The 499,863-nt window shown below is 39.4% G+C and overlaps 15 protein-coding genes and 3 non-coding genes across 26 annotated transcripts; 7 read left to right on the top strand and 11 right to left on the bottom strand.

The window, feature by feature from the left end:
- Positions 1–4,956: 4,956 nt before the first annotated feature.
- On the bottom strand, positions 4,957–43,901 carry sned1 (sushi, nidogen and EGF-like domains 1). Its single transcript, XM_088913387.1, has 32 exons — positions 43,683–43,901; positions 31,695–31,982; positions 31,151–31,291; positions 30,081–30,243; positions 29,056–29,181; positions 27,537–27,650; positions 26,604–26,717; positions 26,410–26,523; positions 25,105–25,155; positions 24,735–24,785; positions 21,708–21,797; positions 21,018–21,152; positions 20,512–20,631; positions 19,639–19,755; positions 19,068–19,211; positions 18,169–18,342; positions 17,788–17,901; positions 17,345–17,458; positions 16,634–16,747; positions 16,225–16,341; positions 15,141–15,428; positions 14,533–14,716; positions 13,784–13,896; positions 13,018–13,296; positions 12,121–12,277; positions 11,516–11,598; positions 11,173–11,271; positions 9,743–9,859; positions 9,036–9,123; positions 7,524–7,603; positions 6,377–6,412; positions 4,957–5,414 (listed from the first exon to the last, which is right to left on the bottom strand). The coding sequence occupies exons 1-31, from the start codon at positions 43,899–43,901 to the stop codon at positions 6,384–6,386; spliced, it is 4,137 nt and encodes a 1,378-aa protein (XP_088769513.1). The 3' UTR covers positions 4,957–5,414; positions 6,377–6,383.
- Positions 43,902–48,323: 4,422 nt separating this feature from the next.
- Positions 48,324–87,585, bottom strand: crocc2 (ciliary rootlet coiled-coil, rootletin family member 2). Its single transcript, XM_088913386.1, has 36 exons — positions 87,529–87,585; positions 86,557–86,707; positions 84,446–84,570; positions 74,250–74,405; positions 73,712–73,795; positions 73,429–73,535; positions 72,296–72,440; positions 71,398–71,504; positions 70,684–70,887; positions 68,088–68,184; positions 67,035–67,124; positions 66,130–66,324; positions 65,507–65,706; positions 65,145–65,327; positions 64,571–64,715; positions 63,722–63,868; positions 62,905–63,135; positions 62,294–62,487; positions 61,953–62,080; positions 61,200–61,369; positions 60,750–60,929; positions 59,926–60,060; positions 59,360–59,503; positions 55,615–55,853; positions 54,753–54,912; positions 54,196–54,363; positions 53,354–53,738; positions 52,931–53,088; positions 52,535–52,655; positions 52,215–52,378; positions 51,444–51,884; positions 50,311–50,460; positions 49,845–50,045; positions 49,565–49,696; positions 48,962–49,153; positions 48,324–48,407 (listed from the first exon to the last, which is right to left on the bottom strand). The coding sequence occupies exons 1-36, from the start codon at positions 87,583–87,585 to the stop codon at positions 48,324–48,326; spliced, it is 5,970 nt and encodes a 1,989-aa protein (XP_088769512.1).
- Positions 87,586–88,677: 1,092 nt separating this feature from the next.
- On the bottom strand, positions 88,678–94,539 carry klhl30 (kelch-like family member 30). Its single transcript, XM_088914512.1, has 7 exons — positions 93,712–94,539; positions 93,215–93,404; positions 92,448–92,534; positions 91,750–91,905; positions 90,871–91,059; positions 90,087–90,232; positions 88,678–89,350 (listed from the first exon to the last, which is right to left on the bottom strand). Exons 1-7 carry the CDS (start codon positions 94,483–94,485, stop codon positions 89,102–89,104), a joined length of 1,791 nt encoding a protein of 596 aa, XP_088770638.1. The 5' UTR covers positions 94,486–94,539; the 3' UTR covers positions 88,678–89,101.
- Positions 94,540–97,288: 2,749 nt separating this feature from the next.
- espnla (espin like a) lies at positions 97,289–122,834 on the bottom strand. The gene is made up of 10 exons (XM_088914567.1): positions 122,541–122,834; positions 121,026–121,216; positions 112,630–112,816; positions 111,322–111,504; positions 109,867–109,998; positions 101,116–101,277; positions 100,333–100,444; positions 99,841–99,959; positions 99,428–99,610; positions 97,289–98,872 (listed from the first exon to the last, which is right to left on the bottom strand). The coding sequence occupies exons 1-10, from the start codon at positions 122,832–122,834 to the stop codon at positions 97,289–97,291; spliced, it is 3,147 nt and encodes a 1,048-aa protein (XP_088770693.1).
- Positions 122,835–123,926: 1,092 nt separating this feature from the next.
- scly (selenocysteine lyase) lies at positions 123,927–133,799 on the bottom strand. Of its 6 annotated transcripts, none has more exons than XM_088913066.1 (13): positions 133,708–133,799; positions 132,600–132,703; positions 132,179–132,288; positions 130,964–131,064; positions 129,257–129,443; positions 128,381–128,508; positions 127,784–127,939; positions 126,946–127,052; positions 126,454–126,490; positions 125,990–126,073; positions 125,416–125,518; positions 125,149–125,224; positions 123,927–125,031 (listed from the first exon to the last, which is right to left on the bottom strand). In XM_088913066.1, the coding sequence occupies exons 2-13, from the start codon at positions 132,665–132,667 to the stop codon at positions 124,878–124,880; spliced, it is 1,311 nt and encodes a 436-aa protein (XP_088769192.1). In that variant the 5' UTR covers positions 132,668–132,703; positions 133,708–133,799; the 3' UTR covers positions 123,927–124,877. The 6 variants fall into 6 exon arrangements, with proteins under 6 accessions (XP_088769192.1, XP_088769193.1, XP_088769194.1 ...); XM_088913067.1 differs by having other exon boundaries at positions 132,600–132,698; positions 133,708–133,792; XM_088913068.1 differs by having other exon boundaries at positions 132,593–132,703; positions 133,708–133,789.
- Positions 133,800–135,571: 1,772 nt separating this feature from the next.
- On the top strand, positions 135,572–139,560 carry pigx (phosphatidylinositol glycan anchor biosynthesis, class X). 2 transcript variants are annotated; one of them, XM_088914402.1, is made up of 7 exons: positions 135,572–135,767; positions 136,572–136,653; positions 136,843–136,978; positions 137,657–137,870; positions 138,020–138,049; positions 138,537–138,637; positions 139,072–139,560. In XM_088914402.1, exons 1-7 carry the CDS (start codon positions 135,701–135,703, stop codon positions 139,237–139,239), a joined length of 798 nt encoding a protein of 265 aa, XP_088770528.1. In that variant the 5' UTR covers positions 135,572–135,700; the 3' UTR covers positions 139,240–139,560. The 2 variants fall into 2 exon arrangements, with proteins under 2 accessions (XP_088770528.1, XP_088770529.1); XM_088914403.1 differs by lacking the exon at positions 138,020–138,049.
- An 847-nt stretch (positions 139,561–140,407) lies between these two features.
- Positions 140,408–164,810, top strand: pak2b (p21 protein (Cdc42/Rac)-activated kinase 2b). 3 transcript variants are annotated; one of them, XM_088912957.1, is made up of 16 exons: positions 140,581–140,672; positions 141,746–141,825; positions 154,915–155,142; positions 155,744–155,850; positions 156,364–156,514; positions 157,071–157,102; positions 157,886–158,002; positions 158,821–158,953; positions 159,442–159,505; positions 159,949–159,997; positions 160,440–160,552; positions 161,621–161,738; positions 162,091–162,190; positions 162,357–162,553; positions 163,065–163,202; positions 163,618–164,810. In XM_088912957.1, the coding sequence occupies exons 3-16, from the start codon at positions 154,959–154,961 to the stop codon at positions 163,702–163,704; spliced, it is 1,590 nt and encodes a 529-aa protein (XP_088769083.1). In that variant the 5' UTR covers positions 140,581–140,672; positions 141,746–141,825; positions 154,915–154,958; the 3' UTR covers positions 163,705–164,810. The 3 variants fall into 3 exon arrangements, with proteins under 3 accessions (XP_088769081.1, XP_088769083.1, XP_088769082.1); XM_088912955.1 differs by lacking the exon at positions 141,746–141,825 and having other exon boundaries at positions 140,408–140,672; XM_088912956.1 differs by lacking the exons at positions 140,581–140,672; positions 141,746–141,825 and adding an exon at positions 146,335–146,463.
- Positions 164,811–169,125: 4,315 nt separating this feature from the next.
- On the top strand, positions 169,126–169,199 carry trnai-aau (transfer RNA isoleucine (anticodon AAU)). The gene has a single exon. It is a non-coding gene; the product is annotated as a tRNA-Ile (tRNA).
- A 213-nt stretch (positions 169,200–169,412) lies between these two features.
- On the top strand, positions 169,413–177,339 carry rpp21 (ribonuclease P subunit p21). Its single transcript, XM_088914851.1, has 6 exons — positions 169,413–169,588; positions 169,926–170,026; positions 171,634–171,734; positions 172,101–172,183; positions 172,802–172,945; positions 173,621–177,339. Exons 2-6 carry the CDS (start codon positions 169,970–169,972, stop codon positions 173,725–173,727), a joined length of 492 nt encoding a protein of 163 aa, XP_088770977.1. The 5' UTR covers positions 169,413–169,588; positions 169,926–169,969; the 3' UTR covers positions 173,728–177,339.
- aqp12 (aquaporin 12) lies at positions 176,677–179,015 on the bottom strand. Its single transcript, XM_088914850.1, has 3 exons — positions 178,421–179,015; positions 177,520–177,636; positions 176,677–176,861 (listed from the first exon to the last, which is right to left on the bottom strand). Exons 1-3 carry the CDS (start codon positions 179,013–179,015, stop codon positions 176,677–176,679), a joined length of 897 nt encoding a protein of 298 aa, XP_088770976.1.
- A 1,390-nt stretch (positions 179,016–180,405) lies between these two features.
- Positions 180,406–180,477, bottom strand: trnag-ucc (transfer RNA glycine (anticodon UCC)). Its single transcript has one exon. It is a non-coding gene; the product is annotated as a tRNA-Gly (tRNA).
- A 361-nt stretch (positions 180,478–180,838) lies between these two features.
- trnam-cau (transfer RNA methionine (anticodon CAU)) lies at positions 180,839–180,911 on the top strand. Its single transcript has one exon. It is a non-coding gene; the product is annotated as a tRNA-Met (tRNA).
- A 5,300-nt stretch (positions 180,912–186,211) lies between these two features.
- gpc5b (glypican 5b) lies at positions 186,212–327,171 on the top strand. Its single transcript, XM_088913589.1, has 9 exons — positions 186,212–186,461; positions 192,990–193,151; positions 211,235–211,929; positions 222,620–222,741; positions 224,320–224,379; positions 225,906–226,028; positions 266,674–266,794; positions 286,390–286,537; positions 321,531–327,171. Exons 1-9 carry the CDS (start codon positions 186,293–186,295, stop codon positions 321,728–321,730), a joined length of 1,800 nt encoding a protein of 599 aa, XP_088769715.1. The 5' UTR covers positions 186,212–186,292; the 3' UTR covers positions 321,731–327,171.
- A 20,665-nt stretch (positions 327,172–347,836) lies between these two features.
- On the top strand, positions 347,837–438,308 carry gpc1a (glypican 1a). The gene is made up of 9 exons (XM_088912868.1): positions 347,837–348,834; positions 390,510–390,668; positions 415,262–415,653; positions 425,133–425,298; positions 425,637–425,767; positions 429,067–429,186; positions 431,143–431,276; positions 431,777–431,952; positions 432,373–438,308. The coding sequence occupies exons 1-9, from the start codon at positions 348,681–348,683 to the stop codon at positions 432,582–432,584; spliced, it is 1,644 nt and encodes a 547-aa protein (XP_088768994.1). The 5' UTR covers positions 347,837–348,680; the 3' UTR covers positions 432,585–438,308.
- Positions 438,309–441,233: 2,925 nt separating this feature from the next.
- On the bottom strand, positions 441,234–455,752 carry ankmy1 (ankyrin repeat and MYND domain containing 1). Its single transcript, XM_088913624.1, has 17 exons — positions 455,495–455,752; positions 454,022–454,168; positions 453,165–453,631; positions 451,780–451,996; positions 451,345–451,509; positions 450,571–450,950; positions 449,917–450,088; positions 449,366–449,506; positions 449,115–449,267; positions 448,481–448,588; positions 447,728–447,859; positions 447,194–447,307; positions 446,760–446,925; positions 446,330–446,456; positions 445,396–445,443; positions 443,710–443,864; positions 441,234–441,772 (listed from the first exon to the last, which is right to left on the bottom strand). The coding sequence occupies exons 1-17, from the start codon at positions 455,750–455,752 to the stop codon at positions 441,594–441,596; spliced, it is 3,129 nt and encodes a 1,042-aa protein (XP_088769750.1). The 3' UTR covers positions 441,234–441,593.
- A 1,320-nt stretch (positions 455,753–457,072) lies between these two features.
- Positions 457,073–468,835, bottom strand: LOC148836821 (protein FAM227A-like). The gene is made up of 16 exons (XM_088914958.1): positions 468,715–468,835; positions 468,331–468,413; positions 467,094–467,193; positions 466,720–466,826; positions 466,025–466,168; positions 465,608–465,706; positions 463,150–463,254; positions 462,373–462,502; positions 461,954–462,067; positions 461,103–461,209; positions 460,235–460,325; positions 459,767–459,858; positions 458,853–459,010; positions 458,177–458,329; positions 457,655–457,727; positions 457,073–457,242 (listed from the first exon to the last, which is right to left on the bottom strand). Exons 1-16 carry the CDS (start codon positions 468,833–468,835, stop codon positions 457,171–457,173), a joined length of 1,749 nt encoding a protein of 582 aa, XP_088771084.1. The 3' UTR covers positions 457,073–457,170.
- A 3,715-nt stretch (positions 468,836–472,550) lies between these two features.
- On the bottom strand, positions 472,551–478,954 carry LOC148836820 (uncharacterized). Its single transcript, XM_088914922.1, has 6 exons — positions 478,836–478,954; positions 478,008–478,147; positions 476,180–476,247; positions 474,541–474,645; positions 474,175–474,273; positions 472,551–473,105 (listed from the first exon to the last, which is right to left on the bottom strand). Exons 1-6 carry the CDS (start codon positions 478,944–478,946, stop codon positions 473,038–473,040), a joined length of 591 nt encoding a protein of 196 aa, XP_088771048.1. The 5' UTR covers positions 478,947–478,954; the 3' UTR covers positions 472,551–473,037.
- Positions 478,955–490,861: 11,907 nt separating this feature from the next.
- Positions 490,862–491,940, bottom strand: LOC148836819 (uncharacterized). The gene has a single exon (XM_088914746.1). The coding sequence runs from the start codon at positions 491,938–491,940 to the stop codon at positions 491,005–491,007; it is 936 nt and encodes a 311-aa protein (XP_088770872.1). The 3' UTR covers positions 490,862–491,004.
- Positions 491,941–499,863: the final 7,923 nt, after the last annotated feature.

Genomic DNA, 499,863 nt, shown 5'->3' with positions numbered 1-499,863 from the left:
ACAACGTTTCGAAGAAGAAATAAACACAGAAAAAGGTCCATAAAATGATTATGACACCATTTTAAGGACTGTGTCCTATACTACAAAATAATCATCATCATCATCAGTCTATTAGACATTTAAAAACATTAAAGTACAGGTACATTTGCAGAGGGGGCTCTAGACAACTGTCCAGCAAGGACTGTCCTCAGTTCTATGTGTATATGTAGCAATTGTAATTAATCTTTCTTATCTTTAATGTTTTAGACGGTACTAATATTTGCACAAAGAAAAAAATCTTTCGTTTCAGATGACTTTAGATTTCAATTGTACAGCTAAAGATAGAGGAAACAACGAAAAAAAGAAAGTCGCAGGTTAAGGGCAATGAGTATGAAAAACAACACTTCTTGCTTAGAACCTTTACCTCAAAGACAACACTTTTTGTCAACATTTAAAAAAAACACAACACCTGCTTCTTTGGGGTGGTTGGAGCTGATTTTTCAATAACAGAAAAAATACAATAAATACCTCATTGAAATGCACTCTATAAATTCAATGAAATATTATTATTTTATGGCAATAATCCACGCAATTGCCAATGGGGAAAAATGTACATTTTCTGTTTAAGGTGAAGCGCTGTTTGAATTTCTATATTTGCAATAACCTCAGAAACGTGTTTCGATTTCCATTAGCTTACACAATCTAATCTAATATGCCTTCACCATTAAATATGTTGCTGCGTATTTGTTAAACACGTTTTTAAACAAGGTAATCTTCGTTTTAACTGTGGCTATTTATTGCCAATCCAGCGATCACAAGATTGTCCAGGTGTCTTTGATAAAACGCATCCCGCATTTTCAGGTTTGAAAACAAAATCTGAAGTCCAGCTCGGCTACCCAAATTAATAGGGACACCTAGTGGTTTATTATTAGAATTGCAGTTCGTTTGCTTCTTCGCAAGTGATCCTTGCGCACCAAGTACAGTAGGTTTATTAGGAACAAGTAATAGGTTTATTCCATGCTGAAAAAAAAGAAGAAAGAAAACACAACGTTGTGTTTTCTTTCTTCTTTTTTTTCAGCATGGAATAAACCTGTTGTTCCTTTGGAGCCTACGCATGCTGACGCAGCTACCCACCTGAACTACAGTAGGTTTATTGCCTATTTTCTCCAAATGCCTGTTGACTACTGCGGAATGTCAGCCACCTTGAACCCTCAGGGCCACTCCTAGTGTAAGTTGTCTGATTAGCAGAGCAGCGTTTTGCAGATCTAGAATTCTCCTACAGTCCATTTCCTGCAGCCTTGCATTATGTGGTACATCATTGCTTTGAGAAAATTCCACAATGAGAATTCTTACCTTCAACATCTGAGTTTCAAGCTATCTTACCTTCTTTCTCGACATTTGACCATTCATATTAATGTTTCAGACCGCTGAACCTTGCAGGTGATTCTGTGCTCTAGAATATTTGTGTGTATTTCTGACATGCCTTACAGTTTACTAACAAACAGCTGTTTTTCAGGCTCTTCTTTTCCCATGTTCAGGCCTTGCAGCATGGTGACACATTCTCTGCATCCACATCACGCATACTTTGCATACCAGCCTTTTAAAATCTGTTTTCAAAATGCTCTATTATTTAGAATTGGGTATGTCATTTTGATATTTGTTTTAAATGAACTCTGTCATATTCACCTCTCTGTCTGGTCTTACCCATGGTACAGCGCATGTATTGATGAGGGTTCTCTTTAATACAGAACAGTAGACAGCTTGTGAAAAATAGCAATGAATATGCTACTTGTTCATAATTGTGTTTTTAATATCTCTCAGTATATGATGCCCACGAACAACCAGGACACAACATTTGTTCTTTCTGGTAGTGGCACAAACTCAGACTGGTAATGGATCTACAGCAGGGGTCTCCAATCCTGGTCCAGGAGAGCCTCAGTCTCATTACTCCTATAGTTTAGGTCTAAAAGTAACTGTTACCCAATGACTAGGAAGACTTGTTTAATCAATTCAGAAAGTAATGATTTCAGTGAAGGGAACACTGGTCTCTAAGGAATGAAGGATAGTCTTGTGTTCCTAATGATCTCTAAGTTACTCAATTGAACACACCGCCTGTATATGTGACCATGATTAAATTATTCCAGGCCTTTGGAAAGTAATGATTTAAAGGCTCTCTCCGAATCCTGCTGGATTACACTCCTCACCTGCAGTGTTCTGGTACATGCAAGCAACTAATTGTATATTCATATTCAAATTCTTGAATTTGTCTTTTCACACACCCCAGCTTGCTCTCCATGAGACACACAGGCAGGGACAGAAGCTGGGGGTCAGGGCGCAGCCTTTTATACCGTGGCCCTGGAGCAGCTGGGGTTAAGGGCCTTGCTCAGGGGCCCAACTGGCCACAGTTTTTGAACTGGCAACCTTCCGGCCACAGGCACAGATCCTTAGCCACAGTGCCACCGCTCCACCTGGTATTAAATACTTTGTTTACTTAATACGTCTAATAAAATACAGAAGATAAACACCTTTCATGTTTCTAAAAGTGATTTTATCAGTTTTCAAAAGTTATTTTTTAAGTATTAACACCAAATAAAATACAAGGATCCTTCATTTACCAAAACAAAACAGAATGGTACACAAAAAGCAAATGTTTTAACATTTTATTATTAAAATATTCACCTACAAAAACAGCCTATAAACACTATTTACATAATAGCTAGAACAGACGGTTTGTGTTGTTTTTTTTTTTTTTTTTGTTCTTAAGGATATAAAGGCAGTGAGATCAAGATATCATTGAAGTTTCTTCTAACAAAGAGCATCTGGACTAAACAGCAACCAAAGTACAAAGTTTTTTGCCCAGCAACATCTCCGCATTTCATCTAGTAAAACATTTCCATGTGCTCTTGTTCTCCAGTGAGCTAAGGGCAATATAAAAGTGGTGGTGAGGTGGGGTTGTTAAGCAGAGGATGGGGAATTGACCCAGCCAACTACTGGTTCACCAAGGGACATTGCAGATATGCTGTAAAAAACAGTCAATTTGCATACCTCCTCTGAGGTTATATTTGTAGGATATACATCGCTAGTTCTAAAAGGACTTGTACCTAGGATCAGGTGTGACCACTTGTTCTCTATCCAGTAATGATCCAAAGGAGCACACTCCATGTAGTGTTGACACCATTTTGCCTAAAATATAAAGCTCTTTGCTGCTTTTCTATTCTGTCCCAAAATGTCTAGGCTGCAGTTGCCTCTTAAGGTTGCCTTTCCCATTTCAGATCCCTTCTGCCAGTCTTTGCAGTTACTGTAGCTCCAAACACATTTTCTAGTTACTTCAGCTCTGTCCCAGTTGCACTATGTCTCAAAGTAGAAGTGTCGCCAATCCTAGATTAACACGCAATTTATATTTTCATTTAAGTGGACCAGATGGATGTTTCAGTGGAACATTGTCCGGGTTTTGTACATCTCAGTTATGTCAGTTTCACACCTGATGTTTCTTTTATGGTCAATTGTCTCTTAACAGACTGAAGAAGCTGTGTGCTGTTTTGTATACATATTATAACTTTGAATTTGATTAGAACTTTGAAATCAGACGCCTTTTATTTAAAGGCCAGAGTAGTAATTAGGAATTGCAAGTAATTTCACTTTTGAACGTTTCTGCGCTTCATAAACTATAACACTTCAATCATATTTACTACTGCATGAAAGCTGTATATATGCATAATACGTTTCAGGTATTACATACTTTATATGTAATCAATGTAATATTAGTATACACCGTTTTCAGGTGCTACTCAGTATAATAATACAGATCTAAAATGCTTTTGCTGTTTGAAATACATTTTATTAATCATAAAAAGATGGTTCTTGGTGGTTTGGAATTCATAATACTTCTTTCACGATATTTATGTACATAAGCTATTGTCTGAGAATAGCCTGGCTTAAATATTAGATGTAGTCAGTATTCACACAGTAACATGCTGCTTTCTGCATAGCAAGAATGTAAGCACTTAAACAAAGATTAGGTTTTTATTTCAAACTAAACCTGCGTAGATTCTTGCTATACAATTGAAATTGTTGATCGTACAGTGGAAGCAGCATTAAATGCTATTAAGTAGTACTCCCAATTTAAAAAATACCCTTCTTTGGATTTTTAGTAGTATGACTACTAAAAATACACATTTTTCTTCGTCCATAGCTTTATTATATTTAATATTATATACTGTACATTCTCCTGCATCACTGACTCTCAAATCAGCTAGCATTTAGCATTTTATTGTTCACTAATATTTATGGAACTAAACATAAAGTCAGAGACTTATGATTTACAAATGTTCTTCTATCGTGCATGAAAACTGTTGCAGGCACTAACACAGGAAAATAAAACAAAAAAAGCCTTTTAACAAAAAATGCTTCATAACCCAGAACTGAGACTCTTCTTCTTATTATTATTATTATTATATGTTCAGCATTAAAGCACTCCTTAAAGTGCTTATTTTTCCATCTACTTGGGTAGGTGTTATTTTAGGTACTAAAAAGATTCACTGGAATAATGATGTGACTTAATGAGATACTCCAAATACGTTCATTTGTGGTCACCGGCTATCCTGCTCAACCTATATTCCAAATACAAAGATCTTCAATGCTGATCTGTGCTCTGCTATAGGATTATTGTACTATTTGTGAGTCATTCCACAAAATGTTAGAATGGACTAAATACTACTTCTTCTGCGCGATCTGTTTCACATGCTTTGCAGATTTAGGGTCATCCAAAATCTAGCAAGAAAGGCAAGTCCTGACAAAAAGGCAGTGTATTTAAAGAGAGTGCGTAACGTGAACAAGCTGTTCATGTCAAGATGATGTCACTCTTAACAGATGGTGAGTCAACATCCTATGATTCCAGTGGGACTGAAAAGAAGCTCAGAGAAAGAGCGATGTGTCTTTTGCTGTCCAGATTATTTTCTTTTGGCTTCTGGGATTCCCTCTTTTGAAAATGTTCTGAGTTTTCGCTCTCTTTTAGGGAAGGTGTGACACTGGGTCCCTTATGAACATGTGGGAGCCCCATTTGGCCACCTCAACTGTTGGCCAAAGGCACTGATTCTTTTAAGATGCAGCACAGTGAATGTCTCAGTAGGGGAGGAATGTCTCGAGAATAACTGGGAATGTGGAAGTAATGAACAGAGTGTACACAGCTGGCAATACATCAAGGAAAGATAACTTTTGATGTGGTCTCCAGCAGCAAACTTTGTGATGACCCTAGCCTAGAGTTACTATTCATTGAACAGCTCAATTTACATTGACTGGTGACGAGCGTCTCCTAAAGCTGGAATTGTTTTCCAAATGGCCCATGGAAACTCTCTCAGGTAGAAGTCATCAGGGAAAATCAAATTTATCCCCTGAGATCCAATCCCGCAAACTGGCCTTTCTGACAAAAAGGCTACCTGCAAGAAAAAGAATGAATGAAAAGTAATTTGAATTTTACTCTGCAAAGCAACCTCCTGGTTTTTTTTTCTCTCAGCCGTCAATAAGATCATTTGCCTTCTGCAACACAGAAACACGTTCACTGGTTGATCAAACACCTCATTTAGGGTTTCGACTTCCTGCCTCATAGGTAATCTTGCGACATATTCCTGTCTGGCCAGTAGAGGGCGCACTTTACACTGAAATGCAGAAAACAAAGCTACGTCTGTTTCATCGCCCAGTAGGTGTTTTGCAGCAATAATATACAAATCATTACTGCTCTTTGCTTAAAGGGGTTATTAAATGACCCAGAGGTCAGAAACTAATTTTTGCATATTTTACATTAATTTAGAAAAAATATTTTGTGAATAGTACCAAGTTACTTTGCCAGTTATAAGTAAATGGAATGATACTTTTTAATTTGCTTGCATGATGCATAGGTATTTTGATTGTTTTGTTCAAGTATTTAACTCAGCTAAATCGTTTTTCTTTATTGCCTTCAAGTATTTGGGAGAAAATTAGGTTTCAAAAGAAAAAAAAAACGTTTTCAAGTTAATAGCCATATACAGTACGTGCTGAAGAAAAAAAAAATCCAAACCAATTTATGGCACCATAGGTACAGATACTGTGCTTTCCCATTCCTTTTTGAATACTCTTTTAGAAGTTTAAAGTTCTAATTTTAGAACTAAAACTATTTTAATAAAACAGCAGCTCTTGTGTCTTCACAGCCCTAGGCCAGTGGACACAAGTGTTACAGAGAGAATGCATTCAGTGTGCAGTGTTTTTCTAATTATAACAACTGACAATATATCTCCTGGGACTGAAGTTGTGGATGAGTCTTACAATATGTATTCATCCATACTTCTGACCACTTCACAGTGATTACTGTATTTCCAGGGACAGAAAACATCTTTTCTGTAAGGCCAAGAAGAAAAATACTAACCAGAGTTTCACTGCAGTCTGTGAGTCCTTCTGTTTCCTGTGTTGGAAGCAAGAAAAAAGGAAAATTAAGAAGAAAATATTTTATGATTTGTAGATGTATATAAATTGATGTTTACACTAACTGATTCATTTAATGGTTTTTTATATTTCACAAGGCTCACAAGGCTGTTTTCATGTAGGAAAAGAAACAACAGATGCTGTAAGTGTAGATGACAGTGAACGGATGTCTACTCTTCATTACTGTCAATACACTTCCTGGATCTCCTACATGCATTGTGACTGAGAACAGTTTCTATTTCATCAGAAAGAATACCAGAGAGATTTGTTTTAAGACACCACTTTGTTCCGGATTATAACTAGCTGTATGACACATTTTCAGATTCAAAAGGGATTGTTGGCCACACTGATCTATTTCTCTCTTGCCCTCACTTTTTATTTAGCTTCTTCACATTCACAAAGTACAAATGATGACAATAAGAAGAACAAAACCCAAACGTCTTCAAAAAAACTGCACGTTTCACATCTCAATGGCTTCACAATATATATAGAATCAACTAGCTTGCTTAACAACAATTCAAGCTGCAGTGGATACAGACACTACTCAGTGCTTGCTGATAACAACTCAAAATACGTAAACGACAAAGCCTGCTTTTATAATAGATATTGTAGACTATATGAAACTCTTCACTCTTCACTCTTCAAATCAGATGCTGATTGAAGGTTCCTGGCTTAATTTAATTAAATTAAGTAAAGATAAACAAAACCTATATATAACTATGCCCAGAGACTACCACATGCTACTGCAACTGCCGGTCTACTGACATTGCTCTTCTACCTATTCGTTGCTAAATTCCAAACTACACTCAGACAAAAACGTCCACCACAATCTTTTATACAAATAAGCACCATGCAAATTCCTCAATCAGTAATTAAGAAAACCATGAACAGGTAGAGCCCTTTGCAAGTGACCACTAGTGGCAGCCCCTTGTCATTACAGTCTTCTTCCCAGGCACTATTAAGGATTGGATTAAGCATTACATATGGGTGCCAAGGCTAATGAATGAAGCATGCATAAAAAGTTTTTTGTCTTAAGCAATTTTTGTTTGAACATGATGAAGTGATTTCAATGCATGCTAGAATCCACTTACTTGGAGTCTTCTTATGTAGAAGTGGCTCGCAAATCTCCCTGTAACAAATGTCTTTGTGGATTTTGTAGGTTCGTTTATACCTGTATGGTTTGAAATAGAAAATTCAGTATGCAGGTACCACATGCTTGAAAGATATACGGAGTTTGTTTGAAATGTATTCAGGCCTCTGTAAAGTTTCTGCTCTCTTGTATTGCTGTCTGAGCTTGTAATCATGACACACAAGTAAATTAGATTATTCTCAAGTACATAAGTATCTGACCCCTTTTCTATAGCAATCGTAAATCAGTTTATATGCAAAAGAACAGTCTGAAATATCAGTTTTATGGTCTCTGTCTGTGTATAGTCTAAGTGGTTTATCTTGACTTCAGAGCAAATGCATTTGTGTAATTAAGTTCCGTTCGATAGATATTGAATTTCAAGCCACAATTCATAGCAAATATGACAAATTGACCATGAAGACCAGGGAGCTTTTGAAACAAATAGGGGATAAAACTGGTAGAGAGAAACAGACCAGGAGAACATTACTTTTGCTTCTGAGTGCAGTGACATTCATCATTAAGAAGTCAAATGCACATCATAGCGGTCACTAACTAGATCAGGCTGCCCTTGAAAACTGAGCAGATTTGCAAGCAGGAAAGTGTTTAGGACTGCCACTGTCAAATACTGACTTTTAAAGATTTATGAAGTTTTAAGTTTGAGACGAGAGTCTCTAGAGTCTCACGCTGGCCTGTATGGGTGAGTGGCAAGAAAGAAGCCTATAAAGAATAATCCTATATTTCATATGAGATATATACTGCAGATACATGTACAGTATCTGACAGAAGGTTTGATGTTCATATGAGACAAAAATGTAAAATTCTGTCTTAATGCAAAAACTTATGGCAGGTACAAGCCCAGCAGAGTATATGCTCTGGTCAAAACCATCCAAGGTGTCAAGCGTGATGGTGGCAGGATTATGTTATGGGGAAATTTCTCATCAGCAGTGACTGAGAATCTTGTCATGTTTGAGGGAAAAATGGATAGGCCAGAGAACAGTTTAATTCTTTAAAAAAAACCCTGTCTGACTCACAGAGGATTCTAAAATAGAGTCAATCATTTATGCTTGAGCAAGGCAATTACCACACTGAACTGGTCTAACAACAAGAGGTTGAATGTGCTTGAGTGAGCCAGTCAAAGTCCTGACTTGCACAAGAACATAAATTACAACCCCCTATCAGCAATTACTCTAAGGTTTTCAAAACACCCCCTTCTTCAGAAAATAGTTGGCTTATATTGCCTTCCAATAATTTTAAGACTAAAAAACACAGATAAAAGGAATATTTTAATTCAGTACAATGTGACTGAGGAGCACCATGTGACTGGGGAGTCTAGCAAGGGAATTCTAAAAGGATTCAGTTAAACAGGCATTCCTGTCTGTCAAACTGTCTAAAAATAAGGTTGATAAAAGCATTTATAAATCAGTTCACAAAGTGTGCAAGAGCATTGTATCCCAGTCTTCCAGACTGTACTCACAGGTAGTGGCAAACACCTCCCTCCCAGACTGGCACTGTCTTTGTTTCAGAGTACAGGCGAGTGCAGGAATGAGGAACTCGCTGACAGACTGCAATTAAAATCCCCAGAAGGAAATAAGAACACAGTCCCTGAAGAAATACCATGAACATACATGACATGTGGCATCTTTGAAATTAATGATTGTGTCTTCATTATTAAGCTAAACAAGTGGAGCCAGACACATGGAGATGGGGGATTTGAATGATCATTGATAGTACCAGTGCTAAAGATATAATGAGGAATGTTGTTTTTCTTCTGATATCTGAGTTCCGTTCGTTAGATATTGAATTTCAAGCCACAATTCATAGCAAATACGATAGATAGACCATGAAGACCAGGGACCTTTTTTAAACAGATAGGGGATAAAACTGGTCAAGAGAAACAGGCCAGGAGAACGTTACTTTTGCTTCTGAGTGCAGTGACATTCATCATTAAGAAGTCAAATGCACATCATAGCGGTCACTAACTAGATCAGGCTGCCCTTGAATAATGACACTCAATAATGAGTGTCTGAACCTGGTTAAAAATGGTTACCGCTGATTAAGTTGCCATCACCGAGGAGATGTCAGTAAAGTTTAAATATTCTAAAAGACGTAGGTTCACCAAAAATCAAAGCATTTCACTTCAGTTTGAAGAAAAAGATTGCAGCGACATCAACAGCTACTCACAGAGCTCGCACTGCCTTCCCTTGAATCCCACGCTGCAGTCACAGGCAAAAGAGTCAGTCCCCTTCACACAAGTTCCACCGTTTTGGCAGGGGCTTGTCCTGCAGTCTCTTGGAGCCTCTGGAACACAAGTACCATGAGCTCCAGTTAAGCACTGCACAGGATAACGCACCCCATGAGATTTCACCAAAATATGTAAGATTTCTGTCAATCTCAAGCCAATGCAAATCTACCTTGACCCTGCTAACTCTCCTACAGTAATACTAGCATAATGAATTTTCTCTATTTCTTCTGAAGCTGCAGAAACTCTGAGGTATACGACAAATGAATACATCTCCAAGACTAATCTAGCAATGAAAGATCTTTTTTCCCTGAAAATTAGTGTATTTAAACACATGGAAAAAAAGAACACATTAATAATCAATTAGCAGCATACTTAATGCAGATATTTCTTATTAAGATTGGAACAGTTTTGTGCAACTACTGTACAAGGTCAATAAACATTACAGCATCATGCCCTGACACTAACTGTATAGAAGATAGCAAATTATTAAAATAAATGTAAAATGTTTAGATACCCCGACATGTAAGAAAAACCTGAACAAAGATACATGATTCCTGTCATTTTCTGTGTAACTGCTAATGAAAACAAAATGAATAATTATTAAACAAAGCAATAAACCATTTCTATAAATACATAAACTACAGAAAGACATTAAAGAAAACATTTACAAACATAGAGAGCATCAGAGCTTTAAAACAAAATGTATACCCATCTAATGTCCTAAGCAGGCTCAATAAATTATTTCCAAAATGTATTTTTTTATCTATAATCAGTACAAATCTTATGGTTTGTGTTTCAGACACATTCCTGTCTCGTATGTTTCGCTTCTCTTTTTTTTTTCTCTGTTTTTTGCTTACTTAAGTACTGTCTCTGCAGTAGTCCTTAATTATGATTGTTCAAATATACTTGCTAGGAAATCAGATTTGTCAAATTGTCACATGCGCCAGGTCATGACTGGTCAGTTAGCTGTCAGTGACATGGACGTTAAGTGCATTGTGGTTATGTTCTAACTGAAAAAAAGGCAGGAGCTGATGTAATGCAATCTCTGATTTCTGAGTCAAACTTTTTATTAATAGCCTTCTGCAGCCTTTCGAGCTGAAAGCACAATTGTACTATGCTGAAATGTTCATTCATTAACACAAAAGTCATGCTGTTTTCTTATGAGCATTAATGGAAATTGGCAATTTTTCCAGATCATGTGGCAGTTCTTTAATATAAACCGTCGTCCACTGGGGGCCATTAGGACTGAGAACACATTTCGGAATAATACTGTAAAAAGAAAACCGAAGAAATATAATTCAGCACCCAGGGGCCTCACGGTGGAAACCTTTCAACACTAATGTTAAATCATGCTTTGGGGAGGGCCTACCACTTTGTCTCCTGGTTCCTTCCTCTGGAATTTCCAGTGCAAGATTGATTCTGTTGGTTGTTTCTTCTATATTCTCCAACTTGACAGGTGACTCAGGTTCTAGAAATTAAAACAGCAGTGAGTGCTGCCCTGGAGCAGGCACTGTCCCCTGTCATAGCTACGCCATGCTTAAAGTATTCTCCAAGAGCCCACAGCTTCTGAAATTTACCAGCACCTCAGATCAAGCAATGACTTTAGGACCAGTTACTTGCAGGGTCAAAGCCTTTTTTTCCCAAAGGGGCGATTTTTTCTATAAAGGGCATGTCAGGGCTCTAGTCACCACTCTCTTAAGCTCGATACCTACTTGGACGGTGTGTGATCTCCTTCCCCGGCAGGTTAGTAAACTTGGCTGTTATCCTCCCTCTGCCGTCAATGAGCTCAGTGTATCTGAAGTCGAAAGGTAATCAATTAGAGGAAGTTTTACTACCTCAATTTTAAAACGCGTTAATTCACTTGCAAATAGAAACAATGCTTTTTCTCCATTTCCTCTGAAGCCACAGGAACTACTGTATAGACAAAATAAAGTGGCCAAGCTTGGACAGCATGAGGTCCTCACAGTTCGCCTCCATTCTACCACTGGAAAATGCAGGCATTAGGCCCTCCGTTCACCTTAAGCGAAGTGGAAACCTATAAATTTTGTATCCCAGTATAATATTCTAGCAGGAAGCAAGCAGAACTGCCTCAGTGGGTTGTGGCTCTAAATCATTATGACATCATGTAGTTTTTCATTCATGCCCACGAATAGCAAGAATGGCCTGTCTACACCAGTTCTGCTGCAAACTCTAGGTGAAAGCAGTTACAAGGGAGTAATTTTGCCCCTGCTTGCAGTGTAGTGATTTCAGGCATGTCTTTATTGCCTGTGGTCAGGTTGAAACCCTGACTACGTCTCGATCACCTGCTCCTGCATACCTGGGCAGCTCCTCAAAACTGTCCCGGTCAGTGACCAGCGCCGGGTCGTGCTGCAGGGTGGCGGAGAGGTGGTGGCTGGGGGCGCGGGGGCTCACCTGGAGCTCTCGTCCCACAGTAGCGGGCTTCTCTCTTTTCCTAGCTCTCTCCTCTGACATCACTGCCGTCCCCCCCAAGGAAGACAAAGGCAAACAGGCTTATGCCTAAAGGTACGTATTTCATCAGAGAACTCTCTAAGGACTTGTGTTATTCCCTTTATTTTTCTTTCTCTCTCTTTTTGCTGAAAAGACAATTTAACCAGAGGTTTCAGGCTCAAAACTGTTTAAACTGACAAAATATATTGAACTCTGCAAACAAATTGCAAGGTATTTTAGAGGAGGTGAGTCTAAAGGAAAAGGGCCCTTTTTGTCCAGTAATTAGCAGCACATGTGTAACATATAAGCACAAATTTCTTAGGGTTATTCCTTAGCTAGGCCTAGAGCCAGAAAAGTGGGTTTAAGAGTTAATCACATGGCATCATTGCTGAGTGGGATGTTGCCAATTGAAGTGACATTCTCAGCCTTTAGAGTACGGGGCATGAAAAGACCCCATTGTTTAAAATCAAAAGCTAAAGGACTAATGCCAATGATTCTAGCTTATAGCAATGACTGATGAGGATATAATAACAATCTAGAGCAAGTTATTGCATGAGGCCACCTGGAATTGCAGGGAGCGTGTGCAGACATGGGGTTGGTAAATGTGAATCACTTTTCCACCCAGCTTTTCTGGCCAAAAGTTGAAGAGTTGCATGTTTTAAGAGCCTTTGATATGCTTGAAAGGGAGAAGAAGTGCACAGTTTAGTGTCAGGCCTTTGGTTCACCTGCTTTAACAGTGAGTGAGTGGGAATTAGCAAGTACTCACGGGTAGTGATGGCAAGTTGCTGTGGCAGGCTGTGCATCTGTTCGTGCTCCGTGTTGCGGACGGCAGTGATGGAAAACCAGTACTGCTGTCCAGGGACCAGATCTCGCAGTGTGTAAACTGTCAGCTTCCCATTGGGTAGGTACCGGCTCTTGGTGTTGAGTCCCCGTGTGACATTGACCACATAGCCATCCAGGGATCCTCTGGGAGGCCGGTCCCAGGTTACCTGGGCTGATGTTGCAGTAACGAAGGCCAGAGAAAGATTCTGAGGAGGGAGGGGTTCTGGTGACAGAAACAAAAAGTGTCCCAGTTTAGGAGGTGCCTCACTATGTTCAGATACAGCTATGTACAGATACCTACTCACAGGGAACAAAAAATAAAAATAATTTTAGAAAAACAAGCCCAAACAACAACACAAATTCTGAATGACTTATGTTCCTCTCTAATTCTCTTTAAATGATCCTGCTAATAACCTTGAGCTCAGTAGGACCCCCAGAAATAACAAGAAAAAAAGGTAATTTGGTGAATTTCTATGTCAGTAAAGTACAGCTATATCAAGAAATTGGTTTCAAAATAAATGAATTTGACAAGTAAAGAAATGATGAAAGGGCCAACAGTCAACATGATATGCCAGGACTCAGGGTTTCTCTGGGTGGGCCTGACCACAGCAAATGCAATTTCCTTTTCTTGGCTGGATTTCGCCTCTCTGTCGACTCTCTACAGCTCAGAGCAGGCATCTGAGGATAACATGAGCCCTTGACTGACATACTGGTCCAAACGTGGAGGGGCCCAGCAGAGTGGCTGAAGGAGGGCAGCTCGTCTGGTTTCTGGCCACTCTGTGTCAGCACATCGACGGTGTACATCTGACCTGGGAGCAGGGAACTGAGTACCAGATGGGTAAAAGACAAGCAACAGATCAGTCAATATGAATATTCTCCTGACAGTCAGGCTCTGTGATTATTGAATGTCTCTTGTATATTTATACTGCTGGTCAAATAGTTGGTAAAGTATATACTGCTGTACAGAAGTCTTTTCATGTTTCACAGTCTTTTGATTTTTTCACTCAGTGTTTCTCAATCTATGAAACACAATCCTATGGCAAACCTCTACTGAATTTCTAGCTGTTTTATTTTAAGACAGCCTGGCACTTGATGTATATTTTGTAGTACAAAAAAATAGCCCTCTAGATTTACAGATATGTTGAGAGGAACAAATTAGGTCAATAATGAGGAACACCTGCCAATAAGTCAGTTAGATTCAATGGATAAATGTCTACCATTACAATCACCATCTCCCCTTTACAAATATGCAAAACAAGTTGACAATAAAAGAGTAATAAATGCCAAATGATCAGTTCTACCAATGGGGAGGTTATAAGAGTGTTTCCTAATGAATTAACTTACTGTATTATTCATAAAACGTGATTTTTTTTCCCCGATCAGGTAGAAAGATTCTCCTGCCAAACATGTCCAGATAAAACCCAGTCCCACTCCTCAATATCCAAGTCGAGCTCCTCACCTGAAGGTGTGATCTGAGCTGCTGCTGTTGAGCAGGACAGACTCTTCCCCTTTGCCGTCAGGTGAGGTGAGAGACACTTGCACCTGGCTGACCGAGGCGTGCCAGGCTGGGTGCAGGCTCCACCTCACTGACACCCGAGAGGAGGACGCGCTGACCACCTGCACGTTCTCTGCCCTGCGAGGCCCTGAAGAGACCAGAAAAGTTGCCTGAAATAGCGGAACGACATCTTTCAAGTAACAAATTTCAGAGCGTAAAAGGGGAGACTATTACGGTGACATCACTGCGCATCGCAGAGCGCAGGGTCAGCCATTTATACAGCGCCCCTGGAGCAGTTGGGGTGAAGGGCCTTGCTTAGCGACCCAACGGAGTAGGATTCCTCTGCCGGACGCGGGATATGAACCCATAACCTTCTAGCCACAGAGCCACCACACCACGGTGAAACTGTATATGGTCAATAAAGTGATCTTTAGCAGGCTGGCTAATTTGGAACCACAAAGAATTTGAATTTAACAAAACACTCTGATTGTAATGCAGGGAGTGAGGCCATCCTTCCCTCCGCTTCCTGTCAGTGAGAGAGGACTCGTGAGCGCAGTTCTACAGCCACTCACTGGTGCGTGTCAGTGTGGTCGCAGGCAGGCTGATGTCGTTGTTGTGGACGTTGCGCTTGACCGAGAACGTGGAGATGTTGTAGAGGTATCCGGGCAACAGGGAACGGAGTAAATGGGAAGAGTGCTGCTTGTCTAGGAAGTCAGTTTTCCGGACACCTCTTCCCATGGGCACATAAGTGATGGCGAATCCGCTGATGAGTTCCCTGGAGCTGTTGGGCAAGTTCCAGCGCAGCTCCACCTCGCTCTCCTCCACCCGCACCACCTGCAGGCCTGCAGGGGGCGCTAGTGCTGTGGGCAGAATGCAGAGATGCAGAGAGCTGCAGCATCTACAGTTTGTACATCCTATCCCATAACCTACCCATGGCCTCTTCCAGCAGTAGACAGCAATCTTCTTAGTAAAGTATCTTTTCATAGCACAGAAATCTGATATTTAATTCTATAACTGATAAAGATAAAGTATCTTTCTATTGCGTAAAGATAAAGTAGTACGTTGGTAATTTTTTTTTTTACTTTACAGGTAACTGACTGATCAGGCTGATTGTGGACACAATCTCCATATGAGAAAGGATGAACTGGATTATTGCTGTTCATAGACAAATTAGGCTTGTTCCTCATTTCTAGATCCTAGATCGAGAGTTGCTCTTCTCTCAGGGAGCTCAAGATGACTTCATAACAAGGCTTGCGCTAGGATTCTCTCTTATACTGGATCATGTCAGAGTTTCGATTGCGAACATTGATCCTTCATCCAACATGAATCCTGAAAATTGCTTGCCAGTACCTTTCAGGAAGCGTGCCGAGAGAACATTCGACAAACCAGAGCACAAGATATTGAGTAAAAACAAAAACCTTGTTGCATGAAATTGTGCACAAGCAATAAGTGCAGAGTGTGGATCAATTACACAAGTAGAACAAAGCCGTACAATTTGTCTTGTAATTTGTGGTGCTCCATTTCATTATTTCTCTATAAAACAAACAAAAGATTAGAACAAATTAAATAAAAAATAAAAATAATTTAAAAAATGTAATTAAAAAGATCTTCCAGTGACTAATCAGCCGTTTGTATGCATGCAATGCAGACACTAACCTTTCTCGCAGTTTCTGCCGGTGTGGCCTGCTCTGCAGGTACAGCTGTAATTCCCCCTCCTGTCACTGCGGCAGTACCCTCTGCTTCCACAGGGCTGCAGTATGCAGGGATCTACCACTAGAGGGAGACAGAGACAAATTGATTTGATGGAAAGCTCTCAGCGCAAATACAAGTGGTGAAATAAAGGAGATCATTGTTTGCTTGTATAACTTTACAAACAACGTACACAATGGGGTAAAAGGGGTTGAGATTGTTGTTCTAGCTCTACTATAATCCAATTCATAGCTCCTACGCTGAATTTTGCAAGACCAACACATACAGTGAATGGATTCAGTTTTCTACCTCTTAGGGCTTTAGAGCTGCAGGCAAAGCACAGGGCTCCACACTGAGAAGACGGTGCTCCACATACCTGTCTGACAGCGGTCTCCTATGAAGCCCTCCTTGCACACACACAGGTGGCTCCCTCTGTAGCCTCTGCACACTCCGTCGTTCAGACAGGGGTTTGATTCGCACCCATCCAGCTCTGAATGTGAGGAATCATCAGGAAAAACACATTCAAATGCAAAGAAACTAACAGAACATTCATGCTATAGAGATGCATTGGCTTGTTCTAATCATGAGTCTGGTGCAGTTCTAGAGGTCTGAGTCCGAAGCTCCATCAGAGTGCAAGTATATGCTATATACTTCAAGCAGTATCTTATACAGTAGGTAAACACTACTTCTTTTTTAAGGCATTTTCACTTTTTTCTCAGTGTCCTCTATACAGTACAGAGCTTTTTTTACAAGTACACTGGTTTTGTGGGGAAAATGGACCAATGTTATTTATTCCAAATCTAACCAGACCAAATCTGTCTCATGCCTTTATGAAACTGGGCAAAAGGCCCAGCAAGGCATGATTTGTCTTTGATACTTGTAACCTAGACAGGTTTAGAAGCTAGTTCAGCATCTTGAGTAATGGTTACTACTTTGAATTAATTTTATTAGCCCAAGTTGATTGTAATGATCAATGCGATCTTTATTAATGGACGCAGTTTGGGATATTGATTGAAAATTAATTCAACTTTATCTGGCTATCCCTGTGGTCTTCAATGGGTTATTTGTCTGGTTGCTGGACACCTACGTGTTTCACAGTCCCGGCCTACAAAGCCCTGTGGACACTGGCAGAAGTAAAACCCTCGCTGATCCACACAGCTCCCTCCGTGTTTACAGGGCTCGGACAGGCACTCGTTCAGTTCTGGGAAGGCAAGACAGATGCTTCAGTTCATTGTGTCTGAGACAGGCAACAGCTAAGCACCAAATACATCTGAGGTAAGGTCCTGGTGTAGGAACGCAGAAGCAGCTGAGGGATTCACTAGAAGAAACAGGGAATATGAAGTTTGATTCGAGAGGTGGCTCAATCATGTGTGGGAGAGGCGAAGGTAGGATGAAACTATTTTCCCTTTATCCTCCTCCTCCTGGGATGCAGTGCAAGATAACACCATTAAACTCCCTCAATACACATCTGTTTAAAAATGTTAAGCAGATATGACACTCTAATTGGTAAGAAAAATGCTGCCTTCTTACCTATTTCACAGCGTGTTCCAATGAATCCTTCCTCACAATTGCAGAGGTAGGTAGCAATCCTGTCTCTGCACGTCCCACCGTTGAGGCAGGGCTGAGACAGGCATTCGTCGATCTCTGCAAATTAGGGCACAGAGAATGGAACAGAGTCCTTCTTTGTATGGTTTTAGACAGACCTCCTAACCACCTGCAAATCCTAGGAAAACATCACAGGTAAAATAACAGCAAGTTTTATCCACGTCATCATGATTCACATTACTCTGCTTTACCGCAAATTCAGTACATTTACTGCAGGGTCCAACTCTTTACCACATATTCTAAATCACTATAGCAGGAGCTACGGCAGAGATGCCAGCGCTCGTGTGGGATGGCTGTGTGGCTTACCCTCACAGACAGGGGGCTGGCTCCAAGACCCCTGGCTCCCACAGATGCTGTGTGTGGCCCGGGGCAGTGGGGTATAACCGGCGTGGCAGGTGTACAGGGCAGTGGAGCCGGGCTGAGTCGAGGAGTAGTGGACTTCGGCATGTTTCACCTGCACGGGCGGGCCACAGTCCAACTCTGCAACAGTGTCGCTGTCAGAGACTGCCCTACAACTTTAAAACCACCGTGTGGAGTGTCTGTAGGCTGTACCTCGACGCTGCTCTTTCACATGCAATAGGATCAACATGGACCCCACTAGAGAACATTGTCTACCTACTGTAGGTATCTTCATGCTTCTCACAAGATTATTTTTTGTTCGCTTTCCATGCTTTAGCTTATTCCACATCTACCTACAATGTTCACAGTTACTTCTCTCTTATTCCTAAGAACAGAAGAGCATTTACAAATGAGAGGAGGCCGTTTGACTGGTCTAGCCATTTGGTAGTTAGTAGTTTATGATCCAAGGATCATCCAGCTGTTTCATTAAAGAAGCTTCAACAACGTAACTGGGTAGCTTGTTCCACGCTCCCAGAAATTCAAGTTAAAGGTTTATTCTTTCCACCTGTTATGTTCAGCTTGTTTATTCTTTCCACCTTTTTGTGCACTTCTCTATTGGTTAACTACTTTTAAGTAGAACTATGCAATGATTGTAAGGTTTTACTTCAGATCATACACAATAATATATAGGATTAGTGCAATCTGTGAGTTCAAAACAACAAGTGTGAAAACGGTCAAGGAGCCTTTTGGCTTACACTACTTTCTGTACTGTACAGTAGTACTTTAGTACGGTAAAATGTAATTGGTACAGTAATATGTAATGAAAACAATCTAATGAAAGTGAAGTAGAAGTTAACCCTGTGTACCTGACTGTGTTTGAGCAGAGCCCCTACCATTTTCACAGTGTCTCCCGCTGTAGTCTTCAGCACACTCACACTTGTACTTTCCGATGTAATGGAAACAGGTCCCTCCATTCAGACAGGGGCTGGATGAGCATGGGTCGGGCTTTCCTGAGACAGAAACAGAGCAGAACTGAGCCTCAATGGAAAGAGAAGTGTCACCCCGAGAGGCTGACTCCCTTCGTTTCCTAGTCTTTGTGAGTACCGGAGTTGTTACTGAGATAAGATCTGTACATGATGGGTTGGCTCACTCGTTATTTGCACAGCTAATTATTTTGGCTTTACTTTGGAGCACAACATACTGTAGCAATTGTTGCCAATGCAACCTACGCAGTTCAGAGTGGAAGGAGGGAAAAAAAATCAATGCCTGGATTTCAAAGGCGCCAAGAGTTATTATAGAAGGGTAGGGAGAGATTTACTGAGCTGGGCACTACATGGAGGAACATCACGATGGAAGCCATGGGGTGGTGCGTTACTCTGTACTTGGTTATCTGATTTAACTTTATATCCCTCGGAGGACTGTGAGATCCGGACTCACCGATTTCACAGTGCCTGCCGGTGAACCTGTAGGGGCAAGCACAACGATACCCTCCTCCTTCTTCCCGACAGGAGCCGCCATTCCGACAGGGGCTGGACACACAGACACTCAGCCTGACTGAGAGGAGACAAAGGGACGTCAATCGAGCAGAACACTCTCCTTCACACACAGAGTTTGCACTGCTGCGCTAAAAATGAATGCGAGTACGGCATGGCCTGCTGCTGTTCCAGCCCAGAGGAATACTGCTTCACATGAAGGTTAGGACAAATACGAGACGTTCGTTTCACGGAGCCTCTTTCCATTGCATTCCAAAGTCTAGGAATTTTTATTAGGCATCCAGTGCTGGATAATTTGCACAACCTGCTAGTCTGTCTCACCCAGCCTGCCATTTGTCTCCCTCTCCCCACTCTGGTAGTGGCAATAGATCTAATAAAGCAATCAGGTTTTTGTCTCACAGACATATGAATGTTGCCACCCAAGAGCCTGTATAATTATGCTTGTGGCAGCCCCTAAGTATTTGCAAAATAACTGCATACAGTATGCAGTGTCATCTTTGTGTAAAATCGTCATAGTGAATCAAATAGTTGTCTGTAACATCAGAGCAAATTCCTTGGGCATTCTGTCACTTAGCAAATACAGTATCTGATCTGTGACAGACTCTATTGTGCTCTGACATTCTAAGGCATTATGAGGCATAACCCTTATCAGGAGAGCACTGGGATACAAGTGTTTATTTCATGTCTTATGAAAGATACTTTCAGAAATGATAAGTCCTTCTGGAATTCCTCATCTTACTGAACTTTTCACAGCGGTTAAATTGAAAATTTCTCTGGCCCCTACAGGAGCAGGACAGATGCATTACGCCAGCCTTACCTTTCTCACAGTGTTTGCCTCTGTAGCCTCGCTTGCATTCACATGTATAGCCACCATCTCGCTCATAACAGAGCCCACCATTTAGACAGGGTGACGAATCACAGACCGATCGGGGCTGTACTGAAAAAAAACCCATGCACAAAAATCACTGTTTTCCACGTCACTGAAAGGACCGTGGTTGCTGTTTAAACTCTGAATGTGGAATTATGAATTTCTAAATATCTGAATCAGTTACCGGAGAAAGCGACCATGGGAAAAGGAACATAATGAGAATGAGAATCTTTCGGGTTGTCATGACAAAAATATAGGAACAAGTAATAGGTTTATTCCATGCTGAAAACAGAAGTAAGAAATACAACGTTTTGACCATGGAGCTCAACGGCCGAAATGTTGTGTTTTCTTTCGTATCTTTCCAGCATGGAATAAACCTATTACTTGTTCCTATATTTTTCCTGTACTTTTTATATGAGGTTTATCACTTTTTAGGAGGTTTATCACATGCTTACCAAAGGGATACAAATCACTGGGGTCAGCCTCAGCTATGCCAGTCTGACAGGTGCACAGGTAGGTTCCTCCATACTCTAAGCATGGCCCCCCATCAGGACAGGGTCTGTTGGAACTGCAGGGAGTCTGGGAAACTTCTAAAGACAAGAGTGCCCTCTGTGAAACCTTATGTCTAATACAGTTGTGGAGTTTTGGGCTAGAATGAGGTTGGAGCTTCATTGTTCTGCATGTAATCAGTAGAGCTTCCCTGGTGATGTATGGCTTTATTTTGATGGATTATTTTTATATGAATATTTGTAAATCTTGGAGGACATTTTACAATCAAACTCTAACAGTGCAATGAAAGAGAAAATTAAATGTTATGTCTTTGTGTCCTGTTTGCAACAGGAGCAATTAGAACGTCTCCTGCAATTACAATTTGAAGGGATACAGGTCCTATTGCTGAAATAGTGAAAGGAGACATTCCTTTATGATGCCACGTGTGCAAAAGTCTTGCATGTAAAACATTGATATGCATTTTCTATTAACAATTATGTACTGATGTCATTACCTGTGGCACTGATCACTTTGTCTTGGCTTTATACAATCACTAAAGACAGAAAATATAAAACTAGATGCGCATTTTAAAATTTAAAGGTGAAATTTAAAAGTTAGTTTCCTTCCAGTCACAGATTTATCAGACAGAAACTCACCAAACTGGCAGTAGTCCCCAGTGAAGCCTGTTGGGCACTCACAGGTGCCATTGCTGTCCACACAAGATCCTCCATTCTGGCAGACACACTCTTTTACAAAGACAAGAGAGCAGGACTGAAGATGGTTTACCTGTCATTTCTATTACACTGCTCAGAATGAACAGGGATGCCAATCAGCATTGCCAGCAACCATTCCAAACTGTCCTTGCAACTCAAACTCAGTGATTCCCTTCCAACGCATGGACAGGGGCCTAAATCCCATTCAGAGTAACTCAGAATGAACTGCTTAAAGAATTCCAGGGAACTTAAATCTGTTATCGGTTAGCACAGGATAATTTTAATAGGGAACCTGTCAGTTCTGTTGTGTTCTAGATTTCATGTGTGGCCTTGGCTACAATTATAAACAAGTGGTAGTATGGTTTAATTATTTCCATAACTCAGTTTTATAAGCTTGATTCATTTCCATAGCTCAGCTTTATAAGCTTGATTCGTATTCATATGTATCAGCCACTTGTGACCAAAAGCTTTTGTGATCCTCTTTTGTTTGGATTCTAGTTTATCTATTTTCTAACCACTCCTCCCAACATCTGGGACCAATTTTCACAGAAGTTAATTAGCCTACAGTACTAGCACAATTGTGATCTGTGGGAGGAAACATGCAAACACAGGGAGAACATACAAGCTCTACACAGACAGCATCCTAGAAATTGAGCCCACAGCCCCAGTGCTATGTTGCCATTGTGCTGTTCAAGTCTTAAATATTTTTGCAAATACATTTTTCTTAGCCTGGTACATACCTTAAGATAACTGGCAAGGAAGGTTTCTGTAAATGTGTTTTACTGTATTTCCTGCTATATAGCTACTGTATATAACTAAATATCACAAATATCACCGTGTGGGTTTTTGAAACAAAAACATGTAAGCATGTTTGTGGGATGCAGATCTCATGTTTCTATTTTGATCTCAACAACCATAATCAGATCAAAGGCAAAGGTAATATCAGCATGAAATTGCTTCCTTTTGAAGTTTTGGGGCCACAAAGGATATTGTTTTTCTGATAATATGGAACATGTTTGTTGATACTGATAGAAATGTATAGCCTCAGGTAATTGATAGATTGTTAATTTACTGGAGACACTTTAATTTCAGTCTGCAAACATTTTGCTTTGATCTTGCAGCCGATTAAACAGTTCTGTGCTCTGTGTGTGCAGAGCTACCTTTTCTTCCTTGGAGTACTGTATGTGTTTTCCACTGCCCTTTCCAAGTGAGCAATGTAGGAAGGTATTCAGCAGATTTAAGAGAGCCTATATAAATGCTGATAGCTATGTCAGCTTAAGGCAAATTTACAGAGGCTCATAGCCCAGTGTAAAGAAATGAATAACATCTAACAGAGTTCTCCAACAGCTGAAAAAAAAGACAAATATAGTCAACTAAATAGAGGCAAATGCAATTTGGCTATTCACTTCTTCCAGTTCATATAAAGATGTTTAGACCAATCATTAAGACTGATTTTCTTTCTTCTTTTATAAACCCCAATGTGAAATACCCAGTTATACATTTTTCATCAACATCCATTTTTTTGTCTGGGTTTTTCCAGATTATTTGTATTTTGAAATGGCTGAACATTAACCATGAATTAATAAGTCTAATAATCATACCTTAATGTAACCCAAATTTTGTTTACATAATGTATTATACTCTAAGGTTTTGCCGACCCTTCATGCTGCTTTTTTTTTGTTCAAACATTAGCTTGCTCACCCCCAGAAAACTCTGAAGTCTAGACAAGCATTTCCTCATTGGTAAACTAATAAATTGCCAAATTAAACACTAATTTATTGCCGCCACATGATCTTTTCCCTTTTCGGCATTTTGTTTGAGTAATCCAAGGATCCCTCAATAACAACAAACCTTTGTAGGTGAAGCAGCATTTCACATTCATCTGCCATATTCTCAGGTTATCTGTTATCTGTCAGTCTTCATTGGACCAATAATGCCAGAACTCACAATTTGTGAGATCTTGTGATTTTTGAGCATTCAGTGAACTTAGAAGAGGTATCATAGCTCTAGCCAGCAGCACAGTCACCCTGCAACTCACAACTAGAAACCCAATTTTGGCGTCCTGGCCAAAATTTCCCATTAGCCTTTACCAATCATGGCCTCCTGATAATTGGCTTCATTACTCCATTCTCCTCCCCACTGATAGCTGATGTGTGCACTTTGGCTGCCATCGCATTATCCAGGTGGATGCTGCACATTAGTGGTGATGGAGGGGAGTCCCCATTACCTGTGAAGTGCTTTGAGTGGAGTGTCCAGAAAAACACTATATATAAGTGTAAGTAATTATTATTATAAATCAATAATACTGATTATATGTAGTTATTAGACTTGTGAATATGTCTTCTCTCAGATATATGGTTGTAAATATTAAGACTATACTCTATGTTCTTATACAGGACAGAAAATGTAGCTAAATAATGACAGACTGTTCTGTCTTAAATGTATAACACGCACTTAAGTATTTTATTTCTCTGAGGTTTTTTATCACTAGAAAAGGCAATAAATACACATTGAGAAAAGCTACCCAGCTGTGCATGTTACTTTGATAGTTCCAGCCATAGTAAGCAGGTATGCAGGAGCAGGAGCAGGTGTCCTGGCATGATATACATACAGACAGATCTGTAATTCAGCAGTCAGAGTGCAAAGACTTAGTGAGATTATCTAAAAACTAATCTTATCAGAAGGCAAAAAACAGGCCTGAACAGACAAAAGTTTCAAATGAGGAATTTGGTGCCATTTTTAATGCAATGCTTTATGTAATTAATTTGCTTCATTTTAAGATATGGAAGAAGTGTGACATCTTGAACCAAACCTGTTACCTGACTTAAACTTTCTGTGGGTTGACTGAACTTTACATAATATGAATTGAGAGCATTTGTGATAACACACGTTATACAGCTTAAGGGTGAAAATGTGTTATTTGCTTTTTTAATACCTCTCTAGAAAATGGAAAATAAGTCATGTATTTACCAGTTGCGTTGACAGAATCTGTGAATGAGGAATTTGTCAGTTTTTCAGGATCTGAAAAAAATGAAAAATTGAGGAATTGGGTAACAACAGTATTTGGCTCAAAAGGAAACCAAGAATCTGGGTCACTACGTAGAACATTAAACCACTGGGCTTCAGCTGAGGAAAATGAGGTACAACCTTACTGTTCCCAAATCAAGTACAGATTCACGTTTTAAAACAGATAGCTGGTTTCTGCATGTATTTTGGAAAATTATAATTCGTAGATTGGCAGACAAGTACTGGTCATGTCCATTACTGTACATTTCAATCTCCTTTTGATAAGAAAGTTAGTTGGTCTAGGATAAAAAGAAAGAGAAAAAATTATACTAACCTGTTTGTTTGCCAGCGTCAGTGAAGGAAGAATTTATCAATGTGACAAGCTCTGAAAAAAATAAGTTCCGAAAGTAAATGGCTGAAAGAGAGCCATGCTTGCTTTGAGCTGTAGGTCATTGTGCCTGGCTTCCTTTCATCAAGCGGCTTGGTGAGTTTAAACCGTGTTCATGATGTTTTATTTGACGTTTGTAAGTGGCAGGGCCACCCTTGGGCAGTGTACGCCCCTGGAAAGGCAATCAGGGAGGTTGAATGGCTGAGTAAACTAAATGACGTGACAACAAGTGAGAGCTCATTTCACTCTCTGTACACATTTCATTCATGTACAAGTCTTTTGCACTCTGCTGATGTCTCTGCAGCTCCAGACACAGTCATAGCCTTTATTAGACTTTTTGCAACAATGCAATCATGGGCAGTTCTACAGTATGGTGATTATGTAAATATTTAAAACCTGTAACTCCCTTTTACACACTTCCTTTTCAACTTAAAAAGAAACCAGAAAGGTGGACTTTTGAGAATGTCACGAAAGGAATGTGTATCAGCACGGAACAGCCTGACTGCAAAACGTCTCATTCACTGGCTTCTGAGGATGATGCAAGGTTAATTTGCTTCCTGAGCAAGTAGTTCTAACAAATCTGTAACAAGTCCTTTCAGGAGCTACTTGGATCGTCACCAAAATGATTTTGTAATTTGTGAAAAGCCGTCTTTGCTGAAACAAGACAAAGCTGTGTTGGACACCTATGATGATACAGTGTATAGAAATCTCAAGAGAAGGAACTCCAAGAGACTATAAACGCGATGCAAATTCACAGTTTAGACCTTGGTGATCCCTGCTCCCTTCATTTCATCTTCACACTTCAAATAAACCAAAATGAATTGTGTGATTGTGTGAATGGGGTAAACTCACCCTTCACCTTGTCAAATGAATTACAAACTGCACGACATTAAGGGACTAAAAATGGAAAGAACTTATTAATGCACTCTACATTCCAGGTTTGTCCAGCCTTTAAATATTAGCCACAGTAAAAATGTTTCTTCAGTATATATATGCTGTATTTCTTGTCTCATTTGGAATGACATTACATTATAGGAAAATAAAAGGATAACTGAATAAATAGTTGATGTATAAAACATGTATTAAGATACAGATACAGTGGAAGCAATAATTTTATACTTCCATACTGAGTAAAGGGATAAATACTGTACAGTATATTTGTGGAATTTATCTTTTTATATATAAGAAACACAGGCTATTTATGGTACAATGTACCTATTAATGAAGTAAACATGTACATTTTTCTCTCACCTGTCTCACAATGCAGTCCAGTGAAGGGAAGAGAGCATTCACAGGTATAGCTGTTTGTCAGGTCAACACATTTTCCCCCATTCAGACATGGCTGAGACTCACATTCATTTATATCTAAAAAGAATGGACATATTTAAGACAAATGAGGCACAGTTTGCACATAGAATCGAGGAGGTGAATGTGAACCTACTCACCTGTCTCACATACAGACCCAGTGAAGCCTGGTTCACACCGGCATGTGAAATTGCCAACTCCTTCAACACACACACCTCCGTTTCTGCACAGCCTGTCTTCACATTCATTGATGTCTGCAGCCAAACACAGGCCTGATGTTATTTACTCAGCTGAGCAGTGCGTCCGTGATTAAGTTTCACTGCTGTTGGCGATTGCTGGGGAAATATGCAGCACTAACAGTGAAACCTTTTAATGTTTGGAGTATCTTAAATGTCAGCGTCTGCAAACATGTCTAACCGGAAACAATGCACAAAGAAAAGATTTGAAGCAACAAAACAAATGTAAATTTGTGTTAATGTTATATATCTTTCTTCTGGTCACACCTAATAAACTGCCTGCTTCACTGTACAGGGATTGAACTGGTAATTTCCAACCAGTTCATACTGGCACATAGACTGCTATTTAAAAGCTTTTGTTGCTACACTTTCTCTTTCAACACACCACTCATAATTGCCCCTTGTTGTTAGGAAATATTACATAATTACTAGTTTTGTGTTAATTGCTTAATTTCCTGGATCAGCTAAAGGGTTGATATGACATTCTGAGATGTTAGGCTGAAATGCAGGTACTGTAAATTAAGTTATTCTTGTCTGTGCAATAAATTTAGAGTGCCTTGAGAATACGTCCCTGAATTTTTGAGTGACTGTAGTTTCCATGCTAATCTAAATTAACTACTAGATAAACCTGACATAAAGAATGAGTTACTCACAAGTCTGTGAGACTGAATTTTGGAATGGGGTGAATAACCAACAAAGGTGTCAAAGACGTACAGCTCAGTTTAAAGGAGGGATAAGTCAGTCAGTGTGACAAGGCAGTATAGTCAGCTCTCATACTGATCAATAACAACTGTGGCATAAAGCATAGACTCTGGACAGCGCTGGAAGTAGTAGTACCTGTTTCACAGAATAGACCCGTGTAGCCAGGGTAGCAGTGACAGGTAAAGTTGTTCTGCCCATCAATGCATGTCCCTCCATTCTGACAGGGGTAGGAGGAGCACTCATTGACATCTGAGGGAGATAATCAGGAGGGAGAAAAATGGGGAAAATACAAAGTTCTCATGGCGAGTCTGACGCTGACCTTTCCTTTCCGTGCACTACCATGTCCGACCATGACATGGATGATCTACTGAGCTTGACCTACAAAACAAATGTAATGAGTCTTGTCAGACTGAAAAGCAAGCAGCTACTGACACCATCAGAGCTCGTTAATGTCTGCGGAACAGGCATGATAGAAGATGCATGCTGTCCAGATGCAATTACAACAGGTCTCAGGTTGTAAAATGAGAAAGTTCCAGGAGCCTCATTCCACAGGCTCTCAATACTGTACAGACATCCTACAGCAAGGGAAACCTTGCTTTCACTGTAACAATAATAATTCAATTACACTTATATAGCGCTATTTCTGGACACTCAATTCAAAGTGCTTCACAGGTATTGGGGACTCCCCCCATTACTCTACTCCCCCCCTCCACTACGAGCAATGTGCAGCGACAACCTGGATGATGCAACAGCAGATTAGTGCGCACAGTACGCTCACCACACACCAGCTATCAGTGGGGAGGAGAACAGAGTGATGAGGCCAATTCATATTAGGAGGCCATGATTGGTAAAGGCCAATGGGAAATTTGGCCAGGCTGCCGGGGTAATACTCCTACTCTTTTCAAGAAACATTATGGGGTTTTTAATGACCACAGAAAGTCAGGACCTCGGTTTTACGTCTCATCTGAAGGACGTTGCCTTTTTACAGCGTAGTGTCCCTGTCACTATATTGGGGCATTAGGACCCGCACAGGCTGCAGGGTGAGAGTCTCCTACTGGTCCCACTAACACCTCTTCCAGCAGCAACCTTAATTATTCCCAGGAGGTCTCCCATCCAGGTACTGGCCAGGCTCACACCTGCTGAGCTTCAGTGTGTTGCTAGTTGTCAGTTGCAGAATGATATGGCTGCTGGCGTATGGCTGTAGTAGGTTTACACTTGCCTGGGCTGTAGGAGAGTGTTATTTGGATGTGTCTGAGACACTTGAGTTTGATTCCAAGGTTGAACTGCACATACTTCAGGGGTGCTTTTCCCCCATCACTGTGACAGTTAACTACCATCCATCCATTTTTGAACCATTTTATCCATCCTACGAACACAGGGAACCAGAGTCCAGGCAAGCAATGGGTACAAGGCAGGAGTTAACTACTAGTCATCGAGATCTCTGGCAGCACTATACAGTAAGAGAGAAATGTGGTGTTTTATGAAGGTTGTAACAAGGCAGTGACCAGCCCCTCTTGTATACTGGACTAATAGGTTCCTTCTGTTATTTCAAGGAAGAAAATAGACCACAGGCTTCATATCCTTACAAAAAGAGTCCGGCAGAGTTTGCTCTAGTGTTTTGAAGTGGAGAAGCCAGGAGGAAAGCAGAGCTAACCTATCTGACATCTCCGGCCTGTATAGCCAGTGAGGCAGGAGCAGGTGAAGGAAGGGTGGCCAGTGATGCAGTCGTCGATGCAGTGCCCTCCGTTCAGACAGGGGCGCAGGTTCAGGCACACAGAGGCTGGGGCAGACACACACAAAGGGCTGCTTTGGATCAAAATCGTTACCAGCATCAGAACATTCACAAATGTAGCAGATAACAGGCCTTTCTATTTCTCTTGCTTTTATGGCAGCTAATAACTGAGTAGAATTCAAGTCTGCTGGTTATGTTCGGACATAAACAACATCAATACCAAACTAACAAAACTTTTCTGTCTGTCTCTACATATACATATACAAAATGCATCACTTAAACAGTTTATTTTAATTTAATCAAATCAAGGCACTGATTCTCTGAAAAGATCAGTTTGCTTTTTTTATCTTGGTCCACTTAGAACTCTGCTTTTTGTTGGTTATATAACAGCTTTTTTGCTTACAAACTATGGCCTCAAACAGACATTTTGTAATTTTATTTCTATTATATTATTTCTAATCTTTGATACAAATTTACACATGCCTACATGTGCAGTTTAATTTCTTTTCCCCCTGGATATACAGATAACTGCTGAAAGATTCTCAATGCAAAAATATCCACCAGTCCAACTGCAGACAATTATCTGTATACTCTCTTATAGTCACTACTTGTAGTTCTTCTATTGATCACTGACAATCCATACAAGTTTAATTTACATGGTTAGAATACTGCAAGTGAAACTGTACATAAATAAATCTATAAGCAATATTCTTCATGTGTATAACAAGTCTTTGATTTAACATATATTTTAAAAAATTTCCTACTGAGCAATATTTCAGCAGAATACAATTTTGGTAGGCAATACATACCTATAATAAGCTAAATCAGACCAAAAAGAGACTTAATTAACTTGTATTAAATGCATCAAAATATCTGTCAATTATTTCTAAAGTGCCATAAAGCCACAATACTGCTGCCAAGGTGTGAGGGAAGCCCTGGGCTTGTACCTGAGTCATTGCAGCCTCCCACCTGCACCTGGGCATCATCAATACGGAACACCCAGCGCCCAGGAACGCCAACGTTGGTTGTCTCCTCCACATCCACCACATCCTCAGTGCGGGAGCCTGGGATGTTGAAATAGCGCCTCCCATCGCCTGCATTGAAGCCTGCCTGGGAATAGAGCAGGGGGACTCACGAATGGAACAACACTTCTCTCCCTCTCTAAGCATCCCTGATGACAAGGAAAACTATTAAGTATAAGTACGATTTTACTGTCTTTGGTGTTTGATCAGCTCCTCTTACTGCTTGAAATGAATTAGCTACACAACGGCACATTATGCTCATAAAACACTGTATATCTGTGGTTTATATGGATAGCAGTGGCTTAGCAGTTGAGGTTACCTTGTTTCTGAGTCAATGATTAGGCAGCATGTTAAGAGCTGGACAAGGCATGAAGCCTGCTCTTATATGAGGAAAAATGTTAAACTGATTCCTGTGGATTTTCCAGGCAAGGACTCAGACTAGTCCACAAGAAAGTACAGAAATTGAAAGTTTGGTTACTCACTTATCATTTGGTTTTTGCTGCTGAAGATTGCAGTTGTTACCCTTTTAACGTATACTGCTTCTATTGTATTCTTTACTAATAATACGTGTATTGTTGCCAACTACACGTTTATGCATATGGCTGCTGCTTGTAGTTTAAACTGCTACTTCCCGCTATGATGTTAGCATCCACATTATTGTTTTAGGTTCTTTTCTCCAACAGTGCATGAGGTCACTTATCATGTCATGTTTGTTATGTGAGGAAACACACCAGTAAGCATTTCAGTGTACTCAGGTACATACGACGAGAAAGTTGAAAGTTGAAATTTGAAACTATCAAAGTCACCACTGCTCTACTAAAAGTAGATTTAACCACTCACAGTGTCGGACACTTACAGTAGGTGATAGATGCTGAAATACTGTATGAGTGCCCTTAACCAAATACCAATAAACGCTAAAAGCGTGCCCTGTTGGGAAATACCATTCCACCTCGTGGTCTGGGCTTGCAGCGCAGTGCTGATCAGACATGCTGTACCTGTGCAGCGATGCCCCCGAGCCCCGCCAGGTCCCCCCCGCTGCTGGCGTGCATGCCGGTGGTCCAGGTGATGTTCTCGTACTGCAGGATGGTGAACGAAAGCTCTCCATCTGTGATCAGAACCACCTGGAATGTGTTAACCTGTAGAGCACACAGCACCCCATTAGGAAAATTGGGCTTTTCTAAGAATTTGGAATGTGTGGATCCAATTAACATTTTTCCCATCCTTATCAGAACATTTCAGTAAGAAATGCACGCCAACCACCAACTTCAAGTCCCTGATATCAGGCTCACCCAAACTTTCAGCATTTGGACTAAAAAACGACTAAAACACTGAAGCTGAACTAATTGAATACATTTTTATTTTGACTTTAATACAGTCCTAACGTATAGCATATGTAATTCACACATATACTGACCAAATTCTGAATCAGTATAAAGCCTCAGGTTGAGAGCAAACACAATGAAATTCTGCACCGAGATTAAAAGACATGGCGGTTCTGCTTCTTGCCAGAGAAAGAAATGGCAATGAAGGAGTTCTTACTGGCGTAAATGAGCTACCCCCGAAGAACGTGACTTGATGCCAGGTGGCGATCAGGACCCAGGAGGTGGTGAAGCTGGGAAACTCGGGAAAGTAGCGACGGGCATCAGCAGTGGCTCTCTGCAGGATGGCGGGATCCTTGCTCTCCCGGTAGAACACCTGCCCCGCCCGCCGGTTGTCGACATCGGCCCAGAAAGGTGCCACAACCCGTCTGTCCCCAGCAATGGGAAATGCAACTGGTGTGAACTGAGACACTTCCCGTAAAAACGACACCAGTCCGTTGTTGTTCACCTGAACACAGTGCAGAAACATTACGGGTCAGCAATGGACTCATACACTTGCACTCAGCCACGGCTTGGCCTTAGCTCCTTGTCTTTCCAATATAAAAGCTAATTTAATCTTTACACAGACATATTATTGTCTGTTTAAACAGGGAAAAATAACAGGAGGCATCAAAAACTATTCACATTATCTATAGATACAGGTATATATTCGTGTCTGAATCATACTGCCATCCCTTTTCTGCCAGCATCTCTCTCCCTCAATTATTCATGATCTCCAGGGCCTGCCTGCACCTCTCCCAGACATGTTCACTGGTCCACACAGTGCTTCAGAACACAGCCCCCATCTTCAGAGGACTGCAAGGCTAATCTTTACTTATCAGTTTACAAACTCATCATTTTTTGACTCACTGTCATACAAGCTCTAGGACTGAGTATCCCATTGTTTTTCGCAGAAATACCAGGAAAGAACCATTGTTATCCCTCCTGTCTTTTACTAAAACCAGACCAGCCACAAGATTTCTACAGGATTTACACTGACAAGCCAGATCCCCAACTCCTACACTACTCTGATGTGCCGTTCAGTGATGCAATCTGGTTAAAATAAACTTTACTTGGTGAAATTTTACTTGCTTCTGCTGCTGGTCTGCCTGTACATCAGCACCTACTGACTTGTGTTTTTGGAGAAGATGGTCAAGTGACTGCATGGGAGATAAACTGGGATTCTTACTGGTGGCTTACTGTGTACAACTGAAAGTGCCAAGATCATTCACACCCCACTACCCCCAAGAATGGAGACCAAGATGCAGACTGCATGTTTACTAGGAGCAGAGTCCTTGTATTCAGGAGAACAACTCACTGTGTTGCTGGAATTCATCTATCAGATTGTACACAAATATAGCTTCAACCTTAGCCTATGCTCATTTAAAGTAGATTTAAGGTACTTGTGAGGACAAGGTATAAAGCGTGGTACTGAATCTGTATGGAGATATATTTTTATTACACTCACTCCTAAAGGATTTCCTAGGGGTATTGTAAGTGTACAGAATGCTATACACCTTAAGAACCACCGATAGACAAAATACGACAATAGTAGTAAAGCCTCATCTGATCTCTTTAGATCTCAGACACTCAAGAATGGGAAACCTCTAAGGAAACCAGTTGTGGTGGTTTTCTCCTTGGATTAGAATTTCAGAATAAAACAATTGCCTGCCTTGAGAGACCTTGTACTGTAAGAGATACCATTGTTTGGTTGAGAGGTTAAACTGAGTCCCTGACTACTTGATAGAAATTTTAATCCCTGTGTCCTGCCTAAATTCAATTTTGGGTTTACGCAATCCGGCTTCCCTAAAGTCCCTCTTTGATTCAGTTGTAGTGACTTAATTCGACTCTGTAATGGGGCTGCCAGTGTCTAATGGCTGCTATGTGCCACCTAGGTAATGGTAATGGTTGAAAAGGTGGCTCCCCTCCATTATGTAAAGCATTTTGGGATTGTTTAGGATGAAAGAGCTATAGAAATCTATCCATGCATTTTCTCATCTGCTTACACAGCACAGAGGCACCAGAGCCTAACCCAGAAAGCAATTCATTATTCATTAAGATTACGGTACTGAACACAAGATTACTGCTACTGACAAGGCAAACCCTTTGCCTGAGACCTTAGAAACAAACTCAAATACAGAGAACACATTCTATTGCTGCTGTAAAAGCACATCTAGAGTGACTCACAAGCTTGAATTATTTTGCATGCCAAATGTTCTCAAACAATAAGTCGTGTTGCTGTGACATCAACAGATTAGTGACATTTGGGAAATTATTGGAAGCACAAGGATGTGATTGGCACTCAGTTTTGTAGCTCAGTGAATTGAAACCAGTAAACACAGTTATTGAAATGTAAGCATTCCAGCTAGTGTGTTAGTAATTGAGTCTGAATAGAATATTTATGGAAAGAAAACTGTTTCAAAATGCAACATGTGTGCACCTGTGTGCCCACATTTCAATGCCTAGCATGCAGGCTGAGGTTTTGCAGTCCTTTGCGAACAGCACGTCAATTCACAATGTGGGTTTTATATAACACAGGCCTTTGAGGCAGGGTGTCAGCTGTGTTGGCGGGCAGTAGCAGGATTTCATTACCCTCTGTTTTCCACACATTCACAGCGCTTGTGGTTAAGAACTATTCCCAGGAGGGTTCGAGATCTCCTTGATATTGATTTCGCTTCCAGTGTTAGGTTTGTTTCAGTTAATTTTGTAATATCCTGTAAGAGATACTGCTTATGTAAAGTGTTATACAGTAGGTCAATACAGTGATTTTTTTCTCCAGAGAAAGACGAACATGACAAACTGCACCTATTGAGGACTGTTAAAAAAATGTGAGCTAAACACACACTCACTTGTAACTTAGCTTGGAAGCGTGTAAAGAAAATGGCACAAAGTATTAGGCTGAATGAGGCATGAAATAGAAAAAATCTAAAATCTGCAAGAAGTGTGCAAAAATAGGTTAACGTCCTGTTAAGAACATCCAATTTAGATAATGATGAAATATTTAAAACATAAAAATACACAAATGCTTTGTTCCAAACACTGTGCAGTAAGTTCTTTAAACTCCCCAGACAATAAGCTGTAGGTTTGAATTTCTGCCCATTTCAATATTGTCGGCCTCCAGACCCTTTCATGTTGTTTTTTGGCCTTGTGAATTCATGGGAATTAAATCATGACAGAATACAGTTGAGGACAGCACTTTGGATGCCGACTGTACTTCAAGATAAAGCAAAAACGAATGCTTTTCATGGACAAGTGGATTTCATCTCCTAGTTAAACTTCTTTGCTGCCTTTTGAGCCCATTAGGTGGGGTTACACTTTCTGTGTTTACGGTAAACACCACAAAACTGGTACAGGGTGGAAAAGGAAGAAAGCAGCTGAAGACTAAAAGTTAAAAAATGTACCAGTTGTCATGCTAAGGCCCAAAAGAGGAAGATGATGATGACGGTGGGGTGGGGGGGTTGGCTGGTGCAGAGGTAGCAGGAGGGCTGTGTTGACAGTCTCAGAGGCCAGTGTTGGAGCAGGGCAGGCAGAGTCTCACAGCGGATATATCCTTTTCCTCGCCGAACAAACAGCTCCCTTGTTCTCCCAGACAGGAGCAGCTGAGAAAACCTCAGTGCTGCACACCTGCCCTCGGCTTTGCAGAGCGGTCTGCCGCTGCCGAAGGAAGTGGGTTTTTAAGAAGGGCCTTTAAACGTGTCTCTAAAATCCCCAACCCACTGCTGGGGCTAAACTAACCAAAAGAGCACGAACCTCAGATGGCCCTCAATCTTATTGGCTCATGTTTACCTGTGGTAAATTAGTATTTGCAAATGTTTCTCCCTTACAAGCGCATATGTTTCTGCAAAAAGTCCCTTTTAACATGAGAGGACAGTGACATATTCATTATTTAATATTTTATAAAATAGTAAAACATTGCAGCATGGTTTTGGATATCTTTTTAAAAAAAAACCCCAATGTAAGGCAAAACAAATGCAATAATTCCCAGACTGAAACATATTTTATATTGAGAGTCCTCTTGACGAGATTCGTGGATGAAAATCCTGTACTAGGTGGCTAATGCTCGTGTCATCTGGAGTTATGAACCAAAGTAATTGCTGTTACTGCTGTGAGACGTCCCTCATGAGGTGCCTATCACATTTCTTATGACTCCGGTTAGATCTTTGTCTGTTTATATAGTGGATCTATAGTGGAAATACATTTTTAACTGGGCTGAATGCCTATTTCCTACACAGAATCCTGATTGTTGTAGACCACTAAGCCGTCTTATTTCTAAAGAGGGCATGCAAAATACAGAGCAAACAAAACATATGAAATTAACAACCCAGACACTTGAAATAAACTAGGAAAGTGAGACTAATGTATATGTTTCAGAGGTCCTGTGGAAAATAAGACCCTTAATGCATATAAAATACAGTATAAGAAATTCAAGAAACAGCACCTTACCACCATTTCCCTGTAGGAATGTCAGATTGCCTTGCAGAATTATTTTTCTCATGCATGGAGACCATACCTTTGGGATTTTTAAACAACAAAGTTTTATTTGGCTTTCCACATGGCTTGTTTAATTAGCAAGCCCCCTCCATTCCCTCCACTACCGTGGTCTTGTGAGGAAGTGGGTGTTAAAAAGGGAATTGCAGGCTTCTCTTGGAAAGGCTGGAAAGTGCATCCATGAAAGCGTGTGAAACTATATATTTAACAACCAGTTAAAATAACTGAAGCCTTAGATTGCAGCTAATTATAATTACACAAGAAGAGAGAATAATGCTAATTGGCCATTCCATTGGAAGGCCTGGAAATAAGGTCAACTGTACAAAGAAGTACTCCAGTGTCTAATAGAAAGGCATGCTCCTATGTTCACAGACCTGGAACGAAACTAAGCCTTTTGCTTTGGGACCACTGCAACAACTAACAAATGCACTTTAATAACTTGTCTATGGAGGGAGCTGGATGTTTTCAAACTCTCTTTGTTATTGTTGACCCCCAAAGCAAGTCTTATTTCTGGACTGGAATTTGTAACTGTACCCATTTTTTTTTCATTATGCGCTAATCTTGCTGTACAATGTGACATTTTTATGGCCTTTTCTTCCTGCTGCTACATCAAACAAACGGATATCACGCCAGCTGTCCTTTGATTTCAGTACAGGGATTTCAAGCCCCCTGGAACTATAGAGTAAGTGTAGGAAATCATTCAGAAAGTTAAATTAGTGATTATACACTAATACCGGAATATGTTTTGGCTTTTAATCAGATCACTGAAGCATCTGGAACAAGTTAAAGAGCCGTTTTCTCAATGTCCAAGTATTTTATACTGAGCTGGTGTAATTCAGAGAAACCGGAGCTCAAGAACAACACCAATTTGCTGAACCGTATTACACATACCCCGTTCTCCACTCAGGTGTTCCAAAACCAACTGCTTTATTAGAGTAAATACCAATTTTGGTTAGCTTTCAAAAAGCTCTTACTGTAAATGACTGAGGAGCTTGCCAACAATCAGAGTGTGTTTTCTGGTGGGTGCATTTTGTGGCTCAACAAATCAAAATTTAAAAAGTTAAAACTTCCTGACAGCACTATTTAAGATACCGAGACTCCTATGACCCTTATTTGTTTCCCAATAAGACTAAAATCATCCTAGATTAAGTAAGCACATCCATGGTTCTTAAGCAGTAATGGCTCCCTCTCACCAGTTCTTACCAGGCAACGCAAAATTTCATAATTCCATTTGGTCAAAGACTTGAACAGTTCATTCTACGTCCTCTTCCATAGGAAGGTCTACATACGGGAACTTTTCTCCTTGGGAAACAGAATAGATTTTATTTTTCTCTGACGTAATGTCAAAGTAAATGTGAATAGTTTTCAAAAATGTTTTTTTTATTGAAAAATGTTAAGTTAGAGCAAGTTAGAGCAAAAGTATCTCTTAAAAGTGTAGGAAGTTGGTCTTTAAATATTAGGGTATAAACTGCTTATAAAATGGAGAACGTTGTAAACATTGATCAGAGAACAAGATCACAGTTAACACTGATACAAATGAATTTGAGAGCGTTTGTTGTCAGTCCATGCCCTGGGAGGCCACTTTGTCTATGAAGACTCCACTGGGCTGCCAAGCAGCCTCTTTTGTCCGTGGAGCAACTCCACTCTGAAATGTGTTGTGTTATTTTTTGGGAATTCTTGCCGGAAATATCCTGGGTTTTCCTTGGGTAGTTTTCTTTGGAGCCAAGTAATTTACAGACTAAAATAAACTTTCATCTGGGAAACCTCAGGCCAAAATAAACCCTGCACATAAAAAAGGTGCCCGAGGATCAGCTTGAGAAAACATCTGACTTTCCTTGTCACAGGGGAGCCTTCACAGACCAGCTTGCTCATCCCGATTATTAAATTAAACCCAGGAAAGTCTGGAAAGGTCTTGGCACGCTCTGTGGCTCAGCTGGATCCTGCCTTGTATCAGCCAGAACTGTCACCCTGTGTCTTAGAAACAGGAACAAAAACCCCAGCCTCTACATATTAATTATTTCATGAAGTACCTCTGGTGCAGTCAGTGCAAAATGTTATACGAATGCATTAAAACAGATGCTGTAAAATGCCATGGGAAGTTTACCACATGTTTGAATGCAATAAAATATGAACCAAAAATTGCTTACACAATGACATTGAATTGGCTATATGTTGTAATTAAAACAAATAAAGTCCAACTAGAAAAACACTATAAATCAGTGTAAAGACTAGTTATTAAACTATATAAGAAACAAACAGCCAGAAGCCCAGTTATCCACCTATGTGGATGACCACAAAGTGGGGGAGCAGATTTAGGCTTGACAAAATAATGAGGGACAGGAGGGAGGGGGTACCAGCAGGTCGTCTTTATTTTACCCTCAAAAGGGCTCACGGGTAATTTTGGGAAGGAAGCCATATTTTAGTAGGGCCAGTCTTTGGTGTTGGCTTTACCACAGGATTGACCTCAGAAATGATCTTGAACAAGCTTTTATGATTCTCTAAAAATCTTCCAGTCCAAATTTAAGATCTTCCATTTGGTTAAAGGTAATAACCTACACCAGAGGACTAAAGAACTGAATCTTTTTTTTTTATGTAGGACAAAGAAACGTTTGAGGGGGACCTGATTCAAGTTTTGAAAATCCTGAGGCACCCAGTGGAGTTTGTCACTGCTTTGGTCAATGGGCTTTGTCAAAGAGATACTACAGGAAAGGGCAAAGCTGAGAATGGATGACACACATTTTGATGATCAGCAATGAGCTACTGTACAAACTCATGGCACAAAAGAAGCCAGCAAATACCCTGTCTTTTTTTTAAAAAAAAACATTTGAATGAGACCCTTTGCTCACTTAAACACTAGTGGCTAAAGGAGTTAGATAGGCCAAATGAGCTTTTCTCATTCTTTGTCTTTGATGGAAATCAACAGTGTGTATAATTATTTATTTTTTATCAAAATGTCTTAATTACGTTAACATTCTTACCCACTAAACAATTTCAAACACTTCAGTTTTCAGTAGTTTTCCGATGCTTTATTACTATTAGAACTACAACTAAAACAGCACCATAAATAGTGTTTGTAAATAGGGTAAATACACTACTGCAATGTGGCAGAACTGAATGAGACAGGTAAAACATAATTCATAAAGAAACAAATATCTGCAAGCTATATTAGTAGTCAGCCTATAGATGGATACATAGCTCAACATCCCCCAAAGCTATTAAAACATGGTGCCATTGCCTGTAGATTGAAGCTGATGCCCTTAATAATGTTGCACTAAAGTTCTCATTTCTGATGACTTTGCAGATGCCCTTACAAGAGTTCAACAAAACATGGTCTATATGTCCTGGAAAGAGTTCTAATGGAGCTCAGCAATTCAATCTGAGCAATAAACAGGCTATTATATTTGACCATTTCCCTCTTCGTGATCTCTGCATTTTCTTTCTGCTTGTTTGATTCAAATATCACTAAGCTCTTCAAACTTTTGAAGACAATGGTGCGCAGGCAAAGCTTTGTTTGACCCTCACGAATCTGGTGCTTGCAGTTAATTGAAGCAACTGGGTCAAGGGCGAAACTGCTGCCTCACATAAGTGCTGCTTTTCATGGCCAATTCTCCAGATTCTGCCACTCCAAACACAGCTAGATAAAACACAGGCAAACCGTCAGAGGAGTAGCTTACTGAACCGTTTTTTTTTTCTGGGAGCTACCGGTCATTCATTTTTCTAGCTATTTCTATCTCACTAAATTTACAACATTTTAAAGTATTACGGTTACTAAAACAATAAATCTCAAATTCTGCTTCATTACTGGAGCCAATTTGGAAAGGCCGGGACAATTACTTCCAAGACTCATCTGTACTGATGATTGCCTAACAGGCACAGTCAGCAGAAATAATACAGTAAACAGCTTCCATTAGGACAAATACTGGCCATTCTTCAGTGACTGAAAGTGCTGAAGCTATGCTTGGCTGTTCTGTTCCATTCAGAGACGAGCAAAACCCTTAACTGCTGAGGGTCTTGTGGTTAATGACTTCAGCACCCGAGGTCATCCCAGAGGTATTCAGTGGGAGCCATGAAACACATGCAGTCAGAGACAATAGCATTCCCATAAAAACAGACCACAACTGTAAATATTGGATCAAACTTTAAGTGTACCATTCTACAGCTGGAGTGAAATGTGGGCTAAATATGACCAGAAAAGATTAAAAACATCCAAAAAGCAACAGACAATGTTTTGTATCTTCGGCTTTATTTGTCAGATAGAAAAAGAACTTTTTTTTTCTTTCCTGGCTGTGCAATATAGGCCCCCACGTGTCAGGCAGAGATTCATTAATCCTGTTTGTTGCTCCACAGACACTGTACAGATGTGTCTGTGTTCTGTTGAATAGCTGGTTTGCATTTGAGACAGAAACGCTATGTGGTCCAGAGGGAAGCGCCCCCCCCCCCCTTCCGTTATCTAGAGTGGGAAAAGGGTTAAAAAAATGGAAATGGGAAAAACTGGGAATCTGGGAAAGGGATAGCTTCTCCTTATTTCTTCAGCATTCAAATCCGAAAGTACATTTTATACAAGAGAACCACAGCACGGGTCTCCAGGGTCGTATTCCTGCTGGTCTTATACGTATTGTAAGCAATGTCTTATGTTTGCAATTAGCAATGTCTTATGATAGAAAAAAAGACCATGAGACTTCTTATCCAAATATTCATTTCAATTAATTAATTAAGATCAGAAGTGGGATGAAAGCCAGGGGTCCCCCAGGCCTTTGAGAACTTTTCTGCCGACACAAGGATTTCTTCTTTTCTCTCATCTCTGTACCCCTTTCATACATGTGCTTGAGAACATCAGATCTAAAACAAAATCAGATGTAATTCCAAAGGGCAGAAAACTCTGAACACAAAACAGAGGACACTTCTGTACTGAGGACAAACCCAGTCTTCTTTACACTACAGATTAAAGTAAAATTCTTCAGGGCAAGTACCCCTTGTAAAAATCTCAAGGCTTGTCATTTAGTTGTGTGACCACCAGAGGTCGGTTAAACACAAACTTGTACCATTGATTTCAGCCATCAGCTTGTCACCAAGGATAAGATAAGGCAAAGATTAGTTTGGCTCATGTTACTTTTTCATCCTCAAGATGACATGAAGGAATCATTCAAGTATTCATTTACAGTGTTGATACCTTACAGCTGATGTCTTCTCACACTGACTGCCAGAGTACAGTTACAACACAACAGTAACCGCCACATTGACTTCATTTTGAAAACAAGTGAAAAAATATATTTTTCATCCTTCGTTTCTTCCACATTGAACATTTTGCGTGCTCTCTGTGGGGCTCCTTCTTGTTCAAAAGTTCTTTTGGAGTCTTGGTCTGTAAGAGTTAACTACATTTAACTCATTTTACATTTTAGTTAACTTAAAACGGATGTCACAGTTTGTAAAACAGAAGTAGATTACATATTACATACATATGTTTGATTATGTCACATTTTCCACTACAGCTGTGTGTTATATTTTAGTATCATGTGGGAAGATACATGGTTTTCTAATTGTTAATGATTTTGATCACAAATGTGGGACATACTTTAGTATAGTGTAGCATTTTAACTGTTGGAAAAGTGTGAATAACAGTATTGTGCTACTCTCATGAAAGCAAAAAGATGTTCATCTAGATATGCCAACAGCTATTTTTAAATTGGAAGTTACTGTCATGGCAATTATACAGAAAAAACACATACAGTATGGTACAATATACTGTAACATTGGTCAAATCTCCACAGGCGTTTTAAACACTATTGTAATATCATTGTATGCATCTGCCAGAATGAAGAGCTTTGGTTAAGAACTTCTGTGTGAAAATCTCTTTTTTTCTACAGACCAAGTGGCAGGGCACAGCATAATTGCAAATTTGTAGTCTGGCTCCTAGGCTGACCATACGTGTTTGAAACTGTTTGACCTACTGTACCTGTTTTACACCATGTTGCGACCCAGGTCAAAGTGTTAATGTGAAAGGGGCTCAAGACTAATTCATCTTGGTATATGTACTCTCGTCCTGATGTCTCTTCACTGCTGCCAGTGAAGTATCACATTCATTATAAAATCCTTCTCTTAACTTCCTAATTACATTGGCTTCAAATGTTCCCTCTGACTTAGTTCCTGCTAATACTTCAAACATCAATATATTGTGCTCACTGTCTTTAAGAATGTGGCAGATTCCTAGAGTCCACCTCAGATTGTGTTACTAAGCCTCTATGGCCTGGAATGCCCTCCCTGAAGGAATTAGATGTGTACGGTATATTCCACCTTCCCCTACATTTGCTTTTGGATATTAAGCCTGTTTCATGTGCACACACATAATTCAGAGAGAGGTGTGCATACATAAAGGCTCCTTTGACTCCGTGATTAGCTGATTCAAATTGACAGCAAATTCATCATCAACCTAACTTGAGTATTTAAGAACTGAGCCAGGTAATTATGAAATTAAATAATTCCTAAGTGTCCTTTTGTTCAGATCCCACAGTTTTTGAGTTAAGCTGTCAGGCAGACAGTAACTGGAATTAAATAAGTACCATTGAACGACTGGCCAAGCACCACAGTAATTGGTTAAAGTTTCAGCACCCCAGACATCCTAGGACTGCCCAACAAGAGTGAAGCCTGTGTATGGTGGACATCTGTGGGCTTGGAGTTGTTTTCAGTGAGAACGGCATTATTCCTCTAGTCACTGCTGATGCGGCTGTGATCACTGTGCCACTTGTTTTGTGAAAAATATTTGATGGCTCTGACACAGTGTGTGCTTTGGAGGAAAGTATGGTCTTTTACTCAACCATCCCCTATTGGTATAGGGATTGTAGCTTCCAATTTTGAATTGCCTCTTCCTAACTAGGGCAATAAATCCTGATTTCGAATATAAAAAATACGTTGAAAAAGTTAAAAAAAGTGTTGAGTGCTTTCCCGTGGCAAAGTATACAAGAATATTTCAGACAATGTAACTTTATGTGTTTCTTGTCAATTAAATATACAGAATTAGGATGTACATGATGATGATACTTACTTTTGCTTAACAACTCTTTATCAATTCATGAATTTTCCAGATTTATTGCTGCCACAAAACTCACACTTTTGGTTGTACACATATTTACAAGGTTGCATTGTCTAGACACAACAGTGAAGAACCTTCATCTTCTCAGCAGTTTGTTCCTATTAGACGTTTCACTGTATTTTATCCTGCCCCAGCTGAGAGCAGATAAGCTCTATTCTTCCTCTCGGCTAAAAATTGCAATGAGATTTACCACCTCAGGTCTTACTGAATAGGCATGTTTCTCAGTGAAGCTCACATCTTAAACTCTCAAGGGAACACAAACGAGTTACAGACCTGGTTTCTAGTGCAAAGACCATTTTCATAAGTAATTGTCTAAAAAATAATTGTTTTGGACCACAACTAGCATAAGTTTTGCAAAGTAAACAACAATTTACTTGCTATTATCTTCTGCTCAACTACAGTGAATGGCAAAATCAACATTCGTGAAGCTAACAAACCTGTAACACTGAAGCACACCTGAAGCAATTCCCTTCTTCTGAAAAGGGGTTTTCTGGGATGCAGGGGTTATAAGGTATCATGACATCCGTACTCTAAGTCCCCTGAAAACAAAATGTTACAAATACTAGCAGAAGTAATGCAGTATGTGTTACTCACATAGAGCCCCGTGTGTCTGTCTCCAAAGAAAGGGAAGGCTACAGAGATTTCCACCAGCCCAGATCCCCCATCATCTTGCTTCATCGTCTGGGTGTCCCCATGGTCTTGTCCGAAGGGGTAGAAGTCCCGGAGAGGTACAGCTAACTCCACGACAGCCAGCAAATCCAGAGAGAGCAAAGTGCAGAGCCAGGGTACGAGGGCTCCAAGCCCCATCTCCATAGCTCTGTGTTGAGGGTTCAGATGATTTGCAAGTTCTTGGGGTTCAGGGGGAGGGGAAAAGGGGTGTGTGCAAATTCGGGGTACTGAGAGGACTACGGTCTTAACCACCTTAACAGCTGCCCTTTAGCACCTTCTAGCTTTTTTTCCTTTGCTTTTTGAGCGTTTCCCCTGTTTACTGGGGCTGATAATCCGAGACTGGGGGGCAGATTCCTGGCATTCTGTTGGTTCAGTGTGCTTTGCAGCTTTCAGAATCTTAGAAAAAGGAGAGGAAAGAAAGAATGAGAAAAAAAAGAGCAGAGCGATTCAGCTCTGAAAATTTTTACAATCCAGCTATTTGGTCCCTGATGGTTAGCTTAGAAATATCCTCAATAAAAGCTCTATTCTGCCTGCCAAAAGAGTTCTTTCAGTCCCAGCACCACCCCTCCAGGGATTCGCTATTTTGCATAATTATGAATCACGGCCAATCACAGAGGGGAGGCCAGTAACTGGATAGTTACTGGGCGGAGTTATGATAATCAAAAGGCTGCTTTAAAGAAAAACCCTGACAAGACTCCCTCCCCCAAATCTTAACCCTTGACTTGATGGGACGACCTAAACAGTCCAGGCTCAAAAAAGCCAGCATTGTGGTAACAATGGAGAAACGTAACATAGCTATGTATTAAAAAGCAAATTGAATAAAATTATTGCAGGCCAATAAAATCAAATTTAATACTTTTATAATAGGAGACAGTTCTGATGCTAGTGATCTAAATTAAAGCCTACATAAGTGAGTAAAACTTATGTATTTTTGATATCTTTGAAATTCTGCAGTTAATTTCTTCATTACGCCTAATAAAGTATAAATATATAAAGGGGCTCAATATTATCAGCATGAAGTAGAACCTTTCATACGCCGTGTCTATCTTACAAGTTCATACAGAGGGGTACAAAGTTCAGGCAGTCAAAGCTGACTTGAATAAATCCTGATGCTGTCAGTACTTCCAAAAATAACAATATTTGCAGTAGAGGGAGTTTGTAGAGCATTTAAAGAAAACTGGTGACAAGGAGATTTGCAGAAGTGTCTGACTACAAAGAAGAAAGCGAGTTGAGAAGTCAACCCCAAAGACTCAGAGAAAAACTCAAACCCCACCTGTTGTAAAGAGAAGTATCTTGAAGATAATCACCAGAAAATTAGAGCCTTTAATACATGCAATTAATCCTAATGCACTCATACATATAATGCATTGATATGACATGGGTGATAAGTGTTGAAAAATAAAGGATGGTATAATCATCCATGAACATCCTCACAAGACCTATCAAAACATTCTTAATTTCTGATTTAGTCGGTAAATGAATCATTCATATACAACTCAAGCTTGCCATGGCACAAACAGTGACAGATATGATAGCCGATATGATGGCAAGTAAATAACATTCCATTGTTAAGTCACTGAAAAGAACAATTCAGCTAACATTCTTTCATTTGGAGAAATGAGAAACCTGTTGTATTTTCTTGTTGAAGTTACTTTCCTAACCATCTTTAGAGACCCAACTCTGATCTCTTTAAAGACACCATTACAAAATGACAGATTTTTAGAAAAAACACCCAAGCAGTTTGTGTGGCATGATCTTTATTTTGTTCAAATTTCACTGATTCGTACCAAAAGAAAACATTAAAGCCCCAAATCCTGTACCCACTGGACTGGAGAAAGAAAAAGCAAAATTCGAGATCAAAACTAAATCAGCATAGTTATTTTAATTTAGATTTACTATGTTATTTATTACTGCTGAGGAAAAGGATGGCTCCTGGTGTACAGAATCTTCAAAGTGTCATCTCCTGAGATGATCTTTATTTTGGGAAAAGAGACAGTTAAATGACGTTATGTTGGTTGAGTGGCACAATTGACTTTGGACATAATGACATAGACATAGTCAATAGACTCATACTTTTATAATATACTACAATCCTTTCTTTTGTCTTCAAGATCGTTTAATTAGATCTCTTTGATTAGCCTTTTCACTTTTTATTTCTTCTGAGCAATAATTTTATGTTTTTTGACTGCACTGTTCATTTTATTCTAACACTTTGAGGGTTATTCATCCATCGTGTGTTCACATACCCTCATCAAAAACACTTTTTTTACCCTCATTCATAGAACCACTGTCTGGATAAATAATTTGATGGTCATGTTGTACTGACGTGTTAAAAATGATGGAAAATTACAGGCAAGTGTCAAAGCAACCCATAAACGTCAGTACACAAGCAAAAGTGACCAGTCTGATGATATACACTAGGCGATGGTAAAATGCGCTGTGGTCATGGTGTGTGGAATTCAAATTTAGATGACACAGAGGAAATGGGCTGAAAGTCTCCACTTAATAACATATTATTCTGAGAGAGGAGCCTAAGTAAAAATGGCTACATTATCAGTAAAAGGCACTATATTTCGCACAATCTGGGCTGAGATGCGAATTTGGTTGCTATATATTAGCTAAGTGATTGGAGGATTTATCTCAACAACTACGGAAAGAACAATTCAGCCATGGTTGGGTAGTTTGCTCCAGACATTCGTAACTCTTTGTGCCAAAAGGATTGCTTAAAAGTGATAAAGAATAATCAGAACAGAAAGGAAAAATTTTTTAAAAAGTCATAGTACAGGAGCCACATCTGGGAGCAAAGGTGGATTGGGTACAATTCACCCATACATTTCGGGACTATCTATGCAACTAAAATGGAACCTATTATATAAACTGGGCTAAAAATGAGTTAAAAAATAATAATAGGTAGTAATGTGCTATATGATGACAAGTAAACAAAATGGCATTTAGAATTAAAAGCAATATTACTAACCTGATCAATGATTTGAAAAAGATGTACATGTACTGTAATAGCCAAATCTATAACAGGTATAGGTTGTCACTGAGAGCAGCAGACACATCAGATCTCCCATAAATATTGACGATAGGCGTATCCCTGAATGCACTAATTCTAAAATAGCATATAATGTTTCCCACTGACAAGCTTATTCTATTACTGCCAGCAGCAGAGTACGTGGTACTTTCCATGCCAGTAAAAGCCATTCGGCGTCGTCAGATTTTTTAGGAATCACTTTTAGTATATGCAAATGATGGAAAAGAGCTGTTAGATGTTATTGCCTCTCATAGTGATAATGTAGCTTCCATACCAGCAAACCCTGTCATTGAATTGGAAAAAAGTACACTGAGATGGTTACTGCCTTAAAAAAAACAGTAGGTCTTAGGAATAGCCAATCCTTTTTTGTTAAAAACTACGAAGAAAACGCCCCCTACTGTAGGAGTTATTCTTCTCTGCCAGGTGTTGCCATTTTTTCATCTTGCCATTTGAGCTTTTCCACGTCTTTAAAAACTTAATTGAAAGGCTCGTTTGCATGACAAATTAAACATTATTACAAATTCGTATAATTCATGATTCTAACTTTCATTATGTAAAACAATCACACAAAGGCTATATGAAAATTGATAGAAATGTTAAAATGTAGCAAAAAGCTTAAGGAGGTAGTGTATATATATAGGAAATTCCATAGTTACAACATTGTTGTGGGAAATATGTATACTTCTAATGAAATTTAAAAGTCAAACAATAAGGACAGTTATATCTAAGCTCAGTATCTGTGTCTTTTGAAATGTAATTATTTGCAAATGCAGTATTGGAAAGGGTAGACTTTCAGCAATGTAGTAGTTAGGAGAAGAATTTTAATTTAAATTCCCAAAGTTTGATATAATCGTCATAATTCTCACAGTTTGTCTCATGCTGATAAGCAGCAGTATTTGAATTAAAATCTTCATTCCCAGTTGATTTATGTCCCTGGGATACATACTTATTTTGGACAGCACACAGAACACAACACATTGGACATCATAGCTCATTTTTGTTAACAGAAAAGCATGCAGTAAAGTTTTGATGTTCTATAATTTAGAATGATCAGACTGTTTAACTCACTAATTAATTTCAAAGATTTCACTATAACTTTTAATTAATTCCACTTGAATATCTCCTCGGTCAAATCGCGTGTGAGGAGTATACAGACAAATATACCAAAATATTGAGAGGGATATGGTCATGTACTATTCTATTTTCTAAAATCCATAGAATGTAAATATTTGGAGCATGTCAGTTACTTATGTTGATGAAGAGAGAAACAGATATGAACACGCATAGATATTCATTGACTCCAAACCACAGTTGTCCCTGAGATCAACCAGTTCCTGTGGTTTTTAATATATGGCTATGTATCTGCAGTTTACAATTCTTTCCATCCGTGAATGGCCCTTACACAAGATCATAGATCTTGAGCAAATGGTATAAAAATAAATGGCCTAGGATGCTTCCAGATGGGTTTTGAAGCTGTTGGAAAGAATTGCTTTTCAGCCTTCCAGGGGCCAAAGTTTGCCTATGTCAGGCTATACTGCAGGTCTGAGCATCTGATTGACATAGGCCTGTCGACGTCTCATCTCCTGTTCCAGCTGTTCCTTCAGTGTCGCCACCTGGAAGGGGAGGAAAGCCAGTCCTGAGAACCTCAGAACATTTATCTCTCTGGGCTCAGACTGCCCACAGACAGCAGTCCTTTACACAGCCTCTATACTGTTTCCCAACTTTTTTATCAAGGCCTGGCTCACCTCTTCAGCTTTCCACAAAACTCCCATTTCTTTCCTCTTTAACACAAGCAGAATGTGCTTCTCCATTACCTTTACTGGACAATTAAATGTCAAGTGGAAGACACACAAGATCTTTCATCCCCTCAGCATGTGCTGATTTTCAAAGGAATGAGGTGGATATGGGGATCAATATTACAAAAAGTCCTGTATTCAACTTTTATTCAACGCTGAGAACATAACAACTTTAAAAATGCTGTATGGACAAAAAAAAAAGGTTTACTAGTTTTTTAAACACCGGTCTTGATAGCTGTAGGTCTCGTTTTCTACTTTTTAAGTGTGTGCTTCCAGCTCAGTCTTGAATTTGGCTACAATCACAGCCTGAGGGAAGAGATCTGCTTGCTCCCTGTCCCTGGCCCCGTTCCTCGCTGCGCAGTGGAGCTCACCTGTTCCTCCAGGCCCTTCACTCTCTGGCGATGGGCCCTCTCCCGGGTCTCCAGGGCTCTCTCGGCCTGTAGCTGGGCCCCTCGGAGCCTCTCGGTCTCCAGCTCCATCTCCTGCCTGTGGCGGCCTGTGACCTCCAGAAGGCGCTGCGCATGTGCCCGTTCCAGCTGGGAGATCTGCGCCTGGGGCCAGAGCTGCCTCGTCAGTGGGGACGGCAGAATGAACTGACTATAACCCCTTCCTTCGCATCCTATTATATCTCTATTATTTTAACTTACATTACATTCCTTACATTACATTTATTCCTTAACACAACTACTTTAAAAACACCACAGTACAGTAGCACCACACTACAGTAGTTTACAGACTTTTAATTGTACCCCCTTTTACTGAATTTAAACACCAGTTACCAGCCATTGCATTTAAAGGAAATAATTCTTATTACTCTTTGGACAGCTACAGATTAAAACTTAACGTAAATAATTTCGAGTGGATTAAGAATTAGATTTAATAATTCACACTGCTTGCATCATTTTGACAAAATAAACAGATGGTAACTAGAAAATGATGTCTCGGTGAGGTCAGGCTATTCCACTAGATCTGACCTGAAGCTGCTCGATCTCTGCCTGTAGATCAGCCACCTCCTGCTCCATGCTGCTCATGGTGTGGTCCAGCTGTTCCTTCTCACGTCCCAGACGTACAGTTTCCTCCTCTTGCTTCAGTTTCTCCAGCTCCACCTGCCATTGAAAACCACAACTCCGTTTCAAGGCAGTGCGTGTGTCAAAATAATTCTAACATGGACACCCAGAACCATGCAGGACAACGAATTCGAAGGTCTAGAGAACATGTAAGCATTTAAAGCAAACTTCAGAGCTAAAAAGTCACCTTGTCCAGCGCCCGTCTCAGGGAGGCCTTTTCTTTGTCCAGCCTGGCGACGGCTCTCTCCAGTTCATTCCGCTTGCTCTCCAGGTGCTCAACAGTGTGCTGCAGGGCATTCACCCTCTCCTGTAGGGACTGTCTCTCCTCCCGTAGCTGCCGAGAGCCGTCCAGAGCCTCCTGCTCACTGCCCTGTTTCTGGCGCAGAGTCTGCGGGCCCGGCCATCACAGAGAGCAGCTGTCAATGGCGTGATTCTCCATCGCCAGCCCTCCCACATCGCTGTTTCCTCCCTCTCATTGCCTCTCCCTCCCAACCTCACCTCACCATCCTTTCCTTCTCCATTTTCCCTCTTTTCACTCTCTCTGTGTTTCACTATACCCTGTCAAGCAAATTATTTTTTCCCCCCACTGTTCTCCCAGGGTATGATAGTGCAGTGTTTGGAGCTGTCTGTTAGATCACCCCTTTCCTTCTGACCTCCTGCAGGCTCCTGGCCTGGCTCTCCAGATCTCGGCTCCTCAACGCCGTCTCCTCCTGGGCACGCTGCAGGCTCTGGACCCTCTCTGTCAGCACATGGTTTTGCCTCTTACACTCCGAGAGGGACTCCCTCGCAGAATCCAGACGCTCCTAAAAAAAGTGCCAAATCAGGATAACTGGGCATAGACCACAAAGTCTGTGTCACACCTTAACAAATGTGAGAAGTTCGTATTTTTTTATTGGCATCATCTGACATTTTTCTTACGTGAACAGATTTATAAAGTCCTGTATAGGCAGTTTTTGTTTACACAGCATCATTCAATTCAGCCCCGGTCTCTGAGCCTTAAGAGCCCTCTTGAGGAGCCTTTGGAAAATTAATGAGCTAGCTTAAAGATTTTATTGCCAAGTCACAGGGTTCCTTTAGGGAAATAATTAGATCAGAGGTAAATAAAAAAAACTACAGTACTGGTGCATTAAAATAAATTAAGCAGCAGAAATATAAATAACATAATTCATTATAGTTAGGAATTTCAATAAATAAATAACACGAGGATCAATTTTTAGACAAATCAAAAAAAGTCAGCATCTTTCCACATAAAAAACACAGCACTGGCCCTAACCTAATAGTAGTGCCTTAAGGGAGACATTTATTTTAAGTTTTGGCACACTGTTTACAAATAGCTGAATAAGCCAGTTATAGTATTCATTTTCAAAATGCCTTTAAAATTCATGATCAATAATGACGTTTGGACTTGATACACCAACAAGAATATGTGCCAGGCACCTCTGACAGTCAGTAACTTGAATCATTTTGCATACAAACTAGTCTGTCAGCCTATTCACTTCGTCTGTGGCAATTAGGCAGGAGAGGGTTTTACGGCTATACAGAGCCCTGGTTCTGCACCGGGAACATAACAAAATAATAAACATGTCCAATTTTACCATCGTTTTTCAGGACCTGTGGTATAATTATTACCCATCTGCTGGTGCTGAATGTTGCATGAGGCCAAACAGATGCATATGTGTTTGTATTTGCATCGGTTCTGTGCGTTTTGTTTGTTCCTTGCATTGCCTCGGTGCCAAAGCTACACATTTTATTTCGGCAGTGCTCCACATCTTCCAGGGAGACTTGCCTGTAACACCCGGCGGTCCTGTTCGCTGGACGTCAGGGCTTTCTGGAGCTCGGCGACGCGCTCCTGCAGTGCCCCAGCACTGGTGCTGCTGTCGCTCAGAGCGCGCGAGAGGCTCTGCACCTTGTCCTTCAGCTGGCCCTCCCCTTCCTCAGCCCGTGCCAGGGCCACACTCAGCCTCTCCGAATGAACCCTGAGAGCCATCCCCCGGTCCTCGCTCTCGGCAAGCTCCTGGCGCAGCCCAGCCAGTCTCTCCTGCAGCGTGGCCACCTCTGCCTCCCGTTCACTGGCCACCATCTGAGCCCGCTGCAGCTCCCCCTCCAGGGTGCGCTGGGATATCTCCAGTCGGCTGCCTCGTGCCTCTGAGGCCTCGACTGCCTCCTTCAGCCTCCGGCGCTCCCCTTCCAGTCTGCTCTCTGCCGCCTGAGCTCGGGCCAGCTTCTCCTGCCAAGACCAGACACCCGATCGCCAGCTCCTGTAGAGCTCCCATGACAAATATCACACACCCACCTGACAAAATTCACAGGATGTGAGTCTATACAAAATCTCCCCACTGAGTCACAATTAGTTGCCAATGTTATAATCGGCGGGGCACAGCTGTCAAAGTAACCGAACTTCATCCACTGTAATTATACATTTCCTGTGTTGCATTTCCAATCAAACATGTCAAGGGAGTGTGTAATGCCCTTGCCTTGGAGCATCACACAGTTTGAAAAAGAAAAATGCATCCACAAGGAAGAAAATCATGGGAATGTGCTTCGCTCCAGTGCCCACCTGCAGGGTCCTGTTGTCTCCCTCAGAGGCTTGGAGACTACGCTCCAGTGTGGCCACCTTCTCTACTAGGGCTTTCGTCTCCCTGTCCCCACGCTGCTGGGCTTCCTCGTGAAGAGCAAGGGCTGTCTGAGCTGCGCTGAGCCGCTGGTCACCTCCCCGCTTCCCTGGGACAGCACAGCAGCCCATGTTAATAACTGTACTGATTTTGTTTTACCTATGAATAGAGCGCTCCCCCGGCCACATTTAAGAACCTTCTGAGTCATCCAAGGGAAGTTCCCCACAACACCAGAAAGGTTTGTCATTTGTAGGAAGGCGCTCACCTTCCTCCAGCTCGGCCAAAGATTTCTGCAGCTGCTGTACTCGGCTGTTGGTTCTGTCCCGGTCACCCTCCAGCTCCCCGATCTTGCGGGACAAATTGAGCACTTGGACCTGAGCTTCATCCTGCAAATCAGGCAAAGCCTTTTTAACAATACTTCTCATGCAAGCAGTGAAATCTGACTCCAGATGTGTCCGACGCTGTATGCAGAGAAGATTCACAAAACAAAACGAATGCGCGACTTCTGAATAAAAATCTAAAAAAATAAAGGGGGGTTGGGTTAGAGGAGATGCAGAAGCAACAGGGGTGACATGTTGACAAGGCACTGGATGTCAGACGAATGGCAATGGCAAGATTTGAACAGAAAGCACTACCGGTTGTCCCTGTAGGCTGTACTAACCCGATCTCTCTGAGCCTCCCTTAGCTCCTGGATGAAGTCGCGCAGCGCTGCCTTTACCATGTCCAGGTCCAGATCGCTGTCCACTCCCCAGGAGTGCAGAGGAGACCCACTGACACTGAGGCAAGGTGTGGAGCAGCGCAGGCCGTCCCCACTGTCACCTTCTCAAGAGACACAAAGTGACAGATGCACCATGCAAAAGTGCAAATATGATCAAGCTTCTTACTGATGAACTACGCTGCGTGCCCTACTTGACAATTCTAGGGTATCTGTCTTCCATTCTTGATCTAACCAGTTCAAACTGATAGCAAACAACTGTTAATAACCCACAGTGCCCTGTAAAAAAACAACATTCGCTGGCCACTGTAAAGACACTGCAGTCAAGAGTGAGATGTGCTTATGGGTCAAGGCAAACCAATGCCTAACCTTTCATTGGTGACAGGCTCCTTCTGGGTGAGGGGCTGCGCCCATGTGCCCCTGGGGTCTGTGATCGCCCTGTGCGGGTGATGCCCAAGGTACGGCGCAGGATTGACGACAGGCTGGTCAGGCGCTGCTCTAGATCACACTTGGCAGAGTCTGCCTGGCCCAGCTGCTCCTCCAGCTCCTGAGCCCTGCCCTCGGCCACGCTGAGCCGCAGGGTGAGCTCCTGCAGCCGGGCCTCTGCCCTCTGCCGCGCCCCTTCCTGCTGCTCAGTGTTCTCCTTGTGTCGCCGCCCGCTCTCCTGCAGCTCCCTGGCGCGGCTCTCAAGTTCCTCGGCCTGCAGCCTCTGCTGGGCCTCCATCTCCAACACCCGGCGCTGCAGCCCAGCCACCTGCCAGGGCACAGAGTGAGCAGAGCCAGAGGGATGGGCAGAGAGCACGAGCTCAGCCCTGAGCGAAAGAACGTCTTGTTTACACAGCTTGGGACACCATGTTGAGGCGGGCTTCAGATGAGGTCACTCATATTAAAAACCTTGTTCTGTACATAGATTATGGGATGGGAGCTTGCAACAGGAGTTTATATTTTAAAATCCGTGCCTCAGTTGTATGATAAACATTTTTAGGCTTGCCCTAGTAATACATTTTACAGAACTCAGAAAGAAGAGTAATGCCGTGATATTCCAACCTTTCACCTCCGAAGCAAAATGCCCACTTTTTCCATGCTTAAGTTTTTCTCAACTATAGGATACCATATTGTGCTAAATGTTCCATTGACAGACATGTATGCTTGCTGTCAGAGCCAAAAACTTTAACATTTGCTAATCCTTACTGAGAGATGACCAGGCGTACCTCTTTTAATTCCGCCTCCTTGCTGGCTTCACCTTCCAGGATCCTCTGCTTCAGACTAAAGATCTCACGTCGCAGCTCGTCTTCTCTCTGCCCATCCTGAGCCACGCGAGCCTGCAGCTCGTCGAGTTCCTTGCTGCGCTGCACATTCTCACTGTCAAGGGTCTTCACCTGTATGCCAAAGGGAGAGAGAGACAGGTGTAGTGTCAGCGGGGAAGGGAAAGAGAAAGGGAGGGAGACATGGAGGTGTAAGGGTGTGAGAGGTGAATATGGAGAGACAGTCAGGAGGTGTGAGAGGGGGAAGTGGAGCCGTGGTTGGGAGACAGAACACCTGATCCAACAGAGAAAGACTATTCTATTCAAATAGAATTTTTATTTTGATGGGGATAAAAGTGCTCTCTAAGTATTTCTAAATTCCTTGGAAAGCCATATCCCGGAACATTTCTGTTTTCAAGCAGTAACGGGCTGGAACTCGGTGAAACGTTTGTGTTGATCGCTTGCAAAGTGCTTATGAAATCGTTCCGTTGTTTTCTAAGCACAAACCCTTAAGGTCCTTTCACCTGTCTGCGCAGGTCCTGAAGCTCTCGGCGGGCTTGCAGCCGTGACCTCTCTAACTCCCGCAGGCTGCTCCTCAGCTCCGCTGCCTCCTGCTGGAGGGAAGCTTTGCACTCCTCCAGCACTGCCAGCTTCTGCTCCTTCTCCTCATTGGCCCGCCTCAGACTGCCAAGAGACAAACGCTGGTGCTCCATCACACACCGAGATCTACAGCCCTGTAACACTGAAAGTTCAGCTGTGCCCCTGCTGGGTCTCCATTACAGTCTCACAGACTGAGAGCATACACAGAGCCACTCTCTAGACAGCGGCAAACTCCTCTACGCCTCGGTCTTCTACAGTGAGAAAACTCTGCACTGTCTATATTTCAAGTGGGTCATGTCGCCTCTGTAACATGCTGAGGGCCACTGAGCTCTTGTACACAAGGACAATGAAAATTGTCAATGAAAATCTTGCCCAGCTGTGAAAACAACTCCTGGCTGGGCCAAACCGCAAAGGCATCTTCTTGATTTCATAAATGGTATCTTTGGATGGTATCTAAGTGTGTTTTACAGAGCTTTCCCCCTTTCTTTCTTTTCAGAACAATATGCTTAATTCTATTTTCCGCTCACCGGTAGTGTCCGTGCATAAGAGAAGACGGAAGAGCATCCATCTGATTCTATCATCTCATCTGATCTGGTCTATCTGCTGGCCAACCAAATCCGTTTTTATTAGAAAGCTAATGAACAAAAGAGGATTAGGCTCAATCACAATCCAAAACCAAAGATTGAATTGCAATCTTCTTTAAGATTAAGGAGCCATTAGTTGCCAGTTTGGGATTTATTTCCAATCTTGAAGTGCACATCTCCAAGCATTAGCAGTATGCTGTACCTGTTCCTGTCACTCTCTGCCATCTTGACTGCACTCCTCAGCTCTTGATTGGAATTCAGGATTGCCTCCTTTTCCCGGGTCTCATCCGCCAGGGCCCGCCGCAGCTCCAGGACCTCCTTGCGCTGGGCGTCCCGCTCCTGGGCGCACTCCCGCAGCTCGCGGTGCAGCTCGATCAGCTCCCTGCGCCCGCTGTCCCGCCCTTCTTCCGCCGCCTGCAGCTCCGCCTTCAGCCGCTCCACCTGCCCAAGACAGAGGAAGGCCCACTCGTTCTCACCTCTTTCTTCCTTACGGCGCTGAAGCAGGTAAATACCCGCCATTCAAGGCACCTCACTGTGTAAAACAGACTAAAACGCTTCCACAGCCAGTTAAATGTTTTTGGGACGAGGGAAGGGTAACCTCAATGCTCGAGAGCCTGCAGGTCCTCAGCTGGATTTTCGTTCCACATCTGACTTCATTTGCTCAATCAGACTAATTTAAGCAGATCAAAAGTTAACTCATCGTCACTTAATCAGTAGCCTGCAGTGCTAGAGGGCTGACGCTGCACATCCCTGATTTGGACTACAGAATACAGCAAGTCCCTCTGGATCCGGGGCATGTTCTTGATGTAGACCGCCTCATCATTTTTACTCTCAAAACATAGAGTGACTTTTTTATGTATGTAGAAATATATCTGACAAACATTCTCGCATACTTAGGAAATTGCAGGATTTTTTACATGGCAGAAAATGAGGTAGGGTTGGCCAGCACTGTGATAAAACCAGATAAAAGCCAGAACGATTTTGTGCAGAGCCAGGAAGATCACACCACTTCACCGCTTATCCACTCCAGGGTCTCAGTAGCCCAGAGCCTATCCCAGGGCGCAAGGTGGGATACACCCTGGACTGGACACCAGCCCATCGCAGGGCACACAGACATGCATGCACTCACTCCAGGGAAGGTTCCTTCAGTTTTTTAATCTGAACACAAATGCATGAAGGTTGTCCAAGAGCAGTTCACAGCAGTCTCATGTGGAGAGTCCCCACTGGGCTACGGTGATAAAGTCTGCTCTGCAGAAGAGCCGAGTAAAGTGATCTCGTGTGGGGGCCACACAAGATGCCTCTTCTCGCCTATAAATTTTCATGTGAGAAAAACAAGCCTGCATAGTTCCAACAAACCTGGCTTTATATTTTTCTAGCCAGAACATTAGAGAATCAAAAATGTGGCATTGTTCTTTATAGATTAAGAGATACCACTTCAACCAGCACTGTTTTTTTCCCCCAACGTTCACAGAAAAATCAGCTTCTCGCTGCTGTGCAGGAGAAAATAAACACTTTAGCACAAGATTATTTATTCAAGGGTTAACCTAAGTTTTTATTCAATATAATGAAGAGCTGTTGCTTACCATTGACTGCCCTGGTCTGCCATGGTCTGACAAAAACACATTGAACTGGAAATTATTAAAATAATCAAAAGCAGAGCCTTTGCCAAAATGTGGTTAAGAGAGGACACACAGACCGCTTACCAGGATATCCAAACCCACACTGCCTTTCCCAGGCACTCGATAGGATCCCTGTCTCTTTTTGAGTCTTTAATATTATTATTAATAATAATCAATTACATATATACAGTGCTTTTCATCCAATGGGATACCAAAGTGCTCTCAAACATAGTAGGAAACACACTTCATCCATCTCTGAAGTGTGGGTGATGTATGACAAAACAACATATCGAGAGTGGCATTGAATTTTTTTTTCAATGAAAAATTGTTTTAGCAACTGAATTAAGCAGAAATGTCAGGAAGGACAGATTGTACAAGAGGAATCTATCACCAGTGTTAACACCCCTTACTCTTATGAATAGGGACATGGGGTCTTTAATGACCAGGCAGGCCGAGCCACAGATGGGTTTAACATCTTATTCATAGGATAGCACCAGCTCCTCATATAGCACGGTGTCATCATACTGAGGCATTGGTTAGGAAATTCTGGTCCAGAGAGAAGAGTGACACCTACTGGTCCACCAAAACCACTTTTTAACAGTATCCTGGCTTTCCTTAGAGGTCTCTCATCCTAGAACTGACCAGGTCTAGCTTTGCTAGCTTGCTTAGCTTCTTTGATTTAACAAGACCGGGTTACAAGGGAGTAATGCTGCTGCCTGTGGGTATGTTACAGCAGAAGAAGTTACATGTTAGCTCTACCTGTCGACTTTACAACAGGTTTCACTGTATGTAGTTCCTTGCTTTTTGTGCACAGATTTTATGTTACAGTGTTCTCCTTCATGTCTCTAGGGCTGCTGGGAACTATTGCTGAAGAAAGGTACTAGAAATAAGGTCACTTAGATAAGATAAGGTGTTTGATTCATGGTTCGATTCAGGGTTCGATTCATGGGCTTTGTGTCTCTAGGATGGGTATTGTTTTCATATCTGCTAAAATGCATTTTTAGTAGATGTGGCTGACGAAATATAAAAATGTATTTCATTTTATTGAAATACTCTAGAAAATTATTGTATTTTTTCCTATTTACTTAACAGTGAGAATCCCAACAACCATGGAAAAGCAGGTCACTGGTATCACACATGTGTGGGATTCTGGTTTAATCTGGTTTAAACTAACCAACACATGATAGTTATAGAACAAACATGAACTACTTGTAATGTGTGAACTGTGTTCAGAATCAAAACTGCTGTTATCCAAAGTTGGGGATGAAAAGTTTGAAACACCACAATTAAAACAATCACAGCAGAAGAAAAATGATTTTTTTTTTCTGAATCCACTCTTGAGAAAACATCAAAGATTATGAAATAACAACGGTATGTTATTTATCCAATCAGAGGAGTAACACATCGTGTTAAGCCAGAGATGAGTCTCTTAAGACTATTTTGTCTCTGCAGTAACATCTGTGCATCTCTACACTGAATGTCTATCATCAGCATGTTGAAGAACAGGGAGGGATGGGAGGAGCTGCAGAATCCTTGAACTTTTGTCTTGGGGGAGGAAATTTGACTCTCCGATCTCGCCCCGCCACCCACTGCGGTCTGCAGCTGGTGGCATCCTGATGGTGCTAAACCGGAGAGCCTGTGCCAATGTAAACATGGCGTCATGCTAAATTGCTCTCCCCGGCACTGGTACTAATTGGTACAAACTGGACTCTGACTGGCCTCACAGCACTGTTACAGCAGGCGTGCCCTGCCAATGTAAACAGCCTGTCAAGTTAAATTGCCTGCTACCCTGGCTTCACCCCTCTTGTCCATCTATCTTGTGACAACCCCCACCCCCGACGCTGCGCTTTCTCAGAGATGCCACCCGATGGGAAACAAACAACCCGACGTTTCTGGCAAGAGTGCAAAAGAGCCGAGGGGACACCAGGGGCCTAGGTACCTTCCCCGCGGGCTGTGAAAACTTCCTTCCACGGAACAAAGCCTTTCACCTTCCTTCAAGGCCAGCGAGCCTCATATCCATCTCGGCAAGCGCGGCGCGTGCTGTTTTCCTAATGCACCACACGGCCCTCGATTCCTCCGTGCAGCGCAAAGCCAAAAGCCTGTTCGAACTCCCGACTTCCTCCAGACAGGACCGGCGGGCCTGAGCAGGGAGGTGTAAAACTGAACCGGGGGTGTGGCCGAAGGCGTCTGAATCATTTCTATGTGACAGAGCCGTGCCGGTCAGCCCAGTGTGAGGAGCAGCCGTGCTGCACAAATTGAACAGTGGGAGCAGCGTGCTGTGCACTGCTCAGCCTGGGAGGAATGTGGGGGGGGGGGGGGGGGGCTGACCTCTTGTAGGGCCTCCTCTCTCTCCTGTGCCAGCTCCTTCATCCTCTCATTCAGGCGGCGCACCTCGCCCTCGTGAGAGCCCAGGGCCTCCTCAAACTGCGTACGCAAAGCCCGCAGCTCGGAGCTCAGCCCGTTGATGGTGTCCTGTGGTGGAAAAAAACAAAACAAAACAGGGAGGAACGAGAAAAATGGAACTTATTTCACATCTGAATAAAAGGGCAAGGCTCTCACATTGTCCTGTATCTCTTGTGCAGTTCTCCAGATGGCTGCACCCACTATTTTTTACGTTGTGGAAAGCTGAAGAACTTGCTGATCCAAAAGTCTTATTTTGATTTTTACAGCTCAAAAATCCTAACGAGAATGGAACAACTAACTGGAATCAAACATTCAATGCTGGCAGAGAGAGGACAGTGTCCCTTGAGCTGCTATAAAACACTTCAGCAAGTTAAATCATTTGATACTTTTAAAAGGGTGTTTAACGTTGCTGACTGCACAACCAATTGTAAAGAAGGGCTTGCTATATTATTGTGAGGTTCATTTAAAGTGTGATCCTAAAAACCGCTCACCTTGTCTTGCTCCTGGCGGCTCAGGGCCTCTCTCCGCACACGCTCCATCTCCATAGTGACGTTGACCTGCTCCTGCTGGGCACTGGCCAGCTTTTCAGCGAGAGCTGCCTTTTCGGCCTCCTTCAGAGACAGAGCCTGCAGAGGCGCAGAGTAAAAAGTCAACACTGCCCCAAACAGCACTGTGTGTGTTGGACCAGATAAAACAGTACAAAATAGCACACAGAATAGAATAATAATACAGTAAAAGTGAAGCCAGATCCACCAGAGAACAGTGGGCAACTGCTTGGTACAACACAGTGTATCCGTCTTCTATACAGGACGCAGAGCTGAATGGACCTTAAAGTCTAGAGATCACTAATTCAATTCAGGTTTGTGCACTAACATTATCAGAGACACACTAGAATTGTGTAGGTTGCTGACTGTAGAATTATTTGAGTCATCACAAAACAGAGATACAGTAAGTGGTAACTGCTGTTCCTGTCCAACAATAAACTTATGAGCTCCCATTCCATACAGTTTCAAAACCGGTGCTTGTTAAATTACTTTAAGCTTAATGTGTGAAAGCCGGGTACTTTTAAGTGCTCATGTACTGAATGCGCACATGAGCAAACATGCATTTGAAAAAAGATTTGAAAAACAGGCTTATGAACCAGATGGACCTCTTTTGGGACTATTTTATCTTTAAAAAGGGTAAGCAGGTTTACTTCATTGGAGCAGAAAAACGCAAACTGCTCTGGGCTCCGTGATGAGAGGAAAGAGGTGTTCTTTGGCCCTGTTTTGTGACAGTAGCAGCAGTCAGGCGCGGCGTCGTGCCGAGGAGAGACCTGCTGTTTGTGGCTCTCTGCCTGCAGGAGGCTGTCGTCTCTCTGCTGCTGCAGTCTGGCCAGCTCCTCCTGCAGCTGCTGCTGCTCCGCCTGGCTGCGCACCCTCAGCTCCTCGCACTCCTCTCGCAGCTGCTGCTCCGCCTGCTCCCTCTGGGCGATCAGCTCGGCGCACGCTCTCTCCTGGGGGGGACAGAGAGGCGGGATGGAGGACAGCTGAGGGCACCCAAGCCCAGGGCAGCCCGATTTTCAAAACAGGAAAGGACTTCTCCGTTTGTTTTTAAAGACCTTCAGGCTTCGTGCAGGCTTTGTTTTTGTGGAACACTCTTTACGCAGTTTTCCATGCTGTTTTCCCCAAGTCAGACATGGCAAGGTCAAATTTAAGATCAAACAAAAGGACTGGACTCTTCCCGCAACACTTTCAAAAGCACATATCCCTTTCGGCAGCCCCACCTTGTCTTTGTGCTCGTGCTCCAGCAGCTCTTGGTAAGCACGCTCTGTGCTGCTCAGGGTGCTCTTGGCCTCCCTCTCCGTCTGTGCTAGCCTGGCCTCCAGCTGCCCCCTCTCCTTCTCCAGCCTGGACACCTGCAGCTCGGCCTCCCCTCTGACTCGTGCCACCTCCCCTGGACAAACACGCAAACACAAAAGGCCTCTCACTGATATGTCTCTTTCTGTCCCAGAAGCAGGTTCTGTCCTTGTACTTATTAATGTAAGTTTCATTTCATAAAATCACTGGAGTTTTTTAATACTTTACGATAATACTCTGCAGCAAAAGACAAAATTATTATTTTTCTCTTGCTACAATAAGTTACCATGAGTTATTAATTAGAGCAATGTTACTGCACACTGAAGTTCAAAATGATCTTTCTCAACCCCAAATTTACGTACACAAGTGACACGGGAATTCCTGTTGTCAACCCTTATAATTCAATATGCTGTGAGAAAAATGCACTGTTAAAATTGGTTAATTTCTATCTGTCCAAGGGGGGTGGACATAAAACTTTGTTTCATTGATAATTTTTTTCAAGCGCATTTGGCCAATCTATTACGAACCCTTCAGCGCAGCTGTTCTGGAATTCAGGAATAAAACATTGCTCTCTGGTGTCCTGTTTAAGAGGCCATGCTGACAGCATTTGGCAATTTAGAATGAGACAGTGCGGCCTGTGGGCCTGTGATTGTCAGGCTTGACAGAAGAGAAAGACTTACTAGTGAGGCTCTCATTGGCAAGCTGCAGGTTCTGCTGTTCCCCCTCCAGCTGAGTCCTCCAAGCTTCCAGCGCCAGGATCTGCTCCTGAGATTCAAACAGTGCTGTCTCCAAGGATTCTTTCTCTGCCCTGAAACACACACACACATGGGCTCTACAACATAATCGCTGGCCCTGTAATAAACGTGTATATCCTGCAACACACATACATTCACTCATTCATTTCATAACACCAACACAATCACCGCTCAAGACACTGGTTCCCCAAACCTGCTGAATAAACACAAGAGTGGCCGAACAAAGACAGGGTTATGTACAATGACTGTCATTGTAGCCCACGCACCTGAGAGCGGCCAGCTCCTGAGCCAGTCCTCGGGCCTTGCGCTCAGCAGACGTCAGCTGGACACTCAAGCCAGCCTTGTCCTTGGCCAGTTCCTCTCTCTCCCGCACACTTCTCTGGAGGGCCGCAGCCTGGCTCTCCACCTCCCTGCGGCTCAGAGCCAGCTGATCTGACAGGGCTTGCCTCTGTCTGCTGGCCTGCACAGACACACACAGAGGTGCCGGGTTACTGCATCCTTCGTACAGGTTTTCTTCGGAGAGGAACCCACCTCTTGCACAGACATGCCAAAACAGCAACCACAGCTCAGTCACCACGGCACACAATCAGCCCGGTTACGTTACAGACAGCAAAGATAATTTAGTCTCGGTGACATAAAACCACAAGCGTTTTTTTTTTTAATTTCACAGTCAGTACATGAGCACAAATCAAACAAACACTTGGATACTTCTATGTTGCAAAAAACGGGATTCCAGAACTAGAGATGCTGGGAATGATATTTAATTTCCTGATGGGAGGCGAAGCCATTAGGCTTTTGAACGTGTTGCTGAGGTATATAGAACTCGTCGTTACTTCACAGCCTACGCAGAGCTCAGGCCTGGCAATGTGGGGCTGACCTGTGCGTGCTGACCCAAGGCTTGAGACTTTTCCTGCCGGATGACTCTCAGCTCGTGCTCCAGGCTCTGGCAGGCTTCGAGCAGGTGGGCCTGCGAGACCTCCAGGGCCCGTTTCTCAGCCCTCAGGTCCTGCAGCTCCTGTTCCAGCCGGCTGGCCTCCTCCCTGCCTGCCGCCCGCTCCAGCTCAGCCTCCCTCCTCCGTTCCCCCTGCTCTGCCTTCTCACTCTCCATCTGACGGCACACACAGGACATCGGGCTCGTGAGGGGCAGCATGAGTGTACTCTTTCATTCACAGCGGGGGATGTGTGGGGCCATCCTGCGCTGCAAGAATACACTGGCTTTTGCCCTGCTGCTCATTGTGCTCGTGTGGAAAAGACACCAGCAACTAACAATCTTGTGACGCATGTGGGATGAATAAAGCAAAACAGCAGATTAATTTTTTGTTCATCCTGTGCCACACGGGAGACATAAAAGGCAGTAAGCAACCCACAGTAAATGTTGAGAAGGATTTGGAAATCTATTTAGAAAAAGTATGTTTTTATAACATAGCATTTTCACAAGTTGCTTCATTAAAAAGATTCCAAATTAAGTATTATATATTATGTTATTATAGACATACCTGTAATTGCCTAAATACATTTTAGTTGGACAAATATGTTTAAATAAGCATAATCAGTGGAAGTACAGTACTGCATATTAATCTACAATGCAGCATCACATGAATTGTAAGTGCAAGCTGAAGCCCGACTCTTAAGGGAACATACTCATATAACAACGCAGATGTTGAAATCCAGGGTAGCTGATAAGACAGACAGACCTGCAGGATGATGCGGTTGAGCTCCACCTTGTCCTTGGCAAGCCCCTCACTGAGAGCCCCCATCTTGGCCAGAGAGTCCCTGAGGCTGGCCTCTTCGCTCTGCAGCTTGGCGAGAGCCAGCTCCTGCTCTGCAGACTGGACCTCCACCTACGCAGTGCAGGCAGGGTGACCACTGTGCTCTCACAACCTCCAGCACATTACCGATAGACCTCAAACCTCCATTCCCACATTCTCTGCCCTTTAGTGTCTAATACCAACATACCACTGAGACTGTGTAAAGCAATTCATTCACTTTCACCCCGGCGTCTGACAACAGCCGCTGCAGATCTACCTCTGGGTCTTTCTAACCAAAGGCAAAATAAGAATCCATCCATCCATTTTCAGGAAGATCTGCACGAACCTGGAAACCTTTCCTGGAAGCATAGGGCTACACCCTAAATAATTTACCTGGCATCAGAGGGTACTAAAACGGATAATTAAAGGACGCCGATTAACATAATACAGTATGTCTTTGGAAGGTGTCACAAAATTATATTGGAAAATAAAGAATTTTATTTTAAAAGATCGGAAATAAAAGCAAACATTCATATAGATAGGAACAAGTAATAGGTTTATTCCATGCTGAAAAGAGAAGAATGGAAACACAACGTTTCGGCTGTGGAGCCTTCTTCTTTTCACCATGGAATAAACCTATTACTTGGTCCTTTGCAGCCTACGCAAGCTGACGCAGCTGCCCACCTGAACTAATTCATATATATATTTTACTACAGGCATCTTAGAGCAGATGTGTCCTTTGACACAACCTGTATCTGGTTGGAGTGGACACACTGGTTCCGGGTCAGGGCTCACCTTGCTCAGAGCCTGCGCCAAGCTGGCCTTCTCATCCTCCAGCACCTCCTTCTGCAGAGTGACCTGACTGAGGGCCTCCTTCACCGTCACCAGCTCCTTCCTCAGGCTGGAATGCTTCATCTCCAGCTGCTCCAAACTCTGTTGCCTGAAGCACCCACACAGACATCTTCCCATATGACTTGACCTCTAGTGCTTTTACTGTAAACATGGAATACTGAAAATCCGAAAATCGATTGCAATGTTTTACGAGGGCAAGGGCTTTGTATTTTGTAGAATGTACTGTACATCACCCATGCGATTTGATTGTGCCATTATTTGAACTCCATTTTAAATTATTTGAGATTACTGTTAAATACTTTTATTTTAACTTTAAAGACTTTTAACATTTTATTTAAATACTAATTGTTATTATTATTTCTTCACAACTAAAATTAATCTGAGATATAATACTGTTCCAGTTTCAGTCTGAAAGGCTGAGCTCAGAATCACAGCTTTCCTTGAGTTTCGAAGCTCTATATTTACAAAGCCAGAGACTTATGTTCACTTCCACAAACTCCCTTCTCCTCTCCCATACCCTCTCTCCATTTCCTTGCGCCCGCGCTCCCTCTCTCTCTCCAGATCCTCCTGCTGCTGCTCCAGGTGATTTCGTTGGCGCTGAAGATCATGGTTCACGCTCTTCAGCTTTTCCATTTCAGCCAGCTGGGAGTCTATTTGTTGGTTGAGGTTGAGAATGAGTTTCTCCAGATTGCCCTTCTCGCTGTGCAGGAGAATAAACACAGATTGTACCCATTACATTTTAGAGGCTGCACACAGGCTGTAAACATCGCATCCAAGATCATAATTGCCCAACCTGGAGAAAATCCTGAAAACTGCCTACCAGATAATATGGAAACATCCTTTCAATAAGACTGAAAAGGGGGGAAAGAAGACATATACCTGGCAATAACGTCCAGAGAAGAACGGTATCTCTGGGCATCTCTGCGGCTCTCCTCTCCGGACAGTTCTGCTTGCTGTCTCTCCTGCCTCAGCTGCTGGACTCTCTGCTCCAGGGCCCTGCGCTCTGCCTCCCCATCCAGCAGCTGTTTGCGGAGAGTGGCCACCTGCTCCTGGGCCGCCTCCAGTCTGGTACGCATCTCCTGTTTGAGCCATAAAGACCGGAGCCCCCTGCTTACACACCTTGCTTTCAGCACACCTTTCCAGTGCTAGTGCCCTCTTACTTCATCGACCTGTAAACCTGTTTTAATACAGTAGTTACAAGGGGGGGCAAAACGCTGTACATCGCAGCCGCAAGCCGTGAGGAAAGACAGTAACTTCATTAGGAAAGACAAATTTGTCAGGAATTTTTCACCAAGCTAAATTTGGCACTTTTTTTCACAAAGAAATAAAGGACCTGGCTAAAAAGTTTCTTAAATTAGCATCTCAAAAGGTGTGTGTGTTACCGAACAACCTAAAATATGTTCTGAAGAAAACACAGATGTCAGCCCAGTCGTGGTGGTTTGGCTGAAGATACAGTAGGTAGGCCGGATACTGGTGTCGGGGGGGTGGGCTGTGCCGCTCACCTGCGCTTGAAGTTGGCGCCTCAGCAGCGCGCTCTGCACGGCATTGAGGGCGCGGTCCTGCTGGGCCGGGGAGCCGCTGCGCAGGGGGGAGCGGGCGCGGCTGGGAGAGGCATGCCGAGAGGGCGGGGGCCTCAGAGAATCGGCCGGCTCCGAGAAGCCCTGGGAGCTGGCACTCTCGCTGTCCCCCCAAGCCACCTGGCGAACACAAGCCAAGGGAAGAGATCCCATCTCACCAGCGGAAACACAATGCAGAGGAATACGTGAGCAGTCAGGCCATTCATACCACCTATGGAAAATACTGCTTACAGCCCAAAGTAGGCATTTCAGTATTCCTACAGTACATGGCACTGCGAGGTGTGAGAGTAGCTTCTTATTTAAATGCATGTCTGCATATCGGGGAGCCTCTATAAAAAATGCTTCGAGTTTGGAGAAAAAAACTGCAGAGCCTGTTTTGGGAAAGTGTTAAGAGCTGTCTTTTCAAAAGAACAGGTAAAGGCCTATTCCATGTCACGCACCTGAAGAAGGCTCCACAGCCGAAATGCTGTGTCTCTATTCTTTTCCTTTCAGCATGGAATAAACTTTTACCTGTTCCTTTGCAGCCTATGCATGCCGACGCGGCTCCCCACTTGAGTCTTTTCCAAAGACACAGAAAGTGGTGCATGAAAAGCAGAACTCAGAAGCTCCTGGAGGAGTCCAAGGGCATGAGGGTGAACACTATACTGCTTCAAAGGCCAGAGGCAAAATGTGCATGGTTCTCAGGACTTCTTATCGTGATTTGTGCATTGAAAGGAGCAGTAAAGTTTCTTTCCCCTGTAAACTGGAAATCACCTTGGATCCTCACAAACCTTGTACCAATAAAATGTAGTAGCAAGTACGCTGTCATAATGTCACCCCTCTGTCCTCACCTGGGTGATATTATGGAGAATCTGCTGCAGACTTTCAAAGTCCTGTCTGAGGGATTCCTTCTCAGAAGCTTCTTCTGCCTTGCTCTGCTCCTGTCAGAGACAATAAATCACCCTCCACTGCTTTAACAATGGCTTTTACAAAGCACACAAATACTGTCAACAAATGAAGCAGAAAAAGCGCTTGTGTGCCTGTGTGTGAGCACCAGTCCCAGAGCAACTACCCATGACCACATGAGTCATGAGATCAGGACAAGCTGTACACTCACCCCACACAATGCGAGCACAATAGGTTCCAACATTTCTGCTCTTAGGAGAAATGTCATAAAGGCGACACTAAATTCCCACTAAAATACATCTATTGTAAAACTGTGATTCATTCCCAGTGCTCATAACTTGATATAAACCAGTAAAGGTTAGGTATTTTTTTAGGTTTTTGAATAGTTTTGTACCATAAATTGCTAAGCATATGTCACAATAAGTAGAATTTACCAACAGTTTTTTATGCAAGCTGTTATGTTTCAATGTATTATGCAGAGGTTACGTACAGAAACACATGAACTCTATAGTACACATGAACAACAAATATGACATGAACTAATCAAACTTTCTGGCTACACAGAAATAATGTATTATGCTATTTAACAGATCTTGTGACATTAAAGAATAAAACCCAGAACTGTAAAAGTAAGATCAACAAGCTGTCTAGAGGTTATCTACTGTATATTGTGCATTTGTAGTGTGAATGATCAGAAAAACAAAATTAAAACATTTAATTTTTTAAAATGTTAAAATTTGTGAATCAGTTTTCACAAAATATTAGTCTTCATCATTAATAGTATAACACCTTTACAATTTCTGTTAAGATAGTCAAGGCAACAACAGCTGAGAGAGAGCAGTGATAAATAAAAGTAGAAGAATGAGCTGCACACTTGGAGCTCGTAAGGGACGTTCACTCATCTAATGAATGTAGGTCTGCAAATGCATCACTTGTTTTAGCAAGGACTCGTGAGTAAAGTGCTTGTGTCTAGTGAGGGATGAATGTCTTCATCTCACCGTCTTGTCCAGGGCAATCTTCAGAGCTGCCAGGCTCTTCTCCTTCTCTTCATTCTGCCCTCTGAGCTGCTTCACCACCTCCGTCAGCTCCAGGATCCTGCAAAAAAAAACAAGCAGACAACAGAGCTGTTACAAACTGGGCCGGAACCGGATTAAAGCTGTACAATATTTTTGTGCAAGGACCCCCAGAAATTTTCTGGGATTCATTTGTAAAAACTGCTGATTAGCACAAATGCTATCAGTTACAGGGATTTAATCTCAAAGCGCTTCGGTAAAATTGATAGAACAAGACGTGCCTAATTGACATCTCTGTATTACACAACTGGAATATAGAAGATGTATAACTGGAAACAGATGCGCAAAATGGAAAACAAATGTTAAAGCTTCCGCCACAGAACACTAAACATTAAAACCATCTACAATATAATTGTTAAAATAAATGGAGGGACAGGGAAGCTAATCCATCCAAATATGGTGCAATAAACACGTTTAAGCACGTAAACAATTGTTAAATGTGTTTACAAAGATGGTGAAAGAAGCTGCCACTATAATCTTTGGATTACTGAGGTTCACAGTGGTCAAGTAAAAGAAACAGAATTTTATTGAATAAAAAGTGGGTGTTAGGTAGCTGTGCTTTTTACATAAAACCAAGGTCAATAAATGCCTCACAAAACTTTAGGTATATTTTTTTACCAAATTCAGATGTTGAGTCTAGAAAGAAATACTAGCTTCACACCTATTAATTGTTTTTTTTATTTTCTTTGAAATATTTTATACTACCGTAATGTGGAATTTCTGTAATGCTAAAGGTTTTACAACTTTAAAAGACACTTTCAAATCTATGTTTTGGCCAAAGAACACACAGAATCACAGATCTTTGTTTCAGAAGCATGGAATTTTCTTTCCTGTAATATTAACTGGATGTAATTCATACTGAAAGATCAAATAGGCCTGGAGAACAATGCACATGTCACCTACATCAAATTTCATGAAATACCCATAAAACAGTGTTATGACCAAAATGGTAAGATATTGTTTGATAAGCCTATTTCCTTATATAGATGTTTTAAAAAATCCCAAAAGGCTGAGCTTGATGCATCAGGATTTTCAATTCCAGACATCAGTTCTCAGACAAGCAACAAAATATCTACAAATCTGTGATTGCGAAGTTATTAACTAAGCTGTTATATTATCACCCTTTCATTTGCAACTTACGCATATTCACAAAAATGTCCTGGTTAGTTATTTCCTCTAAAGTCAGTGTAACGTAAGCGTTCTTTCAGGACCCTATGCAGAGGACACAATCTGGGGAAGAGTGAGGAAAACACGGGGAAAAAAGCATGCGGGAGTCGGGACTGAAAACAGGGGGCGTGTCCATGGTGCGCAGGTGTTCAGGGGGGTGAGTCCGGGGCAAACAGTCCAAAAGGGAGTCCAAAGGGAAATCCAAGACGAGGCAAACGTCCAGAGCCGTGCAGTCCATCCGAGATGAAGACAAACGGGATTAAAAACTGGAGCGGGATCCGGTGGAGGGTCGGGGGGAAAAAGGGGGGAATGGGACCCGACGCTTCAGGTCCCGGACTCGCCTGGTACAGGAACCAATGCAGAGCCCGGAACAGAGTGAGCATCTGGCTTTTAAGGTGGGCTGAATAGGAGGCTGGAACAGGGGGCAGGTGCACAAAATCAACTCAGAAGTGAAAGAGCCGGAGCGCCCTAAGGGGGAGGGACTACAATCGTGACAGTCAGGAACACTCTTCTCAACCCATCCCCTAATGCCACATGTTACTTTAAAATGGGTTAGACAGGTAGGTGGCACGATGGCTTGCAATTACTGTAGGGTGGCTCACAGCTTCTGTTTCTTCTGTTTCTGTTTCTTCTGTGCATAGGCTCCAGACTGACATGTTCCGTACCAAGAATAAGTGGCTTTCTGATAATGTATAGATAGATTAGGCCACTGGGATTACATTTTCAGAACAATTGTTATTACTGAATGATATAAGATATGGGTTGCAATAAAAACTGATTTACGGCTTCCAAGGAAACAATATTCTGTGTGATTAAGGTGCCAGTACTGTGAAACTCATTCTTATGTTCTGGATTTTGAATGTTTTGCTTCCTAAACTGAGTCCATCAGGTGTTCATCATTAAAATGACATCTACAGTATGTGGCTTGAGCATCCAAACAAAAATCTGCTATTTCTACTGAAGCAAAGAGAAACTTCATTTTCCAACAATTTACCTTCAAATGGTAGATTTGTAAGGCCCTTACCTTGGAAGTATCATATTTTATTTTATTTCATGTTTTAATTTTTGTGTTCTTCAGTTTAGAAAAACTTAAAAAACTTTTTGACCTTACCTTTAAAAACTTTAAAAAAACATCCAAGTACATACAATGCAGTGACTTTCTTCACTGACTTCAGGAGCTTTGATAGGACAAGTTTAGACAAATTTGGCTCGAAATGACCACGTACTGTATACAGTTTAAGTGTTTGAGTACAGTAGTAACAATGAAGCTTCATCTATGGTACGAACATTACTTACAAAAACTGTCTATAAGGACCATAAGCTGAGAAATAAACACACACAGAGGCAGACGGACCTGGAATTAAGTTCCACTTTCTCCCCATCCCAGCGACTCTGCAGCTGCATGGCCTCTTTCAGCTTTTCTCTGAGCTGCTGCTCCAGTGCTGACACCTCCTGCCCTGTAGGAGTCTGCTGAGACAGACAGGTCTCCAGGCTGAGACAGGCCGCATGCAGTCTGCGGCTCACATCCACACAGTCCACTCGCATCTCAGAGAGGCTCCTGGAGACAAAGCAGATGGTGTCGAAGGGATCTTACGGGGCCAAGGTCGCCAGTTCGTTACCGCCAGGCAAATCGGTTTATATGTTGCTAAGCTCTTAGCCATCTTTATACTTGTTGTCTTAATTAATTACCCCTAACAGAGGGACCCCCTAAATGTATCCTATTTCTTAAACATTTCAGACTGTATCAATGTGTGGAATAACCACAGCTGGACAGGTTCTTTAAATTAACGGGAAACAATGAAACACAAACGTCTAACAGACTCGAAACGGACTGGAATACCAAATGGTCCATGTTTCCATTTTTTGCGTTTCACTAGGATGTGATCAATGATTATTTTTCAGCTGAAAAAAGCCGGGCACTAGTCACATAATCTCCCAGTTCATCTCGTCCTAGAACTCTAATCAAGGAAATGACTGGGGTGTGTTTCTGAAAGGAAGAAAGAAACTGAGACGCGTCCCGGGGTGTCGTGAGCGCTCAGCCCCGGCCCTGGCAGCGAGCCATGGCTACCTGTCAGCAGATGCCCGGAGCTGGGTGACGCTGTTCCGCAGAGAGGCAGCCTGGCGCCACAGTGCTAGCACGCGACTCTGCTCGCGGCTGAGGCGGGAGGCGGATGTCTGTGGATGGAGACAGAGGGCCTGTTATCAACCAGACCTGGGGAGAGTTCCCACAGACCAGCTGTCCTGGGAGGCGCTGACAGTCTCGTAGCAAAGTGCAGGAGCAGGGCTGGATACATCAGGCAGGCCTTACAATAGTGATATATTAACCAGTGCTACACTGTACATTATTATTATTATTTTGCCTCTCCTTCATTTGTATGTGTATGTTTAGTCAACCGGTGATTCTTTATGTTGCATTAGTACATTAATCCCGCTAGGTGATTGTGCAGCAGCATGACTGCCCGGCTGTAAATTCATTTGTATGATGTTTGGGGGGTTTTCACAGGAAACTAATATATGGGAAAAGCCCCCCCACCCACCCACCCACCCACACACACACACACACACACACACACACACACATCCCCTCCCCTCACCCCCTCTATCCCCTTCTCTGGGACTTTACACATAAGTCCAGAGGATCCACTTAAAACTGAGCAAGTTTACATGATGAAAAACCCTTAACAGACCATTAAAACCAGAAAAGCAGATTATTCACACAGCCATTTATTACAGAGTTCAAAAGTCATCTTTAGAAGGCAAATTCCACGGCAATTCACACAATTCCTTGTGTGCTCTTTTTTCCCCTACATTTAAAAAGTCTGCAAATGGCTTGGGTTTTAATGCTCCTCAAGCCCTTCAGAAAAAAAAAGGAACTCTGTTCCACTCTAAAACATCAAACATAAACAAACAGCGTAATTAAATACAGTATTCGAGCTTTGCTTGCCCTGACGTTGATGAGCTCTTACCTCCTGTTCGCGCCGCAGTCTGGCATCGCGCTGCTCCACCTCCTCCTTGGCTCTCCTCACACTCTCCGCCAGCTTGTGATTGGCAGAGCTGGTCTGCTCCAGCTGCTCACGGAGCCCGGCGTTGGCCTGGGTGAGGCTAGCACACCTGAGACGCAAACATTGTTACCACACCAAAATGTTTGTAAGAAAACAGTGAGCACAGATTGGTTAGTATGCTTACTATTTCATTAATTTATACTTCAGATGAATGTTTCTGTACTTAGAAGTATGCAGGGAAGTAAATTTGAGTGTTTTGTAAAACTAAATTGTAACTGCTTAATGCAATTCACTTTTTCACTGGGAAGTACTGCTGCACCATTTCAATTGAAGCCCCCCAGCTTCATAAAACAGCCTCTTTTAAACGCTAGCTTCAGGTGGTAAGGTCAACCCACCTCTCAGTGTGAGGCATAATTAAAATCCCTTGGAAGAAGGACCTGAGAAAGTTGGCTAATTAACTGCGTTCAACCCAGTGTCTTTTAAGGCCAGCTTGCTACTGTACATTCTCTCATGGACATGTGTCAGACAGAGAAAGAAGAAGCACCGACAGGTACTTAGTGATGCAAATTTCTTAGAAAAGCAGAATGTTTTTTTTAATTGAAAAATAAGTAAAGTTTTTGAATTCATGTTCTAATTGCTGTTATTTTGGCAGCCTAAATACCATTCAAATTGATTTCCTGTCTTTGGTGTATGTGTTTTTTTAATTAGTGCTCGTAATTGTAATTGGAGTATCTGCTTGTTTCATTAGATGTGTTTGTGGATATTGCTGTGCTTGGTGGATCAATATCTTTGCATAAACAAACTTCAAAATAGTTTTATTATTCAGATGTGGCAAATGAGAATGATAAGATAAAAAGCTGAATTAAGAAAAACTATGCAAGGTTCCCTAGTGAACTGCTGCTCTATGTTATGTTGTCTGCAATAAAAGGTTCAATTCTAAATACCTAGTAAGTGAACAGATGTGATTGCGTGAACATGCAGGTGAAGAAATTCTTTGGATGTCCCCTTATAAACGTCACACTTCTGTGTCAAAAAGGCACCTGTTGTGTCTCTGTATCTACCCTCTTAAATACTGCCTAAACTCCACGGCCGCCCACCTGCTCTGCTCCTCCTCCAGCTGCCTGAGTGCGTTCCCGAGGTCTGCACTGTGTTCCTGCTCTGCCCGGCGGAGACGAGCCTCGGAGGAGTCCAGCTGAGCCTGCAGCTGGGAATCACGGGACAGAACTGCTCAAACACGCAATACCGCGGCTACGGACTCACTGTGTGTGCCTTCTTTTATACAGTAGCATGTTTTTCAGACAAACGCCTAAATGAGACTTAGGCATAGCAGCTCCAGTGACAATGAGTATGACAGGGTGTGCGCTGTTGGGGCAGGTTTACCGAGCTCTTGAGTTTCTCTGACTCTGAGGTCTTCTCCAGCACCTGGTGCTCCAGCTCCCCACATCTCTTCTTGTACTGCAGCACCTGAACAGAGGTCACCCTTCAGCATTGCAAACGTAAATGCTGCCACTCTGAATTTAAAAAATAACTTTCCACCAATTGCCGCTGCCACAAGTTTCTCATAACAAATCAATCAACCACATTCACTCTATTAATATCCTCCTGGGGTTCTACTTAGTCCACCCTTCCAATAGCATGAGGACTTGGTTAGTATTAGAGTACAGTATATAGAATACACAGCAAACGTATCTGACACAAAGCATGACCAAAAAGGGTTTTTCTGACTTCAACAAGCGAATGTCTACAGCTGTGAAAAATATTTTTTATTATTATTTTCTCTTCAACAAACAAACAACACAAAATGCAAAGATCTTCAGCATACATAACAGGTCTATTTTCTTCCCATTGCAGGTATGAAAAAACAAAGAGTGTAATGAACCCTCCTGGGACTAGTGAAGCACTGTTTTAGCCTCACTACCTTAGTCTGGAGTTTCTGTACCAGCTGCGCCTGTCTCTGCTGCCCATCCTGATAGGCCTGCAGCTTCTGCTTGTAAATCCTCTCCTCCTCCTCGAACCTGCGCCGCTCGCTCTCCTGATTCTGTTCACGAGACTCCAGGAGCTGCATGCGCTCCAGCTGTGGGAGAGAGCAAACAGGCTGACCAGGGAAGAGGAGTCCCCTGGGAGCTTTAATCCCCGTCAAGCTCTCACACACTTAACTGGATCCATAACTGAACTAACACGTTGCTTATCTGGAACCTTCAGAGGGTTTGCAATCACGTGAAAGTTGGACCTTTTAAGTTTCTTTTCAAATAAAAGAGTTAGAAGGATGCCACTAGGTTGTTTAAGAAATCAATGAAAAGAATTAAATAGTTCAGTTTAACCAGGTGATACATGATAAGACAGGGGGAGTTACAATTACTTTAATTGGAGGTTCAATTACATCACCGCTGATCCAGAGGTGAAAACAAGAGTGGGTGTCCTGAAGACTGAAGTGTAATGTAAAGGCCGCAAAGCTATATTGTCTTTTACTGTCACATTTGTTTCTATTTTTTTACAGTACATAAGGCCTAATCCACCTGTTATTATTTTTGCAAAAGTTATTATTCAAGAACAAAAAAAGCTTCCACAGCCACAAAGAGAAGAGGCTATCCAGAGATAAAACTACTCTCTGAAACCTTCCAAAGTATCTTTGCTGCCAAAGATCATCACCCCTAAAAAAATAGCACTGCAAGCATACAAATCACTTTACACAACTCATTTCTGGGTGGGTGAATCAATTTTCAGGCACTGTAATTGTTTTTGACAACAGTTTAAAAGATAGGGAAGCTAAATGCAACTTTTTAAACGAATTCCAATCCTGCATTTCCTTCACATATTTTTGTAGGCAACGGTACTGCTCCATCTACTTTACACTATCCCACATGGTACAACCTTTTGGAAGTGACAGACCACAGTTACACCTCTAGCTCTGCAGGCTGCCAAATCCTGAATAGGATAGATGAAGTTTAAAATGTACCGTATGTCATGAATAATACTGATTCATGAAGAGTGGATAATCACTTCTAACTTCAGTAGTGATTGACTATTGAAGATGTTTACTTACACAATCTAATCTTCCGGCCTCTATCCCCTACCCCAAATTTCATATGAACCCCCCCTTCCCTCTCCACCCACTCCCTCTCCTGGTGCCAGACGCCCCTATCCTCACTAACACGAACCACATGTTTAAAGAGCACTCACTCTAACGCTTTGAGCCAGTGATAGCGCTGGCCGCCTGTTACCTCAGTGTAGAGGAAAAGCAACCCCCTAACCGTACAATGTGCACCCCGCCCCCCCCCCCCACACCCCATCTCTATTCCAGCTGCTTAATCTCTCCAGCAGGCTCAATCAGCTTCAGGGACAATGGCATCACTGTTGCTCTGCTGGAACCACCCGCCTGCTCTCTATTAATAACATTTTAAAATAGGGCTTGATTTTTTTTATTCAGAGAAACGCAAAAACAAAGATAACGTGCACCCCACTGAAAGCTTTGAGCGCTTGGCTGTTCAGGTCTTAAGATGGAGACAATGGAGAGGTTTTACTGCTCATGATGAAGGTGTAAGTAGATTAAGGCGGGACTTAAAAACAGAAGCCAAAAAATCAGAACTGCCAAAGCATATCTGTGTTATAGTGTTGTGGATTGGGTTTGAGGCTTTACTGGAGAGCAACTTCACTGCTAAATAACTCCATCCTCCAGTATACAAGAGTGCACAAAGTTGACAAGGGTCAGAAACATCATTATTGTCAGTAAATGACAATGGCACAGCACCAAATCAAAGGAGCTGATTGGAGTAAATAGTCTAATGGAGTCTTTCTTTATGTTCTTCAAGCTCTTGATGTTCATGATCCAAAGTCTGTCTTGTGCCCTTATGTAACTGTATTTAAAAGGTCAGTTGATCAGCAGATGTTTGCTGGTGCAGTGGTTAAGAAGGGCTTGTAACTGGGAGATCCCAGGTTGAAGTCATGGGTCTACCACTTATCTATCATTCTTTGCTTGTTACCCCGAACAAGTACACCCAAGTGCTCTTTATTACCTTCCCACTGTGATTTGCATTAGACAAAGCTGAGAGCCTGTTGTCAGTCTGTCCTCAGTAGTAATTGATGATTTATAGTTTAGCTCAACTCTCTGTTGTTTTTAATTGCTAAACATTACCTAAAGTACTCTAAAATGCTTAATTTAATAATAATAATTACACAGCCCCTTAAAGGTTAAACTACCAAAGACCTATGTATGAACTGCAAAATAAACATGCATAGCCTTAAAATTGCAAGACCTTCAGTTGCTTAGTTAAAGGCTATTTTTACTATAACTATTTTTACAGCCACCAGATGGTGCATGTATAACCTCAACTGTTGTGTGTGTCATTCTGTCAGAAGATGCTTTTTATTATGAGAGCACCTTCACACTCCAAGATAAACTTGATAACAGTCAAAACGACAAGCAGTTGTTTGACTTCCCAAAAAGAAACCTTGCTATTAAAGGATAACACTTTTAATTAAGGGCTAAAATAATCCATTCCGTAAAATAAACGTTTTCTAGTTATAGCTGAAAAATGGCACAAATACACTTACTTTGACAAAAGGCCCAGTTTAATGTTTAATCACTTATTGGTGGCCAGACATAAATTAATGTAAACCCAGCCCAAAGGAATACTGGTTTATTCTGAATTACAGTAAGTACTTGCTAAATAAGACATGTTAACTGCATAATGTTGCCTATAGAGACAACATTATTGTAGGGAGTATTGTAAGGACTAGGTTCAGCAACAAATCTTCACGATCAATACTCATTCTTGTTGTAGAATCTGTATGCAGGATCTGAGAAGTGTGTTTCACAGTGCTCTGTCACAGGAACAGCGTGGAATTTCATGGCGCCTACGCCTCTTTAATGGCCAGGCCAAACAAGAACCAAGAGGCTACATGTCCCTCTTTCCATCCTCGTATTGCAATGGCGAGCTAACATTCGACAAAAATAAACACCCTTTTGAGACAGATGATCGGACAAGTCCCTTGTGGAGAACTAGGCTATGTTCAATAAACAGAGCACTCTGTTACACATAATGTTGAGGAACAAGAAGTTTAACTAGTGAAATGGCGTAAGGCCCTAACTGAATGTTTTTAGGACTGAGCACTTCAAAACAGTTGTTCAAAAAAATCAAATGTTTAGGCATATTGTTTCTATTTTTTGTTGACGCAGAAGCCCACTCAAAAGACCCGTCACCTCTGTCCCCTTACAGACACACCCAGCTTCTCAGGATGTTAGCTAGTATATCACTGCGCTCTCTGCTGACAGGGTGTTTAGTGGAAAACATTACGTACTGCAGAGTACGGCTTGTTGAATCCACTCCTGTCCTGTACCTAGCAGAAGATAAAGTTCATAGTCATATTCATAGCACACATGTACAGAGAGTAATTTTTGTCAAAATGTTGTTTTTTTCTGCCAGTTTTCTTTTCCTGAAGAGTTATACTGAAAGGGGGGTTTTATGGCCGATCCCAGGCCTGCAGTAAAGCAGGAGGCCATGGCTGGAGTTGATTAGCTATGCTCTGTGGAGGAAGTCCCGCGGGGTGCTGTGACGGCCTGTTATAGAGGTTCCCTTTCTCTCTACTCGCATCATTAAATTTAATCACCAGCCTCTCAAAGCTCAGCTCAGCTCGGCTCATCGCTCTCCCGTACGCTTCCACCTTCAGCGACTTGAAGCCGCTCAGGGCAGAATGTCTTACTGCTCCTTTTTAATGTACCTTTGAAACCTTCGTTTCGGCTGCTCCTGTCGTCCTTAAAGAGAAAAAAAACTGAAACAAAATCCTGTAGCATTCCTGCCCACTGAGGTTGCATGTTGGCACTGGCATTAAAAGTCAAAATGCAATTTACACTAAAAAGCAGACTTCCTGGGCGTACATTTTACAGCCATATGGTTTCTACAGGGCTCTCCTGGTATCTGGGTTTTAAATTCTAAAAGCTTTGAAATACTGCAGTAGCAACAAAGAAATGGATTGAACAAAATTACAGGTTCCTTCTAAAAAAAAATCTAGATGAAACAGCAATTCTTAACTTACAACAAGTTCCTAAAACCTGATATAAAGCAAACAAGTCTCTAGGTGCATATTACAGTTTGATGGATACGAATCTACTTACAAAGCTATAAGAAATATGCTTTTTGTTTGATATGTCACAGAATTAAAGATGAAAGCTCAGCTTTCACCCTGGCATTTGTAATATTTAATATACACACTTTTTTAATAGAACCATCATTCCACTGCAATTAGAAAATAAAATAAAAAGTTGTACAAGTTGCAGCCTGGTCAGGATATATATTTGGTAAAACACCTTGAATCAGACGTACTGTACATCTGACGTCTGTATAGATTTGATGCCATTTTTGTAGCAAATGCCTGAATGTTATTAAATTAAATCTAATTTGAACTTCTTTTGTTAAACCAAAGTATTGAAAGTTACCCTCTTTGAAAATCACAAACTAGACATGAAGAATCTGGCATCACATTTCAAACTGATCTGCACAAAGTGCTTTGAATTAGCAAGCGTACACCTGCAACCTCACAGCGACAGACACCTGGCCTGGTCTATATACAGCAGGGAAAGGGTTAAAGGATGCAGTATTGTTGTCTGACTTGGCTTGGGCCCAGAAGCTCAATACAAAGAATTAACAGAAAGCACTATCTGTCAGATTACTAAACACAGCTGGAGTGGATATGCAACCCCTCTCCTCTGTACCTTGCTATCCCACTTGAATCATAGCTTCAACCCCCACCTCCCACTGGTGCTGGCTTCAAGAGCTAAGCAACTCCAGCTGACTCTTAAAACTGTTTATATAGGCTGCTTACACAGTGTGGGCTGAGAAAATGATGCCGAAGAAGAGCTCTGAGCGATGCATTTGTTTGTTTTGTTCTCCCCTGCAGAAATCCTCTCTGTATTTTTTCCACTGCAATGTCTGAGGCTACAACAAGGATCATGCACCCATGCTGTGACACACCGAGAAGACAGTTCCTTCATCTCTGGGTCACAAAAAAAAAAGTGACATCTTGGAGGTTCCTGTCCATTACGGTAGTTGCTCTAGTAATTAAATTAAAAAATTATTAGACTTAATTCTAAACAGTATTTAGCAGATTTTATTGTTAACTTGACAATATGTAGTTGTTAGCAGAAGTCAAAGGGTGATAAGCTTCTCATAGAGTACACCTAACCACAGTTTTGAGAGGGGAACCTCTCCACTAGTAGACTGCAGAGAGGTGAGCTGTCCGTTACTGTGACTTAAGTGACATTTCTTTTTTACAGTCCAATGACTGATGTTTTTTCCAACAAGCTGGATTGTGAGGTGATCATTGCCAGTGTATGTTTGCGCTGTAAAATAATGGTATGGGGAGGCAGACAGATCATTCACAAATTCATTTTCATTTCATTCTTCCATTCAGTCCAAAAAGTTTTTTATGGCATCTATCATAACCCTTTTTTGGCAATTGTACCTTCCAGATACTACTAATTACCTCGTGCATATACAAAGAGAGTCAAACTGATATTATTTGTTTGATCCCAATACATGGCACTTACATGGGTACGACAAGCATGCAGAAAGGACTTATTTTAGGGAGACAGAGAAGCACACTGGTACGGCATTTAGTTCTCCCGCTGGCAGCCCCAGAAACCTAGGTTTAATTTCTGCCTGTACGGAATGGGTCTGTTCTCCCTGTGTTCATTTAGATTTCTGCTAGGTATTCCAGCTTCTTCCCACCTCCCGAAGACGTGATGACTAAGTTTGATTTTGTATTCCAAATTGTTCCTTTCTTTGTGTCCTCACAATACACCGTCCTCCAGCCTAGGGTGAAAGCAGTCGAGCGCTCTCAGTCCCACCTCATGCATTGTGCTTCTGGGATTGGCTTCAAACTGCCGTGGCCCCCACCAGAGTATGTGTTTTGTCAAAAGCGGACTCAATCCTGAAGGTTAGTCTCAGATGTCTACATGGGTGAATAGACTGGAAAGTTGAAAAAAAAAGTGTTTGAGCGAACGCAGAGACATCTCTATAAAACCTGCCTTCATACCTGTGTAAAACACATATTTAAATGGCATATCACAAGTTGTTAAGAGAGAATCAGGGTAGAAAGCACTTGTCCTTCTCAGGCTTGGGTATAACAGTACACCTGCCAGGATTTAATCACTGTCTCTCATGCAACACACAGAGCCACTCCCTAGACAGCGGTGAATGACACTACATCACAGGCCCAGGAATCCTTCCCTGGGGGAATACTACTGTCTTGGTTTCAATAGGATCACATCACCTTCTCTGAAAGCTTTTGCAAACTGAGTTCAGGTACACTCACAATCTAAAAGCTTGCTACAGCACAAAGAGTTATGGCAAAATACATGTGTATGAGTGCTAACACTCTTAAAGACAGATAGCTTTGGTCATAGTTAAAATGATAAATATGAGCAGAGGAGATGGGTGACCATGTTGTATGAATAGCAGGCAACAAGTAGACTAAGGTAACCAGAGAATGGTTAATAATAACCATTGAATGAATAACAATAAGAAATCCAGGAGGACAAGAGATGTGGTTAACCACGTTAAGACCTCAATGTGTCTCTATAAAGCAAGGAGCATCTGGGAGACTCGCCTCCAATATGGTTCACTAACTTCAGTTGCACCTAGTATGATGCACAGCTGGCTCTTTACAACAAGCACTGTTTGCACTCGTCACAGATATTTAGAAGGAAAGAATAAAAATAACATTGCGTTTCAAGTATTGATAAGTGTTTCATTTCATACCCTAAGCAGAAGAGCAGATCATCTTCAGTGATAACATCTAGAAACCTGTCTAAAATCTCAAAGATATGCACATTACAACAGTATACACACATAAAATAAGTTACCTTGCATGACTACCAAGTTTCTGCAGAGCCTTTTGTTTGCAGCAAATATTTGTCATAAATAACAAAACATACTGAACCTGGATTCTTCATGTATCATGCATATTCATTATGCTGAATAATTTGTCTTAACTGAAATGATGCTTTTTTATGCCAGTATTTAGAAACAAATGATGTATAACACATGGATCGTGTTCCTGTGGGAATGATTTTATCTTCATTTTTTTTTACACGCTTAAACGTCTTACATACTGAATATTTTAAGCTTCTTTCTAATGCCCCGTCTTGTCCTCGTGCTGATCTGAAGCTGTGCAATGTATACACGCACACCCACACTGCCTGAGAAAACTGCAAGCTGGTCATATTCCAAAATCAACAAAAAGGTCAGAGTTCACACTGACTTGCTCTCTAATCTCCTGAGACAATCCAGCTTTGCAAACTAAGTCAGAGTTCGCCTGGGTTCATGGGCAATTGCCATGGGTCACATGGAGTCACAGTAACTTGATGGAGAAAATTTTAAACCTGGAGGAGATTAAATCTATTGTATAGATGTAGATGTGTATCTTTTACCTACTGTCCACCTATAGTTTCCACACAATTATCCACAGAATGTTATGCCAATTCTTCACTAAACTCTGAAACTTCATATTACCAAAGTGATTCCGCTGAAACTGCATGAGAATTGAAAACACCATACAAACCAGTGCTCTCTGTTCAAAACATTGCTAAGTCAGGAAGGAGAACAAATTCAAGAAACTCCAGAGAGAATTTATTTCAACATCTGGTGCAAAGACTTCAGTTCTTCTGCAGGAACAACCAGTCAACAGGAACAAACTGATTTACTGAAACTAATCCAATTCTTTTAAAGTCTCCTCAGTCCATTAGGACGCTCTGTGGGGATTAATGCAAGATGCAATGTGTGCAAACTGAAGACAGCCATAATGATATGTTGCTCCAAAATATCAGTTATGAGCGTGAGTCAACAATAGCAAAATAAAGTATCTGTTTGCCAAAAGAGATAACCAGAAAATAATTTGTAGCAGACTGAGAGAAAAGAGTATCAGAGAAGCTCATTGGATCTGGATGCCATCAAAGAGCAGCTCAAGTGTGGTCTAATAGTAGGGTCTTCTAGTTCTACCACATTTTTTTTCTCTTAAGAGTTTAATTTATCATTGTTAAGTCATTTCTATTTATTATCTTAAAATTGAAGACATTTTCAAACTGCGAACTGTCAACCTTTAGCAAACAGAAAAAAATTAGGTTGGCCAGTTGATTTGGCTACTTACACTTTGTTTTTATGTGGCTTTTTAAAGTCACAGCTGCCTCACAACACAGAGAATCTTGAAGAGTTTATTTTGGTGCACTTGTTCGCTTTTTAATCGTAGAGACCACTAACTCCTTCAAAATATTTACAAAATAAATAAAGGTACTAAATATATCACCCTAATTAAGTTTTATTTATAGTTGTGATTTTAAATAAATTCCAGTAGTAAACCAGGCTAGAGGAGTTCATTAGTCTTGAGTCACAGAAAGAGAGCAGTGTTATCACAAACGACGGCTTTGTATAAGATGAAAAATGGGCCTTTTCTTCTGGAACCTCTGGAGAGCAGGCCGCTGACCTACTAATTTTCCCCGAAAACAGCAACCGCTAGCTGTGGAGGGGGGGACCCCATGAAAGGTGAAGCTGGAGAGGGAGGGGTGTGGAATTGATGTGGGCTGAAGGGACCACAAGGAGATCGTTTGTGCAGTTTTCTTCTCACGAAAAACGTATATTGACCAACTTTCCGGTAATTTGCTTTCATCTCACACAAAATCCTGCTGGCTGTTTTTCAAAGACTGCACTCCCGAAAAGGTTTAGCCAGTTTTAATGCTCAGGTCCTTTTTTAGGGAACACTGTGCAAGCAGATAAGTTAACCGCTAGTCACAGCCAGAGGTTAGCCGCTATTTGGAGCAAAACAAAATACTTCAATTTAAATTTTATGAGTTTTTTTTTCTATTAATGGTTATAGAATTTGACAGTTCTTCCATTCCTACTGTAGATAGAGCCGTGCACAGATCTTATTCTCAGTGGGGTAATATCTAAAGACAAGGTTCATTCATACTCATTGAATATAGCAGTGTTAAGCCATCAGGTGCCTGGTGCAACACCAATGGAGGTTCTGAGCTTCCACACACTAGAAACACTAAACTATGCACTTGACAGGGAAGCCCTGCTTAGTTTTGCTCTGGAAATGCTGATGGGTCTTCACCAGGTCACCAGGGGTTACTTTATCCTGCGCTAGTATATCCAATATTCCTGACATCTGCATCATTGACCTTTTAAGAAAGCAGGGGCACAGTAAAGCAAAAACAACCCTGTGCTATTTTCATCTGCAAATTACGCAGACGCAGCTACCAGTTAACAGTGACTCGGGATAAATTCAGCAGCCAGATATAATCACTGCTATAAATCAGAAAGAGCAGTGGTCTTAATACAGAAACCTGTGGTACTCCAATAACTGAATCACCCCAATTTGAGCATGCACCCCTTATGATTACTTGTCGGCTGAATTTTGAGCGTTAATGATGAGGAAATTTATTAAGCACCTTCTGAAAATCTAAACATAACATATGATCTGTGTGGCGTGGCTTGTGCCCATTACTGCTGCTGCTTGCTCAAGAACTCTGAAGAAGTTAAGTACGACTTGCCCATGCTATATCTATGTTGCTTATCCCATAAATCCAACTGTCACATAGACAGTCCTCTAGTTTAGTTCTTATTATTATTTCTTTAATCATGCATGCAATAGACTTAAGGCTTATTGGTCTATAAGTACTTAGTCCAGTTTTGTCAACCTTTTTAAGACTTTTTTGCTACATTAGCAATTTTCCAGGCAATTAGGAAAACTCCTGTGCTGTGTTTTGCTAAGGGCCGATGAATAACATCTCTTAAGTACAAGTCACTGAATACTGTCAGGCCTTGAAGATTTGTTCATCTGAAATACTTCTAGTAACTATAACACATCTGACCATATCATGCTAAAACCATGAAACGTATAACTTTCTCCTTAGCCGACCTGTGGCATATTGTCAGTTTCCTCCTGCATGAACACGTGAGAAAAAAAGTCCATTAAAAAGTATTTTCGTCCCTTCTCTCTCTCGGTGTTCTGAGGCAGTTTTGTGCTTGCAATTTATCGAGGCTTCATTAACTGGATCCTCTCCTTTTTTTAAGTCATTTTAGCCTGAAGTGGAAGTGCTGGTGTGATGGAGGCCCATACCCTGTCTGTGAGGACTTGCTGTTTGAGCAGCAGGCTGTCACGGTCAGCGCGCGTCTGGGACAACAGATCCTTCAGCAGCCTGTTCTCTTCCTGGAGGGAGCTGCTGGCGCCCACTTCCGGACTGCCTGGAAGAGAGACAGACGCGGGCCTTACAGGAGTCCTGAGCTTGCCTTCGAGTCCTGCCCCCTGCTCCATTAGATCAGAGCTCACAGAGGGCTGCCTGGGTGTCTAGTTTTCATCTCTGCCCCCAGCAGCCCCCTTTTTCATGAAATGATCATTTCAAGAAGATAATCAATAATTCATTGAATTAGATCATCTACATCAATGTATCCGTATCAACCATCGTCATTAGCACCTTCATTACCAATCCAACCATCCCTTTCACTAAGGGTAATGGAAAGCCAGAGCCTAGTTTGGGAACAAAGACTACAAGCTGGGACAATGCGTGTCTGAGGTCAGAATCGAACCCAAGACTATCCAGCAAAGAGGAGGCTGTGCTAACTTCTGTACCGCCCATCAACATGGTCTGACTGTCTTGTGCTCCCTTCATTGTATTACAATGGACTGAAGACACCACAGTGACGCACGTACTGGACACAACTTGTCTAGAGCCGATAAAGTCTCTCCCTCCTCACCTTGCCCAAAACTTAACAAAACACTCAAAGCCGAAATTCCTTAATTGTGGTTCTCAATGCTGCAATTACGCATTTTTAAAAATTAAACGTCATCTTTGATTTGATTTATGGATATATCCCCCCCCCCCCAAAAGAAAACATACACACCAAGAGAAAAAAAATCAAACTGAACTATACCAAATAGTGCTAAGGAAATAGATTTCCTCCTGTGCATAACTTAATAATCTTTGACTCGAATACCTGTGAATACTCCACAATGCATATACAAATCAATGCTACATTTTTAAGCAAGTTCCTTTGGAAATTACATTATTACATTATGGTTTTACTTGTTTAGTCCTTTTTAACAATAAGAACAAGTTCGCAGTTAATCCATAACCATTTTTACGCATTTCCACGACAAAGCGACTCTTCATCGTGTGTCAAGCAATTCTACCCTCTGCTGGTGGAAAAAGAGAAAGGCCGACAAATCGTTAAAAAATCCACAATCCTCCACTCGTCCTATTCCAAGTTTTCTGAGCACTTGAACTCCGACAAGGCGTGAAGACACACGGTATCGTGACGAACTCGCCCGGGTTCAATTGATATTATTTTCTGACTATAGGAACTATAAAGCAATTGGAGCTAAACTAGAATAGACTACGTTTTTGTTTGCGTTTCATTTTTTTTTGTTTTGTTATTCTTGTTTGTGTTTTTGGCGTTTGTTTTTTAATTGTTTTTTTTTTAGTTGTTATTTGTTTCCGCTATCTTTCTGTTGGCATTGTGCACTTCAGAACCATAGTCCGTCAAAGGTTTGCGTTGACAAATTCCGCCTCATTCAAGCGATCTTTTTTCCTGACTCCAAAGCGCAGAGAGCACTTCAGATAACGGACCTGCTAGGCCAAAGGTGGTAAAACTCTACGTTTGTCCACAGGATGTTCGGGGGTATGTAGAGCTATGTAGTCTAAGCCAGAGTTTAGCTATGGGGAAATAACTTGATATAGCTTTGATTTTAATGAGTTACTTTTCAATTCAGGGACACTTCACAGAATGATATTGGTGGAATGTTTGAGAGTCTTTTGACATTACATTAGTCAAACGCCAAATCTTTTCCAGTTCAGGGCTTCCAGGAATTTATAACGTTACTTAAAATGTCCGTGTTCTGTTGTTAATTTATTCTTGGGTTATATATAATAAGTTTTCCTATTGTTCACTTCAAACCGCACACTGTACACAGTAGTAACTGAAAGGGATTTCTACTGTGACACATTTTTAAACCACACACAGAAAAAAAAAACAATTCAGTTCTAAAGGATGGTTCTGTTCTCGAGCTCTGGAGATCGATGTTCTAAAGTGATGGAACGTGTGGAACGGAACAGTGGAATGCAGAAGGAGGATTGTGGGATGATAATTTACAGCTAGTTTCTGTAGTGTCCCATTTGCCTAGTGCCGTGGCGCGTTGAGGAACGGGTTTTGGAGAGGGAGGAAGTACCGTACCTGCTGCCGGCTGGTCAGCCAAGTTGCGGGTGACGATCTGACGGATGCGAGCTGCGACTGGGGTGGCCGGACTGTCCCTCCCGTGGCCCCGCAGAGTCAAGCTCCTCTCATCCCCGCTGGTGTCAGGGTTCAGCACCGACTCCTCCAGCTTCTGCGGCGACACAGCCAGAGGAGCGCCGTGCATCAAACGCGCTCCGTTTTACCGTTCCGTCAACTCAGACCTCTGAGAGGACCTCTCGCAGCGAAACACGGGGGATTTCTTTTGACACTGTCCAATGGCCGTTCAGAGCTGCGCGCCACACTCCAGTGGCTACAGAGAGCTCATCTCTGAAGTCCTTTAAAGTGGACATTTTGTTTACGGAAAATTGGGTTACAGCGTTGGACGAAGGTTTTAAGTTGATGTGCCAACAGAAGTCCGTGGCCAACGCATAGAATCTGGGTACTAAAAAAAATGCATGCTTGTATGCATGCTGGCGAGGCAGGTACATTGAGTTTCTTCCCCTTTGTAGCTGTTTAATAAGGTATTTTAAATCTGCTTCCCCACGTGTTCTCCAAGTACTACACCCACATTCAGGGAATCTCCCGTCCTGGCTGCACCAGTTCTTATATCATAGTGTGGTGTCATGTGTAATAAGTGTTCCTGTCCTTCGTCCTTTGCACTTCATTGCAGTTTTGTAGAGGAAAATACTGCGTTTGCAAACAGTGCAGTTTTCGTAAACCCTGTGCTCACGGTTGCGATTGTCCTAATTTAACTACAGTTGAGGAGGAACGGGCAACTTCCCGTCCACAACAAAACAACCTCATTCTTCGAGTAAAACTAAGGCTTCGACAACTAATTAAAATGACGACAACCTCCAATCTGGGATAGACACAGCTACTTTCCCAAATTGGTAGAAATGATCTCACCGTTTTTTTGCACAAATCAAAGTCAGTTTCTTGCCACCCCCAGTTTATAAACGCCGAGTCCCCTACCTGAATGACAGCCTCCAGTCCCTCTGCTTGCGTGCTTTGCTCGGCTTCTGAACTCATTGGAAGATGCACACCCGAAGGATTAGTACTTCTTAAGTAAAAGGAGGTTGTTAGGTACGTAAATGCTACAGTTCTCCTGTTTCAGAAGTAACAAAGTGTATGGCTAAGCAGGATGAAAATAAAGTTTGTTTTTTCTTATGAAGAGGGAAAAAAAGGATGCCTTACGATAAAGTTTCCTACAACGTTTTAACAAAAAAGATTCATTCTAGGGTCGAATTGATTTTCACCAGAATCTGCTACCTGGGCTTTTAACTTCAAACATGCAAGTGCAGCGCGCGAGGCAGGTCTCAGCGTTGGTTGCTGAGGAAGCTCGACGCTTTCTCCCGATCGTTGTCATAGAAATAGAACGCCAGCCGGATAGTTTCCATAGCAAAAGGACGCAACAGGAAACTCACTCGACTGGGCAACTTTAAAAAAAACCAAGTTGCTGCGAACCCCGGGCGTGTGATTGTCCGTAATGGTCATCGCTCATCGGTATTGGCGTTTGGCAGGACAGGGGCGGCGGGATAACAAGAATATACAGCGGGAGTCGTGCTTTCATTTCTGGCAGCATCCCTTTATAATCCATTAATAAAGGAGAAATCGACAGTGCTATCGCACTATATCGCATGTTAGGAAATCCACTGCTTTCCTTTCCTCTCAGATCCATTGTTTATTTTGGCAGAGTGTCAGCTTATACTGCATAAGAGCATTATACCTCCAGGTGATCTGTTCTTTTAATTCAGGAATGCGGTGAGGAATGCAGAAAAACCTTGGCTTTCTACGTGCAAGCAATATCCTTTCAGCTTGTATAGAACTATTTCAGAACTAGTGTGACAAATCTTTTTTAAAATGAAAATGTGTTACAATGTCACTAACGTTTTTATTTCTGACAGCCATTATTACTAATGGGAGGCGTTTTTACTGCTGTATCTAACCTAGTGTATGTATAGTTGAAAATCTTTTTTAAAGAACGTGGCATCTTTCCATTTTTTATTGTTTCCATTTCATTTCCTATTTCTTATAGCCTGAAAAAAATACTTTGTACTTTCACACAAGGCTCCTAGATACTGTATTTGATGTCTATTCTCTGACATTCATCAGTCAAAACACGAGTTCCAGTCTGTGAGATTTATTTCAATTTGGAGTTCATAAAAGCAGTAGAAAACCGTCAGTAATACTAAAATCCTAAAAAAAAATTTAATCTTCCTCAGTCTTTCCGGAAATAGCCCTAGTTAATTTTAAATTTTGGTTATTCAATAACAATACCAATAATACAATAATATCAGGATTCAAGGATAAAACAGAAGTTCTGCATGCTAAAAAAACATTCGAAATGTCTGCTCTAGATGTCTAGAAATCAAAATGAAAACCAAATAATAAGGTTCTAAATAATCCATTAGGTGTTGTACCTTTAATGCAAGCAAAATGTTTATAATCTCACAAAATAAATGGTGGAATTGACAAATGTGATATAATCGCAGCATTGCTCAGTACGGATTCTGGCGCAGGTTCTTGCCAAAGATGAGCTCATCCTCTAGGTCTCATCAGCTGGAAAAGGCTCTGTCCATGGAGAGGGGTCTAGAAAGATGGCGCAGGAGCCACTGTAGAACCACAGCCTAGGCAGGAAGCCCTCCACGTGCCAGGCGTTGGAGGCGCAGTTGTATACCTCCATCTCCACCCGATACTCCCCCTCCATTCCTTTCCAGTGCCCACCTGTCACATACAGCTGTCCGCCCAGCACCACCAGGCTGCCATTCTCGTGGAGGGTGTGAAGAAGCTGGACCTGGGAGCCAAAACAGAGAGCAAGAGAGAAGCGAAACACCATTTCACGTGTGTGGAAGAGAGGAAAGATTCACCACCCTGCAGAGCCAGAAAGAACAACAGCACTGTTGAGTTAAACGGAAAAAAAAGAAAGGGCAACAGAGACAGATTCGGATAGAAAGGTGTATACAAACAGACGAGGCTACAGAGAGCATTTTCTTTCTCTGCCCTTTGGTTTCATTGTTGCTGTCACCCATGTTATTTTCTTAAGTTTCATTTGCGGCTCTTAAGTGCAAAAAATGAAAGTAAAGGTTTCAACTTCTATAGCGAGAGCTGCGTGTCTTCAATACCAATGGATTAGAGAGGATCAGAGAAGAGAAATTCAGAAGTATTAACAAGTATATTACGAATCGAGAATATGAAGCACTCCTTTACCAAGAGTTAAGGATGTACAGCACTCTAGGTTTCTGTAAAAACAATAAGCTGTTCGCAAAAGAAGAAGCAGGAACAGCTTGTCTGGTTCTATAGCTTAGAAATGGTTCATGTCAGTATGTGTAGGCTGCAAAGGAACAAGTAAAGGCTTATTCTGTCCTGAAAAGAGAAGAAAAGGGTGACAACGTTTTGGCTATGGAGCCTTCTTCAGGTGTCAGAAGGCTCCACAGCCGAAATGCTGTATCTCTTTTCTTTTCAGCATAGCTTAGAACTGGAACTAAAAATCTGCAAAGGTAGTCCTCTTCTTTGAATTGAACAGTCCTCACCTTCTGCCACATGTTGGCCTCAGGGTCATATGTGTACATCTTTTTGGTGTTGTCCCCTATCAGGTAAATGACTCCATCCACAGAGACAGAGCGAGGGGCCGACAAGTATTTGGGGATGAAGGGAGAGGCAATGATACTCCATCCATCTGTCAGAGAGAATGGGACAAAAGTCAGCAAGCTGAAGGACACCCAAGCAGGATCTGTCACGGATGTCTGAAGGGACAAACTGTGGAATGGCAGGAGAGCGGAAAAAGACCCTATGCGTAGCGGCGAGACGGGGGTTAGCCCGGGCTCAGCTGTTCAGGAAATGCCGTATAGAAACCTATTCCCTCAGGCCGCGGACGTGGGGCGACCTGGTGCTTGGCGGGTTTCAGGACATTCGAACCTCAATGCTGAGCAAGGAGCAGAGCAGAAGCAGGAAGTAAATAGGCTACACAACAAGACACACCAGAAAGACATGAATAATTACAGGGAACTAGGAACAGGAGAGAAGTAGAGTGCCCTCTAGGTGTACTGGGTGTGACAGGATCACTAAAACACTGTAGGTAAAGCTGGTGTCATAACACTTCTTTGACAAGACTAAAGTAAATAATAGGAATGACAGATCATGGATTTGTGCTTTTCATACTGTAGGTCCAATCCACCATTGCTCTTGGCCATGAAGGTTTATGAGTGAAGAGATACTCTGCCCTTACGGCTTCCTAAGGACACTGTGTATCTTCGTGCAGAAGTGGCAAAGAAGGACCACCCAGAAGGAGATCTAATAACTTTGACAATTTCTTACCTGTTACAGGATTGTAGCACTGAAGAGTGAGAGCGTTGTATTTGACTGCGCAAGAGCCAATGACGTACAGCTTGCCCAGACAGCCAGTGGCAGTGAAGTTAGTGACGTATTTCAAAGTGGGCCCAGTGAGAGCCCAGCTGTCACTATAGGGATCATAGTGTTCCACCTCCACAAAATCCATGCTAGTGCCTGAAAAAAAGGGTTGTTGTTTCAACAGGGCAGGACACTTAGGTTTCTTTTTAGAATCCCGGACCAGTGACATCTGTTCTAGCAATCTCAAACCCTGGACTCTCTTGTCTCCTAGTTCCACTTCCCTGACCTGCATACTTTACTTGAAATCTCTGACCAATATGCTGTGAGGAGCCAGAACAATCAGAATAAAAAGTAATAACTGATCTGCTCTATTCTCTCGAGTCAACTGTTGGGTTTTATAAGACTGACACTGTAAATGCAGAGACCTTTGGGTACTGAAGAGATCTGATTTTCCTTGTGATGGTTATTGTGCTAGACAAGAATTCAAGACAGGAAATATTCCCAGGAATATACTTCACACATCTCTGCATTGATGGATAAACTGAAGGGGCCATGTTTGTTGCATGTCTCCCACCAAAAAAAAAAACTAAATGAATAAGCTTCAGGTGATTGACGATTTGCATTCAGAACCATTTAATAACTCTGTTTCTATTGTTTTGTTTTGGTACTACTGGAAGAGAGCAAATTACCACCTTCATATCTTTCAGCAGTATCCTTCCCGGATACTAACCCTAACACAGCTCCTGAGATAGGCACATGGTATTAGTGATTTGGATTAGAGACACTCCCAATCTCTCTCACTCTCCTAAAAGGCCTCAGATCTATGTTTCTTTCTCTCCTTGTTACCTCCAATGACATATATCTCCCCATTCAGTGCAGCTGAGGCATGATTGGTCCTGGGCCTCAGCATGGGAGCAGTCATCACCCACTTCCCCTCCCGCGTGATGTACTTCCAGGTGTGGGTGGTCGACCACGTGTTGGTACGAGAGCCCCTGGAGCCTCCTGGAGGGATAATTAACAATGTCAGTTGGGCTTTTGCCAACTACTATTACAATTACCTGAACAGAAGCGACTATCACATTCTCATATTCTACCAGCACAGTGCAGAGCTGAACCTCAACAGACGTGCTTCACAGTTAGAAGCTAGAAGCTGATATTTTTACTTTTTATTCAAGCGGTTCCTGTCTCCGAATTGTTGTTTGCTTTGTGCATGGGGACTGAATACTGGTCACATTCCAGTCCAGGAGTTCATGACATTCAGACTGGTATTGTTAGATCGGTGGGGGAGTCTCTTTAAGCCCCTTCAGATCCTTGGCTGTAAGTGAAAAGCACATGCACTCATTTATCATTCACTTCACATCCTTGCAGAATAAACACATAGAAGGCGACATCTTTCCAAATGTGGGCACTGCTTTAGTTAAACTATATTTATAGAACTTGGGAAGTATGTTTTTAAAAAATTGTAATATATGAGATGATGATGGTTTTACTTTTAAGTCCTATAAAGTTACTAATGCCAGGGATTAACTTTAGGCGCAACCCACCTGTGACGTACACATCATTGTTCAAGGAGACCACTGAAAAACCCCACTTGTTGTAGTCTGGGAAGTCAGGGAGCAGATTCCACTGGCCTGTCAGACAGAAATAGAAATAGACAGAAAATTACTTCAAGCTGCCAAGCTCAACAGCTTCATGTGATGCCTAACAATGGCTCCCACTCACTACCAAGCTTTCTCAAAGCACTGCTTAGGAACTTGTTGGCCACCTTATGTGGGAATGGTCAATTACAAAGCCTTTACTCCGTCCCTACTGCATCCCTGCAAACACTTCTTCAGTGAGCTTTCAATGTTCACAAAAGTATTTTAAAAAAATTAAAGTGATATACAGAGAATGCAGTGAGTCCCTTGTTGTTACACATCATTCCCAGTTTCATTTTATATTGTAGTTTGCTTATGTCTGTGTTGTATAGAAAACTGTCACAAACAAGTGCTGCAACACCACTACAAATCAATGGACGTAGTAATCAGGTTTCTGCACAATGTCAAGGAAAAATATTCACCCAAGAAAGTCTGCAAAAGATGAAATACATATTAAAGTGCTACAACAAAGTTAAATGGCTTTTTTTCCCCCACATAGAAACAAACAATTGCCCATTCTGTTATTTGGGGAAGCTAAGCAAAATGTAATGCGAAATGTAATCCAAAATAAGGGCTGTGAGGTGTGTTTCATTTTAAATGGTCTGGTTACAATGGGAGTCAGCAGGCAATTCCTTTAACTGGTAGATCAATCGGAACTGAACCTGGGCACTCACAGGTTTTTGTGTTATAGAAGGCTGTGTTCCTGTGCACAGGCCTCGTTACTCTCCCTTCCTCCTGTTCCTCCTCATCCTCATCATCTGAGTCATCCAGAGATCGCCCCCCTATCACAAAGAGCACCTCCTGCAGGTTGGGCTGGGGACCGTGGGGTTTACCATGCAGTACGTCTCCTGGACCCATCTCCAACTTACAAAAACATAAAAATAAAAGGCACTTTCACGTGGGTTGGAATATTTGTACATAAATTACGAAGACAAACAGTATCAGCACTGAAATGCTTATCTAAACTGCCTGTAAGTAAAAATATGGGATGAATAAAATGTCTCCTTTGCTCACTTTAAGTTATTTATGAAATTCTTTACTTTCACAGTACCAAATAATTTAAAATACGTAAAAAATAGGGGGAAAGAATCAATCATTAGAAAGAGCATGGCCTAACACCAAAAAGAGAGCTGTAGAAATCAAACCTTTGATCCCTGTGCCTTGTACTAACCTCTCTGTGGATCTTTTCCACAGCCTCCCTGCAGCTTTGACACTGCTGGACGAGGCTGTCCTTCAGGAGGATGTCAGTCAGGTATTCCCGGGGCAGGAGAGACAGCCGGGCCAGTCCAAACAGCTCTGGGAGGTGGGGGAGACGAGTGGCCTCGTCGTTCCTTACCCAGCTGAGGGCTGCCTCCACCCGACTGCGCTCATCCCTTATCTGGAGCCTGTCCTCCGAGAGGCAGCTCACCAGCCTCTCCTTCTTCAGCAGCTGGAATTCTTCTTCCTGGGCCACGGCCTCAAAGTTCTCCATGAGGAACCCACTGGCTTTGGCCACTACCTCCGGGCAGCCATGTGTCTCCCCAAATTCCAGGATGCCTAGGCAGTTGGTGGCATCAATCTGGTGCTGGAGGTAGCGGCTGCAGACGGCACGGACTGCCCCAAACTGCAACTGGCTGGAGGTGCGGATAAGGCCCTCCACGTTGCCCTGGTTGATGGTGAGCTTTCCAGTGTATGCGAAGTCAAGGAGGGTGGCCAGGACTTCGGGGTCCACATCGTGCAGCTCCACACGGGCAGCGATGCTCTCCACAAAGTTGCCCGAGAACATGGTTCGGAAGTAGAGGCTGCAGAGGGCCAGGACGCTGCGGTGACAGGGGAACTCGCGCCCCCCAGCGCTCAGCGTCACGTCAAAGAGCTTGGGGTGGGAGCACAGCGAGCGCAGTCCCTCCAGGATGCTCTGTGGATGTGAGGAAAGGCAGAAGTCCAGGTTGTCCACATTGCGCACCATGGCTTCCTTCTCTGTGACCAGCGACTACCGGCAAAGCTTGTTAAAAAGATTCTGAGGTAGCAGAAGGAAAAACCAAAACGAAACAACAGTTCATCCGTCAGGCCATAATTTTATTCCAGCTGCATTTTGGGTTATGAAACAAGACAGACGAACGCACAGCAAAAGTTGCCAAGGTGCTGATCGGGAAAAAACTCAGTGAAAACAAAAAGAGGAACTACTCCAAAAAAATGTTTTTATGAAGTGCTGTCAATGTTTGGGGAACCAAGGGTCTTCAATAGGACATAAAAACATTTATTATAGTAGACTACAATTGAATTGAACAATGAATTATACAATTCAACATTTATCATGTGGAGACATTGTAACTAAGTGAATATAGCTTCCTGAAAGAATTTATACAATATCTCCTGTCACTGAAACTGTAACAGAAAATGTGGCCATGCACTGCAAACTAAAATTAGCTTTGTTATAGACGCACTGAATCCAGGTATGAATTTTTCAGAATCCGTATGGGTCAAAATCACAGTTAAATATTCACAGACCAAATGAAGAGGCAAATGGTATGGCAACTAATTTGTATACCAATAAAATCGTCTTTGAATATGTGTAAGGATATGGAATTTATCAGAAATGTATCAGAAATAAAGAGGAAATCATAACTTTAAATTATCTATTAATAAGAAAGAGAAATGATGGAAGTCATTAATGACCTCTGATTCTATGGAGACATTCCAAATCATAAAGGATTCAAAACCAACTTTCAAAAGTCTCTCACTATGCACTTTCTGTGGATCGAGTATTGTTACAGGTTAACATCATGAAAATAGTTGTTAGTTTTTGTGATTTTAATCATGTTTTTAATCAAGTCATTTAAAAACATATCAAATGCCAAGCAATTTTCAAAACCTACTGTATCTATTATGACATGCAAACAATATTTAAATAAAATCACTGATTCACTAAAACAGGCAAACTGTAATACAGAGAGCAAACGATGTTCATATAAATAATTTGGGTATAATACTATTTTTCATGGCTAAAGTATATCAAAGAGAACATAATAATATATACCTTTTTAATAGAAGTAACACTACTGCTATGGCAGAAGTACTGGCATCTTCGGTTGTTTTTAGTTCACTAGAACATATCCACTTTCTTACGACTGTGGTTCTAATAAATGTGTTAAGTAAAGTTTAAATTAGAATAGATATTACTTAGAAGAAGTATATTTTAAGGTACAATTTTCATACAGTTCTATTGTCTACTTCTGTTGAAGTTCTATTGTCTCATTTGGAAATGTTTTCTTAAATATGAAAGGACTGACTGATTTTTCCTTTAGCAGGAAGATTAGATTGAAGAAGCAAGTTGTACATTACAATCTCAAATGCCACCTATGCATTTATCTTACTAGCTCATAGGCTTGTCTTTCAATAAAATAACTACTTGAAGCTCAATATAAAAGAAACAAAGCAAGCTGTTAAGCTGGTATAGAAGGCCATACTAGTTAAGGTTAAAGGCTGCACAGGATCAGTACTAATAACACTTCACAGATTTCAAGCGTACCTGAGAGATGACTGGAGGCAACTTTACATCTTGAGTTAGTAATCTGGAGGGCAAGCAAATTGTTGGTAGAGCTTGAGGGTGGCACCATCTCGTAAGCTTGTGCAGAGTCATTTCGACACAGTCCGCCTGTCTTTCTCTCTCTGCTATTTTTAGATTCTTCAGGGACTTGGGACTAACGTCAGCTTCCCGCTGGGGAACAGCTGAACACCTGCTCTTAAAGAAGCATGTGCACGAGAAAACTTTCCTGATTACCCTCTTTTCGCAGAAGGAACTTATTATTTTCAAAGAACAGACAACTTTTAGAATGAGTTGAAGAGTCTTAGCTTACTGTCTCTTCATCAACACATATAACGTTACACAGAAGCAAAGCAAAAGAATATATGAGCAATTTTAAGTATCAATAGTATACTTGTTATATGCAGATACTCGTGCAATTACTAGTCAATGATTTTTCTCTTTAGACAGAAGATGGTGTTTCTGTAACAAATGCCCTGGTGGTTTCAGAAAAATAAATAGGCTGTCAAAAAATAAAAAGTAGTTATTGGACTTCTTGGTGTAACTGGATTATTACTAAATACAAGGACTATAGTAGCAGACGTGTTTACTGACAAGCTGTGTTTGACATCTTTTAAAACTTTATACTGTGCAGAGGAAAGGGCTAAAATAGGAAAAAACGAATAACAAGCCGTGACATTTTATCAAAATTTCCCTTATAAAAAAGTTTATTGCAACAAATTAGCATCATTATGCAAAAGGCAATTACATTTCCTTTACAGTATTTTCTCCATGCATTAAAATTGTTTTCCTAACCTTTCCCAATGGTCTTACAATTTATTTTAATGAGTCATATTTAGTATTGGTAAAGTACTAACAGGAATTTGTACTGAAATTGTTTTCGAAATAAATCTGATATGGTTTTTATACATCAGGTACATTCAACATAATATATATTAAACTGACCTATGATCCCAGAAGGGAAACAGAAAGTGATATTAGATAAATACTGTTGAAACTGTTTTATTAGAAAAGCGTATCAGTGCATCCACTGCCCTCAAATGTTCTCTGAAAAGATAATGCAAAGCCACACACAGTAATAAGGAACATGTTTTCAAACTCTTTGTCTTACTTTTTACACAGTCCTCCACAGCAAGGCTCAAAAGGCAGAAAAGGCACATACAGACCTTCAAACTGATAGGTAATATATATAAAAATATAAAAAAAAATCACAGTCTCCAGGCAACTATTCTTCAAAATCAAAAATCTCAGCCTCTTTCTCTTTCCAGAAAGCAAAGCTACGGTCAATGTATTTGCAAATATCATCGTTGCTGAAGCTGGATATATCTGTGCCACCCTTCCTCACCAGGTCCTCTTCTTCATCTGGGGTGGCAGTCTGAACAATGACTTTGGGCACGGGTCTCACTGCTGCCATGGGCTGCTTCCCAGAGTCAGACATGGCTGCAGGCTGGCTTTGAGAGTTCCCGAAGAATTCAGCCTTAATGTCTTCAAAGCCATCCTTCCACTCCCTGTTGCCAGCCTCAATGTCCTTGATGACAGCCTTGTGGAATTCCCGAACAGTCTCCCACGTAAATTTCCCCAAATGGTCGAAGACCTCAAAGCAGAGCAGGTGCCTCATTTTCCTCTCGTCAGCGGGCAGATCCTGTTCAAGGATGTGGAAGTAGCCCAGCATGAAGAGGTCAAGGGTCAGGCTGTTGTAATCAATGGGTGCCCCATTCACCCGAGGCAGGAACTGCTCAGGGGAGTATGTTACTTGCTGGCGATGCAAACGCCTTATCTGACGTGAAGGGACACGAGAGATGATATTCCTCCAGTTGCCGATCATTTTGCTAATGGCGCTTCTCTGCTTGAAGAAATGGCCCAGGTTGCCATACTCCATTGACTTCTTGGAAGGAGATTCCTTTGGTGCTTCACCTGTGCTTTTCAGATCAGTTGGCTCCGTTGCTCCCTGCTCTGCCAGACTCTGTTTTCTCTGAAGGTCCCTAATTTTCAAAGACATAGTGTAGGCCGACTTTTTCCAGTGACCCAAGAATAAGACCACGATACGTTCTTTACGCAGGCTTGTTGATTCCTGGACTGGAGAAACGTTTGCCCCAACAGTTAATTCCTCTGAACCAATGCCTGAATCACTGATTTGATCTGCAGGTTGGTCACTATAGGCAGAGACAGGGACCCCCTCTTCCAAAGCTGTCCGTTCACTCAAGAGGCAACCCTGCCTGCTCTCCACAGAGTCTCCATCATTGTCTTCAAAGTAAGGGCTTGGATTCTCCTTAGTTGGGCTTTGCCTCTCAAAGTTTGACCTCAGGTTGCGGACTGACACTCCAAACTGCTGAATCTCCTTCTCAACCTTGTCTCTCATTCCTCTGGTTGAATTATGTCTTTCTGGCTTCTGGGAGAAGACAGTCGCAAGATCAGTGTTGGGCATCTTGGAAGTGGCCACAGAATCACCCCGTTCCTTCTCGTTGACGTTTGTTAGGAGGAGAGACATGCTCTTTACAATGCCTGATATTCGGTTGCACCACACTGGTAGAGGCACTTGGCCTTCATTCCCTGCATTCTGATGCATGAACTGTGTGTTGACTGTGATGTTGACGATGGGGGCTGGCAGAATGGTTCTGAGCTCTTCAGCTAAGCGTCCCAACTCAGACTCGTAGGCTTGACACTTTTTCTTCATCTGTAAATTCTCAATCTGCTTCTCCAGATATATGAGATCGTCTTCCGTCAGCAGTTCACCAAATGGGCCTAGTATTGCATTGTGAGCTTGAGAGTACCTCCAGCCATCCATCTGAATGTATTTGCTTCCATTTTCCTGTTAAAAACAAAAACAAAATGTTGTAGTATATACCATTAAAGAACTCTGACCAGAATTATTCTCAATCTGAAAGGTATGTTAGGTACAGAAGGATTAAAATAATCCAATATTCTTAGCCCAGAAAAGAGATCTTATTATGTCTTTGTATCAGTATCCAAGTACCTGACTTGTTTTGTCAAAATACATCCAAATAACTATTATCGTAAAAGTTTAACAAGAAAAGTAATACCAAAAAACTATTTATATTTATATGTATTCAAGTACATTTAGGGCTGAAAATAAAAGCTGTCCTTTCATACAGAGTAGTGATTGTCTAGTACATGCTATATATCCAGCTAATTCACCGTGACCCTAATAAGAAGCAGTTTGAAGAAGTGCTAGGAGCAAAAGCAAACTAGCTATTAAACCACACATAACATTTTTGCAAATAAAATAGCCACCACTACAAACTAGTCCTCTATTATCATCTGCTTTCAATGAAGAGAGGAGCTACATACACTGATGGAAGGCTCTTTTAGACAGAGTGGACAAATGTCATCCTAAGAGCAGTACCTTCCTCCTCTGATCCTCCTCATCCTGCCACCGTGCCTGCAGTTTGCGAACCATCACCTGGCGTTTCCATTCCGCAATGGACCTCCCCTTCTCGTCATGGGTGGGCACCAGTGAGTCAATGTCAGCCAGAGACACCTCCTCTGTGGGCAATGCCACCATCCCATTCTTCTTGGTTTCAGATTTCTGTGAACAGCAGGGTGGCATTGATTATCTAACTGCTGACATGCTTACTTACTGTACCTGCTCACCTGTTCATCTATTCTGCACAACACGGTTTACTCTCTTACGTGCGGTAGATGAACTATTAAAAAGGAGAACTTGCAGGAAGCTACAGATACACATGAGCCTTGTTCTACAAGATGCAGTTTAGACAAAATGAAAAAGATCAAATTTAAGAAGACAATAGGGCCTACCATTTGTCCAGTAAGCACTGCAGTTATCCCAGCCTGTTTCAACGTCTTAATAGACTTCATTTCAGCAAACAGGTCACAGTTCTTCATGCTGGGCTTTGTCATGTTGAAAGACTTTACTCCTGTAATAACAGTAACAACCAGCCTGTTATTGTCCTGCAGTCCTTCAGTATAAGAGAATTTTACTTTTAATATAAGAGAGTTGTTTTAGAGAATTACATAAGCAGTCACCTAAAACGAAAAAGAAATATTCCAGTCAACAGCAGTGAGACACGTGGTAACACCCCAGAGGGTGCAATCTGACAGCCTTTATGAACCTCGTTAAATTATCAGCATCTTAAGACAGGGCAACACTGTGAAATTGGTCAGTTTAAAGAAATAATGAAAGAGTTCAGTTCCTGAATTAAGAGTTCATTAGTATGAAACCAAGAACCAAGAAGCACCCTGGTGTAGCAGTGCACTCAGTGTGGCTAGGCTGAGAGCCATGGATCTCACCAGAAGGGGCCTGCTGTGCACTGCCTGCAGTCTGCCTCTGAGCTCCAGCTGTGTTGGTTTCTGAGGTCTGGGCTGGCGGTAATGGAGGAGCTGGGGGAGGGGGAGGGCAGTGCTGTGGGTGAGAAACGGCGAGGCTGCATTTGTAAAGGAAGAACCATAGACTGGACCACTTTCAAAAACCTATCCAGAGATGAAGTGAGCATGCTGCACATTTTGCTTATTTCATAGAAACAATGGGAAGAAACCAAAAACTCGAGGCCTGTTCCTGGGAGGTCTAATGTTAAGATCCTAAGTAGGAAATTATATACAGAATAATGAATACAGAAAAGTCACTGTGGTAAGTTTGATTTAAGTGTTGTAGACAGGCATCAGGCAAGCCCCTGCAATGAGAACACCATGGTGGTGGAAAGCAGGTTATCAAAACACATTACATTGACAAATCTCTAAACAAATGCCCAGATTTTAAACCTGAGAGTAATTTGGGAATGTTCGTATTTGAGCCAAGCCCATAAAGAAGCATTAATCAATGGGAAAACAAGCTTTAGAAACAGTAACACATACAGTCAGTTTTATAAGAGCTCCAAAAACGGGGACTGTAAAATTCAATATAATTGTCCCCTTCCTATTTTTTTAAAAACTGTAGGAATTAGCTAAGAATATATAGCAGTTAAGGAGAAAGCCAATGAAGGCCTTTAGTTAGAATTTTCCTAAGATCTTTCTCAAAGCTTTAGGCATCGACAACTGTGTACCAGCTGAATTCCTCAGCAATGGCATTACAGCTACCTTCCCATTCTCCATTCCTGTGCTGCTGCAGGAATCTCTGCGCCGGTCGTTCAGGCGCCGGTAGTAGTCTGCACTGCTGGGCTGCCAGGATACTGCTGGTTTTCCTCTCTTCTCTGCCTCGTTAGTGCTGATGGCAGGCAAGGAGCTGTCTGCTGTAGAGGGCTGGAGAAGAGAGCACCAAAACTATATCGTGTTAATTGGGCCCAGCCAGCAAAAAAGGGTATAGATCAAGTAACCTAAAATGTATTTGTTAGAAAATACCTTCTAATGTGTGATGCACCTTCTGGGTGGATCAAAAATGCTAATTAAGTCTGCACTTTTCAATAAAACTGGGGTATATAGCTAGACATGTATGTTTTTTATATAAAAAATTAATTGGTTACACAGAATAAAACAGGAATTATGTGGAAAGGCTGCTGATCTCATAAGGGATTTTACATTGCCACTAACCTGACAATGTGGAGAGGCACATAAAAATTAGGAATACTGAGGTGATGCATTGAAACTCACACAGGTGCTGTTTTGTTCTGGAATGCTGTGCAAGCCCTGGCGAATTAATCCTTGTTCTACGCCATCTTGACAACAGCATCCTGACACATGCCACAGGCGTGCATCAGAGGGAGTTAACAGTGGTTTTCTAGATACCACCTGTTATCTGTATTGCAAAAGTATCTCTGTAGCTTATGCACATGGGTTAAGAAGAGAGCTATATATGCATATTAGATCAAGAATTTGCTAACACACAAAAACAAAAAGTACTTGTAAGAATTGTAACCAGATTCCCTCCAGGGAATAGTTTTCAAGTCCCGAAACCTCATTGGCCTATTTTTGGGTGGCGGGAGGAAATAAAGCACCCTGTGAAAACACAGCAAGAATACCCAAACTCCTCAGAATCAAACCCAGGACCCTTGATGTGTGATGCAGTAGTACAAATGACAACTGTGCTGCCCATTAAACCTGAAGCTTAGGTGGAGCAGAAGGATAGAAGGATGTTTCACCATCTCTAAGAAGACATTCACATTTGTTTTGTTTCAAATGGGCTCTGAATGCCTTCCTGAACTAAAAGCAATTAATGAAACATGTGAGCTTCGAAACCAGAATAGAGCCAATGTGAAAAACGATTCAGTTGCTATTTTGTTCTTGAGTCCCACTGTGTTTCCTTTATATAGCTGAGAATAAAAGATGGTTCAACATCAGATAAAAGGTAGTAATTGGATAGGGGGGTTCAGATGACGTCCCCCAGTGCAGCAGTGATTTGTGGAATCTTTTTGTCTTTGAGGACTGAATGACAGCCCTGGTGCTGCTCATGCTATGCCAAGTAGATACACACTAGCAATGACAGATAAAGTCACCTATCGAGTCTGTACTGGGTGAGTTTTAAGAAAATAATCCCATGCATAGTTCACAGAATTTCAGCAGTGGAGGAGATATAAATCAATATATGCAATGATGAAATCCTTTGCTTTGAATACAAACCAGTCTAAGCATGAAAGGTATTGCTCCGTAAAGACCTTAAGCAAAGTTAAGTAAAATATATTAGTTGTAGATATAACTTTAAACAGGTCTTCAAACTTTGAGCATTAAACTCTCATCTTTACTCGAAGAGGCGCTATCCAGCATAGCACTGTCCTAAATTGCTATATTATGACCCCTTAAAGCATAGAACAATAAATCAATAAGAAAATGAAAGACGTTAAACCTTTGCTCTTCTGATCAGCAATTTGCAGAAAAAAAGGCTCATCCTCCTCTGAGGTTGTGTAGAAAAAGCAGATATTTAATGCCGAAAACATCTACACCAAATCCAACTCTTTATATCTTAATATTGGTATAAGCTGGATCTCGATCTGCTATAAAAACAATAACAGATAAGCAGAAGTCTATTTGGTGCATTTGGCAGAACTTGTAGATGGTTCACAGATTGCAAGATGTTACAAGTAGAATGTATTGCAGTCCAGCCTAAGGTATTACAGCATCACATTCAAGCCATTACCTGGTCAGTTACTGAACAGGAAAAGCAATGAAAACATACAAGTCATCTTTACTTCAAATTTGTCAAAAGCATTCAGTAAACCTACTATTGTCAGAAATTGGCTTCAGTTCCACTACTTCTTGATTCTGAACCTTGCACAAAGCTAAGGGTAGCACAGCAAACATTAATCACATCTCTTGTGAAAACTCCAGTCCTTCAACACCCTTGAACCCAATGTGAATATCCCACATTTCACACCAGTGAACTACAACTTAAGGAGGTAACAAGGAACAGTAGTCCCTAAAATCCCTGAGCTGCAGATCAGGCACAATTCCAGTTTATGGTGAGAAAAGTGAGAAAGCAATATAAATTGTCAAAGTGGTATGTCTGCAGATTATCCTAGAGGTTCAAATTGTGAGTAGGAGTTTGGGCAGGCACAAGACTACCACTACCACGGCCCATAATGCTCATTTGATTCCATTTTAGTCATAATGCAAGAAGTGGTCATGCTCTCTTCCCCCAAAAACAGGACAGAGAAACTAATCAAATCTAGCTCACATGTCTCTGAGGTAACCAACGCATCCACCAAAACCTCATAATAATAAAGTGAGAACAGAGAAAACTCTGCATGAAAAAGCACTCAAAGACAGAATCAAATTCAGGACCCTTAAGCTGTAAATCAGCAATGCTAACTGAACGACATAATGCTGCTTAAATGGTAAGATCATCCAGGATGTGGACCCTGTCCTCACTGAGAGCCATGTCACTTCCTCATTTACAGTACATTCAATAGAAGAAGCCAAAGTTATAATATTGTTCATAATTGTGTCAAAGCATCTGTGTAACTTTGGGCATGTCTTTAACACGGAACGACATTACTACTTATAACTTTGCAAATTGTAAAATACTAATTAAGAAATCTACAGTAAAAACCTGCAAACTGAAACTTTTCATTCAAAACCTTCTCTTAGAACTCAGGCTAAAAATCTCAAATGGTATCCAACTATGAACATAACCAGCTGTGAACTATTGGCACTCTAAACTCTAAGGACGTATTTTTGTGTAGTTTTCATTTTTATTCTGTGTAACCATAGTCAACGACTACTCAGACACAATTCCACATACTAAAAGCAGACCTCTTTAACTTTGTTTGTTGTACACGTTTTTTATCCGTATGACTTATACATTTTTCAATTCATAAAACACATAGTCGACAAATATCTAACAGGCCATGTAAAAATAAACATAACGATTTCACTTTCTTGTAAAAAGCCCATCCAGAACAGACCTAAGACACATGTAATAAAAAGTCACTATTCCACTATTATAAACGCTCATAAAACACATTTGACTGGACCACAACAAAGTAGTTTTCTATTGGACAATATTTTGTAAAATATACATACTTACAACTTTTATAGCCCCTTCCACATCTGTTCGATACCTGTCTTAGTCACCTGGTTTAAGCCTCCCCTTCAGAAGACAGCATGCCAGCTGAAGCTCAAACTACCTACTACTTGACACTGGTCTTGTCTTTCCAGCCAGTGGCCAAAAGCCCAAGGATCAGCAGATAATAAACAATAAACTCAGATCGAGAACTTCTCAGAATGACATTCATAATTGAAGAAGAGGATTGGATAGCCAGTGATGTCACTGATGCAGGGGTGGAGACCAAAATGTGTTTGTTCAAGTGAAGGAGGTGGGGGGCTTGAGATAAGCAAATAAGGGACATTGTATCCTGCACGCTTGGCTGCTTTTCCATGCTCCTGCAGGGTATGAAACAACAGGGTAGTGTAACAGAGATTTAGTCTTGTCCATCTATAATCCTGATGCGCACACTGGCAGAATAACTTGGTAATGGATCCATCCATTCAGCCATAGTGATCGCAACAAAGGCAGAGATGCTAACAGTCACCTTAAACTGATTTACGCCTTGGTGACACTTGTTTCCAGGTCATTGATCAAGTTTTCCCAGTTGGACGTGATACACAGTGGCTTTACGTCTTGCTTACAAGGTATCTATCAAATGTCAGAACTGCCATCACAGTTCAGGTTCACCGGCAATAAGTAGGTCAAAGCCAAATGGCACAGACTCATATTGTGATTAGAGCCAATCACTTCTGTGTGGAGTTACCACTTGCTCTCCAGCTGTATTTTCACTGTGGAGAACATTGATCATAACTGATAGGTTCACAATGAGCCACACAGGGATCTAAATTCAATCCAGTCAAAGTGTGCAGCTCTCAGCTAATGCTGTGGAACAGATCTGGTGAGATGTAATGTGTAAGGGACTGCTTTAAAAATGCAATGCAGATTTACCATATGTTTAAGGACAACAGACATTGTTTGTTGGCTCCTGAGTGACTAAACCAGTAAAAACATTTCTCTGTGGAGCCAATCGAATCCTGTGATCTAGACATCACCTACAAATTATGCTCAATTTACTTCATTTACAGGTGCAATTGCAAATAGAAAAACAGAAACAAAGTGAAAGAAGAATCAAAAAGTGGTCCTGGAACCCCTGTTAAGTGGGTGTCTCCTCGGGGAAGAATGTTTAGTGGCAGAGACATTATTTAAAAAGCTTGGAGACAGCAAGGCAGAAACAAGAAGGTCAGCTCCCTAAACAAGAAGATAAAATGTTCCTGAAGGATCCCATCTCATTGGCCATTGGTGGCAATGGGCAGCTGTGGAAGACTCCTAGAGGATCAAGGTCATGCCTGACATGACCCGATTTCTGTCGGGCTGACATCGGAATCCCTGTGTGCTAATTGATGCTCATGATAGACTGCACTCCAAGGAAGCCATCAACCTGCATGGGTCTCTTAGAGTGACAATCATTGAAAAATAATTTAACCAAAAGCTGCTGCTGTTGGCTTCATTTAATAGTGTTCTAATCTTCTCTCTAGCCACACTTTATAATTTCAGCTAAGATGATTCAATATCAGCTGGCACGGTGGACTAGTGTTTTATCATGGCCGCCTCGCGGTGCTGGGGCCTGGCCCTCCGTTCCAGACCTGTGGTGTTATCTGCTTAGAGTTTGAACTGTATGTTCTCCTTGTGCTTGCGTGGGTTTCCTCTGGGTGTTCCAGTTTCCTTCCAGAATTCAAAGATATACTGGTAGGTTCACTGGCTTCTGGGAACACCGGTCCTGGTGTGAGTGTGTGTGCCTCTCTGTCTGTGTGTGACCTGCGGCAGACCCTCCAGGTTGTATCCTGCCTTGCAGCCATTCCTTGGTTGCTGGGCTTGCTGCTCTGGTTCCCCTGTGACCCTGTACTGGATAAAACAGTTAGAAAATGGATGAGTGGATGATTCGCTAGCCACAAGTTTACTTTAGCTCTTTGTCTTGTTCCCTGAGAACAGAATTCTTTTATCTTCTCTGTTAATATTAGCCAGATCCTAAGACTCTTATTTTTTAAGCTAGTCTGATCCACAGCCCAGAATTTCATTTATTCCAGTTATATCTCGGTGTGCATTGGCTTCCCTTACCTGTGTGGTAAGTGGGGTTTCTGAGACATTTTAATTTTACTTTTAGTCCAAAGCATGTAATTTATGATCTGTTGATTTTAAAATGTCTTTTAAAGCAGTTGACTTTACAGCTCGTGTGGGTTTTGAACTCCCTCTAAGTGAAGAATGCCAAGCCACTATTATGTGCGGAAGAACTGTGACAGAAAAGGGTAAGGACGTTTCATACTGTACTTTAGAGCTGGCCTCCCACTCCCCCTAGTGGTTGTTTATAAGTGGTATACCACTAAAGTTCCAGATTTGCTGTTTTGCATACAGCGTTTTTATATATTGCGATAGAAAAATGAAGACTCTGGAATAAAGACTTGAACTGTATAAGGAACTAGCCAGTATGAGACATTTCTTCTTAAATCTTCTTCAGTTCTAACATCAGTAAGTCACATCTATGCTGACGTGACAGAAATAAAACATTGCTCATACCATTTTTCTTCAAATTTGACTTTTGAATATTTGCAGCTGTTCTGCTTTTCCAGAACAGCTCAGGGCCGTCAAGACAATTGTTCACACAATAGGTTGCTCTGAATCAGAGTGTCCCATTTGGGAAACTGCCAAGGGTGAGGTGTTTACAATGCAGTTCCTTGGCATGGATCCCAAATAATCCATTAAGGGCTCAGTGAGGAAATTTTTTTCGATGGGGAGAAGCAGAGCTTGCATGGGAGAATAGCTAGACAAACAACATGAGTCAAAATAAGCAACAGTACAGGTAAGTGGAGTTAATGCATGTTTTCACGAGAAGGTATCACTAAAAACACACCACTTGAAACATTGTAATTACGTCAGTTTGAGCAGGATACTTGTCACATTGGCTGGAAGGCTTTCAATAGCAGAAGTATGCAGCCCAATGTTAATCAGTAAGTTACCTGAGGGAAACTTCATGTTCCGTTTTAGAGAACACAATGCAGGAAAAGCTCTACTTTTTAAAACATTAAAAAGCCCTTCACGATGCAAGGACTAGTAAGTCTAGTGAACAGCGAGCACAGCTTATAATGATTCATTAATTAAAGAACTTGATGATCTGGAAACTACATGCTAACAGTAACTGAGCAAGTTTAAGGTTTTATTTAAAAAATACATTTCTCTCCCTCCCCTGTTATCGTTGGACACTTTCAAAGTGGCGCATGATGAAAACATAGAGAAAATGGTGCCTGGCAGCCTCTGAAACTAAAGCCTGAGGATCTCATAACCAGCTCCATCCCTTCCATCCGTATGCATGCTGCCAGAGAAGAGTAACTGATAGTCTCTTATCCAGCACTGGGGAGGTAAGCTGTTGCACCTGACTCCACCACCCTCCAAAACCAGCAATTAGGCCCTTTGTTCAGGGAACCTTTCTAATGCAGTTCACTGGCCCAGGCTAGCTTCATTTCCATTAGCCTCGGTGCATTAAGATATTAACAACGGCGATGTTGTTACTTATTTATAGATCTTTTGTTACTGCAAGCAGTGGCACGAATGCAGATACAGCACAAAACATGTGCTGAGTGATTCTAGTTGATAGGGAATCTTAATGAAACAATAGAAAAAAAACATCTCACATGTGACTGCTTCGGGCTATGTACCGCAATGGATTTGTTTTTCATTTTTTTTCACATAACTTCTCGAAGAGCATAGCGTACTATCCCGTGAACTCTCTTCTCACATGTCACATGTGCCAGTTTTCATAAGATGCTGAAGACATCCTTTTGGAAAATAGACACGTCTAGCATTTGACCTGCGTGCGGTTATTTGGCTTTACAGGTAGTTACTTGTGATGCAAATTAACCATTCCACCAAAAATAAAAAAAAATTAAATCACAGGAAAGCCTCAACCAGTAAAGTTGACAGTCTGAAGCCCTGTTTCGGCAACAATGTGCAGTGGAATCAGTCAGATGTGACCAGAACACCCCAAGTACTGTAGTGGTGGATAATTGGTGAAGGGCTGGCTGGTTTTATAGTTAATGAAAGCATCCTTGGTTCATAGAGCCATAGCTTTTGCTCTGGAGTTGGTCCTGTGGGCATGTACAGTATAAGAGGAGTACTAGAGGATAGCCTGACAGGCATGTTTTGGAGGGGGAGACACACAGGAATGTCGTGATCATCTTTCCTGCATATGTATGAACCAGGCTAATGAATAATTGGCAGCTCTCGAATGAACTTGATATCAAGTGATATATTAAAGCACCTTACTGAGGCAGGCCTATGCATCCTTAAACAAAATTAGGCCCCCCACATATTCATGGTGTCTGAGCCATCTGTTTAGAGCTCTAGACTCCAGGATGTGTGTGATACATCTGTCAAGAAAAGACATTTGTAACTAAGCGCTGAAAGAAAATATACCATACTCTCTCAGGTTCTTTAGGTTCTTGGTTCATGGCATAACATTGGTTTGTACACCCTTTTGTCTGTCATTGCGTGGACCATACGAGCAATCTTTGGTTAGCCAACTGAAACTGAAAAAAAGATGCATCAAGCTGCACAGCATTCCTTTTTTGTGACCCACATTAAGATTGATCAGGATCTTCTTCAGAGAGAATGGAGAAAGAGAACAGTAAGCAGAACACTAACATGGCATTAGTACTGAAATATTCACGCAGACTAAAAATAAATATATATATCTTACCATTCCATTTTCCTTGAGAATTGAAAACAAAGAGCTTAGCCAAAATCCCCGGAGGCTCCAGAATCTTTTTTAGAAGCCACACAAATAAATCACGAGCTTGTGATTCCAGTTTCTGTTTTTTTGGAATTCTGTACTCTAACACAAAATTCCAATGTCAACAGAAAATTTTGTTTCTGGAACACCCAGATTATAGCTTAAAATAGCGAAGTATGCGAGGTTCCAGAGGAAGAGTGCAACCACAATCAGACTGACTGTGAAGCACAAAATACTTAACACTCTGTTAACATCTACTACTTCCTGCTGGAAATTACACTCCTGCTACTGAAGCATGAGTTAATTTTTAGAACTATCATGAACTATACTGCCATCCATTTTTTTAAAATTCATGCAACCCAATGAGACAGATGTTAGGGAGGAGTAAGAATTGGACATGTCTAAAATCCCATTTGAACTGGGCTGCTGTGCTCAGACACCAAATCTTGAAAGGCGGCAATCATAGCTCATTTTATAATGAAAAAAGACATCATCTCTGGACAAAGAGTAAACAAATTGATTCGTTTTCCTCATACTTAGTTTTAAGGTGGGAAGCTACATGTGCGATGAAAGCCCCCTTTCAGCAATTCAGACTTGGAGGTGAAAAAAGAAAACAAATCACTTCACTCACACATTCCTCCACGACCCTCAGGTAGTTGGCACAGTTATAGTGCCCGTTGTACTCTGCCAGGTCAGCTGCAGTGTACCCGTCTCTGTCCTGCGTTGCAGGATTCACCTGGTTCATCAGCAGGATTCGACAGCACTGGGGGAAGAATGAATCACTCCACTTTCAACAGGTCTGTGACAGAGCGATGTCGCGCACTCTAGCTGCATGACTGTGGTCTCTCGTAAGGCTTTCATATTCATTATCTACTGACCTGTTATCTTTGTCATTTCACATCAAAGAAATAATCATGTTAATGCCTATATCTTTACATTTGTAAATACGTTTTGTGAATTTATTGTAAGCACCACCAATTATTTGCCTCGCCATTCTGGGTCCGAGTTACAAACCCTGACTCACCCCTGGTTTAAAGGAGATTTATCTGTCCATCAAGAGGGCTGATGAGGTGGATCTTAGGGTGATTAATGTGGGACTCTTGGTGTAGTTGGATAATTTTGTCTAAGTCTTTGTGGAGTATCCTCGGCTCTGTCATTATAGAGCAGGATTGATTGCAGACCTGTTGTTTGGAAACTACTCGTTAGAGTCTGGAGAAAGCACTGTTTATTATTATTATTATTAATAATTATGATTTATTATTTTTGTTTAATGTATTTTTTCCATTTCTTACATCAGAGCACTTTTAGCAAACAGACACTATTTGCACTGTTATTTGTCTGGCCTATATGTTTATGACTTCTGTGCCCACACCTGGACCACCTGGCCAGGTGGTTTAGTCACAGGATCTTTAACAAGAAACCAAACAGCAAAGCTGCTGGAACCCTATATTTCCTGTAGAGGTTGTTCAGTTGTGTCAGATTGAATGTTACACCAGCACATGATCAAAATAATTATGAGCTGGGCCATTCAGAGCAGGTGAATTTAAAGGATGCTCTATATTTTACTGTGAGTAAGTGTCATCTACAGAGAATTGGAGTGATGTACTGAATAGTACTTATAGCTATCACTCAAACGACTGAATTCTGGACAAGTTGAGATATATTTAAAACTTTGGAAGGAAGCCAGGTGTTTAAGGTATTGCAGTAGTCTTATCTTCATGAAATAAAGTCAATTATCATTTTTTGACAACAGAAAGGTAGAGCAGGTCTAACAACATTAGACAGGTGGAGAAAGATATATTGAGATGTTTGTAACATGCTTCAGATTAAAACAAAGGGTTTTGTTAATTGTCAGATTATAACAAAATGTTTTCTCTGGATGTGCTAGGTTGCATGGGATGAAATTTGATATACTGGTTAGGACAGGTTTCCTCTAGACTGCTTAAAACAAGATGTTACATTAAAAGACATGGCTGCCACAAGCCAGTGTGCTAAGTATGCATATTTGTCATGTGTTGTGACAGCTGTGCATCTCTACTGTATTAACAGAGTTTGCAAACCTGCCCAAATGAAAAGTAGCCCTCACCTCCAGCTCCCCATTCTCAGCTGCATCATGTAGAGGGGTCCCACCCCAGTAGTCCTTAATGACGTCTGCTCCCATGCGCAACAGCCGTTCCAGGATGCGGTGGTGCCCCCCACTGGCTGCAAAGTGCAGTGCAGTGGCCCCCTCGTTGTCCTGAGCAGAGAGGCTCATGTCTGTGAAGGAAGCCTGTAGTGGACAAACAGCACCAGTCAAAAACGTCCAGGGTCCTGACACCCATAATCAAGAAGAAGATGGCTTAGTAGTTGTTTTTTTTTCTTAAATATGATTAATTAAATAATGAGTAAAGAAAACATTAAAAAGCATAGGAAAAATCTCAATTTCACCATGCTGAAAAACCATAACAGTGGTGCGTAATAATATTCAAGTACAGGTACATAAGGAAAGGCATGAACACATACTGTATACACATGAGAGCAATTTACACAAAGTCTCCATGGGGGTTTCTGTTATTTTAAAAGATTTGGTATTAACACCTAGTGTCACCTAGCTTAGTCTGGGTGAAAAGAAATCATGCTTCCCATTCAGCACTCTTTAGTTCATTGAGCATTGGTTTGAAAAAAACTCAGGTAAACTATATATGTGGGATTAATATAAAGTGTTGTTTTAGGTAATCTATTACAATTGACAGTGAAATTTAATTGACTCCTTATCAAGTGTCCCATCATACATACAATACATAGTTTACTAGTGTCTATATATCCAAAGTTAAAGGACTGCTTTTTGTTATGTAAGATGCAGATTTATCAGCATAACTTTAGCTAGAAGACTAAACTTTCAGAATAAAATTCAACAAATTGATTTGTGCTTTGGTATAAATATTACAATAGCAATAAAACTGAGTGAAAAGAGTAGAACAAAGCAAAATATAAAAGACTTTTGCACAGCTGTGCAGTAACACTCTGTTACTATACAATACTCTTTTCTGAAAATACCAAATTTTAAATGCACCATTGTTTTTGCAAAACTAAAACCATTCATTTTAAAGGTGCCATTTCACACCTACACATAATAATGAACCAATTCCATTATAAACGCCAGTTCAACATCAGGGAAAATGGGACTTACTTCATCCTTCCAAATTTCTTTTTTACCCTTGCCCACTGCTTAAGGTTTTCTATCAGTATATGAAAAATTGGAAATCTGTATAAAAACCGGATCCTCCTGACTCTTGCCCCTTAGTAAAAAAAAAAATACCCTTCTGCTGTGGTTCAAATAAAGGTCTTTTCCTTTCCATTTCACTGATGTCCTGTACTCGTGCATGATGGGAGGCGAGCTGCGGGCTGTACTCACCAGCCAAACGACCAGGGCGTGGTGCCCCATGTGTGCCGCGGCGTGCAGAACCGTCATGCCATCGTGAGCCCTCAGGTGGACACTGGCACCACAGTCCTTTACCAGGAACTCCACTACGTGCAGGTGCCCCTCTTGGCAGGCCAAGTAGAGAGGGGTGGCGCCATTCCTCGTCTGGTGATTGACACATCTTCAGAAAGGCCGAGACAGAGAGAGAGAGAGAGAGAGATATGGTCAGGCAGATCGGAGCTTCGTGAAATGTGCAGCGTCTTAAGTGTTCAGTCGGACTCCTCAGATTCTTCACCCTGACCTGCCGTGTCCACCCAGAGGTACTCCAGTACTCAAGTACTTCTCATCACCTCATTTCTCAGCTGGAGCCTCCATCCACCCAGCAATCCTGCCATCCAGGGGAATCCAGCAAGACAGAACATTCTTCTGGAACTGGAGGTGCAATTCTTCTGCTAACAAACTATACCAAGAATATTTGCGATCGCTGCACATGTACTGTATACTTGGAAAACTGTTCAAACCTTTTATGCTGGCATTTTCTTCTGGTAAAAGTTAAACACCATTGCAGATCATGTTTTTTGCTGTGTTGGAGCAGAAAATGTACAATGTACTGAAAGTATAATTACAAAAATAATCAATGATTTCAACTAGCAGAACTCACAAGGACATGTATACACATACAAGTAACCATGGCTTCTTATAGGTCTATAATATTATGGGACATAGGCAGCAGTGTGGAGTTGTGGGTCAGCTCTGGGCACCAGACTAGTGGGTAGAGGGTCAGAGATCGTAAGTAAAAATAAAGGTACTTAAACTGCTACAGTAATGCCCTGCTGTACAAATGTCTCTTCATGTTGTCACTGTAAATGAGATTTTGTTGTCTATTGGCTTTTCTGGCAAAATAAAGGAACAAAAATAACTAGGCAATTGGTTCTTTTTATTCCAGGTTTACATTATCAGGCTCTGTTCATTTTCAGTCGAGAAAGCCTCCTCTCATCTGTGGTCACTTTGATTTCTTAGATGCCTCTGCTTCATTTTTTTTACTTGACTTGGTACACATTGTCTAGTTTAACAATGGCTGCGAGTCACAGGGTTGTGCATCATAAACATTGCCACTAGGTGGAACTATACAGTATATTACTAAGAGAAACACTGACCTGGCCTGTCGGAGAAATACTACACTACTGTTTGTCATGGCATGTAAACAGGAATTAACCATCAGCTTCCTAAATGCCAGATAAAGCTTAAAAGTGCACATCAAATAATGACAGGGTAAACATGGATGTTATATAAATAGCAGGGACTTGTTTTGCTCCACCAGCCTGCAAAGGCCTCACTAGATTAGCTGAGTGTTTTCACAGTGCTATAGGTCCTAATCTTCTAATCTTCTGGTAGATGCAAAGGCATTCTGCAATCCTTATAAACCTGTATAAACCTGTGCAGCACTGCTGTTCCTTACCTGTTGGAGAAGAAGTGGTTCTCATGGGCATGACCCTTCTCAGTGCTGGGAAATCCTGCTTTGATTTTGTCATGAAGAATAAGTCTGTATGACACTGGCCTTTCCTGTTTTTTACATTTTCCAGGCTTCAGCCACAATTCCGCTGTAAAATTTTGGGAAACAAAACACCGGCTTTCTTTTCACTATGTATACTATCTAATATTATAGCTTCTTACATGAAGCATATTCTCTGAAATAATGGAAGGGGTATCCATATCTTGTAAAAGATGTGGAATCTCTTAAAAAGTCATGTTCAATGTGAAGTCGGTGTATTAATTTTGTAGCTGTATGACCCTGGATTTTCTTCCCTCATTTTTTACACATTTGGACTGAACTTTTCTATTGATCTCTCAACCAAAATAGCTTCAGAAGGCCATTACAAAACTGCAAATATACAGCAAGGGTAAGTGATTACAGCAGTGCACGGACATTTAACAAAAACCTGTGAATGCCTTGTTCTGTCTTAACGACATCTGGTCAGGTTAAAACTGTACTGGGTCACCACTGTTTGTTTCAGCAGCTCAAGAATCTGACAGGATCAACAGGTCCCGACTGGAACTGATCCTTGGTAAAAGTAAAAAATATCATCCCATGTTACAGTTTATATAAAAAATCATAATCCTGTAATTGACCACTGAACCTGCAGGGGGCAGTGATCCAGATTCGAAGAAGGAACCTTATGGAGGAGAAGACAGGTGCAAACCAGGAAAGCCGGCGACAGGCAGCAGTGGTGTGGGAGCAAGTCGCAGGCAGGCAAGCAGGCAGGGCAGGCAGACGCGCAGGCAGCATGCAGCATGCAGCTGCGCAGACATCGCAGAGCTGCAGGCAAGCCACAGAGATGAATACAGGCAGAAGCACAAAAGGGGAAATCCAAGCGGGGTGACTGAGAAGGTGAGAGGTCCAAACACTGGAAAGGGTTCACAAAGTCGAGCAATCTGGGTCGACGACAGGAATTAGATTATAAGCAAAGGAAGATCCAGGAAGCATGGTGAAGGGGACAGGTGTGGAGTTAAACCAGGCAAGAATTCCAAACACGTAAGAACACAGCACGAGAAACGAGCTGAGCCACAGGCTCTAGTGCTAAAACTGAGCATTGTAATCCCGGTCGAGAAGGAATAAATACCCAGCTGGAAAACAGCTGAGTGCTGTTTAATTACAGGCAGGTGGGACTGACAACCTGCCTGACCAAGTTGCCAGGCTCAGTTGTCCAACCTGCAGATCGGACAATTGATTCATCGGCCATGGTGCTACAGGAGCTCTAAACAGCCCTGTGAATAACATTTGCACTGAACTCCTTCTCTTCGATAATGAACTAATAATAATAATAACTTCAATGATGACATAATAGACTTTATTACTATACCTCCTAAAGTTACATGTCCATAATGTTCATATACTTTGGCACAGTGGTAAAGATGGTCACAGCAACTAATAGTAATAAAGATGGACAAAATGGATATCACCATATTAATATTTCTTAGCTATCACCACAAAAGTGTTTTTGGATCCTCGTTTCATCTTTAAGGCATTACTGAAGGAGCGAAACCTTCCTGTTTCTTTTCCTTTCTGTAAACCAGTCTTCTGCCTGCACTCTCTAACTCTGAACCCTGACACCCAATACACTCCAGTGGAATCTTCATTAAATAAAAATCCCAGCCTTCTCTGGCGGATCTTGGATTCAGACCCAGAATCCTGTAGCACCGTCAACATTAGTCTCCAAGGCAGCACTCTGATTGATTAATAGAGCCAGAGCCAAATAAATCCCACTTTTGAAATCCTATGCAAGTATGTGCCACTAATCCTCGCACTGTGGTGTACATGTAACACAGCTCACTTGGTCCTTGGGCTTGAGCCAGTGAAGTAACCCTCTAAACAACCTCAAAACCCTTGAGACCTCAAGCAATGCTGGGGCAGGCCTTTAGGCATAGGTAAGTTCACAGCTAAAGGAGGAGCTGTGTGGCTCAGAATGTGCAGATATCTGAGAGAAGACAAATTCGAGTTCACAAGACATATATACAGCTCATATTTACAGTGCTAGAGACTTTTCTATTCACACCTCACATTGACTGCATTAAGTCATGAACACACAGCAGTCCATTTTTCTGCATTCTAGAACTTATGTTTTTGGAAGAATTAGCTTTTAAACAATTGTTAAACAAACTAATACTATTAATTAATGCAGCAATTTTCAGTAACAAATTTATCCTTAGAAGGTTGTGTTGAACCAGAGCTTAACCCAGCAGGCACAGGGAACAAAGCAGGACAATGCCCTTGCTACAGGACAACGGTGCATCGCAGGGCACACACACACACGCGGGAAGCAATTTAAAGATGCCAATTAACCTGGACAGTGTGTCACATGTAACTCATGTGAATACAAGGAGAATATGCAAACTTTGCACAAACAGATTAAGATTTCAACCCAGAGAACTGGAGTTGAGAGGCAGCTGTGCTACTCACTCCATCACCACGTCCCCATTTTAAACTACAGTGCAAAAGCATTCAGACCCTTCCGACAGTGTCCCTTCACATAATTACAAAATGTTTTTTTAATCTTAATATTTTTTTCAAAGCCAGAATTCTCAAACTGAAGACTTCAAAGACTTCTTTTCATCTTTCTTTCAAATCATTTATCTATTTGCATTTTTTTTGTCTTGAATGTGTGGAATAGATTGTTCTATGTAGCAAATATTTATTGCTACTTCAAAGTGTCATGACTATGCTCTTTTAAGCAACAAAATGTGAAACCTATACGAGGGTCAGAATACTTTTGCCAGACATGTACAGTATACTGAACCCCCTTCCACAGAGGGGAGCTTCATTCTGATACGACTGAAGAACTGGACGTTTGCCGAGCTGGAATTCAGCCAGCTCGTGACCACAATTGGTGCGGTCTTCAAAATGATGGGAAAGTGAGTAGTCACAGTGTAATGCATTATTCTTTTGAAAAGCCTGTAACAAATTTGCTGTGCTTTTATCCCTTGACATCTGTCAGATACCACAATCCAGTGTCCCATCTATAATAGATGATGTCTGTTTAGCTCCCACATGTTGCTACTCTGGTATTATCCTCCTCCGTTTCACTGATAACATTCAGTCTTTATTCATATATTATCTTCAAACATTTTTGTATGTATTGCCGGCTTGCCACTCTAAGTAAAAGAGAAACTTAGGCCGTTTGTAAGAAACTAAAGAAAGTGATAAGATTTGATGGTGTTTCATCTTCCATGTTTCACGTTTTCCTATTTTAACAGAGTGTAACATGTTTTTATGGAATAGCTCCGGAGTGGAACCTTGATCTTAAGACTGGTTAGACACTTTAAAAAAGACTGATACACTATTGAGAGAGAAACTAAATTTAATTATCAATATTGTTGTGGAAGGCCAGTCTTTAAGGGGACGTTTTTATCAATCAACCTGCCACTTAAGGCTCTGGGTTCTATTGCCTGTGAATAGTCTCATTGGATGGCACATAATTAATTCAATAATTGTTGAAGAGTTTAGAAGTAAAATTTTCACATGGGGGTCAATTAGTAATGTTTGGCATGTAATTTCCTCTCATGGTATTAGTGTTTATTGGGTTAATTTAATAGCAGAATGAATGTATTTGTGTGGATATTATCATAAGACTTTTTAACTGCACTTCCTTAGTTACTGTGAGTTCTTAATGTGCACAGAACTTAGGTTGGGGCCTGTCACAATCAAAGGCTGATATCCCATCTTGTGATTTCTATTCTTGTGATGGATAAAAACAGTATACACTGTATTTAAAGGACACTTGATCCTTATGTTTTAGCTGTTGACTGTTTTGATTTAATAATAATAATAATAATAATTGCTTACACTTATATAGCGCTTTTCTGGACACTCCACTCAAAGCGCTTTACAGGTAATGGGGACTCCCCTCCACCACCACCAGTGTGCAGCATCCACCTGGATGATGCGACAGCAGCCATAGTGCGCCAGAACGCTCACCACACATCAGCTATCAGTGGGGAGGAGAGCAGAGTAATGAAGCCAATTCATAGATGGGGATTATTAGGAGGCCATGATTGGTAAGGGCCAATGGGAAATTTGGCCAGGACACCGGGGTTACACCCCTTCTCTTTTCGAGAAACGCCCTGGGATTTTTAATGACCACAGAGAGTCAGGACCTCGGTTTTACGTCTCATCCGAAGGGTATTTAAGGGTATGTCTATGAGATAAACATTGCCAAATAACTGGATGTAAACAATTTGACAGCTACTTAAATACCCTGATGCCTGATCCCTCATCAGAGTTCAACGTCTTGGTATAGCTGGGCCCAGACAGTACTTGAATGAGGAAGATCTGATAGCTTGCTTCTCTTAGGTTTGTTGTTTGAACAGTAGGTGGCAGACTCCAACCGGACCACACATTCAAAACTAATTCCCTAATCTAGGATAAAGGCTACTGCATTGTAAATAGTGTTTTCTTTCTGCTGAATCCCGGTCCACAATGTAAACATCGGAAAGTTGTGGGAGTCTACACAGTAGTCACTGCAAAACACAAACTGACCTTGCCTATTGTTATTTCTTCCACTAGGAATGTTTATTTCTACAAACCCTGCCTTGGTCTCTGTTGAAAAAGATATCTTAATTCAGTCTAAGGAGATATCATGCCTTACTCTGTAGCCTTTATACTTGTGCAATCCATACACATTTGAGATTTAGCTCACAGCAAATGATAACCAGGTCATCCTAACATCATTTCTAAGGAATACAAATACAAAAAAGAGCTCATTTGCATCCAAAGATGATAGAAAGCATCTGGATGGCACCTGTTTATAGCAGGTTGAGTTTCCCAATGAAACTCATACGATTGGCACAGTTCTGTTACCAGCAATCTGCAGGTATTTAAGCCTCAGTATCGAGCCCTGATCTGTGTGACAAGCTGTCTGTCAGAGCTGAGCTAATAATAGACCAGCACACACCACTCTCTGCCCTGAATGCCAAGGCGCCATGGATCTGCGTGCTTCCCACATGCTCCACAATACAGCCATTGTCAACAGGTACTCAGCTGAGGCCTTTCTCGACCTCTGTGTGAGGGTCACAGAAGGGGTTTGGAAAGGATCGGAAAAAAAATGACTCAACATCTTCCTTTTTTTTCCATCCAGCGCTTCAGCATGCATCTCACTGGTGTTGACAGGGTTCAGAAAAAGTGTTTATTGATGGGTGGAACTGAAACGGTGTTCAATGTAAAAGAACCATTAGAAAGCACAATCATTTAGACAAGAGATCTTTAATAGTGCGTTCAAGTGCTGCCCAAACGAGGATACAAAACTAAAGATCTAGTGACAAGATGTTCATACTTCCGTAATATCGTATGCTGGTTATCATCAGCGTATATTGGGGCAATCTAAGAAATACAAGTGTGGCACCACTATTATCCTTTGTTTTAGGTTTGAGCTTCAAACACATCACTTGCATCAGTTTTACAGTTTAAAAACAGTCCTATGGGTTCGCCACTCTCCAATGAAATCAATGTTACCCTCTTCAAAATCCACAGATTTTCAGAGAGCTTACTGATTTTTAATAAATTGCAGCACTTACAGACTGGTTTTCCTTTCACCGAATGTTTCTGCAGTTGGTTTTACTGTAAACACAGCAGAGCTCTGCAGAGAAGTTCCCTTTTGACCTCTGCATACATGCCACATAATTCTTTGAGCTGAGCCTGAATTAAGGTTTTAAAACAATTCCCCACTTAAGTGAAAGAAAGAAGCAAGAAGGAATCTTAATTAAAACACAAGACACGAACTACAAAAAGGTCAAGCCTGGGCTATCCATAAATAATAAATACACAGGAATACAACACTAATCTGCCATCTCTTCAAAACTAATAAAAGTAGAAATAAAAAATTAACAAGCACATAATACATAACATGCAACATAAGTGGTAGGGTTCATTTTCTTTGATGCTATGTTTGATGTTTTCAGTGTGAAAGAATGTATTTTGAATATGAGTGGAAAGGGGTGAAACAAATTCATTATTTATTCTGATAATGATGTTTTTAGGTTTAGTATTGGTATCCAAGGACTAAGAATCAATAAATCGTATAGACTTTAAGAGAACACCACACAAATCTGACAGTAGTAATCTCACCTGTATCTCAGCTCACCTACTAGTGAGAAACAGATTATGATCTGTTCAATCTCTCAATTTATCTGCAATAGCAGCAGGAATGGGCTGCTGGCAGACGCAAAATGGGCTATACTGGGGTTGATAGTCCTAGACTGTTGTCTGTCTACAGCAATTAAGCGTTATCTTTCACAGTCCCATAATGAATAAAATGTAATTATTCAATTGACCCTTTAAATTCTTAAAGTCACTGACCGATCGCTTAAGAGTTAAGTCTACAGTGGAGGCTGGTAAGGTTTTGCTGATTTACCCACAAACTTTCAAGGGCCCCATATACAACATATTTGAGCTCCTGGGTTATTTGAAGCCCATCTTGGAAAGCAAAGGCACACTCAGATACACAAAGACTCACACCAGGGCCAGTTTTTCCCAGAAGCCAAACAACCTACCAGTATATCTTTGGACTTTGGGAGGAAGCTGGAGCACCTGGAGGAAACCCATCTGAACATGGGGAGAAAAAACCAACTATACCCAGGTAGCACCCCAGTTCTGCAATCGAACCCACTGCGTTACCCTTAAATAGCATAAAATGGAACAGGTAAAGGTTAATTCCATGCAGAAAGGAAAAGAAAAGAGACACAACGTTTCGGCTGTGGAGCCTTCTTCAGGTGTACCACAATAAAATGCAAATGATATCCTGTTTTCAGGGAACACGCTCTCAGGGTTCGTAATATTTTATGGTGTTTGGTATGAAAAGCACCTCCTGTTGCTTGTGTGTGATATGTAAAGATCTTACCCTGGTGCCTGACTGAGCAGCAGCTTCAGACAGGTCAGGTCCCCCTTGGCAGCAGCATAGTGGGCTGGCAGTGCCCCACAGTTTGTCTCCACGTCTGCCCTTCCTCCTGCCGAGACCAGCCACTGGACCAGCTCCACTCGGCCAAACCGTGCCGCCAGGTGTAGCGCGGTGGCCCCTGCACTGTCCCAGTCCTGAGGCACACACAAGATGCCCTGAATAATCACAGGAAACCCACCTGTCCCGTGTGCCCTTCGTCAGCACAGAGCTCAGCTATGCTCCAGCTAACACAATTGCAGCATTGCTCTCTTTCACACTCATTCACATCATACAAGAATCGCAATCACAATCCCTCTTTCCACAAAACGCCTGCTGTTACGACAGTTTTATTCAGCTAGAGAAAGGTACGCTCAGAGAATTCTCCTTTTCAGCTGTCTGAAAGGAAAAGCTGCTCATGAGATTTACTTTTGACTCAGATGGTATTCTCACAGCTCTTTCTAAATTGCAATAATTTAACAATGGAGGATAATCTTTTTAAGGCATCCTAACTAGCTCAGGCAGTCAAAGGATCACTGATACAAAATGGTACTGATGGAACCACAGAGGGTCAGGGACGTTACTGTAAATAAAAAAAAAAATACCTGAGAATTTCTGAATCTTAACAATGGACAATAATTTTAAAAGATGAAAACCACAGCTCTATGGCTACTGGCCTCATCAGGATTGAAGCCAGTGAGACAAGTTTCATATAATAAGTTTTTTACGAAAATACACATGATCATCTTTAATAGTGTACATCCAAGGAAAAAACAAGCCAAAGAGACTTAAGCAGGACTTGTGAACTTCTGACACAGGTAACACAATTTCAAAGTGATTAATTATGTCAAGATCTGACCCCCAAGTACTGTTTGTATTCGACATATTGTAATCCATTTTAGAGCATCATGTTCCCTGTGGAAAAATACTGACCAAAGGATCCTTTCTTCCTTATAAAGTGTTAACTCATTAGTTAATTAGAAAAGCAGCTGATTAAAAAAACAGCCTAATTGCCCAGGTGGAATGTAAATGATATCTGAAGCGTGCCTTGAGTTAATGAAGTCTCCATTACTGTCACAAATTCTAGTTTTTCTGAAACTGTTCGGGACCCTGAAATGATGCCCCAGTACAAGCATTGCATGCAATAGTGTTAAATACACATTAACACCCCTCAGAGATGAGATGAACTACTTAAAACAGTGTGCTACGTGCCCTTTTGATGTACTGCAATCTATAGTGTGCAGTTCTTTACAAACGCGATGTGCAGCAGCTGAAAATCTCCTTATAACTCCTCATACCAGAAATGACTGAGAAAAAGCTGCAGCAGTAACAATGGGTAAAGAGAAAGAGCATAACGATTCAATGATATCCTTGCAAAAATAAAGGTAAAAAGTAACGTTCTTCGATAAAACAGTAACAGATTTATTTCACACATTCAAGGAAAAAGACCACCTGTCCACCCCTGGGTCAGGCCTGCCTCACCTCCAAGTTACAGCCTCCATTGCTGACCAGCCACTGCAGCTCCTGAGTGTGCCCAGTGGCCGCGGCATCATGGGCAGGGGTGGCCCCGTTGCCCGCTCTGGTGTTGCCGGGGAGATGCGCCTCTCTGACTAGGAACCGCAGGCAGTCCAGCTGGCCGCAGCGGGCAGCATGGTGCACAGGGGAGGCACCCAGGGGGTCAGCGATGTCGGGGGTCAGCTGGCCAGCGGCGCACAGCTCCTTCAGGGTGGAGAGGTTCCCTTCGCGGGACGCCAGGATGGCCTGGTGCAGCACCATCTTTGCCAGTCTCTCCGGGTGGCCAGCGGGCAATGGGTGTCGATTCTGATCTCCCGGTGTGTGTGGCTCCGTCAGAGGAAGGACACCTGAGAAGCAGTCGGATACCGGAGCCACGTGACGAGGAGGAACAGGTCAAGGCTGATGAGCAATAAAGGTAATGAAGGCACTTGGCTGCACAAAGCATAGTGTTTAGTATCTCCTCCCTTACCACGAAGCAGTCAGCTATGACCAGAGAGCCTCGGTCTTTATTAAAACACAGTCACACACAGCACACTAGTTTAAAATTACACACAGCCCTGTATCACAAGATGCACACACGACCGGAACACAGACACGTACAGGACTTGGCGATACATACCATCTAAGAGCTTTGTGGGTAAATGTAGGGGCCAAAACAGTAAAATAGGGGTTATTATCCTTCTCTTGTCTGAATTTGTGTTTCTAAATATAGTTCCAAATAAAGGTGCATCTCAGATCACAGCAGGGTATACTGTAAAGCTCCGCTACTTAGTTCTTACTGACATGAGTCACTACAGCCGGAACGCAGGTCACTGAGCTACTTGTATTGTATTATAACATACAAAGTCTGGCGTTCCAAGGCAACAAGAGGAGACCAGCTCCAGACATATGTTTAGGACACCTGCCAATTAAAATGTAAAATTGAAAAAATATCCTCGGCCCACCAGAAGGTTGGAGAGGTTATAGTTGGCGTGGTTTAACATTAATTAACTTTATGATCATTCTCAACCGGTTCATACTTTTGCATAATTTGCATTTTTTCAAAAATTATTCATTATTTCAGGATAACATGATTTTTTATGTGTCTGTTAAGATTAAAAGAATTGAGAATTAAGATTCAAAGACAATTCAAAATACTGTATGTGTTTTCTTGGAATGGGAAAATGGTAAAAATAATATGTATATGTGTTAACTGAATCAGATGGAGCACCAGGTTTAAACATAGATCTAAGGAAGTTTCACATTACATGTGCAGTCTACCTGTTGTTGATGCTACCTAGGTTTAGTGACCTTTAGGGTTATTAGAATTCATGTACAATTGTTTTTTTTCCAAATGAAAGTCAAAACAAAACATTTTTAAGTCTTCTTCAATGATTGTTTTACTTGTATAAAAATGAAAAGCTGTGAACATTTTCTTTTCCAAAACACTCTCCCTTCAGTAGGAATTAAATGCTACACAGATTTCATACTGGGTATTCACACATTCAGATGTTTATCACCAATGGTAACAAAGACAATTCTGGTTTCTTGTTCCATGTGCAAAAGGAAGTTGTCAATAGAAAGCAATTATAGGCCACCTGACTTAAATATAATAAAATTATAAATACAAATTTAAAAAATTGTGTAACAGCTTGTCATTTCTCTGCAAGTTAACAAATTAATGCTCATCTTTACTCTTTAAAAAATGAATTACATACAAGGTTTAGTAAGCAAAACTGTAAAATGCGCTTTAAAGCAGCAACACTGAAATTCAGCATGCTGAAAGGCTCACTGCAGAAAGCTGATGCCTGCAGATGCAGCTGAGCTGCATGGTGATTCATGCTGAATGACTGGCCAGGGGACCTGTACCAGCAGACACCTCAACTCTCCTCCTTCTTGCCAGGTGACTATAAACAAGCACAACAACTAGAGTACTTCTTGCTTGAACACCATTACTTCAAGGCACCCACTGTGCACTCAACCGTTCCAACAAATAAAACAAAGGACCACTCAACAATCCATCATAAAAGAAAGAATACATTAAAATGCAAACAATACACTTTGAATTCAAATTTTACATCAGTTCCACAAGCTAAATAAAGAAAAAGTGCTGTGAGAAAATCTGACCCTTCACAAACAGACCATAAATGATATTGTCACAACAAAACAGAATGCAAAAATGTCTTTTCTTTAAATGTCCCAGTGTTGTAAAGTTTGGCGTCCCAGTTGCCAGACCCCGATCTCGTTAACCAGGTCTCTGTGAGATGCAGTAGGGAGGCCTGCTCTGCCCGGGCCTCACTCCTGTCTCCTCTGCCACGGCCCTCGCTAGCTGCCCCCCTCCAGCTGGAGCACAGCCTCCCTCAGGTCCTCCACAGCCCGGTCGATGTCCTGCCTGGAGGTGCCCCGGCCCACGCTCAGCCGCAGGGCGTTGGCAGCCACGGCGGGGGGAACACCACAGCTCAGCAGGATGTGGGATGGTCTGTGGGCCGGAACGGAAGGGCGAGGATTAGGAAAACTAGCACAAGAACCTCTGACACACGTCATGCCTGGCTGGGGGCTGCCGGTCGTGACAGGCGGGGAGACAGGCGTGTCTTACCTGTCCCCTCTGTCCGAGTGACAAGCCGCTCCAACGCTGGCCAGCAGCCTGCGACAATGGGACAAAACCATCCGCCCTGGCCAAGACACACGCATCCATGGAGAATTTCATTTCAATCTGATCCATCAGAAAACAGATTCCAGCTTTTTCATTTACTACTAAAGATTTAGGTTTTAGCCCAGTGTAGCATTTTTTACCAAATAAAAAAAAAAGCACACACAAAAAGAACGGCTCACATTATTGCACAGACACTGTTGCACAACTTACCTTGCAGTTTGGGACCCAGAAACGAGACATTACAGGTGTTTGGCAGTATCTGTGTGCCTTTGAAATGGCTGTTAAAGTGGACCTTCTCCTTCCCAAAGACAGCCTGAAGTCCAAATGATAGAAAATTAATGTGAGAAAAAATGATTAGAAAACCAGATCAATTCTAGTAAGCATAAAACATAAGGACATAAAGGTTATGAGATGAGGGCATTCGGCTCTTCTTGCTTTCTTGGTTACTAGCAGCTAAAAGGTCCAAAGAGCACTCCAAGTCCTTTCTGCAAAGATCCAATGCAACCAGCCTCCACAACATGGCTGCTGCTGAAGCTGGATCGTGATATTTGTCCAGTTAAAAAGGCGCAAGCCGAATGCTGCATGATACTGTAATAAATCAACATACTCTATAGTCCTATGAGGGTCTAATCTGCTTCTTTTGTGATCCATACACTCTCTGACAGAATATCCATCTCCCTGCCTGAGGCAGATGGCAATGAGGCACCAGATCAAATATCTAAGAGACGTCCTCCATGTGTTGCGCTGGCAGTGGGCTACACTCTCCAGCTGCAGGCTGTGTCACCTCCAGGCGCTCCTCCAGGTAATCTCTGGTCGCACGCAGGTGGGTCTCGTACTGATCCAGGTTTCGGTTCACCAGCTCTGCTGCCTGGAAGAGAAACAAAGGCTCAGCCTAAACCTCACACACTCATGGGCTGGTCTATAAAAGGTGTTATATGCATACTGATAACTCATTCACAACAGACTACAAAAATGTGTATTAGCAATATAAAAAAACCTCATCCTGTCTGCTGCGAATGAAACTGCTCTGTTAAAGTATGTTTCTCATTTTTTATCTTGTTCTTAAAATTTATATCTAAACTTTATGTGTATTAGACTAGGCACGCATTTGAGCCCAATGTGCTTTGGGTATGTTTTTAATATAATGTAATGTACATCTCAATAGAACGTTAGTCCTCAAATAAAACCTCTCAAGTCTGAAAATAAATAAGGAAAGTGGAGATTATATATTTCTGCAGGGCACATTACCTTTCCAAGGCCAGCAATCATTGGCGTGTTCTCTGTCCTGAAAGAACACAAAAATAACACAGTACAGTTTAAACATTTATCTTGGAAGAATCAGTTGGTTGTGCTTACCATCATCTTAAGCAGGAATGAAATTTCTTAGATGCTTTGCACTGAAGAGAATTCTTGATAACTTCATTGCCAAATAAAGCTGATTCTTTTTGCTTCTCTTTACAAATATCCCAAAGCTCCTGATAGATATAGGCAGGATTTAGCTTTTAATTGTATCCCTGGTTAATTTTTGCTTTTGCAAAAAAGAAAAACAAATTCTCTTAACCTTCCAATTGTATGCACAACCTTCTAATATTGTCTTCAGCAGCAGAGTTAAACGGATTTCCATGTAAACCACAGTTTCCTTTATGCAATACAAAATGACTGATGTAAGAAAGGAAAGGATGCAGTGTTTTTTGCAAAAGAGCCTGAGGTTTTTCTGAGGGCAAAATTCCAAAAACCTACCCTGGTCTGAAGTTCCTCTCCTGCCCTCCTCCAAAGAACATAGGGAATACAGGAGATGTGCTTCCTGGACCTCTCACATATAGTGCTCCAATCCGTGGTGCATAAAACTGGAAAAAAAGTAATTCCAATAAAAACAAAAACATTGATTTGGAAACTGTAGGCATAAGTGGTGTACTCAGACTAATGAGTGATGCTTTGGAATTGTTAAAAAGCACTGCTGTCCTTGGTGCCCTTTTTCTGCTAGGTGCTCAAAACCAGTGTTAAGAAATTTTCCTCCTGCATTTCTGGTGATGGGTTTCTACTATAAGATTCCCCCAACTTATGTGCAACTCATACAGAGATCACTCCACCTCACTTTCATTTATTTTCATCACTTTCTCCAGGCAGCACCAAATTTACCAGATGAGACACTTCTCAGTGGCAAAGAGAATGCATCCATCCATCCATCCATTTTCTAATTCTAATCCATCTAATTTTCTTCCATTTCAGGCTCGCGGTGGAGCTGGAGTCTATCCCTGAAAGATGTGATACCCCCTTGACAGGACTTCAATCCATCACAGGGCACATAAACACATTTACTAAGCCAATTAACTTGCCACTATATCTTTGCACTGTAGGAGGAAACCGGAGCGCCCGGAGGAAAACCACGTGAACATAGGGAGCACGTACAAATTCTACCCAGATAGCATCCCAGATCTGGACTCGAACCCAGGGCCCCAGCGTTGCAAGGAAGGAGTGTTTACCACTGTGCCACCATGCTGCCCGACAGTACCCCTGTATTTTCCTATTGTTAGGAAGGCTTTCAAGAGCAGCCAGCCATGAGCATTTTATTCCTTACCTTATGGCCAACGATGGTGAGGTAATCAACTCCAAGTTCCTGAGCGTCCACCTGGACTTTGCCAATGGCCTGTGCTGCGTCAGTGTGCAGGAGGATTCTAGGTTCCAACCGGCGCTCTGTCAGTGCCCGCACTCTCCTGCAGATCTTGCTGATAGGCTGAGAGAAGGGAGGTACAGTTGTTCACACTTTCCTGCCATTAACCTGCATTTATTGAACCATGTTTTCTCCCATTCTGACTTTTTGTGCTCTCTATATTTTCAACACATCTCTCTCTCTTCCTTATCATCTTTCTGCCATGGAATGGTACCATTTGAACTTCACTCATATTTTTCTTAGACATCTTACAGTATTAGATCATAATACTGGGCAATAAACAGCAACAGGCTTTCCGTCTGCAAACTGTGCTGAAAAGGAATATTCATATTATGTTGTAATGTCTGTCTAGGCAAAGGGTCACTAGTCTCAAATTAAATCCTGCAGCTTGTACAACCTGAAGTGGATCAAACCGCTATGAACTGGGAGTCTTATTTGATTCCCTGATGCACTAAGAGCTATTTCTGGGTTTGCACATTGGGAACTGCAGCTTCCCTTCCCTACCATCAGGACTCCAGTCTCGTTGTTGGCCAGCATAATGGAGATCAGACAGGTGGTGGGCCTGATGGCAGCCAACACGTCATCAACTTCCACTCGCCCTGTCACCTTGGAAACCGGCACAAATGTGACTTCTGCAACAGCAAACGAATCAGTCCGACAGGATAGCTCTCACCCCAGGGAAAAAAAGATTATAAGACTCTATGGGATTAGTAGCTTAACTGTTTTTATTACTGCTGAAGGCCACTGACCTTACAAAGATTTCCATAATTTAAAAAATGTACACAGCTCTGACTTTTTAACTGTAACCTAGTTATTTTAAAGAGTCTCTTCTATCTTTTAGACATGAACAGGAAAAATACTGCAAACTGGAATTTACAGGTAATGGGGACTCCTCTCCACTACCACCAATGTGCAGCTCCCACTTGCGACAGCAGGTAAAGTGTGCACTGTTCGTGCACCACACATCATCTATCAGTGGAGAGGAGAACAGAGTAGATGGGGATTATCAGGAGGCCATGACTGGTAAAGGCCAGGGGGAAACTTGGCTAGGACCCCAGGGTTACACACCTACTCTTTTTGAGAAATTCCCTGAGATTTTTAATGACCACGGAGAGTCCGCATCACTATTCTGGGGCATTAGGACCCACACAGACCACAGGGTGAGCACTCCCTGCTGATTCCACTAACACCACTTCCAGCAGCAACCTTAGTTTTTCCCAGGAGGTCTCCTGTCCAGGTACTGGTCAGGCTCACACCTGCTTAGTGTCAGTGGGCTGCAAGTTGTGAGATGCATAGTGATATATCTGCTGGCTTGAATTTATATAGCAATGTCTTGTTTTCACAACAAAACTGGGGTGTTCTGCTCCAGACTTGTCTCACCTGCTCTCTTCTCTTTCTGTAGATTGTCTGCTGTCAGTTTGATGGAGTCATGTTCCACATTGGAAGAGATGATGTGAGGCAAGACTCCTTCTGCATTTAGATGCCCTGTCTTTCCTCCATTCAGCCCAGATTTCCCCCATGTGTCCCAGAAATACTTTATTGCCGTGTGGAAGACAAAGTTATTTGCCTAAAAGCAATAAGAGAGAAAAAAAAACTGAAACTGAAAACACTGTCACTACACTTGTGTTCATTAAACAGGGCACATGACATTAGAACATGGATCAATACCAAATTATAGTGTTTTGAATTTAATTTTAGTTTTGCTTGTAGCTCAAACGTGGTTCAACAAGAGCTGCTGCTTTTAATTGAAAAGATTAAGTAGTGTGACATTCTACCCTCCTCAAGTACTGGTAGTAGGCACTGACAGGTTGTTTTAAATTATTTCCATTTCACTTTTCCAGACTTTTCTCTGTGAATTGCCATTTTTTCTTGAACCTACTTGTATTTTACGACCACCAACAACAGACTTTTCCCCAAGCTATCACCAAAAGACCACCTGTTGACACACTGTCTTCTCTACATTCCGAAAGATCTAAAAGTCTACCAGGAGTCTGGGTCATAAGAGCTCTAAGTCTCCCCACAGACAATATTCCCATCTTTTGTATTCCAAGCATTTGATTCCGATCATCCTGTATTGAAGCGGCTTCCAGTTTTTGTATTCTAAGTGGTCGTCCTGTACTGAATACTGTACTAGCCTGAGTGTTTCAGGTTTAGATTGTATTTAATACTGAAGCTTCAGCAGGAGGATTGGTTCCTAAATTGTTTTGGCTCATAAACAGCTCTGCCTCATCCCTTAGTTTGTCTGTCATTTTGTCACAATAGAAATTTACAAATGATTTGCACAGTCATTGTAAATCAATATTACTTTCATGCCTATTTACATCTCTATGCCAGTCTGAGACTGAGACCATTTGGTACTCCTTTCTAGGTGAAAAATGCTTAGTGTTTGTGAAATTCAGTCTTATCATTTCCTCAAAACAGCATACTGAACAATAGAACAATAAAAGACAAATAACATTTATTGATGTTTGCAATTCGAATTACTAGCTTTTTTTTAAATCAAATCTATGTGTGTTACATGGTGCTAACGCTATTTTTTTAAACAAGAAAATGTTTGTCTAAATATAGCAAGGCATTCAGTAACAGGCCACAGTTAATCAGTTTGCATAATCATAAAGGGGGGCTTAATTCCTAACACTGCAACCAACCCTTAACAAATTTTGTCCTCTTGGTACAACTGAAAAACAAAAAATGATGACTCCTCTCTAGTAGCTACAGTAGGTTACTAGGAAAACAAGTATTTGGGGTTAATTTTAGTCAGTCTTGTGAACAAAGAGTAAAAATAATTTATTAGAATGACATGCTGCTCTTGATCCTTAACCACAGCTGGATACTTTCACACAGCCTTGAGTGTTTCAGGTTCATGCATAATTTACAAACCCTTTTCTAATTACAAACCCAGACATGACAATGTCACACTGCAAAGCAAAGGTTAAAAAGAAGACGTTTTCACTTTTTACTCCATTTTATTGACTAGGAGACAAAGCATGCTGATGCATTTTTAAAAAATATCTCCATCTTTTTAACACTCTTCGGTAGTGGGACTAGCAATTCTGCTTACAAAAACTGAAACTGAGCAAACTTCACCTCTGTTCCACCGGACATAAGAATGATGTCATCGGCTCTACCTCCAACCATCTTAGCAATGTTCTCTCTGGCTTGGTTAATAATATTTTTGGCTTTGGTACCTGAAAAACAAAATGAATTAGTCCGCTCGAGGATTGTGGTATATCTTGGAGTTGCGCTGCAGTAGATGTGGCAGAGATTTGAATAGCAGGTGAGGTGCAGTGAACATAACCCTTTTGCATCCAGAGTTGCCTGCAGTGTTTTAGGTTTTATTATGCGAAACAAAGTCTGCATTTTTGGTGTTGCCCACAGAATTCTGTACAGATGCTGACATAAGAAATGGGTTAATTTCAGCTCATCGATGTTAGTTAGGAAAACCAAAGGCAACATAAAAGACATTCAAGAGCCAAACTAATCAGATAAAATACCGTATATACTGCCTGTACTGGCTCCAGTTTTTTGGCAGTATTTGCATAGCCCTGCTGGACACCCCGCAGTGCTGATTATACACTCAGCCCATTCTGTCCTCCTTGATTTAAATAGTCAGGCAAGACTCAATTAATTAATCCTTGGATGACGATCCACGACCAGCACTGCACTTAGAAAACCTGCTGTACCAGAAAAAAAAATTAATCAGCAATGAGACAGGATGCAAGACACTGAAAGAACGTCCCCTCTTATTAACAGTGTCATGCCAGTTATGGAAATACTGATAAGAGGTTTACTTTAAACTTTTTGGGGGCATTTGGATTTGTCTTAGGGTTAGACGTAGTAGAATTCCTATTACATGTACTCTTTCAAAAGTAGTAGTTACTCTTTAACTAAGGTTATTAATTACTTACGAAGTTCCAGAACACCTCTGGGTGATTCAGATTACATATACAACCAAGAAAGCATATTTTACAGGTACCAATCACTGACACTCCAAAACATCTTGTTTTATTATTATTTTTCAATTCCCAATGCAGGGCAGTCTTAAAATTCCATCCCCGCCTCAGACTGTCCCCGTGAGCATGGAGACAAATCGTCTGCTTAACTAAGAGATGTCGAAGTGAGGTTCCCTGTGTGTTGAGGTTGTGGAAAAACCCATTCCCCAGCCCTTCAGAGAAGAGCACACCCCCAGTGTCAGAGCCAGCCCCAGAGGGGCTCTTCTGAAACCTGGTGCAGTTCGGCGGGGCTTGGCTAGAGCACAAGAGCGTTTCGCAATTCTGAGCTGCACTGGATGGTTGCTCTCACCAGGTGGGTAATTGCTGCTGGGATTCCCCCATGCATCTTGGAGAGCCTCTGTGATGGCCTCAATGACTGCAGGCTCCAGGGGAGTGGTAGCATTGCAGTCCATGTAAATCCTGTCCAGAATAAAGAGGTGACATTAATGGGGCCCCACCCAAGATACAGGGAATCAGACTTTGATCAGTCCTTGTAGCAAATTCAAAATCAAATCCAACCAGCTTTGTTGACATGACCGATGAATTAACAGTGTTGCCGAAGCCGGTACACAACATTAACACAACATTTACAGTGCAAACATATTATTGCACCCTTACATACATCACATACAACATCTCTCTTTCTAACATATCACATAAAACCTATCTCTTTTCTCTGTGAAAGTACAGCACGTCTGAGAGAGACGGCAGGAATATTTTTTACCCCTGACCTCTCCTCCTCCTCCACGCTTTGCGGTGAGATCTGATCTTTGCTGGACGGGTCCCCCTCTTCCTCCATTGGCAGGGAAATAGTGCTCCACACTAAAGATCTGGGCTTGTCCAATAATCCAAACAGAAAGTTAAGTGTTAGTCCTTACATGTCTACATGCTTGTCATCTAATTATTAACAATTTCTCTTCTATACTTAAAACACATTCAATGTTTTCCCAGTACAATACAGGTTTAAGTGATGTTTTCCTAAAAGCAACTACAGTATCAGCAGCCTATATCCTGTGAGAACTGTCAGATTCAGACTAGAAGCCCCTTCAAAAAACAATCTACTGAACTGAGCTGACTCACTTTAAAGATTGGGAAAACAGGGAGGAGAACCACCCACAACCTCTACAAATCAAACAGTGGTTCAAAGTTTGCTTGTTGGCTGACTGGAGTTACTTAGGAAGAGCAATCACTTGGAAGGGTAATTTAATGTCTTCATTTAATTTAATGGCGATTTAATCAGTCAGAAGGGTAAATACCCAAAACACAAATTATATAAATCATTCATATAAAAAAACAAATTTGCCAGTGTTCAACTCATTACTTTAATAAATTATTAATAATTAGCATTTATGTTATTTTCTCAGTATGATGAGGTTTTTATTGACACATGATTTTTCCAAATGAAATCAGTTATATAAAGACTATTATTTAAAATACTGGGGATTTTTCGTTTAACTTTAGCAATGAAATAACATATAATTCAGACTGATACCTATAAAAAGACGGTGTTCAAAAAGCATTAATGCTTGCTACAGTCAAGTGATATTACTACAGCAATCTAGATTAAGTCCCAACGTCTTATACAAAACCAGCCGCGAACAATTCACGGTTTTTCCCCGACAACAATGTATCCACATTTTAGAAACATTGCTGTATTGTTCAGTGGACACCACAGTCCGTAGTGCTTGTTTATCAACACCTTTAGAAAAATTAAAAACGTGCGTCGAATTATTGAAAACAAGAACAGGCGAAACAAAAATTACGATGCAAGTGTTTGTAAATGATCAACAGTTTATTGCTAGTTAACGTGTGATGATACTTTTGAAATATAAATCTCACCTTGTTAATAATTCACTCTTCTAAAAGACGCGTGGCAACACAAGCAGGAAATGCTACTGTAAAATCGCCCAGGCTCAATCCCTCCAAACCTGAAGAGGGCGCAGACGTGCAGAGAGACCACAGAAAAAAAAAGGCAAAAGCATTTCAGGGTCAGCTTTCACAAGATTAATGTGCTGCTTCTTTAGCTGTGCTCAGATGCCAGCTGAGGGGCAGCTGTCTGTACGGATTCTGGCTGTGTCCACGGCACCTTTCTCCCACCTGGAGAGTCACTGAGAATTCGTTTTGCTGCCGAGAGACCCCCCGGCGTTCAGTTGAAGGACTCGGAGAGCCGGTCCAGTGGCTAGTTGGATGATTCGCAACACCAGATAAAGGGTGGAGGCCCAGTCGGTGCTGACAGGGAGCGCTTATCCAGTGCTCCCCATGTCGTGTTACAGAGCCCCTAGAGGAAACCCATGCGAACAGGGGCAGAACATACAAACCCCATGCACATAGCGCCCCAGGAATGGAAACCAGGGCACTAGCACTGTGGGCTAGCAGGGCTGACCACTATGCCACCCCGTTGAACTGCAGTCTTCATAAACACGTTTTGTTTGGACTTCGGTATCGGCCTCCAGTGCTTCTGAAATGACCCAGCATGGTCAGAATCAAATATACATTAATTGAGCCTGTCACGCTATGCGATAAGAACTTGTAAACAGTCATGGGAATATCAGATTCAAGATTACACTTTTTCAGAATTACACAGCGGTAACCTGCTATCACGACTGGTCTGTGTCCCTTTTCAGAAAGTATAAGGGAAATAGATTTGAGGTCAGGAATGTACAAGAAACTTCAAATAATAAGAAACTACTAGAAATGTCGTTTGGAGCTAATCCCTTCATTTCGGACGGGACTAAGAAATCTGAGTTCGATGCGTTATGTGTCGGCTGAATTGCGACTCTTTCCAGTGTGTACAGTAGCTTGCAGTGGTGCACTGCGCAAATGTTTTTATAATCCACTTCACAGTTACACACATCTGTGGATATTCCACCAGCTCATATGATTGTTCTACCACTCTCTGACATTCTTTTACAACATATTTTGCATTACATATAATAAAATAGGTTTATTATAATCTATATTATACCGGTCTATATTAAACTCGTTGACATTGACAAACACTTAAGAGATCATGTCTTTGTAAGTACAATTTACGCTTGTATTACATACAAGGAAAACATTGCCGTTGTGCGCACATGAATACGTAAATATTATAATACATTAATATTATATAATGTACATCATTAATGTATAAATACAATTAATATATACCATTAATAATCAAATATATTATTTATTATTAATATAATATTGATATTATATAATCATATATAATACGTACTAAGAAACAAATAATAGGATTATTCCATGCTGAAAGAAGAAGAGGGCTCCACAGTCGAAACGTTGTGTTTCCTTTCTTCTCTTTTCAGCATGGAATACACCTATTACTTGTTCCTTTGCAGCCTACGCACGCTGACGCAGCTGCCCACCTGTAATACGTGCTTTTATATATTGTAATGAATTGACATCGTCATTCGCAGGCGTTTTACACCCCCTGCCTAGGTGGCGCTAAAAAGGTGCAATGGGGATTTTTATCCTGCTACATATACATGTCTTTGTCGCCACCGCTCCTCGGTTGTTCCTAATCCGCCGCTGCAGCAGCGCAGTGCCTGTCGAGCGGCTGCGCGGCTGCGCAGTCTCTTCAGCCGGGGGACGTGTGATCCGAAGGCGTTTGTGCCGTCTGGGTTCACGCAGACGTCGCAGTTGTGCAGGTTTGCAGAAAAATTCAGCAGACTTTGCGCAGATCGCTTCTTTAGTGTGTGTGTCGTGGTCGCTGCGCTTGTTTGTCAAGTTTGCTGCCATTCTTTTCCGGGATGACAGCGTTTAATAGACCATTTTTTGTGTTTTCCCTCACTTGTCGGTTATCGTTTATTTTGGTGAATATGTATGCGCCATGAGAATAGTTTATTTAATTGTATTTATTTTAGCTCCAGCGCTCCTTAAAGCAGTTTTACAGTCAGGTAAATTCACTTTTTGTTTGGCAACAAGATAATCAGACTCGGTAGTCAGAGAAAGAGCGAGGTCATGGAGAGACGATGAAAAATAATATTCAGTATAAATATCGGGAAATTCTGCTACTAATAAACACGATCATGTTACTTGGTCTATACACAGCATGTAACATTTTAGCATTTAGCAACGACCAATTATTCAAATGCATCCTAATGTTTTTTGTACCTTGTAAAGAGAACCCGCTTGTGTATGATTTTTAACAGAAGTTCATTGAAGGCTCTTTAAAACACGACAGATCGCAGCTCCAATTGACGTGTTTCAAGACGCTAACGTTGTATTTGAAATCGAAAAGTGAATTATTTTGTTCCTGAGACGCTGAGTCTGAGTTAATTATACCGTCTGATCTGGATTAATTCTGCCCCAAGAATATAGTTTACGTGTTACTCAAATTGTAGTTATAAATCAATTGAATGTTCTCACTTTTTTTTTCAATTTTAGTTACATTTCTGGTATTACTAAAAGTCTAGTAGATTGAACAGCCAAGTGAACTGATTTCACCGGACACGAATTTGACAGCATTTGTTTTCACATTTGCGGTGAATGCATTGACAGTATTTACATTTATTTTTATGCGCTAGAAAATACCTACTGGGAAGCAGTTTTAAATATATTCAAAGTGCTACACCTTGATACACAGATAAGCTCATACACTTTGATCACCTGCTTCTCAGCATAGAAGATTGTAAACAGAAATTAATTTGAACTTTTTAACATGGGGTTTTGGGGTATGTAACTGGATGTCTGTTTTGCAGGAGAAGAAAGATGTGGCTTCACAAGGCAATGGCTGGAATCACTCACAGTGTCAAGGGAACTCAGGAAAAATGGTTTTCACAGGTGATTGCTTATTGTGGATATACATCTTTCAGTTGCCTATAAACACAACATCACGGTACTGTATTGTGAGCCACCTTAGCAGGGAAGTGAGATTTAGTCATGCTGTTTCATTAATGTGCCCTGGGCATTGTGGCTCAGTTTCAGTAAGCAATATGTGTGAAATAGTGAGGTCTGTGGCTCTATATTTAGGGAGCTGGTGACCAGTGTATGCTGTGGCCTGGGGTCCCCCAAAAACCTGCATTTCCTGCTGGTGGAGAGGCTTCCCAAAGGAATCTACATTGACCCTTACCAGCTAACATCGGAACAACACGACACTGGCTTACAGGTAACAGGCACTACAGGAGTAGTGAGAGTAGGATCACAACATGGTAGCCACAACTTGATGCACCAAAGACGGAGTATAGAGGATTCTCTTTGTCCGGGTACTAGTCTGGAGTTTCATCTTCTTTCCCCTCCATTTCAACATTACAAGGAAGCTAGAATTGCTTGAATTTTTCAGTCTCTGTAAAACAAAAGAAAAAAAAACATGTCATTTGTGAAGCCTCCTTTTAGGGTGGGGGAGAGGTAGAGCCAAGTCTAAAGAAACCTCCACAGCCAAAATCTTTTTCGGTTTTGTTTTACTTTTCAGAGTGGAGTTCATCTCTGCTTGTAACTTTTTTTGCTGTGCCTGTCGCGGTCTGAGTTTTACACCAACAGTTCTTTTGGGCACAAGCATTCATTTCATTTTAAGGACAGTAGTCTCTTGCATAAGATAGGTGAGCTCATATCAGGTGGTTTCATAAAAATATTTATGTTAGTGCTAGTTCATTGAGCGATTTAAAAATGCCAAATGATGAACAGACTCTTTAACAACAACAAAAAACATGACCATGCATAACTGTCTTAGTACATTTATGTCACATTAAATATCGGAGACCTTTTAGAAGCCCCACATTTTTAAAAGGGATCAGGTGGCAAATTGTACAGTTCTTTTGGACTGACAGGGTTCCATCTCCTTGTGCAGGTGCTTCTGGACACAGAAATTGATGTGGAGGCCCCGGCGTATATATCTTCTGCGTTTTCTGCCCTAGTTTATCCCACACGGGACCCTGCATCTCCTGTGTGCTTGAAGGCAGTTGTGCCAATCCATGGGCGCTATCATCGTCCTTCAGATTCCGGGAAGAGAACCGCCCCGATTGACATCGAGAACCCCCGCCTGCTGCTCCGAGCAGACTCCTGTGAGTCCTCGGGTCTGTGTGCCTGACAGCACTTTCTTCTTGATATTGTGACCTACAGTATGTGTGTCAGTTTGCAAAGCAGTTCTTTTTGCCTTTATGATGTTTCACCAGGGGAAGACTAATAACATGTCTGTCTCTGATGTTAAAAGCTTTCAAAGCAGGAACAGAAGCCTTCTGGGGTAATTTCGAATAAATGCATGATCCATTATCACCTTCAGAAAAATACGAATCGGTCACTCCAGTCAAATGACAGAAAATTGAAGACTACAGAAAAGGCTCAGCTGGGGAGCCATACACACTAATAAACATGCTTTTGGGTAATTGTCTTATTTCCTGTTTGCCTTGTCATCTAAAGATGAAAACACATCTCCACATACAACACAAGTGCTTTTCCTCAACAATATAAAATACAAATAAATACTTTTACTCATTCTATAATTGCATTGTTTTGTGCTTTGTCGATTTGTCCTTAAAACTTACTAGTAAGTAATAACTGGGAATTAATACCTTACTTTGCATTTTGGAATAAGTTTTTAAATTTAAAGATTGTACAACATACTGTACCTGAAAGCACATTACTCCTTGTGCTGTTTAATGTTTTGTAGTATTTTCAAAGTACAGAAAAACACGTGCCTCTTAAAGCAGACCCCTTGTGGTTTTTTGCAGGTGATCTGCCTCCGAACTTCATCCCTTATACGCTGACAGACGCCCCCTGTACAGCTCTGAATCACAGCATGTGCAGATGGCTGCAGATACATTCTGCACAGGTACACTGTCGCCGGTCTGTCACTGTGTCCTACTGCTGAGGCTAAGAAATGACTATACATGTTTATTCTCTCTTACTGGGTGTGCTCCTCAGATATTTTTAATTTTTAAGCATGGGATATGTTGCTGCCTGCAAAATAAGAAGGTCTCAGAAAATAGTTACTGTCTCGGGTGCTTTGGTCATGGTACTGTCCTGCCGTCTTGATAATTTGGGTGTAACATTGGCATCTGTTTGATGAGCTTCAAACCGCTCATATGGAGACTGTGACCAGGGGAGGCCATAATGACTTGGGTTCAGTCACCAAGAACTCTGGCTCTGTGGCTGCCATTAATAACGATTTCCTTAAAAAAGAACTGTTGATGTCTCACTAAGAAATCAGGTCTGTCCGGAAACTGAAATAAATCCGATGCCCAATCTTTTTCTCACTCTCTTCAGGAGCCTGGCCCGCTGCGGCTGGAGATCCCCGTGGGGGACATGCGGCTGGTTGGCTTCGTTTCCGCTGCCACCCTGCTCGTGACCCTGCTGAGCTGTGGCTACCTTGCAGGGGCCGTGTGGAGAAATGAATTCCTCCAGTCTTGTCCCCCTGTCAGACAGGGGACCTGACGCCCGGTCGTCAAAGGGACTTTCCAAAGTGTTAGTGATTGCCTGGACAAAGGATTTTGAACATTAGATCTGGCTAAGATGTATAATAATTTATTCTAAAAGTTTAATATTTATATTTGTAGATTCTCTGTTTACACGTATATGATGACAGAGATATGCAAAACTGCTACCACCACTAATAATAATCAACCACTACATCTGGTGTGAATTTGTCTTTTGGGAGTGTACACCGCATGTTTGCATGGCATTGGGCGGACATATCTCTAAGTGTGGGAGTTTTGTATTTGTCAGAAAAGTAAATAAAAACTCGAAGATGGTGTCAAGCTTTGTTGCTCTTTAATCATTAAATTATCCTTTTGACTGCTCACAGCTGAAGAAGGCCTCACAGCTGAAGCATTTTTTTCCTGACTTTCTTTAATACTTTGTAGCATTTGTAGGGAAATTTGTTTTGCATCCGTACAACTATGCTTCACATTCAAACTTACAAAAACAAAAAGTAAAAAATATGCATTATACTAAAAATGTAACATTAACGTATAAAATCCACATCATATTCACCTTTAATTTATTACGAGGTGGAATTAATGGTCATAGGGGAATTATTACTTGGAACAAAAAATCATGTTTATTTGACTAGTGTTGTGCTATCGGTAAAAATCATGTGCAGGTCCAGGCCTAGTATTAATTCGTTTCTACGCTACTGTTGTTTTTTGTAGAACAGTTTGGAATGCTTTTGGTGGCACTTTAACATATTGGAGCTGGTATATAAAAGTTTGCTTCGAGTTAATTGTGAAATTACTTCATTCTAAAACCATGCCCTACACTTGTTGTACCGCTCTGAAAGAACTACAATTCCCTTTCATACATACTACACTTCTCCTTTCTCTGTATTCCTGGGAAAAGCAGTCCCGAATCCTTCACCACCCTATTTCCAGAAAACGCTACAAGAGGACGAGCAAACTACATCTCCCATAGTGCTCTTCGTGTGACGCGCAGCAGGGGCCCCCGCTGTCTTTGTTTTCTGAACATTAGTTTTTTTTTTTACAAACGTGTGGGTTTGTTTCAGTGAGCAGGCAACACACGCAAATAAAAAAAAACAAAACGTTAAAAATTCCCCCTGAAGAAAAAAACACGGATTGCAATTAGATTGTAATTTCTAATGTTATCCGACACTGGGTTGGGTCGGTAGTTCCGCTTCCCCTCCGCCATTGCGGGTTTGTCCCGGTCTAAGAAGATAAAAGAATATAAAAGGAACGCAAGAAAAAGAAAGAAATTGCTTGGATATTGTGTCGGCAGAATTTGGGAAGGGGAGTGTACTCAAATAGTGGTATTTTTAAAGAACGATATCTGAACTCTTGATTATCGGTTCTCGTAGGAGGCGGAGCTAGCATCTAAAGAGTTTTGTGGAAGTTTGGAGCTGAGAGTTTCGCCTGGTGAGTCCTGAAGTTAATTATTTAACTTTCTTTGGTGTTCGTATGTTTTATAAATTGCATTGTGAAAGTTTCGAAAATACTATGTTTGCCGAGAAACTGCATGAATTTGTTATTTGGCAGGACACCGGTAGCTTTTTTATGTCGGAAACGTGATATAAAAAGTTTTACAGAAGAGTTGAAATCAGTGAAAAGTCTCGTATTTCATTACGTATTTTATTGTTGCAAGCAGTCTTTGAGTTTATTTAACAGACGACAAATGTCACTGGCATTTATTTTTGCAAAAAAAATCGATTATAGTTTATTTTGTTGAAAAAGAACAATACAGGTGTATGCTCTCTCAAAGTGAATTTGCACAAACAGGATTTAAAAATTGGTGGAGATATTTGGCCTTTTTCCTTCCACTCTTGTTTATGTATCACCATTGGAAATTCTTACTTATTATAACAACACTCACGATACGATGGATTTAAGTTATTGTAATATTGAATAATGAATGTTATCCGTTTTTCCATTGCACTTAACACCGAATTGCAGTTCTTTGATTTTACTTTATTAATCATACTTTCAACTTTATTTTGTGAGCTATAATACAGGATGGTGGAAATACACGAGAATATTGACTGATACAATAAGTCATTCCCCAGTCCCTCTTTTTAATACAGGAAGATCGTATGTAATGGAGGAGAGCTCAGAAGACCACTATTTCATATGAATTTAATCAATCTCTGGTGTTCAAGGTGCAAGCTCTAATGAGAGTTAAGTATTTATGGCCCAAATTGTATATGTTCAGCCACGAGAGGTAATGTGTTTTCTTTCCTAAGCTAAGAAAAGAAAACATTCTTGGTGACCTATGTGAGAACACAGCTTGCAAACCCCAAAACTGATCAAAGACTGTTCAATCTGAGTTTTATCAGCTGTTCAGTGCAGTTTAACAAAAGGAGCAAGTAATAGGTTTATTCCATGCTGAGAAGAGGAGAAAGAAAACGCAACGTTTCGGCCGTGAAGCCTTCTTCAAGTGTGAGAAAGACAGCTGAAATGTTGCTGAAACGTTGTTTTCTTTCTTCTCTTTTCAGCTTGGAATAAACCTATTACTTGTTCCTTTGCAGCCTACGCATGCTGACACAGCTGCCCACCTGAACTAGTTTAACAAAAGGTTTGTCTTGCGTGTTTCTGATGTTTTGCTGGAGATTTGGTTAAGAAGATTGGCAGATAGTGCTTTCTTGACACTGCAGCACTGCATTCAAATACCTCATTATGAAAGTCATGTGTTTAGCCACTAGCACAGCACAAAACCTTTCTTTAATGACATTTTGAATAAACAGTTTTGCAGGTTTTATGTCCGTATTTGGTGTCCTGCACACCTGGCCAAATGTTTTTATGTTGAGCTTTTGAAGTTTTTTTTTTAATTCAAGACACAGAGTATGCAGACTTCCTAGAAGGAAAGTCATGGTTGCTTTTAAAAGTTATAGGATTCTTGGCCATTTTCTTTACAGCTGAAGCAGGTTATAGGTATGATGTAATCTTGCCTGTCCTGTGTTAATATTCCCACACACTGTGTGATGTAATGTTTGTATAGATGGTCTGAAATTAAGCCCACTTGAAAATACTATCATTGTTCATAAGAAGGGCCTAATTTCTCAGTGAGTGGAGTAACCAGAGCTCTAAAAAAAGAGAATTTGCCAGTTAAAACCACATTGGCTATATTGCATTACTTTTCATTTTTCAATTTTTTCCACTTGAACTTGAATATCTGTAGCATAACAGTATAGTAAATTTCTGTGTTATAGGGAACCTGCTTTCTTTTGGATAGGTAGTGTTAAAAGAATAGCCTCTTCTGTTCAGCCTGCCCATTGTAATCTTGGTGAAAACAAAAATCAGTGTACTTTTGGGTTTTTTATCATGGCAGTGTCTGTTTTCTTTTCATTACTCTTATTGAAAGAAAGAGAGTTCCTGGAGTTTGTCGCCACACAGAGCCGAGGTAAAACGTTGGGCATTGATTGCAAAAAAATGTGATTTTTTTTTTCCTTGTAGATATTTTTTGAGAGGAAGTGGAGGAAATTATGTGAGGAATTGGTGGCGGTGTATCCCGGGTGTGAAGCAATGCGGAAAGCTGATGGACAGCAGATAGGCTCGTACACTCACTCCATCAGTGAGAACTGCCCAGGGAGCCTCTGGGTTGAGTCGTAGTGTCATGTGTCTGTCGAGAGAGAGACCGCACTGTTTTCACCAGGCACCAAGGGGAAATGGGACTCGCAGACAGAAAGGAAGGGGGCAGGTTACCTCACACCAGGAAGCACCGTTCAGAATTTCCTTTTATAGACTGCTGCAAATACAAAGGCTCAAAGTTCCCTTTTCCTGTAAACAGTCACTCTAGTGCAGGCTTTGTGGCAGGCGCACGGGGGGAAACGGTCCTCCTGGAAATGAAAGCTGGCCTCGTCGGCTTGTAGAACATATCGCCAGGCTCCCTAGCCGGCCAGCAGCTGGCTTTCGAAACTTGGCAGATGACAGCAGCTGACGCGTGGTGTTACACAACACGGTAGTGCTCTCCAGCGAGTGCCCCTGGGTTTACAGTTCAGACATTATTACAGCCATTCTGCTCTCTGTTTGAATTGTAGTAGAGCACCTGTTGTGCTGTAGTGGAACGTCTCTTTCATATGTTGGGGGAGGTTTAATAGGGCTTTAGAGCCCAGGACAGACAATGTCAGTTTTTGTTAGTATTGTGCCACTTAAATTAGAGGATCCCATGGTGCCCCTACAACCACAAGCATCAGTTTAATTTAAATGCATTGGTCAAACCATCACTAAACAGTGGTACTGCTGCACCAAACAGTCCTGTTTAAACTGCACTACATTTTATTATCATTACTGAATTCAGGGTTGTGACATGTATTTTGATTCAGAATGCAATTTCCATGCTGCTCCAGAAAAAGGGAAAGGTAAATGATTCCTCGGTGTCCAAGATGTTACCTGCATAAACAACTGGAGATGAAGGCCTAGGATGTATTGCCTGTGAGATGTATTTAATTTTTTCTTCTGATGAACCTTTGGGGGTAAATTAATCTCTCAGCTGCACGTGTCCTCGTAACGTTAATCTGTTGTTAAAAATGTAACATCGGTCACTAGAATCTTCTGTTGTGGGTGACTTTAAGCTGTATAACCAGACTGTCACAATTTTTTAATTTCAAAATATCTTAGAAAGTAGTACAAACCCCCTTCACACACCGTGGCTCTACGCGAATTGTTTTGAGATTTCAGAAAATAACTCTATAGGCTAGAACAGACTAAAGCATACAAGCCTATTTTGACACCGCAGCGATCCATAAGCTATGAAATAGTCCTTCTGAGCTGTGGACTTGCTAGTCTAAGTTTTCATAATCACAAGACCTGGCCTATTGCATTCCTATGGCAGGCGTTATCTGCTGGAAACAAAAGCAAGTGCAAGATCACACATTTCAGCTAAAGAGAAATAGTAGTGACTAGGGAGAGATATTTGATCTACTTAATTTGTGGATGTCTCTCTTTTGAAACCGTACTTTGCTATGGAAGCAATAAGCTGATTGTAGGTATAATTTATAAACAAACACAATCATGCAAATGCTGAATGTAGTGAAATTAAGTTTTTCACCATTATCTGCTGAACCATGTGTTCAATAAATTGACTTTGTACTCTTCGTTGTCTTACAATTCAAGACTTATTTAAGCAGGGTGATTATATTGCTTCGGTGCTCTCGGTTTTGATTCCTAAATGTACAAGTTGTAAACTTGGACGGGTACGAGGGTGTAGTGCAGGCCTGTTTGTCCTCTCCCATCTCTTTCAGAAGCTGATCCTTCTCCTACGATGGGGTGGACAATCAGAGAAGCAAATTCTTTGTACAACCTGTAGCGAGGGGAGCTCTCTGCTGCCCTGTTCCCTCTCAATTCAGGCCTGGCCACAGGGGTTTCTAACGTTGCCACCTTGTTATAGTTGCAAGACCTGCTGGAACAAGTAAAATAAGGTAAAAGTGACATGAAGGGGTCACCATAACTTTAAGTATCTTTAGGAGACAGCTCATCATTTAATTTGGTGGAAGGCTGTATGGGTCAATAAAGGTCACCGCTTTCCTGCAGCTCAGGATGGTGCCAGAAATCGTGGATGCATCTCGCTGCCCCCCTTTGCGAGACCTGAAGAATTCCTGTGCCTGCAGTGTAGGTTTGTGTTTCTCTTGTCTGACAGATGCACACCCATCCCTGGCTGTGTCATTTTATTTCATGTTTCTACTTGGCTGCTCTTCGTTCGCAAAGGTGTATCCAAGCAGGCATTAAGGGAATAAGCAGTGGTATGCGTTTCTTTTCCAGACTGTTCCTAAAGCTGCACTAGATCAGTTTGTCTGATCTTTTTTTGGGTGTGTTATGTTAGCTTTTGTTTTATTACCATTGCAATCCCCAAAGAATGCTCTGGAGTGATTTTAAGAAGTGCTTCTTTATCAGGATTATCAATGCACATGTAGGATACACATAGAAGCCTCTTGCTTTTCTGTGGTATTCAAGCTTTGTGAGATTCTTGTATGCAATTAAAGACCTAAAATAAAGACCATGTTTTAAAACACTATGTCAGCAGTGTACATCTCTAGTCCTTGAGGGCTGAAGTCCAACAGGTCTTTGAAGTCTCTTCATATCTCCAGCTCCTTAATAACTGGGGAAAGGTGTTACTTTGATCTGCTTAAGCTAATAATTAGACCACTTAGCTTGTGCATTAATTAGGTCTCATGTGCTACCATTTCTGAAGGATCATCCTGATACGATTACATTCCTATAGGACAGTGACCATCCTTGTGCTGCCTGTGTAATAACGGCCTTCTTATGAGATAAAAATGTGAGTTATGCCTTGGATGTCCTACTCGTCGGACTTTAACCTTAACGAACATTTGTGGGAAGAGTATGGCATCTAGCGGTTAGAGATGAGTGAACTTGAACAGGAATGTCCAGGCTCTACATCAGTGAATGGCACAGACTTCCTCAAGACAGGAGAGCATACAAACTCCATGGGCGGCAATACTTACCACTGTGCCTCAGTGCCACCAACACCCGTTAATCACTTCTGTCACACGTGAATCAGCATAACAAATTTACTTATGTCATTTCGGTGAAATGTTGGTGCACCTACAGCAGAAAAAATGTTTTTTCTGTTAATAGCATTGTACACTTGTTGTACTTAAGTGATGGAGACCTGCACATCTTTTGACACTCCCTGCAGATTGTTGGGTATTCTTTTATTTTTGAAGTTCATTGTTATCATAGAAGACCAGAACTTCTTATTCTGCATTAAAATGATTGTGTTGAAAGAGGAAATGTTATGAGTTTAGTTGAAAGTACTTCCATGAGTCACTGCAAAACTAAAAATTGGAGAACAATCTGAAGCCAGTCTAGCAAAAGGACTATGTCATTATAAGGATTATCCTTATTATCCTCCACATCAAAACCCCTTTTTAAGAGGCTGTAAACAAGCGAGTCGGACTTCTCAAAGTGTAACTTTGAGAAGGGTGTTTTGGATATAAAGAGCAAGGCAGCACTGTGTGTTGGTGCTCAATGCCAGGCGTGACTATACTTGCAACTTTTGATCCTGCAGTGGAATGAGATCTGCCTGTGTTTTTCTGCCTGTGAGCCTGCCAAGACTTGCACGCTTGCCTGATGCTGGGAGAGGAGGTCTGCCTGCCACTTCCTGAAGCAGGCAGAGGGACAGAGTAATTGTGGACCGTAGTGGAGCTGACAGGGTTGTGGGGGTGTAAGTGCAAACAGGAGAGGCTTCTGAAAGGTAAAGTAAAACCTTGTGATGAAAAGCTGCCGTCTTTATTTAGGGTTTAGGAATGTTTCAATTCTAGTAATATAGCTAATATTACCTATGTCAATAGTAGTGTTTTCACTGTTGCGTAGAATCTGTGCTGTTTAACCTGACCGCAAAACAGTCGCGTCTCTTGCTGTGTGTATTAGATAGTTATTCATGTTGTTATAGACAGCCTAGGGCTGACTAAAGTTCTGAGATCCAGCCCTGGATTACACTTTTTACAGACAGTTTAACCTCATAGTTCGGGTTTTCTCAGTCACTGTTCTTGTAACCCTTGTCTGCTGGGTTTCATTACGTCTGCTTGAGTGAGCCCTGAAAAGTGTTTTCTTTTCTGCATGTCATAAGATGTGCTTTTTCAAATATGGTTAAATTAAATTTAACATATTATACATTTATTTTCAAATATTTCTAGGTAAATTTCAACACTAACAGAAGCGGATCTTGAAACTAAAAAAGTCTGGAGCACATTTAATTAAATGATCAAGAACTCTTTGAAACCAGCACAAACCAGCACAAACTAGTATCCACCAGACCTGGGTTTTAAAGCTCTGACCCGAGTAATGAGAAATCATTGTTTTGGACATTCATTTGAGAAAGAAGTGAATGAACATCCACTCTGTGTATATTGGTCCCAGGATTAGGCCTGTGAGCAGAGAATTATTTCTTGGCGTGGCCTGGCAGGATTTCTTGAATAGATGATCTCAAGCAAAAACATTGTTTGAATCAATTGATTTAAACCCAAGCAGAGTGTGTTCCTGTTGCTGTAGCAGCTGAAAGGACAGCTGCAGGGAACCATTATATCTCGTGTTTCCCCAGTACTCACAAGGCTGAAATATTTCTGACATTCTGCCATTTCAGTTAGCAGCAGAAACCCTGACAGTCAGTGACTGGTGCTGGAATTAAATCTGTAGCTCTGTTATGTGATAGTTGTTAAACACTTTGTATATAATTTGGAAATTTTTGTTCGTACTTCTCAGAGGAGAGTTAAAGAGCTTTAGCAGTTGAGTGATCAGTTAAGTGATGATCTATTTCAGTGGCATTTTATTTTAATTTCTGTTACAGTTTGATCCGTTTCTGTTACAGTTTAATCAATTGACATCTGGTGGTTAATGAAGTTAAACTCCCTAACTGTGCTTTCCTGTTGGAGAGCCAAATGTTGTAGATCACTAAAAAAAGGAAAGGCTTGAAAACTGCAGATAAAGAATAGTGACCACTGAAAACTGACCCCTGTTCTTCGATGATATGGCTTACTCTTCCTTACACGCCATTGTAGTGTGACTGGAAAAAGTGCTGGAGTGAAAATTCTAAATCACTTTCTAGTGTCGTCAGTATGATTTGTATGTCGGCGAGCCCACAGCAACGACAACCTTGAAATAAATTATTTTGCTGGTGACCCATCTGCATTTCGGGGAAACTTTGATGTCGCTAAGTCTATAGAGACTTGCCACACAGAGAGCAATCCACAGCCAAATGCTGCTTTTCAAGATTGCAGCATCACTTCCCCAGCTGATTGCAAAAGATTGTCGAAAGAAGTCTGATAACAGATGAGATTAGATTTTGATGATTTTAGTGGTTTTCTCGTGTGATATAACCCTTTCCTAGTGAGAGACTAATTGACATGCGGTAATTTGGGAGATGAGTTCAGCCCGTGCAGTAGAAAGCTCGCTGGAAAAGAAGAGCTGACTTGTGCTGAAAGAAAGGAAGTGTGCTGAGGTCTGAAATGCGCCATGTCTGTTTGCTGATTGTGAAATGTCATTCAGCCGGCCTGGCGGGGGGTTTTCTCTCTATGTAGGTTAGGATCGTTGTGTGCTGTTGATTTCTGTGTCCAGTGTGTATGTGGTTAGGTGGCGCAGATAATTTTCTGCAGGAGTTTAGCGTTATCCCCAAGGCCATACAGTAGCTGGTCTGTGTCTTCATGTTCAGTCTTGCTCTTTTCGTGTTGATGGCTGCCCCGTCTATGTCCACCGCACTGTTTCTTAAGGCTGTGGCTCCCTTGTCAGCGTCATTACTTGCGCCCTCTTATCTGGGGAGTGAAATGGGTGTGGTTCTTTGGATTTCACAGGAGACTAAATGTAAGAGTACTGAGTTGGGAATTTTATCTTGTGCATGAATGTCTGGAGACAGGAACTTCCTCATTGTCTCGGGTATATCAAGACAACACCTTGGACTTTGATTATTAGTTAACATTGGCTGGGTCTTTTCAAAATATTAGGCAGTGAAATGTACTCTGGCCTTTAATGTGAGACATTTCAAATGAATTTAAACCCTCTTTTTACATGCAACATCTGTTCTAGTTGATAAAGTAACTGTATAGTACTGCTCAGTTTACTGTCCTTAAGAGCAGAGATTTCACTTACCATAAGGGCTAATGTCACAAAACACACACACTTTCTTCAAAAACAGGCAAGATCGCAAATGCAGAACTCAGAAATATTGAGGTTACTTGTACTTAATATTTACAGGTTTTTCTTTTTATTCATGAGGTTTTGCTTCAATGCAAAACTGCCTTGCAGCATTCAGTCTTGTCCTTTGGATGAATCATTTAGAGCAGAGCTGAGGCAGGATTTGTTGTTTTTTTTTACTTTTCCTTTGGTTACCATTCATGCCGCAGCTCAAGGAAGGGTTCTGAGGGTGTGAGAAGGTGGAGCCAACTTGGTGTTAAGAGAGGTGTATACAGCCCTGGGTCCTGATTGGCTTGGGAAGTGTCTTTTTGGTAATGAGGAAGAGAAGGAGGCTGAGCTGTGGTCAGAGGCCTGCAAACTGTTGAAAGCGGAGCTGTGAGCTTTAACCTTATTAGGAGATGCATAGTGTCACTGTCTCATTCTCATACTTCATACTCGGCACAAAGCAGGCCTACCTCAGTGCAGTGATTACCTACCAAATCCAGAACAACGGCAGACTTCAAAAACAGAACTGTTAAGTAGTACTGTGAAAATATTCATCAAAGTGGTTAAGTTCTTCTGCAGTAAAGAGTGAACCTAACTACATAATTCACTTTTGTTTCCCGCCACCCTCTGCACTGCAATCTGCTTTACAGTTCTTTTTGTAATTATTCATTAGTTATAGGCTTTTATTGTAGAGCATGAGTGTATCAGTGCGATTATAATATCCACTTTTTATCGGTCGCAGAATTTTCTTGAATGCTTTTAATTGCAGTTTTTTCATCGAGCTAGGTAAATCTAACCCACCTTCTGTGACCTTCTGTGATTTCGGGACCATCTGTGGTAAAATTAATTTTACATGTAAAAAGTATAGTTTTGTATCAGAAGAAAAACAGTTACTGAAATCCTTCACTTCAGTCTGTGCTTGTGCTTCTGTCTACATGAATATTGTATGTTACTGTAAAAAGCTTGTCTTTCAGTTCTTAGTAATGCTTTAAACTGACAGACATCCTGTTTTGCAGTCATCTGGTGACCTATTAATGAGTGAGCATCTGAAAGTGAGATTATCCTTTATTAATCCATCTCAGATCCATCTGAGCACAGCGATAAACCAGCATCCTCCAATATCTGAATCTCAATTTTGTTGTATTTATTCTCATATTGTTTCAAGAAAGGTGTTTCTTTTCATCTGTAAATATGGAAACAGTCAGGAATAATTGCAGAGGGATTGAAAGCACTTTATAGTGGTGTTTCACTCTGTTGTAGGTTACAATGGGACATCCCAATGCAGAGATAAGGCCACCCAGAATGTACATCCCCACCACACAACCTGTTTAGCTGAGGCCTTAGTTTTAATAAATTTTATTTATTTTGTGCCTTATAAATTTTCTCTCTGATACGTGTCCTGTATATGAGGTGGACAGGACTGTAGTTAATTTTGTTTAGGCTTAAATAGCAGTAACGCTGTCATTGTTCTGAAGGATTTGATCACTTCTACGTCCCCCCCACTGTATTGGGCATTGCTAAATTCTGCCCTATATTTTCATGGTAACCCCCTGTTCCCCTGTTGAACACTGCTCCCTTTCTAAATGTCAGCTGTGTGTTCCACATCTGGTCTTCCAAGCCTTTCTGATCGAACTTCCTGAAAGGTGATTAATAGGAAACCTAAACCTGCCTAGGTGTTTGATACATTATTTTCATCTTCTCTACACACTGTAGGGAAGCAATATAAAGTGCGAACTGAATATGCTGTTAAAATGTTGAATTTGATGTTACATAAAAATTGTACAAGGCCTCATTTTAGACGGTTGTGTACATTTGTTGTCGCCATCTTACAAAACATATTGTTGCTCCACAATCAACCTACAGAAGTGCCACCGGATAAATTCCTGGGGCTCAAAGGAATGTACTGCACTAACCAGCTGAAAGAACCCAACCATTATAGTCTTGAAAAGAAGGGATTATGTATTGATTCAAGGATTCAAAATCCTCAGAAGGGTCAATCAACTCAAAGGACATCTTCAGAACAAACACTGACTATGTACCACTGGGCACGAGTGGATAACAAGAGGCACTTCAAGATGAAAGACTGAGAAAATAATTTAGAAGAATGGGTCATGGTCTTGCACTTGATTTCCAGTGAACTATTAGCCTGTAGGAACTGGACATTAGGCTGTTGGGAACTAACTGTTACTCCAGCTCTGGGTTTTGCAGAATGGGGCTAAGAAAAGATCCTGAAGTGGTGTCACAAAGTATATAGTATATAGCTGGAGTACACATTTCTTATCGGAGAATCCTGGCCATCTCCTGGAACTGGAGGTGCTGACTGCCTAAAGTTCAGGGGAATTTAGGAAGTGAGATGGTGTGGATAACCCTGTAAAAAGGCCAGAGACAATCAAAAGTGCATGTTCCAAGTTCATTTATAAGGACAAACTTCGGGAAACTATATGAAATTGTTGAAGTAATTAGAAAAACTTTTAGAAAGTGATTGGACCACTTTTGCAAAAAAAAAATCTGTAAAATGATCTTTACAAGCCAAACAAAAACTACAATATTTTTCTGAATTTTTTAGTGAAATGTACTTCTTGAGTCTAGTCTGCTTTATTTTTTGTTCTTGCTGGTTTAGAATACAGTAAGTTTTATTACATTTTGCAAGACGTGTTCTTTAAAGCATTGCCCTTACACTAGACACTAGTAGTGACAAGTTTAACGTTTCAAACACTCTTGTGAGTGATGAATCTTTCACTGGAACTGTTAAATTTCAGCTTTAAGCTGCACATTTTCCCATTCAGCCACATTCCTGTTTGCTTGAACTGTCCTGGTAGCATCTCCAATAAGACAGCCCTTTCTTGTGAGAGGGGATGTATTACTAAAGGTTTTTGTGTAGGTGAAAGGAAACGGCTCATGTGAACCACAGAGCTGTTGTTCACCAGAGTGGTGAAAGGTGCCTTGAACATCTGCAAGTTAGTCTTTTGTGTCAGAGAAGACTCATTTTCAGTACCGTTTGCAAGAATGAGCTACAGTTTTCATGTTGCACTATCGACTCCTTCATTTGGTGAATTGTATACAATTCCCTTCTCTGCTGCTCGAATGATTGTATGTGCAGTGTAGTAGCAACACTGCTTGCAAAGTGTGACCACAGGAAGTAATCTGAAAAGGGTTTTTTTAAGTGGTATGGAGCCACAAAATAGATTTCTGAAGCTTGTAACTTAACTTGGACCCCTCTTACTCCTGTCTTACGCTGGACCTAGGCCTCCTAAAAGCCACCTTTTCTCAGGTAGGATTGCTCTCACAATGAAAAGGCATCTCTGGGGTGACCGAAAAGTAGACCATATTTTTGACGCGGCCCAAGACTGGAAAGTGCACAGCCGGGGTTGGCCTGATGTATATGTGAGCACTTGGCTGCTCTAGGCTGTCCTCTCCCATTGTATTACCAATGAGAGCATGTAGATAGCAAGTCACTTCCAGACCTGCTGACAAGCCAAACAAGAAAACAAAGGCACTGTTGCACCTGGGCAGTGCCTTGTTGACAAATTCAGTGTCCATTTTAATGACGGCTATTTAATGTTGATTTTTGCTCAACACTGATTAGCAGCAATTATTTGAAATACTTCACGAGGCCAGCAGCCATATCACCCTGCAACTCACAACTGGCAACCCCCTGAAGCTCAGCAGGTGTGAGCCTGGTCAGTACCTGGATGGGAGACCTCCTGGGAAAAACTAAGGTTGCTGCTGGAAGACGTGTTAGTGGGGCCAGCAGGGGGCGCTCACCCTGCGGTCCAGGTGGGTCCTAATGCCCCAGTATAGTGACGGGGACACTATACTGTAAATAAGCGCCGTCCTTTGGATGAGATGTAAAACTGAGGTCCTGACTCTCTGTGGTCATTAAAAATCCCAGGGTGTTTCTTGAAAAGAGTAGGGGTGTAACCCCGGCGCCCTGGCCAAATTTTCGATGCCTCCTAATAATCCCCCTCTATGAATTGGCTACATTACTTTGTTCTCCTCCTCCCCCCCCCACTCTGACGGCAGGCGGAGCGACGCACCGGTTGGAGTATTTCTCAGTCGCAGTTAATGGCAACGTCAGCTCAAAGATTTGGTTCAAACCACCAAATGGAGACTGGTGTGCCGACAAGCGGACCCTGCTGATGTGGGATTAACGCTAGGAAAGAGAGAGATTTGAAATACTTCACGAAATTCATAGTACACTTCATTCATCAAAATTCAAAAAGTGACATGGTTGATTATGCCATCTTGCTGAATAGATGAGTGATCTTGTCTTCTAAATCGAACTTCTTCTAAATTTTATCCTCCTGATAGGAAACGATTTGCTCAAATTGATTCTTTATTGAAAAAAAATACAAGTTGATCAAATTGGGTGTCCTGAGTTCCTTTTGGTTTCTATTTGTTACCGCTGAATCAGATTCCTCGTTTGTGTGGCGTCATTTCTGCTCTGACGATGCATCATTTTGAGTTAATTAACCTGGGATTAATGTCGGGTTTCTTTTGGTCTGCCTGGTTACACTGGTTAGATGGTATTAAAAATGATTGCAAGACGGGTATAAAAACTGTATCAAGACATACGTAATGGTAATTAGTCTTCCTTATCGGCTTCTCAAATGTCAGCTTTAGTTTTGCTATTTATAGTCCTGGAATCAGTCCTAGTATTAAGGTGAAGAATCATGGGGTCACATTTTCATTTTTGTCCCAAGTCTTCCATTTGAAGCTTCATACACATCCTTCCCAGTCTAATGCAGGAAAGCTACTGTATTCTTTTATCTTCTCCAGGCTTCATATTACTGCTGTATGTGTATCCAAACGTTCTGAACAGTTCGCCGCATGTTCACAACTTAGTTGATCTAATTTAAACCAAAACACTGCATGACAGTGTTTTAGCTCTTTAGCACCCACTCCCTGTGGATTTCAGAGTGAGATTCAAAATACAGCTTCAAAATACACTTTCAAGGGCTTTCAGCACTTCCAAAACTGGTCTTAACACATTTTGTGTATAACCATTTCTTTTTCTATTGATACAATGTAGTATACATCATCTTGAGATAATGTACCATGAAAGGCACTATATACAATAGAATGGGAATGAGCAGTTTATTAGATTGAGATAGTAAACGTGCACACCTCAGAAATTCTATTCTGCTTCATTTTCCAAGAGTTCAGAAAAATACCATTTAAAAACACCTAATGATACAATGATTGATCCTTTAGATCACATTTTTTCATTTTTTTTTTTACTTCTAAAGGTTTAACTTTGAAAAGAATTGCATGAATCTCCACTGCTAGAAAACAGTTACTTTTTGAGATTATGTGCCCTTTGTTTGGTGAATATTTTGGATGTGTCTTGTGAATCGGCAGCAGAGCATATGTGGAAAGCTTGCACTTGATTATTTTGGCTGCGAGTCCTGTCAGGGTGGAGGTAATTCCAGTGTGACTACTCTAGTGCAGACCTTTGAAGACAATGGAATGCTGACAGCTTGCCAAAAAGAAATTACCCTGGGCTGTATTTTCCTGTGATCGCACTCCTCTTCATTTAGTACATTAACAGTAGAGGGGCTTTGTCTTGTATGTTAGAAGATTCATTCCTTCAGAGGTATCTCACTGTAATTTGAATTCTCACGTTCTCTAAAATCAGAAGAAAAAGAATTCATACGGTGTCATTGTGTCAGTGACTGAGCACTTGTGCATTGGTTTACTGGACGAGAACAGCAGATGTTACCAGTTTTAGGGGTTTAACAAAGGTAAAGAGTCTTGCAGTTCTTGTTTTGAAATTTTCAAATAAACAAAGGATATTGAACAAAATAAAAATGTTTACTTTTCCATAGAGGCATTTAATAACGCCAGCCTGATCCAGACACCTTAAAGCAAAGCATGTCCTTTCAGTGATGAAGTGCTTCATGAAACTGTAAGGATGACAGCTAGCCTTATTTAGGTACAGTACATCACTGCATTTGTGGATTAAAGGGAATTGGAATGCATTATCCATCAAGTGCCATTTCTAATGCTCCTCCTACCTCTCTGCCTTTTGCAGGTCGGTCTCTGTGCCCCTCTCTCCCTCCTGTGTGTGTCCCTGTCATGTCTGATAACGGAGAGCTGGAGGACAAACCACCCGCACCCCCTGTCAGAATGAGCAGCACCATCTTCAGTACCGGTGGCAAGGACACTCTGTCTGCCAACCACAGCTCCAAACCCCTGCCCTCAGTGCCCGAGGAACGGAAACCTCGCAACAAGATCATCTCCATCTTCTCTGCAGATAAAGGTAGGCCCGGGGTTCTGGGGACTGGCACAAACGCCCCACCCTGGTCCTCACTTTGAAGTGTCTCTCTCCTCGGAATCTGAAATAACTTTGAGCTGTTCTGCAGTGTCTCAGGGTTCTTTTTTTGCAGTTTTAGAGTGGACTAGGAGCCACAGGTTTCCGATTTTGTGTTTAGAAGACTAAGGAGGGGGGAGGGGTACCTCCGCACATTACAATTTCATGTAATGAAAAAGTGTTTTCTATATTAATGATCATGTCTGTGGAATGTAATAGGATACTTTTTACCGCCTCCACCATTAAAAGCTGTTCATCGGTGCCCTGCATTTGAAAATAAAAAGGTTAGTCATGATAAGTGAAGCGAAGCTGTCTAGTATTATTACTAACCTTTCTACTGATGTTAAAAAGATATGGCGAGTCATGGGAAACCTAGCAGGCTTTGGATGAAGCGCAGAAAAGGTCCTAGAAGTTAGGCTTTGACTGTGTCCTGCTGGGCTGGATTGTAGCTGCATTCCAAGAGGCCAGAACAAAGAAGAACTAGTGGAAGGGCAAACGTGACTCTGTCCCCAGTGTGTTGACTGTGCTGCTCTGTGTCGATCAACTGCAGGCGGTAGGAAGAAGGACAAGGACAAGGAGCGCCCTGAGATTTCCCCTCCCTCAGACTTCGAACACACTATCCATGTGGGCTTTGATGCAGTCACAGGGGAGTTCACTGTGAGTTCACACACACTGGTTCTATGCTGCATCGCGTGTTCCCGCCTCACTCGTATTCTCTGGGTTTTTTTACTTTGATTTTTTCCGGGTGTGTACAAGACTAGGGGAACAAGTTCCGAAGAGAATGTTGAAACAAAAATGTTCATACCGTTGCAAGATTATAGCATTAAAAAATGGTTTGCAATAAAGATTCCTGCAAATAGTCTTCAAAACATCACACTGTCAGTTTTACGTGACCGGCTGTGAGTTCTGCTCACAACACCTTTATCATTCTAGTGTAAGAGCTTTGTATTCATCTTCCATTGTCAACTTTTTTTAAGATGCGTTACGCCTAAAGTTATTATTTGTGGAATATTTAATATTTCTGGGTTCTAAATAAGGTGAGACTAGACGTTTCAAATGTTTCAGATTTACGCATGGTTTCTGATCCTAGTCCTGAGCCCTCTCTGGAGTGTGCCTAGCTCAGCCCTCCCACCCGTGTGTAGTGTGTGACACCTTCCCCTCTGCTCTCAGGGCATGCCAGAGCAGTGGGCAAGGCTGCTGCAGACCTCCAATATCACCAAGTCCGAGCAGAAGAAGAACCCGCAGGCCGTCCTGGATGTGCTCAAGTTCTACGACTCCACTGGCAACACCCGGCAAAAATACCTCAGCTTCTCGTCTTCAGGTGAGGGCCTGCCACCGCTGGCCGGCTGGCTCGTTTTCGCCTGCGTGTTGGGATGCAGAGCTGGGATCGATCCCACTGGAGCTCTGTGCTTGCTCTCAGCCTTCGCTCAGGTGGACCAGCAGCTACAGAGAGATGTGACGTCCTCAGGCGGACAGAGCGGCGCAGTAGAGACTAGACGCACAGGATGCATACGCATGGAGTCTGGACTCTAATACAGTGGCGTAGAGCAGCAGTGACCCTTCATTTTTCGTGTGGAATTACTATCAAGAGGATGTTGAGGTCATTTGAAAAAAACCTCAACAGAAATTAGACTGTACAGGGTACACATCAGAGTTCAGCCACGTTATTTGTTTGCATTATTCAGACTGGTTCAGAGAAAGGGAAGAAGAACTGAAGAAGGAAGTTAAGAATTGTTCACTGTGAGTGCTGAGACAAAGAACGTTTGTTTTTCTAATTCTGGTGTAATTGTACTACTCATGGTTGCTTCGGCCTCTGCAGCAGTATAGCAAGCTTGTAATTTAAAGCCTGGTTCTAATCTGCACCTCTTTCTTCACAGAAAAAGATAGCTTTCCATCAGGAACACAGACAGTGAGTATTGAGTTATCGCTCTTTTCATTGATATTGAAACGCATTGGCAACCTTGCATGAAGTGAAATTTGAATGGGAAAATAGACTTTTTACTGTAGAGCTTGGAATTATTTTCTTCTGTTACTCTTAATTGTTTTACACAGTAGTTCTTGGCATAATTGTTAACTACAATGTCTGAAAAGAATTTCGTACACTTTAAGTGATCATATGAATTAAAGGAACAAGTAATAGGTTTATTCCATGCTGAAAAGAGAAGAGAGAAAACACAACGTTTTGGCTGTGAAGCCTTCTTCAGGTGTCGCAGCCAAAACATTGTGTTTTCTCTCTTCTCTTTTCAGCATAGAATAAACGTATTACTTGTTCCTTTGCAGACTATGCATGCTGACACAGCTACCCACCTAAACTATTATGAATTTAAGCAAACTTTAACACATTTATGCACAACTGACAGGCATGGCATTTTCTTTTGTGTCTTTGAACTGGAAGAGTCTTGGGCAAGTTAAAAAAATCTTTCTAAAATAATGCATAGGACTGTGATGGTTAGTTTACAAAGAGTAAACTTCACCATTTTTGGTTTTCAGCAAAACGCAATGTTGAAGTACAGTACATGCCATCATTCTCCAGGTTAGGACTACACTTTTGGCGATTGGGATAGGTGCGGAAGAAATTGGAGAAAAAACAATTTGATCACATTCTCAAGCACTAAACATTGATGCAAATCTAGGTTTGTTTTCCCTGTTTGTTCTGGGCTGTACTGAAGTGACAGAAATGTCTCTTTTTCAGCCTGCCAAGAAGGGCATGGAGCCCTCGCCAGCTACCACACTTAAGGAGATTGATGATGATGAGGATGAGGAGACCCCTCCCCCCATTGTGGCTCCACGACCTGAACACACCAAGTCTGTGAGTGGATGACACGTCTGCTTTCACCTCGGCTCACTGCAGAGGGACGTCCTTATCCCCAAAACAAGGCCATCCAAAATCTTCAGATTGTTTTGACCATTGTTTAAGCCTTTCTAGAGCCGAGAGATTAAAAATGACTGCTTAATGGCAGTAGAACAGCAAATTTAACTAACATGAAACTCTTTTGAACTTAATAGCATTTCTGAAATTCCAAAATCAGTAGAGCTGGCAAATACACATACGCTTTTTAGTTTTACATTTCTTTGTGCTTCACACAAATAAGTATGCATGGCTGTAGTTTCAGGTACGTTGCTTTATAAATGCTTCAAAATGCTTTGACATTTAAAAATCAGCCTTTTGGTGATCTACATTGCACATCCAAAAGTATAGTGGACAGCTTTTTGAGAACCTTGGTCTCTGTTTTCTCCTACTGATATTTAATAAGCTCACTTATTCCTATTGTCTTCCTAGCTGACATAAGCTTTTCCTAGAGTTCTTTAGCTTTATATTTTTAAACCATGTAATTTTATTGAGTATTTGCCCTCACTCAAGGCTGCTAAAACAAAGATGAGGGGGATTGCCTTAGCATCCATTAGAATTCGAATTCGAATCCAGCGAGGTCTTAGATCAGTAAACAAAGGGTCGTCTGATCCAGTACCAGCACAAATGCGTTCGTGAAAAGGGCAGCCATCAAATCGCATTTCTGAAAAGCAGCTTTAACAGCCTCTCGGGTGTATCTGAGCCATTCCAGATCAGCGGTCCGGGTCTGTCTCTCTGCAATACGTGTATCCTAACCCCCAGTCTCTCGCCATCTCCAGGTCTACACCCGCTCGGTCATTGACCCCATCCCCCCGCCACCTGTCAACCCAGATGGGGATTCGGCCTCCAAGGCTGCAGACAGACAGAAGAAGAAAGCCAAAATGACTGATGAGGAGATCATGGAGAAACTGAGTAGGGTTCTTTCTCCTTTCTCAGGCTTGTTATCCTTGAAGATCTGTCTGCTTTTAGGTGGATTTGGGTACTGGGAAGCCTTGAAACCATTGTCTATGTACGGCATTTTGCAATCTGTCAGTCTTAAGGAGTCAGTTGCTCAATCAGCAGCAGGCTGTTGTGCTTGTGTATAACCATTTGCTTAATAAAGCGACTCCTCTGTTTCAGAAAGTCAGGAAACTTCTTTCTGGTAAGACTTAGAGTAGGGAATAGAAACACTGCATAGACGATTATGAAAATATTAACTGTTTAACCAAGGTCCGTGTGAGAATTGTAAACCACATGTAAAGCCAGGAGCTGTGGAATATTTTTATAAAGTACCTTTGGAGTTGACTAGAGAATCTGCAGTGTACATTTGAAAACATCTCCGTCCTGTATTTATGTGAAAGAACAATTACTTTTAATTAAATTTTCTTTCCACACTTAACGAGAATTTATTTTTATTTTAGGAACCATAGTCAGTATTGGAGATCCTAAAAAGAAGTATACTCGATATGAGAAGATTGGACAGGGGTGAGTGCCTATCATGAAGAAAGATCAGGAGCTGTGACCAAAAAAGAAATCAAGCTTCTATCTTGAAATGCATCCTCTTACATGCTCCCCTAAGCCCACAATAATGCCAGCTATTTCTGCCAACAAACAATTGCAAAGAATTATCAGTTTAATTGACACTGTTACGCTGCTTGTAATTAATAACCTCCTATGAAACGGTAGCAGCAGTATTTACAAATCGGTACTAAAACAAGAAACCATCTGCTAATACCAAAAGTCCCAATGTAGCCAATTACATCTGCAGGAGAGAGTAACAATATCAAATGTTTAAAGAGCTAATTATAGTTCATATTGACAATAAATGCATTATTAAAACCAATCACCTTTAGAAACCTATATGAAAAATCCTAATGTGTAAAATATAGTGCAGTGCACACAGTTAGTCTCTCTCTCTCCCTCTACAGTGCTTCAGGTACAGTTTTTACAGCGATTGATGTCGCCACGGGACAGGAGGTGAGCGTCTGACATGTTCCTCATTCCAGTTCTTGCACTGCCTCTCTAGGTCAAAATACTGCATGACACAGGCCTGAAATGGCATTTCCACCAGCCCTCAATGACAACTGGGGAATGTATTATTTTATACAAGAAAATCAAATCATCTTCAGTCTGGTTTCAGTGTTTCTGAAATCTTTCTAAAGATCCTTTTCTTGTAATTGAGTAAGTTCTTTACTATTCTGGAACTTACTTTTGATACTCAGTTTTGTAATCATCCAGTAAATATAAAGCTGTTGATACACATTTTCAGTGTGCTCCACAAAAAACAGCTTACAGTTAAACATGTAAGCAATATGTACATTACTGTAGAGCTATGCATATTTAGCCTCACTGTACCTGCCTTTAAAATTACTTATGTCTGTGACTTCGTACTTTACCTGACATTATTTTTGTTTTCCAGGTGGCTATTAAGCAGATCAACCTTCAGAAACAGCCCAAAAAGGAGCTGATAATCAATGAGATCCTGGTGATGAAAGAGTTGAAGAATCCAAACATTGTCAACTTCCTAGACAGGTACTGATCTTGAGCCATTGAATAAAGACACCCAATATGTAGGAAGTCTGAATGGGTTTTTCCTTTGTGTTCCACAAGTTACTGTCACTCATTGCATCTTTGTGAAAGTCTGCCCTGACATTACAAACTCAGAACATTGTATGAACTGAAAGTAATTCAACAAATTCATGCTCTATGTAAATTGGTCAAATCCACAGGATAATCTTGATCGTTGTTTTTTACCAAGTTATATAGTTATAGCTTAGTGCTTTGTCCTGTAAAATGCACAGCAAAGTTACAGTATATGTACTTTGACGATGGGTCAGTTTTTTTTGTATGGAGAATGTTCAATGCTGTGATGGGTGGCATTGTTCTTTTAGAGAGCAGTGGTTGCTTCCTGGCTATTCTCCCATGAAAACCATTCCTGTTCAGTCTTTTATTATAGGTTTAGCTATGAGCACTGCCGCAGAGAGATTAGCTTGCAGTTTCTTGGATGTGACCGTAGGGTTTTTTGTAACTTTCTGGATTGCTCTTGGGGTGATTTTGGCAGGTCCTAGGCAATCACTGTGGTCTTCAATATTTTGGTATTTGTAGACTGTCATAACAGCGGATGGTTGCAGGCGTGCATTTAGAAATGGTTTTGTTACTGGGTCCAGACTGATGAGCATCAAGTCTTTCTTACAAGACCAAACTCGCAATGTTTCTTGAGATTGCCCTGATGATGGGACTATCCAAACTGTTTTCTTATCCATTTATGTAACCACGTGATTCTAATTACCTGTTAATTGTACTAACTAATCTAGGAATCTAGGTATTCACTTATTTACATATGGTAACTAATAATTTTGTTATTATACACAACTGTCATGCATAACATTGAATTGGTAACTATGAACCTTATGGTTATTTGCAAAAAGACTTTTTTATTAAACAAGGGTATCCTTGTAAGAAATTGCAACTCCTATAATTATATTCACAAGTTTTTCTCAGTGCTGTAGTGATTCTGACAGTGGAGCATTGACTTGTCTTGGGCTGGAGAACGGTCATGTAGTTCTGGGTGCACCAGTACTGACAGCTGTTTGATTTCAGTTTCCTGGTGGGAGATGAGCTCTTTGTGGTGATGGAGTACCTGGCAGGTGGCTCTCTGACAGATGTGGTGACGGAGACGTGTATGGATGAGGCCCAGATTGCTGCTGTATGCAGAGAGGTAAAATCACCACAACTTTCTTGACATAAGCCTGAACTACAAAGCAATGAAGATTTTATTCTTTATTAAAAATAACTAGTTAAGTTACTTTTTGTATGAAAGAAATTCATTTTCAGTTCCGATCTGAATAACTTGTTTGAAACTGGCAAGAAAAGCAATATAACAGTCTACTTAATGGCTTTGACCTGATCGACTCCTTTGATACTGTAATCATCGAATTCCGTTGCTTTTTTTTTAGGTTGCAAAACTCACTTTTCTTGAGTTGAAATGTGGGGTTGATATTTAATAGTTCCAGAACATAGGTCCTGTGAAAGCTGTCTCATTTGTAACCCCTGTCCACTCTCATCTGCAGTGTTTGCAAGCACTGGAATTCCTGCATGCAAACCAGGTCATTCACAGAGACATCAAGAGTGACAACGTACTGCTGGGGATGGATGGCTCTGTCAAACTCAGTGAGTGTGCTTTCTTGCTTTAGTCATGCCTCTTTCGAAATGTACTGGTGTATTTAGCACAATGGATGTATTTCTGGATTTTGCTTTTTGACTTCACATGCAAATGGGTCCTCTCTATTGCCCCCTTGTGACTAGTCAACTGATAACTTCTCCCTCTCCTCTGCAGCTGATTTTGGGTTCTGTGCCCAGATCACTCCAGAGCAGAGCAAGCGCAGCACCATGGTAGGCACCCCATACTGGATGGCCCCAGAGGTCGTCACGAGGAAAGCCTATGGACCCAAAGTGGACATCTGGTCTCTCGGCATCATGGCTATAGAGATGGTAGAAGGTGAACCTCCCTACCTGAACGAAAACCCACTGAGGGTGAGTGAAACCCCAGCAGATCTCCAGTGGACTCCGTCATTGCAGAACTTGGGTTGCATTCTCTGAAGTGGCATCTGTGATGCATCATGTGAAAATACCTGTAGAATCCAGGCTATGCACGGGCAAAACCAGAATCAGGAGCTCTGTCAAGAATTCAGTTGTTGTAGTTAGTTTTCACAATGTGATTCATTTGGAGACAATACAGCTGTTCTTCAGAGGGCTAATTGGGTTAAACATTCAAAGTGGTACAAGTGTCCATTTGTGTCTACAAACATTTTTTAGTAGAATGTTGTCATAAGGAACATTGTTGCATTTCCACTTCACATTTTAGAAAAGTTACCTGAAGGTTCAGATGGGTATAATTGTCAGAAATTGTTCATTTTCCACAGACTTTGGACTTCCACCAGCTGACAAAATGTGCATTGCATTCATATTGGGGAAGACTGGTGTTGTCAGTGAGGGAGTGACTGCTACACAGTAATCCATTGCTTTTCCTTGGTTTCCCCAAAAGGCGCTGTACCTAATTGCCACTAATGGAACCCCAGAGTTACAGAACCCAGAGAAGCTGTCGCCCATCTTCCGGGACTTCCTGAACCGCTGTCTGGAAATGGATGTTGAGAAGAGAGGAGGTGGCAAGGAGCTGCTGCAGGTTAGCCTTGAACTGAACATCAGGGCCGGGTCACTGAATGACCACTATCGTAGTCCGCTTTGCATTTAAACAAGATTAATTTTGATTCCTGCATGAATTGTCACTGACTGCCATCTTTGTTATAGTTGACTTACTGTGATTTTATAACTTGGTCAACAGAAAAACTGGTCTTCGGGAGTTGAGGGCAAATAGAATTTGATGTCATTAGACCTTTTCTTAATTTGCTTGGATCTTGTTGATTGAGATAAAAGGTTTGCAAAAAATGTACCGATTTGAAGTGCATGAATCCATTTTTGTTCAGCTCCAGAAATGTCATTTACCTAATGAACAATGTTCCGGGGGTTAACCTTAAGATAGAAATGGGGTGAAGTGTTGCCAGGTGTATTGAATCCCTGTGTCTCTCGCCTCTTCGCAGCACCCGTTCCTGAAGCTGGCCAAGCCTCTCTCCAGCCTGACGCCTCTCATCTTGGCAGCCAAGGAGGCCATGAAGAGCAACCGCTAGCCTGTCTGCACTGCTGACATGTGCCAACTCCCCCAGATCCCAGAGGATCCCCAGCCCTTCATCTTTGTGTTATTCACTGCGGACCCTCCCCACGCAAAGAGAAAACCACACAACCTGATAGACACCGGGTCTGCACTGCTGGCCTTAATGAACTTTTCTTTTACTCTCCAGCTGTTAGTCTGGCCTAATGAACCTCCTGTGAGCTCACTGTCTGAGGGCCGGATTCTGTACTCATAACTGGCAGGGAGAATTGTGACAAGGAATGAGAATATATTTTATTTTTGCCTGTGATGCTTTCACTTGATCAGAAATCTCCCAATTCAGTGTTGATTGTGAATTTTTATACATTTATATTTTTTTTCTTCCCTCTTTAAATAAATTCACTTAAACTCATTCCTCTCTCTGTCCCTCCCCAGTTCCACTTAGGTATCTAAATACTTGAATCTCAAATCTCAGAAGTCCTTCACGGATTAACTCTTCAGTCCATCACTTGTCGATGTTTCTATTATTTCTTCCTGCTTTGTTTAGGTTTGTTTTTAACAAAAAAACTGTTTACTGTACAAGAGTAGTTCTTTCTCTAATTCACTGGGACTTAGGAGGCTAAACCTTCAGATTTTTTTAATTTGTTTTAAAATTTTTGTATATTATGTACTTAAAAGTGGAAACCACAGACTAGAAATCAGGACATTTTGACTAGCTGTTTATATATATGTATATGTATACTGTTTATTTTGTTTTTAAACTAACAATCTGACATGACGGTTTAGCAGAAATTTTAAGTATTTGCAGTTTTCTCTTTAGGTAGTTTTGATGTGACAAATGGTCATCACTGTATTTCCATTTACATGGAATCTAACTTTTCATTTTTGAAAGTAAAAGCCTCATATCAGCAAGATCAAAGAAAAAAAGCTTTGGATTCAAAGTTTTCTTCCCCTGTCTTTCAGTAATTTAAGATTTAAATGTTCAAATTTATTTTTTATTTTGGAGACTGGAAACTAAGCAAGTGAATTTGCTGAAGCCTATTCCAAAAATGTATTTTCTATTTTATTTAACTTTGGATTTTTTCAGTAATGGTTCAGTTCCATAAAAACATTTTTGGAGACCGTCATCTTTGTCATTCTTTAACATGTTTTTTTTTATACAAGTACAGTGAAAGAGTAACTGGATACTGTAGTCAAACAGTATGTGCATAACATTTTTAGACTTTGTTTTATTTCAAATGTAGAAAAGTGGGCAGAGAGACTGATAGAAACACCGTTTTAAGGGGTAGGTATGTCACACTCAAGATACAGTATTGTAAGGCACGCAGGCTTCTGTCCTAAGACATAATGGGGACAGAAGCAAACATTACCACTTGAAAATGAGAGAAAATGTCTTTAGGAGAAAGCATGTAAGTATGTGAAGGAAGTTCTTTAGGAGAAAGCACACAGACGGGTAGGCTCCAGCTTCCCACGACACTATGGTATAAAGGGGTTGGGCAAATGACATGACTTTCTCATCTGCTGCCTGACTTTATTTGCTGAAATTTGTAGAAATTTAGATCACGTAAAAAGGAATGTATTTTCAATAAATATTAATAGCATGGTATATGTTATTTGCAGAAATTGAATGAAATCACCACTTAAGCATTAACATATTAAGAAGCAAGGATTCAGCACCGCAGCTAAAAAGACGAAGACAAGCACCTTATTTGAAAATTAACATGCTTTTAATTTAACAGGGTGATGCTTTTCACCCTGAAGGACTCTCCAAAGCGCTTTACAGGAGAAAATGACTTCTCCGCTACTGAGCAGCAACCATCTGGGTTAATGTGTAAATGAGCCGGCATCTCCACAGTTTGGAGAAGTGCAGGCCAAATTGTGCAACCCCATTGTGGAATTAAGCCAAAATACGAACTGTGTCTGCTGGGATGGGATTTTTAATAATAATGTAAGCGGGGCTGCAGTTGAATGTCGCTCGTTCCTTGCCGGGTAGGGTCCGGCAGGTCCAGGCGATCTCACGACTGTGTACCGGGGGCGTAGCCAGGAATTGATTTTTGGGTGGGCCTGGCTCTAACTGACCGTCCTGCCAGCATAGGGGCACCCCTCCAATTTACAATGCAGTCCTCGAGCAGTATAATCAAACAGCGGAATTAGCGGAACCTTATATATATATACTGTCTCTCTCACACACACGGGTTAAGCAACAATTACCTAGGCTGCCGAACGCTACTGATTGCAAAACGCAAGATTTAAAATCCGTCCGAAATAGTGTATTTAAAATGCTGAAAAGAGAAGAAAGAAAACAGCGTTTCGGCCGTGGAGCCTTCTTCAGGTTCTTTCTTCTCTTTTCAGCATGGAATAAACCTATTACTTGTTCCTTTGCAGCCTACGCATGCTGACGCAGCTGCCCACTTGTATTTAAAATACCATGCAGGGTTTGCCGTGAGCTCCGTGAAGTTTGGGGTCGTGAGGTCACTCAGCCCCCCTAAAATGTCGTAGGGAAACCATACCGGTCTCATTCGTTAGTGCTACATTTGTGCCGGTTTGTGTCGTTGAAAGTAACTTCCCGGCTTCTTTCCTTCCCGAGATACCGTATAGCGCCCTTTTTTGGGAGGGGAAGGGGGTGACGTCACTCAGTGAGAATCGACACTCTGATTGGGTAAAGCGCCACAGCGGTTATTCCGACAACATGTAGATACACAGGTGATGGATGTTCTTCTTGGTCCAAATACTGTAGCCCCGGTTAACCGTGTGTGCTGTATGAGCACGCTGGATATACAGTAACACATCCATTGGTTTCCAATTACTAATCAATCTAAGCAAAGTTGCACTGAGGTCAAAACTGAATAGCAGACAAAAGAATGTCATGGCATTCACAGCGCGTTCACGACTCCGATAGCTTGTCACGATAGGAGCGCGCATCACGATCACATCGCAATAGCCATTGCGACTGGCGCATCACTGTCATGGCGTCACTGTCGGGACAGTAAGTCCATATATCGCGATATGACATACACCGACAAAACGCCCCCACCCACATATCGCAATATAACAAAACTGCTACGCCCATGTCGCGACATGAAAACGCCCCCCGCCCCATGTCGCGATATTAAAGGCCCTATATCGCGATATGACAAAACGCCCACCCCCCCATGTCGCGACATGAAAGGCCCTATATCGCGATATGACAAACGCCCACCCCCCCATGTCACGACATGAAAGGCCCTATATCGCGATATGAGAAATGCCCATCCCCCATGTCGCGACATGACAAGCCCTACATCGCTATATGACAAACGCCCACCCCCCATATCGCGACATGGAGTCCATTTATCGCGATATGACAAAAACTGTCACTCTCATGTCGCGACACGAAGCCCATATATCGCGACACATCCTATCTGGGTTTCCTGATATGAGACCTTTGTTGCGACAGCAATGCCAGGGTGGCATGGAAACAAGGCGCCAGTTGTGATATACACTGCTGCGATATACATGCGATATATATGGGGTCCTTATCATGACGTGCTGCGGAGGTCTTGTCGCGATGGTATCCCACAGTTAAGCGTTTGGCAACAGCGTGTCACGGTAGGGAAAGGAAAGGAAAACGTGCCCTAGAAAATAAAAACCATAGATCTTACAATCACCGTGATTTTACGTACATTACAACCTTAGGTTTATGTCATAGATGTTTAACTTGTTGGCATGCGTCATGTCTTAGTATTATTCACATCTAAGGAGGCTCATATGTTTATGGATATTGATTGTCTTTAAAATGTTAAGGGTACGAGCTAAACTGTTACAGAGCGCTAGAACTCGGCAGACGGGGTCACTGTAGGTCAAAGTCACCGTGCATGGTCATGTGATCACCGGAACAACAAGGTGCTATTTCTCGGAATGAAAGCAGGAAAGGAACTGGAAAGAAACGTGCCACTAACGAAGGAGAGCGGTTTGGTTTCCCTACGACATTGTAGGGGGGATGAGTGACGTCACGACCCCGAAAAAACAAGGCGCTATATCTCGGAAACGAAAGCAACACAAACGCAATTTTCAACTGCACAAACGTAGCACAAACGAATGAGGTGGGTTTCATCGTTTGTGCTCTCTGTAGGGGAGGCAACTTCACGGAGCTTTTACCTTGCCCTTAAATATTCAGCGGACTTCAGCATAACATACCAGAAGAACGTGCACGCACGTATGGGTTTCAGAGGCTGGAGTAAATGCTTCGCCCCAAGGGTAATATCGAGTGAGGCGCCATGAGAATAAAAACTGCGAAGGTATTAAAATATTAAGTTCTGAAGATCTTGTTTGATCCTTCATGATGCTTTTAAACTTGTATGAAACCCACGAAATTAGTAATCTGTTTTCGACGACAAAAGACACCCAATTTGGAAATTCGTGAATTCCCACAAGACTCAACACTGAATTGTTATAGTCGCATTACAGTGCTAACCAATTCATCGTACCTTTAATTGCAAGAACGGTCTGCTAATAAAAGCGTCAAATACATACTTTGGATGTATTTTAGCTCTGTAAACGTCGTTCACTTAAAAATACTACAGGGCATTTAGAGGCGATCTGAATAGTTATCTGTAAAATGCACACTTACATCTATCCGTCAATAGTATCTTAATGTTATTAATGCATTCCAAAACTTGTAATTTGTTTACAGGAGAAATTTTAGAACCTCTTCGTGCTTAACTCCTACAGGTCGAGCATGTATCGAGCTGCTACAAGCAAACGCGTGCACCTGTGTTCGGGAAGCCAGGCTGTACTCCTTAAAACCCAAGATGCCTGTAGCATCTCATGTGTCTTATTTGTTTCGGGACTGGTCTGGTCATCTACAGGCTGCTTTTTGAAAAACATAGATATATGCATTTGTTTGGTTAATAAACCAAAAACCTCGCGCTAGATAGCTCTAAGAGAGTCTGACAACAACGATAGCCAATTAGGCTACGGCTACGCATGCACCGCCCCACTATATTTACATAATTGTCTTATTGGTCACAAAAGACACCGCGAGCCAATAGAAAATCACATAAGATGAAAAAAATAAAACGTAACATTAAAAAGCGAATCATGTAACGCAAACAAAGGAAAAAAACGTCTTTAAATTACTTTGGACTGATTGGGTAGAACAAGGATCAATCAGGGTGGCCCACCCGTGGCTACATCCCTGCTGTGTACACCGGTTCCGCCATTGGTAAGCTGCACTGGCCGGCACTGCACTCTCATAGTCCCCGCCCTGGCCACCACTACTCCCGTCCTGTCCCTCGCCGGGCACCCCAGCCGGGTGCTCTTCGGCCGCAACGCCAAGCGAGGGCGTTACAGTATAAAGCGGTTTGGTAAATGACATGACATAAATTCATCGTTTGAAAGACATGCATATTATGTGTAGTTTAAAAAACAAGAAGCTCACCAGAGACCCAACTTGTTGCATGGCCGGTTAGCTCAGTTGGTTAGAGCGTGGTGCTAATAACGCCAAGGTCGCGGGTTCGATCCCCGTACGGGCCAGTTCTTTTGTCTCGTATTTTAATATTATATTTGTGATTTGTTGTTGTATTTCGTAAATAATTTAACCTGATGTTTAATCTAACCTGGTGACTGCTACCAACGCATTAAATTCCTTCATGCCATTACGACGCTCAACAAAGTACCATCTTGGCACCATTTTTAAAACGCGTTTTGCGTTTGTCTATACAGTTTGTCCTTATTTGCTTACCGTCCACTATAAAACTTTATTTATAACACAAAACAATAGTTTAGGAACATCTTCAATTGTTGTTCATCGATTTTCATGTGGTTGTTTGTAAATTAGAAATTGTGCATGATTGAATAGTTAAACAGATGTAAACTTACTTTTATCAACTTCTGCGATATATGATCGACCTCCGGTTGTACACGTGAGTTATACTGTCGCAAGTTTACCTCGGAGAATTCAAACTTAACGATTTTGTCTTTAAAAACGATTTACGGAAACACCGCTGAAAATGTATTATCCAATGGATTTGCTGAGGAAGAAAAATTGATACCACTCATGTTATTTCGATGGTTTATACTGTATCCAGTTATGTTGAATGCAAAGTAATCAAAACAATAAAATACACACTGTTTTCAGAATCAAATGACAGTAACAAAACATCACATATAACAAATACGCTTAACACAATGAAAGATGAAGTTTGGGAATTTACGTTCTGCTTGTACGAGAATATGACTAAAGATTATATCCACTCCTAGATTGTCCTCGATCGTCACTGGTGCGTCACAGACAGAACTCCAGAATGACTGGCAACATCAAGGATAAAGAAGCCTTTCAGAGACTCAACTTTCTTTACCAGGTATTATGGTTTTGCCCTGGAATGGCAGTGGAACTGCAGTTTCTATATTTGTTACAATGCAGTTTGTATAATTTGCAGTACAAACTGTGCTCAATCGTAGCTGACTACTCCAAATATCTCGAAACTCATGCGCATGCTAAATATAAATATGAATACTATGCTGCACTGCTCTTGATTAAATATCTTCTAATCACTTTTTTGATAATTAGCCACAGTGTGATTGGATATGCTTAGTTTAGGTTAAAACTATAGAAAATATACCATACATGAGACGCATAAAGAGAGCCTTTCTTTGGCAAGCACTACTTTCCACAAGAAAGCATTCAGATGGAACCTTATACTGTAGAATAAACTCATAATTAACAAGTAGTCCTCGAACCAGCTACAATGTTAATTTCATGTAATCTCATTGCCCCTTTGAATAGCAAAAGGATAGTTCTGGTCTAAGATTATAGATGTTTATCAACACCTGTATCTGGTCTTTCCAACATAGCCTGTTGCAGTGAAGGAACGTTTTTGTGCAAAATAGGTCGGGCTTAAGTTTTATTCACTTTTGTCTCTGATGCATTAAATACATTCAGTGAGGGACTGGGTATGTTTTTGGTTGGAGTTTCTGGAAGGAATACATTTTATTCCATTATATCAGGGAGGTGTACTGATAATGGCAAATAATGTTGATTTGTTTGTGTTTGAGAAGTATACTGAACATCAAATAAACTTCTTACATTATAACTGCAACAAATTCAGAAAGTATTATCAGGAAATACACCTTTTTGTAGGAGGTGCACTAATGTTTTAGAGAACAGACGCAACAAAGGGTTCTTCTGTAAAATTGCAGCCTTGTGTCACCACCTTTGAAAACCGTAGATTTCTGATACATGTTTTGCAGCAGATTGCAGATACTGTCTTGTGAGATTCTGTCCTGTTCTTCTCATAGAATGTGGGCAAACCTGTGTCTGCTTATCTCACAAATTTTCAGTGTTGCTCATACCTGCTGAGCAGGGCATCCACAACATAACTCTAATTTTCTCATCTCACGTGAGAAAGTTGTTCTTACCTGATCCGCAAGAGGACACGTTGTTCTGCAGGAATGTCCTGACAATAGGATGAGTAGTGAGTGAAGCCCCAGGAGTCATGATGTCAGATTGCCATCAGTCATTGCAAGAGGAGTTTTGTAGCAACTACACGCACTGGCCCAGACTCACTCTTGAAATTGTTCATCGAGTTTGGGGAGGTGTCATGACCTCTGGTTTCACACATCGTGGCTGTCGTTGACGAGCTGTTTTCAGTTGTAACATCTGGCCAGATTACAATCACCAGGCTGTGAGGTTTGTTTTGGTTTTCATTTTTCATTCTCGCTAGGCTTATCATTCAACAGATTAAATCACTTTTCCAGTGACCTGTGCCCAATAAGCTTTCACTAATGAGGTGACTTAGTATTTAAACAACAGTCACCAGAATCATGAGAGGTCAGTGATCAAAATGATACCAAAACATTTAATCAGTTTTCCAAAATCTTTTTTTATTTTTCTAGGAACATGTATGCATATAGAGAAGAGGTTCCTTTAACGTTTGGTGTATCACTGTTTCCTTTCCTCTGTGCACAGGCTGCACACTGTGTCCTGGCACAGAACCCTCAGAATGTGGAACTGGCCCGATTCTACTGCTTCACTCAGAAGACCATTTCCAAACGCCTCGTTCTGAGACAGTACGTTCATCCACCTGACTCAGGGCCTGATGCGTCCTTTCAATACCTGAAAAAAGAGCTGTCCAGAGTACCACATACAGACATGGTTCTGTCATTTTATCTGAATGGAACAGAAATCAGTTTTGTACCGGTGACTAGTGTATTGCTAGGTGTTTCTTTTTATGTCCTCATTTTACACACCTCCTGGCAAATACTCTCTGAAGAATATTAAGTAGATTAAGTATGTTAATCAAATTAAGTTATGTAATTAACCATAATCTTTCCCATCTTTGCTTTGGATGCTAGACATAAATAGGCTGACTAATGTTTATGCACAAGCCTGTTCTGAATCTGTTTTGGTAACCTGATGGTTCACATTTCTTGCAGGGATCCCTCTGTGAAAAGGACACTATGCAAGAAATGCTGCTCTCTCCTGGTCCCTGGAGTAACTGCAACAGTGAGACAGAGAAGTAGGTTTGGCAAAGTGCATTAACAGTGCCCTCCAGATGTATTCACACCCCTGAAGAAATAGGAACAAAAAAACAGCATAAAACAGTCAGATCTACAGACTAGATAATGAGCCCTGCTAATTGCTTTAAACACTACTGAAACCTTAATTGTATTGCAGAGAACAGAGTCATAATTCTAAGAAATAACTGAATGAAGAAAACGCAAGGGTCTGAATCCTATTTGAAGTATTGGGCTGGCTGTATTACAATGCTCTCCCTATGTAGTCGAGTTGCTCAACATTTTTTCTGCTGTTGGTAATATGATAGCTAAATGGTTCAGACGTAACCTGGGAAATTCTGATAATGTGATATTTTTTAACACCACGTAACTTTTTACTGCCAGGAATCCATTGTTTAAAGCCAATTCTACAGTAAGAGCTCATCTTGTAAATGTACCTTTCATGGATTAATTTTATTTCAAAATTAATCTATGGGTGAGGGTCAGAGTTAAAGGGACGTGGTTTATACAGCTGACTATTCCATCTTTTTCCTTATGGGGGGAGTGTGCCATCATACCTCAGGCTTCAGTAGTGATAAACTGGGATTGGTGCTGTCTGATAGTGTTCATTTTGTCCTCAGGGTGTAGTCGGCGTCAACGAATGACAATGGTGAGATGTCTTAGCTGTGGACAGACCAAGCGTTTCCCTAACAATCCAGGATACCAGCTGTGGGTGGACCGGCCTGAAGCCCAATTAGAGAACCAACCACAGTTGGATAATACAGGTAACTCTCAGGTGACATTGCCTGCACAGCTCTGTCATTACTGCACTAAGGACTTGGAGAGCATTACATCCCACCATTACTAGACATTAATCTGAAGTCTGAAGGCAATGTGACAGCAAGATGTCATTAGGAAGTTCAAGTAGGTAGCTGTGTCAGCTGCAAAGGAACAGGTAAAGGTTTATTGCATGCTGAAAGAAAAAGAGACACAACGTTTCGGCTGGACAATTGTGTTTCTAATATGTCATTATGTTTTTAGTGGGGAAATTTGTCTTTGATCTACAGTACCTAAACAGACTGAATTAACCAAAGGTGAGCACACCCACCTGTTTCTTGAATCGACACACCACTCTATAATTAAAATAAAGTATACACTTGCACAGGACTGCGACTAGAATTCCCTCCCCCCACCATGAGTTTTAGTGAAAAAGTGTTCATCCGAGGTGAATTAAATGTTTGTGTAGCCCCAGAAGACAGAAGCACACAGGAGAAGCATTTAGTTTTTTTTAATCTTTTCCTACAACTAAAAGGGGAGATGGCAAAATAAGTTAATTTGAAAAAAAAAAACTTTTAAAGAGCGACTGATTGTAGCCCTCTGGTTTAGGAGTTCTGTGTTGTCCGAGGTGTCCTCTGACCTATTTTTAGCTCTAGCTCTTCGATGGGTCTTTGTGTCTACAGAACACAATCCAGGGACAAAGTCTCAGCAGAAGGGAAAGCCCACCAGTGGCAAAGCAGGGCAGGATCCCGGCCCTGCCACAGGCCCAACAGCTTCATCTGTCCCCTGATCCTGCTGGAGCAGCTCGCCACTCCCTGCAGTCTGCCTGAGCACAGCAAGGCTGCTGCAAGAGAGCCGTTTCTTGAAGGACAAAGAGTAAAAAGTAGAATGTGTAAGATCAGAATGAATCTAGCCAGAAGGCTAAGACATTCTGCCACGCAGCTCTGTCTGCTTGTACAGTTCTACCCACTCATCTCAATGAGCAAGCATGTGAAGTTAAAATATTACAAAAGTGTTGGTTATGGAAGACTACTGTTGAAAAAATGGAGGACAGAATGCATTATGCATGGGAAAAAATGCTCATACTACATTTAATTTTTTTTAGTTTAAAGACATTATTTTAAATTGATATGATGTATCTTTTTTGTAATGTGTTATTAGAATGAGCTTTTTTACAAACAATTCCTTGAGGGTCTAGTGTCTTCAGGTCTTTGTTTCAAACTGAGTAGTCAAAACAACCTAATTATTTTCTCAGGTAGACATACAGCACATAACATTTATTAAGGTTACTGAACACATTCTTTGAACACACGAGCCTGCTTAAAATATTACAATGATGTATTTCATAAATATTTAGACACTCTTTGAAACAGAGATCATGTAAAACAGAAAGAAAACCAAAACAACTTGTTCCGGAGTGGCCAGCTCTGGTCCTGGAACACAACACTCCAGCAGATTTTACAAGTCTTCAATTCCCCAATACTTTGAACAATTTCCTTTTGACTTCTTAAGCAGGTAATATGTGCAATAAAGTGGTTTAGACACATTTTAAAATGAAAATTCCAATACCTTGTATGTTAGCTGGGACAACAAATGGCTATTTCTGACCCAACTGAACCAAAGAACTGATCACAACTCACCATGTAGCATGTCTTTAAAAATGAACGATTTAAGGGTAACCTACTATATATATATAAGACTTGTGGGCTTCCCAGGAATAAGGCTGACTACGCGCTCTCCACATCTTTGTCTTAATCACACTCTGTTATATTAAAACTATTTGTTGTGTGGTTTGTGGCTAGATTAATACTTTATCTTTAGCAGTTTTGCAATAAGGATTAAAACTCTCATGGGGGGGGTTGCTGACCCTGGTTCAGGGGATCCACAGTTTTTAGATTATTCTTCTAACAGCAGTTTGTAAAGACTGTGAATACGCAAGTTGTGATCAGTACAAATGAATTGGTTCAGACAAATCAGAACTGGCCGCCTGTGGTGGACAGCTAGTGCAATGGTACCTGTACTTTTATTTTAAATAATTTTGAAACTAACTGATTTACTTACCTGCTTAATTTTCATACTTAAGTTATTGAAAATACTACTCTTTTCAAACTATTGCTTTAAGAGGTGACACTTAAAATGTTAGGGATTTTGTCTGACAAGAATCAGAGTGGGACATTCATTTCTAGAGAGTTTGCTGGAATTTACTTAGTAAGGACATTGTTGTAAATCAAATACTGTTCAGCATTCTAATCATGTAAATCATTCTTTTAAAAATTTGAACACATCAGAATCATTGAGCTTTATACTTTAAAACCAGATTAAAAATCAGTCGTTTCTCTACTATTTAAGATTTAGAAAAGGTAACAATGGTTTGCAACATTAGAACTAAATACTGTAATAATAATAATGATAGGATACCAGATACTTGTTTATTGTTAGAGGAATTCATATTTTAGAATAAACAGTCTACCTGTTCTCCGAGAGTTCTCCTATTATCCAGTAAGCTTCTCAAATCCTACAAAATAGTTATGAGTATGTTGATTTATGGGGGACAGTCTTTTTTATTCCAGTTTATAGGCTGCGGAGTCAGTTCAGCTGTGTTCAACGGTGTGTTGTTATTGTTAGCTCTTACATCGGGAGGGCTGTGTACTAACTGCAGATGGCTGGAGCCAGAACTGTGGTTCAGGCTGAACTCCTGCAGCTTCTCCATGACCATGATTAGATCAACAATTTAACCCTTCTCCCCATTACCTGCAATTTCCCAATCCATTACATGACTGCTGTCTTCAGCTGGATGCAGGAAGCAACTGGTTAACAAAGTCAGCCCCAGGTGTGGGGTTGATAAGCGACCCCCCCCAGTGTCGGAGCAACCTGACACTGAAACAGGTCGGCTTTTGCCTTGCCTTTAATTTGGAGCAACATGCATTAAAATACTGCGGTGTTATGTGAAATTAGATGTCACAAAATAGTTAAAATTAAAAAAAGCATGTGCCATTTATTTGTCCTTTTATTTCCGTCATTGAATCATTTTGCACTCATTTGTATTACGATATCTATTTTAGGTGGGCAGCTGCGTCAGCATGCGTAGGCTGCAAAGGAACAAGTAACAGGTTTATTCCATGCTGAAAAGAGAAGAAAGAAAATAACGTTTCAGCCGTGGAGCCTTTATTCAGGTGTGAGCTTCTTCATATTCACACCAGAAGAAGGCTCCATGGCTGAAACGTTGTTTTCTTTCTTCTCTTTTTAGCATGGAATAAACCTATTACTTGACATCTATTTTACTTACTGTTAATTATTAATCACCCAAATTCACTGAAGCTCTAAATTAGGTCAATAATGCAGGTTGACTTTTCCAACCATTTGACCTGTAGAACTTTTGACAGACACGATGAAGCCAGATTGTTGAATGGTGCTGTGTTTATGCCAGGGGTCAGCAATGAGCCTGTACATGGACATATTGTGAACACGACAGGAGTTATCAGGCTGCATGGCGGAGTACAGCATGTGCTATTCTGGTACACGTCCACATGACCCTCTCTAAGGAATTCCGAGTTTCAGAATTGTACGTCTCATTTAAAAAAAAAAATGCTGCAACTTGGAATAGCAGCAAGCCCTAAGCGATTTAGTTTCGGTCTAGAAGCAATACGTAAAGCTCATCCTGCCTCGAGTGCCTGGTTAAATCTGGGTCCAGCCGCCAACCCCGATCAGGTGAATCTGCAGCCGGGCGGGAGAGACGTGTTCACTGGACGCAGCGCTGCGGCTTGACTTTCACTCCCTCTTGCTCCACGGTGCCAGCTGTCTCTGTCTGCTTCCAGGAGCTCTTACCTCGTGGCACTCTGTACCGGCTCTTCTGGGAATAAAGGAGATTCCTAGAAAAAAGTCGAGGGATATGTCCCATGTACAGGAACAGAGCCATGGCCACTCCTGCAAACAAGACAGATTTTACCTGGTCAGAATCATCAGGCATTTTTTTTTTTTAATGGAGGTTCATTTTTAGACCCTTCAGTGTAAACTTTCAATAGTAACCGGTTAAAAAGAGATGAATGAATTATACTGTTTTCTCAGCGCTTTCCAAATGGGGTTCCTCTTAGACTATGGAGGGCTGTCCAGAGAACAGGAAATGTTTCAATTCCGGTCCAAAGGAAATGTACCACATCGGATCAAAGGAATGCACAATCATGAACTGAATTATCTTGAGTTTTATTCAGGAACCCCCGTATTGTTAATGTAAGACTGCTGTATTTAAGTTTGGTGTCAGGTTGTTAAGGGACAAACAGAAGAATTGAATCATCATGCTCTATTAGTCTGTTCTAGTTGCATTTTCTTTGGATCAAGTCTGACTTTTTTTCTGCGCTGCTGTTGTTTTATAACATTTTAATAAAGGCAAGGCAATCGTAAGAAATCAGCTGTGTTTTTTTAGGCGTCGTCTGTGTTTCCAGAGCCCTGGTTTCTAACGTCTCGGGCTACTCATGCACACTCGGTAGGCGTGGGAAGACCCACATTTCAGAAACACGACGAAACGGGAACGGGCTGGAAGTGCGCTGATCCACAGCGGTGCGCGTCGGCGCGCAGAGCGCCTTACCGGCCGCGGGCCCGAGCCAGTACGCCGCCGCGTACTCCCGCAGGGTGAACCCGGGACAGCGGAATGTGAGCGCGGCCGCCAGCGCGGGGTTCAGGTAGCCGGACGTGTAGCTGCCAGCTGGGAATTAAACACACACGTGACTAGGTACCCCAAAATAATGAAACATGTACAGAGTGTTTACACAGGGGGGGGGGGGGGGGAACCATACATATCGTCCTTTGCACGTGTCACGCGTTTAATTTCCATGAAACTCAAATGGGCGATATTACGAAACGAACTGTTATCACCCATCAAAATGCGATGAACGCCATCGTGAACGTTCCGGGAACTCCCCGGAGTCCCCGGTTTAAATGGCGGTGCACCAATAAACGTCACCGCGCACCTTTTCAAATGAAACGTAAGCATGAGAAGGATGCTCTGTTACATTTGTTTGCTGATTGCAATATATACCAAATTGAGATTTTGGATCGATTTGGATCGATCTGCAAAATGTTTTGTTCAACATTTAAAGGTAAATGTTACATTTAGAGATTTTGATATTATTTTATATTTTGTTAGACCTGAATTGGATAAAGGATATGTTTTTATTATAAATCTATTCATTTTTTTTGGCGAAATACTTAATCCTCAAAAGTAAACGGTCTGATACCGCTCCCTCTATTAATGCTTTTAAGGTAGAATTCCTTTTTTATTGAAATTCTATTAAAAATGTAAAGAATCAAAAGGCAAGACAGTGGAAGCACGAAGAAAGCTGAATTTTCAGCTTTTATAATTGTGGAAAAACCGATACAGAAATAGACGCGCTTCACAGCCGGGGGAATGATGTTTTGTCTCCTTTTTCGTATTTCTGATGTTTACTGTATCCTTAAAAAACTTTAAAAAAAAACCTTCTTCCACTCACCGACGTGAGAGAGCGCCGTGAGCGCGAGCGCGGAGAGCAGCACCCGAGGGAGCTCGGGACTCCGCTCGAGCCGCAGGGCGAGGAGGTGCCAAGCCAGGGAGCACGCGGCCTCCGTCAGGGCGCCCTGCAGGGCGGGGACGCGCAGCGCCGGGCTGCACTCGCTCGACATGAGCTTCTGGATCAGGTGCATGTCGGTCAGCTCCAGGGACCAGTAGCAGGTGGCCAAGCCCAGCCCCAGAAAGGCGCCCGCGACCTGGCCCGCGAGGCCGGAAAGGGCGGCCGGGGCGGGGGTGTCCCCGAGCAGGAAGCTCCGCAGCGTCACGGCGGGGTTCCCCGAGGCGCCCGGCGACACGAGGCCGTGAGCCACCAACGTCACGAAGAGAACAGTCGACGTGACGTCCCGACCGTAGCCTCCGGCCCACAGCCCCACGTCCGTGATCGTCTGCACCTCCGACCAGCAGGCCACCAGCATGAAGGAAGCGGGGAGCTCGGCGGAGAAGTGCCGGAGCGGGCGAAGCCTGAGCAGACGTCCCCCGACCCCCGTCAAGACTGCGACTGCTAAGAAATATCCGAAGGAGACGTTGAGCCCCGACATTTTGAACAGACTGGCCGATGTAGAGCCACACCTTTGACGGAGGACTGGAGAGAGGTAAGCGTTGAAACCAATAGCACCTAACAGATCTTTCTGCGAACGTGGCACAAGAGGGTTCTTTTTTTTTTTAAGGGAGTAAGGGGTGGGGTGTTATCAAAGAGCTCCCGTATCGCCCTGTATCACCACCTGGCCAGGACACACACACACACACAAAGTCAAGGACAGAGCGGGAACACCAGCACGTGCGCCGGCTGGACGCCGCGCGCCGCCTCGTGAGAGCAAGGGAGCCCGTCGGCAACACGCGCGTGCGCTGCGCAGTTCGGCTGGGGCGCGAGCGCCGAGTGAGATCAAAGGGACCGGAGATTTAAAGATTTAAGGAAGACTGATCTGCACGGATCAGCCATCAGTTCTTAGAAGGCACTTTCTCAAATCATCTTGTGGTATTTTTCATTTTGGTAAAAAAAAAAAACTATCGTCACATTGTGTTTCCAAGGAGAAATAGACACAAGATCCAAACGCTAGTGAAACACGCGCCGGCGATACTTTTCCCACCTGGAGCAGGGATGTTGTAAAATGCACTTGACCAAAGTGCAAATGCATTCTTTAGAAATAAGCAGTCATTATGCAAATGTGATACAATGTGAAGAATAAATACGGACACAGCGCGCGGTCTACCTAATACACGTGAATAATTATACGACACTTAGATTTTCTTTTTTCAAATTGAACATCAGCCGATTTCGTGAAGTTTGAAATAAAAAGCGGAGTCCCCAGCAGGAGGCGGTGTTTGGCGTAGATTTTGAGCATCAGAATAAAGTACAGTAAATTTCTGCAGTCAAAATCCAGGTCTCTGGCATTTTATTTATTAAAGAACAAGTAATAGGTTTATTCCATGCTGAAAAAAAGAAGAAAGAGAACACAACGTTTCGGCCGTGGAGCCTTCTTCAGGTGTGAGAGAGACAGGGCAGTAGGCAAAGGTAAAGTAGCGGGAGAACAAAGGTTGGGAGAGAGGAGGAATGAGAGGCGGGAGCAGGGGACAGAAAGAGAGGCCAATCAGGAGGTGTGAAGTCAGAATGGGTGCAGAGAGGTCTGAATGAAACTTCCAATGAATGGAGAAAATTTAAAAGAACAGTAGTCTGTCGTTAAGAGAAGGGAGAATGTGTGATCCTAGCTGCAGAATAATTTTGGTTTCGGTGGTCTTTCTGATGTATGAGTTCGGAAAACCGTCTTTGAGCACACAGACGGAGAGATTAGAGTGGTCGTGGCCGTCAGAGGTGAAATGAGAAACAATGTGCTTGGAGAGATCTTTAATCTTCACGGCAGGGAATACACAGTTTAATTTTATTTATTAAACTGTATTCCCTGCCATCCCGGAAATTGAGATAAAAAGACTTGCGTTGGCCGGGAATCGAACCCGGGTCAACTGCTTGGAAGGCAGCTATGCTCACCACTATACCACCAACGCTGTACGGTCAGAGCAGTCGACATACATGTACTGGACCTCTAAAAAACCCATTTGCCTTTACTAATATTTTTCCGTAAATTAAATAAATACAGGATTGCTTAAAGATTACACTTCAGCGCGGATATTACACGAGGAGGTCTAAGACAAGTAACAGTTATAGCTCCGATGAACGAAAATAACAATATCTTGATAATCGTACAGTTTATCTCTTACTGCAGTTAACATAACACTTCGCTAACGCTTCTAGACATTTATAAAATATGTGTCCCTACCCATTAGTTCATGTTTTGTAACGCGGAGCACAGATTTCTGGAAAGACCGCGACATATTTATATCCTGTCCTGTTCAATGTTTCCTCGGCGCCTCGTTAGCGCAGTAGGTAGCGCGTCAGTCTCATAATCTGAAGGTCGTGAGTTCGATCCTCACACGGGGCAGAGCTTTTTTTGTCCTTTTCCTACAGACCTGCATATTTCTTTATTTCGAAAGGAATCTCCAGGATTAAAGCTGCTGGGCAGTTCTAGTGATTCTCTTGTAGTGTTATTATGTGAAACTCTGATTAGTAATGTTTAATTTTGGAAGCTTGCAAGGGCTGTTGTATTAGAGTGTATGCACCTCAGTGAAAAACGTCTGACAGCACCTACACCTAGTCGTTTCCTGGTCAGCACTTTCTCTTCCTCTTTCTCTTTCCCAGGTTGGAAGGGGTTTTCCAGGTGCTGAGTCCCACTTGAAGATCTTGTCTGCCTCAGTGGATGGTCACAGAGGTGATTTGTTGTCAAACTGCAGTATTGGAGTGGACCTAGTTCTATGTAAGTTGTTTGCACAATTAGGTTATTTTTCAAGTTTTTCGTAACTGTAAAATGTGGTAATGAATTAAATTCTGTGTGAAAATGTTCCTTACATTTAATTAAATAAAGGATTAATTACAATTCAAGAGATCTGCATGTAGGGAGTTAGACTAATATATTTCTGTAACATTTCTGAATTCACTTAATATTGTATTATTTACAGGGACATTAACAATGGTTAGGTATTTTAACATTAACCTATTTAATTTCAAATTTTTTGCTTGATTTAATTGAGCATATTTTTTTATCCTTTTAAACTTTACTTCTTAGAGGTAACATACCAAGACAGTACGTTTTGCATGTAGGTTTGCTTTATTTGTGAAGCTACATCCTACCTTTGGTGCAGATACTGCTTCTCCTGCTTTTGTTGGCATTAAAAATAAGATGAGTCTAGGGTGTTGTTTTTTTTGGTGGGGGGTAAACTACAGAATGTGAGAACAAGGTTTTCCACCAATTTGCAGACGTAACTATAACTTAATAGTGTATTTCACAGTATTACAGTATGTAAGGAAACCTGCAACTCTCAACAACTTTTAAAAGTAACCCCCTTATCAAAATAGTTTTATAAAGTACATTACTAGTGACACCCCTTTCTGCAGACATCACTGATCTTTCCCACAGAGATAAGTCATGTTTATACACGTGGGCATCTGCAAAGTGTCACACAATTTTTTTTCTTAACCATTTTGCTCCAGTCCACCCAGCTGTTTGAATGGGTGTCAGCCCTGCTGCTTTCCAGCAGGAGTGACAGACTCTCACAAACATACACAAGTCCACTGAAAGCTAGTGAAATCAGAGAGAGGCTTCAGTCTGATGAGGCCCTAGACTTGAATGTGGACTTTTTACTACAATTCAGGACGTGTCTCTGTAAGATCTTTTGAGGACTTTCTTCCGAAATGTCAGCAGGGGGCAGTGTGCCCTGAAAAATCCCACCACGAGCCACAGTGAGAAGAATTCCTGCCTGGCAGTGTGCAGTAGATAAGTGTTTCAGTGAAATGGAAAACATAGGTGAGAGAAAAGAATAATTTACCAACCTTTCGTCTGTAACAGTGAGTCCCAGTTAGGGCAGTGGCTTTATGCCTATCTTCAAATGTCTGAAGACCTAGGATTTAGTTTATTTTGACCACTTAAATGAAATAATGGCTAACTTGAGCAATTAAAGTTTCAAGTGGAATGAAGTAGTATTGGCGGTGTACAACTGGGACTGATCATCACAATCAAGCCCCACGCCATATCGCCCTGTCTATGGGATGTCTGATAGATTTCCATAGTTTTTTTCCATTAGTGAACACCTGGAACACATCGGAGGAATGAACACTTAAAAACTGTAAGAGCCTGGCAGGGTCCAGGGGAAGCAGTCATACAATAGATGCAAGGCAGAGGATCTATTGTTGGAAAGGAGATGAGCTTTTCAAGGCTCTTAGATTCGGAAATCTTCGTGCTTGCCTTTTCCTAGACTCCAGCGAGCTACAATGATTTCTTCTGAACTATTTGTTTTTCAAACACTTAAAAGAACAGCAGTTAGAAAAAAACATTAATATTCTGTTCTCCATTCTAATTCCATATATGTAGGGTTTTTGGAGACCTGCTGTTCAGAAATGGATATTTCCGAGTGACATTCTTTACGTAGCCGAAACACCTTTGTTTACACATATGATGACTTTGTCAAAGACAATTTGGCACAGGTCCTTGTGATCTACAGTTTAAAATATGATTAAAAAGATTCACAAAGTCTGATGAACAGAGCCTTTAACACATCTAAAAGTCAGTGTATAGAAAATCGGTATTCCAATTGTTTAATCTATTTATTTAAATGTTTAATCTATGAAGTTTAGAAAACAGCAAAAATGTCTGGAAGCAAAAACAGCTCTGTTTCTTTCAAAAACTTTCTGAATACTTGTTTCTTGTTTCTGATTACTAGTTTTTTTGTTAATCAAGTGTTCAGTACAGTACTGTCTCACTATTAGTATGAATGCTAAATTCTGAGTACAAATGAATCCTCTGAGAACAGTTTTTGCTCTTCAATGATCTGAGCGACATACTGCAGGCCTTATGAGTACTTTCCTCATGTCAAAACATTATTGTCTCATTAACAAGACTGTGGACAGAAAGAACAGCCTGTCACTTCTGTTCTCCGAAAATAAGCATTTTATCAGTACTTGTTCTGAGAGGTGGTAAAGTAAGGCTTTCTGTGAAGAAATGGGGGGAAATTATTCTGTTTAGCTGGATAAATCTCAGTTATGAAAACTATGGCATATTTCATCTTCTTTCTTGGGTGGGGGGGCTGGGAGATTAGGCTAATGCAATCAGTGTGCACAGCTACATTCCAAACTTTATGAACCCGAGTCTCTGGTAGAAGCACCAGGATCAGCACATTCAGCTGAAGCGCATCCCATTTCCAAACAGCTGAAGAGAAGATTGTTTTGTGTGTGTGTGCTTCAGCATGTGTGAAATCCAGCATTGACAAGACATAAATCCAGTTGCTTTTGTAATGTAACTTTTTTTTTCTTTCACATTTCCAATAGAAATTGATTTTCTCAATCAGCTGCAAGACCAGGCCAAGAAAGTGAAAATGAGATCCAGATGGAGCCGGAGGTAGAGCAGTAATTTGCAGCAACTCTGAAACTTTAGGGACAAGTCAACCACTGGAAGTATTTGAAATTCGGCGAGAGATGGGTAGCTGTCGACTGGTAGCCTGTGCAACAGACAAAATAACCCACCTTCCAGAGTTTCCTTTTCTTTCCTTTTCAAGGATCCAACTTTCAGTGATGAGCTGTCCCAGAATAACCTCTTTCAGTTGTAATCGAAAATAATTCTCTATACCCAGAACCCTGTGTTCGTCCATCTATTATCAGAAACCTACTTATTCCTGGTAAAGATCACAGCAACCTGGAGCAAATCCCAGAAACATAGGGCACAAAGCAGGGCTGAATCTAATTATCTATGAGAAAAACTTGTTCCCTTCTGTCTGATCTGTTTGCTTGTAGTATGAACATACCCCTTGGGATGTTTGAGAAGATCATGACCTGTCTAAGGAAGATCTCTGGAGTAAAGGGGAAAACCAAGAGGAGAGCTTGATTTACTCTTTCTTCCAAATTATTGTCATTTCCTTGACAACCCACTTCAGAAGATCCTTTAGAGTCGAAGGGCTAAGCATTGTCTTCTATTCTACGATGCATAGAAGGAGCATGAAGGCTTTAAGGCCAGCTGTCATGTTGTGCTTTACACAAATGTTTTTTCTTTTTTTAACAGAGGGGGGAAAAAAACTAGTCACTTCCTACTGGCTTTGACAAATTAGGATGGGTGATTATTCTTTTTAATGCAGATTATATAATGTATTGAATTAAATACAGTTTATAGTTTTCTACCTACATCACATTGTCAATAAGAACAGGACGGACAGTTTATGATATCTGAAATATTCAGTAGACAAACCTGTGAATAAAGAACAATCACAAGAGCTTCAGAGGCTGTCAGTGTGTTCTCTTCTCTCTCCTCCAGGCAGTGTCTCATTGTAAGTCATTAGTGAATGACCCACTCAGTGCAGTTCCTCAACCAAAGCTGACCCATACACAGGGACATGGGATTATTGATTGTGCAGCCATTAGCTAATCATGTGGAGAAATTTACAAGCCTTTTAACTTCAGCTCCGGGGTGACAGCGAGGCCATGATCGATGTCCCATACCTATAAAAGCACCCTTGATGATCTACCTGCTCTTCAGTTCAACTCCTGGGCTTTTGTTAACATATTTGAAATTTCATAGCATCTGTCTTTTATTTCCCTGCTCTTGGTGGGATGGCTATGGGGTGATTCTGTCTGTGATGGGCCTCAATGAATGCCAGTTGTTCTTGAGGGCTGGCAGAACGGTTCCCCCCACCGTCTCCTACACAGGGCAGCTGTGTCATTACTCCTGCTCCTGTGTGAAGGGGCTCCCTGTGGGACAGGGTCCGGACTACACTCTCTCGGTGAAGCTGCTCCACACAACAGCCCGCATCTGGAGGGGCGGGGCATTACATACAGCATTGCACCCAAACCACAACAGGAATGGGGATAAACAAGAACACACGTCTAAAATATTTGCATGCTTTTACCAAATAAGTTCCCCCCCCAACACCATCCCCTTCTGTGAACTCGACTGAATTCATGCCGAGGCGGCTTCGCGGTAAACTTGATAACCATTTTTTAGTAGCTGCGATAAGGTATAAGAAACAAGATGATTATTATATTTCGATGATAATTTAAAGATGATATAATATGATAATAAAGTTAACAAGTTAGTGAATTTTAAAAATATATATATTTTAATGACTTACAGGCTACTGAATAATACATTTACGTTTTATTTTTTAAATAGTTAATCTGTTCTGTCTATTTATAAATAGCTTTGTACTTTTTAGTTTAATACTTTTTATTCGGGGAGTAACGCGCTGCAAGTTGCATGAATCTATAAGTGAACTGCTCACTCGGGTACGTGTTCCCACTCCCCCCTGTCGAACGCAGCGGAACAGTACGCAGTTGCGGGACATTTGTAGATCTGTTGCAGTGAGTGTAGCTTTAAATACGAGTTCCCCAGTGTCAAACTAATTATAGAGGAAGCCAATAATCTCAGCTGCTCTTTTTCAAACACTTTCAGAACAGGGAGAGGGAGAGCGAGGGAGCAAGGAAGCATGTCAGCAGCGAAGCAAGCGGACTCTTGAAAGTAACAGAAACTGGACTGTGAAGAAGTTCAGTCTTTGATTTAGACCCGTCTTGCTTTTTTTCCCCACTGTGCGCTCAACCTGTCTCAAGTCAAGAATGTGAGAATCTTTCGGAGACATCGTTGCGTATCCGTGACTTATTCAGTTACTGTACACACGTTTGTTTTATTTTTTATTTTTTTACAAAAACAGCGTCTCAGCGTAAAACAGGTTAAAAGGGGGGGAATTCACTACACGATTACCTGGATTTTTTGTGGATTGAGATGGTGCAATGTCCCGAGGAATATTCTCACGTGTTGTTTTTTGGTGGATTTTGGTGGCAGTGGCCCTGCTGACCGAAGTCTCTTCTTTAAGGACACCCAGCTGCCATGAAGTGAAAACAGCCTTTCAGCTTCGCCACATCGGCCCCTTGAAATGGGTACCCGAAACCCCCGGAACAGGTCAGAGTACACCAAATGACCAATTAAGATTTTTGCATCTTATGTTTGCTTCAGCGCGCTAAACGCGCACTGCTTAGGTTACTCGGTATCAGACACCTGCACGTTTCTAGGTTTCCTCTGTTGTAGTACATTTTCCAATCCCTCCCATAACAAATTTGTAGTTATCGTATTGCGTGATTCTCCAACTTTGCTCATTTTCTCTCTGGGCTGCAACGTTTGCGATTTTTGGAGAACACAGTAGCTGTTTAAAACGAAAGGGGAAAGCAGCCTTAATCATTTAAAAACGGTGTAGTTGGTAGAACTTCATTATTATCGATGACAGCGGCTGTCTCAAAAACAGAATACCAATATTAGTAAAAATCAATGCATTCCAATGCAGCACTTGTTTTTATATGTTTTTGTATAATGTATTTGTAATTAATAACAAAGACACCCCGCAGGAGGACATTATTCACCCGGATACGTAATTTTGTACGCACAAGAGTCTTACAATATTTTCAAGAAGATAAACTTGTATCCACAGCGTAGAACATCACCTAGAGCCTTACTCTTTATTAACCGCCTGTCCTCTTTGGTGCCGTGAAATGTCAGTTCAGTTTTGAAAACTACCGTGGCAGATCATGACAGTGGCTCTGCCGACCTGAAATAAGACTCAGCGACGAAAAGCGAGCCGCTGTTAAGTTAGAAGACATTCCCCCATTGACCTCCTCAATTTTGCTATCCGTCTCAGACGAATATGCACTTTTTCATTCTAGAAAATACGGCAGAGTTGGAGGTAAATTAGAAAATTGAAGAGGCTGGTGCTGGAAGCGTATTAGAATAACCTGTATTTAATGTTCATGGAACCAATTTTTAAACTTACACTTGAACGATCCAGTAAGGGCAGACTGAAGTGAACATAAAAATATTTCGATGTGGTCACATTAAGATATCATAATACTGGAAAACAGTTTTCAGCCAAATTCCAGAAGCGCCCTGTGTCGTGTTTCTTATGTGGGAGGAAGGAAAATATTAATTCACTTTTGTGTAATACTGATATATGACATGGAAACTATGGGAAAATAAGAGCTAAATAAAAAGGGGATATTACCAATCACGTCAGATACAGTAATTGCAGGAACTGTGTGGTTGAATCAGTCTAAGAAGTCGAGTTGCTATGCTCAATTAGAGCAGAATACAATTGCTGTTGTGTCTTTAATGATCAGCAGAAAAGGGATACAACATAGAGATGTAAATCTAAAGATGATTTTTTTCTGTGAAACATTTTGTATTGACATGTGGTTTTGTTGCTTTATTCTCATTTGCAGCAGCCATATGCCTCTGCTTAACCCCCAAATGTTAAACTGGAACTCAGCATGAAAACAGTTTTGGATACAGTCAGCAGTAAACTGCCAGGAACATAGTTAACTTGTCTAGAGAGAGTATGATGTGCTGGTCTTACAGTGCCCAGCGCTTACAGTTTGGCAGGGTATGATGAAAAATATTAGCCTACGCCTGCAGTTGTCTTGTCAGCATTTATCTGCAAGTATTGCCTTGGTCCCTGCTAACATTCAAGACTGCAGAGATGCTGGGGGAGAAAGAGTGAAACAAATAAACTGGTGAAGTTAAAAACGGAAGATCAGACAATGAAAACCAGAGGACTCGGGGGCCTCTGAGGACTGACATCTAAAGCCATTTCTTTAACGTAGAATAGTTTGGCTGCCTCTTCAAGCTGCAGGAGAACACCGCAATCGAGTTCAGTCAACGTTCGGAAGCTGCCCGAGTTCTGGTCAGCGTGCTCTGTCCAGAGAGGTGTCCGTGTGGACAAACCACTGCTTCAGACAAGATGGCAGCTTGTCAGCTGGGAGCTCCAGCCCAGGGCTGCGCGCTGTGTAAGAATGTAAAGTGTATTGAATAATGAACATCACTGCACGGAGCCAGAGAAGCCTGGAATGAGACCAGGTAACCTTAGACATTGCCCAGTTGAGCATCTGTACCAGTCGGCGAGTTGAGAATCCTCCTTCTCACTGCTGCACATGCTGAGCAGACAAGCTTGTGGCTGATACCCATCCAACAGAGTAATCGTCTGGAGACCCCTGGAGATCAGTCCTGCAGACAGCTAATTTATCATTACAACACAGTTTTTCCTTGTTTGTTTCCTTTATGCAGTGGCCAAAGAGTTGTTTAATCATGTTCTTTAAAGTACAGGCTTGAAGACGGGCCGGGGGTGGGTTGGGGGGGGGGGGGGCTTAATTTTGCAATGATTTCAGATCAAATGCCAAGCAAAGCAGTGTCTCATTCTGAGCACAGAAATAAAAGTCCGCTCAAAAGTCACGTCGAACTTTGCTGATCTGCGGGCTGAGGGGCGAGGGAGAATGCAGACGCAGAAAAGGCTTTGCTCAACTGTATTTGCATTATTCAGGACCAGAAGGGTGGGTCATCAGGCTTGACATTTTCCAGCAATTCGGCCAAGGACTGGCGCTGGCCTGTGACACACATTATTATAGTCTAAAGGAAAAGCAAAAGAAAAAAGACTTTCTCCATTTATTTTCTTAAATGGTAGTCTATTGCCTTGTATCCTGCTTGCTTAAATGTTTTACATAGAAGGGGTACATTAACAGTGTAATAACTGTATTATTTGTAACGTGGATGATGAATGCTAGTTTAATGCTACCAGCTCATCAAACTCTCCTCTGATTTGCCCAATTAGCTGAATGTAGTGTGATGCAGTGCACGTGTGTGGTATAACAAATTGCAGGCTCTTGTAAATGTGATAGGAAATCCATTTATAACGAAGAACCTGAAAAGGGTAGGAATTCTATTAATGTCATGTTTGCAAGATTGCAAACTATTTTTAAATGCTTCACACAATGAGCTCCTGGAAGTTTTCCTTGGCTTCTTCTGTCCACTTCTCCTCCAAGTGCGTCCCATTAATAGTTTGTACCATGGCCAATAAGTACATTGACAAAGCATAAGAATCAATGAACAATCAGTCAGTAACTTGCTTATGCTGTTATTATTTTGTAAAGGTCTGGCTTCTTTGGTTCTGTCCTGCCTAGCCAAACATGCCATCTAGAAATTAAATGCTGCTGTTTTGTGTTTGAATTTGTTAGTTTCATTATATCTATTCCATTCCCATTTATTATCTTATCTCAAGTCTAACTGTGGGATCCATCAAGGCTAGTTTATTCAAAAACACACTTCCAACGTCAAATTTGGAGATTTCTGTGAAAAGGGTGTTTTAAATAATGGCACTTGACAACTTCACTTTGTAGTCATGTATACTGTATAAACAGCATCCTAATTGTGCAGATTCCTTTCTGAGGGGCTTCCACAGCTTCACAGGGAAGATGCACTAAAGCATTATGTACTGAATTGAACATATGGATGCCTTTTGAAGTTTTGTGCGGTTGCTTGTGCTCTTTAATACTGCTGTGCTCTGAATGCTCTCCCTAGAGTGGTGTGACATGGTGATGTGAGCATGACACCGCTTCATGGGACTACATAAAAAGCACCTTATGGGTGTGCTGTAGTGTGTTTGTAGTGTGCAGGCCAAGTGAAGCTTCCACGTGTGTGGAGGTCCAGGCTCTTGCAAAGTGTGCTCCCATGTCCCCACATCCTCCCCACTTCACCCGTTTCAGCCTGCGGTCCCTCGTCTGTCTGGATTTCCCTCTGCTCTCGCTAGTGTAATCCCCTCTCGAGGAATCCGCTTAGGTGTCTGGGGTTTCTTTACGATAGTGTTATCATTGGTGTTCAGAAGGGATGTGATTGAGTGCATGTAGGTGTGTTTCATGTTCAAACCCAGGGGAAACAGCCAAAACCCTTTCCTTTGCCTATAAATTGTTACAAGACAAAAAGTGCCAAGTGCCACCCTTGGGTAACTTGTAGTTGAATCTTATTACATCTTCAGTTTCAAGAGAATCCCTTGTTTCTTCCAACACTTAGAAAATTAACTCCTCAATGTGCCGCTCTGATATACTGTAGAGTGACGTCCAGATTTTTGCACATAAAGTAAAATCTGTGCTCAGTTGAGTGCTTTAATAGTGAACATTGTATGAGAGGGAAAGGTAGGCTCCTCTTGGCTCCTTCAGGCAGATGGATGTCAGTGCCCAGGGAGTGGGCAGACCATTCCCGCCTTGTAATTACCTTTCTCCTCAGGAAGCCAGAAAACCACAGTCTTGCTCTGCTGGCTATTAACCTGTGCTGAAAATGTATTCAACCTGGCAAGTGTGAGGTGAAAAAGAATCCATGTATGACCTGAGGTTAAAAAAAAAACTGTGTATGGTGCATACATTTACAAAGTCTGTTTATTCAAGAATGTAATTTCTAAATGGGACAAAAATGAGTGATAATCCTGTGATTCGGTATCGCGTAGGGTGTGTGGGTCCCTGAAATATTCCAACAAGTAAAAAACACACTATAAATGTGAGTCCCATGTTACATATTGCATTCATTTAGGTCCAGATTAATGGATGAAGTTTAATTGCACTACACGTCGTTTTCTTAAAAGTCAGTTTTCTTCCTGTGTAAATGTCTGCTAACAATGGAAGCTAAACAGAAAATGTTGAAGTGCAAACTGTGTCATGACTGTATATATTTTGTAAAGAGACATTAGAATTAGAATACAGAAATTGCATGTGTCACCAATTAAACTAGAAATGTTTCCTACCTGCGTGAAAGTCAACAAAAGAAACCTTAAGTTAACAATTGTTTGGTAACTAATGTTTTTTTCAGAACTTATAGGCTTGTTAACAGCCTGCTGTGTTTTAATTCAGTCCAGTCAGAGGATTTAGAGAGATTGCTCTGCCTTGTCTTTAGAATCAATTGCAAATCACATTAAGACATAAATAAGTGAGTTATACTACCACTTTAATTAAAAAAGGAGACTACTTATTTCTCCCTTAGGGAAGTATGTGATTTGGGACCATTAGTACAATTCCTGTACATTTAATGAAAAACTGTGAGAGTGATTTTACAGAGTAGAATTTACTACTATTCAGAATCTAATTAAACATTTTGAGAGATAAATCTGGTAAGAAAACGCAAACATGAAAAAGAGAACTAAAATTGACAAAGTTTTTGATGTTTTAAGGGTTTTACTTTTCATTAAAAAGTGAAAGAGATGTGGGTCATGTTTCAGTTCATTAATAATTTGGTAAAAGCTTGACTTTGCATACCATAAATATTCTCCGAAGTGATGCTATTCCAAATCAAAACAGATTCTTGAACTAAGCATGGGTTTTATGTAATAAAAAAATCAAACTCTTTTTTAGTTAAACCCAAAAAATTATTTATTTTCACAAAATAAATAAAAACAAAAAAAATCATACATGCATAGATTTATTACAGCAAAGCTAAATTCCACATTTTATCATAGATGTTTATACCTGTTGTAGCCCAATAGTGAAACTGCCCAGGTAATGACCGCTGTTGAGAGTATATGGTTACATGACCTTAATCCATCTTGTAATATAACTCCATGTAATGCTCTGATTGTTCGTCTTGTCAGCCCACATCGATTTCGTTATAATTTTCTCTTCGTTCCAGTCTAGCTGGGCCGAGGTGAACTGTGGCTAGAGTCCCTGTGTGTTATTTTCATTTCAGAGATAGCACTGAGCACGGAGCCTGAGAGAGCAGGAACAGAGGTCAGCTATGACTTCATTCTAAAGAGACGAACACAGCTGGTACTCATGCACAATCTTGTTGGCTAATTAAGCGACAGCAATGCAACGCTAAGACAGGCCGAGGGAGCAGGCCTGAAGTCTTCAGGGACTGATATGGAAAGGGAGGCACAAGTTACTTTGACTACGGGGACCTGCAGTGCTCAAGTTTCATTGCTAGCAATATTTATCTAGTGAAAGTCAGGGCTGGGTTGCAGACTGCTGGCGTCCAACACTGCACTTTCATAATTTACTTGTTGGTATAATATAGTGCTAGAAAAACGCCTTATCAGCAGAACGTGTGGAGAAAGAGTTCCAAAAGCCTTTGGATTCGTACCTTGTTTAGTCAACAAGTTCCATGAAGACTTTTACACACACTGTGCATCTTAGGTGATAAGAACTGTCCACTGGCACACAGCTCACTGTGAAAAATGGTTGTGAAGTGGAGGAGGTAAGGTACAGTGGTTAATAGAGGTGGCTAGTGAAACCCACGACTTCCTGCTTCCACACCTGAGGCTGTGTGTGTGAAGGGGTGGGGTGCTGAGTGCTGTCGAGTCGGTATCGACTCATGGCAACCCTATGGATAGTTCCCCCATCACTATCCATAGAGTTTTCGTGGCAAGATATGGAAGTAAATTGCCAGGCCTTTCTTCCTCACAGATAGTGCTAGGTTTGTTGCTGTTGCCATGGAAACATGATCCTCCACTGCCAACACTGCCCCATACTGCTGCTGCCCAGTATGGGTTATTAGAGAACCTTGTGCCCAACATGGGACATGAACCCACTACCCTGAGATTATGAGTCTCATGCTCTACCAACAGAGCTAGTCAGGGCACGCGTGTGTGTGAAGGCTTGGTTCTAATTCCTGTTCTCCATCTTATCCTTCCAGTCATGGACCTGCAGGTCTGCAAGCACGGCGGGCCCACCTGCTGCACACGCAAGATGGAGGAGAGCTACCAAGCAGCGGTGCGAAGAGAGGCCCTGCAGCACATCCGCTCTTACAGCTTTGAGCTCAAGTACCTCATCATGGGCCATGCCACCACCCTGCAAGGTAACGATGTCAGAGGATGGGGCAGTTTAGTTTGGGTAAATAGCATAAATGAGCTGGCCAGGCTCCAGAGACCCCAAACAGACTTATTCATTCCCTCAGAAATGTTTGGGCAGATGGCCCCCTTTTCTTTCAGCAAACTTCAGTTCCTCAGGTTGACTATTTTCTCGTATCGTTTATTCCAACTCGTCCTACTGTCGTTGCTTACATGATTCTATGATTGCCTTGTTGAAGCTCCTTGAATCCTTTAAAGCATATGCATTTCTGATTATTTAAAGCTATGTAACAGGTTAATATGTCTATATGTCTGAATCCTTGCAATGAAGACACTTAAAGTTTGTTGAAGTGTATTTCTTCTAAAAGTCTTTTCTTGTTCTTAATGGAGTAGCTCTTCACCACCCACGCATCCTCCATTTAACTAACCGCATTCTAGTGCTGTCCACCTCTCCTGTGTTTGAAAGGTGTGTAATTTTGTGTATGCCTTGCATAGGCAACATTGCTGTGCCTTGCACGTTTATAAAAAGTAATTCACTCTGAATCAGCTGTAGTGTTCGAAACCCACCTATCAGAAGTCCCTGAACTGAAAATGAGTAGTTTTGGATCATACTCACTTTTTATTTTCCTGTCTTGTATTTTTGGGATGTTCAGTTAATTGTGGGTTATAAAAGAATAATGAACAGTGCTCTTGGTCAGTCTACATATGAATGTGAAAGCAGCTTTTACATCTTTATCCTGCCATTACATTGTGAATTGGTGCTGTTATCATTTACAAGCAGGATGCGACGCCCATGAGGCATATATTTAATTGAATCCAGCACCTTGTTGGACCAAAAGGAAAGGCCGTTAAATAATGAAACAATCAAGTCCATGCCTAAAACAGGAGCAGGCCCCCTCTGGGCCTGTCTACTCCTTCTTACTGCCAAAAACAAAATGTTAGTCACAGCTCTGAGCTTACAGGGAAACTCTGACTCAAATCTGGTTTGTTTTTTTCCTAACATCAGTTTATCAATTGATTTTGTTCCTATCAATTCTTTTTTATTTTGAGTACAAAATGGATGTACAGCACGTGCATTTTTTTGGACTGAATAAAGCTTTTTCCTCTGGAGTTTGTAGCAGGCTGGGAGGGATGCAGAGCACATAAAAGATGGTACACTTTTCCATACATTGACCTGTGCAGTGGAGGTTGTATTGGTTGCTATGGGAACAGTCACCAGGCCAGACAGTAAAAGAAGGGGACAGGTTTCTTCAGCTCTTGGGGGAATGCTAATATGCTTTGAATTAACTAAATTCAGCAGCCTCCTAAATGCAGTTTTAGAAAAGAAGTGTGATTGAAAACAATCATTACGTAAAAAAAAACATCTAATATAAGTCATTTTGTGTAAGCTGCTTCATTTTAATTTGACTTTTAAGCCTTATTTAGTAGTTTTATGTGTAAAAGTTACTGAGTTACAGGGCCACATTTTTACACATTAAATTACTGGATAAGATTAGGTTACACATATCAGCGTTTGTAATTAAGTGGTGTTTAATATGACACCCTTAGTTTATGATTAGTTTGTGGGTGACATGCTTGCCAGCGTGGTCTGGGAAAACCTGGTATTTAGGATCTGATCCTATCTCTGGGGCCTTCAACAATGTGTAGGATACAGATGCATCCCTATTTGACATGTAGAATTACTGAACAATGTAGCACTTTATTATGGATGAATATTTAAGTCATTGATTATCCAAAGAGTCTTAGGTAAATTATTACTAACACTCTCAAGGATATAATAGCAGTCATTGTGTGGCTGCATTCCTTCTTGCATTTTGTTATTTTCAGAGTGAGCAGCTCAGTCACTGCTCTACAGATTGATTAACCATCCAATCGAAGTGATTCAGGATCTTAGTTAATCTGGATCATACTGTAGTTTTTGTGATTCAGGAGAAACTGCAGTTGGGTACATTAATAGGAGTGGCCAGTGTAATAGGAGTGGCCAATCTAATAAACTTAGATACCCAGTTTAGTTTTTGAACTGGTATTTCTAAATTCCTGTGAAATTGGGTTTTTCTGATTTTAAAGAAGTCAGGATGTGTGGTATGTTGTGTGTTCCAAACCAGTTTACTTAAAAATGCAACGTCGTGGCATAAAAATATTGCCCCAGTGTAAAGGAGTTTCAAACAAAAAACTTTATTTTCTTGTACTGCAGATATTGCCTTGTCCAGTTTGTCTAACGCTATTTGGGAGAAAAAGAAAGCAAATGAATGTGGAAAGTACAAGACTATAGATTGCTGTGCACTGCAACATATTAAAGATGTCACTTTTGAAGGGTCCATATGTTATAATTTAACATTAATTAAAGTGACTAGATTCTTTCCAAACCTGCTGTGTTTGCTTTGACTGTGTCCTTTCTTAAAGCATGGTGCACATTGAAACCAGGTGCTAATATGCTGTAGTAAAGGCAGATCCACTTTCCAGACGTTCCTGAAAATATACTTTACAAGCCAGCTTTACAAGAGGCATAGTGTTACTGTCTGGAGTTATCAGTCTACAGAAGTGTAGTGAACAGGAGTTTAGAAAGAAGAGACTCTGCAAAAGGACATTGCCCACCCTCCATTTTGTTTGCATTTTGGGAATCAACAAAATGACTAACAACCAAGCGAAAAAGAAAAAGAGAAAAAACTTTACATTCACGTAGCCTTGGAGATACTTTAACATTTGAATTAGCTGCTGTGATGAGATATTTCAAGGGAAAGAAAAGCTGAGTTGTGAGTTGTCCACTTACATTCAGATTCCTTTGGGCAAGTTCTGTAAAGGAGTTGGTGGGACAGCTCTGAACGAAAAGACAAATTTAGTTCTTTCAGTGTATTATTTGCATTTGAAAGACGACAGATGTCAGTGATGTGAATTCTGGTGGCTGTGAAGTACTGGTAGACACTACCATCCTTAAAGATACTGATTTAATCTATTTTTGATTTTTATGGTCAATTTGTTTATTTGAAATTTTTAGAGCTTCCAATACAGTCTGTCTCCCAGTTTCTATCAAATCTAATTTTCCAATTGTACTGCAGCCTTGTGGAATACAGCCATCTGCAACATACCTAAATGTGTTGTTTAGACATCAACCATCTCCACCATAATCAAATAGACCTACCACTGCAACATCCAAATTATAAATGGTTTTGAATGCTCTGAAATACGTTATCCTGGGGCTCCTTAGTAGCTCCAACAGTAAAGCCCTACCATTTATGATCTGTGTTGTTCAAGCTTGGGTCATGTCATCAGTGAACAGTTACCAGGTTACCACAGGTGGCAGAACACAGTGTGTCTGGGAATATTTTGTCTTTAGTCAGTGATATTGAGACCTGTAAGGTCTCTGTGAGTGTACATTGACATCAGTGAGAGACCCAGAATTCCTCTAATCTGTACTCTCCTATAAGGAAATCTGTAGTTCTCAGTGTGTTGATGTTATTATTATTATTCATAATTATATATTATTCAGCTAGCCCACATATCCTTTATTTATCACTGTGTAATTCACCATCGGACAATTCAGAAGATTGTTGTTCATCAGGAGAACTCTGTTGCTGTTTCCTATAGGATGAAGAAGTGAGCCACAGAGCATGTCCAGTACTTACTAGCTCTGTTCATATTTCAAGACAAAACCAGGTGTTCTTTCCACTTTGGCATCGGATTATGAGCGTCAAGAATTATGGGCTCCTTAACCATGAGCGATGGAGAAATCCCTATTGATTATTTCACCATGACCGATGGAGAAATCCCTATTGATTATTCATATTCTCTAGAAAAAACAAAACTCTGCCCAGGTTGTGCAGTGCCATCTTTTTTTGCAGATACTGCCTGACCTCTGCAATTCAGGGTTGTTTATACTGTGGCAGCATGCTCCGAGCACACACAAGAAAGGATTTCTGGTGCCCCGTGGCCCACTCCCTTTGGTTAGCCACAGGCCCGTATAGGCTCCATGGGCCCTGGACCAATCCCACCACATGCGGCCTGAGAATTCTTCCAGAGCGAAAGACAATGAACTGGTACTCCCTCGCCAGCAACCACTTCCCCTCCAGTTTCCTAGTGCGGCTGAAGAGGCGTGACAGCCTCTCAGGGCACCTAGCCACGGGTTCCTGGAGCGCTGGCTATCAGCAGCTGTCTGCTCCTGCTCGGCCGCTGCCCTCACCCCTGGCAGCCGCTGTTTTCCTGGAGGCCGAGCCGCGTGCGAGCCATTGTGAGTTAGCTGCGGGGTCTGTTCATGCAAAAAGATCTACACGGCTGTTCTCATGTAACCTATGTGAAGAATAGATGACGAAAGTCAAGTGAAGGGGCTGTGTCCGTTTGCAAGTGGAAGGAAAAAAAATAGAGGTTAATTTCATGCCGAAAAGCAAAAAAAAAAAACAACCCAACATTTCAGCAGTGGAACCTTCATAACCCTGAGAATGAATATGTAGACCACAGAGGAACTGATCTGATTGACTTATCCAGACATGACAAGAGTTCAGTCACAGCTGCATTTTGTCTATTTACAGTTTTTTAAATACCAGGGACTGTTTTTTGGGATATGGATACAGTAGGTGCCTGACACGCCCTTGGAAGGTTGCCCTGTACTGTAGAGTCCTTCCAGTTGGTGAAAGTTAAATTGAATTGACGCCTAGGGTGGTTTTATTATTGATCCTTTTCAGGTGTCCTTATGGCATTTATTTTTCCAGTGGTTAGCCGGCCTTTGTCTTTTCTGAGATAAAGCAGGCCACAAACTATTCATCATTGACTCCCTCTGCTGCCCAATATTGAGGAGTGTTCCAGCTCTAGTCTGCATCCTCTGAAAAGAGCATTGTAATCAAACCTGCACTGCTTTAGTGTGAGATCCCTGTGCTTTTACAGATGTGTATGTTTTGTTTGCACTTGTGTGTATTTTAATAGAGCTGCACCCTGTGATGCTCTGTAACGAGGGAAGAGGAACTGTAGAAAACTAAAATAAACGTAATTCTGTAACACTGAAAGAGACAATTATCAAAAGATTTTTTGCCGGACCTAGGTCTAGCTCAGTTTTCGTAAAATGATTTCAAAACTGAGTGCTTCAATTTATGGCTGGAGTATTTTAAAAGAATTTAATGTGCATTTTTGAAAGCCAGACAAAATGTCAAATGCTTTCCAATGTAGTCTGAAAAGACCACTGAATGACAGTAACTGCATTCTTTACTATAGCTAATTAGCTAATTATATATATTCAGTATGAAAATATCCTCTGGTTAATGCTGGGTCTAGTATTACTTATGTCTTGTAAAAAATCATTAAGGGAGGGAGTGAAGGATGAAGTAAACAGGCAGACAGCATAGTCAGTAAACAGTACTGGCGTGAATTTAATTGTGGCAAAGGACTGCACCATATTTGGCTAATTGTGAGTGAACATCCGCTGTAGAACTGGTGACATAACCAGTTTTGGCTTTATCCTAGTCTGAGCTTTTCCAGATTAAGAGAGCATTAGGGAGGTTTCAGAAAGGAGCCTTGTCAATTAGGGTCATCTGGCCAATCTGGAGTAATCGCACCTGACATCCCGCCTCTAACTTCCTAAGAGCAACTGAGCAGATGGCCTGTGTGTGATGCCTGTGGCTTGTGCCATCTCATAATCTGGGACCCACTGGGGCTTTGCTGTTGCTCCAGAGTGATCTGAAAATCTGTCTAGTCTGATTCCACGTGCTGTTAAAAAAAACAAAACAAAACAAAACAAAAATCTTTTTGGCCTAATTAGATTTTTAATCTAATGGATGCATTCTGTATCCAGTCCAGTATACAGTTACTTTTAGTGGCTCAGTGAATAGGGAGAACAAGGGTATAAAGGAGAAATTGTGCTTTACTCACACAACTGCTGTTAGAATTCCTAATGGTGTGAAATACAGTGCAATTCATCTGCTCTGGTTTAAAGAGAGTGCTAGGTTATAATGTAGCTTCAATGAGCATCAGTGGTATCCAATGATTAACTAAAGCTCTGAATGCTGATAAGGTACTTTGCTTTTGTTTTTCAGCCCATCTGTTAGAGTAACACTAAATGTGAGAAAGCACTGTAGTAATAACAAAGCAGAAGAGAAAATATTTGAAATATAAAGGGAGACCTTTAAGATTATTTTTAATGGAGAGAGCACTTTAGAGGTGAACAGGGATGTGCACACAGGTGCAAACTTGAATAAACATTTGTTAAAGATCAGTAGAAAGATATTTAAACACATGATTATCGTGCAATAATTACCCACACTGACACTGAAACTACATTTAAATAGACCATAGAAACACTGTCCTGCACTGAAGTGAGTATAAAGAGACAGGCTGACTGGAAGAGGAGCCTGTTTCTGCTGCAGAAATGGATAGGTAAATATTATCCTGCCAGTACAGTACAGAGTGCTAATGAAAATGGAGTGATATCGAGCTCGCCATTAAAAATAGAAAGAGAGACTCCTTGGTGGCGAGGGGCTGGGTGAAGGGGGTCACTGGTAGAGCAGTGGATGGAGGTAGGACACATGGAGCTCATTACACATGTTCTAATTTGGCTGTGACAGGCCGTGGCCGGCTCTGTCTGGGCTGTGTGTGGAGCGGGTCTGTTTTTTCAGTCAGCTGTCGCACACAGGGCTGGTTTCCCTTGCCCCCTTCGCCGTTGCCAGCAGAACGCAGTCGCAGCAGACCCTGGCATCTCATGAAAAGCTCAGTAATCCCTCCTGCTACCTGATGCCCGTGCGTTTGGTTCTGTTGCTAGGACCCCCCCTCAAACACAGGGGAAGCTCGTTATAGTAGCAGGGTTTTGGACGGAAGCACATCTAAAGTCTGGGTCCAGGTTCTCCTCACTCCTATTAGAGCCCAGTACAGAGGTAACAAAGGGAGCCGTGGAGAAAGTGAACCCTCAAGTCAACCAACTCTGACCCCAAAAGTTCTCTCATGGTTGATTACTAAATAATATACCTTATTTTCCAAAATATTGCTATATTATTTTTAATTTTTATTAATTCTGTTGACATTTGTTATGTAAAATTAATAATACTTTGTCTTTATATACAATTGACCCTCAGGCCTAACTGAAAAGCCATTCTGCCGCACAAGTAGAAAGCTGTGACATTTAGAGGTAGGGCATATTATACTGTTGAAGAATATAATTTCATTTATGCGCACTTTTCAAGAAAGAGATGTAGATCAGCGTACATCTAATGCACTTTACAGGAGTAAATAGAAAGAGGAAAAAAAGTCCCAGTAAACCAACCGTGCAAAACATTTAAATGACATATTAAGAACTGGGATGAAAATATACATCTTTAAGCGAGTTTTAAAAATGATTCTCTAATGGATTTTGTCAGATATCTCACAGTGAAAAGCAGCGCAAGGCAAAGTATGGAGCACCATGGTGCTGGATTAGCAGGAGTGCTTGTGTAAAGAGCACGCAGCGGTGATGTCTGTGCAGTGTTGGTGGTAACAGTTTGTAGATTCCAAGGCAAGGAAGTGGGCAGTTGGATCTACAGCTGTTGTCTGAACAGAAACACACAGGCAAGGCAACTAGTAGGTGGTCAATGATAGCCCGGCCCTGATGAGTACAGGTGCCTGACTGCATCACATGGGAGGGAGGAGAAAGATTGGATCAGCAGGGACCCACAAAGGGACAGCAGATGACGCTGAGTGAAAATTGTTGATGAATGTGAATTATAAAGCCTGCTGTAGGTTTGCTTTCTAACATGCCCTTGTGCTAGTTGGCTTTTTGATGTTTTAAAGAAAAGAAATGAGTGAAATGGATTTGTACACATGTTTAGAACAGTGATTATAATGTATGCTTTCCTCCTGCGGTATTAGTTTTGGAAGACAAAGAACAATTCAGGCTGAAATTATACTGACAGAATTTTTTTTAATAAGCTTTATCTGTGCAGCCTGTTTAAGTCAATGCAGAACTCTCTGACGTCTGGTCATAATGTTAAAGCTGTGTTTTAAATTACACCCAGCTGGCACTCAGGCTATGGTGATTTCATCACATCTAGCCCAAATGGCACCGTGTTGACATAGGGTAGTGTTACACTCAACAGTCTGGCCCCCACCCTCTGCATCACTCTGTCTTATGGTACAAATTGGAGAGACAAAATCTCAATGACCATTGTACTTTTAAATATTCAATGTTTATTAATAGACATACCCATTTATCTGTTAACATGTTAGCTGAGTGCATTAAGAACTGCAGGTGTTGCTTTTTAAAATCTACAGATGATGCTGTAATTGGGAAAGCTTTAATACAGTGTAAATAGTGTTTTTTTTAAGTTTAATTGTGAGCCATCTGCATCTGACCCTCTGGGATCACACTTGGAGCTAGGAACGGCACGAGGTTGACCTCTAAAAATTCATCAGGATCAGGAAAAATGCCAAACTTATTGCCAAATGATAAGTCAGCCGTTCATTGTGATATAGCTTTTAAAGTTCTGTTTCTGCATTTTGCTTTTCTGTGGACTGTTGCATTACCTATAACTCTGATTGGTCAAGTGGTCCATCCTTCCCCAGTGAGTGACTGTTGAGGAAATCCTAATTATTCAGTCACTCATTAAACATGGTCATTCTTTAATTAGCGACGAGTGTTTCTCATGAACACAGTATACTGTACCTTGGGTGTTGTAAAATGCATAACCTCATGTGACAGATGTTTGAGGCTCTTTCACGTGTGTGACCTACTAGACGGCCGTCAAGCCATTTGTTTTCTCCTTCTTTATTATGAGAACAGCTGTCCTCCTGGCTTCCCACACTTCCTGCATTGTCCCAGGCAGGACTACTGGGACAGTTCAGTTCAGTTGTCTTCCCCTGTTTTGCTTTGACCATTTGTCCAATTCCAGCTGACAGAAAGTACTTTTCATGTCAAACTCGTGCACGTTTTCCTTTCTGAAAAACATTGAGCTAAAACTATTCTTTTAAATTATTTCTGTTTAGCCTAATTAAATTGGTGACTTTTCTTGACTTTATCTGTCATTGCTGGTCCAAGTGACCTTTCTTTTCCATGGTCTGATGAATGATGTAGTACAATACCGGATTGTATTGGCCTTTGAAAACACAAACCAAGCCCTTGCCATTTCCTTGCTTCTTCGCCTGCTATATTCTGTTTTTTATTAACACATAACTGTAGTGATTTATTTGATGACACAACAGTGAACAGTAAACATTAGTAAACAAACTGTAAAAGTAGAAGTAAATACAAGGTTTACAAGGTGATGGGAAATTAATAACAGAAGACGATGAAGAAACAAAAAAACATGCTAAATGACTGTTTCACACAAGTTTTTAAAATAAAAGACATCAATTAAAGGTTCATTTTTGTAGAAGGAACTTCTTCAGTACTAGAGACTTTTAGTTTAACATTGTTTGGGTGGCTTAAAGCTCAAATATTGCTGGGGCTGTGGTATTGTCCCAGTCATGTATAAGGAAATAAAGGTTATTCATAGACTCTTAGCTACAATATTTCAATATTCACTAGATGTTCAGGATGAATTATTGAATGAGATCCTTGGATAAATTAGCCACTACTAACCAAGCATGCATGAACAGCCAAACAGCCACCTCTTGTTTGTTTCGCCTCCTAGTTAAAAACTGCTTTCCAGCATTTAAAAAGCTAATTACCTCTGTTTTGGGGGGTATTTCTTGTGGATGTTGTAGTTTTTAAATAACGTTATAAATCTGCACCTTATTAAAGGTGGTTTCATGAAGGTGGCCACACATTCCTCTTTGCTTGTTCCTGTATGGTTGGAACACCTCTTCCCTCTGTGACTGGAAAGCACAGGGCCCGCTGCCTGGCAGACTGTCAGCCAGTCAGACGAGGGAGTGGGTGGTGGTCAGGGGAGGCCGGTGCATTGTCCAGGACCTGGCCTGATAGCTAACGGACGGCTGGGATGGCCAAGCCTCCTTGAGGGGACCCACTTGCTTGAGAAAAAAAGTTTGTACTGCTCAGTCAGAAGCCCTGTAGTCCTGTAACGAGAGCAAGCTGGCTGAGCCGAGAGCCGCGCCAAGTGTTTGCTGGCTCAGTGGGAAAGCCGTGCGTCTCAAACACCCACCAGCTGCCAAGACTGCATGCTGAAAGAAGGAAAAAACTGTAAAACAAATTCTTTCCTTTGGTTCTGGGCTCCTTATTTCTCAAATATTATCATTCTTTTATTTACCCCCACTCACCCTACTCCATCTCTGTAACTATTAGTCTGCAATCTAAGGATGAGGGATCATAAAAAAGAGATGCAGCCTATGTACAGTATATATTTGCCTGTAATTATTTTGAGTGATTTTGTCATTTACTTCAGTTGTTCCTCCTCACCCTTTCGATGTCTTTCAAAAACTGTGAGTTTTCTGAGTAGGTTCTTGTGAAACAAAAGAATGACCAGGTACTGTAGTGTCTGATGGTTTTCTCTCACAGTTGTACTTTCTTGGACAGATTGCCAGCCTTGAGTTTCTTCATTGGTACTCTGTACTGTGTAGGAGTTACTGAAGGGTATGCATTTTCATTGAGAGAGTAGTGTGATCCTTTTCTGCATATATGTACTCCTCCTGTTCAGGTGGGCTTTCTCTATGTGGTCTAATTCCCACCTTACAAAGACATACAGGCAAGGCTAATTGTAGTCTCCGTGTGATTGCATGTGTGTGCTTTGTGATGGACTGGAGTCCAATGTGTAGGACTCCAATCCCTACCTTGTGCTCTGTGCTTCCAGGCTAGGCTCTGGGTTATCACAACCTTTACCAGGCATAAGCAGCTTTCTGGCAATGGATGGATGGAATGCGATATTGGAGAGTGTGAGTGTGGGGCTTGTGGGACGAGGGTGTGTTTGGTGACATAATACTTCTCTACCACAAGTTAAACAGTTGTAGCTTGTTAATACTTTTTACAGCAGCTTTTTAGCACCTTTTTTTTCTCCTTTTTTGCAGACCCTAACATAACTGTAAAACATAGATGACAGGGCACAAGTAATTGAACCCTGTTCGGCGGCACTCGTGACCAGTGCAAGAACACATGGAAAATGAGCAACAAAGCACAATGTGGCCAAGGAAGCTGTACCTCTGAATGTGGTGTTTTACCTAGATTACTCTTGTAAATCCAATTGTAGAAATGGATACCAAAATCTAGATGTAAAATACAGTGATTTCCTAATTACTTTGAAAGCAAGGCCAATCAAATGAAGCAGAATTACATGGTAAGCTGTTTATTGACAGTTGTGTGCCTCCTTAGAAGAGTACCAGAGGATGATGTGCATGATGGAATCTGCATATTTCCTCTGACCTCTTCAAGTATATTGTGCTTTATTGCTTTCAGTAGAAACATCTACTGGGTTTTAACTCTTCAGCTGCTTCTTCTTTTTATAACCATGTCTTCAGTACTTTGACTAAGCTGCTCAAAGTTGTTTTGATGATCTGAATGCAAATATTTCTGCTGAGATACTAAATATCTCAAATAGATACTAAACCAGGTTTGCATTTACTCACAAGACCAGATTTCTTAAGCTTTCCCACACTGTCACGTCTCATTTTCTCTCACTCTCTGACCTATCTAAAAGCTGTACTGGTATAATTAAATAACAGCTCATTCGTGTCATTGTGTCTTCTTTCACATGATCTCTTTTGGTTGCCTCTTAAAAATGGCCACTGTTTTTATGTAATAAATATGGCACCAGGCCACTGATTGAACCAAAGAGAGAGAAACAATATTCGCATATATAACTACCTATTTAAGTGATTATTTAATCATTGCTAAAACACATTTAGTTCCAGTATACCGCCAGTGCACTACAGTGAAGTGTGACTTTCTGTCAGTTCATATCTCAATAAAGTGTATGGTAATCATAACTTACACTATGTTCTTTTACGTAAGGCATTTTACTTTGTTGAGGATAGAAGCACATGAAAGGAATCAGTTTTGCAAGTAGACCCCTTCCTACAGTGATTCACAAGGGTTGCTTTATGAGATTGGATACAGACACATACATGACAAATCGTCGCCGTTAAGAAGTGCACTTTGGAGAGAAGGCGAGGATCATGCCTGGTGATCATGCAAGCATGATGTAAGCAGAGTGGGCTGTTTGGACCCTGGAAGGTGAAAGGGAGTGTCTTGGTCTCGTGAGTGTCATTGCTGGGAGTTTCACACGCTAGAGTCTCAGATCCCTGCTCAGGTCTGTTCCCAGGATAATCGGGGTGATTACTCAACTATTACCTCAGCGCTCCCTCAGCTGGTAGTCCTGGCTGACTGACTTCACACTCAGGAATCGTTTCCTGATTAATTCTTCTGGTTGTGGTCCTCCAGTGTGCACTTGCCTTCGTAATTTTAAGAATTATTAAAAAGCTGTTAGTATTGATTTACCATCTGTGTTTTGCTTTTTCCAATTCTGGTCCTGAGAAATATCTGGAAATCGCAGTGTGTGATCTAATATGATCACCCACTACTTTAAAGAAAAGCTTATTTGACTCATTTTTGCCTTGTGCCTCTTATGATCAGGTGCCTAGATTGGTAGCTTTTCACCAGAGGCGCGCTAAGTATTACCTGCTATTTACTTTTACAAAACCAAGAAAGAACAAAACTGCCACAAGCTCCACTGGATGGAATCTTGAAATTAGATGCAAAACATTTGTACACACAGGGAACGAGTCCTGCTCTTGAGCCCAAAACTCCCTTCAGGAAGGCATGGTGAGGAGATTTCTGAACAAAAAACCTTGTTTGTGCTTCTTGTTGAGGATTTTACTTTCAAGTGCCATCCACTTTTAAATTACCACAGAAATACACATCTTTCGAATACGAACCTTCTTCTTTCTTGAAACACTCTAGCTGAAAGCAAAGTGGCTGATATGGAGGCCCTGGATTCTAAGAGTTCTACAAATAGAATACAGATATAAAAAGAATATAAATAAAGTTCTACATTCTTACAAATTACAAATATCCTGCGTGAGCAGCAAGAAGAAAAAAGGAAAAATAATATATTGACAATAAATATAATACAAAAAATTAATAAATATAAATATAACAAAATGTGGCCATCCAATCATTTTCTAACTGTTTTATCCTATACAGGGTCCTGGACAGAACGAATCCATTGCAGGGCAGCCACAGACACAGACATGCACACATTCACGCCAGGGCCGGTTTTTCCAGAAACCAAAAATGTATGAAATACAGCAATTAGAAAAAATAAGCAAAATCTAGTGTGATCGTCTGAAGCTGTCTCCATGACAGCACCTCTTGACAGGAGTTCAGTTAACAGTTTTCAGTATTTTTCTTGCTCTCAAAGGTTTCTTATCTCTTATTCTAGAGGTTTGTCTCTTACACTAAATGTTCCCATTTTTAGAAAGGTACTAGCTCCCTTTCATCTTTACCTCTGCTGAAATCCTGCAGATTGTGTTTTCTGCTGGGGAGAGAGACTGCAGGAACATGAATGGTTTTATTTAACAGTGGTGGAGCTCAATAATGCTATTTTGTAACGTGTATCAACGTTCAGATCTTTTTGTGTTTTTTGAGGTTACCAGGATTAATTTATTCGATAATGAGTGGAAGCAACATTTTAGGTGGATTGGGAGGCCGGTCATGAATATAAGCCACGACAGCCCAGCCGATGATGAATCATCATTCATGGTCTTCTAGACACTGAAGTCGAGACATCCCCAGTGGACCACCTCCTAGATTCTGGATTGCTGAGGATTTAAAGCTCTAATTGGCAACTCCTTATCTTCTTCCCAGCTGGACAGTGGTTTCAGATCCCTAGCTTGATCGTGTTCCTCCTCGATCAGACCATCATTAGACTCCGGCATCCCTGGAATTGTTTATCTTGGAGAGATTTGTTTAAGATGGACTGCCATCTTAATTACAGACATGATGATAGAAATATGGATTGCACATTCTTGACTCCCCGCATCGACACTGTCCCTGCTCCCACCTGTTAACCCCTGACAGCGCCACAACAGACTTGTTTAATTCAAGCAAGGGGGCAGGAACTCTCCAAGGGACCAATGTAGCAATGTTGTCCTGGTCCACAGACAAAGAGATGGATAGAAGGAAGACTGTAGCTTTATTATCTCAGTGCGATAGCCTGATGTGGAAGTGACAAATACTGTACATTCTTTCATCATTCATTACGCAGTGTTTATGTTATGCATCTACACTAATGTGAATGTCCTTAAAATGCAATATACCATAAGCCTCTGTTGCTTTAAGATATTGTAGGGTTATTTGAAAGTAAACTGAAGTGTACACAGTATCCATCGCCAAACTGTCCATGCTTAGAGCTCAGAATGGACTAAGTCACAAGTTATTTATATCCTTTAGAGGTGCTGAGACCAGAGACTCCTTGCTTATTGTCATCCGCAGTGCTGCTTGTCAGTCATTCAGTTCGTGCCTGATGTCAGAGATAAGTCTGCCACGTGGCTGGGTTCAAGACCAAATGCATCAATGCTGCTGAAACCCCTCTTGTGGTAATTTAGAGCTGCTCATGCTCTCATTCTTGTGGTAACACCCTGGAAACACTCAGGGAGTTTCACATCAAAATGTCATTTCTGTGGTGGAGCTGTGGAGATACCACAGTATTTCTTTTGAAACATTTTGTTTTTGTGGTCATACTGTTGTGACACTTTAGTCATTATTGTAAAGCTTTTAGCTGCCATACAAGACTGAATTGAAAATAACTGCAGCAAATAAATTTCTAACAGCTTTGTTGTAGCATTTTTAAGAGGTTGTATAATGTCCCATTACAACATCATTAACTATTGCCCTCTGTCATTCGGTGTCACTGTTCTCCAATGATATAGAACATACTACTACACATTTTATAACACTTGTATGTAGTGCAGATCCCATATGTATTAAAAGAGTGGTGTCCGCAAAAATGCTGTAGTGGATGGCTGTGGTTAAGTAAAGCAGAATTTCTCCTGCAATCAGAAGCAATTCCATTCTCTCGTAATTTGCTGTGTAGTTCTAGTAAGACTGCCATGGTGCTGCTTTTAATTCTGCCTTGGAAGCTGAATTTTCCCTGTTTAACTCAATTGAAGGTGGAGTACTAACGAGAGTTAGTGCAAAGGAAAATGTTCAGAAACCACTGGAATTATTTTAGTGATATATAGGTCATAGATGAGTAATGTCTTAAACTTATTCATTTATTTTGTTGTTACTTTTCCAGAACTCTTAAAAAGTCAGTGATCATTGTTCCATACATATGCTTAATTTTTTCTGCTTTTCCCCGCTGGGAATTTGTTCATCAAGAGCCTTCATGGTTAAGACCGGTGATCTCATCATGGCAAAGTTTCCTTGTCTGAAAAATATACTGTATATGAAAGAAACATGCCTAAAATCAGTAGTATAAGAAGTTTTACATTGTACACAATATGGATCAACAGATAATGTTCAGAGTAAAGGATGAAGTGGAGTTTTGCGAAATGTTTGAAATGCGTCTCTTTTACTTAATTAAGATACTGTCCTTATGTCATTACAGACCTCCCCCCTGCTTCAATTTAAATGTGTTCCTGCAGACTGTTTTTTGATGCAAAGTTTCTCATTTCTCATAGTGACATTCTGTCATTAGAGGTATCTGTAGTGCTTCATTAAAACTGAAGTGAAACCCTTATAGTTTCTGGATTATACAGTATAGTGTCCTATTTAAGTAATCCTTAAAGTGGAGCCTTTCTCTCCTAGAGTACCTTCACTTGTGTTCAACGTTGTAATAAGACGGAAAAAAAGACATATACGAAGTATATGAAAGTTTAGCTTTAGACATTATAGTACTGTATTTCTGCACTTTTGCCATGGGTTAGCCATTTGTTTCCATGGGTTTTACATGCCTTAGTTATACTACAACGGACCATTACAACACATCCACCAACATGATCGTTGTCTGTCTAGGGTATACAGTGAAGCTGGCACTGTTTAAAGGTGCTTTGTTTGTGCCCGTACTGACTCTGCAGCTTGTCTGTAGGGTGTGCTAACACACTTAGCCCCTCAGGCTCAGTTTCCACCACAGTTGCTGCTGCCCCTCCATCTGTCAGGATGCCAGAGGGCTGACATCAGTGCCTGAGGAGGGCAGCCTAGGCCGGTGCGAAGACTAGTGGGCTTCAGGTTGACATCACCCCTGGCTCAGAGGCCAGGCAGGGCAGGGCACTCTCCCCTTCGCAAATATCATCGCCTCGCCAAGCTTGTGGTCACAACGGCCTTAGCATGTAACGTTAAATATAGCACGAAGCTTTAAGAAGGATTTTCTTATAGAATTACACTTACAGCATCTGCCTGTCCATTTAATAGTTATTTCCCGATTACAGAGAGTCATTTACCTCTCTCTCTGTAAGCCTGCCTTTCTGGTTTGCTCTCTTAATGCCTTTATTTAAACACCCTGGCTGTGAAATGACATTGTCACTTCTACCTATATTTTGCGGTACGTATAAGTACATACTGTAATAGAAATATAGATATTATATAATTTCGTTCTGTTATGTGTTGTTCTTTTTGTCTGCGTCCTATCCTAAAAATTGACATATTCTGTTTGTAGCGCTCAAATAGATGTTTAGTCTGCTCGACCATGTGCTTCTGGGTGGCACTGAAGGGGGCTGTTTCACGGAGAACATTACAAGCGTTTGTCTTCACCAATATACTCGTATTTAGATTTTAGTAGTGTCTTAAGGGCAAACACCCTCAGATAATATCACCCTCCTATCATCTCAATCAGATTAGCTAGGATTAGTCAAATAGGGAATGTTTTTTACTTGCAAGAGACGGGTGGAGGGGACAGGAATTGGAGAGTGGATCATCAAACATGTACTGTACCTGCTTAAGGAAGGTTATCCCTAGTTCTTCTTAACCTATGGGATAAGTTAAGAAGGCTGCAAAGTTGTGTTGCTCTGTTTATGTCAGTCTTTTGCTCAGCTGTACCATTCAACAAAGGGACGCAAGGGAGAGAAAGGCTCTCTTGACGTAAGATGCTTCTTTTTCATTCAGACACACAGATCCTGCTGCGGAAATGCCTACTGTATGTGATTCAGAATCAACTGTAATAATTTAATACACAGTGGCCTGCAGAATGCCCCAGAAAGTCTTATTGCCTTACATTGTGTATTGCAAGACATTACAAGAAAGCAAATTTTGTTAAGTTGGTTCCTTTCGAGTAATTAAATTAAATGTGAGTTTTGAACCTTTAGGTGGAATTGGAAACTTGTGACCTTGTGATACAGCGTTGAGCTGCACGCAAGGACAAAAAGATGCCGATAGGAACTTCTCTTTGAGCTGCCCATAAACAGCAGCAGCATGCTGTGTTTTACTGTCCACGTGCGCTTCCACTTACACATAAAGCTCAGTTGTCTGAGGGAAGGCGCTAGAGAGGGCAAACGTGGGGAAGAACTGATGAATAGCTGAAAGCTTTATGGTGCTCTCTGCCCCCTTCCCACACAGTACCTTGATAAACTGAAAGCGGAAGACTTATTTTATCCAAGGGAGGTATCCCCATGGGAGAGTGCTGCAGTGAGGATAAATCACCGCTGACTAAAAGCTTCCTATTCGGCCCGTTTTCCTTCGAAATAAGGCATGAAGGAGCCACGAGAGAAGTTCCCTGCCTCCTTTTCTAGTCAGTCCTTTTTCCTCAGCAGGAAGGTAACACTGAATTATTACCCTCCAAATAAATTGCCCCCAGCTTAGCTTCTGCTGGAATGGAGAGGTTTATAATTCTAATTTACAGTTATCAGCAGCTTTCGAGTGATCTGCTTCTGTGCGAGTCAGACATGGGATCCGGAAGAAGCAGGATTTCTCATCGCCATGTCATCTCCAGCCTGGGTGTTAAATCATCATTACGATGGAGGGATACTTTGCCTAAAAAAGAGGAAGGCACAAGGAATCCACAATCGAATCCTTCCCTCTGCCTCCTTTAGATGTGCTGTAACTACAGTCAAAGATTTCATCAGTATCCAGCCGCCATCATTACATCCTGAAAATACCACATCGTACAACGCAGCTACAGGTATCCAAGCTGGTAGCCACGTCAAAGTTACGCATTTGCAACTATTCTTATTCCTCAGGTTTGTAAACAAACTGTTATTTGTGAAATCCCCCCCCCCCCCCATCCCTAACCATTACAATGCGATCTGTCTTTTCTCTCTGCAGACACTTTCCAGTCTCTGATATCCTTCACCAGGAACCACACCAGCTCTCTGTTCGACAGTGCCTATAAGGCCCTGGCGCGCGAAGCCCGGGCCCACGTGACGGAGCTCTTCACCGACCTCGCGCACTACATCCTGGGTGCCAACAGCACCGTGGAGTCTGCGGTGCAGCATTTCTACGACAACCTCTTCCCCCTTGTCTACAACCGCCTGATCAACCCGGGCATAACGGAGCTGAGCCCCCAGCGCAGCGAGTGCTTGCGGATGACCAGGCAGGACGTCAACCCCTTCGGGCCGCACCCTCACGCGCTGGCCCAGGACCTGGCGCGCTCCCTGAGGGCTGGGCACGCCTTCAGCCGGGCTCTGAGCATGGGGGCCGAGGTCATGAACAAGACGGAGAACATGACGCTGACGCGGGAGTGCGGGCGGGCGCTGGTGCGCATGCAGTACTGCTCCCACTGCCAGGGGCTCACCCTCATCAAGCCCTGCGCGGGCTACTGCCTCAATGTGATGCGGGGCTGCCTTGCCAGTCTCTCCGAGTTAGATCAGCCCTGGCGCAACTACATCGCCACCCTGGAGGACCTCACCAATGCCATGGCCGGCGCGCATGACCTGGAGTTGTCATTGCTGGGCATTCGCAACCAGATCAATGATGCCATTCTCTACACACAACTCCACGGGCCGCGCCTCACTGCCATTGTAAGTGCCCTCTTCGCTCTGCCACACCCACTGTCTGTGCGTGTTTGTGTTGTATAATAGACATGTGCACTAGATAGGCCAAGGTTTACATGCGTGCAAAAATAGAATAATAATAAGAATTGCTTATACTTATATAGAGCTTTTCTAGAAACTCCACTCAAAGCACTTTACAGGTCATGTGGATTCCCACCACCGCCAGTGTGTAGTCCCCACCTGGATGATGCAACAGCAGCCATAGTACACTCCCCACACATCAGCTATCAGTGGGAAGGAGAACAGAGTGATGAAGCCAGTTCATAGATGGGGATTATTAGGAGGCCATGATTGGTAAAGGCCAATGGGAAATTTGGCCTGGATACCAGGGTAACACCCCTACTCTTTTCAAAACACACCCTGGGATTTTTTATGACCACAGAGAGTCAGGACCTCGGTTTTATGTCTTATCCAAATGATGGTACCTTTTTACAGTATAGTGTCCCTGTCACTATACTGGGGCATTAGGACCCACATAGACCGCAGGGTGAGCGCCCTCAGCAGGCCCCAACAACACATCTTCCAGTTAGTTTTTCCCAGGAGGTCTCCCATCCAAGTACTGACCAGGCTCACACCTGCCTAGCTTCAGTGGGTTGCCAGTTGTGAGTTGCAGGGTGATATGGCTTCTGGCAATCCTTGAAGAATTCCAAGTGTTATAAGAATAATTCACGTTACTGTATGTCATTAGATCATTTCAGCTGCTGTGAATGGGTAGGTATTTTATGTTTTAAATTTTATGTTCACCTGTATTTCGCATTTTGATTTTTTAAAGTCATTGTATTGCCATTAATAATACATAGAGTTGAAATTCAGGTACTGTACACACTGGCTGCTAATCAAAACTGCACATTGTATGAGATGCCTGAGTGCGCTAACATAATAAAAATAAGGCACAGCAGGAATAAAGCTCTCAGAGAGCCCAGTGGTTATAATGAGCAATGAGCACCTCCTCTCCCTTAATCACAATTTAAAAATGTCAACTGAAAAAGTGACAGGACCCACTCAATACCTGCGTAGTTGTGAGTTGAAAGCTCAGATAAACACTGTTTTAGAAACTGAGCAAAAATGATTGAAAACGAATCCCAGGAACAGAAATAACTTTAGGGATTGCAAGGTAGCCAAGTGAAGACTTTCAATGTGATGTCTTAGGAGATGTAAGTTAAGCTATGATGTGAGCTGGCTTGTTGAGTGCTTATTTTAAATGTTTATGAATACTTCAATTTCACTTTTTGGCTCTAATAAGGAATATCAAAACATTGTCTAAGACTCCCATTCCATTTCTGTGCCTCATGCTGACCACCGGGACTTGTTCTCTTTGTGACTCTTCACCCTGCCAGCTCTCCAGCACTATTACCTGCCTCAGCAGCCATCACGGCAGCCGTCCGCCTGCTGACAGTTAGATGTTGGTGCTGACTATGAAAATGTACTGACGTGTGGCAGAGAAAGCTGTGCTCTGGTTTTACGGGTTGAGTGAATGTGTTGGGGTTGATGATCAGCCTGGCGTGGAAGGCCAGGATGTGTTTGCATGTGGCTGTGGTAGATTGTTGGTTAATTGGCGAGCTGTGCAATTGCAGCAAAGGGGGTTGCCAGGCTAGGAGGCAGGACTTAGTGAAGTATGCACATCCTGAGCCCAGGCTGGCAGGCTGCTTGGTATTCATAGAGCAGGGCTTGGAGGAGAAGAGAAAGGGACATGTTTGACAAAGCTGAATGGGTTCTAGTCAGCCATACAAATGCAGCCCACTGATGTGGAAAGAAGCAGAAAATTGTTTTTGGCAATTGTGGGACCCTGATGGGGTGCTGCTAGGTTTTCAGAGTAGGTTTGGGATACTCAGAATTTTGAATGCTAACTTTAATACTTAGTGTTGTCTTTGCCCTTTTCAGTGTTTAATATTGTTTTGTTATACTTGTAATGAAAACAACAAAACAAGGTACCCAAATGCAGTTTGCTCAGGCATTCGTGCAACTTTTGTATATGTTTTCCTTAAGCTTCCTACGTATTTTTTAAATCCTCTTTGTACCATTTATAGTCAGCATAAACACGCAGACAGAAAAAAAACAGACAAAAGGAAGAGACCTATTATGAGACTAATTAATTTGTAAGTTTCGTAACTTGAGTATGTTTTCCTCATGTCAATCAGGTTTTATATATACATGTCATCCTGCAATTTACAATTGGCAACCACTGAAGCTAAGCCAGTATGAGCCTGGCCACTGTCTGAATGGGAGACCTCCTGGGAAAGCTAAAGTTGCTGCTGGCAGAGGTGTTAGTGGGGCCAGTAAGGAGCACTCACCCTGGGGTCTGTGTGGGTTCTAATGCCCCAGTATAGTGATGGGGACACTATACTGTAATGAAGGCACTGTCCTTCGGATGAGAAACAAAACCAAGGTCCCAACTCTCAGTGGTCATTAAAAATCCCAGTGTATTTCTTGAAAAGAATAGAGGTGTTACCCCAGGGTCTTGGCCAAATCCACCCCTAGCCTTTACCAATCATGGCCTACTAATAATCCCCATCTCTGAACTGTCTTCATCACTCTGCTCTCCTCCCCACTAATAGCTGGTGTGGTTTGAGCGTACTGGCACTCTTTGGCTGCTGTCGCATTATCCAGCTGCACATTGCTGTGGTGGAGGGGAGTCCCCATTACTTGTAAAGGGCTTTGAGTGGAGTGTCCTAGAAAGCACTATATAAGTTTAAGGATTATTATATTTGGCTAATTGAATGCTGATGGCAATAGGTTACAATAGGATTGACAATATACATGCTGTTTCCTAATACTTGATCTTAGGGGCTATTTGTAAAGGGTGATACTGTCTAAAGTAAATGACCAAAGAGTAGAATGACTAGCTTTACCACAATACACCTACTACTCAATGAGAAAACAAGTTCATAAGGCTGAAGACACCCCAAAAAGCTGAAAACACCAATGAAGAATTTCTAGTTATAATGACACAAAGCTTCTATGACAGCACAGGTCATAAAGCACACGAATGGTGTGGATCCTTGTACCTGGTGTCTGATAATCATTAAAGAAACATATCTCTGGGAAGAAATACTGAATCACTCTCCCATCATACATAAGAAGTCTATGGTCCAAAAGACACCCACAGCAACAAGTACTGAACATCAGCTCCTGATTCTGTAACAACGCAGTACTGGATACATGAAGCTGAAAGGCAGGCATTGACAGTTATGTGGAGGGATTAGGTTTTAGCACATTCTTGTTTGTGTCCAAATAGATTGGAGAGGGCTGGTACTGTTAAAAAATAGGTGTTCTTTTACACCTCCGCCATTCCAATGGGGGTGTTTACAGTGTGCAGTCTGGAAGATCGAGTGTTATTCACATGGCATTTATACATGGCTGAGATAGCTCAGGGTCACTTTACCCCCATCCAGAGGCATTTCCAATGGAGAACTGGAGGCTGAGACTCAGGCTCCCTGCACTGTGACACGCACAGCCCTCCTGCCTGCCCATATACTTCATCTCCCTGGAAGGAGAGGTTGGCTATAACTGGAACGACATCCACGCTCTTGATCCTGCCTTTAAAGACGTGGCTGTGGAAGTCGTCTATCAATAATGTATCGGACAGTCCATGTTTGCACTTTGGATCAAACAGAAAAAAATAATTGAGTTATTTGATCTGTACAGGTGACATTCTATTTCATCTCTCACTCCATTTTCCAAAATAATTTATGTGGTTCTTGTAATGCAATAAATGTGGGCTTGGGAGTAAGTGACTGAAACCGACAGGAAATGTCAAAGTTGTTGTTTTCTGTCAAATTCAAACTCTGTCATAGTCGTTCAAAAGTAATACATTTTGTACATATTACAAGTAATTTGTTTAGTTGTAGTAAAATATTCAGCTTATTTAAGTCTAAAAAATTGTAAAAAAAAACTGAGGCTAAGTTTAAAGTTTTTTTTCTGAAAAAAAATAACTAGTTAGTTTAGAAATAATTGGGAGAGAAAAAGACTTGTAAGTGCTATGACTGAAATCTGAAATGTTTCAATACAAAGATAGTTTACTTTGACTAAGACTGAGAAAATTTAAATGGGAGCAGAATGTACACTTCTAAGGTTTTATCAAAACTTCCAATTGGATTGAGTCAGTATGTTTTTTTTCCTTCAAGAAAAATCCCAGTAACAGTTTTCATTTAGATAATGGAAATTGGAACATAGTGAAGAAAAAAAAATGTTTTGGCAGTTACTTGCTTTGAAACAATGCTTTTCAGATGTTGTGCTGTTTTGAAATAAGGCCAGTATGTGATGGTGTATGTTAAGTGGTACAGACCCAGAAAAGATGCTCAGAATGTGCAAGCCAAACTTCCCAACAGTGAGTTTGCTTTCTCCATCTATATAAGGGCCCAGGTTACTTCATATGACGTTTTTAATAATACGAATATTTAAAATATTTCTGAACTATTAGGAGATACAAAAAATATCCCATTTTGTATTCCCAAATTATTATTATTTACCATTTTTGGAAAGAATGTGAAGAGCAAGAACCAGCCACCGAGACATTTAGGATGAGCATAGGAGTATCTTTGCATGAGATTCACAAAATCAGAGGTTTATCATGACCACATTTCAACAGCACAGTTGTCTTATTCTTCAATAGTAGATGCTCAACTGTAGGTCAGCTCAGGATACCAAAGGCGCTTCATGACATGTCTGGGCAAGAAACCTGGGACAAATATAGCTCAACACAATTTAGCAATGGCTTCTACCAACTGGAGCTGGGCATTTCAAGGAGAGTCTTGTGCCTTGATGAAATTCCCCACTGCCATCAGCTGTTCAGATCAGCAAGCACTGTGCTGCTGGCTTTTGTGCACTGCTCCTATAAATGAATAATAAACCTAATGATAATGATAATATAGAACTGGCATATGCAATGTGTCATAAGGACAAATTTTCCAAAACATACACTGTGATCTGGTGGCTCATCAATAAGAAAAGACAATACTTTTCGCAGCCACACAAAATGAAGGAGTTTCTTTTTATTGTGGATTACAAGCTCAAAACATAGTTTTTAGATTTGTTTAAGACTGATTTGCAATATTTGTTGCCAATGTCACCATTTTTATTGTATGGGGTTTCTAAACTGAAATAAAATGAAGAACATTTGTAGATTGGAACTTGGGAAGTTTAGTTTAAAAAGTCTACTTTGAAATCAATGTCAAGCAATTAAAATATGACAAACTGCAATTGTGGTTTAAAATGTAATAAACTAGTGATTACATTAAGCTAGTGGGATGGGAAGTAACCTGCGTTTTCCATAAGATTCTTTTCATTCCCTTTTCATTCAACCACTTTGATTACTGTTTTTTTAAGATTTAAAAAATCTGAAATTAATTTGGGTAGGTAGTCATTGGGTGGAAACCATCCCATTGAAGCAAAAATACTTGGAATTAACCAGTATGTTAATCACTGGAACATGACAGGAAGAATTAAAAGTGGAAAGCTGTCAAAAAGGAAATTAACCAAAAGCTTCTGAGCCACAGTTTAGCTGAGAAGAAGCTGTATTAGGAAGATGTCAGCGGCAGTCTATTCTCTGGCAGTCAGATGAAATTGGTCATCAGTAGAAAATATTGCACAATAAAGATCAAATTGTCAGCCCAGTCTCTTATTACAGGAATAGGCAATTTTGGGTTGCCCATGGTACTGTAGGTTTGGATTGTTAATTGTTCTTGATCGAAATAAAAGGACTGAGTTAAACTTCACATGTTTTATGACCAAAGGGTTCACAGAACTGATATTTCACTTATTTAATTAATCTTTGTCAGGACAACGATTATTTTGCCATAACTTTTAATTAAAAATAAAAGTGTCACGGTGATCGCGGTACCCTAGACTGTTTAAGTGATTCGAAGACCTACAAAATCCCTGTAGTGTTCGGTCACCGTTAATCCCTTTACACATCAAACCAGGAGAGGGGCTTCAGTGGCGGGCGTTCAAGTCTCCAGACATCTTTTTCTTAGTTTCTTAGTTTTCTTAGAGCTCATTAAAAGATCGATTGTAAATAACAAAACAATCAACGTGTTTTCTTTGCTTGTGTAGCATGTGTTCAAAGATACAGTGAATAAACGGGACGGAGTGCATCTTGCTCCTTTTATTTTTATTTCTGTATTAGATAAAACTGAAAGCACAATTAGGTATGCCGAGATGCTGTAGCCAAAGTTTAGACTCACAAGTTAAAATCTATAAATGGGTAATTTTTTAATCTCTTAGTTGTTAAAACTGAACAGTGCTCCAATTTTTCTTTTACACTGGCCATTTTGCCTGTGATTCCTGTTGCCCAGGGAATTCTACTTAGGTCAGGCTCAGCACTTGGTCTATGGGACAGCCTGCAGTACGTCACAGGATATTAAATGTTGTGTTTCTGTCAAGTGGTGTTTAGATCGATATTGCTAATAACCTTAATATGTTATTGATTCCTCTTCCACTTTAGATGACTAGGTCAAAGTTTCAGCCTAAGAAATACACTGTCTCTGGTAGATGGGTTCTATGATGATTTACAGCTATTCGGTCACCAAGGCTGGTGAGCACTAATGAGGTAATTCGTCCTAATGCTCAGGCTGCTTATTTATTAGTACACCCTCTTATAATTGAAGAAATACATCGTGGTCTTCTATAAATTGCACATTGGACAGTGAAAAGTTCACTAACGTACCAGTTCTGGCTCCTAAATAGAATAGGACTGTCTGTTCGGGATATTAATGAGAGTTTTAAAAAGTTTGTGGTGATGTCCCAGTTTTATATAAGCACCTGCCCAAACTTTCAGACAGACACCTCTGCTTCTCCCTGCATCTCACCGATTGCCTTGATATTCCACTTCTGAATCCGTGTCTGAAACCTTCCGTTCCCACTTGTCCTGTTGGTGTGGGGTTCACCGCTTGTTCTTTGAACATTTGTGCCCCGCTGGAGAGAATCTTCACTCGGACACTTTGGTCTCTTGGTGTCAAGCCAGCAAGAATGCAAATTGGGCAGCAGACAAAGGGTTAGTGCTGGCAATGGATCTGCACTCCTTCCCAGGACGCATAGCAACATGGCCAACAGAGTGTTGAGAAAGTTCCTGTGATTCTGTGGCTAATCCTTGGACAAATAAACCTCTTTAATGGACCACCACTGGTAGCTGTAAGAGTATATTCCCACTGAAGGCTCTGGCTTGATCACTTCCTGTCCAGTTCCCTTGCTCTCTGCTCTCTTCAAACTTTTCATGAATAAGAGCACGCATACACACACATTGGCAAACATAGATATGCACACATAACTAGATAACATAGACCACAGCTATACAGTATACGATATCTTCCATACGCATAGACATATGAGATGCCCATATGACACACACTAAAACATACTCCAGGCTACACCCACACAAAAAACAAAAAAACACATTTAAGACAAAAAACACATTTTGGTCTCACAAGTGTGAAATAAAATACATATACACTGACAATGTGAAGTCACTGTAAAAAAAAAAACCCTAAAAGTTGAGCAATTCAATAAAGGCAGCAGATTTTTTCTTAGATTTCGTGAATACAGGATGCACAATTATCTTGACTCCTATAGGTACAAAGTGCTTACAAAGGGAGTGTGTTTAGAATACTGGGTCATGAAAACTGTGCACAATGCAGCAATGATATCTGATACTCACACATCAATGTGACCACAGTGACCATGACAATGACATTGAGCTGCTACAGTATGTACAGTGTCCTTTAATGCAACAGGGCAATCACAGGCACAACTGTGGTAATACTAATTCATGTGCCCTCTCCTACAGTATGTACTACCTTTATAAGCACCATGTACTCGTGTTTTGTGGCATTTTGCCTGTGTTAGCATGAATTTCTTTTATATACCCTGACATGATAAACCCCTAGTAGTGTAATGCTGATAGCGGCCTGTACAGATGCAGTTGGTCTGCAGGCAGAGGGACGCTCCGCACTGTGATGACAGCAACTCGAGCGCCTCTGAAGGTAGGGGGCCAGGCTGCAGCGTGGAATGCAGTAGCTCTGAGGACTTCTCGTAGAGGCAGGTTTATATTGTTCCCGCCGCCTGTGTGTCTGAATGCCTGTGTGGGAGCGCCCAGTGGTGGCATGAGGCAGTGGTTTGATCGGGGTCCAGCCTGTCTAGCTGCTACTCCCCCGGACTCCAGGCTCGGCTTCTGAGGAATTCCCGCCCACTAATTGCTCCGGTTATTAATTCCAGTCTTCCCCACATCGCCGCTCCACACAATATCATTGAATGCAAACCATCTCGGAGGCCAGCCGTGGCTCCAGTGCCCTGAGCTGGCAGGGAGCACTGTCTGAGGAAGAGATATTCCAAGGTGAAGAAAAAGAGTGGTGCAAGTATTTTCATGAAGACTTTGTGGGAGTTAGCACTCTGTGCAGTCTGATTTTGCTGAGAAATGACCAGACTGGGTCCCACCACTCCTCTCACACCTCCACGATCATGCGATGGGACTCATAAAAGTCACAAAAGCCCTTTTTTGTTTCTGCTGGTTTTTTTATTTTCCAAAAAGCATGGTGGTTGGGGATTCCCTAAGCACTTAGGTTCCTTTTAGGAAAACAGAAAACTTAGAAAAGTATCGAGCAATTTGTGAGTATGGCCTTTATTCTCATATAAAACTGTGATCAGAGAAGGCTGTAAACTAAATGTTTGCTACCAGACCACAATATCCTTTCCTAAGCCACAGCTCCTCCCCCCTTACCCCCCACAGTTCTTTGATGGTCAGAAAGAAGCAGCATAGTTTTATGGGTCCAGTGAGGCCTAAGGTTAATACATTAGCACAGGCAAACTGGTGCCAAGTACTGCATCCCATTTTCCTTACAGAAGATGATGTTTTGTGCAGTTGTTGATGAAAATGAATGCATGCTTTGTTAAGTATCACAATAGATATTCTTTCTGTGGGCTCTTCTTTTGCATTTTGCTACTTCAAAGCAGGAAATTTATTCAGCCTTGATGTGTTTGTTATTTCTTCTGAGGGCTTCACAGTTTTTTCAGATTAAACTGCCCAAATTTGACTAGTAAGGACCACTTTGGGTTCTTTCGAACCTTTTCCTGAAAACTACAAACTCCCCTTTAGTTTTCTGTGGAAATCGGTTATTTGTGAAACTTTAATACATTGTAGGTATTAAATACACAAAAAATGCTTTATGTATAGGTGTAAGAGAATAAAAAGTGCAAAAAGCAAATGTTGTCATTTGCCAAGCAGATTTCTTTATGAATATATGATTCCAAAGTCATCAATACCACTTAGTAGCCAAAGGCCTCGGTGGGCCTTACCAACTGGTTTCTTACTGTGTGATCCCCCTCCACAGTGTGTTTTCATTTTGAGAGACGTGTCCTGATTTGTAGACTCATGCAGGTTGTTTTGAAATCGCAGTTTTCGAAATGTTTGTAGACACACTGGTAGACAGGCAGCTTTCACAGCAGGCTAAAGCAGGCTACAGCAGGCTAAAGAAATTTTAGCTTTGTAACATATGGGTTTCAACAGAATGTGGCCCAGTAATTGCTGTACATTTTTGCTCTGCCAGTCAATTTTTCCCAGTGCCCTTTCTTAGGGCAGATAGGGTTCGTGCACCAAAAGCACTCATACAATTTCAAAATAGTTTTGAAACTCAAGCAGACGGTGAGGACTAGGGGTCAACCTTGGAATTCAGTATTTCAGTAACAGTTTAATTACTGTAACTATGGAATGTAACAGATAACTATGCAACATATCACCTACATTTTCTAAAAATAAAGTTGAAAATGCTCAGGATATATAAAGTATAGGAGTTTATGTGTAAACCTTTGCATTCCTGCTAATTTAGGCAGTTCAGAGAATTTTATAGCATTTATGTGCTATGAGATTAAAAAGAGAAATCAGACAAAAAGTGCAGACACTTTTTGAAGTACCAGCAGTTAGCCTACTAATTTTGTGTCTTCCCTGTTTGCTTCAGTGGTTCACATTTAACGTTTTAAATTCCTACTCAAAAACATACCCATTAGCCGAACACTAGAATGGCTGTAGTGTCCTTCATTTCCCCCTGGAATAAGATGAACAATTTAGGGATACACTTAGGGATATTCAAAATGGATAGGGTGATGATAGAGAAAGAGCCACACATTGACCAACTCACCCAGTTCGGGTACCTATTAGTAAGGTTTTGACTGATTGAAGGCTACTTAATAATTTCAAGTGCTCTTAAGCATATGAACCTGCATTGATTTAGAGTTAGGATCCTCATTGTTTTTCATTACCTGTTTGGGTTTTAATTAGCTGCCCTCATTTTTTATCTAACAATCTGTCAATATTTCAGCCCACAGACTGGTCATGATTAAGAAGGTTTGATTGTGCTAATCCCATTAATGAAACTTTATGGCTACTGTCAGGGGATTAAATGTCACCCTTGTGACTTCACTCCATATGTCTTTTTCTTCATTCCACCAGTCAATGCAGCATGTCTTTGCTACCGTTTTTTTTCTCATGATCTGTCTTTCTCCTTCACACGGACATGTATGAAAAAAGTAAAAAGTGTAGTATTAGGAGTGAGACCCAACGTGTGCAATTATCCCAGATAGCCCATGTGTGTGACATATCCATATAAATTCACAATATTTTGTTGTGGAAGAGATTAGAACACAAGACTGTGTGCAATATTCTCTCCCCTAGGTGGACAAGGTGTGTGGCTCTTCTGCTGAGGGAGGTGTGCGTCCTTCCCCAGAGGTGATGACTTCCCCAGACACAACCAAGCCTTCACCTGAGGGCCAGTATGGCCATATGGCTCATTTGAGGTAAGAGGTCAGAGATTAGGAGAGTGTTGCACCAAAACAGTGGGTATAGAAACTCATATGGAAAGGCTCTACAATAATTAACAGGTTATACAGGTGATAATGTCAAATGTCATGTATTATTCATAATGTAGGAATTCATATTTTGGGGTATTTAGGATTGAAGCAGAATTATGAAGAGAGGGTCTCAAGTATTGGGCTGACATTCCGATATTTGTGTCTTTGCTTTTGCACGTGTGCCCAAAATGCAAAAACAACATTCCTTCCAAATTAAGCATCCTAATTATGAAGAGGCTAATGTGTCACATCTGGCCCCCCGATCAACACTGTGCTGTCCTGCTCCAAACCAGCCTGTGCCCAGTCTCTTGAGCTGGCACATGTGAGGGTGTCAGTGACATGGGGAGAGACAAGAGAGAAGTGTTTTTATTAATCCGGTTGTTAGTAGTGTAAACCCATAACATCCTGTGGCTGTTGGCTGGCCTCTTCTGCCATTCAAATGCAATCCAGCAACCAGTGAAGCAGTTGCTGTAGTGGAACTGGAAATTGTGTTGCAATGCAGCCAGCGGTGGAACTGCTGTAAGATGTTTTCTGGAAGAATTGCTTGTGATATAGACTAATTGAGGAACCATCTACATGCTAATAATCATTGTAGCATGCAACTATTGGAGTGTAAACACACTTTACAGTGGTAACTGCTCAGAACCTGATGAAATTAAACAGCTACAGACAGTCAGGCATTAGTAGAGTGTAGATGTTTCACTCTCTTTGTCTCATTGTTGGTTGGGTAGTTTCTCTCAAACTTCTAAACCAGAGGTTTAGCCCTCAAAGGTCAGAAGTACAAAGGCAGCCACGTCTGTAGGATAGAGTTTGAAGGACATGACTCTTCTACGGTAGCTTCCAGCATGAATAAACTATGGATACAACAGGTTAGTCTCTTTATTTGTCAGTTTGCGTAGAAATCTGCTGTGCTGTTTTAGGCTCCTCTTCAAAGGCATCATAGAGTTTATGTATTAAGCATGATGGAGTTATTCTCAGTTGTGCTTATGTGTATGAAATCAGATGTGGTTTTCCAGCATTTTCCCTTTTCAGAAATGCATGCAGTTCAGTAGACAATTTAACATACTTTTACACACTGTAGTGATAGAAAGATGAACTGTTATTTTAGTTTTTTTGTGCATACTGTACAGTATGCTGCACCTGTTTGCCTTTATCTACCACAGGATGTAGATGAGAATCTTAGCTCTAAAAACAAAGTCCTGGTGAGTTGCCTTCAGCTGGCTCTGACACTTTGTGTCTAAGGTGTATCTTCCTGGGAGAGATGTTGCCAAGAGGCTGATTTTGTCTCTGATGGCTTGGATTAAAATCTGCATGCTATCCTCCCTGGGTTTGTTATCTTTGCATGTGCATGGTCGGTTTTTGTAGATTAATGGTTTCACGTTTTTTTTTTGTTGTTGTCCCTTTTTTGTTCTCTCTCTTTTATTTTTCCTCTCCTTTTCTCCCCCCCTTCCTCCTGCATCCCTCCTGCTTGCCATCGACTCCCTCTGGAAACCCCCTCTCTCCCCTGGCGTTTGACCACCTTAGTTCCCTACCTCTGAAACCTTCCAAGAACGATAAACCTAGAAGTCTGAAAAAGATATCTAGGTAAGCATGGATTCTCTGAGGGAAAAGTCTTTCGCTAACCTGTGATGTCAGTAGAGGGAATGTGATGTGTGATTGTCGCTGTGTTTGTCTCTGTCCTTGTCTGTGTTTGTGCTCTGTGAACAGTTGGGTTTCAGGGTTATTTTTAATTCAGCTTTCCCTTTGCTTATCCTTTCCCATTTGGAATATCCATCTCCAATTGAAGCCCACAAAGGAGAGTGAAGGATTGCAGATCAATGCATATTCTCCTCCCTCTCACTTCCTGACCCCAATTAATTTGATCAGTTGATATTGCCCAGTTATTGAAGCCAGGAGGCTGGAGCTCAGCCCAGATATTCTCTTGTTGGCCTATACAGAAGCCTGTTCATAGACTTTTGTTGGCCAACAAACAATACCATTACTGCAGAGGAGAAGAATTGTGTTTTTTTTCCTGCCTTAGAGGACTGCACCATGCTGACTCCACCATGCACCACATATGTTTGAAAGTGATCTGATTGCAATTCATCACCCTGGCGTTCCTCATAGAGCATATGGAAAGGAACGGTTTTTATTTTCCAAGTTTACGTTCTCTTCAGATTACCGTTATTGGAAACATTGACATTTAACGTTACAGCTGGATGCACAGGAAGGAGCTGAATGCATAGGAAACCCTACTAAATTTCCTACAGTACATTTGATATCTAAGTATGTTTGTAGTTGTCTCTCTGACTGCTGGTGTTTGCTTGTGTGATTTTTATGTGTGAACAATAAACAAAGATGACAGTGCTTTAACCATAACAAATGTTGAAATACTGTAAGATACAGTACATAAAAAGCTAGAAGAATCTGACAGCCTTTTATGTTCTTGCTATCTTGTATGTCATGTAATTAGAATCTAAAACATTGATACTATAATGCAATTAAAATATGAATAAAAAAACAAACATCATAAATATTTTGTCACCTTCTCAGCACTCTCGATCAACTGCCAATCACACCATTGTTCATGGTTGCACTTATAGTTCTTCTGACTTCCTAAAATTGAAATCTTAATTTCTGTTCTGTTGTCCTTGCTGTAATTATATTCCTTTTTTAATGTGACAGTCATCTCTTAGTAAAGAGCAGCTGTGTGGAGTAGTGAATAAGTCTGGATTTATAACTGGACAGTTGTGGGTTAAATCCCAGGTGAGACAATGCTGTACCCCTCACCTGAATCGTACCCATGAAATACCTGGTCGGATAAACTGCTGCAATTATAAGTTGCCTTGTATAGAAGAATCAGGCAAAGAAATATAAATTCTAAGGATGTTTCCCTTGGGAGAGACCAAGTCCGTGTAGTCCAAGTAATAGTCCCACTATTACTTTTCTCAAACACTCTTCTCAAATGTTTTCAACAGTTTGTCACTCTTTTATGTTATACTTCATAATTCAAATACAGATGAATGGTACAGAAGCCGAGAGAAATGCATAGAAAGTAAGGCTTGTTTGGAGTAAAGTGGCTGACCTAACCAGTCCTGAATGCCTCACCTTGTGTTTGTGCCATTTTTCAGGGAGTTTATGAGCTACATGCAGCGCTACAAGTCATTCTTCGCAACATTGCCTGAGATCCTGTGCGAGGGAGAGATGGTTCAAGATGGCTTCACCTGCTGGAGTGGCGAAGATGTGGTTGAGAGGTAGGGGGTGTTTTTTCTCGAGATGTTGGGAAAGCCAAGCACTGTTTCCAGCTAGAAAGCTCAGTCCTGGTCCTGGAGGGCTGTTGTGTCTACAGGTTTTCAGTCAAGCTGGGCTCATAACGACCTGAATCAGTTAATTGGTTTAATTAGACAAGTTTAATAGCTTCTCCCAGCTGGTGCTTCTTCAGTTGCTGGTGCTGCTACAAAACCTGCAGACACGCTGGTCTTCCAGGAACAAGTTTGGACACCCCAGCTTTACAGTTTGATGACCCGTAGCAGAGCAAAATCACGCCCTCTTGTTTTGAAACCAGTTGTAAATAATATGAAGTTTCAATATTTGCAGAAGGCAAAGACGAAAACACAGAAAAGTCCATCAAAGTTTTTTTTTAAATGATCTAAATTTAGTTTGGAGAAGAAGAGCAAATGTGGGGAAAATGTGTCCTATTAGGCAATTTGGAGGAAATTGAAAAGTCCTTGTAGAACCTTTAAAAAATATCTAGTTTCTAATCTCCATACTGGTATTTTTTATTCTGTATTTCATTGCATAAAGAGGTCTCTGGAGAATGAGTTTTATTGCCTGTAATGCTCTTTTCTAAATGTCATTTCTGTTCTGTATCAGAAAGTCTTCAGCTCATTTTGTTTAGATGCATTTAGTCTCTTGGTGTGAGTCAGTCATTTTTATGCCATTCTGAACAAGAAGGCAGTTAAATTTAATGCACCATCTCAGATGATGGAAGGATCACACACTGTAGCATAATAAACCATATTATGTCATCCAAATACAAGTGCTCTTAGAGTTATATAACTCTTTAGAGTTATAACGTATTTATCACAGACTCATGAAAAAAGAGTGTGGAATGTGAATATACATGCTTGCATGAAACTGGGTTCAAAGAGTTGTGTATTTCCATTAAATTTTAGATGTTAGTGTTTATTTTTCTTTCTTACTTAAAAAGAAAACTTAATGAGAACCTAAATCTCTGATATTCGCCCTAATAATTGTTTCAAACCCATTGAAACAATTGTAGTATTTTTTGCCAAAATTGTTTGACAAAAAGGAATTAGTAAAGCAAAAATGTCTTTGCTGGCAATAAAAAAATAGCAGATATATTTGTACAATAGTGAAATGAGCTCTGTGTGGGAGAGATTCATCAACTATTATATACCTGAGACAATGTTTGTAAGACCTTCAGGTCACACAGTTATAAAGAAAACATGGGAAATGTTTAAACATTATGTGGATATTGTTTTATATTTCTAATCATAACTACTGGATACAGCTGAACTTTGATGGGCCACAGGGTATGTTCTTGTTCTGTTTAAGTAATCTAAATCCACCGTATAAGTCCCTCATACTGTTTTGTTCACATCTAACACATCTTTCATCAAGATACTGCAGTTGTGATCGAATTTCATGAGTTTAACCCTCGTCCTCACAAGGAGTTTATTTTAGACCATCCAGTTTTACTAATAGTGATACTTTCTGTGTCAAGTTTAGCCTTTGGTGACTCAAATTTATACTTGGAGGGTCTACCCTGTGCAAATAAAGTCATATTGACCCTTGAGAGAATGGAGGATAATCTGATAAATCTTAGCAAGAAACATTCTTCTTTCATAGAGCCACATCTTTTATAAAGAAGAGACCAGCATTTTTGTGTGGAACTGCATTATCAAATTCGTGTTGTTAGATTTTGCAACATATTAATTTCACATATCAAAGGTGTCATATATTCTTCTTTGGTTCTATTCTGCGACCCTGGCTCCATTCATGAGAGAATGGAGACAAGCTCCTTCGCATAGTCAATACAATTTTGAGTTAGAGTCGAAGAACTGCCCGTTTCCCTGGCAACCACAGTCAGAAATAAATGAAAGTCAGCTACATTAATGAAATACAAAAACAAACTTTTTTTGTCTTGTTTGACAATGTGATGTTTCTTTCCTTTCGTGATTATATTAATCTATTTGTTTTCGGGGTAGTGTTTACATAGGTAGCACTTAGTCTGGACATTTTGTTAAGTGCTTATAAAGAAAGCAAAAGAATCTCCATTTCACCCCCTGGAATCCATCCTGTCAGCTGCTGGTTTAATGGGAAGGCGAGCTAGTGCATCCCTTTCCAAAGAGTCTCAGGCACTGCATGCCTCTTGTAATAATTCCAAGAAATCTTTCTCACAATTCTATTGTTTTAATATTACCAGTCTCAGAGTGTACAGCTATTCCCCCAGAGCAGGAAAAAAGAATAAACAGAGAGTGTTTGCCTTTTCTACATTTGGCATTGACAGGCATGTCACTGGTCTCCTCCAAAAGGATGTGGTGTAACTAAGTAATTCTAAATTGGTATCAAATACTTCTGTCTGATAGGTCTGTACAACACACACTGATAGTTACTATATACATCACTAGCAATTAACCTGGTGATCATTAGAATATAGAGGTTATTTTAGTCACAGTTTGTCTTGGTTTCTCTCAGAAACCCTACTGTGCGAGGTGGTTGTATGTGTTGTTAAAGCCTTGTCCCCACAAACATTGGAGCCCCACTCTACATTTTGTAGAAGTGAAGCCAGTTTAAGTGGTTGTAATTTCCTTCTGAGAGATATCTGTATTCTTTTACTCAAATAGCATCTGTGAGCCTAGGACACTGCAAGAAGCACTTATAAACAGCATACAAAACTGAACTTCTTTCACATAGAAACAAGGTGAATGCGCTGGCTGATCATCACTTCATTCCAGTTTTATTGAATAGCTAGTCTGAAGACCTGTGTGGAGTCCAAATTATCACTCATGTTCCTGGGGGTTTTTGGAGAGGTGAGAAAGACCCTCCTCTCTCTCCAAAGTTTATCGAACTGGGGATTGTCCAAGAAGAAACAGGTTGGGTTTATATCCTGTCGCACAAATCCTGATGCCCAGAAACCGCTTGGCCAGGTGATCCACATTCTCATCGGGTTCAAGTTTGAACTGGGCTTTTATATGTCATAGTAAAAAAAACAAACTGATAATTATCTATATATGTGTGTAAATATAATGGATCATTGAAAGAGGAAGGTGAAAGCTGCATGTGATTGATCCTCAATGATCCTCATCTTATTCTACTGTCTCCTTGTACCTACTATAAAGTATTTGCTCCCTAGTCAGCAGCAATACTTTTTTTGGATATCTGCAGCCATATAAAATAATTTGCTTTCCATAAGATTGTATGTCTGAGTTGAGAATGTCTGAGTGTGCAGAGAGATAATGTAATACAATGTAGCCTTATCGAATTATGCAACTAGAGTGATGATGAGTTTTCCATCAGCATCGTAGAATGTGGGTAAGCCATAGGATGTGAGGAAGGAATCAGTAGATTTGGGATTAGAGAACTGTGGGGGGAAGATGGCCTGGTTCCGGTCTTTAAAATGCTTTGAAACATTTTTCTTCAACGTCCGAGCACTGCATTGAATGCATGGAGTGCACAGATTTGCTGACAAAATTTTGTTTGTAAAAATGTGTATAATGCATTGTTTTCAAATTTTACTGATAGTAAACAGGAATGGATTAATATAGTAATCAAAACAAAGAAGGGAAGTTCAAAAGTACACCCTAGTTAAAGAAAGGCTAGTTAGAAACTTCAGCAGTGGTTATGAAAATAGTTAAAACCTCGTAATGGAATAACTGAAGTGAATTTTGGCAGAGCTAATTATAATGTCAAGGGTTGGTAACAACACATTTACTGGCATTATGAAGGTATTTACTCTATGAACATAAATATTTGTGTGTGCTGCAAGTTCAGTTGTTGTTCTTACTGTCCTGTTTCAAAGTCATCACATTTTTTCAGTGAAAGTTGACAGTCAGTCTGTAGAAGATCTAGAATAATATAGTGGTTAAAGAATAGTTCCCCAAGAATTAATTATCAGGAATAACATGAATAACATGGGAGATAGGAGGGATAAGAATACCAAAACTAAAAATAAACACCCAAATTAACGTTTCAAATCCCATGTTGTATTAGAGACGCACGTGTAAAAAGGAGGAAGGTTTATAGCTAAATTTGTGGAATTGTGTTCTCACTGATTTATGTCATTAAAGTATTTCACTGAAAGACATAAAGAACTTATTGAACTTAATACCATGTAGCACATTTGGTGTGCCTCAGTCTTGTTAATTTAAAGTTGCTGTTTGGTGTACTCAATCTAATGACATCATTGTGGATTAATATGTGGTTTTGTGGGCCCTGCCTCACACTAATGACATTTCGTACTTTCACATTCTTACTTATTATCATTTAAAATCAAACCCTGCTGAGGTGGTGAGTTTTTTTGTATTTGTAACGGGCTTGTGCCTTTTAAAGGACAAAATAAATGACTCAGTTTGCCTGACTTACTTCTGTATTTCTGAATATGCATTTGATTTGCCAGATGTACTGTTTATTGGTTTTAAAGCAGTGGTGAATTGAAAGAACATGTCCGTCTTGGCTTGGAGCTTAACATCCTCAATTCATGTCTGCTGTCCTTCAAGCCAGGGCTTGACAAAAATGACACCTTTGAAAGGAAATAATATCTAATGGGTTAGATTTACATCAGTGTCAGATCCAGTGCTTGGTTTGTAATGAGAAAAGGTTATGGAGCTTAGGCAAACGTTTAATCTTAATCATCGAATTTTAAACTTGCTAGGACTGAATTTGAGGCAATAATATTAAGACAATAATTCTCCTGTAAGTACTGATGTTATAGGTAGACAAGCACATGTTCTATGAGCATATTATATAAAAAGTAGATGGTACTAAAATTAATCTAAGAGCAACTGCAGGACAAACAGTGCTTGAATGCTTGAATATATACTCACCCCAGCTATTACCTCTCCTTTGTATAAGTTCTGCTCGAGCTTTCAAAGAGAAGTCCAGCCGACCCACAATCTTCATAGAGGTCAAACAATTGACCAAAGGCTGAACAGCCCAGAGATGTTGACATGACTCTTCTGCAGTTTGGCTGGTGCTTGAATCTGCTAAGCCCACGGAAAAAGATTTTGTTATGAATTATAAACAAAGGAGTCATACAAAAACAAACCTTTCTTAACAGAAGTGTCAGGCTGAGAGGTGCTGGGACCATGAACCTTCAAGCCTTGGCAAAAGCCCAGTGCAAATTAAGTACTGGTCCAGAGCACATTTTCTACCCTGAGTTGCCTTTCCTGTATGAAAACAGGAAAATGTTTAACAGAGCAGGGAAACACATTTGATGGGGATGGCAGTTTTAATAGATACTTTATTCACTACTCTAATTTGAATGAAGTAAGAACTTCATGATAAAAAAATAAAAATAAAAAGAGACCGTTGTTTTAGTGAACGTACTGTAGAATTGCACACATCTTGAGAGCTGCAGTAAGCAGTGTGTCTCTGTGGTGTAGGACATGCCCTTTTCTTCTGAGTGTCTTCAGTGGCATGCTCTTCTCCTAGTGTCTTTTGGCAGTGAGGTGTGGCTGTGAGAATGCAGTGGAAGAATGGGCCATTGTAGGACCATCACAAGGCCGGCCGGCTAGGGCACCCTTAAGTCAGCAAACAATGGTTTCCCTATTGAGACTCTGTGGGAAAACACAAACCTCTGCCTCCAAGCTGAGACAGGGAATGTGCCCTTAAATGGCAGAGGCCTTGGAGAGAAAGTAAAATCCTGTAGTGAAAACTAATCTCTGAGCATGTGTGCAAACAAAGGCCATGGTCTGGCATACTGATACTGTCAGCCATTCAACCCCCCAGGCCCTGAGGAAACAATGCATACCAGCAGTCCCAGCTTACGGAGTGCTGCTATCACTCACTGACTGTCCTCATCTTTCACAAGCGCCTATGGGATACATTTAAAGGTGCTGACATTTATTGATGCCCTATATTTGAAACAGAATTACTCATTAACATAGTTAGGGTGTATTTTTGTAAAACATACTTCTTTGTTAGTGAAGGTATTATCCTCACATTTTCTGATTATTTGTTTGTTATATTCAAGCAAACTGTATGCATTATATTTGTATAGGTGTTTTATGATACACCATACCAATGATATTAATAATTAAATGATTTAAGATATAGAACACCAAATCATTTTGAATAAAAATAAATAATACAAGCTGGAAACAGCGTCAGCATGCGTAGGCTGCAAAGGAACAAGTAAAGGTTTATTCCACACCTGAAGAAGGCTCCATAGCTAAAAAGTTGTGTCTGTTCTTTTCAGCATGGAATAAACCTTTACTTGTTCCATAATAAATAGTAGTCATTATTAAGTGATTTAAGACACAGGATACCAATACTCATGCCTTCAACCCAGGACTTCTGCAATTGTAAATTGTCTCCACTCACACTTGTCAGATATACTTTGTGTTTTCTTTTAAAAAACTTTCTTTTTGAGTTGCAAACAGTGGTTGCTCTGTTTAGTATATTGTCCGTATTGCATAGCTTGAAGATAAGTTGAAGGCCAGTCACAGTGGCAAAACAAATATGCACAGCCTGTGCATGCTGATGCAGCTGCCCACTCAGACTTCATGAAATGAATATGTGTGTATTTAAACACATATTGTCAGAAACCCTTTGAAATTGAAAGGTTAGATTAGATAAATATTGAAGGCAAAGTAGACAGGATACTCAAACATCACCTCCTTGTCCAAAGGTGTGGGGGCAATTGTCTTAGTTGAAAAAGCTATTTGACAAAATATCCATATCCAAAATATCCATATTTTGTTTTTCAGCAGAGGAGTGAGTACAGTACATGCACACAGACACACCTGATAGCATTCAGGACGTGTAGGGCTACTTTCTTGACAATTGCTTTATATGACAAGTGGTAAATTGCGGCCTACAAGTGGATTTGTGTTATCGCAGAGATGTGGTACCAGGAATTAACAATCCTGGCCCTGGAGAGCTGGTATGTTTTTAGGTTTTTATCCCAACACTGCCCTTAATAACATCAATTGGTTAGCCTTGAAAAAACCTGGAAAACTGGCAAGACACATATACATTGTTGTATATAGTCTATACCTGTCGAAAAGATATCACTTGAGATATATAACTGGATAATTAATTATAATTGTAATTATTGAATGCATGGAATGTTCAGATTTTCACCAGGGATTTGTATTTGTATAAAAGGGAATGCTGATGGTTGGTGGCTCGGCCTGGAAATTTGGAATTGTACTTTATGTGAATAAGACATATGACGTTTTGTTTGTTTGTCTGTTTGTTTGGATTCAACTTTAGTAAAGAAAACTGCGCATGGGTCTGTTTGCTTTTCCATCAGTGTCAGAATGTTTTAATGTGCAAATGTTTCCAAATGTCCATCCTGAGGTGGGTGTAGTCTACAAAGGGTATGGAAAATAATTTAATTAAATTGTGACAAGGTAAAGGTCCATATACAGTATGGCAGTGAGCCATTTCTTGAATGTTTCCATTAATCTTTCAAAACAATAATTTTCCACAATCTTGAGTTAAGATAATCAATTCATTATGAATTACCGATTGAATGAAACTTACTGGGCAACTTGTAGGTTTTTCTGAAATATAAAAACAATTAGAGGCAGCACATTGTAAATCACCCAACCTTTGATACTTTGAACTACCTGTTTGTAGTACATCTATACTGTGTGAGTGTAAGTCTGAAAGGTGTTCCTTTTATGATGTGTAGAAGCCAGTTTATCTGGACAAACTGTCAGTAATCATCTTTTGCAAAGACACTCGAATTTCCCCATCTACCTTAAAAAACTGTATTCTGCTGTTGACTGTGAAACTTGACTTTGTCACGTCCTTTTTTGTCTCTTTTAAACCACAAATGTAGCCACCTTCCATGCAGTGTTACACAGTACAGTACTTACTGACAGAAAAGCAAAAGAACAGGTTGACTAGAGTCTAGCACAGGCAGTGAACCTCAGGTGTCTTGTGCAACTTGGAGGGTTGGATTACAGCGAGCTTGCTTTTGTGTGCGTGTAAGGGAGAGGGATTCTGGAGTGGTGTCTGAGGAGCTAATGGAGGGCAAGGGAGGGCACCCTACTGTCAGGAGATTGAGCATCATCTGGTTCTTCATACTGTTGACTTTCACAAGGGCCATTATGGCCTGTTAAAGAGGTACATGTAGACAGATGACAAATGATCTCTGTGCAGTTGTTTTAGTATGTGATACAGGGTCGCCGGAAGTCAACAAAATAAAGACTTTTGAATAGATTCAGCTGGAGTTTGTGTCCTTGAGAACGAAAAGATTTATGAACGTCAGAGCTTAAAAAAGTGCAATTTAATCAGAAAGATTTTTGTATATAAGGCTTACCACTTTAAGAAAAAAGCTTTTTTTTTTCAGAAAAAATATGTTTGTCTTTTGTTGGGTTCTCAGGGTCTATGGAAAAAATTGACATATGTTCATTGTAAACTTGACAAAGTTTCTTGTTGGAAGTGGCAGGACTTGTACAGTATATTAATGATGTGCACCAAACAGTATAAACTTTATTGGAAATTGTTTATGCTCTCCTAGGTCTTGAGAATCAAATGCAAATTTAATGCTCAAGCACTTAAAGCATTGATAAGTAATGACTGATTACTTTGTCCACCTTATTGGTTACGCTAACAACAGTGTACCTGAAGCATTATGTATTTATAATGCTCTAACAAAATATTGCAAATCAGTATTAGAAAAGACTGACAGACCACAAGCTACAAAGCACAGTAAAGTTGTTCTGAATTAAGGCAATGTGAACACTAATTAGCTCTGGCTGTTGCACAATGCTAGAAAACAACTGCCTATAAAGACTCTTAATTCCCTTTTGGATTAAGTCAAAAATAATTTGCATTCCCCTAATTCATACTGACTTGCTTATTTTAAAAAATGCACCGGAAAGGTATTCCTTATAAGATATTTGAATGTTGATTTCCCTGATCAATGTGTAGACGTGTTGATGAGCCCTGCTAAGTGTGTAACAGCACCTCATGTCTCTAACTTTGATTTTATAAGAGCAAAATAGACATCAGGAGACTTCTTCTAGTTTTGTGAAAAGACCAATAATATTAACTACTAATATTCACATTCTTTTAATATCTATATTGTTTCTATTATATTCATCTACCACCAACTGTCTATGCTGATAACTTCATGCTCCAATTAAAACCCTTTTTTGGAGCATGGTCTCAAAATTCATCTGTTAATAAAAGAAGACAATGAGAGTCTGACACAGCCTCCGAATGCTTCACATTTTTATCAGGTTATGACAATCCATTTGTTTACCGCACAGACATCTGGAATCTATTCTGATGTTGAAGGCAGGAGGGGGGCTGAGAATAGTCTCTCAGAGCTGATCTCAAATCTTTCTTACTTGCACACGCAGACTTATAGCCTTGCAATTACACTCCTCTGCTCTTAATTCAATTCACTTACATATTAGCATGCACACAATCACTGCATCTCAAACAAGCTTTCACATAGGCATAATCATGCATTAATCTTAAGTACAGCACAGTTAACATAAAAATTAAACTTAATCCTTGCATTCTCATGCCGAGAATCGGATATAGTCATATGTTTGGAATTTCACAATTATTGAAAGTAATTGCGGTAAATTTGCATGGTATTTTTGGTTTTTCCCTGGGTGCGTAATGCTTAGACCATGCATTTACAGTACTTTGCTTTTCAGCGTTTTTTCATGGTGTGTATAATGTTTTACCATATCCGGGCATCTTTGTCCATGATGCTCTCAATGTTAAGATACACTTTATTCTGCTTTTACCATGGCTTGTTAGAGTAAGCTTTTACAAGCTGCTACTGCTGATTTCACAGAAAATTGTATTTTTGTCTTTCTCAACTGTTCTGTATGTCTTGGCAGACTGATGTCTCAGATTGTTGCATCTGTGTTCACGTGGCCTTTCGACATAAGATCTGAGTTTGAGGGCAGTAACTAGTGCATAGGTTAGAGAGCAATGTGCATGTCTCAATAAGACAACAGTGTCCTGCTTGGCGAGGAGCTGACAGCCTGGTTGCTATAGCTGCTTCTATAGCAGCTCTGTGAGTGCTGGCTGTGTGGCTGGTGGGAGAAAGTGAGATCTGGCACTGGAGTGTACAGCCTTGGAAGTCACTGAATAATGGGACAACACGACTCTGCTGTAATGATGGTGTCTCTGCCCTCTTCCTGGTGGTATGTTGTGGCCCTGGTTGTTTTCTTCTCTAATGCGGTCACTGATTTTGATGTACACCCTGTATGAAGGCTGATATGGGCTTGACAAATAATAAAAGAAAATGTGAGGACCTGTGGCAAAAGTGATTTCATTCAGTTGAGATGAAAGGTCAAATGTTAAAAAGGGAGGTGTGGGTGATCTTAAAATGGTACAGCCTTGTCACTGTCTTCACTCGCAGTACTTTCCAGAAAGTCTGTTCTCTTGATGAAGTTGATGTTTTTGCTGAAAGCCCTGAAGTCAGTCTGTTTTGCTATAATGGAAGAATTCAGCAGGAGGTGAGAGTAATTCTACCACATGGCCAATACACATCTAATGCATCATAAAATGAGTGAGGAGACAAGGGTACACGTGGGGAGAAGGAGTTGTCTGTGCACTGTTCTGCCCTGCGTGTCAGCAGCCACAGGGCAGATATCCTGCCAGTACCTCACTTTATTACTAGCATGTGGCTGACATGTTTTGCTGACATTTCAAATTGCAATCTGCCTTGGTCATCACTTGCTTTTGCAAAGCATTAACCTTAGCTCATTAGCTCTTAGTGATATTCATTGTAAAAAAATAATTACGTTAATTAAAACAGAGTTCGGCGGAACAGTATTTGTACGAAGAAGGAACAGTGAAAAAGCTTTGCCACGTCTCATTCCAGATAAGAGACAAAATTCTCCACCCTGTGCCCCACTTCCCCCTCTGCCCTTCTGCTGCATTGACTGAACTGATGGGGAGCCCATGTGCTCTGGGTCTCCGTTCTGTGACTCGGGATCCTTCCTGCTCTTTCCTTGCACAGCCCCCTGGCCCTTGGACACAGTAACGGCAGTAGCAGGGAGAAGTGTACATCGACACCCCAGTTCCCACAGGACACAGTTCTTCCTACTAATCTGGAACAGAGGGTATTCCACAGCTATCGGGTTTCTGGTGTCCGGAGCTAGGCTCCACACTTGACAGCCTTGACTGTTTTGTAACAACAGGCTTCTCTGCGTGTGCTTGGGCTAATAGGCGTAGCCGGTGCAGGCCAAACACAATGGAATGCTTATCTCACTGCGTGAATAGTGTTGATGTATATTCTGTGTCTCTTCCATCTATTTAGTGTAACATTTGTGTGGTAAGAAAAGCTCAGTAATAAAGATGGCCAAGCCCCAATGTTGAACTGTCATCAGATTTCCACTGCAGGTTTTATAGCTCCTGATCTATACATTATATACTATACCTTGATATTCTGTATAGAGAAATTTGTGCCTGAACATGTTAGTCTTTGTATTAAAAACATTTATAATATTTTCTTATCCTGAAGAAGACCAATGAAAAAAACAGCATATTGTCTGAAGTGAATCACTCCTTAGCGGGTCTGACATTGTTCTCAGTTGTCATGCCAATTGATAACACCATTTAGAACAAGCTGTAGAGTAGGTGCACAAATTATATAAAAGAATTGTACAGATTGTCAAAAGGATACATTTTAACTTTTGATTTTTTTAAAGTGCTACCTCACTTCCAGTTGAGATTTTGTTTATTGTTTTTAAGGAGTAGTTTCTATTTTCTATGGGCAGCCTATATATCACAAAACTCCAACCAATCATCAGTTGTCAGAATTATCTGCATTGTAAAAGATTTGCATGCTAGTTTGCAGTTATTTGGAAATGATTATAACTTTCCCTGGATTCTCCATCTGTATAAGTACCTGCCAAATCCTGGACCTAGTAGAGAGATTAAGTCACACAAGCGGAGCATATGACCATTATAAATTAATGTACTATTACCAGTCCTGTCCCAAGCGGCCTCAGTGTACAATCCAGAGGAATACTGAAAAAGTATATATTTCATTATTGATGACAACACTTTAAAAACAGTGAGTTCTTTTTTCCTATGTCCTCTATGTCATGCGAAACGACTTCTGGAGCAAATACTGGTGCACATGTGAGGCAGTTGATATCCTCTCTTCAAGTCTTCACCCTCAGTTTCATAAATCTATTCAGTCACTTTTATCTATCATGTTATTTGACAATAACTCCAGGCATGCAACCTCAGACAGCTGGCTACACTAGGATGGTAAACAAATGTTAGAAATGGAGCCTTGTGCTCCATTGAAGTAAGTGAAAGGCAAAGACCTGTTTTTTTCTTAAAGGAATTGCTAAGTACTAACATTTATGAGACCGGGATGAAGAGCTTAATGATTGAAGGAAAAAAAAACTTCCGCTGTATTCTTCTCAGGATATGTTTCTCAACTTCTTCTTAAAGTGTTCTTGAGAACAGGTGTCCTTGAAAGACTAGCACGGGGCTTAAGAGTGAGATTTATAGCCCCAAAGGCAGTGTCAATGTTTTTGCTTTCTGGGGCGTTGGAAAAGGGTATTCCCTCACAAGGCCTCATCCACTGGTTTTCTAGCCCCCCTTTGCAACTTTTACTTTCCTGGAGGTGATAGTGGTCAGGGTAGGGGGCTAGGTATGATCACAATTCATGGGATTGCAGGGGTTCAGGGCCTGAACCAGAGATAACATGTCTCACTTGACACTTGTCTTGTGGAAAAGATGTGTAGCCTGGGGCTGGAGGTTGAAGTATTTTCTTCTTATGATGTGGAAACCCCCAGACTAGAAGGTTGGCTTGGTGGAGGGATGATTGAGACTGAAGCATGGTTAAAGTGATCTAAGGGAATACTTTATTTTAGAGAAAAAAAAATGAAATCCTATATAGAAGGATGAACAGTTGTACTGGTAACCGTGGCAATACTCAGCACATACAAAAAAAAAAAACAGCAGCAGCAACAACAACATCAAAAAAGGGAACCTTTGAGCAGTTAAGTCTGTAGAGCCTGTAAACACTGGTCGTCATGGTTTCTGGCAGCATGGTCCTGGCTCTTCTAGGGAGGGGGCCGAACCAGAAAAGCTCTGAGCCATTGTCATGCAAATGGGATTCCAAGACATATCTCAAATACATGCACAGTGTATTTGCCCCCTTTCCCCTGCCTGCCAATGTCTCTGTGGCTTTTTTTTCTGTTGCCCGGTTGCACAACATGGAGGATGCCAGTATCACATGCACTGGGCTCTTTTGAGCAAAGTAATAAGTGCTGCCCAACTCTCCTTTGAACTTTCTCTATGGCTGAACTTGCTTGCTTGGCACTTGCTTCTTTAGCAGGGGCTGTGTTTAATCTACTGGAAGGGCTGCAAGAGACCCCATTCTGAGATCCTGGGACTTGTACAGGTCATGGAGATGAAAAACTTTATTAATATGTTCCCTGATTTTTTTCCACTCAAATCAATCTACAGGGAACTATAACTATACTGGCTGTCGAGGAGAGCTGGCAGATGTTCTGAGCATAAAGGATCTTACAAATGTGCATAAACCTTTTATATTATCAATTACACATTTTATTATCTCAATGTATGCATGCTGTCTGAGCTATAATACTTATTAGAATGACTTGTGAGATTTTAAATTTTGGCACTCAAAATGCTATGCATTAAAGGGCATACTGGGACACAATTAAGGAAAAAATGAATAACAGATCCAAGCATGGTTCAGTAATTTTTTGTTTTTTTCACATTGCTTGCATTTAATCATGTCCATTTCTGGGTTAAGAAATATGTCCCTACTTTAATCAGAGCATCAGTTAATAGGAAGACAAGTCTGCCAAATCTCTCACATCAAATGACTTTTTAATGTCATGTCATGCTCATATGCTAAAGTTCTCCAATGTATTTTCCTGTAGTCATTCAGGCATCGCTTTCTTTCAAGAGGGATAAGGAAAAAATCCCCCCTCAAAGAGCCAGTGCTTCTCAACATATGACATTTTTCCTTTGGATTTCCCTCTTAAGGACTGACAAACTTTGGCATCTTCCTGATGATTAAGAAGGTACTGTACAATACGTAATCTTATTTTGGAATGTAAAGTCTCTTACTGTGACGTAGTCAAGAAGCATCACCATTGATAAATAGGATTTAAAAAGGATCTATTCTGATTTATATGCAATCAGAACTTTTTTAAATGTTCCATGTAAATGCAAATTAACAGTGCAGTCACCAATCATTAAGATATAAAACTACATACAGGTATATATTGTGTGGTGTCCAAATTGTGCTCAAAGTGGAAGAGATCCATGAATGATGTACAAATGACCAAACAAACCAGATGGGACGAATGGTTTTCTCTGTTTTATATTCATTCTTATGTTCTAAGTGCCACCTTCTATGAGCTCTCAGCAGTGTGGCTCATTACTTGATACAGTCACAATGCTTTTTACGCGTCTTTGCACTATATGCCCTCCAATAAATGACCTCCTTACAGTATCTTACAGTACAGGCAAAACATTTTCAGTGAAGAATCCAGCAAAACTCAGTCCTTCCCCAATCTGTGCATAAGACTAACATTGCTTCGCTGCTTAGAGCGTATGAGGTGTTATGTCGTCATTTCGGTTTCATCTTCTGGCACGTAGATTTCAGATTGGCACGTAGGACGGGCAGGTGGCTAGACAGCCCCAATTCCCATCCCTGCCAAACTGGGGCTTCTACATGCCACTGGCCCACCGCGCCGCCTGCCCACCCCCACGTCTGGAACATGGATAGGCCCTGCTGACTGATGGTGTCGATGCCCACACTACTGCCTCCTCTGATGAATGATTCCTGGGTGCCTCTGTTGCTGCCAGTCAGTCCTGATAGGGCTGTGGGGGAGGGCTACTGCTGGGATTGAATGTTTTCCTCTTCATGTGCTGCTTGGCTGTTCCACTGTACTGTACTGTAACGGCCGTCCTCAGACGTACTTTAATGAGTGTGAAACAAGGGGTTTTTGAGGGACCTGTTCAGATTTTACCTTATCAAAAGGGTAAAAGAATCAAGTAGACCTTCTTTAATTAGATAAATATGTACTGTTACCATGTACATTGTAACATTCATTCCATAGAAACAACAAAGCCTGAAGCTGTCTTATTTTCATTTTATTACTTTAATCTATTATAAAGTGCTAAATGTTACTAAGAAAATTTTAATCAACTATCCATTACATTACACAAATATGTATATTATTACTATATGAGGCTTCCATGAAATTTGGCTTTTTCATCCAATATCTTGTGAAAGTTAGATTATTCTTTTAAACCAATGCAATTGCAATTATTATTGATACACAAGTGGTATTCATATTACAAGACATTACAACATTTCAACTTGTATTTTAGGAATATATTTAACTTGGTACTTTAGGAATGTTTTTAAGGTGAATTTTCTGTCTACTTTTTAAATTCAAGTAGCAGTCTATCTTGTAAATTCAGGTTAGATAGTCTGTAACAGCAGCACATTCTAAACTCCTATTGTCAGTATATTTTTACTGACACACAGTTCCACTTCAGACCTATTCATGTCCCAGGTGCAATAGGAACCAAAACCATCTTCTAACAGAATGAGTCATGGATTACATCTTGTTTCCTTAAAATCTAAAATTGTTACACACTAATCATAATGGTGTAATGGTATTCCACAGAGCAAAGTCATATTTCAGTAAATAATTGTGAATAATAATTTCGATTAATAATTGAAGTCCACTATATAGAAGGGTCACATTTATTCACATCTTCAAGTATTCCTATAAATAAAAGCTATCGCAGGGGGGCACAGTGCCATAGTGGTTAGCATGGCTGCCTTGCAGCACTGGGTTCAATTCCGGACCTGGGGTGCTAGGGCTTCATGTTCTCCCTGCATTTGAGTGGGTTCCCTCTGGGTGCTCTGGTTACCACCCACAGTTCAGAGATATACTGGCAGTTATTGTCTTCTTGAACAATTCGCCCCAGGTGCAAGTGTGCGTGTTTGTGCCTGCGTGTACACCCTGCGATGGACTGGCATCCTGTGCAGGATGTGCCTGTTGCTTGCCAGGATAGGGTTGCAGGGGAGCCAGAGTCTAAATTTGGATGAAATGGTTTGGAAAATGGATGGATGGAAGGAAAATCCAACACAAATCTTAGCTGAGGAAGTCTGAGCTCTTAGGAAATGATCAATTGGGAGATGTAGTACAGTATATGTTCTATGAATGTCATGCATATATGGAAACATAAACAGTATACATATATAAACATATAGCATATATATTTTTATACTGTATCTTGTTTTATGGATATTAAAAATTGTATTTTTCTGCGAGGGGGGTGGCAGCAAATGAACTGCCCTATGATGAGCTCCTGTACTGAGCAAGAGCGTATTCAGAGCCTAAACTGCCACCACCTGTGAACCATTACTCAAGGTGGGGTCTCATGCCCTTTGATCTTGCCTACCTCTCCCATGTTCTTCTGTTTCCTGGCAATACCGCAGAGCTCCACTCAGAAGCTCAGCACTTCACAGGAACAGTGATGCTGTTTCCTGGCCGCTACATGGTTGTAATCCACATGCCAGCAAGTACGATTCCTGGGAAGTATCTTCTGAGCTTGGGGAGGAAATGAATTGTTGTAGGAATACCTTTATTAAACCAGCTTTACTGCCTACTGCATGCCTTTGGATCTTGCAGCCTTTTGTGTTCGGATGGCCACGGTCCTTTGAGAAAATCATCTTGAGCTGATTTTTCCCTTCTTGCCAAAGGGAATGTGAAGGAATTTCCTGTGCTCCTTTTGGATTCCCAGCTGACATAATCACCCAGGATTTAAAGCAGAAATGCTTCCAACACGAGGCTTCAGCTTTAACACAAAATGGAAGAGCTTTATTTACCATTCACTTCCCAGACTTATCTGGCTCCACAGTCATCACACTGCACTTTCATTACCCATTTAAAATAAGTGCTTTGTGTTCTTTTGTGAAGCTGTGTGTGTCAGTTGTCTGAGGATGCTGTGTGCCCTTAACCACATTAGAGATAGGCCTTATTTTGTGAGGTTTTCAAACTGTCAGGTTGCTCTGAAGGACTCTTAGTTTTACTGCCTAGCTTGACCCAGTCCACAGTAATCTGTTCTCTTCTTGGCATGTGAGCCAAAGGTCTCAGGGACTATGCAAAATTAGCCTGAAATTCCTTAGCTTGCCCCTTCCCTCCTGTAGTGGCAGTAGTGGAATTCTCCTGCTCTTGAAGTGTCAGGCAGGTTGCGTGTGTTAAGAGCTTGCCCTCTCTTCTCTGCATGTCACTGCCCCAAACTTTTCACCTCTGACAGTTTAGCGATCCATCTGAAAGGTTATTTAACACTGCCACCTGCTGGACACTGCGTATTGCATGCAGAGCTTCTCAAGCTACTTTTGACTAGTAAGACTACTGTACATGTGGCGTGAACTGTACTCTAATCATTAATTTTCTGTTAACTAATAATTAGGATTGCAGTTAACATCCCAGTATTTAATTCTGACAACAATACAGGATCCTTTGAAAAAACATTTTTCCCTTAATCATTATTTTTTCTTTTGTTGAAGACTCTCCATTTCATGAGTGGACTGTCACTGCAGCCTCATGAACTGTACCTCATTGACCTCAGTTTCAATGAAGACTGAATCACTTCCACAAAGTTGCATTTCATTGTCTTTAATGTTCAAAATGATGCAGTTTCTTAGACTGGTATGATGGCAGTGTTGAGAGATGCTTGTTCTCATTTTGTAGGCCTCTTTACTGGGAACTTTAATTGCTTAAAATAAACCACATTATTGAATCATCACATAACTGTGCCAAGCCTCATTGAACATAACATCCTATTTATAAACAATAGGATGGCCATTCTGCCAATTTAGCTGATTTGCTTTATAGTAACTTATTGATCTGGTCTTTTAAAGAAGTGGTGGCAACAGCCTTGGTGACATGGATGGGTAGCTTGTTCTGCACTCCCACATCCCTTGTGTAAAAAAGTGCTTCCTGATCTGTTTAAATGCACTTGCCTGTAGGTTCCAGTTGTGTTGACTGATTTCTGTATGACCCCACAGATATACCCCCACAGGCATGGAGCTTAATTTATTTTACTATTTTTAATGGCTACTGTACAGTACATCTCTCATAAAAGTGTTAAATAGAAAGAAGTGTGGTTATTTAAAAATCATCCCTCTGATAGCAAGGCTATTTCGTTTTAGAGAACATCTCCTGAGGTTCCCTTTACTTATTCCCTCATTCTTTCACTTTACTCCCTGTTTCAGTATAGGTTTTCCATCCCCACATTATTAAAATTGATATTTAAAAATCCAGAATATCAGATAAGTATGTAGAATAAGAATGTAGCGCCAATCTTGAGTCCAAAATTCTTCTGTTTTGCTTTTGTTAAAAGTTAACACTTTTCTATAAGTACTGTAGGTGTCCACTACACAAGAAGGTGTTTACGTCCAGATGCCAAAAGAAAATACAACAGATTTTTCTTAGTAGTAATGGAGTCTTGAGCAAGCATATACAGTAGACTAGTATATCCTTAGTTCACTCTTGAATGGACAGCTGCTTGATAGTATCACATCCACCTCAGTGCTTCAGAGTTCCATGTGCACTCAACTGAAACAGGGTTTGTCTTAGAATGCTGCAGCTGTCTCAGAAATCTGAGAATGTGCCATCTTAATCAAGAGGTTTCACGAAATCGAAATGCATTTTAGTGTTGCCCATGTCATATGTAGGAGAAAAATATTCTATATTTGAACATTTTAAGAAGTAAAGGTTAATTCCATGCTGAAAAGTAGAAAGGACAAGGAAACACAATGTTTCAGCTTCCTCTTTCTACTTTACAGCGTGGAATTAACCTTCATTTATTCTTTTTCAGCCAACACATGCTGATGTAACTCCTCACATGAACCTAAACATTTTAACTACTTATTCAAGGGAATTTAACTCCTTATTCAAGGAGTCAAAATTGTATAAGATTTTGTTGCAACCTTCCCTATTTCTGGGGGAAAAAAATATTTGCACATAGAGTTAACGTAATTTTAATGATAAATGTTCAGTTAAATGATTCGCATATACTTTAAGGCCACTTATAGGTGAAATTAAAGCCTCTGGTGGCATAATTCTCCTAGCGGCTGTTTGTTTTATCTCTAAATCATTTCCACATGTTCTGCTTTCCAATTTCTCTTCTTTTGAGTAGAACATACTGTAAATGGTGGAGCAACACAGCTTAAATTAGACAAGTTTACTACTTTTAAAATGGACACTTCTGTATGAGAATTTTCACATTCATCACCTAGTATCTTTCTACTATAGCCTAATTGAGTATTGCAAGATTCTAATTCTCTGTGGTGTGTAGTGCAGAATGGTTTCCTGGTGGTCCAAATCTAATATACTGCCCTTAAAAGGGAAATACGCCTGGATGTGACTTGAAATGCAGTTTTTATGTACAGTCAGAATCATATAATTTTGGAAGCACGTACAAAGTAGTGAAATGGTTACCAGTAAAATACACAGAACTGCAGTTATTGTATACCAATTATGATGGATTTAACCCTCAAGCATGTGTGCGCATACTTCATTTTGTTTTAAAGTCACAAAACATGTCTCTCAGTCTGATTCTGTTTAGGAGTATCAGAGTCTAAAGTGCAGCTCCATGGTGTCTGATAGTCTGCAATCTTAGTTCATTCCAAATGTTTCCCACATTTCCACTGTGTGGGTGCATGGGACTGATCTGACGGTAGTGGCTTTCTGCCTCTGCTGGTATAAATATTATTGCAGCTATTTCCTTGTGGGCAGGGCAGTGTGTTTCAGCTGGTCCTCAGCTCAATAGCCAGACTTTAAATGCTGTGGTTTCCAACAAAGAAAATTGCTGCGTGTCAGGATACAAGCAATGATGTTAGCAAAATACTTCCGTCATGTGTTTCCAGTCTTGGAGCTGTGGTGGGGCCAGGCGACAGGACTCCTGATTGTGCTGATTGCTGTTGTGTTAAATGAATATTTCGCTCAGGTGTTTACCAAGCAAGGAAAAGATAACATGCCTCAGTCTTGTTCCTCTGGAAAGTTCCACATTAAATAATATTAACGTAGAAGAGGCTGATGTCTTAGAGGTACTAGATCAGATACTGTAAATCACCAGAGCCTGATGACTTTGTATTTTTCCATCTGTACTTAAGGAAATTAGATGTTATTCATAGACTAATAAAACTCTTCCAGAACTCTCAAGACAGAAGTAATGCCCACTGGCTGGAAAATTGCTAATATAGTGCCCATTTATTTGAAGGGTAGTAATTATAATTATAGACCAAGTAGTCTGTCTTCTATCATAAGCAAGATTATGAAAACAATAATTAAAGCTAAAACAGTGGATTATCTGTATGGCAATAGGACTCTAAGAGATATCCAGCTTGGCTTTTGAAAAGGTACAGTAGGTCTTGCTGTACGCATTAGAATTATTTGAACATGCAACAGCAGAAATTAATACAAACACAGCTTAGGATATAGCAGATGTATAGCATATTTATATTTTTAGAAGGCTTTTGATAAAGTTCCTCACAGGATTAATTCTTAAACTGCAGGCAGTGGATATTCAAGATAATTCATGTACTGGGATTAAGAGGTAGTTAATGGGCAGGAAGTTTTTGTACAGATAAGAACTAAGTGCTTGAATTGGGGTGATTAGCGATGTATCACAAGAATATGTATTTTGGAATGATCTAGAATGGTATAGCTAGCAAACTTGTAAAGTTTGCAGATTATGCCAAACAATGAGGATTAACAAACATGTTAGAAATGACAAAATAAATTCATAATGACTTAGACCACATTCAAGACCACACAAACACCTGACAGATGATGTTTAATGTGGACAAGTACTTGGTGTTGCAAACAGGTAACAGAAACATGAAGCACAAAACATGAAAAAGAGCTAGAAGGGGCTACATATGAGAAAAGAAAGATGTTGACTCTTCATTTTACAGCCCATATGTGGAATCAATTAATAGGAAAACAATGCCAGGACATATAGTTAAAAGAGTGGAATCCAAATCAACAGATGTTATATTAAAATGGTACAGCACCATAGTGAGACCTCATTAAGAATACTCCTTGTGGAAATGCATTTCATCCTGAGAACAGGAGGCATGTCTTTACCTAAAGGGTTGTGGGAGTACGGAACAAGGTATCCAGCCCTGTTGTTTTTTTAGTGATAATCTAATGTCCTTCAAGAAATGTCCCAGACGAGATCCTTGAATCAATTAGCTACTGAAAAGGAAACAAATGAGCCAGATCAGTCCAATGGTCTCCACTGGTTTCTAACTATTGTTTGATGATTGGTCTAAAAGACACTGTTGCTGTGCAAATAGTTTCCACAAGGGGGAGGTCAGGGATTGCTGAAAGGCACTCTAAAGTCCCAGATTGAATGGGCACTTTGAATGAGAGAATGTAAACTAAATATATAAATGAACCGGTAATCCTTGGTTAAACTACCTTGGTTGCTTAATTGCCGCAATGCAGTTACAGCAGATTAAAATTCTTACATACATTTTATGTAAATATTTAGCAGATTTTTATCCCAAGCCAGGAATATTGTTCTACAGTTCAAGTGCACATCTTTAACGACGAATCACGCAGTATGTGGCACTGGAGACATAGACACATTTTAAAGATTATAGCGGTTGAGATAGAGTGTAATAGCTCAACACGTCTTTGAGGTAGGAAGGAGCCTAATTGCTTTGTGGTTTGTAGGGAAGGTGAAGGATTCTGAAGTTAAACCTCTTTAACACGAGGAGTCAAAGCAGGGATGCTTGAACAGGAGAAACATTCACGTGGGGCTTGACTGTTATATGTTAGCTAAAAGTTTACAACAAAAATGTTCATCTTCATCGTCTCAGATTACTGAATTTCAGTGTATGAGCCACTAGAGAAATCATTTTATAGAGTCTAGTTAATATGAGGCCAACTGGTTTCCCAACAAAGAGCCTGTTCACAGGATTTTGCCTGGAAGTTTATGACCAAAACATTTTTTTTAAAATAAAAAATTCTTAAATTAATAACTTTTTTTTAGTTAAATCAAACTAATGTATCAATGTATTTATATATTTCTAATTATAGATATTACTGTATTTCTGAAGAGCTGGTTATAAACTATGTGTAAACAAGTGAACTGTGGATATTAACCCTGCTCCTGAAATTAGTCTCCAATGACCTTCATGATAAAACAAACAGCACTGTCGTTTACACAAGCTTTATAAATAAATGAACAGGGTAACGTGAGGAGTTACTGAGATTATGTATATGGTTACTTGTTTCTCACTCTTTGATGTGAATCATATAAAAACAGGATGTTGTTAGTCACTCTGTGAACACTTGAAGTTCCTTGTTGGGAATGCGATCAGTGGCTTAGAGTTACAGATGGGGAACGTGAAGGTGAACTGTCACTGTAGTCTGTCTTTCCATAGTGAAGACTGTAACAAAGGAGCAGAAGGAGTGGTTCTGTTGTGTCTACACTAATGGCAGATCTCTGATTCCTCTATCTCCTGGTGCAGTCCCCTCTCTCCCTCCCCACTCTCTTTTCACTTCATTAACTTAATGCTGAATTGCAGATATTCTGTAACTGCTGCCCTAGGAGCTGCCCAGAATGAACACAGAGACATGCATGACTGATGTCAGTAAAGACTGGCTGGGCCCATGTCTTTGCCCATACAGAATGGGCACAGTGACAATAAATAGCCAAGGTTTTTGGCTTCATATCAAGGGTTTTGGGGCACAGTTATGCAAATCTCAGGATATGAGATCAGCATGATTGCCTGGACCAGAGTAATTTTTTCCTCCTTCCAAAGCAATGACAAAATTAAAGAACTATCCCTGGCATTCACGGGGCATTCAAGGGGCAAAAAATAGACTATATTGTACAACCTACTGGGTGTTGTGCACTTAAAAATTGGTCTTAATTTCTGAAACCTCCCCTTTATATATTCAGGCTTAGATTTGTTTTTGCTTCCTCATATTGGTTTTGAGGTGGTTGGTTTTTTTGTGTAGGTTACATTTAGGAAGCTGGGACAGAGAAAACATTGCAGCTTATCTGCACAGATGTTCGTCATCTGTCAGCAAAGCTTGCAAAATCCTCTGATGCAAATAACAGCCAAAACAAAGTCTTCACCCTAACCATGCAAGTAGTTCAGACTGAATGTTTCCACTTTTACTTATGTAAACATTAACATTCTCAGGCAAGACAGAACAATCTTGTATTTTCAAATAGATTTTTAGTATTTCTGTTCGTTAATGTGCAGCATGTCTTTACTCTCAGAAAGAATAATAAACGAATTCTGTGGAATATGGTAATAGAAAAAAACCTGTTCACTCATGTTTTAGCAGGAGTAGGCTATGAATACCACTAAGCACTGTGCTAATTTGTTGCTATGCACAACACTCCTTTAATTAGTGTTGCAAAGCACTGGGATGAAGCATGCTTATGTTTTTCGTGCATCTGACTGCTCTGAAGCCTTTTGTCAAACCACTTGTCATCTTAAAATCCATTTCTTTAGCATGCTTGCTCCAACGTGCCTTGCCTTGGGGACCCCGGTGATGATAGGGCACTTTTATCCTGCTGAGCTTTATAACCTGTTTGTAATTATAGAGCAGAAAATCTGAACAAAAGGGATTACTAAATATGACTTTTATGAGCCGTTTTACAAGATTTGTGTGCATTGAAACTTTAAGAGACATTGTTCAAAAGTTTTCTCATTAAAAGTTAGATGTACACTGCCTCATGTTTCTGTATCAGGGATATCCAGTCAATAAGGAAGAGACTCAGCTCTGGTAATCCTGAGGCTGGAGTTGTTTAGGCCACAGCTCTGGCAGAGATGGAAATTCAGCTGCTTAATATGGTACAAGACACAACTCCCCCTATCAGTGGATCTCTCTGTTTTCTTCACGAATGAAGGTGGATATAACACAACAAAGTACTTTATGTGAGATATGTCTTAAAGTAATTAGTTGGCACCACTGAATAACAGTTTTGTTTCAGTGGGAAAGCTGGCTTTCAAGCCTGATATGTGAAGAAAAAACGATATGGCGCTTATTGAATAACAATTGAGTTTGTTGAATTTTAAGTTATTTAAGAGGACTTTCTGATGATCAGTTCTTGATTTTCTAAATGTCATGTTCAGGAAATGACAACTTCAGAAACAGATGGACTTCCTTAATAGAAAGTCAGAGAGAGTGATGAGCCATGACAGACTGTTTATTTTCCTGAGCTGAGGGAGTGGGTGGGGAGCTACTTTGATAGTGTTGCAGGCAGCGCAGTTTGTCTCCCACAGAGCAGGGCCCATCTCCCAGGTGCTCAGCCATTGCTGGAGAGGCTGGAAGCTGCACTGTTTGATGAAACCTTGCAGAGAGAGGAATTAGGCACAGCAGCAGCACATTCTGCATGGAGGGGGTGAATATCCACACCATTATTAAAACATACTGTAGCTCATTCAGGCATTATGAGGAAACCAGCTGAATGTTTCATAAAATCACCTTGTCGTAGTTGATGGGCACTAGTTGAAACATGAAAACTTACTTTAGATCGGTTCTGCCTAAAAGCTCAAGATATCTCATGCACCTAAGCCTTTTACCCTCGTTCCCCACTCCCTTCCCCTGCAAATTATGCTGTGAACTTCACCTCCTTTTGTAAACTAGTATGTCCTGAATTGAGATGCCTATTAATCGTATTCACTGCTTACCCTAAATCATAAATCTCCACTAATCCAGCGTTTTCAAAAATAGTATTGTATTACAATTTGAAAAGACTTCATCATCTAACAGGATGTTTCCAAAGATCTCATCCAAAGTGAATAGAAATGTAAAATCTTTGTGTGGGAGACGCGCATTAAATTTAAGCCCATTTAATTAACTCCACTCAGAAAGGCAGGCCTGTGTTTCAATGAAGACTAGTTGCTTCCAGAACAGGCATGCATTTGGATTCTACAAGAATTAGAACTGAAGTTAACATCAGATTAGTTTGCTCATCAAGAATAGCCCCTGCGGCATTCAGGTGTGGTAATGGCACAAAGACAAACTGCAAGAGAAAGATAACTGGCTTGAGAATCTGTGGGCAGGGCTGTCAGAGATGGTCTCCTCACCAGCCTTCACTCTGGGATGCTGGCTGGAGGCTTTCAGCTGCACACTGTCAGGGGTGGGCGAGACTTGCAGTGTTACCCCAGACATCTCTTCCTTACAGTATGTCAGAAGCGCTTCAACCACGAGGCCACCCTGCTGTCTTCCTCCTCTGTGATGTTACCCCAGCCCATGCCTTTGTGCAGGATTGGTAATGTAGTGGAAAATTACAGAAGGAGCCAACCCTAATTCCTTATTCATCACCGCGGTATTTATATTAAAAAATGGTCATTTCAACATTCCAGTTTGGGCTGTTCTAATTATTAACTATTATAATCTATTCTAGGACACAGGACTGCCAACTGGAAAAGGTAAACAATTTCCGTGCCTTAGTTTGATAGTCACAGATAAACTTCACCTCCTTTTATAAGCTAGTGAGAGAAAATAGGAATTAGCTAGGGAGATCCCTTCGTACTGTAGGTGCCTGATGGCTTGCAGTGATGTCTGCAGGAGACGGACTGCGTCTCCAATCTTCATGAACTATTCTGCATATGGAACTTGGCAAATTCAAGGAGTACATCTATTTCTCTATTTCTACAGAGATGACGTGCAATTCCAAACTTAGTGGGCATATAATAAAAATATGTACAAAAAGTGATAAAGAAATTGCCTTTTTCTTTAACACTATGCTATACATGACAAATAATCGATTCTACTGTCACACCACTACAGATCTTTAAATACCTTATTTAAGAAAACTGCCAATTAATTTGTTCGCAATTATTCATGTCTAATGCTATTATAAATCAAGGGCACCCCGAGGGTTTGTCATTTTTATTGAATAATAGTATAAGGTTCTAAATATGTTTCTTTTCAAATAAATGTACAGTACATTCTGGCAGTGAATGCATGTAGCTGACACGAGAGCACTGTTGTTCTGGCTGCTGTTTGACAGTGTTTGCAGCAATGTATAAGCTTAATTTTGCAGCTACAGTATGTTTGCATCTGTCTTTTCTGATAGTTTCTCCTGACCTCCTGGGGCTCTCTAACAGACTGATAAAGATCAATACTCTGTGTGTCAAACCTTACTACTACCTTGTAGACATGGATGAAGGTAAATTGACCAGCAGTCTCTCTCCACTCCTTGCCTATTGTTCCATTCATGATTTGAATAAGCTTTAATGAGTTCAGCAGTTTCCTGACGCTACCCATTTTCAGGACGTCATGTTCAAAAGACTGTAAAATGGACAAAGACAGAAAGAAAGGAAAGCAAAGGAACCAGACAGTAATCTCAGCCCTGGACACATTGAAAGACTGACCGCAGCTGCCACAGCTAGAGGGCGGTGTGGTAGCAGAGCATGTTCTCTGGCCTTTTCCTCGTGATCGAAAAAGCAGCAGGGCCTGCCAGAAAGCTGTACCATGTAGTTGAGGTCTGACGTTTGCATTACTCGTCGGTAATTTAGAAGTGTTTTCTTATGCGGGTTCGGATAAATTTGTACTGGTCGTGGAGACTATGGCAGTGAAACAAACAAACAAGAAAAGGGCTCTTGCTTTCCGTTTTAATCCAGACATTCCAGCATAATTGCCTCCCTATCGTGCTTGGTTCCCACAGAAAGTGAACTGGACTGTTTTGTTTTTGTTGTTGCATCATGAGCAGCTGATTCCAATAAAGTGTGTTTTTTTGCAGGCGTTGGGTCAGTTTTAGTGCATGACCCTTGGTAAAGTATTAAAAACGTCCACTTCTCACTTGTGGAAGGCCAGAGAAAAAACCTCCCTCCTTGTCATATCCATTTACTGAATGATGCATGCTTTTATATAAGGTTTTATACTTGTATGTATGATTTGGGAGTCCCGGAATTCCACAGGTTTGATCATTTTCCAAGGTCTGAAACAGCATTTGGTAGACAGGCAGGTGGCATTTTTTTCTTTGTTCACAAAAGTCTAACCCAGAACTGGCAGGGGACATTTTGTTGTAGAATGTCAGATGAAATATTATGCTAATTTACTATTACTGCTGTGGACATGAAAGATCCCAGGAGCTTTTGTTTTAGCTTTCTGACGATGGATGAATTGTAAGGAGCAGTGATGGGAGCAGTAACTTGGTCTTGATATTTCACTTTAATTGGTTTCATTCCTCTGATACAGTGAACCAGATTTCCTAAGTTCAGCAGTGTGAGAAAGTTTCCCCCTATGTTTTTTTAAAGAGAACATATAAGCTGTCCTTTGTTGCAATGCTTGGTGTGAGTGACTCAGATGTAATTAATATTTTCACTTATTGGCAGGAAGTTCTGGAAAATTGGTTTCTTTTAAATTCCCTTCTAGAAAAAAAGCTGATGGGAAACTGTAAGCATGTGATTTCGAGGGACGGGTTAAATGTACGTAGAGCCCTCAGTACATTTTGAGAACTAAAATGTGCTGTATATAAGACAGACACCTCTTGTGCAAAACAGGGATTTAAAACGACAATAAACAAGAAATGTAAGCAAATTAATGAAAGTGCCACTCTATCAGACATCCGTATCAACAGGTTTATGATATGATTTTAACCACAGGAGACACACCTAACTCATGAATCAGGGTAGGTAATTAAACAAGGCTAAGGATGGGTTATGCCATGAGAGGGAATTTGTTTGCAGAGAGTAGTTCTATCCCTGTAAATTCTTTAACTGGAATACACGCAGAATAACAGCCAAGGCCTTTGCAAGCTGTTTCACAATAATGAGGGCAATGTTTGCTCTGGTTTTAAAAATACATCAATTTACCTTGAGACCTTTTCCTAGAATTGCATGTCGTAAAATGCTCCTTTAGTACACTGCATCCTTCCTCTGGAGGTGTCTGCCAGTTATTGACAGAGAAGTTCTCCTTCCCCTCTCCTTCACATCTTTATTGAAGACACCTTTGCTCTCTCTGGGTTTGACTTAACAGTCTGCCTTTAAAACCACTGTGGTTGCACTCAGTATGGCTACAGCTCTGGTTTTTCTTACTTGTGAGCCACACTGTTCTTTTTGTTCTGATTTGACTGAAGATTTAGTTGCAATATGTTTTCAGTAAAGGCTCAAACTTTAAAGTGCTTTTTTATTGACGCCTTTATTGACGGTTGGTTAGCACCGAGCTAGTTATTTAAAACTTCGCTTTTATATGGCCCTATTGTGAAAAATAAATGATTGGTTCATCAATTTAGGTAGCAAAAAGCATTGCTCCGTTGTTTCATTATGAGGTCTCGTCACATCCAAGGTATTTTTTGCCTCCTTACAGTACAGGGATACTGTGAAATTAATAAGTATCCATTTCAAATGAGTTGCTTTCATCATCGATTTGCACCAAATGCAATTTAGAAGGGAAAATGAGAGAAGGCAACACGTAGCCTCAAATCTTTGTGCCCAAGTGTAGATGCATACATCTAATGAGCCTAATTATCACAAGGATTTGGTGCTCATTCCCTGGTCATTGAACTCTGCAGGTGCAACCTGTCACATCGGGGGGTTCTGACAGCTTCGTCCTTAGATGTCACACTCAGCAGCCAAGGAGGGTTTTCTCGAAGCATGCCTGCAAACATTTTCACAGTCATACTCCTTAACCCCTGTTATGTATTAAGGACTGGAGTATTACCTGAACCTGCTGACATATACAGTCATGTAGAAAGTAATGTAGAGCCTACCTCAGCTTTGAATTCATCGATTTTTGGAGCCGACATGGACCTGCAAACGTAGAGTATGTCTAAAACATTCATTAGTTGTACGTGTGCATAGATCTTTCTCTCCTGGCCAATGGAACTTCCTGGTGATTCTTCTTGTAGGAATGTGCTGTCGCTTCCATTGAAGAGACATATGTTTCCCACATGGGTATCTGTCCCTACCCCTGGTCCCGGGACACTTGTGATTCTCTTGGAGCTTGGCTGTGCTGTGATTGCCTGAGTTCAGTGTCAAAAACCCCTTTGAGGTGTGTCCCTACCCTGCACTGCACCGTAGCCATACCAGTCTGCGTCTTGCCCTGTCTCTCTTTCCTATGTTCATACCTTAGTTTCTCCATCTGGTATTCTCCGCTAAAGTGATATGTGATAAGTCGTTGATAACTTAAGATAATCCACGACAAAGAAGAAAGAACGAATACATCTCAAACTAAAAAAAAAAACAACAAGTGCATAAAAAAATAATCAGAAACGTTTCTGAAGTTTTTTGGGGAGCGGTTTTCTTTATCTTCGCCATTATTTCAGTTGCTTTTCATATGTGCCTTGTGTCCTGATGGGAGTGTGTTTATCTTGTGTTTTGGCAGCGCTGCTTTTTTATGTGTCTGACTTTGCCCACTGTTGTTACTCCTCCAGCTTTCGGTTCCCATAGAGCTGTCAGAGTCTGAGATCCTCCCTCCCTCAGTTTGTGGTCAGGGGACTGTCCTGTGTGAATACCCAGCACTCTGCTGCTCATTAAACAACAGCTGTGTGAATTTTGGTCATATGCTTGCATTTGAAGGGGGGTAGAGGAGTGGGGATGAATGAAGCCACTATTAAATGACCCAAGTCCCATACTGAAAAGGACTGATTTAGATTTGATAGCAGGTCAATTAATGGTTATATCCAGCTGAAGCTATCATTTGACTTTTTTCAATTACAGCCATTGTTTGAATAAGCTGCAATTACAGAAAGAAGGTGAGCAAAAAGCATACATTAAATATAAAAAACACATGGTTTGTAACATTCCACAGACCTCAGCTGCAAACATGACCATACTCCTTCACCAAAGGTGTCAGTGCAATATGGTCATATCATACTTCGTCATACTTTTGAGCGAGTCTAAAATATTATCTTTCTGTTACCACAAACACTTAGGAAAGCCTTTCATAAAGGGTGGCTTCAAAATAAAGTCATTATAAAGGAAATCACACCCATTTTGCAAGTTTACATCATTGTTTTTCATTTAAGCAAAAGAAATGACTTATATAGTAAGATTGTATTGTATGACATCATTTAGATCATACCTGATTTTGTTTGCCTTAGGAGGAAAGTGTCATATCCTTCATACATGAAAGAGTGACAATTTCCAGAGTGACAATTTATGAATGCTACAGACTAATTTATAAATAACTTCTGCACAACACAGCATGTTATTTTTCTGTTAATTCTTCTGAGATTTATTTAATCACTAACTGAGTCATCTAACAGCAGCGATATTTGTAACTGAATTACTGAAATACTTTGGAATGCTTTGAAAGGGGGAAATATTGCTTGATGTACCTAAACCACAGAGATAACAGGACATACCTGAAGCAGTGTCAGATCTATGGCACATATACCCACAGTGAGGATTGTATGCCGTTTTAAAAGCCATTTACAAATATAATAATATACTATTACTATAATCTACATTCGTTTTATTCCTAGCCTGTATACATGAAGCTCTTCAATGCAAAGAAGACCCTATATTCAAATTACTTCTGCACTACATACTAACCTAAAGGGGTTCCAGCATGCATGTATTTTAAATATAGGTCCCTAGGCTTCTAAATTATTGTTATTGTGTAAAGGATATCCCTCAATTTTCCTTAAAACCTTTATTATGGGAAATTGTAGCACATTAATAATATTGTGCTTGTGGGAATGGTTATTGCCCTGAATTCAGTAAAGAGGACATCATTACTAAGGAGGTATATTTCCCATTTGGTACAAAATAACATGTATTTGATTTTTGATGTTCAGGAGAAAGAATCAAGACGCATAGGAAACATAAATGTGTGTTTTCTTCAGGACCATGTACATTCAGATTCCTGGCTCTTGAGCCCCCAAAACCTGGCTGTTTATGTCTTATTGGTTCAAATGGCATAAGTGCACTACACCCTTTAAATCCTTGTTTGTTTCACAGATATAAATCCCATCCTGCTATTATTCCACAATTAAGAGCCTACAGCATGAAGCAGAATGCCTGGTTCCTAGCTGTGAGATCTGAGAACAGAATCAAGTGATAGTTTGTGGGACGTCCACCTTGCAATTTATTTCTTCCCTTACACTGTATTCAGCAACAGTCTATGTGCAAGGCCTGTAATTTCTAGATTTGGTGTGCGTATTCTAGTGGTTTGATTTTGTTTTGTTTCTTTCACCCCATCAATTACAGATACTCTTTCAGATTCAGGTTTGATAATGGCATTCTTCTTTATCCTGTTTCAAACTCTGCCGTTGTTCATTATGAGGTTAACCGTAGGTCTTGTGGGAAGATGTGGTTGTAGTCTTTGGAAGTTTCTTATATTTATACAAATCTATATTTTCTAAGTGTCGGATGTGTTTTGGTTTATACCCTTATTATTCTGTCGACCCCAGTATAATATATAGACTTGGAAATTGTTGTAATGACATAGTTCACTGTAAAAACAAAAAGGAGTGGATTTTGTATTTTATAGAGATGAAGACCTACATGCATTTAAAATTCGAACCTGGTGGTAGTATTAAGCTACCCAACAGAATATTGTGCATCTGATGACCTAACATTCAATTCAGGATCCTTATGTTCTTAATATTCCCCGAGGGCCAGAGCAAACCAACTCATTAGCCTCCTTTAGAGCTTGACCTGTTAACATTAACAGTTGTAGTTCTGCCAGCACCTGATTTTGTTATCCACACTATCCACTGTACTAAAATCCCCTCATACATGGAGATGGAATCATGATGGTTAAGTGCTTTTTAACCATTTTCTACAGGACAAGAAACACACAGAAAATGATTGCTATTTATTTTGATACATTCTTATATTTTCTTATGATTTTCTAGTCACAAAACAAAAGGTATTTCAGTCAACAGTGTCATCTGGACTATCTGGACCACATGCCATGTACGTTTATTATATCTCATTGAGATTTGATTTATATGTGGTCTCTTATTCTGGACTAGCCAGGATTTTACAGTTTGAGAAGTCCTTGTTGTCTAGAAGAGATGCTCCCTGTGCAATTTACAGGCCCAGGGACCAGAGCTGCTTTTTGTTGCTCTAACAAGAGCAGAATTCCAGGACAGAAGATTGTTTTATCACACACAATATTTGTTTAAATTATTTTTTAAACCAATAAATGTAGCAGTATCTTTATTACCACTTTCCTTTGAAAAGGATGGCTGAAACATCAGACATGCTGTGCTGTGTGTGGTTTTTCTGCAGGATATATCTTGCACAGAGGCAGGTCTGACATGCTCGGGCACTTTTGCTCTCAGCAGACTAAATTACAGTCTTTGTGGCTTTTTATAATATTTCCTGGTCTCTATGTAAAGATTATAAAAAATTAATTTTATTTTTTATTTTGGGGGGATTTTCTTTGTTGCTGTATATCCATCCAATTTGGAATTGCCAGTTTTTGCCTCAAGTCCCAGCAGCATCGCCTCTACAGCACCAGGACAATTAGAATGTGCAGTCAAGCTCCACAATGACCATGGGGACTTGGATTATGGGGCACTGATTGGATTATGGTGCCTCTTTCGATGACCTCACCACAAGCCTGCAGGCATCTGGCAAGTCATAGAAGTGGCTCTTTCGTTGAGAGTCGAGAAAGCCCTGCCCAGCTTATCCCAACCCTTCATCTGGTGGCACTCCAGCAGTTACACATCACTGTCTGGGGACTCCTAATCAGTCTGTGCCATGACCCAGCCTCAAACTTGCAAAGTGTGGGCCATAAAGCTGTGCTTGGTTGTGCCACTTGGGAGCTCTTATCAGAAATTAGATTTGAGTAAAAAAAAAATCTGTGTTCTGCCTTCATTACAAACATGCTAGCTTAGTTCCAGTGGGAATATAACCTGTATGTTGAAACTAACGCTAAATAATTAAAAACAGCAAACAACAAGTTTGTTTTTCTATGGCATATCAAAAAGGGGCTTTGTGTATTTTAGGATTTGGTAGGACAAGTTTCTTGAATAGTATTGTGTCTCGGGTGGCTGCCACTGCATACAGCTGGAAAAGAGTATCTTTTGAAAAGTCTGCCTCAGTAGTTTATGTTGAGACTATGCTGCATTAGATGCAATCCCCTTTCCCTGACAGCCTGCCTGCCCAATGATATTGCCCTTTTAATGAAATCAATACTGTCTATTGATCAAAACTGTCAGCCTTCTCATATTAAGAGCCTTTTGAAGATAACAGTTGGATACCTTCCAGGCAACAAAGTGAAAACAAAATGATGACAAAACCCCCCAAAAAGCAACAAGAAACAATCTAGTTTTTTTAAAACAAAACTTTTAAAAGTTTGGTTCTAGTTTTTAAAGTTCAGCATTGCTGGATGGAATTTATTTTTGCAGTCTAGTTAAAGGTAATTTTAAAAAAATATAATATTCCGTAATGTACGTTTTTCCATTCCAATTTATAATTGGTTGTCTTCCATAGTGTGCTCTGTGAAGCCCTTCTCATTTTTCATACTGCATATCCCACAGCATTCACAGCAGAGTATAGCCAAATGGTGTGTTAATGCTGTTCTCATTGATACCTTTGCAAGTTCTCAGAAGCCTACGAAACTGCAGGGGTTACTACTGTGCAACCAGACAAAGATACCTGACTGGACTTGTATCCACCCAGCCATGCTTGATTAATTTCTCGAACCTGTGTCACCTGGATCAAAAGGTTCGACATGCACTGCAAGAGAGCACATTTTTGGATGGGCCATGCAGTAGCCCCCCTTTCAAGAACAATAGGGGGAGGGAGAAAGAAATCAGCAAAGAGAGATATACAGGGAGTACTCTCAAAAAGGGGGAAGAAAAACATCAAAGAACCAGGCAATTGGATCGTTAAGCTTAAGAGTAGTAGGAAAACAGTGCAAAAGACAGAAGCTACTGCATTAGCAAGGCATTATGCCATAATTCGAATCGTAGAAACATGGCTAACAAAGTGGTGGGGAGTCATGGAAACAGGGCTAACAGGAAGTAATGGTAAATAAATGTGAATACATTTACTGTAAATAAATGTGATTAATTACTTTGTGTTCTGGAGAGGCAGGAAAAACGGAAGAAGTGGAGGCACTATGTATCAAAACGCATTCATGTACAGGTACACATTACTGCACCCAGAAACTATATGAGTCAGAGTTATAAAAGTATAGTGGTGTGGTGTGCTCTACAGACAATCAGATCGATCAATTATAAAACAGTCCTATATAATGCAATCGGGACCATACAGTATATGTAATGGAAGAAGGAATCATGGGAGATTTTAATATTCCTCACAAAGAATGTGAATAATTATTGGCATCTGAAAATGAAATGTTTTGACATGGCTAGCTACAGACATTACCGAAATATTAGGTAACTGTGATCGTAATATTGTATGCTTTAAAGAAAGGTTTCAGGAAAGCTGGCTGATGCAAAGAAACAGTTAACAAGAATTAAAAGTGTATAGCTTACATATGGAATCAGCTGAGCAAAGATGACATTTAAAATTATTCTGTTTGGTGCACAGAATACATCAATCCTACAAGTGAGTAAATCAAATTAAAGAAAACAGTGGTTGAAATGGTTAAATAAATCAATTAAAATGGGAGAAAGAAAGTACTTTATTAAATTAAACTGAAATGAAAAAGAATAAGATCCATTAAAGAAAGGGAATATGATTACAAGAATATACAAGAAGATAAAACAACATTAGAAAGACCCAAAGAGAATTAGTAAAGAACATTGCAATGAAAAAAAAATTTTTTAAGTATTACAACAGCAAAAAAACACATCAAAGGAAGAAGTAAAATTTCTTAGAAAAGATAAAAGGAAACTATTGGTGTTGACAAAGAAATTAACAACATGCCTCATATTGAGCAAATAAATATATCTATTAAATCTAATAGCCAAAGCCTACAGTAGTTGTAATTTGCCATTTGCACTTAAGGAAAAGAGATGTTATCCATAGGCAATTAAAACAACTCTTTCAGCAGTCACTTAAGATAGGAACTAAGATAGGATCTATTGTCTAGACAATTGCTAACATATCATCCAGATGTAAAAAAGTGACAAAACTGAACCACATAATTACAGACCAATAAGTCATATTCAAATTACATACGAGGTCATGGAAATTGTAATTAGGACTGCTTTAGACTGCTGTATGGCAATAGAATTCTAGAAGAGTGTCAACATGGATTTAGAAAAGGTACTGTAGGTCTAATTTAGCTTGAGCATTTCTTAAACAATAGAAGCAGTGGATACAAATAGAGTAAATCATGTGATATTGATAAAGTCGCTCATAAGATTAATTCTGAAATCATAGGTGGTAGGCATTGAATGAAATGCATGCATTAAGTTTTAAAACTTAATAGAAAACAAATGGGACAGATAGAGAATACATTTTTAGATTGGAGTGATGTAATTAGAGGAGCACCACAGAGGTCTGTATTTGTACCAGTATTCTTCCTAATTTATATCAATGACTCAGGTTGTGCTTTAAATTTCGAACTAGTGAAATCCCAAGATAAGCTACCAATTTTAGGTGCAAGTCATTTATTTTTGATGCTGTTTATGACTAAAACATCTGCAAATATGAAACTATGCACATTAATATCTGAAGATATTTTTAGTTGTATGATTAAAACTTTCCGCCTGATATCTTGTACTGCAATGTTATGTTGCACTTCCTTGTTATATTATTTACATTTTGAGGACTGTTCATTGCTTTGTTTCACTGCTTTCTTTTCAGTGTAACAATGGTGTATGCCTCTTGTCCTGTTTTTTTATCATAAATAAATACTTCTCAACTTATCTAGTTACATAAAGTATCATTAGTGAAATTCTCTGGTTACCTCTAAAAAGCAGGACTGCCAAACACTGTATACTGTAAGCTGCAAAATATATTCAAAAAGATTTAGAAAAAAGTCTGGGAAAACACCTGGCAGATGATGTTTAATGTGGTCAAGTCCAAAGTGTTACATGTAGCTAGCACGACATAAAAATAAACAGAAGATGGGGAAGCTCTGAGCTTTGAGTTGCTACTTAAGAAAAAGACTTTTGTGTTTATGTTGAAATAATTGCATCTACTAAACAACGTGAAAGAAGAAAAAATAGAACTTTATGATATATACTGTACTAATTGAGAGCAGGAGACACCTCTTGAGGCAAAGGATCTGGGAGGAGGAGAGGCAGCCATGTTGCTGAAGCTGATACTGTGACTTTTTTCAAGAAACAATGGTAGCAGCTAAATGAGCTATATGAGCCAAAAAACGTCTTCTCATTCGTCACCTTTCCTATGTTCTTGTGGGTAATTTAGAAAATGCCTAGTTTAAGGAAGGGAAAGGGAAAACTTATCTTTATCTTACAGCTTACATTTGTCGTGTTTTAAAAAGAAGAGAGTAAAAGATGATGATCCAGACAGAAAGCAATGGCCTTCTCATTTCCGTTAGATCAAGCATGTTGTGCTGTTCAGGTTCAGGACTAGTTTGGTACACTTGATGCATTACTGGATTACTGGGGAATTCCAGTTTTTTCTTCACCATTTCCATCTGGGTCATTGGGCAGCTAGGGAAGAAAATTTAAGTCTGTTAAGGCATACAAAAGACAATTTCACTGTTTTCTGCTATTTCGTTTTTCTGTTAATATAGCCATAATTAGACTTACAGTCTCCTAGTACCACATTATACAACTCACCTCATTAATGTACAGTACCTCTGGGGTTTATCGATGTTGTATCACGATGTGTTTGGACTGTTAGCGATGGACAAGCATGCTGTTTTCTAAGGCCTGATGGGGATGATTAAGTGGCTCCTACCAAGCCCTGAAACTGAAGTGATTAATCTGAGTTAGCTTTGAAATCTGTGGTCTAAATACCCTGGCTAATTAAACTGAGCACTACAAAGAGATCTGTGCAGCTTCAAGAGGTTATACTTTCAACTTGTTTTCTCTTTTGCTTCGCAGTGGCCTATTAAAGATACATTAACAGGGAATGCTTATGGCTTAGAGGTGACTCCCTTTGTTGCTTTTATGTACACTATGTCTATGTATTAGAACAGGTGGCACTGGCAAGATATAAGTTGGGCTAGATTTGCTGTATTGGCACAAGCTTGGTGAGGTCGATTTTGTGAATAGACTTGGCTAAAAATCAAGATTATATTACCCTTTTTTATCGCCCAGTGATTTGTAATGCTAAACTATGAACTGATCAGCTCCAACTTGGGAGGAAAAAGAACCGAAGGAGAGGTTGTGAAACTGAATTGACTAGTACATTACCTAGAAGAAAACATAAGAAGAGGAAGAGTTAAGTCTGGTTTCTGAGTTTTTGTCATGGCTTGCCTTATCTGGCTTTCTTGTGCAACCCAAACACAAATCAGCTGCTTTTCCATACACAGTGCTTCGTCATCTATAATTAGGGTGTCTGTAAACTGATATTAGCTAAAGTGGCAAGGTTGTTAACTCTTCCCTTGCACACCAGACTAACAAGAACCCAGTGGCTTTGCTAGAGTTCCCTGACAGCATGCTGTCCTGCCCAAGGTACCATTACGTACTGTATAATAGACAATTACACTGCTTAACAAAGCTCCTGCTCATAGACTCATTTTTCACAGTCACTTTGCTTCTGCTTGCAGGTAAAATACAATGAAATGGTGTACTCTGAGGCTGAAATAGTAGCTGAGCTGAAGTGTGGTGTTTTGTTAAGGGCTGATAACTGTCATTTGTCAACTGGAAGCCTTGAACTGAACACTCTGTCCAAAACTGAGGTGCCTGTGTTCAGGTGTGCCTGGTTCATTTTTGGATATGAATGCTTTTTATATTATGTATAAGAAATGGTGGCTTAAACTGTTGAATTTCTAAAATCAATAAGAACATTTTTGCTGTGTATGTAGTCGGAGCAATCATTTTCTTTTAACAATTAGGAATAAATGTCTTTTTAACAGTACATTTGAAATTTGATGTCAGCTATTTGTAGGGGATTAAATCCAACTCATTGTAAGGATAACAAAATAAACAATATAAATCTATGAGTTAAATCCATTGCAGTCTCACACCTAGTTAAATTACAGTGATGGCAAACTAGGCGAGCTTGTCCTACAGCGCACTCAAGCACACAAACCCTGAAAAGAGCTCCTTTATTAAACAGCTACTGTATTCTACTAATGACTTGCAAGTGCTGAGAAGTTGAGAGGCTTTCAGATCACTTCCAGCATTAAACACTACAGATAGTGGGGAAAATGACTTATTTCAGTGATTGGGCCTCCCAACCACTTTTAGTTTGTTTAGGCTAGGAAAAGCTATCATAAGTGTACACCAGTTAAGTACATGAAAGGATTTCATTGAACTGTTTCATTCTGTATATGTACTTTTTCAATGGAAACAGAATCTTTAAACAATCAGAACAGAGAAGTGATTCGGTTTTTATGTATTTTTATGTCCACATGACACACTTCAGGCTTTTCAGGTCCCATTACTTATCTCCTATTTTTTAACTGTCAAAAATATAAATATTCAGCACTTGACTCTTCTGTGCAAAGGAAGTCACAGATAAAGCATTGAAATACCAAACCTAAAACCAAGACACCGCTTAAGCTAAGGGCAACATCAAATATGTGCTGCTAAATGCTATGGATTGTTGTTCAATTGCAGTCTAAGAGCCACTTTCTCAGTACAAGGCTTTGCCTGCATTGACCTTCTGTAGGCTCCTTGTATATGACAGCAATTAAATCCTTAGACAAGTCAGATACTCTTAATTAGCTCTCCACTCTGTACAGTGAGATTCCTCTATTCCATACCCCGAGCTATAGGCGACTCAAATGTGGACCCAACTGGGCTCCAGCTGGGCTTCAGGGCTTTTAAAACCCAGCGAAACCATGGTGGTGTAAATACTGCTTCAGAGTGAAGCAATGTTGCCTTATTATTTTGGCCAAAGCTGGGGCTTTGCTTTGTATTGCAGTCACTCCAGCTGCCTGTGTTCTTCCACCTTCTCCTGAACCCAGTTCTGAAGTGGGCAGACTGGAGGGCCAGTGGTGATTAACAATGCGTTCCTGAACGTACTGTATTGATTATGACTGCTCTCTGTAGGCTACCATCAGAGGCACCGCTGAGATGATTAGAATTTTTATTGACTTATTTTTCTTCTAGGTATCCTTTTTTTTTAAATGGCCATTTCTAGGTCACGGTAATCAATAGGATTTTAACGACTCCTGTACAGAGCCTCTACCAAGACACTGAAGTCAGACTTAGAATGTCACCCATACATGCATTCTAGCATTTATAATTACCAGAAGCCTTCTGGGTCTCAGTTATCAAATAGAGTGAATGAAGAGAAATACATAAAGATCTGGTTGAAAGGGGATCTTGGTGTCTTTCACCGTTGTTGTTTTTTGGGAGTATATGGTGTCTATCACCAAACCTGTGGCAACTATTGTCTCCCTGTCCATCAGAGCACCAGTGTGTGTGAGCCCTGAAATCTAGTTTGGCTGTAGGGCTAACACTCTAGGAAACCCATAGACTGGTTAACCCAGCTCTAGAAAGGAACACTCTTTGTTGGTACAAAGTACATTAATAGATGTTACCCAGTGAAGATAGTTGACTTTAGTTCTGCATTTAGATTGATGGCTATCAGTTGGAGATTATTTGGAATATTGAAGTGGATGTTGGCTTATTAAATGTTGTGGATAACAACAAAATATGGTATGCCATCACACTGAATACACTTGTATATATGAATATACAGTTATTGGTGTATTTCTCATCAGATGTAATTGGCATCCTTATGTCAATGTAAATGATTAATTAAAAAGTCAACTAGGGTATCCTGGTTGAAACGCAGTGGCATCCTTTCACTTCAAACTGCAATAATGAGCTAACGGTCAATGATTTGTCCTTTCATTGCCCTAATAAACAAAGAAAAATCATATAAAAACGTTAGCTCATTACAATGTGCAACAAAACATGCCAGCTCAGTTCCCAGAGAACAAACTATTTGACTTTATAATTAATCATTAATGTTGGTGAAGTCGGCAGTGCAAACTTTATTGATCGCTTCTTCTGCACAGATATGTCCAGTTTTGCTTAAATATATAATGGGATGTCAAGCACAAAATACATCACTTTAAATTGAAAAGGCTTTTTGATGTTTTGAAATTATAAGGCCAAACTATTTATAATTAACATTTAAATGTTTTATCATTAGACATCTTTGTAGCCTGTGATGAATTTTCTATAGAATTATATTTAAAATAATTATATTTCGATAGAATATGTTTACAAATCTGGAGTTTTTTTTATCTTATTCACTTGGAAGATGTATTTATGTGTAACTGTCATAGCAATGAAGGATCTTACTCATAATGCACCTGCCATGGCAATTATAGCTCAAACAGATATCTTCAGGAACAGTCTCCTTCTTTTTTGCTTATCATGAATTGAGGAAACTGACATGAAATGTGTTGTCTTTTCTGTAATCTGGGAAATCCTACAATGTTTTAGCATGGCCGCCTGCCCACTGCTGCCTCAGGTGTGCACACTGACGTGATTTTCTTTTGCCACTCATTAAACATCTGGAGACAAACTGCTGGATAATACCAGAAAGGTGACAAGAAGTGTGTCTAAAATTCAGCATGTGAACTAAGCGGGATCTTCATGTGCCAACGTTTTTCCACCAACAAAACAAGAATAAGACGGCTTCATCTCTCACTCCCTCTCTCTGTTTCTGTCCCTCAGTTACACGGGTCGACTTGTTGGCAATGGCATTCTGGCGCAGAAGCAGAATCCAGAGATGAAGGTCAGAGGTCCCGATCCCATGCTTTCTGAGCTGAAGGAGAGGTTGGAGCACTTCAACCAGGTGAGGCTCACTGGAACCTGCTTTTGAAACCATACTATTCTGACTTTATCACTACTGCTGGGCCAGACGGGTGTATGCACGTTTCTGTATCCCAGAGCCATAAAGATGTGATGTGTATTTTCGTGCAGTGAAACAATTTGTGTGGAATCCTAAACCCTGGACTGTAAGGCATTGCATTAAATGACCTGTAGGGTTGTGGCCTATTGATGGTGCTCCCACTCTCTCAGTTAATTAAATACAATGATACTCTCCACTGGCGTACTGTTGGAAAGAACTGGATATACTGTAAGTGTGGGTGGCGATGACAGTAACAGATCATCTGGGCAGCTCATGTGCGTCAGTGCAAATAAAAAGGAAACAAATCCTGGTGCTTCCAGGTCTGCTGAAAATTGCGTGGCACTGGACAGTTCGTCTGGCTGCAGTCAGGTGTCAGTGTAGAGTCTGCGTTTGGTATTTTAGCTTGCGTGGAGAGTCTGTTGGTGAGGGTGAGTGAATCAGCAGAGGCCACATGATCACGCGCTCTCATATGAGTCAAGCATGGAGAACAAACAAGGTCAGTGTGCACCATTGTAATCAAGGGAAGTATTAGAGGTAATATTTACAACATTACCCAGGCGATAATAAGATTCATTTGCTGAATCTCTGTTCCCTTTTATTTTACTTGTCAGTGCTTCTGCTTGAAATAACATTCTTGTTTACCTTTTTAACAGCCTGGGAGACCTTTCTCACTGGACATTCTCAATGATATGACTCTTAAATGAAAGGATTAAACAGGCATCTCAATTAAAATGCCATCTTGTCAAGTCAAACAAAAGAACTGAATACAAGGTTGCAATTATTTGAAATATCTGTAAGGTAAAATACAAAAATATGTATGAAAAATACAGGTAATAATAATATTAATGTTAATAATTTAGTTTCTGTTAATGTAGATTTAATTCTCAAGTGATTCTGTCCAGAGTAAACACATGGAGTAAATTCTTCTTTGGCTCGTCGAAGAGAGTGCCAGGTCATTTCATGGAATCGTTTTTTTTAGGATATCTTTCCTTTGTCTAATACGCAGATTTTTCGGAATAGACTGTCTGCTCCTAGAATGCATTTACTATGACTTCAATGAGCCACCCACATCAAATATGAGAGAAATGTACAGATACCACAGTTCCCTGCAGTTACTGAAAAGGGAAATCAAGTCAAAGTAAAGTCTGACTAAATCATAATGCATCATAATGCACAAGCTGTGCTCGGAAAACAGTGATTTAGTTAAATGCCCACTGACTATTAATTGAATGCAATCTATTCTATTTAGTAATTCCCTCCCCACCTCCAATGGCTCTCCTGTTCAAATCAGGCAATTGTGTCTGTCTCAGAGGACGAGGTTTGTACAAACAAGATTATCCTTCCATAAAAGAAACGAACCGCATCCTCTCTGCTGATCGTCTGTCCATCGCTCAGCCTGCCAGCGTGCCTACAGAACTTCAGTCTGCAGCCATTACATGGCTGGGAGGGCACACCTTGCTGACTGACATAGCAACCCTCGCTAACCCCCCCCCCACACACACACATCTCAGCTGGCAGCCGTGTCAAGCTCATGAACCAAACCCCCGCTTGTTGGCTGAACACGGGCTCCTGACAGAGAGAAGCTGCTGTACAGTCAATGCACTGATCCAGCACACGGCTCTCTTCCTGTATTAATAAGAGCCTGTCAGCAGCCGAACCCTGGGGGAGAAAGTAATATCAAAACTGAAGCTCATTGTGATTTTTTTTTCCAGCAGATCAAGGCTTCCCCTTAGTATTTAGTATATAAGTATCCTAATTAATATTAAGTAGAAATTTTACTTTTATTAAAACTGTTTTTGCTTCTGTAGCATTTGACCAGCTTCTTTGGTGACAATGAGAAAGACAAAATAAAATGTCCAGACTGAGATCCCTGGACAGCTGTGAGGTGTTATAATCCATGGGGCATTCTACAGGCAGGAAGAAGAGACTTGAAGAGACCCAGAACCTGAAAAGCTCACTGTGAGAGTTAGAAACAGCAGATTACCTCAGCTTCCATGGGATTTAAAAAGCACGTTATGATGAAGCTTAAAGGAATTGTTTCTGCTGTCTCTTTTTATTACTTACTGTATTTTCTTGCATGTTCCATGTCATGTTGCATGCATACTTAGGGATTTCTTTGCTTGTCTCGGTTTAGATTGTTTGCCTCTCTGGCCTCTCTGGCAAATATTCCAGCTACGTTACCCTTCTTATAAGGTTCAAAAGGATGGAATGTAAGGAAATGAGGTGAGCAAATCCATAGTCCTCAGGCATGAGTGCTCAGCGTTTCATTTGTAGGGTACAGACTGTCTTTTGCTTCTCTGTTGCATATAAATCAACCTTAAAAAGTCATTTCAGTGGCTATTTTTCAGGAATAGCTGTCAAGATAAGAACAACCCAAATACACATAATGGCACAAAATCACGCAGAGCATACGTGGTAGGATATTGAGAAAAGAACTCCGCACAGATGAACCAGTGCTGTTCAGAGTGATAGAGGGCATAAGAGAGATTCCGTTTCTAATCAGACAAAAATAGAAAATGTGCAGAACATTTTGATCACTTGGTATATTTTTGGAAACTGCATTAAGCAGCATGATACAGTATGGGTCTTTGTGGCAGACATGCAGTATGTCTGTGCTTGTACATTTATTTGTTTTTGACCAGTAAAGCTTATTCAGCCTTCATTCAGCCCCCAGGTTTATTACTAATTATAATGATTTGTCCATTTCGGGAATTGACATAATCTGTAGCATTGTGACTCCATTACTTTCCTATTACTGTACAATACTGTACCAGTACCTTCCAAACACCTGGGGGACAAACCACCAAAACAAGTCTGTAGTAATTGTTACATTAGTAGAACTTTTAACTGGAGTAATCAACAAGTTACTGTACCATCATCTAAGGTTCTATAGAAGGCATGCAGTCCAATTTTGTGGCTCTACTTTGTTTAATTGTAACTTCTGAAGTCAGGTGGTGCCCTGCATTCTTTCCTTATGGCCTCATTTCATGCCTGTTCTACGGTTCAATGTTAAGACTCTGAAATGCTAATGGAATACGAATGATCCTTGGCCTGGTACATTTTAATGATCCGTGGCTTGCGTTTGATGTGAAAGAAAGGAAGACAGAAAATTTAATTGTACGTTTCTGGAGCCTGAAGAGCAGAGGCTTTGATTTGGGCTCCTTAGAATGAGTTGATTAGCTTGACATTAAGTCCCAAACTAAATCCAGTGTTGCAGTCACTGCTTTGAAACTAGAAGCAGTATTTGTGAGAGCAACAGAATAAAAGAATGAGTGCATTATTTAGTTGCTTCCTCAAAGTGTGTACCTGTTCTGTCTTTCCCTTTGTCTTATTTGGGCCGTGTTGTTGTACAGGACGTGTTATGCGTAGTTCTTTGTACACAACTGCTTTTGAAACTGTTTGAAAGATCATTGACTGGAAGAGCACAAACTAACGCTGCAAGGACTATGAAAAGTTTCATGGTGCACCACTTCCCTGTGCTTGTTAATCTTAATCGGTTTTCAAACATCTTGCCACATGCAAGCCTAATCTACTGTATGCAGGCAACATAGAAAATAATCTAAATTAACAATGGGTTGTGTAGCATGGTAGTAGATACTATAAATCCTAGAAACGTGTGTTGTTGAGATTATTCTTGATCCTTCTGGAATGAAAGGACTGTCTCTTTAGACAAGGAAGAGAGCTTTAGTTCTTCCTGCTCACTTTGGTTTTATTGTTTTGAGAAGTCCGCCACGTGCGCTGAGGTGTCTGGTGTCTGGCTTATCGCCATTTTGTTCATTGCTATAGAAAAGAAAACTGTGAAGAGCTCATTCATTGTGTAATCACTACATTCATGATACTGCCTTGAGGCAGATATGCCATCATGTATCATGCAAAATCATTCCCCCCAAAAAAACTTGAAGCCTTTTTTTCCCCTCTCTCTCTTTCTTATAATCTGAAAGACTTTGAAGTTACCTACAGTATATGTAGGTTTCCTGTAAGTGACAGACCTGGTGCTGGAAGCTTTGAATGACATCAAGTGTGTTCCCCCTGCAGAGTGTTCTGGGGGCTTGAGGTTTGTCGCCAAGGAAACCGAGAAGGAGCAGCAATCTTGTTGACATTTACGCAAGGATTTTCCTTTATTTGGTATCAGGTATGAAATATTTAACAAAGCCTCCATGAGCTTTTGTGTTTGCCAAAGATAAGAGGATGGCATGACTTGATCATTGTGTCAAACAGTTTAGTTTCTCTGCTGTTGTCCCAGATATTCTGGTTTTAAAAAACAATGATGTTTAAATATCATGTATGCAGGCTCATCATTTTAGGGATGAAATAACCTTGAGGCAATTTCAAACGTTCATGGGGTGTTTTTTGTTCAGCAGCTAGTCTTTACTATAAGAAGGGCTAAAATGGCAAGACCTTACAAGGGAACTTTGTGGTTCGTCTTCTCAATACCACTCTAGGTGTTTAGGAATTAGTGTTGGAAGACTAGTGCACAACAGTGTTAGATTATGGCCACTCAGTAGACAAGAAAGCCAAAGCTTTCGTTTTCAGCTGAAACACTTTCACCATACTAGACTTTTTAAAAAAAAATCTATAAGCAGCTTTCTCATGTGTTTTGTCTGTCTAATTCCATAGAATTAAGTAAGACGTAAGAAGCACCCAGGAGGCTGATAGATTCCACTGTGGGGGTATTGCAAGTGTCTGTCTAATTTGTTCACTATGAAGTGTGAATTTAGCCCACTATAGAAAATAACTATTTAAGATTTTAGCTGCAGTTAAGTTAAACTAAATTCTGTATTTTTTTCTATTTTGTAAAAGTACATTAATGCCTGAAGTATGGAATAAATTTAAGTCAAAGTAACTATGAATGTGATCCAATTGTATTTTTACACAATGACACCACACAGCACTATAAATATATGGAGTCTGAAATGGAAATATTAAATCAGGAATCTTGAATTTGGGCCACTGTTGCAGCTGTTTCTGGGTGGAGATGCACAAAAGCCTGTCTATTCTGTTGCAAGGATTCTTGCTTGTCCTTTCGAAACAGACATTTGATGTTACTGTAGATCTGCTTTGGATCAAGCAAAAAAATATATAATCTGCATCTGAGTTCAATAAATTGGAAACAAAGTATCTCATATCATAAAATCGTTTAGGCCAAGCAGTGGCAAATGTGGACCTAACAATGTAGTGGATGAGAACTTAATATGTCTAATGGCCTGATGGCTGTGTAAAATTGAAAATATTTTCTTATGCCTTATTTGTTGTTATGTCCTTTGTTCCTTGTATGTTTTTTAATTTGATTTGATCTTGCGTGTGATGAGTAGCCTTTCCTGGCATCTGCATAACCTTTGTCCTTGGGCTGATGCAGAAAAATAATGAGTGATTTTATGATGGAAATAAAATGCCAATTCTTGGGTCCTGGTACAGTACATCCCAGCAGAATTTACTGCAGACTGTAAAGGGGAGGGAAGGGAAAAATAAAGAAATTAAGTTTTTTTTTCAATATGTATGCATTTGTTTGCTTGGCCCGTGTAGACCAAAACCATAGTCAGTGTGAGGACCAAAGATATAGTCTGGGACAGCGGTGTGCCCCAACGTGGTCTGGAAGGAACTGGTTTCCTCATCCATTTAAATACACTGGTGTCTAACCAGTGTTCCATAAATCACGACATTTACAGAAACAATTAGTGTTAGGAAAATATAACACACACAAATTGTATATATGTATGGGTTACCAGGGATGCTAACAAAATTAAAAGCAGACTCCCATGCCACATAGGAAGTACTTTAGCCGAACCCAGAGACAGCAGACCATTTGCTGCTCTTGCGACATGGAGAAGTAAAAATAAAACAGGCATCTTAATTCATTCCTTGGGCTGTGTCTGTTGCTATTTTTGCCCTGCAGAGTGGGCCCTATGACACTTCACTTCAGGATCTCTGTATTGCAACTTTTTGTTTAAGAGCTATTAGGGTATCAAGCACAACTGAAAATGGCCTGGCGATGCACTTGAATATATTATTAGAAACTGCAGCTCTACAAAGCTCATTTCAGCAGGCAGTCTGGAGGTGGCTGGTTAGGTGATTCCCGTCATTTCAGTGGTTTCAGTGGAAGATTCTCCTTCGTGGGAATTGCCTTCTTTTAATTGCTTTGTTTTTTTCAGAAAGCTACTATCGTCTTTAAATCCCCTTGGGGTCTTTGTTCTTTCTTTTTCTTCAACCCATTTCCTTTTCAGAGAAGCTGCTCTCCAGTTTGAATACCAAATATTGTCATGCTTGGCTATCGTGAAGATAATGTGCAAAATGGTATTAAAAATGTCACAATTTTGGCATTTTATATGGTATTGGCTGCTAGTTCTATGCTATTCATTGCCAAAATAACATAATGAAAAATGTTTTCTTTTTTCTTAAATATTCTAGCTGGTTATCACTCAGTGACCTTTTGAGAAATGAAATGTTTTGCAGACATTTGTTATCTAACAGACATGCGGTTAGTGGGTGGAGCACTTTCTTTCCAGTTGAGCACAATTATCCTTGAGGCCTTAGGAGTTACTGTTATTGAATTCTGAAGTAATCATGAGCACTAAGCGATATATTATTAAGTGAGCATAATGGTTTAGGAGTTTAACTAATGATACACAATGCAAGTTTGTAAAATACTAAGAAATTTTAAATAATACCAAGATTATAATTCTGAGAATAGTGTTGTACATTTCTTTACAAAAATTTAAAACAACAAATTTGCAAAACCTAGATGTTTCTAGAGAAAATGTCAACTATAGCTTATTTTGATAAGGGTTGCTACTGTATATGCATCTAAAACTGAGTATACTGTTTATCCAGAGAAGATCAGCCCATGACTATGCATTTACATTTACATTTACATAAATGTTTTGAACTGTAGTCAAAAGCTAATAAAAGGTAGCCCAGTTCCAGTATGGAAATATTGTACCCTTTACTATGGCCTCTTTGTTTATATAGGGGGCTCTCATTTAATTTCTCTGCCCTTAATTAATAGAGTCCTAACAGTCTGCCATCAGGAGAACTTGCACGCTCATAAAATTTCACAGATGAAATCTTTTTATGACTATTATATCTGACTGCTGCTCAATTAATCATTCTGATTGAACAGCAAGTTGTGAAGTGCTTTCTCAGCAAGGCTTTCCAGTTGCTCTTATGTACAGTATTTGTTAATTTATTTAACTCCTCCCCAACCAACAAAGTTTGCTTTATGAAATCATTGTCTCGATGTCAAGAGGCTCTCTGTTAAAATAACATCTCTGAGTCCAACAGTTGTTGAAGTGCTTGTTTTGTTGTCCAGAAGAAGAGGCAATAATATTAATACTGCAGTCAAATGTGGAAATAAAAGACCCCCCAAGGGCACTGATAACTGCACTTTGTGACTCAGCTGCAGTATTTTATATCAAAGGCAATTTTTATATCATGCTCTGTTGGGATTTGGGTAAAATGTTTGAAGTCACTAGTGAAATTTATAGCTCAGAAGCATCCATATCCAAGCCTTTGTTTGTTCTTAATCTCACGCTACAATAAACAGAGGTTTACATCATTGTTATTTAATATAGAAAAGATTATTTATGAAAAAATGTTTGTAAAAATTTAATTAGAGACTAGGATTGAAGCCAGCAAAAGGTTTACAGTCCAAACATTAGCAGGGAGATATTAGCCTTCTGAAAAAAAAAAGTTTTTTTTTTTAAGGTTCTTTGATCTTTAAGACAAATTTGCCTCAAACTTTCTTCAAATGGTTTTGAAAAAAACATCTTTGATGAATGTATCACAAAATGCCTTAATACCAAAATGAAATCCAATGCTGGTGTCTTATGTAGTTCTAAGAACTACTTTTGTACAGTACATGTGGCAGCAGTGGCCTTTGAGAGGACTTTTGAAGTCACCCACTACAGGCAGTTACAGGCCTGTATTATTGTAAGTAGGCAAACTGGATGATGATTAATTAAATCCTACATTTTTAAATGGGAAAAGACTGGAGTGGCAGCTTACTACTGTTTTATTGGATTAGCTCCATGATCTTTGGAATAAAGTTCCCTGCACTGTCCAGTATTGTCCAATGTGAGTTTCAAGGCACCTAGATCCCTTGAGCCACTTTATTAAAGCCTTGGGTCTCATTAATAGAATATTTTCATGTGGATGGTATAACTGAAGCAACAAACATTTTGTGAATTTATCATGGGAAAGGTTGACAACTTTTTGGAAAGTGTCCCAGGGAACCCTGTCAGATGGGCGTCTAATCTTTAACATGTTTGCTCCTTTATCCAAAGCAATAGTCTGGGCAAAGACAGTTACTTGATGGGGTTTTCCTAGCCTTTTGCCAGAGTTTGCCATTAAGCTTTTCTTTGAATGGAAACATTATTGGGGAAGTCAGGTGGTTTTCTGTTCTACCAATGGAGCTTTCTCTCTTGCTGGTTTTTCTTCCTGAGAATAATTTGCTTTTCTCCAAATACATAACTGCCTTGATAAAGCCGTTAGTTTAATGAAGCACATCAATCTGTATGTCACTTCACTCTATCACTGACTTACCAAATGTTTAAGCATTGTTTAATATATTGAACAACATTTGTATTTTTAAAGAAATGACAGTCTATTAAAACAGAGAGTTAGGCTGTATTTCAGTTCTTTCTACAACTGGCAATACAGTACATATATACTATTATATAGAGTAACACTGCAGTCAGGCCACCAGTCTCTTTAATAATAACTGTTGAATTAGTAAAAAAAAACATACACATCTTATAATCGTCTTACCAATAGTCCTTTGTTGTTGGTTTATTGGTCACACCTACTTTTGAACCGATTCCAAAGGTGACAATGGCCATTTGTACTGGAGTTTGCTGAAACAGGCACTGCTTTTTTATTGTGGAATTAAATCTACTTAGGTCTGGGCAGAGACAGCTGTGGTTAGTAAATTTGTCAACTAAGCTGTGAAAGGAAAGTAATCTTTAAAATTAAAAACAAGTCTTGACATGTGGGTTCAATCCAGAGGAAAAAACTGTAAAATAGTTGTCCAGCGTAATAAGCGTTAAATGAGGAGATTACAAAAACTGCATGAATAGAAGACTTTAGAGTCGTCAGCAATCCATCAGTATTTAATCATTTAGTTGCAGAAATTAATTACTGTGCATTGTCCTGGGACATTTATGAACACAATACATTATTTAGAGGATCTTGTATCCAATGTAACAAGTTTTTCGTAATAAATGTCCCTAATGACGTTTTGGGCATTTTACAACATTAATCTAAGGAAACTAAACACAAAATTTAATTATAAATTGAACACTGGGTCTCAGAGGTTTCCCTGAGAATTGCAGTAGCTCATCCCATTACAGAGAGATTGCATCCACAGCAAATTTGATTTTTTTTCATATGCTCTTGTCAGTACAGACACAGGCTGGGAATCCTGGTACTGAGGGTTAAGATGAAAGCATTGTTTTGTGTATTTACATATAAATTGAAGACCTGGGGTCCAGAGTCATTTACCTCTCTTTACCATATTATACCCTGCGGAGCAGAAAAGGGAAGCAGATTTGGGCCTTAACTTTCATCATCAACAAAAAAGTAGCTTCATATGCTGAAATACTTTTTCATTTATTGTTATTGCATGGGAAGAAAAGGGCCATCAGCATTTGCAAGACTAATATGAGCCTCTTTATTATGCGTCAGTGAGAGACCACCCATTGCAAATGCTATGCTCCTTAACTTTTCTTTGCAATTGAAATCACCAGAAGATAATATGATTTTCTTTTAAATGTGTTTACAAGCTTGCAAAAATAAAGCATTTTGCCGACTTACTCATTTCAGATTGCGGTACTATGCCAGTTTAATCTCATGGGATTCTCACAGATTGAGGGAGGAAAATTAATTAGCACGGGCACTCCACAGCCACCTCAGGACTGTGTTAATTGGCTTGGCTGTATCCACTGTTATCAGGGTGTGAGAAGAGGTCACTATGTCTTCATTCACCTCTTGCACAAAGTGGACTTAAGTGCTTGAATTAGATGGAGAGTCAGATTTGGGTTCATGAAAAGAAAACAAGAAAAAAGAACAGCAATATTTTTTCGTGGCCTTTCATAGGCATTGAAACATTTCTTTTTAGCTATGCTTTGTCTAATATGTCAGATTGTTCCTCTTCTAAGCAGCTCTTTTAGTTTGCACAAACAATGTGGTCTGGGTTGATGATGGGATGTACTGTACTGTAATTGCCTGAGACCTTTAGGGCTGAGCTGTGTCAAGTGCTTGATAGGGCGTTTTTCACGATACTGCTTCGTGACTCTCCTCCTAAGACCATGAAGTATAGCTGGTGAGATGAAAGGGCTCTTTGTCAAGAACAGAAAGAATGGGAATAAGAAACAGTTTGCAAAAGAAGAGGGATAAACATGTTGATGTAATAAAAGTAATGACTTAAGGATGTCTTCATGTGCAGTTTGGCTGCTGATGTGCCATTCTCTTTATGCTTCTAGTCATAGCCCAGCTCCAGTGGGCTTTTTAGAGCCCTAGAGAAATGGATTCTCATCATTAAATCATAGTTTTATTTCTAATAAAGGAAGAATGTGTTTCGGACCCTGCTGTGGCAATTTTAAATTAATCAGACCTCCCTTCCCAGTGGCCCCTGTTTCAGTCTTTCCAAAATGCCTGTTCCACAATAAGATTCTGACAGGGCTGGACAAAAGTTAAGAAGGGATTGGTTTCTCTTGGCAACCCGGTAATTCACTTAATAAGATGTATTAGAGCAAGAAAAATTAATCAAATATGTTTCGATGAGTTGCAACTCAGAACATAAAAATAAAAACAACAAAACAAAAATATATGTATAACATATTTGGAGAATCAGCCTAAAGAAAAACTTTATGAAAATGAATACCTGGTTTGGGATGCCAGTACTATAAAACCTGTAGTGTTTTTTCCCCTTTTTGGAAACTGTATCAGCAGGTTCACTTTTCTCACAAGTTCAATTGAATGTGACTGGGTATCCATAGCAATGCACATGTAAACACTGAACAACAGAAAGAGCAACTTCAGCTTCAGTGTGGGAAAAATGGTCACATGACTTCTACTAAATTAGTGTAGAATTGAATAGGAAGAGATGGTAAAATTGTTTTTTTAGAAAAAAATGTGGCACCTTAATAGTCTTTTTTTTACTAAATCCTAAAAAGGAATTGAAGAATTTTTTATCAATTTAATTGCAGTTTATTGGCGTTACATTTTAAGATATTTGAGCAGATTTTGCACTTGGTTTGATCATTTTTTTATATTCATTGCATTCCTTGCATTATCTTATTATCGTGTCTAAGCTTCATTTCTATGAATACAGAACACAAAGCTCCTAACTGTAACAACAGCTGTTTAAAAACATTTAATGAATGAACTTCAAACATCATTTAATGATCTTACCATTAACATTTGATACACTTATGTTCATGCATACAGTATACCAAGACAGCCACATTACTGCCATATTGTTTTCACAATTCAAACTTCCTCTCTCTTGGGTACCACCGCACCAAATGAATCGACACTTGTGAACAGTCTCTTCAGTTCATCTTCTCGGTGGCACAACACAAGCTCTCATGCAAACTATTCCTGTCCAAAGACTGTTCGGTCAATTAATTCTAGTCCTAGTAACTGTCGTTCTTGTTGCAATAAAGTTAAAAGTGAGAAGGGATTCATACATAAACTACAAGGGCCATCTGACCTGCCGTTTTCAAATCAAAATCGAGCTACCATTGTCTTGGAAACCACTACATCAAGTGATTTCAAATGTATAGGTCTTTCTTATAATGGATGGATATGAAAAAGATTTCCTTGCTGTAAAAAAAAGACATCTATCAATAGAGTATAAGTGAGTCACACTGGAACACTAGCTGTGTGGCAATTAGGCAGTGTACCATACATTAACTTACAGTGATTCACTGTGTCCAGACTGAAAGCAATTTACTGAGTTACCAACAATTATTAATAATTGATCCCAGTACAAAAGCTAATCCATTCTGTCAACTAGTTAAACAATTACAAAGGAGGGAGGTACAGTAAGAGAGGTAAAAAGGGAGCAGTATTTTTCATACGTCAATTTAAGTTCGCTCCTACTAACAGGGAGGTTTTCAGCTTTTATTTTATTTTATTACCTGATTTGAAGTCTGTGGATAAGGCTGGAGTGTGCGGGCTTACAGCTTACATATCCCTGTACCTCAGTACTGTACCTGTAGACTTAAATGAGAAATAAAATTTGGAAAATGCCAGATAATCATTATGTACAGTGTAGACAAGACGTTTGTGTCATTTCTAGTCTTTTCTACTAGAGGAGTGTGCAGAGTTAACTGGTATTTGGGTTATGTCTGTCTGTATCACTATTTCTGTGAAATACAAAAAGTGGTAAGATGCACCTTCTTCTTTTTCAGTGTTCAGTGGCAAGGTACAGTGAACTGAATGGAGGTAGCAGCGCCATATGCATTATTTCTGACTGATTCTCTGACTTGATGAGAATATATGCTTTGTATATTATCTATATCAAATAGTGTTTCATAACTGTGGCAGGCAAGAAATATTGATCAGCTCAAATTTAACACTTCCATTTGGACTAACTCCAATATGTTGTTGAGGTACAGTATTGTGTTCTTAATTTCAGCAGTACAATACTTTTTGGGGTCCTTTCATAGAATGCCATGTGTTTTTCTTTGATGAAATGGACACTTTCTTCTTCCCCTGCAATTTGATTTTTAACAGATAGCATAGACTTTACAGCTGCCTTTGTTAATACACCTAATAGCAAGCTCTATTAAAAATTAAAGATTATAACTTTGTGTTCAAATTTATTTGGAGAGACCTATCTATTGTTTGACACCAAAACATGAAATACCGTTGATTATCCTGCTTTTCACACATTTACTCGCTCTGTGATCCTACTGGGGTCACATATGTGAGATGGTCATGTTGGTATTGGCAGCAGACAGACATGTTTTCTGCTAAAGTTGGTATAACAATGTCAAGGTCTGCTTACTCAAAACAACTTGCACAAAATTGCTTCCTATTTGTATTTTTCCTTGTCTGGATATGATTATTGTAAAGTATAGTTTGGTACAGATTAATTATTGCCTCAGTTATTGCATGTTTCCCAGTGCACAATGATTCTAATTCATTAGAGTGGTGTCCTTAAGTAATCTGTCTGCTGAAGTACTACAGGCATCTTGGCAGCACTCCTCTGTGGTGCTGTAGGGTCTTTTCTTGGTCTACCTTTGTGCACAATTGCATCCACCTTAATTACAGTTTCAAGCATATTCGTTTTGAGCCCTTCCTGATGTGGCAATATGATAAACATGAAGGAACAATGGTGTCTAATAGTCTTGTTCAAATATTGATGTTTGTATTAATAGAAATGAAACTTCAAGCTAATCCTTTCTTTCCTTTGAACTGCAGTGTTGTTTCCCTGTAATTTATGATGGCTTGTGGAAGGAATGTTCTCCACCTACCCTTAAAAAAATTGATTTTTTTTTACGAGCACTCATTAATGGCCTATGGCAGGCGGCTGTCTAATTTGCCTCATGTCAGTGAGCTCTGATAATAGCGACTGCCATTCTGGGTCTTGTGCTCCTCTTGCTTTAATCTCCCGTTACGCTGCCTGATTGTTTGTGGTTCAGATACCTGTTTAATGAGAAATGCAAACAGCTTTTTTCCTTTCAAATTTACATTTTGAACACTTTGGATGAAAAGAGGCACTGGAGCCTGAGTCTGAAATAGCACTGTGGTACAGCCTCCATCTGCCATTAAGAGATATGGCTAATGAAGCCAACGGCCCAGCGCTTTTCCTCCCCTTTGTATGGTCCTAGTGGAACTCAGATGTCAGCTTTGCTTTTTAAAACAGCACCCTAGAATTAACAACTATCAAGAATGCAGCATTTTACCTCTTATAAATACATTCTTTTAATGTTTTTGAAGTTACTTTTCTGTGAAATCTGCAGTGGCCTTTATTGGTAGCTGGTGCTACTCAAGGGATTATTCTAGGCTGCAGTCCAGAGGGAGATCATTGCTTTGAAAGTGTGCTAGTGAGGACGGTAAGGTGTACACTCTGATTTTAAACCACAGTAAACTGTTTCTGTTTTCTTGGATCTGACAGAATGGGTTTCTGGTGCTCTGTACTGCAGTGTCTTTGCTATTTTATCTAATAACCTGAAATCTTTTTGACAGATTTGGTGGTATTCCTTCTTGAAAGCCACTTGTTCCTAAAGTCATACTGATTGACTTGCAACAGCCGTTTATTTATATTTCAAAAGGGTTTAATTATTGCTGTAAGAATCAGTGTAACGAACCTTCTTAGATGAGAAGCAAGCAGTAAAAAAGAATACTTTGTGTCAATCTTGGTGTTTGTTTTGATCATTGCATGACATTTAACATCCAGCAAGATTGACAAGGCCTTGTGTTACCCTTTAACTGTATCTCCATTCCCATACCTGACTGTGAAAGAATTAGCTTTTAACTGACTCTAAGTAATTGACAAATACATAAGAACTATCATTGCAAAAAGCAGACCCAAGCATGGCCAATATATGTTGTTGTCACAGCAGAGAAGTGACATTAATTTCTCATCTGTTAATTAACCAAAATTAATAATTAATGAATATGGAGGTCATTGTGTAAACCAGAAACGAAGCTATATTCTTCAACCCTTAATTGACTCACTTTTCAAAGTACTATTATTACATTTCATTAGTAATATCTGTTAACTGGGCATGCACAAGTCTGAAACATTAAAATATTGAGGAGGATATACAGTAGAAGACCAAATATATTGTTGAAGCTGAGTATGGGATATAGTAATTAGCTGCAAACCATGTTGGTTGGGATGCTCCTTGAAGATGTGGTGCAGCCTGGCAGCATCTCTCTGGAACCTTTCCACAGCTTTCTTCACTTGGAGAAGAGTGGAAGAGAATTTTACAGCATTTTCTCAACTCCAGCAGCGTAGGGCTCCTTTCCCAGTGCCTGCTTTGACATTAGTAAGAGATGGATAGGGATTCTCTCAGACCTGACTCTTCTGCAGGGCACTGTGGAGCTTGTAGAACATTGTGAGAGGACAGGTTTTGCCTGGTGGGCGTGTCAGAAGATAAAGAGAAAGGTACAGATGAGTATCTAGAAACAAGCGAATCTAGATTGGGTTGGTAGGTTATTTAATTAAAAAAAAACATTTCTAATTTCAGATTTATATAAAAATGTCTCTTTTTGCTAGTTATTGTGGGATTTGTCCTGGAGAACCTGAGCATGGTTATTTGATATTTAGTGATGATATTGGGAAACGTTTGACCTTGAAAACATTACCTGGGGATTAGAAATTCAAGGAGATGGTTAAGTTTTAAATGCAACCTAACATTTCATCAGTCAAAATGGCTTAATATATTTGTTCTGTATTAATATATCTGTTAAGGTACTGAGATAGATAGTGAAATCATCATAATGACTAAATAAGGATAGTTTGAATAACCTATATTCCAAGCCTAGAAACCAGTGTAGCTGGACTCAGCTTTTTCATCCTGAAGAAATAAAAATAAAAAAGGGGGAAAAATAGGTGGAAAGAGTAACTGCCTAGCCAGCGTTTTGATTAATTTAAAACATAATGCTGATGCTGAGTATCGTGGAATGCCTTATGAAAAGATAATATTTGCTCAGGAAATGAAACCATTAGTTTTGTGCCGATGGAGCATGTGTTGCCTGTATGACTGCCAGCAAGAGATGAGGGACATGCATCACTTGATATAACAGGGAGAGTCGGGTCTTCTATCTGCATCTGTGTTACAGGGATGGGAAAGCAGAAGGTTCAGGCAAGGGAATGTGGCCAATTACAACCACTCCCATTGACAAATAAGGCACTGTCATTGCAGTGCCTGATATTATATTGCCTGCCTGATATTGTATTGCCAGTGTTGGGCTTTCAGATGAAACATTTGTCATTGTGAGAAACTGAAATGGACCACAACATGGACTTTCGACAAATGGAAACGATACAGTCAAATGTAAAACCTACGTTATTCATGAAACTTCTCAGTCATTTTTAGTCAATCTGCTTTCTTTTCAGTTAGAATGAAATGAAAAGGGAGTACAGTGTTATACCTCAATGGATCAACAAAAGTTCTACAAAGGCCTCCCATGTACTGTATGCTTATTGTTAATTTATGTCATATTCTGTCTTGATACCTGTTTTCTGTATGGAACCTAGTTCCTTAAAAATGATTTGGGTCATGGTGGTTTGTTTTCTTTAATTACCTGTTATTTCTTGTTCCCTTAGTGTATCTAAGCTGCTGTGAGTGTAGGAGTTATTCTATGATCTGTGTTGTGTTTCCTGTGTGATTCATTGCTCTTTTCCACTGCTAGTTTTCAGGACGTTTGACTTGCAGAGAGTATAATACTCTTATTTAGTAAAAAACAGAATTGAACTGAATAATCAACTTCTGTGACGGCCACCTCCATGATTTCCATTCACACAATGCAAAGGTTATAGCAAAGGTTAGTGATAATTATTTTAAAGTGGTTCTGATTACTGTCGGCACTACGTAATCATATGAACATTCATCGCAGAATGGCAGATTTCTCCTGCTTCATGCACAAAATCACCTAATTTGTGTTGTGACTTTGTGTCCCCGAATATAACAGAAGCAGAGCAGTCTCTTTTGATCTACAGTTAGAATGCTGCAGGGAAGAGAACAACAGACATAAATCATCATTCTCTAACAGCATGTGCTTAACTTTTCTAAAAGTAAGTGCATGGCCAAGACAGCAAATGAACTTCAGCACAGTGACTCACAATATTCCATCCTCTTTCCAACTGTACAGGAATGGGATATTCTTTACCTTGTTACATAAACTCCAGACAAATTAATCACATTCTTGAAATATAACTAGCTTCTTAAATCAGTTAACTATAGGTACAAAGATGCAAATACCTCCACATTTCTTTAAATTGGTGGACAGTCAATGTAACCTGCAACTTTCACTGCACTTGATAATTAATGAAGGTATTTAAAGCACTCAAAAGCTTCTTTGACTTCTTTCAAACAGTTATTTGAGGCAAGGCCACAGATGGTTGCTGCTCTTTGCCGTTTTCAATGCGACTCGTTGCACGTATATTTTCCTTATTGGTGCTATTGTTGTGTTTGGCGGTTGGGATCAAGAATAGTACTGTATATTACGAAAGCAAGGTGACACTATGCACTTGCGCCTCTGCTTTACCTAATCAGATTCTGACCATGTACACGTCAGAATGAGGAACAGAAATGCTTCTGTAAAATGTAGTGGAGTAAAAGTAATGTCTTTTCTTGACCTTGTCTTTTCTAACCTTTCTTAACCTTAACCAATGTACTTGAGTAAAAGTGAAAGTATCCCGAAAATAAAATACTGAAGTCCAGTACTGATCTCTGACAAATCTGTAAAAAAGTGTAGCATGGTATTTGTAATATTTACTTCACACCCCTGCTAATTATCTTAAGTGGTTACTATCTTATTTTGCATTCTCTTTATGGTAAGGTAGTGATACTTGGTTACATTTGGCCATGAAGGACACGAGGAGCATCTCTTTGAAGTTATTTTTGCCTCCAGCTGATAAAGAAAGAGTTATACACCAGTTGCACTTTAAAGACAAACTCTGAGTTGGGAGCTGCATCATCAAGTAAGCTGCAAAGGAATAGGAGAGATAAAACTGAAAACAAGAAAAAACAGAGCGTTCCTTCTGAAAAGCTCAACCGCTGAGAAGTTTTTAGCACGATATCATTGTAGATATAACATTAAAATACTCTAAGAAGCAAATATTGTACTTTGTAATGTACTGAAAATTAATTGACAAGTATAATTATTGTTTTAATATCTGTAATTCCTTATAAATACATTATTATTCATATTATTATTGTTATTAGCATTATTTTTCAGTAGTGTTTGAGGAAAACATCTAACATTTCACTGAATGCAAATATACTTTAGAATGATCTGTAATTAGAAGGCCCTCTTAAAGATAGGAAGTGCCACCTTACAGAAGGATATTTAAATCTTCATTTTAATCTGTCATCTCATTTCTTACATGCAGGTTTACTGTAAATGTCTGTTATTGTGAATAACTAATAAATGGTAATAATGTGCTGTAAAAGTACTGTTGTTGTAGAGTACGTGAACTAAAGTGTTCTCAATTAATGGGATGCTCTCATATGTTGTGGATTGTTTTACTTGTGTATCTTTGAAGCATGTTCGAGACGATAGTAATCAGTTATATTGATTTATAGCCAATTTGTCCTTAGCCTTCTTAGTTCTCTTCTTTGTGATACAGCCCTTAAAATATATTACTTCTCATTAATCTATTATATAAAGAATAATGCTTTTACAAATTCCTTGACCTCTTCATGGAATTATTGCATGCATAGACGCACATTACAGATAAATATTAGGAAGTCTGCTTTCAACAAAGAAGGAAAGTAAACCAAGTAATGTAGTCTCTGATACTGTTGTCAAGAGCTAAAAGCTTTTTAAATGAATTTCTCATTCTGTGCTTTTTGTTATCAAGTAGTTGTAGTGGCTTATTTCCAAATGTTTAATGTTATGAGTATTGCTACAATTTTGTTTTCAAGAGAAAAACTGTAGAGGTTGTCCTAAATTAGTGAAAACCATTCTGAACTGATTTTTATCAACCATACAAATCACATCACAGAGTCATCACAGCAGACAACATGAAACTTATTGGATGTGTCAAATGCTTTGTCAATTCAGAATATTTTCCCATTCTCCCTCTTTTATAAAATATGAATTTCTTGAAATTTTATGAAATGAGGAAAGAAGTTTAACTCAGCTATATTGGTTAAGATTGTTGTAAAGATCCTAAATTGTTCAATGGTGCAACAGTTTGGTTTATTTTTTAATGTATGCGTAGTTCCTGGTTATCACAGCTTCAGTAATTCTAGTATATGTATACCAAATGTAAAAAACATAAAGAAATAATAGCATTTTCAAATGTATAGAGAACACAAGGGATTTGGTAGCTACTAGGTACAAATAAACTCAATACAGTATATACCAAAATGTTATATGCATCTTCATATGCTACACAAACAGGATTCAGAGGCTATTCTTTGCAAGCTGCAATGCTGCTATACATGTTATTGAATTTACCTCATTTACATCTCAAAGCATTCAGTTATAAAATGAATTTGGTATACCAGGAAAGCCAGTCAGGAAGTACAGTTCTTGTCATTGAAATCTTTTGGTGTCACACTATGTAACATGGGCTGTATTTGCGGAAATTAATCCACTGAGTGTTATAATTGATGCTCTTTACTCTCAATACCCATTCAAATGTGTTTAATGCAAAGTAAAGAGAAACGGAAGAAATCCCATTGCTTCTCCAACACCCCTCCAGTCTTCCCTCGCTGCGGTTCAGACAAGGAGTCACTCTCAAAGCTGTCCCTCGTTAGCAGGCTAACTGATGCGCTGACGGGGTCCTTTCATTAGCGCTGTACTAAGGCACACGGATCCTACTCACTGTCCCCACATTTGTCGCGTTGCAGAAGCTGCACGGGAGGACCCCCCGCCTGCGGGTGTGGGCGGAGGCGGGCAGCGGGACGCAGGAAGGCAGCACCGACTGTGACGATGAGGATGGCTGCCAGGGCTCGGGAGAAGGGAGCAGGGTAGAGAGCGGCATCGTCCCCAGGATAGGTGAGTCCCACCCCCTCCTCAGGCTCGGGTCTCCTGTGGATAACTGCACGGACTGTAGTGCTGGAAGAGACAGGCTTTCACAGCAACGTAATGCACCCAATAAAAAATCAATCTGGCCCCATGTCTGAGTGCTGGCAGCTCCTCGGGCAGATTTGTCAGGGACACTACTGTATGTTCCCATGACTCATGTTCCCAAGTTTTTCACAAGGCTTACCATAATCTCCTTGAACCAATAAGAGTTCATTTTAAATTAATACTTGTTGATGATCTGAGGTATAACCAATGACAGTTTGAGAAACAGTGCAAGATTTAATTTAGGGCATAATTTGAAAAGTAGTTTGCCTACCGTAGTGATAATACTCCATCATGCTGGCAAACAAGAGATGGAACACGTGCTGCCACGTGAACTGTGTTTAGAGGACATGAGTTCTGTTTGGAGATTTGTCTCCCTCCTCAGTAATGCAATCTGGACCCTTTAAAAGTCACACTGTAGGATCTGTCCTAGTTTCTTTCATCAGTCTTGAAGTATTGAAATTCTACCATTGTCCTTTGGTGAAAATATGGCCACGGTAAACCAGGTCATCAACAAAAATGGTTAATGCTGCAGAGACAGAGTCTTAGTAGGCACAAAACAATAATGCAGTCTTCACTAATTGCCACTCAGATGCTTTGTAAATCTGACTACTTTTGCTTGCAAGAAGCTATTTCACAAACTCCATTGTAAATGAAGAATCAGACAGTGTGTGTTGAAGATAATAGAATTCTCTTACTAAAGGATGTACAGCACAGCCAAGGTTTGCTGTGAATTGACCCATACTAGCACTTATAATGATTCTGAAAGGATTTGGGATTCTTAACTGTCAAATCCCTATATAGCTGAAAGAAACAAATGAATTTTTAAAAAGCTGTGCAACCCCTTTCAGTTTTCTGAAATAAATTTAGGAATACATTTCAGGGAATGCAGAGAATAAGCAGAGAACTGGGCTACAGTGTGGCCATTACTTGTGGAAGATCTGTGTTTGAGTGTCTCAGAAGTTACAGTCTCTTGAGATAGATTAGCTGTGTGATTAGTTCGGTGAAAGTGGCTCAATCTAGAGAAAGCTTCAGACTGCAGACTGGATGAAAGGCTGATGGGCTCAGTGGCTCTCATGCTGGGTTTCAGGGTTAGCCGTGCTGTATGAGACCTGTCAATTGAGCTCCCTCTGTGGTACTGCATCAAGGCCAGAACACTTCTGCCTCAAATGCTAGTAGGATTTATACCTCACACTCCCTCATTCCTTTTTATAATCTTACAAGAAACCTTATTATTCTTCCTTTTAATAGCAAAAATGGCCTCATCTGACATAATTTGCTTTTATTTCTCCTTTTTTAATTTCCCTTGGAATTCATTTATAGCTCATCTACCCTGCTGGAATATTGATTTGTAGCCTAGAGTTTCGGTGATGAGGTCATGACCCTGCTCCCCCCTTTCACACACTTTTTCATCGACCTTGGAAGCACGTGCCTGTTGAGGTGTTGCCAAGGAGATTCTGGGGGATTGATGGGACATATTTGACAAGGTTGCAAACCTGCTCTGAAAACACATTTGATAAACCTAGGACCTTTGGCCTAGGAGCCATTAATTTGTTAAGAGATGAATCTGAAGCATTATGCAACTGACAGAAGTTATTTAGACTGACCTGACTATGTTTCCAGTACGTGCTGTTACCTGATTTGACCTCTGCTTAAGGGTTATATTTTTCATTAATGCAGACTAATAATTGTATTCATGCAGGCTGGATTCTTAACCCTACAAATAAGCAGGTGAATTGATTACTCCACATCTTCAGTAGAGGGCAATTGTTTAAATTTAAATTCTGAATTCAAGGTCTTTTTATTTCTAAGGGTGGTTTTGAGCTGTATATGTACTGCAACAGAAAAAGCAAACATTGTGATTTTACACACAACTGTGATTAACAGTTATTGACTATTGCAATAATATATTTCTTCAATCTTTTAAATGATGAGTTTTTCGGTGCTTAAAATACTCAGGACTCAACTGTTCAGAAGTATTTAAATTATGACAGTTATTTCATGAACAACTATCCATCATTATAGTAATGATCATGATGATTTGCAGACAGCTGATGAAGTGTAAAAATAACTGACACTTTGTTAAACTACTAACTTACTACTACTAGGTTCACCTGTCTTCTAGCTGAAATGTGAATTACCTTATGTTAACATTGGTAAGTACATTTACTTTAATGACTCTGGATTTTTGCTGTAGAAATGTTGGATGTGAATTTCAAAGGTACTGTAAGTAGACAATGAAAAACTGGTTTCACAACTATCTGAGATATATTTTTATGATTATGCCCTTTATTAAATCTGCTGTTTAAATTGCTGTCCATGTTTGAAAAGACCTGCCCATCACCGCACAATTGTGACAAACAATTCAACTTCAAACGTTCTTTAAAAGTTGTTCTGTGTCACAACTTTAAAATATTTTTTCATGTATAAAATTCTTTTAAACTTTAAATTAGGTCATTTTTTTTCGAAGAGCTTATTCCCTCTGAGTCATAATTGACTCGTATAAAAGCCTGCTCAATTCAATGGTTTTGATGGCCTTCACTGAAAATCGGAGCAGTAAGATATTTCCACTGTATTGTGGTATTTCTTTAAGAATATATTCCACAACTCAAAATGGAAGCATATCTGAGCCAGCTGCAGTTTCTGAACACATTTTACTGTCTTATAACCTCATATCCTCATCTTGTTTCTGTTCATGCTCCTACCTCTGCCCCCACTTCACCCATGACCTCTCCTGATATTACATGAGACTTCAATACAGTGCTTGCAAAAACTGCTGTAAGAAACATGAACATAAGGAAACATGGATAACAATTAGATTGTCTGCCTTTGCACTGTGAAATACCTTTCCCTTTCTTTTTTCAACTTCAGTGTCAAATAAAGTATGTATCAAAAGAACTCAGGAGTCATTTCCATTTCAAACACCTCATTACAACATATCAAGCTGTATGTCCCATTTTGTTGGTACCTAGAGCTGATGAAGTGAAGTACCACAAGATGGATTGTACTGAACAGCAGCAAATCACTTGTTTCCATCCCTACCAGTAAGCTGGCAAGCTGCCCCTTTTTCTTGTTCCTTAATTGTATTGTAAAAGTTCACATTCACTGGCAACCCAAGCACTGGATCGCACAAGAAATACCTTGGCCACAAAATCTAGAAGAGGGTAGGTAGGCATTCTGGGCGTCTCCTAGCAACGAGAGCCATCGTGGCGACACAGAAGAAAGGGGGTAGTGAAAGGGGTTATGGGAAGTGAAGAGCTCAGTGGAAGTGGGAAACTTTGCCTGCTGCAAACACACAAAAAAGTGAAATTAGCATAGGAAAACAATGTTTCAATCCATTTTGTTCAACTGGCCCTAAAATAAAAGAGATTCCTGAGTGTGGTTCTGAGTTTCCAGGCGAAAGAATTGTGTACCCTGATTTCCTATAAGGCCCTGTTGCTTTTTCTTGATTTCTTTTTGGGATGGGGGTTAATTTCCTTTGGGGTACAATTGACTTGAGTGGGAGCTAATATGCTGATTGCTTTCTAAAAGAAACACATTGAGACCACTGACTTGACTTCTGCATAAAGGGTTGCAATCTGGGAGAAAAAGAACCTTGTGTCTACATGCTGAAAACGATACTTGGAAAGGTCTGTCTGAGCACTCTTCTATACCGTGGGACAGACTACCTTGCAGGTCTTTTTTGAGGGTTAGTGCTGCTGACAAAGTAAATGAATGTTAGTGAGCAGTTATCAAATGCCATTTCTGTTGGATGTCTCCAAAGACAGTAGTTTTTTTTGGAGTTTTTAGCAAAAGTTCAGGGGGGATGACTGTAGCCAAATTCTTCTTCGATTCTGATGCTCTAAATTGTAATCCTGCATGACTTTACCGGAAATGCAATAAAAAATCTTTCTCTTACATTCACTTTACATCCCTTCTCACCCTGTCTCCAGTTTAGCGGCTAAACCTTGGTTAATTTCAGTCTTCGTGGGAGTCCCAGCCTTCTCATCCTATGACTTGGATGCCTAGCAGCCAAGTGGGTTGAGCCAAAACACCCCTGTGCTTAATCTTTCAACCTTTCAGATAAACATAAAGTATATTGGGTATGTCAAGTGTTGCTCATCAGTATATATTCTGTAAAGGGGTTTGCCAGTGTGATTGAGATACAGGTGTCTGTTTTGTCTTTAAAGTGTTGAGTGTTAGTACAATATTGTCACCCTGTGTCTTGAGCAGTAGCCACTGCTTTTACCTCTGTACAATCAACAGTTACTGTATATTGCTAACAGATGTACAGTACATGCATGAATATTTATGCAATTGTGCAGTATGTCAGAAGCGAGGACTGTAGTTCACAGGTATTGCAGGAAAAGGGGCAACAACATAACTGCATGTATCACAAAATGAAACTACCCTTTTCAATTTAATGTTGCAACTACTATTTAATTTAAAGTGAGAAAACACATTTGTCGAACATTACTTATTCATGTTGCCATGAATGAAAACAAAGTATTCATACAAATATAATGGTTTATATTAAAGGACTATTCTTCATAAAAGCAATATACTGAATAAAAACATAAAATAATTATGGCTTAAGACAGAAAGTAAGAAAACATTGCTATGCCTAGTTACTGTCTTTCATGCCATATTTAAAAATGCCACTGGTATAAGAAAAAAGAAAACAACTTAATTTAAACTTTACTGGTAATACATGGCTTGCACCTGTTGAACTATGCAGACTTTGTAGCTGATTAATTCATTATGGGATGCCATTATCGCAGGCCACACATGCAGTTCAATGCAGAGCCCGGTAGAGGGCCGCATTAAATGGCTTTGTGGCCCATGAACCATGCTTTTGGTACCCCTGCCGTAGGGTTAATCAGTGTCTCCCGCTGTTGTAGGCATTTTTAATATAAGGGTTGTCTCTATACTGTACTGTATATGTAAAGAAGATTCCTTTAATTGAATGCCACTCTACTGTGCCCTCCTAAATATGACAAAATATATGTCGCGAATTTCACTCTGCAACTGCAGTGAACTTTCTAGGGGTTTTAACGTGTTGCATTACTGGCATAGAGGCCTTTACACTCCTTTAGTTTTGTGTTCCATGATGAATGACATGCACCTGCAGTTTGTACGTGTAACTAATAGGAGTAGTGTTTTTCTTTTAAACTGAAGATGATGATTCATACTGTAGCACTGCAAATTAAACCTTGTTCATCCGTGCCCAGAAGTAGCAATGGAAACCCTTTTGAAACCAATGGATGACAAAATCTAGAATGATTTTTATGAATTGGTGTGAATGGTAAGTTCACACGTAAATAAAATGCTAGCTCTGTTCAGATATTGTTGACAGGATCTAAACTGTTGTTTTCGCAATGAGAAGATTCAAAGTCCTATTGATGCCACTAGGAAGTAATTTTAGAAATTACTCATTGAAATTACTTCCCATTTCACCTTTTCAGTCGGGCTCTAAAGGAAACAAAGGGTTTCAGGGATGCAATTGAAGCACTGCCACCGTTTTGGTTGGTAAAAGGCATGCAAGTCATTCGTTAAATTGTTTATAGGATACTTGTACATTTAAATATACTTTTTAGAATAGGCTTTAATAATCAAATTTTCTGTCCCATTTCTGTGATCATAATTGGCTCCCCCTTAAATTTTATAGGACAGACGTAGAGATGAAAATGGATACATATCTAAAGAAAAGATCTGTGAATGAGTTGGAGAATTAAATGGAAATTTTGTAAATCCTATTTGCTCTGACTTTTTCTCGTAGTAGATGCTTGATACTGCATGTTTACACTAAAGATTCCGTTTCTCGTCTTTAAACCTGTTTAAATTTTCCAGATATTGTTTGTTTCATCAAACAGACCAAGAATGATCGTAGACGCCTGTATCATTTGCAGCACAGGTCATTCATCCTGTTGTTTATTTTCACAGGCTTTGAAACTATGTTCACATAAAGTTTACATTTGTTTGACAAAGCAAGATAATTTAATAGATTTTTCTCCTACAGTACTTTGTAATTCATTTTTATCTGAGTTCTAACTAGAAGTATTTATGTAAATGATGCCAAGTGCACAGAAAGCAGCCATTCTGAGCTGCATTAGTAAATACAGATCCATGGTGACATTACAGGCTGTAAAAGAGAAACAAGGTAGGAATATATTATATAAGGTGCAAATGAGATAAAAAGCACTGCCTGAAGAAATAATTATTTGTTCATTTTTCTTTTATTCATAAAATTAATACGGTAGCTTAATATCTTATTTTTGTTTTTAACAAGCAGTTTGAAATGTCACTGTTAATATTGCGTTAATGATTATTCTGAAGGTCACAAGCTGTGGGGAACGTGGAAATCTATGTTTAAGATGTATAGCCAAGGAACCTCTGGGGACTTCATCTTAAAATTTCGAGTTCATCAAGTCCTGTCAGTGACAGGGAGGCCCAGTTGCGTGATAAATCCTAAATCCCTCAGCCTGCCCTGCTCAGTCACATCTACTGTAGCAAGTCTCAGCCAGGGTTGCTGTGCCACCTGATGCTGACTTCCAGATGCTGTTCGTGAGTGATGGAGGGTTTTACCTTGAGGAGTCACTTGGGGGGTCCCCCTCAAGAATGCCATTTGACAAGTAATTAAGTTCAATTACTGGTTCCAACCTCTGTTCTCCAAAGGTCATATTTATAATTCCATTTGTAATTGAGCAAGGTGTGGGTGGTGATAACACATGGTGTGGATTAATGTGCTTTCATCTATGCTGTAAAGGTACTGTGCTCATTAGAGCCAGAGGTTTAACACTAATATACTGTAATGCTTTTTTTATTGAGCATCTCCCTCCAGAAAAACTAAAGAATATTGTAATAAAATATGCACTACATTAAAGAATTAGACCTGACACCTCATCTGAAATAAGATGCACAACAGCATTGCCAAGATAATTAATCACCATTTTGCTTTGCCCACAGGATGTGAAGGAATGTCAGAACAACACATTCCAGCTGTGGGGGGATTCAGTTGCCATTGTTTTTCCTCATGCACAGTCACTCTTCTACTTGTCACCCTTAACTGCTTCATTATCTGAGTATGATGTAAATTAAGGCGCACGTCTCCTGTGCAGAATGCCTTTGCTAAAATGATAAAATTGACTTTCACATGGCCTTTGGAAATGAGGTGCTTTGAAAGACTAATATTCCGTTGAACACCTCATTTAAGGGCATAGATCTACAGTGAGAAATACCTGTGTAGTTATTTATTGCAAACCATGTAGGGTGGTACACATCTATCTACCTGTCTGATTTTCCAACATACCAATAGCTCAGAAGTGGAGGAAATACTGTGTATTAATACATGTATTTTTCAAAGATACTAAATATTCATGGACTTGTTTATGCCATTGAGTTTAGTTTCCTCCCAGTAATATCTGAAAAAGGATTCCTTGCAGAGTTCTATAAACTGTATAGTTTACACTCAAATGTGAAAATAAACAAAAATGCAAAGCCAACCAAGTGTTTCAACATGAACAGGAAAGGTTTTGTCCATCAGAGATTAATTTAATCTAGTCTGGAATTTTCTATGAGACTTGTGTTGACGTACGTTCTTCTGGTTATACGCTGTAAAGCAATTTAGAAAGGAAAATGTTTTTACAAAGATAAAGGTTAGTTTGCAAAGTGAGTCTGTTGCTAACACTGAAACATAAAAGGTTAGAGGCAAAAAGATAGTTTTCCTGCCTCCATTAGAAGAAATCCTAAAATCAAACTGACAAAATTGTAGAATTCTAAATTAAGGCTGATGGCTAAGAGTTTGGAAGTGAGAAGTAACATCTAAGTACTGCAGTAGCATGTCAGTTACATGTTTCTCTCAGAACACAGACATTAATATTAAAAGGCTCACGGTGTACATGGATCCAGTGCACTGGAGGATTGTGGTGGATCATGGCTGTATATAATGGAAGAAAGAGTAGACAGTTCTTACTTTGTAGGCTCCAGAATCCTGAAAGATCCTAGGACTGCTGTTCATGTCTTGTAATCCCAGCACCCAACACTGGGAGGAAGGAAAAGAAAAATCTCAACTACTTGGTTACACTTCTGGGTCATATTCAGTTGAATTCTGTTGCTGGTAGTATAACGTGAGAGAAATTGCATTGTCTGGGTAATGAATGTTCACAGGTTCTCAGACTGGCCTCTATTTTGATGTTGTGGAGCTCTTTGCCAGCTAACAGGTGTATGGGAGGAGCCAGGACACAGTATCACCTCATGACTAAGCTGAAGAAAGGTGCTATTCACTCAGATCCTTTAAGATCCTTTTACAAAGGCGCTAGTTATTCAAAATGCACTCACAACATCTGTATTCAGGAAAGGTCTTCCAAACACTCCATTGACATGCAGTTAGTATTCAGAATACCTCAGGGAATTGGTATTGTGTTTCAAATGATGTGTACACATGGTGTGGAATTTTTATTAGAACGCTCTGTTCAGCAAGCAAAAAAGGATCAACCTTTCCTGGGAAATTTGCTGGAAGGAAAGTCAAAGAGCTTGTGGCGCAGGTGAAAAGTATTGTGGATCATACCGTATGTATTTTTTCCTATGGAATCAATTTCATTTTATTTGAAGATTTGAGGTCACAACATGATTTCTTGTTAATAATTGAATACTGTTATTTTCCCCTTTGCTGTAGATCATGAGAGGTGAGGAGAAGTGGGCTCTGTTTGCTAAGTTGAACAGCCTTGGCTTCACAATATGTTTCTTGACCCCTGGAGAAGACATTTTATATCTGCCATCAGAATAAGAACAAACCTGAGTCACAGTAATTAAAAAATAGAAGGTTGTGATTGGGAATCATCTAATCAAAGGGAAGAAAATAAAGTGCTAATTGTAAGGGTTTTGTACAACAACAGAATGATAATTTCTCTGGTCTGGCTTAATTGTGGCATTAATTATTTAGGCAAGCATTTTCGTTTTCACCGTTGGTCGATTAAGAGAACATTAATTAACTTAACTTAAGCCTGATAAAATATTAGCAATCAATGCTCCAGTTTTGCCTCTCCGATATAAACAACATTATTAGTCACAGATATGCTACAAACATACTAAATGGTAGGTTAATTTTTCTCTTCAACTAGAATGCATTAGCAGGGTTCTCCTATGCATTGGTCAGTCCTCGCCTGCTGTAAACCCAGATAATTGCACATATGTGCATATAGAAACATTCAGAAACACATCAGTCCTATTTTAAAATGTTTTGTCATGACTCTACTTTATGTTCTTTGGAAACATCTCTGCAAGGACACTCAGAGATTTACTGTACCATCAGTGATTTTTTTAAAGTCATTCTCATTAAGAACTTTATATATCTTGCTAAAATTGGGAAACTGCACCTATTCTTGATTTTTAGCAAAAAAAGTATATTTTAAAATAAAATATGTGCTTGTATGATGTAATGCGGTATATTTGTATTTTGTTCTTATGATTGAACATAGTTAATGAATGATTATTTTTCTCCTGGAACATAATATAGTTTAGTTGTTTTCATTAGACAAGATGTAAGGTAGTCTTATTAGACTGTTATGTTAAGGCAGTGTGAAATAAATTCAGATGTTCCCTGTCTGGGCTGACTTGTTCTGAAAACCTGTGTTGGCACAATGAGGTCTACAAACCCTCTCATTTTACAGTACATCTACCATCTCTCCGAGAAACCTGCCAGCGCCTGCTGATTTCAGCCATGCTGTTATCGGTAAGGTTTTCCGCTTGTGTTATTCCTCCCATTGATTTGTCTGTATCTGTTAGTGGAGTTCGTGGTGATTGGTAGGTTCATAAGACCTTTATTGGCCATATACAGTTTCTTGTATTGGGAATTTGTCTTTTCGCATACCCCAGCTTGCTCTCCATGAGACGCACAGACACACAGACAGGGAGCGAAGCCTGGGGTCAGAGTGCAGGGTCAGCCATTTACTGTATTCGGCGCCCCTGGAGCCGTTTGGGGATAAGGGCCGGAGTAGGATTCCTCTGCCGGCCGCGGGATACGAACTGGCAACCTTCCAGCCACAGGCGCAAGATTCTGAGCCACAGAGCCCCCATTGGGTTATGTTTGCTCTGAAACCCATAATGAAATATGTAGGGGTGGTTTTAATGACATGATTACACCTATTGGGCATCATGAATAAGCTTAATACATTGCATTGGAAAAGAAAAACCTTGAATGGAAGGTTAATAATAATATACATCACCTGTCATGGTCCATAATGCAGGATATGTCCCTAATATATCAATACACTGAGTTCGATGGTAAATTAATCGACCACTAAGCAATCTGATGCACAGTACAACTGAATGAAGTGCTTTATAACGTATGATTTTGTTATGCTCATTTCTTTCGATTAAACATTTTATTGCTAAGTTAAACAGTAACATGTTGGTACTTCTACTTATTTGTTTCGTTGAAAGAACTGAGAAAGTTCTGGCAGTCCCAAGTCCACTTGGCGAATTATCCAAGTGTATTTTTAATCTTTTTTGCATCAGAGGAAGTATTTCTGCCTTAAAACAGTGTAGAAATTCTTAGTTGTGTTTCGGAATCTGCAATGATCTGTCTCCAGCTGCCATCTGTTCTTAGAGCAAGGCTAAGATGAGGTACATTTTGTTTTCGAAAATCCTTTGTGAGATGTTTTTTCAGGTATTATGTAGCTCAAGAGAATCCAGTGGCTGTGAACTATTCTTCCTGATAGTCTAGCATAACTCCAGTTATTCATGTGCAGGCTTCCATACACACCAGTCTCAATAGCTTGTTTATAAAAATAAAAGGAGTCTTCCAGTTTTGCTGGCTTGTTATAGTAAATCTGCCTTTTTGGCAGGAATTCTTATGCCTTCACAGATCTGTGTAAAGAAGATCAGTATCCCCAATGCTTATGCAATACATTTTTCAATAATGAAGGAATGTTTTCTTTGCTTATAAAGTAATTGGGTTATGGAGGAGTGTTCTGCCATCTTGGCATTCTGCTAGGAAAGCCCCCACCTGTCTTCTTTTCAACAGCTTTGCATGGGAATCAGGATTGATTTTCCCCATGGCTCTGACCCATCTAAATAAACACTACAGTGGTCACACTTTGTAAAGTGTCAATAATGTTAATTTAATTAGGTGTGGGCTAATATAGAATTTCCTGTGAAGTCCCTATCAATACTTGGTGCAGTGCATCACATTTCTTTCTAAAACAACTTAAAATGGTTTTATTTCAAGAAGGGAAAAGCTATAATAATTTTTTTTTCTTGGCTGTCTTCAGATGGTTTGCTGAAGACATTATAATGTAGACAATTTTATTAGAATTTACTTGTAATTTCATGACTTATAAATGATCTTTATGAACTATTTTATAGCACTCTGTAGAGCTTTCATGGTCACTACATTTGCCTGAGTGCTAGGTGCAACAGTTTCTCCCTGCGCTCCAAACACATGCTTGCTACTTTAACTAGTTTTTCAAAATAGTTCTTGTATGTGCACCTTGCGATGGATGGATTGAGAGTGTAGCCCCATCTTACGTCCTATACTTCAGAAATGAGCTGTGGTTTGCAGTGACATTCCTGTGTCATATACTGTACCTGTAGGTTTGATATTCCAAATAGTCTTGCTAGCTGAAATGTATGCAGTTCAGTACTGGCTTAGAAGTTCCTTTGTCCTAAATGGGGACCCCTGATGTGCAGTTTATTTATTTTTCGACAGCCATTGGCCTGTACCATGACAGGTCACCTTAGAGGTTTAGGGTATCACATTGTTAGAGAGTGGCTCATATCTTTGGTTCATGGGTGATGTGTTGGCTCTTTCTTTTTCCAGATGCTAAAAATGGCAATAGATGAGGAATTGTCTTGAAATGTGAAAGCTATAATGTGTGAGGTACTACCCAATCACAGAGACATGACACTGGAGCCCAATTTGAAAATGATTCACTATTACTTGATCTTTGGAAATAGTGGATTCAATTTCACAATACACTCTAACTCTAGCTATTAAAATGAAAAGTGAATGTACATGTTAAAGAAACTTTTCACGCTAACAATTGCTTCTAGTACCTTCACTTAAAAGCATCAAAAGGTACAGCATAAACATTTGTTCTGTTATGAAAAAATAGGTTACATGTTTAACCGCTCTGAAATGATACATTAAAGGAAATGCAATATAAAAATCTAATTTACTCTGAATACCGATGTTGAATATGAAATGCACTCCTGCTCAGGTTTCAACAGATTAATTAATTTCTCCAAACAGCCTAATTGAAGGGTGTCAAGGAGAATAGCACATTTTTGGGAACTCTGCCACTCCTCTAGGCTTCAGAGAAAGCCTTGTGCATCAGTCAGGTGGCCCTTTCTTATCTAATGGCTCACACCTGTCCTGGCTGGCAGTGTGGGCACTAATAAATGTCTCTACCTGCTCACTGCTGTCAATTTGGCATCTGTCCACCTGCTGACAGTTCTGTGGCATGAGAAACAAAATGGGAAGAGATCTTCTTCTCTGTGTAGCCTTGTCAGCTAGAAGCCAGAGAAGAATGAGCCTTCTGTACCTCATCTGGGGAGAAGCTGAAGGTGGTTTGATAAAGATTTCAAGCAGAAAGACAAAAGGCTTCTGCCGACTCCTGTATAGAGAAGGCATCTGTGTGCTCAAGCAGCTCTGGTATAACATAGTTCTGCAATCTTGCTGTCTAAGTAAAACACCAGATAACTTAAATCAGATTTTTGAGCTTATGAAACTAAAGAGAAGGCTGGGCATTTATATTTATGTTAGCTGTGGTTTAAAGCACACATATATATTCTTAAAGCCAAAAATCAATGAAAAACCAAATACATTATATACTGTATTTACCAATCTTCTCACACAAATATGCTGATATGGCTAGCAGTCATATCACCCTGTGAGTCACAATTGGGAGCCCACTGAAGCCAAGCAGGTGTGAGCCTGGCCAGTACCTGGATGGGAGACCTCCTGGGAAAAACTAAGGTTGCTGCTGGAATAGGTATTACAGGGACCAGTAGGGGGCACTCACCCTGCGGTCTGTGTGGGTCCTAATGCCCCAGTATAGTGACAGAGACACTGTACTTTAAAAAGATGCTCTGTCCTCTGTGACTCTTTGTGGTCATTCAAAATCCCAGGGTGTTTCTTGAAAAGAGTAGGGGTGTTATCCCGGCATCCTGGCCTTTAACAATATGGCCTCTTAATAATCCCCGTCTATGAGCTGGCTTCATCACTCTGTCCTCCTCCCCGCTGATAGCTGATGTGTGGTGAGCGTACTGGCACACTGTGGCTGCTGTTGTATCATCCAGGTGGATGCTGCACATTGGAGGTGTTGGAGGGGAATCTCTATTACCTGTAAAATGCTTTGAGTGGAGTGTCAAGAAAAGTGTTATATAAATGTAAGAAATTATTATTATTAAGCTTTGTCACAACTTGTGCTAAATGCATATTCTAGAGTCTTTACACACACAAATTTCTCAAGATCTCAAAGATCTCATACCACTCATACCACTTTGCCACTGGCTTCCTTGCACTAGCTCCCAATTCAAAATAGAATAAAGCATTGAATAAAATGGCATCAAAAGCGCTATATACTGTAAAGAATTATAAATACCTTAATCTTAACAATGTTCCTTTGTTGTACTCCTGGAGGTCAGTTCTGTGGGAGACGTACAATAGCATGAACAATCAGTATAGCACTCTGCGAGAGGCAAGAATTCGTGACAGTCTTTGAAATACACACCACAATACTGTATGTTACCTTGAGAATGAGAAATTCAAAGCATCTCCTTTCGCTAGTGTAATGGATCTGGCCCTTCATGGTGAGAATGGGGAGCTGTGCAAATAAGATGGCGCTGATGTATGGAGGTTTAATCAGGTAAAACGGCTATTAAGCTGTTCAGGGACGGTGGCTATTTACAGGCAACTTTTTTGTGTGCAAGGGAGGTGTGTCTGGGGTGGTTGGATTGATGGGCAAGGCCCATCATGTCAGGTGCATCAGCCACAGAGCAGTCATTTCACATCTGGCATCACTGCTCCCCTGGCTTCTAGGTGATAAATACAGCTGTTTGGAACCCATCCATCTCTATTTGTGGGATAGGTCTGCCATTTATAATCTGGGATTCATAAATCCGGCACTGCAGCTCTTCGGAGAAGTGGGGGAGGGGTGAAATGTTTAAGGACAAGGAAACAGACAGATGATACACTGTGTCTCTTAGGTTGAGGAAAGATACCATTTTTTGACAATGCTATTCCAACATGCAGGTTTTCCAGTATTGTACAGCGAGATAAATGCTTAAATGAGGGATACAGAAAATAATTTTCTCAAATGTACATTCATTTCAGCTCCTAATTTGACATGGAACAACAGTTATTCAGCATTTGAAGTATTTTGTGTAGTGCATAAATGGCTTTTTTCATAACTTTCTTGGTAGTATAATTTATATCAAATACCAGTATGCAACAGAATGTTTGAATTTTTCAGGATTATGATGGAAGCCGGTTGTGAATACAACTCTTCCCCCATTTCTTTGTACTTAAAGACTTTAAGAAGATGTAGAGGAATGAAATGAGAAGTAATTAAATGATTTCAAGGCCAGGTGATTTTCCTTTTGTAATGCCATAAATGTTAATATTATATCAAATTTGTTCAAACTTTAAGGTAAATATACAATGTTGCCCAACATATTTTCAATGTGAAACTGCAGATACAGATACGAATCACTTACCTGATAACTTAGGATGTGTGAAATACTGTTTGAAAGCCAAAGTAAATGAGCCATATACAGTATATAATTGACTGCAGTTTTGCAGGTTGTGGTTTTCATGCGACTTTCTTTCTTCAGTCTCAGCACTCTGATTTCTAAGAGCTGGTAAGAAAACCACAAATGAAAGTGTTATTTGATTTATAAAAATATCATTGTGGAGGGACTGAAATGAGACTTGAAAAAATCCTTTATCAACCCATATTGGAGGTAATAGAACAGTTTTTACCAATGTCCCCGATGGGTGCCTGTCAGAGAGTACGAAAGCTCTTCAGTTGAACACTGACCTCTCATCTTCAGACTACTCTGAAATTTGCAACTGAGATCCTTTGCAGGTCTTTCAACGTGGTCTAATGGCAATATTAAAGTAACGGAGATGTATCACAGCTCATCTTGTTTCCAGCAGAATTCATCCATAGTGCTCAACTGTTTTGACCCATCCTGGTCCTTAGCAGTGGCGTCTACAGTATAATGAGAACAGTTTCAGAAACCCAGTGATTGGAGAAGCAGTGACTCTAGAATCCAAGATGAAGAAGATGGGAAATGAAAATTTCTGGTAGTAATATCCTAGTGAGAAGAAACATCTGGTCAGCAGGTCAGGCCATAGTTCCAGTTCAGTTTACCCCTCAGGAGGATTATCTGCTCCGGCAGGGCCTGCCTGCTTTAATGCTGCTGTTCTAGAAGCTTTGTACATGAAAGGCAGGTGCGTGATATGGAGAATGTTTCTTTGGTACAGATGGAGATCCAGTTTAATCCCAGTAAAACCAGAGCAAGCTCATTATATCCTGTGGAGACTGGCTCGTCTTGTTGGAATGCGCCCCACGTGCCAAGAGAAGCAGCCGTTAGGCACCTCTGCAGTGTTACCAACTTTGCCAAAGAGAGCTAGGGGATTTTGCTTTTATAGATATTCCCTTTTTACCCTTTTCTTTTCCAGCTTCATTTGTAAACTAAAGGAGATCCTTGAAAATAATATTTTTCTAAACCTTAAATGCATTTTTGGATGCAATAACTTCATATTTAATCTGATTTGTCATGTACCTTTTCTTTACTTTAGTGTTCCTGCGACATAGTGTGTTTTTCTCTAAAAATCCTACATACTGTAGTCAAAAAAGGTACTGATAGGTTTTGGTTTCACCCCAGATGCCCTCACAAAGAACACAGTGCTGCATCTACAGTATGTACAGATGACAACAGAAACTGTATTGTGTTTTTGCTGTAGCACCAAAAAATCTTTGGGTTTTCTGCATACTGAAGCATTTCTTTGCAAAGATTGTGCTTTCCACATCATAGTGTGGAGCATAATGAACAATATAATAACAGTCATGTTTTTCCATGACATGGTGATTTAAGAAATAAAAGAAGTTTCTGCTTGGAAGTGTGTCAAGTTGAATGCAGCAGCTGGAGCTACACTGTGGCTTTACAATGCCAATAATCAATATTTTTGCACCGCAAGAATGCAGCTCCCTTCTTTCAATAATGATGCCTACTGACTACACCTTTTCTAGCAATTCAAAAGCTGGATTGTTTTATTCCTGTTATAAAATATCTGCACATATGCACATTATCTTACAGTACTACTAATCTCTTCAATTTAAAAATAATTGGTCCAGTTGAACTTATTCAGTGCTTTTGGCTGTATTATTTCTTACTAGTTTTTAGGGATTGCATGTACTTTCCTAGAAAATCCAATGTGCTTCAACAATCAGGGCAGAATGACATGAAGTTTCTGTTGTACTGCTATGACATTGGTTTTTGACAGTCTAGCAGGCAGATGGGTACATGCACGGTTAGAGCAATGCTGTAAGGCATAGTGTCAGATTTGATGTCCTCCATCTGCTATTTTGATCCCATGCATCATGGGATCAGTGACACAGTGGCCCTGCTTCTAAATTTCACTCATCACTTGTCACCCACTATGTCTAATAATTGGTTATATAATAACAGGTACCACTATAATAATTATTTTAAAAAGCATTGCACTACACAAAAAAGAGCAGGACCTGGAATTTTGCCATTCTTAATGCTTTTACACAGGTGCAAGATCATCAGAAGGGTCCATACCTCAGAGAATTCTATGTACAGTACTCTGTAGCTTTTTTGTAGAAACCCATTCAAAACATCCCATGGAATACGACAGGAAATAAGATTTTTTATATGTGTTTTAAAGTTATACTTGCCAAAGCCTGTGGTATGCATTTACACTTATAGTCCTTATGTTCTATTGTTCAGTAATATATGGGGTTGAAGACAGTTAATGGAAAATTCAGTTGAAGTCCTCAGTATTATTACAATACAATTTTGCATACTTTTTAATGGGGAATTTTTAAATATGAATGATTCCAGATGTCAGGCGGAAAAATTATATAATGAAATTCAGTAATACCTCAATGGCAAACCATCCAATTCTTACTTAACCATTTTATTCCATTTAATACTGTACATGCAATTGAATAGGCAGTTCTTTTAAAGCCATTAGAGGAGATTTAGTTGCAAGCCATCGATATACTGTAGCTCTGTTTTGCAATCCTAATACAAACATATACTGTAAATATGCTGGGCACTATCCGTGAGGATGATCAAAGACTATTTTCTTTTTTGAATAATGTGCATGACTCAAATAATAGATTGTCTTTAAAAGTTTTCTGTTTTAACCCTGACACCTGATGAATGAATAAACTCTTAGAAACCAAAAGACCTCACCCACTCTCATTAGTCACCTTCCTTAAGTTCTTGTGTTTTTATGTCCTTGTCTGCCTCATAGGTTTGTAAGTGAGTCACATGGCATCTGTACTAGGGATATTGTGGACATGTACAGTACCTCACATTCTCTCGTGAATATTTATGCTATCTACTGCCTAAGCTATAATTTTCTATGGTCTTTGTCCCTGACAGGTGATGATTTGCCGAAGGAACTGCCTGGCATTCATAGGGCTTTTAATTGTGTGCTGTTATCATGGCAATTAGTCTACTGTATATCATTTTAAATGGCTGTACTGATTCCTCTTTTTGGATGTTTCTTCTTCTGGAGAGGAATTATTATTATTTGTTATGATGATGAGCCAGGCAAGAATAGGTGGTTAAGTTTTTTTTTAAACTCTAAAACACAGTATTATAATCTGAGAATTATACATGCTTTGCTTACTTGTTATTTGAATGTTATTCAGATAATTAGCTTTTAAAATTAATAGAATTGCAGCCGTAATTATCCCATTCTTTGTGTTTAATAACTTACATGCGTGCTACATAATTGAGAGCATTACCTTTAATGCATTGCTCGTAGATCCCAGGAGGGGAAAACTAACACTCTTTAAAGAATTAGAGATTTATATTCAGTTTTATTAGCATGGTATCCCATGCGTTTTGAGTTGACACCTGATTGTTGAAAAGTTGTAATTGGAAACCAGAAACAAATAGGATGTCATTTCCCAGTAGTGACCTTTTTGGACCGTACTGAATACATTAAAACACCCAGAGGGTCACAGGGAGGGAATCAGTTGATCTACATTGTAATACATGTAATACAATAAGTGTACAATATACACGGTAATACAGTTTTCAGAAACAGAGATGTCTTCAATGGTGTACGTAAAAGGTAAGGTCATTGAAGATGGAAGCATACTGTGTGCATACAGTACATGGGTATGTTATGAGTTCTGATCTGGTTTCACAGTAAGAGTGAGTTACTCACGCTTTGGCAACTACAGAAGAATGTCACATTGAATATTGCATTACATCTCGATCAGCTGCAGACTGACACTGCGAGAGTATTGTCAGATTCATACAGTGTGTTGTTATAATAATAGATTATAGCTCTTTACAGGTAATGGGGACTCCCCTCCACCATGCAGCATCCACCTGGATGATGCAACAGCAGCCATAGTGCGCCAGAACGCTCACAAAGTACTGGCCCATACAGGGATCAAACCCAGGACCTTGGCGTTATTAGCACCACACTCTAGCCAACTGAGCTAACCAGCCGATGCATGTTGCAATGGCAAAGGTAGTGAGTCACACAAACTTAGTCATCATTTGATGTTTACTCTTTGTTTTTTTTATTTGCTTCTTCTTTTAATTTGTACAGGAAGTAGGCACAACTCAGATTGCCGTTTGGCAATAGATTCCTTTCCTGTAGAGACAGATTTCTCTCCTGTAGAGATAAAAGTCACAGAGGGAGAGGAAAGGGAAGGAAAAGCTCAGGTGGAATTAAAAAGAAAGGAAGTGCAAAAAGAATCAACCAGAGAAGCAAAACTACAGATAGATAATGTATGTGGTTGGACTGTTGTCACAGGAGCATATTCAGGTCTCAGGTCCGCAGATCGCAAATGAACATGAATTCCACTATGCCAAAAATACAATTACTAAGCGTGTGGAATTTGGACATAACAGTCTCCAAACAAGGAGTAGCACATTCTTAATCACCTCAATCTGACTTTCTCGCATTTCCAGACCTCTTTCAGTATCAGTTTGACTTGGTGTAACTTGGGTACTCTGTGGAACATAAAGTGTTAATTTAAAATATGAACTCTTTCTACACTTATTGATGAGCTGCACTGTTTCAACAATCCAATACAAGGAGAATAAAGCATTACTAAATTATTTCCCAAAAAGCATTAATGCTAAACATCTTCATAATGGTCAATAGTCTTGGCTGCCCTTCAAAGATCAATTAAGCCCTTAAAAGTTTAGAATTATTTTTAAAGTACAACAATTAGTGATCTACAAACATGATCTAGCATATTATCCATCAAAAAAGCAAATAGTACAGGTACTGGTAAGACAAAATGTCAGACCTGTTTCAGAAGTGAAGTTTGTGGCCATTTTTCATTTAATATGATTCTGAATACTTCAGCTGCCTTGCAATGCTCAATTATCAATGCTTGTTTTTTAAAAGTGGATTAAACCTGCCAACAATTTCCCAGGCAATTTACAACATCTGCCAAAATATAAAAGGCTCCATACCACTGCTGCTGTAATTAAGAAACTCTAGAGGAAAGCTTTTCTGAAAAGAGACTTGAGGGAGTCTTGCCAGGGCATTTAGGTACACTAGACTTTTTGTCAGGTTCTGAGCCAGAATTAATTCTGCTGGGTGGATTTGCAAGGTAGCTCACAGGAAGATAAAGAACTCCATGCTTACTATTTAAAGTTTGTTTTTTAGACAAAGTAAGACATACATTCATTATTTAAAGATGGTTTTACACCAGAAAAGTCAAATCCCAGTCATAGCTAAAGTCTGGTGTCCCTAATAATCTCATCAGTTAGAAAAAAAATATTCTTAGGAGTTTGAGGTGATCTAAATTCTCACAGTTTACACCTTTTGCACTCATGTTTTTTTAAACAGTCGTCTTATTGTCAGCACATTTTCTCAGTGTAACCCTAGAGATGAAGACCACATCCTACAACTGAGGCATGCTTTTTTTGTCTTGTTGTCGAGTTGACAATGTGTGTGACAGCTGAAGGGAAAGTGCAGTAAAAGTAACACAAGAAACTAAAAACATGAATAAGAAGATGCTTGAAATCTGTTTAATTTTGGGGTAATGCAGACACCCTGTGTTAAAAACCCATCTTTGCATTACATTAACTTTTCACTGACGGTATTGTGTGCCTTGAGTTATTTATAGACTGCTTTAGGGGCTGATGCATTCTTTCATTCTCAGCAACATGATGTGAATTGATGGTCTAACACAATCAAGCACAATTAACAACAGCATGTTTATCTGTCACAGTTGAACAAGAAAAGCTGTTACCTGAAACACACTGGCAATGCATGTAAGATGAGATTAGTGTTTTTAGAATTTAATGATTCTGACCTGTTAAATTAAAAGTGCTTCCTTTCCAATGCAGCTGAAAATGTACTAGACTCAGCACAGCACAACCAGGATCAGAATCCAGTGTTCCTAATCTGAACTGCAGGGAATTATTTCAATATTTAATCTGTAATGTGATATAAAGAAAATGCTGCAGTCTAATATGCAGCACTCTGCCAGTGCACTCTGCTGCCAGCATAATCCAATCTGCTGTTCCAAAGTCTTTATGGGACAGTCTTATATCACAGAGGTTATGCCCAGAAGATTAATGTGCTTATTATCTGTTTAATTAACTTGTTCCTGAGTGAAGATGGCAAACTGAAGGTCAAGTCCTTTTTCAGAATCAGCCTGGTCCATGAACCCAAACTCCAGCAGGGAGAGGAAACCACAGAAGAAACTGCTCTGGAGTAGCAAAGAAAAGAATGGACCCAGAATTAACAGACACAGTTTTCAGTTTTCTTGTTGAAGGAAGACTTCCCTGTTCTTAAAGAATGACTGGTATACTTTGGGAGGAGGGAGTTGATGTGGTGTTGGGGGAGGGGGACGGGACAGGGAATGAGATGTAATTTAAAATGTAATAGGTATTGATTTGTGTATTAGCTCTCTGGCTCTTTCGATTGCTTTTCTGCTGCCATCTGCTAAAACAGTGCCAACATTATTCACCCTATTGACAGAACAATGAGCCCAGATACTGAGTTTCTTCCCTGTTTAGCAATATGACATGATGCCGTGCCTGAGATATGTTCAAGGCAGTGATGGCTCTTGTGTGTGTACGCATGCGTGCCTTTGTATGTTTGTTGAAGAAGTCAGATCACTGGCATAGCTGAGTCAGCACCTCGATTCTGCCTTTAGCCTGGGGAGTAGGGGATTTCTTCCTGTGGAGCATGATGAAGAACAGGGATTTTGTATTGCTTTTTTACTTGCTTTTAATTAAAGGCCTGTTTCGTGTCACCCCTCCATTTCCAAAACAAATATTGCATCAGAATTTTGCAGGAACTGTGGCTGTATCTTCTGTACAACTGCCATCATAAATATGCATCACATGCATATACAGTACAGTACATATACAGTATATGAGGTCAATTTCTTCCAGCAAATTTTAGATTGTGAACTTAATCTTACTTGTGTTTTTCCCTTGTTTTTTTGTGTTTTTCCCTTTGGGTTGAAGTCAAGGTTTACCTTCACAAAGCCATAGAAAAAATATAAGAGCTGATCACTACTAAATACACATTTTCAAATATCTGTAGAGTTAAATATCTGGAGACTAGCTCCTTGTTTTTATGGAGTCTTAAATCCAAAATATTCCAAATATACTGTTGACAGTTGTGATTTATTGAGAACTATCTATCAATATGAACAACAGGCCTGTGTGTGTCGAATTACTGTAGGCTCCTCCCTTCATCTCTGGGTCTCTGTGGAAGCTAATGAATATGGCATAACAGAGAAGATGCTTTGCTTTTGAATCTAACCAGTGTAAGTCTTAATGATATAGCCTGTAAGTCACTCAAAAGATATAGATTGGGACACATAACCCACAACAAAGCTCACAATATTCTGTTCAGGGATCCACCCATAAAAATATGGAATCACAGGATGGACACATAAGCAAGATAGCCCCCTTTTCCCCTGATCTTTGGGTAGATTTGGTAGAGACGTGTCTGGCTATTGTTAGATATATAGATGGACTGCTCATTTTTTATATTTTGTTATATGAAAAGGCTCTTGACAGCTTGTAAGGGTTGCCATTCTAAATCTTTCATCAGGTAATGACTTTAAAGGCTAATGAAGTGCTTGTTACTGATTGCTGCAGATTACGTGAAGGGATACGTTTTGATCTGTCTCCCAGGGCTCAGGGTCAACAGGCAGAGGTCTTGTGTGCTGCAGTGGGCAGATCACTGTTTAACCGCAATACACTGTCATTTCCACTGGGCACAAAGAAATCATTAGTGTTGCACCTGAGAACTGTAATTTTATGCGCTTTGTCACCTGTCTTGTGCTCATCATTTCCAGATAAAATTCCCCCATCTGGCCAAGAGCCAGTTAGAAGTACTTAATTGAAGACTTGGCAGAGGTTGCCTGTGATCAGACCATTTATTCTTGTGCTGAGAGATTAGTTAGGCTCCTGAGGTTAAACACGGTCAGTTCTGGTAAAGTTTAAGTGAAGGATCTGAGATCTATAAAAGCGTGTACAGTAAAGAATGATAGATATGTGTAAGTGAGTAACAACTAAAAATGAATGAGAAACAATATCCAAAACAATGCAGAATTCATTTACAGATTTATCACATTTTATATTTATATCAGCAGTTTAATAGATTTGTACAGTATATATAAAAATGTGCTACTAATGACTGACGTTTTACAGATCAACCCTGTGGGTTGGAACCTTTGGAGGTCAGAAGTAGCAGATGAGCTTCTACCTCCATGTATGAGTAATCTTTAGTCTCTCATAAAGACCCTGCCACTTTAGCTTTGCTGGAAGCCTAAACATTCTGCTCTTGACCTGACCTCAGCTGTCTGGCTCTTGAACTCACTGACGAACTTCACTGTGAGAGCAGTGTATTTCATATGAGAGGTGTGTGTTTTCATTACTAAAAATTAGTCATTCCATCCCAGTGTTGCATTGATGCCCATTCTATGAGTGTTTCAATACCCAATCTTGAAACTCTTTCTTCGTTCCTCATTCAACAATATGCTTCCAGGTATGAAACGGGTCCCTTACTATCTTGATCATGGTCTGTGTAATACACAGTGAATGTGCAGGAGCTAGGTGTGTGTGAATTAGCCTTTTCCTAGTCTCTCCACTGCACAGTGCTGACTATACTAAAATTACACTGGAGAGTCTATCACATGGGACATTTGTGATTAGTTACTTTTAAAGTGTGTTATGCCAGTAAGAACTGCATTGCTGCAAAGTAATGTATCAGTTTTCTCTAATGTGTATTAGAAGACAGTTTGACTAATATAGATTGAATAAAAATTGGATTTAGTGAGACAATTTTATGAATCTAATATCTGAAGAGTCCTGGATGTCCAAACTTAATCTCAAGGACTGTAAGAGTCCTTGGGCCATTCTTTGCTTTCCGTTAGTGATTTCTTTACTACTGTATACTGTATGTATAGTATTTCTGCATCCCACCATTCTTGTCTGAAAGAATTCATAGGGTCATTGTGACTGAATCATACACTCACTTGCAAGTTTCTCCTTTTTTTCGGTCAGCTCATAAGAGAGGAATTTTGAAAAGACAGACACAAAACTGTGTGTCAAAGGATAGATGAGTGTCAAGTAATGTCAGCATTCTGTACCTGAGGACTGTTATTCATGCCACATTTACCATCATAGAAAAATAATTCTGGTTACTGTCTTGGAATTAAAAGCATAACAATTTGTGGTTAGTCTACACATAGTCATCCATATACATAATATTTTTCTGAGAGATTTATGTTGTATTTCCCGAACGTACCTGAACCTGAACAAATCACCTTTTATAAATGTATATACAGTATAATGGTTTAAAGAGTTATTCTCAGATGTCTGTTGTTTCTGGGTGTGTGCCTGTTCGCACTGAGGGACAGGAGTGGGTTAATTGTTGGTGTGCTTGATGTTTTTGGCCAGGAGGAACAGGTTCCTTCGTGATAAAAAGCAAAAGCCCTTCGGAGGTAACGTAGGAGAGAAATGGGTTGATCCCGCCTCTTACCCTTGAGAGAGGGCTGAATGACAAGATCTGCAGGGAGGATAGGCTGTTGTGTACAATGGCCTTGAGAGGACAGTGACTGATCCGCTCTGTCTGGCAATACAAATGGGTCTCTCTTTCTCCTGAACACCTCCCCATAGACCAAACCTAAGCAGCGCTGCTTTATTAATCTGAGCAGAGGCTGTCCCACTGTCCCACTGCATGCTCAGGCCTCTTCTAACCTACCAATATAAATAGTAATGCACAAGTATGCAAGTATTTATATATAAATGTTCAGTTTGATACTAAAGAATGTGTTATCTTCAGCAATCAAGTTGTTTTTGACTCATAATAAATATACTGTATAAGAAAAGACGGTTAATTTTATGTTCGTAGTAGAGTTTCTTGACAAACTGATATAGTTTCTGATCCAATGTTGGTCTCTATTTTCACCCTTTTTGTTCTTTTATAGACAAATGTTTTTGTTAAATGTAATTGATGTAAATTTTAGTTTCAGTACAACATTATCTGCATTGTATTATGGAATACCATTTATAATTCTAAATACAATTTAGTATTCTTATTGTAATTATTAATCATTCTTTTTGTTGTTTTAAATTGTTAAATGTGAGTTTCAGCATTTACAGTACAAAAAGCAGGTCACATGAAGAACAGTAGCTGTATTTAAGTAATTCATTTGTAGGCCTAATCTCCTCCCAAGTTATACCTGAAAACCAGCGTGGGTGACAATATTCCAACAATGTATTAAAAGAACACTAACAATCAATCTGCTAATCAAATCTGTACTAAGTCAAACCTGAAGACACATGGATTTTCAACCATGGAAGAGTTTGCTACACATATAAATCCCGTGCATGTGTTTTCAGGACTTTCATGGTAAAGTGGTCTGAGCATATGGCTAATTTAAAAATCATACTCTCCGCATTGTTCTCCATTTGCACTGTGAAGCAATTATGATTTTCATGATTCCCAGAAAAATGAAAGGTTTAAGAACGTACAGTACCAAGCTCACATTTATCTCACAGAAAAGAAAATTGAGTAATGAGTAAATGGTAATGGAAAATAATGTGGAATGGAAACATATGTAAACCAAGTTATTGATACACTGTTTTAATAAAAAAAAAATCAAAATGTAAGGAGAAGTGTAATTTTACAGAGTACAAATATGGACTTACATTAGCCACAAATATTTAACCCGTGCTCCCCCATGGGATTAAACAGATAGACCTCCATTGCAAGTTTTAATGACACCATGCTTCCTAATTATGTGTATATTACATATCTTGCAAGTGAAGCCTTTTTTGAAACCAAGAAACAAAGTGGGGTATCGATTGTGATATGTGGATCTCATTTGTACTTACTTTGAATAATTTGAATGCGTATTAGAATTTGGAAGTGATAATAACTGCATCCATTGGTTTTTTGCCAAAAGGCCTCAGAAAAGGCAATTTGGAGTGCTGATTATGGGAAAGGCTTTCTGTTTCTGTGGACAGATACACAGTACTTAAAGCTGCCTCATATTTTTTGTAAACGTCTTGTAAAAAAGAAGTATGTAATTGCATTCTTTGCTCAGTGTTTGGAAATCCTACCCCATTATTTCTTTTGCTAATGCATAATTCAGTTACATCTTATTGATTACATAATTATCTGCAGTGTCCATAGTCATGTCACGCTGACATTGTAAATAAAGATATGCAAATTCTTCACCATGTGCACAATTGCAGCTGTACAACTTTCTTTTGTTGTTTAAGAGAGGATTGCTTAAGCTTTGAGAAATTGTTCCGTACGGTGGAACCGCCAGGAAGACTGGGCATCAATGAATTTCTTGACTCATATCAACAGCTTGCAAACACAGTCTGCAAGATAGACAGCCAACCTAGCAATTATGATTTTCTCTTTGGATTTCAATTACTATGGTCCACTGATTATATCCCAAACCAATTTTTTCTCCCATTCAGTTATTGGCTCATAAGTGATTGCCTTTTACAGAGAGGTCAGAAATGTTCCACCAAATATTAAATTTGTTATGGAAGGAATAATATGGAAACCAGAATGTTCTGTAAAAATTTCTTTCTTCTGTTAAGTCTGGTGAACTTCTACATGCTTCAGCAATCATGGAAGTGAAAGTAAGCACTCTGGTATTGATTTATTCTTAGTGCTTGATGATACAGTTTGTTGGAAGAACTGTACAATGTATTAGACATCCACAATTAATATCATCCTAACTTCCCTCTGTATTTGCTGAGGTCTGAGAGAAATATTTGGGTGAGATCCTGTCTGGTGATTAATTTCATGACTGTACAAATGCTATCTCAAATACGGTCATGGGTAAAGACCTTACACTGTAGCCAGCAGCACCAATTTCACTAACATCACTATTAAGGACACAAAATTAGAAATGGCAAAAGAGTCCTGAGCCAGCAGTTCTTCACAGTGCTACCCCAACATCTTTATCATACAGAGTGGGCAATCGACGAACATCAAAGCTCAAAAACTGTACTAGGCCTGTAAAAAATTAGAAAGTAGATCAAAGCATTTCACTTCATGGATTATTTTACTCTGCTTCTTTTCTTCTATGCAAAAATGCTAGGTATGACATACAGTATAGACAAAAGAACAAAGAATTGCCAATGACTTTCAAAAACCTTTACAATTCATAGACATGCTGTGAGCTTTTTGAAAACTTCTGAAAGCGGATTTCAGTTGAAGGTTAAACACAGGTTTTCTATTAGAATTTAACACCCAAAAAGTTAGTGGCACTTTGGCATGTTTATTTGTTTTAGTTTTCAATGATACACAAACAAAGTTGTGCTAGAATCTGTTTTTTAATATTTTCTCAACAGAATCTGCTGCTGGCAATATTAAATTTAATTGGAAAATGAGAATGATAAATAGACATTGCATATATTTTTAATTTCATTTTAGTAGTATTGATATACAGTAGTACATTTAAGCAGTGTACCAGATTTCAAGTAAATTGGCACAGCAGTTTCCAAGACAGTAGTTTGAAGTTTGAGAACCAAATGGCTGTGAAGTGGCAATCTTGGTTTAAGTGGGAACTCAAATCTCACATGCTAGTTGTAAATGTCTAGAATGACGATTTAAAATTGAGTATAGAGACTTTTAATTAATTTTTCTGCACCACACAGGAGCAGTTTGTGGTACTGTATGTGCTATAAATGGCAGTCGGGCATATACAGGTATATACTGTACAGGCACAATATTTTGCTGTATTTTAATTCAGTTGTCACTAAAATGATACCTACCAAAATATTGACTGGATCAGTGTGCATGTGTATGGTATACAAGAAGAGTTGCACAATGAGAAAAAAATGTTAATAATTAGGAGTGCAAATATAGAACTACTAAATCATCATTATAACTATGCATGAGATTCTTTGCACAATATAAACAGTTGTTCATCCAGCAGGCATGGATATTTGAATATCCCTTCTAGTACATTTATTATTAATCAGGTAAGTTGCATTATCACATGCAATTTCTTTCCAAACGAAAACTGCATAGCAAATCATCTCCTGAAATGGAGAAGCAAATACGAAGAGACAAGGAGTACAGACATGCCCAAGGAAATGTTGCCTATATTATAATAAAAATCTGAAATTCATGTTTTGGTATCTATGGCTGGATTGAATTAAAGTGTAACTTTCAGAAAATGTTTGTATAAGCTTGATACATAGATGTAAACTATAAATAAAAAAACAGTGTTCATTTCCAAATTTAAATGTCCCAATATAAGCAGTCTTTGTCTGTTACATGGCTTATTTGTATACATTATGAGAAATTAGGAGTACTTTTAGATTATATTAGCATTTGTGTAATTTGCTCTTCTACATGCAGTACAGTACTTGTGTTAGTATCTCCAAGTGAATGTCCTACAAATAACGCGTTAACTATTATAATAACTATCTCTCTGAATGTGTAGCCATAACTATTGTAATAACTTTCACTATAACTAACTGATGTCCACAAAGGAAAATACACACTGCTGACTAGATGCAACCACAAGTAATGAGTCTTTGTAGTGTATGAATACTATACTGTAGGTCAAAACATTTTATTTTTGTATAACTTTATTAAAGAGCAATATTTTTAAATATGGATGTATTATAGCGTAAATTGGAAGAGGAGTTCAAGGTTAATGGTATACAATCTGTACTAGCATTGCAGAACAAAATTGCCATGTGTTTTTTTTCTGGCTCTGCTACAAACTAAGAAGCAGCACCATATTTCGAAGTGGACTATGCATGCTAACTTCAAAGCAAATTTAAAGCTCAATTAAAATGCTTTTTAAGCAATGAAACACTGGGCTCCAAATTGAACTGGAGATATAAAGACTTCATCTGTAATCCATAATTTCCTTGTGTTTATTTTTAAATGAAAAGCTAGCAAAGGAAACAATTTACAATATAAGTAAACATTTTATTTCTATAATGCACTCTAAAACCCATTGCACTAATGTATTTTTTAATGCAACACTGCTTTAAAGCTCTCATCAACTGTTTAATGATTGGTTAGACTTGATTTCACAGGACAGCAGTCTTATGGTAGAGAATTTGTTCATCCAGTGTTGGGAACAAACTGATGAGCCCAGTGATTTATGTGAACACTGTATTGTCAGGCATTACTTTGATATGAAATTTAGACTATGCCTTCAAGGCAAAAAAAAAAGTCTATGACACAAATTGTCCATATTTCACAGTTTACATACTGTACATATTCTAAGAGCAAAATAACAGCTTTAGTTTTCTTCTTCCAGAACTCTGGTTTGAAAAACAATTGTGACTTTACAAGTAATTGTCCGGCATTCACAAGCCCTGTTTTTGAGTCTGTTAATGTATTACTGTATTATACTCTTTAGGTCATCTAAAACGCAAGTGGTCTTTGGGTTAGGAGAAAGTGCTGAAGGCTGCTTTGATTCCCAGGTTGATAGTGTCTGCCTTGGAGCTGTGATAATCGCTGTGACATGCTTATCACCGTTCCTGTGGCTTCCTCATCTCCTGCATTCAAAACAGTCCGCTGCTTAATGAAAAGGTCAAAGCCTTCCCATTAATTGTGCTAGCGTGTCTGTTGTCATTAAAACGGATGCGCAAGAGGGCTTAGTCACTGTTCATGAAAGAAAGAAAAAGAAGAAGTATTTTTCAATAGATGATAGCAACAGCGAGTGGACTGTTCATTATGGAGCAATGGCTAGCAGCCTCATGGCACTGGAGCCCCTGGGTTCAATTCCAGTTCTACAGTGTTACAGTGTTTGTATATACTCCCCCAGTTTGTGTGGGTTTTCTCCAGTTACTTCTTCCCACAATCCAAAAACATACTGGTAGGTTAATTGGTTTCTGGGAAAATTGGCCCTGGTATGACTGTGTGCATGTTTGTGTCTGTGTGTGCCCTGCAATGGACTGGCATCCCATCCAGGGTGTATTTTGCTTTGCACCCAAGTATCGGATAAAGTGATTAGAAATTGGATGAATAGTGACAAAAACACTTTGTAGCAGCGGTGCAGTCCTCACACACTGCATTGATTCCCCTCTGTTCTTTTTTTATTTGTGTGATATAAGACATTTTAAAATTCTCTTTGTCACATGATTTCTTCATTCAGGGTTCAAATTTAACTTTCCCAGCCAAGTAAGTGACCCCAGATGTCCTTCACAGCCCTTGTGTGATTTGCCTCCTCAGTAAGGGGTCTCTATTAAACAGAAAGCACGATTTCCTCAGAGGTTTTGATCTCGGATATGGGAGAATACCAAAATCCATTTTCCATTCCCAGTGATATTTTAATATCATTTGGCACCCCCAAAATCTCCAATGAATTCCATCTTTTATTTCTTTCTATCAACAACAGCATCGGGCCATGCTGTGTTGGCCTGCAAGAGCTTATAATCAAGAAAAGCTGCTGAGATGGCTGAAATTCTGAAGCAGTTAAATGAGTCCTACAGTGAAACAAAATACTAAAAGGCATTATTTTGCACTTTTAACTCTTTGCTTCCAATGTTAATGTATGGCTCAGAGTGGCTTTTGTTCCAAAGTACGGTTGCACACTTCAATCAACATCAGTCTGAATCCCGGTGAGTCAGCCATTACCCAGAATGGTGGCATGTAACTGCCCTACTGCAAGACTTCCAAATCCTGATGCAATCCAGACAGACACGTTCAAATAAGCATATTTGAATATTTAATTGAACTAAAATTACTGTTGATTAGACCTTTTCATTGTGTGCTCAAAAAGAAATCACAGACTTCCAGTTATGTATTGATATGGTTAAATTGTAAGGTATCTTACAGCAGCAAAGTTGAAAACAATTCAGAAAATTGCAGTTAGTAAATTATTAAACACCAGGTTCAATTCATTAATCAAAAACTCAGATAAAAAAAACACAGCAGGCCAGTGGACTCCCGGGTCACAAAGACAAGGAAAGCCTAAATTAGTACCTGTTCTACTTCCTGTGCAACAGAGACCCCTGTGATGTGCTGAGCATTAGTGAGCCCCTGGTATTATTGGCGAGAGCTCTATGGATGGCCTATAATCCTGCCTAATCTTCATTCCATTCGAGCTGAATTATCTGATTCAGTCAATAAAGTCATGATTGAAGCCTTGACTGACCTAACATACAGTATGTTGCTTGATTGTAATATTTGCAAGTTTTTTTTTCTCCTCAGATGTTTGGGATTTTATTTAACTTATAAAATGCAATTGTTAAAAGACATCATCCAACATGTTTAGGAACTTAAAACATTCAGACACAGTTCAAATGAATCCTATAAAGTCAATTAAGGGTTAAATTGTTTTAGTGAGAGCTGGACTGGAACACAAACCAGCAGATGTGTGGGCCTCCAAGACTAAGATTGGGAACCCCTGATCCAATTGATGATAAATCCACTTTGGACAGGGTGGGCTGTAAAATACTGGAGGTCTCAGCAAAGGGGATTGGACCCTATGCAGTGCTTATGTTAGAGAGAGATTAAGTGGAGAGCAGAACCTGGGCCTACTTAGCCAAGTCACGTAGCCAATATTCATGGTCAAGAGGAATCATGAGTCTGGTAGCCATCTCAAGACGGAGCATTTGTCAGGCAAAGGGAGCTCTATTAAGAGATTAACTCAATACTGAGCAAGAAGGAGCAGGTGAGGAGCCTTTAAGTAGTGAGTTGCCGGGAGGTGTGGTGCAGGACAAGGGTGGTTGGGTAATTAGGATGTGTGTTGGCATTTGTGGGAAGTAGCAGGGGCTTGTATCTGATTAGTGCATTTGCGTAAAGCATCAGGGACTTGTGTCTGATTAGTAGAGGCCGTGACATGGGCTCTTAGTGTGAAAAGTGGCATATCGCTCGGACAGTCTACATTTTGGAGTAAAGTGTACGTTTTCCTCACCCCTTCTGTGCTGGTACTGTATGAGGGTCTTTTGCTGCAAAACTGATTCCTCCACTGGGGGAGGGGAGGTGGAGGTGGAAACCCTTTAAATGAAAAACAATACGAAATTCCAATTTCATTTACTTTAAGAATGGACCATTATTTTGGACCAAAAGATTGTTCAGTATTGTTTGCCTTAAAAGATTCCAGACCGACTTTTTCTAAACAAATTATTGTGGTATATCTAACATATGTGCTGCATCATAATCAACTATTGTATTTTTTTGTACTAAAAAAATCATGAATTAGCTCACTTCACTGTGATGGACTGGCGTCCTGTCCAGGTTGTATCCTGTCATGCACCGGTTTCTTACTGGGATAGGCTTCAGTTCCTCTGTGACCATGTACTGGATAAACCAGTTATAAAATGGATGGCTGGATAGTTCACATTATTTTAAAATATATACTTAAGCATATCCCACCCTGTTCATATATTTTTTTCATTAGATAAAGTAGATCTATGCTGTACACTGTACGTAGCAGTATTATATTTTCGCCATAGTAGTGTGCAGTGCAGGTTAATGCATCAAAATAAAAAAAAAAATCTACAGTGTCATACTCCAGTGTATGTATGGTGTCATCTGGTATTCTTTTCCTTTTAAGTTCTTGGGTACTTAATTAACCCAGCCATTTACTTTATTTGACACATTTAAGTCTCATTCAAGGTCTTTTGCAGTTATAAAAGCTGCTTTTCATTAAGGGTATGGCACCTACAAAACATCATGAGACCTGGGAAAAAGTGTTACATTTCTCAAATTAATCAGATAATTAGATCAATTACGAAAGTGAGAGCACAGTTGGAAGAACACTGTATCCCTTTAGGAGCTAACTTTAACACCTCGCTGCATCATGTCTTACCCAGGTTGACTTGAGAAATTCTGCTAAAAACTGTCATTAGAAACAGTTGTAAGCACTCTACAGAAATAATTACAGCCAATTATAATATCAAGCTTGAAATGACACATTATGTGCTATTTAACTTGAAAAGAAGTGTGCTGATTGCTCTGCAAATATTCAAAATGGGTATCAGATCATTCTTTCCTTTTGCTTCCTTGGCTTGCCTCCATCCATTCCATTATTTGTATTATAGTATCTGCTCAACACTGACTGTGCACACGAAAATCATGCTGTTTAATGCATTGAATCAGAAACCCTGGTAGTTTTCCACAGTTAAATCTTAATTTAAGGGCTGAGAGTTTTAAGAGAAAACGTCTTAATTGGAAGGAAATATGTAGTTATTCAGGCCCTTTTCATTTTTGAATGTTTTTTTTTATTTAAAAACAACTAAAGTCATGGGCACTGTACTCCATACTGTCAGTTTTTCTCACAATGGGGGTTCTAGTGCTCAAACCTTGTTCCTTGCTTTTGTTATTGAGACTGTTCTTGAGTTTCTCTCCCAGACCGGATTCTGAAAATTGTGAGCAAGGCCTGACACCATGAGTGGGAACAGCGGAATGGTTTCAGTTCCATCCCGGGGAGCATGTTAAAGCTGATCGATTTGGCTGATTTAGAGTGTCGGACGGGCTGACAAGGCAGAAGATGAGGCTGGGAAGGGGGAGAGAGAGAGGGATGAAGGTACCTGAAAGAGGTCTTAATTCAGCGTGGGCTATCTGTGAGACAGCTGAAGTCAGCAGGCTGCTTCAGCACAGCAAGGAGGGGGTGGGAGAGGCTGCAGTTAGCAGGCCCAGAGAGACTAACCGTTATGAAAGTGAAGCTTGGACTCTGTCTGCCTGCCTCCATTACAGTGATTTATTTCTAATTTAGTTTAATGACATTCTGAAGGTTGTCTATTAAATGCCCCCTGGTTTAACATCCAAGGCTCACAGCACTTGAGAATGAGTCACATTCCTCTGCAGAAATGTATCTGAGGTCGCCAGTTCATGTCCTGCCTGAAGGCAATCTGAACTTCAGTCAGTGGACACTCTCCTGAATAGGCAGCTTACTCTTTCTGTTGCTGTTTTGTAGGGTTGACCAAATTCTGATCCTATATCCCGTACTGACCATCAGTGGGTCCTATTTGCTGCATCTCTTAGCCATAATCAGGAGATGAAAAGACATTCTTTTTTCCTTACACCTCAGTTATGAACTATAGTACTTGTATTTACTTGAAATGCAGTCATATTTTGTAAGTCCTTTATTGTATTCTCAATATATGCATATTCCTTTAGTATCTCTAATGAAATATGACACTTTTTTAGTCTTTGAATGTACACCACCTTGAAGTAACATTCCACATTACATTTTCCTGGGGTGTTTAAGTAGTCTTTTCTAAGAGATTGCAATTCTTGATTCCTGGAACAACATCATATGCATCTCTTCATTTACTGTAATCTGTACTTTGCAACGTACAGCATTTACAATAACTTTTAATTGTATTCGTGCCGAACTGAAAACTTGGTTTAATAAAGAAAATGTAGGTGCACATCAAGATATTTCCATACTTAAGGAGTAAAATATGACAAATATGTGCTGTATGAAAAAAATGCTGAATATATTAATAGTGATATTAAGCATTACTTAGTACTTTAAAACTTCTTCGTACTGTAAATAAAATTCTGATTTATTCATGCTCTGTAAATATGTTAAATACATGCTGTAAACCTAATCGTCTAATGTTTTAAGCCCTCTAGTAGTTTCACAAAACCTTGGAATGTTTCTAAACTTTTGGAAGTCAACTTGACTGCCAGTGGGTATTAAAAAAGGCTGATCACAGAAGCAAAATACTTAGTGCCCTCTCATCATGGGGCAAATCAGAGAATTGTCAGAAGGTCTAATGTAAAAGATTATTGATCTCAGCAACTCTAGTGACTGCCATAAAAATTTCATTAAGATTATGCAGTTTTGACAGAAATTTCATTAATCGAGAAATTCAAGGCTAATGGAATAGTTGCTACACCACCAGGAAGAACCTTACCCAAATGCGCACTCAGAAAAGTGAGATTATATTTTTATGTATCGGATATGGAGGAAATGTGTTTTGTGTTTCAAGATTTCAAGATTTATCTAATCTTAAACATTTTTATATTACTTTTCTTTTTTTTATAACACCATTACATGATTTTCAACTGTTTTGAGGTAACATTGGCTAAAAAAATGAAGAAACGTCTGAAGTAATGTTTTCATGAGCCATATTACTTGTATTGTTCAATACTGTGGAGCATTTGATACTCTGGCTTCTTTCAAGACAGGACCCTTGAATCAATTAGCTATTAACTATCCAACTGGCTAGATGTATATAACAGTAGACCATTCCTGTTATTGTCTTCCAGGCAAGAAGGAGAAGAGTGAGCAGCCTGACAGAGAGACGTCCCGAGGGAGGGAGAAAGGAGAGCAGACCACCCAGCGCACTACCACTCTTCGTACACCCAAGTTAGCTACCAAGGGAACCGCCTGCTCCCACAGTGCCAGCCCACTACTGCTTGGTGGTCTCTTCCTTTCAGCTCTGGAAAGGCAACTGCACCTTCTTTAAGAATGTTCCTCCAGTCTCCAACACCACAAAGCTGTATATACCATGCCTTCAGAGCTTCAGACAGGAAGTGGGGGAGGAGTGAGGAAATGGCGAAAGGGTTGGGGGAGTGGCCTCCTTTGGGTCTCTATAGTCAAAATGAGGTGTTCTAGCTCAAAGGCCAAGATGATTTAACCTGCTGCTTCTCAGGCTGCTCCACACTTGCTTGACAACAGGTGGCTTTTAGGCAGAAAATAGCATCCTTTTATGTACACTTGAGCTGCTGTAATTCCTTATTCCAAAGGGCTTCCTGGCAGAACTGACTTCCCTCTCCCCACAGGTGTGTAACTGGAGCTAAACTTCGCCAACATACCAAGTTAGCACAAGGCTTTGTCCTTTGCACTGGCTGCCAGAATGGCAGAGCATTGGTTTATTTTATTTTTAGCGTGTTTCAGATTCCTATGATCCCTACTGTACACGTACAGTATGTATAAAAAATGATAACACAAAATTAGCTTTGAAAATTGGGATTCTGCTATCGCCTTTGTTTCTATTACACTTGTGGAATCAGTCATCTGTCAGTAACCCATTTAAACACCACTTCTTCATTCTGGTCTACTCTTAATTTAGCTGTTTTTTACGAATGTCGGAAAAGTGAGGCCATGCAGAAATCTTATCCAATTTAATCTTTATAATTGTAGAGTTTTGTGACTTATTTTTGTTTGAGAATTGCTCTTTAGTAAAGTCATACCTGCTCATTATATTTTAATGTGTAGCAACCAGTTTACAACCTGTTGCTCCCTATCTTATGCCTCAATACCACAATCTGCTTTGAAAATTGGGATTGTGGTAGTCAGAGAGCATTTCAGTGTTACAGAGCACTCTTCCATTGTCACCTGAACACCGTGGCCTGTGCAGGACCCCACTGTTTTTAGACCTTCATAGCTTTTTTATGATGCAGCTGTAAACAGGCTGATGGGACACATTTTTGGTGCTTGAGCAGAGCCCTGTCTTCAGTCCAGTATCTTTGCACAGAGCTGAAACAGGTTTTTGTTACTCCCTGTCTACAGTAAGGCACCTTTTTCCTCAATGAGCAATGTCATTAAAAAAGCTGTTTTAGGGATGTTAAAACCACGCTAGATCTATCTGCTTTCTGGTCATCCGCAAATGATACTTCCCTTCTTTTGAGCAACCGAGAGCTCTGTTTTTCCTGGTGTAAACTTTGCAGTCGACTAACACTGATAAAACCATTTTCAGATGCAATGTGATCAGCAGCAGTAGGTTGCTTTTCCTCTTTTGTGCTGTTGCAGCGATGCTAAAGCTTTATCTCTGAACTTGATACACATTATTGCAAATATAGTATGACCGGGATCATACAGTTACAGAAGGCATGCTAGTGGATTCCTTGTTAATTGGTGTTCCACTTTGGCACTCTCAATTTTATATATACAGCTAGGTAGCACAATTTCATTAATTGAAATTAATAGAACTAATTTTAATATTATATCATTGCCAGCACTGAAAGGATGTTCTTATTGTTTAAGACTGGTGTCACCAGTTTTGCTAACCCACTGATATTATCTTTAGCACAGTGGACTAATGAAAAGGGAAGGCTAATAGTGTTGTATTTACTGTCCTGAAATTAAAACAGATAAACCTTTTGTTGAATCACTGCCCATTATAAACTGTATTGAGCAGGTCTAACTGGACTACTGGTAATCTCCTAAACAGCTTTCAGGAGGTATTTCCCAATTGTGGCCAAACCATTGGTTTGAACGTAATGTCTTTTTGCTATGCAAATCTTTCTACATTTTGCTCTATTTAAAAAAAGAATGGCAGATGCATTTCTGCAACATAATTTTGAAATATGATAAACAATCGTCTGTAGTCTGCAAAAGGTCACGGATTGCCACTGGTTCTAGAAAACAATAAAATCCGCCTTTCTCACCTTTTGACTTATTTTTCTGTACTTTAGCACATACTGTAGGTAACAGCTTCAGAAATTTAGTTTCCTATGCTAAGATGTTGTTTGTGTAGAATGAATTCAGAAATATTTGTTATAGTGAATTGCCTGCCGCATATCCATCTGATATAAAAGTCTTGCAGTACTGTTCTGCAGGCTGCATTGCTGACCTTGCTTTTTAAAGAATGGAGTTTGGGTGAATGCTTTTAAAGGTAGACTTAAGATCCACCTTTCTTACCGGCTTTCAGGTAAGGTAGGATAAAGGAAGGTTCTTGACAAAGCTTTTCCAAAGTACTGTGACTTCAATAACTTTATGTATAGTGGGCATGCAAATCGCTCTGTATGTTATTAAAGCAATAAATGGGTAAACCTAAAATGATTTTGCTTGCACAAGCAAGTTTCTCTGTAAATGTGCTTGAAATATTCCTCACTAAATCCTTTACCATGCTACTTTCTGTGCTTTTTTTAACTACAGTATGTATTACCATAGTTTTCATCCGCAAACTTTTTGTATTTTGTATTGTGATATCTGGATGGGATGCACTTGCTTGTTCTTTATCTTACAACTGCTGTGCTTAACCATGCATTTTCCCACTATATGATGTTATATTCTTCTCTTTGTGGTTTTCCTTTTTATGCATCTAGTATCAGTAGTTTTAGGAATATTTTTCTGCGATCACATTTGGCATTTCCCAAATCCTATTCCAGTAAAACACTGAGTCCTCAGGGCTCTTCAGGAATGTATGAAGTGGGGAAGTACTATATATAAATATTAAATATGTTTTACAGTAGAACACCATTCCAGGGGATTGTGGGAGCATTTCAGATTTCCTACCTCACTCCTTTTGATTTCAGTCCCTTTTTAGAAGCCTGTTTATTGTTGATGGACTTAAAATGACACATAACAGTGGGAAGAAATACATTAGAAATGCACGGTACACACAATTACTGTTGCACAACATCAGAAATATATCCCAAAACTACATATATATAGACAGGACATATTTAACATGTTGCTCTGTTATTACTACTGCACAGTTCGGGTGTTATCCTTTTTTCTAACCTTTCTGCCACAAAGTGCCCATAAAAATCCAAGTAAAAAAATCCAATCAGTCAAATCACATATCAAAATATGTAAAAACAAATATCAGATTGTTTTAATGCACATTCTTATTTATTCCCTCCGCAAATAAGGAAAAGGATAGAAAGAGAGAAAAAAATCATTTACCTTTGCTTCAGGTACTTTGCAAACATCTCTCCTGTTCATGGCCATTATATACAGTACAAATCTGTTATTTGTCAAAAGTGAAATGATTCTACCTTTGTGGCACGCAGACCTGCTCCTTTAGCTTATATAGTAATTATTACTCCTATAAGGATGACATGAGTGCATTGTTATGTTTCAGCAAACAGTCTTCACAAAGCAAAGCAACAAGTATCATCTTAAAAATGCCATTGCCTTTCAGATACAGTATATTTTGCTTTTTTTCTCTATGTATGTTTTGTATTTTAGTTGTAATTCATCTGAGTTTCATAATGAGTTATCTTAAAACCTGATTTCATTTTCTGTGTGCTTTGTGCACTTGTCTGTAACACAGTGCCTATTCTTTTTAAAGCATGCTAGAGACTGAGTGTAAGCTAAGTCAAATATCACTGCTCGTACGAGGTTATGCAACATTTCTGCTTAACATTTATTCAGACCCCTTTCAAAACTCTCACAAAATTATTTTTTTTTAAAATAACATTCTGTGTACTTAAAAGGTTCATTTATAAAACCCTTTCTGGTTATACATAGGTACATTTCTTATATTACATGATGACGATTTTGTGTGTTTTCCTTTCAATGTGCTATTTTGCAGTACCGTGTAGTATAATTTGTTCAGTATATGTAGCTAATATAGTACATTGGATTTATTTTTAGAAGATGTATGTAAATACATATATTTATATATACAGTATAGGATGACAAGGGTTTGACCTGTGGCTAGTGTAGAAACAGGGACATTTATGGTTTATCTTGTGTTTTTGCTGGACTATGCAGATGGGCCGACTTGTAGAAACAATTTCTTCTGGCAAGCTTTCTTGGCAGGTTTGTACACAATGTTGAGAAAATCACAAATGTTTTTTGATTCTTTTCATATACATCCTAAACACACATTGAACGTGCAACTTATATAGCATGTGTATAAATGTATATATTTTAAGTTACTCACCATTTTAAAAAAACAACTAAATGAGGAATGTCTCCTGGTAAGGCTTTTTACAAGTGCCCTCTGATTTTTCTTAACTTTTTCCGTGCCTCTGTCAGGAAACCAGGGAGGTTTTTTAGAAAATCTTTGTGAGAAGGTGGATTTTTACGCTGTTCCACTTTCCTCAGTATCCCTGTGTTGTTAATGCAAATAAGAAATGGGTCTTCAGCAGTTTCTGAAGAATATTTCAGTCAGGCTAAAAGGACAATTACCAATTTCCAAATATAGCAACTACTGTACAGTGCCATAGTGCTCCCTGTGTGTTTGAATTGTGTGTAACAGACTAATCTGCTAACATTACAACACACAAGGGAAAGACAGGAATTGGAAACTTTAAAAATTATCACATCACAATGTCAAAATATTTATATACTGTATGCATATGAGGGTTACATTTATGTGCTTGTAAGAAGCCGTTTTTCCTTTGGATGTGAAAATCCCCTGACCTACAGCTCACTGGGCTGTTCAAATGTATTTTAAAATGTATTTAAAAACATCCATCCATTATCAGAAGAATCTCTTAATCTTGATAAGGTTCACAGCAACACTGAGCCTACCACAGCAGCAAATGAGCTGGACATAGAATGATTTCATATTGACAGCACTATAGTTTTGCAAAGTTATTTTATATTAAAATGTTCTTTTCACAATGCCTCATCAGTCTGTATCCATTTGTTTGAAATTTATTTTGAGAAATGTTCCATTTAGGTATGTTTCTTAAAGCATTGCGATAGAATCCATACACATGTTCAGTTAGTCTAAAGATATTCTGTTTTATAACAAAGCCAGATTTGAACTGGTCATTAACTCTGTATAGAAGTTAAAGTGTGGTCCAGTGGAACTGAAATATAGCTGTGAACCATCCTTTTATTATTATTGTATTATCACAATATGAGTCAGAACTGAGTTGAATTAATCTTTATCTGACCAAAGTGAAGACCTCTGTACACAATTGAATAAATCTTGGTTGTTGCATGAAACCCGAGGCTTTCATAAGCAATCAATTACATAAACGTTTTGACAGCATCTTGGATGGTAGGATGCATAATACTTTTCTTCTTTGTGTTTGTGGACTGCTTCTACCTTCACATTCACAGTGAGCTGAAAGTTCAGGGGACCTTTTAAAGAGCCTTACCTTTTGAATAGTTTGAAATGTGAAAGGGTTTGAATTATTTTGGTCTGAAATGAATGGAAGTAGCTTTTACTTCTAGGTTTTAATTGGCATTTCAATAAAAGTCTTCAAAGGGTCTGATTGATCTTGTTTTCTGCCTTTTTCAATTCACTAATCCCTATAATAATAATTTCTTACCTTATGTAGCACTGTTCTGGACACTTCACTCAAAGCTCTTCACATGTAATGGAGACTCTCCTCCACCACCACCAACGTGCAGACACCACTTGGATAATGCGACTGATTTTCATTGGTGTTATGCACATATTGTGTTTTCTGAACATGTTGTTGCTTCCTCTTTCACCTTAAGAGCCTTTTTTGGTATTTGTCCTAATTCCCAAATAAAAGGGAAGTTTAAAATGTTTTCAAACAGGGCAGGGATGTACCGTACAATCACTTTCATAAGCAAGTTGGTGACCATAAAAAATAGCAAAATAATCATGCATATCTCTGTTAAAAGCACTGAAATAAAAATGGTGTCCTCATATTTTTGGGTGACTTGCTTGCTACTTAATTCTGTGTCAGTCAACATAAGCAGAAATAAGCAGAAGCAGAGACCTTATTTCAAAAAGGGAAAAAAAAGATAAGTTAAGCTTGGTTATGATCTGGCTGCTCTTTAATCTGAATATAGAAAACGGCACTGCCTGCCTGGTCTGCAAATATATGCACTCAGCAACTAGTTGCCACACTCCTTCAGGCTTTTGAAGGACTGAGGCAATAATTGCTGCTGTCCCCGAAGAGTTTTCAAACAGAAGGCACATGTGACGGGGAAGCAAGAGAGAGAGGAGTGCTAGCAGCCTGCTGGCAGCACATACTGTAGCCCATTTTTTCCCAGCTCTGTGGGAAACTGCACCGCTGCTCCTGAAGGCCTGGGTGTGAGGTCTCATTTGCGAAACTGTGTCAGACAATTCGCATCGCTTATGAAAATCCAGACTTTTACAGTATTCAATTTTCTTTTTTTTGGTTCAGCACGGGGTACTTCACGGTCATTTCTGTGATGCTCGGCAGGTAACTTTACCTTTTCATTTTATTTGTGTGCTTTCATTAAAAAAAAAAACTCTTCCTCTTGCGCAGTATGACTGGTGACCCCCTGCCCCCCTCCCTCCACCTTTTGCCACATTGGAGAAAATATTCAGCTGGAAAGGATCCTGATGGATACAATTCTAGCAAGCCTGATTAAGAAGCTATAAAGTATGTCATACTGGAGTATGACAAACTTGGACCGTACAGTGAATCAGCCTTCACTATTGGACTAATTTCAGTGTTATATCCATCCTTATCCAACTATCATAGACCACTGAATCCTAATCTGTTTGATAATTAACATAATTGACTTCACTCTTCATCAAAAAAGACCCACATGTGCTGTCAATCACAATATTTGCTCTGTAGGCTTTGGCGTGATTGGCAGTTCTCTCTCTGAGTTTCGGGGAGCCGTACTAAATCTTGAATTAACAGAAGTGAACCCCGCCCGACCCCCAAGCCATTTTAAAATGGAAACGTGGCAAGGGATGGTTTTCAACAGACTTTAATCAAATTCCCAGCAAAAATAAAAGGATACAAAAAAAAACAGGAGATGTAAGACAAAGATAATAAACTGGAGTCCAGACTTTTAACCAGCATAAATTTAATTTGAAGAAAGAGACACTTTTTTTGTGGAGATGGGTAATGGGAGATTTTGTAGTGATTGTTTTCCTCACTGAAGAGAAACATTTTTCACGTCACTCAAAATACGTTTCAAAGTATCTCATTCAATATATTGTTAAGGAAATAAACCTGGTGTGTAGGAGCATGAACTTCAGTTCACTGTGTATTAAAAGACAATCAGAGCTGCATGTTAAGGAGCATATGCCAATAGATATTTGGTGATGATTGTGACAACACTAACTTAATCTTCCCCTTGGTCTTGCCCAGAATAAAATGTATGGAATTAAAGACTTTCTTGACTTTTAAGCTTCCAGTTATCATATTTTGAAAGAAAAAAGTTTTGACCTCCATCTTCTTCGGGGTTCTGTTCCTGTATTTCCCCCTTGTATTAAAATAATACAGCAAAATATTATATAAAATGTGGAAAGTGGTTTTCTTTGAGGTAAAAGGTGGGGATACTTGCAGATTGAGATGCCTGTCATTCCACAAACTTGTGTAGCGGGGTTAGCAGTGTAGGCGGTCAGGAAAGACAGCTCTCTGGACCCTGCCTGTACCCTCCAGACACCTCTCTTGCACTGGAATGCTCACTATGGGCCTGTTATTTCTGTAGCAGGGGCGGCCAGATGGTGTGTCTATCCCCCAGAAGTGCTGACTGGCGAGACAGCTTGCCCTATGCCAGCTCAGACAAGAACGAGAGCTAATTGAGGACCCACTGGTGCCACCCAAAAACGCTGATTTGGGGGCAGTATTAAAATAGAGCAGAAAGCAGCTGTGCCTGTGGGACGCACTCAGATCTTCTGGGGGAAGTATCAACTGGGCTGGGGTCAGATCACATTTTCTCTGTTTCTTTGCTCCTCACTGTTGAAGGGGCGTGAGCATTTCCAGGGGCTGATCCCTATGCTGATACTGAGCAGAGAAGTCTTGGGCCTCTTGCAATAGCAGTGAAATCTATTTTAGTCTGATTCTGATAAAGAGTAGGATGTGGCTAGGTTTCCGGGTAATTGCAAGCGTATTGCAGATTTTAATTTTATGCTACAGCATTTCAGTAGGAAGTCAAGTTAACTTTGTGGATTTAATTTTTTTAATTTAAAAAAGCTGATTGGCATACACCTAAAAGCGTACATTTATAAACCAGCTTTTTAATTTTATTGCCCCATATCGTATATTAGTCACACACGGCAAGAGAAAATTTAATTGTTTGTGTACTGGTGTAAGTGAATGAAAAGAATGCATATACTGTAATTAGTGTGAATTTTTCTGGCTGGTTTGTTTACTCCACTAAATAAAATGTTTTTTTCTAATTAAATTCTTAACATACCGACATTAACATCCAAAGGGCATCTGCACAAATGGTTTATGTATATTTTGTAGATTTTTCCTTAACAAGTTTAGTTTTTTAACTTGTTTTCTCTACAGAGAGGTGAAGTTGTTCAAGCCATCGTCTCTTCAGAACAGGTGGCAGCCCATCCTCAATTCCACTGAAGGCAGAACTATTACAAAGTTACTCTTTCACAAATCCAGACTTCAGCTTGAACTGGTGAAGTGTTTTTGCCATGATATGTAATGCAAAAGTATATTTGAATGTCCTTTTCCATTAGATGTTAGATTAGCAATTTGCATCTTAAACACACCTTAGAAAAATAAAAAATAAAAAAGTTTATTTAGACAAAACATCAGACAGAAAACAGTGTTTGAATTATCAAATAGAAATGTGATGTGTGTAGATTGATTGTACCACCTCACATGATTGACATGTAGGCTGCAATTTTCAGGTAATGTATTTTGTCCTTCCTTGTCACTGTATGTGCTCTCTGTTGTCCATTGTTTGACCATTGGTTATCCTACTAGATTCTCAAATTAGAAATTAAGCTCAATGCAGGATTTAAGGTAAGTGATACATAATTTGAATTTTATTTTTAAATAGCTTTTTTCATACATTTCTGATCTCTGTATAGATTTGTTTAAAAAAATTATGGGGTTTTAGTTTTTAGTTTGCATATGAATTAGAGTACAGATAGCAATGCACCACTGTTCAGAAATCCAGTTAATTGATTATAAACTCTCTTTTTACTAATCTTTAAACAAATCTTTATTGCAAATTTCCAAGATGCTTATGTGGTGCCATTGGAAAAGTTTTCAAAAATATTACCAGAAAGCTCATACTTTGCAGGTACTATGCCCTTATAACCATTTGTGTGAAGGTGTGCATCTGATGACTGAAGCTGCAGTCCTAGTCAAAACAGCAAGGAGATCAGTCATTAATATGTCTTCTAAAGGCAAGCAAAACAAGCCCTGTCACACTGTCTGCAGGCAGATTGTGTAATCTTTCAGATTTACATGATGACAGTTTGGCACTCAGTATTCCTGCAGCCTTTTCACATTCCTTTAGTGTCAGTCTCGGAATCCAGTTATTTCTCTTCTGAACTGGAAAAAACTGAAAAGTTCAAACAGCTTCTTGGTCTGAAATCCTCACATGCATATGAATCAAACCGCATGCATGCTCTGACAATTGTCTATTTGTCCACATGGTAGAACTTTCTGTGAAAAGCAGAGTGTTTGCCTATAATCAAGGTCAGTCCATTCATCCAGTTCCATCATGTCATTTCTTTTAGTGAGAGTCACATAAAACCAAGGGCATATTAATAAAAGCCCACATAATAGCTCGGCACCATCACACATACTATGTATATTCAATAGAAGTAATACGATGTTGTTTGCACTAACTAGCAGTTATTTACAGTAGTCCAGGTTTTGAAAGTGAGAGTAATGGAATCCAATTACACTATCACAAGATTTTGAGATCCAGTTAGATACATTGTACTTGGGATCTGTGGTCCTTTCAGTATACTGCAAGTTCCCTTTTAGCATGAAATGAATATGAGTCATTAAATCTTTGGGTGTGTCTTGAAAATCATGTATTTCTCTTAAGGAGAATACAAATGATTTGCTGCGAAGACATTTCATCTTCTACGATTTCATATTTGCTTAAACACCCTCATTAAACATGTATCTAATGAAATGTGCAACATACAGTGTACAGTAGATGTAAAGCTTTAGTGTATGTACTGTATACCTACAGTATGTGCTGTACAGAATAGATCCTAGGAAAAAAAAACAGTTGGCTCGAGCTGCAACAGGCAGACGGAGATGATAAAGACACGTCATCTTTCTGGGAGGATGAAGCTGGCACTGCAGTGGCAGGAGTTAAGCTGGGCTAATTTTCGATGTACGTATTGCTTAGTAATTATTTTCCAGAAATAGCAAAGATTCTCCAAGGAGGAGCCATATCAGCTGAACAAACTGTGCCACAAAGTCTATTTGGGGAGCAGACACGCACATACCAGATGCAGTTCTGTTCAAGAACAAGCTGATAATGTTTAGCCAATCGCTTGCTGGATGCAAACAAAGAAGGCCAGTCTCAAGGCCAAAAAGCACGGACACAGACTCTACTGCCTAGGGTGGAGATGTCTGTGGTAAGTATTAATAAAATAATCATAACAGAATAGGTTCAGGCGTGACTGTGGGAGTCGGGTTCGGCCTTTAAGTCTGTTTTCAACCTAGAACAATCTAGTCAATCTAGAGAACAAAACAATCCCAACACAAAGAGAGGAAAAACCTGGTTCTGAATTTGGTCATTTAAAATTTGGCTTTCCTGGATACCAGACAACATAAAAAACCATGGCTGTTCAACAAAATTAGTTTTTCATGTAGCATGTAGACAAGAGTCTGTGTACTGACCTTCAGGCAGACTGGAGCTGCCTTTTAAACATTTGATGGAAAGTCTATCCAGACAATATGATTAAAAAATATGGTTACAAAAGATATGCAATACAGTGTATAAATAACATTTGTACACAGTAGCCAAAGGTCTGAAAAACAACATTTTCAGTTTAGATGAAAAATGTAGTAGCATGAATGGTAGCATCCCATGCTGTTGAAAAATGACTATCATACCATGTAGGAGATTATTTTCTAATTCTTTTCTATATACAGTACAGCAATATATACTGTACCAGTAATCAACATGTCTATTGCAAACTTGTTGGCATCTGAGAAGAGAATGTGAGCGAATTAGCAAAACAGACCAACTGATATCTTTTTGATATACAGTATGTGACACCTAATTCGATTTTTAAATCTATTATAGTCATTGATTAAATCAACCTTTTTGTGACTAATCTAAAGAACTTTAGTAACAGCACTCAAGCTTTGATAATTAAAAATGAATTCTGGATGCGGAAAGTGTTTTTATATCGCTTTGTTTTGAAGGATTTGTCAACATATTGCTCTGCCTTCACGAAAGTAGAACAGTCGAAACCTGGGAGGCTCACAGGAGTGTGGCTGCTTGTGCTACTGCCTCACAGCTCGCGGGTCCTGGGTTCCCTTCTGCTTTGACGTGCCTTTTCTCTGGAAGTTGCGATCAAGTGCCCGAGCCCCTAAAAACTAAAAGATCTCAAGAACAGCCGTCAGCTTAGAGGCCTCCTTTTTGGCACGTCACCCAGTGCTTATTAATAAAAGACATTGGAGGGAGAATCTGACCTGATTCCAAAGGCTCAGCGTGTGACACCCCAGGTAGTGGGGCTTTCAGAGGGCTAGTATAATTCCCAAGCAGGCTGCGACAGAGAAACGCTGAAGTAAGCTACCTTTAAACCCCAGTGTGGATGCAGTAATCTTGAGATGATTTAAGATTTTTCCTTGTCATATTACTTTGTTATGGTATATGAAAATAATCCCTTACATAAGTAAGTTTTATATTGTTTTTAATGCTTCAAACTATATATACTTTAGATAAGGACATTTTGTTGTCTTTTGTGAGGTGACATTTATAATCCATATAATCCATGCACTTTTTATGCCATTGCCAACTGATTTATGTTTTAGCTGACTGAAATGTTTAAATCCAGTGTTCCTTTCCCCCTTTCCTGCTGCTGCCTTGTCAGGAGAATGTCGAGAATGTTAAAAACACAAAGAAAGTTTTAAGAAAGGTTGCCTAGTGCCACTATGTCTAATACTGTATACCAACACCCCCTGGCAAGTAATTAAAAAGCCTTCAGCGGAAAAAAGCTACAAAAATGTGGAGAATCTGATATTTCTAATAATGCTAAATCCTTAAGGAATTCAAAGTTATACTCTTTTTATTAAATAAAAATAAAAGGGCACGAAAGCACTCACCTCAGAGAACCAGGACAGGAAATAACCTGTGAAAGGATCATTTCTGAAGAGTGATGTGCTGACAATTTTGCCAGCTCAATCTGGCTGCAGTGCAAAAGAGGAGATCCCCCCCCCCCCCCCTGCAGGAAATGTCAACTACAAAAGAAAGATGGTGGCTTTGCTGAAATTCCAGGAGGGGGCGTCCCGATTATGTACAATTGAGTTCTAGGTGGGGTGAGGGTTCTCCTTTCTTTGAAGCCTCTGGGGAGAAAGGGGGTGGCGGCTGCTTGTGTGGGAATAATTTCCAGGGGCCACTTGGCACACGGCACAAATTATAGGTGACTTTTGCTCTGATTGCTCCTTCCAGCGTATTGGAGAGGAATCAGTAAATCCTGTAGATTTCAAGACACTCCTGCAGGGTCAGCAGCCCTATTATATATGGACATGCCAGGTACAGATCAGACCTATACCTGGAAATGTTGGGAGGTTAAGGATTATCTATCTTACCATTGCAGTGGTTAAGGCATCATACTTGAATCTAAAGACAAAACAAGACATGGGTATTTACAGTATTTGCGGACAAACAACCCAGTTTGAAGCCTGGTAAAACCCAATGACATGATCAGTGTACTTTCACTGCTGAATTTCTAACTTACATGACTGAATTATAGTTGACCTTCACCATTGTTCCCACAGCATATCCCTTCATATTTCATAACTGTAATCTTATAAACCCATACTACATGGATGTCACATGGTACAATCTAATGTATTATCAAGAAAATGTATTGTTAGGAAAAAATTTCAAACTGTGAAATGTTTTTTTAAAGAACTCATGCATGTGGTTTGCAAGGAATGTGGTTTTCCGAAATTTCAGCCATCATAAAAACACATTAGCAATTCCATCATTTGATGGTGTAAAGAACGAACTTTGGAACTGTTTGTACAGGAGAAAATGCAATTAAATGCCTGGCTGCATTATTTAAATGTCTGCATTCATTTTGGCACAGTACATAACTTAATCTGATTAAATGAAATACCATAGAATAAAAGCTTTGTGGTCTTCCTTTTTAAATAACTTAATTTGAATGTCCCTGTAATGGCTCATGAGCACATTATTTACTTTTGGACTTGGAAAAATAGCTGTTTTAACATAGTTATTTATATTCTATTTCATTTGCACACAAAATCACACGTGTACTCCATTTGGAAGTTTGTTTGTGTCCTTGTTGTGTTAGTTGTCTGTAATTTTACAAACCAAAGGTGAAACTTTCCTACTCGTATTGTTTTCTCAAGTCTTAAGAGTTTCCTTTGGTTAATCTTTTTTTTTTTGTTTATTAAGGTGATAAATGAGAGAGTTTAAGTTCTTTGTTAAATGTGGCTGAATCTATATAAAACAGTAACATTCAGCATATTCAGTATCACACATCACAGACAGGAACATTCTACACAGTTACAGACCATCAATACGGTCAATCTTCCACCACAATCCACTGAATTTCTCTTCTTAATGCACACAGGGCTAAAGCAGCATAGCTAGCAGAACGTGTACCCATTGCTGATAAGTGTTTTAATATTTTCACATCAGTGGACACAGGAGAAGGGGATGTTTGAGGCTCCTCTAGAGCAGCTCCCAGATGTGATATCTCACAATTTTCATCAGGTCTGCGACATGTTTTTAAGTCATAGAACACAAGGCTTCTGTTTCTCCCCTTGCTGATCAACAGGAGTGGAAACATTTTAGAAAGACCGCTGCCACTGGTCCCAAAAGTGATACTTTGATACTGTATTTAAATGTTTTCAAGCAACATTATGAACCTTCAGCTATAAATAGCTTTGATAAAGTTCTGTTAGTTGGTGATTCATTTATTTCTAAACATGTTGACATAAGCCAGTAAATTAAACATACTGAGGAGTTTCACTGTTTTTTCGTTTTTGTTTCTGTTTTATTTCCAGGCCTACTCATGATTACTTTAGATCTTGAAATCACGCAAGGCTTCAATATCTAGAGTTCACCTGTACAGTAGTTGACATTGGTGTTTATGATCACTTATTTATTTTATTGGCATATGATTAATCATGAAACAACTAAGCCCTTCTCTGATGTCATAAAATCAGGTTTACCAGTATAAGCACATCTGTTAAACTGGAGGAACATTATAATTATCATTGCACATCAACCTCAGATTCGGTTGCAGCAATCAAGAAGAGATCCTCAATCTGTAAGTATACAGTCCAGTAAGGCTCCTTGGATAAACAGCAATAGTTTCCAAACGAAAAGGGAGTCTTAGAAAATTAGAGTATAAATGGAGATCTCCTAAACTGCAGATTTACTATGATATGATGAAAATGTCTGAACAGACCCAATGAAGCTTTCCAGTCTATAAATGCCCATCTATTTTTCTAACCACTACACTAAGCTGTGTACTTCCAATACAGGGTTGCAGGGGAGTAAAATAGAGCTAATCAGAAAACATCTTCCTACTAGTGCCCCTGACTTAAAAGTTCCCATAGGCAATGTGAAACTTCTTTTGAAACTTTGTCCTTGATCAATTCATAGGAAGTAAATTTTATAATTATACAAATGAAGTTTGTTAGTAGGGCCCTATATCCTGTCTCTGCTAAATTTTACATGGATGTTCTACATGACCTTCAACATACTGTTCATGAGTTATCCAAATCTGCTGGTGACTACAATAGTACCTTCTCTAAATTCTGCCTTTAAAAGGCTTTCCCTCAGAAAAACCTCACTTGCACTGTTAATTTCAAAGGTGACTATAATTGAGAAAAAGATCATCCTGAAAAGGAAGTGGGTTTTTCAGGCATTGTTTGGAGAGGCACTGTTTTTCTGTGATTCTGTTTCAAGATTTTCCAAATATTACCTGTATTGTCCCACAAGGCTCTTTTTTGGATTAATACTATTCTCTTTGTACCCTATGTCACCCTGAGGCCAAATTATTTGTGAACACAATGTAAATGTTCACATCTATGCTGATGGCATACAGCTGTGTATTTCTTTGAAACTTAATTATAGTTGAGTATATTTAGCTTATTAAATTGTTGCCAGTATCAAATTATAGATGTTTAAAACTGTTTTGCAAATAAACTGTGATAAAACTGAGACCTTGATCGAAAGGAACTATTAGATACAGTATAAAGGCTGGATTAGATATAAATGTTTTAACTTCTAATGAGATGTCTGAATTAAGAAATGCAATGTCTTTGATAAAGGACACAACTTTGATTTGCACTACAAGACCGCCTTTTCATCACCTCAGAAAAATTGTTACAATATTGTTTGTAATCTTGTATTGTTACGAGATTGTTTTTATTGTCTGATGCTGGGAAATTGAGACACTTTTATTCAATCTATACGGGATCAGTATAACGTTCTATTTAGTAGTCTTTCCAACTAAGCTTTGTCCAGCAAAGCTTTGATACGGCCAGCAGCCATATCACCCTGCAACTCACAACTGGCAGCCCACTGAAGCTACAGTAAGCACATGTGAGCCTGGCTTTTACCTGGATGAGAGACCTCCTGGGAAAAACACGTTGCTGCTGGAAGAGTTATTAGGAAGGCCAGCAGGGGGCACTCACCATGCAGTCTGTGTGGGTCCAAATGCCCCAACATAAAGATGGAGACACTATACTGTAAAAAGGCGTCGTCGTTCAGATGTAAAACAGAGTTCCTGACTCTCTGAGGTCATTAAAAATCCCAGGGTGTTTTGCGAAAAGAGTAGGGGTGTTACCCCGGCAACCTGGCCAAATTTCCTGTTGGCCTTTAATAATATGGCCTCCAAATAATCCCCATCTATGAATTGGCTTTATCACTGTGTTCTCCTCCCCACTGATAGCTGATGTGTGGTGAGTGTACTGGTGCAGTATGGCTGCCATTGCATCATCCAGGTGGGGCTGCACATTGGTGGTGGTGGAGGGGAGTCCTCATTACCTGTAAAGCGCTTTGAGTGGAGTGCCAAGAAAAGTGCTATATAAGTGTAAGGAATTTTTATTATTAAGCCTTGTCACAGCTGTAACTTGTGCTAAATGCAGATTCTATGCAGACAGGCATAAGATCTCATGCTGCTTTGTCACTGGCTTCCTTGCACTGGCTCCCAATTCAAAATAGAATACATTACAGAGTTGCCTTTCCCCTGTGAGATGCAGCATGTCTTGTGGTCTGTGCTGTGCTTCATAACATTGGCGAGATCAGAGAAGACGAGCGAGGCAGCAGCCTTCACACCTTGACTGTGTTGTCAAAGACTTTCCTTTTTTTAGGTTCAGACTAAAAACATACTGTTTTTTTATACTAAATTCAGTTTTGTTATGATTTTGTTTGGTTCCTATGTCTTAATTTTAAATTATTTGAAAGAGGCCTCATGTCATCACACATAAGGCCTTAGCAGTTCAGACTGTGGCTTTTCAGGATAGTTCTAATAATCAGTTCCTAAAATTTCTGATCATGAATCAGATCAGTTAATTAAAGATTTGCCTGCCATGAGCCATGAGCTGGATAAATGTGCTGTTGTGTAACCCCTGTAACAAGGCTTTAAATACAGACAGCTCCCTGAGCTCCCCCTGAGGAATTCCCAGTGTCCTGATGTGTCACTGTGAATGAAAGCTCTGCGCTCCTTATCTTTCTCATCCTCACACCCTCCCCCCCACAGTATCATCACAGGAAAGACTCTAATTAAGGTCCATTTTCTGCCTAGAGAGGCAAACTCTTAGGACTATCCAAGGCCTACGAAACTCGAACCTATTGATCAAGTGCAATTGAGAATTCAGCATGTCCTCCAAAAGCAGCTGCCAGCAGGAGCCCCAGTGATAGGAAATCGATGCTACAGGAGATAAACAGACATGTTGTATGGAAGCTGTATAGCTTCTCAAACAGCAATATGATTGTTAAATCTTTCCATGGGACCACAGTGGTTTCTGAAAAAAAGTGAATATTCTTCATTCAGTCTGAATAGGAACTATGTTTTTTGGGGGGGCGATGGCGGTATTTGAGGTGGTAATTGCTTTTAGATTTTACTCTTTTTCTGACAGGTTTTGAGAAAACAAGATAATAATAGTTATTTCTACAGTAATTAAAAAAATCATCCTTTGGATAAATGGAGTTTAGTATGGTGGCTTTGTACACTTTACACTTTCTAAATGCTGTATTAATAGACCTTTACTTTGTCTTGGAGTTTACTTTGTGTCTTTTAAAATGGTGAGCAAATGAAAACCCACAGCAGTTCTGCTTTTCATAATTGTTGAAATGTGAGTTTTATTTTACCTTTTAAAGAAAGTGATATCTGCCTTTGGTGTCTAGGTCTTTTCATTATCTGTGACAGAAATTGTTATATGCTCCATAATAATGACTCTTTTTATATTTCAAAACATACTGTTATCTGTTTAGTCTTTGCATTCATTACACTGTAATTGTAATGTACTAAGAGAGTTGCTAAGGAATAGATATTTGTAACATTTTTGTCAAATCTCTTTTGTGTTATGTGTTCTTTGAAGACAGCTTCTCGAGAAAAAAAAAGTTGTTATATTGCTCCCTCGCACTGCTTGAAGGACTGTGTACACACATCGACAGTTAAATCCAGAGGGGACTTACTGATGTTTCTGACGTGCAATGCTATGCAATTAGAAATAACAGAAATTCAGGAAAATGACCTCTGCAAATGTAGACCTTGCTTGCACATATGAAAAGCTGTGAGGAAAGTAATTATTGAGGAGTGGAGGGTGTCAGATAGATAAAGAGAACAAACAAGAAGCATGATGTGAATGCAGACAATTTAACAGCTCCTGTTTACAGGTAGACAGTGCGGCGTGCATGAACACATACCCAGAGAACAGTGAAAGAAACTTTCCGTAGTTGCAATCTTAAGTATTCTCATCTTGCATCTTAAATTACCAGCAGATAATTCTCTAGATATCTCAACCACCACTTCCTTATGCTTCAATTGTCAGATAAGAATAGTTTTGGACAGGTTTATGTTAAGCTAATATCTGGAATATAAAAATGAGCAAAACTTGAAATAAGTGAGCACGTGGAGCAGACTTCCTACTTTAGTAATTTAGATCACAGACTGGATGAAAACCGTGAGGTCCTCAACCCTTATGACTTTGAATTGAAGGTGCTTGTCTGTCCTTACCAGCAGAATACAAACCACATTGCAATATGGTAGTAATTTTGTTTCAAAAACATTCTCTACTGTGACAGTCAACTGCTTGTGGGGAATTCAAACCAGATCAAGTGATTGATTAAAATATTTAGAACATAAAAGACACATAACTAGAGACAGAATTAGAAACAAATTGGCTTAGATTTGTACTTACAGAGAAAAACTGTCAGAAAAAAAATGCCATTTACTCCAAACAACATTTATGCCCCAAAATGATTAGAGACCCACAAGAAAAAGCTTTAGTGCTTTAGAAAGCATAGCAATACCTTAAATGCAATACCTGACAGTATTCTCAAGCACAACTTCATAACTCAAATAGAATAAACTTAACCTGGGTGGCTTTTGAAAATTCATAGAAGGTTCACTATTATATTAGACAACAAATAAAGAAGTAACCTACAGAGAACAACTAGAGGTTTTCAGTCATCTTATTTACTGTATAGTATTGATATTTGATTTACGATTTATTCGATTTTGTTTCTTTCTTCAATTTATTTTGGTACATTCCTAAGAATGATAATAAATTGTGTTTTTGTCTGTAGTAATGTTCTGCAATAACATTTACTGAGGATACCTGCTAATGTACTGTAGATATGTCCTGTTTTCATGCAAGCCAGTTATTAGTAGATAATAGATTAAGAGTTCATCTGGGTCAAGGTAAAAAATAAACCAATGCAAACATAACAATGCAATACACAAATGCAGAGAATTAAAGCAATGCTAGAGGATGGAAATTCATGTGAATCCAATGATTAAACAGGATAGAAGGTTTTATTTTTCAAACCTTTAGGGATTTCATTTCTACCAAAATATTGTATGTTCCAAAAAGCTGAGTTAGAAAGATTGGCACCTTCATTAAATTAGTTTTCATTTCACAAAAACCGACGAAGGCGTCTTCCAAAAAAAATTAAGATGACGCATGAACCTAATAGCCTGGAAGCATTGTCACAATAATGGAAATGAGAGGGATAAATGACCACGTCTTGGCCGTCAACAGCATGTTCATGTTTAACTACAACCTGCAGATGTTGTGAATGTGATCGTTAAGGCAACATAAACCATTGGGCTACAACTCTAACACGTTCAATACATTTATTAGCCCCAGTGGCAGTTCTGCTTCAATGCAGACAGTAGGTAATTGGTCATATAAGCACAGACTACACCAAATGAATACAGTAGAGCATCAGACAGGACATCAAAGGTCACAGCTATCTATACAATTAGACCACGCAGCTTGGATCCAACCTTCATTAATGGCTCACAATGCAATCTAGAAATGAATCTACAATATTTCCATTCATGAGAAGCACCTGGGTATTACCATTTTTTAGCTTTAGTCTCTGAAAGAGACACTTCTGTTGATGGTGCAGCAATAGCATCGGCAGGGATAATCACAAATACTCCATCTATTCTTGCTTCCAGTACTGGCAGTGCACGGGCTGTACTGTGGAATGCCTGCTTTTCAGCTTAGTGCTTTCTTATGTCTTATGTACTATGTTGTCTATTATTAAAAGCTCTCCTGAAAACACTTAAATATGCCTTAAATGTGCTGATCTTTGTGTTTTGTGTTCAGATGACATGCATGAGGGAAGCAGTCTGAATATAACATAGGTCAGCTATAAGACACTTATATACTTGTATATGCCTGTCCTTAAGCAGGCCTTAAGCTGTCCTTAAGCATGTTTAAGAATAATGTGTGTGCATTTGTTTAGTTCCAAGCCTCTGTGTGAAAGGGGTGTCTTCTGAAGACCTAAAACTAAGCATATTCCCTGTGGCAGACAATCACAAGTGTGCCTAGAAGTGAAAGTCTCAGTTGGTTAGCACCTGTCTACTTCTGTCAAAAAGGATTTCTGGACCATCCCACACACACACACACACACACACACACACACACACACACACACACACAAACACACAAACACACAAACACACAAACACACAAACACACACACTCTACCACCACAGAGGAGGACCAAGGTTGTGGGGCTGTTTTGTATAGTATGGGAATCACAAAGTGAAACATTCAATATGGTATATTATTTCTTCACAGTGTCATTAAAATGTTTGGCATTCAAAACAAAAGAGGAATGTACTATATAGCCAAACTAAGAACTAAGAAAAGCAAGAATAAGGAATGCTGAATTTCTCTTCTTCAGCAAATCAGTCTCTAATTTACTTAATTATAGTTCCTCAGCTAAAAAAGTTATTTTCTCATTTGTTGTAGAATGCAGCTTACTAATTTAATTTGTTTTGTTTTCCTCTCCAGAACATGTTTTTCTATAAATACTTCAAGCCTGCAGTATGCTAGTGTGGCGTCAGTAAAATACCTACAGTATATCCTGCATAAAACTATTAGAGGTGGAGATTCTCATTTTCAGATTAGGAACTCGGAAGAATCTCTTTTTTATATACTTTTGAGGACCCTGCAGATCTAGAGCCCTTGTCTTTGGTGTTGGTTTCATAAAAGATTCTGGAATAGCGTCCCACAGTGTGACAAAAGGTCCATTTTATACAAAGGCATGGGAATTGAGTAAATGCCAAGTCTGGAAGAATTTCCTAAACTGTATGAATATTTCCAATATCTCTGTTACATGCTTCCATCCTCATTGCTGATTCTGTTTTGTAAACAGTAATTCAATCCTTCATGCACCTTCATTTTCATATGAAGTATTCCTCATTCCTCACTCAGACATTTTTTTTACCACCCAAGTGTCCCTTTCTTCCTACTTAGTTATAGACTAACATCGGTCTTTTCGAACAGGGGCATCAAGCTGGCAGAAACTTGGTTGGAATGGCTCTGCCAGCATGAGCGGCAGATGTTTTTATCTTGCATGCCAGCCTCAAACTTTTCTATGCGTGTACATTTCGAGCATATGTTAAAAATATCAGAAAATCACTAAAATTAAACATAGATATACTGTATCTCAGCGATACTTTATAGCCATATTACTTATAATGTTAATGGGTCTATGAAGGAGAAGTGATAAATGAATAATACAATGTAATGCAATATTTTGGATAAAGTAATTTTATTGTAGTCGCACTGAATAAGTAATGTGCAATTCTACTGCTGTAAGTAAACCACTGCCTGGATATTCTTACAAGAGATTCTTTGATGGCAAAGTATTGTACCTTGCAGGTGGAGGAAAAGCAGGAAGATAAATCTTTGCTGTACCCCAAACTCATCAAGCACTCCATTCTGTGTCTTCTCTGTCTTAATTGCTCTGTGCCCTCAGCTGCCAAGATCTGTCTGTACGAGTGTTACTGATGTGCCAGGCATTTGCCTCCCTTTCCTGTCTGTGAAAACTGACCTTCTTTCTTCGCAATGTGATGCAATGAAACTCTACTGGGGATTTTGTGTGTATGAGAGAGAGTAATGGCTTATTTTCACTTGATAATTAATACAGATACACATATAAACCTCTTGCACTTTCTCTCATCATATCAGCCTGCAATGCTTTAATTCAGTTTAAAGTGCTTACAAAAAGTATTCTTGATTTTTTTACCCTTCTATTTTGTTTGTTCATTGCATTTTTCTTGTGTTAGAACAAAATTCAACACAAGATGTATACAAATAGGCTCTAAAAATGAGGAATTAAAAAATCCAACATATGAAATCTTTCTCAATGAAAGTTTAGGATAGGCAAGCTTTGTCTGCCACAGAAGATCGAGAGACCCTGAACAGTTACTGTAGACGCAGGACGGTGTTCTAATTCAGACTGTGGTTGCACATGTGTGGTTAGGAAGCTCTTTGTAATTATTGTGCATATTTGAGCTCTTTGCTCAGTGTCGGAAGCTGTTCCTTATGCCAGGAACGCTACCCTTATGGGACACATATGGCTGTGTAGCCCCCTTATCCCCTTCTGCCCCGAAAGCTGCACTTCAAACACAACCCGCTCCCTCCCCATTGATTATTAAAAGTCATCCCTCTTTCATGGTTACATTCTATAAAACCCTGCCTGAAAAAATGTGAAAATAGCATGGCTCTTTAAGTGGCTCTTTAGGTTTAACAACAATGGCAGTTTTTCCATGTAGTTATAGGCAAGTTTCCTCACCTATTTCTTAATTACAATTTGTTTTACTCCCTATGACATTATTATCATTATGAAAATCTACACCAGCACTTTCAGAGCCTGTTCACATCAACGTGTTTCTTTATCCAGTAGAATTATTTTATGAATGCCAAATGTTCCTTGATTTAATTAAGCTTTGTTAATGAAAGCTGTCATGATTTGCGCAGGAGCTTTTTTTTCACATTCTGTTTTGCTTCATCTTGGTTCTTTTGTTGTGGTTTGCTATGCTATTGCACTTTTCTGTCTGGAAAAATATGGGGTTTAGGGGGTTTTCAAAAAAATGAGAAAGAGATGCGAATAAAGTATACTAAAGTGCTCATATCTAGTTTCAAAACTGTGCTGGCAACTATTTTCAATAATTTCATTATGCATGAGCCATGCAATACTTTGTGTGAATTGGTTGCCTACTTTAAAAAGTAAGGAATGAACATATTGATAACTACTACATTTTGTGCATGAGTTTCAGTAGCACTGAATTGAGAAGTCAATTTGAAAATTACGTATAAGTACTGTAAACCTTGTGGTAGCCCAAATTCTATAATTCATGCTCATCATGTGCTTCAGAACATTAGACAACTTAAGCTTAGCAGAACATACTGTAGTGTTCTATTTCCTCAGGAATGAATGTGCTTACTTTGAACATACTCCACTTATTGTCAACATTGTTAAACATTCAGTCCATGGCATAACATAACAGGAGATTATGAATTGGTTATACTGTAGTACTGTATGATGAAGAGCACATTGAACAGCTAAATATTAACATGTGGTAAAGTGAATTAGTTGATAAGTTGCAAAACTACTAACAGCTATGCTTTTCAGCTTCTTAGGTCTATTTGTGCTTAGTTTACATCAGGTACCTAAATTCTGGAATAATAAGAACATTTATTATTTTTTCTGGGAATTAGAAAGCTAGGCTCTTGGTGGTGGTAGCTAGTAAACATCATGAGAGCAGATAGGAAATGCAAAATGTTGTTGTGCAGAAATCCCATCACACACAGAATGTAGCTCATTAGTGGCATATTCCTCTGTGAAATCAAATCAAAGTCGAGCTCTGCCACATGTGGATGTACAGTAGAATGTTGTTTGTTTGAATAGAAATGCAAAGAAAAAAAGTTTCAGGAAATTAAATGTACAGTAATAGCCAAATACAAAATAAAAAAACAAGAGGCAATGTTTTTTGTGAGATGTGTTTTGTGTTTTGTATTAAGTGTTAAGTGTCTTGTATTAAGTTCTGTTGAAATATTGGCTTAATCATAGTCTCAGATACTTACTTTAATCTTTAAAGGCTAAGGTGATGCCTTATAATACAAGTCCTAACACACATTGTTTTATCAGTATTAAATTACTACTCCCTGAAATAAGCTTTTTTCATATTGTTTTTTTACTACAAAGTGTTGTCAAATCACCAGAAAGAATCTTATAACTAAAAAAAACACCAAGGCTTCAGAGAGACCTAGTTGAAAAGAAGTAACAATTTTAAAAAGTTCATAAGGAAATAATGAGGGAATTGCTGCATACATAATATACATTTACCAGGACATTCTTCACTCACATAGGAAAAAAAAGGTTAATTCTGTTCTAGAGCTCAAAGTTATAAATGAATAGTCCATAAAGATTTTCAAATTCTTAAATTAAGACAGCAAACGTCAAATTACATTTTATGCTGTGTTCTTTGTATAAAATGAGATATTTTAACTTGAAACTGTACCAAAGCAAATTCATTATATTATTCTTTTATTACCAAAGTTGAATATTTAAAATTTGGGATTATTGCTTCACATTACATTACAAACACTAATTTACTACTAGACTTTCTGAACTACAGAAATAATTTCTTCACAACCCCTACTTAGAATAATCAGTGTTATGTGCTTCTTTTAACTCTCCTTGTATGGTTTTATTAAACTAGTTGATGCTTGTTTAAAGTCTCTAGACAACTGCCCATGCTCTGCAAATATGTAGAAACTTGAAAATCTTCCTGTTGAGAAAATCTTTCACCAGCATGTCACAGCTTTGTGTATTGTGTATTATTTCAAAGAAGGGAAAAAGACACTTGTTAGCTAAATACATATACACTATATTTTCTATGTCCTAACTTACTATTATGTCATGCATTTCTAGTACTATAAAACCTCTAACTTTATCTTTCCCAAGTGAGTACACAGACCTGAGAAAATGTTTTTTTATTTCTGTTTCAGGCTTCAATTTGGAATGACATGCTTAATCATGACAAAAAGCAAAATGTATTTATTCTGAAGATCATTTTACTTGTTTTACCTAATATCTGGAACATTTTGTTGAGCCAGAAAAAATAAATATTTAATTTTTAAAATTGTATTTAATGATGTCTTCTAAGTCTTCTAATGTAGACACTTGCAAACAGCACATATTGTAGCAAATAAACTTCAGGGAGGCATTCACTGAGAAGAACAAAAAAGATAATCTCACTGACGAATAGGATGTTAACTTTCATCACCTGTTACCTGACTTGCTAAAACTGAACAATAATTTTAACTTTAGCTTTTGTATTGTGAGGTAGCAACAGAAAACATAATCCATTGTCTGTAGGTTTGGGTAAGAAATGTTTTTGTAATGAACATGGATTGATTAGCTTAACCCTATTGCTAGTATGCCCCAACAGTTTCCACTCGTATTATTGAGAATTCTGTGGGCTGTCAGGAATCTAATGAATTCTATTTAAATTGTGGAAACTCCTTGTTTGTTTGGCTTTGTTTCTAATGAACTTAAATCATGACAGCTTGGCAAAATGATGCTTATCAATACCTTTGTAATGTGGAACATCGTATGAATAAAATGTGTGGCGCTGAACTGGATGGCTCCCTGTGGGAAACCGATTTAGCTGTTGTAGTGGATTCATCACTGTCATCTTCTAGGCATCGTGGAAAAGCAATTAAAAAGGCAAATAGGATTCTTGGGTATACTGTATATGAAAGAATGCTGAACACAACTCCAGAGAGGTTATGATGAATTGCACATGCTCCACTTAGACTAAGACGAATACTGCGTTCAATTCTGGCACTGCATCATAAAAAGGATGTAGAAGTCTTGGAGATTTTTTAATGACGGGCATCGAAATTGATTTTGAGACTGCAAGAAATGAGCTCTATTGAAATATTGGGAAGAAGTTATTTTTTTATCCAGAGTCGGCTTGATCAGTGGCAATTGGTCTAATGTCTGTAAAAATGTAAAAGAAACAGTCTGATTTCCTCTTTGGTGTGGCTTATGTTTTATCTGCTAAACAAAGTAGCATTAACAGCCTAGAAGTGAATCTAGAACTGGGCGTTTAAAATGGTTTCAAAGGTTTAATATACATTTTGAAGACTAAAGCGTGCTGTACAGTAGGTAAACAGCTGCTTCTAATAATAGTTACGCTCATACAGTATATTTTATGTATGTAAAAGGAATCTTATTTATTCCACTAAATTACAAAACCCGACATCCTAAGAAATGAAACAAATTCTTCATCGCGGATTAACCTTTTAAAATGAGCGAATATTTAGCATTATAAGCACGGTGAGCGATGAGTGCGCACCTCTCAAACATTCATGTTTCTCACATCGTAGCTGCCTGCCGTGCTCAATCCTGTATGTTCCAGCCAGAGTTAAATATCGTCTTGTTTGAAAGCAATGATTTGTGTTCGCCCAGCACAGTTAAAAATGAAAAACCGAGGGATTCCACTGAATCAATCAGCGGTTGTGAAGACAAGCTGAACTGAAAGAGCCAAGGCAAGGGATACATAAAAAGGAGAGACTGAAAGAGGACGAAAAAAATCTTACCTCTCTCCATTGGTTGAGGCTGTAGTTTGATGCAACATCCTGTGGGTAAGATCTGCTGCAGACGCTTAGAGAGAGAAACGGACTCTATGCCCTGCCTATGGTGCTTTCCCCAGTTTCTTTCAGTCATCGATGGGGCTGCACCGGGAAAGCATCACCGCTATAAAGTCAGCTGGAGGATTCTAACTACAGCAAAACATCTCATTCTCGCATTCACATGGTTTCACCGCAAAACGCTGAGTCCTGCGCTTTTTTTTGTAATGTCAACATAATTGCCTATTTAGTTTTCTATTTTTTTTTACATTGGTTAAGGCTCGGATAATGTTTTGATTTTTTTTTTGCAAATGAAGTGTTTTCCTTTTTTTGTTCCAGTGATGATTTTTTTCCCCCCACACAAAAATGAAAAATACTAAAAAGGAACTGTAACAGAAATTAAGGTTAAGATCTTCCCTTTTCTAAGAACAAAAAAACAGAAATAAAACTACCTTACTCTCAGCAAGAAAAGCAGAATCAAATACTGCGGAATATTATTGGATTTAAACATTTATTTCAAGCTTAAAAAAAAATCATAAGACCGGTCTAAGCATCCGCCGGCGTCTCGCAAGCACAGCTGAAGCGTGTTAGAAAGATAGCAGACTAGTGGAGAAGTCAGGTGGATACCTGAGCTAGTGTAGGACTTTGGTGATTTGAATTCACTTGGTTTTTGGATTAGACATTTTCCCTGTGCTGGATTCTTCGTCTGCCTAGAAAATGGATTTGCGACTGAGTTTCTTCTTTTGCTTTCTCACCACTCCGATTGTCGGGGAAAACACAAGCGGTAAAGCCCGGAGTTGTTCGGATGTCCGACAGTTTTACAGCGGCAAGGGCTTTCACTTGGTCGGAGTCCCCCAGACTGAAATATCTGGTAAGATCTACGCTCACGCTACTATAGAGTACATTTACTGAGATTCCTCTTATAACACGTCGCCTGAGCATCAGTCATATAGTGTAAGACTAGCTGTAACTTGTGCGTGCATGGCGATCGTGTTTGTACACTCATTTAATGATTCCCCACGTTTGCCGAAGACAGTTCAAAGAAGAATACATACTGTACAGTATATACAGTATCTAACCTTATGAAGTAACTATTCCTTTCCCGCTATTAAAAGAAAAACATGTATTGAAGAGTTACGAATTCAATGCAATAGCCTACTAATTTGAGAAACATATATTTTAGTTGCTAAACATAGAATACTGTATCTATCTCTACTTTCGTCCCATTCGTACAGGATATTTGTTGACTACATTTGGTGTTTTGGAAAGGATGTATAAGTAATCGAGACGCGTGGCACCACCCATATACTGTATATTGAGCAGTTTTTAGAATATATGCTAAAGAAATCAGGCGGGGATATGAATCAAAATCGCTTATAAACAAACTGGAGTCATAACTACTGTAGCTCCAAAGTGCCATTGATCCGAAAGATGTGCTGTTTTTTTTTCTTTGAAGTTTATACCACACTTAAAACTCTTAAGATCGAAAGCTTTTGAAGTAAAAGATGTGCTTTATTCTATGTAATTACCCTTTCGACTGAAAACATTCCTTAAAACAGAAGGACTAGTACAAATCATGCATATACTGCAGAATACAGATTGTATCCTTTAAAGAAAGCAGTTATGATTTATGCACAAATTTAAAGTATTTTTTAAAATTCTCACGCTTAGTTGGAAGATGAAAACGCCGGGCTTGGTCTTGCTTCCCTGGAAGACGTTGTGTTGAATATTTGCAACAATATGAAGCATTCAAGGTGTATTGGATCTAACTGAGAATCTAAGCTTACAGTATGTCTCGCTGGCTCAGTAACTCAAATTGCGTGCTGAAAAACGTTACATGTTTACATTATCTTAAATCGTAAGTTAGTCATTTAGCAGTTGCGTTTTTTTTCGCCTAAAGCTTCACACCAGACCTCTTCATAAACGCCTGTTTGCAATGACCTTTTGCTAGTCTATTATTAATACTAGTGTAATGTCAAATTTAGTCACCCGCTCAGATGTGATGACCTGCAGTCTCAGAATAAAAACATTCAAGAAATTTATCTTGGAACAGAGTACGGTAGTTCTGAAAGACGTGCTTTATAACTGGAACATGTTTTAGTCTTAGAGTGCGGAAAACAATGTCACTTTATTTTGAAGATAATATCATTACAAATAACTATTAATATTTGGTTAAAACACAGAATGCTTATATTACTGTAAATCATATACTTTAGTTCACAAAAAATAATGCTTAAGCTATTTATGCAATAGAGTACTGTAGCAGTAGTTATTTGGTTTGAATCTTCCACCAGAATGTCCTGTCTTTGTTAAATCAAGACTATTATAGGAGTTATAGGAAGGAAGATATGAAAATATAATGGATGTTGTCCTCCTGTCAAAATGTTCTTTAGATATTAAATGCAACAAAATTTGATGCCTGATAATCCTCTGTCAAAATGTCCTATTTAGCAAGTGGAACGCTGTGGCAACACATGACAGCTGTTGATCTTTCATTTTTTCTACCTTAGCTATTGAATGGATTAGGGTAGCATATTTGTGTCTTTTTCTGTATGCGCATGGTATTAATGCTGCAACGTCTTGTACGCGTAATCAACTGGCACAGTTTTTCGACTTTTTGTAAAGCCGATAGTAAAGTTAAGGCAAGTAATTCAAATGTTTAGAATGTTTAGGCCTCTGTTACGCAAAATGGACTTCGATGCTATTTCTGTATATTTGTATTGTTTATACAGGCACGACGAACTGTGAGACATTGTACACTCACTGTATGAGTGTCTACACATTTCTATATTTTGGAGGTCACACAGAAAAATGATAAAATTACCAGTGTACTGTATGATAGTGTTCATCCATTATGAATAAATCATCCGCCTATATATTTACTATGATACACTGTTTTCCAAGTCTTTTATATGGTTGCTTGTATCTGGTACCTTACTCTAGAATTCATTGCAGTCTACTTCGTGTTTCTCTGTATTTTAAGTGACCATAAACGTCCAAAAAAGCATTAATGCTTTGATATAAACTATATATGATGATTTTACCTTCTAGGATCAAAGGTATCCCTGTGTTAAAAAAAGATTTCTTCGATTGGTTCGAATCTTCCGTCGAAATGGCCTTTTGCCATTTTGGGAAGTCTCATACAGTACTGTATGCAGTGGCTTGACTCCAGCGGGTCATTGTCCTGAACAGTATCTGCGTGCCAATAAAACCTAAGAATGTTTATGTCTGTAAATCTGTGTAAAGTATTTGACCAATTTGTTTTCATGTATTTAATTCCGTTAATGTTAAATTCCTAACAGCGGGGGCGTTCTAATATTACACTGTATTTAACTTAACTGAGTTGTCGAGAAAAAAAAACATTACGCAGGAGAAACTACAAAACACTGGGTTTCACAGTAAAAGATAAAGATTTCTGGATTTTTTTTAATTTTCATTTAAAATATGCCTGCCACTGTAGTACTTTAACTGAAACAAATTGCAGTGCTCCGCAACCCTCACGAGGAAAAGCGGACAGAAAATGGATGGATGCAGTAGTATGTTCTAAAAATAAAACACCTGCTTCTCTTCCACACTTTGGACGCAATTTTGATGCCCTCTGGGAATCTGTAAGGGGAAAAATCGAGCATGCGCAGTGTACAAGGTTGGAAAAATTGACGAGGAATCAGAAATTGATGTTACTGTACATGTTCAGCTCATTGCTAAGTCATCCGAATCAGTTTAATAAAATATTTGGTGATAAATGAGAAATACAAAGGTTGAAAGCTGTCTTAAACACTCTTAAGCTTACTGCACTGATACCAACTTAGTATATTATATTGTATATTCAATATTGCATCATACTGTACACTGTCCACAGTGCTCACAAAAAATTACAAAGCGCAAGAAGTGCTGCTTTGACATGTTTTGGTTCACTTTATAATTATCATGAACTCTTAGCTTAATTTAGGCACTGTAGAAGTCATTAGGGTTTAGTCATTAGGAGGTGCACTACAAACCTTCTTACTGTACTAATTATCCTATGATACTATGAAGTGAACTAGTAAAATTGTACTTGGCATCATTTAGAGGGTGATGTATGGATGAAGTACTGTGCTGTTAAGCAAATCTTTTTTTTTGTCTGCTGTCACGATTCAGATTGTATAAAAAGCTAATCTATAAGGTGCAAGGAAAGAAAAATGCAGTTTTTAATAAGAGGGACATTTTTTCATTTTAATTGCTTCTTATTGGGAGAATTTTAGTGGTTCATTAATAAAAAAGTTTCTCTTTAGAGGCTAATGTGGATTTTCTCTAAGCAATCTTCTGATCTGCACTTAAATGTAACTGTTTTACTAATAGCAATTCCATTGTATTTTATATTTAACATTTTTAGACAGAGAAACAGAATTAAGACAATTAGTACATGTTTTAAAATTCATGGAGAGCTGACAAATGTGTTAATTGCTCAAACCCAGCCCTCATGTACTGTAACCTGGCAATGGTTTCTTTACCCTTGCCTAATTTAACCTCCAAAAAGAGAGCATTTTTATCTTTTTGGTTATTTTTGTCATTAGAGTCTTGAGATTTCATCACATATTTAGTGTAAATCAGCAACAAAGCGTGCACTTTGACAAAAATCTTATTGTTTTTAACAGTTTATGTTCAAAACAACATATCACAATTCACAAAGGGAATGGAACATTTTCACATAGAATATGCAGATTACTTGATTTGATAGAGGTTTGATGGAGAAAGAGATAATAAAGGTCAACCCTTTTATCAATACAGCGAATACATGTTTCAGCCATTTTTCACTATGCAAGCTTTTCACGGAGAAGAAGCAGCTTTCACTGCCTTATCAGTGATATCTTAAAAAAGCTGTCATAGAACCGCCTTTCTAAAGTGTAAGTACATTCATCAAAGTACTGTTTTTAATACAATATTTAGGTCCACCAAAGCACTTTCAAGAACAAGGATCTCCAGTTTGTCATTTTGATATTTGATCAAGAAGTTTGTATATTTAATTTGCCACACATACTGTAATGCAAAACACTGCACATAATTTGCAGTCACTCTGAGGAAAGACTTGTAATCGGTATGATGCCCTAATGTGATGTAAAACCATTATTTACTGTATGTGTGGCATAGTCTCATCAGAGTCTTTTAATACTGAAAAGTTTTCTTTCAGTGAAGATATTCAGGAAGCCACTCTACACCCTCTTGTGACCAATAGCCAGTTGCCTGTGCCCTTAATGATTGGGAGGATTGGAGGTGCTTTGTGCAAGTGATGTATTCATGTTGGCCCTGTATGATCATGAACCGCTACCCTAGATTCACTGATTCACTGATCACTGATAATGTTTGATCAAAATCACTGATTATGTTTATAGAGGGTCATTCTACATGGGTAACATCTGGCCATCACCTGTTTTGAACTCTGGCAAAGCCAATGGAGTGCCTTTTGTAAAGAATCACTATAGATGATTGCAGTCATCATCAGGTCTTAAACAGAGCCAGTATATCTGCTCTTAAATACAGTATATTCTTAACCTGTTTGGAGTAGACATTGATTCTTAGTCTGTTTTAATGGATGATAATGGTCATTCTTATTGAGCCAGACTGTTTGGAGATGCGTATTGTCGAAGAAAACTCATTGCTCAGGTTAGATGTGGTTCAGCAGAGTCCTTTATTCATTCACATGGAGAGGATACAATCATACAAATATGAGAGAAGCTTCTGACGACAGTGTCACAGGCAGTGGTTTTTATACAGCAAGTTCTGTAGTTCTAGCTCATTCTAAATTTCCATATTAGGAGTTGTGTTTCTCTACAAATTCTTTGTAATTGTCCACTTTATTCTCATGAAATGAAATTCACTTTTTGCTTGGTGAAAAGGAAGTATGCAGATTGAAGGTGTGAAAATTAGCTAAACATCCTGTGGTTATAACATTAGCATCAAAAGATTCAATAATGTGCCTGCAATTTATTCTTTCATACTGTTGCTAGGTAAAAAAGGCATGTTAGCAAACACAAATAGTTACTATCTTGTACATATAAGAAAGGTAAACGCCACAATTCGTCCTCAGTATGCACTGTACAGAATGCATACATACTGTAGTATACTGTACTGTATAGGAGCTTGAATTTCACAGACTGGTAGCACTGAACAGATTTTCACTTCACTGTACTGTGCATGTTTTCTGTGTAGTGTTTAACAGAAACTGTCAATTGCTCAGTGTGATAGTCACACTCAGTCACCAACCATTACATGCCCAGCACCTACTGTACATAGACAAAGAGCATATATCCCATCATTAGGTTAGTCACCTGATTTGAAGAATCTCTTTGAACACCACCCTGCTTCTATTTTTTCTTCTTTTAGTAGATTCAAGATAATACTTCAAAGTATTTATCTAAGCTCATTACTTTTGTCAGTGTGCAGTTTTATTGGTAAACATAAATAAGGAGACAAAAATTTATGAACCATAACATTTAGCAATAAACTCCTAAAACTAAGGAGCATTGAAGTACAGTAAAATAAGACATACAGTAGAGCAATGTGAAACATAAAACTTACCTAATGTATGAGTATTACATACAATAGACATTTTGGGAATAAGCGTTTTGTTATTATTATCACTTGATGATGGGGAGAATGAGGAAACTGTGATGCATTAATAATTCAGGATGCTTAATCAAATTTGTTAAACATTTTAATCAGCAACTAGAATCAGTGCAAACAAAGGTCTCCTTGAAGCCCCCACATACTCAAAACTCCTAATCTATAAAGCATTAAAAATTAAAAGAAAATGTCATAAGTTGTCAATGTCATTCTCTTTCTCTGTTTTTCTTCTTATAAGTACTCCATATATTAGAGTTTCTACTAATAAATTCTCTGGAGATCGTTTCTTGTAGCCTCCAGACCGAAGTTTAATAGCTGGCATTTTTTAGACTCAGATGTTGCTACTGTTGTAATAAAGGGAAAAAAAAATCTTATTAGCCAATGCCAACTGAAAGCATTGTTAATTTGCATTATTGAAAGCTAGTTGACTGCACTGAAAAGGAGATTATGATGACTTATTTTAAGAAAAGGCTTATTATAGTCAATCAAATTGAAGCAATGAAAACATACATGTCCTGCAAACCTTTAAATGGTCCTCATAAAATATTGAAGCCTGACATCATATTTTATTTATCCTTTGGCACAATATGTTTCAAATTGAGGAGAGATTTCTGGTTTAAGGAGGCTTTTAAAAAAAGCACTGTGTGCTTTTGTCTTCCTGACTGTACGTTTTTTGTTTTACCCAAAGCAATATTATCATTAAACATTTGATATAAACTCATTTTAAAATAATAGCAGGGCAATATGCCACAGCTTATTGTCTGTAGGTATCTTCGGTATGCCCTTCATAAGACATGAGAAACAAGTCTTTATGGTTCAGAAATATAATATTCTATCATTATACAGTAGCTCAGGTAGACCCTACTCTTACGTGCACTAGCAAGAATTTGTTTTGAAAAATGTGGCCTCAATAACACTACAAACAGATGAGTGCTGCGATTTATCAGGAATGGACACTAAATTTAACCACCATCTATTGATGACTGTTATATACTGCCATTGATAAAGTTTGGATCCTGGAGTTTGACTGCAGTAGAATATAAAGTATGCACAGTATATATTGAATGTATAGTAAATAATGTGCACTGACGATGGTGAGAGTGGTAGCGCATTTGAAATCATTCTAACACGTTTCCATTGATTCTACAGGTTCTCCATGTTCCTATTGAGCCAGAGTTAATGTGGCAAGGAAAATACACTCAGGTGATGTTCAAACAGGGGAGCGCGAACATCCAAATACATTTCTTTATTATATACCCATGCTGTCCGCTGTTTTAAAATTAGTCTCCCTGACAAGAGCTGTTGCAAGCACAGTGAATGACAGGAGAGTGAGTTCAGTAACACCATTGCAGCCCTGCAGTTTCCTGATAACTTATACAGTGTTGTGCTGAGAGGTGAGAGAGCCCTGGCCAACTGATTCCAACCATAGCCCTGTGGTGCTCTGCCAACTGGTTGGCACTACTTATGGGATTTTGGTCTCAGTTGACTCACCAGTCAAGTTATTTGTACCAAGATACAAAAAATAACTGAATAAATTTCTGAATTAAGCATAGTGCACTATGTTTAAAAGTAGTGAAATTATATTATTTAGAAAAAAGTTTTAAGATGTAAGACTTTTTTTTGTAAAACATCATCACTTGAGGACCCTATGAACTTTGTTGTCTGGTATGTAGAGGCTAATAGCATCTATTTGGGATTAATAAAGTGACTATGCACACAATGGTGAAAGAACGCTTTGTAGAAAAGAGAACTTTCGGGAATGTATGGAGCTTTTGCTCAGTCTGACATTTTGGCAAACAGGTAAAACAATTCCTCATTGTCTTCTATTACTTCCTGCCTTATTGATAAATGATCTAATCACAATAAGTAACAACAACCCTCCAATGCAGTAAGTAGCCCTGACCCTGGAAAGGATAACTATGACACAGTAAAGAAGTTTAACTACGATTGACTGGGATCTTTTGTTTCTATCTGAATATCTGTTCAATAACACTTAATTGCTTGACAGAGCACACTGGCTTTATAAGGTCTAATTAAAAATGTAACCCTTCCCCTTTCAGAAGCAACTGAGTCCTTCTACCAATTAAACTAATTATACACATTATGTTACAAAAAACCAGGTTGCCTCACCAGTTATTAGCCAACATTGTTTTTTTTTTAAACAGAAGATGGCTCTTCGACAGGTAGGAGGCTTGCTTACAGTTAGTGCTTTCTCTAAATAAGTGTACTTTCTAATCTATCAGAAATTACCTCTGCAGGGCTCAAGTATCAGTGTTGCTGTATGATTTTTTTATATGCATTTGTCTCGTCCAAATTCTTGAAGTCACTCATCTCAGTGCTGTTAACATACCATGCTCATATGCAGAGAACATAAAGCAGACCACAGATTGTTTGATGTGTTTTAAAAGCATGCTCCAGCTCAACATGCACACCCCTCAGAACTCAATATTCATTAAGGCGTGGTTCCACTTATAACTCCAGGGTGGCATCGCTGTGCGACCATGTGTTCTTTTTCCATGTGCTTTTTACTGTACAGTATGTGTCCTTGAGGTAAAAACACAATCAGTTAAAGCAGTGGTGTGACAGAACTGTGGAAAGGTTCCTCAAGAGATGGGCCTGGGCCATAATTCTGACAAACGCTTTTTTTTTTCTGCTTGTGATCTAAAAGATTGAGTTTGTGCTTTTCGCTGACAAAATGAAACTTATTTTAGACAGTTTTATCCCCAGAGGGCTACAGCCTGCTCTCCCCTTTATAAGAATACTTTTGAACTTAAACCTACAGTATATAGCCTAAAAAATAAACTGCCTCACATGTGCCGTTTTGGCAGCAAAAGGGTCTGAGTCATAAATAGGTACAGTACATAGCCTGAAATGTATTAGATTATACTGTTGTGATTTTTTTTCTTTTCCCTCTCAGTCATTGGTGTTGTATTTCTGCATAAAAATGGAAATGCAGTTTCTTTTATGAAATCCTCTCCATTCGGGGTTTTGCATGAGCTTTTATTTGTAGTTATGCACATGTACCTGAGTTGATAAGGCGAGGCGCAGATAGAAAACAAGAAGCAAATGTAAATTCTCAGAACGTTACATCACATCTATATCTATTCTTTCACGTATGTTCTATATTTAGAGTATATTTTAAAATGTGCCTCTAAACATTTTAAAAGAAGTGATAACTTGAAATGACTGTTTAACTGGTATGAAGGTACGGTACAAATGACGCACAAGTTTATTTTTTGCCTCAAGGGACAGCAAACAAGATGAAATCATTTCAAGACATTTACGTAAGCTATGCTTTAACGTATGTTGAACCTGTCTTTCTTTTTTTAATCCAAGTGAGGTGCAAAGAGATGCTCTGAAATGTTTTTCCTGGTGTATTTTGACCATTTAGGCTTTTCTTCGCTTATAAGATGTTGGTTTTTTTTTTAATCAGAAATGCCATTGTTCTGCACCTGTGTCATACAGTACATTGATCAACCGCAAAAATCGGATTCTGATACCCGGTCTTTTCTGTGCATTCAAAAGGTTGGGTTTAAAAAAACAGTTGGAGAGAGAAGGAGTGTCTCTGTGGCAGGGCCATAGATCAACTCAGGCTTCATATGAAGTTAATTGGATTTACAGTGTGATTTGATCAATCAATGAATGGTTCATAGGTGCTGTGGGGCTGGTGACAGGATGATAAAATAGGTTTGTACCTGATCCCAAAGGCAATTGTTATTGTAATTTACAGGTTGAAGTAAGATGGGACATAATGTCTTTTTTCCTGTGAACTTCATTCTCACAAAATGAGGAGAATTGCTTTGACTCATAATCACTGGGCTTCAGCACATCTTTTTCTTATAGCCCTTCAAACAATTTTACTTGAATTCTTCTGACAGCGCTGGCTCAAGTAGGACCATTCCTAATATCCTTGGCAATATATTCTGGTTTCCGTGGGACACCTCATACATAAAAAGTTATGCCATTATGGGTTTATTATTATAATTCCATTGTCATCTGTTTGCTCTTACTTTTTATTGATCCTGTTTTTTTTTTTGCAAAACCTGAATTTATAATAGGTTAGACTCTGCTGTTCTCATTTTCTTAGAAAGACCAGTCATGTTGTCTTAGAGGCAGATCAGTGTCTTTTCTCAGACATGACAATGTTAAGGTTCTTAGGGGCAGAGACAGAGTTTAGCTTATTTTGAAAGAGCTCATGTCTGGAAGATATTGCCCTTGTTCTAGGCACATCCCTTCAATACATTCTACGTCAAGACTGAGGAACTTTGATGTCAGATGTTATGGCTGTACCTCAGTTTAAAAAAAATGGAATGTGACTGATATCTTTGAAAAAATATACAAATCACAGAAGATAACAAGAGGTAGTGGTACAGTACGTTGTTGTTTTTGTAAATTTCCTATTGCAATCTACATACCTTAAAGATTATAAAGGATTATAGAGGATAAACAATAAAGCCAGTTAAATTAATGATAAGATATCTGTTGAATGGACCTTTAATTTAAGAACGATACTACATACCTAACATCTTTTAATAACAGAAGTAATGGCAAATAAGTATGAATTAATTTAACTGTAATTGATTTGTCATATACTGTAGAAACAAAACTACTTTTAATTGAGATTTTAGAAGTACTGTAGGTTTGCAAAAATCATAATGTGTTAAACTAGAAATTACCAAAAGGTTTTTTAATTATGTTTTTTTTAAATAATTCATCCAGTAAGCTGTTAACACATGGCTTAGACTTTGAAAAATTACTTTACAAGACAAATAAATGTCTGGTACTCATTTCTATATGAATTTACTGTTTTTCCTTGGATGGTATAGGCATTGACTATTTTAAAATATTGCTATCAAGATGCTATCAACTAAACCAAAGATAAGAAATAGTATTCTTTCAATTATTACTTAGTTGATAACTGAAGTTTTTTTTATTTTTCATTATGTTTCCCTATTTCCTCTTATGTGACTGGATCTCCTGCTGTGTCAAATTAAATTTATTCTTGTTTAATTTTAAATTCTGACCTGTCCATTTTTTAATTCTGTTGGTGTCCATTTTTGTGTGCAGTTTGTGAGTGTACAGCAACCAGCATATAATGATCTTATATGTCTTCTTACTTCACATTTTTCTAGACATTATAAAATGACAGGACATAAGACTATTGAATTGAATATACAGAGAAATTTGAGATGCATCATAATGTAACTGATAATTATAAGAAGAAAAAGCCCTTTTGACAGATAAAATCACTTCATAGAATTTGCAATTCTTTGTTTCAACATAGTGTATATAGTGTGTTCTTTGTTGTTTCTGTATAGACCACAGTGTTACGCACAGTTCCCAGCAACACTCATTTGTGAGTGCGACATACAGTAGTTGTTGCTGAGGGTTCAGGTGGAAACCACTTTGCTAGTGATGCTTTGGAACATTCTGGTGATCTACATTTACTGGCACAGTTAGCTGACCTGAACTGTGGCCATTTTAAAAAAGGGCTTTCAAAAGATGCTTTTGGTGGACTAAAGGTGGTTTGTGGTATTGTATACAGTAGTGTTAAGAACAGACAGGTTATAAATGGAAATACCAGAAAAATGGCAGTCTTCTCTTTGGTACATTTTTCTACAAATACCTTCTTAATGTTATATTTTGTAGTAATGTTTTTTTTCTGTGTTTCTGTGATGGCAATTGCAAAGTCACGCACTACCAACATCTGAATCTGCGGGCTTCAGATTGTATTCTTTGTTTGATATTCAAAGAACAAGTAATATAAATGAGGCACAGTTTAACAGGAGCTTTTTAATTCAAGTCTCTTATGTGCAGGTTGGAGCTTGAACACTGGTAACTTAGGACTCAGGGAAGTTGCTGTTCAATTAATGCATTGCTAGTCAATAGCATGTCTGACATTTAGATTTTTGGAAATTTAGTGTATTGAATAATTTACGTGGACTATTGGCAGCAATTCTCTTTCTCCTCAATATTAATTGAGGTTTCAGAGCAATTACAGATGAATCAGCTTGCAAAGAATTGCAATTGGAAATTAGTTTAATTAATGGCAGCTACAGGGTGAACACTGTCTCATTGCCTATAAATACAACGAGTGCTGCAATGAGTGATAACTCTGCGAGTCAGAAAATCTGATTACACTTGATTAGAACATTAACATACGTCCTTAACATACTGTACCTACTAAAACTGGAGCATTATGACACGAGGTATATTAAAGGTATACTAAAATACTAATGAAGCGTCATTGTTTTTCAAATTTAATCTGTAAGAACAGATTCTCAGTCAAAGAAATCATGCAGTCATTTTAAGATCAAGTAAATTTACTCTAGATGCCTTTGTATGAGATGGATATCTAAATAATGATACTAGGCAGTTTCTTAAAATTTGTTAAGGGGCATTAAAGATGCAACAAATCAGAAATGAATGAAAGCAATTGTTGTGTTTGTAATGCCTCTCAGTGTGTAATCAAAGACACATGTTTGTCCTGCATGAAATATCACAAACTAGAAAATGCACGGCAAAATGATGATTATTTTGAATTTTAAAAATGGCAGTATAATGGCCATATAATAATATACGTACTAACTACTTTCTTTGCTTCCATTGATTGCTTTGGGTCTTCAGCTTTGGCCGTGGTCTGAAAAGATCATCACTTGAGAGTCTTCGTGCTCATTAATTCTTATTTATTCACTTTGCCTGCATGTTCTGAATGCAGCTTTTTGCATTTCTTAATGGGTGATGGAAGGGAGCTGCAACTGCATCGCTCTGTAATACTGATGTTCCTGATATAAAATTGGGTGGCATGGTTGCTTGCCTGTAAGTGCAGCTGCCTCACAGGTCCCATTTCTTGGGTTCAGTACTGTCACGTATCTGTCTGTGTGTGTAGCTTTCATGATAATCCATGTAGGTTGTTGTCAGGTGCTCTCATTTCCTCCCAACATTCAAAGACATGCTGACTGTTCTAAAGTTCCCCTTTCTCTTGAGCCCCCCAATGGACTGGTGTCCCATCCAGTGGAGAATTGGTCATTTGCTGTCAGTCGAGCCTTGTGCCCAAAGTTTCTGGGATAGGTTTCAACTTGCTGCGGTCCTCACCAGGAAAAACAACTCCCTAAGGACAACTTCTGGAGGATGTATGGATAACGATTTAGATATAAAATGCATTTCTGGGAACTAGTTGTTTGGTAAACTGTGAAATAATACCACCTAGTAAATAAAAAAGCTGTAATTTCCCATGAGTCACATTAGAATAGCATACTGTAAACACAGGAAGTGGTGCAATGGAAAGGAATATGCAATTAGTTTGATTGGCAGTAGCTTGCTAATCCCAGAAATTTACCAGCTTCTTCTTGAAGTTCACCTTCATGTCACATTCCACCATTCCACCTCATGTCTAATTTGTTTGAGCACCCACATCTCTTTGAGTTCAGTTTTCCTAGTTTCAGTGCTAATACACTTTCTCTTCACAGACATTTGTGTCCTAGCTTCTGTGCGAGTCAAATGATAGTGAAAACAGACCGTATTGACCCATTCTTGTTTGCATGAGTTGATTTCAGACAATCCCAGAAGAGACAGTTCATAGTGTCATTCACAGCAAACTGTGATTACACTGTAGTTGTCTGCAGTCTTAATCCCTGTGTCAACATCATGCTGTTAAGAATGTCTGATCTACTTGTAGGCCTCCAATACTGTTAACTTCTGCTGGGTCAGTTTACAGTGGAGACAGGCCTCAATGAGACCAGGATTACTGTAGGATTAAAAGCGAAATCTTATCCCAAACCATGATGTGTATATATAGGTCCTGTGCACCTGCTTCCTCACCATTTAGTTTACTGTAAATATTTCATTTTGGTACTGTATACACATTATTTCCTATAATTTCATATGAGGGGTTCCAAATGGCATTTACTTGTGCAATATGTTTGTAAAGAATTAATAGAATGTTATCAATGTACTGTTTTACTAACAGGCCCCACCTGTCAATTGGATGTTAATAACAAAAACCTAACTATAGCCTGAGCCATACCACAAATCAAAGGATATGAAAGAGGTATTTAGTAATTCTTTTCTGTTTAGAACATTAGTCATATGTTGACAGATGGTTTATAGAAGTTTACTAACAAATACAAACATAAAATGTTACTAATGGAACCCTATTAGTAAAGCCTCTCTAGATGTGGCAGTGTTTTTCCTTTGTTTTGGTCTCTGCAGAGGGAGAACAGTGAAGTGAGAGAGGTTGACAGAGCACCTTACAATTCAGTGAAGAGCAGACTCTTTCATTGTGCTGTTAGTTTTACCAGACCCACCATAAGGAACACAGTGACACCTGGCATAGGAAGTGGCCAATGAAAGAGCTGTAGGCATTTACATTGACCCTTCATTATCCTACTCTAAGCAGAATGAGTGAAAAGACCAGTAAAAATGACAGGCTGGAAAATGTAGAATTTTAAATCAAGCGCTGTGATTTTAAGACCATACAAAGCCCTTTTTGTAATGTGTTAATAATAACTGACTGTGCAAGAATACGGAAATTCAGTTATAATAACCTGTCGGGGCATGACATTTCTTTCAGATAGAGACTTGAGGGAAAAAAATTTAAATCCTGAAAGGAACTCACATAATCAACCCAATTGACTACAGGTTTCATGTCGATTTCAAATTCCTGATGCTCACCTACAAGGCACTGCATGGCTTGGCACCTCAGTACCTGTCTGAGCTACTCTCGTAGTTCAGGTAGGTACAGTAGCTGCGTCAGCATGCGTGGGCAGCAAAGCAACAAGGAAAGGTTTATTCCATGCTGAAAAGAGAAGAAAGGAAACACAACATTTTGGCTGTGGAGCCTTCTTCGGGTGTGACACCTTATACATCAGCATGTAGTGATAAAATATCTTGGAAAGACCAAAGCTCAGCCACAAGTCTTTTTTTTTATTATTAAAGGGTGAAGTATTTACCTCCATACATCCTCATTGACCTGCCATTAAAGATTAAATCTTTGTCCATATGGGCCACAAATACAAACTAATCACATCAGCTAGTGGTTTATCTGTTGTCCCCAGTGCAGAAAATGCAATAGGGAATGTGGAACTCCACGACATTATAACGACAAGTAAGCTACAAAATACAAAAAATAATAGAACACTCTGACTAGAGCTTTGAAGCTGAGCAATTGAGAATATATGAAAATATCAGCTATTTGAAAGGAAGTTGCTTTTTGTGCTCACAACATGGTCTGTTTCACAAGATGGAGGAATAACCCATGGTAGATACAAGAGTTTGCTTAACAAACAATGTTAGTTCTTCCATTATATTAATTATCAGTCTTTGTAAAATAAAGATGCGCCAAATCGTTTTAAAAATATTTGTGGTGTTTTGGTATGGAAATGTGTTCATACTCTCTGGGTGTTTTTCGTTCCTTAGTGGTGAACTTCAAATAAAGTAATACGATACTTGCTGGTTTTTAACTTGTCACCTGACCAATGATCTTCTTCCAGCTGGTCAGGTGATGATGCATGACAGGTCATTATCCATGGGTTCTGGGGAGCGAAGTTGAGGCAAGGACCTCCCACAATGCCTATTGCTTTGCTCCAAGTCTACTGTACTGTACACTACCCCAACGTTCCAGGTAATAGAGAATTCCCACACAGGCACACAGGTTTTTCTCATGCTCGCTTGACTTAACCAAAAGGCCCTCACTGGGAGGAGGTGGCAAGAGCAAAAGCCAGCTTGATCCAGAAGGTTGCTGCTTGTAAACAGAGTGTTTTTCCTCCAGAGGCCAGTTATTTCTAGTAATGATCTGGCAGGTGAAATCCCTAGGATCTTACAGTAGAAGATAATTACAAGATTAACTATCTCCAGCCCCTGGCAGCCCAGGTAGTGTGATCAGGGAAAGAAAATAGTGATTCAGGCGTCTTATCAGAGCCACTGAACGTGAGCGTGCCAGCCGTCCTAAAAACCTTACCATCAGACCCAAATACTCTACCTTGTTTAAGAAAGTACCTGCTGCCTACTGCAATTGATATTTTATAGTGTTTATCATAACACATCTCAAGTTACGGATATGTACATACAGTATTAATAATAATAAAATGTTAACTTCAAGGAGAAAAATGCTATCAGTTAGGGAAACCAGAATGTGAAAGGTGATTAATAAAATATATTTAAATGATGAAACTCTTATTACAGTTTATAGATGATTGTAATTTTGGATTGAGGTTGGAATCGGAGAGCTCTGTATCTCAAAGTATTACTTTTTAGTTCAAGATCACTTGTTTCCTGCCAATCTGAGGTCAAGAAATATTAGATTATAAATATTACATATTAGATTAGTCTACTTCTTGTAAGATCACGATGGCCTGAATGTAATCTTTTCCTTGTGATATTTAATCTTATTTGCTTTAATAATTATTTTTACTTTATATTTTATGTTGATTTTTAGCGTACTTTCTCGTCAGACTCTTATTTGTCTGCCACTTCTAAGTAGCTGCATGTACAAGAAGGAGAGGTGATGAAAATCCTAGAAATCAATTAAAACATTAAGTGATACAAAATTTGCAATAGCATCTTTTCTACTTTATTATGAAAACAAATAGATCCTCATATACTGTAATAACACTGGCAACTGAAAGAACAGTAGAGTACTGTACATATCCTGTACTCTAGTCCTTGAGCATTCCTGGAATGTGTACAGTAGATTTGTCTGAGTTTGTTCTAAATTGATCGAGTGTCTTTTGACTAAGTAGACAGCCTTTGTACCAGATTGTCAGCATTTATTCAGTCACTGTTTTCAATCATAAACTGAGGACCTTTAGCAGTTTTCTTTTAATGTGTACCTCATAAATAATGTCTTTGAACAAGTGCTTATCATCATATTCATTTGATTCCTAATTTTAGGATCTGAGAAATAAAAAATGAAGAAGTAGATTTGTTTTGTCATCTTTTCAAAACCAATTTAAGTTTTGAAATGTGGTCTGTGCCTTTCTGTGTGTTTTGCAGTGTCTGCTGTTTTTTTCTTGAGACTGTAGTTTGCATTTCATTTTCTACAACACAAACAAATCAACATCAAAGCTTTATATTTATATAACAAAATAATAGATGTTAAAGAATAGTCTTGCCTATGCATGCATTGTAAAGCATTGAAAAGTAAGAGCGAGGATTATTTTACCCTGAATAAATACCATTTTTGCGATACTCTTTTTGTTGAGGAGCAAAAGAGAAGTTTGACATGTACTATCTTTAAAGGGGGAACATACAATACTACCATATTTACAGAAATGTTGCTGTTTTTTACACGCTTTGTGAATGATTTTTAGGTTTTAGACAATAATTCCGTCTCCAAAAAAGTGTATGTATATATGTATTTGGGTTTTTTTGTTCTTTTGTAATGAGAAATAGAATAGCATTTAAAACAAAGGTTGGAGGCTTGCTGTATTGTTTCAAAGCTATTCTAGTTTTCATAGTAATTGGTCTATGTATTAAGAAGAGAGCGTTCGAGGAAACACAATTGTATTAAATCAAAAACTGTAGCTAAACATCACTTTTTGAACTACAAAAGAAAAAAAAATCAGGTCTTATTCATAATTCACATTATGGAAATCCAAAACTACAAAATGTAACTGAAGCCCACTTTCAAAAGAACTTCACTTTCCTAATGTTTTTCCTTCTGTTTTGTTACATGTTTAAATTTCTAAAGATTAGTTATCTTTATGACTAATACTGTATGTCTAAAAGATTACTAATATGATTGATCTTTCCAACACTAGTTGTACTAAGATATGCCCAAACTTTGTTCTAGAGTCCTATGATGATCTCACACTATACTGTAAGTCATACACTGTACCTGTATGTTATTGAAAGTCTGTTTTTCCTTGCATTTCAGGGTTATCTCTTGCATTGCAAGGTGTTCTGTCAGAAGTATATATACTGTATATAGCTTTGTAATCACGTCTTAACATTAGAATGCTTTTTAATGATCGTAACCGAAACAGGACGTAAGTGTACCCTAGTTTGAAGTTAGTGCCTGGAAAGTATTTCTAAATACTACATTTCTAAAAGAGCAGCACAGATATTGTGTCTCTCTTGAAAAAAGATGGTAAAATTGGGCTAATGAAAGAAAAAAGGATAGTGAGGTTTTTCTCAGACTGCTCAGCTAGGATACTGGATACTGTGTCTCTGTCTCTTCCTCTCATGCCCCCTCCCTTCTCTAGCCATGCTCATGAATATTTTACACCACTAAAACAAACTGCTACGTTCCAGCGAGGGAGACAGGGGCTGATGGAGAATTCCTCAGCATTGCAATTTTCCTACAGTATGTATTTTTTTTTATTTTCAGCTTGGTTTACTGGCTTGGTGTGCACAAAGATTTTGGACTGCAGGTTGTGTTAAAAGCCGATTGCTCTAAATTTTTCATGTCACAAGCACCTCTCCTTTTGGACAGAATATTGCTCTTGTATTAGACAGCACTTTGCCCCACATTGTTCATTTCTTTTCTTTTTCTGTACTCTCCCTATCTGGTTTGCCTTTAAATTTGTCTGGATAACACGATCTGTCCAGAAGAGAGAAAAATAAAGCCATTGTCAAAATTAGCATGAAATAGAGCTTACTTGCTTTAAGGTTTTGCACCAGCTGAATTTGTTTTATTTATTGCTTAGTGTAAAAAAATTAGTTGTTACTTCAGCCTAAAATTGCTAACACTTGCTGTATTTCAAAGAGGTATAAAGTACCGGTAATATTTCCAATGGGAAGCAGAAGAGCCAGAAGAGTTGCTGCTATGTCATCAAAAGAAAACAAATGAATGTGGAAAAATGGAACAAAGCTTTTTTGCAAAAGTGGCTAGATCATCTTTTCCTACATTAAACTGTTACAATGCAGTTTTTGTTTGTATTGTAACTAATTCTTAAGAGACAGGGTTATACAGGGCTAACGAAAATGAGCTAAAGAATTTTAGTCAAATCTGCTGTAGGATAAACAAGATGGAAAGTAGTTTTGAAATTAGTTGGATCCTGGCAACAGAGCAAGTTTCATGAACCAAATGTGTTTTGGCGGACTTGCAGATCACCTGTGATTTAGTTGGAATCCATTTTGCATTGCATGAATTCGTTGCATAAAATGAACTGGAATGGAGTTGACATTAATTCATTCATCTTCATCATTTAATTTAGAGTAAATGCTTGCTGACTCCTTCTGAGGTTTTAGAACAAACAAAGTTGTTGGTTTTGGTAGTTTCTTCAAACGTGGATTTTAAAATGATTAATTGATTTACGACTGTGAAAATTTTGCTTGATCAAAACAGCCAACTATTTTTAACATGTTGTACAAGTTGTACTTTGTCATACTTCTGAGCTCATTTTTTATTTCCAAAATAAGCATCACAGTTTTTGCAGTCACATCATCCCAGAGATATAATATTTCATCTCATTGGCAGATTTACAGCTTCACATAACTTAATAACATTTGGTTTCTTATCAGGGATCTCAAGTATACAAATATGATTCTTTTGTTTGGCAGCAGGTTATTGGCAGTATGAGATTTTATGACCTGTATTTAAAGTGTATTCAGCAGCAAATGATATCTATTTTGGTACATAAAGATCTGAGCTGAAAGAACAACAGAAACCACTGCAAACCACGCAGACACACACAATAGCTTATAAACCAAGAATAAGAAGAAACAGTTGAAATCTTAAGCATCTATGAGAATGACTATTAAAGTAATAGACCCTGACCATGGCAGTGGTGCTCTCAGACAGCACTCTCAAGAACAACTACAGGTAGAACTGCTTGACCTCTTCTTCCTGACTTGTGAGAGATGAGCTCTGATGAATGCTCTTAGAGAGTGGCAGGCTCACTGGAGTACTCATTGCCATCAGTGGCACTGGAGAAAGTAGCGTGTCAGTCAAGCAATTATGGAGACTGGGTGAGTGGAGATGATATGTGGAGAGAGAGAGAAGGCTGACAGCAAAAGTGCAGTTCAAGGTTCCCCGTCCCTCCTTAAAAAACACAATAGTTGCTTCCCATTAACCATTTCTACTAATTCACTAGAGAAGCTCAGTGGTTAGAAATGGTGGAATCTAAGCCTCTTTAGAAATCTGCTTTTCCCACTCCAAATTCATTGGACTTATTTTTATGCCAAATTAAATAGAAGCTCCACTGCTCCATCTCCGCTAAACTGAGAAGAAAATAAAGGAAGAAGGAAAAATAATACTGACATAAAGGCAAGGTTCCACTGTTAACAGATGCCCCTTGATATAACACAACTTGTTTTTTTTAATGAAATATAGCCAAGTAGTTTATGATAATTCTTAGATTTAAATCCTGCCAGCCATCCACTTGATTTTTAAGTACGTGAGAAGTGAAGGTAATCGTGAAATTGTGAAACAATTTGTGATCGGTCATTGTCAAACAGTTTAATTAGCTAAATCTTAATGTATTGATCTAATTAAATGTGTTTGCATCAAAGCATAGTCTGATGTCCTCTTTATGTCTACAGAAGATAAAGATTCCGAACAGTGGTGTTAATGACTCCAATCCAGCATCCTGAACATGTAGTTTAGCCTCAGCCTGGGTTTTCCACTTCCAAGTTGAAGTGAAAGTTAATCTTTATACCTGTATGACTTTGCAGCCTCGACCAAACAAGTCTATATTATCCACAAATTCAAATGAGGCCAGTATATTTTGTTTTGTTTTAAGATACTCTGACCTTAGTTGTGCTGAAAAAATCTGTGTGCTATTATATATATCTGCAATTGTTGGGTCCTGTAGGTTTTTTTTATCTGTGTCAAACTACTGACATTTAGCGGCAATTAATGTATTCAGCTGAATATTCTAATTTTTATTTTTGCTTATATTATTGCACTAATGAGTTTGATTGCTGTATGATAAAAATTCTTAAAATTCTGTATTCTGTATGATAAAAAGGTCTGTGTGGCCATCTGATCAAGGAAAGTCAAAGTGACATGCAATGATACTAAGAATTAATAACTTCTTAATCGCTCTAAATACATCTTAGAGCTGCATGTATTAAATTCCATTGGGAATTCTAACCATTTTCCCTTGCCATTCTTGTCAGCTGATCTGGCTTCTGGCTTACCAACCGTTCTAAAAGTTTATATTTAACAGACAGGCACAGTAATTACAGCTGATAGATCCATAGACACCACTGGACAAACAATGTGCACTGCTATTTGGAGTGTGAAACCAACCATAGAGTTAACATGTTTATAGTGATGCTGACTAGAATATGTGAGCGTTGGGGCTCCTGTGTTTTGTGCTAGGAATATAACAAGATTAAGTAGGTTTTAGTGTCTTTTATTCTTGGGATTACAAATGCAACTCTGTGTTTTAGTTGTTTATAACAAAGAATCTTATACAAAAATGATAGAATAGAGTAATGTGTATAGATTTAAGGCCAACATACGGGGGTTTATAAAGCGAATTTAGGTCAGAGATGGAGGACTTTGACACAGAAAATAATTAGTATACAGCAATTGAAATTTCATTGTGCTCAGACTTATGAAATAGGAAATTGCACAAGAAATCTGGTCCAATTAGTTTTGAGATGGAATTAATACAGTATAATGTGCAGTCACTCACCCCACTCACTGACATACTGAAGAAGATGGAAGTTATAAATATCTCTTGGGTTGACCTAGTCTCAGTTTCTTCCTCCTTCAAAACAAAAGAAGTCCCAATAGGTTTTTAAATCAATCTTTTCTTATCTTCTTAACATGCCAACTGTTGCATCCCATCAGTGTGGCAGAATGTAACATCTAGTTATGGCCAATGCATAATTAGCCTTGGCCTAGATAGGAGGAAAGTCTCATTTTGAGCCAGGGCTGTCCATCACTGGTTGAGAGAAAGAAACATAACAAGGAAACAAAAAGAACTGTACAAGGGCTTGGAATATTTTTAAGATTTCCACAATTTGTGGCTAACAGTGACACAGCTGTGCTGCAAACACGATCATTAATCTTGCCAAACTACTTAAAGCACTGTATGTTTACTGTAGGATTAGGGAGTTTTTAAGACATTACCTTTACAGAGAATTTCAAGATCGTAATCCTATTTTAAGCCAAAAGGGCCCCAGAGATCTTGCTCAACAAATTTACAACATACTGACAACAGTCTTTTCTCAGACTGCATTCCTTGACTGAAACATTTTATAGAACTAGCAAGGGAACCAAAAATGAAAACAAAATTACAACAAAATAATGAAAATAGCAGTACCTTTAATTGTTTGGTTTATTACAGTATATTAAAATATGTTACTTTTTGTTTTCTGACCAAGAGCTGTAGATAATTTCAATGATTTCAATCAACAATTTCACTACAATTTATAGTAAGCTATTTAGGTATTGAATTAATCATCAATAGGACTCTCTGTTCTCATTGAATATGTTCTTCAAGGCCTTCAAGGTTTTTGACTTCTAAACACATTTTGATAGAACTGGCTATTCCCCTTAATTGTTTTAATTTGTTGGATTTTTTTGTTGTATTTAGATTCCCCACAATGTCTTAAATGTGTATTAGTGTCTGATAAATGTCAATACAGCCCCTAGCATAAAGCACCCATTCAACTGCAAGGGGTGTCAATTTATGTATGCATTTGAAAGGTGTGAGACAAATATCTGTGTGTAGGAATTTGTGTAGCTACTGAGTCTGTAATAAAATGTAAGCTTTGTGGAGAGCTCTCAATCAGTCAATGAGTACCCATTCCACCTATGATTTTAAGCCAGTTTGATCCTTGACACATACATTAGGAAAATCTAATATACATCATTTTTTAGACAATATAGGTCAAAGCAAAAGTTGTTGTTTCATTCCAGTATGACCCAGCAAAAAGGTGTTTATACAGTATGTTCAGTTGTTTGATTTTAAATTGGGTGATTAAAATCAAATAACCTTTGACAAATCCCAACTGCTCTTTGTTTCTTTATTCTGAACTTTAAATATACAAATATATATTTTATACCTATCATCATGATGATAGTATGATCAAACCTTCTCTAGCCCTGTAATCTCTGCTCTTGTACACAAAATTGTGGTAAGACACGACACAGTAAGTATGTAAACCTAAGCTACGCAGTGTAGATTTGACATGATTTAAATTAGGCTAAAAGGATAAAAACTGGATGAAGAGGAGCCTTCAATGAGATAGCCTGGTCCCTTATCCCCTTATTGGAAAATAGATCATTTCTAATTCCACAAGGTCCAGCATATAAAAGACAAAAAGTAATTGAGTCTAAAATTGAATACATTTCCCAATGTGTTCTTTTTGAGCCTTAAATTGTACCCTATTGATGGAAGTCTTCGAAACAGTCAGCCAGGGGGGAAAATAGTGTGTGGAGGGGAGCCTTTTTGCAGTTGCGTGGTAACCTGCATAAACCTGTATAATGTCAGTATTTAAACTCTGGGAGTCCATTTGAGAGTCTCATTTTATCTTATGAAGGCGATCCAACACAGAGGAAGCTTTTGTCCGGCTTGTGTATGGGCTGGATTCCCAGGAACTAATTCCCAGCTCTGTAGTCAGGACACAGCCTGCGCCACTCATACCATACCCAGCTGACCGAAAGGCATGACGTCTCCAACTGATTGCACTGCGTGCTCCATTTTAACGACACCGCAGGACACAAACAATTGACGGAAGCTTTGTCATCATGCTTTCATATGCCATCCTGTTTTTGCAGAGTCCTTTTGCTTTCCAAAATGATTTTGATTGACATCATACTTTGGTGCTCTTCTGCAAAATGTCTTTGTGCAGTTCTGTGGTAGGTGAATATCTTTTGCTCTGTGAAAATGACACATTTGTACCTAAAGTGTGTTTCATGATAATTCTGCAATGTTTCCAAGCAGATATTGTAAAAACGTGCAGGAATCTCACCGGTTGTTGTATGATATTGAAGCATTAATTTCCCTTAGGTTTGCTGACAGTGGAATGAAAGCATTTAGCACTATAAGCATGTACTGAAGAGAGTGGTAACAACTCAAATGTTTAACTTGATTTTTTCATTGCTTTTACCATGCAAGATGTATACTACAGTATGTGCAGATATGCCATCATACCTGCGGATGGTCCCACGGTACATGCATGAAGGCCTTTGTATTTTAGCCTTTTTAATTGTATTTCATCTGGTGTGCTAAGCCTTTTTTTAGGTAGCGTGACAAGGGTGAAGTTAAGATCTATTAATCCTTGCATTGTAATTTACCCTTCCTTGCTAATGGTGACATTGGTAATTAATTGCCACAAGGTTAAATGCAAAAGGAAATTAAGTAAGAAAGCAGATACAAAAACCTATTTACTTTTTCCCACAGATCCTTATTATTTTAAGCAGACTTAAGATATAATTTCATTTCATTTAGCCAGTGGTCCTTGCCATTTAAAGTCCTTACTTAGGTCATTAATGGTGCTTTAAATTGTATTGTGTGTAACACACTGTCCGATGAAACAAATAGTTTTTTTAAATTGTAGTCTCAAATTAAAGAAAGTGACCTTTTATGTAAAGTCTTTAAAGACTTCGGGACCATTGGCCCTGTTATCCAGAAAAAGTAAGTTCTTAAATTAATCATATAATCTTCATTTGTGTAGATATTTGTGGAGAACCACAGATTAAAAAAACATATTTGCAAGTGGGCTACGTTTCCAGATTTAGGGTATCTTTTATTGTTTGAACTTGTGGAGAATTATCACACGACTATTACCCATTCGCTTTTAAGCACAATGTTCTTTAATATCGAGTCAGGACATGTAGTTTAATGCTTTTGAAGTCTGTAAATCTTATACCACAAGAGACAGAGATAGACAGAGAGAGAGAGAGAGATGGTATAATAAATACTTTTCATTAAAAGGGGAATAACTCAGGAAACTCCGGATTATCTTGTCGTCTTTATTCTTATAAATATCTGAAGTTATGTGATTTGACTTTTTTAATTTGGCACAAAATATCTTGACTGGCAGATCTTGATTTAATCAAAAGTGAGCCTTTGTCCATTCATTTCACCTATTGTAGAATGGATGGGGGTTGCATGGAATGGTTTACAATAGACAGCTTTGTTGTTAATGTGACTAAGAGCCTGAGTGAGATTACAGCAAATGAGCACTGGCTGTGAATCCCCCTGGCCAAGTGCTCATTGAGCAGAGCTCTTCAAGACAATGACTTGAAACTGTCTTGGGATGTCATTGTATATTCACATTCACAAGCTGACTGACACTGTGTTGTTATGGCCCTTGTAAAGAACATAGTCTTTATGACCATGTATAAACAATGGATCGGAAGCTTAGAATTAATAAAATTATACACAAGCACTAGGGAGTAGAATATTGCTTTAATGTCTGGTTCACTAAATACCCCAGCATCTCTGAACAGTCTCTTTTTTAAGTTATGCGTCAAATGAATTTAAAAAAATTAATAACACTTCAAGAATAAAGTTTTGTGACCAGTAGAACAGTGCTTGCCACAAGTATAAATTTCATACTTCTCAAAGAAATGCTTTACAAATGAGACAAACCCTTCGCTTTCTGACAAATTGCTTGGGGTGCTGTCATATTTTTGTTCCTTTGAACAAACATACCTTTCATGTTATGCAGAACCCATTGCCAGCCAGAGAGGCAAAATGAGCAGGAGTTCCCATCCCTAGTACTTTAATACATCATTTGTTGCTTCCAAACATTTGCGCTGCAATGTTTGTTTTTTTTCTTGAAGATTTAAGTCTGTTTTGCAGGTAAGGATACATGTCTGTTTAGTTGTTCATACCTCATTGACTTAGACGCTGCCTGCCAGTAGCGAAGTTCATCAGGTTGACGGATGAAAACCGCAGTTCTTTTCTGCACTGTACCTCAGACGTGGCCTTCAGGGAAATCGTTCTACACTACCCCATAAAGGAGTTGGGGAGAATTTCTATTCTGACTGCTTTCCAGGCCTCTCTCCACAGTGCAATTCTATCTCATCAAGCCTCATTAGAAGGGACAACTCTGCTGGTTTGGAGTGCTGAACTACTGCTGGACATTACGACTGGTGTGCAGAAAATAGGAAGTCAAAAGTTGGATATACTGTACTTTAAGTGGGAACTCTCCTGTCTAAATATGCCACAGGATTTCTTTTATTAAAAAAAACTACCAAAGAAAATGCTATGCATTGCATTATTTTATAACTATAACTGCAGTTCTACAATCTTCAGATCACCCATTTTTAAAGGAATCTTCTTTTAAATGCGAGAGGGATTAAATATAGAAACATATCTTAGAAATATTTACCATCCACAGATAAGATAATGGTTATTGAGCAGCAAGATTCCCATAAGTACATTTTAAAGTACTGTAGATGATATTTAATTGTGAAAGTATATTGAAGGAAGTTTCATAGCACTTCAACTATGATAGGATGCTGATGCACTGTTGCATTGTTAAAGGCCCCATTGTGAAGCAGTAATGACTGTTTAATAACATACAGCATGTGCAGTAATGCTAATTTTCAGTAAAAGTGAATTTATAAATTATTTAGTGGATTTCTATTGCCTGTTTTACCACTATTTATTAAAATGAGATTTAATTCTCCAATATACTATCAACAACGTATTGAAAGCCTTCAAAGTAAATTAGTTATTTATAAAGAAAAAAAAGTAGATGGGTATTACCTCCTGCCATTAGCAGATACATTGTGGCCACTTGCACAAATATATGATTCAGGCTGACTATACAATACTCATTTTGTTTTCGACCAGTTTTAAATGCAGATTACATTACCCATAACAATTTAGAAAAAAACAATTCTTAAGGACGTAAGAAAGGTTACAAATCTAAAGGGCTCATTTGGTTCATGTAGGGTTTTTTGGCTCAGACACATTACACTACAGTATATCACAAATAGTATACCGTCACATTGAACGGTACCAGTTTCATTTCAGTGTCTATACATCTGAGAATGTTAGTATGAGGTTCTGAGGAGCAACAAAACAGCTCACTTGGTTTAGCACCCAGTTTCTGAAGAGAAAGATATCGGAAGGGAAAGAATTATGGCCGGATTTAAGGTGACATCTTAGACAAAGACTCCTTTCCCTTCTTTTCTCTTGGCCTTGTTTTTTTTTATAGCCAATGAAGATAAAACGGAAAGCAGCAAATGAGTAACTTGTGCAGGGCCTTGCTTCATTATTAAATAAAAAATAAAGAGCACATTTACACTGATTAACTTGGTCTTTGATGTACAGCATTACCAAATTAGAACCCAGCCGTGTGATGGCAGTGAATCACCTTTATAACTAAAACTTGACGGCTTTATACATCCTGGGCTGAGAGGTCAGGGGAACAGCAAAGACGACCAGTTCCTATGTGCCACAAAAACTTCCTGCACCTAGCTTTCAACTAGCTCTTACTCCACGGGGGGTTAGGTGTCACAGCATAAAGATTTGCCAGCTGATGCTGTACAGAGCTAATGCCGCAACAACGAGAGATGCAAGAGCCAATCGGGAATGGCGTGTTGATGATTAGAAGCAGAAGGCTGGAGTTTTTACCTAGATTCCAAGCAATAAAATTAAATATAGATGGGGAAAAAAACACTTGTAGGATGGGTTATCTTTCCATCAGATTAGTAGGTAACCTCACATAAAAGAAGTGAGAAGTTTGTGCTTCAATCACCTTCAGAGGTATGGGTTAAAGCCTGTGATAATTTCATTTTTTTTCTTTGGAAAAGTAGAAGGTTGAGGAGGCTTTTATATTGAGCTTTTAAAGCATACTGTAGCATAGTATACACCCAATAAAGTGTATTACTTGCTGTGCATTTGGTAACATACAGTACAGTATATATTATGCAATTCTGCAAGATTTTCTGGCTTTTTGTGGAAAATCTGAGTCAGTGTTTCCTAGACTTTTTTCTGCTTGCCTTTTCCCTTGGGAAAGCAGCCACCACAATGGAATCAAAATAGGCATCAATTTTAAAAAAATAGCATCTTTGAGCTGTTTTCTTTTGTGTTTGTGTAAATATGTCAATAAAGCACAATTACTGTGCACAGCCCTTTCAGTTATTGCTCCTGAATAAGAACATTGCTCTGTGTCACTGTTTATATTCACAAAACTGTTCAGATGCCATTTTGTGATTGTCCTGCACACATTTAACAAGAAAAGACTCTAAACCATGCGTGAAAAATTCACATTCTATCTTTTAATTTGCAGGCTCATGCATACCCCAGACTGATGTCAATAAATAGATTTTATTTCTCCTTTCTCCTGTGCTGTGGGTTTTAATGTGGGTTGTGGCTTTGCTGGCTCCATAACGGTAGTTTAAATCGTATAAGTCTTCTGTAAGATCCACCTTACCGTGATGTCTTTATTGAACTTGACAGCTGTGAGATCTCTACTTCTGAATTTTCAATGATGGCTCTTCCTTCATTTCCAGAACTGAAATCCCTCTGCAGCATTAAATTTGCTACCTCTCAACTCTGGTGAACTTTCCTTTAAAAAAAAAAAACTTGGATTTACTAACTCTTAAACTCTGAACCAGATTTTCTAGCTGTAAGACCTGCTGAGAAGTGAGATATTCGTTTTGAAATTGGAAACTTCAGGTGTGGACAGTGTATCTTACATTTCCAAACAGAAGCCAGCTTTCTCAGGAACATCTGTTCCAGCAGCCTATCTGTATTTCTAGTGCCTCAGAGCTATATATCCCATATTCATCACATTTTCATTTGAACCAAATTTGTCTAAATCCAAGCGAAGGAAATGAGGCTTTGAACAAACTACATGAATTTTATTTTTGAGGAACCTTACATGTGCCAGAAATCTAGGAGAGCTAAGACCTGGTTTCCATTCATAAGCGACAGACTTTTAGCTGCCTCAATCTGGGACTCTGTGACAATGATATGTATGGAAAAACTTGCCAAACTGTATAACATAGGCACGAACAGGAGAATTCCTAAATATCTTGAGATGTGAAGTCAAAGGTGGATAGATATGATACAGTATATCTGCACTCTTATACAGGTCTTTCACTCCCAGCCTGGGTATAATAACAGTGTAGTGTTATATCATTTCCGTGTGTCCAGAACCACTTACGAGCTCTAAAAATGAAACAAATCAATTACATTTGGACCTGAGGTGCTATCGATGTTCTTCCCGTGTTTGCGTGGGTTAGTATAACCAAAAGGATGAGTGGTTAAATAACGCTTTTAATGGGAATAGTGTTTATCATGCAATATGGTTATACTAAAAAGGAAGAACCAAGACCAGATGCGTAATTTGATCAAGCAATGCATAATTTGTGATAAAGCAAGAAAATAAATTCATATAGGTTTTGCCACTTTTATCAAATGGGCTGCCCAATACTAATTTGCACCCGTTTACCTAAAGGTCACTGTCATCATTTTGCCATTTTATTTTAGTGCCGGTGGTAATCCACAGTTCCTGAGGCCTGGGTTTGATTCTGGCCTTCAGTGCCCGTGTGGAGTCTGTATTTCCTTCCTGTACGTGCAGTGGGTTTTTCCTCCCACCCCCAAAGGACAAGCAGCTAAGGTCTGATTGGCTAATCTGAGTTGCAGTCCCCCTCATCTAACACCAAGAGTTTTGATCCCTTGCCTCTCTGAAGAAGGTAAATGGGCTTGCCCACCTCATTACTCAGCCATGAACTGAGTGGTCTTGCTGTCTCTCTCCCCTTTGTTGAGTTCTGGTTATGGAACTACACAAACAGACAGCAGTGTAGTCTTTGCTTTAACAAAATACACATTAAGTTATAAAAAATGTATAAATAAATGTAAACATACATTTGGTTAAAGTTATTTAATGCTTGAATCTAATGCATTTTAATAACAACACGTGCAAGAAAGACAGCAAACGCCTATCTTTTATTTTGCTTCCTTTTCAGCTAGGGTGTTTTTTTTATTTTGAATGTGTTCAACCTTACCAGTCAGGTCTTGCTTGTCTGATGATAAGCTTCAGCAGGCTTAATTCTGGGAAGTTTCATTAGCAGATGCCATGCGGATTGAGTGCTTTGTGTGTGCGAGTGTGTGTGTGTGGACACTGTCCCTCATTCCAGGGAGCTTGACTGCTCTGAACACACACGTCCTGACTTGCCTAGGCATTTTTAGTTGTACACTAAAAAGACATGTTTACCCTTTTAAAACTTGAGCAGACACAATTGGCTTTTTTAGGTTCATATTCTACAACTGCAGAAGGAGTAGTTTGGGGGGAAATGATATTGTCCCATGATTGAATTAAGCCTTGTTGTCATATGTTTTTGTTTTTTCACTTTCACTTTATCAGTCTGTGCCACATGTACAGTACATCGCCAAAAGGAAAATCTGTAAGAAAAGATGATACAAGTGATGTACTAGCATTAAAATCGCTGCTCCAGGTTGTCTGCTTTCTGGACAAATATATTTATATACTTTGTCATTGACCTACAGTGTGGACTGAAAATATGTGCTATTATGTGTTTTTCTTCTTTGTAAAGAAAGGTTTGTGCGTAATTATACAGTATAAGTGTATGTGTGTATTTTTTTCAATAAGAGAAATATTACCTCTAGCAAGTGACCCACCATTGAATAGAAAATGCTGATAATATCTTCAGAAAGCCTCTATAATATGCAATCCCTGATAGAACATTAAGACATTTGTAAGTTATAGTGGCTGTGGCTCTAATTTCTTATTCAAAATTAAATAATGAAATGGAGGAAAGAGGTTTAATTAGCACAGAGAATAGTTCAGTTTCCTGGGAATGTGAGGAATAGCTGCCGTTACACTGTAGAAGAACTAAAAAGATTGAAACCTTGGGGCAAAGGAAGAAAGAGAGATAAAGGAACATCTGTCCTTTGATCTGTGTTAAAATTATAGGTGTCTCAGCCAAACATGAATCTATTTAGCAAGGGGAGTTACTTGTGAGTCATCACGCCTGATGATGGATGACTGTGGCAACTTTACAAAGGCTGACGACAGGCAGGTAATGGAAGTGGGATTAGCCAATATCACGGGATTTATATCCCTTTGTGTTCCTTTTGTCTTTTCTTAAAAAGAAAATCATTCCACCATCACTTTTATATTGTTCATGCTTATACTCTTGGAGCACTGGATCCTTAAGAATGTCTCAGCTGTAAAAGCAACGGCAATCCGAAATTAACAAAGCTGTGATATTAGGAAATGGGTAGACAGACAGTTTTTCTAGTGAATTAAAGTACAATATATGAAAATAATATTCAGTCTACAACCTGAATATGCTTATGGGGTCTTTTAGGTAAGGGTAACTCCTGCCATGAAGATAAATCAAGGTTTTCCGGAATATATTTAGTCTCTGCTGTCCTTTGCTTAATTTAAAATACATTCATTAGTGTTATGCAGATGTATTTGTGCCTGCAGAGAACATAAGAAAGTTTACAAATGAGAGGAGATTTTTCACTAGGGATTTGACTATCATGGAAACCAATCTAACAAATAACATGAATTATTGAATACATCTTATGTGACATTCATCCAACAAGGAATAGAGAAACAAGGTTGCTGCCCCTGTTTTTCTACCACTCCTTTAATTGATCATATACTGGAGAATACTTTGTATCCTGTCTGGTTTCTAATTGTAAAGCCCAGAAGAACATCTGGATTCCTGGTCTCAATTACTGGAACTGCACATTCCTGCCTACTGGTCTCGGAGCTCACAGGCGATTTAACAAATCTATGCTCTTGACATGGAGTGTCTAGATTTTGCTTTACCAGGCAGGAGAACAGACGTTGTTCTTACAAGACACTGCTTTCATGGGGTCTGCCCACTTCACCCTCCTTTCAACAGTCTGGGGACTGTTGGAACGTGAAGTCGAAAGAGACACGAAAGGCTGTAGCTTCAGATTCTGAAAGGGGAAAAGGTGCCTTTGCTTGCCCACACTTGCCCTTTTTGTGCTCTGTTCACATATGGTGACCCTGAGAAAGGGAAGCCAGGTCAGGGCACACAGATTGGGACCCTCTTTAGCAAAAGGTCCTGACAGCTCCCCGCCACCTCAGCACTTGTCTGACAGTTAAATATGGGACCCCTCCGGCACCGCTCTCTGACCATTTCCACTCAAACCAGGATTGCCGGCTCAGCAGGCCTTAGTGCATGCAAAGTAGACTTGATTCCAGAGATAACAATCTAAACCCATCATTATAAAGTTTTCATCTGTGGTTTTCATGTAATACCAACCTCAATGGGTTTTGTGTGCTTGCATGAGTGTGGTCAATTCAGAAAAGTTTAAGCAAAAACAATCAAAATAAGGATATTATGACTTCTTTTTTAAAATAACTTTTTAAAGACATTTAAAGCACTGTTGCCATTGGATACCTTTATTCCTAAATGAGCGACTTTTATCCCAATAAATTAAATTGAAATTAAATTATTTTCACACATTTGCTCCATGAAGTCAAAGCAACGACAGTCTGCAGCAGTTTGGGTTCTGTGGTTTTAGGAAAAGAGAAATGGCTTCAGAACTGCTCACATCTTTGTCAGAGCTTTTAAAATATAACTGTTTTAAATATCTCTTGCTGTTGAGAGCTTTAATTAAAAATACCATTGAATGTTTGATTTTATTTTAGTCTTAGTAATAGTGTTCTCTGCTTTTTAAAACTTGGGCTAGATGCTCTTTGTGGCTCTGCAGATAAATATAAACTAGTATAATACAATTTGCAGCTTGTATTTATACACAGGGTTTTAAATAGGGCGGAGTAATGGAGGCAGCTGCCCTAGGCAGTGCTATGCAGGGGCACCAAAAATAGGTTTTGTACAAAAAATTTGAATGGCATGTTAGTTTGTGACATTAAATAATTTTAGAATAGGACCCAGCAGTTGGGGTTCACAGTACAATGCGTCAGAATGTTTGTCACATGGTCATTCAGAGTGCTGTCTGCCAATCACGTTTGAAGTGTGACATTGTGCTCTGTTTTATGTGTGGTAGAGGAATTACAGAACACCAGCTAGTAAACTGTTGTCTGGACTAAGCTTGTGCCCGCTTTAGTCATGCGCTCTTTTTGACCAAGAAGCTTTATATCGAGAAAGTTAATAATTTGATAAGTTATTAATAAATGGTTCAAGTCTTACCTCACTGATCGCTGTCACTTTGTCTCTCTTAATGGGCATAGGTCTGAAATTGGTCTTGTTAAGTCTGGTGTTCCTCAGGGCTCAATACTGGGCCCCTTGCTCTTCAGTATTTACATGTTTCCACTTGGTCAGCTTTTAAGATCACATGGCCTCAGCTATCATTTCTACACTGATGATACTCAAATATACATCCATACCAAACCTGACACTGATGTGGCTGTCTCTATTCTATCTAATTGCATCTCTGACATAAAAACTTGGATGACTCAAAATTTCCTTCTTCTTAACTGTGACAAGACTGAAGTCATGCTTATTGGCACCCCTCATCAACTTCGTAAAGCCAATCCTGTAACCCTATCTGTAGATGGTTCTGTACTTGAGCTTCAGTCTAAATTAAAAAACCTTGGAGTGATATTCGATTCTGGATTAACATTTGACCCGCATGTGCAGCATATTGTCAAAACATCTTTTTTTCACCTCAGAAATATCGTTCGACTTCGCCCTATGCTATCACTAACTGTGGCTGAAAAGCTGATCAACACATTTGTGTTCTCTCGAATTGACTACTGTAATGATCTACTTGCTGGGGTATCTAAATCTGCTTTGAACAAACTGCAGTATGTCCAAAATTCAGCAGCCAGAATCCTGACCAGGTCTAGTGCAAGTGATCACATTACTCCTATCCTGGAGTCCTTGTACTGGCTTCCTGTCAAATTCCATGTTGACTTTAAAATCCTCATGCTCACCTACAGTATAAGGCTCTGCATGGCTTGGCACCTCAATACCTGTCTGAACTATTATTGCCCTACTCCCCGCCTCGCAACCCTTGCTCTTCAAATTCTGGTGTCCTTACTGTCCCCCAAGCCCGTCTACATCGTATGGGTGATAGGGCCTTCTCCTGTTATGCCCCCAAGCTCTGGAACTCTCTGCCCAAGGATATCAGAGAGTCACTTTCTCTAAACTCCTTCAAATCCAGACTCAAAACCTTCTTCTTTAGAAAAGCCTTTACTTAACTGTTCCATTCTTCACCCCTCTGCTTTTCTTAGTACCACCATCCAAGGTCTCCTCTATATATTGTAATTGTGTTTTATCTTGTGTATTCTTCTTATTTATTGAAGTTGTCATCCTGTAAAGGGCTTTGAGAAGCCACCTTTAAAGGAGCTATATTAAATAAAGTATTTTATTATTATTATTATAATTTGCCACAATAGGGAAAGCATCTGAAAGTTATTTATGCATGTACTATGGTGAAATATTTCCAACGTACTGTATTTAGACGTACAGTTTTATCCATTTGCGAATTCCCACTTTTGTATCCCAGGCTCTGGGTACACATTTTTTCAGTGCTTTGCCATGTGCTGTTATTAGCAGACTAAAATCGTGTCACACAGAATCAGGGTCATACTTTAGCTTGACTGCCCCATGCTGAAATGACACCCTCATTCTTCCTGTTCTAATTTCCACTAATCTGTCAAAGTGCATCATACAGAATGGCAGAGGATTACGCTGAACTGGAGGAACAGATTTGTTTTTATTTCTTTATTTAGGCCAAAGAAAATGGAGAATGTGTTTATTTATCAGCAATTAACATAAATAATCGATGAAGTGGTCCTACTTCTGCAAAGTAAACCTGATTGTGAATTGTCACAGGATGGTTTCTCGTATACAGTAATGCTTGGAATTAACAGACTAATGGGAGGGAAGTGCTGCCCGTTAATAGTGGATGTCTCTTCAAAATACGTATTGTATATGCATATGTATCTGTAACCATCATTGAAACTTAAAGCACCGCCGAAAAGATTTATTGCACAACAATAAACCGAGCAGATACAAATGAAACATTCAACAAAATTACAGCATACAGTGCAGTACAGTACATGACATAGAATCCTGTAAAAACATCAGAAATAATATGTTTTGTTATAACATTTTCAGTTTTACAAATAAAATAATGTACTGGAAAACAGCAACAAACTAGCAGTAAAACTGATATTCCTGTGCTTTGCAAGCACTAATTTGCACACCACAAACACACTACTGTACATACTATTTATATACATCTTCTTCCAATGGTTTATGACTTACCACTTTCATACTGTATGCTTTCTAGCACCAATAGCAGATCAGCTCCTTGCAGCCCCCACATCAAATTTTAATGAAATTTGCAACTGCGTCTCTTTTTTGTATCAGACACAGTTCATTTCTTCTGTCCCATAATTCTCATGCACTCGGCGGTTTTACCTGTTTCAAGCTTCTTCATAAGTTCTAGTTTCTGACTTATGCTCAAGTTAACACACTTTCTTTTCTCAGCTAGAAAAGGTGTATGTCTACAATGAGAAGTGAACCTAAAATACATAAGTACTGGCTGTGTCATGACGTTATATTATAAATTCCCATTTTAGAGAAGATTTTGGAAGAAAAATTACCTGCTCCGTAAGTTCTCCAGGACTACAAAACTGCTTGATTTAAGAATAGAAAAGGGTAGCAATGGCTGGATGTATTCCCCACTGCATATATTCTTCATTTGCCCCTGTGTATTATTAACACAACTGTGAAAACCCTTCTACTGTGTAAAATACAGTCAGCCTTCGCAAGTTCATTGCAAATTGTATGATTTTTTTGGCTGGGCTTTAAAGATGGACTTTTTTTCCCCAGATATGATTTTTTAAGTGGATGGTTTGGTCAGACAGGGATTGCAACAGATGAGATGAAGCAGATAAAATGGACCGTTAGAACAAGAAGCAGGAATGAGCATGGGAGAGAGCAAGAGCTGAACATGTTCTCTGTAATGGGGGACCTTAGAGAAAGGGAAACGAGGACAGGACCACAGCTACAACAGTGCAGACATTTTATTTGATGACATACTGTTTGCAGGGCTTGCTCTCAGAGGTTCTCCAAGGTATATGGGGTTCTTTTTTTGACACCAGAGATCTCTTTATATTCTGTTCTATTTATTTCTCTTCCCCTCTCTGAGCAGAAAAATACAAGGATGCAATGAAATCTCTAATTTCAATGTTATGCAAGATTCAAGATGCATTTATATATTTCCTAATAATGATAATAATAATAATAATTTGGTTTAGTTTGGCATTTCCCAGAAAGACCAACAAACCTAACTTAGTAGTTTTGGCTCCCTGAGATATTTAAGATATTTAATTTATAAAATGTGAGGAAAGAGGCAAGGAATATTTCAGCAAAAAAAAAACTCAAAATGCAATAGAATTTGCTTGCCACTGTAAAGGGCTGGATTGGTTTCCTGGACTATTTCAACAATGAAAATGAACAGAAATCCGAGCAGCTGTTCCTCGGTAATAAACGATTGCATCCTCCAGATTCCAGTGCTCTAATCTCTCCAAGAAACATAGTCAGAACAATCCCATTCATAACGTTAGAGTGCCACTTGGCTGCAGAATGTACTGTACTTGTATAGCCAGTTGGCTTTGGAATATAAAATGTACATTAAAAGATTTTTTTTTAGAGCAGGTTCGCTGACGTTTTATTTAACAAAAACAAAATTATTAATCAGCATAATGGATCTACCTCTTGCCACCAACAAAGTTGATCAGCAAGGAGGTCTACTGCAAAGATCATAGGCTTACAACAGTTATGTAAGTACACGAAGCTGTACTTCTGTGATGTATGCTTTGAACCAGGTTGCAAATATCTTGTGGAATCCTGTCCTATTCCTCTTGTAGTGCCTGGACAAGCATGTGCCTGGTTTCTGACCTCTAGATGCCACATGTCATCCTAGATCATACCACAGATATACAGTGGAGATCTAGCTTGGCAGTTCTGAAAAACAAAATGCTGTTGCATGAGCACCATGAGTGGTTTGCTTTCCTGGAATCTTGTCATACTGGGATGAGCCAAAGGAAGGGCTGCAAATTAGGTCCCATGATTTGCATAGTTTAGAGCTGTGCACTCAGGTGGCCTTCAATCCCTACAAATGGAGTTCTGTAGTAACAAGACTGGTCTTAAAGACTATCACCCTTGGAACTCAACATCGATCTTGGGGAGTGTCATGACTCTTTTGCTGCCAGTGTTCTATCACTGACTATTGTGCCTTGATAGGATAGAAATTGCTCACAGTGAACACCCAGGGTAGCAAGCAATAGAGCTCTAACATAGACATCAATAGCACAGGGACATTGTTCCCTTGATACATGGGACATATTTGTTCTTTTCTTGAATTCCAGCAGGTATGACAGTGACATGCAACGGGTTAAGTCATGTCATCACCTATGCCTTATTGGTTTTCTCACTAATGAGGTGAATTAGTTGCTTGTGCAGCAGTCAAAGTCTCTCAGGTGTATAATGGTCAGTCATGAATAATCAATTAATCAAAATGACACCAAAAACATTTAATCAATACCTCAAATTTGTATTCACTAGGAATGGCAACATTCAAGAATTAGGTGTATTAAAAGTTTTATTAAGTGTATTAAATTGCAATAATCTATCTTAACCCGCCTGGCTGAGGGCTAATCTCCTGGCCAAAAGACGCAGAGAGGAGTGGCCAAGGGGCAGCTGCAGAGATGGAGATGGGATAGGGTTAGGTTGCAAAAGACGAATGCGAGCAGAGAAAGGGGATTATGTGTAGTATTTATAATGTTATGTGAGGAAATGACGTCAGGATTGATTACAAATTACAGACAGCTGAGGCTGAATGAACTTGGCTGTTTATCGTCCCTCCTGAACTTTCGTTATAAACTCAATTTGTACTGTATTTTCTTAAAAACGTACTTGCGTAGCAATATGTTCCTTTGAACATATTGAAGTCATATTTTAACAACATCCGTACAGTTGCCTTATAGGGCTATTGAGCACTTCTTTATAGAACTCTTAGCTCTTTATGGCATTTTGAATCACACTTTTAATAATTAAGAAATGGAAAAAAATGTTTGACATCTGCAGAGGGTGGATTCAAGTCGCAGGTTCCTTCAGTGATTTCACTTTCATACTCTTTCTCTCAATACATGGTATTTAAGAAGCATATGATATGAGCCATATACCTTCAACAATTCTAATAATCATGTCATCCATGAGCAGCTACAATACATCTCTGGGCATCAGACATTTTTGTATTTCATTCATCAATAAATATTGAGCTGAAGAACCAACAGATAAAACAAACATGTGGAGAACAATCTTAATATTCACAAGACAATCGATTACTTGTTGTTAATCTAAAGGTTTTATTATACAGTGCACAGTTGCCTAAATGAAAAAGAAGCACTTTCCATTGTAATGTGCCAGTCTGAAAAAAAAATCTTTTAGGTTTAAAACAAGCTTATGGCTTACAGTATGTCATGAGGCTCTATTTTTAGTTCTGGTCAGTCATGCATGCATTATAATTCTGCACTTCACAAACAGCATTCTGTCTGCACTGCTATGCATGGCTTTACAGTATACAGTAAATGTCAGATGAATTTGTGTATAATGTATGATGATGGCACTAACAGTCCCTGCTTTCTTACGTTTTAACTATAAAGTGCATTGCAGTAGGGAACACACTGCTCATCTTGTACAGGGAGATAGATCAGCTGGTGGACTCTTTTACTGTATGTTAGCAGATGGAAGAGGGGGAGGAACTTGTTAAAGTATGGACATGAACTCAGAAAGTGGACATTTTAGAAAGGATTATCAGCTTTAAAAGTGTCTGTCATAGCAAGGGTTCAACTAACTGAACTGTTTGATTTCTATTAAGGAGTCTGTTTTGGTATTTTATATTTGCTTGGGGTGTCATTGCAAACTGTTTTAAAGTATTTATTTACTTGAATTTCAGTACATTCCTATGGAAGATCAGTAGTATTCAAACTAACCAGTAAGAATATATATACAGTATATATAAAAATCATTGTTATATAAATACAGAAGTTGAAAGAATGGAGATGGACTGGTTTATCATACACTTCTGCTGCTGAACCCTGCCAGGGAGTGTTTTGGGAATTAAATTGCTTGACTGGTGAAAGCGAAGAACAACTCCAATATGGCTTGGATTCCATGTATTTAGATCTGTCCTGCTTTTGAAAGATCACAAGAGAGAAGTCTGAAAGGTATCCAGAGTGCACAGCAACAGAGCACCAACAAAGTGGTATTTTATGCACCATCAAGTAATGTATCTACACATTGATAGATGTCGTTTTGAAATAGATTTGACCAATGAAATAGACCCCATATCTCATGAAAGAAAACTGTGCTATGTTAGAAACAGGCTTAACCTAAGCAACAAAGAGATTCTGCTAAATGGTAGTATACTGTATTTTGGTTACCCAGTCTGTAAATGGTTAAATGTGTTGTTTCTAGTTTAAATGTCTTTCTGAGATTCCAATATTTTTCTTCAATCTGCAATATATTCTTTAAATTGATTGTTATTAAAATTCAAATGCTTAGTTTCCATGTCCTGCAGTTGGACAATATAAATCACTGTGATTCAGTCTGTTCTGGAGATGTTTGCCACAAATGTTTCAACACTGTTTTCTTAAAACTGTGTTTTTTTTATTCAGTAAACGTACAAGGTTAACTTCATAGGCCGAAGATAGTGGGTTAAAGGGGACTTTTGACATTTACTTGTTAGAAAGCAGTAAAACAGCCTAGATGCAGCTGTGCCAGTTTGAAATTTATGTTTCCTGAGAGGCTGATATACCTAGGGGGCAGGGGAGGCTGGGGATAACTTTCATCTCCATCGATTCTGCTCAGTGTGGGTTAATGATTAATACAAAGGTGGTAACTGGGACCATAAACTGGCTGCTCTGACTTTGTGTTAATGTCTCCAGTCATTTATAGATGGTAATAGGCCTGGTCTGGCTTTGATTTAATTAGGGTGACATGGGTCAGATGGATAGGGTCTCATTTCCAACTGTAATCTCTGTCCATGATGTGAAGCATCCAGCCATGCCAAGCTTTACCGATAAAGTTAAATTGGCTGCCATTATTTCACAGGCTGATGACTGTTTCTGTTGTGGAACAAGGTGCTGATTCTTATCTCAACAATGAATCATACTGGGTGAAATCTCAATCCTATTGCAAATACCCTGTTTATTAAAGCAGTATGTACTGTATGAGCTTTATTGAGTGCAAGTACAGCAAGAGACTGTTTACGTGTATAATAAGAGGTATTAACACTGCCTGTAATACACTTTTTACAAGACAAATGTACACTGAATGTTTTAATCTAGTAACTAATGAATGAATATCAAGAAAACGTGAAAGGGTCCATTTCCCATAGAAACAGCATCCAGATAATTAAGTATAAATCTCTGCGACTGTCTAAGTTAAACTGACTCTAGGTCACATTTTAGTTTTCAATGGACAGACATCTTTGGCAAGCTCTAGTTGCCTGTGAAGACCTCTTGTAAATGTGATCAGCATTAAGATGCAATCCTCCTATTGAGGTTTTGTCTCAAGAAAAAGGAAAGCAGTACAGACAGCACAGTCCTCTGAGATTAAATGAGCTGTGCCCAGCAAGCAGATTCACCAGCACACCGTTCAGCGCAAGGATGTATTTTGACAAGACATTTAATGACATTTAGACAGTTTGGTCCCATGTGCTGCATGCAGCAAAAGTGGCAAGAAATCTGATCTGTAGAATTTCTCTCTAAGAATTTCACGTGTCACTTGACACCTATTACAACTTAATTAGATCTCTTAGCGGAAATGATTAGAAATTCTGCATTACAAGCATGGCTCCACTCTGAAATAAAAAAATATATATACTGTATGCATGAGGATACTGTTACAATTACACTGTGAGGATACATTTTAAAGTATGCGGGGAACACTACAAAATAAAAAAGAAGTGACAATCACAAATGGTGATCAGTGATTGTCACTTCTTTTTTATTTTCTAGTGTTCCCCGCATATATTAAAATTTATCCTCGCAGTGTAATGGTGATCATAGTGATCATTGTTTTCTGTATTTGCTGTGTATTCATACAGCTTTGCTTTAGGTTTATTCATTCAAAGCTAAATTTGTAAAATTCCTTTGTAACTTTTGGACACATTTAAAAAAATAAGGTGAAAACCTACTGTGGTAAATACAGTATCTCTCTAGAGTACTATGAATTTCTCAGCAATAGACCAAGAAACAGCTACCTCCTCTAATGTGCATTTTATTTATGGATGCATGCTTACAGTCCATGATAGTCATTTCTCTTTTATATTCGCAAAAACTGAAAACATTAAGTTTTAACAACTAAAATCCTCTATAAATTTTCAACTCCTTGAATGTTATACACGTTCATGTTAAATTTGTTAGGATTTACGATGTCACGGATGAACAGCACAGTTTTAGAGAGTGATAGAAGCCCTGTCATATGCACACTGATCTTTTTGATTTTTTCAATTATTATTTACTGCTTCTTAATTATGCTGCTAAATTAAACTCCTTGGTTCCAACAGCAGTAAAAAAAAAAAAGGGCAGGGATGTTTCTCTTGTTTGTTTCATTCTTCTTGGGCTTGTCTGAGATGAAAATGCCAGGCCTCTTTATTATATTGTAATTATTGCTTAGAGACCTAGAAAAGAGAAATGTAATCTTATTATCGCCATGTTCCACTTCAAGCCTAATAGTCCCTAGTGTGCTTAGTGAAATCCATAATGAATTTGACGTCCTTCCTTTTTTAATCTGTCGGTGCAATACATAGTTCTCATTTAGATTCCATGGACTTTCTACTTGACAGTAATAAAATAAAGTAGTGGGAAAGGTATAAAGGGCACAGTGACCTTTTTTCTTTTTGGCTGGCCACAGACAAATAGCCCCTTCTGCTCTGAGGGATGTTTCTTGAGTGTTTATGAGAACTGTCCCTCCCAGAAACCTTGCCCACGTCTTTAGCATTGCGCTAAATCCATAGATCGCAGTTGGTGTGGTGCACTAAGCTTTTTTTCTTCTTCCCCCCGTGTGCTGAATTTTCCCAGGCGAACACCTGCGAATCTGCCCCCAGGGCTACACCTGTTGCACCAGTGAGATGGAGGAGAGCTTGTCCACCCTGAGCCGCCGCGAATTTGAGGGACTAGTGAAGGAGGCCGGGCACTTGCTGCAGCTCTCCCTCACCACTCAGTACAAGAGCTTTGATGGTAAGTTTCGCCTGCCAATGTGTCAGTGATCAACCTTCCCCATGCGTACCAGCCTCTTCCTTTTATCCTCCTCATCCTTCTGTCTCCCATAGCTGTGCAAAATCTTTCTTAACCCCCCCCCCCCCCCCACCTCAACCACCAACATTGTCCTCCCTCTGCACCAGCGTGTAGTATACGGTCTATCATTGAAAATGCAGTGTTGCCAGTATAGGATGAATCTGGCTTGTTCAACACATGTAGTCAGGATACTCTTGTTGAAAAAGGATCTAGACATCCTGAGAAGATGCAAAAGCACCTCAGTGCCAGGAAAAACTAAACGGTGGAAAAGAGGAAGCTCATAATTCAATTCCACACCCAAGGTCAGTGAGTTATCTTCCATTGCTAATGTTATTTATATGTTTTATTTTATTGCCTTTGCATTTACTGAGTTTTTTAAAGGGAAATCTGGTACAGTTACAGAATTACTTCATGCTGTGTTTCAAGACAACTTTCTTTGTAGTCTATATAAATACCTACAGTACATTTAGGTGTGTGTTATTAATCATTTCCAAAGCTATTTCCTTTCATTTTGTAATAAAAAAAGAAAAGAAAAAGGCCTGAGATTGTGTATAGTTCTCATGCTCAGACTGTCAACTTGTTATATATTTTCAGTGGGAGTTCTATTGTGTAAATGTCTGCTGAGGAGTTGTGTGCCAATTGTGACACAGTAGTGAAGACTGTTATTGCGTAATATTTTAATGCAGAGAGGCAAGCTTGGAAAATGAAGGGATGGTGTAAAGAACTGATATTAATTGTTAATTCCCAGTAAAGACTTCTTTTAAAAAAATAATAAGACTGTTTTCCTAGTGAAAGTGTGTTTTGTTTTCCTCTGGTGACACCATTCAGGACATTTGTGTTAAGATGCTAAGAGAGTTCCAGATAAAATCCTTTTTGCTTTTGAAATTACAGTATTTAAAAGCCTTAATGCATACAGACAGTGCAAAGCTTGAACAGAATACTATAAAGATAAAACCTGGTGATCCAGAAAGTAGGCCCTGATAGAGCACATTAAGGTAGGTGAAGCTTCAGCACAGAACACTGAACATTGATAAAACAGTAGAGTAAATACGGAGTTAAAAAGCATATTTATCATGCTAAGTTTTTGCAAGAGAGATAGATTTTTTAAACAGCCTGGCATTTCCCTCCGCCACTCTGCCTACAGCTCACTTGTGGGTGTGCTCTGTCGAGAAGTATTGTAATCAAGGACAGCTTGTGTGAATGGTACATCATGGCCCTTTGGCAACACACTAACCCAGGTATAGAAAGGCAGTCCATTTTCCTTTCACTGACAGGAGGCTCCCAACCACACAGGCTGTCGTTAGCCTTCTCATTTAAACAAATTCTTAACTGACAGGCTCCCTTTGTGTGTCTTTCTTTCACTATATGTAATAGAATGATGAGCATTATTTTTGCATTATTTGAGCATTATTTTTGCTAATTCTATAGACCAGTCTTCTTATGTCAGCTCTATCAGACCATGCAAGCATCATGTTTTGACACTGAATACTTAAACAGACCTACATATTTTGAGATTGTATGGCCCGAATTTCCTGGTATTGCTGATTTTTGTTTAACTTTGTGTGTGTTCTTTTTTACCCTGTTGTGCATTTCCCTTAAAGAGCAAGAATGAAAAAGGCCTTTGTCATTTGGAAGACATCCTCACTGTTCTGTATAATTACCCAAAGAGCATATAGGATGATAGTACTGGGCAGTTCATTATTAAACATAGAACTGACATCAAATTTATGGAAAAAGTCAAGCAAAAGTCTTAAAGTCTTAAAAATTGTTTATATCCTCTGATCTTGTATTCTCTGCATTTTACATCTAAATCAATTCACAACTAAACTAAAGTATTAATGTAAAAATGGTAGAGGTAGTTGCTGATATAGTCAGTGAGTGGTTTAAAAATAATATTTTTCTGTTTTATCTAGCTGTTCTAGATAGTCAAACTTTAATAAGGTTTAAGACTTTATTCAACATACAGTACTCTGCAACCTACAGTAGTTCTTTTTGGTATCTTTTCTTGTTTGCTGTGCCTCTTTAAATAAAGTAATGGTTTGTTATTATATGGGCAGATGCACATCATACTTTCAAACACTAGTGTTTCCACTTAATGTTCATTGCTGGGTAATTGAACAAACTTGCTCACTCATTTGTACAAGGGGACAAAATGATTTCTACTTGAAGTTCTTGTGAAGACCTTGAGAAAACTAGCAGTGAAATAATCCAAAGGATGAACTGGGAACTGTATAGAAAGTATCCAAAAACTGAAATTACAGCTTTTGAAATGTGTGGTTGCATACTTTTCTAATGAATATTTTCCATGGGGTGTGGTTGAAAAAAATATTTGGGCATTTCTTAATTGTTACTCTGTAGCTCTGTGGTGCACACTGCTTTCTGCACTTTTCAGGTTTGGCACTGGTTTGGTGCCTGGTGCTCTTAGACCTTGAAGAGTTCCATTAACCAGTAGGCTGGAAATTCTTATGTGGCAATGATGAACATTCATGAAATTTGCAGTCTGGTACGGTCACTTATGATTCAGATCTGATAAATATACATTCGTCAAAATTGTTTAAAACGTTGGCATACAAGGTGGCATGTTTTTACAATGAGATGTAATTTCTGATGAAAAGTTATTGATTTGTGTTCTTAGCGGGCTCTGGTATAACAGGAATGTGTTGGTTTGTGGAAGGCTTCTGCTAGTACTTTGCAATGTGAAAGGGATTTGATCATCTTGAGTTCGTTTGATAGCTGTATATTTTTGTTGAATCCAGCTATACAGTAAATGTTGTCGACAGCTAGGACATGTCATCAACTATCAGGCTGTAGCTCAGCTATGATGAGCTCTGGCTCTCCTGGTTCAAAGTACTTTCTGGTCTTATATTGTAGTTCCACTCAGCTCTCAGGTTCTCTGTTATTTGATTTGATAGGTTTGTACTGTATATTTGAAGAATAAGGTTTACATTCTTGCATAATTTATTTTATTGACTGACTGTTTTCTTTAATTTCTTGCTGCATACTGTATGTTGAAATATGCACCCACAGAAAACCTATAATGATCCAAAATATAACCTAATCAATTACCCACATGGTCGTGTAATTGAAACTTTAAGCCAGGAAAACCTACAACAATTCCTTTTGTCATCTTCCATAATCATTTAAGTAAGATAAGCTAGTGCCAGGCCTGTCACTGTACTGTGTGACAGGCCTCTGAACCAAGAACTTTCAAAGTCAGTCATAAATGATATTTGTTCTTGTTTATTATGGTCTTGCAGAATACATTAATATGGAGGACCAGGGTAGAGACTTTGAAGCTCTCGGATTGTAGCAATTAGCAGCAGCCATAATTAGACCGTAAGTGTGTATATCAAGATTTAATTGAGGCCTACAGTCATTAAAAGGGTGTTAATGTGTTTGGGGAGCTGCAGTGTGTAATATAATTATACAAGACCCTTTTCTTCGTAAGTTATAATAAACTTTATTTTATATAGCGCCTTTAAAGGTGGCTTCTCAAAGCGCTTTACAGGATGATGTCGAAGAAAAGTCTTCACTCAGGTTAGGTGTGGTCAAGCAGAGTCCCTTTATACATGCGCATGGGGAGGATATAATCATGCAGATCTGAGAGCAGCCTCTCATACAGATCTGTGAGTAACCTCTCCACCGAGATGATAAATGCAATGAGTTTTATACAGCAAATTCACAAAGGAAGCTCTTTCTAAGTTTCCATATTAGGAGTTGTTTTTTCTCTCTACAAACATCTCTTTGTAATTGACCACGTTCTTCTTAAGAAGCAGTTCTACCTTGCATACAGATAAAAGGAAGTATATAAATAAAAGGTGTGAAATGAGCTAGACATCCTGCAGTTGTACCATTAATATCAAAATGTCAAATAATATGCTTGCAATTGTTCTTTCATACTGTTGCTGGGAAAAAAGCATTTTTTAAAGCCAACTAGTCACTATCTTATACACTTAAAAAAACACTAAAATTCTTCCTCAATGACAACAATAATAAATAAGAAGAATACACAAGATAAAACACAATTACAATATATAGAGGAGACCTTGGATGGTGGTACTAAGAAAAGCAGAGGGGTGAAGAATGGAACCAGTTAAGTAAAGGCTTTTCTAAAGAAGAGGGTTTTGAGTCTGGATTTGAAGGAGTTTAGAGAAGGTGACTCTCTGATATCCTTGGGGAGAGAGTTCCAGAGCTTGGGGGCATAACAGGAGAAGGCCCTGTCACCCATACAATGTAGACAGGCTTGGGGGACAGTAAGGAGACCAGAATTTGAACAGCAAGGGTTGCGAGGCGGGGAGTAGGGCAATAATAGTTCAGACAGGTATTGAGGTGCCAAGCCATGCAGAGCCTTATACTGTAGGTGAGCATGAGGATTTTAAAGTCAACATGGAATTTGACAGGAAGCCAGTGCAAGGACTCCAGGATAGGAGTAATGTGATCACTTGCACTAGACCACTAGTCAGGATTCTGGCTGCTGAATTTTGGACATACTGCAGTTTGTTCAGAGTAGATTTAGATACCCCAGCGAGTAGAGCATTACAGTAGTCAATTCAAGAGAACACAAATGTGCTGATCAGCTTTTCAGCCACAGTTAGTGATAGCATAGGGTGTAGTCTTGCGATATTTCTGAGGTGAAAAAAAGATGTTTTGACAGTATGCTGCACATGTGGGTCGAATGTTAAGCCAGAATCAAATATAACCCCAAGGTTTTTCAATTTTGATTGAAGCTCTAGTACAGAACCATCTACAGATAGGGTTACAGGACTGGCTTTACGAAGTTGATTGGGGTCGCCAATAAGCATGACTTCAGTCTTGTCGCAGTTAAGATGAAGGACGTTTTGAGTCATCCAAATTTTTATGTCAGAGATGCAATTAGATAGAATAGAGACAGCCACATAAGTGTCAGGTTTGGTATGGATGTATATTTGAGTATCGTCAGCATAAAAATGAAAGCTGAGGCCATGTGATCTTAAAAGCTGACCAAGTGGAAACATGTAAATGCTGAAGAGCAAGGGGCCCAGTATTGAGCCCTGAGGACCACCAGACTTAACAAGACCAATTTCAGACCTATGCCCATTAAGAGAGACAAAGTGACAGCGATCAGTGAGGTAAGATTTGAACCATTTGAGAGCAGTGTCAGAAACAAGACGAGAAAGTAAGCTGTTATGGTCAACAGTGTCAAAAGCAGCATTGAGATCAAGAAGGATGAGTATAGAAAGAGAACCAGAATCAGCAGCTATTAGAAGATCGTTAGTGACTTTGACCAGGGCAGTTTCTGTGCTGTGAAGTTGACGGAAGCCAGATTGGAGGGGTTCGAAGAGGTTGTTTGTCATGAGGTGGTTATGTAACTGAAGTTCTAGAAGGGGTAATGGCAGCAGTTTTGAGGACCGTTGGTACAATGCCAGTGCTCATGGATTCATGTATAATATTGAGGACAATGGGACAGAGAGTAGAGAAACAGGACTGAAATAAAGTGGTTGGAATGGGATCTAAAATAGATGTGGTGGGTTTCATGCGTGTAAGTTGTTTATTGAGGGATGCTGAGTCAAGAAGAGAGAAGCTGGAGAGAAGGGAACCAGAGAAGTTGGATGAGGAGGGAGGAGGTATGGAAATGATATGCGTAGTGGAGAGAATGTGCTGTCGGATGTTGTCAATCTTAGAACTAAAGAAATCTAAGAATGTGTTGCAAAGTTGCGATGAGGCAGGTAATGTGGTGGGGCAGTTTGGCTTGAGCAGTCTGTTGATGGTGGAGAAAAGATGGAGAAAAGATGTCTGGGGTTGTTTTGCTGATTTTCAATGATGTGAGAGAAGTAGATGGATCTAGCAGACTCTATAGTAACCTTATATTCAGATAAGTAATCTCTCTAGGCCTGATAATGTACATTATGGCCGGAAAGACGCCACCTACGCTCACGTTTGCGAGAGGCTGCCTTCATGGATCGCAGATGGTCATTATACCAGTGGGCAGGGCGAGAGAAGGAGATGGTTCAAGTTTTTAAAGGAGCAAAGGTGTCGAGGGTAGATAAAAGAGCACTGTCAAATAACTGTATTTTGTCCCCTAGAGGGTCAGAGGAAGAGCAACAAGATAAGGAGGACAGAAGAGAATTTGCAAACCTTGGGTGATCAATTGATCGCCAGTTGCGGAAATTTACAGAGCGTGGGGGGGAAGTGTTGGTCTTCGTAAGTCATTTTCCTTGTCTTATGTATTTTGCCCTTCAAGCTTTGAATAGTTTTATATTTTTTCACCTTTTGTGCTGCTGTCACATCTTCCTGTGGTTGCTTAATGCTTTTGCATGCTCTGTAAGCTTTGACTGTCTGTTTGGATCCTTGACTCCCCATTAATTTTCAGCTCTGTTCTCAGCAGGAACTGTGGTGACACACGAGTATTTGCACCCTTACTTCTTAAATGTAGGCACTTGTCCTAGACTTTGTAACAAGTGCCAGATTGTTGCTCATTTTGCTGTTAACTGATCTAAACTCTGTAAATGCTGTAATTTGTAAGGAATCAACCTTTGTATCTTTTAATACATAAGACAAGCAAGAAAATATAATGTCCAGGAATATGTCACACTTATACAATACATGGTTAATCATTGTGATCTATTGTGTGTTCAAATTCAAGACTTCCTTGTTATACAGTAAGCATTGAACATTACAGTATATGGAAAAAAGAGAGAAGGAAACAGCAAGTCATTCATAATTTTTAATGCTGAGCCAATAGAAGGAGTTCTGTAACAAAAGGCTCACCATAGTATTGGTATACATAATTATACTGGATTTAGTCTGATTGTTCAATTTATGATGGTTAGTGACAAGACAATTCAAGGCATTCCAGTGGAATGCTATATACTGTGCATAGAACAGTAGGATGACTTTCATTATGAGACAAAGCATGATTCATTGTCTTTGCTGTGAAATGTCATCTTTGAGTGAGCAGAAGCAGGAAATGTGACGGCGATGGGATGCTGGCTAGAGAGGGGTGGGACTGCTGCCCATTTCGGCACACTAATGAGGCTGTAATCTGCCACAAGCCCCCATGGCAGGGGAGCATGAAATCAGATTACCGGCTCCCTCAGGCAGGGCGCGCTGCCGGGGAAATGAGCGTTTGACCCTCCCCGACCCCTGAGCAACTGCGGGGTGATCAGCAGGCGTCCTGCGTCAATGCGTGTTAGGGACAGTGGGCATGCCATGGGAAAAGATGCAGGCAGACAGGCATTAACCTAGATGTATTGGAGAAACAGAGAAATATAGAAGCCTTTTATGCTTGGTTTTGACGCTTTGCTAAAAATGTATACTTTACTCTAAACGCAGTCAACCTGAAGATGTTCAGCAGAGTCAATCATTCTCATTTTAATTTTATAAGCTGTGTGGATATTAGTCTGATTTAAATTTCTCTTGCTTTTTGGAAAGTAAAAAACAGACTTCTGTTACTCTTCTGCATTTCCTATCATGGCAATCGGCAAGTTTCACTGGGGATCACTCTCTTGCTGTACCACTGAAAAAGACAGAAGTCCATAAATACAGTACCTGTCTCTGCAGGGAATACAGCATTAAAGGAAGATAAGCATTAATCCAAAATAATATTGTATTTAAGAATCTGTTTCTAATCTGTTTTTTTTAGGTTTCTTCACGTAGGTTCTCCACCTACATAAAAGTGCATATAGTGTAGACCATGCAGAAAGAAAATTAAAAGAATACTTTAATTCATCAGCTTTTACTTTATCCATATGATTCTGTTCAGCAACTGGTGCATAAACCACCTTAGAATTCTAAGGGACTGTTTTTGAAGATTTAGGTAAGAGGCTCTTCTTCAGCAGGTACTACTACTGTATATCCAAATAGAGCATGTTAGAATTAAAGAGACTTTGTGTGATGACCGTTCTTCTATGCAATTTCTGTTAATTCATTTTAACTTCTCTGATAGAATTTACACATGAAGTGACTGCCTGAGCCGGGCTTAAAAGAAGTTTGAAAGGCTGGTGTGTACCTTGAAATTATTCCAAAAGGAGGACAGCATGTGATGGAAAAGACTGTGCTATTTAAGCTCTGCTGAGTACCTCCCTAGCTTTTGAAGGCGGGCCAATTTAGTTTTTTACCAAATTGTGAATCAGACAGCCCATACCAAGGAAAAAGGAGGTTCAAGCACATTCCCGGTGGTTTTCACCCAGACCACTGCTGTGGCTTCATGATTTATGGTGCAAGATGAAATCACTGGGTGATGTCATATTTATCCAGCAAAAACAGCCTAGCAACTGGACTGGTTGGGTACACAGAGAAGACTGGCCCAGGCATGAACAACGAGTGATCTGCTTGCCAGACCTGAGCATTCCCAGCTGCGTCTTCACATTTGCTCCTGTTTGTTTTGTATTCCATACCATGGCTGTGGATGTCATTTGGATCTCTTCCTAATGACAATCCAGATTGCTATGGAATTTTAAAAGCATTAAGCACCCCTGGATCAATGTACTGTAGCGCGTCTCACTCAGTTAACAGAAGTGGCACATTTTACAATAAGGGTAACCGCAAACCTCATTTCTTCATTGAGCAAGCCACCTAGAAGAAAATGTTCAATAATATTGGGATTTAGAATGCCCTTCAAATTGCCATTAGTTTCTTTGCTTTTCTAATAAATTGTTCAATTCTGTGGAAAGTACAGGAGCTTTTTAAACAGTAATGGTTGATTTCTATATTATATAGAGAGATAATGGCTGCCATGCCAGTTATAGTTATCAGGATAACTAATTCTGTACGTTATTGATTTTGTTTCTTCTATAAGATGTGGTCAGCATTATTTCTGCTAGTGGATACTAATTATGAGTTTTTGAAGCTACAAAGTGAAGGCATTTTGGAGTTGTGCTTCACCGTGCTTATTGCTATCTAAACTGCAGCAAGCTTTCGTGTATCCAGTTTAGTTTTTCTTGAAGGAGTACAAGCCTTAGTCTTGTTATCCAGACTGCAATCTGCTCACTAGGTGAACCAAACTAACAGTGGTTTCCAAGGTACTGATCCCAAGAGAACAGGCTTTATCTCAGTTGTTCAATGCTTAGCCTTTCTGGGCATCTTATTACAAGTTGATGTTGCAGCACAGAGCACTAAACCAAGCATAAAGGATTTTGTTTTCTTCTGTGCCAGCAGGAAACCAGAGCCCAATGTGCCACTGGGTCCTATGCCAACATAGTCAGCTAAGCACAGCTGCATAGTTCTTCATTCTTGATGCTGCCCATTCTTGGAAACAAACCTGCTTTCTGCCTGTTTTCACTTAAAAATGCCTACATCCTTCTACTGTGTTACCATATGCCTTTGGTTATTGAGGTTTTGTCTCCCTATTCAGTTGTTCTCTCAGCCGAAGCAGTGAAGTTTGCAGAGAATCCATTGAGACTCCTGAGATTATCGTTTGACCTATGTGTTAATAATTGAATTGAGTTAAACACTGCAGTCACACAAGCAGGAGCAGCTACAGACAGGCCTCGTGCACATCTGGCACAGTTTAGTTGATGGGTGTGGGCCTGATTTAAGTGTAGGGTATTACTTTTCTATGATGCATTTTTAGAACTAAGCTCTGCATTGCCTATCACACAAAAATCAAATACTTGATGGACAAGCTCCCTGATGTAACCTCTGTCCAAGGATTAGGGGTTCATTGAGGGCATGAATGGAATATATTACCATGGAATTCTGGGAAAGATCAATTTGGGTTGTATCTGTTCTGGAAGTATACTGTACATCAATGATATGTATGCATTGTGGGTCTGGCTCTCTTTGCCAAGGTTATTGCACAACATTTCCTTATTTCCCCTGTGTAACTCTGGGGTTCCTTGTGGATAGCATAATGTTCACAATGGGGATATTGCTCCTTAACTCTTTTTTATCTAATTCAGTTCAAAATATTTTCAAAGTATTCACATGAGTAAATCGTGTGAGTGCATCCTCATTAGCCCATCTCCTAGCTCCCTAGATGCTCTGATTCATTTTATTTTGTTTTTGGGACTTTAGGTACACTATACAGTAGTTTTCCTTTCCCATACTCTGCACCCTAATTGGAAAACTTTGCTCCAAGAATCCACTTGATTGAGGACAGTGTTCACCCAGAATCAAGATCTAATCTGTAGTAATGGTTCCACGTGTGGTCTCAGGTAATTGGAAATGAAATAGTTTTTTATTGATTTTTATTTCCCTGCCACAGTTTCTGAGTACGCTTTAATTCAACGGAACTGCTTCAGCACAAAGAACGCAGAGAATTAGATTCTCCTGGAAAGAGTTACATGGATGAGACAGATACTGTATATAATGTCCCTTATAATGGCCACTGAATTTACTAGGCCATCGGATCAAAAATGATGACCATAGTAGAAAATACTATGTTCCAAACTGGTAATAGATTCTGGTTTGAAGTCAAAGTTGAAATATTTTTGCTGTTATAAAAGTTAAATAATATAAAAAATAAGAGATCTGGGTAATGTTATTATATAATGTTATGATATTATCATAATATTATATCATTGAGATTGGGAAGTTGTGAGGGGGAAAAGTTATTTACATATTTTTATTTATAATTATGCCATGTGCTTCATCTTATTTTATTCCCTTTTACAAACAAAACTGTGGTATGAATATTCTCTCATGCAGTTAAAATACTGTATATGTTTATCATCTTATCAGGCTGAAAGGTCTGTTGAAGACACAGTTTTTGCAGCAGTGACGTCCAGTCTCCTAACATTTCCTTTCTAGTTTTGGCAACTACATGAAAACAATTTAGAAATGATATTTATTTCAGACATTTTGACTTTGACATCATTTCATTATCACTTTATGATTCTCTCGGCTGTCGTCATGTTTGTCAGTTTCCCATGCTTCCCGATCACATTAGCAGCTGTAGTCGTGACGGTGCAAAACCAGTCCCTCTGGTGGCTCTTCTTAGATCATTACATGGGGATTATCCATCTTGTTTAATCAAGGGAGCTTAACTTAGTTGATGGCATTTCTGGAATCTAGTGCTGGTGGATAGAGATGTCCCAGAAAATCCTTGCAATGTTCACTCAGAACATTCAGTGCAGTTACTGTAGTTGTAATACCATCATCATCATTTAGTTATTATTATACAGTATAATTAGGCACGTGCATTTACCCAGAGTAGTCACCATACTTACTATACACAAACATATATTTCTGATTATGTATGTGTCACAAATAAAAAAACATGGACCTTTAATCTTATAATCTCAAGACTTACTAAATTATTATATTCCTCCAGGTTTTATAGGGAGCTCTAAATGGTCAATGATTAGAGGAGTGGAAAGCTTGTTAATTCATTTTAATTAAGTAACTGATTGATCTACTGAAGTACTTCAGAACTTAACTGGGTTGAATAGCAGAATTCAGTAGGACTCTCCACGTTAATCAGTTACAGTTGCATAATTAGCGATTAGGAATGAAAATATACATTACTTTTCTATATAATATATCAACTTTATTTTTTGTAGGAGCAGTCATTGTACAAAAAGTTGAAATGTAGGAAGTCTAGGGAATTCAACAATGCATTCAAATGTATTGACATGTTATACATACAGTACAGTAGAAGTAGGGAAAATATAGATAATGAAACCTGACCCCTTCCAGCGGTTCACATAAGGCTTCAGTATTTTATCAAATCTTACCAGATCTGATTGATCTGTGTTGATGCTGTTCTTGTGGATTCAAAAGTGTTTTAATCTGTGTAAAGATTAAATGTACACTGACATTAGAGAAGTTAATATTTTACCAATTCTGGTAGTGTTTTTCCCAGATTTCTGCAGAAGCAGTTGAGATGTATTCAGAAACAGTGGGATTTCGTCAAAGTGGCAGAAAGGATTGAGACATGGATTAGGCTTGGGAGCATTTCTGAATTTTTGAGTTGTTACCAAAATTAATTAGATAGCACCCATGCTGCTAGAAGTCGCTGCACTAACTACTGTGGAACGTGTGGAATGTGAAATCTCTTTGTTTTCTAATTATAGTGCATTGGGAGAAGCCCTGGTGGAGATGATGTGATTTACACAGGATTTGGTTTCTTCTAAAGTGGATCCCTGTCTTTAGTTAATCACCCCAAAAGGCAAAGCTAGCCGCTCTGCTGTCATTTAATCCCTTCATGGATGTAAGATATCCGATTTACTGTGGCTGAGGTTCTGTCCTTGTTTCCATCCATGCATTAATGACCTATTAACCTGACTAAGCAGTCAATTTAGCCCTGAATCCCACTGGCATTCTATGAAAGACATTCGGTTGATGGTAAAACCTGAGAGGGCTTCCTGAGAAGAAAGGGCCGTCTGTCCTAAGCTGATGGAATGATGTCTACTTACAGTTGACTAACACTTTTTGGTATTGTGCTTTACAGACTGTTTTGCTTAAGACAGCTGTGTTAAAATCTGGTCCCAGAGGGCCACAGAATTTTCTTGTTTTTATGCCAGCTGAGCTTTTTGGATACTTCAGTGAATCAGTGATTGTCTTAATTGCTGCAACCTAACTTTCTTCCCGGGCTTTGTGTAGCTAACTTTAAAGACAGGCAATAATGTTGTGCAACTGAGGCACTCGAGAACTGAAGTTGTGGCGTAATACCCTGAAATAATGAAAAATTGATCCAGTTGGGTAAATAATTTGATTTGGTGAGCCATGTGTCCAGTAAAACAATACACCATGTGTCTTTTCAGTGTGTTGAAATGCATAGAACACAAAAATAGCATGCAGAAAAACGCAGCTGAAAAGCAAACTTGACCAATAGAAATAGAAGGGAGATTAAGCAGACATGACGTGTTTGAAAATAAACGTGATGTTTGAACTGGGATGACAGAGCAGGTATTGTAACCTTGCCACACCTGGAGTTAGTTTGCACCTACTGAGAATTACCTGGTGCTCTTCAGGATTCCCACTAATCTCCTCTGCCCTTTTTTCTTCTTCTTTTAGCTGAAGTGCCTGTTCTATAAATTCAGAAACTCTACTGCTGTAGGCCTTATATACAGTACAAGATACCTCCCCAAAAAAGCACTCTTTTCAATCCTTTTAAGAATTCTCTGTTAGAAGATGATATGGGGAAGGAAACAAATCATGCTCTTATGCTAAAATAATGATTTAGAAAATCACTCAGTCCTCCGACACGATGATAATCATCCTTTAGTCAACAAAGCAGATCTTGAACCATTTTACTTCTCTAGCTCCAGAGTTTTAACTTTAACACCCGCCACCCCCCCTCCACCCCCAATCACTCCTCTTTCCTCACAATGCTCTTTTCTGTTTTATCTAGCTGCATTTCTCTCCTGTCAGCTGTTTTACTAGTGCATGCTCTCCCAGTTGGAACAAATTAGCTCAATTTAAGCGGCTCTTTATTGGTGATGGGCGCATGCCAGTTGCTGGGGGCGCTTGGTGAGGTTTGGCCGCCAGTGCCTGCTGAGAACAGCTGTTTGCGCTGGGTTGGTAAAGGGGAGGGGGCTGGGAATGAGGTGGAGGTGGAGGTGGTGATGGTGGGAGGGGGGTGTGGGAGCTAGGAAAGAGGGCAGAAAGGGATCAGAGAAAAAAAAAGATGCTGTAGGGAGACATTAAGTGTCTCAGAAATGAGCTGGACCATAAACAGGTGCTTAAGCCAGAAGGTATTTTGTTTTTGACAGGTGGCAACCAGAATAATAGTGTTTTGCTTGGCATCTGGATGCTGCCTTGATGTCTTTTTGAGATTTGGCATTCAGTGTGTGTGTGTTATATATGCATATACAGTATATATTTTTAAATACTGCAAGTATTTGTACATAAAATATAAGGAACACTTTTTATTTATTTGTAATCTCTTGTTAGTGAAATTAATGGACCTGCCTCCAGCCTTTTCACAGTGTGCTTAGGTCCAATTTATTTCACTATTTCACTAACAAGATTACTTTCAAATAGAAATCTTTTCTCAGAAATCTGCTCAGTAAACTGTATGTGTGATCACTGTATTATCATATAACCTTGTTTATGTTTGATTTCCAATAGTGTAATATTGACCTTTCTTTACCTTTACATTTTTAATCCAATGCACTGAAAACATGCAATATGTCTACTCATGCTGTACTTTATGCATGGTATCCTAGATAACGTGAAAAATCTCATTGCCATTGGTGGGCTACTTTGTGACAGCAAAAATAATAATTAATGAAGCAAATGTTTGTTGCAAGACAAAGCACATTGTGCAGAGAACCCACTTATGAAACCACATAAAAGCAAATATGTGTCAAAGATGTAATCTAGAGCTGCTGTTAATACCAGATATACTGAATTTGCATCTTTAGAGTAGTTCCCTGGGCTGCATTTGAAACCATTGAAAAGTAACGTAACAGAAGTCTGTTCAATTAAAGATAAAATATAATTTAATCTCAATCACAATAACACATTTCTATCAAACAGATTTAAAACTTTCCGTCACTTATAATGGTACTGTAGCTGCAGATTATTTTTATAACAACTGAATAGAAAACTGTGCTGTTAAGTTGACTGCATGTGTGTTTCTGGTGCTATTACCATCTTGCTGGTCCTACAGGTTATCACAGGTGTTCACAGACATCCAGGAATTCACTGAGGCATTGTCCTGAATGAAAATGGCACAAATTCCCCTCATATCCGCTCCGATAGTGAGGGACTATTGTTTGTCTGAATATATCACTGCATTTTTATCTAATCTGGAATGATTAGGTCATGCAGAATGTAACATTTATTGTAGTTGACTGCTACAATTTTTTGTAAAGTTGATCAGTAATTGTTCATTGAAATAATATATCCATCCATGGATGGAAATTAGCAAATGCTGGTGTGGCTGTATGAAGTGAGTTATTTAAGTCAGTTTTACTTAACACTTGTAAAAATCCCATGATACTCTAATACTGTATATTGTTATATTGTTAGATGGTCTATCTATGTAATTTTGTAACATAGAACTTATAGTAAAATATTCTTAGCCTATCAAATGTAATTTTATTCAGCATCGTACATGCCCATCATGTGAGATGGGAACATACAAAATTAAATTCTTGTTATTATAAAAAGGGTTATTGTTGGTGAAGATTCTGAATCCAAAAACTGAACAAAAGGTCTTTGATCTCATATGGTACTTGACAGATTTAAATAGGCTTGAATCCAGTTTCAGTGATGCATGTCAGCATAGACAACTTTGAGGAATTTATAAACAGAAATTGGTCAGTAAACAACAGCTAAGTCAGAACCTTGTCAAAGCATTAAATGAAAGTCAGATTTTAACTTACGCTTTCTGTGCTCTCACCTCCTCTAATCGTATAATTTACCTCTATGTATTTTCTTCTTTGCCTCAAAGTATTTACATTCCAGAAACGGGGGTTACCAAAATTTCTGCCACCTTTTCAGTCATGAGGATGAATACACTACACTGCCTTGAGCCTCAAGTGTGAATGGGCGGCTGGGAAAAAAAATTGGATGTAATTTTGAATCGAGTCTTTCTCTGCTGTTTCAGATCACAACTAAGATAAGTGTCCTCTGGGCACAACATGCAAACATGGCGCGGTTTGTTTGCAACACAGATTACACTGTGGTCCCCCTCTGAGGAGCTACCCGGAAGGCTGGACTTTGTGTCTATGAGCTCCTGAAGCCAGAGAACTTGATAAATAGCTGCCTGCATGCTTCAGTAGTTCACCTTGGCAGCCCGGCACACAGCAGTGCTACAACAGGAGTGAACGCTTCCCCAACAAATTACGCTGTGCCCTTTACTTAGGAAAGAGCTCACGGAGGAGAGGTGAACTCATGGGAATTAGAATATGGATTTTTAGAATGTTACCCACAGTCATCTTGTTGCTATTTTTATTTGTATATCTTTATTCTACCACATTGACTCAGTAAACCACACTCCTCAAATGTATTCATTTAAGTGTAGAAACAGGATTTTCTGCTGTGATGGCAATTCATGTTGTGTGGCTCAACATGAAGACCTTTTGGGATTTGTTTCAATGAAAGCATCCTGTCAGGCTTCAAGAGGATGGTGTTATTGTTTTATCATTAATAGGAGAAATGGTTGCCGTGACAGAAGAGGTAATGCGTCTGTCTTCTGCTGAAGATTAATGCTTACATAGTCTTTCCTTACACATCACTTTTTCTTCAGCCAGAGCTGCGCCTCCAGTTTGAGGTTTTCCTTAGCAATGGTCAACTGGATTTTTTTTCTCCCATCTGCTTTTGGGCAGTAAAGCCATTTACAGCTAAGTGAAAAAGACAGCTTGCTCATGCTTGCATCAGCGGAATAATTTAAAACTATTGCCAGTTTGTGACTGCCACAGAATCCTTCTGCATTTAGTTAATTCAATCTGTCCCACTTGTCAAAGTGAACAAATATAATTACTGAAATCAAATCTGTCCCTTCCCCCACTGCCTGTGCCCACTTTCTCCTCTTGTATCTCTCTATCTCACCAAGAGTGTCTATCACTGGCCTAACCGCAAATTAACAGTACCTCCAGCAAGCTATGCTGCCATTAATGTCATTACATTTCCACATCTGTCAGTGAAAATGATGGGCTCAGTAACATGCACAGCTGAGAGGAAAGGGAAGCTGTCTCAGGATACAAATGCGTGAGCTCTCCCTTTGCAGACTCCACTTTTAACACAGAATGTAGGAGCTAGGGAGCACAGAAAATATTCCATTGAGTTATTTTCTGTTTATCTGTTCATACCAGAGTATCAGTTAAGATCTTATGAATACACATACTCTATATATGCATTTGTTTAAACGTAAACACTAACACTGTGGGCAGCTGCCTAAACTAATTTCAAAGGAATTATAGCAGCTTTGTAACAGTGTAGCATTTAAGACATTTAATGTTGAGGGCTGTTGTAATATCACTGTTGTATGGGAGAGATTGACAATGTCTCGTTAGGGTTTCACAGTTCTGTATCTTCAAAGCAACGCATCTGAAGAGAGACAAGGCATTACAGGCAGTGTAATGCAGTCCAGTGAGTTTGAGAGAAAGCAGTAGTCAGAGCTGAATAACAAGTATGAACAAGCTAGTATCCTGATAATACCTCTTTTCAGATGCAGCAGGGGGCATTCAGTGAGTAAGCTTCTGTTTTGTGTTGCATTGGTTTGGAATGCCATACTTGTAGAATGGTTAGGACATGCATTACCATTGCTTTGTGAATTAACTTCTCAAGCCTTTGTGACAATTAGCCATCATCCAAATGCTTGAGTCCTGGAACTATGGAATTTGGATCCTCTGTTACAGCCACTGTGAATGACTTGAGAGAGTCTCTGGAGACATTTCCAGTAATATTTACATTTTTAAAATATGCACGATAGGCTCATTTCACACATTAGAGTTAATAAATCCGAATGGAATAATGGCCCATTGTTTTAGTGTTTTTAACATGAATAACTATATTTTATTTCTCCAAAGATGAAATGTGTTCTCAAAAATTGACATTTTGAAAATTGACATTGGCATTGTAATTGAATTTTTCTGCAAGCACTAAAGAAGAATACATTTTTACTGAAATTAATATTCTGCACAAACCTCGGTTTGTCTGGTGAATTGGAATATGTAAACTAACTGGATATACTTTTCATTTCAATTGCTACTGTAAACCTCTGAGCAGGATCCAGATATTTCTGTCACCGTCTTCAAACTGAGCTCTTAGAAGGACTAAGATAAAGGGAACATTATCTCAGAATTGATTATATTATTTCTGGGAGGTTAGGGGAGTGAAGCCTTCCTCACAAGGCTCGCTTCAATAAAGCATTTTGTACTGAGTACTTCGATGTTACTCAGTGTTCTATATTCAGCGGTTTCATGCAATTCTGCTAACTTGCATGCTGTGATAATATGACTGCACGCCCTCATCTGGCTTCAATGCAGATTGTGAAGCCTTTAGTATGTAACACCATTGTCTTCTGAAACCGGTCACGTCTTATGGCAAAGCCAAAGTAAACATGGCGAAGGCAAACATTTGAAATGCCAGTGAAGTATAACAAGGAGAAGATAAATCAAGATATCAAATCATTAATTTTTCCTCTCTCACTGTTGGAGAAAGTCATTAGACATTCAGGCACCAGGCTTTTTTGAGAAGAGGTAAAAAGCTCGAAAGAAATAAGCACCTTGTTAGCTCCATTCACATGTTTATTCAAGTAGTTCAGATATCAGTAATTGTTTGTCTTGGTACCATTTCTAAGTGTCTACTGAAAACCACAGTGGTCCCAACTGTTGGATTGTGAAACATCCATTAAGGTGTCTCAGAATTTTACTGCTACTTAAGAGCTAGTGCTACAGCAGGTAACCGATACCTAAAATTCCCAAGGAAATTTCTGCACTACATACACAACATTTTGTAGATATTTAAATTTTACATGCTGGGATGCTCCGTTTGCACTCAAATCATATTATAATTGTGATTGCTTCTTTTTTTGTGTAGATGTACTGTATCACTGTAGGGCTTGCCATGGCAAAGGGATGTTTTAAGGTTTCAGTTTCATTACTTTCACATATGATCTCAGGGTGTGAAAGTGAGAAAGAGAAAGAAGACATCTGAGAGCCACAGTGTCAACACTTGATGAGAGAAAGTTTGTACTGTCACCACACAACAGGGAAAGTAGTAATTGAGACTCTGTTCAAAGTATGTGGCCACGTGAATTCTGTGCAGAGGAATTAGATTTCATCTACCTAAAAACAATACCACTATGTTTTCATTTGTTTCCTTGCACGTACAGTATCTCGCACTGGAGGGTGGCCAGTACAGTTGGCATTTCTTAAACCTGGGTCAAACAGTGGCTTGGATGTTTTTTTCGTAAATCCAGATTAATCTCTTTATACAACACAGTGTATTATATAACATGGTGTGTGTGTGTACTGTATCTTCTGTATGTGTGGAATATTTTGTAGTGATTCTGTTTAAAGAATATCGGAAGCAAACCATTGTATAACATTCATGAATTAAAGTGATGCTCTCATCCATCACCTTATCCGTTGACAGATGTGAATCCTCCAGCTGCCAGTTTTGATGCTTTTGTTGTTATTGCTTTATTTGGGAATTTGAGTAGGAAATATGTCATGATTGGTCAGTTTTATCTTGCGAACCAAAGGCCAAACTGGATCATACCATACGGAACCTGTTTCTAATTGGACAGAACTGGACAACACATAATGATGTGCCAAATGGCCTTTTCTCATTTGTAACCTTTCTTATGTGCTAACATCTCATTACATTTTGAATGAAATCCCCAGATGTTTATCAAAGGACCAATTTACAGTACATGTTCATTCTGTTTGTAAATGGGTTATCCTCATTCAGCACCACAGAAACCACACAGTTGTGTTAAATCTTAGACGCTGTCTGCCTGATAACTGTATGTTCTCTTGTTTGTTTAAATCATGATTGCGCTAAATTGATTTTTTTTTCTCTTTAATGCGTTCTAGAGATGGATTTGACTTTGCCGTTTAATTACAGCTTTAATGTACTTTCAGTTCTCTGCTCTAGGTTTCCGGTGTTGAATTGCCCATGCTCTACTTTGGGATAATATTAAAGGAAAAAAAATCACCGGACCCCGCTTTCGTCATTATCAAGGAGGCACAAGGACACAGGATTTATGCTTCAGCAAACGCAAGCTGGCCTACAGTTCTTTATTGGCAGATTTTACCGTTTTTACAGCTGCATGCAGTGCAATAGTTATTTATAAGGATAGACTAGTGTCCAGTCAGTGTAGTAGATTAACCTCTGAAGACTGTGCTTCATAAGGCTAAAAATTGTTTAGTCGTGGTAATAAAAGAGTGTTAAGGGCATGAAACATTTTTTAAATATCTGTTTCCCTGAAATATACTTAGCCTTTATTATCTTCTCTAAAAAACCTTTATCCTGGTAGCATACAGTACACATGGTCCCATCTGTAGTTCACTGTTACTCAGTCATAAAGACTGGGTGAAGGTGATTTCACATACCATGCCTCAGTCTCTGCAACGTGTTGTCTCTGATAGGGAAGAGCAAAGTGCCTGAGGTATAAGTTTCTGTGGCGCAATAGTATAGCCACATGTTCTGATGTGGTTCATGGAGCAAGAAGGAAAAGAGCGATATGTGTAGACTTGATGAAGTGATTTCAACCCAAGTAAAGCCTAGATAACGTGGACCATTCATGAAATTCAAGTTGCATATGTAATTTTCTTTGGATCAAGTAACACCATGTACCTACTGTATGTTCTGATATATACTGTAGATTTAACCTTTATAAGTCTTTTTACTTTGACTCAAAATTAACATGCTCTGCACGCACTAATACCTCTGAACAAGACAAAGCACTGAAAAACACATGGGTTTGTAAAGGTCATTGCCTCCTCCAATGCACACATACCGTTTAATAATAGTAACTCATTAAGCTATTCTTCCATTACAAAAAAAACTTCCTCGCATTGCACTTATAACTACCAGTACACATACTGCCTGATTGTTAATCTAAACAAAAACACATTATTAAGCCTTTTAAGTATCCAGTGCTGTATTTTAATAATCTAAATCAATTAGGCATCTAAAATACAGACTTTTTTCAATGAACCTGGGACAAATTCTAAAAGCTGCCTTGCAGATTTCTTGCAAAAACCTAGGCACTTTGCAGAAAAAAAGAATATATTACAGAGTTGAGTGATTCACCATCGTTGTAGTAGTACAAATTAAATGTTCAAGGAAATGCGTCATGAATTGAAAGTTTATTTTTATTTTTAAGATAGCTATGGTATTCCGTAGTACTTTTAGAGAAAGATATTAAGGAGCTGTCTGTGTTTCTGTGGGTCTTATGTTTATTCCTGTCCTAGTCCCTGCACTGTTCCTGCGTATGTACAGATGGTGTCTAGCATGTGATATTGAGCTCGGAATTCAGTTTCCATCAAGCTATTTAACCGTATAAAAATCCTTCTGACGTGCACTGCTTTTTAACTAATCCAGTCTTTGACCAGACTTGAGAAGTTAACATTTTTCTACTCCTGCCTTTGCCCACTAACAACTGCAGGGCCATAGCCAATTAGGAAGCTCTAGGCTTTCAGAATTGTAGTATCAATACTGAAACCAATGAGTGTGTCATCAAGGTCCTTCTCAATCTGTCAGGCTTTTCCAATGAAGTCTGTCACATCTGAATGAGTTTTACACTTAAAAAATGACAAGGTAATCGTTAGTGTTGTGTGGTTGATCCAGAGTCATAGGCAGAGCATGATGTACTGTGTTGATTGACACTGAACACAGTCAGGCTTTATCATGAGTATCTTTCCTCTTGCTGGAAATACAACTCTGAGTGTGAAACTGAAGTCTTGAGATATTATATTTAGTGTAACTGACACTTTTTTTATAGTAAAAACAAGTGGTCATCCTGTAAAGTGCTGAAAGATCACAATAAATTTAGATGTTACATAGCACATGAAAGCGTTTGCTGCTATACAGAATGTAAATACTGCTTGTCTTACATATATCTTTCGATTCTATTTGGAACTGAACAAAAAAAAATCTATTCAAGTTTTGAAATTAAAAGTTAAAAAATTATAAATGTTGTATAGAGAAGTAGGGTCAGGGCTCTTTTCTCATAATAGCTGAGTCAAATGCAATAAATATACCCCAAAGCTGAAATATAAAAACCTGAGGATGCTTGGAAATGGGAGGAGATCATGTGCCTGTCAAACTTGCTTAGCTTTTAGTAGCTACAGTAAGTGGTTCAAAGATCTCAGCCAGCTGTTCTTCAAAGAAGACATGGTATCAGCCTTAGCAACATACAGTATCTGCACAATCTAATCAGCTGCCCACAATCCTAAGCATTAAACAGTTTTCTTTTCTTTTTTTTAAAGCACTTCGTTGTAGTTTCTTTTGCATCTTCTCTTTCATATTTTACAGTTGATTTTGAATGTCCATAAGTCCATAGGGTTAAATATAAGGATTTTTAATTCTTGTATGAGGTTCTGTTGTAGTCTTCTCTGTGTGCATTGTGATATGTTTTGTATCCTTTACTGCTGTCACTTGTTCAAAGAACTCTAACAAGTTAGTTAAGCAGGTACTATGTTTTCTACATCCATAGTGTCAGTCTCTTAGAATCCTGTTTTATATACCTGTAGGAGATCTTCTCATTTCGTTTTAATTACATTTTCTTTATCCTGACACATCATAGAAGTAAAAATTATTCCCTTGCTTGTAACAGACACTCAGTCATTGGGATGTCATGAAAGCAACTCTAATTTCAAGATAAAAAACTAAAAATAATGGAATGTACTGAAAGCATGATAATGCCTACAGAAAGTGATTAAAAAGGCTTAAAAAAGTTAAAGATCAGCGACGTGCAGTGGGTTCATGTGGAATGACACCAAGAATTGTTATTTATACAAATGAACACTTTGTAATAGAATGATACTCATTTTCAGTGGAATAGTCCTCAAAATTAGAAATTAGTTACTATTTAAATGTTCAAATTATAACCTTTATTTCACAAAATTTATATTATAAAAGCAAATGCTCCCTGAGGCTAGATTGCTGTCGTAGCCACATGAATTGTTGACGGGTTTGGTCCTAATGCCATTATCTGATACAGATATATGTTAGTGCTGTACATTGTGACGTGAGGGTGCTTTTAAAAGAATGAAACACATCAATGTTTTAAAGATTACAGGCAGAGAGAAACTGGAGCAGAAATGGTTGTACGGTTTAAGAGTAGGCTATATTAATCATATACAGTAATACTAACATGTTGCATAACTGAAACCGCTGGGGTTAACTCTACTAGTCAGAAGAAATATCAGGATTACCTAACCACCCTGTAAATGAAAGAATTTTGGCTTTCTCAAGGTGTCCATCTAGGCAAAGATAATGTATCTAAAAGAAAACAAGGTCTTATACAGGGAAAGGATTATGAGACTTCAAGTCTGTGATGAGAAGGTCAAATGTTTTTCATACACTAAAGAGGTCAGAGTACTGTGCTCCTTTTTTCTTCTTCCAAGAAAATGAAGCATACAGTAATAGACCAACAGATTGCAGGGTCATGCTTCATGACTAGCTTCTGCATCATTTGTTTTCTCTTCGTTGTGCTCGTATTGGTTTAAAGCATCCTTTGTGTGAGCAAGCGTGAGCATGTTCTGTGAGCATTTGAATCCGTAGATTAGCAAAGCTGCATCCACAAAATCTCATGGATTTAGAAATCTGTTTTTTTATTTGCTAGAATTACCTACATTGGTTTTGCATAATATGTACATTTACAATTTCATGTAATTGCATAATATTCATTTGGTATACTTATATAATAATTATAATAATTTATATTTTTTATAAATTCATAATTTATAAAATATGTTCCTCCTTGCTCCTTACAGGAAAATATGGCTATACTTCCTCCAGGGTTCCCTTTAAAGCTTTGAAATGATATAATTTCATTTTATGCTAGTGCAGTTCCCTTTTTCCATGATGAATCAGAGTTTCTAAACACTTGACTTGATCTTACTTAACTCATTGCAGTATAAGAAATTATGTAGATACTGTACGTATTGTAACCTTTCTCCATCACCAACATGCACAACTACTAACAGGTTTGTTAGAGAGAGCAGTGGATGAACCAGGGTACAAATACTGGCCCAAAATACACTGAACAAGGGGTTTAAAACTAGCTGGCCTCGGACTTTGTGTGGTCAAAGCTGAGTCATGCTGCAGGGCATTGTGGGAATGATGACAGGAGACTGTCATATGACAGTCATCTAAGTCATACCCACTGTGTTATTAATGGTCAGTTCCTGGGGCAACATGGATGATTTCCTCTTGTCTGCACACAAGGAAAATCACAACCAAATGTAAATATTGCCTCCATTACTAGACCTTGTAGACAAAAATAAAAATTATTGTTCACATATTACTGATTTGTACAATTTACTTTGCCTGTAACTTTTAATGTTTGAAACATTATGTGCTCAGTGTTAATAGTCCAGTTTAGTAAACAATGTTGATGTCATGTTGCAAAAGCATACTGACTAGATCAGTCAAATCATTGTTTGTAGAAAAAAGTTTTTTGGCATGCAGAATGTTAAAAGTCATTGTGGGGCTCATGTATTAATTTATAGAAAAAATGGTAACTAATACATCTCTTGCAGTTACAGGTTGTTATTAGTATTATATGCATTGCTTGTTAACTGTTACAGATTTATCATTCTTATAATAATAATAATAATAATAATAATAACATCACTTTATTAACCCGTTACAATTTCTTGCAGTAGGAATTGTCTTTTCGCATGCCCCAACTTGCTCTCCATAAGACACAGACACACAGATAGGGAGAGAGCCTGGGGTCAGAGCGCAGGGTCTGCCATTGTACAGTGCCCCTGGAGCAGTTGGGGTTAAGGGCCTTGCTCAGGAGCCCAATGGAGTAGGATTCCTCTGCCAGCTGCGGGATTTGAACCGGCAACCTTCCAGCCACAGGCGCAGATCCTTAGCCACAGAGCCACCGCTCCGCCCCATTAATGTGTATTAATGTGTTATCAGAAATTTTAGTTTTTGCCTTTTTGTTCATTGCCTTCCTTTTCATCTCCGTGCAGGATACTTCCTGGATTTGCTGAACCAGTCAGAGCGCTCTCTGCAGGACTCTTTTCCTGCAGTGTACGGGGAGCTGTACACGCAGAACGCCCGCCTCTTCAAGGACCTGTATGCCGAGCTGCGGCGCTACTACCGCGGCTCCAATATCAACCTGGAGGAGGTGCTCAACGAGTTCTGGGTGCGGCTCCTGGAGAGGCTCTTCAAGGCCCAGAACCCCCAGTACGTCTTCGGCGACGAGTACCTGGAGTGCGCCGTGAAGCAGACGGAGACGCTGCGGCCGTTCGGCGACGTGCCCCGCGAGCTGAAGCTGAAGGCCACGCGCGCCTTCATCGCTGCCCGCTCCTTCGTCCAGGGCCTGGGGGTCAGCGGTGAGGTGGTACGCAAGGTCTCCCAGGTACTGGATCTGGCTCTTTCAGTGACAAGCTCATCTCCACTGTTTCGTTTTGTGTCCCTCTGTCCCGTCTAAATTCAGCATTGCCATGGGTCAGACATGCACTCAGCACAGCCAACTACACACGTTATCATCCTTTATTGTCATTATAATTATGGGTCATGTTCTATTGGAATATGGTCTTATGTAGCCAGTATAACATATATCTTCATATAATTAAGGCTGCATAAGGTGCTGTAACAACATTCACTGACATTTATAACTGTTGCTTCAGAAGATGTAACAGGGACAATAGTCTTCCTAACAATACATACAGTAAAAGTTGTTTCTGCAGAGGTCATAGCGTGTGTTAGAGTTAAGGTTCTAGTTAAGACTGGAGTAAAGGTAATTATACTTACCTGTTGTAAATGGGTATTTAATCATTAGTAATGCTATTTTAGTGTAGTTATTAGGCTTCTGTAGAAAACAGATTCAATGAAATTTTACTAAATTAGATGCATTCAAGTTCTGGTACAAATGACAATCTAAATCACTTGAGGTTTCTGACAGATTTGAAAAAAAGAGACATGAAGCACTGTACCAGGAGCTATCATTATCTGAAACGGCAGTCTTCTTCGGATTTACCTGGCACCAACATCTGTTGGATAATTTTTTTTCCCTCATTTTGTCATGCAGAGATAGCATGATGATGGAAATATTTAAATTCTCACTAATGCTGAAAATGAATGTTTTATACAGTATGCTTTCAATTAGAAGTTCCTTAAATCTTGCTTGAGAACTTTTTAGTACAGTGCTGTCATCATGTTACTCCCACTTCTGCATTTCAGATGCAGGCTTTGGTGACAAAACATCTGTCTCTCTGCAGGATATAAAAACTAAAGCAAAATAAGAACACTTTAACATTGAAAAGTACGAAAAAAAGCAGGTTTAGTTTGTCCATAAGTTCTTGAGCACCTATTTTACTGCACTAATTACCATATCCATTCACATGAGAGTACCATATTAAAAATCCTGCTTTAGTAATGTAAGTTTTAGTGGGTGACACTAGGAGGCTTTTTTGGCAGGAGGTCCAAGTCTGAGAATCACAGCCTTAAAGTAAATAGAATAGGCCATCTGTAATATGACTTACTCCTCTGAAATGAATTCTAATGAATTATTTGTGAAGACATTTTATCTTCTCCTTTATTGATATAATGTAATAATGAGACAAGTTATTATTATATTCATTCTGTATAACGATTTTCAGCCCTGAGGTTCTCAAATTGCTTTGAATATACGAAGGGTCCCGCTTCAGCCACAGCTGAAATGCAGCACACTCCTGGGTGACATGTGGCAGACATTATGCACCAGCTGCCCCACTGCACAGCAGATCAGGTGGAGAACTGAGAAATTGCTTCATCAGTTGAATTCAAGGATGAATTGGCCCTGTATCTACAGGACAAGAGAGAGTCCAACATGAAATATTAATAGTCCCTTATCATCTACATCAGATGTTTAAAAAAAGCAGGAAAGGCGATCTGAATAAAGAATATCACTCTGAAGCCTAATGACTTTGATGTACCTTACTTCATTAGCCTTGTGGAGCACTGTTAGAATATTTTTAAACTGCATTAACAGATTCCAACTTCTAGAGCACTTGAACATGTGCATTAAGTGCTGTCTTTACTGCCTCAATTGGGCTACCTGTCCTCCCTTTATAATTTTGAGCTTTATTTGGTATTTCTCATAAATGGATAGCACATTGGATATAATACCACCCCCCATAAAACATTATGTTTGAGCTGGGTTTTTTATAAGCCTGACTGGCATACCTTGGTACCATAAACTCATTTAGCTAATTATGGATGTTACTAATGTTACCTGAGACACATTAACCATAAATGGGGCTCAACAGAGATATAATTAACATTATATCATTATTTTTAGATGTATACATACTTCAGCTGTTTTTATCTGTATTTTGTAATGAATAAAAAAATCATTTTAGCAATGCAAGAACAAAAATAAGAAAGAACACAGGCATACAAGCACTATTAAGCAGTAAGCAGTAAAAGATGGAATCGATGCACTCTAAAATGAACAGTTGCAAACATAAACCACAGCTATAGGGCAAAGCAATCAACAGATGCAACTGCAGTTAATGTCATTGTGCTGTGAAGAACGTTCTGGCCCTTCCTGCTGTGAACTCAAGGAAATTTGCCCAGAGGCAGCTCAGACCTTGGAATGAATCAATTATAAAAAACATACTATAGATCTTAATTGAAATGCTGATGGGGAGAAAGGAAAGCAAATTCTAAAGGTAGACTTACTTGGCATTTTAGGAAATGGTGTTCATTGCATTTATGCACATTACAGAAGTGCTATCGGTGACACCAGGATTATTCCCAGTGTGAGCAGCAGATGCTTTTAGTGTGAGTGTTTTTAATGTGTAGTTTGTATCGGGCTCAGTGAAGTTAACGGATACCTTAAATCAGTAAAAACAAACATATTTGTCCTTTATTTGTCCCATTGGTAAAAAGAACAGAAACATTAACAGCAGGAGATGCTGTCCATAGTGAGAGTTGTAATAATTTCTTGTATCTTGTTAGATTAAAACAATATACAGGTGTGATGATAAAGTTTGCTGGCCTCCTTGAACAGCCTACTTATACATTTCCATGGACAGACACAAACACTAAGGTTACCAATGTGTGGTATACAAACATCTTGTTTGTAGGTGTTCCATTGTAAAAAAAAAACGAGCCTAAATTTGATGTGAAATTGTAAAATTAATAAATCTAATGAAAATGTTTAGATTTATAAAAAATAAAAAGGGTCACATTCTAATGGCAGATGACAGGGCGTTCCATTAAAAAACCTTTATTTTTTATTGTTTGCATCCTGTTGTTCATTTCCTGGCTCCCCCTAGCTGCACAATCTGGACAACATACAGTAATAAAAACCGCTTAATAGTACTTCTCTTTGCAAAACATTTTATATACTGTACGAAATGGGAGAGCAGACGCACCAACATTAATGTAGACTCCTAAGCATGCATTGCAAGCACTGTAGCTGTTATCAATGGATAAGCTTTCAATTTAAGACTTCGGAAAGTAAGTATGGAAAGCACCATTTGTTTTACTCTGCTTGACAGTATTGTGACTTACTGTATATGGGCAACAACATAAAGGCGATGCTGCCTTTATTAGGCAAAGCAGGAAAAGGGGGTCATTTTTTAGCTAAAATGTAGTTGCCTCAAGGTCAGTCACTGATACCGTATTTTCTTGGCATCTATGGATGCTGCGTTCTTCAGTTCCGCAGTCACGTTCTATGCTGCTGTTTTGCTGCTGGCTAGAAGTGTTTTCTGAGGTGTGTACTCTGTATAGCGGTTATCATCTTCTCCATTAGCTGCAGGGGTCCCTTCGTGTACTTTATTTGCCTTCGTAGTCAATTTATGTTCTGTATTTTGCTGGCTCTAGCTGCCTTTCTGGTTAATATTAAAATACTATAGTGTACTAGGAGCTGTGTGGAGATGGATCTTCAAGGTGCTCTTACGAGTACAGTAAATTTGATTTCCACCAGTGGCCCAACAGTCCTTGCATTTAATTGTAGCACAAGACATTCAAGTGATTCGATTAGCTTTTTTATCCTCAGAAGTCATGCTCTATATAATCAAGATAGAAAGTCTATCTGTTGTTTTTTTTTTGTTTTGTCTAAATGTTTGGAATTGTGATCATTTAAGCTAAAATCAATATGATTTCCTCCAGTGGGAGAAAATAAGCGATTTAGGAGGAAAGGGTACTCTAAAGGGAAGGCACAGATCCACACGTCTAAACAAAAGCCACATTTTAAATGCCCCAGTGCCATGAAAATGTAAAGCCAAACTCATTTGCCGAGAATGTGCAATTGAACACACAGCCCTCCCAATGCTTCCCTCAGATGAACTCCTGGTGTGTGGACTGACATATGACGAGGCGCAGTTGGTGTTATTTAAGAAAATAAAATTGTCCACATAGTGTACCTGCAGGAGCTGGGTGGAGTAATGAGCACGGTCCAGGAGGCTCTGCTCTCTTTCTTCAGCCATTTCCCTGCCTTAACAGCCTGCTTGCTGTCTGATTGACTCGGCAGGGGGAGAATAACATTGAGGATGTAAATTGCAATTTGGTTTAACAGCCTGATGTACAGCTCCCATGTGCACCGTCTGGCATTTAACTCAGTCTGGGTCTCCCCCTCGGTCTTAATAAGCTTCCTTCATCGCGCATGTTGTGAAGCATAATAGGAAGCTTATTGCTTTGCCTCCTTCTTTTATTTCTGTTGTTGTAAAGATTTATGAGCCAGGGCTGGTATGCTACCCTGGGCCGTGTGGATGGTCTGAATTCTCCACACTCTATCCCTTTATCTGTAATTGATTGTATTTTTATGTCACTCTAATTCTTAATTATATCCTGCTAATTGTGAAATGACTAAGTGTCCTCACCACATACAGTTATAATCAGTTGTTATGGGGAGTGGTGTTTTGAACCAGAAATAAGACGAAATGCTCTTTGCCAGTCATTAGTAAGCTTTGCTCTTCCCGGTTTAAAGATTGTTTATTGGTTTTTAAATATGGTTTGTGGCTTAAGCTCTCTGATTAATGGTTTGTGAAGGAATATACATTTGGAATAAACTTTTTTTATTTCTTTGATATGAATTCAAATGGAAAGCATTTTAAATTAAATCAGAATCATAGTAAAGGAGGAACTCCTTTTTTGGCACTTATAAATCTCTGAATTATTCAGTCATTCTTCAGACCATTCATCCAGACATAATACTGTGTAATCCTGTAAAAACAATACCCTACTACTTTCATAAAGCAGGCTAATTAATTTTTGTAAAACAAAGAAAATGGGTTTGATGGTGATCTCTGATGTGTTGTTCAGCTGAGAATTACATGGTGTTCCTATAAAGCTGTGAGAGAAAGCTCTCACTGTGGCTGCTGGCTCCATGCCTGACTGTACCCATTGCCATTGTTTGCTACCGTTCAAGAACACTACATTCCCAAGCATTGAATTAAAAAAAGTAGGGCACACACAAAATATTTCAGCTTTAGAGGCTGGAAGTCTGAAGAAACTGAACAAAGCAGGGCAAAAAAAAAAGGCAATATTTTTCACTAATTGCAGAAAGCGTGAAAGAAAGTGGGTGTTTGTTTCTTCCCAAGCCTTTGGGGTGACCTTCTTCTATCCCCTCCCCCCACCCACAAAAACCACAATTCAAAAAAAAAAAGGCAGCAAAGAATGAAAACCTATGTTCACACCAAAAGGGACCGGCTGGAAGACAAAACCTTCTTTCTCGGTCTTTTTGCCCTGTAAAAGAAACTCGGAAGGAAAACTAGACATTGGTGTCATTTCAGTGCCGAGGCACATTCTCCACAGTCCTTTAATTAACAGAAAAACAGGCAGCATGGAGCTGCAAGCAAGCAGGCAATTTGTGTTAATCTGAGCCAGCAGCAGATATTACTTGATGATGTCCCACCTGGTTGCACATTGGGTCATTATACCCACTGCAATTTATAGAACAATCTCAGACTTTGCACCTTGATCTGCTATTTATTTATTAATGTTTAATAAACATAAGACCGCAATCTCACATGTGCAGCAGGTGCGCTAGAGTCATGTGATTGTCTTTCTCTCTGCAGGAATATTGCCTCAGCTGAAAGGGTAACTTCCATCCTTCCTGTACAGTATATCTGAGAGTTTAAAGCACCCCTTCACAAGCAGTGTTGATATGTCTAATGCAATGCATTTCACACCCCTTTATTTGGAGGCCAGGTTAATCTCTTTTCTAACCTCTGTCAGATTTTAACCATTACCCACTGTTTTATTTGTTTAAGCTAAGAATATTATAGGCCCATACTTGTGATCAGTGTAAACACTGCACTTGATTATACACACACACAAAAAAAAAACTCATGGCTACAATCATTCTGTACTGTAGCTAGCAGTTGTGGAGGTACAGGTACAAGGAGGACAGGACTATTTTTCCTATTACTTTTGTACAGGGACAGTAATATTCTATTAGAGAACAATATGAAGAACTTGAATATTGCATTCATTTCTTGAACCATTATAATATGCTATATTATAAAATGCACAGATGATATTTAAAAGAATACAGTTGGTGGTAAAAGACATGTAAGCAGTAATGCTAAATTATTGAAATAACATTATAGGGTTTCCTATAATAGCTATATAGCAGATGGGAATGCATTGTGTGTTGTGCCATATAACAAGAATGTCAGACTTAATCTGCTATAGTCAGAATATTTCAAGTTTAGCTGGATTTGTGGGAGAAATGTTGCTTTAATGCAGAACACTAAGTATGTTGCTTTTTAAGAGCTTAATTTAAAGTGAATAAAGCTCAGAAACGAGAATAAAATTCATGAGAGTTTCTGTATACTTGCCTTGTCCTCAAGCTCATTAATTTTCTAAGCTTTTCACGTTTCACACCATATCTGACTGTCCTGGACGTTGCGGCTCCTGTCTGTAGGTCAGGTGGCTGCGGGCCCAGCCATGTCTGTTTGTCTGGTAGGATGATGTTTGCCCGTCTCAGTGGACTGATCGCTTGGCTGGATGCACTGGGAGCTCTGCCTGCCCACAGTTCTGTGCAAGGGAGCTGTGGCACTGGATTTATGGGTTTTACAGGGAAAAATGGTGATAAGTGTTTTATTCCCCTTTGTAAAAAGCTTGCCTCCAGGCTTTGGGCTGTGCGCTGGAGTTTAATGAGTCACAGATGCCTTGCCACTTTGATGTGGCTTAATTTGTCCATTTAGAATCTCTCTATTAAAACAAAAATCTCTGGTCGGAGGAATAATAGAGCTGAGAGAAATGAAAGGCACACCATGCCCGTTTGGGAGAAATCCTGGGATAATGTTTATAGCTTCATAATATTTAACTCTTGTTTTACAGCTTTATTGGAACACCATAGTGACTGATTGCAGTTATTACATACTGTATTCTGTGTTCTATTCTCAACTTACCAGCATACACCAATAACATATCAGTGACATTGTGGCAATTAGCAGTAGATGTTAATGTTAAAAGATCAATTTGATTTTGGAGATTAACAATATATACATATACAAATTATTTGATTATATTTCTATGGTTAAAGCACAGGATAATAGTTCTTTTATTGCACTGAATTCAACATAATAAGAATTCTTGTATATAGTGGACCCTAGGCATTAGTCATTTGTGAATTATGTTTGAATGCATTAATTATTTCCTCAGTAAATGCTAGAAAAACTACAACTTATCACCAGTGTATATACTGTATACTACAGTAAACACAATCTCATGAACATCAGGGAGAAAAAAATAGCTCCCGTTTTATATGCCTTCAGCACATTTTCCTCTGAATCTTTACAGGGTTTCACACTGAGATGTTGCTGTTAAGGGATTTGAGAAAAGTATTGAGATGCATCTCTGGAGATCCAAACTTCTGTATGCAGATCTCTCCGAATGGAAATATTTTAAAACTGCTGCTGTGTGTTATGAGATGCATTGTAGAATTTGCTGGGAACAAGAAATAGAAAAGGGGAGGCATTCCACTTGGATCCTCGAAAACATCCAATGGCATGGAGTTGGCTCTTTACATTGCCGGTACGACAATGTGATAAATAACGGAGAAGCTTTATAATTGCTCCACAGGCAAGAATACAAAGTTAAAATCCGTGTGCAAGACACTTGAAAACAGTAGCACTTATAGGTGTCAATGCTCAGCAACCCCTGGAGATATCCAGCAATTTGTTATCATTAGCTTTGTGCCCACATGTAACACTTGCCTGTAATGCTGGAGAAGCTCCAAAGTGCTGTTATATCACAATCCATTTTCCGTGTTCTTGAATATTGAGAAACACTTGGGAACAACTGCATTGTAAAATTAACTGATTCACAGAAAGGTGCATGTGATGGCTGAAAAAGAGAAGAGAAGAACAAGATACTGAAAATAAAGGTGTGAAAGTATGTAATGCACAGTGAGTCTGTATGTGCTAAACAGAAAAGTGTGTCTGTATGTGTGATGGGAATTTGCTTTAAAATGTCATTTAAAACAGTTTGATAAGATACATCTCTGCAATGTACAGGTTGTTCTCAGGACTCTGTCCAAGGTCCTGAATGTCCGATTTCAGTCATACTCTTTGTGATGATTGAGAGTGTCATTCCCATTTGTAAGGCCTACAATTTGAAATTATATGTAGACACTGAAGAATATTGATGTTGTAATTTGAATTACTTAAGCCAGCAGAATGGGAGACTCCATGAGAATATTGTCCTTAGACCACTGTGTTGGGAAATGAAATGCAAAAAATAACTTACCTGGTATAAACTTACTTAAGCACAAAACAGTTTATCCAAAATATTTTAAACTCCTAGAAGAGCGTTTCTGAGAATTGTCATAATTATAATTAAAACTATAATAAGATTATTTAAGAATGGACTTATTCCTTACCCTTACAAATCCTAGAGTTGGCCTACACATGCCTGGTAGAGAGTTTGCTCTCTTGTAACATCTCCACTTGGTTTGGGAATCTTGGTGTCAGGAGTAGAGCCAAGTTCTCAAGGATTATAACCTATACTGTAGGCAGCAAAGTTATTGGTCAGAAAAAGAACCAGCTGAACCGCATGTATACTCTGAGTCTTTACAGGAAAGCAATGCTAATAGTAAATGATGCCTCACACCCACTACACTCCCTATTTCATAAAGTACCATCTGCTCAACATTTTAGAGTACCAAAGGCTACAAAATATCACATTTTTAATAAATCATTCGTTCCGAGTGCCATTAATCTTTCAAAATCTGATGAATGAACCACTTCAGAGTACTTAATTGACAGTATATATACATTATATGTATGTCACACTGAATCTTATGTTTTGTGTACTGTATTCCATTGTTATTTATATTGCATTGATTGTACACATCTTGTAAAATCCACTGGTGTTTTATGTACTCTGCATTATACAATTTTTATTGTTGTCTCAGTGAGGCCAAAGACATTTTCTACTATACTGTATGTGGACAATAAAGTAGATGTTACTCTTACGAGGAACAAGCAGCTTTTTCATAATGGATGAAAGGAAAAATGGTTTTATGAGATGCTCTTGAACATTAAATTAAAGAGGCTGATGGTGTTAGGGATGGAGGTGGAGGATGGCAATTTAATTTCTTAGACATCTTTAGCAATGAGCAAAGCTTGGTGACATTATAAACCATTAGTACCCTGCAGATAGCAGTTAACAAGATCAACAGAATACATTCCATAAGTCATATGGGCCATAAAGGACAAAATTGAGCCAGGAGCTGACTGTAACATAAATTCCTCTGGGTAGGGGCGACCTGCACACGCAGAGCTTACTGGGAATGTGACATGCCTCTTGTTTCCACACAATACTAAAACAAGACACAAAACTATCATTGCAATCATAACAATTTGCTGTGAATTGAAGTCGTGTTGTATTCTGCAGGTCCCGCTCAGCCCTGAGTGCACCCGTGCCCTCATGAAGCTGATGTACTGTCCGCACTGCAGAGGAATGCCTTCCGTGAAGCCGTGCATCAACTACTGCAGGAATGTCATGAAGGGCTGCCTTGCCAACCAAGCAGACCTGGACACTGAGTGGAGGAACCTCATAGGTGAGTGGAGCTCAGTTATCTGCACAGACATACTGTAAAAGTAGATATGACACCTCTGAGTATTTTGCTTATTAAAGTGTCTGTACATTTGTTCTCTCCTGCTTCCTAGGTTGCCTTTATTGTTTATATTGTATAGAGAAGAATTAAGCTACAATAGCAATACAAACAGTAAGAATTTCTACTCCCACTCTTCCTTTCTTGTTGTTCTGATTTTCCTTCCAGAAAATGGACACCAAGAAAAGTGCCCTCAATGCCCAGATATTAACTTTATTAAGTTGTAGGTGTCACCCCCCCTCTCCCCACACCAAGGCTGTAACCCCTCTCTCCGCCCTCTCCAGAGTCCATGCTCCAGGTGGCTGACCGTTTCAATGGACCGTCCAGCGTGGAGGTTGTCATCGGTTCCATCCACACCAGGATCTCGGAGGCCATGGTCAACATGCTGGATAACAGTGCACACTTCACCAGCAAGGTCAGTATGCAGCAATGCCCATTCCTACATCTAGCAGCTCTGCTCTCACTCAGTGCAGTGACTCATAAGACAAGGTTCCAATGCAAAGTGTCTGCAAATCACACCACTTCCCTGTGAGGGTGCAGAACCCACTCTCCGTTCAAAGGAGCCGTGACTGAAAAACACCAGCACATGCCAGTATTCACCAAGTCTGAGGAAGTGTTAGATGTGGGCTATAAAATGATTCACTCTTAATGTTTGTTTCAGTTTCAACCATTTCAATCATTCTCTGTGCTTTAAGGTTGTAGGATAACATTAAATAGTGCAGGAGACTCCTAGAATTAACCTTCTTACGTATTTCTAACAAATCTAACATTCTTACAAATGAAATATTTGATGTGCCAATTATTAAATTTAAGTTCAAATTCAATCAAAGGAGTTTCACAAAAACTTAAGGTATGTTCCAACCTACTTTTAACTTTTTTTCCTTTTAATGTATGTACTGTACTTGTTTTTCTAAAGCCTTTAAAGCTGTGAAATACAATTTAAAGAAAGACAAGGCAACCTGGATCTCAAGATCACTCTCTTGAGGCTATTATCCCTTGAACATATAGTACCTAGACACTGAGTTGTTTTAGAACACATAGAAAAACAAATGAAATAACAGTCAGTGTCCCTTCTACATACTGTAGTGACAGCAGAGCTTATAGCATGTTTGCCAACAGAATACATTACACAAAAGACCTACAACAATGCCCTCTTTATTAAGTGTGTAACATTGAAAACCTGGCCAAATTCATTAGGGACGATTTTGCCAAGAGGTAAATCTTTTATATTATAATAGGTGGACGTGTGAGGTAGGTGTAACTGACAAAGGTCCATTGTTACTAAATGTGGGAGGTAGTTATACAGAAGGAAAAGTTGTACAGCTGCCAGGTTTGTTCTTACCTCCAGCCAGCAAACATGTGCTTGGATACAGAGATGATGGTTTTTAGTGACCTGCACTCTTGCATTCATCGGCAGGCACTGGGACAACTGTTTGGTTGTAGAATGGATTTTTTCCAAGGGTTTCATTTTGAGTAGTGTTGTAACTAATCATTTCTGTGGTTCAGTGAAAAACATCAAGCACATTATTGAAGGGCTTTGTTGTTTTGCAAATGTGCGAGATGAAGGGAAAAGACCAAGAAAAAAGGAGGGGAAATGCCCAGATTAATGAGCAAATACTATAATTTTGAAAGTGCAAATGCTGTTCAAGGAAATCAGTAAAGGACTGAATCATAGTATTTTATCATTATTTTAAGTATTGTACAAAGACAGGTTGGCAGACACAGGAGGTAGAAGAATGCTAGTCTTACTGACTAAACTCAAGTTCAAGTTCACATTTATTTGTCATTCCAGCCATAAAGAGGTATCCAGTGGAACGAAATATCGTTCCTCCTGGTCCGCGGTGCAAGACAGGACAGACAGGACACCGATATAGACATTGTAGACTGGATACACGTAGTTCAAAGTGCATATAGTGCAAATTACAAGGCAAATACATAATACAATATACAGTATACAACACACTTGGGGTTGTAACACCCTGTTTCTGGAACTGGAGTGGGTGCAGGTAGATTCCAGGGTGTTGAGGAGCCTGACAGCCTGTGGGAGGAAGCTGTTAGAGTCTGGTGGAGCTAGCCCGTACACTGCGATATCTTTTCCCAGATAGAAGAAGGGCAAAGAGTTTTTGAGAGGGGTCATCTACTGTACTGGAGCCCCTGTGTAAGCAGTGTTTGTTGTAGGTGACAGAAATGGAAGGGAGGGAGACTCCAATGATCTTTTCAGCTGTTTCCACAATTTGTTGCAGGGTCTTGCGGTCTAAAGTGTTGCAATTCCCAAACCACTCTTAACAACCATAAACTGTGGTCGATAATTCGATATAGCATTAATGAACCAAGGCAGAAAATTAGAAAATTAAGTTTTGACAGAATATATACAGTATATATTGAAATTTAAACGTTTAAATGTTTTTGTCAGGTCAATTCTTTATTGCATGTTGATCAAATTTAAGGCTCTAATTTCAAGAAGACATTTCTTAGTGATAGAGTTGTACACAGCCCTGCTTATTAAGACATAAAACTACTTAATGATCCTCACCTAATGTAACTCTACTTCAGCTTCTCATTTAATATTCACTTTATAGGACAGAAGTGACAGTCACTATCTTCGTTTTGCTGTCATCTTCTTTGCCTCTCCTTTCATCTGTGGCACACAGTTGTCTCTATGAACCCTATTCATCTCACAGTATTCAAATTTATGGACACTACTGAAATACAGGAATAACCAGAACTTTCTCTTGCATCATAGAATATAGACTTATTACATTGGTTATCAATGAAAACTAAAATATGTTTCACAAATTTGCAGGTTATCGATGTTCATGAAATGCAGGTACACAATTTTACAAGTCACTCTTTATAACAATGTAATGACATATTGTAAAGTAAATGACAAATGTAGAGAGCATGTGGAGAATTGTAGATGCTTCCACACATTGCATTGTCCCAAAGCCAGAAAAGTAAAATCACAAGCACTATGCCTTTTTTCTTGAACACCTGAAAACAATCGTCATAACTGAGCAAAGGGAAATTACTCTGAATTCCAGTTTTCCTTTTTCTTTCATTAACATAGTACAGGGGTACATGTGGTTTCCCAGTTGTTTAGTATAGTTTCACAAAAATAAAAAAATGTTGGAATCTAGTAATGATCTGAAAGCTGTTTGGGAGCCTAGATGGAACAAAGGGATGCACATAGCATAAGTACATATTGAATAAGGACATAGTCAGCTGTTAACACAACCACATTTTTTAAAGAAGAGTTTTTGCTATCTGAAATTTCCTAGCAATTCTTTTGCCGTGCTCCATATTGTATTTGAGCTAGTGTGGCTCTGTAGTCAATTTTAAGATATTTTATAATCATGAAAAGTGGTTGCTCAAAGTGCTACTATAAATGTAATGAAAGGTAGCACAGTATGATTTATTACTGCAACAAAAGTTTGGTATATGCTTTAAGAAACATGGTGCAACATTAATTTACTTCCATGGTTCTTGCTAATCATGTTTATTATGACAAAAATATCTGTCAGAGAAGCAAAGAGTAATGACATCAGAGACTCTTATGACCAAGGCGTTTTACAAGACGGAGAAAATGAGCTTGCAGGAAAAGACAAAGGTTAAAAACTACTCTCTAAACTGTTTTATACATACAGTATGAACATAAACAATACCAATTGCAGCTGTATGCAAAGACAATACAAAAACTGTTTCGTTGTCTTCCAGGTGTTCCAGGCCTGTGGGACCCCCAGAGTGGGAGGCACCCAGATCTCTGTGTCTGAGGAGAAGAAGAAACGTGGGAAAAGTCCTGTGGATGAAAAAGCTGGGCTGGGCTTGGAGAAACTTGTAAGTCTTGCTCTGTTTCACAAGTGACTCTTCCTAGATGCAGCAATCCACGTTTCTCCCAACATGCACCATTTTCAAAACCTCCAGTTTACTATTCCCAATGCCAGCTTCTCTACTGTCTTCTTAAGACTAAAAGAACCTATTCATTCACATAACTGCCCTTCCATATCCTCTGTTCGATGAATAACTCCAATTAGTAGACATTGCTGAGCTGTTGAATTGAAAAGCTGAGAGGGCCTGGTCTTCTTATCAGTGTGGCATGGTGAGGGACCGCAGGGGACTGCCATATAGTTACAGCTGTTTCCCAAATAAATAATAAGCATGGCTGGGGATTTTGCAGTAGGATGTCTCAGTAAACTCTGTTTGCGTACACTATGTGAGAATTGTGCTTGTTTCAAAGGATGCATCTCTGAGAAATCCATGTCCTTAGATTATATACAGTAGCTTATCATCTCTTCACTTATTAAGGGTGTGATACTATGTAGTATCATTCATATTCCGTCTGTGTAATTAATTCAGTATAGACACCAGTGGTTCAGTGGTTCACTTATAATGGTTATAAGTATTCAAAGTTAGTATAACAATTTAGGCCTCATACACACACCTTGAATGTGAATTCAAGTTTACCATTAGATCTTAATATGGTTGATATTCTGTACACATAGTTTGGTTACAAAGTGCAGCAAAAACTGCAATTGCTAGTACTGGAATGGGTATCTAGTGTGGTTATTGATTCAGTTTGGTTCAGTTAATGTGCACTGTGTGCACATTATTAATGGCACTAAAGGAGCTGCAGCAGGTTCTCTGTGGATTGCCATGCAAGAACCAGTATCAGCTTTTAACAGCTTCTTCCATTCAAGTGAGTCATTTGGATACCGCTCAGGTCATTCTCATCAGCCTTTTGGTTGAAAGAGCACACAAGCATTTTGCTCTGCCATCATGATACTGCAAATAGTTGCCCTTTCACTTAGTGCAGCACAAGTAGAAAGGTTTCTCCTCTAGCTCTGCAATGAAGAGCATTTCTCTTGTGACAAAACTCTGGACTGATTACTGGCATGTAATGTACTGTGTGGTTCAGAGTGCTAAAGCAAAAACACAGTTGTTATCACACACAAACCTCACTATTGGTTTGTAATGGAGGTCTAATGCATTCAGATTCAATTGTTTGTTTAAATCTAGAGTGCACTCACTTCAGCAATGAAATGAGTACAGTGAGTACACATTGTAAATATGATTATGTTAACTGTGATCTACATGTACATTGCCTAAGAGGGAATATTTGTAAGCTTACAAAGTGTTGTTTTCCAGGCCTTATTTTGCTACGATTTTAGTAAAAAATGAAATCTGCCTGCGTTAAAAGAATTGGGTGGTATTTAGATGAATCTGTGCCATGTCTGTTGCTTACGAATGCCTGATGTACATTAAGGTAGTTTAATCAATAAATCTGTTGGAATTTATTTTAATTTCAGACGTGGCATCAGACACTGCCATCATTATTATTTACTGATTGTATTAACAAACCTTTTCATATTTTCCCATGAGTAAAATTTAATTTAACAGAGAAAGCAAGTATAATATACTGTACCACTGTATGAAAAGATATTTTGTAGTCCCCTCTTTCATACTGTAGCAATAAAGCAGGGAGTTTTAAGAATAATTTTTCCTGAGTTTGGGTGAGCTGTGTCTGGATTGTTGTTGAACAAATGGCGTTTATCTGACAGAAAAATCTGCATCTCTACTTACAGTTTTCTGTATGCTTCAGTTCTGCAAAAATGACACAGTGTATGGAACAGACTGCTTTTGCTCATAGATTTTTCACCTTTGGTTTCAGTTCTATAAAAGCAAACTTCAGCAAATTATATGTCTGCCTCTGTACGGAATGCAGACGGTGATGTATTTTGCCCATCCATTCTTATCATGCTGTAGTGCCCTGACTCTATGTACTGTTTCTGGCAGGTGTCTGATGTGACTGGTAAGCTAAGGGAGATGCAGCAGTACTGGGTACAGCTGCCCAATGCTCTTTGTACTGACAAGGTTTCTGCAGCACCAGCCAGTGAGGATAAATGCTGGAATGGCATGTCCAGGGCAAGGTAGGACCACTGCACATATTAATGTACTCCTTAATCAGTGTCTATGGGATACTAGCAGGCGCTGCTTTTACAACTCAACAATTACTGGGAAAGGCAATGCTTTTGAATGTAATGCATGTTGATTTCTGGATGATTTCAGTTCTAATCACCTTCCTTTGCTTCTAAAACATTGGGTCAGCTGTTGAAACATGAAGTATTTCCTATAGTGACAGTGTTTCCTGTGAAATGGGATTTCAATGACTACAGCAGTCATGTAAAAAGAAGACACTAACCTTTGGTAGAGATTAATTAAATTTGCAAATATGAAATGTGTACTAGGACTGAAAGGCATAGAAAAACGTACTAGCAATGCTGAAATGAGCACTATACTAGAATTAAGGGTATCTGTTCACATAATGTTAAATCATTGAATGTTCACAGTTGTTGCTTTGTATGGTTGAATGTAGTGCAGTTGCATGAATGGACCTCAGATGGAAAAGTCTCTGGATGTGTCATTTCAGTTATCTCCCTGAAGTGATGGGTGATGGCCTGGCCAGCCAGATCAACAACCCTGAGGTGGAGATTGACATCACCAAGCCAGACATGACCATCCGCCAGCAGATCATGCAGCTGAAAATCATGACCAATCGGTTGCGCAATGCCTTCAATGGCAATGACGTGGATTTCCAGGACACGAGTGAGTGAAGCAGGCACAGCTGTCTACAAGACAGTTCTGATCTCGTAGATGACGACATTTCTTTTTTTGTCACTGATGTATTGTATAAGAAGCCCGTGACTAAAACAAAATGCAGTGAATTCATGCATTCTCATTCAGAACATGTAGCGCTTGTCGCACAACAGATAAATGAAATAACAGGAAATAGCAGATGATAAAACAGTTGCTCAGTACAGACTAAATTTCAGAATTGCTGAGCTTCTGCTGTTTGGTTCATTTCTTAACAAATCAGTTGTAGAACAGTTTCTTTTAAGTTGCAGATTTTTGTATCAACACAGGTAGAGAAAAAGGCACAAGCCTTCTGATATGTAGCTATTGAAGGGGATATCATTATATATAAATATACTGAAATGAAGCTGTCTCTTGGGTTCCTTTTTACAGGTGATGATGTCAGTGGCTCGGGAAGTGGGGCCTGCGTAGAGGAATTGTGCCCCCGTAGCACAGATCGCAACACCATCCCCAACACAGACCAACCAATACAGTACGCCATTCCTGCCGAGAACAAGAAGGTCGTCAAGGGCACAGCCAGCCAAGCCCTTCCCCACTCCACCCTCCTCCTGCTCTCATTGGCTGTGGTGCTCTTCAGGCGGTAATTTACAGGCTGTGTCACCAATTGGGACTGAGTTTGGGGGACAAGGGTTGGGGATGGGAGAGGGGGAGGGGCAAAGGTTGAAGCCGTTAACTTTGCCAAAAAAAGAAGCATAAATGAATGGACTATCTTTTATCTTGGAGGAAAAAAAGGAATAAAAAATTCTTAGTTTTTTTTTTTAATATATGGCACGATTAGAGCTGGTCTTTGGCATCTTTTTATTTCCGGTGTTTGGGTTCTCTGAAAATTCTGTACCTCAGAAATGTTTTAAAAATACTCTATAGATATTTATATATATTTGAATTTTGTTCCTGGAACCATCTGATCTCTGAGCTGGCTTTGAAGTAGTGCTGAGATAAACTTTTGTTTTTCCACTGTTTCAAACAGGTATTGGGTATATTTATTTATTACAGGAAAGGAAACCCATTGGGGGAAAAATGTTTTTGAGTAGTGAAGTGAACTGGCCAAAATACTTAGTTTCATATTATAACCATTTGATCCCAAATTACTTGCATACCTAACTTTTGATACACTGCTAACCTTGTGTTTTAAGGCTATGTTTATTGTAAAGGAACCATGACAAATATTGCCTATCCAGCACATTAGAAATGTTTCAGCACACTGTTTTTTTACAAGAAAACTGCAAAGTTAAAAAAGATCAATGCTCTTTTTTCTATTTTGAACGATTTCCCTTATTTTATTAGGACATGCAGAGTGCTGTATGAAATGTTGAAAATTCAAAGTTTTTGCTCAGCCCTACTAATTAGCTGTGGATAAAAAGAGATAGAAAGATATCCTCCCAGGATCTTACTTTTTAATGGATTATGAGATGCAGAAGGAAAGATGTTTGTTATCCACTTTCTAGGGGTTGCATTTGAAGACCTAAACATTTGGAGATCTAAATCCATTATGTCAGATTCAAGTATTAGCCAATAACAAGAATCAAAAGTAATTTACAATGCAGGGAGGCCATATTTACCTTCCAAGCTTTTTGTTTTTATAAACAAAAGATTTGTCAACCTGTTTTAAAAATCCTGCATTGTTAAACACTTACAAAATACAAGCTGTCCATCTGCTTCTCTTAATTTCTCATTTCTTTAGAAATGTTAGGCTGGTACTATAACAAATACATTAGACATCACACAGTCTTTGTCTCTATACAGTCTATGATGTCAGTTCAGAGACGTCAGTGGATGTGTGAAGCCTGGTTTCTTTATTGTTAGTCTTATCTGTTAAACTTCAAGCCGGCACCTTCAGGTACGATGAAGAAGATGGAATAAATAATGTATACAGATCGTTTCGGTTTTGTTATTTTTATAGAGGAGTCTTTCCAGATCAAAAAAGAATTGTTTGTTTTTTGTGGGAAGTCTAGATGAATTGTGAAAGGGGTTTTTAAATATTTTAAATGTTGTCTGGCTTCTGAGTACTTCTGGCACTAAGACAACTGTCACTACATCAGACTTCTGCCACCTTTAAAATTGAAAAAAAAGTGTTTTAATACTATCTAGAAAAGGAAGTGTGTGATATGGAGTACCAATACATTCCCACAGAAAGCTCCCCATTGTACTAAGATGCCCTTACTATCCCTCATGTGAACACGCAAAACAGAAATTCTAACTGAAGCCTTTATATAGTTTACAGTATGTTGCCTTGGTGTGCAGCAGTAGTTTAACTGTTTTGTTTTTCTTGCTGTTGTCTGCGATTGCACAAAGAAACTTGAGCAAAAGGAGTCTGATTCATCCTTAATATTTAATATTATTATTTAATATTAAATATTTACTTAATGTTTTATGTTAGGTGCTCATTCTCAGTCCTGTATGTTAATTAGTACCATGCTTGGAATTGATTATATTTGCACACAGACTCTCATCATTTTATTAATCTTAACTTCTGCACACAGATCTCCAGACATAAACTCAGTTTCAGTAAGCACACATTATATCATGCTTATACTAAGAAGCAGCATATACTAACAAGCAGCATATCTGTGTGAGAAATATGTAGATACCTGCCACAAGTGGGTAAATCTGTAATACTATATGCTAAAGACAAGAGTTATATACAGTATATTTAGCCTTTGGAGAATGTCAAAATCAATTCTGGAATTTAGATTCCATCTCTGAAATTATGGTTTTGTCATTTTAAAATTCTCAGTTTACAGATGTGATAGGACATTGCTTTAAAGGAGAATTAGAATATATGTTTGGTGCTGTTGTTCCTAAAACCTTGTGTCAAATGTATGTGAAAAGTCTTTAAAAATGATTGTGTCAAACCTATTTCACATTTTCCTATCTGTTATCATTACACCAGAGAAGGACCATTGCCAATCCTAAATGTAAGAAGGAAAAAACAAAACTTAAGATCCTGAACTTATCTTTGAGGAAAACTAAATTTCTGGTTAATTTTAAATCTGTATCAGCTACAATATGTGATCAGGTTACCCCTTTTGATGATTATAAATCCAGAAAAACAAACAATAAGGACCCTTCACCCAACACATTAATTCACAGAAGAGGATTCACAGAAGCCACTCTTCTGTGGTTCAGAGGACCATTGTGGGACAGATTCTGCTGCACATTGTTCAGGGTTTATTATTTCAAAGATTCAAGATATAGAGTATTGAGTATTCAGAGTATTCAATCTGCAGTTATACAGAGAAATGTTTGTTCTTTATCCTGGCGTTATATTTCTTAAATGCGCAATCAATGTCGCTAAAACACCAAGGCCCTTCACATCACAATAAATTTAGTAAGAAAATAAAAAAATCAAATTTAAATCTTGAAACATTATATCCAAGGTCATTTGATTTGTAAATAAATGGGAAGCAAGCCATATTAGTTTAATAAATTAAAAAAATAAATTCAATATCAAGGAGTGCATTAAAATAACGTTGTCTTCCTGCCTCCTGTGGCTGTAAAAGGGTCAGTGTTGGCAAAGGAAGTAAATAAGAGCCCTCTTCAGCTCTGATCTTACTGTTTAAGACACAAGGCTACGTTGTTTTTCACATAGTTTGGGTTTTGTTTTGCCTAATGTCTTGAGATTGTACATTCAATCTGTTTAGGGGGCAAGCGTAATTGCTGTAAGTTAGTATCACTCTGTTGTGAAGAATGTGGAGATATAGGATGTAGTGAGGATGTCTGTGGCTGATAAGTAATTCACACTGAGGTACTAAAAGCTCGGCTTTATTCTGGCTTTATTCCTGCCCTCTGGGAAAGTACTCAAAGGTACTGATAATTGCTCCTATAATGAAGTCCAAGTCAGTGTTTACACCTTAGTTTCTCCCTGTTCAGTCTTGTCACAACTTGCATTTACATCTTTAGGCAACACTGCTGGAAACACGTCAGATAGATCACGTGAGGAATGACTATTACAGATGCAGACATGAGTGATACCCAAAGTGCTATGCAATCCTGGAGGTTTCATGCTTCAGAGGCTATGTTAAGTTCTTTCCCCAAAAGTAATTCTCTTTGAACCAATACTGTTGGTTATTTGGTGTTTCAAAGAAACATGCTCTTCAGCTTGAAGAGAAGCCGTCAGGCCTCCAGCTTATACAGTATGTGCATTGCGCAATGCTGTGTTGAAGCCTAGATTTAAGTAATTGAATTTTAATTTTCTCATAACTGAAAATAACCAGGAAAAAATGAGATTTTTATTATTTAAGTGGGTTTTTTTTTTGCAAAGGCATGGCATCGGTCCTTTCCACCCAGGTTTGTCTGAATAAATGTTTATAAAGGCATTTGAGATTGAATTACCATAAGCAACTACCTTACGGAAGTTAACCATTAATGAAAGAAGAAAAATCACCATTACCTCCCTATCTGGATTTGAACCTTCTTCAATGGGTCTGAAGAATGCATGGAATGTAGGGTAGTTCCTGTTGAAAGTTTCCATTGTCTGCTACAACTAAAATGGCAAAAACAATGTTCGACATCAAAATGTGAATATGGATTTTCATAACTGACAAACCCCAAAACCTATTTCTTACTGTGTGATGTAAATGTATTTCTGAGCAAAGCCATAAGTCTATGCTAACTCCTTGTGCTTGTGTTCCCTCGCTCGAGTACAACATCCCACTGTTCATTGCCATCAACCTACAGTTTGAACAGTTGGTTCCTTCAGAAGCTGAAAAAGTTCCACTCTGTGATCCATTCCCAAGGTATTGTAAAAGCTGATTTCTTTCAGTAGACAGCAATATTAAGTACACTTTCCAGTCATTAATATACTTATTATGACAGTGCACTGTGGGCATCAGTATGTCCTCCTGTTTTCTCAACACATGGTATAGCATAGCAAACAGTTGCACAAAGAGTTTGCTTAAGCCCTGATAGTGTCAATGGGTTTGTTTGGTACACCCATGCCTTAAGGTGACAAAATTAAACATAATATCCAGTGGGGCTGTGTATGTTTTATCTAACACTGTAATAGGAGTGAGGTTTTCCTTGTGCCTCAAAGTGCTTGTTTGGCTGTTGTTTGTTTTTAAAATGTATAAGAAAATGTCTGTAGGGACCACAGCAGACTATCGAAACACTGTGTATCAGTGGGTCATGAAAAGTTTAACATCACTAGTATTACAGCACTCTTTCAGGTCTTTGTGTTGTGTATGACAAACAATGTAAAATGAAGAGGCATTTTTCTTCTTTCAATAATAAAAATTCCAACATATATCCTGAAGAAATGTATACATTTTGGTTTCTAAACATATGGGGGTTTATTGTGTCAATAGCTAGTATTGTTCACTTTTCAATGCTAGTATTTATTCATACAGAGCTGTATGAAGAGTTCATATGACAGATTTTCCAACAATATCTTTTCACATCACTGAGGAAGATTGACTTTCCTTGAAGTGATTCTGTTGCTTAAAAGGAAGGAAATGAAGCTGCATCACACCAGAAACAACTGATTGAGAAATAAAGTTCATGCTTTCTTTACTGATCTAAAGTCATGCCTGTAAATGACATTGAGATGGTGTTAACCATTAAAACTTTGTTATATGAAAGACTGATAACAGTGTAAAGGATTGATGTAGTTGCAGGTATGCTCACACTGTATCTGAAATTTCAGAAGTACTGCTTTTGGACATGTAAGAATATAAAAAGATTATAAACAAGAAACAGCTTTCTAGGTTTCTAGGTTGTTTGGTTTCTGGTAGCTAATTGATCCAAGGATGTCATCTACTATATCTGTTTCTTAAAAAGTCATGGTGTTAACATGAAGGCTCAGCCCCTAGATTGTGATAATGGTTGTGCTCATGAGTGAAATTGCCTGGGAACATCATTGGTTAGTTGCACAAGTCTTTGGATCAGAATTGTTTTACTTGTTTCTTCCCAGAATACAGTGATTATGTTTAAATGGTGAGTTGGGGATTCTTAATTAGGATATATGTGATTGCACATGTGAAATTTTAGATGCAGCACCCTAAAATAATTTAAACAAAATAATGAATTCTGACTAAATATCAAAAATGCTTAATTATTTTTCTGGCACTTCCTGTGAAGACATTCTTGTGATGTGTGACTTTTTTCAGATGATCACTGATAGCCTCAGATTCATATGAATACTGACTGGATAGCATTTTAAAGTTCTGCCATTTCTGTATAAAGAAGTAAGATAACCTAAGGACATTTACCAAGATTATACTAACATCTGCTGAGTATACAACAAGGCAACAGGATTTCTTTCTCTATTTTTTATATAATATTTCCATTTCAATAAAGCTTTTTTCTCTCCATCTGTTATCCTGGTCTTTTTGAAATCCCTCTACCATCGTCACCAGTGCTGCTTGAAGATTAAAATTAGAATGCTTTATTATTTATATCTTAATATCTGTAAGTTGCCTGGCCAATAAATCTTTCTTAGACAGGTGACTCAGCTCAGGGAATATGTAAGAATGCAGAATGTGTTCCAAGGGTCCAGCACACCTTTGAGGAAGGCAGTACAGCTAAGACAGAAAAACTGTGCATGGCAAAAGAAACCGTTTCGGCTCTGTGCTTGAAAGTAAGGGTCTGGTGACTGCTACTTCTTTTACCAATTAACAGATTGTAAACTCCCTTAAACACGTTAAATGAGAAGCATCACAACACATGTTTTTACAAGCATTGATTAAATACAAAGTTTAATTTTTGCAATTCTTGTTAAGAATTAATTGATGCTTCGAAATACAAACTTCCAAAATGTATGCATTCAAAACTCAAAAGTTTGTATACTGTACAGTGGATGATTCCTCTCCACTTCTTTCACTGTATAGCAAAAACATCTCTTCTCCAAGTGGCACAATGGCTGAATTGCTGTGGTAATGAGACATTGTTTTTTTTGTCAAGAACCCAAGCACAGAAAAAGAGTAAGCTCCTAAATCTGCAAGTGTTTTTCTTCACAGCTGAAAAAAAAAAGGATACAGCTGTTCATGTCTGTAAATGCCAAAATTATCCTAAAGGCTACCTACCTGTTTACATATTGAAGACACCTATTTTAGTGTAAAAGGCGGTTATGTACAGTACAGTATATATATATACACCCAGTATGTCCAGATGTTGGGACAACAACTGACCACAGAAAAGCACTGGTATCATCGTTTAAATTAGATGACGTATGATAGTATCTACCTGATCTATCAACAAAAAAGAAGAAGAGATCTCACCTGCTAACAGTGTTTCACCATTTCAGGTTTAATTTTATTATGGATTAAAAAAATAAGGGTACTTTTTCAACTATCTGATATTGTACTAAACGTGACGCCCTCAAAATAAAATATTGAAAGATTTTTCAGTTGACGTGTGGTTTGTAGTGTGTATTGTTATGAAATGCATCACTTCCTCTCAGTATTTAGAAATTAATTGCAGAGCATCTGGTAAGTTATTTGTGTTCTTTGGGGCATCCTGAAAAAAAACAAACAAATTATCCACAATAACATCTTTTCATCTGCACTGCCTGTGCAGTTGTCAATTTAATGGGCCAATCAGTTCTAGCAATTTGAATGTTCAAGGTTATTTACATTTTCAATTACACCATTATTCTTTTTTATTGACTTTCGAAGATTATAAAAATATAAGCACAAACAGGTACATCTAATTGGCATATGTCTGCTCAAGTCTAAATGGGATTCAGATAACCTTGAAAGTCACATACTGTAATCACTAGTTCATTATACTTTAGTGACCACAAAACTTTGCAGGTACTGTATACAGGTGGATTTGTCTTTAAGTTATAATGCACTTTCCTTAAAGTAGAGGCTCGCCCAAATCATGTTTTACTGTAGAACACTTCATACAGATACAGTATTTGAAGTTTTCCAGGTGCCTAAACCTTTGTTCTTAAAACCATATTGTACAATAAGTGATATCAGTCACTGATGCTGACCAAAACCTTTTTATGAAACACATTTGAAATTGAAAGTCTAAATGAAGGGACTAACTGCTGGGGAGCAGCAGTTACCCCATTTTAATTAAGTGATCACATACAGTACTGCATGGCATGGTGGAGTGGTGATTAGTACACTAGCTCCAAAGACCGAGTTCATTTTCATCTTGGGGTTTCTGCATTGCGCTCGTACTTTCTCCCAGTATTCACATGGGATGTCACTTCACGCTCCAATCTTGTCCAAGACTTTTCTCAAAGACAAGTAGATTAGATATCAAAAGCAGGTCTAAAATACATACTGTATCATATCGTAAAATATGTACATTGATCAGATGTTTACATACTGTATTATAATCAATGCCAGGAACACTGAATGTTTGATCATAATTCAATGTGCATAATCATTAAGCACCAAAATTGTGTAATGCACAAATATTACATAATTTATTTTAGTTTCAGTGCAAGCTAACATGGAGTCATGTGCTCACCATACAGGTACCTGAAATGTTACAGTGACTTTATTAGTGATCCTAGCCTCTACTTGTATACTTTACATACAGGGGTACAATCAGCCGTGTTTTTGATCTTTAGCCATTGTAGATTTAAAACAATCTTGTGCCAACACGACTATGTGTAGGATCAGATACTATTATCATATAGCAACATTGTAAAAAGTCACTCTCTTTTCAGAAAGTCAAGACCGTTGTCTTAAAATAAATAGCATATTCATACAGTATGTGGAGAGCACATAATTAATCCATCATATTCAACTCTGTATAATTAGAAGGATTGATAAAGTGTACTGACAGACTTTAAAAAGGGATAAGGAATTACAGTATATCAAGTTCTCCTGTGATAGTAATGCCTAAGCCTAAGACAAAGTCTGAATCTCACCTGCAGACCAATATTAATTATAGGTGTATGATTAGCAAATTATTCATCCACACTGGACAGGCAGGCTTTAAAAGTTTGAAGATGTAAAAATGGTTTCTGTTATTTAAGCAGTCTACAGTGTTTGGAATGGGTGCATGGCTCCTGCTGTGGAGACATTAACAAACGTATTGAACTAACAGCTACTGAGGTTGCTGCGTGTTGGAGAACAACCTGCACAATCCTTTTGTGTTTGTTTGTTTCTTGAGACCTACTGCTACTTTTGTAGTATAATTAGTGTGCTGTGAAAATGTGCACCATTTAGGTAGCGCCTGGGTTATATTGGGTTCTGCTTTCATTTTTACTAGATTACTAGAAGAGGGATGGACTTCAATGAAATCCCATTAAGTCATATTGATTATAGATATAGTTTGATATTTCTAATCTTTTTTATTAATAAAAAAATGACAGAAAAATAGTTCATCTACTGTACCTTGTATGTATTCAATTACTCTTTGAAACAGTATAGAAACCTTTCTGTAAATGTTATTCAGAAGAATATGGTCTGGTTTCATATTCTGCCATTTTAATATACTGTAGGAAATGAACAAAACCAGTACAATAGTTAAAGATAATGGTTTCACATAAATGTGGTTCTTTAAAAAATATTAAGCCACATGTGCTGTAGAACAAAACTCTCCAAGTGAGCCTAGATACACAACTACTCTTAGTACGGCATTAGGAGTTTTCATGGACAGTTATTGGATAATTGCAGAGTTCACCCAATGATTCAGTTGAAGCTGTAGTTTTCAGTGATGCCCTCTGTGACCAGAGTCTCTCCTGGGCTTTTCTCCATCCTGTGGCTTTCATGAGTCTTCCCCTGACTTACTGTTGTGTGTGCATGATGGGGGTTTGGCACCTGATATGTCTTCGGTTTCCGCAGAGGACTGCATGCTTCCCTGGTCTTACCTACAGATAAAACATGATCCTTTAATCTCCGCTGCCTTGAATACCGGCCAACAGTACTGAAAACCTGCTGTTTTGCAAGAGTCGCAAAGAAATGTTAGCGAAACACAGATCCATTAATAGTGTTTCATAACTTTATAGAAATTGAATAGCCCTTGTTTCGATTACAATAGCTTAATATGATGGAATTATGCACGCTATCTTTCAGCAAACAAAGCATAAAATATAATGCATCTTCTGTCGTACAGTATGTCTGAAGGCCCAATAGGTTATAAAGTTATTCCTGTAACAATCGCATTTGTATCCATCATACTTGTATAACAGAGTTAAAGACTAGTAATGAGCTGTACTTTCTCTAGGGAAGAGTAATAGAAAACAGAAAAAAACACATAGTACTAAGCTAATTAAATGTGGATTAAGCTACTTCACAGCACATTAATTGGGCGAAACCATATTCTATAACCTCCCATTATAACACACCAAGATCCTTTATCTCTCTTGAATGGATTAAGATGGGCTTTTTAAAATTTGAAGTGCCTCCCAGCTCCAAATAACCTTGGAACCATCTGGTCTCCTTACATAAGGAAACCTAAGGTTTTTCATTGATCTTCAATACCTTAGTCTCTAAAGGCCACTATTTCAATATGTCAACAGGGGAAATGTAATTGCCTTACTCCTAAAGTGAAATTAGTTGGCATAGTACATAAATCTGTGGTTTGGAGATGTGCATGTTGATTATCAGCTGTATTTTGAGGTAATGTGTTTTACTGATTATTCAAACAACATACAGCACAAGAACATGATATTTTCCCAGCCCCACTCACCCCACCCTTCCCCCATACTCCTCAGTGGCATGTCCCTTCAAGTATCTACATAAGAAACCCTAAAATCTGTTTGAATGGAGCAGCCCTGCAACAAGGCTTTGACTGTGTCAGCAGCAGTATTCCACGCCTCTGCCTTGCCCTCAGCATCACCATGGATCCTAGCAGTCAAAAGCACCATACTGTATAAATCAATCTCTTCTCAGTGCTTTTCACTAGGCACTACAGTTCCATTCTAAACAGACTTTTTTCTTAAACGTTTTCAAAACGTTCCTACAATAGACAAATCCCATGCTCCTTCTGTCCTTACTCTTTTTCTTCCCTGCCTGGTCCTTCAGTTGGGATTTTCCAAGTACTGGCGCGCTATCTGGAGACTTCATTAGCTGCTCTACAAACAACAGTAGTGTTACTATAGGATGGTCATTACTGGCATTCCTTTAATCAAACTTGAAACTTCTCCCTTTTAACCTCCTGTTAGGTTAAGTATCTAAATGTATTTGTCTGGTAAAATACATTGCCTGTTTTACCCTGTTCTGTCTCTTACTCTCCATTTAAGTTTCAATTTCCAGGCCTGTGGTATTTTCTGTACAGAGAAAATTGTTACTGGCACAGCCTGGAAAGAAGCCACATGCAAAAGCCCACTGCTATGAGCCACTTAGCAAATAACTGGTTTGCTTGGCTCAACAAGGTAGATTTAGCCTTTCCTCAAATTCTCTACTTCCAAAATAAATTAATTTTATTTAAAAGTCCAAAGCTGTGTTTTTTTTTGTTCATACTGTCAGCAAAGCACTGCAGTAAGTTTTTCTCCATTACTCATTTTCTGCTGGGGGGGCCAACATTTCTGAGTGGATGGGAGGATAAAAGAAACAGTTCACAACGGACTACAAAAGGCCTTTGAACCCAGAGTCCAAATTTAAATACATATCCTGTAGAGGTCATAGTTTTCTTAGAAACAGTTTTTCTCCAGAAGACATTACTTCATATTCCCAGGGGGTCTTGGTGATATATGAACAATAACAACCTGGCTACAAGCTACAAGACATTACAGAAGACATTATAGATGGTCAAGGGGAGATTGAATTGAAGACTATGCTTTTACAGCCAGTACACTCCCCCCACCTGTGACTCGGATGCACTCCTCCTTGTGTCTCTCATTCCAGGCTTTCATTTTACAGGTCTTGCTGCAGTAGAAAACCTCATGACATCGGCTGCACGGCAGCAACACCACTCCCACTGTGCGCCCACACTGGTAGCAGTACTTGAACAGGGGTCTCCTGGAGCCAACAAAATAGCAAACAATGAAAAACATCTACAGTACATACAGAAAGAACGTATCCAAACAAACATATGGCTCTGTGAATTATGCTTTTGGCAAAATAGTGGATGGATTTTGGATGTTGATTAAATGGTTTCAGCACTTATTGTCCCAAAACACTCAAGTGAATCTGACGCGTTAGCACTAAACCACCTCATTAGAGACTTAAAGGGCCACAGGTTATGAATTGTTGAAGTGTTGAATGTCAAACGGGGTTAGATTCTGGAAAAAAAAACATGATGAAGAACCAATATGTCCCATTTATCAAAAGAACAATGACTGCATGCCATCAGTATATTGACGCAATGCCTTAGGTGGGCTTGTAAGCAGAGCACCTAAATCGTTTTGTAGCAACAAATTGTGGTTTCGTGAAGACCACCCTGATGGAGATTGGAATGTAAGGTGCAGATGTGTGGAGCAATATGATCATTGTGATAAACAACACACCAGTCAATGATGAGGTGTAAGTGTGATGGTCGTAGCAGCAGTCTCTTCGCTTGTTACACTTGATGGGAACCTGACAGCACAGTACTACAATGATCAAGTTCTGGCACCTCAATTGCTACCTTTCCCAGGAGATCTGTGGCTCATCCTAATGTGACAGCATTCCAGCTGGACGAATCATGCCCTCATGCTGGTCTTGCAAGATGAAAATGTGATATTTGTGCAAGAGATTCCCTACTTGCCAGACTTAAGCCCCATCTGTAGGCTCAGCAAAGATGACATGTGGCAGAGTTCAGAGATCAGAACAGGCATATGCTTGTCCAGGTTTTATGAGGGCTCTACAGTGTACGTCTTCTGGGAAAATGTCCCACAAGATAACATCTACAACCTAGTGAAAATTTGAGCATAAGCATGTACATTAGCTGCTAGACTTGGACTGTCACAGCGGATCCTGTATTGATCAACCTAGCTGAAAAAATGTTAATCGGTATTATGAATTTGCCTGTCATTTCTATTCAGTAATTTGAATGAGTGCACCTACTACAAAAAAAGTAATCATTTTCCCAATAATAGCATAGCATTTGCAGTCACAAACCTTTCAATGCTCATCATATACTAAAAAAATACTAAAACTGTTGTGGAGCAAAAGAAATCCGCAGGTTGTATTAAGAATTATTATTCACTGGTTAGGTGTGAAATGTAGGACTGTCCAGAAACAGTATAATGCTTACCAACCAAGACAGTTTCATTCTGCTAGAAATGTGTTGGTCTCCATCTAGTGGAAATTTATATTATTGCATGTTGATATTTGAAAGTATTGCACTCATATTGGTGAAATTTAACATAAGAAAAGCACTAAACTCAAAGGTTTAACACACATAATAGCATTTAATTGGCTTATATTTAAATACATGGCTGAATCCAACATCACAAAACAATGACTGCATACATAAAAATGCCTTTACTTATTCCCTCAATGTACAGTACATCATGTACTGTACATCAAAATATTTAACTTTCTTCAAGGGTAAAAAAGGTTACAGTACCTGATCTTCTTCTCAGTCTCCTGAACATGTTTACTCTCAGTTGCCCTTCTGGAATTAAAATGACAGTATAATGAATATACTAGATTAAACATTTGACTAGGAAATTAGATATCTTACAGTTTAATGAAAACGCCTGAGATCTTAACAACTCAATAAATCATCTTACATCTTTACCTTTACCTACTGTAGGAATACCCAGGGATTCTAAAAGTCCACTAAAACCAATAATGATAATGTGGATGATGTCAGCTACAGGAACACTTCTGTCCAAGAAGCGTAAGAACACTATAATTACAGAAAATACACTGTTAGGTTAGTCCTTTACATTGGTTTCTCCAGCCCTCAACTTCATATCTTTTCAGAATTGTGCAACACTTCAGACTCCATTTGCGTCTCTATGTCACTGTTTCTGAAAAACTCAGACATTTTTCTAAATAGGAACAATTAAAGGTTTATTCCATGCTGAAAAGAGAAGAAAAACACAATGTTTTGGCTGTGTTCAGGTGTGCTGACACAGCTACCTACTTGAATTTTTCTAAATATTCTTCTAGTGACTTGGTAGTGCAGATAATTTCACTATTTCACATTCAAGACTGCCTTTTCATAATGAATAAAATCCCACTTTTTACATATAGCACCCCCAAAAGTTAGGGGGATCACGCTGAGTTTCCTTATCCTATAAAAATCATTCTTATAAAATATGACTATAACTAAGACTGGAGGAGAGCTTGTACATGCTTAATATCTTGCTGGAGCTTTATTTTCATCTAGTGTACCCCATGCATAAATGAAACCCAGTAAAACAACAGTGCCTTAGGGAACATTTTGCACCCACAGCTGCCTCCATTCCAGGATTATAAAATGGCGGATGCAGCTCTCACTTGATCGTACGGAGTTACCAGCCTTCCCCACAGTGAGCAAGTGCCCAGGGTACCTGTGCTCCAGTAAGGAGGTCACGTCTTTGTTGTCTTCCTGCTCTGTGATGGCTACTCTGGTGGTCTTGGACTGTGGTGGGGTGGCACCTGCCCCTGTGTACACAAACTTTTCCCTCGGGCTGCAGCCTGAACACAACCCAGAAACAAGTGGCTTCTTAACATGCCCCACAACCACATACTGTACTGTACTGACCTCATCTTCTTCGGCTATTTAATGAATTGGGCTAGTCGATTTGAGGTCAGCATTTACAGGATGCATTCAAGATTGACTTTGCAATTCACAAGGGGGAAAAATGAAGTTTCTTGTTTTAGTTAACACCATTTATTCCCAAGTTATAATACTAACAGGAATCTACAGTATTTCGTTTTCTGTAAAGTCTGAGTTTACACCGTCAATGCAAACTTCATCCCTCAGTATTGGATACCCACTCCTTATTCCCTGCTGCAGCTCCATCTCCAGCCTCTCCCGGTCTTTCTTTACAACGGCCTGCCGCAGCAGGTCCCCCATCAGGAACAGCAGCTGCCTGCGAGCGTTGTACACCTCTCTTTCTTTGGAGGTGAGAGCATGATACGGAATGTGGGCGATTCGCCAGTCCTGAAGACAAAAAAAAAAATGGCCAAATCATAAATTTACTAAAATCATTTCTTTTCAAAGACACAGCGCAAATGTGTACATCTTCCTGGAGACATGGGACAGGGGTATTAAAACTCCAACCATAACAGCTCCAGAGTCATGGGTCCATGCTATTTGCTAAACTAACGTTCTAACTGAAAATATTTCATACCTGGCAACTTTAAATTCACTCTTCAAGCAAAAAGTTATTTTTTATATGTTTGTATAGTTCTTAAGGTTGTATTCATACCTGGTAGAAGGTATAGTAGGCATAATCTACCGCAGTGCCCATTGCAGTCTTTTTTCCTTCTCCAATCATGACAGGCATCAGTATGTTGGCACCAGCGTTAATTAGTTTTTCTATCTAAAAACAGCAAATACTATCACTTAATAACTCAAAAGAATCATTTGTGGAAATCATTATCATTACATACAGAGCAATTTTTCTTATCTTATTAGCTTATGCTGAAATAAGAATTTCAGATCCTCAACCACCAAATCACAAGGAAAGTCTAAGGATTTGACAGCAGAAAAAAAACACAAGAAACAAACTAAATGGTGGTCTGATGCTTCCGTTTAATTTAACAGGATTAACCTGATTTGCAAATACACTCACCAGCTACAACTCTTTGTATCAACAGTTGACGATGACACCAAAAGGAATTTTTTTTCTGTTTTTTTGTGTTTTCGCAGAATCAGTTATACTTTCATTTTTATGTGTTGCGAAATACATTCCTAATGATCTTGCAGAGAGATGTGCACTCAAGGAAAGAAAGCTCTGTACCAGTGTTGCTTTCTGGCGTGCGTTGTGGCAAGAATCGTAGGAGATGTTGACTGTGGCACAGAGAGCACTGCCCACTCGGCGCGTTAGGGGGAGATTGGGGTCTGCTCCCCCGGCCAGCAGCTCATCCACAGCCTGCAGAAACATGGGAGGGAAAGGGGAATGCCAGCTCTTAACTGCACCTTAATCTCCAACTACCGAATCTGCTCATGCAAAAACTGTTTTTTTCATACTGGTGTTCCACATTCTAAGGTGGAATTTGGCCAAATTAGGCAAAACATTTAATTTCCTAAGAAGCATTTTAAAAGGAAGCTTGTCTTCGGTTTCAATTCTACAAAAAAAAAACAAGCTTTCCCAACCCTTTAAACGGCTTCAGCTTTCCAAAGTAACTGTGATACCAATTCAACATCTGTTTTCCATTGTGTACGAAAATGTTTTGATTCAAAATTATAATACACGATTATACAAAACAATAATGAAGAAAATTATATTTTATCCTAAGAAATTCCACCAGACTCCAGCAATTTAGGATATGATGTGTGTTATTTGTGGGAGGAGGTAGAGATTTCTCCAAACACACAAATTACATTTGCGTTCTAACTCAGCAAGTAAAAATGCTGAATTCAGAAAGTTTTTGCATGCCAGGAGATCCACAATACTGCATATCAAAAACTGCCATGGGTCTTAATATTCAGTATGCTTTAAGCTCTGCATCTAATTTGGAGATGGTACAGAGTATTTTAGCTGCTTACTTACATAGTCATTGCCACTAGCTATAGCCAAAGACAGTGGAGAGTGGCCACTCCACAGCAAATTGGGGTTGGCCTTGTGGGATAATAACAGGCGAACCACATCCTTGGCATTCTGAAACATATAGAACATATATTAGAAACCCATCATTATTTTTTTATTAATTACCCAAGTAACTTTAAAAATTATTTCATGTATAATCTTTCAAATTATTCCTGGAAAAGCTCTAGATCTGTATAGCGTTACATTGAAGTCTTATTTTTGCACTTCAACTCAAACATTGGTGCTATGAATTTACGACCTTGTCCTTTGATGTTAAAGTGAATGAAAGTAATGCCATACCAGTCCCAATTACTGTACATGTAATCCATTGAGCATTAAAATGAACTTGGCATTGAACTTGGCAAGCTGAAACAGCTTACTGTCTAATGGAGAAACAGCTTCATGAAGTGGAAAACATTATATCTTTAACTGTAGAGAACAATTTTTGTAGATGGTGGATCAACAACATTTCTCTGAGGGAAAATAGTGTATTCAAACTTCAGAAAGCAGAATGTCACCTGCAGTGGATTCTTAAAAGAACTATGTAGCCAATGCACAATGCACCTTAACACTGAGATAGCAAAGCCTTAAAACTCACAGTGTGATTGGTGTCTCGCTGACAGGCAATGTGCAGAGGGGTCCTGCCCCCTTCCTGAGGAAGCTCACTAGGGGGAGAGTAGTACTGGATGGGGGGTCCGATTGGACTGGAGGTTTTCATACTGAAGCCAGGTGGGGAATCAGAATTCAAAACCTGCAGAACAGGAAAGTATCATTTATTTTTACTGGAACGTATTACAATAACAAAAAAGCATTAGAAGAATCCATTTTTAATCATGACACCAAGGTCACCTTATCAAGCTCATAGACATCATCTGCATCCTGAGCTCGTACATCTGGATCAGATACTGCATGCAGCAACAGCTCTGTGATCCTAATCCCTTCTTTTCCTGGCAGGGCAGCAGCAATGTGCAGAGGATACAGGCCCTTTCTCTACACAAGAACAAGGAAATATGAAGAACTACCAAAAACAGTGCTAAAATAATTCCACAAAACCATGCTGATTGTTTATGATTAATTAGTGACAGAGACTGGGCAGAAATCAAAGACGATAGAGGAGGCAGAATTTTGGCTATGTAAGGACAGTAATGTAAATAAGACATGTCTGAAACTATATATAAACAGTAGACCATTGTGGATACACTTCTGCTGTTTCACAGATGCATACAGTACATATCCAGAGAACTGCAGGTTTATCATGTAAAACATTACATAATTTTATTGCTACCTTAAGCTAATGAGAACTGTATCTTTAGCTAACCATGCTAGTGATGAAAACCTGTTGAATACTGTTCGAGGAGCAAACCCTTACTGTAACGTGATACTAGAAAATAAAATGCTACCTTCTCTGGCAAAGGTATGTCTGTCCTGGCTCCACACTCCAGAAGGCGCCGCACAGCCTGAGTGTGTCCAGCCTTAATGGCCAGGAAGAGGACAGGCATGGGCACAATGGAGGCATTGGGATCAGCCCCCCTACATAACAACAGCTTGATCGTCGCCCACCTGCTCCTGTGTCTGCCAATACCAAGGCAAAGATATTAACTAGTTTTGCTCATTCACTAGTAACACAACCCCCTTCATACCCTCATTCACACAGAAATATTTGATATAGGTGCAGTTTACATTTTCTATTTAGTTTGGAACATTTTCACCATACCACATTGATCACCTGTAATGTTGTATAATAAGTATCGCCCCAAATAAAACTTTAATTTTTTTTCAGCCTCTGAGAACCTGCATTCTGTCTTTGTCAAACCCAGAAATCTGACTTTGGATGTCCATAATACGACCAAATTCTCACTTCTCTTCCAGACATCTACAATCTTTCAATCAATATCATTCACTAACTGAAATGCCAAATTATTTCCAAATAATAATTGAGATCTTGAGACTTCCAAAAATACTACAATGAGGAAATAATCAGTGAAAACATGTTTCCATACTACAGTGCCACTATGTTCTCATAAATAATTTTAGTAAAGAAATTTTCCTCTTACTCGGTTTTCATGAGGGCCATTCTCCTGGCAGTCTCCTCAGTGCCATTGGACTGTACCAGACTGTTGCGGCTCAGGGCCTCGGCTGTCTGCTGCAGGGCGTCTTCTGTCACATCAATGTCAAAGCTGGCCAGACTGCAGGCTGAGTCAAAGACAGTGTCTTGGCTCTCCTTCACATCATCGTCTCGCTCTGCCCCTTCCCCAGAGGCTGCAGGATGGGACTCAGGCCAAGAGACAGACCCCAGCTTAATTCGGCCATCTTGCACCTGTATAGTTCGTGCTGTAGACAGCATGTTTCTTTCAGAATTGGTGGCATCGTCAGCCTCTTCATGAGCAACGACTTCTACAGTAGTCTCTTCACAGTTCATAGCACATTCCTCCTCCTGCACCCCAAGCATAAAAAAATCACTTTATAGCCATCAGGGTTCTACAAGATCTAATGTCAAAGTTTGCTACAAAGAGGTGGATCTCCAACTGAATAATTCTAAACATTTATTTTCTCTCCGACAGGTACAATGTTGTTGCAATGCACTCCTGTAGAAATAGGAATATTAGGAAGTCTATGCCTTCAAGACCTAAACCAGACTAGTCACACATGATTAACATTTGAAAGTGCTATAACTTATTTACTGTAGTTCAAAACAGGCAAACTGGAAAAATCATCAGTCTTTAATCTGTGACTGTGACATCAAAGGGACTTAATTACCATTAATGTTTTCCTTTGAACAGTTTTGATCTTGTACCCTGTCTTCTAGAGATTACAGTGAGATCACCCACCTGTGGTTTGCGATCCATTCCTTCAGCCACATTGAGCTGGAATGTTTGTGAGGGATAGTACAGCGTGTGGGACACTGCCAGTGCAGACAGCCCCTCACTGTTCAATTTATTTACATCAGCTCCTCTGTCCAGCAGGAGGTTTATCACTTCATTGTGGCAATTCACCTGAGAGACAGGAAAAAGCTGTTTTCCTCTTTGTCTACATACTACACATCTCCACAGCTTACTATAATTTAACTCTCAGGATGTTAATCTCAAATCATTACATTTTTTGTGTAAAACAGACTGAAAAGCCTCACATCTGAAGGTGAGAAGCTGTACATTTATTTGTGTGATTACTCTCAAACACGTTGCTCAAAGCACAGTTAAATATGTGAATGGAATTATTGTCTGTATCGTCTGCATTTTCTGAAAGCTCCTAGCCAGTCCTCTTACAGCTGCTGCAATCAGAGCAGTGTGGCCACTGACATCACCGACATCCGGGTGCGCCAGCCCGTCTTGCAGGATCCTATACACATTCTGGGTGTTCCCCTCTGAGGCTTCCTGGATCAGCCGCTCTGAGTTCAGCTCCTGTGGGCCTTTGGGTCCAAATCCGTCCCGCCTACCTGACAGCAATGCCTCTATACTCCAGTCAAGCCCATCAGCGCCGTGCCTACCAGAAAGACGCAAGCACCGTGATCAGATTGATCTGGCCTTCAAGGCAGGAAATCATTTCACTCTGTGATTGTCTCTCACTTTGCAGAACTTACAGTAGTTCTGTCCACTCCCTTCATTATCAGAACTTCATTTCATTGATGTTAAAAAAGGAGTTATTTAGTAAGAATAAGTTAAGAATAAATTGAATAGATACTGTATGATTAGTTCTCTAAACTTATGAAACAGCAGGCAGCATGGTGGTACAATAGCTAGCATTGCTGCCTTGTAGTGGTGGAGCCCTGGGCTCAATTCCTGGGGTGCTATCTGACTGGAATGTATATGTCTTCCCCATGTCTAAAGGGGGTTTCCTCCCACAGTCCAAAGACATAATGGTAGCATAATTGGCTTCTGTAAATTTGGCCCTGGTGTGAGTGTATGCATGTTTGTGTCTGTCTATTCCCTATGATGAACAGGTGTCCCATTCAGGGTATGCCCTGCCTTGTGCCTTTTGCTTCTCGCATTATGTTCTGGCTACCCATGTGGCTCTGTACTGGATAAAGAGGTTAGAAAATGGATGGACAGAAATTGTGACAGACAGTATGCTTTATATACAAGCGATTGTCAGTACCGGAGCAGATAGAGTACATGTGAACAATGTTGTTTTCAAATGACTGCATCACCATCTTGTAGCCTAATCTCATCAGGTCTCAGAGGCTGAACTTATCCTGTGATGGGAGACCTCTGAGTTCCTAACCAATGCCCCAGTAAGATGGCTGGGGTTACTATGCTATAGAAGGTGCATTCCTTTTGACCATTAAAGATCCCATGGCACCTCCCAAGGGTTTGATTCAGTCACCTGTCTAAATCCTACTCTGTTCTTTTTCTGTTTGTCCTACTTATAGTTACTCCTTTATTCACTTTTAGTTTTTCACTTTTGAACATGATATATTTAAGGTTAGGTGAGACACAATAGCCACAAGAATCTCCGGTAAGTGCTACACTTCAAAGGTAAATGAAGTGGCTCCCCTCCTGCATTTACAGTATATTATTCTTTAATTAGGGTTAAATTAAAAATGATAATAATGTTATAAAAACACACATGAAATGTTCACTTCATTCATGCATTCATGCTAACTGGACATTAAGCAATGTGAAGGTGGGTGAATTCGAGTACTGAAAATTACCTGTGTCTTTGGATGTGCCATTGCATGCGATGAAGAAGGGGCAGAGAGTTAGAGACAGCTGACCTTTCTTCTAAGTTGTAATCCTGCACTTTAAAAAAGTGCTTATCCAGCTCCTTCCTCAAGGACTGGGGAAGGGGCAGATGGTCAGAGTCCGTTGAGTAGTTCTCAATTTCAGGTGGTAGTATAAAGTGCTCATCCTCAAGGAGTTTCCTATAGTCATAGTAGAAGGGCTCAGCTGCTTTCTGGCTCTCTGCGTTTCTCTTATTTCCTACCCTTGCACCCTGCGCCATCTCCTCCCTGGGCCCCACACATTCACGGTATTCAGGGAAGCCACAGAGAGTGAAAGCTCCAGGCAGATGAGTGCACAGTCGCAGCAGATGATCCCTGTGCCACAGGCCCACGTCCTGCTGCCCATCAGGGTATGTCGCTACACCTGGCCCAAAACGCTCGTCTGCATGGTACAGTCCCTACAGGGTCAAAGATCAAGAGTTACTGTAACTAGAGGAATTAGATATGACGTATAGACAAACAAGCCTGCACACTCTACAAAATGCCCGTACAGCGTTTGCAATCAATTAAAAAAAATATCTTTCTTGCAAAGTGTCTAAATCACAGAAAATACAGTATCAACGGTAATCAAAAAATGAAAAGCAGTAATTGTAATTGTTTTTGTAAGGAAATGGGTCATAGCTGTATCAATTTTTGGCCATGACTAAACATCTTTTTTCTAACCATTTTCTCCCATTTCATTGACATGTAAATATTAGCTTCATTTTGTAAATGAACAATTTGCAGCCAAAAGGAAAAATTACACTAGCAGCCCAGTGAAGTCAGCTCTGTTCAGGGAGACAAATTACCTGAAAGGCAGTGCCATCTGGAAGGTGCAGAGCTCCATAGCCCTCTTTCCGATTCAAGTAGAACTTTCCAATGAATCTGGAGCCCCCAGGCCAGGAATATGTCCCATCACCATGGCGGTAATCTTTATAGAACTCCCCGCTGTAAACCTGATTCACCAGTATTAATTTACTTATTTAAGATTAAATAATAGGCTTACTACCAAATTATACATGATAATGGCAAGTATAAAAAATAAAAAAAGCTGCATACTGTAAATCAGCAGCCCGGTCACATTTCTTCTCTACGGGTGGAGAAGAAGTATTGGCAGATAACACAGTGTGGCTTTGGCACACAGCCTGCTGATTGAAATGCCTTGCTTCAGATGGCAGCTGGCTGCCTTTAAAATGCTTTCTGTACATAGTTATATTGTATTTTCAAGACACTCGAGAAAATCAAATTTAGCTTTTAGGTACAGCCATACAGTATATCATGTTTGTTTTTCTAGCAGTGCATTAGGAAGTGCTTTGCCAACTGCAGTTCAGAGACACTATATTTCTTTCTGATGAAGTCAAAAGCAAGAATAACTAGCACATTAAGCCATAGCTTTAAGGTAATGCTAATTGCTTTAATCTTCTAAAGCCCAAGGCTTTTCTCTTTTGATTTAGACATTTCAATAGTAGTTGATGATCTACTGTAACATGTATTTCAGGACATGTGCACTGTATTTTGGGGTGATTCTTTAAAACTTAAACAGACAAGATGTTGTGTTAGGATTTTCTTATTTGATATTGTTTTCAAGGTTTGTGCTTTTTTCCCCAACACTGTATGTATTCAAACATTTTGTACTTTAAATAATCAATGTGCTGTGAAAATAATCAGATAACATTATTCTTACACGGGTCATTATTATTTCTACTCTAACTTGTTTCGGTTGCCTGTCATTTAGGCGGTTAAATTGCACTGTTGTTCAAACCTCCGTCTAGAGTTTCTGAACAATGGCGAGAGTAACTGGAAACACCCTGGGAGATTTACTGTTCCCATGGTATCATCCCGATTTCTGGATGATGTTTTTATCCAGAGCTGTTTCAGCTCCTAATGCCTATATAGTACTTAAAAACAACCAAACCGGGTAAACCTTCAACAAATAATTTGCTCGTAGTGAATCGTATGCATTAACTTTGTTATGATTACAATTTCCACAGCACTAATTACCAGTTAACTAATTACTAGTTATTCAAAGCAACCGGCATGTTTTCAATAGGCCAATCAGAATTCGTTAAGATGTTTCAAACGCAGTAGTAGCAGAAATAATCATTCACTCAGTTCGAGCCCTTCTCCCCGTTGATACAGTGTAGGTCTCTGGCAGTTGTTACAGTTCTTGAGAAAAATAATCATCTGCATGGTTTAACAAATAATAATGACAAAAACACGCTAACAATCACAATGGTTAAAAAAAAAAGAAAGGAGACGAGTTACGCGACGGAAAGACCCACCTCTCCATTGGCCCAAGTGAAAACCCCTGAGCCATGCTTCAGGTTGCTGACAAATTGCCCCTCGTAGCGGGAGCCATCGGGCCAGTGCTGTACACCCGTCCCGTGTTTCTTACCGGCCACTGTCTCACCGGCGTACCAGCCCTGCGCGGTCTCACGGCACTGCTCGGCTTGCTCTCCAGGTGCGTACTCGGCGGAGCAGACACCGGCAAGCGGAGACGAACACGCTGGAAACATTGTCGCTGATGCTGAACTAAGCATCTCCGGGCACAAGTGTACTGCTTTGAATGCGTGTCTTTTGCACAGTCGGCAATTATAGCTCAGAAGATTATTCTACGGTATCATTTGTGAACTCCCAGCGCGATGCTGAACACTAAGAAATAGCACTATTGTACGCACTTCCACGTATTACGTTAAAAACATTTCTACGCCGCCGCTATACTCCCGATCCATGCAGACGACTGTCTCACAGTCAGTTTAAGAAAATAGTAAGCATTTTCTATCAGAGCCAAGTGAGCCAAGTATAAAACCACTCCTTTTGTAACAAGCTTGCTAGTGTATCTTCAACTCAAAGTTTAATGTTGTCCAATATAGAATAATATAGCTAACGTATGTCCTAAGCAATTTTTAGTATTCCAAAACCAGATAAGGTTAGGTTATCTTTACAGGAGCTCATTCGCTGACGCTGGCGGAGTCCGCGGTGAAAGATTTGCCGGGCTTGGTTTCCAAGACATTATTCGAACGTGGATACGAGCGCTCCTTGACGACAGAAGCGTCACTCGGTGTTGCATGTGTTCGCTGAAGTAATGGTGCAAAGTACTGTGTGTCTCCCTCCTCTTCTGCTGTTCAAACCACAGAATCTACACATTACCACTAGCAGATCTGTAGACGGATTACTCTAAAGTTGAACATTGATTAAAAAAAAATACCAGGCTAAAATGCACCAAGATTTTTATAGGCTACCAAATATAACATTCATAGAGGTTTTATACCTCAGGAAACTGCCCCACCTCTAAAATAATATACAGTAAAAAAAAATAGAGGGGGCATTGATGTACAGTACTGTACTTACCATATTTAGTTTTGTTCCCACATTCTCCCATATACTGTATGTTCAATATTATCAATATACTGTAGTCATGAATCTTTCAACAAGTAGACCTCTATCAGGTCTAGTAAGAGAGAATTTCTGGAATTTTAAATCACAATACAATCCCATTACATATGAAGACAAGCACAAGACACAGATTGTTTGATTTTGTAATACGCACATACACGCTTATTCTTCCATTTTTACCTATTTTAGATATACAGTATATGCTTATGGGTACACACAATAATCTTATCCATTTAAAAAAAAACCCGTAATTTAATAATTAACTTTTATATAGAAGTAAATTGTAAAATGTCAACTCTTCTAAATTCTGCCGAGCAAGCTCTCAGCCATGTCCATTTTGCTCAGTGCATCATAAATTAATAATTGAGAACTCTCCCTTTCTTAAAAATTATATTACAACGAAGTTATTTTTAGTCTGTGGAAAACAAACGTCCTATAGCAATAAACAACACAATGAAGGGGCACTCTTATTTATTTAAATGAACGTTCATTGCGGCTTGCTTTCTTCATAGTTACTAGCGCTGCTCAGGAATGCTTTCCCAGCATGCCCCAGACGTACACGTCAGTCCTGGACCAGGAGTGCGGCTTCAAATGCCTGGGTGACTTCTGACTTTGTCTTCACCGGTTCATTCATCTGAATCAAAATACAAACTGCTCTTTGAGGCCATTGTACAGTTCGGAATGTAAAGATTTGTAGTCAAAATGTTATTTTCGAATACATTCCATTAATTTGAATTGTTTTTGGTTTTGCTTTTTTTGACTTTTTCCATATTCTTAATAGACTATACTTGATACCAGACTTGCCACACTTGCATATTATATTTGTTTCTCAAAATTAAGTAGAATGTGTGAATGTAGGTACTCTGTATTACACGAAGATCTCCACACCGATCAGAACAATATTTTTTGCACCTTACTTTGAAACCATGATGCAATTCAAGTCTATGATGATTTCTGTTGATACAATTCACTTTAAAATAATATCCTAAGTGTAATGATGGGACAATATACTGATATTTCTTGTAGTTAATATTAATATTACTTACTTTTTTATCTGGGACCAAAAGCTGACACATTCTTTTAACAGTGCGCTTACAAGACAGTAATTTCTTCTCTCTCCTGTGGAAATGGAGTAGTGATGCATTAGGAAGGAGGAGTTTCCAAGGCATTTTATCTGTTATAAGAATGGCAATATAGTGCATGGGAGTAATGTACTGGTTCAAGTCATTCCAAAGTCTACAAAATAATATAAGCTACTGTTTATGTGTACCCTCATGCCACTATTCTCTGTAGGAAAATACATAGGTTTCTGGCGTCTATGTTAATGTTTTTTAGTATATGAAATACCTTTCAATAAAGAAGCAGATCAGCCTAAGTAAACAGAATGTTTATAAAACTCAGACAAAATGAATTTCTAATAAATATATTGTGAATGATTTTTTTAAAACTTTAAACGTTGGTCTTTTCCTCTCGTGTAACATAATGGTTTGCTTGCCTGCCCACTGTGATCATAAGTATCATCCTGCATTATGACTGGGTCATTATGTTGCTGGCCCCACACTGCGCACCTGATGAGCTCGTGCCGCTCTGACAGCTGTTTGCGATGCATGCTGGCCAGGTCTCGTGCTTGTTGTGACCGCAGGGCTCCAATAACTCTCCTCTGAGCCTGTATTTGCTGGTGAGCCTGGCACACAATCTCCCAGTATGTGCTGGAGTCCGCTGTGATCACAGAGGGTCAAGGCACTATAGTCTGAATTACATGCCAATGGAAAGCAGACAATATCAGAACTGACTATGCCAAACAAACAGCCTGAGTCCTGTGTGGATCACCTGTTCTCTTAAAACACCTACAAGCAATGCATAGATGGAAACAAAACAGCCTAAGGGTGAATTTTGAGAAAGACAGCAGCCCTCAATCAGCTTGATGCTATTACCAGTATACCAGTGGAATAGACAGGTTGGCACAGTCCTCTGTCATTTGCATAATGGGAGGCGCTCAGCCTCCTTCACTCACGAGAGAAGCATATCACAGACAGTGTGAATTTAGGATTATGATTTGGGGAGAAAACCTGGGCCACAAATTGTGAAACCATGTCACTATTAAATTTCTGCAGTGGGCAAAACATGTGCGTCCCCTATTATTTCTATAGAGTTTCTACAAAAAACTGAAATTGTCCCTCCATTCAGTGCAGTATATTATCAACATCTGAAAAGTCGAGACAGTTGTTATGAAGTGAAGGATATGGAGGAAGCTGATGAATCTCTGATCTCTGCACCAGAAAGTCCAGGCCAGCCTGTCTGTCTGCTTGGCGTCTCTGAAGGTAAAACTGCATCAGAGGGCTGTGGCCCCAAAGGTTGAAGGTACATCTCTTGAAATGTGGCCCAGGACAGGCAGGGTGGGACTAAGATACAGTGACAGAGAAGTTGACAACAGAATACATCACCAGACTGCATCTTTGTTTTTACTTGTGGAAATTCCTATTATTCATTTGAAAGTTTGGGAGTGGGGTGGTGCAGTGACACTGTAGCTAAGGATCTGCACCTGTGGCTGGAAGGTTGCTGGTTTGTATCCCGTGGCCAGCAGAGGAATCCTACGCCATTGGGCCCCTGAGCAAGGCCCTTAACCCCAACTGCTCCAGGGGTGCCATATAAATGCCTGACCCTGCGCTCTGACCCCAAGCTTCTCTCCCTGTCTGTGTGTCTCATGGAGAGCAAGTTGGGGTATGTGAAAAGACAAATTCCTAAGACAGGAAATTGTAATGGCCACTAAAGTGATCTTATCTTATCTAATCTTGTATTACTTCCTAGGCTGTGTGTCATTTTATCATACTATACCGTTTTGAAGTTATGAAATATGAACAGATGTGCTAAGGAACATACAGTACTTTACATTGTGAGTTAATGTCTGCCCTAAGACTTTAAATGATGTTTGAATTTAAAGCAGTGAAGAGAGAAAGAGTTTTAGTTTGGCCATAAACATTTTAAATAAATAATCACTTTTTGTATTGGAACTTTTGTTGTAAGGGGATATGATAATCTCTTTCGGTAATAACGATAATCTCCCACAGCTCAGGAAAAGCCCCAGGTACATGTATATGTAGGATCTAAGTTTCCGGTGTTCAGATCCTATTTCAGGAGAGTTTTTCCCCTTTTCTGACCTCTCTCCTAGGGTGGTAATAGGTCCCATCAGCCTCTGAAGAGAAAACCATCAATTCTGCCCCAGCCTTTTTGTTCTGGACATCAGCAGGATCTAATAAAAAAGATACTCATATGATTTAATGTCCAACTTCTATTACCTTTTTAGTTAATTAATAAATCAGAAAACAATCATCTTTAGGGCCATACTCCTATACTATGTTTAACTGTGTAAAAAAATATATATTTCTAAAATGTCCTTATGGAAATATCACAACACAGAAAATAATAAATATATATATATATCAGATACAGTACTTTACTTTGGATTAATTACAGGATGAACTGGGCTTAAAATAGAAATGTTAGCAAAATATTTATTATTTTGCTCATTAAACTAACCAGAAGTACACTATCTGTGGAGTGTGCATGCTTTTTAGTAACCTAAGCATTGCTGAATGTAGGACGGACAAACTATGGGGTGAGCTCACCTGCTGTAATGGAAACATAGCTGCGGGTTTCCTGCAAGCCTTTGGAGTGCACACTTGCAAGACTGGGAATGCTAGTAGAAAAAAGGGAACTCTGGAACACACAAAGCCTTACAATGTATACTGATAAAGCCTACATTATAGAGAATTCAAAACCAGTTCATAGCTCACACATCCTTTTGTTAACTCTGAATCAGGTTAGAACAAGCTATAATCCTAAAACAATTCCTTTTTCAGCTTTCTAACTTTTCAAAATGTCTAAGTTTTATCAAAAATGAAACAAAACAGAAGTTCTCTTTATAGTAGAATCTTTCCCATCAAAAAAGAAATATATTTGGCTTGTTTTATGATTACTTAAGCAAAGTTTTGCATATAGTGTCAAGAATTTGTGCTCAACAGTGGCCGTATTTGTACTCAGAATCTACGCACAAAAATGAACAATTGAAAAACTGTTTTTTTCACTGCTTGCTTTCTATACTATCCATTTGCTTTTAATGAGTGTAGACTATTATGTGTTTTCCTGTGTAAAATGTTCTTATTCGATGTTTGCTTTTTTACAATTTGTGGTAAATATAAGTTATTTGCTTAAAAGACGACGTTTAAGGTAACACAAAAGATTGGTCAAGTGTATAAAATACCCAATCTACTAATTCTCCTACTCTGCTCTGAGACACATGTGTAAGCTGGGTTCTCTCTGTACTCTCCAAGGGTCCATTTAAAATAAATGTATTTCAAAACTACACTGAACTGTGCTGTGATGTCTTGCTTCCCTACATGTGTACTGCGAAAAACCGTTATCTGCAGACCAAAGCCTTAGAATAGTCTGTGAAGTGGAAATAAAGCTTGGGTACTTGGACACTGTGGAACTCACTCTGCTTTTGAACCGTGCCGCTGTGAAGCTAGGGTGACGACTGCATGATGGAAGACAGGGCACACAGGAGCTGGACGAGTAAGCATCCAGGAAAGACAAACTTGATCCTGTGAAAAGACAGCAAACACACACAACTTGCTCTGTTATCCATGCCTTTCTCTTATAGAGAAAACTACTGAATGACTTGTAATTGACACACCCATCTCAGGACAGACAAATCTATTTACTTTCCCTTATAGTTCTATGATGTGTAGTTACTGCTTGAAATATGAAATGAAAAACGTTATCATACAATTTATGGAGTGGATGGGTCAGGAGAAGAGAGAACAGAAAAGGCCAAGAGTTCAGGCAAGAAAGGATCCGAGAGTGGAGACATAAAAATGTGAGAAAATAAAAATAAAGTGAGAAATAAAAATGGATGACTCCATTCCATATAGGTTTGTGTGGACCTACAGTACAGACCAGAGTGGGGATGAAAAAACTCACAAGGTTCAGTGCGGTTTTGAAACAAGTTTAATATGAACGGCCCTCCAGGAAGCTGAGGAGAGAGACACCTGCATTTTCGTCTTCCATCCACTCTAGAGTTAAGGCATTTCTATGTGCTTTTTAAACTATTGTAAGAGGGCACTGGGCCCCATTTAGGGTCTTTTTAACTTAGTTAGCAACTTGCAAGAAAATGCACTTTTGGTATTTAATGCTTAGTGTAGTTATATAGTCCTTTATTGCATTGATCCTCACCTGGATAAATATGCTACTGCTCTCTTGTATTGGATTTTTTTGTTGTAAGGGTAGGCAGACAGTTTCTGAAGCCAGTCCCAGAACTGAGATCACTTGTCATTAGAACAGCTCACCCTTCCTCTTCTTGTTCTTGTCACTCCCAGACATCAGCTCCACCTTCCGTGCTTCCTCGGGCTCCAGAGATGAGAAATCCCACTGGCTGAAGACCCCAGGGGTGGGTCGGGTACCTGAGGAAGAGGTTCAGGTCTCCGGTATTGTTAGCAAGGCTTCCACACTCTTACTATAGCCACACATACTGTAGTTACAGTATATTCCAATGTAAAAATAATCTCAGGATTTTAATAAAACACACAAGTCAACAAATGTTTTTTTTCATATTCAACTACAGTATTGAACAGACATTTACATTGTGCACCTAATGGAAAGAAAATTAAAACAGGGGCAAATACCCATTAAATCTGCAAAAAGACTACTTGTGTTGTATAATCAAAGCTGGCTGCTGGTGGCAGCTGTCTCTAGTCTGAGTGCTCACCTCCAATCCACTGGTAGGCAGTATTGCACAGCTGCGAGAGAAAGGTGTCACAGTGGAAGGTGCTGCAGGACTGAGGAAAACAGCAGCAGAAGCAGCAGTACAGTATCTGACACAGAGTGCTGGGGAACTCCTGGAAGACCACATAGAAGAAGAAAGTGGAGCATGACTCTGCTCCTTAAAACTACACTTCTGTAAATCAGAGAGCACCATCCAATGGACTAAACTAGCTATTGAGTCAGAACACAGCACTCGGCAGTGTACTGTAATAGTGATAAAGCATACAGTACAGCACTTATAGAGTATGATTAAGTGTTGTGTATGGGCATGCAAAATTAATTGGAGGAACTGGAGCAATATACTGTAACTAATCAAAATTTTAACGCCATACTGTATATTACAAAAGGTAGTCAAGGCATACTGTTCTTATCGGTCCACAAAGGTACAGTACATACTGTCTGTATTGTGTGTGAGTCATACAATTTATGCCATGATGGCTGTAAAAGTACAATTTGTTGTGTTTTACATCTAATATTTCAACCCTTAAATTTCAGTAAATAATAACCCATTTTTAAAATGTGCTCTGTGCTGATAAGTTGCTAGTGCCCAACAAAGCAAACCCAAGTGGAGAGACTCAGATTCAGGCATAATTTCACCTTTTCTGTTATAAACCATGGTTGTTCAATGCGAAACGCTGATTAAATTGTATTGTTTCAATAAAACTCTGAAATGTTGTCATTTTTTACTCATCCTTCCTAGCTCTTCTAGGCTTTACTGTACCTTCAAGAAAATGTCCCCATAGCGGGAGAACAAACAATGTGTCAGAAGCTGGATGTAATTTTCTGAAAGTCGTGAAAACAGCTGATCCTGAGAGTCTCGTTCAGGCTAGAAGAGAATACAGGAAGATGTACATTAAATGTTGAAAACTAAACTTAACCCTGCCTTAATTTAGCAGCCAAACCCAAAAGGAAAGTCAGAAAGGCCTTTGCAACACTAAAGACAGAATATTAGGATAGTTTTCAATACTTTGTAGCATATTATTTCTCCATAGATATGGTAAATAAGTAGGAACATAAATTAAGTGGTACTTACCTGGACATACAGTGCCTTGCGAAAGTATTCGGCCCCCTTGAACTTTTCAACCTTTTGCCACATTTCAGGCTTCAAACATAAAGATATAAATTTTTTATTTTATGTGAAGAATCACCAACAAGTGGGACACAATTGTGAAGTGGAACGAAATCTATTGGATTTTTGAAACTTTTTTAACTAATAAAAAAATGAAAAGTGGGGCGTGCAAAATTATTCGGCCCCTTTACTTTCAGTGCAGCAAACTCACTCCAGAAGTTCAGCGAGGATCTCTGAATGATCCAATGTTGTCCTAAATGACTGATGGTGATAAATAGAATCCACCTGTGTGTAATCAAGTCTCTGTATAAATGCACCTGCTCTGTGATAGTCTCAAGGTTCTGTTGAAAGCGCAGAGAGCATCATGAAGACCAAGGAACACACCAGGCAGGTCCGTAATACTGTTGTGGAGAAGTTTAAAGCCGGATTTGGATACAAAAAGATTTCCCAAGCTTCAAACATCCCAAGGAGCACTGTGCAAGCGATCATCTTGAAATGGAAGGAGTATCAGACCACTGCAAATCTACCAAGACCTGGCCGTCCATCTAAACTTTCAGCTCAGACAAGGAGAAGACTGATCAGAGATGCAGCCAAGAGGCCCATGATCACTCTGGATGAACTGCAGAGAACTACAGCTGAGGTGGGAGAGTCTGTCCATAGGACAACAATCAGTCTTACACTGCACAAATCTGGCCTTTATGGAAGAGTGGCAAGAAGAAAGCCATTTCTCAAAGATATCCATAAAAAGTCTCGTCTAAAGTTTGCCACAAGCCACCTGGGAGACACCCCAAACATGTGGAAGAAGGTGCTCTGGTCAGATGAAACCAAAATCGAACTTTTTGGCCACAATGCAAAACGATATGTTTGGCGTAAAAGCAACACAGCTCATCACCCTCAACACACCATCCCCACTGTCAAACATGGTGGTGGCAGCATCATGGTTTGGGCCTGCTTTTCTTCAGCAGGGACAGGGAAGATGGTTAAAATTGAGGGGAAGATGGATGCAGCCAAATACAGGACCATTCTGGATGAAAACCTGTTGGAGTCTGCAAAAGACCTGAAACTGGGACGGAGATTTATCTTCCAACAAGACAATGATCCCAAACATACAGCAAAATCTACAAAGGAATGGTTCACAAATAAACGTATCCAGGTGTTTGAATGGCCAAGTCAAAGTCCAGACCTGAATCCAATCGAGAATCTGTGGAAAGAGCTGAAAACTGCTGTTCACAAACGCTCTCCATCCAACCTCACTGAGCTCGAGCTGTTTTGCAAGGAAGAATGGGCAAGAATTTCAGTCTCTCGATGTGCAAAACTGATAGAGACATACCCCAAGCGACTTGCAGCTGTAATCGCAGCAAAAGGTGGCTCTACAAAGTATTAACGCAAGGGGGCCGAATAATTTTGCACGCCCCACTTTTCATTTTTTTATTAGTTTAAAAAAGTTTCAAAAATCCAATAGATTTCGTTCCACTTCACAATTGTGTCCCACTTGTTGGTGATTCTTCACATAAAATAAAAAATTTATATATTTATGTTTGAAGCCTGAAATGTGGCAAAAGGTTGAAAAGTTCAAGGGGGCCGAATACTTTCGCAAGGCACTGTAAATATAAAAAATGGGCATTTAATTACAATTTTCATTGCAATTCTAAACTAAAGTGTTATAGGACTGTTGTGTAAAACTTATCTTTTGACAGGAAAAAGTTTAGAATAGAAAACAGTTACTGTATGAAGAATGTCTAATTTAGGTGCTCTAAGAGATGCAAGAAGTACAAGTTATACACCAGGTGCAAAAACAACCACACTGTTTATCTGCGTATTTTATATCTCCGTTTGTCTTTTGTGTATTAACGTTTGTTATCACAGGAGGTTCATACTCTTCTATTGTACATTTTATGTCTCTCCAATACAGAAGAAATTATTGTCCAAGCTATTGCATGGCGCAATGAGAGTTTAATGAATGACACACAAAGCAAATTCCTTGCACTCTAAACAGTTTTCTGTGCACAATTATTTTTTAATTATGACAATTGTACTATAAAGAGAGGGGGCTAATAAAGTCTACTTTTTTCTGTCAATCTTTTAACCTCTATCATCACTTTTCACCCACCTGATAAGTTTGAAGAAAGATAAACCAGAAGGAATCCAGCAGAAAGTACTCCATGACTGGCAAGGCCAAGAGACTCCGAAATTCTGCTTGGTATCTAGGCTAAAGTGCACAGAGCATCTGGGATCAGTTAAAATGCTCCTTATTTAATCTTCCCTATCTAATATAGATTATACAATTAAACTACATGCCTTCATAAAAGCTATTAGCAAAGAAAACAATAGCAATGTCTCTCATGACTTTGGAGAGCAAATATACATAATTTATCATGACAAATACACAAGAATTTTTTTTTTAAGTTGCAGCAACCAAAGCAATCTAACAAAAATGAATACATCCTATTAGATTTGAATGTGATGTTTCTGGAATAAAAATGTAATTCAAGTAGGTTATCGTATTAAGAAAAGAATAAACCAGTACTTTTCTGGCCAGATGACTCTGGGCTTTCATCACTCGAGAGATGATAGTGTCGAGGGTTATGTTGTTTGGCAGTAGTGATGGCATTTCATTAGAAAAGCCAGGATATTGATGAAGTTCCACCAGCTTGGGTTTGTCTTTTTCCATCTGAAATAAGGAAACACTGTGGAAGAATCAAACTGGCACCAAATTTGTGTCTGCCATAATTTCTGAAGTTGACACAAGAATCAAGGAATGTTCTTTAACAAACCAATTCAGGACCATACAGAAATAAATGAAGGATTTATTGTTTTGGTCAAATCCATCATTTCTGACTTATTTATTTTAATCTTCTTCTGAAGGCTGAACGAAACTTTTAAGTATGGTTTAGAAAACACCTAGACGAGAATCAACGGTAAAAATACTCATGCCTATGTTTGTACAAAGCCAGTTCGTCCTATGAAATTTGTTCAAATGTTGTGATTAGCCTGGCCATGAAAAAGTGCTCTGCAAAATGAAGAAAGCTATGAAAAAAGACCGCAATAATATAAACAATCTTCATAGCTTACTGTGGTTTGTACAGTCATATAAATTTATGAAACTACCAAATATGTGCATATTTCACTATTGACAGTTATGTAGGTGTACAGTGGCTCTATCAGTGTTCATTTAGCCCATGCTGAACTCATCCCTTCTTATCTCGAGCAGTAGGCTCTGACCTTTTCAAGACACAAGCTGCCCTTGTGTTGCCTGTCCAGCTGCAGGGAATGCGATGGATGCTCTGGGTAGACATGTGAAATCTCCTGCAAGTCCTTCTCATCTCTCTCTGTAATAACCAGGAAAGGCACAAGAAAAGGAAAAAAAGTTGAAAGTATCTTCTGTTCCGAAAGGTTATGGATGCCTATGGATGGCTACAGTATGTTGCAGTACACCTTTACTAGTCTGCCTGCAGTCTTGGTTGAATTTCAATGTCTGACAGTAGGCTTTTGAATACACTCTGTGCTGTGTTAATGTTTTGTAATCTAGCACAGTAAACCATCTGCAACATAGTGACCCTAGATGTACAGTATGACTGGAGTTTGTCCAACAGTACCTTTGCACTTGAGTACCTGGCATCGGACCTTCTCATTCACCTCTGATTCAGGAGTGAAGCCCATCTGCCCCTTTGGCCTTTCATATCCATTAAAAGTGACCTGAAAGATGACGTTGGTGTAAAGTTACCACAGAAAATTGCTATATCTTCCACTTTGCAAAAAGACGACACAGTCAACTGAGATGTGCAAGTGAACTAATATCTAGCTGAAGCGAGCGTTTGACTATTTGTGGAGTAATGGTCTATAGCTATCAATACACTTGTCTTATAAAAGAGTCAACTCAGAGCAGTGGGCCTCAGTCCTGATCCTGGGTCTTCTGGTTCTGCACCAATTCAGCTTTTAACCAGAGGCTAATTTGGGTCAATTTTCTATTTGAGACCTTATTTTAACTTTGCTTTATACTCTTAAAAAGCTGAATCAGGTTTATAATTGGTATGAACTCCTTTATAATTAGTGAGATTCAGGATTATTCTGATTCAGGTGTACCAGCTGAGATATAACCAATTTGATTTAAGCAGAGCGAAAAAACACTGGTGCACTGCGGAAGTTGCCTGACACAAAGTAATGTCTGTACCTGTGTCTCGGTGTACATCACCAATCGATTACCTATTAAGAGCTGTTTGGATGTTCGGAATAGTAAATTCGGAAGACACTGCTTAAAGTTCTAAAGACTTAAAACGTTCAACCTGCAATCAGATCATTTACAAGTACCAATAAGCACTGGTGATTAAGAGCTGGCTAAAACACAAAAACGTCAGACACAAGGGTATGTCCAGGACCAGGACACAGATGAAAGTATGAAATCTCCAGCCTGCAGTGTGTGCTTTTATGACATCTTGTTTTATGATACTCTACACCAACTAGTTCTTTTATATTTAAATACATTTTATTTTATGTACAGAATATTTTCCTACTTCACTATCAGCTTTCAATGAGGCTGGGCTAATTGTTCACTTCTTATGGAGTACAGGGACTACATGTGTTTATTATAACATGAAGTCCTGGTTACTGAGTCCACTTAATATGTTTATTTTTTAAGGTCTTCAACAATTGATTTTAAAGCTTAAGTCAATTATAAAAGTGCTTTACCTTTAACTATTTTAATACTTCAAAGGAAAAAATACATTTTGGAATTAATCCAGCAGTTAGATTAAATTGAATTACATGAGAAATTACTTTTTGTTACCCCATGGCTAGAGACTGAAGGGCTTGGGCAGTAAGGTCCAAGAGACTCACCGGCCTTTTACCATACTGCTGTAGATCAAGCTGCAGATGAGTGATTTTCTCATTTAGTTTCCCTATGGAGCCCACCAGGCAAGCTTTCAATTGAGAAGTTAAGGAATGATGCAACATTTTACAAAAGCATGAAGGCTACAGAGATAAAAAGTGCCGTTTTATTTTCCTGTAAAAGCAATCCAGTCATTTCACTGTATAGCCCTTCTCTCTGTGTCTTAACAAAACTGTTGAGAGAACGAAACGATAAATGGCAAAGCATGACGTCGCTCATCATTTGAAAATCTCAGCTGTGTTTGTGTCTTACAGGAATTTGCAGAGATTGGAATTAATTAAAAGACTGGCTATGCATCACGCCGATTGGGCTGGACAGGCTTGGAAGGATACACACTGGGGACCGGGTCACTTCCTGTTGACTTTCCCTCTTCCTCTGCGCTGTAACTGGGTTCTCCTTCACATCCTCCTCATACACCGCCACTGGAGAGCAGAGACGGTTAATATCCGCCATCTGCCCCTCGCACCTGCCACGGAACAAGCCAACTGCTCAGCTGCAGCCATTCTGCAAAGTGCTGTAGACGAGCAATTCTTGTGGGGTTAGACTGAGAAGAAGTGAGATTATACAGAATTAGAGTAAAGTGTGTGCATATGGTTTTGTACTGTAGCCCTTGTTCAATCGATCAATTACACCAGAACTGACATGTATTACTTCATCTATTGACTTGCTTGACAAGTGAGACTTTAGAAAAAAAAAACATTTTGGGTCACAGGGCTATGAATGTTTAAAGTACTTTAAAACTTTAAATAGATCTGACGTAAGAAAGGGAATATGTGCTGCAGCAGGATGTACATAACTTCTTGTTGATTTAGTGTTGTACAGATCATTTTAAAATTCTGGATCAATTAATTATGCAAGCTAGTTATAATTTTCAACATTTTTGTACTTATTGAAATAGGTGTTCAAGTGATCATCCATAGTTGCACATAACCATGTACTGTATAGTAAGGTAACCAGTATATTTTTGTTATGTAACCTACCTCTATCAACTAGGGTTAACACGCATTTAACATATAAGATTACTGCTGTGTTTTGAGTGCTGAAACGCATTTAGTCTAAGATCCCAACTCCTATGTTGTGGAAAACAAGTTCTAAACATGTTAACTAGAGCAGTTTTCCTGATCTTTTGTCATTTCCTTCGCACATACTGTAGCTTTAGATGAATGTAAGGGTTTTATTTCCGCTTTCTAATCACTAATCACCCATTGTGAAACAGGTTAGTAAAACTATAGCTGACTGATGATGTGTTGATGCAAACAGAAATACTGCTCAGTACGAGGTAAATAAATGGATGATTGGCAGTATCTGATGACTACGTGGACGTTAATAAATTAATTGTGTCTGTATTTTGTTTTATTTGTTTTTTAAAAGGCAGCAGGCGGGCTTGCTGCTTCGCAATGGCTTTAAATAGTGGTGGAACAATACAGTACTGTATGTAACAAACTATTCTAAGATGATCCCGAATTCTGAACAAGTGACGTTCTGCTACTATCCACATTTTAAAGCATTCTGACCATTTATACAACTCCCGAATCGCCAGCCTTATAATAAATAAGCCTAACATGGGGAAAACATTTCAGGTTTTTAAGCGTTTCTTCGAGAAAGTCTCCCTCTGATATATGATGGCTTGCCTTAGTAGTGTTGCAGTACAAACGGAGGCACAACACTACACGTGCAGTACCACTTCGGGGGGGAAATGAAAAAAGGTACAGTAGGTGGGTATTTCATAGATTCCTAATCAAGTTTATTGTTTTAAATAACTATAAATACTACGGAGATACTGTAATGACAGTCAAGTCGCCCTAAATTTCGTCCTTTACCAATTAATGATTTGTGGTTAGCGGAAATCCTACTGTAAATTCGGTAGGAAAAAAAAGGAGAAGAGCAGATTTGTCCCTTATTAAGTGAGGAAACTCAGATCAACACGTGAAACAACAAGCAAATGGCACAATCATTACATACAGTATCAACGTATTACTTGGGCAGATTGTCTCATTGTATTAAGTACTTCGGTAAAATAGGTGGTTACAGAATGTACTGTATTCTAGCGTATTCGTGTTCACCAAAGTTTGGTTTCCGAAGTCCATAGTGACCTTTCAAGTAGTATATTCTATATTAATCTAAATGTAGCTAGAACAGTCTAGCTACAATCAATGAAGTACCGTACAGCGAAGATTAGGTGAAAAGACAAAAGCCCGAAAGAAATTTATTAACGAGAGTCGCTGCCAGCTTGTTCATTGTTTCTCTTGTAGTCGTTAAAAGGTCCTAAGAGAGAATTTTACCCAGTGTAATGACCCTCCGCGTACGGGCCCCCACACTAACAGGTGATATCCCCAGTTTTGTTCTCTTCTCATCAGTCGCTGTTTCGAGTTTCCCAGCGGATACAATACAGGTCTGAACGATCTATACAGTGGAACAGCAGCTGCGTTCCTGTTACTGCGGAAACCAGGTGACGACACACAACAGAGATAAACTCAAGCAAGCGAACTGTTGACAGCACAGGCTAGCTGAACATTTCTACTTGACATTCTATAACCATTATCTCAATTAATTATTCTAATCATGCTGATCATCATAGAGTGAGCCCCTGTTTGCGTGGATGATGCATATACAGTACAGTAGGTAGCCAATTAAATTGATTTATGGTGTGTATATGCTGTATACAGTACTGGCTTTATTGCTGTGAAAACAATAGAAGCAATCTGAAATATTGGCATGGAGTATGATGTTGTCCCCAGGAAGGTTTTGTAATGTAGGGTGTATCCATCCATACATGGTCAGAACATCACAGACAAACCATCTGTTCAATTTGCGCTCCATTGCTTTCCTCTGGTGTTTCTATCATAACGTTTGTATGCAGGTGTTTTAGATTTTTTCAGTAATCTAGCCTACACTCAGTCTGCTATTGAAATTTGTATGATTGAAACAATGGTGTCCTTACTAGCTCCCTGTCTGAATATTTGTTTCCAGTCTTTATTTTTAACCTTTCTCCCACAATAGATATTTCTGTGGAGTTGGCATAACTCATAGAGATAGATAAAGGCAGGTTGTGGTTTAAGCCCGTTTAAACATTTAATACATATACATTATGCATACTCTCTTTTTAAGCACTTTAATGATTTGCACATCAGATTTTTTTCTAAATCAAACACACCCAGCAAAGATGTATCAGTTCAGTGAATATACAGAAAAAACAAAATGGAATATCAGTTTCATGCCTGTCTGTCTCTCTGTACAGTATATGCATTCTGATGATGATGTTATGGAATGGTGTTCCTCATTGATTGTCTGTAAAGACAGAATCCTTCACATGCTGGCTTGCTCATTTTTCTGTGTCTCAGACAAGTGACACACACTTAACGGAGACACAAAACTCAGAGAAGATGTTTGTATCTTGACTCTGCAAAAACTATTTTTGTCTATTGCAAGATAAGACATGTGTACTGTAGTTCTGCCTAACCCCTGACCCCCCTCCATTTTAAAAAGTCATCCTTTAAAAAAAAACATTGCATGGAATGTATAGCCCCCTGAAAGCAACAAATAAAGTCTGCCAAGTATCCCCCCCCCCGGCTGTTCATTCAATGGAAAGCAAAACAATCTGTGACTGGAAATCAGTCCAGTCTGGACTGTAGTCCATAGTCCTACAGTAAGTCTCCATAGACTTACTGTAGGACTATGGAGAATTTAGGCCAATGAAAGGGCAGAAAAGGGGAGCTATACTGTACATCACTGGAGTCAGATTTATTTCAATTATTTGACATCCTGTTATGGCATCTACTGTAATTGTTTCTATAAAAGCATTGATACCACGTTTGAGGCATGCTTTCACTGTGACTATGTTGTGGTGAATTGCTACTCCTGTGTGGACACTACAGCTGTTTTCTGAGGATTAATGTTGTCCACCTTCCTGAGACAGGTTTCTGGAAGGAATGATATAGTCACTTACACAGATCTTAGATGAGCAATGACTTCAGGTTGCTCAGGTTAAAATCTGTGAGGACTGGTAAATTATTTTTATTCCAAGCTTTGCAAATATGGTTCAAGATTTGCTTTTTTACAGTCTGCTCAATAGCTATTAATAATTTGATAGTCCTAGTATTAATAGTTTTATACTTAAAAAAAAACAACAAAAGACAACAGAAAACATTCTCCAGGAGGCAAATAAATATAATTCTTTTTATTGTTTGGAGAACATTATTGCCATTAACGTACATTTCAATGTAATACTGTCAAAGATATTTTATAGCTTTGAATTGTCCAGAAGTCTGAGAAAGATATCTTTACAAAGATATGCGGAAATCAGACAACAGAGGAAAAGTTACAAAATTGTCTAGTGTTAACATGTATTATGTATTAGTTCTTTTTCAGTCCAAAAAATGTAATTTGATTTATTTCCCAGGAAGCTAAAATATGCTGGTTTTACTTACAGTATGTAGCCAGGAGGTTCAAAGGTAACCAGGAAAATAAGCAGGTAAGAAGGGGTAAAGGTGGTTTCCAAAAGCAGAGATGCTTAGTCCTTGCTCTCAAGGTAACAGATACAGTATGTGCATGTGTATATATTAACTAATTGCTAAGGGTGAACAATCATTCGAAAAAAAAATAGAATAGATGGGTTTTTGCTGTTTTTTCTGGACAACCTGGAAGGTTTTATGGAGTTAGTCTTTGTCCGATTTTGAAAGCTGTGTGTGTGAAACTTCTGATTTCTCTTTGAAGGGACACAGCTCTGGGAAAGAGAAACAACAGTTTGTCATTAATTCTCAGTTATGTGCCAGCAAAACAACTGGATTTTTCTACATACAAAATTGTGTTTTACATTAGCAATAAGTGTTAACCCTGTTTCTGCAGTAAGTTATGTACAATAGTATCTTTAGCATTTTGCATCCATTTCTCGATAGCCTAATCCTGTATGAAAGCACGTGTTTTAGTAGATGTCAGTGTAATATTCTATATTAAACGGTTATGAGTACACATGTTCACTATACTATATGTACTGTACATTCTATAGTAATTCACCAGCGGTTTTGGAGGATGGTTAAGTTGTAATATCCTTAACCATAATATCCTGTTCAATAATTTATTTTTCAGTACTACTTTAGGGTGGAGTTCTTTATGACTGCTGTCTTCTGGACTGATTCAACTGTTCTGCTTAACTCCTTAGCTGCTAGTGATGTGAAAAGAGATAAACCCTGCTGGACCTTGCTTCTGTAAAACTTGTATTGTAGAGCTTGGTTTGAAAAGATTACCAAGCTCCGACTAACCTCTCTTCACCAAAGGTAGAGGGAGTATATTATGTGTTATCTCACAGGACCAGCATTCCTTTGGTAATTTTCAAGGTCTGCAATTCAAATTCTATCCATGATATTTTCTTCTAAATATTATGATTCTACAGTGTAGTGTACTGTATAATACACCCATCTACAGGTATTTTCAAACTGTTTCTTCCAAAACAGTGTCATGGAGAGCTGGAGCTTATCCTGGTTTATAACAGGCGCCTTATAAACGGGCACAAAGCAGGGTACACTCTGGACAGGACACCAGTCCTTCACAGGGGAGACAAACACAAATATGCATAGTCACAGGCACAATCACACTCACACCAGAGCCACTTTTCCCAGGAGCAATTTAACCTCCCAATATGTCTTTGAAGACAAGATAAAAACAAGTAAACTCCACCCAGATAGCACCACAGGTCCAGAATTAAACCCAGGACCCCAGTGCTATGAAGAAGCAATGCCAACCACTGCGCCACAGTGCTGCCTGTGTATAATACACTAATATTTAATACAGCTCACCTTTCCCATGATCAAAGAAATCTGGTGGGGGTAATCCAAGGCACTGCACCTGCTTCTGGTACTCTTCAAGGTACGTTGCATTAATCTGTCGTGATCTCCCTAAAAATGTATATTGTGGTTAGAACAGTTGCCTCCAAGTTACAGAGAAGATTAACCATTGTAATGCATGAATTACATGAGGTATAAAATATACCAAAGTGAGATTATGGCCACAAAAATCTGGCAACTAACATCATCTTCTACAAATTCAACCAAAACAATCATGCCTTTTGGTATGTTTGGGCTACTTGACACCATCACGCAATGGGAATGTGTTCCAAAATTGTACTGTACATTGTTCCTTGATGCAAGAATAGGAGAACTTACCAAAAAAATAAAGAGTGTGTATCAGCTGCTCTTCTTCAACGCTGGTTATGTTCATCAAAAGACAATCGGGGAAGGTCTCCAGGAGTGTAAAACTGATGTTGTAAACTAGAAAAAAATCAAACTGGAGATGAACTGGTAAAATCCTTTTGGCTTTTTCATGGCTTTTGTCTGTAGCTATGTAACAGGTATGTTTTATACTTGTTGTCTAAAGGAATTGCTAAGGAAAAACTCAATCCACTCTATATGTTATTCATTGTAAATTAAATACTGTGACTATTTATATACCAATGTTTAAAAAATGTTTTGCATATATTAATCAATAAAGAAAGATAATTAGATTAAATGTTAGGATGTAACTTTCCAGTTAATTATAGGAATATTCCATATAATTTGACATATGTAATTTGTCTTTTGTGTATTATCCTACATAATAAATACTATGTACTGTATATATTATGGCCTAAGATATACCTTGAATAACGGTAACATCCCCCATACTTTTGACATGCCTTCCACAGTATTTGAAAATGTCTGTGACTGTAAAAATCCTGTACGATATATATCGATGTCTATATAAGTCTCCATTGACTGTTGAGACTTTCTTCTTGAATTCTGATTGTTTTCCTCAATAGTATTCTTCGGCCTGTTTATTAAGGCAGGGGTTCAGGGTCCACAGTTCCTGATGGTTTGTGTTAGCTAATAGTTAGCTAGCTAAACTATTACTGAACTAATAATAAAGTTTTGACTCTTTTAATTGTATTTAATTCCAAAATACATAGGACGTTTCCTTTTATTTGTAACTTCCATCTTTGTAGTAAATGAGAACATTTTTGTACCAGACGAAAATAGTTCTAGTTAAGCAACATATTAGCACAATTGTGTAACTGAGACCTCAGCTGGAAAGAAATCCAATAAGTCTGGGAATCACTCTACAGAGCGCTCTTTCTGGAAACTGGATAATTTCATTCATGCTACGGTGTTGACGTCACTGTTGCTTTGTTTGAAAATCCTATGATTATAACAATAAACATCGGGAATGCCTTTCGTTTTATCAGTGAAGAAGCTGCAACATGAAGTAATGTATATAAAAATAATTTGTATTTAATCTGCTTGGTTTGTGGTTATTTTTCACAATTAGTGGTATCAGAAATATTGGTATCAGCGTTATACAAGAGGTGTACACATGGGTACTGAGTTCTGATTTCAAAGGACTGCAATGGGTTACATGTTTTAAGTTAACAAAGGCTTAGTGCCTCTGAGAGTGTAAACTAAGATTTATTCAACATTCTATCATATCAATAATAGTCTATCTTTTTAGCTATAAATTAGAAAGCCTTATAGCCTTCTGTGATTCTGTTAGAGGACCATGAAATAAGTTAAATTACAAGAGCTTGGCACAGGGATACTCAAATAATGGATCTTCCAATACATTCCATTACAAACCTTTAGTAAAACCTGTTCTTTAATTTTGGAATTGTATGAAGTATCCATTAATGAACCTTTTACCAAGCCATTTGTGCCAAAGTACTTCAGCAGTAATAATGGGACTGCTTTCTAATTACCCTGGCATCACGTTTTAGTGAACATCATGCCTCTTTCCCCACACATTTCAAAAAGGGAATTTTGTAATTCAACATACATTCAAAGAATAGAGTTCCACTTTCGTCTTTCAAGTTCATGTAAGAAGGAAGCCAAGTACAGTTCTTCCTGAAATGAGAAATAAGTTTTACATAGTCACACAAGGCAACTGTACTTTATTAGTAACCACATCCATAACAAAATACCCATGAACACACACTGAACAAACTCCCGTACGTCCAAAATTCTGCAGCGAGAATCTTGACAAGGTATAGAGCAAGTGATCACATTATTCCTATCCTGGAGTCCTCACATTGGCTTCCTGTCAGATTTGTTGTTGACTTTAAAGTCCTCATGCTCACCTACTGTATAAAGCTCTGCATGGCTTGGTACCTCTGTACCTGTCTGAGCTACTATCGTCCTACTCTCCACCTCGTGACCTTCGCTCTTCTAAGTCTGGTCTCCTATCTGTTCCCCAAGCCCGTCTACACTCTATGGGTGACAGGGCCTTTTTCTGTTATTCCCCCAAAGCTCTGTAACTCTATCCCCAAGGATATCAGAGAGTCACCTTGTCTAAATTCTTTCAAATCTAGACTCAAAACCTTCTTCTTTAGAAGGGCCTTTACTTTACTGGTTTTGTTATATACTGTACCCATTTGCTCCTACCATATTCTCGCCCCCATCTACTGTCTCCTCTCATTGTGTATTTTCATTGTATATATACAATATTGTTTTTTTTGTTGTTGTTGTGCTGGAAAGCACCTTGAGAAGCCATTTTTCAAGGTGCTAAATAAAAGGTTATTATTATTTTTTTAAATTATTATTATTATTATTAGATCTGCTGTGAATTAGAATTTCATAAAATGACAAAGAAGCTACCATAAACTGGACAAGAAATACAAGTTCCATACAGCCAATGTTCTGCATCTGACTATCTGTATGCTGTTTAATTGGGAAAAACTAAGGTTGCTGCTGGAAGAGGTGTTAGTGGGGCCAGCAGGGGGCGCTCAACCTGCAGTCCATGTGGGTCCTAATGCCCCAGTGTAGTGACAGGGACACTATACTGTAAAACAGGCGCCGTCCTTCGGATGAGACGTAAAACCGAGGTCCTGTGGTCATTAAAAATCCCAGGGCGTTTCTCAAAAAGAGTAGGGGTGTAACACCTGGCGTCCTGGCCAAATTTCCCATTGGCCCTTACCAATCATGGCCTCCTAATAATCCCCATCTATGAATTGGTTTCATTACTCTGCTATCCTCCCCACTGATAGCTGATGTGTGGTGAGCGTTCTGGCGCACTATGGCTGCCGTCGCTTCATCCAGGTGGATGCTGCACATTGGTGGTGGTGGAGGGGAGTCCCCATTACCTGTAAAGCGCTTTGAGTGGAGTGTCCAGAAAAGCGCTATATAAGTGTAAGCAATTATTATTATTATTATTATTAATTCTTATTTCATTTAAGAACATAAAGTTCACAAACAAGAGTGGTTATACTGGGAACAACCTCCTCAACCTCCCAAGATCAAAACCTCCTTCCACCCCAGAAAGGGACAGCTTTGAGGTGGAAATAAACTGAAGTACTCAGAGGAAGACTACAGTAACATGAAGTGAACCTGCAAACTTCACAAAGGCTCTCCCAGATGGAATCAAACCCAGGACCCTCAACCTGTGTGACACTAGCACTATCCACTAACACTGGAGTCACACTGAGAATATAACTGAACATCTGTGCCATTGCAGGCCATCATAGATTTCCTGAAAAACATTTGGGTTTTTACTGTCCGTAGAGAGTGTACTGTACCTACAGTATGTACCAGAAAGACAATTACATTGCTGCACAAGTGAGAGGATGTTCTAACAATACAGGTTTAGGTTTAGGCATAACACTACTCACATCTTGTAACCCTGATTCATGATGCTTGCATTAGTAGTGAGAGGCAGGACCTCGATCCAGGAGCTCTGCAACTCCTTCAGCATATCCTGATATTTTTTATAATCTGTAGCACCTGAGATCAGAATCCATTTTCCTTTGATCTACAAGCAGGGAAAAGAGAGATGTACACATTAAAAAGCCCGTAAATTAGTACTTTGCAAGCAGAGCTACAAATTGTGCCTTTTAAATTAATTTTAACGGTTACTCAACAGATCCCGGTGTACTTCCATGCTATCATCAGTCTGATTACTTGTCTGTATCCTGACTAGGGGGTTAACTTGCTGCTATGAGCTGTAGTTGGCACATAATCATTTTTTTGGTCAATAAAACATTGAGTATAACATTAATCCGATTATCTACAAATAGTACTGAATGCCAAAAGTCTTTATATTTGTATTTAAGACTTTGTAAAAAACACAAATAACAGGAGAAATAAGTATGATAGAATCACATAAAGCACCAATGATTAGCTCTACATGGAAGGAATTTTAAAATGAAATTTGCACTCAATAACATGTACTTTACTCTGCCTCCTTTCTAAATATTTAGATTGGAGGTATTTGCACTTCAATACCCATTTGAAACATTTAAACAGATAATGTGTGGAATGGGTAGTGTTTACTCCATTAGTTCCATGGTTTTACTACAGTTTTACTGCTAAAAGCGATGAGCCACTTCAGGTTCTTTATATTACCATGATAATACTCTATCATGTACCCAGGTGTGAACTCTGTGGGTTTTACTTGACTACTGTCAGGTTCTGTTTCTTTTTTTGTTTCACAGTCTTACTTCATTGAGATCTTTGATCATTAAGGGCTTCACTGCTTTGTCACACTGCAGGGGAGCTGTAGAAGTCAGTGCCGCGGCGCTGAAAATAACAGTGATGTACAGCAAAGCCATGGCTGGATGAGTGAGAGATCTCCGTCCTGGTGCCAGTAACAAATGTCAGCAAATATTTTATATACTTGTATCAAGGTGTTGAAAGTGGTTCTGGAAAATCCTTGGCTATGGCCAAGAACAGGGTGTCTTAAAAGAGGAAAATCCAGCATGGACTCATAATCTCCTAATCAAACAAGGATATGTTTGATTTATTGTGAAATCGATGAAAACATTGTTTAGTTTTAGGAGTTTCTCCTGAAAACAGCTCCAAATATCACTAAGGTTTCTTCAAAGCTATAATTCCAGTGTGTACTCAATTTCTAATCAAACAACAATATGGCATATCAGTCACTGTGAAACACAGGGGTCTAACTGCTATTTCACAAGTAATTGTTATTCAATGTAGTGTTTACTGCTGCACTGATTGTGGAAGAACTGTCATAGAAGAGTTCTAAGAAGGGAACAACAATTTGTTCTTCCTTTGCTGAGTTTTGCACCTACTGTATCCTCTGTTTACAAAGTAAGCCAAGTGAGAAAAGGACTCATCTTTCTTCCCTTTTTTATCAGCCATCAGCTGGGCTCATTTGAAATTGTTTTGGTTGGTAACTGGCTGCAGTAACCACACTAATTTATGGTTATTTGTAAGCAGTCAGTGTTAAAATCATTACATTGATTTAACTCCCGAAGTATAAGGATGATAATACATTGTTTTTTCTCTTTGTTGTAAAACCTAAAGAAACGCTGGTCATGTTCAATACGGTTTTTATTTGAGGAAAATATTTTTTTAATCAGAAGGTCTTACATACGGATTTAGATTTATAACCCACAGATGTGTACCATGTTAAAGATAATGCGTACGAAAGAGAAACACGTGGTCAGAAGACTAAAATAGGAACGAACATACAGTACTTTTACATATCTTTTTTAAGGTTGCAATACATGTGCATCACACTAGGTGGCAGGATTGGAGCTTTTCAAAAACCACCTTTATGAAAAGATTGGATTAATAAGAAGAAATTCAACTTTTATTTTAAAAAAGCCATCAGAAAATCAACCAATATTTGCCTCTGTATGACGAGCCTTTAAGGTGTGCTGCTTCATCAGCATTATCATCATTTTTATTTTTTATAAGCATGAGTCTCAAATTGAAGGTCAAGGTAAGTGTTGTCAATTTATTGTATATTTATCTTAGCTTAAATCCCAGTCCTTACGTCAGCAAGATTTGTTTTTGTGCAGAGCAGATTTTCAGTTAAACATTGTATCAAAAGGTAAGGGGTGTGTATATAAAGTGTACATTTCATTTCTGTACCTGACAGTCTAAATATTAGTCTGGAAGATATAGAGCTTGGAGAATCCCATGAGGGCACCACATCAGAGTGTGCAGATAGCAGAAGGAAGGAATGACTTTTTCAAACTGCTTGCTGGGAGTTTGCCTTTCACTGACCTGTCTATAATGAACTGAAGGGTTTTATTTCTGAACCAGTCATAATGTTGTTTTTTTTACCAGCATCTCTTATGAAGTCCCATGTTTGTGGCTGGCCAGAATGTACAGAGGTACAGAATTAGAAACAAATTCAACAGCTAGCAAATGGAAACAAAAACAGAAAGCAATTGTTGTTGGTAAAAGGAAGGTGGCACCTCGAGTCCATGGGAATATCTGAAACTGTCAGCACATCTTTAGGCCGAGACCTGAAATGTGAAAAAATATTTCATAGAATTTAATTTGAATTGGTCATTATACTGTATGTAACTAAAGCAAATTCCTGTTATTAGTACTCATAATAATTGTTTAGTGTAATAAATACAGCAAAATTGAAAACTAATTTATACTGAGTTATACAAGTACACGAATAACAATTAAGTGGTTGTGAAAGTGAAAGAGAAGCTCCAAAAATGGGAGAACTGAAGACATTTATTTTGTCTTTAGTAACAATGTATTTTGATTGTAGTTTATCACTTGCTATTGATTAGCTTTAGGTCTGAAGCCTGTCTAGTAAGTTTTGATGATTAAGGAAAGGGCTCGCACTCAATCACATCCTCCAGCACATTGTCATAATTCAGTGATCATTTGCCATGAAGTATTGACTTACAGTACATATTGATCCAGATCAATAAACTGAGTAATCTTAAAGCTGGGGGGGAAAGCCTTTTGACTCTTTTTTTACTGTTCTTTTCAATCTAACCTGAGCAGTGATCAGTGAAATAGGGCAGGTCAATAATCTATTAAGGCAAAGCAGGACGAGCGATGAATTGGCACCTGGAGAATTTTGTTTTCCAAAAATGTTGGTTTTCCTTGACTAAGGTTGCATGCTGTGGCCATTTCAGGGAGATAAAAAGGTTGTGATCAATATATATCTTTTTTTGTTAAACATAGAACAAAAAATTTTGAAGATGGTTGTGTTGTTTTAGTATCTGCTATGCTCTGAAGGTCATTTTGTGCACAGGCATGACAACTTCCTCTTTACAGTGCACAATATTATTAGTTTATTATGGTTAGTTATTGAATAGTTATTCATAGTTATCATGCTCAGCAAGTAAAGAAAAAGATTATACTTATTAAAGTCATTCTAATTTTCCTTCCAAAGACATCCCGATTAGCTTAACTTGGTGTCTCTAAATTGTCCTTGTGTGCACCCTGTGATGGACTGCTACTGTATCTCATTCGCAATACTAAGTTGCACCTTACTCTCTGCGCTCCCAGGATAGACTCTGGAGACCGTCATCAGGAATCAGTAGCTTTCCGGTAATGGATTGATAAAAATGCATGAAAATAAATAGTGAATATTAAAAGCATACAACAACAAACAACTAAATATTCTATCTTTGTAGATTTCACAAGGATTTTTCATTCACATGACCATAATATTTGCTAGTATAGTGTTATGCTTTTGATTGTGGCTTGCCTAAAAACCAAAATATATTTGCAAGCTGAGCTTAGTGAGGGAAGTACTGTGTTTCTAATGTGTGCAGAAGATGTTATAAAAACCCACCCCAGGCAAGATGTGCTTTCACATCTGGGTATTCATTTTGCATTTACTAATGTTCTATTTACTCTCCTGATGCCTACAGCTGCCACAAGCCCTGTAAATATTTTCTACTCCATTGTCCATAATAAGCTTTCCTGCTGGTGAGGTATGGATCACTGATTATACAGGTTCAGTGCCCGTGAGAGAGAACGTTTACAGCCTTTCTTACAAGATCATGCAAAGCTATCCATCATCTCTTCAACAAGTGCGTAAAGAAAATGTACTGCAAATGAAAAATCATTGACTTCTAATCGTTTAAGTAATGGGTCCTTACGAATATTTTGTTTAATTTTTGGGATAGAGAAATCTAAATACATAAATACCAACGAATTGTTGTCTCTGTCCATTGGTCTCATCTAGCACCGATTATTATTATTATTATCATTATTATATTATTATTTTTACCACAATCATGATTCAAGCTGTGAACAACTTGTAAATATTTACACGTACTGTAAAATGGTTCTCACTTGTTTATATACTGTACTGTACTTCCCATTGCTTCCACTGGTCCGCTATTTATTCTGTAGACATCCATTGGGATGAATTTGCCAGTGTCTTTGAAGATTTTAAATACTTGGATCAGGATCCCTCCTTTTCTCCCCACTCCAAGACTAAACAGATATTTATTTTAAAAAATGCCTTCAATAAATCAGAGTATGAAACTCAATTTTTAGTTTTTTATGGATGCCACAAAGTCACTTTTATTCTAACAGAAAATTGTCAATGCCATCCTCATGCATCCACAACCCACATGTACCTCCCAAAAATAGCTGGCATTGAAGGTCTGCTCAATCTTTCAGAAAGCAGTACACAAAGGTGATCTTCATGAGTACTTCCTGAAAAAGCAATTAACCATCCATGAGACAGCAGTTCATGAGTCCCTGCTGTTTCTCTCTGAAAAAGGTCTCTGATTTAAGTAAAAAACAGTACAGTCAAGGGCAGATGAGTAGGGTACAAAATTTCACCATGAGAGGTTCCATGTAGCACTTAAAAATGGAAACTCATGTGGAGACATGAACAACATGATTGTGAGAAGGGACATTTTTTTTCCAGAGATGGAAGGTTTCTCTTTGTTATCCAGGGCAAAATTACTGCCAGAAGCACATTATAAAGGATAATTCTTCTAGCAATAATTCTGATCACTAAAAAGCATCAACTCTGGGACCACCACTGAGTGAGACCAAGTCACACAATGTCAGTGAATGGCCAGTGTTCAGTAATGTGTTCCAATTACATTCAGCGATACTACAGCATCAGTGGAATCATCTGCCAGCAGCTAACCAAAAGCCATTTTAAGTACCAGCCTGCACAGAATGAAGATTTACTGGGAGAAGCCCATTGCCACATATGGCAAAGTAGCATACAACTATCTGAACATTTTTACTCTGAAATGGAAGAACATGAAAGTTTGATGTACTGTAATTAATGTTGCTGTACCCCTTGACAAAGACCTTTTCAGTGACCTCAAAAACATTTACCACCTTGAGGGTGTGTGGATGATACCAATTATCATTTCAACAAATAGTCTTACTTCAAAGGTGTTGCATCAGAGCCTCAAATGCTGTGCAAGAAAGGCACAGACTTTGGTAACGACTCACATTGTGAGAGCATGATGTACTGTAAATGGTGGACTGGCACAGCTCACAACAGTGCTGCTACCATGCTAAGTCCATTTTTTGGGAGTGAAAACAACAAAAATAATAAAAGAAACTACTTGATGGAAAGCCAGAAAAAGGGGTGAAACTAAGGATTATGAATGTAACAGTTATCCTGCTCTGCAGTACATACTTTGTAATTCTGTACAGAAATCCTTACTGTTTTTCGGGTCTTTGGGAACTTAAAGTAGGTATAAAATACCACGCTTGTCCACTTAAAGGAAAAAAAATATTAGTTCCTAAAACCAAACACCAGGAAGACAAATTTGGCATAGACAACACACAAAATTCAAATTGTATTGTAAAGATATTCAATCATGAATATCCTTTTTACAAGTCCTCCATCATTTTTTAGGATGAAGAATTCACATTTATTTATCATAGAATAGAGATTTAAATGAGATTTATTTATTCGAACGAGCTGTATTGTAAAAATTTAACTTTTAAACGTTACATACTGCCTGACTGGATTTTGATTGCTAACAGGTAATGCAGAGACTCTGCATGCACTGCACAATGTTTTTAACTTTAACTTTAATTGAAATTAAAAAGGGTAAAACTGGATCTGAAAATGGATTCATGAATAACACTGTGATGTACAGAGCTGTTTCAAAATGTATGTTAAGAATGAGAGAGAAAATAATTTTCCCTAGTGTATACAAAATACTATGGATCACATATTAGGTTTTTGGTGTTAGGAAGTAAACCATCCTCATAGTATCTCAAAGATAATTGAATTGAAACCTTATTAAACATGCCTTATTAAACATAAACTTTACCATTCTAACTTCAATATACTGTACAGTATATTCATCTGGACCGTATTACCAGAAATATTTACCCATCTGGATATTTACCCACCAAAATTTTTTCTTTCTAAATTGTGAGAATTGTTTAGAACTGCTGACCTGTTTTTCTTATCTAATGAGTGTACTTTTGTTGTTTATTCATGAATGGGTTCTTCTTGTGTTAAATGTATTATGTAGGGAGTAGCAAATTTATCATCTAAGAAGTATATATATATATCATTGTATTGGGATGAATTTAACGGCATGGCCTGAATACCTGGGAAGTGGGTTTATCTGAAAGAGTTGTGCCCTTAAGTCCACTTTCCAGTGCAAAGTAATGGAGTTCATTGACTGTTTCCAAAAGCCCAATTGCGTAATATGAATACATGACAAGAAAATGGATTGACAGAGATATACAATAAAATAGCCTTGCTTTATTTTTTGAAGTCTTATCTTTAAGTAGATAAGATCTTTAAATATTGATTCAGATCAGAACCCTGACATTAAGTTAATAATGGCAGGCGGTCAATCTGCACAAACAACAATGACATCAACAGGAACACCAAAAACACATGAATATTGAAAACAGCTACTCTTTTGAAACCCTTTAAAGATGATAATTAGAATTAACCTGGTGACTTTGCCAAATGTGACATACTGCTGTACAAATGTTTTTATAAGAAAAATGTAAAAAACAATTCTAACATCATGTGAGAATAATACGTTTAGCGTAATATCACCTATAGGTTTCTTAGATGGCAGAAATGGTACAATAAACAGAATGTAACACAAGCACAATGGTATAGAAGCAGTACAACAGTCTAGAGATCCAAAAGGAAGATCAGAAGATCAAGTGCAGTCTGTACAGATGGCTGATGTTTAGCTGGTCATAGCACCAGGGGATGTTACTAATCTGTTCAGCTGCAATTATTTAAAAACAATCATGCTCATGACAGACATTTCTGGGATTTGATTTTGTTTGCTAACAGAAGCTGTTATCAGCAGCCGCATATTTACTGGCATTTTGCAGGTAATGATTAACAGCAGAATGCAAACATCCAATGTGCACTATCAGTAGGGAGTGAAGTATATTAATCCTGCATTCTCTGCAGAAGCATCAACATACAGTACAAAACCAAATAAACTTTGGCTCTCTATGGTAATTGTTACTGAGGGTAGCAGAATGGTAAGTGCTTTGCCTCACCATGTTACATAGGCAAAGTGTCCTCCATTGACAAAGATGAAAGGATTCTCCCTGCTGTCAGCTTAAAAGACACTTTTATCAGTCACCTGTCATTAGACTGCAGTATTAGCTTGAAGCACCATAATAAGGATGTATAGAGCTCCTTTAATGCACAGGAGCTCAACAGTTACACAGAAGATCCAGTTTCCATTTTTGATGCTGCTTCTAAAATCTGTTACTACAGTGTGGGAGTAGTGGGTCTGGCTCTGTCCTCATTGTTCACTGTCTTATGATGTGTGTCCAAGCCACTTGTGTCTGTGACACACAAGGCCCACAGCGTATTTGTGGAAGAGAAAGTAACCAAAATTGGGAGTATGCCCCATCTCTATGAGCAAAAGCTGAATTTTCAAATGACCAATGTCCAGAATTCCACTTACTGTATGAGTAAATGCAAAGCTTTGAAAGATTGAAAAGCTTATCATGTTGCATATTAGTTGTCAACTGCTTGTTCCTGTTGTCTGTTTCATACTGTACTGTATGTTACAGATCTTATGCATGTTCTTAGTTTTCAGTTTTAGAAGAAATAAACTGTGGAGTAGCATTCAAACCTGGGAACAGGAGGCACGTCTTTTATAGAAAGGGTTCTGGGAGTAAGGAATAAGCTACATAGTTGAAGCTGAAGCTGAAGTCGTTGAAGCTGATAAACAAGATTCCTTTACACAGCTTGTGGATGAGATTTTGGATCAATTAGCTCATAACTACTTAATGAGTGAGATAGACCAAATTATTTATTTTATTCTTAAAACACTCTTAATAATACTTTAGCATCAGGGAGGTCAAGTGCAGCAGTAAACGTCGTAATTGTTAAGCCAACTGAATAATTAATGAATACAATTAAATTTGTATAACATGTAGTAACTTGTAGATTAGCACTCTAGTTTTACTCTAGGTATACTTACTCTAAGTTTTACTCTAAGTATATCCACAATGGTTTCTTTATTTTGGATTCCACAAAAGCTAATTGACTGACATTAACACGTATGCAATAGGATGCACTTCTTCATCACATAGTGACCTGGTGCATAAGTTCCAGTATAAAACACTATAACCAGTCTTGTGAAGAATGCTCTAGGTTTTGGACCTCTTTCACTGGGGATCTATATGCACAGAATTGAAATAAACTCCTGGAAACATTCTGGAATGGAACATTCTCTTTCAAGTACTAAGCAGTCAATGAAGGATTGACTCTAAAGACTACAGTATACTGGTGTTGCTTTCTACCTGTTTTACGATCCACATCTGGAGCCAAGCACCTTTTATTTCTTTTCATATACAGTATAAAGATCCACGAAATGGAGCAGTTTATTTTCAAATGGAGGAAATGCATTCTCGTGGACAGGGATTGTGTTGAAAAGTTAAACCACATACTGTACATGAAATATTGCCATCCATTTCTTGCCATTTTAAATAGGTATTAGCCTGATAAAACATTGGTACTTTACTTTTTGTTTCTTTGGGGTGGGATAAATAACTAAACTAAACTACATTTTGTTTCAATACGGAAATAATTGCCTTGAGCCAGCCTTCCCAGGATAACACAGGCGTCACTGTGTTTAAAGGGAAGAGATTGATTTTGCTCCTCGGATCATTTTAGCATTCACATTTAATCTGATCTGAAGTGGCACAAAGATGGCTTTGATTGCTTAAGCTTGGCAAGAGATTGTACTGCAATTTCTAACAAATTGAAGAACATAAAATAAAATTAGGAGATAGTGTAAATTAAGGTGGAAATTTACAAATATTGCCTTGCATAGAGCAATGAAGCATTTATGTGCCATTGTCAGTTTAAAACTTCTCATATCTATCATATTGATTCTGTGGTTTGGTAGTACTGTATGTTTCAGTCCCAAGAATTAATTGCATCTTTACTACTGTTTATGATCTGGCAGTATGAAATACAGATCATATCTTGAATTTGTGCTAACAGCTTTTTCTTTTTCTGTATGATGTCTTATTAAAAAAGAAGAATCCAATCGCAGGATTAAGCAAAGCCATGAAATCCCTAAGTAGTCCTGTGTACAGTTTATTGTTGATTTAACCAACTAGGCCTACAAGCCCTGCACTGCAATGTGCTTAAATGATTGCATCTTTCTAATCTTTCTGTCTTTCACTGCCAGCAGTAGCTCTGTCAGGATCCTCTAATTCCTTTAATACAAAGCTCTGCAGAGCTTCAAACAGTTTAAAAACAGAAAACCACCCCACCCCTCTAGCATGGCTAATTATCATAACAGTATCATTTAGAATGATACAAATGTCTATAGATTTTAAGAATGTGCACTATACTTGTATTTTTTTTAATAACACTGAGTTATTTTCCCCTCATGCAGTATGGGTGTAACTACACTCCAAACCTTTTCATAAGTGGAAGAATGTCCTCCTCTAGAGGGCGCTCCGCCTTTTTTGTATTTGAGTTTCTTTATTATGTGGACCCGTCTCCTATTTTCCTGTCCCTACTTAAGTTTGGCATCTGCAAGCTTCAGGGCTTGGTATTGGAAGATGGACGCCACAAGGCCTGCCTATCCCCCGGGCTTGCGGATAGCTGGAGGGCAGGTCTTATTCCCTGGCGTCCTGACCATCTTAGTCCAGAGCTCGGAGCACCCGGCTACGTTACGATTTTAACTTCCTTGTTCCTGATTCCTCGTCCCTGTTCCTGTCTCTGTATGGATGGATCTCCCGGCTATGGGCTTTTGGACTGCTTCCTGGTTTCCCCTTTCAGATTGTTTTGGACTTGTTCGCCGGAGCCATGCCCCCCGAGCACTAGAACACTGCTGTCACCCCCCCAGTCAGTCACCCCATCCTGATCCTGTCCTGTTTCCCTGTTGCCCTTCTCCAGTCTCTTCCGGATTTTACCGTCTGCATAGGGTCCTACTGTAGATACACACTACGCGGGAGTCTGGACCGGCTCCCGTGACAATTATACTATTAAGTTAAAATTCTCGCAATTGTGGAAAAAGTAAGCACAAAAAAATGGAGCACTTACTTCATAAAACAGAAGCTATTTGGGTTAATTAGAGTGAATATACAATATCTGTACTGCTCCAAAGTAATTTCAGAGGTAAAGAGGCTTTATTCTGTGACATTATTGGACCTTTATACAAGAAAGTTATATTTTATCATCACGTGTTTACACTGTTTAAGGAAATTTTAAAAAAATGTTTCTTTGCATATTTGAATTTGCATGCAATCAGCTATTTATTTTACATTTTATTGTTTTATGAAAATACATTAATTATATTCTGAACATTTACTGAGGTCAGTAATTCCTTATAATGTGTGTATATATACAGTACATACTTCATTTTTTAGCATACAATTACCCTCTATGTGTTCCTATTTTATATAGGCACCTGTTTATTGAGATGTAGGTAGAGGAGTACTACTCAAGTGTACAACATTAGTGTCACAGCCTGGGACTTGAACCCACCACCCCACAGTTAGGGGCACACAGCATTATCCACACTGCTCCATCCCACCATCTGGGGTGGTGTTGGATTCTATACAGACTTAAATGAAATTTCTTGCTTTGCCTTGTGTAAGGGAAATGGATTGGTGAAGGAGCACTTCTGAGATTAAGGCTGAAACTGCCCCAGGTCAGGGTTTAGCTGCTTTATTCTGTGGATTATTAAAAAGAACAAGAGAAGGCAGCAGTTTTCAGGTACTGCAGTTACATGAGAAGGCACATAATCCTTTGAATTCAAACACTACCTTTGCTCTTCTTTAAATCCTACATCCACCTTCTACTAAACACCTCTGATTCTTAATCACTCCTTCATATCTAACTAACTCCTGATACCATAACCAAACTCTCCCTTTTGGATACCTCAGCCAATGGTGGGTTGCTCTTCAATGGTGACAGCTACACATCACTTGTACTCAATGACTTGTCAAACTGTTGTTTGTAGAGTAGCAGGTTCCATGCTCAACCTCACAATCATGCTTGTCTTCAGCAATTTTGTCTACCACCTACCTCCAGCCCTTGACTTGTTACATTATAATTAAGGAAAAAGGGACAAAATACCACAATTGTGTTTTCTCATTAAGATAGGACCAGGACAGGGTCACATGAAAGAAGCCTTTAAAAAGCCTTTTTTAAAACCTTTAAAAATCATTTTTCAGGTGGCTATATGAGACATTTTGAACAATGAAGATGTTTCTATCTGGGAATGTCAGAAGACACTAATCAGTGTTGCATGGTTGCATATAAATTCATACCTCAATGAGCATTCAATGCCACTATATCAAACCCCTTGCACCAGACACCTCTGCTGTAGTTTTGAGGTAGCACAAAGCTCTGATAATGTGTTGGTGAGACATCCAATTGCAAAGGTTTTGACATTTATTGTTTTATTTATATCCCTGAGACCTTTGCATATTGTCAACGAGCCTATTATCAGCAGATTATGTGATCCCTGACCATGTTATGGATACTGGAGTGCTCATGCAGGAACAATCATCAAAAATGTCATTGATGACCTCAGAAGGTCAGTGTGATAACATTCTGCCCATCCTAATCCTTCTCTGTTGTTCACTGTGCTCTTAATTAATATGGCCATCGCATGCCTTTACCGGATGCATCAATTAGTGCAGAAGCTAATGCGACTGCTCTGCTCTCCTTTATTTCTAACAGTCCACATACCCTTTATTCTGCAAGTTTGTTTGCCATTTAACAACAGCCTATGTCTCTTTTAGGAGTTTTTTTAAAAAACACATGCACAATCAGAGCTCAGTTCACATTGCGTTCTTTGCTCTGTTTAATGTGTTGAAGTTTGAATAGGAGAAATTACCTTGAGTTAACATTGTACTCACACTGACCAGATGCAACTTAATTTACAATTGTGATTTTTGACCCCTGTCATATTCACTGGACTCAATCAGCATTAGAAAAGAAGTAACTGTAGTTTTTGATAGCGGAAATGGCAATAGGTTTTGGCTCACCAAGCACGATCAATAATGTTAAATGCAGTGTCACCGACATTGCTTCTTTTACAGGAATTGCTGTGTTTTTGCCATTTTGTTTTGCTTACACAGTTTTGGCAATGCACCAGACAGCCAGTAGAGGTATGTCAGTAGAAGAGAAAACATGAGTAAGTAGAAACACAACACAGAGAAAATGTCACTTTAATAGTACAAAGAAATTAAAGATTGTTCTACTTTTAATTGGTTACTACTTTCTTGCTGAAGAGAAGTGTATTTTAAAAGAAAATTGAAACAAATTTGAAAAAGATTTCACTATATTTGGCATTATATTAGAGCTTACATTGATATGACAGTTTTTTACATGCTACTAATGCATGACATAGTATAGATTAAGATATGAATTACAATATCAAGTACTTTTAAAAGAAACAAGAAGTTCTTGGAAATTCAACTTTGAAGGAAAAAATCTTGATGCTGGTTAATAAACTTATTCAGATTTTGATATGTGGTCTCAAAAAACTCTTTTATCTTTGGCATCTGTTGCTTTTCAAGGATTTTATTTACAATCTCATTCTCAATGGCCTTGGATGCACAGTTCTTATGCTGAATATTATGAGAGAGGTTTTTCAAGGGTTCAATTACTAAGACACCAATTCCAGAAGCCTGTTGTCTTTCCATCACATGCTTTCTTAAATACTCCTCATACCTGTTAAACAAACTTGTTAACATCTCTCTGTAGGTAGCAATTGTTGAATCTGTTCTTGCCCTGTTTCCTGCTCCGATCCTTACAAGATGGATCTGCATGTGGGTGTGAAAGGCAGCACCATTAATCCATCTTTTCACGGCACTGGAATCCATGTGTCCATTCATAATCATTGCTGTATAAGCATGGAGCAGCATGTCATTCAGCGTGTGTTCATAGCGACTGGTTTCTTCTTTCATCTTCTGGGGGTCATCCGTGATTTCTGAGACTTCAGTCAGGTACTTACGTATCAGAGCCCCGATTTCTGATCCAGTTTCCTCACCAAATGTGCCTTGGAGTGGATGCTTCACTGTCTGCATTTTGATCCCTTGTCGCAGGAGGATTTCAAACAACAAAGACAAAGTAATGGCAATGATCCCCACGCCTCCATAAGCTATTTTAGTGTTCTCCTGAAAATGGGAAGCCAGCATTTTTGTGAAACTGCTGAACTGATCTGTGCTGAGGGAGCTCTGTATGTCAGCAAGGTGACAGCTGAGCTGTGCAGAGGAGTTCAAGGAAAGGTATTTTAAGAGAGTACTGTCTATAGTTATGTCAGGGAGAATCCCTGCATCACTGGCAACATAGAACAGATCTTCTACTGTGTCCTTGGATGGATGGCAACTGCTGCTTCCTCCTCCCATGTTTTCTTGCTCTCATGATGGATAATATCTGTTTAGTGGTTGTATTTATATTGTCTTCTGCTAAATGTGCAGTTCATACATTTGCCTGAGAGCCATTGCCCCCTACTGAGTAAATATTTAAAGCCTGCACTCCCAGAGAGCAGTTTTCACAAACAAAAACAACATGAAGAGGAAAAAAAAAGGAACCATAATCAGTTGTCAAACAAATTCCTCTGCAATCTGGTTTTCTAATACAGAACTAGAAATCTTTCACAAAACTCTGCTGTAGTTTGGTTTGTGTGTCTGTTTTTTTAGAAAGCTGCTCACAGATTCTCAAATGACAACATAATCTAAGTAACAATCCTCTGGAGCCACAGAGGCTTCATTTTATGTTTAGACTTCATAATGTACTGCAGCACTTTCTAGAAATATGATTTGGTGCCAAGGGTTTAATCAAGAACCTCCTTCAGTTAAAAAAAAATATTTTGTCATGCAGGCGTCTGTAACATTTCCAATTAACTCCTTGGTCAGAAAACGTAGGGTAGAACTTGACATTTTTGTTGCTGAAGTTTTATTTTCCCCACTAGTAAACCTTTTGTTATTTTCATTCCCGTCAAAAAAAAACATTACTAAAGACTGTAAGAAACAATAGATCTACTGTAAGAAAAGCAAGGGGCTGATTAGACATAAGTGAATATTTGTTCCATTTTGTTAATTTTTGATGTTTCACTTAGCCCTCTAGTTGTTTGAATCTGTTCTGAAGAGGCATACTTTCTCTTTGGCTTTTTTATTGAATCTGTTGCTTTTTACTATTGCCATTGTGACATTTGTCCTCTGAAACGTGTTCCTCGGAATCCAGGTCATCACCAACTCCTCTTCCTGTAATTCATGCTCTTTTTTGTGTGCAACATGTCCTTGTTTAAGAATTTTATAGCTTCTTGGACTACAGAAGGTTTGCAATAATTCCTTACATTTGTAAACAAAATGCATTGTTCTTTATGGGTTATATACCCTCCATGCAAATTATTTTATGATGTATTGAAATACAACTCATTTATAAATTCCGCAATATATTTGTGTTAATAATTGCTGTGGTCTGTTGTATCCTGAATTTGTAAAGCGATTTAAGATGTTGCTCACAAAGATACGGTGCTATGCCAAATATATATTGATTGCTGTCCTGTTCACTGAAATGTCAGGTTAACAGGTTGGGAGCAATTATAATGCAGCTCATTAACTTTGCTTTTTCTAAAAAAAAAATCTTGTGTTACAGAACCGTAAGTGAACACCGTCGGAGTACATGTGGCCTCTTAAATAAAATTGCTCATTTGTTTGTATGGTTGGTTGTTATTTTTCCCCCGACAGCTGCAAAGAACAAAATTTGGTAATGACAGGGTGTAGTAAATAGCATTCTGAATTCCCTGTTTTATTTGCTCAGGCTCAGCAAAGAGACCATATAGATTCTATTTAAATAACTCAGTGACAGACTCCACACACACAGATTCATTTTTCATTTTCATTTGGCTTTAGTGGACGCATCATTATGGGAAATATTTCACTAAGCCAGTAAGTGACAAGACAGTAGGTACTGCATTGTGAGGGAGTGTTAACATGCCATGTCAGACAAGCATAGAAATCCACTTAAATTAATCCTCTGTGTGGAGGTGCAGTAGGAGCTTTTTTATTCCTGAGAAAAATTGCTTGAGCTGTGCAATAGTAAACACAGAGCATGTTTCATGTCAGATGCAAGGCAGACGCCTCAATCTTGGTTAATGCCCAGCCATGACATGAGGTGTCATAACTAGTCTGCAGTAATTCCACCAGATTCACTCAAGATGGCTCACGTCCAAAGTTTATTTGCCATTTGTTACAGTATATGGGAATTAGGAATAAAAATGTAAGCCAGTAGTAGAAAAAGACCGTGTCATCTGTATATAATACAGTGTACGATACAGCATCCAGTACAGAAAAACAATATACAATTTACAATGTACAATAGTTAACAACAGTGTGCAGTATGCAGTGCGAAAAATACAGTATTTAACAGTCGGTGGTAATGGATAGTGGTTAGCCTGGTGGGCTGTGTTTTGATTCTGTGGTACCGCCAAACAGACCACAGAGATGAGAACAGTTTGTTTCTATGATCCTGTTGATGCTTTGATCCTGTATTATAGCACAGGCTTTATTTAGCTAACGGTTGATGTAGATCTCTTCAAATGATGGTATGGTATATCAGATCCTATGAATTTTTCTTGTAGATGTCACAGCCCTCTGTATGGCCTACCTATCCTGTGTGGTTCTGTGGCCTTATCTTACGGTGATACCACCAGTCAGGACACTCTTGATGGTGTAGCAATAAAACTTCAAGAGTAACCGATTAATCATCCCGCATTTCCTCAAATGCCTTTAGAAAGTGGAGTTGCAGGAATCTGAAACATCAAACAATTTCCACTGATGCTCCATTGATGCGGATTAGAGTACGGCTCTCTCTGTGTCTCCTGAACTCCACAATGAGTTCTTTTGTCTTGGTGACATTCAGGGCTAGGTGTTAGGGCAGAGCAGTGGCACTGTTCCTGGAAGGTTGCTGGTTCAAATCCCACAGCCGGCAGAGGAATCGTACTCCGTTGGGCCCCTGAGCAAGGCCCTTAACCCAAGCTGCTCCAGGGGCACCGTATAAATGGCTGACCCTGCGCTCTGACCCCAAGCTTCTCTCTCCCCATCTGTGTGCCTGTGTGTCTCATGGAGAGCAAGCTGGGGTATGTGAAAAGACAAATTCCTAGTGCAAGAAATTGTACAGTATATGGCTAATAAGGTGATAAAATAAAGTGAAAAGAAACCAGTGTTGATGGGGACTAGCAACGGAACTACAGTATGAGACGTGGGATAAATCCACACTTTGGGCTAGACAGCTGACAGTACCAGGGAAATTGCGCAGCAGCTGACTGGGGAATCTGCTCAGCAGCACACACTCAGAGTGAAGCCGAGCAGTGGTGCATGCACACAGGGACTGAGCTGAGCGGAAAGCATGCACACTGAGACATAAGCTGCAGGCTGTGTTGCATTGAAGGCAACACTAAAGAAACAGCAACTAGCTCGAGGGGGAAGACGAAAGATGAAACACCTGAGCAGTGCCAGAGCTGTCCTGAAATACTCTGTCCTACCTAATATGGTTGTATACATTTCTTGCAGGTGATGCAGATTTCCTGTTGACACCATGGTAACCTGTACCGAGAGAAAGGTGCATTGCTGGTTACGATGACAAATGCTAGCTCGCTCCTCAACCAAAGATACCAGCCTTTGTTGTCTATCTTTACCACCTATGATCTGCCCTTTAGGAAATCCAGTATCCAGTTGCAGACGGCATTACACAGGCCCAGATCTTTAAGTTTCAAGACTGTCTTGGAGAGAACAGTTATGTTGACGCCCGCCTGGAATCAATAAATATCATGCTGACATAAAGGCAGATATCCTGCCTGTCAAAGTGTTTAAGGACAATGTGCAGGACCAGAGAGATGGCATCATCCACTGACTTCACCACCTAATTTCCAATTGTAACCTTTAGCTTGTGCTTTACTGTTGAAGTTTAACAGTTAACAGTTAATTGTCTGGGTTGACTTGGCCAGTGACTTGGAGGATTTTGAATACTTGTATCAGGTCCCCTCATAGTCCTCTCTGTAGAGGATTTTAAAGATCCTGGTCCTTTAGCCTGTTAGTGTAAGACAATCCCTTAAATACAGAAATATATCTGATTGATTTCCTCAGGATTTATCCCCAGAGCATCAATATTGTTTTTATAATGGAGTGACCAAACTTTTAGAAGGTACTGCATTTTAAATGAGGCTTTATTAGTGTATTATATAATTGTAAAACAACATCCTTTTATTTAAATTCTAATTTTAGCTACAGTTTGGATCCAAAGATTGTTTGCTTTTTGTATTGCTTCCCTCATTGTCTAGAAGATGTAAATGATGTGTGAACATTAACACTTAAACCATTTTTATGAATAGCCTCCTTAAACCCAACATTTCCCATTTTGTACGTATAGTTTGTTTTTACTCTGTGCAGATAACACTCTGCACTTGCCTGTATTAAACTCTATCTGCCTAACAAATCTGCACACACTGACAAAATCTGGGACTGTAGCAGGTACTACAAAGCCTTGATAGGCGTCTACAACATCAGCAGTGAAACACGAACAAGGAGACACAGGCAGAAGCTAAGGGGAAGTGCATTTACGAACCGAGGCACAAAGGGCATTTATGGGTAAGCCACAAGTTTACACTTGAGATGTCAGGAACAAGCAAAGTATTAGCCGAGACAAATTATTAAGATGATATCTATACTTTCATCACTGGATCCTCAGATCATTCATGTAATAGCAGCCAGATGCATTGAATAGTCATTCATAACCTTTCTTTTGTTCTTATTCTTGCTAGCCATCCACTGGCATATACTCTTCATTTATGGACTTGAGTATCGCAACCAGAAGATTAATTCTGGAAATGTTAGTAATCACTGAATGTATAAAAGTACGATATGACAGATTAACTTTGTATAATAGTTTAAAAGGCACCAAAGTAAATAGTGGGGTTTTGGTACGAGACTTTTTTCACCACATATTTGCAGTTCATATTTAAGGACCAGCACAAGTCAGCCTAAGAAAATGGTTCACCCGCAATCATTTGTCAGATGAGATCACTGCACTTTTGTATCATTTATCTTGTTCTTTGTGGAATATAATGATCAATACTATCCTCCATTAAAGTTAATGATGTTCTTATTTATTCATTACAATAGGAAAAACTCCACCGTTCCTAGGCTGATATATGTTCAGTTTAGGTTAACTTTCTGAAAAAACACTATAAAGATTGTTGAATTATTTATGTATTACCCCCTTCCAACATACATTCAAGTACATCATTATTAAGCCATTTACTATTAATAGGAACACAGATGGCTTTTCAAATTTTGAAAAGCCATTAACTTTGTAATGTAGCATATTTCTTTTTCTAGAAATTCCTGGTCAAGTATTAAAAGGCCTTTGAAACCGCTGTAATGATTTGGGACTTCAAATGTAATTTTACAATCAAGTAAACTTAAAAAAATAAGGTCAATTTGCAGTTTCCTAATCACAACACATTTGTTGATCTTTGCATAAGAATAAGATTTTTGACAAATCTCTGCAAAATGTCTGACACATGTCATAATGAGAAAATATTTTAGAAACAGACCGCACTGTTGTTGATTTTTTTAGCAATTCTGATTATTAAGAAAGCTTAAAAGACACTTTCCCAAGACAGATTTTGGAGTTAAAAACACAGCTTGAATCCCCATCCCTTCCTGCTTAATGACGTTATTGAAACTGCTTAATTTTCTGAAATGTGAAAGTCCTTTGAAATGACAGATACATGAAAAGTGACCCTAAAATCATTTTGTTTGGATGATTCCTAGTACATTTACAACAGCATCTCAGGAACTTGCTCTACAGGAGCTTAATACAATAGAAAACATTTTAATAAAAAACAGATGGTGTGTGTTTACAATAACAGAATATCACATATATTTATATATATTATATATTATTCTTTTTGCATTAGACTGAGATTGAATTAAAATTATGCATAGTTATAAAATAAAAGTATTAATACAAAAGCTGCTGAGTTTATAAATGATTTGGGTCTATTTATGGGTTTTTATAAGTAACACTAAAATTAAAAAGCACAAAAGTACATGAATAACCTCTGTAGTGTTCCTCAAGCAGTTAACCAACAGATGGAGGTCTGAATCACTTCCTCTGAATACGTTACAGGGAATAGAACGTTAATTGTGAAATCATTGATGTTTTCTCTTCCATGATAGTTCTACAGCATACTTTACCTATAGGTGGTAAATGATATTGCAGTGTACTGTCCACCCTGAGGGGGGAATATGGGAAAGCTGACCAGAACCACTTTGTCCCTCACCAGTATATATGGCTGTGGCAAATTTGGTAAATGCCCACATCACATGATGTTCCTGCAAGTGTAAATCATGGGTTTCATCTGAAGGTTCATTCCATGCTGAAAGGTAAAGAAACACTATGTTTCAGCCATGGAGCCTTCTCCAGGTATCACTCCTTCTTTACCTTTCAGCGTGAAATAAACCTTTACCTGTTCCTTTGCAGTCTATGTACTGTATGCTGATGCAGCTCCCTACTTGATAGATTTCACCTGACTTTTGTTTAATAGATGAAACTTCATTAGGTGGGCTAAAAGCAACAGACTTCCAGAATTTACTACAGTATGTAGTGTTATTAACTGTCTAGCTAGAGTAGAATATTATCAAAATGCATTTAAGGTAGTAAGGGAAGCTTCTTCCTGGCAGACACAGTTGTAGGGGTGGTGGGACCATTAGACCCATTCATGGCTGGTGGTAGGGAATGTAGCAGTTGGGTGTGCTGCTACACACAGTTTTTCATCAACATGGTATACAGATAAGGTAAACGTCTGAAAATACAGATTCTATTTTAAGAATAATTCAGGTACCTGCAGGCTGTATCTGAAGGACGAATGTGAAAGGACATCAAACCAATGAATTCCTTCTAATGTGTTTAACACAGGCACAATTCCTCAATCTAACGATATGAAAATGATCGTGATATTACTGCTGTGTGGAGCCCCAGTGCAATTGTTCATAATGACAATAAGGAATTAATCACAACACAGTGGGTCGGGAGGAAACGTAGGGACAATCATTCACTCTGACAGTGAGAGATTAATGGCCTTGCCACATTTAGATCAGGCTTCTTTGATGCTTTGGTACAGTTTTTAGCTGTATGTCCAAATCTTCTTATAATGATTGCAAAATTTAAAGAAAATCTAGTGATGACGATCTTTCTGGCCAGTCTAACTTGTTTGTTTCAAAAGCTGTGGTAAAAAAAAAGTCTTGTTATGGATGTGAAAGAATACTAAAAATTAAATTGAGCTTACTGATCAAGGATTCTATTGCTGCAGCTCTTTGAAGTATACGAAGTATTCAGGTGCATAGCTGTACAATAAAACAATATCAGTTGATATATTGGTCTGTTACATATCAATTTAACCTTTTCTACTTAAAAGAAGTAAGAAAATTAAAGTATTCCCACAAGTGTACCAGGACACCATAATGTTTGAGATGGATAAAATGTCATTTATCAATTTACTCTATAATTTTTATTACGCTTTTATACTTTTGAAAAAATCCAATGTCATGTGAGGTAACAGGTACTGTACTTATTGGACAGAAAGTGGAAGTAAGATGTCTTTTTTAAAGTTAAACTAGGTGCAAACCAATAAACACAAATTTTCATCAGCTCCAGACCTGAATACACTCTACAGGGTAGCTGGAAATTTCAGAACTGACTGATGGACCAATAAGTTGTTTTTCCCTTTGGGCAAGAATTAAATAACACTAGGACGTTGTTTTTTTATTAATTCCTTTATTTCCCTGCTGACAGGGTATGAGGATTGATGCTCTCCATGTTTTATTTTTGACTCGTTTTCTCTTTACAGAGGCCCTGCTTTTCACATCTCATTTGATTAATGTCGGCAGTCAGGACCATTCCAATGGGACTATGAGAAAATGGTGCAGCTCAAAACGACAGTACACACACAATCCACCCTTGAAGTGCAGTGGCTAATCTCTGGAAGCAGCTAAGACTGTTTCAGGTATAAATCCTGCAATTAACTTCAGAGGTTGAGGCACAGTCATGTGATGCTCCAAAGTTTGACTGTGTTGGTGTGCTAAGAAACCCACTTCTAGCTCAAGTCAATTAATCTTCTGGCACAGGAGGAAGGCCTTTTGGGAATATTTCAAATTGTGCGCAATAAGCAGTGCCAACGTGCTGCAATATTCATTTTGATTCAATTATCACATTGTCAATGAAGTCATGTTTCAACCTTAATGCTCCCCTTTTTTCATTTCAGT

This window comes from Atractosteus spatula, chromosome 4, assembly GCF_055471065.1.
Source record: "Atractosteus spatula isolate fAtrSpa1 chromosome 4, fAtrSpa1.hap1, whole genome shotgun sequence".
NCBI classification, from domain to species: domain Eukaryota; kingdom Metazoa; phylum Chordata; class Actinopteri; order Semionotiformes; family Lepisosteidae; genus Atractosteus; species Atractosteus spatula.
This window is presented reverse-complemented; position numbering and strand designations above follow the sequence as displayed.

What these genes read in the sequence shown, in the direction of transcription:
- sned1 (XM_088913387.1), bottom strand. Translation starts at nt 43,901, where the DNA reads ATGGAGATGGGGCTTGGAGCCCTCGTACCCTGGCTCTGCACTTTGCTC. An exon ending in AGATTCTGTCAACGCAACTG is followed by an intron (nt 21,798 to 24,734) that starts GTAAATACATGA and finishes TCTTTGTAAAAG; the next exon opens with AGTGTGTCTGCCAGAATGGA. An exon ending in CAGTGATTTGTATCCCTTTG is followed by an intron (nt 20,632 to 21,017) that starts GTAAGCATGTGA and finishes GTTTTTTTTCAG; the next exon opens with TACAGCCCCGATCGGTCTGT.
- crocc2 (XM_088913386.1), bottom strand. Translation starts at nt 87,585, where the DNA reads ATGAGTTCAGAAGCCGAGCAAAGCACGCAAGCAGAGGGACTGGAGGCT. An exon ending in CAGGAGCTGGCCGCTCTCAG is followed by an intron (nt 62,081 to 62,293) that starts GTGCGTGGGCTA and finishes TGTGTGTTTCAG; the next exon opens with GGCAGAGAAAGAATCCTTGG. An exon ending in TGAGACGGGCGCTGGACAAG is followed by an intron (nt 49,697 to 49,844) that starts GTGACTTTTTAG and finishes TTTCAATGGCAG; the next exon opens with GTGGAGCTGGAGAAACTGAA.
- klhl30 (XM_088914512.1), bottom strand. Translation starts at nt 94,485, where the DNA reads ATGGTGCGCAATGTGGACAACCTGGACTTCTGCCTTTCCTCACATCCA. An exon ending in TGGAAAAGATCCACAGAGAG is followed by an intron (nt 93,405 to 93,711) that starts GTTAGTACAAGG and finishes TGTTTTTGTAAG; the next exon opens with TTGGAGATGGGTCCAGGAGA. An exon ending in CAATGATGTGTACGTCACAG is followed by an intron (nt 91,906 to 92,447) that starts GTGGGTTGCGCC and finishes TTATCCCTCCAG; the next exon opens with GAGGCTCCAGGGGCTCTCGT.
- espnla (XM_088914567.1), bottom strand. Translation starts at nt 122,834, where the DNA reads ATGGTGCTGCACCAGGCCATCCTGGCGTCCCGCGAAGGGAACCTCTCC. An exon ending in ATGGAGGCTGTAACTTGGAG is followed by an intron (nt 121,217 to 122,540) that starts GTGAGGCAGGCC and finishes TGTGTGCCTCAG; the next exon opens with GACTGGGACAGTGCAGGGGC. An exon ending in CTGCTCAGTCAGGCACCAGG is followed by an intron (nt 112,817 to 121,025) that starts GTAAGATCTTTA and finishes GCCTTTCTGAAG; the next exon opens with ATGTGTCAATCACCAGACGA.
- scly (XM_088913071.1), bottom strand. Translation starts at nt 131,341, where the DNA reads ATGTCTTTTATGTTGCCTTTGGTTTTCCTAACTAACATCGATGAGCTG. An exon ending in GAGAGGAACTTCAGACCAGG is followed by an intron (nt 126,491 to 126,945) that starts GTAGGTTTTTGG and finishes GTGTTCTTTCAG; the next exon opens with GACAGAGAACACGCCAATGA. An exon ending in TCTGGGTCCCAAACTGCAAG is followed by an intron (nt 125,225 to 125,415) that starts GTAAGTTGTGCA and finishes TGTCTTGGCCAG; the next exon opens with GGCGGATGGTTTTGTCCCAT.
- pigx (XM_088914402.1), top strand. Translation starts at nt 135,701, where the DNA reads ATGAGAATAGTTTATTTAATTGTATTTATTTTAGCTCCAGCGCTCCTT. An exon ending in TAAAGCAGTTTTACAGTCAG is followed by an intron (nt 135,768 to 136,571) that starts GTAAATTCACTT and finishes TCTGTTTTGCAG; the next exon opens with GAGAAGAAAGATGTGGCTTC. An exon ending in GCTGCTCCGAGCAGACTCCT is followed by an intron (nt 137,871 to 138,019) that starts GTGAGTCCTCGG and finishes TGATGTTAAAAG; the next exon opens with CTTTCAAAGCAGGAACAGAA.
- pak2b (XM_088912955.1), top strand. Translation starts at nt 154,959, where the DNA reads ATGTCTGATAACGGAGAGCTGGAGGACAAACCACCCGCACCCCCTGTC. An exon ending in GACCTGAACACACCAAGTCT is followed by an intron (nt 158,003 to 158,820) that starts GTGAGTGGATGA and finishes CGCCATCTCCAG; the next exon opens with GTCTACACCCGCTCGGTCAT. An exon ending in ATTGTCAACTTCCTAGACAG is followed by an intron (nt 160,553 to 161,620) that starts GTACTGATCTTG and finishes GTTTGATTTCAG; the next exon opens with TTTCCTGGTGGGAGATGAGC.
- rpp21 (XM_088914851.1), top strand. Translation starts at nt 169,970, where the DNA reads ATGACTGGCAACATCAAGGATAAAGAAGCCTTTCAGAGACTCAACTTT. An exon ending in GACTCAACTTTCTTTACCAG is followed by an intron (nt 170,027 to 171,633) that starts GTATTATGGTTT and finishes CTCTGTGCACAG; the next exon opens with GCTGCACACTGTGTCCTGGC. An exon ending in TGCAACAGTGAGACAGAGAA is followed by an intron (nt 172,184 to 172,801) that starts GTAGGTTTGGCA and finishes TTTTGTCCTCAG; the next exon opens with GGTGTAGTCGGCGTCAACGA.
- aqp12 (XM_088914850.1), bottom strand. Translation starts at nt 179,015, where the DNA reads ATGTCGGGGCTCAACGTCTCCTTCGGATATTTCTTAGCAGTCGCAGTC. An exon ending in CACGGCGCTCTCTCACGTCG is followed by an intron (nt 177,637 to 178,420) that starts GTGAGTGGAAGA and finishes TTTAATTCCCAG; the next exon opens with CTGGCAGCTACACGTCCGGC. An exon ending in CTGGCTCGGGCCCGCGGCCG is followed by an intron (nt 176,862 to 177,519) that starts GTAAGGCGCTCT and finishes TCTTGTTTGCAG; the next exon opens with GAGTGGCCATGGCTCTGTTC.
- gpc5b (XM_088913589.1), top strand. Translation starts at nt 186,293, where the DNA reads ATGTCCCGAGGAATATTCTCACGTGTTGTTTTTTGGTGGATTTTGGTG. An exon ending in AGTCTGAAAAAGATATCTAG is followed by an intron (nt 224,380 to 225,905) that starts GTAAGCATGGAT and finishes GCCATTTTTCAG; the next exon opens with GGAGTTTATGAGCTACATGC. An exon ending in GGCGAAGATGTGGTTGAGAG is followed by an intron (nt 226,029 to 266,673) that starts GTAGGGGGTGTT and finishes TCTGTCCCTCAG; the next exon opens with TTACACGGGTCGACTTGTTG.
- gpc1a (XM_088912868.1), top strand. Translation starts at nt 348,681, where the DNA reads ATGGATTTGCGACTGAGTTTCTTCTTTTGCTTTCTCACCACTCCGATT. An exon ending in GTGCACACTTCACCAGCAAG is followed by an intron (nt 425,768 to 429,066) that starts GTCAGTATGCAG and finishes GTTGTCTTCCAG; the next exon opens with GTGTTCCAGGCCTGTGGGAC. An exon ending in CGTGGATTTCCAGGACACGA is followed by an intron (nt 431,953 to 432,372) that starts GTGAGTGAAGCA and finishes TCCTTTTTACAG; the next exon opens with GTGATGATGTCAGTGGCTCG.
- ankmy1 (XM_088913624.1), bottom strand. Translation starts at nt 455,752, where the DNA reads ATGCTTAGTTCAGCATCAGCGACAATGTTTCCAGCGTGTTCGTCTCCG. An exon ending in CAGATGGCACTGCCTTTCAG is followed by an intron (nt 453,632 to 454,021) that starts GTAATTTGTCTC and finishes TTGACCCTGTAG; the next exon opens with GGACTGTACCATGCAGACGA. An exon ending in GGAGTGCATCCGAGTCACAG is followed by an intron (nt 441,773 to 443,709) that starts GTGGGGGGAGTG and finishes TTTTATCTGTAG; the next exon opens with GTAAGACCAGGGAAGCATGC.
- LOC148836821 (XM_088914958.1), bottom strand. Translation starts at nt 468,835, where the DNA reads ATGGCGGATATTAACCGTCTCTGCTCTCCAGTGGCGGTGTATGAGGAG. An exon ending in CCAGGTACTCAAGTGCAAAG is followed by an intron (nt 466,827 to 467,093) that starts GTACTGTTGGAC and finishes TGGTTATTACAG; the next exon opens with AGAGAGATGAGAAGGACTTG. An exon ending in ATGGGGACATTTTCTTGAAG is followed by an intron (nt 462,503 to 463,149) that starts GTACAGTAAAGC and finishes GTGGTCTTCCAG; the next exon opens with GAGTTCCCCAGCACTCTGTG.
- LOC148836820 (XM_088914922.1), bottom strand. Translation starts at nt 478,946, where the DNA reads ATGGCTTTGCTGTACATCACTGTTATTTTCAGCGCCGCGGCACTGACT. An exon ending in TGATCAAAGATCTCAATGAA is followed by an intron (nt 478,148 to 478,835) that starts GTAAGACTGTGA and finishes CCCTGCTTGTAG; the next exon opens with ATCAAAGGAAAATGGATTCT. An exon ending in TTTCTTTGATCATGGGAAAG is followed by an intron (nt 473,106 to 474,174) that starts GTGAGCTGTATT and finishes TCTCTTTCCCAG; the next exon opens with AGCTGTGTCCCTTCAAAGAG.
- LOC148836819 (XM_088914746.1), bottom strand. Translation starts at nt 491,940, where the DNA reads ATGGGAGGAGGAAGCAGCAGTTGCCATCCATCCAAGGACACAGTAGAA.